The sequence below is a fragment of the Lissotriton vulgaris genome, chromosome 5 (assembly GCF_964263255.1).
Source record: "Lissotriton vulgaris chromosome 5, aLisVul1.2, whole genome shotgun sequence".
Classification (NCBI taxonomy): Eukaryota; Metazoa; Chordata; class Amphibia; order Caudata; family Salamandridae; genus Lissotriton; species Lissotriton vulgaris.
The window spans coordinates 1,869,204,208-1,869,780,923 of NC_141693.1; the positions used below are offsets into that span (position 1 = coordinate 1,869,204,208).

Genomic DNA, 576,716 nt, shown 5'->3' on the forward strand with positions numbered 1-576,716 from the left:
AGTCCGAATTAGCGTGTTTCCTAATTGAGTTATAAGTGCTATATTAACACTAACAAAGGTTGCGCTTAATCCTATAATGGTTCGGAGCAATCTCACCTCTCGTACAACATTGTGTACATCGGAGCGCGTTTCTCTCTCTGTTCTGGCGTCCTAGTATGGCGCCATCTTGCTGTTCTCATTTGAACTCTCTGAGACTAGCGGCCGCCATTAAAGTAAAGCTCGTTCTTCGTATTGCGATAAAATCGCTATTTCTATGTGTATTGAGAGAATTATGTCTGTTAATTACATCAAACGTAAATTTAGAGAGTTATTTAACTGTCGAAATTCATATATTATATCGTGGACCTCTATCAGAACGTTTCTGATTTATCGACGCCATCTTAGAGTGGTCTTAGGGCGATTTATCTACATATGATAATATTCTAAATCTTAGCATATTTACTCGATGGTTTGTTCCAAATACTGAGATAAGATCGTGTTATGCTGTAATGTATTAAAATAACATATTTTACAATAAGACGGCCGAGTTCCCGAATATTATGTGTAAAGGAACATAGGGATTTATACCCACCAGCATCCCACTTGAAGTATTAGTGGCCGAATACAAAGCAGGAATATAGGAGAATTAGAGAGGTTATGAGTACGTTTCAGAATTGATATCTACATGTAAGGTAAAACATGTGGACTACATTATATTCTCAATCTCAGTAACAGATAGTATCACATATCAAGTTAAAATCGCCAGGGGTCATATTACATTTTCTGACAATGATCAAATACAGTTTCATTAGCCTTTAGGCTATAGCAGATTCGGTCATCTCATTAGTCAGAGTGTACAATCTAATATATAAAATGCATAATTACATTTCTTGACATTCCAGAATACATTAAAGATGTTATGTTACAGAAACATGTTATTCATTTCCAAGGAAGAATTCATATTCGTGGTCAACATTTAAACCCATTTCTACAGCTTTCAGTTTTATCAGCCAGGTTACTTCCTTCCTCCTCAGTGCTAGTATTCTGTTTCCTTCTCTAGGGTCAGATTCTATATGGTCTATTCCATGATAAGTGAAACTGTGTTTCGCACTATCTGAATGGTTTCTGATTAGATGAGCCGAAGTTGGGTACCGGGTATCCCCTTGTTTAATGGCTCTAAAGTGTTCTGACATCCTATCTCTGAGCCTTCTTTTGGTACTCCCAACATATATCTTTCCACAACTGCATGCAATAACATACACAACGAAGGTTGTGTCACAATTAATGAATTGTTCTATAGTAGTCTCACCCGTATCATTATAGTTGAAACTTACTACTTTTTTCTTTGCCCATCTGCATGGAGGGCATTTACCACACTTATAGAACCCTTTGAATTTTGATAGCCAGTCTTTATTGACAGATTTCTTGGGATAGCTAGGGCTAAGTATATTGGCAAGTGTCAATCCTTTCTTATATGTTATAGAAGGATTACGGGTAATATAAGGTGTGATATCTTGATCTAGCAACAATAAGGGCCAATGTTTCTTTAAAATTTTGTACAATTTAGTGCTTTCAGTACTGAAGTATGTAATTAATCGCACTTTGGCCTCAGTATCAGGGGTTATTTTGTCAGACTTAACCTTTAGCAGGTCTGCTCGTTTTAATTTCTTGACTCTTGATAATGCTGTATTTATAGTTTGTGTTTCGTAACCTCTTCTCTCAAACCGTACTGTCATATCCTTTAGGTTCCTATGAAAGTCCCTGTCTTGGGAGCAGTTCCGTCTAGCTCTTATCATTTCACCATATGGAATACTATTCAGTTGACTTTTTGGGTGACAGCTCTTGGCGTGAAGTATTGCATTACAGCTGGTTGGTTTTTTGTACATTCTACTCTTAAGACGACCTTCCTCTACAAATAGCTCAATGTCTAGAAATGTGATCTTATTATAATCATATAGAGTTGTAAATTGCAAATTGTAGGGATTATCGTTTAAATAATTGAAAAAATCTTTAAGTTGCTCAACTGAACCTGTCCATATTAGGAGGCAGTCATCGATGAATCTGCCCCAGTAATGTATATACTGGATCCATTCTCCGTTACTGGGACCCCAGATTCGCTCCGCCTCGTACCATCCCATGAAGAGATTAGCAAAAGACGGAGCAAATCTGGCTCCCATCGCTGTACCGAGTCGTTGACGGTACCATATACCATCAAAGAGAAAGACATTATTTTTCAATACCAACTCTGTAATTTTTAGTAGCATCTGCGAGTGGTCATACAGTTCTGCTGATCTTCTGCTTAAAAAGAAATCAAGTGCTTTAATTCCCTGATCATGATCTATGTTAGAATAAAGAGATACCACATCTAATGTAACTAGTAGCATCCCTTCTTCCCACAGCATATCATTAAGTAGATTCAACACAAACTTGGTGTCTTCTACAAAAGAGGGCAAGTTGTATACAAATTCTCCCAAAAATATATCTATATATTCTGAGAGATGTTCTGTAGGTCCACAAATGCCAGAGACAATCGGCCTACCTGGCGGTCTGTCTCGGCATTTGTGGACTTTAGGTAGTGTGTAAAGACATGGCGATTTCGGGTAGATTACTTGAAGGTATAGGTATTCGTCACGGTCTAGTAGGGATAGGTCATACCAATCCTTAACCTGAACATTGATAGTTTCAGTGAGATTCTTCATGGGATTTGTCTCAAATTTGGTATAATAGCGTGTGTCATTAAGCTGAGTAAGGACATCATTTTTATAGTCTATGGTATTTTGTATTACAAGGTTACCACCTTTATCTGCTCTTTGTATTGTAATGTCCTTATTATTCATTAATTCTTTCAGAGCTTTTCTTTCTCCAGGTGATAGGTTATCTTCTTTTGGGTTAAGGAATCTAGGTTGCTGTTGATCTAATTCTTTATCTATATCAGTATTCACTGCCTTAAAGAATACATCTATTGTATTATCATGTGCTAGTCTAGGGGTCCATTTAGAACGTAACTTAAGACCGCTACCCTCCGTCATATACCGCTCGACTTCTAGGTCTTCCATTAATTTAGATATTGTCACAGGGTCATCTTCACTTTCTGTTAAGGATAATAGAAGTTGTGTATCCTTCAATTCTTGTATAGTGAGATTACTTAGCCCTTTTCTTGTGGATGTTACTTCTTTCTCAGGAATATTAGAGAAGAATTTTTTTATTTTCAGTCTCCTAGTAAATTTGAAAAGGTCAATTTTAGTCATCACCCAGTCTTGCCTCCTAGCTGGACAGAAACCCAGACCTTTTTTAAGAATGCAAATCATATCATTCGAAAGTTGAATATCCGATAAGTTAATGACCTCAATATCACTTACTTCTACATTGTCTCCTAGTTCTGTTGTTTCCAGGATCTTAGACTTCTCTTTATTCTTGACCCTGGATCTCCCATTTCCTCTCCTACCTCTCCTGGTCCTCTTGCTGTTGTAGTTCGGTTCCTTTCTGTATCTCGGTCCCCCCTCCGTAACCGTTGAACCTCTTCTAAAAAATTGGTTTCTGATGTTGAGTTTGTTGTAACTGGTGTATCCTCATTTTCATCACTAGATACATTGCTAGAGGATGCTTCTGTCTCACTCAATGGTGTGGTACTGCCTGTTTGTCTCACATTAGTAGTTTTGGTCATCAGGTAATCAAACCGTTTGGCATAGGTATATACTCTCCCTGCCCGGTAATCATTTTCATCTCGTTTGATTTTACGAGCCTTCCTTCTTTTAATATCAAGCTGAACTTCAGTTAAAATCTCATCCATTATCGTATAGTTTTTTATCGTGGCTTCAGGGAGGTTCATTAGTTTAATCTCATCTTCGATTTTCTGAATTTCAATCAAGAGTTTAGCCATTTTCCTGTCTGCATTGTCTATCAGTATTTTCATAAGATTACGTGAACTATCACTTAGTTCTTTCTCCCAGATCTTATATAAGTCAGGTTCAAGATCTTCGTATGCTGGTATTATCTGAGAACGTAAACCTCTAGGTATTCTGTTCATTGTAATGTACTGTTTCAGTGTGGCAGCATCCCACCATTTATTTAACTCCTGTCGTTTCAGTGACTCTAGTTTTCTAAACTTGGCGCTTAAACCTTCTTTCTTAGAACTTCCAGGTGGTCTAACTGCTGCTCCTATAGATCCACCTGCCATTAAGCTGCTAAATAGTTCTTCTGCCTCCTTGTCCCTATTCATGTTTCCTCTGCGGCTGCTCTTTCTAACACAATACAATGCAAGCAATTTGGTAACTGTTAAGGCAAGAGCGCACTGCGGGTAAAGGAATATACAGTGTACACAGTAGGTTTGGTGCTCCAGACAAAAGTAGGTCGGTTACCACGACCTATAGATGAGCTAACAGTAGCTCAAACAAAACCAAATTATTTTATCGAGCACTCTACAGTCCAAACAAATAATCAGTATTCTGTTATCTTGCAACGATTTTAATCTTGAATCTTTCCAATTGTTATCTTCATTGGATACATCTTTCAGTATTGAGCATTCTTCATTCTACACGTAGCCACGCAGTCATGCAGCCAACACGTGTTTCGTCTGGTCTTTTGAGACCTAAAGACTTCCTCAGGGCTGCAACCCAAACAAAGTATAATAATGCCAATAAATTAATAAATTATGAACCGTAGGGTATCAGCATTAAAGACATATCTGGCGTTTCTAGGGAAACATCCCAAACCTTAAGGGTGCTCAATAGTAGAACTGAATAAAGTCAATAAAGGCTTGTCACCAAGTAAAAGCTAGAGGCACCATAGTATAGTGTAATCAGAGTAAGTTCTGAGTATTAACCTACATCATATTAGATAGGTTTGAAGGTACATGAGTAAATGATAGTGGGTTAATAATAATAAAGGCGAGCATGCTGTGGGGTTTCATACCTATATTGCTCCACGTAATTAAGTTCTGAAAATCCAGTCCTATTACTATCAGGTTAGATTCTGTACAAAATAATAGAGCTATTATTGTAGACTGGATCGCTGTAAAATATTCGCAGTATTAAAAGCATCTAAGTATTAGTATTAGTCTCAAATGCTCTTACCTATTGCTTCTACAAGTTTGCATATCTCTAAAGTCTACCCAGCTCAAAATATCAGGTGTCCGTTATCGTCACCTGCAAATTAAAAGTCCGAATTAGCGTGCTTCCTAATTGAGTTATAAGTGCTATATTAACACTAACAAAGGTTGCGCTTAATCCTATAATGGTTCGGAGCAATCTCACCTCTCGTACAACATTGTGTACATCGGAGCGCGTTTCTCTCTCTGGTCTGGCGTCCTAGTATGGCGCCATCTTGCTGTTCTCATTTGAACTCTCTGAGACTAGCGGCCGCCATTAAAGTAAAGCTCGTTCTTCGTATTGCGATAAAATCGCTATTTCTATGTGTATTCAGAGAATTATGTCTGTTAATTACATCAAACGTAAATTTAGAGAGTTATTTAACTGTCGAAATTCATATATTATATCGTGGACCTCTATCAGAACGTTTCTGATTTATCGACGCCATCTTAGAGTGGTCTTAGGGCGATTTATCTACATATGATAATATTCTAAATCTTAGCATATTTACTCGATGGTTTGTTCCAAATACTAAGATAAGATCGTGTTATGCTGTAATGTATTAAAATAACATATTTTACAATAAGACGGCCGAGTTCCCGAATATTATGTGTGAAGGAACATAGGGATTTATACCCACCAGCATCCCACTTGAAGTATTAGTGGCCGAATACAAAGCAGGAATATAGGAGAATTAGAGAGGTTATGAGTACGTTTCAGAATTGATATCTACATGTAAGGTAAAACATGTGGACTACATTATATTCTCAATCTCAGTAACAGATATTATCACATATCAAGTTAAAATCGCCAGGGGTCATATTACATTTTCTGACAATGATCAAATACAGTTTCATTAGCCTTTAGGCTATAGTAGATTCGGTCATCTCATTAGTCAGAGTGTACAATCTAATATAGAAAATGCATAATTACATTTCTTGACATTCCAGAATACATTAAAGATGTTATGTTACAGAAACATGTTATTCATTTCCAAGGAAGAATTCCTATTCGTGGTCAACATTTAAACCCATTTCTACAGCTTTCAGTTTTATCAGCCAGGTTACTTCCTTCCTCCTCAGTGCTAGTATTCGGTTTACTCCTCTAGGGTCAGATTCTATATGGTCATGGTGAAGGATACAGTGTTCCAAAATATTTTGCACCTAATCTTTCTTTCCTTGAAACTTGCTCTGCAAACTTTCAACCGACAAAATGTCAGAAAGTGACAAGGAGAGAGAAAGAGTAAGAGCTGCAGCACAAGCAGTTTTAGATGACAGAAATCTGCTACAGAATGACCCGGAGGTTATAATCCTCCCGGTAAATGTAAGAAAAACTATAACTTACAAAATGATAAATAATGGAGTATCATCGAGAGGTGGTAAAGTAATCTTTGTTATAGAGGCACATGAATATCGGCAAACAGAGGTATTCTATTCATGGATTTCCTCCAGCAGTTGGAGGGACACATGAGTTCCACTACTGCAAAATAGAGGAACCTCCAGAGGAATACATTCCTTACGAGGACATTGAAATTCCATTAACTTACCAAGAGCATCAGCTCTGCTTTAAAGGCGCCCTACAACATCAAAATCACATTACCAGGCTCGGTCCACTAGGTAGACCAGGTGCTACATGGCCGGTACTAGCCAGCTACACACCACATTCTGACGTTGAAAAATTGACAGGTCCAGAACTGTTAGTACAACTAAAACAGTTAATTAAAGTACATAGACCATTGGTTCAATAATCCATGCGGACTTTAACAGTCCAACATACTGTGAGGATTCCACAGCTCACCCCTCACCAGGGGAACACAAACAAAATCACACCACAGACTATACAATCAGTCATTGGAAAATTCCCCGCAAAGAGGGAACAAATTCCTTTTTGGCTAGCACAAAAAATCAAATCACTCAGATAGAGGCAGTATTCCCTGATAGTACACATCATGAGAAACACAGAGTTCTGACAATCTGTTTACCAATGGGATAGCACCACATGTGGAGGACTGTGGCACTTGGGGCACAGTCTTTGCTTCAATCTACACAAAAACACATGGTGTACGTCCATGGCGATAATACCAGACGTTCTGAGACATATTCAAAATGAATACAGTGCAGAACCGGCCTTAAATCTTGGTATGAAATTACTAAAAGATTTCAAACAGGTTTCAGCTATACTATTAGAGAACATTAAAGGTGAAGCGGCATCTGTGGCAATCCGCCAAAAATTTAAAGAAACAGATATAACAGAGCAACCATATGAGCTTGCAAGAATAATTGAAAAATCATGTGAAGAACTAGGTAGAGATAGTTTGGGTGGGAAACCATTAAAACCCCAACTAACAGAAAATCCTGAAAAAGTTTTTATTAAAAATAATCTCACTACTTCTAAAAAGAAGTGGGAAAATACTAAACAGACACTTCCTAAAGAGAAGCGTTCTCAGTCCAGAGGAAGATCTCCCCAACGGGGAGGTAGGTCTCCGCAATGGGAGCCCTCTGAAAAAAAGATACAACCTTAGAAATAGGGATACTTTCCTCCTGCGCCTCCTGTATCAGCTGCAAAACCACCCATATCCCATAGCGCCGCAGCGGTTTCGACAAGTGAACTCGGCGTTAAGCCTGTTTCTCTGGGCCGGAGGAGTGGCGAGAGTGGCTCTTCGTACTTGCTTTCTCTCCACGTACTGCGGGGGCCTAGCCACCTCGGACATTTTGTCCTACTACCAAGTGTCTCACTTGCTGGTGCTAAATGAATGGTGGTATGGGGACCGGGGTGACCCGGCCTATGCCCTCGAGCGGTACATGATGGATCCAGACACGCTACATACCATCCTGTATTCGGCGACCGTCAGGAAGAGGCTTCCCGAAGTTACCCAGGTGATCTTCCGAGTGTGGCGTGTAGCTCTATGCCGCATGGGGTGGTGGAATAAATTAATGAGAGAGACTCCGCTATGGCAGAATGGACAACTGCCGTCCCTGGTGTCCTTGCAGGGGTTTCGGGGCTGGGATGCCATCGGCATATCGACGTTGGGGCACGTCATGAAAGGCACAACCCTCAAGTCGTTCCAAGCATTGAGAGAAGAATATGCTATGCCTAGAACCCAATTTTTTAAGTACCTGCAGCTGCGACACGCCCTGTCCCCCTCCCTGGTAGGCTTAGATTCGTTGCCCGAATTTAGTCCCCTTGAGGCTAAGGTGTTTATGGGGGAACTGAAGGAAAAGAAAATTTCTAACATATATCAGACCCTGGTCACACATTGCTCCTCTCCACTAGATAGATTGCGTTCTGTGTGGGAGGGAGACATTGGGGCTTTCGAGGAGGCAGAATGGAGGGAGGCCCTGGAAGCCCCGAGAGGAGCGGCAATGGCAGTGCGCTTACATTTCATTCAATTCAAATACCTACATAGGGCCTATTATACCAGAGACTGACTGTGGAGGGCTGGTTTGATTGCCTCCCCTGAGTGCTTGCGGTGCGAGCGGGCGGTGGGCACATTTATCCACACGGTATGGTCATGCGAGAAGCTGCCGAGGTTCTGGATGGGTGTATGGAATTGCTTGTCTGAGGTGCTGGACTGGGACCTTCCCCACTCGCCGCAGCTGGGCCTTCTGCATATTATGGAACAGGTTGGAGGAAACATATATAAACGCCATCTACTAGTCCTGGGCCTTACAGTGGCCAAAAGAGATATAGCTCGGGCCTGGAAGGACCCCAGGGCCTCCTTGCTGGAAGTGTGGAGGAGGGGGTTGGACTTTTGCATGGGGCTGGAGCGTCCAGTGTTCGAGGCCAGGGGCTGCCCCCGGAAACATTTTAAGATATGGAAGCGATGGGCGGACTATAGAGGGCTGTCGCTGGAACCACCTGCGCAACAGGACGTTGGGGCAGAACAATTACTAGTTGAACCTGGGTGAAAAGGAGTACACACTGTTAGTGATTCGATAACCTTTGCTTTTGGACTATGTAGACACTGTGCGGGGATGGGGGTGGGGTCCGGGAAGGAGGGTAGGGGGTGGGAAGTTGGGAGGGCTATTTCATTTTCAAATGTTGATTGAACTGAATGTATGCGATGACTCATTATTTGCTCACTGGTCCTTCGATGTATTGAGGGACAGTGTCCCATATGTAATTCGTCAACAACATAATAAAATTTGTTCTGGAAAAAAAAAGAAAAATAGGGATACTTTGAGAAAACCTTATAGATATCAAGATACTGATACACCTTCCTCTCGTACCTTTCAGACTTCCTTGCAGAAATCTGAAAGAAGAGGACGATCGGAACAGAAAGAGGAACGCGTGAAGTCCAAAGAAGAACAGCACGTTCCAAAAAATAAGAAAACTCAATTCACCAAGAAAAAGGTAGCAAGCGTAAAGATCAGACATGCCGAGGATCTTGAGGACACAACTCAAGAACAGGGAGTGGGCCCAGACAATGTTAGACAGCGCAGCAGAAGTAACCATAGCTCGCAAGATCCTGATGGATCATCTGGAGACAGTGGACTTGAATGAATGCATTCAAGTTGAAACTGCCGACACCAGGGTTAGTGTACCCCACAAGTTATATGAAATAACACTCCGGATGGAGGGGGACATACCTAGAAAAATAAAAGCACTCTTTTGGGAGAAGCTTTCTAAGGGTTATGACATTCTTCTAGCTGAACGAGACTGGCCACCTGAGTTTGTCAGGGAGTGCCCACATGGCGAAGAGATAATTATGCTAGCCTTCTCAAATCACATTCCAATTCATAAAAAATACACATATGCCAGGAAATGGGTAGTAGCTCATGCTCCAGCATATCCAGCATATATCAATTATATAAAAATCATGCAGGATGGAATGAGGCCTCTCCTCACCATAAAATCCAGTTAAAAAAATCAGCCTACTGCACAAAGGCAGTATCCAGTTAAGCAAGAAGCTAAAAAAACAAGTCAGGGAGATTTTAAATCAACTTGAAAAAAAAGGGGTGATTAAAACATGCACCTCGTCAATGAACTCAATGAATGTCTCCAAACCGGACAATTCATATCGTCTAGTTTTGGATTACAGACATTTAAACTCCTGTTGCAAAACCTTTGCAGTACAAAATGCACACAGTACAGCATTGATGAATAACATTGTGCGGAAAAAATATTAAACCACATTCTATATTTCAATGGGGTTTTCTGTCAAAACATTGCACCTAAAAGCAGGCATTTGACTGCTTTCTCAATAATGGGGACACAGCAACAATTTTGCCGTCTCCCCTAAGGATTCAAGAATAGCCCAGGGTTATTTTCAGCCAGGGTAACAGAGTTACTACAAATGTATGATGATGAGGCATTATCTTATGTCGATGACATCTATCTTACAGACGATGATTTGGACGTGCACTTGAAAAGTGTGAACACCATAATACTTGGGTTCGCTTCTGAGGGGTATAAATTCAATTTTAACAAATCACGAATTGCCCACCTCAACGTCCTATTCTTAGGGTATGAACTTTCAAGTGAAGGCAAAAGCCTGGCAGCTAACTTTCTAGAGAAATGTGCGCTGCTCCAACCTCCAAAAACGATGAAAAACGTCAATTCTAGGTTTCCTGAATTCTGGAAGAACTTAAGTTCTAAACCACGCAGAAAGGGTTAAACCTCTCTACGAACTAATCGAACCTGATTTCAAACCAACTAATTAGACTTAAAAACACACAGAAATTTTGCATTCAGTGCAAACAGACATGTTAGCAAAAACACAGTTAGAGACACGCGACAATGTGCGCAACCTTGTGATCCGAATCATCCCATGGAGATGAGGATTCACATACCTAACATTTAATGAAGGTGAAAAGGTACCAATAGCATGCAAATCACACTTGTACCCTCAAGGTGAAATAAAATTCACTTCTACAGAAAAAATTCTGACAGCGGTTCAAACTTCAGTAGCAAAGGACAGCGCCCTAACACAGGGTAAACGCATAGTGATCGTTACACTTGTACCTGCTTTAGAAGCAGTGACAAAAGCAAGCATTCCCAATGCTAAAGCTTTACATACAAGATGGATTCAATGGGTTAACTCTCTTGCTGCAACAGACGTTTAATATGTCTTTGACCCCTATTTGAAGACACAAGAATTCCTACAATACGAACACGAATGTTCTCTGCCGACCGAGATTCTGCCTCTAGAACATTACGGATGTATAATCTATACAGACGGATCAGCACATCCCGCAATTGGGGGTAAACAAGCCTATAGTGCTGCGTGCGGGATTGTTAAAGGTCGCTGGCACGAAAGTAAATTTAGACCGATGGTCACTAAAACTCAATCACTCGGAGACTATACAGCTCAACGAGCTGAACTACAGGCTTTCAAGATGGTCCTTAAAAATACCGATCGCCAATTCCCCACACTATTAGTGTGCGATTCGTATAGTTGCATTAGAAATTACAATGAATGTCTGCAGACATGGGTTCAAAATGGTTTAAAAAATAGAAAAGGTGGCACAATCAAGCATAAAATGCTTTGGAAACAAATAGTTCTTTTACAGAAAGAAGTACAGAAGACTCACATGATCCATACACTGAGTCATCAACGTGATGGCGTTCACGTTGCAGGGAATTCAATGACTGCTGAATCCGCGAAGGCAGCTGTACAAACGGCTTCCTTAGCTACAATCAATCATTCCAAAACAACGATAGACGGGGAAACAATGCTAGCAGTTAATGCCTCAATGAAAGGCAGCTATGCAGCGTTACCGCAAAATTTTCCACTCGGAAATACATACATAATTGATGCAAACTCCGTTTCTTTTGCTCGAATCCCTGGAGTGGGGGACAGAGTAATTCCAAACAGGAACCGGAGAGCTGCTTTGATACACAAAGCACATATGGGAGAGGGTCTCACACATCAAGGGATCTTAAAATCTCTAATAGAATTAGAAGAGATGTACTGGTGGCCAGGAATGAGCGTTCAAGTTTACGAATTTGGAATTAATTGCGATGTCTATTACAGAGATCACAGCTTTGAATACCACCAGATACCCAACTGTAGCCAGCCCAGTTCAGATACTATTGTTAGAAAGCATTAGGGTATCGACACGCAAACGTCTCGATGGACTTATGTGGTCCCACAACTACTAGGTCAAGATTCATTTAGATGTGGCCCCAGCGCTCGGCTGATGCCAGAACTGTTATAAAGGATTTGCGAGTCTTTGTCGGCACATACGCAATCGGCACGCTACATTCTGACCAGGGTCCTGCGTTTAGCTCTCAAGCTTACAAAGAAGCCATGGCTAGCTTGGGCGTTGCATTGCGGTATTCTAGTCCCTTCCATCCTGAGGGTAATGCGGTAGTGGAAAGAAAAAACCATGACATAAAGCTAAGGTATAAGGTTCGGGTGACGGGTGGGTCAAACATCTAATAAGTGTCCAATGTAGTCTTAACAATCTGCCAAGAAATTCTCTTGGTGGAATCACTCCATATGAATTACTATTTGGTACTAGAATGATAATCGAAGACCTAGATTGTCAAACTTCAGTGGTGGAACAAGAACCTTTTGATGTCAAAGATAGTTTGGCTGTTTTACTAGTCTTAAATGAAACAAGAAGAAGTCTAAGTAACACGATACAGAAGCCAACAACCACTGAAGAAAAACCACCTGTCCCAGCAAGACCTGTCTGGATTTCAAAGATTGGGGATCTGGTCAGGGAAAAGATTGCGGTAAAGAAGGAATTTGGGCCTTCTTACAGAAAAGCAGTACCTGTCTTAGCAATCCACGGAACAAGATCAGTAGTACTACCGCTGCTTGCTGGTAAAAGGGAGAACAGAGTTGTGTCCATCGACCTGGTCAAACCACATAATGTGGCCGATAATAAGTAGTAGACCCAGTGGACTCCCAAGAAGTAGCAGAAGACCAAATCTTGATACAATGCAAGCGGTCCAAACTGAAAGACTTATCACCTTTGATAAACCTGCAGTAAGAAAAGAAGGACTATACAACAAAGCCATGGAAAGAAAAGAAGGACTATACAACAAAGCCATGGAACTTGTGCCTCTTGAAACCTAAATAACAGTTCGTCAAGAAACACCTGTCTACAACGATGTAGCATCTGACTATACAAATATGACAAAGGAAGAAGCAGCTCCAAAGATTAATACCAATCCTGATGCAATTCCAACAATTGACAGAACTGCCCCTGGCTATTTCATGAACTTTGATACATTTTCTGAAGATCCAGTGAACCTGAAAATATGCCAGCAAATAAAACTTTCAAAGGCACAATAACCGAACTCTTTCATCAACTTGAATAAACATATCTGGTTTCACCATGGATGGAATTTTGGATTGTGTTAGGTGTACTGTTCCTCCTGTACTGGCACATTCTGGTTTTAAGCTTGGGAAAAATTATAGATGGAAAATACAGTACAATGGACATAGCAAGTAAGAAAATCAACTTGCTCCTGAAACCTCACAAATCATCCCATCGTGAACAAGTAGACCTCTCATCAGTGAACATCACTGCCGTTCCTATACCTGGTGGTATGGCATGGGACAGACCTGATTATGACATCTATGGCCCGGTGGAACTGCTGAAGATTCCACACCAGTTTAAGGTTTCTTTGAGTGACTTTTGTGCAGTGCTTGAAAGGTGCTGCCGTAGTATAACTTGAGGGATAAAGGGAGCACACTGCCTTGGTTAAAGTCAGATCCCCATGAGTACCGGTACTCTCTTTCTTCTAGAAAAAAGTGCCGGTAGTCAAGGGGAGAAAATGAAGAAGTGCCGGTACTCAGTACCGGTGAGTACCGGCCCATTTAAAGCACTGCTTACAACAGTAGTGTGTCAGCTGATTCACCTGTGTTCTACCACAGCTTCTCACAGTGTTCTAATGAACAACTAGAACACTAACATTCACAGTGGCAGCTGGTTAGTTTTGACAGTGGTGATGCGTAAAGGTTCGGGTTGAGTGTTATGTCACAAGCAAAGGGAGCGAGCCCAATGGACGAAAGGAGGGGTTGAGGGGGTTCTGCCCCCAAGAAAGCTTTGACAAGAGTGGCAAATGGTACACTTTACGGCAAAGGCAAAGAAAAAAGTTTATAAAGCAATTGTAAATATGTAGTCTTGAAACATTTGAAACAGCCTCTTTTGCACTACATATGTCCCATGTCTCAGTCTGTAAGTGGGTGGCAAATGATTCAGTTAGTCTCAGGGCAGCTAACCGTGTAAGGGACTTGGAGGTAGACAGGTAGATGGGAACTAGTCTGTTTGCAAGACATTTGAAGATGTTGGGTTGAGGGAGAACATTGTTTCCTCCTTTGGGACACCTCAGGACCCCACTGTCAATACCACCATCAAAGCTCCCTTGGAAATACACATAGCCAAGTAGGATGTGTATTAGTGATATTATTTTATTTACATTTTGAATTTCCCTCTTGCTGTGTTATGCAGCACAGTTCTGACCCAGGTGAAAGGGTATTTCCAGAGGGACAAGCTACAAAAGCACCACCTTGACAAACACACGCTTTATTCTACCCATTATGACAATCTACCCACAACAAGGAAGCTGGCTGAATTAGGGGAAATATCTTTTCATTTACAACTCCTGTCCCTCTCTGAAACACTCATCACCACAAGACAGGCAAATAAAGGCAGATCTGGCTAGCAAGTTTGCAGCTGTAAAATTATAATTGCAAGATTTCTTGGAGAGTGCCAAACTGCTAAACGTATAAACACATCCGCTGCGATTTCATCAGCAACTTGTGTCAAACGGTTACATTACTGCAGCATTTTACAGACCTCTAAGGCAAACAAAAAGGATTTGGAGAGTTAAACAGTTTTTTTGGCATTTGTCAGTCATGGTCTCTCTGACATGATCAAATTGGAAATTAAATTTCGGGAGACTAAAAAAACAGGAGAAACGTAATCAAAGCATGAACAATAAACATATCAGAACAGTAATTGGAAAGTAATAACGGATACGGGGGAAGGGTTAAATTAAATAATAAAAAAGCAAACAGGGACTTGTAGTGAAAATGTTAAGTAAAGAAGGCCGGCTCTTTCACAATTACAGATTAGAAACAGTTATTTATGGGCCGCTGTTGCTGAACATGTCCCTGAAGCACAGCTTAATTTCATTTTTAGTGTCTAGCTTACTGGCAATTGACGTGCTATTTTCTAGTTGTATCCTTAATGTTCAGATATGAAGGGGTTTGTGAAGGCTTAAATCTGCATGGAGGGGCAATTCATATTTTGCATGGGATAGGATGTGCCTGAACTGCAGAACCGGAGACGCAGAAGCACAAAAAACATTATGTGAACAATCACAAAAAGTGCCCTTCCGTAAGGACACAGCATATCTCTCACCTTTAATGCACAGTCAGCTAACGCTTTTATGTCATCTGCGTCAAATATAATATGTAGCTTTGGAGGGGATTTAAACTCAGTCCCAGTCACACTCACTCTTCAATCTACTCTGGAATTTACTAAAAAGTGTGTGCAGGGTCATAACGCTTCTGAAATAGTCTCCGCATGCTTGTGTTCAAGGTGCAATATCAATAAAACAGGCACCATAAGTATGTGTATTAAAAGAGAATACCTCAATGCAAAGACTGGTATTATTATTCACCGCTGAAGATCATATTTTTTTACTCAAAAGCTGTGAACTCATCATTTCATTTTACCTCTTATTATTTACTTTCCAACACAACGAGTGTAGACAGTGCTGATGGGACGGCGCGACAAGAGCCAGCCAGGTAATCCACTGCAGGAGCTGGTATACAACGGTTGCAACGGGTGGGAGTTCAGGATAAAATATCTCCTGCCACTACTTTGTTCACAATGTCGTTAATGGCGCTGAGCAGGAAAAGGGAAGAGAGCAAGGGACAGATAATGCCCAATCACTGGAGAGCTTGGTAATAAAGCCGAACAGTGATTAGCCATATTCTGTGAACCTAAACTGTGCCTCCCACCCACAATGCCTTGTGTTCAGTGCAGGACTAGCGGCCTGCCCACTCCCTGTGGGCCAAACCAGAGGCTGCTGAGCAGCCCCAGGATTGGCTAGATTAGGACTACACAACACTCCATAGGAGACCAAATGGGCTGCAGCTGTGATTCCCCTCACCCGGCTCACTAATTGCAGGACAGAAGAGTAGATCTCGCAAGTGCGCATGTCAGTTTGGACGGTGAAAGGCACCCGTCCAAACTGACATTAGCAGTTTACTACACTTCGGGGTAGTGAACTCAGCCAAACTGAGCCTGGAAAGCCCCACCCCGCCCTAACTTGGTAAGAGACGTTACCCACAAGACAAAATACAAGCATTTGCAATGCAATCGTTCTCGCCTTTGGGATCTTACATGTAATTAGCTATGCAGCACATTCACCTGAGTGCTGAAACATCTACTGTTCTTTAACATGGAGGGAAAGTAAGCACTAAACTGCGTGACTTGCCAGGTATGGGAATACATAGAGAGAAATATTGCCTGTCAGCGGGAAATGGTATAGTCCAAAGCTCTGTTTTAATATAAAATTAGGGCCTTCGATGGTCATATCAATGAAAATACAAGATTTGAAAAAATATTGTCTACGGGTGCTCATAGAAGATAATTTCTATGGACTGGAATCTAGAGAATGCTAAAGTGATTCTGGTATTTTACTGACCTCTGCTGGTCATTTGCTATCAAGACAGTTAAATAGAGGCAGTTGCCAGAAAAAGAAAAAAAGAAAGTCCGTCAGCAGAAAGCAATTCAGGTATTTTACTGACCTCTACTGGTCGTTTTCTATCAAGACAGTTAAATAGAGCCAGTTGAACAGAAAAAAAAAGTATCTAAGTGGAAGCAGACAAGTCCTAGGGCTGATCTCCAGAGCCCACAAAGTACATACACATATAAGTATATACAAGAGGTCTCTAATGCAGAAGCCTAAAAAAGCACTGCTGCTGCGTGGCAGAAAACATTTGTTTTTACATTTAATACGGGTATGGGGGGTAACAAATACTGGGGAACCCATATAGGAACCGTCCCTGATTAGCAGGCAAGGAGAGGTTTCTGGTGAGGGAAACAGCAATTACAATGACGGCCGACCCACCGTTGCAATGCGGTTGGAACAACGAGTGCGCTTTAACCATGTATTCCTTTACCACACATGTCGTTACAACATGCCTTTAAAGTCCAACACTTTCCTAACTGTTGCACGGCCTTGAGTTGGAATAGTAAATTATACTGTTCCCAAGTCCAGCACTTCTCCTAAGGCAAGTCGTTGAAAAGACTTATGTGATAGGAATGCGTGGTTAAGATGCATTCATTGTTCCGACCTTGCTGTTAAGGAAGGCATGGTTTAGACAAGCGTGATTGTGTCACACAACTTTCTGGTGATATAGGGGGTTTTGAAGGGGTGAGACAAGGCTGTGTATTGAACCCACTTGCATATATTTTGCATATCAACGAGCTCCACCCTATCATGAATTCTATTACTACCGATGTACCTAAGGTTGAAGGTATGTCACTCACCATACTCCTATATGCGGACAACGCAATGCGGAACCTACAAACTACCTTTACCAAATTCAATATTATGGCACGTGGCCCAAGGTGTAAACAATGATATACCTTTTCTATTTGCACTAATACCTTGAAATGTACTAACACTTTTTCCTCTTCGGAGTTACTTTTGCTGCTACAGGATCTTGGACACCACACATTACGCAGTCCAGGACAATGCTGTTTAGGGCAATTGGTGCACTGTATAACTTAGCTCAGCTGCCAGGAGGGGGAACACTTTTTTTACTCCTGCAAATTCATAAATCGCAATGTATTCCCACTGCAGTGTCTAGAGCTGAGATACGGGGTACTGCCACATTTTAAGATTGAAGAAAAGAGGCTCAGTAGTATGGCTTGTCTGCCCCCATATCGTCCTCCGACTTAATCTGTCATGAGGAATTGGCTCTTCCCTACCTAGAAGATTATATCAGAGCACGCCCCCCATTCTTGTGGCTGGCAGTATGGAGAAATGAGAAGGCCTAGAGGGATATTATCAAGGATTGCCTTGAGGGTGATGGGGGACTCTCAGTTCCATGGCTAGCAGATGTGGGGTTAACCTTTCAAAACATCATATTGCAACATGTTTTTATGGTCCCGAACGTAAAACCAATATTAGTTAAAAAAAAACATGTGCAGCAAGTCTTTTAGTACCTCAACCGTTCCATGAGAATGAACAAGAGAGGGGGGGAAATCAAATTTGGCAACATATCTGAATATGGTTGTAGAGAGCCCACTGGCTAGCTATCTTGTTATATATGAATCTAGGACCCTAGTGTAATTTTCCCCGATTCATGCCCATATATAGGTATGAATAACCCAATCCTTATATAGGCATAGAAACCATACCCATATTTAGACTGAGCCTATGCAGCCCAAATACGGCATGGCTACTTCCACTAAGTTCCGAGAATCAACAACAATTTCTTAGAAAAACCCGCCTTCAGCAGCTAGGGACTTCCCCTCTCATGAATACTAATTTATCTATGAAATCATGGAGTTTTCGAAGAACTGAGTCTTTGATGACGTTATTAAGTCCAATCATATGTCAAATTGCACCTTCAAGGTATAAATATGCCTACATTTCCTCAGACAAACACACAATGGTTTGGAGCAGTTCGACTATCTACTTGCCCGATGGGCCCTGCAGCAGCAAGTGCCGAAGGAAGCCGACCCTCCAGCAGACACACTGAGAGACTCTGTCCTTTCTCCTACTGAGAAATCCAGCTCCAGTGTTTCCAGGCTACCCTTGCGGGTTGCTGTGAAATTGAGTCTTGAGAGAGAGATACAAGACCTCCTTCATTCTAAACCAAGGTACGGAGCTGATTAGACCCTTAGAGAATACTTGGAATAGATTCTTGGCAAAGAATACTAAACTTTAGATACACCTCCCTTACTTCTTCCCTCATACATAGGCTTAGGTTAGGTAAACCAGGGTAGGCGCATTTTAGAAGCACCAGTTGAGTACTTTTAGTCATTATTTCATCACTGTATGTATTTTAGGCAATGTATGGCTTAGAAACCATATTATGCTCTTACAGTACTATTTTCTAATACTCTTCGTATTATATACCCTGTACTTTATAACCAGTATTACGATAACCAGTATTACGATTGTAGCAGTATATTTCTTATGCTTGAGAAAAGAAGATTGTTCAATAAATACTTTTTATTGAAAACGCCCGTCTCTCTATTTTCTCAGCACCTCTGGTGAAACGAAGCATGCACGATTGAGTAAAATAGTTATCTATTGTTTCCGCGGCTCTAGAGATTGATTTCTTACTCTTGGGAAACAAAGTTGTCATGTTTATGCGGTTGTCAGAAACGAATCCCTTCTTGTGAATTCGAGAAAGTTTCTAGTGACCTCTTAGCTAGCTGGCACTCACATTTAAGTCTAATATATGCGATAGAGACCTAGTCAACCTCATTCCTATGTCTAACCTATAATATATATCATTCCGATGCTCAGAGCCTATTGGGAATATAGGAAGTACACTACATGGCGCCCAACGTAGGTAAGGCGATAATTTAACGCTAGATACTAGAGTAACTCAGTCGTGCTTTTCACACAGACCCCCTTTTCCCGTAAAATACTCCAATAGACGTCTGGAGTGGGTAAAAGGATAATATCCGCCAAAACTGAGAAGGACAAAAATGCTATGTATTAGTTTTTGGTTAGTTCAATGTTGAAGGATACAGTGTTCCAAAATATTTTGCACCTAATCTTTCTTTTTCTTTCTTTCTTTTCTTTCCTTGAAACTGGCTCTGCAAACTTTCAACCGACAAAATGTCAGAAAGTGACAAGGAGAGAGAAAGAGTAAAAGCTGCAGCAGCAGCACAAGCAGTTTTAGATGACAGAAATCTGCTACAGAATGACCCAGAGGTTATAATCCTCCCGGTAAATGTAAGAAAAACTATAACTTACAAAATGATAAATAATGGAGTATCATCGAGAGGTGGTAAAGTAATCTTTGTTATAGAGGCGCATGAATATCGGCAAACAGAGGTATTCTATTCATGGATTTCCTCCAGCAGATGGAGGGACACACGAGTTCCACTACAGCAAAATAGAGGAACCTCCAGAGGAATACATTCCTTATGAGGACATTGAAATTCCATTAACTTACCAAGAGCATCAGCTCTGTTTTAAAGGCGCCCTACAACATCAAAATCACATTGCCAGGCTTGGTCCACTAGGTAGACCAGGTGCTACATGGCCGGTACTAGCCAGCTACACACCACATTCTGACATTGAAAAAATGACAATTCCAGAACTGTTAGTACAACTAAAACAGTTAATTAAAATACATAGACCATTGGTTCAATAAGTCATGCGGACTTTAACAGTCCAACATACTGTAAGGATTCCACAGCTCACCCCTCACCAGGGGAACACAAACAAAAATCACATCACAGACTATACAATCAGTCATTGGTAAATTGCCCGCAAAGAGGGAACAAATTCCTTTTTGGCTAGCACAAAAAATCATTCAGATAGAGGCAGTATTCCCTGATAGTACACATCATGAGAAACACAGAGTTCTGACAATCTGTTTACCAATGGGGATAGCACCACATGTGGAGGACTGTGGCACTTGGCGCACAGTCTTTGCTTCAATCTACACAAAAACACATGATGTACGTCCATGGCGATAATACCAGACGTTCTGAGACATATTCAAAAGGAATACGGTGCAGAACCGGCCTTAAATCTTGGTATGAAATTACTAAAAGATTTCAAACAGGTTTCAGCTATACTATTAGAGAACATTAAAGGTGAAGCGGCATCTGTGGCAATCCGCCAAAAATGAAAAGAAACAGATATAACAGAGCAACCATATGAGCTTGCAAGAATTATTGAAAAATCATGTGAAGAACTAGGTAGAGATAGTTTGGGTGGGAAACCATTAAACCTCCAACTAACAGAAAATCCTGAAAAAGTTTTTATTAAAAATAATCTCACTACTTCTAAAAAGAAGTGGGAAAATACTAAACAGACATTTCCTAAACAGAAGCGTTCTCAGTCCAGAGGAAGATCTCCCCAACGGGGAGGTAGGTCTCTGCAATGGGAGCCCTCTGAAAAAAGATACAACCTTAGAAATAGGGATACTTTCCTCCTGCGCCTCCTGTATCAGCTGCAAAACCACCCATATCCCATAGCGCCGCAGTGGTTTCGACAAGTGAACTCAGCGTTAAGCCAGTTTCTCTGAGCCGGAGGAGTGGCGAGAGTGGCTCTTCGTACTTGCTTTCTCTCCACGTACTGTGGGGCCTAGCCACCTCGGACATTTTGTCCAACTACCAAGCGTCTCACTTGCTGGTGCTAAATGAATGGTGGTATGGGGACCGGGGTGACCCGGCCTATGCCCTCGAGCGGTACATGATGGATCCAGACACGCTACATACCATCCTGTATTCGGCAACCGTCAGGAAGAGGCTTCCCGTAGTTACCCAGGTGATATTCCGAGTGTGGCGTGGAGCTCTACGCCGCATGGGGTGGTGGAATAAATTAACTAGAGAGACTCCGCTATGGCAGAACGAACAACTGCCGGCCCTGGTGTCCTTGCAGGGGTTTCGGGGCTGGGATGCCATCGGCATATCGACGTTGGGGCATGTCATGAAAGGCACAACCCTCAAGTTGTTCCAAGCATTGAGAGAAGAATATGCTATGCCTAGAACCCAGTTTTTTAAGTACCTGCAGCTGCGGCACGCCCTGTCCCCCTCCCTGGTAGGCTTAGATTTGTTGCCCGAATTTAGTCCCCTTGAGGCTAAGGTGTTTATGGGGGAACTGGAGGAAAAGAAAATGTCTAACATATATCAGACCCTGGTCACACATTGCTCCTCTCCACTAGATAGATTGCGTTCTGTGTGGGAGGGAGACATTGGGGCTTTCGAGGAGGAAGAATGGAGGGAGGCCCTGGAAGCCCCGAGAGGAGCGGCAATAGCAGGGCGCTTACGTTTCATTCAATTCAAATACCTACATAGGGCCTATTATACCAGAGACTGACTGTGGAGGGCTGGTTTGATTGCCTCCCCTGAGTGCTTGCGGTGCGAGCGGGCGGTGGGCACATTTATCCACACGGTATGGTCATGCGAGAAGCTGTCGAGGTTCTGGATGGGTGTTGTAGCAGGGTTTCCGTTCTCCCACAGAACTGTGCATAGAGATCTAGAACCTCAGTGAGTTAGGATGATCCAAAAACTCATCTCAGTGTCAGAAATCTCGTTACCTAGCTAGCTACAGTGTCTCATGGATCATTATGGAATGATCCATGTATTAGACAAACCAGAACATGATCTTTAGAATACCTCAGGAGTCGTGGAACACATGAACACTCTTTCGTTATATAATCATTTCAAACCAAAACTGAGAGTCAAAGAACACACGTGCAAGTTTGAAATATTTATTATTCAATGCAAAGTTCTCAAACGCAGTATCTTGTATAATACCAAAATGCAGATTATAAAAATCATAGTCAGCAGCATAGTCACTAATCCATAGTAAGCAAAAGGTGCTAGCATGTTATAATGCAATTTCTATAGAAATCTATATCACCTATATTTCGCGCACCCTATCTAGCATATTATATTATATCTAAGAAGGTCTCGTTCGGGCTTTAGCAGGGCGGCCCCATACCTCTCAATGTCAGTAGGAGCAGTTCACATCAACCGCTACCAGCTCTCTTCATGCGCAGCACCAAGTGTCTGCGTTCATTCCGTGTAACTCTATCTTAAACCCGCGTAGAGCCCAAAATGTTGGCATCAACATTATTTGTGTTATGTCTAATGTCTAATGTGGTGCGAGGATCAGACCTCCTAGCAACCTTGTGTTAGGTTAATCTTAGAGTGTGCAGCTCTCAGTGTGCAGACAGTTGTACCAAGTGTACCAGGCAAAGCTGATAGCATAGGAATAACATATTATTCTCAAATAAAGCAACTCGCCGCTTCTAGGGTGAAAGCTACAACAACAAGTACGTGTCGTGTGCAAAACTGAAGCCGAAGGCAAAACGGCTGTTTAAACATGTAATACACTCATGCTAACTTAACGCAATATATGTAATGAAGTATCCATATGACACCCCCCCATTGGTCCGAGCACCGCCAATCATAAGGGAAAAGGCAATACTAAATCAGATACAAAAATTGAAAGCAAAATTTAATAATCTTGAGCAAAAATAAGCTAAAATATGTATGAATGAATATGTATGAATGAATATGTATAAATGCCTACAGTGGCCTCAATTCTAAATAAAAAAAAACACAAAAACCCTTGAATCAAAAGTCATCCGCCAGGTCTCAAAATTACGAAATGTAGAACCAGGTCTCATCCTTTCAAATGTTTGTAAGAGAAAAACCAAGGCACTTATCCGATATCCAAAGTCATGTGCCACCTAGACGTTATCTCCAGCGACATCACGTGAGTGAACTCTCCATCAGCTGAACATAGTTCATCTCTCCAATTCAGCGAGGGGAAAGTCATATTTCACCACAAAGCATTCCTCCCAGGCATCTCACGATTGGAAAGTATATGCAAAGAAAGTTGCAACAGCCTCCAGTATGAAATCACTGCCATCATCCGAAAATAGTTCAGCCATCCAATTTAGCAATGGGAAAGAACATACGTGCTCCTCCAGCATCGGATCTTCCTGCAACGTCAGAGGACAACTCGGTGGGTTCACCAGATCGCTGTGTGTCAGAAAGGCATTCGCCGCTGCAGAGATCTCCCATTGTCCCAGAACTCCATTTATCGCTGCCAAGGCCATAAGTCTCTCGCCAGAACAGATCAGCTCGTGAGCCACAACGGGACGCATTAGCTGATCAAAATCGACGTCAGGAGCAGTCCTCAAGCATAGGCATAAATCAATGGCCCAATCGAACTCGCAGCTCAGGCAGTGAAACACAGGTTGGACACACGTGAAGTCGGTGAACCGAAATGACAATCTATAGGCCGTGCTTAATGCTGCAAGCGGCAATGTTCCATAGTAATTGAGCATCCGATTACGGCACAGTGTCAGGAGGCGTTGAACGGCGTCTTGCGCAGGATGGGCATCCATGTTTTATGAAGAAAAACACCAACAGGAAGCCTGCGGCTACAGCCAGCAATACAGGTATTCCACCAAACAAACTCCCAAAAATAGTGTGGAAAAACGTGGGAATGAGACCAAAAACTTTTTCAAACGTAGTCACGAGGCCACTGCTTACTAGTTTAAAAAAATGTGCCAGCCCAGTCGTTGAAGAAGCATTAAAAATCTGGTGTACCAGCTCGCAGAAATGAAATGGCAAATCAGTGTTTAAAAGCGCCTGCACCTCTGTGCGGGTGTTAGCTATGTGAAGGACATAAGTTTCCCGGGCCGAACTCAGGGTCACTTGTTTTTGAGACAAAAGAGCCCTTATTCTGCTTAAACCATTGAATTTCGCTTCCAAGGTTGGGATCCGTGGCCAGATGGAGACATCTGAAGAGCCATGCGTGGGTGGGTATAGGACGTTCTTGCAGCACACTACACGCTCTGATACAGTAACTATATAAGCCACACCAATTAATAAACCACAACATAATTCGTTGTTTAAAAGCAAATAACTACCATTAGCTAATAAAGTAAATGTGGGAACTACTGCTGGAACTGGCGTGCCTTTTAAAACACATGCTAAATTTGGGCGGTCCTGATTACAAGAACCGTGTAACTGAATGTGTCTGCATATTAATGAATGGTCAGGTGACTGTGTGCATTCCTCACCATTAAGATTCACTTCTTTTCCATCTTTCAGACATCTGTATGTGTATGGTAATGACCATGCCTCATGTAGGAATGCATTGCCTAGTGGCTCATATCGTCCTATAGCAATATACCGCATACAGTTAGTAAATTTATATAAAGGAAATGGTAATGTAATTAAACCATGAATAAGCCACGTGGCAGTGGTGGTTTCAGCAACAGAGAAAGGTAAGGATTCTAGCTTCTCAATATGTAACATAGAAAACGATGCATCACGCATTGAAAGCATGCGCTGTTTATCAGTAAGATTAAAAGGGGCAAAAAGTGATGAAACGTTCAATGAGGTCCAGGGAACTCGACCAGCCTTAATTGTCTGTAGAGTCCAGGCAAACTGCATTACAGAACGTAATTGATTTTGACCATGGTATAACGTGGACACTTCATCATGTACAATATCAACAACAGAAGAAACAATATTATCCAATGTGTAAATTCTGGAAGAAAGCGTGTTAATACTATTATCGACCACTGCAAGCACTTTTTCCAAATTGGCTTGATCAATAGCCCTCAGGCGTTTAGCTGCTTCGACTCTTGAAAATTTCCAAATTTCATTGTAAATAGCATAAATAAAGCGTTTAGACCTACCCATAGTCGGGCCTTTTATAAAATCATTTAACTCTATGTTCTCATTCAACTGGGACAGATGCAGTTTAACTGCAGCTAAAGTGGAATGTTGTAACCAGTTCTGACACAATTTGCCTACTGAATAAGTTGTAACAGTGTGATCTGAGTCAAACCTGGGATCTGGCCTGATGCGTGTAAAACCCTCAGACAAACCCAAAAAACGACTTTGGCAAGAATCAGAGCTTCTTTGCCATAATAGCCACCCATCCGGATCAAAACTGGAAATATTAAAGGAGGAATTCTGCAAAAGTGCTTGTACCTCACTTATGGGCAATGTAGTGAAATTACTCCAACCTGAATATTCTTCCAAATCAGGGATAGTAGGGGTATTTAATTTTTTAGATGTAGCCAATCCAAAACATGTTGTTTGGGAAATAGTCGAATTTAAAAACAACATGTGATTCGGGATGAGACATGCACGATGCAAAGCCTCAGTGCCTTGTACCTGCCAATCTTTGGTACCCCAAACCGATTTAAGGTCAATAGCATCCTTCCATAACTCATAGCCATCCACAGATAACCTTTCTAGAAAGGACTTTGAATACAACAATTTTGTGTCAGTCAGTCTAACTTTTGGCATGGATTTCTGTTTCACCTTGAAGTAAAAAGACTCAGGATTTGATTGATTAAAATCTGTAAAGTAAGAGTATTTTCCCAGAAAAGTACTTGAGCTCCCCTGTAAAGGAGCAGGGCAATGTTCCCACTGAGTGTAATTCACAGGAACCCGCCTGGAACTTGTCTTGTGCAAGAAATGATTTCCATAATGTTGGTAACAAAATAAATCACCATAATTGACAGAATCTAAATACAAATCCTCATCATCAAAGGCCGCATAATATTTCAAATCAGAGAACAATGCTTCTACTGCCTGAAGATCCCAATCATCAGAACGAATATTTTGCTTAATCACATCTCCCATGTTTACTCTAAGCACATTAGGAACATTAATAACTTCTGTGGGGCCATGTATCTGAAACCTAACCGCATCCCACACAATCCCATCAAGGACAGGCCAAGCAGTAATTTGTACTGAATGTAAGTCTCTCTTTAGTCTGTGTGCTGAATGTGAGGAGGAGTGAGGGGCCAATGTTCCATTAAGGTACCGAATTCCTGTTCTTTCTTTCACATAATGGCCATCAATCAGGCGGAAAAAATAAAACACAAAACCAATTGACATAAAAAGATAAAACGAAAATAGTATCAGCCAAATGTATGTCCAAGGTGGAATTAAAAAATGTTTTTTAAACAACGTGGCATATTTTGCAATAGTCGATGGTTTCTTTGAAAGTTCCGAAACAGAGTCAAAAGAGAATCTGGACTGGTTAGCCAAACGAGCATGTAAATCGGACATGGATAAATCAGCAGGATCTGCATAGGTCACCTCATCAATGTTAGTAACAGGAATAGTATTTAATAAAGGACTTGATATGGCAGGCATCTCGAGGGACACCTCCTGATCTGCACCAGATGTAATAGCCAGCACAGAGTGCCTCACCATGGAAGGACAGGATACAGCCGGTGTCATGCTATGAAGAATCGGCCACCCTGTGTGTCTTGACATTGTCAATAGAAATAAATCTGTTTTCTTTACGACCTGGAAGTGGTGGTAAAATGACTGTTCTTGTGCCCTTCACTCCAAGGACCCGAACTGGCGCTCGATATGAGGGACCAAACTCCTTTTTGTTATCGATCTTCTCTCGAACCAGTTCTCCAACTTGGGGTAGCCAGCCAACTACCGGGATCTGCAACGCATCATCCGACGTGGAGGGCAAGTGTTCCTTTGCAAGACTGTCTCTGGTCTTTTGTAGATCCTGTAAAACATTGCAATGTTCATCTACGTCAAAGGCCGCGGCCTGGGCCTCGCAGTCTGCACCATCAAGGTCAGGGACGTACATCTTGATACCAAAGAGCATTTCGTATGGGGTCCGCCCACCCAGAGACCTTCTAGGGAGATTATTAAGCGCACGCTGCACGCCATAGAGGTGGGTCAGCCAGTTTCTACCAGTGCCTATAACTCGGGCTGTCAAAGATTGCTTTAAGTCGCGGTTCATTCTTTCTACCACAGAATTGCCCTCAGGCCTGTAGGGGCTTGAAAACTTCACCTGTACTCCCAACGAAACCATAGCATCCTTATACGCCTTAGAGGCGAAAGCCGGACCCTGATCCGAATGGAAAGCACCACAAGCAAAGATTCCCACAAAGACACGCAAATCCTTAATGACAGTCCGTGAATCAGCGCTGCGATGCGGCCATAACCACACAAAGCGTGTGCATGAGTCAACTGCTACTAAGATGTATTTATACGCAGTATCAGAAGAGAAAGGACCGCAGTGATCCAAATAAACACATCCAAGTGGTTTATTAGAGATGTACAACTGTGTCTGAGGCGGACGCGCAGCAGTAGAAGGCTTAATCTGCTGACAAATGTCACACATAAGGACATAATCGCGCGTCTGTTTGTACAGTCCCCGCCACCAGAACCTCTGTTGTAGCTGAGACACAGTGGCTGAGACGCCCGCATGCGCAGACGCCACACCTTCATGAGCCGCTGTAATCAGAGAAGCTCTGCGATCCGAGTTGGGAACTAGACGCTCTCCAACTTCAGGAATTTTCACATAAGGAACCTTATCGGGACTTAAGTGGTATGTGTACTTCGAAGGGAACCCCGCAGGATATTTACCTCCCTTCGCCGTGGCAGCAACAGCCGCCAAGATGTCATCATCTATTTTGCTTTTGGACCTCGTGACTGCTGCAACTAAGTATTTTGATACCGCTGACTTCGCTGCTTCATCAGCAAGCGAGTTGCCAACAGCGTGGACTCCCACGCGCTGGTGGCCAAGAGTATGAATCACAAACACGAGCGGCAGCTTTTCTTTAAGTTCCGCCACTCGGACCCAGATCATTTTATGTTTTATTGTGCTACCTTTGGAATCACGAAAATCATTCTGAATCCAAAAGAACAAGTTCTCATTGTAAGACTGGACACAGTAGTAAGAATCACTTACGATTAAAGTTGTCACACTAGGATCTGCGTACTCCAATGCGAGCATAAGAGCACGGAGCTCCGCTAATTGTGCGGTGCAGTCTCCAAGCGTCTGCGTATGCACGACACTGGACTTGAACTCATCGTTCACCATGGCACCGACCACAATGGCGCATGCGGAAACGTAGGCATGTTTAGAGCCATGCGCAACCTGCGCCGAACCATCCGTGTAAATGATACAGTGGAAATCCTCCAACGGCCGCATTGCTAAAGGAGCAGGATGAACAAATTCATACTGTAAATACTCCTGCGACCGTAAAGCGGCGTCAAAAATAAACGTGACATCCTGAGATGTCAAGGATGTAGCCCACTGAATCCACCGAGGGTGCAAAGCTTTAGAATTCGGTACACTGGCTTTCGTGACCGCCTCCAATGCAGGACACGGGGTAACAACCAACATGCGCTTTCCCTGCGACAGGGCACGTTCTTTAAGAATTGCCATCTGCACAGCCGTTAACACTTTCTCCACAGTGGAAAAACGCAGTTCAGCCGAAGTGTACAAGTGTGACTTGTAAGCAATAGGTACAGTATCCCCCTCATTAAAAGTCAGGTACGTGAAACCCACCGTCCCAGGGATAATTCTTATCACCAGGTTGGTTTGGTTATCACGGGTCTGTAAGTAGTCAGAAGTGAGCAAATCAGCCTGCAAAGACTGCAGAATGGCTGAATGCTCAGGCAGCCAGCATGATTTGGAAAAAGATGGTTGTACCAAGGCATATAAAGGCTTGATACGCTGGGCATATTCCGGAATGTATGTCCTCCCGAAATTTAAAAAACCCAGTAAAGACTGTAATTTTTTCAGCGTTGTCGGAGAGCGCAACTGCGCGCACTTCTCCAGGAAGTGAGGAGCCAATCCCTTTCCTTCATGGTTAAGTTCATAACCTAGAAACAACACTGTGTACTCTGCAATGTGTGATTTTGCAAAGTTAAACTTGTAACCCATATCTGCAAAGTTACAAATTATGCTGTTTACTCGACACAGATGCACCCAAAGCTCGTCGTCTGTGAGATAAATGTCATCCACATACGAACATGCAACTGGATCGAAACTCTCCAAAAGAGAGACTATGCGGGCGGAAAACACTCCAGGACTATTTTTATATCCCATTGGGAGTCGTTTAAACATTTTTTGTACGCCGCCGCACGTAAAACTGGTCCATTGGGAACTTAGACCATCTAATCTATGTGCATAAAAACCATTGGAAATGTCAAGCGTGGTTTTGAACCGTTTACGCTCAAGACTATTTACTAGAGCAGAGCCGTGAGTATTCTGTACTGCACAGTTACGGCAATGCGAGTTCAAATGCCGGTAATCCAAAACTAGACGATATGAGCCGTCCGGTTTGTTAACAGTAAAAAGGGGATTATTCATTGGTGACACACACGTTTCAATTACACCTTGATATTCTAATTGTTCAAGGATAGCCGCGACTGAAGCTTTAGCTTCACGCCGTATGGGATACTGGGGTTGTGGCTGAGGCTGTGACCGTAAAGGAATCTCATGGCTAGGGGACAATTTATCCCAGCCACACTGATTTCGGTACACAGCCGGCGCAAGCGCCAGAGCCCACTCTTCTGCAAAATGCAGCGCTTCCACTCTCGGTACAGTGTGCGCGAAACTGGGGAGGATTACCTCCTCCCCTCGCGGAGCTGCGAGAACAAAAGGTGGGGGCCAGTCAGCCTCCGAAAGCAAAATGTCATACGTATCCGAAAGATTCTCCCAAAATACCCCTTTTACAGTTCGCTGCATGTCACCTTCAATCAACAGGACAATTTCAAAAAGTCTTTCAGGGGGAGCAACATGTGTATCAGCTGTTTCTATTACAACATAAGTGTCAGTCGCTGTCACCTTCAACAGTGGACGGAGGGCCTCTCTGACTATGGTAATCTCCGCCGCGCTGTCCAGCAAGGTCAGAGCCCACGTCAGATTCCGAAGCCGCGTTCTCACTATCTGGGGCATATCGATGCGCCGTTAAGGCAGCGACCTTTTTCTTGGCAAACTGCGGTCTCTTAGGCGTAGAGTCGTCCCGCTGATCCCCTTCACTTCGCGTGCGGGGTTGGCCACGTCCTTGCTGACCACCCCTGCCCCTGCCGCCCCCTCCACCACCGGTTGACGGAGCCGATGAGTCCTGAAAGGAACGAGGAGAGCGTTGGTCAGATGCCTGATATCTATCAGGTGTTTTAATCGTAGAGCGATCGCGCAATTCATAAGCACGCTCTGACTGCGCAGGTTGTGAAGGCGCCGGACTCGAGACCTGTGTCTGCTGTTGCTGTTGCTTACCCTGATTCTGCTTTTTAGGCCAATTTTGTTTCTTGGACCTGGGCTGTCCACCTGTTTCCGATGACTGCCCCTGGGGTTGCTTCTTTTCTTTTTCAAGAAAAACCTTCGCACCCTTTGAATTGCGGCCAACCATTTTATAAGCCGCCACAATAATTCTTGCCAGCTGACGGGGTTTTTCGGCATCGGGAATTAACGCCAGACCATTGGCCACTTGAAAGTTCACTGCATCCCCTTTTACATTGGCAAGGATAATACCGCAAACTGTCTCAAATGAACCGTTCAGGCGCATACCCAACTCAACCGCCGACTCAGGTCCGTGATCATCTTGAACCCGTTTGAGGATCGCAGACAGGTTCGACACTGACGGTGTGCCAAAGCACCGCGAGTAAACCGCAGCAAAAGTCTTACCCCATGTCTCACAGTCAACAAGTTCCGGGGCTAAATCCTTCGGTAAACTAAGCGTAAGAATCCGGTGTTTTTCACCCGGAGTCGTATTAGGAAACACAGCCTCCAGCTGGTCGAATTTCTCTGCAAGCCAGTAAGGAAAATCATCCTTATTGTCTGGCTTTCTGCCCATAACGGAATTCACCAGGACAGGACTGATTTTCAAGCCAGCCTGGTCTGCTCGAAGCTGTGCACCTGCGGGGGCTGCGCCTTGAATATTACGACTAATGTAATGAACAAGCGCTCTAATCACTCCAACCGAGACTTCATGAAGACGCCTCAGGTCGGCTACGTTACACGTGGCGCGATTAGGATGAGGAGTAAATCCACCCAATGCGGGCCAATTTGTGCCCGGAATGGATAAAGGACCTAACCTCGGAGCGGTTAAAGAATGGGGTAGGGCGCCACCAAACCAAACTCCGTGCTGCCAAGCGTCAATAGGTACTTCCAGTGCCCTGTACGGAGCATAAGCCGCCGGTACAGCCGAGGCAGTGTATGAATGGTAGACACCTGAATTAGCGTCCAAAGCCGGAAACGTTACCCAGGAATAAAACAATTCGTACGGGTACGCATGTTCCGCACTCACCACTAGAACCACAGCCAAGCCTTCCGCGGGTACATTATAACCCCGCAAGTGGTCGCGAACCGCGACGCGGCTATGCTGCGCTATGTCCACGGCCATAGTAGCACAGGAAGTGAAAAAAGACAAAGAACACTTTGTAGCACAACTGGGTAGTAATTCAAAGAAACCGTTTTCAGAAGAATTCAAGCTTGAAAAGACCTATCTCAAAAATAGGTATGTTTTCCGACACCACCGTTTACCGGAAACGGGAATGAAGGTGTCAAGGTATGAATGATATACTACTCGAGTGTCATGAAATACGGCCAACCAATCCGTTGGGCGCCATGTAGCAGGGTTTCCGTTCTCCCACAGAACTGTGCATAGAGATCTAGAACCTCAGTGAGTTAGGATGATCCAAAAACTCATCTCAGTGTCAGAAATCTCGTTACCTAGCTAGCTACAGTGTCTCATGGATCATTATGGAATGATCCATGTATTAGACAAACCAGAACATGATCTTTAGAATACCTCAGGAGTCGTGGAACACATGAACACTCTTTCGTTATATAATCATTTCAAACCAAAACTGAGAGTCAAAGAACACACGTGCAAGTTTGAAATATTTATTATTCAATGCAAAGTTCTCAAACGCAGTATCTTGTATAATACCAAAATGCAGATTATAAAAATCATAGTCAGCAGCATAGTCACTAATCCATAGTAAGCAAAAGGTGCTAGCATGTTATAATGCAATTTCTATAGAAATCTATATCACCTATATTTCGCGCACCCTATCTAGCATATTATATTATATCTAAGAAGGTCTCGTTCGGGCTTTAGCAGGGCGGCCCCATACCTCTCAATGTCAGTAGGAGCAGTTCACATCAACCGCTACCAGCTCTCTTCATGCGCAGCACCAAGTGTCTGCGTTCATTCCGTGTAACTCTATCTTAAACCCGCGTAGAGCCCAAAATGTTGGCATCAACATTATTTGTGTTATGTCTAATGTCTAATGTGGTGCGAGGATCAGACCTCCTAGCAACCTTGTGTTAGGTTAATCTTAGAGTGTGCAGCTCTCAGTGTGCAGACAGTTGTACCAAGTGTACCAGGCAAAGCTGATAGCATAGGAATAACATATTATTCTCAAATAAAGCAACTCGCCGCTTCTAGGGTGAAAGCTACAACAACAAGTACGTGTCGTGTGCAAAACTGAAGCCGAAGGCAAAACGGCTGTTTAAACATGTAATACACTCATGCTAACTTAACGCAATATATGTAATGAAGTATCCATATGACAGTGTATGGAATTGCTTGTCTGAGGTGCTGGGCTGGGACCTTCCCCGCTCGCCGCAGCTGGGCCTTCTGCATATTATGGAACAGGTTGGAGGAAACATATATAAACGCCATCTACTAGTCCTGGGCCTTACAGTGGCCAAAAGAGATATAGCTCGGGCCTGGAAGGAACCCAGGGCCCCCTTGCTGTCAGTGTGGAGGAGGGGGTTGGACTTTTGCATGGGGCTGGAGCGTCCAGTGTTCGAGGCCAGGGGCTGCCCCCGTAAACATTTTAAGATATGGAAGCGATGGGCGGACTATAGAGGGCTGTGGCTGGAACCACCTGAGCAACAGGACATTGGTGCAGAACAATTACTAGTTGAACCTGGGTGAAAAGGAGTACACACTGTTAGTGATTCGATAACCTTTGCTTTTGGACTATGTAGACACTGTGCGGGGATGGGGTCCGGGAAGGAGGGTAGGGGGTGGGAAGTTGGGAGGGCTATTTCATTTCCAAATGTTGATTGAACTGAATGTATGCGATGACTCATTATTTGCTCACTGGTCCTTCGATGTATTGAGGGACAGTGTCCCATATGTAATTCGTCAACAACATAATAAAATTTGTTCTGAAAAAAAAAGAAAAATAGGGATACGTTGAGAAAACCTGATAGATATCAAGATACTGATACACCTTCCTCTCGTACCTTTCAGACTTCCTTGCAGAAATCTGAAAGAAGAGGACGATCGGAACAGAAAGAGGAACGTGTGAAGTCCAAAGAAGAACAGCACGTTCCAAAAAATAAGAAAACTCAATTCACCAAGAAAAAGGTAGCAAGCGTAAAGATCAGACATGCCGAGGATCTTGAGGACACAACTCAAGAACAGGGAGTGGGCCCAGACAATGTTAGACAGCGCAGCAGAAGTAACCATAGCTCGCAAGATCCTGATGGATCATCTGGAGACAGTGGACTTGAATGAATGCATTCAAGTTGAAACTGCTGACACCAGGGTTAGTGTACCCCACAAGTTATATGAAATAACACTCCGGATGGAGGGGGACATATCTAGAAAAATAAAAGCACTCTTTTGGGAGACGCTTTCTAAGGGTTATGACATTCTTCTAGCTGAACGAGACTGGCCACCTGAATTTGTCAGGGAGTGCCCACATGGCGAAGAGATAATTATGCTAGCCTTCTCAAATCACATTCCAATTCATAAAAAATACACATATGCCAGGAAATGGGTAGTAGCTCATGCTCCAGCATATATCAATTATATAAAAATCATGCAGGATGGAATGAGGCCTCTCCTCACCATAAAATCCAGTTAATAAATTTAAGCCTACTGCACAAAGGTAGTATCCAGTATCCAGCAAGAAGCTAAAAAAAACAAGTCAGGGAGATTTTAAATCAACTTGAATAAAAAGGGGTGATTAAAACATGCACCTCGTCAATGAATGTCTCCAAACCGGACAATTCATATTGTCTAGTTTTGGATTACAGACATTTAAACTCCTGTTGCAAAACATTTGCAGTACAAAATGCACACAGTGCAGCATTGATGAATAACATTGTGCGGAAAAAATATTAAACCACATTCTACATTTCAAATGGGGTTTTCTGTCAAAACATTGCACCTAAAAGCAGGTATTTGACTGCTTTCTCAATGGGGACGCAGCAACAATTTTGCCGTCTCCTCTAAGGATTCAAGAATAGCCCAGGGTTATTTTCAGCCAGGGTAACAGAGTTACTACAAATGTATGATGATGAGGCATTATCTTATGTCGATGACATCTATCTTACAGACGATGATTTGGACGTGCACTTGAAAAGTGTGAACACCATAATACTTGGGTTCGCTTCTGAGGGGTATAAATTCAATTTTAACAAATCACGAATTGCCCACCTCAACGTCCTATTCTTAGGGTACGAACTTTCAAGTGAAGGCAAAAGCCTGGCAGCTAACTTTCTAGAGAAATTTGCGCTGCTCCAACCTCTAAAAACGCTGAAAAACTTAGTCAATTGTAGGTTTCCTGAATTTTGGAAGAACTTAAGTTCTACACAACGCAGAAAGGGTTAAACCTCTCTATGAACTAATCAAACCTGATTTCAAACCAACTAATTGGACTTAAAAACACACAGAAATTTTGCGTTCAGTGCAAACAGACATGTTAGCAAAAACACAGTTAGAGACACGCGACAATGTGCGCAACCTTGTGATCCGAATCATCCCATGGAGATGCGGATTCACATACCTAACATTTAATGAAGGTGAAAAGGTACCAATAGCGTGCAAATCACACTTGTACACACAAGGTGAAATAAAATTCACTTTTACAGAAAAAATTCTGACAGCGGTTCAAACTGCAGTAGCAAAGGACAGCGCCCTAACACAGGGTAAACGCATAGTGATCGTTACACCTGTACCTGCTTTAGAAGCAGTGACAAAAGCAAGCATTCCCAATGCTAAAGCTTTACATCCAAGATGGATTCAATGGGTTAACTCTCTTGCTGCAACAGACGTTTAATATGTCTTTGACCCCTATTTGAAGACAAAAGAATTCCTACAATACGAACACAAATGTTCTCTGCCGACCGAGATTCTGCTTCTAAAACATTACGGATGTATAATCTATACAGACGGATCAGCACAGCCCGAAATTGGGGGTAAACAAGCCTATAGTGCTGCGTGCGGGATTGTTAAAGGTCGCTGGCATGAAAGTAAATTTAGACCGATGGTCACTAAAACTCAATCACTCGGAGACTGTACAGCTCAGCGAGCTGAACTACAGGCTTTCAAGATGGTCCTTAAAAATACCGATCGCGAATTCCCCACACTATTAGTGTGCGATTCGTATAGTTGCATTAGAAATTACAATGAATGTCTGCAGACATGGGTTCATAATGGTTTCAAAAATAGAAAAGGTGGCACAATCAAGCATAAAATGCTTTGGGAACAAATAGTTCTTTTACAGAAAGAACTACAGAAGACTCACATGATTCATACACTGAGTCATCAACGTGATGGCGTTCACGTTGCAGGGAATTCAATGACTGATGAATCCGCGAAGGCAGCTGTGCAAAGGCTTCCTTAGCTACAATCAATCATTCCAAAACAACGATAGACGGGGAAACCATGCTAGCAGTTAATGCCTCAATGAAAGGCAGCTATGCAGCGTTACCGCTAAATTATTGTGGAATCTTAGTTTACGGGCTGAACATCATCTGCGCCAGCTTGTCACCCACGTACAGCGCGCACAACGGCCATATTAGGTATCATGGTCTCCCTGTCCACGATCTATCGCCAGCGCGCCCCTCTGACCCAGCCAGCAGCCTCCGCGCATCCTGGCTCCCCCCTCCCTCCCTCTCATGAGCATAACCCTTCTGCATGACCCTGTCCTTGGGAGTCACGCCTGCGCCTGACCAGCACCTCCTCTCCTCCCATGAATGCCCCTCTGTTGATAAACCTTCCCTCTGCGCCCAATTGTCCACGCGGCATGAATACCACTCCTTTGATGACCCCTTACCCCGTGTCCGACTGTCCACACAGGTCCGAGGCCATCACCTAAGCCGGGAGATACCATTTACTGCCCCTCATTGTATGGAGTCGCCCCTCTTCAAAGGACACACTGTTGATCAAGGCCTCCCCACCCCCTGGGATATGATCAGGCGCACACATCCTAAGACTTGGCGGAACACTCAGCTACGTGATGACCCCCTCCTCTTATCAGCAGGTTGAGGACCTCTATTGTGAAGGTATATGGGGGTGGGATTGACACGAGGATTATGGGGATGTCTTTTTCCTTACTTCACAATGTTATGATTGTAATAAAGAAAGGTCACATGCCATAAACCAGTGTATAAGAGGCCAGGCCTCAGAGAGGCTGTTAGAGCACCTCGAGACGATACCTTGTTGTCCGATCTGATGTGTTCTGCTCCGTCGGAATAAAAACTTCTGTTTCCTGCCTTCTGGTCTCCGGCGCCTGCCTCATTGCTTGGTAATTTGAATGGTACAAAGGCGGTTAGCGCCGGGCAAATCTTGAAAAAGGTCATAGCCCTACCTTTTTCCACAATTGGCGTCCCAAAGCGTGGGGCCCATCAGCGACACGTGGATCCAGTGAGAGAGGTCCCGACGACAGAGTGAACGACTGCAACGATCGGGAGAGCTCGTGTCCGATAGACCCTCGTCTGACAGCCGATCATCCGACCTTCACTAGTTCCGAACAGACCTCTCTCGAGTGATCTACGGTCCTGACTGGGAACCATCAGGAGTGCCACGAACATCACGAAGAAGAGAGGACGATCGGGCGCTGGATTCAGAAGACAGGAAACCGTCCATGCGGTCCGGGTAAGGTCGTGTAAACACGACAAACTGAGAAATGATTGTTTGGTTTGGATAATACTAGTATTACGCTTTGTTGATACCTCTGGAGATTCACCGTCTGCAAACGGAGAAAACAACAGGCTCTCTCTTTGCAAGCAGTGAAGGATAGGTAACGCAGACTTTTGTCCCCATTGTAATCCGTCGTGCCTATCTTTCTCCCCCACTGTTTTCCCGAACTGTCGTTCGTGGATTGTTGTCTGGAGATTCTTTGTCTGCAAACAGGGAAGAACAAGGTCTCTCTTTGCAGGTAGAGAAAGAGTGGGTAACGCAAAACTTTGACACACCGTACCCACTTATTCTCCCCATTGATTGTTTGATTGACCGTACATTAAGTGTTCGGTATTGGTTCTTTTGAGGCGTTCACGGCCTACAAACAACGGAGAATAGAAATATTCTGTCTAGTCTTTGTCCGCCGTGATAAGATAGGTAGTGCAGACCTTTGTCCCCGTTGTAACCCGTCATGCCTATCTTCTCCCCACTGATTGGTAGCCTGTACAGCCCGGACCGCTTATTAGAGATGAACCATCCAGCTCCACTGGAGGGCACCCCTAATAAGGACATGTTCACTAAGCATGGACTAGTCGCTATAGCTTATACTAAGCTATGGCATAAATATACAAAGAAGAACCCTGAAAGTCAGTGGCCACTGATAGGTTCCTTTGATGAAAATAAAATAAGAACATTGGAAATAGCGCTCCAGAAAAATAAGACCACGCCCACTATGCTCGATAGTATAGGCATGTGGCGCAAAGAAACGGAACAACGAAAGAAAAGGGAAGAAGCAAAAATAGGGAAAGAATTACGAAAGGCAGCCCACCTAGCCGCTAAGCAACTAGAAGAAGAAATAGAAGGAAGAAAAGAAGCTGCACAAAACCAAGAATCAGGGTCGACAGGTCAATGTCCTGTTAGGACCCCCTCTGCGCTCTACCCTGAATTGCCCTCCAAACAACGGGCAAACGATGAGTTACTGCTAGGTCCCCTGATCATCTACATGCCCCCTCCATATGCCCCCTGCCAACAAAGCTTGCAAGCCCCGAGTGCGAGCGAAAGTGACCTTAGTGCTAGTGCACCAGCCCTCACGGCCTCCGCACCAGCCACATTAACAACATTGTCAGACGACCCCGAGGCTAGCAAACAACCACCAGCCAGACCAAATAGGTTGAGCAAAGATGAGCGGGGTGGGATCGACAAAATAGCAAAGACATTAGTAGAACGAAGGGAGAGCGAAGAATACACAATGAACATATATAATTCACATGCCGACAGCCACAGACGGCATTTCATTTTGCGATTCAGCTACCACACCCTGAACGCATATGAAGATAGGTATCAAAGTAAGGGCCCCGCTAAACTAACAAAACTGTATAGGAAGATTGATGTTGGAGATGGGACTGAATGTGAGGCGACGGAGCTCTTCATGCAGATACTTGAGGTCTTCCGCCACCTCACGGAACAAAAACCAGAAGCCAAGGTTACAGTCCCTGAAACGACCTCAGTAGAAGTAGCCAATACTATGATGCCCATCAGAGAGGCGGCCCCTTACTGGATCCCGCCACGTGGCCAGGGAACAAGCGATGATATTAATCATGCAGATGCAAAAGGGAGGGTTGTGTACAATTGGGTTTACCAACCATGGGACCGACAAGATATCCTAACCTTTAAACAAACTCTGCCCGATTTAAGAAAGAACCCGACAGCATTCTATACCGAATTAGGCACAGCCTTGGGTTCGACGATAATGACTTTAGCGGACATTGAATTGTTCTTCGGGTTATGCCTGCCAGCTGACGTGTGGAAGCAAATCCGGAAGGCTGACCACACAGATCTGTTTGGACATACCTGGGACCAACTCGGTAAACTAGATAGACAGCGAGAGCCTGGAAGGAAACCAGTAAAGGACATACTAGAACTCCCAGACAAACTAGTTCAGAAGTTAAAGACACTGATCCCAGAAAGAAAGGTAGATTGGTCGATAGTCACGGCCTGTCGACAGAAACCCCAGGAAGATGTGTCAGAATACTTCTCCCGATTCGAGACAGTGTTCTCCGACTACAGTGGCCAAGACATGACCACCGCAACCGGACAGCACCTGTTCGTACAAAATTATGTAAAGGGCCTATCACAAGAAGTCTCCCAAAAACTGCAGACGAGTGAGAGTAGTTGGGGGGCCTCCAAACCCGCAGCTATCCTTCAGATGGCTCAGTACTACGAGCACCAAAAGAATGAGAATGATAGGGCGTCCGAGAAAAAGAAGAAAGATTTAAAAGAAAGGGTGATGATAGCCCAGATACAAGGTATAGCGGTAGGACGGGAACACCAAAGGGGGAACTACCAATCGACCACCCCCAGAAATCTACCCCCTAAAGATCACACCCCAACACCCCACACTGGACGTAGAGACATTAGCAATGACCAATGCGCCTTCTGCAAAGGATTCGGCCATTGGAAATCCCAGTGTCCGGTTCTGCTAGAGATGAATAGAAATAGGGACCCCAGGGATGTGGCATGTGGTCCGAGAAATAGAGTACAAGGACGAGGGCACACAAACGACACCAACAATGACAGATCAGGGAGATTGAACACATTTGACCGCCCCCGACAGAACCAATGTCAACTGTCCGATGGTGAGAATGACCCTGATTTTGCATAGGACTGCCAGGAGCAAGGGAGGGATCCAGTCGAGCTCTGTGTTGACCAGCAAGGTCCTTATGTCACCGCTAAGGTCCTGGGTACAGAGTCTCCATTCTTGGTAGACACTGGGGCGACATGTAGTGTGTTATCAAAACGACTGATTCCAAGGGCACCCTTGTCTGGCTCACACATTACATCAATAGGTTTCGATGGGACGCCCTCCACTAACCCCCTGTCCATACCTATCACCTTTGACCTAGAAAACAACACCACTGACGCGACATTTCTGCTCTCCTCCAACTCCCCTGACGCCATCATGGGCATTGACTTACTGAAACATTTCCGAGCTACCATTAGGTGTTCCCCAGATGGGATCCGAGTCATCGTGTACGACAACCCACACATGCCTAACTCTTGCCCTGCACGACACATGTGCCCCATAACCGATGCTGACCTGTCCTTGCTTGATACTCTGCCTCCGTACCTATGGGCCAAAAATGACTCTGATGTGGGACGAATGATGATTGACCCCATTCATATAACCGTAAGACAGGACGCTATGCTCCCGAAACTCCCACAATATCGGATATCTCCCGAAGGCAAGAAGGCACTGGTAACGATCATTCAATCTCTGGTGGATGCGGGAGTGGTTGAAGAGGTGGTTAGCAACGTCTGCAACAGCCCAATCCTACCTATTGTTAAGAAGCAAGGCGAAGGAGATGAGAAAGCATACCGCTTCATCATCGACCTGCGAGAAATTAACAAAGTGGTGGTACCCCAATACCCCGTAGTCTCCGATATCACCACCATTCTGACCCTCATCCCGTCCACTGCCACCACCTTCACTGTTATCGACCTTAAGAATGCGTTTTTCTCTATCCCCATCCATCCAGACAGCCGTTATCTCTTCGGCTTCACTTTAAAATCCCGCTCGTACCGATTTTGTAGAGCTCCCCAGGGGTACACTGAAAGTCCCAGCATTTACAGCCAGGCCCTCAAAAGACACCTGGATGCCTTCCAGCTACCAGATGGAGTGGTGTTGATCCAATATGTCGATGATATCCTTTTGGCGGCCGACACCACCCCACTTGCAATCACCGCCACTGTCCAACTCCTACACTTTCTTGCAGAGAATGGCCATAAAGTTTCCAAAAAGAAATTACAGTTCTGCCAGCCACAAGTGACATACCTAGGCCATCTCCTGTCCAAAGAAGGGAGGAAACTCACACCCGACCGAATCCAAACCATCCTAGACACCCCCGTCCCAAAAACACAAAAGCAAGTCCGCTCTTTGGTTGGCCTAACCTCTTTTTGCAGACAGTGGTTACCTAACTTCAGCCTCATTGTAAAACCCCTACTTGCCCTATTAACCAAAGATACCTCCTTCCCGCTCCCTTGGACCTCTGAGTGTCAAGCATCCTTTAAGGAATTGCGAGATGCCCTCTGTTCAGCACCCGTCCTAGGAACCCCGGATTACTCCAAACCCTTCTCCCTCTTCACCCACGAAAGGGAGGGGTGTGCATTGTCTGTCCTAACTCAATCAATGGGTCCTAAGCAGCGCCCTTGTGCCTACTTCTCCGCCACTCTTGATCCTGTAGCCAGAGCTTTGCCTGCCTGCCTTCGAGCAGTAGCTGCCACTGCTGTCTCTATCCGCCAGAGCGAAGGAATAGTACTTTCAAACTCCCTCACCATGTTAGTACCCCATGCTGTCGACACCCTTCTGAACCAAACCAAGACTCAACATTTGACTAGCGCACGACTAACAGGGTACGAATTGACGCTACTTGCACCCCACATCACACTAAAGCGATGCACGACTCTGAACCCTGCCACATTACTGCCCCTGCCTGAAAATGACCCCGACGTTCCTCCCATACACGACTGTGTGACCCTCACGGACGAACAAACTAGGAGTAGAGTCGACCTCCGAGACACTGCTTTCACTGACCCCGATGGAGAGCTATGGGTAGACGGCTCATGCATCAAGCTCTCAGATGGCACCACTTCAGCTGCCTATGCAGTAACGACAGCCCGAACAGTAGTTGAAACAGCCTGCATCACACAACGATCTGCCCAGGCAGCAGAGCTGATAGCCCTCACACGAGCATGCATCATAGCCACAGGGACCACCGCGAACGTATATACAGACAGCCAGTATGCCTTCGGGGTGGTCCACCATTTTGGGCTCCTGTGGAGGGAGAGGGGATTCCTGACGTCCCACGGCACCCCTATCCTCCACGGAGATCTAGTCTCCGCCCTGATTGAAGCAGTTCTCCTCCCCAAACGATTAGCGGTGATCAAATGTCAGGCACACAAAAGGGTGACAGACTTAGTCGGACAAGGGAATGCACTGGCCGACATCACTGCACGAACCACAGCTGAGAATAGGACGATGACACGCATGTATGTGACCAGGTCACAAGCAGAGAAATGGACTGACGCAAGGGAAATGATCAGAGACATCCAGTCGGCCAGCACCCCCCACGAACTGACTAAATGGGCCGGGGTGGGTTTGAAGGACGAGGAGGGCTGCTGAAGATGCAAACAAATGGTTGCTACCCGACTCATACCTGATCCCCATACTGACTATGGCTCATTCCCCCGCACACATAGGATCTGCACCCATGATCGAACTCATTTCCAAAGTCTGGCACAACGACAAAATCCCCGACTCAGCCAGACGCCTAGTCCAGCAGTGCCTTATCTGTCTGCAACACAACCACGGGAAAGGAACTGTGGTACCCCGGGGAGGGTTTGGGACCCCCAATCACCCCTTTGAGGTCCTTCAGATGGACTACATCCAACTAGAGAGGTGCCAAAGCTTGAAGTATGTACTAGTCATCGTATGTGCCTTCAGCAAATGGGTAGAGGCCTATCCAACCTGTGACAACACTGCCATGACTACTGCCAAAGTACTACTGAAAGAATTATTTCCTCGCTATGGCCTTTGTCGAATTTTATGGAGCGACAATGGCCCCCACTTCATAGCTGAGGTTATCCAACTAATCCTAAAAGGATTGGGGGTGAAACAGAGGTTTCATGCAGTCTTCCACCCCCAATCCGCCGGCCTGGTGGAACGCCATAATGCCACACTGAAGTTGAAATTGTCTAAAAAAATAGTGGCAACCACCGGACTTAAATGGCCAGACGCTCTCCCATTGGCCCTGCTATCGATGCGCTCTACTCCCACCAAACACCATTTGACCCCCTACGAGGTTGTATTCGGGCGACCGATGAACCTCTGGACTGCTCCCAAACCAACCTCCATTCATGACGTCCCGGACGTCCTACTATCTGATTATTTGTGCAAGTTAACTAAAACGTTGTCTGTCATTCATCAACAGGTGCAGCAGGCCATCCCCGATGCTTCCAGGGGCCCCGGCCACGACATTCAAACGGGAGATTTCGTTCTAATACGAAATTTCCAACGGACCAAGAGTCTGGAACCCCGGTGGACGGGCCCCTGGCAAGTGCTGATTACCACACGGACGGCGCTTCTAGTGGAGGGGAAGAGGCACTGGCTGCACGCACATCACTGCCGGAAGGTCTTTGCAAACCTGGCCACGACAGAAAGCGTCAGCACCCAAGAAGAGCTCCTGAACAAAGACCGACCGACATTGAACTGTTATCCCGATACTGAGGCACTCGAACTTGCAAAATTCTCTGATCCCACTGTGCCATCCAGAGAAGGGTATTTCCTGCGTCGAAAGGAGGGAGCTTCGGCTAAGTAGGCCACGGACTAAGTTGAATCTCAGAACGGTGACCTAATCACAACCAAGGGTTGCCGGGAGAGAAGTTAAACGAAGTCTGTGGTTCTGCCCGCTACCGAGCCCCCTTGAAGGTGATGGAAGCGCCAGATAAGAAGATGATGGAAGCGCCAGATAAGAAGATGATGGAAGCAACAGGAAATACCCACTATAGAAACCCAAAGACTGACAATTTGCACAAATCAAAGACAATCGCCCTCTTTATTGTCTTCCTCTTCTGCCTCCTCCTCATGACCTCCTTCTGGATTCTGGAGGAAAGCACACCGGCTCATGAGGCATTGCTACCTACTGCACAACCAACACCCCTGAAAGAGCATCACCTAATCTCTCTGTCGCCTCAGCTCCGAGAAAGGCGCAGGGAATTCTGGAACAATTCCTTCGTGCAACTGTTGCACCAACACAACCTTGCTGCAAATGCTACGAACTGCTGGATCTGCGGGTTGCTCCCGCATGCCACTGGACACTCCATCCCCTTCATCCCTTCTCCTTTCTCAGTTCACGGCTCCTGCCTCGCCTGGTTGATCCTCATGCAAGAAAGCCACAAGGACAACGCCACTTCCAGCCAGACAGTGTCGCACTTCTACTCTGGGTTCTGGCTGAACAAAACCGGAAAGACCTCTGCTCCCCTGTGTCCTGCGCTCACAGGCGCCACCTTCCTTAAAGACATTCCGGCCAAAGAACGAGTCGAAGTACAGGTACTCCACAATCCGGCTAGATCCACGTTCTCTCATCTGCAGAAACAAACTACCGCCACTCTGACTGTGGCTCTTTCAGTCATCAATGTCACAGGTCTTGTGTGTCTCGAAGGCCAGGGAACACAGCTGGTGGGTCACAGTTCCTGCCGAATCACCAGAACATTGAACTCAGTTGATTCCCCTTCCTTTGTTGCTTCTCCAAATATGTACTTTGTGTGTGGCACCAAAGCTTACACCTGGCTCCCGAAAGGTTGGAAGGGTATCTGTTACATTGCCTTCGTTCTTCCACCCACATATGTAGCCCCTGCCAGCCATCACCGGCAGAGGCGTGCAGATGACATCGGACAAGCCGACTCCACTGGAGCCCAGTTCCTAGATGCAGCAAAGGGACTTGTTCCTCTGTGGGGCCCAATGGCAAACAGCCGCGCTATCCGACACCTGACCCAGGCAGTAGAAACAACGATCAACATCACGGCTGGCATCCTCGCCAACAACACGGCGGAGCTTCAGGCGGTCCGCCTTGTGACCCTTCAAAACCGCCTCGTCCTAGACGTGGTCCTAGCCGACCGAGGAGGAGCATGCCGCATCATCGGATCTAGCTGCTGCACCTACGTGCCAGATAACTCGCCTTCAGTCTACAAAGCCATTGAACACCTCCACAGACTTTCCTCAGAGGTTCACCAAGAGCAGGAAGGATGGTCGCTTGGGAGCTGGGTTTGGGACACTTTGAGGAACTGGGGTTGGAGGTTGTTTTCCTTCGTGCTGATACCTGTTGTGATATTATGTGGGTGTTGTTTAGGTATTCAATGTCTGCCCTCCTTGTGCACCTTCGTTTCTAACTGTATGTGCCCAAAGACTCTGGACTTCCGAACTGAGCACATGAGTCCCCTCTACGAAGTAGAAATACGTGGCCTTATGGGGATAAATCCGAACTGACAAGTTGGCGAGACATGTTAAAAGGGAGGACTGTGGAATCTTAGTTTACGGGCTGAACATCATCTGCGCCAGCTTGTCAACCACGTACAGCGCGCACAACGGCCATATTAGGTATCATGGTCTCCCTGTCCACGATCTATCGCCAGCGCGCCCCTCTGACCCAGCCAGCAGCCTCCGCGCATCCTGGCTCCCCCCTCCCTCCCCTCTCATGAGCATAACCCTTCTGCATGACCCTGTCCTTGGGAGTCACGCCTGCGCCTGACCAGCACCTCCTCTCCTCCCATGAATGCCCCTCTGTTGATAAACCTTCCCTCCGCGCCCAATTGTCCACGCGGCATGAATACCACTCCTTTGATGACCCCTTACCCCGTGTCCGACTGTCCACACAGGTCCGAGGCCATCACCTAAGCCGGGAGATACCATTTACTGCCCCTCATTGTATGGAGTCGCCCCTCTTCAAAGGACACACTGTTGATCAAGGCCTCCCCACCCCCTGGGATATGATCAGGCGCACACATCCTAAGACTTGGCGGAACACTCAGCTACGTGATGACCCCCTCCTCTTATCAGCAGGTTGAGGACCTCTATTGTGAAGGTATATGGGGGTGGGATTGACACGAGGATTATGGGGATGTCTTTTTCCTTACTTCACAATGTTATGATTGTAATAAAGAAAGGTCACATGCCATAAACCAGTGTATAAGAGGCCAGGCCTCAGAGAGGCTGTTAGAGCACCTCGAGACGATACCTTGTTGTCCGATCTGATGTGTTCTGCTCCGTCGGAATAAAAACTTCTGTTTCCTGCCTTCTGGTCTCCGGCGCCTGCCTCATTGCTTGGTAATTTGAATGGTACAAAGGCGGTTAGCGCCGGGCAAATCTTGAAAAAGGTCATAGCCCTACCTTTTTCCACATTATCCACTCGGAAATACATACATAATTGAAGCAAACTCCGTTCCTTTTGCTCGAATCCCTGGAGTGGGGGACAGAGTAATTCCAAACAGGAACCGGAGAGCTGCTTTGATACACAAAGCACATATGGGAGAGGGTCTCACACATCAAGGGATCTTAAAATCTCTAATAGAATTAGAAGAGATGTACTGGTGGCCAGGAATGAGCGTTCAAGTTTACGAATTTGGAATTAATTGCGATGTCTATTACAGAGATCACAGCTTTGAATACCACCAGATACCCAACTACAGTGTAGCAAGCCCAGTTCAGATACTATTGTTAGAAAGCATTAGGCTATCGACACGCAAACGTCTCGATGGACTTATGCGGTCCCACAACTACTAGGACAAGATTCATTTGGATGTGGCCCCAGCGCTCGGCTGATGCCAGAACTGTTATAAAGGATTTGCGAGTCTTTATCAGCACATACGCAATCGGCACACTACATTCTGACCAGGGTCCTGCGTTTAGCTCTCAAGCTTACAAAGAGGCCATGGCTAGCTTGGGCGTTGCATTGCGGTATTCTAGTCCCTTCCATCCTGAGGGTAAAGCGGTAGTGGAAAGAAAAAACCATGACATAAAGCAATCTATAACAGCTAAGGTATAAGGTTCGGATGACGGGTGGGTCAAACATCTAATAAGTGTCCAATGTAGTCTTAACAATCTGCCAAGAAATTCTCTTGGTGGAATCACTCCATATGAATTACTATTTGGTACTAGAATGATAATCCAAGACCTCGATTGTCAAACTTCAGTGGTGGAACAAAAACGCTTTGATGTCAAAGATAGTTTGGCTGTTTTACAGGACTTAAATGAAACAAGAAGAAGTCTAAGTAACACGATACAGAAGCCAACAACCACTGAAGAAAAACCACCTGTCCCAGCAAGACCTGTCTGGATTCCAAAGATTGGGGATCTGGTCAGGGAAAAGATTGCGGTAAAGAAGGAATTTGGGCCTTCTTACAGAAAAGCAGTACCTATCTTAGCAATCCACGGAACAAGATCAGTAGTACTACCGCTGCTTGCTGGTAAAAGGGAGAACAGAGTTGTGTCCATCGACCTGGTCAAACCACATAATGTGGCCGATAATAAGTAGTAGACCCAGTGGACTCCCAAGAAGTAGCAGAAGACCAAATCTTGATGCAATGCAAGCGGTCCAAACTGAAAGACTTATCACCTTTGATAAACCTGCAGTAAGAAAAGAAGGACTATACAACAAAGCCATGGAAAGAAAAGACGGACTATACAACAAAGCCATGGAACTTGTGCCTCTTGAAACCCAAATAACAGTTCGTCAAGAAACACCTGTCTACAATGATGTAGCATCTGACTATACAAATATGACAAAGGAAGAAGCAGCTCCAAAGAATAATACCAATCCTGATGCAATTCCAACAATTGACAGAACTGCCTCTGGCTATTTCATCAACTTTGATACATTTTCTGAAGATTCCAGTGAACCTGAAAATACGCCAGCAAATAAAACTTTCAAAGACACAATAACCAAACTCTTTCATCAACTTGAATAAACGTATCTGGTTTCACCATGGATTGAATTTTGGATTGTGTAAGGTGTACTGTTCCTCCTGTACTGGGTCATTCTGCTTTTAAGCTTGGGAAAAATTATAGATGGAAAATACAGTACAATGGACATAGCAAGTAAGAAAATCAACTTGCTCCTGAAACCTCACAAATCATCCCATCGTGAACGAAGAGACCTCTCATCAGTGAACATCACTGCCGTTCCTTAACCTGGTGGTATAGCATGGGACAGAACTGATTATGACATCTATGGCCCGGTGGAACTGCTGAAGATTCCACACCAGTTTAAGGTTTCTTTGAGTGACTTTGTATCACCCAGCACATTTAGTGATGATTGGGACTTTGAAACTGTTAATAACATGATAATAGACTTAGAAATGTCAGCTAAATTCACGGAAACTGAATACTTAGAAGGTTCATCAGATTATGAACAAATGTATTGTTTTAATCATTATGGTCACCATTATTTGCATAAATCTGCAAACCCTAGGAATGTTTTTACTTATAATCAATGGGATTATTGTCCAACACCACCGAAGGGTAGCTCAAAAACATTTTATAAAAAGTTTCCGTACTTCTCAGGGTTTAATGTTACAAATCCAGAAACGTTTTATTTCAAAAATATGAATAAGACAGGAATGAAAACAATGTTGACCAATACAAAACAAATTTATTCTGCAAATTTTTATGCTCAGCTGTCTAGATTAGTTTTTGACTTTTGGAAAGACAACATTGAGATAAAAACTGTCTGGGGCACAAAAGACTGGCAGGTGCAAGGTTTAGAAGCCCTGTTCAGAGCCTGCATTATACCAGAACAAATAATGTTTTCAAATGACACCGTTCAACAAACTTCTTGTCTTGGCCTGGCTAAGATAAAAGATTTAAATAAACCGTCTATACCTAAACCCACATCTGACAGTAATGATGCTACAGAAGAGGAGATAGACGTACCCTATATTTTTAAACAAAACAGCACTAATCCTGATTGGAAAAAATGGTTAATCTGGCCCACAGACACAAATAACTGTCATGATAGATTCCTGAACAAAACACAAGGGTTCACAGTGAATAGGCCAGATCCAAGATATTCCCAGAGACAACATCCAGGGATAGTAACTACTTAAGAGTGTAGGAAAACTATACATTGAATGGCTACAGAAATCCACACTTCCAGAAATCAAACAACACTTATCTTTACTTAAAGAAGGCAATGATTTGCGAGATTTCTTAATGGGGCCTCGCAAACCACGTCAAAAACGTTTCATATACGCCGGTATATACACAGCGTACAACTAAGCTTGGAAAATAACGCAAATGGAAACTGCAGAAAGAATACGAGAAATTGATCGTATTCATTTAGAGAAAGCTCTCTCTGTAGTGGACAATGGGTTAACGAGACTGTCCTCCAGAATATATTCTTTGGACAGCATTGTATCCTCTGCAATTGACATAATAGAGCAGGACTTGCTAATGTTACAACATGGCCAGTCTCAAGTAAGTTCTATAATGCAGCTAGGCTGGATGTTACAAAATCTTCGTTCAGGCTACGTGCCATGGCGTCTAATCAACACCACGTCATTGCTTGCTGTATTTAACCTTACAGATAAACAAATCTCTTTGGCAAAAAGAGGAGCAGACTATACGGTGCTGAGCATTGAAAAACTGGAAAGATTACCATTGACAGTTTCTGAGAAGCCTGTCATTGAATGGATAATACATGGCACCATCACGATACCAGTGACGATTTTCCAATTTCAGTATTGTCTACAGCATATACCAGCGGGCCTGTATGAAAGGTTGGGTAAAGAATACATTAAGTCAACCTGGACTTTACCTTACACACACAAGTGGAGGAGTGTGGCTCACTGATTAGAGCGGCAGACCCTGATACAGAGGTCTGGCCCGGGACCAGAGTTCAATTCCCGAAACGGCAGGGTCCTGAGCCCAAAAATGTCCACGGACTCGATAATTCTCGCCTCGGTGCCTACTCTAATCATGGGGTCCCACGCTGCAACTCTGGGCAATAGCTTGCTTAATCTCCACTACGGCAGCCCACCCGCTGCGGGATGCCTGGCTTTCACCTTGGGGATGCCCAGTAGGAGTTATCTCACAGGGAAAAAGCCAGGACGGGTTCCCAAGGCAAGCTCCTTGATGCCTTCGGGTGATACGTGCGCTATATAAGTCGCAATACAAGTGTTGGAATGGGGGAAAGGCGGTATTCCTTAATGGTAAAAATTGTAGGAACTCACTAAGTGGTACACTTTTGTGCCAAGGTATTAATTTACACGAAGCCTGCGAGGGTTCTGCGAATAACCTCTCTTGCCACCTGCACGGTTAAATATTTATTTTATTCTGTTTTGCATTGCAATGGTTTTAATTAACTATGCTAATAAAATACTTACCTACTTACCTGCACGGTTCACACTCCACAGTGATAGTACCAATTTTCAGGCAGCTATCCAATGGCAGCTCCGTTATGCTCAATGATCACAACTGTTGTGGCATGTTGCCAGGAAAAGCGTATGTGGTTAGTGTGTCATCCAGGGTCACTTGTTGTATGCAAGTATTGTATCCAAAGAGCAAGACAGACAGGGGGACGGCGTGATGGCCTTCACTGAATATCTCTTCTATACGAATTGATACTTTAAGCAGAATGAAAGTCATTCTTTTGCAAAAAACTGTGCCACTGACCTTGTCTAGAGAAACATATGATCTGCAAGTTGCAAGGACTTCTGCAGAGATACATGCATTATTATCAACAAACTGCCCAGTACATTTTGCAGAAATGTTAAGTCAAATCTTAAATATGTCTGATACCAGTGGCATCGCACATGCATTTGAGATGATTTTTTCGGGACTGTTAGCACCATTTGAAGCAGTTCTCGGCATGGCGGCCTTCTCATCTTGGGACTTGTAGCAGGAATTTTATTTTTATTCCTTCTGCTCCGATATGGCAAGTCCAGTCACCAGCGACTACCATGGAACAAGCCCTCCTTGCCATGAGGTATCGTGAGAGAATTACACAGATTCTTGGCTTGGCTCGTTTAAGAGATCTGAACTCAACTTGGTTTCTATCGTACAGACCAATCTGGCAAGAATGCATCTTACCTGTTCTGCGATGCCTGCTTTGCGGAGAGGAATGAGTGTTGGACATTTGTCTTACACTTCCATCAGTCCTGCCATCGGATGTTGACGCTTTGCTAGGTCCGGTAACGACTCATGCATTGTGTTGCCCCCAACGGCTGCCAATTCTGATGAAGGCATTCATTGAGTTCTCACCGGCAAGTTTGACTGAGGGTGAGATACGTGACACTACAGGCACACAGGTACCATCTACTGTGGGCATTGCTAATGCATCAAACGCTGACGGCGATGATACTCATCTATGCACATTTGACCTGCTAACTGAAGTGGCTCCACTTTCGCCTACTATGTAGGCATGAGCGGATTTTGCGGATTGGCAATCCGCGAATTTGCGGATTTGCAAACTCGCAATCCGCAAAATCCGCGAATTCCCGCGAATTTTTTTTTTTTTTTGTGTTCGCCCGTGTTTCTGCCAGTTCGCGAGGGTTTTTACAATTTCGCAATTTGCGAACTTACCTGTCGGGTCGCAAGTTTTGCGAACTTGTTGTTTCTACGTGTCCAACCTGTTTGGGACACTCTTCTTCATCACTGCCACTCTCTGTCACCACTGCCACTCTCTGACTACTCATGCCACCCTCTGGCCCACCCATGCCACCCTCTGTTTCATCACCACACCCTCTGGTTGTCCAGTGTACATTATTTTTGGCAAAGCAAAGCACACCTTCCCTGCCTCAAGTGACCTGAATTAATTTGGGGCTGATTAATGTGTCACAGAATATTTTTTTAGCTGGCACCTGCTTCCTTAGTGCGCCCTGATTAGTGATCTTTTGCACTTGCTAAGTGCTTTCATTGTTGCAAAATTAGTTACAACACCTGCCCTGCCCCAACTGACAATAATGAATTAGGGGCTGATTAATGGATTTTAACTTCCAGCCTGGCTCCTGCTTGTCTCCCTTAGCTGTAATTCAGGACCTTTGTGGCATATGTGTAACTATTCTGAGGTTCAGAGCAGGGTCACATAATAGTTGCAACTGGCAACTGAACTCTGGAGGGGCCCCTCAGGAAGCACTACAGGAAATGGCTACTAATGATGAGCCTGAACTTTTGAACCTGGTAAGTAGTTACTTTCAGTTTTGCTAAAATCGTATTTCTGCAATTTCGCACTTATTCGCGGGGCGCGAACTCACGCGAACAGTGCGAGCAGTGCGAGCAAAATCCGCTGCTCGCGGATTTGCGGATTTTTCAGGAAATTCGCAAATCTCGCGGATTGCGGATTTCCCGAAAATCCGCAAAATCCGCGAGCGGAACGGATTTTCCGCCCATGCCTACTACTATGGTAGACGGTTCATTTGCCAGCCTAGACGATCTGATGTTTTCTCCTGACACCGAGAATTACTTTTGATTCATGCACACAGCGTTCCCTGAACTCTGAAATTCGGCCTTCATTTTTTCAAAACAAACCGTCTAACAATTTAAACTTTTTCCAAAATAGAACTTTTGGCACAGAGTAATCTGCTTAAAGTAGAACTATTCTTAGAGAACAAGATTTCTTTTGAAAACTTCCTAGTGACAATATTTGGCCTAATCATCATAACAAAACAGTTTCAATATTATACTATGGGGTGGTCTCGATTTTTTTAAACTGGAGTCATTTCATGAATGTAATTTTATATTTTATAAATGTTAGAATGTATGCTCTCATACTATGCTTTATATCTGTTGAGAGCTGTTTTTTCATATACGTTTATACTCATTTTATGTAAACAAGCCTTTTCAAATACAATTTGTATTTTGTATTTTGGGTGGGATTGTAAACACTAGCCTTAGATATGTTCAGTGCTTATGCATTTAGTTTTATTGACCTTAAAATCGTGGAGTGGGTGTTGTATATGAATCTAGGACCCTAGGGTAATTTTCCCGATTCATGCCATATAAAGGTATAAATAACCCGATCCTTATATAGGCATAGAAATCAGACCCATATTTAGACTGAGCCTATGCAGCCCAAATACGGCATGGCTACTTCCACTAAGTTCTAAGAATCAACAACAATTTCTCAGAAAACCCCGCCTTCAGCAGCTAGGGACTTCCCCTCTCCTGAATACTAATTAATCTAGCAAATCATGGAGTTTTCGAAGAACAGAGTCTTTGATGACGTTATTAAGTCCAATCATATGTAAAACTCAGCACCTTCAAGGTATAAATATGCCTACATTTGCCCAGACAAACACACGGTGGTTTGGAGCAGTTCGACTATCTACTTGCCCGACGCACCCTGCAGCAGCAAGTGCCGAAGGAAGCCGACCCCCCTGCAGACGCAATGAGAGACTCTGTCCTTTGTCCTGCTGAGAAATCCAGCTCCAGTGTTTCCAGGCTAACCTTGCGGGGTGCTGGGAAATCGAGTCCTGAGAGAGAGATACAAGACCTCCTTCATTCTAAACCAAGGTACGGAGCTGATTAGACCCTTAGAGAATTCTTGGAATAGATTCTTGGCAAAGAATACTAAACTTAAGATACACCTCACTTACTTCTTCCTTCGTACTAGACTTAGGTTAGGTACACAGGGGTAGGCGTATTTTAGAAGCACCAGTTGAGTACTTTTAGTCATTATTTTATCACAGTGTGTATTTTATATGTTTTAGGCAATTTATGGCTTATAAACCATATCATGCTCTTACAGTACTATTTTATAATACTCTTCTTTATAACCAGTATTACGATTGTAGCAGTACATTTCTTAAGCTTGAGAAAGAAGACTGTTCCATAAATACTTTTTATTGAAAACGCCCGTCTCTCTATTTTCTCAGCACCTCTGTTGAAACGAAGCATGCACGATTGACTGAGTAAAATAGTTATCTATTGTTTCTGCGACTTTAGAGATCGATTTCTTATTCTTGGGAAACAAAGTTGTCATGTTTATGCGGTGGTCAGAAACGAATCCCTTCTTGTGAATTCAGGAAAGTTTCTAGTGACCTCTGAGCTAGCTGGCACTCACAATTAAGTCGAATATATGCAATAGAGACCTAGTCGACCTCAGTCCTACGTCTAAACTATAGTATATATTATTCCAATGCGCAGAGCCTATTGGGAATATAGGAACTACACTACAATCTCTCCACAGCGAGGGGGCGTTTGGAACGCAGCTTGATGTTCCACTTTAGGGCCTGCACAGTAAAATATCTGCTGTGCTTCACATTGGCTTTCAGAATAACCTAGATGCCAGTCCCTGACCCTGTGATGGGAAAACTGGACACTATGAAGCACTTTGCACTTTTTCAAGTTTTATCTCGGATAAACTATACACTTTGCACTTTCGCTCATTAAACAATGCTGTATCAGAGGTTTTAGGGTAGCTCTTAGTTTTTTAATGCAGGTGTCAGATGATGAGGTAAGTTCACACGTTGGCTCTTTACTGAGATCTGCTGTACGGGCCCGCGGCACAATGCACTTTAAGTTGTCATTGCTGACTCAAACGTGTTGAATTATTGCAGACACAGACTGGCTTTGCTCTGTATTAATTGCTTTTATTATGTATTTTTATATATGTATTTAATGTCTGTATATTGTTTTCACTTTTATGGATACCACGTGCATCTGAATAAATTACTTTTGACTTGACTTGCCTAGAGTAAACGATGCACCCAAGCATAAGGAGACAGTCACCCGTGTGGATTGCTCTGTCCCAGTGATCCTAAGTGTAGGACTACAGACTGTTGAGTAGTGGATCCAGAGAATGTGCAGGTACTCAGCACTAGAGTAGTCTGCTTGGTGAGCTTACTCCACAACTCAATGAAAAATGTTGTTTTCCCCGTTTCACACCAGAACCCCCATCCAACTACATTGTAGTGAAGAGCTGGCGTCTGGCCTGGTGGGATGTAATTGTGGCTAGAGACAGCGGACATCCCTGCTGATCTCCACCCAGGTTGGATATTAAACTTGAGGCTTCTGTGGCATCTTTGGTACCTCCACTGAAGCTTTGAAATCAATGGTGAAAGTGCATCTCCATTGTTGGTGTCATTACTTACATTGGTGTAAAGGGTGTGATTGGGTCTCATTCAACTATATGTGCGAGGCAGTAGGACCTTTTGCTAATTTATTCTATTCTAACGGTGCTGTTAATCTATAGATGCATTGAAAGAAGTATCTTTTTCAAAGGATTGCCTCAGACTGCAAATCGATAGTATATTTATTAGGTACAATATTTTTGCGTTATCTTGTACATGAATCCAGACCTACTAACTATCTCTTTGAGTAAGTCTTGACTGGTCGATCACAACCACCACTGGAGAATCAAAAAAACGAAGGGAGTGTTAGCTAGCTATTAAAGTCCCTAACAATACGGAGATACCATACTAACAACCACTGATGATGCCCAGTACTCATCACAACCCTAAGGACCTGGTGAAAAGGCCATACTCTCCCTAACACACTTAATTCAGCTAAATGTTCATGCATAATCTAGGGATACCAGTAACCAAAGTCCATTCCGCCATCTCTTTGGCTCATTTTGTGTTCAGCTCTCTTAGAAGGACGCTCTTAGTCTTGTCTCATGATCAGCTCTCTTAAAATGACTATTAGTCACATCTCATGTTCTGCTCTCTTTGAATGATGATCTTAGTCTCATCTCATGTTCAGCCCTCTTAAAATGACACTCTTAGTCTGATCTCATTTTCAGCTCTCTTTGAATGATGATCTTAGTCTCAGCTATCTTTTTTTTTTTAAAGGTTTTATTGTTCAAGCACAATAAACAAGGGACCTGTAGCCTACATCCACGAAGTGGCCGGCTGCCGTATGAGACCAGTAAACAAAATACCTTCAATGTGGCAGTTCAGTACACAGCAAGTCGCCTACAACCTCATTGGGTCGGCCGCGTCAAACAGGTATATAAAATCATACTGATGGCATGTGCAATATACAAATAAGATCTGGAGGCAAGTTAAAGTTGCACACTACGGCCACAAAGAAAAAGAAAAATGCAGTTGGGCAATGAATTTTGCACAATTAGGCATTTTTATGTACTACAATATATAAAACAGAATTCTCTAAGAAAGGACACATGGAAGTACACTCGTCAGGTATAAGGCATGAAAGCATTCATAGGTTACAAGAGCACTCCAAACAAACCAGCAACCTCGTCTTGTATAATCGGGCGTGCATGTGCACATCAGGGGATGGTGTGCATCTCACATATCACTGTGGTAAGGCGAGCTAAGAATGTTGTGATCGGGAAAACAAAGATCACCAGGCTAGCATTACGAAACTTGATCCACCGGATCGTCCTCGCCAGCGCCATTCCGTCTCGCCAAGAGGTAAGATGTCAATGGTGCCCAAATGTCTCGGGCCTAGAGGAGCTGGGCAGCAGTTCGGCATAGTTGGTGAGCTGCTCCTGACAATAAATCATGTCATCAAGCCACTCCTTAAACTTAGGCGCCCTCCCTCTGCCCCAGCGACAGGCCACTCTTCTCTTCGCCATTAATAACGCTAAAGCTATGTACCTACGGGATGTCGGCGGAACAGTTTTGACATAGCCAAGCAGGGCCACTAGTGGTGTGGTATCTAGATGTACTACAGTCATCTGGTGCAAAACAGCAAAGACCTGTTCCCAAAAGGTCTGGACTGTTGGGCAATCCCAAGCTAAGTTCAGCATGTCCGCGTTTGACGCATGGCAGCTATCGCAGTCATCTGAGTTTCGCAGCTGATATCGGTGCATTTTGGCCGGCGTGTAGTACAGCCTGTGAAGGTATTTATAATGAATGATGCGCAGCCGACTGCTAGCAGATATGCGCTCAGTTTGCAGGCAGCAAAACTGCCACTGGTCATCTGTGAGTTCAAATCCCAGCTCCTCCCCCCACCGCGTTCGGGACTGCGGGGATGGCTCAACTCACTGCTCATGAGTAGTGCGATACAATAAAGAGACCAGTTTTTTAGGAGCATTGCGATGTAGGAGCAAATGGAGGGGCGCAAGTGTTGGGGGTTCCGCCAGGAAGTCTGCGTGTAACGCTCGGATCCCCTGTTTAAGCCTCATGTACAGAAAACTGTCCAGTGGTGTGTGGTCCAGGTTTTGGAACATGCTTTCTGAGGTGCGAAATTGGCCATTTTCGTACAGATCTCCCCAGGTGGCAAGAGCCGTCCAATCTTTTAGCCTATGAAAAACCGTCTCCTGCAGCAGTGGCATTGTAGGGTGATAAACCAGTGGTAAAAGCGGGGAGTAAAGTGTGTCCACCCCCAGGAGTTTCTCAATGCGTTGCCACGCAGTAATTGTGGCATTCACAGTATTCTGCGTGCGCTCACGAGCCTGCATGCTGGCAAACAGCACCCCCTCTATTGGAATCGGATGTGCAAGCCAATGTTCGACAGATAATTGCGGCAGAAATTGGGGACACCATATCCAGAAATACAAATAGTGGGCTTGGGCACTTATGTATTACAATTCAAGGTCCGGGATGCCAAAGCCGCCCGTGGCGTAGGACCTGGTAAGGACAGCCCACTGGAGACGAGCCTGCTTCCCCCCCCACACCAATCTGATCAGCTCAGTTTTTAGTAGTTTGAAAAAATGTCATCCCGGGTAGTACAGGATATTTAAAAATAGGTAAAGCAGCTGCGGAAGTATGACCATTTTAATCAAAGACGCTCGCCCGGCCAGGGAAAGAGGGAGCGTTATCGGTAATGCGGGTCAGGGCCACTCCATAATTATGAGCTCCTCCTTATCTCGCGTGATGCCAATAGCGAAATTCGTGACTGCACCATTCCAATGGGTAGTCTAGGGGAAATCGCTGTACCGAGTCCGTTAGAGGAAAAGGACAGGACTTTTCCCAGTTAATTCGGACTCCAGAAATACCGCAGAAAATGGCAAATTCCCGGAGGAGCACATTGAGATTAGCACAAGGATCGCGGATGTACAGAGTGATATCGTCGGCGTACATTGATATCAGTATCTGCTGTAAGTTACAACGCAGCGCCATGTCATTCTGACGTTGTCTCATCCGTGCTGCTAGTGGTTCAGTGACCAAGGCGAACAGAAGGGGGGACAAAGGGCAACCCTGTCGGGCGCCTCGAGTAATTGAAAATGTCGTGGACATGTACCCATTAATAAGCACCTTGGCGCCTGGTTGGCAATACAAGTCTGATCCAAGAAATAAAAAGTGGGGGAAAGCCCATAAATTGCATAATCCCAAATATGTAATCCCATTCGACGGAATCGAAGGCTTTGGTGGCATCAAGAAAGACCGCTGCCAAGGGCAGGTCTGGGGAGAAAGTATCAAAGACAGTAAAAAGAGTGTGCAAATTGTGGGAGGTAGACCTCCCCGGGACAAACCCAAACTGATCCGGTAAGACTAAGTGGGCTAGCAGCAAGCTAAGCCTATTGGCAATAAGTTTCGGCAAAATTTTGGCATCACAATTGAGTAGGGAAAGGGGACGATAAGAGCCACACAAGTGAGGCGGCTTCTCAGGTTTCAAGAGGGAGACGATGAGCGCTTCTCTCATGGACGGCGGGAGGATACCAACGTCCGAAGATTCATCAAATGCCCCATTAGGTCTATGTATATTTTGTGAAATTCAATCGGGATGCCATCCAGTCCGCTGGCCTTGCCCGATTGCATGCCCATGATGGCCTCGCGCACCTCATCCAGTTCAAATGGTGCGCATAAGAATTTGCGGTGCACATCACTCAGCCAGCCTAAAGCGACATCATCTAAATAGGAATCCAGATCAAGATCACGTTGGCCAGTGCTTGTGTATAGGGTGGCCTAATGGCTGGTAAATTCGTCTAAGATGCTGGCGGTATCCCAGCATCTTGTACCATCTGATTTTTCTAATTCTATAATGTAGCTGGAATGTCGTGGGTGCCTAACCGTGTCTGCGAGTGCTTTGCCTGGGCGTTCTCCTCCATATTTACGCACCACCCAGTGTTTCCCCCGAAAGCGCATCTCCCTGCGTGCTTCTGCCATAAATTAAGTCAATGTCGCCCTAAACATTCCTTGCGTGTCCTCATCCGGGTGCTGTGTTAGCCACGCTTCAAGTGTTTGGAGGTCACGCTCCAGCCTATGGAGCGAATCAGTAATGCTCTTCAGTACTCCTGCACCCTTAGATATGCAAACTCCTCTGATTGTGACCTTGAACGCCTCCCAAATGGTTTCTACGCTCTGCACATACCCTCTATTCTTTTCAAAATATTCCCTAATCTCGTCCTCCAATTCTGTCCGGAACACCTCATCTAACAACATGCGTGTATTCAGTCTCCATGCGCAGCGCGGGGGCCCAAAAGTCGCAGCGGAGAGCGTAAGCTTGACAGGTGCATGGTCTGAATATGTTCTGGCCAAGTGCTGCACTGTGCTAACCACAGGGCCAAGTCCGCGAGAGATGAGCCAATAATCCAGTCGGGCCCAAGAGGCAGCATGAGCAGTGAAGTGTGTGCCCTCGCGTTGGCGTGGGTGGACATGTCGCCAAGCATCTAATAAACAATTGTCTGAAATAATGTCATTTAGCGTCGTGGCAGCTTTAGTGCGATAGTGTGGTGCAGGGTTCGACCTATCCATATCAGGAGCATAGGTGACATTGAAATCCCCACTCCAGATAATATAAGTCGAGCCAATCTCCTTTACCTTCTCCCATAAGGAGGAGAAGAATTTGGGGGAGTCTGTTTTGGGGCCATAGCAGCATACTAGGATCACCGAATCAAGTCCTAGCCGCCCCCAAGTAAGGCAAAACCTCCCCTGATCATCGTTGGAGGAGCCAGCTGCATAAAAGGGCACGTTATTTTTAACCAGTATGGCAGTTCCCCTAGAATAAGTGGAGTAGAACGAAAAGACCCTGTGCATTGACCATCGGGAAGCAAAAGCAGGGGCCCGCAGGGGAGTAAGATGGGTTTCCTGCAGCACTGCTGTATGGATTTGGTGGCGATCTAAATGAGCTATAATCTGCCTCATCTTCCGGGGATCCCCCAGCCCTCTGACATTCCATGTGATAACATTTAGCTGTGTCACTTAAGGAGTCATCCTGTATGTGAGTGAATACGTTGACCATGCCCAGCCAGGCAAAAGTGCAATGTGCGCATCCAATATGCGGCCTACTATGTGCAACGCCAACTATTGCAGTCAATACACACAGTGAAGTCATGCAAATAATAAGTACGTAGTGGAGTACAAAAAACCTTTCCATACAACACTCTCTCTGCCTAACTCCCCCCTCATCCCCCCCACCCACTGAAGCATCCCAAACATGCCAGTACCATGCGCCCTCCCCCCTTTCCCCCCCCCAACAGAAAAAAACACAACATTATAGGTCTCACTAATCTCATGTAGTGGACCAAAGTGGGGTAAAGCCCTCTGGGGGCCATTCTAGGTGGCGACACAACCACACCCTATCCATACAGTCCAACAGCCGGAGCTGCCGTACATGCAGACAGGGGTGCCCGGCGATGAGATATGTGGCACAATCTAGCTTGTCACAGATACATCAGCATATATTATATAGCAGGGCTCTCCCTGAACAGAGCCCCCCCTGACACATAGTGTAAACCAGCACAGTACATTACTCTTACTGCGGATCAGTGTCCATCTCTTCCATCGGGAAGTGCTGGGAATCTCCCGCAGCTGTGCTGCCTCTAGCTGACTTCTTCAGGTGTTTCAAAAATTCCTCTACTTGTTGAGGCTTCGTAAAGAATCGCTGCTTCCCCTGATGTGTAACTCGCAGTCTCGCTGGGTACAAAAGTGCATAGTCAATCTGTGCTTTGCACAATTTATTCTTAACATCCATAAACCTCCTACGTTCCTCCTGTACTATTGGAGTAAAGTCAGGGTAGATCGAGAATGTGACCCCATCATAGATCAACACTAGTTTGCTGCGTGCAGCTCGCAAGGCCACGTCAAGGTCCCTATAGTTTAAGAGTCGTGCTATTATAGGGCGAGGGGTGTCTCCAGGTTTGGGCCGAGGCCCCAGTGATCTGTGGGCGCGTTCAACAATGAATTGAGCGGAAAAGGCTTCAGGGCCTATCGCCGTCAGGAGCATCTTATCCACGTATTCCTCCATACGCCCAGTGTTGGTGGACTCCGGAATGCCAATAAGGCGGACGTTGTTGTGCTGACTGCGCGCTTCTAAATCTTCATTCTTCGCCACTATGATGCGGAGCAGGTTATCCATGTGAGCCAACTGGGACGTGTGAGCTGTGGAGACGTCTTCCGAGTCAGGGATGCGCCTTTCCGTCTCTTTGATTCACTCATCGTGCCCATCGAGCTTGTGGGCGATAGCGTCCATGCGTGACGACATTCTGTCCACTTTGTCGACAATGGTGGCAAACCCTTGTCTCACCTCCCGGAGGATGTCCTGGACGTCAGTGGTTTGGGAGGCCGCAGCAGCGCCAGCCGCGCTATTTCCAGCTTGCTCCTGATCATCATGTCCAGGACGGTTTGCTCTTTTGGCGGCATCAAAATTGAGTTTGGGCTGATGCGTGTCTGGCTTGCCCATGGCGCCCGATAGGTATCTCAGGGACCGTGGCCGCTGTGGTCCGTCAGTTTGTTGGTATGTGCACCGTAGCGTAGGGGCAAGCAGCTGATGCGTATCAGTGTTCAAAAAAGGAGATAGGGGTAGCTGCCCACAACCGCTCTTGCCGCGGTTCCAGGGAATGAGCCGAAGCGTGAAAGCAATGGTGGCGAACAGCCGCAGGAAGGCCGGTCACGTTGAGCGGTCCAGGCCAGTGCGATCGTCAAAGTGGACTGCAAAAGCGAGATAAGACCGTCACATAATAGGCCAGTAGGGTAGTACAAGCATACCTCCCAAGTCGTTCAGGCGGGCGAGGTCGGGTCCTCACATCAGCACAGCTCTACCATGGTTCTCGTATACAAAATGGCGTAGATAGCTCGCCACCTTCAGGCGCCACTCCACCCCCGCTTCGCCACTCCAGTAGGTACCGGGCCGGCCAGCTGCCAGTAGGGCTGTCCAGGTCCATGCTCAGTCGGGTGCCGTTGGCCTCAAAATCATGCCATGCGGTGTCCAGGGGCAATCGAGTACCGCAAAGCAGGATGGCGGCCGCGTCAGACCCGGGGCCCAAAAAGGGTCGCGGAGAAGAACCGCGAGGCATGCACTCACCGTCACTCCCCAGGCTCAATCCTGCACAAGTCCGCACCGTCAGAGGTCGCGTGTGGTGGGGTACAGGTCCTCGGGTCCGAGGCGAGGGAAGCGGCCTATGCGGCCCAGGTAGCCACGCCGCAGCACCGGAATAAAGTAGTCCCAGCGGGCCGGCACTCAGGCTCCAGGAGGACCTCGATCGGACGGGGCTAGCTTCCGTCGCTGATCCGCGGGGTAGCAGGCGATCCAGAAGGTCGAAATTCAGCCCCCAGGTACAGGGTGGCTAGTACCTGCGATCAGGGGTGTTGGATTTCGCCAGTGTGGCAAAAATAGGATAATTTTAAGGATAAATGATGCCGGGCGGCAGGAGATCGCTAATTAGCAGCCATCTGCAAGTGCGCCACCTAGCGCCCCTTCTCTCTCAGCTCTCTTTGAATAACAGTTAGTCTCATCTCATGTTCAGCTCTCTTAGAATGACGATCCAATTCTCATCTCATGTTCAGCTCTCTTAGAATGACACTTTCAGTCTCATCTCATGTTCAGCTCTCTTAGAATGACACTCTTAGGCTCATCTCATGTTCAGCTCTCTTTGAATGATGATCTTAGTCTCATCTCATGTTCAGCTCTCTTTGAATGACAGTTAGTCTCATCTCATGTTCAGCTCTCTTTGAATGACAGTTAGTCTCATCTCATGTTCAGCTCTCTTTGAATGACAGTTAGTCTCATCTCATGTTCAGCTCTCTTTGAATGACAGTCTCATCTCATGTTCAGCTCTCTTAGAATGACGATCCAATTCTCATCTCATGTTCAGCTCTCTTAGAAGAACACTTTCAGTCTCATATCATGTTCAGATCCCTTAGAATTATGCTGTTGTCTCATCTCATGTTCAGCTCTCTTAGAATGATGCTCTCAGTCTTATCTCATGGTCAGCTCTCTTAAAATGACGCTCTTAGTCTCATCTCATGTTCAGCTCTCTTAGAATAACACTTTCAGTCTCATATCATGTTCAGCTCTCTTTGAATGACAGTCTCATCTCATGTTAAGCTCTCTTAGAATGACGATCCAATTCTCATCTCATGTTCAGCTCTCTTAGAATAACACTTTCAGTCTCATCTCATGTTCAACTCTCTTGGAATGATGATCTTAGTCTCATCTCATGTTCATCTCTCTTAGAACAACACTTTCAGTCTCATCTCATGTTCATCTCTCTTAGAATAACACTCTGTGTCATCACATGCTCAGCTCCCAGTCTTCTCGTGTTCAGCTCTCCTAAAAGGAGGCTCTTAGCCTCATTACATGTTCAGCTCTCTTAGAATGACGCTTTCAGTCTCATCTCATGCTCAGCTAGAGAGCATGAGATGACGCTCTTAGTGTCACCCTCTTTGTCCATGTATTAGCATCTAAATTGTGGCCAGGAGCGAGTGGGAACCAGAGTGGACAACCATAACTAAGTGCTTCAAATATAATGTCTACATAGACCCTTACCGAGTGTTCTGTCATTAAATTAAACCTCAGTGAGTTTACAGGGAGTAGGTTACCCATAAATATGAACCAACGCCTCCTGTAGTAGCATTCATTGCGGTCTAGAGTTTACTGACCCATTGGGAACATGTGATTTATGGTGGACTTTATTATCATACTGTAATGATTGTATCATTGTCTATGCTATATTCAAAAATCAATAAAATTGGTTTAAAAAAAAAAAGAGTAGGTAACCCTAAACTCTTACCTTTTGCATTGCGGATCAATTGAACTTCTCATCTCTTGCGATGGAAGCTCAGATGATGGCATCCTGTCATTTCATGCTTTCCGGCATCTGTTTTTTTCCGGTCTTTCAAGTGGCCTTGAATCCCAGAGCCATGAGGGAACACTACACACAATGATTTTGTACCCTTGGGAGACATGCCTATTGCCTCTATTGATAGATCAGTTCATTGTGACATAACTGGGGCCCCTCACCTGCTCAAGAGTGCCTTTGGCAACAGTATGTATGGGGTGCCAGGAGACCCTGTGCATCAAGAATGCTGTGCTCTGCAAGAGCAGATCGCATCAAGCACAAAATGGTGGTTCTCTGCACACGTTAATACAGCTTCCCTGCCCTCTGTGTAGCCCACCAGTGGCAGTTTGTCTGCTAAGGCAGAGCAGCATCGTCACACTTCTCTCAAGGCGGTGCAACAAGGGAAAATCAAATGATAACACAATGTTATCATTTTTTTTCCCCGCAAGGAACCAGGGTGGGCAGAGTTGGGCCGGATCACAGGGGGGGGGGGGGGGGGGGGGGAGAGTGGAGGGGGGTGGAGGGGGGGAGGAGTGGGATGGGCACTACATGATAATTTTGGCCGGCCATCTTGAGTCGGCTAAACCATCATGTACACTTAGCATTTCTCCACCTGGCTGTGTTGCACAGCTGGGTGAAGAACTGGCCTAAGGCTCCAAGGCACTGCCTGAGTGGCCAAACAGGCCGCTCGGACCAATCATGACACTGCTCTTATGCTTGTGACAGCAACATTGTGATTGGCTTAGGGGAGCCTGGGAACTTCCTGCTATCGGGAGTCATGAGGAAGAGGACAGAGGAGAGGCGGCGGCCGTAACCAGGCAGGTGATTTTGTTTTTCAGCCCCCCACCTCACTGCCTCACTGCCCCACTACCCCCATTCCTTAGCAGCTGCCACTGTAGTCCACCTGGTTTTAGTCCGGTTTCTTCTTTACCTGCACACTTTGGTGTATGGTGAGACGTCAGAGAATGTTGTGAGGAAAGTGTTTGTGGATATTTGGCTCTTGATCAGACTTGAGTGCGAGGTGGAGCAGAGTTGGTTCAGCGCTTCCAGTGGATAGTCTTCTTTCTAATCTGTAATTTATAATAACTAATAAATTAGCCTGTGGCATGTACCCGACTGGTCCTCCCTCCTTTGTACAAGTAACAACCATAATGGCTATAGTGGAGGCAAGTGGACGTGGCTACATGTGTGCTGTGAGAGCAGTACAGGTGGTGGGAACACACTGGACTCATTAAGGAAACTACATAGAACTCAGGGCAGACATTCATGGGGTACTATTGTCTAGAGTCAGATACTAAGGAAAAAGCTAAAGTTGGTCAATAAAATGCAAAGAAAGTCTACATGGCAGATTCCTGAAGTATTTTTTACTCCTTACTACCCACCAGCGCAATTTATTGTGTTAGCTTGCTATTCTAGGGGCTGGAAAGCAGTGGCGGCTGGAGAGTTTTGAGAGTGGTGCTGCGTAAAAGTTGGGTTTGAGTGTTATGTCGCAAGCGAAGCAAGCAAGCCAAATGGACAAAAGGAGAGGTTGAGAGGGTTCTCCCAGCAAGAACGTTTTAAAAAGAGTGGCAAATGGTACATTTTAAACCAAAGACAAAGAAAAAGTTTATAAAGCAATTGTAAAAACAGTCACAAAAAAAACAGACCCTTTTGTTCTTGCACTAAATATGTTCCATGTCTCAGTCTGTCAATGGGTGGCAAATGATTCAGTTCGTCCCAGGGAAGCTTACCATGTAAGGGCCTTGGTGGTAGACAGGTAGATGGGAACTAGTCTGTTGCAAGTCATTTGAAGATGTTCGCTTAGGAGAGAACATGGTTTCTTCCTTTAGGACACCTCGGGAGACCACTGCCAATACCACCAGTAGGATGTGAATTAGTGGTATTATTTTAAATACATATTTAGAATTCCCATCTGGCTGTGTTTTGCAGCACAGTTCCGATCCAGGTGAAAGGGTATTTCCAGAGGGACAAGCTACAAAAGCACCACCTTGACAAACACACCCTTTATTCTATCCCATAAGACAATCTACCCACAAACAAGGAAGCTGGCTGAATTAGGAGAAAAGTGTTTTCATTCACAACGCCTGTCTCTCTCTGAAGCACTCATCACCACATGACAGGCAAATAAAGGCAGATCTGGTTAGCAAGTCTGCAGCTGTAACATTAAAATTGCATGCTTTCTTGGAGAGTGCCAAATTGCAAAATGTATAAACACAGCCGCTGCCATTCATCAGCAACTTGTGTCAAACGGTTTACATCACTGCAGCACATTTATAGGGACCTCTAAGGCAAACCACACGGATTCGGAGAGTTTAACAGTTTTTTGGCATTTGTCAGTGTAATGGCAGAGTTTTTGGCTTTATTTAGCAGTGATATAGATCATTAGTCTTGCTCGCATCTAGTATAGGTATTCTTAGCCTGTGTTGGCCCTTTTAAGCCCTTTTTTCGAGATCTAGAAGAGGATAGCTGCTTAATATGCCTTTATTCTTGACTTTAACCTGTCTATTGCCTATTGGCTTTGACATATTAGACATATTGGTATGGTTTATGTAGGTATTCTGACAGAGCTAAGGAGCATTTCACCCCTTTCAGGCCTACAGGCCTAAAGCTAGAGGGACTCCATCTTGATGAAACTGGGAGGCTTTTTAGGGCAAAGGCAATGTTTATAGTTAAGGCTGTTTTGTGCTAGAGGAAAATCCAGTTAGGACTGCTTCTTATCCGAGAAATGTGTTTTTCTCTTGGGCCCAGACGTAACAAGCAGATGGCCACTGCGGTTGCGTGGAAGCCTGGGAGCTGGCACAGGAATTCGGTAGGAGACAGCCCTCCGGTGGAAATTTCCATGAGGGGAGAGGAATCCATAATAGCGAGCTACAGGAGAGGAGGAGTGGTCAGTTCAGTTTTGGAAGTCAGTGCAGCGTGGTGTGCAGTTCAGCGTGGTGCTCAGAACAGCTTGGAGCACAGAACTGCTGGGAGCCCAGAACAGCTTGGAGCTCAGAATAGCTTGCAGAGAGAGAGAGGATGTCTGCTGAAGCTGCAGAATAGAGTGCAGTTCTTGAATGGAGAAAGAAGGCAGACGATTGCTGAAGATGAGGAGAGAGAAAGCAGTGCAGAGAGCATCAAAGAAGGCTGTCAGCTGGAGCAACTGAACCAGAGGCGTGGTGATGTGGTGAAGGAGGGAGAGACAGAGAGAGCCCTGATCCCACCAGAGGCAGAGAGAGAGCCCTAATCCCACCAGAGGCAGAGAGAGAAATCTTCCTTCTAATAGGTGAGGTAGTCTGAATTAGCTACACTTACACTTTATGTCTAATCTTTTCCCTTTCAGCGGAGTGTTCCTGTTATGTGTAATCCTTCTCTTTCAAGCGGTGTGTTCTACCTATAGTCTTTGTCAGATCTGTGTTGTACTAATAATAAATGACCCCATTAATTAGTGAATTAGTGTGCATGAGTTCTTTTATGATAAAGTTATCCTGGCTTCAAGCCAGTTGCTGTTGAGCCACTGATGGATAAGGGGGGTAGGAGCGCTTAAATCAAGAAATTAACTCAGTCACATAGTGTGTATATCTTTATCCCCATACAGTGAGATTAATCACTCCTGGTAAGTATTACTGTTTGAACAGATGCTACCCCTGATCAGGTAAGTAATAGTGAGGGAGAGAGGAGACTTGCAACCAAGGGACTAAGTTAGTACACCATCCCATAATATTATTGTAGTCGCAGACCCTTAGTGAAGAGACTTCCCAATATATATATATATATGTATAGGTGTTCATAGGAATGTGGTCGTCGTTGATATGCGGCGTTAATGAGAGCACTGGGGGGGTCGAACCAGTGTGTATACCCACTGGATTGTGGCTTGAGTAAATGAGAGCACTAGGTAGTTGAACTAGTGTGTAGTTTCGCAGGATTGCGAACAGTTTGGAAAAGGGAGCATTGGGTTCTGCAGGCCCATGTGTAGACACACCGGATTGTGTGTCAGATCTGCCCTAGGGTTGAACGGTCTGGGTCAGGGTGGCCGCGAGACCAACTGATGTGAATAAGTGTGGTGTAGGGTATGGATATCCCTAGTAATCAGTGAGTATTCTTAGTATCCCTATAGATTTAGTGGTGTTTTTAATAATATGAGCTTGTATATTGCGAGTTCCCCATCCTCAGGTAGGTACCAGGTGCCTGGATATAGGTGGTCCTGGGGAGGGAAGGTGAGTACGTTCTGGCTGGGTTGGAGGGGCCCCTGGGGGCTGATCCCACCTACTCAGAAAATCCAGCCATTACATCTGGCGTAGTCGAACAGTTTACGAAGCCTGTGTGCCTGGCCATGTGCTTAGAGAGTTTCCCATGTGTTCTGAGGGAGTGCCCTGAACGCTGGTTCCATCTGGCGTAATGTTGCAGTTTATGTAGCTTGTTAGACATAAGGGCTTGAACAGTTGCAGCGTGAGGAGATTGCATTACATCATGGCATTTGGTTTATTCAGGGTGGAAGGAATGGTTTTCATCTTGGTGTTTAAACTGTCAGAGTTGAAGGATGGCATTACATGAGAAAGCCAGTTACATCTTTGTGATGGTCCAATTGTATAAATGTGTGTAAAAAATGCTTTTAAATTGCCCATTCAATTGCTTGCTGCATCTGCTTATGCTGTGCAATGTGAAATGTGTTCATTGTTCTATGATCTGTGGAGTTCTTTGAATATAGCTCCTTGTAAATATGACTTGTGAATAGCGCCATATTATTGTGGCTTGTGAGGTGCATGTTCTCATGTTGATCTGCTGTGTTCCTTGTGCATTGCGCCTTGGAAATGTTGTTTGTGAAAGGCTTGTCTTGTAAATATGACTTGTGAATAGCGCCATATTATTGTGGCTTGTGAGGTGCATGTTCTCATGTTGATCTGCTGTGTTCCTTGTGCATTGCGCCTTGGAAATGTTGTTTCTGAAAAGCTTGTCTTGTAAGTATGGCTTGTGAATAGCGCCATGTGGTCATGGCTTGGACAGGGCATGTTATCATTACGTTTGGCAGGAGAGAGCTGGATCTCTCTCGGGTGCTTGGGGATAACGTTTTTGAAAATATGTGTACGTGTCATCTGTAAACGTGAAGAAATGTGCTAATGATTTTCCCATGTATAAATGGACGTTGGGAAATGATTCTGCTTGAGCTGCCAAAGGGTTAATATCTTGAGTTGAGATGGCAGTCTTTATTTTTTACATGCTGTCAACATGCATGGTTATCTGACCTGACTATAAAAGTCAGTGAATTATTTTAAGGATTATTTGATGGTTTGATTTTCACTTTTTGTTTGGTTCCTTGGTCTGCCTACGTGCTTTGTCAGTTTCTTGACGGGAAGGTAACATCTTGTGTTTTGTGAAGGGTTCTGTTCATTTCTCATTCCTTTTGAAATGCGTCTACGAATTTTTGTGTGGGTTTGCCTTGGAACTGATGTGGTTATAAATCGACCAGTCTGATTACGGAGAAAGCTGTGTTCTTTTAAAATGAGTGAAATGTTAAAAAGATAGCCCGTTAGAGTGCACGCTACGGAGCTGTTTTCATTAATTATTTCTGTGAGGGGTTTCCATCTAGACAGGAATGTGCTGGTTTGAAAATAATAAATCTTGCCCGACTGTGCATGGTGACATGTGCTTTTAATTAGTGAAAGGCAACCATGTGCCTTTGAAAGGAAAAATGTTAAAATGTAACATTATTATTTTCCCAAATGTAAATTAAAATGTATGCTTTTATAAATGTGTCAGCAAAACCTTAACTTAAATACAATGTTGAAATGTATCTGCATTTTATGTTGTTTTGCAAATTATTTCTCTTTTACCATGTTAATTCGTTTTTTTCTCAAATGCAGAATGTATAATCTTGTGTGCCAAAGGTAGTTGCCCCTTTCTAAATAAGTGCCCATATTTTAAGTGTCTTGCCTTTAGCTGAATTAGTTGGACTAACGTCTTTTTAAAAAAAAACTGGAGCTTTTTTAATTGGCAGTACACTGTAACAGAATTGTTTTTTGTTAAATTCTAGCCTCCGTTAGTTAGAAAATAAGGCATGAGAAATTTGTTTTTCGACCTTGGCAGACCAGCTGGTTTGTGCAGACGAGTCTTTGTTTTCATCCATTGTGCAAGTTTTGATCACGTCCCTGTTTGTTATGATTGGCTACAATTCAATTTTCTTCCGCGAACGGCTTGTTTATTTAAGGGCGGGGTGACCTGGCTCTTCCCTTGGAGTTAGTTAGTCGTGATGGGCCTGGGCGGGCTTCTCTGACCAGGGAAATGGGAGGCTTGCAGTGCCCTGCTAATGCTGTGAGCTCATCATTTGGCGGTAATCCAAATTTTTTCACACTGTAGCCTGGCTCCTGCTCTGAAGGGTGGGACTGGCTTAGGAAGGATTAGGGTATGTTAGGCCCTGCGCAAAGTTATTAAAAGTTAAATTTTGAATGTTTTTAATTAATTAGGATATTTTCTTTTCAATAATGAAAGGCACCCGGGGTGCTTTTTAAATGGAAAATTTTATTTTACAAGAATAATGATACTTGTTCTCTTGTTTCTAGGATTGCTGCAGTTGTGGTTGTGCGTGGGTCCCTCCCCCCTTCCACTTTTTTGTTTTAGCTTTTTACTTTCATGTTTTTATTTTAGTTTATTATTTTTGGATGATGGAGCAAGACCAGACCAGACCAGACCGGGTGATGGATGGCCGCATTGGAGGAAGTGTCCGGATACCGAGGATGCAGGGTGGTGGCCTACACTGAAGACTTTTGGACTGCGTTATTTAATTCCTTGGCCTGCATTATTCCCATGTTTTTCTTTGCAATGACTACGAGCAGGCCCCACTTAAAAAACAATAGCACCACGAACATGTTTTATTTGTTACAGAATTTTAAAGGGATTTGACGAATAATCCCTTGGACAAGCAGGCCCCACTTTTAAAGCAAAAAAAAAAAATATGTCACCTATTACAGTTTTTCTGTTTTCTTCAAAACAGTTTTTGCGTGATTTCAATGAAGGACTTTTTTCAATGATGGTGCGCACATGTGTTCCACCGTGTGATTTAAAATGTTTTTTGTTGTTCTAAGCTTGATGTTATACCAGCTATCTTGTAGACATGGGGTTTTTTACTGTTCTTACATTTTCACCTTGATTGATCAAAGGGTGGTTACCTTAAAATTTGGATTGTTCTGGGTGGTGTGTCTTTTAGTATGATTATGTATTAATGTTTGCCCAGACCTTGCAACTGTATTTCTCAGATTTCACTTTAAATTGACAAATGTCAGCAGGTAGGCCTCATTTAGGCCTATTGTTATTTTCATCCCACAAACAAGCCCCTACACCAATAGTTTCATGAGTCATCATTAGCTTAAGTTGCCTATAGTACGTAGGGCTCATTTAGGCCCTTTCTTGTTTTCTCATTAGAAGTTGAAACACATTTAGTTCTTAAGTTGACAATAGTAGGTAGGCCTCATTTAGCATTAAGTTGTCCGAAGTAGGCCCCATTTAGGCCCCTTGCTGTTTTCATTCAACACATAAGTCCCTACATCACTAGATTTCACCAGTTATCATTAGCAGTTGAGGCACATTTAGTTTGAGGATGCTTTGGTTAGTTTCTGTTGTTATCAGATAGGTTTCAGCATTCAAGTCAAGGGTGCTTTGATTTGTTTTTAGGTTTCTATTACCTACAATTGAGTTTCAGGTGGAATTTTCTTGAGTTGTCATTCTTTTTAGGGAGTTTTTTAGGTTTTGATTTGTTGATAGATTGTGTTGATGTTTGTTTATCTAGATGTTATTGTTTGTAAGATGTTCGCAAGATAAGGATCTAAGGGTGGATGGCAGAGATATTTAGCAGTGATATAGATCTTAATCTTGCTCACATCTAGGATAGGTATTCTTAGCCTATGTTGGATAGATTATGTTGATGTTTGTTTAGATGGTTGTTGTTGTTTATAAGATGCTCGCAAGATAAGGATCTAGGGTGCAATGTAATGGCAGAGTTTTTGGCTTTATTTAGCAGTGATATAGATCATTAGTCTTGCTCGCATCTAGTATAGGTATTCTTAGCCTGTGTTGGCCCTTTTAAGCCCTTTTTTCCAGATCTAGAAGAGGATAGCTGCTTAATATGCCTTTATTCTTGACTTTAACCTGTCTATTGCCTATTGGCTTTGACATATTAGACATATTGGTATGGTTTATGTAGGTATTCTGACAGAGCTAAGGAGCATTTCACCCCTTTCAGGCCTACAGGCCTAAAGCTAGAGGGACTCCATCTTGATGAAACTGGGAGGCTTTTTAGGGCAAAGGCAATGTTTATAGTTAAGGCTGTTTTGTGCTAGAGGAAAATCCAGTTAGGACTGCTTCTTATCCGAGAAATGTGTTTTTCTCTTGGGCCCAGACGTAACAAGCAGATGGCCACTGCGGTTGCGTGGAAGCCTGGGAGCTGGCACAGGAATTCGGTAGGAGACAGCCCTCCGGTGGAAATTTCCATGAGGGGAGAGGAATCCATAATAGCGAGCTACAGGAGAGGAGGAGTGGTCAGTTCAGTTTTGGAAGTCAGTGCAGCGTGGTGTGCAGTTCAGCGTGGTGCTCAGAACAGCTTGGAGCACAGAACTGCTGGGAGCCCAGAACAGCTTGGAGCTCAGAATAGCTTGCAGAGAGAGAGAGGATGTCTGCTGAAGCTGCAGAATAGAGTGCAGTTCTTGAATGGAGAAAGAAGGCAGACGATTGCTGAAGATGAGGAGAGAGAAAGCAGTGCAGAGAGCATCAAAGAAGGCTGTCAGCTGGAGCAACTGAACCAGAGGCGTGGTGATGTGGTGAAGGAGGGAGAGACAGAGAGAGCCCTGATCCCACCAGAGGCAGAGAGAGAGCCCTAATCCCACCAGAGGCAGAGAGAGAAATCTTCCTTCTAATAGGTGAGGTAGTCTGAATTAGCTACACTTACACTTTATGTCTAATCTTTTCCCTTTCAGCGGAGTGTTCCTGTTATGTGTAATCCTTCTCTTTCAAGCGGTGTGTTCTACCTATAGTCTTTGTCAGATCTGTGTTGTACTAATAATAAATGACCCCATTAATTAGTGAATTAGTGTGCATGAGTTCTTTTATGATAAAGTTATCCTGGCTTCAAGCCAGTTGCTGTTGAGCCACTGATGGATAAGGGGGGTAGGAGCGCTTAAATCAAGAAATTAACTCAGTCACATAGTGTGTATATCTTTATCCCCATACAGTGAGATTAATCACTCCTGGTAAGTATTACTGTTTGAACAGATGCTACCCCTGATCAGGTAAGTAATAGTGAGGGAGAGAGGAGACTTGCAACCAAGGGACTAAGTTAGTACACCATCCCATAATATTATTGTAGTAGCAGACCCTTAGTGAAGAGACTTCCCAATATATATATATATATGTATAGGTGTTCATAGGAATGTGGTCGTCGTTGATATGCGGCGTTAATGAGAGCACTGGGGGGTCGAACCAGTGTGTATACCCACTGGATTGTGGCTTGAGTAAATGAGAGCACTAGGTAGTTGAACTAGTGTGTAGTTTCGCAGGATTGCGAACAGTTTGGAAAAGGGAGCATTGGGTTCTGCAGGCCCATGTGTAGACACACCGGATTGTGTGTCAGATCTGCCCTAGGGTAGAACGGTCTGGGTCAGGGTGGCCGCGAGACCAACTGATGTGAATAAGTGTGGTGTAGGGTATGGATATCCCTAGTAATCAGTGAGTATTCTTAGTATCCCTATAGATTTAGTGGTGTTTTTAATAATATGAGCTTGTATATTGCGAGTTCCCCATCCTCAGGTAGGTACCAGGTGCCTGGATATAGGTGGTCCTGGGGAGGGAAGGTGAGTACGTTCTGGCTGGGTTGGAGGGGCCCCTGGGGGCTGATCCCACCTACTCAGAAAATCCAGCCATTACAGTCAGTCACTGTAATTCTGACATGATCAAATCGAAAATTAAATTTCAGGAGACAAAAAATAAATCAATAACAACAATAAACAAATCAGAACAGGAATTGGAAAGACATAACGGCTAATGGGAAAGGGTTTAGTTAAATAATGAAACAAAGTGGGTCTTGAGGTTAAAATGTTAAGAAAAGCAGGCCTGACCTGGCAAACTCACCATTACAGCTTTGACACAGTTGTTTAAGGGCCGCTGTCCCTGAACAGGTCCTTGAAGCACTCTAGAAGCTTGATTTAATTTTTAGCGTCCAGATTACTTGCATTATGGACTCTGCTGCAGTTAAGGAGTCAGTTTTTAAAGAAAACGAAAAGGCAACTGGCATGCTGTTTTCTGGTTGCATCCTTAAGGTTCAGATAAGCAGCTGCTTGTGAAGTCATAAATGTGCATGGAGGGGCAATTCATATTTTTGCATGGGAGAGCATGTGCCTGAACTGCAGAACCGCAGACGCAGAAACACAAAAAGACTTACAGCCTGATTCATCATTCTCCCGTTTTGCGAGCCCCTAATAGCGATTCATAGCGAATCGCTATTAAGGACTCGCAAAACGGGATTCATGTAGAAATTGCATAAAGAAATGAGATTCCTACATAATCCTTATTTGCGATTAGCAAATTGCTAATCGCAAATAAGGAATAACTCGCCATTCATTCCTATGGGCCAAAAGGCCCATAGGAATGAATGGGGAGTATTCCTTATTTGCGATTAGCAATTAGCTAATCGCAAATGAGATAGCGATTTGAAGGGTGCCAGGGATGTCCAAAGGACACCCTGTAGCACCCCTCAAATGAAATTTTACACAGGTGTTGCACACACACATGTCCAAAGGACATGTGTGTGTGTGTAACATGCAACTCAGAAAAATGCTTTTAAATGCATTTTTCTGAGTTTTTGCAATTTACCACGAGGTCTGACCTCGCGGTAAATTGCGGCCAGAAATTGCGAATTCGCAAAACAAAATTGGATGATGAATTGCATTTAAGGAATCTCAAATAGAGATTCCTTAAATGTAATTCCTCGCAAAATTGCGAGATCGCAATTAGCGATTTTTGCATTTGGGATGATGAATCCCAAATGCAAAAATCGCACTCGCAAAGTGCCAGATTCTCAGAATCTGGCCCTTTGCGAGCAGATTTCGGCTTCATGAATAAGGCTGATTATGTGAACAATCACAAAAAGTGCCCTTGTGAATGGAACACAGCATATCTCCGACCTTCAATGCACAGACTTTCATGTCATCTGCGTAGAATATAATATGGGGCTTCGGAGGGGAATTCTATTCAGCCCCAGTCACAATCACTCTTCAATCCACTCTGGAATCTAAAAAAATGTGTGTGCAGGGTCATAACGCTGCTTAAATAGTCGCCCCATGCTTATGTTCAAGGTGCATTATCAACAAAACTGGCACCATAAGTATGTGATTTAGAAAAAGAGAACTTCATATTTTTTTTTAAACCAGTTTTTATTTGAGTTTCAAGTTTAATAGTAATACAATCCCCCTCCCTCCCCCCCCCGCCCACCCCACCCCCCGAGAACAGGTATCCAACATTTATTTATTATAACAAACAATAGTAAGCATAGACAGTTTTAAAAGCGAAAGGACATCATGCGATTGAAAATATATCATGATTACAACATTTACAACAGGTGGCCCATGTGTATTATTTCAGCATTTACACATCCTGAATCCAACCTAACAGAGGCGCCCAGCTTTTCATACCCCGATTCCGCTTATCCCTCCCTTTGTTTCTATAGATTGCAACCTCCAGGCTGCAGGCTGCAAGCAGTCGAGCTATCCATTCTAAAAAAGATGGAGGTAGCAAATTTATCCATGCTGATGCAACGCACAACCTGAAGACCGCCATAGCTACAAAAATCAGCCCTTGTATTTCATGAGGTCGGGCGATGTTGGTTATACCCAACAAAACTTCTTCATTAGTGATGTTAACCCTACTGTGTGCGATGCTCGAGATAAAGTCGGAAACTTCTGCTAATACATTACCTAGATTTGGGCATGAGGCGAACATATGGGTTAGATGTGCTGCAGGAAATGCACATGGTGGACAGGTTGTTCCTTTCCCCGTCCCCCATTTAGCTAGTTTTCCAGGAGTATAATACAGTGAGAAGAAGGTTTTAAAAAATTGGGCCTGGAGTTTCATGGACATTAAGCAGGTGAGTGACATTTCGTAAGCATTTAGAGAGATTTGAGGACAAACCCCCAGCCTAGTCTCCTATGCTGCCCCATGTTTATCCATATCATCGAGTAATAATACGTTCAATCCAGCATTATTTCTTGCCAATCATCGGAGTTTTAGCTAGTCTAAGTTTCTCAATATTTTGAGAGGGTTGAAACTTGATACGGCTGCCCCTCTTCTTTGATATAAAGTCCCGTACCTGGAGGAATTTAAAAAAGTCCTGATTCGTCAAATCAAAATCTACTTTTAATTCGTCGAATGATTTGAATCCATTAGTGGAAAAGAAGCACCCGAGCTGCGTAAAACCTAATTCAACCCATCTCTGCCTATATACATCCTGGAATATTTTAGGTAGATCCGTATTCTGTGACACAGGGATATAAAAGGAATACCGACCTAAGCCGACTAATTTTTTTACATTGCCCCATACTTTACAGACACTAGAAATAGTCTTAAATTTCACTTTTTGAAAATAGTCATCGTTAATATGGCACCACAGACAACCATCGCTTCCATCACCCAGGATAAGTTCTTGCGGGGTAGGTATATTGCAGCCATCAAGGTTAACCGTAAGTAGATTAACACTGTATTTTAGCACTGTGGCTTAACCACATGCGCGCTGTGCTTATTCTGCTGGAATGCTGACTTTTTAAAAAACCCATTGTTCATGACGAGCTGGGCTCGTCATCAGTGTTTGAGGAGGCTACACCATGACGAGCCCAGCTCGTCATCAGCCTCGAAGGGGTTAATAATATAGTTTAAAGTTGGGTAATGACCAACCACTGTGTCCTCGGGGAAGAGTAATCCATTTAAGTGCTCTGCGTGGTCTATTATATCCCCATTGAAAGCGTGTAAACATAGTGTCTTTGTTTTTAAAAATTAGTGGTGAAAATTCTAAGCATATAGCTCGAAAGAAATATAGAAACTTAGGGAAAAATAACATCTTGACAACGTTTGTTCTACCCCCAATTGTTAGATGCAGATTATGTAGCCTAAGTAGTTCTTTCTTGGTGCGGTGCATAAGGGGCCCAATATTATCATCAACGATATTTTCAATTTTAGCGCTAATACTAACCCCTAGATATATCGCCTTATCAAATATCCTCGGGTCATTCATCGTGATTTTGTTATTCAATACAATCTGAGTTTTACTAGAGTTCAATTTGTATCCCGAAACACATCCGAAATCATGCGCTTCTTTTTCAATCAATGTTATAGCGCTGTTAGGGTCACCTGTAACGATAGCTATGTCGTCTGCATATACCATGCATTTAGTTTCTAAATCCCGTACTCTGATTGGAGGAATCAAGGCATTTTTTTCTAGACTATGTATAAATGCATCAATATAGATGGCAAACAGGGGGGCGAGCAGGGACAGCCCTGTCTTGTACCCCTAGTAATGGCGAAACTTTCAGAGAGAGCCCCATTAATCAAAACGCAGGCACTCGGGTTAACATAAAGCCGTTTAATTGCTATTATATATTTTTCTCCAATCCCACACTTTGTCATGGCTGCCCATAAGTATTTGCAGGAGACCCTATCGAACGCTTTTTCTGCGTCTAGCAGTATAGGGTCTCCTGTCACTCCCGTGTAGTCAAAGCGAGATATAGCTCTTTGTATATGATCGGTAGTAGATCGTCCAGGAACGAACCCATGTTGCCGTTCCGAAACTATTTTATGGATAATAGGTGCCAGCCGTGATGCCAGTATTTTAGAATAGATTTTTGAGTCCCCATTGATCAAAGTAATGGGGCGATAGGAACCCATTTCTTTAACATCCTTGTTCTTTTTAGGAAAGACTATTATTTTGGCCGATGACCAGGACCTTGGTGGGTTCCCCCCCTGAAAAATATATTGAAAGAGTGATGTTATAGTGGTACTCAGTTGTGGAGCGAATTTGATGTAAAATTCGGTGGGAATCCCATCCATACCTGCTGCTTTTCCCTTAGCCAGACCTTTTATTGCTAGTAGTATTTCCTCCCAGGAGATTGACCCATCTAAGAGTTCTTGGTCGTCAACTCCCAAGCAATTGGGAGTAAATAAATCCAGATATATTTTAGGGTCACCACATTCGTTGTCGTCTTCGTGGTATAGTTTCCCATAAAACTTTTGGAAGGCCTTTCTTATATCAGCAGGTTCCGATCTTAGCCCCAAATCTGAATCCCTGATTTCTTTTATTTGTGCAAATGAGGGCTCTTCTCGAGTTCTGACGGCTAATTGATGTCCCACTTTTTCGCTCAATTCATAAGTTTTTTCCCTGTTGATGCTGGCTCTAGCAACTGCCCTCCCAACTAATATTTCTGAAATATAGTTTTTAGCAATAGCCACATTGCGCATCGCATTATCTATTGGCCTTCCTTTCCTGTACCTCTTTAATCAATTCCTCTTCTGCTCTCCGCAGATCTAGTTCTAGTAAAGCCATTTTTTGTTTTTCTGTTTTATTGTATTTAAAGGAGAATTTCATCGTTTCACCCCCGACACAAGCCTTCAAAGCATCCCATACCATGTCAATTGAAGTAGAGCCCACATTATCTTCTAAAAAAGCAGGGATCCAGGTTCTCATTTGCTGACAATAAGCATCATTATGTAGTAATGCCCTTTCAAATGTCCATGTTTTTATGTTCGGTTTCTCTGCGACAACCGTAAGGCTGAGCACCAACAGATTATGGTCAGAAAGAATTCTGGGTAATCTCTCGATTTGATAGGTTGATCTCAGGGAATTAGACAAGAACATGTAATCTAATCTAACGTGTCTTGAGTGAGGGTGTGAATAATAGGTATAGCCAGGGTCCCCTGGGTGTTTTACTGACCAGCCGTCTAATAACCCATGAAGCATGCACATGTCTTTTAAGGCATAAAAAACTTTTCGCTTCCTACCCTGGAATTTAAACCCTTGATCTGTAGACCATTCGCTAGGCAGGTGAATATTTAGATCTCCACTTTTGATTAACAGGAGAGGCCAATGTGTTAGTTCATTAGAGACCTTAATCAATACATCTGGATCATTGCTCGTATTGCCGTATATAGTCACTGCAATTGACTGAAATTTGCTGTGTAGGAGCGCGTAAAAATCGTCCTGAGGCGGAAAGCCGGGACTGTAGAAATATTCATTGTGCTGTTTTTATTTTCGCCGATTTTTTAAAATTGCTTGCACTTTCTGCCTGAGTCACTGACTATTGTGCCCTGATCAACGGTTCATTAGCTCCCCAAAAACGGAACCTGTTGGATATTCCAGGACGGCTAGAACCAGTAGCTGTTGCCTGACTCTACCTCCAGCAGCCGATTGGACGCTGCCTGGAGGGTCGCCATCTTGCGTGAGGAGCTGGGACAGGGACACCAGTTGAGCGCTAGGCCCCTCCCACCCTCCCGCCCCCGGCCACTACAAAAATGGAGCCCATTCCCCGGAGGCGCAGCCAAAGGCGAGCCCATCTTCGCCCGTCCGCGCCCGTCCGGGCCCAGGGGCCAGGACCCCTGGCCAACTTATCACCTACTCCGCACCTGCACTCAGGGAACTGCAGTCTCCCACCCCTCCGGTCCCACCAGTTGCGGCTGAACGCGCAGCGCTCCTCGGGATTTCTAAACATCCCTTCCGTCCTCACACCCGACCTGACCATAGTACCGGTCACCCCCATCCCGCATTGCCTCCACGGGTGCTCAGCTCTGACACCCACCTCCGAGTACTCTATCTAAATACTCGCTCCATGGTGAAACATCAGCTCGACTTAGTCCTTCTGCTTACCACGGATAGACCTGATGTATTACTACTCACCGAAACTTGGCTTACCCCAGACTCCCATCCTGACATCTTAGCCGCCCTCCCTCCAGACTACTATATTCTTAACGTCAACCGCCCTTTGAATCGCCCTGGAGGCGGAGTAGCGGCTATTATCCGCAAAGAGTTCAGATTTCTCACTTCTGCATCACTCACTCTACATGGGACTGACAACATAGTCATTACACTGGAAACCACTGGTGGTGCACTTGCACTAGTACTACTCTATCGTCCCCCTCTGCCGATGCCATCTTTTCCTCTATCTTTGAGTGAACAGGTAGCTGACCTGCTCACGCATAATTCCAGAATTGTCATATTTGGGGATTTTAACTATTGGTACGACAGTGATCTTGCGGGGCCTCACGCTATGGAGCTGTTCGAAACCCTGACCAGCTTGAACCTTACCCAGCACATCACCTCACCGACACACTCCAAAGGCCATATTCTAGACCATGTATGGACCCATAACCTTGCCTTGTCCCGCCCCAACATCTCCCCCTGACTCTGGTCAGATCATTATCTGATAGAGGTTACCATCACAATTAAAGGGAGCATTAAGGCCCCTATTCTTCCTGGAGGACAATGCCGCAAATGGAATGCCTATGATGCCCAGGGCTTCCTCGACTTTGCAACCAACACCTGCCCTACCATCGACCCAACATCCGGTACCGACTCTATGGAGGGCGTAATCTCCACCTGGTTGCAAGCGGCCAGCGACAAATTCGCCCCTCTCACCAGCTTCGCTCACACGAGGTGTGGCAACTCCCACCGCTGATTTTCTGAGGAACTAAAAACCCTTAAATCAAAGCTGCGCCTCCTCGAACGCAAATGGAGACGGGGTTACTCCACAGAAAACCGCGCAGAGTATGTGATAGCCCGTAACGAATCCAAAAGTGCTATCATAAAAGCCAAGTCTTCACATATCTCCGAAAGAATCAATTCAGCCTCTAACAAATCTAAAGAAATCTTTAAAATCATGAATGACTTCTCCTCTGACCAAAGAATCCTTCCCACTCAGGCTCCCACCCTAGATACTTGTAATGCGCTTAACACCTATTTCGTTCAGAAAATCGCTGACATTAAGAACGCCATCTCCTCGTCCATTCCTCCTAGTTGCCCCGACCCCTCCCCCCTTAACCCTTCCATCTTCACCCAGTTCCCAGCTATCACTCCCAGCACTCTCACTGAGCTCACAACCCGCATCAAATCTGGCTCTCCCGAGGACTGCTGTCCCCCCTCGGTCCTCAGGGCAGTCTTCTCAGCTCTACCAGACAGTATTCTCCCTCTCTTAAACACCTCCCTTAGCACTGGCACGGTCCCCTCTGCGTTCAAACAGGCCATATTGGTTCCCCTTCTAAAAAAAGCTGGAGCTGACCCTGCCAACCCAGCCAATTATAGGCCTATCTCCCTTTTACCCTATTCTTCCAAACTACTGGAGGCCCATGTCACAACCTGTCTGTCAGCGTTCATTGAGAACTCCGGCTTCCTGGAACCTAACCAGGCAGGTTTCAGGTCAGCCCATTCTACCGAGGCAGTCATTGTAAAAGTCTTCGATACCCTTCGGGAGAATGCCGATAGAGGGTCCCCCCAGGCTCTAATCCTTCTGGACCTCTCGGCCGCGTTCGACACGGTGGATCATGACATCTTACTCCACCATGTCGGACAAGCAGGCATCCAGGGCCCTGCACAGGATTGGATTAAGTCCTTCCTTTCTGGCAGAGTGCAAACAGTCCACCTAGGCCCCTTCACTGCAACCCAGGTACCCACCACCTGCGGAGTCCCTCAGGGATCCTCCCTTTCACCTCTACTCTTCAATCTGTATCTTCGCCCGCTAATTCAGTCACTAAGCAACTGGAACTGCACTGTCCTCAACTATGCAGATGATATGCAGATCATCTTTCCCTTAGACACCCTGGATGCAACATCCAATTTCCAGGCTGTAATGCTGCACATCCAACAATGGATGATGTCTAATCAGCTTAAGCTGAATCCGGAAAAAACAGAACTCCTCCTGCCTTGCTCTAGCTCTGCCCACTGGGGACCCCAATTCTGGCCAGCGGAACTGGGCATTGCCCCTATTCCATCGAGTTCAGTAAAAAGTCTGGGTGTCACCATTGATAAAGATCTCTCCTTGAAAACTCATGTTGGAGCCATTATCTCTGCTAGTATGTTCCAGCTTTGCAAAATCCGGAAAATTACTCATCTGCTCTCTCACGAGGCCTTGGTGCAAATTGTCATCTCCCTCGTTCTCTCCCGTCTTGACTTTTCCAACGCCCTTTACTGGGGCCTTTCCAGGTCCCTGCTCCACCGCCTCCAGATGGTGCAGAACCAGGCAGCAAGGCTCATATGCAAAGTCCCCAAATGGCAATCTGCTAGACCTCTCCTGGCCAAGCTGCACTGGCTTCCCATTGAGCAAAGGGCCGCCTTCAAAATCGGATGCATAACCTACAAAGCACAGCATACCAAATGCCCAACCTTCCTGAAATCCCTCATCAACCCTCATCGTCCGACCCGCAACCTCCGTAATAAAGGCGACTAGTGATTGGCCATATGCTATGAACCTAACTGTTTCCTTCCACCCAGGATGCATTGAGTTCAGTGCAGGACCAGAGGTCTGTCCACGCCTCTTGGGCCTATCCAGATGTGGCTGAACAGCTGTGTTTCTCCTCAGTAATTGCAGACCTGAAAAGTCGACCTCGCATGTGTGCATGTAGGTTTTGGGCAGTGAAAGGTACCTGTCCAAACTGACATGCGCAGTTTACTACACTTAAACAGAGCCTGGAAAGCTCCGCCCATCTTAATTCAGGAAGATAAGGCACCTACAATGAGGGAGTTTGTTTGTCATAAGTATGATGGCTAGTGCTCTAGAAAGCTAAAATAAGAACACATTTTCTATAAGTTCTCAAATATCCTTCTCATCCATTTCCATAAAACAATCTGACATCCAATCTGAAACATACTTTCAATACTAGCAGTGGTTTGCATTTAACTCATCGGTGTTGGACTGGAGCTTTATTCAAAACAGATGCACAAAGTTCCCCTGGGGGGTAGTGTAAGTCTATTGAGAAGTGGTCTGTCTTCCTCTCTCCAGGAGTGGTTGTATGTGGAAATCAGGGGCACCTGACCATCGTACTGGGCCCATCGGAGATTTCGACTACTCTGTATAAAAAGGAGACTGACAAAAATAGTCTGTTGCAAAGATCTCCAATAAAGTGTAGCACCAGGTGCTACCCGTCAGGCATTGCAGCGCCGGCTTGACGCAGGAAGCCGATGATGACACGAAACAATCGGTTGGTGATATGACAGTAGCCGTAAAACCAGCCTGTTGTGTGAGCTTTCCCTAATTCCGAAAAGGGACACTTGCCCCTGATTTCCACATACAACCACTCCTGGAGAGAGGAAGATAGACCACTCCTCAATAGACTTACACTACCCCCCAGGGGAACTTTGTGCATCTGTTTTGACTATAGCTAATTGGGACGAGCACACTGGACCCCTATAAATATTGTCCCCTTCCTGTCCCTCCTTGTTGTAAATTGGACTGGAGTTTCCTACAGTGTAATAAGAAAAAACTAGAGTGCTAACATTCTGTACTTATGGTTAAAATGTGGGGCAAATCAAGCCATGGTGATTAAATTAAAGCTTTAAAACCTAAAGGATTTTCTATAGAAATTAACAAAAATAAGGGGCTCTTATTGTCATAGAAATAAAGGTTTTGGCTCTACAAGGATAAAATGAGGGCACATTTTTGTGACTTTTCAAAAATCTTCCTTCTCCATTTTAGTAAAGCATTCTGACATGCAGACAGAAACTACACTAGAAGCAGTCGGACAGTTAGCTCTCTTGTAATCAACTTCAGGTTTACCAAAAAGTTCTAATAAGCAACTGGAGTGCTAACATTCTTTATACATGTCAAAAGTGTGGCACTCTCGAAAGGTGTCTTGATGGAATCACGAAAACATGAGGGTATTTTTTTTCTCATCATAATTATGGGTAAGGCTTTAGAAAGCCAAAATGAAGTACCAATTTCTGTGAGTTGTCAAATATATTTCTCATCCATTTTAGTAAAACATTCTGAGATGCAGAGTCAAATATGTATTTCCAAAGCCAGCAGCAGTTTGTCAGTTAACTCTCTAGTAATCCACTGCATCATCATCAAAGAGTTCGAATGAACATTTAGAGCGCTAACATTCTGTATTCGAAACAAAAGTGAGGCACTCCAGAATAGTATTTTGCTGGAATAGGTGATGTTTTAAAGCCTTTGCCAAAGAGCAGGCTGAAGTAAAAAAGCACTGAGATGTTAATGCAGGCATCAAACCAGAGGAATATATATCTGAGAGGAGGTGTGAGAGTTTCGTCATTTGAGGCTTGATGTATGTAAAGGGGCTAAAAATAGTTACAGAGGTAGAAGTCTGCAAAAGTAAGCATCCCCTACCACATCTCCATATCTGTCTACTCAGCCTATCCATACAGCAACCTAATTTTAAAATAGTAACATTGTGGTAAACAAATATTTTTGTGTGTATGTAATTGAAAAAACAAAGGCTACATTTAGGCTCAGATTTCATTCGGACAAAACCATAGAACAGCAGTTACAGTTAGCTCAGCTAACTATAACTTATGCCCCACAACACACTGCTTATGACCTCACATATTACATCACTCATGGCATGGTCAGTGACCTTTCAAATGACATCACTGATGACCTCATCCAGTGAGGGTGAGTTTTTTTGCAAACATTTGAGAGTTAAAGATAGATACTAAGCTACTGCATAAGTTAAATTACTATTCTTTCCCTACTATTGAGTGATAATAATTTTTAAGACCTGAGTGGCTGTGTGACTGTATCCTTGTGTGAGTGTGTATCTGAGTGACTGTATGGGTGTAAGAGTGGGGGTGTGCGTGGCTGTATGGGTGAATACGTGGGTGTGTGAGTAGCTGTATGGGTGAGTGAGTGGCTGGATTGGTGAGTGAGTAAATGTAAATGTACAGGAATTTATATAGCGCAAAAATCACCGAGCGGTTTTTAAGCGCTTGCTTAGGGAACCCGTCCTGGTATTCCCCTGTGAGATAACCCCGGCAGGGTATCCTCAAGGTGAAAGCCAGGCATCCCACCGCGAGGGGCCGTTGTGGAGATTAATTAAGCAAAAGGGGGTGGTGATGGATAGAGTTTCTGAATTAAGCAGAATACTCTCACCCAGTCAAGAGATCAGGGCTTGATCCAACACCGTTTTTTAGCTCACTACACCATCCCAGCTCAGAACCTGGCTATATGCAAATTAGTCTGTCCCTGGCCCAGTGCATCATGGGAACAGGGCAGACCAAACTACCAAGCCAATTCTTTCACTGGACGGAAACAAGCTTCCGGGGACCGGTTTCTGGCATTACAGCCGTCTTCGGCCCGGCTTACTTGAATCCTGATGGTGCAATGAGCAAGGGACTCACGTCTGAGTATACCCTTCCACGCTTATGGTGGACAAAACAATTAAGCAAAAGGGGGTGGTGATGGACAGAGTTTCTGAATTAAGCAGAATACTCTCACCCAGTCAAGAGATCAGGGCTTGATCCAACACCGTTTTTTAGCTCACTACACCATCCCAGCTCAGAACCTGGCTATATGCAAATTAGTCTGTCCCTGGCCCAGTGCATCATGGGAACAGGGCAGACCAAACTACCAAGCCAATTCTTTCACTGGACGGAAACAAGCTTCCGGGGACCAGTTTCTGGCATTACAGCCGTCTTCGGCCCAGCTTGCTTGAATCCTGATGGTGCAATGAGCAAGGGACTCACGTCAGAGTATACCCTTCCACGCTTGTGGTGGACAAAACAATTAAGCAAAAGGGGGTGGTGATGGATAGAGTTTCTGAATTAAGCAGAATACTCTCACCCAGTCAAGAGATCAGGGCTTGATCCAACACCGTTTTTTAGCTCACTACACCATCCCAGCTCAGAACCTGGCTATATGCAAATTAGGGCAGACCAAACTACCAAGCCAATTCTTTCACTGGACGGAAACAAGCTTCCGGTCCTCGGAAGCTTGTTTCCGGTCCAGGGAAGACATGGCTTGGCAGTTCGGGCTGGACTGTTCCCATGAGGCACAGGGTCAGACTGATTTGCATATAGCCATGTCTGAACTGGGGTGGCAGAGTGGGCTAAAGAACGGTGGTGGATTAAACCCAGATCTTTTGACTGGGTGTGAGTGTTTGATTGATTCAGATGCTCCGTCCATCACCACCCCCTTTTGTACCGCTTTTGGCCGCCATAAGTGTGGCAGGGTATGCTCAGAAGTGAGTCCCTTGCTCACTTTGCCACTGGATTCAAGCAAACCAGGCTGAAGACGGCTGGAATGCCAGAAACCGGTCCTCGGAAGCTTGTTTCCGGTCCAGGGAAGACATGGCTTGGCAGTTCGGGCTGGACTGTTTCCATGAGGCACAGGGTCAGACTGATTTGCATATAGCCATGTCTGAACTGGGGTGGCAGAGTGGGCTAAAGAACGGTGGTGGATTAAACCCAGATCTTTTGACTGGGTGTGAGTGTTTGATTGATTCAGATGCTCCGTCCATCACCACCCCCTTTTGTACCGCTTTTGGCCGCCATAAGTGTGGCAGGGTATGCTCAGACGTGAGTCCCTTGCTCACTTTGCCACTGGATTCAAGCAAGCCGGGCTGAAGACGTCTGGAATGCCAGAAACCGGTCCTCGGAAGCTTGTTTCTGGTCCAGGGAAGACATGGCTTGGCAGTTCGGGCTGGACTGTTCCCATGAGGCACAGGGTCAGACTGATTTGCATATAGCCATGTCTGAACTGGGGTGGCAGAGTGGGCTAAAGAACAGTGGTGGATTAAACCCAGATCTTTTGACTGGGTGTGAGTGTTTGATTGATTCAGATGCTCCGTCCATCACCACCCCCTTTTGTACCGCTTTTGGCTGCCATAAGTGTGGCAGGGTATGCTCAGACGTGAGTCCCTTGCTCACTTTGCCACTGGATTCAAGCAAGCCGGGCTGAAGACGGCTGGAATGCCAGAAACCGGTCCTCGGAAGCTTGTGTCCGGTCCAGGGAAGACATGGCTTGGCAGTTCGGGCTGGACTGTTCCCATGAGGCACAGGGTCAGACTGATTTGCATATAGCCATGTCTGAACTGGGGTGGCAGAGTGGGCTAAAGAACGGTGGTGGATTAAACCCAGATCTTTTGACTGGGTGTGAGTGTTTGATTGATTCAGATGCTCCGTCCATCACCACCCCCTTTTGTACCGCTTTTGGCCGCCATAAGTGTGGCAGGGTATGCTCAGACGTGAGTCCCTTGCTCACTTTGCCACTGGATTCAAGCAAGCCGGGCTGAAGACGGCTGGAATGCCAGAAACCGGTCCTCGGAAGCTTGTTTCCGGTCCAGGGAAGACATGGCTTGGCAGTTCGGGCTGGACTGTTCCCATGAGGCACAGGGTCAGACTGATTTGCATATAGCCATGTCTGAACTGGGGTGGCAGAGTGGGCTAAAGAACGGTGGTGGATTAAACCCAGATCTTTTGACTGGGTGTGAGTGTTTGATTGAATCAGATGCTCCGTCCATCACCACCCCCTTTTGTACCGGTTGTGGAGATTAAGCAAGCTATTGCCCAGAGTCGCAGAGTGTGAACCCATGAGTCGAGTAGGCACTGGAGCGAGAATTGTCGAGTCCATGGACATTTTAGGACTCAAGACCCCGCCGAGCCGGGAATTGAACCCTGGTCCTGGGCTGACCTCTGCTTCCAGGTCTGCCTCCTCTAACAAGTGAGTGTCTGTGCAAGTGGTTGGATGGGTGACTGAGTGTCTGTGTGAGTGGCTCTATCGGTGTGTGAGGGTCTGTATGGGTGGCTGTGTGAGTGGCTCTATGGGTGAATGACTGATTGTGTAAAAGGGTGTACAGGTGGGTGTGTGGCTGATTTGGTGTATGAGGAATTGAGTGGGTGTGTGAGTGGCTCTGTTGCAGTCTGTCATGAGTGGCTCTATTATTATTATTATTATTATTGTATTTCTTATATAGCGCCAGAATCGACCCCCGAAGGGGTATCTCCGCGCTTGCCTTGGGAACCCGTCCTGGTTTTTCCCTGTGAGATAGCCCCTACAGGGCATCCCCAAGGTGAAAGCCAGGCATCCCGCCGCAGGGGGGCTGTTGTGGAGATTAAGCAAGCTTAATGCCCAGAGTTGCAGAGTGTGAACCCATGATTAGGTCAGGGTTCAGTGGGTGGGCATGTGAGTGCTTGTGTGAATGGGAATGTCGGTGAGTGAATGAGTGTGTGAGTGGCTTTATGGGGAGTGAATAGGTGTGTGAGCGGCTTTATGGGGAAGGATGGCTGTGTGAGTAGCTGAATGGGTGAGTGAGAGCTGTGTGGATAGCTGTAAGGGGGAGTGAGGGCTGTATGAGTACTTGTATGTGTGAGTAAGTTGCTCTAAGGATGAGTGAGTCGTTCTGTGAGTTGTTGTATGGGTCTGTGAATGCGTATGTCAGTGGGTGTCTAAGAAGTTGTATAGAGGTGTGAGTGGGTGTATGAGTGATTCTGCAGATGATGTCATCAGTGATGTCATTTGATATGTCCATCAATGATGTCACTGACCATGTCATGAGTGATGTAATATGTGAGCTCATAAACAGTGCATTGCAGGGCGTACGTTACAGTTAGCTCAGCTAACTAGAACTGCTGAATTTCTATTGTTTTGTACGAGTGAAACCTGAGTCTAACTATAATATCTCTGTAACCTTTGGTTTTATCAGTGAATTTCTAAGGTTTTTATTATTATATTTTCTCACTATAACATCCCTGTAAGCTTTGTTGTTTTTAGAGAATTTTGAAGGTTTGTAAAATGTTATTTCCTAACTGTACTCTGTAATCTTTGAGTGTGTGCATGAGTGGAAGTATAGGTCAGTGAGTGAGAGTGTGTGTGTGTGTGTGAGTGCGAGTGTGTGTGTGTGTGTGTGTGTGTGTGTGTGTGTGTGTGTGTGTGTGTAGCTGTACAGGTCTGTGATTGGGTGTGTGAGTGGTTTTGGGTGTAGGAGTGGCTGTATGCGTCTCCGAGTGGGTGTGTGAGTGTCTGTGTGAGTTTCTGAGCAGATGCATGAGTGGGTCTGTGAGTATCTAAATGGGTTTGAGTGCGCCTCCATGAGTGTGTGTCAGTCTGTGAGTGAGTGCAAGTGTCTGAAAAAGTCTGTGAGTAGGTGCACTGTTGTGTTTGTCTGAGTGGGTTTTGGAGTGGGCCTGTGAGTCAGTCAGTGCATATGTCTCTGAGTAGATATGTGAGTGGGTGTGAGAGAGTACGAGTAGTTTTGCAAGTGGATGCATGAGTGAGTGGATGGGTCTGTGAGTGGGTGTACGTCTGAGTAGGTCTGTGAGTGGGTGCAAGAGTGTCTGTGTGGTTCTGTAAGTGGATGGGTGAGTGCTTGTGCATCTAAAAAATGAATAAATGCAAAAACTGAAAGATAGCTTTTTGCTTCCGTCTGTTTTCAACATCACAGTATACACCAACATGCTATCTCCTACAATCAGTATTTGCGGAGAGTAAAACCTGTCATACTAAGAAGAATCTAATTTTCTGTAAAGTCTAGCGTTACACCACTGCCAAGGAGAGCTTTAGAAGCAATCAGGCAGCAAATGTGCTATATCACTGGGAAGAGCCCAGATGTAAAGGAAAGGGGGAAAAAATATCAATCTAAACGCTGCATTTCCATCTGCTTGATAACTTCGAGCATCGTCTGCTAATAGTCTGAAGGCCAGCTCAGTGGGATGACTGCTCACTACTGAACATATGGTGATGGGCATGTCACAAGTTGGGATCCCAGCAAGACCCATTCAGACTCCCATCATTAAAGGCTGACGAGCGAGACATTAACTTGAGTAATAGTTATCTCACCATGCACAGGATTTATTTTGCTGGTGCTGTTCTTCATCGGGAATACCCATTTGTTCTTTTCGTCAATTCAATTTTCGTTTAATATTGTGCCAATAAGGCAGCACATTTTTCTTTTTGCTAATGCTGAATAGTATAGGTAAAAAACATTGGGAAACCAAAAAGCGAGACCTACTGGCTTTGCCAGCGCCTGTTCCTCCTTTGTAAATATGTACACCTTCTAAAGAAAATAGTACAATGATGTATGGCATTCTGTTCCAAATAGTGTACCACTGGAACACTCTTCATGGAATTTCAGGCTGTGTTTGTAATCGAATTTTTATTTTTGTGAAGTGCTGGCATGTAACTGGTTGCTTAGAGTGTTGATGTTCATAACAAATGGACTTTTAACATTCTGCCCAGGTAATGCGTGGTTCAATGCAGTGAAAGGATTAAACCTTTCATCAGGCTATTATATCTATTTATCACAGAGTCCAGACTCCATTTAGTAGGACCCTATCTTTTAGGATTTGAAAAAGGGAATGCCTGTGAATTACTGAAGAAATCGGTGACTTCTTTGAACAGGTTTGTCTTCAGTATTTAGTGGCAAAACTTAATGGGGAGGGCGGCCAGGTGCCCCCCACCCTCCCTGGGCGGATTGGAGCCCCATGGACCCCATTCGCTAGGGCCCGGCCTTGACTTAATGGGGGAGGCGCCGTGTGGCCCCCTCCCAGGGCTGATTTTGGGTCCAGGGGCCCCCATTCCCCAGGGCCCGGCTAAAATTCAATGAATGGGAGAGGGGGACTGCACAGTCCAAAGACCTTACCCCGGGGCCCAAACTCCTCCTGGGGACCCTGGAGCCCACACCGGGCACCCATTGTGTTACATAGAGGACTGCAGGGGAGCCTGAATGCACCTACGGTCCAAGCCGGCTCCCAACCTCCAGCGGGAGCCAGCATTACTCCCACACACCGGGAGCTGCTTAATATGCAGCTCCCTGTGTGCAGGAGCAATCCTTTTGTCTGCAGAGGTAGTGTTTGCTCTTGCGTGGCGTGAGCTGTCACAGCTGCCGCCACGTAAAAGCAAACAGTTATCTCCTGAGAGTGGGCACCTTGGGAGATAGCAGGAGCTGGCCCTTGGAGGTGGCAGTGTCGTAGAGAAGGTGCAGATTTGTTTTCCAGAACCTTTTAGAAGACTTTGAGGCAATGCAGATTGTTGAATAATGTATAATATCGGGCTGTCCCATTTAGAGGTGGTTTGTCTTACACTATTGTTATAAGCATGGCTCTATGGTTCTAGGCCATTGTGTAATTAACAATCAGAGGGGGGAGAGAGAGAAATCAGAATGGATTCATTCTCCCTGGGCATATTTAAATAAACAGTTAGAATCCACTCCTTGAGATTAAGGGTGTCTCCTCCACAGTGGGGAACACCTTTATGTTTTTCGGTCCCCTCACACACCAACAGGCCCCTTGGTGTCATGCTTCATCATCGGGGTCATCGTACCCCTCTACGGGGTACGGCGTGCTGCGACCTACGGAGACGTGGGAGCACTTGTTAGACTATGTGTGGTGTTGGTGAGGGGGTATTTTGAATAAATGTGAGTGTATTGTGGGGTTTGGGAAATAGTGATAGTTAAAAAGAACCTGGCTCGTGGGGTGACTAAAAATTATTTAATAAGCCCCCGGGCTGGTGCTGTTAAAAATGAGGGTGGGAGGTCACTACGCTGACAATGTGCGTTACCTCCTTTTTGTGTGCGTCGACATGTTTCGGTGCCAGAAGCACCTTCTTCAGGACGGGGTGCACAAATCCCCACCTTACTCACGTTTCTCTAACTAATACCAGAATTTTCTAATAAAAATGAGGAAAAATTACAGTGCAGGTAAAAGTAATGTACCTAGCAAAAAAAGACGTTGTCTATTGATCAACTGTTTTGGAGTTGTAGATAAACCTCATGAGCCAACACGTCAGGATCTGGTGTGCTAACTAGCACGATTTCTACGAGGAAATACCTCCCGATCGATCCCTAAGTGGCATTATCACCGGAGCCACGTAGGGATCGATCGGGAGGTATTTCCTCGTAGAAATCGTGCTAGTTAGCACACCAGATCCTGACGTTTTGGCTCATGAGGTTTATCTACAACTCCAAAACAGTTGATCAATAGACAACGTCTTTTTTTGCTAGGTACATTACTTTTACCTGCACTGTAATTTTTCCTCACTTTTATTAGAAAATTCTGGTATTAGTTAGAGAAACGTGAGTAAGGTGGGGATTTGTGTTTCCCCCCGTCCTGAAGAAGGTGCTTCTGGCACCGAAACATGTCGACGCACACAAAAAGGAGGTAACGCACATTGTCAGCGTAGTGACCTCCCACCCGCATTTTTAACAGCACCAGCCCGGGGGCTTATTAAATAATTTTTAGTCACCTCACGAGCCAGGTTCTTTTTAACTATTACTATTTCCCAAACCCCACAATACACTCACATTTATTCAAAATACCCCCTCACCAACACCACACATAGTCTAGCAAGTGCTCCCACATCTCCGTAGGTCGCAGCACGCCGTACCCCATAGAGGGGTACGATGACCCCGATGATGAAGCATGACACCAAGGGGCCTGTTGGTGTGTGAGGGGACCTAAAAACATAAAGGTGTTCCCCACTGTGGAGGAGACACCCTTAATCTCAAGGAGTGGACTCTAGGCCATTGTGGCCATCTTAAGAATGGGTGTAGTACATATTACCAAACTACGGACCCTTGTGCAAATTGCCTTGCAGAAGGTTGCTTTTTAGTGGCAAATGCATTCCGGTCAACCTCTTGACTTAAAATTGAGAGTTATGTGAAGCCTTTAAAGGGTAGTCCCGTTAAGGTAAACGGGGTACAAACTCTTTTTCCGGATGGTGTCCAAGATGGAGGGTCTGAGGAGAGGATAGATATTAAAAAGCCTTGTAGAACTGAGTAGGTGAAGTTCTCTTCCTACCCGGCCGGATAGTAAAGCCATAGTGCTTTGTGAACGGATGCACGTGCACCCACGTTACAGTCTGGCATATATCAAAAACTTGTACCCACATGCCAACGCAGTATAAGCAGCCTCGGTCATGGTGGAATGGGCTCTCAGACCGTTTGGGGGCTGCTTCTTGGCCACTGCACAGCAGATCTTGCTAAGTAAACTATCCACCCTAAAAGGGTCCTCTTTTGTATCGCACTCCCTTACCTTGCTCCAGAAAAACACACAAAAAGCTGCTTGTCCACTTGATGGTCAATGGTGTGATAGATGTAAAGCCCGGGTTCAACTGATGGAGCCTATATTGCTCTATCAAGAAAGGAGGGGGAGATAAGGCAGCTGGTAGAGTGATCGACTACCAACATAGAAGGGAGTCACAACTTTTAGATAGAAGGCCGTCCCAATCCTCAGCATCAATAAGTCTAGAAAGAAGGTGCCATAGGGCGGTTGCACTGAGTATTTGCAGTTCACTTATGTGACGAGCTGATACAATGTAGATGAGGAAGACAGTTTTCAGAGTCAGTAAGCAGCTATGCATAAGCTCAATGAGGGGGCACACATGAGAAATATCAAGACCCAGTTAATTTCCAACTAACGCATCACAAACTGTTTGGGAGCGAACATGTGTAGCAAACCTTTATCAACACTCATCAAAGCAAGTGATATAAACAGGGACGGTTGGTACGGCAAACGTAGGAAGATCGAAAGGGCCACAAATAGGCGTTTACAGTGCCCACTGCAAAGCCTTGGGCTAAAGACAAAATAAACAACGTCTGGCAGCTTTTCCTGTAAGTTGTCATTGTCCTGGGCACCACACCAGGTTACAAATGTGTTCCAACACCAATAAAGAAGGATTTTGTGGAGGGGCATCTGGTGCCAAGTTTGAAAGCTGATATGGCCATGCCCCTTGGGGCACCAGTAGATTGGCGCAACAGACAGATTGCATTTATGGATCTCAGTGCCAGGCTGGTATAAGAAAATAATTGCTTGCCTAAGGGATCAATCCTTTTGGATTCTCTAGGTGAGGGTTGGTTGGAGTGTGAACTTTGAGAGTTTTTGAAGCAGGGTGCAGGGTGCATGGGGAGCAAATCTGTGTCATCAGGCACAGGCCTATGTCACCTGGCCACCTGCTGACTAACAGGTGGGCATGAACGTGATTTTGACCAGGTAGCTATCAAAATATGGGGAGCGGCTAGCGCCCGTAGTGGATGGCAGCGTAGGTGTCGGCGCTCCTATCCCACCGAGGGGCACCAGCGGTCCGCGACCATCTCCCGACCCGCTGAAAGCGGGACTTCATTGCGGAACATGGCGTGCGTGCCGTGAATACTTCAGACGGCGCTGACAGGACCGCCATTACTGCAATTTCGCCGCTGGAGTTCCGGTCGCAGCTCTGACACAGCCGCAGCCGCCATTTTGGACTCCCAGGTACACGCAGCTTTGCATTATGGCCATTTTTATGCCTGCAGCCTCATTTTCGACATTTGCTTAGCCATATTTTCCCTACTTTTGAAGTTCTACATTTTTTGGCTGTTATTGCTCTTTTTTTATGGTTTCAACATTGACTCAGTCTCCTCAGCTCTCTGTGAATGGCGGCCATTTCATGAACTGTAATATTTCTCTGGACCCTTCTTCCACAGCTGCTGCTTCAACTTAATTTCCTAGATGCTTCAGAGACTGTCTTTCTTTTTCCTCTGATACATATCCGTATCAAGCTGCTTTATACTCCACGGAAATTTGCATATTCCCTATCTGGTTGCCTTTCCTCCTGGCGGCTTGCTTACATGGGCAAACTTACGTCGAACGGCGTTCCTAAACCCACACAGCATATTTTCATTAAAAACTCCAAGGTATTCTCAGCCCTTGCCCAGTTAGAAGTTTCTCAGTCAACTTCTGCCCACTCGCCGCAATCCTCAATGGAGCAGTCTGCGCAAGCTGGAGGGAAGGGTACTACCAAAAGGCTGAAAAAGGACCCCCCTTCTCCTCCTAATCCTGCTTCTACCATATCTATGGAATTGTTATTGGAGGAGATAAGGGCATTACGTCCTTTTATGGAAGAAACCAACGCTAAATTACAGGTTTTGACTGACAACTGGTCTCAAATGGATGCAAGAGTCACTTCTGTGGAGCGCAGCGTTTCTTCTCTTCAGGAGTCGTCGTCCAAAGTCTCTCACTTGCACTCACAGGTTGCGTCTCTTCAGAAGCAGGTGGAGGAGTTGGAAAATCGAAATAGACGCAATAACCTTCGTATTTACGGCCTGGTGGAGGGTTGCGAGGGGACTGACCCCGTTGCTTTTTTCAAATCCTTTCTTCCTACCCTCTTGCATTTGCCGGAAGGCACTGTGCTTAACATACAACAGGCCCATAGACTTGGCAGAGCTCCTTCTCCTACCTCCACTTCCTCGAAACCAAGAGGCGTCATCATGTATTTTCTGGAATACACTGACTTATTAAAGGTTCTCTCAGCGGCTAGAGCCTCACCTCGCTTAACCTGGTCAGGATCCTCCTTGTTCTTCGCACAGGATTATGCAAGAGCCACGGCGAATCGGCGCAAGACCTTCCTGGATATGAGACCCGCTCTTCGTTCCATCGGTGCCAGATATGGTCTCTTCCACCCCTGTTTTTTCAGGGTCACCTACAACAACAAAACGACAACTTACGAGGATCCAGTTCATCTTCAGAGCTTCCTGAATGCTTGCCAGGCTGCTGACATGGACCTCTCGGGTCCATCTTCATCTTTTCCTCCGTGATTTCTACCTCTTCTATCTCTTTTGATGGTTGTTACCTGTTATTGTTCTTTTTCCTTCACTTGAAGCTTCGTATCTAGCAGTTATGTTTCTTACTCCCATATGTTGATATATCCACTTCTTTTATCCTTCATGTTCTCTCTCCTTACTCTATTCTTCTTTTTTATGGTTTCGTTTGGCTTTTACCTTCAGTGGTTTTGTTTCCTAATGTTCTCCTTCTTTATTCACAGGTTATATATGGCGTTCCGTTTCGTCCCCTCGGCTGGGTGATTCGCTGACCCCGTTTGCTCGACCTTCCCTAGTTGGCTCTACCCCCTCCTCCTCTTCTTCTCGTTTGATCCTCTTCCTGATTGTGTTCCCCTCCTTTATTGTAAGTACAGTTCTTGTTCACCATGTTTTATGTCCCTTCTGTCCCCTTCTCCTTGATTTTCACGTTTTTTTCTATGCTTAAAGGTGTCTTTTTCACATGCTTGCTTCTTCCTCTCACTCTTCAATATTTCGCTTTATATTCTCTTGTTTCTACACTTTCCTTTCTTGCGTTTTCGGTCTTCACTGATTTGCTCTCTATCATTGGCCTATCTCTTCTTGTTACCTCTTTTTCCTTTCATTCTTGCCTTTTCTTCTTTCTTCTTTATATCTCTCTCTTTTTTCTTATTCCCTTTCTCTTTTCTCTCTAGCATTAATGCTCACTTTTTTCTCTTCTGCTTACCTTTTATCATGGGCTTCTCTCTCACGCTGTTATTGATTTTTTTTCTTCTGTTTTTTTATATTATGTCATTAAAAATTATTACATGGAATGTTAAGGGCATTAACTCCTCGATTAAGAGGCAGAGAATTTTAACTCACTTAGCCAGATTGAATTTTGATGTCGCATTCTTACAAGAGACTCATTTATCTGATGTAGAATCGGCTAAACTTAAACGAGGATGGGTAGGTGAGGTTTACTATTCCCAGGGTGATGGTAAACGAAATGGTGTAGCTATTCTATGTCGTAAGACTCTTTCCCATTCCCTGATTGTTCAGGAAACAGATGATGAAGGTCGATGGATTTATGTTAAGTTATCTCTAAAGGGTGTTCCAATTTCTCTTCTTAATGTTTATGCCCCCACTGGTGGTGATCCTGCTTTTTGGCACAATTTTTCTCACCATATCACCAGATTTGCTGATGATAACTTTATCTTAGCAGGCGACTGCAATCAACCCCTTGATCCTTTCCTTGACCGTAATTCCAAGGCTCCCTATGTCCCAAATAAATCTCTTTTTTGTTTTTGAAATATTTTATTATTTTCACCTGGTATAGAGTTACAAAATGCATTCAGTTATTGTTTCAAATTCAGCAAATTCGTCATATACATACACAATCTGTTCTCATCTTATAAAAAACATAAAAATACTAAGCATAAATCATAACTAAGTGTCAATTCAATTCAGTTCTAATTTCCCCCAGATTTTCTCATACTTCTGCAACGATTTAATACCTCTAAGTTCTGCTAACGTACATTCCATAGTTTTAATTTCATTAACCAAATACCACCATTCCAATACGTTGGGTGGGTTAGGACTGATCCAGGCTCTAGCTAAAGTTAGTTTAGCACAGGAGAGTAAAATAGATAACAATACGGAGTGTGGTTGGTTTGTAGTATATTGACCTAGTATTACCATAGGGGCTGTTAGTGGTGTGTTGGAAACATTTTTTATAGCTAGAATTTTCCCCACTTCTTCCCAGAACTTCCCTAATTTTGGGCAGGTGAACAACATATGTATAAGATCTACTGCATATTCATCACATTTTGGGCATTTGGTTTTCTCTCCCGAAGTGTTGTTTGAAACCCATTTAGAAATCTTTTCTGGGGTATAATATAACATGTATATAGTTCTATATTGCTGTAGACGTAGGCTAGAGGATCTTACATAATAATGGATATTGGTGTATGAGATGCTTATTTGTTTTCCTGTTATGTTAGTTCCTAGTTTTGCATTCCATTTATTAGCTAATAATTCATTATCATCCATTTTTAAATCTATGAAGATCTTATATGCCAGACTGATTATTGATTTCTCCTTTTTAGAGTTTAAGAGGTCCCAAATACCCCCGCTCAATAAGATTTTAATTCTGTTCTTCCGCACTAAAAAGTCGTATATTTGCCTGTATTTGAACTCGTGTGTGTCGGACAATCCATATATTTGTTTTAAGGTGCAGAAATCCATTATGCCTTGAGTAGTATATAGGTCCCCTAGCACCTCGATTCCTTTCGATTGCCACCTTCGGGATTCCCAATCGCTAAATATGCTAGGTAGTCCGGGATTGTCCCATAAGATTAATTGAGTGTGAAATATGGTGCTTTTACAGTGGATAAGTATATCTTTCCATATCTTTACTAAATCCCGTGCGGTCTTAAATTTGACCCTTTTGTAGAAGTTAGGGTCTGTAATGCGGAGTAAAAATTGTTTGGAATCTTCTTTTCGAAGTAAATGGTGGTAAAAAAGCAGATTCTCTGTATCTAATAAAGATCTAATACGCCTTATAAATGAGGCCCAGAAGTAAAATTTCAGATCGGGAAAATTAAGGCCTCCTGATCCGATTTGATTTTTTAACATCTTCAACGATCTCCTAGGTTTCTTATATCCCCAAATAAAGTTACAGAATATGCTATCTAATTGTTTGAAAAAAAGCCTATTTTGTGCTAAAGGGATTGATCTAAATAGGTATAGATATTTGGGTATGATTTTCATTTTTATTAAATTTATTCTGCCAATTAAATTTAGTGGAAGTCGGTGCCATTTTTTTAAGTTCAAGGTAGTAGTTTTCATAAGTTTATTATAATTAATCTTATTTAGCTCTTTAATGTTTGAGGTAATTTGTACTCCTAAATAGGTAGCAGTCTTACAAATTTCAAGCATTGGTTGGGGGGGGAACAAAGTTAGCTATTATTTGAGTTTTATGAGTGTTTAATTTGTAGCCAGATATATCGCCAAATTTGGATGCTTCCAGATTAATTGCTTTCAAAGAATCAATGACTTCGGTCGAATAAATAGCAATGTCATCTGCATAAGCAGTTATTTTTAAGCCCTGCCTACTGGTTTTAAAGGGCATTATTTCTGGTTGATTATCCAATGCCTTTAGAAACGGCTCTAGTGATAAAGCAAATAATAAAGGTGACAGAGGGCACCCTTGACGTGTGCCTCTCCTGATTGCGAAATAATTTGAAGTAAGGCCGCAATAACTAATGTATGCAGTTGGATTGTAAATAGAGTGCCCGAATCCCATTTAAAAAGTTTCCACCGAACCCCATATGTCCCATTATATGCCATAGATAATTCCACCCCACCCGATCGAATGCTTTTTCAGCATCAAGCATTATCATTGCTAAGGGAGTAGACTCTACCTCTGCTATATCGAAAGCTGTTATTGCCGTGTTTACATGGGCTGATGTATCCCGCCCCATCACAAACCTGTGTTGTTGTGTACTTACTATTTTAGGCAATAGTGGTGCAAGTCTTCTTGCTAAGCATTTTGCGAAAATATTAGCATCGGCATTGATTAAGGAGATAGGTCTATATGAGCCCATCTCCTCTTTAGGTTTACCCTTTTTGTGAAAGAAAACAATTTTTGCTTTATTCCAAGAGTGCGGGGCGGCCCCTGTTCTACTTGTATGATTGATTACTTCTAGAAGAAGGGGTGTTAACTCTTCCAAGCATGATTTATACAATTCTAAAGGGATAGTATCCTCCCCGGTAGCTTTACCTGATGGCAATGATTTTATAGCTTCTTTTAGTTCTTCTTTAGTTATTTCTATAGCCAGATTTTCTGCTTCATAGGTTGTTATTTTGTTCGTTGGATTTTCTTTTAGGTAATTATCAATTGTATTGCCATTAGGCGTGTTTTCTGGTGTATACAAAATTTCATAATATTTGGCAAACTGTTGTATTATATGGTCTGTCTGGTTATATCTTTTATTATCAACCCCAATAATTTGTGAAACCGTAGATTCTGCTCTATCCTCTGCTACTTTAAACGCTAAAATTTTGCCAATTTTGTCGCCCCCCCTCATATTGTGTGAATTTGTATTTGTGAATCTGTGCGCTCCTTTTTTTTAATAAAGCTTCTTTAGTCTTGCATTTTAGCTGACTCAGGTTTGTATTAATAGCCAGAGTTGACAGATTCCCTCTTAGAGCCTCTACTAGTTTCATCTCTTCTGCAGCAATATCCGTAGTCAAGGTTAAGTTACACTTACGTCTTTCTTGATTTTGTTTTAGGACATACGCCTGTACGTACCCTCTAATACTGGCTTTGCAAGTGTCCCATACTGTTAGGCAAGAGGCAGTATTTCTGTTAAAGATCAGGAATTCTATAATGTGTTGTTTCAGTTGTGTAATGAAGATCACATTCGATATTAAATTTCTTGGAAATGTAAAGGCTCTAGGAGGATTGCGTTTTTGAGGGATGGTTAGTTCAACCATAATAGGGTTGTGATCAGATGTGATGCGTGGGTGTATGACCATTGTTGTTATAGAACTCATCAATGAGTCTGATATTAGGGCCATATCTAAACGTGAACATAGTTTATGAGGAGCAGAATAGTATGTATAGCCTGGGGTATTTGGATACAGTGAATTCCATACATCTTTAACACTATGTAACTTGCATAAATTAAGGATAGATGTTCTAGTTCTAGGCATTCGAATATGATTACCTGGGCGTGTTGTATCCGTCTGACAATTCATAATACAGTTAAAATCACCCATTATTATAACTTCTCCTTCCCAATCTAATAGGGCTATACTTAGTTGTTCAAATATTCTAGGGTCTTCTCTGTTTGGTCCATATACAACACATGCGACAAACTTCCGATTATTATGACATAATTGAGTAATTGCCCACCTCCCCCGTTTGTCAGATTGCGTCCTAGTTATTTCTACCTTGAATCTTTTATCTTTTAATATAGCCACCCCTCTAACATGAGAGGCAGCTGCTGAATAGGTTATCATCTCGAAACCTAGTTGATTCAACAGCTTCTTGTCAATATCTATGATATGGGTTTCTGACAGAAATACTAGATGGGGATTATATAAGTTTATTTCTGCCGCGACTAAATGTCTCTTACGCTTATTGTTTAGCCCTGAGACGTTCCATGCCAAACATCTAATACTTTGCATTTTTAAAGTAGTAAATATAGTCAATGGTGCAAATTATCAACATAGGTTGGTGTTCTTCCACATATAAAAAAAGGTACCTTTCAAACATAAATCTCTCCTCGAGTCTTTCTACCAGGTTGAAAATGTTTTTTTTCTCCATTTTCCCCCTACCTTTCCTCCACCCATCCACCCTACACACACACACCCCAAACTGCGAAGATCTTCCCTCCCCCTTCCCCCCTTACCTACTGCTGCCGTTGATGAGGCAGCACTTGCGGCTAGAAGCCTAGGACTTTCCCCCCCCTCCACCTTTAATAATTTTGTATCTGCTAATATTATTGATTCGTTTCCTCCCCCCCTTTTTTTTCTCCTTTTTTTTTTCAGCTAGATATGTCTATTTAGTCTGTATTTCCAAAATGTAAAGATAGATATGAGACCACCTCCTTTCTTTCAACTCTGTGACTATTTGCTCTTACTGACGCTGGTTAGGAATGCCTGCGCTTCCTGTACTTCATTAAAGAAGTTTGTATGTCCTTTCAAGATCACTTTGAGTCGAGCTGGTTCCTGCAGATAAGCTGAGCCCCCCAATTTGTTGATTGGGTCAATTAATTTGCGCATTTCCCATCTCTTGTCCATCGTGGCTTTGCTTAGATCCGAGCGTGCAAAGATAGTGAAGTTATCGATAGTTATAGGAGTGTTGGGTTTAGCTTTTTGCCACACCGCTTGTCGTAGCAGAAAATTGCCAAAATGAATCAGAAATGGGCGCGGAAATTTGCTGTTAAGGCGTCTTTGGCCAAGTGGAAGCCGATGTGCTCTTTGGATTCGAGAGTCCCAATCCCAGTCAGAGAGTTCCGGGAACGCTCGGGGCATCAGTTTAACCAAGAAAGCCTTTGGGTCGGACCCCTCTGCCCCTTCCGGAATACCATACAGTTTAAGATTTGATCTTCTGAGACGGTTCTCCAAGTCTTCTACTTTCCCCTGTAGCTGGGTTAGGACTGTGTCATGTCGCTCCACATTGGCATCAACCCTTTGCATTTTTTCCTCTACCATAACAGTACGCTGTTGTAGCTCCATTATCTCCTGTGTGACTCCTTTTAATATGGTGGCTATATCAGTTATTGAAGTTTGCAGTCTTATGTTGTCGTTTTTTAACTGCTGGTAGTGTGTCTCAGATTCTGACCTTTGACTTACAAGGAGCTTTAAGATAGCGTCTAGCTGGGGGTGGTCGGCATTTCCCAGCCTGGGCTCTTCCATTGATTTTCCCTGCCTACTTTCAGCGTGAGATAAGTTTATTTCAGAGTCCGAGCCCGAGTCTACTGAGATTGTTGGATCTGGTGGGGATCCGGTGGGATCCGGTGGGGAAGCGACTAAAAGGATTTCATTCCCCCCTATGAGTTGATCATTAGCCTGCTCGTTAATGATTAAATTAGGAGTTTGCATCATTGAGTAAGACCCATTTTCCTGTAGTTGCTGTGTCCCATTGTCATTGTCTGTAGGGCTCCCCCCTGAGAGCCTTAAAGTCATATTTTTAACTAATCCTTTAGCCTCCATCCACTTTCTTAACGGACTCTTGTCAGTAGCATTTTTTCTTGTGCTCAAGGGGATTGCTCCTGCTATCGTGTTGGTCAAAGTTCTACCTTTTTTTTTGTGAATTGTCTTGGCCTTACCTCTGCGTTTCCGTGTGGGTAGCTTATTCAGAGTCTTATTCACAGGTTTGTCTAATTCCTCCTCTGTGTCATAGTCACAGTCCTCAGAGGAGAGATGTTCCTCATTACATTCCAGAGTTTGCTCTATCCCGTGATTACTCACAGGTCCCGTGGCGAGACAATTATTCTCTCCCATTATGTTTTGGCCATTGAAGGGATTATTGTAATTTTAGAGAAGCAGTCTAAGGTAGCAACCGATAATGTTGGTTTAACGTTGTTTGGTGGTGAGAGTCTCTCACTTAACACCTCATTTTCCATTTCTACCCCAATGGTTGTCTCAGGACCTTCTAACTCAATTATCTCTTGAGTCTTATTTTCCTCAGTCATGATAGGAGTGTCACCATTTCTACTTTTATTATTGCTTGAACCTCCTTCTTCCCCTATATTTGTCCTGACTTTAGCATTTTCATTCGTGTCTATATTTTTTTTTGGCATTGTTTTTTTAGGGATTGTTCCACAATTAAGTAACGGAGGACGCAGGACCGTCTTACCTGCTATCTTCTTATCACTCCCCTTGATGATATCTGTTTTATTGGGGTAGTCTTTCCCTCCTTGGGCTGATGAGACTTGCGTAGTCATTTCTGCTTCTGCTTCCATATTTATTGCCAGTTTCTCAGCTCCCCCCGGCGCCTTGATTACTGAAATCCCTGTGATCTGCTGAGCCGGGGCAGGGGTCGGGGCAGGGGCTGAGGCTGCCGTTGAGTCTGCTGCCATGGGTAAAGATGCAGGGGCAGTAGTCATCACTGCCGCTGCCGCCGCGGCTGTTGTTGAATTCTTGGTATTTTGCGTGGTTCGCGGAGGGTGTTTGGGTGACATGCCTTCTGTAGTAGTGATCACAGTTGTGGTTGAGAGCTTTGATTTGGCCAGACCAAACACGATGATCCCAGAGTGATTGAGCCGTTTCTTGAGCCAGACCTTCACAGCTCGCCAGATCCTTGTGGTGTGCCACAGCATCCGTCAGCCGTTAATCATGAAGAAGAAGGATAATTGCTTTAGTTGCTACAATGTTGCAGCGAGATTTCCAGCGTTTCCAGCGTTTTATCGATCCACGCCCGCTCGTCGTTCAGACATACAGTGCAATGCAGTACGGCGGGAATTGGCGCGTTGTGCGGAAACCCCGGCCAGTGACGTCCTGCTCCGCTGAAACTGCTGGGAGGGCTTTTTTCCCTTGCGCCGTTGAGGACGCCAGGGACGCCAGGGACCAGAAGACCAGAAGCGGTTAGCCCAGGAAGAATCCAATGTTTTTCACTTCACTTCACTTCACTTCGGGCAGTCAACCACCTCGGGTGAGTCAGACTTCAGCTTTATGCATGTCTCCTGCTGCTCCGCTCGTCTAAACCCCGTCGCGATGTCTCCAACCCGGCTCAATACTTTCACTCGGCTCCGTACATTTCACCTGCTCGCCCGCTCTCGGTTCCATTAAATCCGGCTATCTAAGTCGGGAGGATTTTGTCCATTAGCACCACCGACACTGCCGAGAGGAGGGAGAGAAAGCACCTAGTCCGCCGCAAGCAGAGTCCTCACTCCGCCATCTTGGACTCCGCCTCCGTCCCAAATAAATCTCATAAGTTATTTACTCAAGCTATCTCTCAACACAAGCTCATTGACGCCTGGCGCATGTGCAATCCGATAGCGAGAGAATTTACTTTTTACTCCCCATGCCATCATTCCCAATCCCGGATTGATTACATTTTTGTTACTCATAATATCTCCCAAACTCTTACTAATGCTGAAATTGGTCCTATCTTATTTTCGGATCATGCTCCTATCATAGCCCACATTGACATACTTCCTAAACCGGTCGGTCCTAAGAGATGGCGCTTTAATAACCTTCTGTTGGATCCTAAATTTACTGCTTCCTTCATTGAATTTTCTGATGAATTTTTTTTGTTTAATGATACTTCCTCTATCCCCAAACATACTATCTGGGATGCCTTTAAGGCTGCGGCAAGAGATTTTATCATTGGATATGTTGCAAAGAAACGAAAACTTGCCCGCAAGCTTACTGGCGATCTTCTTCAAGATATCAAGAAATTGGAGCACGCCTATTTCACCTCTCACTCACAAGTTTAACAGCCCTTGTTAATGCCAAAATAAGTTTCAACAAAAATCTACAGAGGATGCCTCTCTATTTATTGAAATCTAGTGCAAAATTGTATGGTGGTAGAAATAAAGCGGGAACATTTTAGCCAACTATCTGAAAATCAAGCACAACAAACTGAACATTGAGTCTATCTACGACACTCATTCCAATCTTCAACATAAAGATGCGGACATCCTCACTGAATTCCCCTCCTTCTACAAAACGTTATACTCCTCTGAAACCCAGCCCTCCATACACTCTTTGGATCATTTCTTCTCTACCATACATAAACCTCCCCACTTCCCTCTTGATTTATCTTCCCTAGAATTAGATGTCTCTCAACATGAATTACTTCTAGCACTCCAGACTCTCAAAAAAGACAAGGCCCCTGGACCAGATGGCCTTACTGTTGAATTTGTTCTTCATTTCTCAAAACTCCTTCTTCCAAAACTACATTCTCTCTTGGACTCTTTTCTTGCCTTAGGTGCTTCCTCAGGTTCTTTCTCTGACGCTCACATATGTCTCATACCTAAGGAGGGGAAAGATGCCCACTACTGTAAGAACTATAGGCCCATTTCCTTGGTCAATATCGACTACAAGATATTTGCTAAATCACTCGCAGCACGTCTTGACCTCCTACTTCCAGATCTCTTAGGCGAGGAACAATCAGGCTTCGTCAAGGGCAGATTTATCACGGATAATACTAGACTTTTATTTAATGTTTTATCAAAATCTTATAAATCATCCAATGCCCTTGCAGCAATCGCCCTAGATACTGAGAAAGCTTTTGATAGGGTTGAGTGGACCTATTTGTTTCATACCCTTAAATGGTTCGGTTTTGGCCCTAAATGTATCCCTCTGATCTCTTTACTGTACTCCAATCCCCGTGCGGCGGTTTGCGCCAATGGTCTAGTCTCCTCCTTTTTTGATTTAGGGAGAGGAGTTCGTCAGGGATGTCCCCTATCCCCTTTTCTTTTTAACCTGGCCCTAGAACCCTTTTTATCCAAACTTCGTCAAAACCCTAATATTCATGGCTTTCATGCTTTAGATTCTCAAGTTAAGCTTGCCGCGTATGCGGATGACATCTTACTTTTTATTTCCAACCCTACTGAATCCATTCCTGCCTTTCTTGCTGAAGTAAAAGATTATTCCCAGATATCTGGTTACAAGCTTAATAATGACAAGTGTGAGATTTTGCCCTTGACGAAGTTCCCATTTAAACCGGATTTCATTGCCTCCAATTTTACAAGGAGCTCCTCACACATTAAATATCTTGGCCTTCATATCACCCCCTCTATTTCAGACACGGTTTCCCTTTGTTTAAATAAGTGCATTCAAAAATTGTCAGACTTAACTTCTAGATGGCATCCCCTTTACTTATCATGGTGGGGCCGCCTTGATACAATTAAAATGATGTTGTCTCCCATAGTCCTTTATACTATTTCTAATATTCCTGTCTCCATTCCCTCTAAATTTTTCAGAAGAATTAACTCAATTTTGACATCTTTTCTCTGGGGCAATAAAAAACCTAGAATGTCCCTTGGCCGACTTATATGTCCTAAATCAGAAGGTGGAGTTAACTTCCCAGATTTCCCAGTTTATCTTAAGGAGTTTCTATTACGACAGGCTTCACTTTGGTTGCAGGACCTGGATTCCCCGTGTCCCCTCTGGGCCAAACTTGAACGTCTCTTTCTTTCCCCCTTCTCTTTTGCTGAATACCTTTCTTTTTCACGCAAACCTTCCTCTACTCCCACTCTCATCCACAAATTCACAGCGAAGTTACTTTTATCTTCTTCTCCTGCTCCCCCTGTGACTGTTGCTGGGTTCCTTACCTCCACCATTTGGCACAACACTTCCCTTTTAATAAGGAATAAACCCTTTTATTGGAAGTCGTGGCAGCACAAAGGGCTCATCTGGGTTTCCCAACTATTTTTACATTCCTCTTCTATACCCTTCCCCACTCTTTGCGCCACCTTTGGCTTGCCTGCTTTTTCATCCATAAGTATACACTTCTTAAAGAAGCTGCATTGGCTACTTACACTCGCCTTCTGCACGCATCTCCCCCTTCTCTACTCCCTTCTCGCTTCTTTACTCCTTTCTACACACTACTCCTGAAGCCTCCTTCATTTACAAACATCTTCACTCTAGAGACTCTATCAGATCCAAATCTAAAGTGGAGGAGGGTTGGGAACAAGATCTCGCTGCATCTTGGTCCGTTCCCTTATGGGACAAGATATGGAATAAAATTCGTAAATTCTCTAGGGTAGCGACCTTGACACAAACCTTGCTTTTCATTTATAACAGACTTCTTTTCACTCAGGTCTGGGCCCAAATTAATGTAATGTTTCATACCTGCATTCCTTTCTCTTATACTAATGTTTTTTTTAGGAAGTCTCTCTCCTTGTTAGAAAGCTGCTGAATTAAATACTCAGATTATTGATTTATTGTCAGCTGTTGCGTTTCAGCAAATTAGTCAACTGGAAGAACTTTTCTAATATTTCTTTTAAAGCATGGTGGTACAACGTTTGCCATAATCACAGATTGGATACTGCTTTTGTTTTTCCGGCACATATGGCAGCAAAACGTATGGACTTATGGCTTCCTGTTACGCTTTATCTTGATGTATGTACTAAGCGCTCTTTCTGCCTGCAACCTTCACAACAAGAAGTTATCAAACCCCCTTAACTGCCCCCTGCATTCTGTTTCTTCTACATTATCAATTGTATGTACTTCCCTTTGTATAATTTTATTTCTACAATTGCTATTTTTATTTTACTTAGTTTTTGATGCCTATGATTAGTTTTTCATTGTTGTTTATGACCGTATTATGCCCATTACTTACCTATGTATTTGTACTTTCTATTTCCTATTATACTATGTACTGACACCTTATTCCTTTCCCCTTTCCCGAAATAAAATTCTTTTTGAACTTAAAAAGCTATCAAAATATCTGTGAGAGACTCATTGGAAGGACACAAGGGCTCTGATGTTGCTGGCCCAGGATGCAAAATTTCTGTTTATAACATTTGTGTTAGTCTCAATGCAGGGCAGCTGCAATTCTAGGACATCAGCGGTCATCCGAATTACTAATGCAAATAAGGCACTTTTTTCTGTTAATGGCCGATGGGGTGAGTGGAATTTTGTTCCAAGGTAGTAAGTATGAAGCCCACTGTTTTATAAATAAAGGTATAAGAGATCATCAGCATAATGGGGTGTGAGGTACAAGCCATGTCCATCACAATCATCAATCAGTATACTGGGGTGATCAACCGGCATTGATTGAGTCGGTGTCGGTGTGGTGGGCCTCGGAGTGGACGAGTCAAGGTCTATACTGGAGTTGAAAGGTACCATTTAAGGTGTCCCAAAAGGGACAAACTGCACTGAGAAATGTCCCATTGGTGATAACCTGATTGGACGGTCCCTTGCGGGTCTGTGGGGCTCAAAGGCTTGCAAGAGGGAGCCAGGACTGCATTCAAGATTTGCAGCCTGGCCTTTTTGAAGACCTCAATGTGCTGCAGGGTTGACAACAGCCTGGGGAAAGTGGGGCACTTCAGGACCAATTAAGGAATCTGGTCCTTGGCCAGTAATCTTGAAGAAGTGTAACTCAAATTTTGAATGTCATTGTGTGCCTTCTCTTTGAAATCAGAGAGGCCTATTGAGTAGCGTCCTGCTTCACTTTCTTATGCTTGCTCTTGGATTTAGACTTACCTGAAGATTTTGAGTGGAAAGTGTGGCAGCTGTGGGAACCGACCTGGAACCGATACTGGGCCTAAAACTTGGAGGGTGACCTGTGTGAACCACAACCTTTTGCATTCAGCCATGTACAACTACGCTTCCCGTTCTTGAATCACATGTGGGTGAATTAAGAAACATTACTTACACAACTTTTGAGTCATGGCTGGATACCATGCACCAAAGATACACCTTATATAAATCAAGTGACTGCCATCTGCTTCCTGCAGTACAGCAAAGCTGGAATCCTGTTAATTTCAGTGGGGTCATTGTTACCTAGCACACTGTTCACCACCCGCAAACACCACCAGCTGATCCGCACCACCAAGAAGACAGCATTCAAAGAACGACTGGACAACAACGCCCACAACAGCAAGGAACTCTTTAGCATTGTCAAAGAGCTCTCCAACCCCAGCTCCGGAAACAACGACATCACTCCCTCGCAAGACCTCTGCGACTCACTCGCCCCGTTCTTCCACAGCAAGATCGCCGAAATACACAACAGCTTCGGCGCACAGACCACGCACCCAACCTCCAGACCAACGCCCCCCACCACCACCCTCCGCGCCTGGACCCCGGTCAGCACCGAAGACACCACCCGCACAATGAACACCATCCACTCCGGATCACCAACCGACCCCTGCCCCCACCACGTCTTCAAAAAAGCCGATTCCATCATCGCACCCCAACTCCGGGACATCATCAACACCTCCTTCAACACCGCCACCTTCCCAGGGAACTGGAAGCACGCCGAGCTCAGCGCCCTCCTGAAGAGACCAACAGCGGACCCCACCGACCTCAAGAACTTCCGCCCCATCTCGCTCCTCCCTTTTCCCGCCAAAGTCATCAAGAAGACCGTCAACAGACAGCTTGCCGCCTTCCTCGAGACGAACGGATCCCTCGACCACTCACAGTCCGAGCCAACCACGCCCTCATCGCAGCCACAGACGACATCAGATCCCTGCTCGACAATCGGGAAACAGCGGCCCTCATCCTCCTGGACCTCTCTGCAGCATTCAACACTGTCTGTCACCGCACCCTAGTGCAGCGCCTCAGCAACATCGGAATCCAAGACAGGGCACTGGAGTGGAGTGGATCATCTCGCTCCTCACCGGAAGAACCCAGAGAGTCCGCCTCCCCCCCTTCAGATCCGAGGCCACCGAAGTCATCTGCGGCATACCACAAGGATCATCACTCAGCCCCACCCTCTTCAACGTCTACATGAGCCCCCTCGCACGCCAACACAACCTCAACATCATCTCCTACGCCGACGACACCCAGCTGATCCTCTCCCTCACCAATGACCCCGCCACCGCCAGAACCAGCCTACACGATGGGATGAAAGACGTCGCCGAGTGGATGAAAAACAGCCGCCTGAAACTGAACTCAGACAAGACGGAAGTCCTCATCCTGGGATCATCGCCCTCCACCTGGGACGACTCCTGGTGGCCCCCCGCCCTGGGTACCACTCCCAAACCAACGGACCACGCACGCAACCTGGGCTTCATCCTGGACTCCTCCCTCTCGATGACCAGACAGGTCAACGCCGTCTCATCATCGTGCTTCAACGCCCTGCGCATGCTACGAAAGATATTCCGGTGGATCCCCACCGAAACCAGGAAGACGGTCACCTAGGCACTCGTCACCAGCCGACTGGACTACGGAAACACCCTCTACACCGGAACCACAGCCAAACTTCAGAAAAGACTCCAACGCATCCAGAACGCCTCCGCACGTCTCATCCTGGACGTCCTCTGTCACAGCCACATCTCCGGCCACCTGAGAGACCTGCACTGGCTCCCAGTCAGCAAGAGGATCACGTTCAGACTCCTCACCCACGTGAGCTATTGCCCAGAGTCACATGATGCTGAGCTGAGCTGCCACCGCAGTTTGAACCTTGAGCCCCATGTTCCGGAGTCAGCTGCTCTTGCTGCTGCGCCACACTTCTTCCCTTCACCCCCTCTACTAAGGACCAAGACATACTAAATGTTTAATAAAAACTTTATTTGACCAATGCTAGTGATCTTGCCATCTCAGTTTCTATAGTTTGCAGTGCCAAATTCACATCTCACAAACAAGCCCTGCTAAAGGGAATATCAAGAATCCCTGCCCAAACTTTCAGGCAGACAGATATGCTCCAGAGCCCCAGTCACAGTGAAACTAGTCTTGGGTTGCTTGTGTTTCAATTTGAGGAGGAGCTGAGCTGGACCGAACCTATAGGATCAGGGTCAAAACTGCTTTGCATATGGCTGGGTGTGATCTGTAGTTGCAGGGTGTGCAAAACAACGATGCACGAGAATGTGGCCTGAGTATTTACCAGTGGCCAAGGATATTTCCAGCATTCCACTCATCACATTTTTGCACAGTAAAGCCAACCATAGCACTTTTAGAACAGTTCCGTGCACAAGTTGATGAAAGCTGGTGGCTGCAACCTTCATTAACTAATGCAGAGGTCTATTCCAGGGCTTTTAAAATATCTTGAGCTTGTACCTTTTGGTCTTCAGGTTTGCTTAGGAAAGTAGCTCTAAGGAACTACTGATGTCGCCTACCGCACCAAGAGTGGGGCACCATTGCCTGCATTGATCATAGTGACTGCACACTGCTCAGATGTTTTGCCTTCTCTGTACCTGGGTTCTCCAAAGTTAGTTGCTGCTTCTTCCCAGAGACGGTTCAGTATGAGAAAGGCTTTTATTGACATGCCTGTTTATTTTTGAAGGCCAATCGAAAACCTGTCCTTTCTGTGGTGAATATCGGAAGCCTAAAAGTGGTGGAGGCTTGGTCAGTCAACCTCTGGAATTTTCCAATATCATTATACATAGTCTCTTGTAACCGGATTCAAGGTACTTTAATCTAGCGCCTCGTAGTTGTGCCATTGCCTTTAGCAGATTGATTTACACTGGTCATTATCCTGTTTATCTGTTCCAGAGGCCCCAGGTAGGAGTTTGTCTCTGCATGCTAAGGCTCCTCGTAGGTTCAGACCCTCTTAAAACATGGCCTCTGGTCAACAAGGCATCTCGTTGCCTAGGCATCCCATAGATGATCATTTGGTTTTGTTGCTAGAGGTGATGCCGATTTAGTTTTTGGCAGCGAATGAGATGAAGCTATTTTACAGGCAGCTGAGGTGCTTCAAAGGCTGCTGTGGGCCAGTCTTCCACAGAAAGAGTTTGCTCTTTTCTCTATAGAACGCTTAACCTCCATGTCTCCTTTTCTTGAGGTTCCTCTTGACTGAGAGCAATGGAAGAGTACATATTACATCCAGGTGACCTGGACAGAAGAGCGAAATCAAGACTCTCAAAGTTTTAGCAAGGAAGATATAAAACGTGTGGCAATCTTGAGATACATTAAATGACCGACAAGCGGGTCACAGGAAATGTTCTTTGCAGACAGGTTTGACACAGATCGAACAGGATTTTTATTTGCTTTTGAAGTAAATTGTACCATTGTGCAACTGAAAAGTCAGGGAGAGGTCGATAAAGTAAATATTCTTAGCTGATCCTAATGACTGCAGGCTTCGGAAACCCATACGGAGGAGCAGGAAGCGCCGGAGACCTAATCACAGGTCCCGCATCGCACTAAATATCTGGCAATCCGTATGGATGTTGGTATCTAAGCAAGCACATCCCCCTTTCTTCTGAAATCCGTTGGCACTACGGACTGCCTGCTAACGGGGGCCAGGACAAACTTTCGTTTTTTATCTACACTCCATTGATGCTTCACTGTGGAACAACGCTCCGAAACAATTTTTAGCCCGCACTTCTATACTATTCAGGAACACAAGAGACACACTGTCGACAACATTCTTACTGCACTGGCATTGAAGGTGCAATCATATTTTGGAACATCGGATTAGGATGATCCTATTCAATGAAAATCAAGGTCTGTGTGAAGCTGGGAGCTGCTCGTTGCTCGTTTTCCCTGACTGCCGCCTCCCCAAGGACTCGCTGGTGTGAGCGAGCTCTGCAATCGGCAGAGCCAGCCCAGCGCTCCCAGCTGGAGTCCTAGGGTCAGAGGCTTGGGCTTGGGCAAAAACTACGTACTGCAAGCCGGGGGACTGCGAGGACCAGCAATCTCTAGGTTGCTCAGCTGGTTCCTCTTCCCCCGGCGGACACGCCCACGGACACGCCCACCCTCGAGCCAACTTTTAACCTTTCGTGACACCCGCTTCGCGGGTGCCACTCACTTGTCCCTGCAGAAAATCAAGGTCCGTGTGAAGCTGGGAGCTGCTCGTTGCTCGTTTTCCCTGACTGCCGCCTCCCCAAGGACTCGCTGGTGTGAGCGAGCTCTGCAATCGGCAGAGCCAGCCCAGCGCTCCCAGCTGGAGTCCTAGGGTCAGAGGCTTGGGCTTGGGCAAAAACTACGTACTGCAAGCCGGGGGACTGCGAGGACCAGCAATCTCTAGGTTGCTCAGCTGGTTCCTCTTCCCCCGGCGGACACGCCCACGGACACGCCCACCGCCGGCAAGCACACAAGCACATAAACACCACCATTTCACCCGCGACGCGGGACGCGCGCGGGCGAAGACCGGGCTAAGAGCGGGCCGTTTTGTGGCCGTTCGGGGGCCGAAGGAGGCCGGGCTGGGCAACCCCTTTTCGCCCTAGGTATTAGATCTACTCATCGGTCCTCGCCTACCTCATCGGAGCCAGTAAGCCCTGTTTTGTATCTTTTTGTTTGGGGATTACCAGTCCTTGCCCTAATTGGGATCACTTATCATGCCTCCCGCTAAATCTGTAAAACCTTTGAAAAACTCTGTACAAACTCTCACAGCCATTGATCGCATGCTGCAGAGGACCATAGGAGCTGTGACAACAGTCATAAAACAGACTGAAAAACGTTTATCCCTACCTGCTGGAACATTACCCCCTCTGTCCAGTACTATTTTACCTGATATTACTAACATCTCCCAGGATTCGTACCTTTTGCCTTCCTTTGTTTCTCTTCCCTGTGCTCCTCATATCGTACTGGATCCACTCACCCAAGACCAACAAAGGGAGGCTAGTCCTATGGATTTTCCCTCTCTTCACTCTACGGCCCTATCCTTTCCTTTGATCGATGATATTCTGGAATCTGTAGATGCTGTTAATAAAATTATTTCCCCGAAAAATCCCTCACCTACCAAAGCAATATTGGGGGATATCAGTATCCCCCTTCAGTTACGTGATCAAACCACTTCACCTCCGCCCATTATAGACCTAGTAGGGAGTGAGACTCAATCTCAGGAGCGCGGCCCCCAAAATATATCATTGCAAAAGCAGAAAAACAATTCTCCTACTACAGCTTTAAATACCAAGAACCCTCCCAACTCCAGAAAGAGGAAAAGGGACATAGAAACACATCAAGGTAGAAGGGCCAAAGCTAGTAAGAAAATGGTCCCTACAAGTAAACCCAATAAGAATGTAGTAGAAAAGCCCAACACCAATAAAATAAACATCATTAATGATCCACCAATACAAACCGCCCCAATTAAAGAGCTGGTAGAGAAGTTCGAACACTTGGTCACTTCCTTAATTTTACCCCTAGTTCATCGCTTAAAAATTATTACAGAAAAATTGGGTGAATTAGAAATCACTACACAAACTAATGTGGAACTGACCAGACAACTTGTGAATCAGAGAGACAAGACCACAGGAGTTAGGAAACCCAATACGACTTCAGCCCCCACCGAGAAATCTGCTAGACCTGTAGACAAATCAGGGACTAATCAACAAAACTCCAACTCCTTAATTCAAAAACCCAGGTCGACCCAATTGCAATCAGGTCAGCCTCAAACCAACAACAGCAATTTAATTAAATCATCCGAAGGTGCGAATAATATAGGGGAAAAAACCAAAAGAGCAGACCCCGCAACAAAAAATCTTAATAAAAATCCTACAGACGCTCCAGTCCCTAGAAATAACCCCAATGCGGCAGAATTTACAAACACTGGGTCACCTCAAACATACAAAGGAACTAGACCAAAACGAGAGATACAAATTACTCTTCCACCGGAATCGGCCCCATTCGTGGCCATCCTGACCGGGGTCCCTGAGCTTCTACCGAATCAGTTCGAGGACTATGGGAGCCTCAAAAACAAAATAATATATTGGCTTAAAAAAAATCGTCCTTTGCCACCAAATATAAACGGGGATATTCTCCTTGTCAGAAGGGCCAAATGGCTGGGTCTTAGACCAAAAGACATCAGTGGGGATGTCATAATCATCAATTTTAGAGACTATAGAGTGATGAAATATCTAAGAGAGTGGTATCAGGAGAGAGATAACCTGGGCATCCAACTTCAGGAATTAACATACTTCTACCCTAGGTCTCTGGTAGCCATTAGGCCCCAGCAGGAACCTACTCAGTGGAATTATCAGAGGCACCAGAGACCTCAACATGAGGATTACTATTATCCACTATCCCTATCAAATAGATATCAGGCACTGATGGGAGCAGATCTCTTAGACTGATGCACCCAGGGATCTTCCTCCCCCATACCCAGTCCGCAATTACAATCACTCATTGTAGATCCCCAAACATCAAGTCAATCATCATTACTATTGGTGGCAAACTTAATCCCCGAACCGGGCACCCAGGATAGGGGTATAGACCCACCCCATACCTCTCAAAATATCTCGTCCCATTTGGAATGCACAGAAACCCATATGTCTGTAGTCTCATGGAATGTGGCAGGCTTAGCAGGAAAGATTGATGACATACAATGGCAGGCGATCACAACAGTTCATCCTGTGATCGCGATCCAAGAAACATGGGCTACAGAGGCATTCCATATTCTGGGCTATAAAACTTTCTTTACCCCAGCTATAGCCAGCAGGAGAGGTAGGCCAAAGGGAGGTCTAACTATATATACATCTATAACCACGGGCCCAGTGATTCAAAAAACACTTCTGGACGATAACTATTTTCAAATACTTCTTTCCACATGGGGTTCTCAGAAAAATCTATTAATCATAAATTTTTATAATAATATCCCACCTCTGGAAGCGGAAAACGTGCTTAAGAAACTGGATTCCACTCTTAATGGTATTGAAGAGTCATCAAAAGAGGATATGACAATTATATGGGTGGGGGACTTTAACTGCTCCTTATGTCCCTTGAGTACAAAGGGGGTGTGCGGTTGGGAGGGCGACGAAGAGGCGATGATTTATCATCACTTCTGTCATACAAAATTTGGAGATCAGATGAATAGGATCATGGGGCACTACTCCTTGGCTTTCACAAATGAGCTCTGTACTCCACCTAAACCGTTCACACCTACCTTTAATGGAAGAGGAGCCAACTCAATAATCGATTTTGCCCTATTTTCAGCACGGTATTCAGCTCAGGTAATTGATTGGCGTACTCTCGATTCACCTATGAGCGACCATTTTCCTATCCTTTCTATTTATAATTTCAAACTTAGCAACCAACTTCACCCTCTTGGCAGCTGTTATGACGTTACCCCGATTTTAGGTAAAAAAAATGGGTTTACAATCAAATGGGAAAAGGTAATCCCAGAAACCTTTAATAAAAACCTGATAAGCTCCTCCCTGGAAGATTTTAATATCTATCTATCTCTAGATGAGGACCCACTAACTGTCCTTAGATCCTTTGGTAACATCTCAGGTAAAATTAAGGATAACCTTGTAAGAACCCAATCCAACAATCAAAAAGGTCCTTTCGGGTGGTTTGATAAGGAATGCAGAAGTGCCCTTACTGCATTAAAAAATACCCTGCACTGTAGCTCATCAACGAGAGTAGAGATCAGAACTGCGAGACGGAACTATCGCCTTGCCTTAACCTTTAGGAAAAAAGAACTGAAATTAAAAGCGTGGGCTAACCTGCATGAAGCATGTAACAAAAGGGACAACGTTGCCTTTTGGAAGGCCGTGAGCGCTCCATTTTACCAGGAGCGAGCGGGCCCCTCAATAGACAACGCAATCTCAGCACAGGAATGGGTCCAACACTTCCAGAAACTTTATAGCTGTTCAGTCCCTATTGATGAGGACCACACGACTACAAGATCTACAAATGTAATAGAGGGTTTTAGCTTTCCAATAGATATTTCCTTTACCCTAGAAGAAGTTCAAAGAGCTTTAAAAGAAAGTCCAGCGGCAAAAGCGCCAGGACCAGACAAGGTCCCATTAGATGTTTTTAAAAATCTCCCTGACCTTTGGGCCCCAATTTTAACAAACGTCCTTAATTCCTCTAATAAAGTCGGATTCATCAAAACCTGGCAGGAGGCCATCCTGGTCCCTATACACAAAAAAGGGGATAGAAATGATCCTGCCTGCTATAGGCCCATCTCGCTCTTAGATGGCCTAATGAAAACAGCAGGCAGAATCATCCTTACCAGGATGCAGGAGTGGCTCGAAGAAAAAGATATCCTATCTACAATGCAGTACGGCTTTACTAGAGGAAAGGGAACAATTGAACAAGGTTTAAATCTTGCCCTTATTATGTCAAAATATGTTCATGCCAAAAAGGTTAATTTGTACATAACATATGTAGATCTCAGTTCTGCTTTCGATTGTGTAAGGCATGACACCCTGTGGCAGATCTTAGAAGATATCGGTCTAGATAGCAGGATCATAATCTTTATCAAAGAACTCTACTCGGGGGCTGGTGCACGGGTGAGGTTCGGCAAGGGAGGCGAATGTTCGGATTTCTTCCCTATCCGCAGAGGAGTAAGGCAGGGGTGCATTCTTGCACCCCTGCTTTTTAATCTGTACATAAATGATGTGGGAACCTTGCTATCAGAGAAGTATAATCACTATCCAGTGATTAAAGGAAAACCCATACCCATACTCCTTTACGCCGACGATGCGGCTATCTTGTCACAGACTAAGAGAGGCCTGCAAAACGCAGTAAATACATTCTCTGAGTACATGAATAAGAGGGGTTTATCTATAAATGTGTCCAAGACTTTCACCATGTCCTGTGGCCCACGGAAACTCAGAGCTCCATGTAATATAAATTTGGATAATAAGTGTGTTGAATTAGCAGACATTTTCTGTTATCTTGGGGTTCATATGGACAGACAAGGTAATTGGAAACCAGCAGTGAAAGCAAGAGCGTTGGCATTCACTAAAGCAACGGGAGCTCTCCTCAACTTTGCGAAGAAGATTGGATCAAGGCCACCAAGGGAACTTTTACAAATTTATAAATCTAAATGTCTTTCCATTGGCACGTATGGGGCTGGGTTATGGGGGATACAGTCTGTGGAAATCATCCAACGAATAGAGAACAAATTCTTAAGGTATGTCTTGGCAGTGCCGCCCAGCACATCAATATATGTCCTGCATGCAGAATTGGCCATACAACATATCTCTGATACCATTAAGATGGCACCAATCTTATTGTGGCATAACATCTGGACCAACCCTGCCACAAATCTCAACAGAGCGGTAGCAGAGGACTGCCTGCAGTGCTGCGGGGTAAAAAACATCATGTGGCTTAATTATGTTAAGAGTCTGTGCTCTGAGATCGGCTGTCCAGAATATTTCTCTAACCCAGCCACCATGGACTCTATCTCCAGATCCGCGCTAAAGAAAATACTGACTGAACATTGTGAATCAAACAGATGGAAAACCCAAAGGGTCAAGATGTCAGTCAGAAATCACGATGAAGTGACACTTCATAGAAACATCCAGTTGTACCTTACTGTTGACCAACCCTTTTTTTATCGTAGAATATTAACATCTTTCCGATTTGAAACATTTTTCAGACTTATTACTCTTCCAAGGTGTAACGACTGGTCCAAAGCTAAACTAATTTGCCCCTGTGATAAGCTGTCAGTCCAATCCAATATTCACTGCACTTTATATTGCACTTTATACGCACTTCCAAGGCGACAAATATTACGGCCCCTTTTGTTAAAGTGGGGCATAAGAAAATCGAGAGAAGCATATAATAAATTGCGATCCCTGGAAGATTACTATACAATTAATACTGTAATGATGTATTTAAGAGCAATATTGAAATACAGACGGGACATTACGCTAGAATAAGCAACGTTATATTGATGACACAACGGTTCTGCTCGAGGTTATGCTCTATTTATTACTGAATACATAATTCCCACATGTCGTTCCAATTTTAGCATATACATGGATTTTGTATACTGTTTTTGTAACAAGAATTAGTTTTTCTGCTTTCCTGATTGTATGTATGCTTTTATGAATTGTTTTTAACATTTCGAATAAAGCTTTTGAACTGAACTGAACTGACTGCAGTTAATGATCTTCTTAGGAGCAGCTCTTGGAGGACTCCGCTTTCACTTGATGTGTGGTAGAAAGTCTGACCTTTGAAAGCCTCTAGGCAGTGGCGGTCAAGCTTAGTAATACCGTGCCTCCCTCATGTTAAGAAAAATACAAACAAAACATTGCCACCCACTAGAATGGCAAAAATATGTTCTTGCAGTTCAATGAAAATGGCAGCTCTGAACACGTGCAGCAAGGGAAATGTTGCAGTTATGTTCGGTTATTCATTTGCAAATGCAATAAAATACATGACTGCCAACATTTCACTGGCAGCCATGTTCCTAACTGCATAACAGTAGCAGCGGTGTGACCCTTTAGGACACTACTCACAACAGACATTCCTGATGGAATATTGTCTTTCACTGAAGGCACCGCGCTGCTGCTCTCTTGGCAAGAACATGGCCCCCTTCTAGATTGAGACCGTAGATTCCCCCCACAACACACACCCTGTCTGCCTCCCCCCCCCCCGCCCCACCAATTTGTAGACCTCTCATATAGGGGAGAAGCATAGGGGAACCTCTGCACCTCATTGACCCTAGTTTAGGCCATACAAATGTGGATAGCGCAAAGTCGAAATGGTTACCACTGCTGTTTAGCCTTTAATATCAAAGGTATTCAGCCTGCCTAGGGGGAAATATAATGCATGTGAACACTCCAAGTCGATGTAGCCAGCTTCGTGGTCAAATCTTTCAGTGCCAACCTCACGACACACTCAAACACGGAGGGGAAAGTGGAAACTCTGCAGCTGGCAACAGCACGCGACAGGAAATCCTTCAAGTTGGCGTCTGCAGAACGCGTCCTACGACACTTGCCTGAAATAGTTTTGAAACACTGCCCATTTTAGGAAAACATGGTGTTTCTTACAATTCAGTGGCATATAGGTCAAATGGCATTCAGTCACTGAAGCCTTAGTGTTATTGTGCAAGCTTCAGACCGAAGCTACGTCAACTGGAAAAGTGTGTCCCTTGCACAAGATGGAATAACATAACAGCAGAGTATTTTAAACAACTGCCACTTTGTAATCCCATGTTTAAGCTTGCACAATGTAGCGAGAACTGCAGAAATGTGTGAAGGTAGCAGTTTTACCCTAGGTTACTATATATAACAAGTATTCGAAGTCCTCTTGCAGAGCCAGCCACCTGCCCATTAGGGCAGAGGTTGTGTTTTATCACACATTTTTCTCAATTCAATTGCATTGCGAAAAATATTATAAATATAGACAAAATGTAAGGATTTGTAGCATTATTTACTCCAAATGACCAGGGGTGAAGCTGTGGTCGTTGATATGGAATTTTGCCGCTAGCTTTATTTTTGACGCACGCGGGCTCTCTTTGGTGACCTGTCCTGAGTATGTTTTGTAGTACAGACAAAATTCATAGGATAGTTCATTTAAGAGATTCCACACCTGTCTCTGGACCCTACCTTGTACACAATCTCAAAACCAGTGATGCACACGAGAGCACAAGATCATTGAAAAACATTTTTATTTACAAAACATTTAAAGTATCAAAAGCTCTTTCTCAACATTTACTGTCCTCCACTTGCCCCAAGAGTTGCTTGATCATTTTATTCTAGAAATACGTTTTATAGTCAACTGTTGGGCAAAAAAAAAGTGAGAGGGCATTCACCCAAAAATATTTACATTAAATGGCTCCTTCTCACAGGACAAAATATGGAACACAGTATGAAAAGTTATAAGTAGAGAAAATGTTGGTGGAAATACTCCTACAAAAACAAAGGATTTGTCAAGAAACTCTAGTATTCATTCAGGTGAATTCCCCTATCTTGGGCTGCATAGAGAGGCTCCTGACATTGCATCTCAGGAGGGCGGTCCTACTCTGCTCTCTGTCGGAGGGATGGTCAGGATACAGACCAGTGGCAGCTTTAGCTGAGATGAAATGGGGAGAGGCAGAGACGGTGTGCTGAGGTGCTTGTGGTGACAGTCCTTGGGACAGGGAGTACTGCTATTCTAAAAAGAAGTATGGTCTGGAAAATGGTTTACTGCTCTTCTCTCATTGGATGATGGGATGTTTCTCCTCTCAGATGGTATGCTGCTTTTCATTCTCTGTAAGCTCTGGTAGGTCATGTGCAGCTCTGCTCTCACTGTGTTGCTCTGATTATTGGCTCTAAGGGGGACTTCTAGCAGGTGGCATCCAGCTTCAAGGTCACTTGAATGGTCCATGAGCGGACCAATGGTGGATGACTCTGGTAAAGGAGTACCATTCAGCAATCAAAGCATGAGATACTGGAGCAAAGGTTTAAAGAGAAAAAGAACGGAGTAGGGGAGGGCAGATACAGAAGATTCCACCAGAATAGGCCAATAGAGAAGCCTGCTCCAAGTAGAAAGATACGGGTCCACAGTGCTAAGCAGAATATGCAGGAACAGCCTGACGACGGGGAAAGGGGAAGAATCGGGTACCAGCCAGGGAAAAACAAAGGTGCACACCAAGCTCATCAAGACCGAGGGACGGGCACAAACAGGACCAAGACACAGTCAGAAAGAACTTGTTTCAAGGGTGCTCACCAGGCAGGGAAGTTAATCGAAAGTAACACAGCAGACCAGGAAAAAGACACTTATTAATCTATGATCTGGGTCAGAGAGGGGATATGAAACAAAGAGCACTGGGCCAGATAGAAAAATGTGCAGGTGGAAAAGAACCAGGAGGGGTTCAAAACAAACATGTCACGGGGCAGGAGGGGGGTCCAGACCGAGAAAATGAACCGGAAGGGAAATGCAGAGGCTTTGGAGGACTGGTAAAGAGGGGGATAAAAATGTGTTAAATGTCAACGAAATTTCAATTATTTGGCAAGTGAGACTGGTGCCACAGAGACTTGGCAGTGCATCCCACACATGGCCGGGCTGTGCCACCTCTTCAAACGTCCTCGATAGGTCTCGCCACCCTGCTGAGCTGCCTTACTGGTGCTCCAGCACCCACTCAATCCTTTGCCTCTCCGTGGTCACTCTATGTGGCAATTAGCCATTATACCCTCGTGTCATTTCACCTCGAGAAGGAAGCGAGATGTTGCGTCAGCAGCAGAACTCGGCCACACTGTAGTCACCTCTGTGCTTCTGACAATCAGAGGTGCATTCCGTTGCATCTCAGAACTCTAGTGCTTAACACTCATGATCCGAGAGGGGACCTGCATTTCCACACAGAGCTTCAAATGAGTTTGCCTTTTCTAGTCCTTGTCTCCTTCTGGTGGCCAGCCAGTGCTTCCCTGAAGAAGCTTTTAGGGTCACAGGGGCGGGCACCGATGGAGCACAGCTAGATTCACAAGGCAGCGATGGCCTTTGCAGCGACTCTGCGTCCCAGGGGTAGGCCTAGATCTGTGATAGCCAGCACAATCTTCGGACTTGACATGGATGACAATTTAACCAGCTCTGAAACCTGTAGAGAGAATGAAAAACAATAGATAAGAAAGGCAAAACCAGGCCGTGTACCAGTGACAGTATCAGCCACAGGACAGAAGTGCCAAAATACTTTCCCTACGCAGTGAAGCAGGCCCTACCTCAATATTTTGTGTGGTCAAATGCAGCAGTGAAAGAGCTTCCATGAACCAGAAGGAGTGGCTTGGCATCAGGTATGACAACTGATGCTGAGGTACCAATGTCCAGTCTTACTCTCTCACTGTCAATAATCCCAGCCAGAAGCACAAATTCCATTAAAAGGTCCACAAAAGAAAACTAGCCTAGGTTTCATGATCGGTCGCCTACATGATGCAGCCTTCAGCTGCTGTTAGCCGCTATGGTTAGAGCACACTGAACCTTCCTGAAAGAGTGAAGGAGCCTGTCTGACCCTGCGGGAGGAGAGACTTCAAGGAAGAGAAGCCTAGCGTGCTTCCGGTGTGAGGAACACTTAGACACAGCAGTGCGCATGAGAGCCAAGGCAGGAAGCACCCGGGCTATCAGTGGGTCTCCCAGTCTCTCTCCATCGTTACTGCAGAGAACTGCACCCAAAGACTGCCCAAAGTTCAACCACCATCATGACAGCCTGTCAGCCACAGCGGCTGCTGTCAGTGAAAGAAGATATGTCACTGCTGAGATAGAGCCAGTCTGCTCTGGAAGCCGCAGCTGCTAGGACATACCCTCGCTGACCAACAAGCACAGTGCAGGGCGTAACTGCTAGGACACCCTCGCTGACCAACCAGCCCGGTGGAAGGCGCAACTGCTAGGACATACTCTCGCTGCCTAACTAGCCCGGCGGTGGATCAACTGCTAGGACATACTCTTGCTGCCCAACCAGCCAGTGCAGGGTGCAACTGCTAGGACTTAACCTCACTGACCAACCAGAACGGTGCAGGGCGCAATTCTTAGGACATACCTTTGCTGCCCAACCAGCCAGGTGCAGGGTGCAACTGCTAGGGCATAGCCTTGCTGCCCGACCAGCCCGGTGGAGAGCGCAACTGCTAAGGACATACCCTTGCTGCCCAACCAGCCCTGTGGAGGATGCAACTGCTAAGGACATACCCTTGCTGCCCAACCAGCCCGGTGCAGGGCACAACTGCTAAGGACATACCCTTGCTGCCCAACCAGCCCTGTGGAGGATGCAACTGCTAAGGACATACCCTTGCTGCCCAACCAGCCCGGTGCAGGGCACAACTGCTAAGGACATACCCTCACTGCCCACCCAGCCCGGTGCAGGGCGCTACTGCTAAGGACATACCCTCGCTGCCCAACCAGCCCGGTGGAGGGTGCAATTGCTAGGCAATACCCTCACTGCTCAACCAGCCCGGCGGAGGATCAACTGCTAGGACATACCCTTGCTGCCCAACCAGCCCGGTGCAGGGCGCAACTGTCACAGGACCTATCTGCATTCGCCCAGTGGAGTGCCGCTTGTCCGGAAGACGACTTGACGATACACCAGAAACCATCTTAATGAATTCGTCTGGCAAACTCTATTCCAAAAAGAGGCCGCTGTACATGGCAAAGACAAGAGCTGAGCCCAAACTACACCCACACAGCTGCTACTAAACCAACAAGCAGGCAGCTGGGTCTCTGCCTGCAATTTGAATTGAGACTGTAATGTGTGTGGAAAACTCGAGCAAGAGGATATTTGACTGTTTTACCCACATGAATAAGGTGGCTCAGAATGAGCAGACTGATCGCACAAATGAACCCGTGGAGTCAGCATAAAGTAATCTGCACCTGTGCCTAAGTCAAGCCTCTGACACAGAGTACTGAGGACTATAACTGATGTCTTCATGCAGGCAGGAGAGTACTGAAAAGGACAAACTGGGAATATAGCAACCAAAGAAGAGTTTCTAATCGAATTGCACTGTGTATTATCTCTTTCTGCTGAGTTATTGTGTCCATCTGGTTGGCTGATGAGTTCTGAGCACGCTCCTGCCACACTACCTCCCTGAGAAGCCTGTGACTGCTGACTAATAACACACTGGATTCTCACAGGCGGAGCTTGATCCTGCAGACTCCAGGCATGTGACAAATGTACTGTACATCCCATAGGATTAGCCAGGACTTCATAAAAAGGGAATTCATACAAAGTAATATGCGGTCTGTTCTCATATTATTTATTTTCTGTTCATTCTTAGTTCCCCAAGTATTCTGATAAGACCTATTCGGAATAAAGATTCAGGCACTTATTTGGTGCACCACTGGATATGAACTCTGTTCTGAAGAGTGCAATTCTGTGTGGACAATATTAGTAAATATTCCACCAAATTCAGCTACATTGGAAATGTATTCTTTATTTTAAAATGTATATACTACTTCATGTTCAGCTCTCATAATGACTCTTTATCAACTATGAATTAATGACTATAGATATGGGAAAATATTTTAGTTTGTAACTAGGTCTATAAATATATTTTTGATACCGCCCTGATGCAGTGACATGTTGGTCATGAAAGGCGTTTCGGTCATGAAAGGCGTTTCGACTGAAATAAACAATTAAGTATATTAATGATAAAATACAGAGTGTATTTCTATTGCACTTGACGGCGGTGCCTCTGTATATTTATTAACATTGTCCATACTCGTCTCCGACAGGTACCGTTACGTTCCTAAAATGAACTCCCTATGAGTAAGTTCAGTTGAGTTTCGTGAACACAACCTGTTTTTCCGTATCTGAATGGCTAGTTGGTAACTGTACTGACTAAGGAATAAGACGAATTGACCGGATGTGGTCAGGCTTGACCCGGTCACACAGCACTTGGTCCTTCTTTATTAGCAGGAAGTTCAGAGTCAGACTCCCCTGAATGTGTCATGTTCTGAAACCTTGGACATGGGCGCCTTCTCCTGAGGCTTCAAACGCCAGAAGCTTCAGACAAGAAGTCTGTAGGATCTTTGTGGCAGGGGAATGTTTGCTGGAGAGCTATTAACCCTTAGAGTGCATATATCCTCTACAATACTGAGCATCCACCTGGCTCTTGAGATTCTTTGCTACCGAGAAAGATGGTTTTAAACGGTTCTTGTTGCTGACATAAGGGCTGTCATGGCCGGCTCTGGGACACCTTCGACCAGGACCGCTGAAAGAAGTGGCGATTCTCTGGTTTGAAGAATCTCAAATACAATAGCATGAATATTTTTTTTTTGTTCTCATTTACCACCATGGTTTCCAGTTAAGTCAACCATTGGGGTTGCGGCATGCTGTCTCAGTTATACACTGGTAGGGAATACGTGTGGTGGAAAAACATCATCCCTCAGCAATAGCAACCACCCCTTAGTGCCAGAACCAACAAAAGAAACCATAGGAGAGCAGAAAATCGGTGGAAACTACAGCCGATAGGAACCGAACTTGGTACCGGAGAACGGCTCTAGGCATAACATAAGCCACAGTAGCGTAATCATCGGACCCGGGGAAAAAAACAAAAAAACCCAGATCTCTGAATGTTCCCAGATCAAAAGGTGCCATAATGCCTTTTTACTTTGACTACCGGACCTAGCCAGATCTAGCTTAGAGACCTGCAAAACTGATGCATACCAGTCATTAAGAGTCGGGGGTAGAGAGTCTTTCCATTTTTTGCAGATCTCCCTTCTGGCCAGTAGAGTGGAATAGAAGATTAAACTTTTTGCTGGATTTTGGACTCCTTCAGCAATTCCAAACATCACTAATGGAAGATCAAGGGTTATTTGAAGGCCCAAAGATTTGGTGAGAGTGTTTCAAATCATATTCCAAAATGATGCCAGGTAGGGATATTCAAAGAACATATGGGCATCTGAAGCAGCTACCAGGCCACACTTAGCACAAGCTACAGACTTTCATCGGAAAATTTGGAGAGCCTAAGGGGAGAATAATACGCTCTATGTAGGGTAAAAAGATGGTTCCTGCAAAGCCATGCAGGTTTGACAATATCCCATAACAGTTTACATGAGGAGGTCCAGAGGTCTTGTACATTACAGTTGACAGTGAGAGAACCCCACAGCTGGTCAGGTAGCCGAAATTCGCCATCCATTTCATCCAAGATAAGATTGTACCACAAGGAGATTTCTTTCTTAGCAACAGGATTATCTCTTAGGCGACTTATTAACTGACTATGACCACCAAGGGGGAATTTATTCTGCCTTTGGTGCGAAGAGCTGTATGCATGGGACCAGCTTGCAATTTGCATATACTTGAATCTAGCAAAGTTTGTACCGATCTTACTCTTAAGATAGTTCCATGAAAGTAATTCTCCCTCCAAGAAGAGATCACCCCAAACCTCCAACCCTGCTTCCTTTAGTGGGATTGCCAGGCTATCTCCCAACCAAACAGGGCTTTCCGGAAGGTCCCAGAGGGGTGTTCTGCTGCTAAAATACCCCGACCTAATTGCTTTTGTTAATTACGACCATGTTTTAGCCATCCCCTACAGGACCTTTAGTTTAATCTTCTTGAAAAACTTGGGGTTTCCAAATTTAAATAAGAAGCCTGATTAGTTAAGTCCTTCCCCCATGACCAAGGCAGAATATAAAGCCCCTACCCCATGTTCCGAAGGCATCTTTAACAACATACGGGCATGAGACATCTGAAACGCCCATGCGTACATTTGAAGATCTGGAGCTGCCAACCCGCCCTTCTCCCTACTTCGCCTGAGTTTCTTCCAGGCCATCCTTAGAAAATGTTTGTTCCAAATAAAAGATGTAATTTCTGCCTGTAATTTTACTAACCAAGATGACTCAAAATTTGACGGGATAGTATTAAACACAAAAGAGACCTTAGGTAAAATAGACATTTTAATTAAATTAACTCTCCCTATTAAAGAAAGAGGAAGATGGAACCAGGCATTCATAAGCTTATGGCAATCTTTTGCAACAGTTGAAAAATGTAATGAGGCAATTTGATTAATGTCTTCCACAATGGTAAGACCAAGATAGCGCATACTGGAACCAGATTGAATTTACTAACCCCCTCATCATCATTCCAAACAAACATCTCAGTTTTTGCAACATTCATCTCATAGCCCGAGACTCCCCCAAATTCCAGAGCAGCTTTAAAAACTGCAGGAAGTGCAGCATGAACCTCAGATGAAAAAATAAGGACATCGTCCGCGTATAGGGCCACTTTCCTCTCCCATCCCCTATATCTGAAAGATTTGATATCAATATCCCCCCTCAGCCGTTGAGCGAAGGGTTCAATATACGGATCAAATAGGAGAGGGGAGAGTGGGCAGCCCTGCTGTGTCCCCCTTGAGATGTTGAAGGGGTCTGATAGATCTCCGTTAACCAAGACACGCGCCGTGGGTCTTTGATATAAAAGACTAACAGCTCGCCGAAACCCTTGACCCACACCGAATTTGGCCAAGGCCCTCCACAGGTACAACCAATTGACTCTGTCGAAGGCCTTAGTATATTACATCTGGAACATCTTGAGGTCACTGTAACCTCCAGAGACCAACAAGAGACTGGAGAGCCAGTCCAAAGCATTAGAGAAACTGCCGAAGGAGCAGTTCGTGGACCTTGTGATTGCTAGCGTCTGCGGATCGGGTGACTGCTGGTGACTGCTAGTGGCCTGGGAACAGAATGCCTCGGTCTAGAACAAAACTCAGGTTTTAAGATTTGGACTCACAAGGATATGCAGAGTATAAGACCAGAGCAGCAAAAGGAAAGGCAACACTGGCTTCCACTCCCTTAAGCTGTTCACTTTGTGAGTGCAGTGAGTGGTCTACGTGTGCCAGAGCCTCAATCAACGAATTAAGGGAAACTATTTGCCTCAAGTGAGAAAATCATGTGGAGTCAGCAACCTCAAGGGCTGCAGTGGACTCTGGGAGCTCAACTCTAAACATGACTCCTTACATTTCCATCAGCCTTCTGTAGAACATTTCCTCATTAAAATGTCCGCTTCTCACAGAACAACAGTCCGGAACACAGAACAAGCCAGTGTGAGAACATATATTTTGATTTAACTAGTTCACCAGGGCTACACTAGATGATGTGGTAATGCGAAAATGCAACCTCATCCTCGATGTTCATGCCATCTCCTCACCGCTGATGCCCTTTACACGTTCCCCACCATCACAAACTGCCATGAGTGACAGGTCTTTCGTATGATACTATTACATGTTACATAAAAGACCGGCTTGATTTAATAAAAGTGAATTTGAGTAACAGGTGTAGGGCCTAGAAAAGCAGACTGAATGGTAATGCAAACAAATGTGTACTCAATCGACTTGCCTTCTGTAGTAAAGGAAATTTTCTAATACTGTTCAAACTAACAGACCGAGAAAATAAACCATCACTTCTCTGTTGCACATGTTGCAACCCTGGCTACAGAGGAAGCTACCCTTTTAGAGATCAGCTTTGGAAAGGAGGAGGATAAGGCAGCCTATGCTTCCATACCCTTCTGCAAAGAGACATTGCTTGCAAATTTCTGAAGCAAAACAGAAGCCGAGCATAACTGAGCCCACTTCACTCAATAAGACATAATTAGTGATAAAGGCATATATGGTACCAAGGCAAGGTTAACCACATGGACCTGCTACTGTGGGAAGATGCAGAATGACTGTTTTCCAGCTAGTGAACTGATGACCGCATCGGATATATAGAGAAACAGAGTGGTTTTGAAGCTTGAATAATTTTCTGGACTCACATGCTGTGCATATTCTGCCATCTAGTGTTTGGGTCTGGAATTCACATTGTGCAATCTATTTTTTCTCGCTTTCCTTCTGTGAGTTACCGTTAACCCCCTGCATGGTCACCATCTTCAGATTCTTGTCCCCTTTTGGGCGACCTACAGTACTTGGGCTTTTTTTTAAACTTCACACAGTTCCTTCATTTGTACACTGCAATTCCCCTAATTCCTAGTGAGGTGGGAGAGGTGCATGTGAATCCAGAAAATACTTCAATCACCAAAACTACTCTTATAAGTAACCATTTTTTTACAATGAAAGTCTTTTTTTGATTCACATGCTATCCATTGATGTAATTTAAGGGTCACAGCTGCGATCCCCCCTATCTTTGCCTTTGCGCCATCTGGCATCAGAGGTGGCGAAATCAGTACCAAGACCACAGGGCGGCTCTGCATTCCATATTTTCCGGCGGTTTTTAATTATTCTAATAGTGAATAATATTCTATTATTTACAACCCATGTAATAAATAAAAATGGAACACACTTAGCTGGAACGGGAGCTCTGGTGGTAGCTGTGATCGGTTAAAATGTTGTTGTGTGTTTGTTTGCGGGTGATAGTGTGTTTAAATGAGAGCGTGAGAATGTGTGAGCCAAAATTTGCCTGTATTTGTAAGTATGTGTTGGTGAGATAAAGTTAGTGAAAGTCAGTGACCGGTATGGAGTCAGGTTGTGTGAGACTGAAGCCCGGATTTACGATTCGTTGATGCAAGGTAAAGCGGCACTAAGTTGCTGCCCAGCCATGTGTCAAAGAGAGGCAGACAAATGGATAATATCTACTAAGATATAGAGCAATTTTATCTCCCCGTGCTTTGGTGCACTTTTGGCAGCCATGAGCAAACGCAAACAAACATGCCATAGTGCGTTGTCGAAAGCAAAGGTTTTGTACTGTAAGGGATTCCTTCCATAACAAAAACGACACTTTAAGGCTTCTCCCAGTTTGTATGTGTGCTGGGGAATGCAGCACACATGCAAAGCTGGAAAGTTGAGGAGAAATAAAAACATTTCTACTAGTTTCACCTGCCTTAGGGATGCGTAGGATTTTGGTGCAAATTCAGGAAAACCAATGTTTGTAAACAGGTATTTTAATCAAAATGCATGGGTGTTTGCATGGAAACGCCCATGCGCCACTAATGGAACACGCTTTAATGCACAATATATGCAAAGCAGCACAGAGAGCCACTTTGTGTTACTTTGTGATACTATCAGAAAATCTCAACCTAACACTTTGGCCGGTTCGGTTATAAAAGTGCCTGAGTGTCAGTAAGTGAGTGAGAAGCAGTGAGATTAAGAGAATGCGAGTGAGTGAGTTTGAATGAATAACAATGAGTGTAAGGGGGTGTACGAGATCGTAAGTGAAAATTAATTAATGAAAGTGAGTGAGCGAATGAGTGCGGGTGCGCAAATATGAGTGTGAATGTGATGTAATGCCTGCGCTCTTTGCCATTGGCAAGGGCATACTGAAGGTAATTATTGTATTATCAAGATACCCAGACCAAAATACTGGTGATGGCATACTTGCAGCAATTGTTAGCATAACAGACACCTGTGACAAAACACTGGCACACTGGGGGTAATTCATGGAATACAGGGCACTCGTGGTAAAATACTAGCATTCTTGTAGAAATTCTTGGTATGTAGACATCAGTGGCACAATGCAAGTAACTCTTGGCATAAAGGTGGATAACCTGGCAGATGGGAGGGTGGTAACCAGGACAATGCCAGTCCTGACATACTTGGGTAATGTTAGAAATAAAGTCAAAGTCAAAGTCAAAGAATTTATATAGCGCACTACATACCCAGAGGGTCTCAAGGCGCTTAGGGAGGGGGAGGAGGATTACTTGTCAAATATCCACGTTTTAAGTTGCTTTCTGAATGCTAGGTGGTTCTGGGTAAGGCGAAGGTAGGTGGGGAGTGAGTTCCATGTTTTAGCTGACAGGTATGAGAAGGATCTTCCTCCCATGGTGGTCTTGTTGATGCGGGGTACAGTGGCGAGGGCTTGGCTGGAGGAACGTAGTTGGCGGGAGGGGGTGTAGAAGGACAGTCGTGAGTTGAGGCATTCTGGTCCGATGTCGTAGAGTGATTTGTGTGCGTGGGTTAGCAGTCGGAAAGTGATCCTCTTATTGACGGGTAGCCAGTGGAGGTCTTTCAGGTGGCCAGAGATGTGTTCGTTACGCGGGATGTCTAATATGATCCTGGCTGAGGCGTTTTGGATTCGTTGGAGTTTCTTCTGGATTTTAGAGGTAGTACCTGCGTAGAGGGTGTTTCCGTAGTCCAGTCGGCTCGTGACCAGAGCATGGGTGACTGTTTTTCTGGTTTCGGTGGGGATCCAGCGAAATGTTTTTTTGAGCATGCGAAGGATGTTGAAGCAGGATGAGGATATGGCGCTGACTTGTCTGTTCATTGAAAGTGAAGAATCCAGGATAATGCCTAGGTTCCGTGCGTGGTCTGTCGGGATGGGTGCTTTTCCAAGGGCTTCCGGCCACCAAGAGTCGTCCCATGCAGAGGGGGATGTACCTAAGATGAGGACTTCTGTTTTATCTGAGTTCAGTTTCAGACGGCTGTGTTTCATCCATTCGGCAACTTCTTTCATTCCTTCGTGTAGGTTGGTTTTGGCGGTGCTGGGGTCATTGGTGAGAGAAAGGATCAGTTGAGTGTCATCTGCGTAGGAGATGATGTTGAGATTGTGTTGGCGAGCAATGGCCGCAAGGGGGCTCATGTATACGTTGAAGAGGGTGGGACTGAGTGAGGATCCTTGTGGTACGCCACAGATGACTTCAGTGGCCTCGGACTTGAATGGTGGAAGGCGGACTCTCTGGGTTCTACCGGTGAGGAACGAGGTGATCCATTCTAGTGCTTTTCCTTGTATTCCGATGTTTCTGAGGCGTTGTAAAAGGGTGCTGTGGCAAACTGTGTCGAAGGCTGCAGAGAGGTCGAGGAGGATGAGGGCGACTGTGTCTCCATTGTCCAGTAGAGTTCGAATGTCGTCTGTTGCTGCGATGAGGGCGGTCTCAGTGCTGTGTTTTGCTCGGAAGCCAGATTGTGAGGAGTCGAGGGATTTGTTGGCTTCGAGGAAAGCGGCGAGTTGATTGTTGACAGCTTTCTCGATGACTTTGGCCGGGAAAGGAAGGAGCGATATGGGGCGGTAATTTTTGAGTTCGGTGGGGTCCGCTGTGGGTTTTTTCAGAAGGGCGGTGAGTTCAGCGTGTTTCCAGCTTTCCGGGAAGGTGGCGGAGTTGAAGGAGCAGTTGATGACGTCTCGGAGGTGCGGTGCTATGACGGAGTCTGCTTTGTTGAAGATGTGGTGAGGACATGGGTCTGTGGGGGATCCTGAGCGGATGGAGTTCATCAGGCGGATGGTGTCCTCAGTGGAGATTGGGTTCCAGTCGTTAAGGGTGTTCAAGGGGGGAGAATGTTCAGCATATGGTTGGGTGGGTTGGTCTCCGGGTTGGTTGTCGAAGCTGTTGTGGATGTCTGCAATTTTGTTGTGGAAGAATAAAGCCAGGGAGTCGCAGAGGGCTTGAGAGGGGGTGATGTCGTTGGAGTTGGCCGAGGGGTTGGTAAATTCCTTGACGATGTTGAAAAGTTCTTTGCTGTTGTGGGCGTTGTTGTCTAGTCGATCCTTGAATGCTGTTTTCTTGGCCTTTCGGATTAGTTGGTGGTGTGTGCGGGTGGCGTTTTTGAAGGCGTCCTTGGTGCTAGTGGTTGGGTCTTTTTTCCAGGCCTTTTCAAGGGAGCGGCAGAGTTTCTTGGACTTCTTAAGATCATCGTTGAACCATGAGGCCTTCTTGCTGCCAGGTTTGCTTTGACGTTTTTTCAGTGGTGCTAGGATGTCGGCGGTGTTGGATAACCATAGGGTGAAGTTGGCGGCGGCTTGGTCTGGGTTAGAAGAGTGGGATGGGGGGTTTAGAAGGAGCGATGAGGAGATCTGGTCAATGGTGATTTTGTTCCAGTTTCTTTGCAGAGTTGGTTGGAGGTGGTTGGTGGGTTTCGGCTTGTTGTAGGTGAAGTGAACGCAGCTGTGGTCAGTCCAGAGGAGATCCGTAGTGTGGCTGAAGGAGACATGATTACTGGAGGTGAAGATGGGGTCGAGTGTGTGACCTGCGATGTGGGTGGGGGAAGTGACCAGTTGTTTAAGTCCGAGGTTGGCGAGGTTGTCCAAGAGGGTGGTGGTGTTGCGGTCGTTGTTCTTTTCAAGGTATAAAACGTAAACTTTTGGCTCTGGCATATTTTGTCATTTTTGATATGATGGAGCACCCATGGAATACGGAAGCACCCATTACAAAATGAAGGCCCTGATACAATAGAGGAACTATTTGTCATATGGGGTCACCCATACCACATTTTTGGAAACATTGTGTCAACTGAGGAACGTCCGGTTTCATTGGGTTGGCAAGCCATGAAAAGATTTCAATATATAATCAGTGCCCTTCAGCACCAAATGGCATTTCAGTTAATTTATGTGAAAAATATTAGTTAAAATGCATAATTTCACTCCATCTCTTCAAAATTGTCTTGAGGGGAGAAACCCCAAAGAAGAGGCCTGGCATATTTGATTTGCTTGAACACTACAATTCAGGGCAAGTATTATGCTCCTGAACTTTTGAAATAGGGAGACACAACTAATCAAAATGTTTCTACTTAGAATGTAGTTGGCAAGAAGACTACTAATAAATGGTCTGGCAAAAAACAGTTAAAAGTTTCCAAAAGGAAAGTATTTTCCTATCCATACTAATAGCTCATAAGAACCTCGTCCAAAACTATGAAGAAATTGAATCAGCCTACTGAATCTTCCAAGATTCTCCATCAATGTGAGTAAGTTCTCTTGATTTGGGAGATCAAACACAATTACTCTAGAGTAGACTCCTAGAAGACAAATCTGATGAAGTAAGAGTCCTTACTTGCAACTAAAAACCTGAAGATTCACCCATAACCTGTGCAATAAGGATAAGTACACTGCCCTTCTACAGACAAGGACTGAGGTGTGATATCTGATGGGTGCAGTGCCTTGGAGGTGATGACTTCAAGGTTTATTGTTATTGTGTATGATAGGTGGAGAAGCGTGGCTCAATGGTTAGAGCGGCAGACCCTGATGCAGAGGTCTGGCCCGGGACCAGGGTTCAATCCCCGTCTCGGCGGCTCTTGGACTCAATCTACCCGGACCTGATAATTCTCGCCTCGGTGCCTAGTCTAATCATGCGTCCCACTCTGTGACTCTGGGCAATAACTTGCTTAAACTCCACAACGGCCCCAGCAGCGCTTGGATGCCTGGCTTCACCTTGGGGGTGCCCAGGAGTGGACATTTCACAGGAAAGCAAGGAAGGATTCCACAGCGGTATGAATACAGCGCTACGAGACCTCAGGGTAGAAGTGCGCTATATAAATACAAACACATTTACATTACATTTACATTTACATAGGTGCCAAAGGCCATCTCCAACTGCAGTTAGTGCCTCAGAAGACGGTGGGATTATTGAGGCTCATGTCAATCTGGGAAGCGGCTTCTTACCATGGTGAACGGCATGAACTGCAGGATGCTGCCACGGCTCCCTTGTTCTAAGCAACTCACACATTCCTCCATGAACCACTGGACAAATTGAGTGTGCGCCCCGGCTGTCTTGGCACCCAGGATTGAAGAGATTAGCAAGAAAAGGTTAGCTGTAGAGGAAAGAGAAAAGAGAACACATCTTAGTTTCTGCAGGGAGACTGAGGAGAGTACACTCTGGCGCCTGCTAACGCAATAACTGTGTTCTGAACTCTGAATTACCTAAAACACGGTTGAGCGGGTCCCTCATGTTGACTTTATGGAGCTGAGAGGCAGAGACTGAGCTGGTCATTGACCGATCTGCTGGAGAGAAATAAGAGATATGATAGGGCTAAAAAACAGAACACTGAAGGACCTGCTTCTCCACAAAATCCAAAAGAAATGTTGTACTGTGAGAAAATGCCAAAGGATGTGCTGCACTGTAGACAGAATTCAAAGAATACATTAGTCTAAGAGATTCATTCGCAGCAGACTATCTACATTCTTGTGTGAGATCCTGAAAAACAAATTGACACTTTTTCCTGTTTTCAAATTAAACCAAATGAACAGAAAACATGCATAAAAGATAACATTTACAATCTTTTCTTTTTCTAAAACTAATTAGCCACAATAAAGGGCATAACACTACATTTGGCTGTAAACACCACTCTAGAAAACAGTGTACATAGGGCAAATAAAAGAAATAAGGGAATGATGCCCCAATAGAAAACATACACATACTAGAAATTCAACCTGGCTCCTTTAAGAATCTTGGAAGTCTGCACTATCTCATCATGCCCAGCAGGGGGTCAGTTAGAAGTTGTTTCTTTCAAACTGTAAGGAAGATCCTAAACACAATCCTCTTTTGGCTGCTTTATTTAACACAATTCCCAGGGGGACTACACATGTAGTCTGCCTGCAGAGTGGACATGCCTCTTGCTTGCTAGACTCTCTTTTAGGGCAGCCAGAAAAAGCTTAAACATTGTAGAGATACCCCTGTGTTTGAGATTCCCCAGTACTCTCTCCATCTGTGTGATCCCATGCCATTCTCACAAGGATTAATCCCCTCAGACATCAAACCATCCTCTCAAACACATTGACCAGACCATTCCCTGAGAGCTCTTGCTGTAGGAGAACCTCCAGAACATGAACGCCCTTCAGAGCTCTCCCTATCTCTGAGATCCTGATTGCAACCATTTCCCGGTCACCGACCTCCTTAGGGGACTCGCACACGAGTCAACGCATTCCAATTCATTCCTCCCACAGTGAAAAATCAACCCTGCTAACAGGGACCATTACTTCTCTACCTCTTTTCCACCTCTGAGAAACAACCCTCCTCCCACCCAGGGACCACTCCTCCTTCTGACAATTAAATCCTCCCAAATCCCACCACACCAGAGATCAACCCTGGTCATCATTCTTTCTCTCAGAGATCAAGCCTTTCCCACTACTCTCGCCCCATCAGATGTCAAATCATACTTGTCCTTAGACAGCCAGTCCTCGCACTTACTAGGGCTGGAGAGGGTGTTGGGGTCTTCTTCGTTGGAGCTCAGAAGTCGCATCAGTTTGGAGGGCTGGGCATCATCCAGAGGGAAGAGGCTTATATAATCCTAGAGAGACCAATGAAACATTATAAGAATCACAGAGGTCAGACAGCAGGTTCTAGGGCTCAGTGCAGTTCACAGGTATTCTGATTTCAAAGTGACGGGGAAGTGTTGTGTATGGTTGTTGGATTTGTAGTTAACGATGTGCTCTATAGTGCAGGCAATAAAACAAAGGTTTAGCATGGTGTATGCTTGTGCAGGATTTGCAGCTTGGGGGAGTGCTGCATACAGTCATTCTGTTTCTGCACCTCTGGATAAGCGCAGTGTCCACACGATCTGCAGCTAAGGCTATGTATTGTGTACTACTGTGCTTGCCTTGCTGATCAGAATAAGTAGTTTAAATAGAAACAGTGGTTTCTAGTTCAAGTCAAGTGTTACGAGGCAATGTGCTACCGGTGCATATCAGGGATATTACTCAGTATGTTGAAGCTGGATAATGTGCTGGCTCTTCGCGTTAAGGTTGATGGCGTTTGTGTCGACTCTGCCACTCACGATAAGTGTTCTGAGCGGCCATGTAGGCTCTATAACTCAGTGTAAGCATCCTGTCCCAAAAGGGGTGCAGAATTTAGCAGAAGTGAAATTACCTACTATTAGTGAAGTATTGGGGAGTATAGTACTCAACAGCAGAGCAGTATTTAGCAGCACAACATATCAGGATGCAGTATTTGGCAGTACACTCTTCTGCTGGTAAAACTGTCATATTTGGGTGGACAGTATTAGACCAATAACAACGTATAATTCCGCTGCGTAGTATTCAACAACTGAGCAGTATCTGATCAAATATGTTTGCCAATCCAGTGAAGGAGTAGTTTCTTACCTGTAACTCCAGTTCTGTAGTAGGGGTATCTCTGTTATAGTCATAATCTAGTGAAATAGTCCCGCCCATGTTCGTGGACCCCGGAGCAATCAAAAATAATCTCTTAAACTGTCTGCAATGCAGTCCTGCATAGACACTTACGAGAAAATTAAAGACAATAATGCAGCCTGTACTTACAAGGCTACACTGTCCAGTACTTCAACTAGAAATACCAAGGTTATGTCACCAATATCACATTAAACACAATGTGCCAAGTTTCCTCTAAGGAGAAACTTCCTCCTTCACCAAAGCCTTGGAATGATAGAGAGGAAGGTATGGACAGACAAGCCCCATAGGCTGCCATTATATGTCTGGAAAAGGGATACCGTGCCTTTAAGGAACTATCCAGAGACCCTCGGTATCCCATGATGCACAGCAAACTCCTTTTACTTTCAGTTCTTTTAGAAGGTGTATAAAGCAAGGCCTGTAGCATACATTACAGTACCATTTTCTCCACCGGGGAGGAGGACGGGCGCTTATGACTATAACAGAGATACCCCTACTACAGAACTGGAGTTACAGGTAAGAAACTACTCGTTCTGTAGTAGGGGATCTCCGTGTATAGTTATAATCTAGTGAATAGAATGGCAAGCCCATCCGCACAACAACCCGGCTGTGGAGCAAAAGACAACGCCACTACTGTGCAAACAGATTTCTTAATGAAGCCTGCCCAACCTGAGCATCTGCTCTGGTATCAGAGTCCTGACAGTAATGCTTAGCAAAGGTATGGAACGACTTGCAAGTGGCAGCCCTGCAGATCTCTGCAATGGGAACATTTCGAAGCAAAGCTGTTGTAGCTGCTTTGCCCTTGTTAGAATGAGCCTTAGGCTTACCCCCTAAGGTCTGGTTTGCTTTCTGATAACATAGCTGGATACATGACACAATCCACCTAGAGATGGACTGTTTAGAAGTAGGCAGACCAGTCCTGACCGACCCATAGTTAACAATTGGTCGGACCTACGAATTCCTTGGTCTTATCCAGGTAGAATTTCAACACCCTTTCGACATTCAGGGAATAAAGAGACCGCTCCGCTGGAGTGGAAGGGTACTGGAAAAAAGTTGTTAAAGTAATAGTCTGATTAACATGAAAATCAGAGATCACCTTAGAAAGGAATTTAGGGTGAGTGCGCATAACAACCGTAGCAGCATGAAATACAGTATAAGTTCCTGGCAACACAATGCCTGGATTTCACTCACCCTGCGGGCCGTTGTAATGGCCACGAGCAACGCCGCCTTCCATGACAGGTGCTGCAGTGAAGCCTTGTGAATAGGCTCAAAAGGTTCCTTCATCAACCTGGACAGCACCACATTCAGCTCCCACGAAGGTGAAGGAAGCCGAACAGGAGGGATTACCTTCTTCAATCCTTCCAAAAAATCCTTTATCACAGGAATCTGGAAGAAGGAGGTTTGCGAAGGACATTTCCGGTATGCAGTCAATGCAGCGAGGTGAACCTTAATGGAATGGAAATTAAGGCCAGACAGCTAAATGCAGAAGGTATGGAAGGATGACATCTTCCTTGCAGGTCGTCGGATCATAGTTCTTAGACGTGCACCAGATGCAGAATCTCTTCCACTTGTAATCGTAAGAAGTCCTAGTGGAAGGCCTCTTAGCCTCCTTCAATATGTCCATGCAATACTCTGGAAGTTTAAAGTGACCATAGTGCACGATCTAAGGAGCCAGGCCGCCAAACTCAACGACGAGAGGTTGGGGTGCACCATCTGCTCCCTGAACTTCGTGAGAAGGTCCGGCCGACACGGCAGTCGCAGGTGAGGCAGGAGAGACCGGTGAAGCAGGTCCATGAACCACCACTGTCTGGGCCATTCCGGAGCGTTGAGGATCATTCGTGCCCTGGATTGTGACAGCTTGATGAGCACTGTCAGAATCAGGGGAATGGGTGGAAAAGCGTACAGAAAGCTGTTCGACCAGCTGATCCATAACGCTTTCCCCAGAGTCCCCGGTTGGTAATACCTTGAGGCGAAGTCGCTGCATTTTCTGTTTTCGGCGGTGGCGAATAGATCTACGTCTGGAGTGCCCTACCTGGCGGAGATGTCGTCGAGACCTCGTCGTTTATGACCCACTCGTGGTTTTCTTGGATCAGCTTGCTGAGGGCGTCCGCCTGAACATTCCGCACACCTGGCAGATGAGTCGCCGTTTTCGTCAATCCTCTGGCTAGCAGCCAGTGCCAGATCGCCTGCGCTTCTTGTGACAGGGTGCGCGATCGTGAGACCCCCTGCTTGTTGAGGTAATACTTTGTTGTCGTACTGTCCGTCTGTACAAGCAAGGAGTTGGTCTGGAAGGACGGATGAAAGGCCTTCAGTACCAAGTGAACAGCTCGGAGTCCATACATCACATCTGAGAAATTGATGTGATACATGGACTCCGCCGGAGACCACATTCCCTGGATTTGTAGATGGTCTGAATGCGCTCCCCAGCCTTGGATAGACGCATCCGTCACGATAGTCTGAGTGGGAATGTCCTTGTGGAAAGGAACCCCTCTGAGGAGATTCTCCGCCGAGCACCACCATCTCAGGGACTGTTGGGCGTGAACAGACAACTGTATCCTGCCGTCCCAGCACCCTCTCTTCTGGTCCCACTGATCCTCCAAACATTCCTGCAGCGGCCTCATGTGGAATGAGGAAGATGCAAGAGGCCATCGACCCCAGTAGAGAAGATACCGTCCTCACTGTTGTAGATGGAGCAGCTATGAGAGCCTGAGACTTCCGAAGGATCGATAAGTGTCTGTCCTCCGAAGGAGACACGCTTGCCGAAAGCGTATTGATGGAGGCTCCCAAGTACTGTAGGCCCTGGACCGGAGTCGGGACAGACTTGGACATATTGATGTGTAACCCGAGCTGATTCAGCAGGACGGCCGTCCTGTTGAAGTGCAATTGTGCTTCGTGGAAGGTGGAGGTCTTGATCAACCAGTCGTCCAGGTAAGGGTAGACCAACACCTTGTTCTTTCGCAGGTTCGGAGCCACCAGAGCCATGCATTTCGAAAAAGTCCTGGGTGCAGACTTCAGTTCAAACGGTAGTACGTTGTACTGATGGTGATTGGCGCAGACTAGGAAGCGCAGGAACTTCCAGTGTTTCCGTGCAATGGGCAGATGGAAGTACACATCTTGCAGATCTATTGCGCAAAGCCAGTCTCCCCTTTGTAACTGAGGATAAATCTGGTGCAAAGACAGCATGCAAAACCTTTCCCTGCGGATCCATTTGTTTGTCGCAAATCCAGAATGGGCCTAAACTCGTTCTGGTCCTTCCTCTGCACTAGGAAGAAACTTGAGTAAAGACCCTTTCCCCTTTGAGACAGAGGGACATCTTCTATCGCCCTTTTTCTTAACAGGGTATCGGCCTCCGCCTGGAGCCCGCGCAGTTGGAACTACGAGCAAACCGGTGGAATTGCAGGAGGTGGACTGGGGAAACGAAGACTGTATCCATTGCAAACAATATTCAGCACCCACCTGTCCTGAGTAATTTGTCTCCACTCTGCCAAGTGATGTTATATGTTTCCCCCCCACCGGAGCGGGTAACTGACGAGGGGGAAGTAGCACCTCAGGGCCTAGACCCAGCCGGGCCTTTGACCGTCGAGGTGGACTGCTGGCCCCCTCTGCCACTTCTGGAGAGACCCTCTCTGGTACTGCTGCTACTGCTGCTGGCCAGCCTGACTACCTTGCCCTCTGCCCTGGGCACCAAAACGCCTCTGGAAGGAGCGGAAAGTCTTCTTTTGCTCCTTCGGCTTCTCTAACCCGACGGCCGTCAGGGTTTCAGCCTCCACCTTCATGCGGGCCATCTCCTCACCAGCGTGTCTGTCAAATAATGTCGCCCCAGAGAACGGCAAGTTGGCAACCCTCTGCTGGGCCTCATGGCTTCAGCAAATTCAGTCGCAACCAGGCATGGAGTCTCAAATTTATCCCATGGCAGTAGCCCTGGGCAGCCAAGAGCGAGGAATCCGCTGCCACATTGATTACTTGATTGGACACCATCATTCCCTCGTTGATGATCTCCTGAAAATCCTCCCTCTTGTCTCTAGGGAGATGCTCCAAAAACTGTTGTAGTGAATCCCACAACGATCGGTCGTAGCACCCTAGGAGAGCCGTGGCACTGGCGGCCTTCATGGACGTAGCCGCCGTACCGCAGACCTTAGGTCCCGCAGAATCAATCTGCTTACTCTCTTTATCTGGGGTTACCTTGGAGAATGGAGCGGTAGCATGTTGTTTTCTGGCTGCCGTGACAATCGCCGAATCTGGGACCGGGTCCGATCTGAGAAAGGCCGGATCTGAATCAGGTGGTCTGTATTTCTTCTGCAGCGAGGAGGGGGCAGATCTTGTTGACGCCGGTGTCAGAAAGAGTTCCATTGCCAGTTCTTCCAGCCCCGGCACCAAGGGCAACAGGGGTCGAGACAGCTGCTTCTTATGTAGGGTCTCGAAGATCACCGACGTAGACGGTGTGGGCACCGCCAGCGTAATACCCAGCTCCGCTGCCCCTCGCAACAAGTCCTCTTGAAAAGACACAATATCGTCCACTGGCGACACTCATGTGAGGTGAATCCGACAAAGTAGGAGAATACACCAGAGTACTGGACGAATCCATGTGACGGGATTTTGACCTGTTTTGCATGCAACGACACCGGGACCATGTAGATGAGCGACGGTCACTCCTAGCGAAAATTCTTCGCCCGGAGCGCGACCTGGATCGCTATCTGGACCTCCGAGGCCTTGGACGATCCACTGGCCTGGTCGCGGCCAGATGCTGCGGAGGCAGAGCCTGAGTCCTCGGCTGTGGCGTCCCCTTAGGTGGTGAAGGGAAGCGCAGGTGGAGGGCGATGAGGAGGAGGAGTCTTCGAAAGAGGATGAAGGGGCGGAGTCGTCGTCCTCGGAAGCGGAGGTGGAAGAGTGGGACTCTTCTGCGGCAACGGAGGAGGCGTAGGTGACCTTGTCAGAGAAGGTGAGTAGATTTGAGAGTATTCCGAGTCGGAAGATCCAACCACTCTCTTCTTCTTTGAAGGTCTTCACAATGAAGTCCTAGAGGCAAACCGTTTACTAGACAAATGCCGCCGCCGCCGCGAACAGGGGTTCGTGGAAGTAGAGGACAGGCTGAACACCGATCCCCGGTGATGCCGTCCTTGTCTTGGATCGCCTTCTGGAGGTTGATGTATCCTCTTCAACGTCAAATGCCTCGACGCCGACACATACCTCTACGTCGACCTCCTTCCCCTCGACGTCGATCATCTGCGCCTCAACGTCGAACACCGAGTAGACCTCGACGGCGAACTGTGGTGTCGCCTCGACGGCGAGCGCCGGTGCCTGGACCCATCAAGAGGTCGATGACTCCTTGACGTTGATGTAGTTCTCGACGTCGACCTCGTCCGAGGTCTCGACGTCAGCCCCCTCGACGTCGAACGTCGACGCCGCTTCGACCCAGAGCTCTGGGTCGAAGGGGAACACACAGTGATCAATCCTCCCGACGCCAATGCCATCAACGGAGATCTGTGCCGTTTCCTGGCCTTCTCTTGACTGGGGAGCCCCCCAGAGGCCACAGCACGGGCAGAGGACTCCGATCCAGTCCTCCAAAGCCCAGACCCACCTTGATCTTGGAGTTTCCTCTGCTCCAGTCCTTGGAGCCGGATTCTCTCTGTCCCTCAGAGTCCTCTTGGAAAAGGACCAACAGATTTCGCAATCCTCCGTGACATGAGATGAAGGTAGACAGAGGATGCGCACTCTGTGGACTTCTGATTTGGCCTTCTTCCTGGCACACTCAGGGCACCTGTCGAATAATGCAGGCATTTTCAACAGGAAAGTGGCAAAAAAAAACAGCAAATGGAAGAAGGAGTAGGCAGACGTCGAGTGAAATACTTTAAAAGTGCCAAAAAAATGAATTAAACCCAAAAAACGGAGAACTCAATGCTCCAGGGTCCAGCTAGCAGGAGCCGGAAAAAAGAACTGAAAGTAAAAGGAGTTTGCTGTGCATCATGGGATACCGAGGGTCTCTGGAGAGTTCCTTAAAGGCACGGTATCCCTTTTCTAGACATATAATGGCAACCTATGGGGCTTGTCTGGCCATACCTTCCTCTCTATCATTCCCAGGATTTGGTGAAGGGGGAAGTTTCTCTGTAGAGGAAACTTGGCACATTGTGTTTAATGTGATATTGGTGACATATCCTTGGTATTTCTAGTTGAAGTACTGGACAGTGTAGCCTTGTAAGTACAGGCTGCATTATTGTCTTTAATTTTATCTTAAGTGTCTATGCAGGACTGCATTGCAGACAGCTTAAGAGATTATTTTTGATTGCTCCAGGGTCCACGCACATGGGCGGGACTATATCAATAGAATATGACTATACACAGAGATCCCCTACTACAGAAATGTTTCATATCCTAATATTCAGTCAATAGCTGTGCAATATTTTGTATTGGTCTATTGAGCTTAGAGCAGCTCAGTATCTGCTAAGACATTATTGAGCCAATATAAGTGCTACACATTTTTTAAATTCAATATTTCTAGTACACTAATCAAAATAAAGCGGCACGTATTTAGCAGTATATTTGTTAGATAGTAATGCTTATGCCACTGTGGCAATATCAGCTTGCTGTCTGACACCACTGTCAATAGCAGAACCCAATTTGGAAGTATACTATTCAATAAATAGTAACATAGTATATCATGGCTACCAGATTGTGGGTTATACCTGGTTACTTCGATTGTTTTTGTGATGAGAAATGGTACAAGCTCTTTTTTCTAATGCAAGTTTTTTTAAGAGTCGTGATTACTGAAGAGTAGTGCTACTGTGAAAAGCAACACTTCAGATTTTGTTCTCACATAGGTAGGCTACTCAGAACACCTTAAGGACAAAGTTACTCACCCTGTAAGCATCTGTTTGCAGCATGTGGAGCTGTACATTTATGTGCTCTGCATACTTTTACCATCTAGTGTTGGGATAGACATTAGCAAACTGTGTTTCTCATCTTTTGAGTCAAGGGATGTGCTGCATCTACTCCCTTAGTGGAGAATGTGCATGGGCACTGGCTCCACATTATGGTGGATCAGCTGAGCCTAGCACGGTGCATTATGCACACTGTCCCATGTTAACTAGCTGCTAATAGGAGAGATCTGTAATCAACATGGCCTTACTGGGAGGAGGGTCGGTGCGAACAAATGCTTATAGACTAGGTAACATTTTCCGTTTGTAGCATTTTTGGTTGTAGATAGACATGCTCTGGATAAACTATGAAATAGTTTTCCCTTAAAGTGGTGGCTAACATGTATCTGATGAAGATGTGTGGCACAAGGTTCTTAGGACTGTCTGGCCAGTGGGTGTGCCTGGATGTTCACAGAATAGTGCTTGATTAACTTGTGTGGGGTGAACCATGTGGCCACTCTACAGAAGTCTGCTAACAGTATATTTTCTAACAAAGCCATGGTTGCCACTTTCCTACGCGTGGAGTGTGCCCTGGGTGGAGCAGATAAGCAGTATTGGCCTTGTGGTAGCAGATTTGGATGTACTTGAGTATCCTTCTTAGTATGCCAGCCGAAGAGATGGGATGGCCTTTGTGTTCTGGTCAGACTTACGAAATGAAATACATAAGAGCGGTCTTGACATCTAGTTTGTGTAAAGCTCTTTCTGCAGCCAAGCTGGGCTGCAGAAAAAAGACTGAGAGCTCTACAGCTTGGTTAAGGTGGAAGGGCGAGACCAACTTGGAGAGACGTTTAAGGTTGCTCTTCTGGTGGATACTTCTAACACAGCAATCCTCACTTTCAGAACAGATACTAAAGCAATTCCGCCGAAGGTGGTGTGTCTGTGGAATGGCACACATCAAAACGTCCTGCAGGACCAAATGGGTGAAATGCCTTTCGGGTCGGACCTGGCTGCAGAGCTGGCCCCATCCACCATCCCCCCATGGGCCTTGAGACCGTTACAGGTGATTAGATGCGCTCCTCAAGTAACTGATTGATTGAGCTTCCTGCCAGGCTCATACCTCAATGTCTTCTCGATGTCGCTTTTTCTGACGGGGTGATGACTGACCCTTATTGTGTGAAGAGTAGGAGCTTAGAGCACACCAGACAGATAATCTAGAACAGAAAATAAAAACTGCATCACCATATATCATGTGCACTGACTCAAAGTAATAAAAACGTGGGAAACAAACATTTTTATTTTCTGGACATCAAATATAGCCATTTAATTCAAACATTCTTGTTCTAGACAAGATATGCAATCTGGTCCCCTCTCTATCGACGCTCTGAATTACCTTTTGGACCATGAACATGAAAGTGCTGCACCACACTCATTGAGATGGACCAATTGAATATAGAATGCAACCTATCCAGTGAAACCAGATTAGTTTCTTCTCAAGACAAAATGGTCCTCCATTGTTGTATAAAGAGTTCACTGCTGAAAATGGGCACAGTGAATAATGAAAATATTGTATCCTATGCTTGACAATGAATGAGCCATAACAGTGTAAATTTCCCAGGATCACCATATGTTAGGCTGGCCCTGAGACTGAAAGAGGTTTTGTACTTAGTAACTAAAAAGGTAGTTTCACATATTAAATGGACTCCCCAAAGAGGAATTTTGCAAAAGACTTGTTGAATATGAAAAGGTCTCTGCAAAAATTCCAAAAATGTATTTCATTCACATGCAGACAGGCTTCATAATAGTAGTACTAGAGCATCTGATTAATTTTGTGCAGTCCACAAGCACCCTCCTGAACTCTGCATGCAGCCCCTGTTGAAAACGGCAAGCATTTATTTACAAGTTAATCGATGTGAAAGAAAGCAAGTAACTAGTATAGCAGACTAAATCAGTGCAAGTTTTTATTTTGTAAGTAATAGTTTCAAATATGATTTTGGATAAGATCATGCTTCGATCCACCCCGACAACGCCAATAGTGAACTTTATGCTCCATGAATGAAAGGCAAATGTTTTCTGAAGCTGAAGAACGAGATACCTTTTGAGATGACCATATCAAAAAATGTTTTTTTTTTTTTTTTAAAAGGGGCACAATCAGGCTCCATGGAGAAAGTACGCTGCGTTTCTCTTTTCTATAAACGCTCTCACTTTGAAGTCAGCCAAAAGCAAAATAAACACCAGGCTCCCTCGAAGATACAGCTTGACATTTGACCTTTGTATTTGAATGCCCAGCAAATATGACGAGTTAAGAACAAGATTTACAGGCCTGTTTATTACGCAAAAAGAACTAGTGGTAGAATATCGTAAACACTGCTTTGGCATGGGGAGTTACGAACTCCAGCTGTGCAACCTAAAGCAAATAAAGTCAGAAAATGGAAAGCCAGAAAACAAGAGTTACAAACCACAAAGTTAATGGCAAGCAACAAACAAAATGCATTCCCAGGTCACCTTCCTGAAACTCCCCAAGATGTCTTTCGCAGACCACACAGCTGTGCTGTCTGGTAGGCTGTGACCTAAAAACTGCAAACCTAAATTGGACATGTGCAACCGATGTGGCAAGTGATCAGATGTTTAAGAAAAGGAAAACAGCCAACTGAGTTGGAAGCAAGAAGACCAGCCTTTGGGAACATATCACACTATGACCGTTTACAACTGATGCATTATCTGCACATAATGTTCTTTATCTGATAGGACTGTTTTACTGCTTGGAAATTGGGATGCTATCTTGATAATACTGATTTGCTATACAGAGTTTATCTTTTATCATAGAAGACAGGTTGGGTCCAGTCAGTTTAGCTAGAGGTGAGGCCGATCTGAGTCTCTAAACCTCTAGGAATGAAGAAGTTTGCAGAGGAAAAAAATAAAACGCAGCCTCTTTCATGAACCTTCTACATTGTGCTGGTGTTGAATTGCAAACACTGTGAATTGAAGTGATCACCTTCTTATGGGTTTTTTGACACAGCAATCTGTCCAGATATGAATAGATGCAAATTGTCTCATCACAAAAATAAGGCACTCTTACAAGAATTGTAAAATGAAGGGAATAGTCATATACTGGAAGAATCAATCTAATATCATAAATGTCAGGATTTTCCTCTCATCTCTTTGTTCAGGGATACACTCAAATTAATGGGGAACATTACTCCGGAAGGACTGAGAGCCCATCTCTCAGTCCTTCCGGAGGCTGAGTTTTTGTTCTTGTATAGTAGATCTTAATGCAGAGGACTATCCACCTCAAGAGAGTCCTCTTTTGCACTGCCTTCTTTTTCTTCCCCCCAGAGAACCCCACAAAAAGCGCATCATCCCCTAGCTCACTGATACTAAAAATATGGCCTGGGGGCAGCATGCAGCCCTACTGACCTTTACCTGCGGCCCCCCTGGCCAACTGCAGCACTGATCTGATGTTTCCTCGACTCAGCACTAAATCTTTTTTTTAAAAGGTTAAGTAAACAGGCAAGTATTTATTTAAAGGTTAACTGATGTTAAAAAAGTTCTAACTAGGGAGTCCTGCAACGCTAAACTTGAGAAACACCTTCAAGACATGTTTCAGTAAAAATGCAAAAAATATGCTAAAGCCTCTTTAAAATTCAAAAAGTGTATTCATTAACTTGCAGAATCGTTTCTCTTTTAATATATCAGATATCAGTGCATTGAGATTTTTTTTTTTAAGTAATAGTTTTCAAACATGAATTTAAAAACAAATTTCCCCGGCCCCTACAATCTGACAATGTCAATAGTGAAATAAGAGGCAAGTAGTCAATTGTTATGTGCACTCTTTGGGTGGTCTGAGTTATTACTATACATGAACAACATTATACTTTATTAAATCAAACAAAGAAAAGGGTTATTACTGCACAAATCCAGATGTCATGTATTTCGAGGTCCTCTTATATAGGATAACTAGGAAAAAGAAGGGAAAGTGAAATAAAACAATTTCCTATGATCACACAATTTGGTAAATTGCGGAAGCCGGGATTAAGCCCACGTTTTCTGGTTTCTCATTGTGGAATTCAGCACCAGATGTATATACTGGAGTTCCCCTACACCACCCTCAGCGCTACCCTCCCTCCCGCTATACCGCCACTGCTATTATTAGTGCGCCCTCGGTCACATCACAGAACAAAAGATTTTGGCCCATGGAAAAATGTTTGCAAGCACCCATGCACTATATGTTCTTTTGTGCAAGTGTTGTAGAATCTCAAAGCCTTTTGGGGTCCTACCGATGGAGTTTATCCTCCTCTACTGAGGGGAGGGAAGAAGCAAAGAACGCGAGAAAGCAATGGATTGCCCAACGTGGGAAGGAGCCATGACTTTTGGTAAAAAGTCAGCTGGAGTCTTCAGCACTAGTTTGTCCAGAAAAAAACATGGTTTAGCGTGGTTCTACCGATAGTGCCTGAAGTTCACTCTCGCAGCGAGCTGTATTGATCGCAATGAAAAAGACAGATGTAAGGGTCATAAGATGAAACAACCAGCTATGCACTGGTTTGAAGTGCTTACATCCGTGAAACGTCAACAACAAGTTAAGGTTTCACTGTGGAATCACAAACGGTTTGGTAGGGAGCAAACTGCATCAACATAGATATTGCCATGTTGCCCACACCATTCTTTACCACATTCCAAAGATACCTTCACCAATGTTTTGAAATTCTACTAAGAAAAAATTGACATTCAGAAAGGTTTTTACAAAAATGAACAAATAACAAAATTCTTTGATAACTCTATAAAGAAACGAAGCCCTGCTTAATACCCTTTTCTGCTCAGAATCTGTCACTTAAGACATTTGGTTAAAAATATACCAGTGAAATACTAAATATATCACTCTCTCCAGACAAGACTGCCATAACACATTGTCACCCCCTGCTCAAGAAGACAACCTGGACAGAGAACCTTTAATAGCTCAGACCCTAACTGAAAATGTTGTCAGCACACTACATTGGAAAATCGATTTAAATAAAATCTTTTCTGCAATTATTAATCATATTTCTGGGTTTAATATAGCACTCTACACATTGGATCAATGAGTGGTATTTGATACTGGTGTCCATGAGACTTCCCATGCCTTCCTCTAGATGGCGGTACTATACTTGGCCGGCTTGTGTCCCTTCTAAAAGGAGGACCCCCTATTGTAAACATTGAATCTTCACAATGCAAAGGGTAAATAAAGTGGCTGAATTCAACTATATCACCTGCTATTTCGAATTTGCCCGCTCATGGTAACCTTTCTAAAGGTTCAAAAAACCTCATCCCAGAACCCGCAACCATTTCTGGTTTTCACCAAACAGCCTAACCGGTTTGTTACATCTACCGACTGCCTGAAGGTTTTTAACCACATTCATTGATAACTATCTGCAGGCTACTCAGAAGTCAACTCTTCTGCATTTCATAGACCTCCCTGAAGGTAGCAGATATCAAATGATTACCTGAGATGTAGCCTCAAAGTTACCTACAGTTTGTATAAAGCAAAGGATGCCTAATTCCTCCCTGAGGAGCCAGCCAGCATGCCTTGAAATGAGAAATGCTGCTTCCCTTACTTTGCAAGAGCCTTTCCCGGAGGATCCATCAGTAGATGCCAACTGGAAGAATCAGTAAGCAGACTGGGCAGTATGTGTCCTAGAAGGCTTAGCGTGAGCTGGTGCATGTCAAGACAGAAGACTGCGTACAGTAGCTCCACTGCCCGTAGCGTGTACTCTTTCCGTGTCTCCTTCAGAAGCTCCTGCAAGATGAGAAAAGACAAGTGGGTTTAATGAAAAGGATAAGTGGCGTGGAGAGCAGCAGCACAAAGGCATATGTTGAGCAGGGTGATAAGAATGAAAAGAGATTTAAAACCCATACCACATCCTCCACAATCATGCTTATCATGAATAGGTGACGACTGGGAATCATCTGAAAGCAATAAAGCATACACAATGGAGGCACTATTCAGCCAATTCGTGCTTTTTCTGCAAAGTCTCAAAAAGCACCACCTCCCCTTTTTTCCAGAGATCCCCCACCCGTGATATCCCAATGACATCCCACTTATCAAAACCCTTCGTACTCCAGAGAGAGCCTAGTTTTTCTGTATCCCACAGTGGGGCTGCCTGTGTAATGGTATTTGTCCATCCCATAATTCTGTGTACTGTATGCCAAACCTGGACTAAATGCTTTGTGGGGCTGGTCAGGTGGAGTTTCGCCGGTTTAGAGTATAGCAGCCGTGTGTGCTTACTCCCGGGCAAGAATATTTATCCATAGTGTACCCTGGGTTATGCTGATGCAGGTATACACAGTGGTTGATGGCCATTATTTGCGCCGCCCAATAATATTTTTTAATATTTGGTAAGCCTATACCCCCGTCATAACAGCCTCTGACCAGTTTTGGGAACGCAATTCTCGGTGGACTGTTACCCCATAGCAAAGTTCTCGGCGCACTTTCTACCCTTCCAACTCCGAGACCAATTCAGGTGAATTATGGAGGGCATACAGAAATTGAGGAAGTGACATCATTAAACAAGCATTTGCAATGCAATAGGCCTCGCATTAGGAAAGTTTGAGCTATTGGTATTGTAAATGGCAAAGTTTTTATTTATGTTTCTTTTTTTTTAAATAGCTAAATTAATAGCTTCGTCATTTACAATGCCAATAGTTATAACTTTCGCAAATGTGATACCTATAGCATTTTCAATGCAATATGTTTTGTATTTACAAACCGCGAGAGGACAAAAAAAAGCTCCGGACCACTGCCTCCTCCTAGGCCTTCAAAAGGGACCTCAAAGTTCTCCTCCTCCAGAGACACCTCCAAAAGTAATTCACGTCCTCGCGCTATTTGTGAGTAAGACTTCCTTTACTACCTCATGTATTTTTGTTGCTCACAATTTTTACTCATGTATTTTGTTTGCTCACGATTGTCACTATTACCTTTACTACCTCATGTATTGTGGTTGCTCACAATTTTTCCTCTTGTGCACTTTTGACTACCTCATGTATTTTTGTTGCTCACAATTTTTACTCAAGTATTTTGTTTGCTCACCATTGTCACTATTACCTTTACTACCTCATGTATTTTGGGTTGCTCATAGTTTTTACTACCTCATGTATTTTGTTTGCTCACAATTGTCACTATTACCTTATGTAAGTAACCTATGTTTTTGCAACCTGTTCTTTTGTAATGTTTCTCATTATGTTTCATTTCTGTTCCTAATGTGAAGCGCTCTGACGCCTTCGGGTAAAGTCCGCGCTATATAAAAATGCATAAATACATAAATAAATAAATACCGCCTTCGGGTAAAGTCCGCGCTATATAAAAATGCATAAATAACTAAATAAATAAATACCGCAAATCACCGCCGTCACTCTGCCGGCCTGCGACCAGGAAGTCAGGCAGGCCGGCGCGACAACAGGAAACAGGAAGTAGGAGGGTGGGAGCCTACCCCGCCTCCCACGGAAGAGCCGCGATTGGACGGAGCCGTGTTTGGAGCACCGGAGCAGGCAGGAGCCTACCCTGCGCCCCGGTGCCGAAGGAGGGAAGAAGAGTCCTGCTGCCGGGCCCTGCAGCTGAGGAGAGCCGCCGCAAGAAGGAAGCCGGTGAGTGGGTTGCTGAGCGGGGGGGGGGGGGGGGGAGGAAGCATGTGCGCGCGCGAGTGCGGGGGGGAAGCATGTGCTCGCGCGAGTGCGGGCGGGCTTTGTATGTATGTGTGCGTGCGTGTGTGTGACTGTGGGGGAGGGGGGTGTGTGTGTGTGAGCGAGTGTCTGTGTGCCTGTATGTGTGTGCTTGCGTGTGCATGCACTCGCCTGTGTGTGCGTGCGTGCATGCAGAGGGGTGGGGGCTGCCTGCCTGCGTCTGTGTGAGCAAGGGCTGTGAGTTACTCTGCGCATGCGCGGGTACTCTGCGCATGCGCGGGTCAGACGCGCGCTCCCGCGGTGAAAACTGCGAAGGAAGACGCTCGTGTCAGATTGGTGTCCACATTCCCAATAACGGGCCACAAAAGGTCTGAAGCAGACACTCTCAATGCTCACGCATTGAGAGTAGGTCTGCTCGACCTAAAAAGTGATGTTCTACCTAGTACTGACAGTGGGAGAGTCTGTCAGTGTTCCACATTGTGTCTCAGTCGTTGTAGAGGAAGCAACAAGTTGGACGCATAATATAATTTGGGATCTTTGGTGATTAACAGACCAAGATATTTAAACCCATCAATGGCTATCGTTATCTCACAATCTTTGGGAATGGGGGTGGGTTTCCACTAAGGACAATAAGGAGAGAGTTCGACCATTTAATTGTGTAACCCGAGTAGGTGGCAAAATTAGTAAAGATGTTTCATACCCTGCACAAGGATCTCCCTGGAGAAGCTAGGTACAGTAGATTGCCATCCGCATAGAGTGAGATACCGTCCTCCCACTCCTCTGTCCAACGTAATCCCCGTATTCTAGGATCAATGCGGATATAGGGGGCAAGTGGCTCTAGCGTTAAAGAGAACAATAAAGGGGACAAGGGGCAGCCCTGTCGGGTCCCTCTATGGAGATGGAAGCTGGCTGATTTTGCATTATTAACTACAACTGTTGCAAGGGGATCCACATATAGGAGACTCACCCAACCAATAAATACTGGTCCAAATCTCTCAAGTAAAGTGAAGAGATACGACCACTCAATAGTATCAAATGCCATGGTGGCGTCCAAGGTCACCACCACAGCACCCTCTCTTATAGTGTTCACCCACCCCATCACCCCATGTAATCTCCGCAAATTTAAGGATTTATTTCTGGAGGGTGCCTGTCGCCCCATATACAACTAAGAGTAATGTTAGGGGGTGGCCCCCGGGCCGCCACCCACCCCCCGGTTTCTGCCCTTCGCTCAATATTTCAACATGCTTATAAACCAGATATGTTCTAATATGGCCAAGTCACTTATCGTTCTCTTCTCAGCCCAGTCCATCAGGGCTGTCAAACCTGCTCGTCCATCAGCTGTGTGCCTCGACCCCTGCAGTTTCTTTTGGTGATGAATCACGTCACCCATCTTGCTGTGCAGACCTAATGTTCAATAAATGTTCCTTCCCTTTCCTAGGGTTGCCGTCTCTTGCTGGCCTCCACCCCTCCAACCAGCCCGCCGCTGCCCTCGGCGTCTCGAAGAACCAGAACCAGGAGCGACCCTCAGCTTCGATCCAGAGTTCGCCGTGAATAACTGAGTATCGGATACCCTTTTCTCTCAGTTGCCTCTTGACTTCCAGACATTTTCTTAGTTTCCTCCGTACTGTTATTGTAAAGTCTGGGTAAAAGGTGACCTCACTTTTTTCGTATTTGATCAGTGGAGCCATGCGGGCAGTCTGTAAGACGGCGTCTATGTCCCTAAAGTTCAACAGGCTCGCCAGTAGGGGCCTGGGTGGGGCTCCCGGTTTAGGCCTGTCCCTGGGAACTCTGTGCGCTTTTTCAACTGTGAAGAATGCAGACAGGGATTTTGGTTTTAAGTAGTCGCTGATGAGGGTCTCAACAAAGAGGTCGGTCGCAGCTCCTTCCGCTTTCTCAGGTACTTCAAGTATCCTGATGTTATTTCTTCGGGCACGGCCTTCTTAGTCGTCCAGTTGTCTCCATTTTTTGGCTGGCCACCTGGAGTTCCTTGATATCCCGCTGCATCTGGGTTGTCTCAACATTTACCTCCGCTGTAAACACCTCTATATTATGGACTTTTTCACTGATGTTGTGCATATCCACCCTCATCAGCGTAACCTCCGCCTTTATGGAGTCCATTCTAGTTTCATGAGCTGTACGAATTACCATTATGGCCTCTGTGATATCTTTTAGCGAAGGATCGCCACTGTCAGGTCTCTGTGCCGTTTCATTCCCTCCCTTACCTAAGGCGTCAGGTTCAGGTCGCTTTTGCATGATGAACTTCTCTAGTTTGGTTTGGAGGGCGCCTTTAGCTCCTTTACCACTCGACATAGTGACCAGCTACAGGGCAATTAGCCACTGGAACTTCTTCCACATTTACACAATTTAGGTCCCCTCCACAGCCTTCGGCTGGGTCAGTGTTTCGTCGTCATCCAGCAATGCAATCAGCCCTATGCTGAGGTATCTCTCAGCCCGCCATGTCTGTGTGCAACACTTTGCCATGAGTAGGAAATGGCCAGGCGTGCCCCTTATGTTCCTCTGCTCTTGCGGATCTTGCGCCCTACACATCACTTAATTGGCGCCTGAGTGGTAATTTGTGGCATCAAATCGTCGCCGCTTAGTCTCCCCACAAACTTCTCAGTGATTCACTGCGAGGGCGCTTACAGGTACACCGCGGCCGCAGCGCTGATCCGTTTGGGGGAGACAAGAGGGGCGCATTCACAACGAGGTGGTCACCGCCAGGCCAGGCGGTCTTTCAAATACTGGGGCCAGCTGGTTTTGTGGCCCCCAGCACGGAGGAGCATCACCGTGTATCACCGGCAATTAGTTCTCAGCCCCTTCGTGTCCCATTGTCAGCACCATCTTGCCTCATGGGAAGCCTCCAGCATTAAAAGCAGTTCAGTAGAGGCTCACCGTGACAACCCTGGTTTCCGCCGCCCGTAATTCCCACCGTCGCTTGGCCTGGCTCGTTTTGACAACCCCAGCGGGCACTCACCAGGGGCTGTGTTGTAGACGCTGTGTTGACCACCAGTGAATCCAGCGACCATTGGCCTCGGGCAGTGCTGTGTACGGGGCTGCCCCTGTCCCTCTATTCTTTCCTGCGATGGAGCAGCTTCCGTCCAGGTCCGAGTTGCGGCATTGCTCCCTTCCCGATCAGCAGCGGGTGAGCCGCCAGAGCATGTTTCGTCCCCACCTGTCAGGCTGTGTATTCCGCAGCATTCCTGTAGTCGGCGAGATCGATTCAACATGTGAGAGCGGGTCGAAGAACAGATTAATTACGGACAGAAGACCAGGGAGACATGGAGCCTCACGGAGTTGCGGCCATTTCACTCGGTGCCAAAGTCTCGCCCCACAATGGAGGCACTATTGACACAATACACACCTTTAAGTGTCAAGAACACTCCTGGCCAGTTGAGGCAGCAGCCTATCGTGGAAAACAGAAGGTGTGGAGATAAAACGGACCATGTGTGCCACTCTGAAGTACATCGGACATTTCTGCCTACCCATGATGAGTCTATGACATGTCCCTATGGATTAATGATAGGACCTAATCTCAATCATTCAAATCTCCAATCCCAGGCTGAGCTTCACAGCAGTACCATTTTATTTCTCTAGTCATAGCCGTCCAAAATGACAAACCAACATATTTAGTTGTCTATGAGGCTCATCCAAACCAACACCAAACAATAGGGAAAATGGACAAAAAAACATTTATGAAATGGGGACCTGGTATGTTTTCTGTGTCCAAATGCACCGCAGAAGAATAACAAAAAGAAAATCATACTTACTCTGTAATCATACTTGTAGCTTGCAGAGCTGTGGATTCACATGTCCTGCCATCTAGTGTTGGGCGCCGATGCTTGCACGTTGTTTGTCTTCAGAGTTGTGTTTTAGTCACTAGGTCTGTTTTGACTCCACCTTTATCCCACAATTTACCAAGACAATGACTCTAACTCAGATTGTTTTCTGCTCAGCGGGTGAGTATTGTAAGTGAGGTGTAGTGTCAAACACAGTAGTATCTACCGCGTAAAGAAAAACATCTATGATGAAGAGATCTGTGATCATCGTGGCTTCTACGGAAGAGGGTATGCACATGTAAATCTACTGCAATACATGCCACAAATAGAAGATTTGAAGCTGTACATACAAATGCTTTGCTTAGGGTAGGATCTTTTGTAAAGAAGTTCCCACCCTAAGCGGTGACGAGCAAGCAGATGATGCAGCTGTCTGAAACTATTTTTTCACCACTCTATGGTCAACGAAAGCTTGTTGTGGTGCTTGAATGCCCAGACAGTAATGTTTAATGAATGTGTGTGGTGTTGAACTGTAACAGCCTTACAATAAAAGAATGTCAAGTTATAGTGGCTCCCTTTTTGCATGAAGGAATATACCCTAGACAGTATATTTTTGCGCTCGGCATTAACGTATTATAGTTGAATGCATTTAACACTCAATATAGCAATGCCTGCCTTGGAGATGGTGTTACCACCCTAAGCTTTGCAAAACCAAACAGTTTAAACATTTTACAGATGGGTTTGGTCCTGTCAATGTAATACATTAGTGGCTTTTTGGATGTCTAATGCCCTTTAGGCCACAGAGTCAGGGTGAAGAAAGAAGATGGGATATTCAACAGTTTAGTTAATGTGAAAGGGGAAACCATTTTAGGTAGGAATTTTTGGTTTGACATAAGATGACCTTATTTCTATGAACCTGAATGAATGTTTTTTCTATAGTTAAAGCCTGTAGCTCACTAATTCGTTGAGATGCAACAAATAATACAAAAGCTACGTTAATGGCATAAAGTGCATGCCAGGAGTCTGGCGAGAGCTACATTAAGGTTCCATTCAGGGACTGAAGGCATTCTTGGAGGGGTAACTTTTTAAAAAGACCTCCATGAAGGCTCTCATAAGAGGAATATTAAAACTAGATGTATGCCACCTTATCCTGCATTTAGGCTGCTAAATGATGTGCTGCACTTGAGGATGTCTATGTGCTGATCAGCTTTGCAGCATAATAGGCATGTGCGGTAAGTTTACGTGCCTCACGTAGCATCTATATACAGTCCACCGAAAGTTTCAGATAACTAATCCCTAAAACCACAGACATCAAATAGCTTGAGTAACTTATCTAAGGTTTGGGTGTCTGAGCTTACCCTGATGTCAAGTCAGAAGATCAGGGCTCAGCAGTAGCTTTTTGTGAGATATACATACATCTCCAGAAGGGTGAGGTACAATGAGTGTCTGGTCCACATAGGTGCCACTAGGAAGAGGATATTGACACTTTTTTCATTCTCCTCATTATATTGGGATCAGGGACGTGGAAGACAAGTGTAACAAATATCCTTGATCAGTTTATAGATAGTGTACAGCCCAATGACTGCGATTGTGGGTATCTAGAGGCCATGTTTTGCCATTTTGTGTTTTACACAGTGGCAAAGAGATCTATGGTGGGTGTTCCACGGATGACTATACTGTCGGAGGACTTGGAAATGAATCTCCCACTTGTAGACTTGTTGGTGCTTACTGCTTGGCAGATTCCCAAAATCGTTGTCCACCTATGGCAGGTCCTCTGCTAATGGCTGAACGTGATAGCGAATCGTAATACCAGATGTCCTGGGCCAGTGCAGATGGCTGGGGAAAGTGAGCAGGTCCACTCCAGAGTTTCTGCATGTATGACACACTGTCCACCTTTATGAGGGCTGTTTTGCTTTAAAGGAGTCTGTTAAACTGATTGAATTAGAAAACTGTAGACTGATTGCCACGAGTTCCAGGTAGTTCATATGGTAACTAGTTTCCGTTGGTCAAAAAGGAAGGTGGTGGAATTGACCAAGGGTCAATCAATCAGAAGTGAGTGTGAGTGTGTGTGTGTGTGTGTGTGTGTGTGTGTGAGTGTGTGTGTGAGTGTGAGTGTGTGTGTGAGTGTGTGTGTGTGAGTGTGTGTGCGTGTGCGTGTGTGTTGATGGGCAGGTCTTAAGGGCCTTCCTGAATTGTGGCAGCGATGGTGATTGTCTGAAATGCAGAGGCAGGGAGTTCCAAGTCTTCGCAGCGAGGTAGGAGAAGGATCTTCCTCAAACCGGGGTCTTGCGGATCCGTGGGAAGATGTCTTGTGGGAGTGTAGAAGGAGAGCCGTGGTTGAGTTATGCAGGTCCAGCGTTGTGACAGCTTTGTATGCATGACCACTATTTGGTGATTATTGACCTGCGCGACGATTTAGATTTGATCCCCAGAGGGAACCTTTGGGAAATCCTCCAGGGAATGGGTACCCTGCCTGACCTTCATTTGTTTTGAGGGGAACTTTGCGAAAGTAAGGCGTCGGGTGAAAGGGGAGTTAACTGATGCCTTTCCTGTTAACCGAGGTGTACGGCAAGGTAATGTTATATATATATATATATAATTAACTGCATTGCCTACCTACTTGATTGTGTGAATGATTCCCCTTCCCTGGCAGAGGTAAAAATGCCAGCACTCCTCTTAGCAGAAGACATGTTGTTGTCTAAAACTAGGAACGGCCTGCAAAATTTGATTAGTAACAATTTTGCTGAGATTTTGACCTTGAAATTAACACCTCTAAAAAAATATGGCTTACTACAAGAAGAGTATGGCGAAAGGGGTCCTCAAGGTAGGTTCAGGGGTATTGAAAAGGATACGGGAGGTTGTCTACCAGAGCATCAGGATAGATGAGACAGGATCTTGAAACCTGCAGATCCTAAAACGTACACCAATTGTGAAAAAACAGCAGGTGCCATACTCAAATTTGCCAAAAAAACAGATTGGTCTGCTGTCCGCCCAGCATTAGAAATCTAGAAGGTGCAAGCAAGGGGGGTGGCACACTCTACGGCTGCTGTAACAATAGCCCCTTAACCAGAGCAGAACAGAACTTCCTCAGACAACTCTTGGGTCTAGGGAAGGGTACACCATTGATCCCCCGTTTAGATTTAGGAATCCATGAGATAGCGACAGTCTAAAAACTAGTCTAAACAATTTGTTGTACTGGATTAGAGTTTGAAGCACTGACTAATTGAGCCACCTTAAGAAGGGCTTGAGAGAAGTCATCTTGGCCAATTTGGTGGGGACAGTTGGTCTTCTAAGGGCACTTATAACGAGATGGCTTGATTTGAGTCTAGGAAAGCTCTGGAGTGATCCTCAGACCATTCAGAGAGGGGGTGCCGTTGCAGTGAAAAAAACTTGGTGGAAGAGACAGCTAGCAGCTTTACAGACCACACTTGCTTGGTAGGGAGCTTGACAAGTGTGTTTCTCCTCCATAAGTCTGTTTGCAAGAGTGACGAGTTACTGGATTTTATACACTAGACTTTGGTGCATGCTACAATTCAGATACAGGCGTGTACCTGTAGCAGCCTTTACAGTGAATTGGAGGTGAATCAGGAATCTTGGCGTTTTCTGCGGGGGCCGGTTCATCTGTCGTCGTATTGTGAGACTCATTAAACTGAGCAGCTTATCAAGGACTGCCTTTCTCTGTGACATCCTTTATAATAGTCGATATAAAATACATGTGACATCCATAGGAACGTGCATATCATTGCATTTTGATTGTCATTTACCTCGGCCCCCGTGACATTCATTGGACTTACAAGTGGAGAATTTAGTTATTTCCTCTTTTGCTTCTCTGAGTAAAATTCGTGTTCATCCGGATTCCATCCAAATCAACATATTGATTTTGCGCCTATCAAGCCATATTACTTTGACCTAAAACCCACATAGGTTTCAGATCACTTGCCCTTGCCCTGACGAAGCTCCCAAGTTTGGGGAGCGAAACGCGTTGGCTGTCTTGTGCACCTTCAAAAAGAAAAAAAATCAATAAAGAAAAACATATTTTTTACATGACTCATTGCTTCTGGAATTTACTTTGATTTTGGTGCTGCCTCCAGGTGTCTTTGAACTTTTCTCTGGAAATCCAGTGGGACCCAACCACAGCAGGTCTCGGAGGTTGTACAGCACAAGAGACTTAAGATCATATGGGAACTTGAAGTTTGAGGTGCTTTCTTGGTTGGTCCGCTGTGGAAAATTGTTTCTCTGCGAATCAGGAATCTGACTGCTGCTCATGCTGTACAACTACTCGTAACAGTAATGTGCACGTGTTTATTATCTTCCTTTATGCAAATCCAAGTTCCAAATGGATTGTCCCTATGTGTAGATCTATTGGTCTATCGACGAGTCATATAGAATATGAAAAAGGGACATCACCTCAATTGTGGTTGTGGCTGTCTCCAAATTCCCGCACTCAGCATGGATAATTAGAAGTAAAGTACTAAAAGTCATATAAAGATAAGCATTGAACAGTTTTATCGGAGCTACAATTGTTTGAAGAATTTCTATACATGGGTTCTTAAATTATATTTATTGTTGCTTTTATCGGTTTCATTATTCTGCTTTAACTGTATCTCCAGTATTGAACCCAACTGCAGCCAAACAGATGTCCACCATCGAAGGGCCTGCTGAACATATGCTGTTGAACATCCTGCCTGGAGCTGGAGCCCCTTAGCTGGGAGTTTCACCATAAAGAGACACTAGTGTTTATTTTCCACACGGCAGTAACTGCAGACTCCATTGCACACCTTTTGTTGACACTAGAAATAATTTTACCTTATTTGACTCGCTCCTCCATCTCCAGTGATGTTGGTAATAACTGCAGAGTATTCCGTATAGCCACATCAACCTTCAGATTCCCCTTATCTGGGGGAGGATCACCTCTTGTCATCTGGGCTGAGGCTCTTTACCAAGCGATATGAACCACAACAGAGCCAGTTGGGACCTAGCTCCTGATGTACATCAGGATTGCCCAATGCCGCTTTGCATCTTTTCGACATGAAGGGTGACAACTCTAGCTTTCACTGGATCTTTGAAGTTTGATATCCGTCCAGGGCTCAGTGTGTCTACCCAATAGCTCTCCCAGCATGATTTTCTGGGGTCAATCGAGCTGCCCTAGTGTGTGGTCAGTTGAACTTTAAGGGTGATGTGAGAGGCGGAGAGTGTGTGCGGAGCTGAAGAGGTGGTTGTAATGCAGGAGGCCTTGGTGAAAGGGGTAGGGGTGCAGTGCTATTGTCCCTAACCTATTTAGGCGGAGAGCAAGGGGTGTGGACTTTAGAGGTCGTACCTCAAAAATGAGCCACCTCTTTTTTGGAAAGTGCGCAGTGTTTGGTCGTTCCTGGGAGCAGGCTTCTGTCAGGATCCTTACAAATTAGGGATGGATAAAGATCTTCTGTTTGACATCAGGCACATCCGAAAGCTTCAGGGTAATCAGGAGCTAAGCACAGGGGCCCAGGCCCTCTGATCTAGCATGCCGGGAACTCCTCTTCCGTGGGCTCTGCCTCAAAAGGCATATGAGCTCTGCTCTCTTTTTGCCGGCTGTAGGCCTGAAGAGTCCAATTCCTTCTATTTGACTCCAAAAAGGTCATCTGGCCCTAAGAGATTTGGCATCCTGTGTGACTCTTGCCTCTGCATTTTATGATTTTCCAGCAGCATTTCCGCTGGTGCCAGATGGTCTTTTTAAACTGAAACGCTTTGCATGCCTAGCAGGTTAACTTGTTATGCTCAGTGGACAAGCACAAGTTGCACACCCTCTGCTGGTCCAACCATAGTAATTTGTAGGGGTGGCCAGAATTTGCGTAATCGCGTTACGCAAATCTCCACGAACACGCAGAAATTTCGCGAACACGCGGAAATTCTTGTTCGCAATGCTTTTTTCCTGTTCGCAATTGTTGTTTGCGTGCTCGGGAAGAAATATCTCGCAAACACACATTTTGGGAACGAGAAAGAGCAAAAAATGTCGCAAAGTTGCGGAACGCAGAATTTTGGGCAATTTAGCGTTCTCCGGCGGAACGAGAAATTACCCAAATTCCGCGAGCGGAACAGAATTTACCTCACATGCTGTTAGACCTGTCTGCCCTCTGGGTAGTCCCTCCTATTTATTTATTTATTTTTGTCCCCTTTTTGCCCCTCAAATCTTTTAATTTTTATGTCCACTGAATTTTTGCGGTGTTAGCTAGGGGTTAGATGCTCTTTGACCCTCGTAGTCCTTTTCCCTGAGGCCTAGGTGCCTCTTCTGACTAGATTTGTAAGACCCACAAAATGGTCGCCATTAACTGCCATGACTGCCACCTCTAGGGAAGGGACCATAGGGTTACACTAAGAAGGTACTAGAACCTTCTGGAGGGTTCTTATAGCCAGGGCTAGCCTATATAAGACCAGTACCAGGGCGGCCATTTTAGGGCTCTGGGCATAGTAAGTGTGAGGTTCTGGGACTGGTCAGGAGTAAGGCGACTTAGTGAGGAGGAGCACGCACAGAGAGGGGAGAGATCGACCTGTGGGAAGGCTGCCCTTTTATGCTGACGTGCCCCCTTATCTTTCTACCGAACCCTGTCTCTATAGTAATCTCACTTGCCCCCAGTGTTTATACCTCTGCCTGCTTCTGAATGCCCAGTAAGGAGTAAGGTGTAGCGGAGCCTGGCGTGGACACCGCCTCAGCGTGCTGACTGACTCTCTCCTGCCGCTAGCCAGGGGACAATTCCTGTCGAGCTGCGAGAACGACCATCCCCCCCCCTCTCTCCACTGAGACGCTGTGTATGGTTTCAGCGTGGACGCTGTAAAGGAAAGCTTACCGCCCCGCTGACTGGATCTGCCTATCCCTCAGAAAGGCTCCGGTGACGAGCAAGGAGGCGTGGAAGCGCCGGAAGAGGTCGGCTGCAGGAAGACCCCAGTGACGCGTGAGGAGGCGTGGGAGCGCCGGAGGAGGTCGGCTGCAGGAAGTCCCCGGTGACATGCGAGGAGGCGTGGGAGCGCCAGAAGAGGATGACTGCAGGCGGAGCCCTGTGGGAGGAGTCGGTGAGGAGGAGTGCACGGAAGTCCGCCCAACGCTGCAGCGGGAGCGGGATGCGCTCGGTGGGACGCCTGCTGATCTGCCAAGAAGCGCCGAGTGCTGCCGAGTGACACGCACGAAAGAACGCCTGCTCTCCTGACAGGAGAGAGAGCAGGGAATCCCCTTCCACAGAGAAAGAAGTACTCGATGGGAAAGGGGGCGATCGGTGACTGGAACACGTGAGCTACAAGGCCAAGTAAGCTGGGAAGGTGGGGGGAGCAGCAGGACAAGCCCGAAGTCTGACAAGAAAGGAGAACTGGGCAGTACTGCACCTAGACTAAACAGAAGCAACTACACAGTACGGCACTGGCTGGTTCCAGGGTTATATAGGCAAAAGGGGTCTGCTGGGGAAAAGAATCATAACAAGCCAGCTGATTCACCTTAGTTGTTAGCAGGGACTCCTCAGGGCAAGGCTGCACATGTGTAAGACTTAGACTCTTCTTTTGTTGAGGGGATTTGACATGACATAAGCCAATGTGATTTAACTTGCCTGTTCTCTTCCAGCCACAGTTGTGTGTAACCATCTTCATCCATAACAGGAGAAAGGGTTCTCTGACCGGTGGGGATATCTAGTAAATTGTTAACCTTGAGTCATTTTGGGAACAGTTCATGCCAGCCTGCTTTTCTTGAAATGAAATACGTGGTGGTATGGTTTAATTGTATGGTAAAAGTCTGAACTCCAGGAGGAGGTATAAAAGCGATTACTGGAGAACTTTACTGTTGCACATAACCTGTTGAAAGATGTAAATGATTACCTGGTCAATGTAGAAAAGAAATGGGATTGTGAAAACGTAATTACATTAAATTGTGGAATAGTTGGAAAACGAAGGAACTAAGAGAACTTTTATAAAACAGCTCGTATTTTTCCAAAATTGGTGTAGTGTCCTTATTTTTGAGTGGATGGATGTTATGCTACTGAAGGGTGTGACGCAAACTTAGCATATGCTCCTTGGAGTTAGGCCTACCCACTTAGTGCCAAGCTACCTTATGTGACTTGGAGGTCCCAGGTCCAACACATGCCTAATAATTTTGCTTTCCACTTAGGGTATAACCGGAAGGGTGTTCTCTCCATAAGCCCCTTCCACTACAGTCATTCTCCAAAAATAACCCCACACCTTGAATGAGCTGCCTCAACAATGTTTCAAGCTGGCTACTCTTGGTTTTTGAAATGTGTCTGGGAAATGTACTTATTTCCTGTATTTCCTATGCTTTAATCATTTGTGAAATCATTAAAATCATAAGCAAAAAAATTGTGATCACATCACAAAGAAGGCAAAAATGAAGGGGAGGATCAATCGGATCCACTACAGACAGAGCAAAAGAAAAAAGATGGGAGCCAGATGGAAGGTAGACGAAGGAGGAGAAACAGTAAAGCATGAGGAGACACAAAGCGCGAGACAGGAAGGCAGAAGGAACAAGCATTTGCAATGCAATAGGTCTCGCATTTACACGACTAAGCTATTGGCATTGTAAATGACTGCCTTTTATTTAGGTTTTAAAAACAAAAATAAAAGGCATTGCTATTTTCAATGTTGATAGTTCAAACTAGCGTAAATGCGAGACCTATTGCATTGCAAATGCTTGTTTTTTATGTAGCTCGCTACAAACGCAAGAGGCCTTTAAAAAACACACTGTGTGAAATAATGACATGGGGGCATTACCATGTAGGTGTCACAGCATAAAAGTGTAGCAATACACATAACAGTGCGTGCTTACTAAAATGCTAATCATGTAAAGCGCTCCAATGCCTTCGAGTCAAGTTTGGTCTATATAAATCTGCAAAAAAAAGCTCGGGTGACGGAGCGCGGAGAGAGCGCGAGACAGTCACTGAACTGCCCGCCGGTGATCTCACCAAAGAAAGGTATGAGCACAAATGCACTCAATATCCAACATTTCCTTAACTTTCAAAGTTTCCGGTTGCAAGTACTCTATTTGCAGTTTTTTATGTATTTATTGTGCACATATTGCCAGCGTTAGCAAAGCTGAAAGAAAATATGTCCTCATTTAGCATGTGGAAATATACACTATTGAATAGAACTGCACAGTTGCCAGTTCTGCTCCTTGTTTAAGATGTATGTGCTGGGACATAGGTGGATTGTTTCAGGTGAGTAGAAGGTGACAGGCGACTAGAATGTCTCAAAGGAAATGCTGCACTTCTGGGCGGAGTCCTCAAGCTCATTTGGAACCCTCTGTAGGGTAAGCAACTGTGCAGCTGCCAGTCCTCTTCTGGGGGCTGCTTTACTGGTGGCTCATCCGGTCCTTGATTTCAGGTCAGGACAGTGGCCCTACCCATCCGTGTGCTAGAGCTGCACACTACAGAAGGGAGTAAGAGGCAGATCCAGGTTGCGTGTGTGTTCTTTAATGAAATGTTCCGTGGGCCCCTTAGGGCCACTCCGCCATCCTTAGGGCCACTCCGCCATCCTTAGGGCCACTCCGCCATCCTTAGACGCAGTTCAAACATTTTTTTCGTTTTACAAACATAAATAAAACACATTGTCATTTACAATGCCAATAGCCTAAACTTGCATAAATGCGAGACCTATTGCATTGCAAGGTAACAGCGGTGCTTCTGACGTTTCATTTGGTCCTTGATGAAGGGACACATGACCCGAAATGCACTGGGCATGGAAGAAGAGAATTTCTGTATACAAAACAAAGCTTAATGCATACATTCTACGATGTGAAATGAACAAACAGATGTATTAATGTATATGCTGAAGTTATAACTTGTTGGTATTTGTATATGTTTCATAAAGCTAGGTGAAACCACCTCATTTGAATACTATTGATTTTGTGAAAAAAGAAAAAAAGATTATCAGCATTTGTTTTTGCAAAAGTGCACATTGGATCGAGTTTATGTACCTAAATGTATGCTTTTGCTGTTTTTCTAGGCATAGTAGACACCATGTCTTCCAATGTAGCATGCAAGGTTTAAAAGGATTATTATTTATAAATAAAGCATTCAGATAAGGAGTGCTCCACTAATGTTCATTTCGTAATATCAGAGAAGGCCTTTTCTTGGAGATGTGGTATGTTCAACCTACTATGACAAAGATCATAAAATCCTCCTCAAATGCCTTCAGCAATAGATGAGGGCAACAGACTACTGAGTACTCTGATTCTACTCCTCTGCCAACGGCTAGCAGATCAAAATTGATCATAAGTTGCCTGCCTAAAAGAGAATCACAAACCAGGTCCACAATGGATTATCTTGGCAGCTACCCTCTAACATCTAGAACCGTCCACAAGCTCAGGTGATCAAACACCATTTCAAATGTATATGTTCTACAATCGGATCCAACTCTGATAAGCCACTGGGACCGACAACATGGATATTTTGAGCATTTAATTAATTCATCAAGAATCTTTACTTCTAGGTGAAGAGGACACGTTTGTGGCTAAATGGTGTGAAAATAGGAATGCCCTACTATTCAAACAGCCAAAAGCATTTGTAACCAGCATTGACAATTCAATAGGTCACACCTTTGATTAAGTTAAAGCCATTTGCTTTCCTAACGGTATTGTAAAGCAAAGCAAATGGCTTTAACGTAATAAACTGCGAGACCAATTGCATTTTCAATGCTTGTTAAAAGCAGATGCAGAGACTGGTCCCTTTTCTGGCTCTCCATTTTTACCCTCAAAGTGAAAAACAAAAACCTTATTTCTGCAACCCGTCACCGACTTTGATGCAACTTCGAAGAGACTCGTTTTACAGTTTTATATAGTGCAAACTTGAAGCGCTTTACATGAGCACCAGTTACATTACACAAGGGCATATTCATTTTTTGAATCACAGGACGTCAGGCTCGAACCGGTTTTCTCAGCTTGAAGCCAGGCTGTCTAGCAGTACGCCACAACAGCGATTAGCTTTTTTAATATTATATACAACAAAGTGATAGTTGTTGCTTATTTATCTTCTGCAGCTTACAACCATTGACAAAGCCAATAGTCCTGGCTTGTTGTAGGTGTAATGTTACTTGTTGTGTTATATATCTGGATGAATGGACAAGCAGCAAAATACGAGTGGGACAGCACACTATGCTAAGCAAAGATTTTTAGCTTAAGTATTTTTAAGCTAAGCCCTTAATTACAATGGCCACGCCCCTATGACTGAACCGCGAGTTTTTTCATTTCACTTAAAGCCTTGCTGGCAAAACATTTATAGAGCGTGTTTTAAGTTCAAAACTACCTCAATTGGTAAACATGGGCAACTGTTTTTAGCATTCTAATTCAGTCATGGGGTTTGCGGGGGGAGGGGAGGGGGGTATGGGGACACTTATCATGATGCCTGGGCCTATTTTCTGTCCCAGTCAGACACTGGCGTCAGCGGTTAGGACGATTTAGGAGTATAAGCCAGTCTTCTCATATCAGATTTGAGGCGGGGTATGCTAAAGATGTACTCGGGTGAAATCACAATTCCAGTGAAATCACTTGTGTGAAATTCAGCATTAAACTCACGCATAATGTTGCAGAATCATTCACTTGACCGCTTGTAAGGCCCTGGGCCTGGACAGACCAGTCACGACATGAGTTAATATTTTTTTCTGTAGTCTCTTTGCTGAAATAAAACTTTTTTCTCAAATCTGGCACGAAGCATAGGAATAGGCTTGGGGCAAAGGTACATTCCCGAGCGTCTTTGCCTAGTTTTTACCCCAATATTTGAAAAGGCTGTAAATTGGTTGTTGCAGGAGCGCATACTGGGGCAGCAGGGGGCTGATTGCCCAGGTCGACAGGCTTCGAATGGCAGCTCTCGTGTTAACATCAGACGCGTCGCTTCCCAGCGGCAGCCGCATTAGGCCCGAGTCTCCCCTTTTCATCTCACGGGCAGCCGCCAGTCCCGATAGCGGGGATCTTTGTGAAAGGCTAAATAAAACAAGTTTTCAACTTTGCTTTTTAAATAATTCACCTGCTTTTCGGAGTCTGTGTTTTTGCTAGGAGCTTGCTCCTCTAGCGCTGGGACACTCCTGCTGGAGTACCTACGCGCTTTATAAGATTCCCTAATATTATTAATTTAGTTAGCATATCAATCTCCTATGACAGACATAAGTTATTACAGGCTGCAGCTGAATGCTGGAAATATGTTCTACATTACACAGTTTGAACAACTGAGGCCCTACTTAGCAACACCAGGCCCCAGCCTGCAAAGGCGGTACACACCCACGTGCAGGCTGACAGATGACACAGAGTAAGACATCAGACAGCAGGGATGTGAAAGGCTTGATCTTCAGACAGAAAACTGTTCCTGAAGATGGACAAATCTTACAGGCTAGTTGTCTCGGACAACAGATATTGCCTACATAGCAGCACCATGCCACAGGCTGAACAGAAGCTTTTTAAGGAGTTGCCAAGCAGAAATCCTTCCGGTGACAGATATTATGAACCAGGCCTAAAAGTTATCCTTCCTGGGGAATATAGACCGCACAGTGAAAAATAACAGATCTATCAGACAGATTATAGGCCATCCAGGCTCATACTTCAGACACAAGAGCTATGCCTCTAGCTTTACAGACCTTACAGGATTAGACCTCAGACAGCAATATTTCCAGTTAGGAGCACTCACAATCTCAGGGCTGTCACTCCTGTCAAGCCAGATTGACTGGCACTTCCCAGCATCCGTTGCGCTGCTCATAGCAGGATTCCATACAGTCACAACCGAGTCATTGAAAGCGCGAGGATATTCCGCTTCCGCGACCCACGTGCACAAGAGGCATACGGGGGCTTCCGTTCGGGTCAAAAAGTAGCTAAAGAAATAGGACATCCACCTCACGCCAGGCGAAGCGCGAATAATGTCATAGCATGTAAACCGAGAGCACTGATCCCTGTAGCGCCTCTACCGCTTCCAAGTGTTGCAAATATTGGTATTAGTATAAGCAAAAAGAATGACACTCAATTTACAGAGTTAGTAAAGATAGACACAGTTATTCTTGGCGGATTCGGACACTTGAAAGCACATCAAGGCAGATGTCAGGAGCGAGCGCTTAAATCACAGATGACACTTTCAATGGCTGTCTCCCACAAGTGAGAAGGGGCACACGGAATAAACAAGACTTGGCAAACAGCATATGCACCCTTGGCGACAGGCTTGTACTTAGAGACTGATCAATAAGTATCAATTGCCCCGGACTAAACCAGTCCAGTACAATGATAAAGGATGAACTGGTCTCAAGAGTGATTTGATATCACTGGGGCGACGGGAGAAGATAACACTGGTTCGTTGTATATATTGTAAAGATAAAAATGCCAGTCAAAAGGAACAAGTCTATTTTATCATAGTGCTGCGATACACGAAGGCGCTTGACATACCTTATTAATAGAAAGTACATGCCAAATTTTGGAAGGTTTGTCCCCGCTCTCTCCCTCCCCCCAGCCCGTTGCACCCCAAGACACCAGACTTACCCGTGGATGTGCTGCCAGTGGTACTCCTCGCTCCACACCCCGGACATGGTGCGGGCCTCGCAGGTCCCCTCCTCGGCCTCCGTACCGGCTCCGGGCCCTGGTGTGAGTGCAGCTCCGATGAAGTAGGACAGGACAGGCTTCTCCCACTCAAGTGTGAACACTCCAGAAACCTGAGCGTCGGGCCCACCGCGTCCACGCGAATCTCAGGGCACATGTGACATTTAGAAGGTTACCACACCGGGGGCACTCACCCACCGGTCCACAGCAAACTGGGGTGCTGCTGCAGCCCCCCTAAGCCCTGCACTTCAGCGCTACGAACTCTGTCAGAGGGAATGGGTGGACGAGAGAAAAGTATCTGGGACGCGCCGTTTTGCGTTTATTAGTCATGCAGCAATTTTAATTGTTGGGGAGCAGTAGTCTATCAGAAGGGGCGGTCACGCCACAAGATTATCACGTGCAAAGATGCCATAAGTCCACTCCCTGCCTCCAGCGCAGCTCCTGCCCCAAGGCCCGGGCAAGCAGCACAACACAACAAGCATTGGCGGCCGCACAAGCATTTGCGGCCGCGAAATGAAATAAATACAAGCAGAAACAAGCGAAGGATAACGACGTGAGCATGCACCTCAGCTGTACGTGAGCAAGTCACGCTGTGCGCGTTTCCATGTGCCGTGAGCATGCACATCGGACGTCTAGGGAGCTCGTCATCACCTTCTGCGTCGCCTGCTGTTGCCGAGCCTGAGCCGCTAACCCTGCACACCTGAGGAGGAAAGACCGGCCTCGAGAGCAGCGGGGGACTCCTGAGTCAGCCCGGTGAGTAGGGGGAGGGGGGGACGTGTAAATACTGTGTTTTTGGTGCATCAGTCTAGCGAGACAGGAGATGGGCACTTCAAGTGTGTGGATGCGCGTGTGTGACTGTGTGTGTGTGCGCGTGAGCCCGTGAGTAGGTGGGGGGGGGGATGAGGAGGTGTGTATGCAGTGTGTGTGCCTGCGTGTGTGTATGCAGTGTGTGTGTGCCTGCGTGTGTGTATGCAGAGTGTGTGTGTGTGTGCGCGCAACTGAGAACTGAGAGAGGCATGGCTGACTCTGACTGAGATGTGCACGGCTGGGGGGGGCGGGGGCTGGGCGTGCGCGGTCACGATGGGCAATCGGCGCTCGTCCCCCAGTCTATGTCCCTTCAGACCCATCTTGGCAGCAATAGGTCTCGAGCGAGACCTAAAAAGGGCAGTCCAGGAGGAGAAAGCGCAAGGAAGAAGAGTGGCGGTAAGGAAGAAGAGGGACAAAACCCACTAAGAAAAAAGAACATCCTTTAAGAAAACCTTTTTTATCCTGCTCTGCTCAATTTTATTAAAACAGTACTTATTACATTCTTAACCAATCAGACAAGATAGCCACAACAGTAGTTTTATGTTGCTATACATCTCTATTTCATGAATCTTTCTTTGTCTGATAACACTGTTATCCCTTCATGTTTCAAAATGGTAATATTTCAACATATGAATATCTTCTCATGCTTATCATGTCTTCCCCCCGTACCGTCCCCTTGTCTTCAATGGGCATCTCCTTCTACCTAAACTCCCTGTTCTAATCTAAATCTGGTCAAACGGGACTACCGAGTAGATAACTCAGATTTGCCATTAACAGGTTACCCTATAATTCAACTAACTGCCCTCCATTGACCACATTTACCTCACATAGTCTTGTTATAATTTACAAAGTGGTATTTTGTATGGCTCGATTCAGAATCAAGTGCTAAATCTAAGTAAAAAACATTTGTCTTCTTAGTTCTACATTTTTACAGACCGCCAGAGGATAATCCTGTGTATTAGATTTGAGAGATAATTGTCCTTAACTAACATCTATACATATGTTTACTAATTAGCATCTGTTCTACTATTAAACAATACAATCCCAAGTAAAGAACTCAAAATACTTCATAACAGATATTACACTGATTGTGCTCAAAGTGAAACATTCTGATAGCAGCACTGTTTGTATATGGGTATGCTATCTAGCTCACATCAGCTGCTAGGAACATTAACATGATGAATGGACTTTACAAAACCTAAGTTTAGTGATCTTGCTAAATCTTACAAACTGAGATCGGATCATATCTGATCTTGGGGCTTTGTTTAGGTTGGCTTGCTCAAGATATTTAGCTATGTGAATATGCTTTTGACTATGGATATCCTTTGTAAACCTCACGTCAAGCATCAGTCTGGGAAGAATATGAGCTCGTAAATATACAGAGAGCGGTAATGTACCTACCTTCACTAGGTTGTTGCAGAACCAATAGACGCCTCCCATGTGTAGCAGAGTGTCCAGGCCATGGATGGAGGTGCTGTCCACCCAGCCCTTGTCCAGCACCTTGGAGAAGGTGCTACTCAGAACTTCTTTGATAGGCTGTTTGGGCGGTAGCAGATTACGGTACGGGATGGCTTCTATCCCTGTGGCTGGGAACTTGATCAGTGTGTTGGTCTGCTGTAGAACATCGGCACACATATGCTCCAGGATAGAGCTCATGATCACAAGACTAGGAGAGAAAAGAAGCAAAATGTTCTTGTAAACAACATTTTAGGGATGGTTGGGGGTGGAATCTCATGGAGAACGTAGACAGTTGTGTGAGCACTCCAAATCCCTTTTAAACCAAAGATTTTGATTCCAGCATGGCAAATTCTTAATACTCCATGCGAGTGCTTCTCGGTTTTAATCTTTTCCGCTTATTCCATTATCCACAGACAACATGCTTCAGTGCACCCCATAAGGAACAATCACCTACTTGGAATCTAGTTCTCAAACATATAAGTCCAGTCCAAATTAATTTCGGCCCACATCAACAATTCCAAAACCCAATTTTTAAATAAACATTTTTTTCAAAATGAATGCAATTTTAACCAAAGTAACACATATGCCTGAAATTATCACTCTGCTGCATGTCTTTAAATGAAAAAGACATGTGAACAGAGTGTACTGGCACTGTATAACCAAAATCTGATTCTACAATGTTGAGAAACACAGGCTTCCCTGGTCCATGTACAGCAGTGTGTCTGTCGAGCGGTTCCGTTTGAAGAGGCAAAAAAAGGGCATAATGGAAAACTGGATTATAAGTGAGTAACTCTTCTATAGTGAAATTCTCTCAGATATCTATTAAAAGTAGACGAAAACAGCAAGTTTAACATACCTCTTTGATGGCAAAATGAGAAGAACATGATGCAAAGATGTTGCACATGAAACTCTCCACACTTGAATGTAGCGCTAAAAGTGCGGAACACGGGTATCTGGTTGCACTAGATCAGGTCCAAGTCAAAAGTTAAGGCCGACCACAATGGAGTGTGTGTTGGCTACAGGGACATGGTTCAGCCAGATCAAAACTTTACCTTCAGATTTAGTCTTTTTCTTGAAGGATTTTTCTCATCGAGGGTGAGGCCTGCCTGCAATAACCGATGGAGGACTCAATGTCGGTTGCTTGCTCCTCAGCATGGGTCCCACTGAAGTCCTCCACAAGGGGACTTAGAAACTTTTGGGAAGTTGAGCCCCTCCAGTAAGGCAAACTGGAAAGTTCCATCGGGAATTTACACTTTATTAGCATTAATAAAAGTCACCCAATGTTATCCAATGGGACTGCCAGCTTTCGAATAGTAAGATGCAAAGGATTTCCCACTACCAGTGCATGTAAAACACAGTTTATTCACAGACTTTTATGTAGAACCATGTGCCCTACACTCTTGGGCAATTTGGATAGACTTGAAGGGTGACTTAAAGGTAATAAATAGGGATGTTTGGGCATGTCAAAAGTGTTAATTCGACAGGTCGAATTTGACAGTGCTTTAACAGTCATGTTTTCATTTGCCACTTCAGTGGTGTACACATCATGGTACGAGCTTCCACTAGTGACACTTTAACTTACGGACCTTCGGGACTGCTCTGAGTACTGTGTAAAGCGCTCTGACACCTTCGGGTATTGTTTGCGCTATAGAAAATTGCATTAAATAAATAAATAAATACCATAAACTTGGGACTTTCAGGTAAGTAAATTTTACAATTAAGAATTCCAATTAGGAAATCATTTTACTTGCCATCTAGGCTACATAACAGGTCCAGTGCTAAATCTTTCTTTGTCATTGTAGTGGTGGCAGAAACAGTGTCCACTAAAGGCACCTTAACTTACCCCAGGTTCTCTGGGTACCTTATACTGGTACTTACATATAAGTTAATCTTGACAATCAGAGATTAGCCAATGTATACCCACTGGCACACATGTTTAGGGGTCAGAGCATAAAAACTAGGCGCTAGAAATCAGAACTCCACTGTGCAGTCAATACACCAGCACCTAAAGTCATCAAAACGTGCGGGTAAAAAGTTGTGCTTAACATGCAAAACGCAATCCTGCTACAATGCCTTTTTCATAATATCTTGGGGATCTTTTTTCCCCAATTTGGCCAAATTTCTATGAACTGAATCAATAAATCCTACAAAGCATAGTAATAATGGCCCAAAAGAGCAGTGGATCAAGAGGACCTCAGAATAGTGGCTGATGTTTAATATTTCTTTACCACAGCACCCATTTTCCGACTGTCCCTCTTACTCACTCTCTCTCTCAGGATGAGCTGAGAATATGGAGCCTTTTGGCTCTTACCATTACCATTACCATAGAGCCTATGTTTTAACTTTGGGAACTTAGGATCAGATACAACAGCTCAGTATTTTTTCTGCTGACGATCCTTGAAAGATTTCAGTTGAGGAAAGAGCTAGACGGGTATCCATGACCAGTTCTAGTTGCCCAGGCACCAGAGGAAGATAGGTCTGACTTGCTGTTCCATTGGAATGTGGAAGTTTCTGATCCTTTTCTAGAACAAATGGCTCAAAGACGGTAGGGTGTCTCAAGACACTGCAAGCAATGGTGAATACCTTACCATCAAAATGGTCATCCAGCTTCACCTAGAGCATGCTGATCCCCTCAATGCAGCACCTAGTAATAAACATCGGCTGAGAACAAGAAGCATTCAATCAACCAACTGTGTTATTTTCGTCTCAATGTTGTGGCACGAAATCCAGAGCCATGATGTTGAATTGGCAAGATTTCACAGCCACATGCTTAGGGGGTAAGAGTTGATCCTTTCTCTGGTCAGGGAGAAGAATACTGACGTTGACGTTTAAATTGCCTGCTAGCAATAAAAGTGTTTTTATTTTGGTTCCTAATTTCCCCTGTTTTGGCTCCAGCCCTCACAGTATGATATTTGCAGTGATTGTCCTTGGTTTTTAAACCTGCTCACCAGGGAAGTGGCCCCTTTTAAAAAAAAACAGGCATGTTAACTGAAGAAAGAAATGATAACGAAAATACTTTGGCAGAAAAGATGCTCAGAAAACTCTGTATTATCTAGCAGGCTCGATATGTGTCAAGTGAACAAAAAAAAAAACACAGGAAAAGCTGAGTCTTCAAGGATGGCAGTTGATCTGAGGTTTTTTGCTCAGGGTGTAGAAATAATAAAATGCCTGAAAAACAGATTCTGTGCTGAATATGAAGGGATGCGGCCGCTGTCAAAATTCTTGACAGCTTCCAAAACTTTGTTAGATAGCAGGTTCAATTTTCAACTGTTATACATTCTAAGTTTAGGCCGAATATTTCCTGCCTCCTTTTATAAACACACAACTACAATAATAGTTGGATTCAACTGTGCAATTCGTAGTCTAATTTGTATGACTCGATTACGATAAAGACAGAACATACTCCATACTACAGGCGTGTTCTCTGGTTAAAACTGGTTTCAATATGAAAATGCAATTAAAGAAAGGTCTTACAGGATCCCAAACAAGCACAGACCTATTCTACCGATAAAGAGATATTATATATTTTGCGATAATGCCTATTCGGCGAACTATGTTTTTATATATTGACATACTTATTTTGCTTTCTCCTCCCTCCGAAATCAGGCAACACTATATCAAATGCTGCAGACAACGGTAACAAGGTTAAAGGGCGATAATTGCTTTAAAATGATGGATTAGCAGTAGGTTTCCTAAGAAACAGAACAATCATCACCTTTTGCAAAGATTCAGGGACTGCTGCCTGTTATAATCCATTTTTACAAATATGTGGCAAGAGTTGCAAAAGACAAGATGTAACAATTTGCCATACTGCAGCAGGTAATGTATTGAGAGGGGTAAGTTTAACTGGAGGAGATGGACTTCTATGTGTTCATAAATGTGTTCACTGTAAAATTCTTAACAGGTGTCCTTTTCTCCTGAGTTGACAACAGCTACGAGCCACCTGAATCACTTAACATGGGTTTGAAAGTGTCATAGATCTTAAGATTCTCTAGGGGGGAGGGTGTCGTGGGGGACGGTAAAATAACTAGCCAGACTTACACAAATTTTGAGTGTGTTCCACTGACTAACCAGCTGATTGCGAGCCTCTCTGCTCAATCGATGTTTACTCAGAGGTGTGCAATCAGCATAATATTTGGCTTTGATAGATTGCACCAGTTTCTTGTACATATTTAAAGGCCCCTTTAATTCTAATCTGACTTTCAGGGGATAAAAATTCTGCCATTTCCTCTCACATTTTTTACAGTTACTTTTAGCTTAATGTAGAGAAGCACCAAACCAAGGGGGCTGATGGATGAATGAGGCGAGACTGAACAGAAGAAACTAGGGAGGAAATGGCATACTTCTTATGCTTATACTTGCCCTGGAAGCCATAGCAGAAATAAAGGTTTTGAATAAGTAGAAAAGTCTAGGCCATAGAAGTCAAGTGGGAGTTCTTATGATCTACATTAATTTAAACTTCCTGTATTAAAATGTTCTTTTGCTCCAATAAACAAGATAGCTTATTCATTGACAATTTAGCTCGTGGGCAGAGGGAGTTGTGGCTTTTTTTAAATCTAACTTACCTATGGCACTTTCTACAATAACCCAGATTTTGAATACAATCACAGAGGGGTCTGACCAGACTATTGGCTAAATGTGAACAAACTCCACCAGATTCCCTGGGGGCAAAAAAAAGTAAGTTCAGTCGATGGCCATCTTGATGTATAAAGTCCTTTATTACTTGAATGAGACTGAAAATAGCTAAGGAATTCATTAAGGTTGTTGCTGCTGCAGTGTTAGGGAGCTCGGCCCAAACATTAAATTTGCCTAAAACTAAGAAAGTGGAATGGAATATTAATAAGGGGGAAGAAAATCAGCTAGAAAAATCGTCAAAATCAGGGCGATACCCAGAAGGCTGGCAGCATAGAATACCACCAATTGAGGTTTATCCTCAAAGCTTCATAGTAAGACCGTGTAAATCTGTTCTAGAGAAAATTATTAAATTAAGACCATTGACTTCCAATGCTTCGCAGTATCTAATTGCAAGGCTTCCACCTTATTCTCACAGGACACGTGAAGTGAATAGTTTTGGATTCTGGAGGGGTCGACTTCACCTAAGTCCAAACTTCTGTGAGAATAAACACATCCAGTTCATTACATGCTATAACGTCACTTATATAGAGAGATTAATCATGGAGCTGGTATTTAGCTGAGCACAACTAAGTTCAATCTCAGAGGAGTTGCAACCAACTGCAGGAGCTAATACTGAGCCCTCATTATTTAGGGAATGGCCTCCAGACTTCAAAATAATGGATTCACAGAGATATTGTCTATTCTCCCCCACAATTAGCATAGTGCATACCAAATAGATGTTTCCATTAAATCCAGTAAATTGTCTTGAGAATATTTTAAGCCATCATTGACATTTACCTTAGCATCTGCAATCAAGTTTGCAATGGGAAGTATGGCGTGGCTCTGCATGGGGGTGGGGCTCCGGGGGGGACCGGCACAGAGGGGCTGGCCTTAAGTGTGCTTTCAGCGCACCTGCTGTGTGGATGAGCAGCGGGCCTTCCTATACACCTGTCTTTGGATTTACATATCTAGTTATAAAAAGCTGAAAAGCTGATCACGCCTAATTCCAGTCATGTGAAGACGAGAAAAATGGCAGTTGGGTCGACAAGTCCTTAATGTCAGCCCAACAGAGCGAACCAATTTAAATGTGTTTACCCCCGAACCAGGTATAGTATTTGATCAGCTCCCATCACTCACATAAGTTTCCTAATCCCCTCATTACTCTAAAGCAATGTTTCCTCTTCTAAGGTGAAATATTCTCTCTGGGCTTCATGAAACCTGGTGTTTTCTTGTTCTCCTCACACCAATGTATGGTGCATTCTTTGTTTAGATTAGGCAGGACTCCCTAATTTATTTCTCTATCAAACCTCTTCTGGCACTAGCTTTAGTCTTTTTGTCTCTTTTTCTGCAAGTGTTCTACTCTTTTAATCCAGCAATCTGGTACCTTCCCACATGCTGTTACCCCCTTTCATTGGCCATATCCCCATCTCTTTTCTCACTTTACCCTTATCAAGCATTACAAAGCATTCTCTCTTTTCCACTTTGTCTCAAGCACTCCCCAATCCCAACTTCCTGCCACAGGTTCTTTTACCTCCTTTTCCACTCACCGCTCATTATAGAACTGTAAGATGCTCTCGCTGCCCAATGGTGTTGCCAGCTGTTGGATCATCTGAAGAGATTTATCCCTCTCGTCCAATCCAAGCATGCGGACGTGAGCCACTAGCCAGGCCACTGCGCATACTGCCATACTGCACACCTTGCCTTTGATGTTATCAGTGATTTTCTGAAATACAAATGCAAGGTTGGAGGTAAATACCACAGACAACTGATAAAGAAGAAAGCTTTATTTCAAAAGCAAAAAAGCATAGTTTCATGATTTAAAATAGTTATCTACCTTTTAGGCCACCTGATTCCTTCTTCCTCCTGCAGATGACCACTTTAACTGGACATAAAAAGCTTTGTGGCTACAGTGGTGCTACCTCCATGACGTCTGCAGTCACCAATCTGACCCTGTACAGACCTCTGCTGCCTTTCAGCTAAGTTTACACGATAATAGTAAATAATGTACATACAGATGAATGCCAGATGTTGCACACTCATGTATTCAGAGAAGTAACTTGTTCTTCTAATGGATACCTTTGTCCCAAGGTTCCTAGCATTTTGAATGATTTCCATAGCACTACGAACACAAGGTGAGAAGAAACCTCATTTTCCAGCACAACATTGAGAAATTAATGCATAAACCCTCCTTCTGATAGAGCTAGGAAATATCAGGATCAGAATCAACCAGTGGCAGTGCCTAGACTCAGTATGCCAAATTTAGTTGTTTTAGCGTTCCCCGTGCACATTTTATTCTAGGTAATAACTTGGGAGATTTGCACAGGAAAAACAAACTGAGAAAAGGAAACCTGTTTTTCCAGGACCTGACTATGGCAGTGCTACGCTATGTAGCCTCCCCAAATACACTTTGGCCCCCTTAAAGTCTTCACTGAACGTGGCGACCAGATTGATTACGGGCACCAAGCAAAATGCACACATTTCCCTGGTTTTAAAATCTCTAAACTGGCTGCCCTGCAAAGCTAGAATTCAACTGAAGATTGCTTGCCTATCGCACAAAGCCCTCCACTTCAAAACCCCCATCTACCTTGCACAAAAGCTAGAACTATCCGGAGGAGGTAGACTGTCAAGGAGTACTAATTCCCTCCTCTTGAAACCACAGATCTTCCGTAAAAAGAGAACATGCCAACGAGCTTTCCCTGGCTCTGCTCCAAAAATTTGGAACTCTCTTCCACCAGAAATTCGGAGGATCTCTTCCAAGGCTGCTTTCAAACTGGAAGCAAAAAGATTCCTCATGAATAAGTTCTTACCTTAACATGAGGGGCATTGTTAGCTCTAATCGCATCGGACATACTATTGTATCGGTTATTATTACTATATATGATTGTTTGTTTTGGTTATTATTCCTGTACATGATTATTGTATTTACTCCCCTTATGTCATTATGCTCCATCGTATAGCCCATTCTTCGTTCACCCAGGTGTATAAATGATCCGTTAGGTGTTCACTATTTGATTCAATGCCTATTAGATTCCCCATTTGACTCATGTTTTGATTATTGTTTTGGTATTGGGTATTATTCCTGTATATGAGTATTGTATCTACTCCCCTTATGTCATTATACTCCATCGTCTAGCCCATTATTCATTCACCCAGGTTTATAAATGATCTGTTATGTGTGCACTGTGTGATTTAATGCCTATTAGATTCCCTATGTTAGACTTCTGTTTTGATTTGTTAGCTTCCTTTCCCTCAAATTGTAAGGCGCTCTGATATCAGTCGGGATCAAGATATCGCTATATAAAACTTTATAAATAAAAATAAATTCCACCAGGGCTAGAAAAGGTGTTCCTGGTCTACCTGGATGTCACTGCAGTATCCAACAATTCATGGGAGCTTTATCAAAAGCACCAAAAACAGGTGTTGGTCACGATACAGTGGAAGATACAGACCATCAAGGCAACCAACTGCCAGCTGGGACTGTCCATTATAGTCTGCCATCATGTGATTAATGGGAAGATTTGCCTGCTGGATGTTACGTTTCAGTCAGTGTTGGAGTGGCAGGTGCACACTACCCAAACACAAGTGAGTACCTTTTTAAGACTTTGTAGCTCAAAATGGGGCCAAAATGCTGCTGATGGCCCTGGACTACAGTCAGCCCTTCGCAGTACAGACACATGTTTCACTCAAGGGAGCTGGAACAGTTATGACCCAATGTAAAGATAAGGGAAGGGAACATCCAGTGGGTTTAATTTCATCTATGGACCTCAGTAAGGCAGAGTGTCGAGTGGGCAGGGGTGGCACCCAACCACAAAAGTGACCCTTAATGCAGTGCTACTTAAACCTAATAAAATATCTGCATTCAATTCATTGTTCCAGAGCATGGCCCACATTTATTTTAGAATTTTCAAGGCAGGCTCATGCATTTAGTTACTCAAAAAACTACAGCCTAAAATTAGTGTTCCAGACAATGCTTTACCTAACCTTGTAAACCTCTAAAAATCTACCTCTTCTGTCCAGAATATAAGCCGGCCCCTTGGTCCTGGTTGAAGTATTTGCTTTCTGAAGACACCTAGTCTTTCTTCTCGGCTACACTTTATTCAGAACGTAGGAGTCAAAGAGCTGGCACAGAACTAGGGAAGAGCATAGCTAGTGGAGCCGGAGACGGCACTGATAAACATGAAAGGTAACAGCAATTCAGATTAGACGGGAGTGAGGATACAAAGTCACAGAGAGAAAAAAATCACTGAGAAGAGAGGGTTGGGGAGAATGAGAAGTGAGGTCAGAGTCACACTGCAATTCTACTGAGAAATAAAATTTGTCCCGATAGTGAAAGAGGGATGGCACTAGGGAAGAAGGTAGACACAAATTCCAGAATGTCAGAGGTGTGACTGAAAAGGGGAAAGAAAGGTGATGAGCTAGGTGAAAAGTGTGCCATGGACAACAGGGAGGAGCATCTGAGAGAGATATTCAAAGAGAAAGAAGGCTTTTGGGAAACAGCGGCAACAATTGATGGCAAAGGACATCCGGGGGCCACGATTACAGATGTCTCAGAGCAGCTCTTGCTATAGTAGAATCCAAGGTTACGGACCACAAATGCTCAATGTTCTCATCAGTAGTCATCCTGCCTTTACACGTACTTCCTCTTTTAAAATGTTAACAGACCACAGAGGATATGTCAAAACAAGAGTGACATCAGGATCTGTGTATTTTTTACCCTCATCTCACTCAGTGTCAAGACCTACTGTCACTCGGAAGTTCAAAGTAGCTATTCTTTCCACTGGAAAAATCCAATAAATGTCACATGGCTGTGACTGGTTTATGGGAGGAATACAGTTTGACCCCTTCTGTTCGCTCATGTGAATATCCCAACACATGGTTAAGAAAAAATATCTGGGGCTGCCTGCTGTTCATGCAACTGAACCGCTCATACGGACAAGGAGGAAAGCAAAGGAGGGTTTGCTTTCAACTTGTGGAAGTCTGCATATATGGAAGGAACTGGGACAGAGCTCTCGAAAGACACAGAGAGGAACTCTCTAAAGGCAAACACGTGTTAAGTGCCATAGCAATTTTGAAAATGGATTTAAAAATTAGATAGTTAAATTTGTGGTCTAGTGAGGGTTGGCCAAGCAAGATGGCTGACAAGACACACTAGAGAGGAGCTCCCCAGCACCACACCACAGTCCTACATAATCCTGCCTATAACACTACTGACTCGTTGAGCAGACGGCCAACCTGTTCACAAGCGTGAGGGGCCTGCTGAGGCACTGGCCCGGGCGCTGTTGATCCAGGGTCTGGTTTGCGCACAGGGTGAGAAGCGCTGCCCAGGAAGTGGCAGATCCCTGCCCTGCTTCGGAGCGCCTAACAGGGGCCAGACTGGAGCGGTCTAAGATGTCACATTGAGGCATGGATTGAGCTGGAGGTAAGGCCTGAACCACTGACCATCACAAGGCCCGGACTCCAGAAGTTGGAGGAGGCCTTCCCCTTTCTGTTGATGGGCCACTGAGCAAAGTGGCAGAGAAAGGCCTGAGGGCTGACAGGTACCTTGCCTGGCCGAGGTGGGACCGGTGTACATCTTGCCCCGTGGACTTGTATGCCGCAGTGGGAGTCTCCGGGCTTTCCGGTGTGACTTGAAAGCCCATGTGATTAGCGGGCCACCTTGGGGCAGCCTGGTGGCACAGTGGCAGGAGAGGAGGGCCTTGGCTGAGGTGCTTGTGCTCTGTGGGCTCCTTGGATGGGGCAGGCGCCTCCCTTTCTCCCCACATGTCCCCCAAGCTGCAGGTGGAGTGAAGCCGGGCCTGGACTTGGGGGGGATTCCTAAGCCTAACTTACTAAAGAATTTGAAGTACAGACTCATACACCACCCTCCCCCTTTGAGTTTACCTGACTGGCCTCCTCGCGATAGGAGCTGGAGCTTTAAGTGGCAGTATGGTGCAAGGGAAATCCATACGGGATTAACAGTTGCACATGACCCATTTTACTGGTGCAAAGAGGAATTCTGCAGATGGACAGGGAGAGTGATTCCTCAACTCTCGGAGCAGAAACCTCAGCATCACAAATCCTTACTGTGATCGAGAGCTCTAAACAGGACATGGAGCACAGAATGGACAATCACCACGGAGGTGAATCGGCTGCATGTCGATCTCTGTGGAGTATCAGAACCCTCTAAGGAGACTGAGGAAAAGGTACAGGTGCTTACACAGGAGGTGAACGATTTGACTGCTACACTGCTCAATCTGTCAGAGCAGGCCAGCCATTTCGATTAGAGCCTGCAGGATGCAGGAGGGAAATCCAAGCTCTGTAATCTGAATTTTGTAGGGGTTCCTAGAAGGGAGACAACTAAAGAATTGTTTCTTGAACACTGGCTTACAGGATTACTGGGAAGGGAGGTCCTATCAGACTTCTTTGTGATCGAGAGAGCACACCAAGCACTAGTCAGACGTCCTCCTCCGGGGACCTCCCTAATGTAGGAGAGTAGGGTCTGCAATCCTATGATCACCCCAAATTTTTGCTTTTTGCTTCACTGGTTTATGACTTTCCCTGGCTGTGGGCCTGCTAATCAGACCCACAGCCTAGCTGTTCTCTCTCTAAATTGACACACATGTACCTTAGGTGCATTTACCAATTGGTACTGGGCCACCTTATCAGTCCCTGTACAGTATACCTTAGGTATCCAGGGCATAGGTGTACCCAGGGCCTACCAGGGGCTGCAGCATGTATTATGCCACCCCTGGCTGGCCATCCAAATCTGACACAACTGGCTGCACGACAGCTGGGGCAAGGTGGTGTACTCACCCTTTGCTTTAGATATAGTATCCCTATATCTAACCCTAAAATGGACACATGTATTCCTATCAGTCACTCCTATGGCAGGCCTTATCAATCCTGAAGGCAGAGTGCGTGGAATTATGTGAGATCCTGCTCTGGCATGAGCTGAGCCCGTTTTCAGCTTGCGGAACCAAGTCCTAATAGCTGTTCCATGATAACGCGTACCATATACTCTTAAGTGCCTTATAATCCTTGCGGTTATTTGCCAACTTTGGTATCGCTTTATCAAAACATGTCGAGTAAGGTGTCATACGAGTTGGAATACTAACCCCTCGCCAATTCTGGCAACGGGGTTAGCATTACACCCTTCTAGAGGGACACGACATGTATGTAACTGTGAACCCCGGTTAAAGCTAACTCGAGCCTCAGCATCACAAAATGGATGCTGCCACCACAGACACAAGTCTGACCTCCTGCTGCTGGGAGTCCTTCCAACGAGGAGAGCTCGGACAAAGGGTTTCCTGTCAGGGGCGGTGCTAGCACCATCCCAGACAGGGTTTTGTGTATCCCAGGTAGGCAGGACTGAGAGGAAGGTGACTGCAAGTGGCACCCCGGTGCTCACTGTGCATATGCCGGCTCAAACCAGTTCCAGGGGCACACCAGCCCCTGAGCTGGGGAAAGTCCGGACAAGGGAGAGGGGTGTAACCACCCTCCTCCTGGTCCCACCCATGGGCAGGACCTAGTCGCGTGCCAGCCCCTTTTCTTAGAATAAAGGTAGGAGCAGGCCCCTTTCCCAAATTAGATAATTCTGAATCTTGACTACTTTCCACGAAAAGAACTCTTGACTTTTTCTGAAGACTCTCCCTTGTGGCTAAGGAGTAGCCACCCTGCACCCGCAGGCACCATCTAAGCATCGCGGTTTGCTGTAAGTCCATCCTCCGGATCAAGACTGCCCAGCTCGACGAGAGCCAGATTCCCTGGCATCTCTGACCTCTACCTGCATCATCAGCCCAGCTGAGATTCGTGGTTGTGACGAGACCGGAGGGACCGGCCTTCTTCAAAACTGCACAACGCTTAACCAGCACGACCGCCGAGGGACCCTCGAGTGAGTGCTTTGGGGTTTGAGAAGCCCTAACCCTGAGCAGCTCCAGCACCGAAGTCCAGCACCCACGAGATCTGCGTGGGGCCATTCTGCTCTTTGCTGCTCACAGCGTTGTCCGGTCACTTGCCTGCTGGCAGGTGGCCCTCCTGACTACATACCACGACGATTTCACCGCTGGTCTGGTTGCTCCAGACTGGCCCTTGCTCCCTTCCAAAAAAGGAGCACCCCGGACCCTCCTGGTCCACTCCAGACCCCATCTTGACTCCACCGCGTGGGCTTGCCTTTGCCAAGGCTTGTTGCTCCAATCCTGGTTTCAGCATCGCCGACAGCAGACACCTTCGTGGGACAGCTCGCACCTCCAGCCTGGTCGCCGACAACGCCTCCTGGTCCGAGGGACAGCAGAGTCCAGCGTCGCCAACTAACCTGGTCGAGGTGACTTCATCCGGTGCCATCCTGGTGCCCACACGATCACTGGCTAGTGATTAAGAACTGAGTCCCCTCTGCTTTCAGGTCATCTCCATCATCGATCCAGGCTTGGATCACTCCGATCATCATCACTGGTCGCCTGCCAGCAACTTCTTCTTTCAGGCTCCATAGAATACAACGAGGATTCCCGACGTCTTTTGAACCCTATGCAGCCGCAGCCCCTGGGCTAGGTAACCTGAGTATTTTGGTGCTCCAACGTAGGTTCACTATCCAAGTGTCCAGATCCTTTTTCGTTTTCAGTCTAGCTAGTCGGATTCGTCCGGAAACAGTAACTTTACAAATACTAGCCTCCATATGCTTTGTCCCGCATCCCGCGTGAGAGTGCACACTCTGCACCCGATCTCCCTAGGCCTCCTGCTCCTAACCTTAGGGTTCAGTAGTGTAGTCCTAGCGATCCTGAAGCCTCTGGATCTTGTTACTTACCTGCTAGTATTTCGCATTCCACTTTTAGTGTATATGGCTTTTCGTGCCCCTCGGGCATTTGTGTAAATTGTGCAACTTGAAGTATTTTCTTAAGAGTTTTGTATTGTGCTTAGCTCCCTGACTCAAAGAGTTCAGGGTAGACTTGTTATAAATAAATATCCTTTATTTTCATAACAACTTGTGTGGTGTCCTTTCACTTGGTGTTCAAGGGGTATATGTGATGGTATAACAGCTGGCTTAACATGCCCTCTAGAGTTTAGCCTAAAGACTGCTCTTGTCCATGCTACAAGGATAGCTGGTCTATAAGGTTGACTTACAACCAATCATCAATAAGGGTCGTTTGGTATGATACACAGTGATCACTAGAATAGTGAGCACTATATATCAGGCCAACTTCTCACACCTAAGGTCATTGCAAAATTCCTCAAATTTAAAATTCAAGATAACTTCCTGCAGTGGGCCAGAAAGAACAGAAATCCCAGTTTGACGCAAATATGACACATTTTCCCAGACTACAAACCCAGGGTTCTTGACTGTTAAGCAAAAGCTTCGAACACTGAATCTGCGCCTGTACTGGGCCAAGCTGAAGGTTTTGCAGGAGGGCCTCTCTCAATTCCTTGACTCTCAGGAGGTGGTCTGGGACTCTCTGGACCAAAGGGGTTGCTCCTGGACTGGCTGGAGACCCCATCAGAGCGAGACCTAGGAGTAGGCCCAGTGGGTCTGCCGAAAGACAGATGGCATGACCCACCGCGTGGAGACGCAGCATATAGAAGTGCAACCGGATGGCAATCTGGATGTAGCGGGAGACCAAAACTGGCACACTTTAGAGGCCTGAAGAGATGCTTCCTTACAAACATCGTCACAAGCCACTGCCATATGACAGTCCTCTAGGGGAGTTCTGCCCTGGGCAGTTTGGTGGTGGTAGGGGGGGTGGGGGGGGGGGGGGGGCGTGGGGGGGGGGGAGATCTCTGTTGGTTGCGGGGTGAATCTGGCCTTCTGCACATCTCCTGAACCACTGGTGGTGGAGTACCTTCTAGGAACTGGTAAACAGTACAGTTGAATGACTGGGGTTGCAGTGACACAGCCCACCACCCTTGACAGTATTAGACTCTATCTTCAAACAATATAGGGACTTCTGAAGGGATCAACCCTTACCCTACATCGATGCAACCCCACGGGGAAGCTGTGGGGGAGAATAGCCGGAAACTCATCTCCTTGCATGATTTCACCAAGTACTATACAGTGCACACCCATTTTCCATGGGGTGGGTATAGCAATGTTGCAGGAGGCCCATTTCATTGATGAGGAAGCTGGCACACTTAAGCAAAAATGGTGCCTCCCCTTCTTCAACATATGCCAGAGGAGTGTCTATATGGATAGCCCAGAAAGTGTTGTTCCAGCATAGGAAGACCCAGGCTAATATGGAGGGGCGATATACCCTGACTTATGGACTTAGATGAAATGGAGGGATGCCTGTTAAACATATATGCCACCAACCATGATGCTAGGGGTTTCCTTTGAAAGCTACAAGATCTGTTGGCCCTCATACGTGCGCATCCCTCTAGTCTTGGCAAGCGATCAAATAGATCCTGAATGATGACCTTGACAGATAACCCTGAGGGGATTTGGTGAAACTGGGTATAACAGGTGCACTGACTGAGGTTATGGTACAGGTGGACTGCATAGATGTCTGGGAGAACTCTCCACCCTGCAAAAAGTGACTTCACCTATTATTCGGCAGTTCATTATATGTACAGCAGGCTGGATAAGATATTGGTTTCACAGGAGCTGGGGGACTGCGTACAGTCAGATGAGCATCTGGGAAGATTCTTATCTGATCATGCACCGGTGCTCCTTGCATACACTTACTCCTTTTCAAAGGTCTTGAACAAGCAACTCTCCATGTTCCTGGGCACATATTACAATAAGGCTGCACTTTTCCTGTTTGCGCCATGAAGTACCTTAAAACAGGTGCGCCAGGTGCAAACAGGAAAAGTGCGCCCTATTAAAGAGAACGTGGGGCCCTCAGGGCAGCGGCAAACTCATGCTCATTCAAGTGAAATACAGAGCAGCTGTTTAAAAGCTGCTAGAAGTTTCACTAGGTAGGTGGCAACCCAGCCGCACTTTCAAGGGGGATTAGAGACCCCCTTGCAGGCAGTTGCTGGTAATGACTGCACCTGCCTGCAAGGGGATGTCGGGGGGGATCCAGCAGTCATTCTGCATCACTAATACTTTTGGACATGTCTGCCACTTTCGAAATGTTCGCTCACCCCCACCCTGATTATTAGCCTTTTTAACATGCCCTGAAGTGGTTTGGCTCTTTTCTGACTGGAAAAATCCAAACTTTATCTCTACACCATTTTCAAGTCAAACTAAAATATTTTATTTCCAAGAAATAAATTCTAACATAAATATTGCATATTACCCAATTCATTATTATATACAATCCCGAATAGCATTCTCACACCTTGAATTCACCTGCGGGGTACAGTACCCCACGGCTCAAAGGTAAATGTCCACACTGCTCAATGTTTACATCAAACCTCTGATCAACATTATTTAGTCATTTGGCATCAACGTCATCCTATTGACACAAAACCCAAATTTACTTTGTTAACTAAGGGGACCCCCCGTAACAGCATTCTATGGAAGCAGTTGCTAGGGTGATGTTCTTGAATTTTCTAAAAATAAACATGGACAAGACCAAAATCCTTTTTTTTTAGTTTTTTTTTTTTTACAAGAGATCGATTGACTAGTACCGCAGCTGGTGGCCACAAGAACTTGGCCCTATTCCCCTACCAGTGGAATTAGTGGTGAGCCACCAACTTCTTTTTGCTAAGCAAATAGAATGGGTGTCTGCCACATGTTTGGTTATGCTCAAAATGTTGAGGATGATACTTTCTCTAATCCCTGAACTTTCAAAAAACATTGTTGTCCATGCTCTTATCACTCCGAGACCAAACTATAGCAATTTGCTCTAGTTGGGAACACCTGAATACCTCATCCATCTGCTCTACGTAATGCAGAATTCTGTATCCAGGATTCTGTTCAGTCTTCCTTCCACTGCCTTTGTTTTGATAAAAAATCTACACTGGCTTCCTGTGAAAAAATGACATCTTCAAGTCCTTATGTTTAGTTCATATTGTCAACAGCAGTAAAAGCCCTTTTTATCTCCAATCTAAATTTCGGATGTATGTTTCACAATGCACTCTTCGCTCTACTTCTCATCTCTTCCACCCCATTCCATCAATCAAAATGAGTCTTCTGGGTGGTCGATCCTTTTGTTCTTAACCAAGAAACACTGGCTTTCCCCCTGCCTCTTAATATTCGGACTATCTCAAGCTCTTCAGTCTACAAGCCACATCTCAAGAATGTGCCTTTTTGATCCATGAGCTTCTTCCTCTGTTTTGCTAGCTTGTTGATCCCAGTATCAGGATGCCCTTTCGGTGTAGCAGTCGAACTTTGAAAATACAGAAACACAGACATCTGACATGTCATTGTGGGTTCGCTACCACTGGCGCTACTTGTAATTTCATGGTCCAACTTGGAGAGTCATGGCATGTAGCCCTGGATATAGCCCCCGGAGACTGTACCCTTAATCTGTCGCTATTAGTGACCTTAGAGCATCACCATACCCCAAGAATCCACAGGTGGCAAAAAAGACAGGAGCACAGCCAAGAGCCCCATCAACAGCGGCCATTTTAGTATCCAGCCAGCTACGGACCCCTCTATCCACAGATTTTAGAGCATGACCTCATCAAAGACGACGTTCAACACTAGAAATGTTTCTGTATTCTCTTGAATGTCAGAAACTAACAATGTAGCTTAATTTGTTCAACACTCACCTCAACACTTAGAGACTCAATGAGCAGAGTGATCTGCATCTCACTGAGAGACCTACCAGGATCAACCCCAGCGCATCCATCATAACCCTCATTATGCTGGGTGATTCCACCGGCATGTCAGTCAACTTGCACCACAAACCCACTGGGAACAATGTTCTCCTCCTTGCATATTGCTCCACTTTTAACATCAACCTCTAGCCTAGGAGACTCCCAAGTTACATGCCATACAGAGACCTCCTACTGTACCATTTGTAAATCTCACTTGACAGTGCTGCAGACTAGAGGCACTGATCCATTCTAATCAGAATCTTCTTTGTGCTGGAACCATGTGTAAATCGTGAAAAAGCTGTGCAACCCTGTTCAGCATTTTGTAACAGGTCCATATCATTCATGCAATAAACTCAACTATGAGCCCATTAGAGATACTCCGCTCTTTAGGTCTCGCCTAGCGTTGCAGCGCGCATGCACTGCTCGCTCTGCGAGCCTTCTTGTAATCTGAATATTTTGGAAGTGGAGTTTAAGCTCCACCCATTATTCTGATTGGCTTGCGTCACAGTTTACGCTAAACGCTAGCTTCCCATTGCAAATTAGGCTTTTTTGTTACCGCCCTGTCTCCTTCTCAGACGGCCCATCTGGACTCGATCGTTTACTTGCGGCGTTAGACAGTCTTCTTAAATCTTCTTAAATTACTGGGTAAGCACTTTAAAAAAAAATATTTACATTGTGAAAGCTTGTTTAACACTGTAAGTAGTGTTTTTTTATTTTTGTGACTTGCGGTAGAGTTTTTTTTGCCTTTGTAATTTCGATCGTGTTTATGCTATCTGAATTCCCTACTTTTTCGTATTATATAGTTGCTTAACTTGCTATAGGCTCTATTGCTGTTTCATTTCCCTTTGTAACTTACGATCTAGTTTAATGCTGTCTGATTTCGCCACGTTTCCTTTTTTTTTGATAATCAAGTTTATTTGCATTTGAAAAACAAATTCACAGAAGGACAGCATACAAATGCATAGTAAATCAGAGACCATCTCTAACAGCCAACGAAATCCACAGTCATGATTGAGGTATTCCATACCATTCCATACCATTCCATCACGTCAAGATTGGACTACGGAAATGCCCTGTATCTAGGTGCCAACGTCTCTAGTCGACGGCGACTGCAGACAATCCAGAACGCTGCAGCTCGCCTGGTACTCCGGCTGCCCAGAAGAGCCTCCTCTAAAAAATCCCTACAAACATTACACTGGCTCCCGATTAACGAAAGGATCGACTTTAAGGCCCTGTGTATTGGCCACAGGATCGTACATGGCAAGGGTCCGGCCTTCCTTCATGACCTGCTATGCCCCTATACGCCCACCCGTCAACTCCGCTCATTAGGAGCAGGACTTCTTGCTGTCCCCAGACACAAGAAAGCCAGAATGGGAGGCAGATCCTTTCGTACTCTGGTGGCACACAAATGGAACTCTCTCCCCCCGAGCTTAAGAGTGGAATCATCGGAGCTCATCTTTCGCAGGAAACTGAAAACATTCCTCTTTCCTAAAGATTAGCCCGTCCTGTTTCTGACTGTCGGAGCAACTGACTCTTCTGACAGCGCGGGGACACACTGACAGTGTAACCAGGCGCTTTACAAAATCAGAAATAAATAAATAAATAAAATAAATAAATTTGAGAGGCAATAGAACCCTACATAAGAAAATCAGAGTAAATGATTCAAAACAGTGAATTCAGCCATTTGCCCCATACCTTAAGGAACTTCCCAGGACATCCCCAGGCCTCGAAGAGAGGTTCCTCCTGGGTCGCGCACCAGTCCACCTCTCGTCGCCATTTTCGCAGGGCTGAGGCCGCCACAATATCTTGCTTGGCCACCGCCACCTCCGTGCCCAGAAAGAATGCGCTACTTACCCATAAGTGCAGTTATCCAGTATTGGTATCTTTCATAGATTCACATGCCTGAATCATTCCCAGTCATCGGTATGGGAGTCCCCAGTACATAAAAAGAGTAATGTCATATAGGCATATACATAGTAATAGGCCAGAGGCCTCTCATTAGTAACATATCCATGTCCTTTTGTAAAAAAGGACCAAACTTTGGCCAAGAGCCAATCAGCTATCACCACCCTCTAGAACCTTCCTGGAAGGAGCCCTAGTCCCTCAGATTTTCGTAAGCACAGTGCTAAGTAGTACCTACTGAGAGAACCAAGGTGAGCTCTTCCATGGGAGGTGGGTAGGTTGCATGTGAATTTATGAAAGATACCAATACTGGATAACTGCAGTTACAGGTAAGTAACGCATTTCTTATCCAGTATTAGGGGTATCTTTCATAGATTCACATGCCTGAATCAGAGTAGCAAGCAATCATCAGCACATTTCGAATGGTACAACATGTAAAATCACTCGATAATAACATATCAATTGTGAAATATAACAAGTACCAAAATACCATATAAAAGAGAAATGTGCAAGAAGACAGTAGGAAGGTGGGATGAAAGAGAGAAGGCTCACCTCTAGTGAAATAGCTTGTCCCACTACGGCATCTTTCATAAGTTCAGTATCCAAGCAGTAGTGCCTGGTGAACGTATGCGGCGTCTTCCATGTCTCCGCTCTGCATATGTCACAATGGGTACTCCTGCAAAGAGCGCCATTGAGGGTGAGACAGCTCTAATGGAATGAGCCCGAACTTTGGAAAGCAGAGGATGTCCTGCTTGTTGATGGTAGAAAGCAATGGCTGCAGAGATCCAATGTGAAATGCTCTGCTTAGTCAACGGAAGACCTTTTCTGGGTCTGCTAAAGGCAACGAATAGTTGGTTGGATTTCCGATATGGTTCTGTTCTGTGGATGTAGAACTTCAGACAACGTTTGAGGTCTAGAGAGTGGAGAGACCTCTCTGCTGCGGAAAGTGGATTTGGGAAGAAAATCCGCAAGACTATAGGTTCATTAAGGTGGAAGTTAGATGGACCCTTAGGAATGAATTTAGGGTTGGTCCTTAGAATCACTCTGTCCTGTTTGAACTGCAGGAAAGGGTCTTGAATGGAGAAGGCTTGAAGTTCACTTACTCGCCTTGCCGACGTAAGCGCTAGTAAGAGAGCGGTTTTCCAGGATAGGTATTTGATGTTGGCTCTGTGTATTGGCTCAAAGGGAAGTTTCATCAATTGAGCAAGCACAATATTTAGCTGCCAGGTAGGTGGTAAAGCTCTCACCAGAGGGAACGTCCTGAACAGGCCTTTCAGAAATTGTTTAACAAGTCTATTGGACCAGAGGGATGCACCAGATGAAGAACGCCTGAAACGAGATATAGCCGCCAGGTGAACTTTTATTGAAGCATGGGCCAATCCTGTGTTTGCCAAATGGAGAAGGTAAGGCAGAATTTAAAAAAGGGTGTATGTTGTTTGCTTTACACCATATACAGAACCTTTCCCATTTCAGGGAATACGTCTTGTTGGTACTGTCGGCCCGAGCCCGGGCTAAGACCTCCCTGCATTCCTGAGGAATGTCTAAGTTCTGGAATTCTCTGAACTCAGGAGCAGAGCCGATAATTTGAGAGATGCTGGATCCGGATGCTGGACTGGTCCGTGGTTCATCTTGAGGAGAGTTGGGCATTGTTTGAATGGGATCGGCGGTTCCAGTGATAGGCGATGAAGCTCCGTAAACCAGTGTTGGCGCGGCCACGCTGGGGCTATCAAGATCAGGGTGCAATGCTCTGCCTTCAGTTTCCGGAGGACCCTGGGAATTAGGGGAAATGGATGAAATGTGTATGCAAAGACGTTGCACCATGCGATCGAAAATGCATTCCCTAGAGATCCCTTCTGGGGATGCCAGCTTGCGTAATGTTGGCATTTTGCGTTGTTTTTGGTAGCAAACAGATCCAGGTGAGGCCTGCCCCATCGGGAGAATATGTAGTTGAGAAGTTGTTGATCCAGCTCCCACTCGTGGCATACAGAGCGTTGTCTGCTCAGAGAGTCCGCCAGGACATTGTCCATCCCTGGGACGTACTGTGCCCGAATGGAAATGTTTCAAAGTAGCCATTTCCAAATCTATTGAGATTCTTGAGACAACATCAGAGAGCGAGTTACCCCCTGTTTGTTTAGAGAGTGCATTGTGGTAGTGTTGTCTGTTCTCACAAGCACTGGGGAATCCTTGATCCGGGGAAAGAACGCTCTGAGCGCAAGGTAGACTGCTCTTAACTCGAGAAGGTTTATGTGCAGTTGCTTCTCTGCAGGGGACCACTGCCAGTTGATCTGGAGTTCCTGAAGGAACGCACCCCATCCTTCTAAGGACGCATCTGTGGTTATCACATGTGGTGAAACTGGAAGTAGAAACGGAAGGCCCTGCATAAGATTCTGTGGGTGAAGCCACCAGTGTAGAGCTTGGACAATGGAAGGAGTTGTCCGTATTACATCGTCGAAAGATCCTGTACATTGGATCCACTGAGTGGATAGCGCCTCCTGAAGTGGACGCATACGAAGGCGGCAGTATGGAACTAACAGGATGTTCGAGGACATCATCCCTAACAAGGATTTGTACAGGCGCACCGTGATGGTCTGTTTGGCCTGAATCTGGGCGGCCAAGGACATCAGCTTGAATTGACGCTCCTGCGAAGGGAAAGCCTTTTTCTGAGCTGTATCTAGGACAGCGCCAAGGAAAGTGAGGCACTGGGAACGCTGAAGGACAGATTTCTCTTGGTTGACAGTAAGTCCCAGGTCGTTGAAGAGTTGAAGACAGGCGTTGGAGGACTTGGTCACACCTGCGAAAGTAGGAAGACCTGGTGATGATGTTGGCGGAGGTACGCTGCTACAGGAGACGGGCATTTTGTAAAAATGTGTGGTGTCGACTTCAGGCCGAAGGGCAATACCCGAAACTGGTAGTGTTTGCCAGCCACAGCGAACCTGAGGAATTGCTTGTGGTTTCTGTGGATCGGGATATGAAAGTATGCGTCTTGAAGATCTAAAGGCACCATTAAGTTGTTAGCATTGAGGAGTTGCAGCACCTCCTGGATGGACACCATACGGAATGACTGTTTCTTGAGGTATTTGTTGAGATCTCTTAAGTCCAATATAGGTCTCCATTTTTTTTCCTTCTTTCAAATTAAGAAGAATCGGGAGTAGAATCCCTTGCCCTTTTGACCTCGGGGACTCTTTCTATCGCTCCTTTCTGGAGCATTAGTGAGAGTTCCAATTGCAGCAGATGTAGATTCTTGTGCAGCATTGGGCGTGGAGGATTTTGAGGAGGAGTTTCCACGAACTCCAGAGTGCCCGAATTGAACAAGTTGGAGGACCCACCGATCCGTTGTAATTTGTTGCCAATTGTGTAGGAAGGATGAAATTCTTCCTCCAACTTTGCAAGGTGGAGAAGAAGTGGAGACCTGTGGCAGAGAGAAGTCATTGCCTTCTGGCTGTGTCCTCCTTTCCTCCTCGACCACGAAAGGAAGACTTGTTGTAGGACGACTGGTTTTGTTGTTGTCTCTGTTGGTACTGGGGTTTGTACTGCTGATTTGAGCTGTACGAGGATTTGTACCCTTGATAGTCACCTCTTGTTGATTGACCTCTTCCTATGGCACCCCCGAAAGGAAAGATTTTTATACTGGAGGGTACCCTGTGCCTTTGCGGTATCAGTATCTTTTTTGATACCTTGAAGCATCTCATCGATGTTTTGTCCAAACAGAAGTTGGCCATCATATGGCATGCCTAATACTTTAGTCTGCACTTCAGGTCGGAAAGATGTTGCTTTGAGCCAACCTTGTCGCCTCAGGACTGCAGCTCCTGCTAGCTGCCGGAACCCTATGGATGCGATATCCATTGCAACAATCATCTCCGAGGCTGAACGTTCGCCTTCAAGGAGAATCTTTTTTGCCTCTACTTTCTGTTCTTCTGACAATGATCCCAAATATGGGGCGATATCGGCCCACATCTGAAGGTTGTAGCGTCCTAACAGTGCCAAAGAGTTTGCCGCACGCACTGTTAGTGCTGACATAGGGGAAAAACGCTTTTCAATGTTGTCGAGTTTAATGTCCTCCTTATCTGGCGGCGCAGTCAGCGCAGCAGATGGATTTTTTGATTTGCGCTGCGCTGCCTGAGTAATGACCGAGTCCGGCTTTGGATGGCCAGTAAGGCAAACTGGAGCCGTGTCTGGAGCCCTATATTTTTTGTCCAGTCTGGGCAGAACTGGAGGCAAAGATGAAGGGTTTTGCATTATTTTCACCCCTTGGTACCAAATATAGTCAATAAATCCGGATAACATAACATAACATGGAAACGGACCGTACAGCCTTTTTGAATGGTTCCTTAAAATAGTAAAGGAAGCAGTCCTGTTCTGTGGTTATTTGGATTTTAAAACGCAACGCCGCCCTTTCTAAGATATTATGGAATCCTCCAATGTCTTCTGGTGGCGAATCTGCTTGTGGTAGTACAGGGGATGCCGGACATGGAATAACGTAGTCATCCCATTCGTCCTGGAGTTCCCCTTCCCCTCATTGTTGCTCTTCTTCTTCTTCCTCATCTGAGGATGGTGGAGGACGCGAAGGAGCAGGATCTGGCTGAAGGACTAGAGGTGGAGGCCTAGGTCTAGGTAGAGGTGACACTAACTGGCGGTGGGGGAGGAGTGGAAGGAAACCTCGGTTTATAGTCCGCAATCAAAAACTGCAGATCTGTCACTATGGATGCTGGGAGACACCCCATAGGCTGTGAAGGAGGAGGAGGAGGAGGAGTCTGGTATTCCTCCTGGTATTCCACTTCATCCTGTTCTTGGTCTTCACAATCTGAACTTTCATGAAGTTTTACATGCATTTCAGATGGGCTGGTTGCTGTTTGGAACATAGAGCACTCATCAGAGTCTTCAGTGTGCAAAAGATGAGCAGGTGGCAGTGCCTGGACTCTGCTCGGAGAGGTCAATTCCGGCGTCAGAGTACGCTTAGTAATCTTAAAGTGCGTATACGCATACTTCAAGGGAGGAGACTATCGTCGTCGAGCCCGTCGACGGGGTGAACGTCGACGGGGGAACGTCAACAATCAATCTAGAAGCTGTCGTCGACGGTTGCGTCGACTGATTTCTTCGTCGACGGCTTCGTCGACGATGGTGTCGACGTTGATGGGATTTAGTCGACGAAGAGGATTTCGTCGACGATGAAGAGGACTTCGTCGATGATGAAGAGGATTTTGTTGACGATAAAGAGGATTTCGTCGACGAAGAGGATTTCGTCGACGATGAAGAGGATTTCGTCGACGAAGAAGAGGATTTCGTCGACGAAGAAGAGGATTTCGTCAACGATGAAGAGGATTTCGTCAACGATGAAGAGGATTTTGTCAACGATGAAGAGGATTACGTCAACGATGAAGAGGATTTCGTCAACGATGAAGAGGATTTCGTCGTCCACGACGAAGGAATTTTTGTCGACGACGACGATTTTGACTTCGTCGACGTGGAAGCGCTCATCGACGGTGGCGTCCTCGAAGATTTCTTGATCACAATAATAGATGGAACAGACCTACCCGTCGACGACGAGGATGTTGTGGTCGTCGACGTGGATGACAAGGAGGACGCCACCGACGTGGAGATTGTTGCTGTCGACGCCGTCACAGGCAGAGCTGAAGACGTCGTGAAAGGTTTCTTGAAGGTAGGATCCTGAAGAGAAACCTTCACAGCCATGGCCTATGAACGAACCTCTGAAGACGTGGGTGTCTTCTTTTGAGGTGGCTCCAAAGATGGTCCTGGGGAAGAAGTTCTAGGCCTTTTGGGAGAGGAATGTGCACTCCTGATGGAACACTCACTCTCACCTGAAGAGACTGCCTGGTCCTTGTCTTTCAGTCTCTGAAGCCATATCAACAGGCAGCCTTCTCTGTCCGAGAATTTTAGCCAAAAAAGTGGGGCAGACTTTGCAATCCTTTGCAGAGTGGTCAGGGTAGAGACAATAAAGGCAGTCCTCATGCCGGTCATCTACATGAAGCCTCTTTTTGCCACAAGAGGCACAAGGTCTAAAAAGCCCCCTTTTTGGAGTATCAGCCATGGTTAACTGAAAACCCCTCACAGAGAAATAATTCTGAGAGAAAATGTGTGGAAAAAATCCAGAAATACAGGAAAGCTGAGCAGAGCTCAGTGGAGACTCCCTTAAGACGACGTGCGGTAGAAAATCTGAGGGACTAGGGCTCCTTCCAGGAAGGTTCTAGAGGGTGGTGATAGCTGATTGGCTCTTGGCCAAAGTTTGGTCCTTTTTTACAAAAGGACATGGATATGTTACTAATGAGAGGCCTCTGGCCTATTACTATGTATATGTCTATATGACATTACTCTTTTTATGTACCGGGGACTCCCACCTTGACGACGGGGAATGATTCAGGCATGTGAATCTATGAAAGATACCCCTAATACTGGATAAGTGTTTGATGGTCTAGACGGCTCTAGAGCTGACAAATACCCCCAAAAGAAGGCGTAAGGGATCTTGGGGAACATGCCAGCCCAGGGTATGCCTAAGCTCAGATTTCACACCCGACCAGAACGGGGCAAGACCAGGGCACAACCAGATCAAGTGGAATAAATCGGCCGAGGCTTGGCCATATCATGTATAGTCCGGGGAGGGGAGCAGTCCCGCCTTAAGTAGGTGCAGAGGGGTAAGGCAGGCCATGTGGAGGTAATAGAGTTGAATGAGATGGAGTTTAGAAGAGGTCGTAAGAGTTTTGGGAGCCATAAGGGCGTCAAGCCAATCGCTTCCTCCAGGGGACCCAGCCATCCCTCCCAGCGGACCCTCAGAGTCCAGGGTAGTGGGGCCATTGTTCACTAGGGAGCGGTATATCCGCGACACTCCTCCTCTGCCCAAATTACCCATCATTACCTGGGCCTCCAACGGGCTAAACTCAGGGAGTGACATACCTGGTGGAATGCTTGCGGTTAGGGCGTGGTGGAGCTGCAGATACCTATAAAATTGGGAGGTGTGGAGAGAGTGAAGTTGTTGTAGGTCGGGGAAAGCCCTGACGTAATCTCCCACCCAGACGTCTCTCCAAGGAGGGAAATCCCGACGTGATCCCATTGCCGAAAGCCAGCAAGGATAGATACTTCTCGTAGCCACGTGCCATTCCACAGAGGTATATGTTGAGTGAGTCGCTTGTCCCAGCGTGCGTATCGCAGGGCAGGGCGCCAGGCTATCAGGACCGCTCTGGTGATAGGTGGGATCGCCTGTGGAATGGGGGCCCCCTTACAAGTAAGCTTGCTTTTGCCGAAAGTCCATGGTTCTAAGCTTAGTTCAATAGTTTGGGTCAGCCCATCGCCCAGTGAACCAATCATGGATGACAAGGAGTCTGGTAGCCAAGTAGTAAAGATGAAGATTTGTCATTCCCATGCCTCCTTCAAAGGGAGGGATCCGGCAGCAGGCCAAGGCAATTTGCGGCCTCCAACCCCTCCCCCAGGAACCTAGAAATGACCCAGTCTACGTCCCGGAACCAACTACCTGAGAGATGAGAGGTGGTGTTCTGAATGATGTATAGTAAGCGGGGGAGGTCCATCGCCACGTTTTCTTATTATTTTGTCACCTAACTTGCGATGGTGTATTGCAGTTTGATTTCCCTTGTAGCTTGCGATCGAGTTAAGCGACAACTGATTTTTCCACGTTTTTTCCTATGTTTTGCCGTTGTTGCTTGTTTAACACATTGCGGTAGCCTCAGCTGTAATGGTATTGTTTTGTTTTTGTATTGTAACTTGTGAAAGTATTTTTTGCCTTTGTAACTTTCGATCGTGTTTATGCTATCTGATTTCCCCACGTTTTCGTATTATTGTGTCGCTTAACATCTACCTTCCGCCCACTATCTTCTTCTAATTAATACTTACTACGATCCATTAATCACCATACACTTTTTTAACACGACCACAGCGCAAAACTGTTCAACAAATTTCCCAAAATTAAGCAGAAAAATAGCTGTTCATCCACAAAGCAGTATTTTAAGGTTGAGCTACAGGCAACGCGCATGCGCTCCTCACTCAAAAAACTATACTATATTACAGTTAATCTTTAAACTTTACACACTCTTCGCCCATATTAGTAATTTGCTTATGTTATTACCCACTGTAAATAATAACTTCTAAAAATTACATACACGTGTTGGTGCATCCTTAGTACAGTATTCTATCACTTTGTAACATACCCAATAATGCCCCATTTACTTCCATTGCTACACAATACGAATTATAACATAAAAGTACTATTTTACAGAATGCTAATCCCCGATTACACCAACACCACCAACGCACAGGCACACATTGGCATTGTAAATAATAATGCCTTTCATTTATGTTTAAAAAGGCTGCAAACACTGAGTAAACGTCACAGGTTTTATAAACAAATAAAGAAAAGGCAGTATCATTTACAATGTTCTTGCTGGTTAGTAGGCACTGCTCACAGTGGGACACAAAGTGAATCGCTAATCAGAGTGGGGCTATAAGTGACTGGATGTGTTGCCAGTGATTCTAATTTAGGATTATGCTGGGTAAATATCCACTCAATCTACCATAACTGGAGGGTGTGCGTCTTTTTGGTTAGTGGTGGTGGTGGGGGAAAAGAAGGAGGGAGATGGGGGGAGGGGGCGTTATAGGTGATGTTAATTTAATTCTCAAGGGCACACAGTGAAGGCTTCTTACAGGGACACTAATGCACCCCTAGCTCAAGGGCAATAATAAACATGCAATTTGCTCTTCCACGATTATCGTTTTATTCAGCTTCTACTAAATGGGGTGTCACGCAGGTAACTTTGTTTTAAGATTGTACATTTATCATCTTAATGTATTTATTGGGTTTTATAATTTTCAACTGCTCCTATATGCTTCGTATTCTTTAGGGAGGTACAAAGCAGGGGTACATGAAACATAGGTCAGCAAAAATTATTTAAGTTGTAGCTAACCAAGCATTCCCAGTTGTGGCTATCTAAAGGTGTATGACTATCCGATTCTTAGGAGGTGTCCTTGGCTTGGTTTTAAGATGCAGCTTCACTAAAACTTTGCTACATTATGTGCAGGTGGGATGGCCCACAATGGCCATCTGAATGACTCGGAGGGAGAAAGACCAAATCCCTTCTCGCTTTCTAGACAGCAGAAATTCCCAGGAAAACTCAAGGAATCTCCAAGTCACCTGAGCTACATGGGGCAGAGGAGCCCAGACAACTAATGATGTACAAACGAAGCACTTACATCTAGCCATGTGACTGATTGAGAGAGGTCAAAGCCACAGCTGGAAAACCTTGATAAGAGTCCTGGGAGAGACCTTTCTCACAGATGCACACTTTTAACTTTACCACTCACTGTTAAGTGATGAGGAAATCCTGGAACATCAAATCTTTATTTCACCACTATTTTTTATGCTTCAAAGCTCTACGGGCACATACACAGCTTCTACAGAACAATGCAAGGTATTTGGCTGGCATGAAACGTGAGATAGCTGTTGCCAAAGTAAATACACTGCCTAAATATAATAATACAAAAATAACAATATTTGATCCCTACGGTTTTTCTAGGCTCTTTCGTGGGTAATGTTGCTTTATGTGGCATGTCTCTTGTAATAACAAGCACAAACAGTTTCCAGCAATGTACTGTTCCTTCTCGTTCTCAGTGAATGTGTGTGTGGGTCGGAGGGGGGGTTCTCTTAATTTAACACAGGAAATCTTCCATTCCCTCATGGAATTACCTTCTTAATTTAACTCTGGATTTCTTCCTTTCCCTCATGGAATGTGAGAAGTAGGATTTCAAAAACACATGTGAAGTTGAGCAGTGCATTTCTAAGACGTAATGCTTACAATGATGTACTTTAATATGTACGATTTCGAATGGCAAAGGATCTGCAGCCAAGATAGTTTGGCCTATGTGGGATGGGCCTTTGTTTCTCACTAAGGTTATTTTAGATTCTTATCTGCATATGGGCTGACAAACTGTGATGGAAATGTACAAAGATTTCTACAAGAATAGGCTTGAGAATATTTTTTTAAAATGCTAAGGAATCCTTTTGTGAAATGACTAGTTCATTAAGTGCCAAAAAGCAGCAGGAAAAACTTTATTTAGTTTAAGAGGTTACTGTCTCTACTTAGAGCACAAAACACACAAATACTTCCACTCATTAACACAAGTGCCCTACTATACACAGCTTTCTAGAAACTTGTGCCTACTGGTGGGATAGCCACAACGTCAGGATACAGTGCTGTTGAGTTCAGAGAAGCTGGTCAAGACATTTTCCAGACACATAATGGCAGCCTATGAGGCTTGTCTGTCCAACCCTTCCTCTCTAGCATGACAAAGGATTTTTGTGAAGGGGAGTGCTCTAGGTGTGAACCTCTGTAAAATGTGTAAATTTATATACTATTTGGCTATCCTTTTTCACTTCAGGATGAAGTGCTGGCCAATGTAGCCTGGTTAATGTTAGGCTGCATTATTTGTCTTTGATTTTCTCTTAAGTGTCTATGCAGGACTGCAGATGAAGACCACTTAAGAGACCATTTTGATTGCTCCGGGGTCCACGCACATGGGCGGGACTATTCACAGAATATGACTATACACAGAGATCCCCTACTACAGAACCATACGCTCGCACAAGATTACACTCAAGAAGGTGAGTAAACAAACCCATATTCGATGTGAAATACTTGCAGTGTCCTATGCCCTGGGGGGATGTGGGGCACTTGATAAGCAACTATACACTTTATGTGCTCATGCACACTTTGAATATTACTGGTACCACCCTCTTGAGTTCATCCCTCATGTTGCTACAGAAGCCGACGATGCACATCCCATCCCACTACCCACTGATATTCTTTTTCAAAGACGACCTACTATGTCTATCTCTGAGTTTAACACTATTCAGTGTACAACTACTGCATGGAGATCCCTGGGACAATGAGCCCATAACACTGCTATCTATGCCCTGGCATTACTCTTCATATAACATCCAGACATATCTGTAACACTGGAACAAAAAGCTCGCACTATGATGATAGACGGAGGCCTGCGAACAATGGGGTATGTGTTTCAGGAGGGTACCTTCATGACCCTGACAGACTCACCATCCAATACACCACAAACCCCACTGTTTAGGTTCAACTACCTGCGTCTGCGAATGGCCATTAAAGTTCGCTACTCAACCTTCCTGCTAGAAACACCTGTCCATCAAACTCTACAAACACTCCTTACTACCTCTACACGCTGGCGTCTCACAGTTAAGCTATACTCTGCAGCTCTAGTGGAGACCCACAGAGACTTGAATAAATCACTGGACGGATGGAATGCGGTAATGAATTCACTGCACGGGTATGCTCACCCCAAACTGCTACCTACACATTATCCACTTTAAGTTCTTATAACAATTGTATTACACTCCAGATAGACTACACAAATTCAGGATAAGAGATAGTGGCAGGTGTGTGCAATGTGGGTTTGCGCAAGCAGACTTTCTACATATGAAATTGGCTTGCCCAATGATTAATCTGATCTGGACGGAGGTCACAAATGCACTGGAGACCATGGTCTCCGACAGTGTTGGCAACACTCCTCAACTATGTCTGCTGGGTCTTGTGAAGCCAATGAAACCACCTAAATATAGGTTCATTGCGATAGGCTTATTTCTCGTTAAACGGAGAGTAGCCATGAAATGGGAGAGCAAATAAGCCCCTAAACTGCAACACTTGGTGGAAGATATTTTGGATTGTAAAACACAATTAAAGGTATATGCATAAGAACTACCTGTGTCCTTACGCCCTAAAGATATACGGTGTTCATTTATTATCTATTTGTTTTCCATGACTAATGCTCAGGAATGTTTGGTTGACCTTTAATGTATGCATTAGACTTTAAGCAGCAGAGAGGAACTTTATCCAAATAGCTGTAGCTAGAAATGTCACGTTGACTTGTGGAGATGTGTGATGTGCGCTGTGATATAATGCACATGATGATAGTGCACTGTACTTTACTGTAGAGATGTTACATCTGGAAAAAACATCTATAACATAAGGTTCGGAGGGGGAAAAATTGACCTGTTCGTGAAATCAACAGTGCTTACCCTAAAGAGTTTATCTGACTGTTCTTGGAGGCAAATCTTAGTCACTCTGCTTTTTTACCTTTTGAATATAGATCTACAAAGATGTGCTCCCAAAGACAGGAATGTTTTTTTGAATCCACTAACTATTCATAGAAATATGCATGTTGAGACTTGCATCCTTCAACGGTTTTAGTCCTTGCTGGAACATAAGAAAAATCTTATGCTTGAGAGCTAATCACCATATCAAATATTTGCAGAACTGGTTCCCTCTTGAGTCATAATTGTAAATATTGTGGCCTAATTGGTCAATAAGATTCCTCTCACTTGCCTATTTGCTAATCTTAGAGGACTTAAGGTTGGAACATAATCCTGAAATGTAAGAAAGTGACAATCCTTGTCATGGTCACCCCCACTTTTTGCCACTGGTACTGATGTTTTTCAACTGATGTGAACCGGGTCCCTGCTAACCAGGCCCCAGTGACAGTGCTCATTCCCTAAAACATGGTAGAATGGTCTAAGTGTGATACAATAGGCACAAACGTAGAACCTTCTAACTTCTTGGTAAATGGTACCACTGGTACCTAGGGTATGGGTACTAAAGAGGGTCCCGAACAGCTGCATCATGTATTATGCCACCCTAAGGGACCACATACAAATTGTATGCAGGCTGCCTTTGCAGTCTGCGTGAGATGGTGCAAACCATGTTTGAAAACACAACATATTACACTCACTGTGTGTCATGCCAAAGTCACTGCATATAATATAGGTGACCAGCCTGACTCGTGCAGCATCGGTCGCTCCCTGGACACTGGGTATCGTAGCGCTTGACTAGCAATTGCCACCATCAGTTTGTGCTCTGCATTATCGTAGCGCTATTTAGCTTTACTTTTAGGCCACATTGCGCGAGTGATTTTTATTCTTGTAGCGCAAGTTAATATTAAAATTGCCTGCTGCGCTATTCACATTGTTCGTTCTGCCTGCTACTAAGATAATCTGTGCCTCTGCCCACATTTCAGTATTAATTCCCTGCTTGTGCCGATCTCGTCGTGTTTGTGTTTTGATTTGCTGCCATTTTGTTGTTGTGCCTGCCAGCCCACCCCTCCACCCCGATCACACCTCCCTGCGGCCCCTCCCTCGCTCCGCCCCCCTCCTCTATCCATTTATGACTGATGGACCTACGCGCAGCCGAAGGTGCGCCAAAGGTATGCCCGTCTACGCCCGTCCGCGCCTGGACCGCGCCCAGCGCCAGACCCCCTGGCCCCTGCAAACCGCACTCTGGCCGCATCAAGTATGATGCTGCCACCCTCCTAGCCCTTAACCCCGGACGTACTCCCCAATGCTTCGAAGCTGCCCCAGGACGTACTCATGGGCCCTTCGCATGCCACTCCTGCAAATTTACCAGTGTCAAGACCCTTACCACAACCACTAACCCCCAACACAGTTCCGACCCCAACAACCTGAAGTGCTTCCTGCTGAACACCCGCTCGGTCCACAGACACGCCACCGAACTCTGGGATCTACTTGACGTTATATCACCAGACGTCGCCTTCCTCAATGAAACTTGGATGAATGCATCATCAACACCCGACATCGCCATACCGGACATAAAAACACCGTCAAAATCACGACCAACTCCGACGCTAACCTTTCCACCGCCGAACAACTCCACTTCCAGGTCCACACTGACCCCAGAACCACACTCAGAGGCACCCTCATCTACAGGCCCCCAGGAACACGTAAACAATTCAGCGAGGACATCACTGACTTCATCAGTCCACATGCCCTCGCCTCCGAGAACTACATCCTACTAGGAGACCTCAACTTCCACATGGAAAAGAAAAACGACTGCAACACCACCACCCTACTGGATAACCTAGCCAATCTCGGACTCAAACAACTTGTCGACACCCCCACCCACACAGCCGGACATACGCTAGACCCAATCTTCACTTCCAGCAAACACATCTCCTTCGATCGCACCACAGCTCTCCATTGGACGGACCACAGTTGTGTTCACTTCAGCTACAAAACCACCTGGACCCACAACCCCCCACAACCTATTCCCCGAAGAAAATGGAACAAAATCACCACCGACCAACTCCTCACATCGCTCAACCAGAACCCACCCGCCCTCTCATCTGACCCTAACCAAGCTGCCATCAAATTCAAACAATGGATCACTCACAGCGCTGACGAATTAGCACCCTTGAAAAACCATCACACCAAACAAGACAGCAAAAAGGCCCCCTGGTTCAACGATGACCTTAAAAAATCCAAGAAACTTTGCCGTACTCTCGAGAAAACATGGAGAAAAAACCCAACCACCGACAACATGACCACCTTCAAGGCAGCCACCCGCAAACACCACCAGCTGATTCGATCCACCAAGAAATCAGCTTTCAAGAATCGACTCGACAACAATGCCCATAACAGCAAGGAACTATTTAATATCGTCAAAGAATTTACCAACCCCACCGCAGCCTCAAACGACATCACCCAAGACCTCTGCAATTCGTTATCCTCCTTCTTCTACAACAAAATTGCCGACATACATAACAGCTTCAAAAACAATACCAACGAACAATCCTACCCACCCCCCCTCAGAACCTATACCGCCCTCCAACAATCTCAACGCCTGGAACCCAATCACCACCGAAGACACCATCCGCCTTATGAATTCCATCCACTCTGGTTCGCCAACCGACCCATGTCCCCACCACATCTTCAACAAAGCAGACTCCATCATCGCACCCCACCTCCTTGATGTCATCAACTGTTCCTTCAACTCTGCTACCTTCCCAGAAAGCTGGAAACATGCCGAAGTCAGCGCCCTCCTGAAGAAACCCACAGCAGACCCCTCTGAACTCAAAAACTACCGCCCAATATCCCTCCTCCCTTTCCCGGCAAAAGTCATTGAGAAAGCCGTCAATAGCCAACTCGCCGCCTTCCTCGAAGCCAACAACTCCCTCGATCCCTCACAGAACGGCTTTCGAGCCAAACACAGCACCGAAACCGCCCTCATCGCAGCCACAGACGACATCCGAACACTACTGGACAACGGAGAAACCGTGGCCCTCATTCTACTCTACCTCTCCGCCGCCTTCGACACAGTCTGTCATAGCACCCTCATACAACGCCTCAACAATATTGGAATACAAGGAAAAGCATTGGACTGGATCGTCTCCTTCCTCGCCGGAAGAACCCAAAGAGTACGACTTCCCCCATTCAAATCAGAGGCTACCGAAGTCATTTGCGGTGTACCACAAGGATCATCACTCAGTCCCACCCTCTTCAACGTTTACATGAGTCCACTCGCATCCATCGCGCGTCAACACAACCTTAACATCATCTCCTACGCTGACGACACCCAGCTGATCCTTTCCCTCACCAAAGACCCTAACTCCGCCAAAACCAATCTTCACGAAGGCATGAAAGAAGTTGCCGAATGGATGAAAACCAGCCGCCTAAAACTTAACTCAGACAAAACGGAGGTGCTCATCCTAGGATCATCCCCCTCTGCCTGGGACGACTCATGGTGGCCTTCGGCTCTGGGCACAGCACCCTCACCCACAGATCACGCACGCAACCTGGGCTTCATCCTAGATTCCTCACTCTCGATGACCAGAAAAGTCAACGCCGTCTCATCCTCCTGCTTCAACGTACTTCGTATGCTCAAAAAAATCTTCTGTTGGATCCCCTCCGAGACAAGAAAAACTGTCACCCACGCACTAGTCACGAGTCGACTAGACTACGGAAACACCCTCTACGCCGGAATTACAGCCAAATTACTGAAAAAACTCCAACGTATCCAAAACGCATCAGCGAGACTCATTTTGGACATCCCTCGCCAAAATCACATTACCGGCCACCTGAAAGACCTCCACTGGCTCCCCGTCAACAAGAGAATAACATTCCATCTCCTCACCCACGCACACAAGGCCCTCTACAAGCTAGGGCCCGAATGCCTCAACACTCGACTATCCTTCTACACACCCACCCGCCAATTAAGATCCTCCGATCAAGGCCTCGCCGCAATTCCGCGCATCCAAAGATCCACCATGGGAGGTAGATCCTTCTCCTACTTGGCTGCCAAGACCTGGAACTCACTCCCCACCCACCTCCGCCTTACACAGAACCACATCTCCTTCAGAAAAGAACTTAAAACCTGGCTATTCGATAAATAATGAACCCCATCCCCAAGCGCCTTGAGACCCTCTGGGTGAGTAGTGCGCTATATAAATGCTTGAACTTAAGTCACCCCTGCAGCAGGCCTTATAGCCTTGAGGCAGGATGCATTATATTACAGGTGAGGACACATCTGCATGAGCAGGTATGCCCCTGTGCTGACTATTTCAATTTATTATTGCAACTGCGCCTCTGGCCTGGTCGCCCCCTCGCTCCTCTCCGCTCCTGCTTGCCCCAGAGCCTCCTGCTGCCTCCTGCTACCTGAGTTCTCCTCCGCAGAGCGCCGCTGGGCCGCCTGCTCTTCCGGCTCCCGTTTCCCGCCGCCTCCTGCCTGCGGCCCCGCCCCCTCGCCAGACGATTGGACATCGCGACCCCGCCTCACGGAAACCTGGATGAACGCCTCTTCAGCGCCCGACATCGCCATCGCCATCCCAGACGGCTACAAGATCATCCGAAAGGACCGCATCAACCACACCGGAGGAGGCATCGCCATCGTCCACAGGAACACCATCCGCATCACGACCAACACCGACGACGCCCTGACAACCGCCGAACACCTTCACTTCCAGGTCCACATCAACCCCAAGACCACCCTCAGAGGCACCCTCATCTACAGACCCCCGGGACAACGCACACAATTCAGCGAAGACATCGCCGACTTAATCAGCCCGCACGCCCTCTGCTCCGCTGACTACATCCTCCTAGGGGACCTCAACTTCCACCTGGAGAACAACAACGACCGCAACACCACCACCCTGCTGGACAACCTCGCCAACCTGGGACTCCAGCAACTGGTGACCACCCCCACCCACTACGCCGGACACACACTCGACCCCGTCTTCTCATCCAGCAAGGACATCGCCTTCAGCCACGCCACCGGACTCCACTGGACGGACCACAGCTGCGTCCACTTCAGCTTCGGTAGGACCACGATCCACCACCACCAGCAACAGGTTGCACGCAGGAGCTGGAACAAGATCACAGCCGACCAGCTCACGACCTCCCTGAACATGAACCCTCCCACCAGCACAACGAACCCTAGCCAGGCGGCCACCAACCTCACGAAGTGGATCAGTGACTGCGCAGACGAGCTCGCCCCCCTGAGGACCCCGCCCAGCAGACCCGGTAGCAAGAAAGTCCCCTGGTTCACCGACGAACTCAAGAGCTCCAAGAAGAACTGCCGAGCCCTCGAGAGAACCTGGCGCAGAGACCCAACACCGGACAACATGACAGCCCTCAAGCTCGCCACCCGAAAACACCACCAACTCATCCACGCCACCAAGAAAACTGCATTCAAGGAACGACTGGACAACAACGCACACAACAGCAAGGAACTCTTCAACATCGTCAAAGAGATCTCCAACCCCAACGCCGGAAACAACGATATCACCCCTTCGCAAGACCTCTGCAACTCCCTCGCCTCCTACTTCCACAACAAGATCACGGACATACACAACAGCTTCAGCACGCAACCGACGCACGCCATGACCGAACCACCAGCCCCCAACACCACCCTCCGCGCCTGGACTCCGATCAGCACTGAAGACACCATCCGCACGATGAACTCCATTCACTCCGGATCTCCGACCGACCCATGCCCTCACCACGTCTTCAACAAGGCCGACGCTGTCATCGCACCCCACCTGCGTGACATCATCAACACCTCCTTCGACTCCGCCACCTTCCCGGAGAGCTGGAAGCACGCCGAACTCAGCGCCCTACTCAAGAAGCCATCAGCCGACCCCACCGACCTCAAGAACTACCGGCCCATCTCGCTGCTCCCGTTTCCTGCAAAAGTCATCGAGAAGACCGTCAACAAGCAGCTGGCCGCCTTCCTCGAGACAAATGGATCCCTCGACCCCTCACAGTCTGGCTTCCGGGCCAACCACAGCACCGAGACCGCCCTGATCGCAGCCACCGATGACATCCGAGCTCTGCTCGACAACGGAGAAACAGCAGCCCTCATCCTCCTAGACCTCTCCGCGGCCTTCGACACTGTCTGCCACCGTACCCTAGTACAGTGCCTCAGCAACGTCGGAATCCAGGAGAAGGCACTGGAGTGGATCACCTCCTTCCTCGCCGGAAGGACACAGAGTCCGCCTCCCTCCGTTCAGTTCCGTAGCCTCCGAAGTCATCTGTGGCGTCCCTCAAGGCTCCTCGCTCAGTCCAACCCTCTTCAACGTCTACATGAGCCCCCTCGCAAACCTCAGTCCAACCCTCTTCAACGTGTACATGAGCCCCCTCGCAAACATCGCACGCCAGCACAACCTCAACATCTCCTACGCCGACGACACCCAGCTGATCCTCTCCCTCACCAACGACCCCGCCACCGCCAGAGCCAACCTTCACGAAGGGATGAAAGAGGTGGCCGGATGGATGAAGAACAGCCGCCTGAAACTGAACTCGGACAAGACGGATGTCCTCATCCTGGGATCCTCACCCTCCGCCTGGGACGACTCCTGGTGGCCCCCGCCCTAGGTAGCGCACCCAAACCAACAGACCACGCACGCAACCTGGGCTTCATCCTGGACTCCTCCCTCTCCATGACCAGACATGTCAACGCCGTCTCCTCGTCGTGCTTCAACATCCTGCGCATGCTTCGTAAGATCTTCCAGTGGATCCCCACCGAGACCAGGAAGACGGTCACCCAGGCCCTCGTCACCAGCCGGCTGGACTACGGCAACTCCCTCTACGCCGGAACCACCGCCAAACTCCAGAAGAGACTCCAGCGGATCCAGAACGCCTCAGCACGACTCATCCTGGACATCCCCCGTCGCAGCCACATCTCCGGACACCTGAGACCTGCACTGGCTCCCGGTCAACAAGAGAATCACCTTCCGACTCCTCACCCACGCACACAAAGCCCTTCACAACCAAGGCCCAGGATACCTCAACAGCCGCCTCAACTTCTACGCTCCCAAACGCCAGCTTCGATCGACCGGCTACGCCCTCGCCGCCGTCCCCCGCATCCGAAGAGCCACCACAGGGGGACGGTCCTTCTCCTACCTCGCCGCCAAGACTTGGAACTCCCTCCCGACCCACCTCCGATTGACCCAGGACCACCTCGCCTTCAGGAAGCAACTCAAGACCTGGCTGTTCGAGCAGTAGCGGACCCCCCCCCCCCCACCCCCCCCCCCTAGCGCCTTGAGACCCTCCGGGTGTGTAGCGCGCTATATAAATGCTCTGATTGATTGATTGATTACAAGTGAACAGGGATGCCAACTTAAGTACATGTACTGGGCACTGGTCATTATGAGTTCCCCAGCTACAGGGTGGCTATACTATCCTATGGTGTTTAGTATCAAACACCTTGTCTTAATAAATCGGTACTGTTGCCAGTTCAAGATTTATTATCACATGCACCCAGAGGGCACCCAAGAGGTACCCGCTGAAAAACCTTCCACTATTTAGTGTACTGGCTGACTGGTATCTTTCAGCCTGCCACCACAGGCAGGTTTCTGACCCCCTGCAGGTGTGAGAGCTGGCACCCTCTAAGGCCAGAAACAATGCCTGCTCCGAAGGAAGGGTTTCACACCCCCAGCATGATGGCTAGTGATTTAGCAAATCAAGGCCAGGTGTTTCAAAGCCCCTGCCACCTTTGCTATGTGACCCCTGCTTCTCCCAGACCTGGGAGATGCCACCCTCTGAGGCCCATTTGACAGCAGGACAGGCGTAAAATTAGCTAGGCCAGTAGGAGTGTTGTACCACCAAGCTAGTCACACCCCTAAGGTAGATTGCCTGATGGTGGTTCACAAAAGGATTCCGCCATCTTGTTTTTGGTGGAATTAGGAACTCTGGGACAAGGTTATGCCCATTCCCCACAGGAAGTGGTCATATAGGGGTGATGGTGACCCCAAGGGTAATTGGCCCACTCCCTTTAACAACCCTAAATTTAGTATTTAGGTGGCCCCCTGACACAAGGAACTCAGATTCGTCTGCCTGAAGGAAAAGGACAAAGAAGAGCAGAAGACGTGAGAACTGTAGACCAGCATGCACTTTGTCGCAAAACTCTGTGTGACTGCTACTCTCCCGATAATCACCGACACAGATTCGTCCAAAAGTGGAACAGCCTCCCTAAAACCCTGGAAGTCTGCCCAGCACTTCTTCAACCACGCAGTATCTCCCTTGGAGTGGAGGAGCCACTTCCCTGCTCCAGCAGGCAGTGACAACAGTTGACAAGTACAGCAATACACAAGGTCCCTGAGCCAGTTGCAAGCACCAAGGCTTGTTTGTGTTCAGTCAGAACACCACCGCCACCAGAATTTACTTGCACGTTGAATGACTCAAAGAGAGGCCAGCTACATACCGAGAGTGGCCCTGCTATGGTTCTTTTCCCTCTTCTGAAGGTACACCTAGAGCTGTGGGAGCCTCTAACTCAAGAACAAAACACCTCTGCTCCTGAGCTCCCCAGCCCGGACTCACGTAATTTGACAGTGTCTCTGTGGTCCCGAGACAGTCAGGAGCCGAGCCCCTCTTGGGTTTTGCCTGACTCATCCCTCAGCCCCTGTGCAGCCTTTTCTTACAGGTAGTTGTCCCCATTGACTTTAGCAGGTAGCGTTTGAGGCTACCACAGCGTAAAGCACCTCTGCACCCAGACACCCCAGGGCAGGTAAAACGAACTGTTGGTGCTTTCTTGGACTTGGGCTCCTATTTACCTTCAATCCAGAAGAGCAGTCCTGTAAGTCGTCTGTAAGTGTACCTATGCAATGAATGTTTCTCCCATAGGATAACATTACCACGTTCGAGGCTTATGCCTCAAATCGGACAGCTGTTATTTTCTACTGTTTTTACTGTCAAATTTGATGAAGTCTACAGTACTTTCCTGATTCTGATGCTCTTGGTGTCTAAAATTTATAAAAATCTGTTACTTTTCTAAATTGGTCACAGATTTCTTCTTGAGTGTGTCTCTCATTTACGGACTGTGTGGCCACAAATATGTTACACTACACTCTGATACACATTACCTGTTCGCACAAACTACCACATAGAGAGCATTTGGGATTAATTTAGGCCCTGTAAGCCAATAAGGGACTTTCTACACAGTGTACCTCATTTTGGTACACTACAACAACAAAACACGTGAAGGACCTTTTAAGATCTGTCCAGCTACAATTTAATGTTTGAAATGAGCTCCCCATCCACACAATGCAGCATACACGAACAGGATTAGATAGAGTTGTAATATTTGAAAAGAATGGCCTCTTGCAAGTTGTATACATTATCCAACCATTGCTCAGATCATATGAACCGAGGATAAAGTTGTCCAAAATCATCCCAGGCTGCTTATGTTGCCCATTCAGTCTATTATGTGCAGTTTGATACTAGCATGGTAATTACTAGTATGGAAGTTTTGTTGTCTCAATTTTAACTATTGTAAACAAAACAAAAAGTGGTTCCATTGGGCTTGAGGGAAACCTTCTAGAGTTAGGAAGAACAAATACATTGCGCCTAGTTGGAATAGATGTTTTGACAGAGATTCAAAATGTTCAACCCATGCCACAACGGTGCATACTGGGACTCAAATCAAGTTTACAAAATTAACAAAATGTGCTACTTAATTTTGAGGTTAAGGTGAATAGTAAAATACAACAAATACAACGCTTGATGACTGCAACTGACTTATATAGCAAGAGACACAGGAACAAATCTGAATCTCTAGTCTCAAGGAGACCAGGAAATTACTTGTCAGGTTCCTTCATCAGGACTTTGTAAAAAAGCATATGCAGATAGCAAACCTTAGTCAATGATATACAGAAAGTCAGTGGCCAGAGCTCTGTGGGTGTCTACAAGTAATGGATAAAAATAAAATACCTTGGCATCTAGAATAATGTTTGAAAATAATTAGTTAAACTGACAGGAAGGGTATGGATCCTTTTCTAAGTTCATACTTGAGTGGAGTCCTTGAAAAAGACTACAGTTGATCGAAGGGTGCACATACCGAAATGGATTCAATTTTAAAGAGAATGACAGGAAGTTAGTAAAAGGAGAATGATAGATGTCCTAAGTTTATGCCCAAAATAAGCAAATCAACATATTGGTGGAAGGAGATAGGGAGTTTTCAAAGCTTTTACCTGGATTGAGTCAATGGTCAGGACGCCATTCTCCCAGGCATTCAGAATTTCCAGGATGGCTGCGGAAATGCTTAGACAGGCTTCATGCCACTTCATCTGACTGGATGAAGAAAACAAAACATTAAATAGAAGTTAACAGGTTAGGCAAGAGAAAACATAAAAAGGGAGGCGGGGAAGTAGAGGTGGAAGCTAAAAGGAAGGCCAGAATAGATGAAGGGCGTTTGCAACCCTTAAAAAGAGAGAAAAAAGTGGTATTGCATGCAGGAGGGATGGCAGGGGACTAGGACTTCCTGATCCTAAAGGTAAGAGATTCCGAATGTAGAGGCCAGAAAGGTACCTCACTTCTCTGTTACACATCCTCTCACTCACCCTGATACCCTCCATCTCCTCCCTCATCTCACCACTTAAAACTATTTCCAGTCTCACCATGATTTCAACATTAAGAATGCTACTAAACACAGCCACCGTTTTGAAATAACACAGTCTCAAAGACAGACTATACAATGACACCAAGGGCAAGAAAATGCTCTACTCAATCACGTGGCGAAGGGACAGTCATCACATCCCATGTGCTGGTGGATTTTTACGAGCTCTACTGAAATATCAAGCTGCAGACGAAGGGAGCTCGCAGACTGTTAGGATGCTGAACACATTTTTAAAAACTTCTTAAGCATGTGTGAATTTAACCTCATTTGGAGCAGATAACCTACATGTAGTTTTCAGAGTATCGGATACTGGGGCCTGTGAGAACTGGGGGGAAATCACCAGATTGTGAACGATCAAATGTGGAATTATAGGTGGTGTGGTGTATAGTGACAGAGCATTCCATCAACAAACCCACACCCTAAATTTCCTGCTTGGAGTACTATATTTCTTAAGAGGTTTTGTTCTCCTCCCAAACTGGCCAAGTGGGCCACCAGGATACCCTCTTCCAATGTTTGCTACCAAATTTAGGTTGGGTAGGGTTTTATCTTTAAGGAGTTTATAAATACACAGACCTTTGATCTGAATATTCACAAGATATTATAACTATTTTAGATTGTGCTACCCACCCTGTATTTGTTTTACAAACTAGTTCTTGCACATTTCAGGTGAAACTAATATTCCTTCTTCAGCTTGGGCAGAGTATGTGTGACTGCAGTAGATCTGACCCTTGTATGCGACTTTGAATAAATATGTATTTGAAAGTGTGGTGCAAAGTTCCGGCTGGAGGGAGTGAATGAACAATGTTGTGTGTACAATGACTGCTGATCGACAAGTTACAAAAATAATATTTGCTTTCTTGGCCTCTGCTCCAAACTGGATGTTTGAGCCACAGGTATCCTAAATGAGTAGGCAACACTTGTGTAGACCTTGAATTTGGACTGTATACAGTTTAAATGATTTGTGTAATACATCTGCATGGCTGGCACATCTTCATTATGGGATCCTATTTGATTTCATAAATAGGACATCTCCACACAGGATGCAAAAATTAAATTAAGACTTTTTACATTAGTAAATTAATTTTAAAGGGAAAGCATGCTCATTAACAAGAACAATCTTCTCCTTTTCGTGCCTGTAACGGGGTGAAGGTGACAGGATCTGAGGAGTGGTGGACCCCCGGAATTGACTCCATAATCCCTCCTTCCTTGCAGACGGACACATGGGGCGCAGGTCAGGACGGACTCGAGGAGGAAGACCACGGCGCCTTTAACTGGACATACACGGAGGAGGAAGACACTCCCTCTGCACACGTCAGAGATACAGGATTGGTTAAAGCCCAGGAAGTGCTGTACACGGCGTGTGACATCACCCCGGAGGAGGAGGCGAGGACCGGTGTTGGAGAACGGGCGAGAGAAGTTTGTAGCAGCGAAGAAGCACGAGGAAAAACCGAAGAACATCCCGGAGGAAAAGCTGAAGAGGAGTCCCACGGAAAGCCAGGAGGCCAACGACCCCGTGAGCCGCCGTGCCACTCTCCCGGGGGAGGAGCGTGGCTAACCCAGGTACGGCAGCGTATGGCGGCTTGGGTGGGAAGCAAGCGTGTATAAAGTGTATAGAACCCGTATGTGTCTTCCCTCGTTTACCCTCACCTTATGTTTCCTTTACCCCGCGTTTAACCCTCACCGTCTGTAAAAACCCAAACCACTCCACTGTATTTGAGATACGAAGTCACCGGTGATATCCTCCCTCACTTCACACGGCCCCTTTGGTTCAAACCCCAGTAGACAGGAGAACTAACGGCACCCTTTTTGTTGGTCTCTTTTGCATGGGAACCGGAGCCAAGCAACTGCCTTCTGACCAGACCGTGAACTGCATCACATCCATACGAAGAAGAGGAACACTCGAACGCCAAAACGGATTCCAGTCAATTTGCTAAAGAGAGACTTACTTTCCGTACAAGGAGAACCTTACTGTTAAAGTCCAAACGGGGAATACCAATAAAACCATCTTTAACCCCAAGACCTGGTGTTACTCTCGTTCCTGACCCACAACCTGGTACGTCTTCCACCCCTGGTCCAGCAGCCCAGTCCACAGTGCCATAGGAGTGAAGGAGGATTGCTGTCCCAGAATGTTGAGCAGAGTCAGTTAGAGAATATTATTTTTCCACTGTACGGAGTGGAGTCTGAATAGTAGTCGCTAGACTATTCAACCCTATTTTTCTTCATAATACAGTCATGTGGTACTTTTTTAATTCAATGGGTTTAATTTCAGTCTTCAACGTTTGGAATAAATTTGTTCCAGAGATTAGGTTGGAATTTTAATCTTTTAGTTTCCGGATATATTTTGCCTATATTTTCTGTTGTTTAGTTACTTTTTTTTTTTTTTTACTAGAGTTTTTGTGGAAAGATTCTAAAATGAAAGCATTTTTCCTGGTGGCCAGTTTCTGTAAGATGCTGTATCTGTTCTTTAAAGGGCCATTTAGTGATAAAGGGCTTCCTATGGGAAATTCAGTGCTCGGCTGTATTTGCAACAAGCGACACCACTGGTCTGGAATGGCGTGAATACAGCAAAGGGGGTGAGGCTTCAGTTGAGACACTCACTATTCCTTTAAACTACACTTTGGACTGCTTAAGAAAATGCTTCTTGGTTTTCAAATCATACAGTAGATCTTGTTGGTGTATATCTCTCCCTATACCCACAGGTTAAAAATCATGCTTTTTGTTTTCACGAGGATGTCGTCCTAACACTTTAGTTAAAGCTTTCCTTCTTACTCCAGACAACATCAACAGCCTTGTGAGTATAAACACTTTTAACCTGGTATACTCATTTCACTTCAAGACCTTAGACAAGAAAGTGCTTATTTTCTTTAATTTTTTTTTTACAGAGTTTTACATAGCGCGAACTTTACCCGAATCGGGTACCAGAGCGCTTTACATAGCACCAGTTGCATTACATGAGGACACATTCATTTTTGTTGGGCACGGGGAGATTATGTGATTTGCTCAAAATCGCAGGATGCTCAGCGTCATTGCCAAGTCTCGAACCCATTTCCCCAGATTCAAGGTTGACCGCTCTAGCCGTTAGGCCAACTTATTGTCTTGCGTGCAGTGATTACTGATATGCAATAAAGGGAGTGGGGACAGAGAAAATCTGCAATGAAGTATTTCATTGAGGTAGTTTCAACTATTTTGTAATACAACTCTGGAGACATAGGAATTAAAGGTACTCCGCCTTTAGGTTCCGAGAGACAGGCCAACTCTTCTGTGCAGATTAATGTCATCGTTTTGCCTTTTCTTGGTACCTTTCTTCCTTACGGTATTTTCTATCCTCCATCAAGATTCTTATAAAATGTGGAAGGGAGGAATTTTAATATTTTAAATTATGAAAAATACTGCTTTATAAGGAGAGAATGATCATACTTCTGCTTGAATTGGGTTTTTGGTCTAAACATTGTGGGTCGTGTATTGTCTTTATTCTAAGAGGTTCACATTATGGAAAACACCTCATAGAATAAATTAGTCTAGAATAAGGAATATGCTGCTTACCAGTATGCATCTGTTCTTGGCATAGAGGGCTGCAGAGTGGTACATTTATGAATAGATCGCCATCTGGTGTTGGGCTCGGATGATTGCACTTGTTTTTCTCCTGGAGAAGTCTTTTGTAGTCACGAGGCTGGTGACTCTTCCCTTGGGTGATAGTGCGCATGGGCATCGGCTCCATCCTTAGATGGTGTTGCCATAGTAGGGTTAGATGGAGCAGTATGATAGAATACAGAAAGAGATGCCCATGTAAGTGTACCTAATTAAGATAATGTTGGAACAGACACAGGTTTCCGGGGAGGCAGGGAGGGCATGTACCACTCTGCAGCCCTCTATGCCAAGAACAGATGCATACTGGTAAGTAGCATATTCCGTTCGAGGCATATGGGCTGCAGATGGTACATTTATGAATAGATTACACAGCAGTTACCTCCCTAGCGGTGGTCACCAGTGTCTGTTGCAACAGTTTGAAATACAGCCTGGCCCACATTTGCTTGTTGTCTTGCCTGCACGTCAACACAGTAGTGATTTGTGAAGGTATGCGGTGTAGACCAAGTTGCTGCTTTGCATATGTCATCTAGGGGAATATTCCCTAAGAATGCCAATGATGCCCCTAGTTTTCGTGTAGAATGAGCTCTAGGGGGAACAGTTAGTGTTCTTTTTGCCTTTGCCTTTATGTAACATATCTGTATGCATTTAACAATCCACCTGGCAATACCTGCTTGCCTTTATGTGTTGGGGAAAACGCTACAAATAGTTGTTTAGTTTTTCTGAAATGTTGTGTTCTTTCTATGTAATATAATATTGCCCTTTTGACATCTAGTGTATGTAGGGCTCTCTCTTCTACAGTCTGTGTCTTTGGAAAAAAGACTGGTAGTTCCACTGGCTGATTGATGTGGAATGCTGAAATTACTTTAGGCAAGAACTTTGGGTTTGTTCTAAGAACCACTTTATTTTGGTGTAACTGTAGAAATAGTTCTTGTATTGTTAATGCCTGTAACTCACCCACTCTCCTGAGGGAGGTAATTGCTATAAGGAAAGCCACCTTCCATGTAAGAAATTGTATTTCACACCTTTGCATAGGTTCGAAAGGCGGTCCCATTAGTCTGGTGAGAACTATGTTGAGGTTCCAGACTGGAGAAGGTGGTAGTCTTGGTGGAATAACTCTTTTGAGACCTTCCATGAAAGCCTTGATTGCAGGTACTCTAAACAGGGATAAATGTTGCCTGTTTTGTAGGTATGCTGCTATACCTGCAAGATGTACTCTAATGGAGGTATAAGCAAGGTTTCATTGCTGTAAGTAGAGTAAGTAGCAAATAATATTTTGTGTAGATGCGTCCAGAGGGTTGATGTTGTTACTGTTGCAGTATACAGCAAACCTTTTCCACTTTGCTGCATAGCAGGCTCTGGTGGTGGGATGTCTTGCTTGCTTAATAATTTCCATTCAGTTTGGAGGTAAATTTAAGTATCCAAATTCTAAGACCTCAGGAGCCAGATCGCTAGGTTCAGTTGTTTGGGATCTGGGTGCATTATTTCTCCATGGTTCTGTGTAAGGTGCATGGGTGAGAGTCTTCATTTTTGGTGTGGCACTTGTGAGAGTTGTAGGAGCGTGGTGAACCACGGCTGCCGTGCCCACGTGGGTGCTACCAATATCATGGTCATTGAATGCTGTTGCAGTTTTTGAACCACTAATGGAATTAGTGGGAGAGGGGGGAAAAGCGTATGCAAATTTGTTGGACCAATTTATCCATAATGCATTGCCCTGCGACAGGTGGTGTGGGTACCTGGATGCGAAGCTTTGGCATTTTGCGTTCTGATGAGTGGCAAAGAGATCTATCTCCGGTTGTCCCCATCTTTTGAAGAATGGCTGCAGTATTTGGTTGTGCAGTTCCCATTCATGTATTTGTTCTGACTCTCTGCTTAGGATGTCTGCTATCTGATTTTGAACTCCTGGACGGTGTTCGGCTAACAGATAGATGTTTTGAGGAATAGCCCATCTCCAAATTTCCTGTGCTCAAGTTCAAGTTCGGGCATTTATATAGCGCACTACTCACCCAGAGGGTCTCAAGGCGCTCGGGGAAGGGTTTCATTATTTGTCGAATAGCCAGGTTTTAAGTTCTTTTCTGAAGGAGATGTGGTTTTGAGTAAGGCGGAGGTGAGTGGGGAGTGAGTTCCAGGTCTTGGAAGCAAGGAAGGAGAAGGATCTGCCTCCCATGGTGGATTTTCGGATGCGCGGGACTGCGGCGAGAGCTTGATTGGACGATCTAAGTTGGCGGGTGGGTTTGTAGAAGGACAGTCGAGTGTTGAGGCATTCGGGTCCTAGATTGTAGAGGGCCTTGTGTGCGTGGGTGAGAAGGCGGAAGGTAATTCTTTTGTTGACTGGAAGCCAGTGCAGGTCTTTTAGGTGTCCGGTGATGTGATCATGGCGAGGGATGTCTAATATGAGTCTCGCTGATGCGTTTTGGATGCGTTGGGAGTTTTTTCTGTAATTTTGCTGTGATTCCGGCGTATAGTGTGTTACCATAATCCAGTCGACTCGTGACCAGTGCGTGGGTGACAGTCTTTCTTGTCTCGAGGGGGATCCAGCGGAAGATCTTTTTGAGAATGCGAAGTACATTGAAGCAGGAGGATGAGACGGCATTGACTTGTCTGGACATCGAGAGAGAGGAATCTAGGATGAAGCCAAGGTTACGTGCATGGTCTGTGGGTGTGGGAGCTGTGCCCAGAGCGGAAGGCCACCAAGAGTCGTCCCAGGCAGAGGGGGAAGATCCCAGGATGAGCACCTCAGTTTTGTCTGAGTTGAGTTTCAGGCGGCTATGTTTCATCCATTCGGCTACTTCTTTCATGCCTTCGTGAAGATTGGTTTTGGCGGTGTTGGTGTCTTTGGTGAGGGAAAGGATTAACCGGGTGTCGTCGGCGTAAGAGATGATGTTGAGGTTGTGTTGGCGCGCGATGGAAGCGAGTGGACTCATGTAAACGTTGAAGAGGGTGGGACTGAGTGAAGATCCTTGTGGAACGCCACAGATGACTTCAGTGGCCTCTGAGTTGAATGGGGGAAGTCGAACTCTTGGAGTTCTCCCAGCGAGGAAAGAGATGATCTAGTCCAAGGCTTTTCCTTGAATGCCGATGTTGCTGAGGTGTTGTATAAGGGTGCTGTGGCAGACTGTGTCGAAAGCGGCGGAGAGGTCGAGCAGAATGAGGGCCACTGTTTCTCCGTTGTCCAGTAGTGTTCGGATGTCGTCAGTCCCTGCAATGAGGGCGGTTTCGGTGCTGTGTTTGGCTCGAAATCCGGATTGAGATGGATCGAGGGAGTTGTTGGATTCAAGGAAGGCGGCGAACTGGCTGTTGACGGCTTTCTCAATGACTTTGGCCGGGAATGGGAGGAGGGACATGGGTCGGTAGTTCTTAAGTTCAGAGGGGTCTGCTGTGGGTTTCTTCAGAAGGGCGCTGAGTTTGGCGTGTTTCCAGCTTTCTGGAAAGGTGGCAGTGTTGAACGAGCAGTTGATAACATCACGGAGACGGGGTGAGATGATGGAGTCAGCTTTGTTGAAGATGTGGTGGGGGCAGGGGTCGGTTGGCGAGCCAGAGTGGATTGAGTTCATTAGGCGGATGGTGTCTTCAGTGGTGATTGGGTTCCAGTCGCTAAGGTTGTTAGTAGGCGGAGTAGGGTCTGAGGGGGGTATGGAGGGTTGGTCGCTGGGAGTATTCTCAAAGCTGTTGTGGATGTCGGCAATTTTGTTGTAGAAGAAGGAGGATAACGCATCGCAGAGGTCTTGGGAGGGAGTGATGCTGCGGTGGGGTTGGTGAATTCTTTGATGATGTTGAAGAGTTACTTGCTGTTGTGAGTGTTGTTGTCGAGACGATCCTTGAATGCGGATTTCTTGGCGGATCGAATCAGTTGGTGGTGTTTGCGGGTGGCTGCCTTGAGGGTGGCCATGTGGTCGGTGGTTGGGTTTTTTCTCCATGTTTTCTCCAGGGTGCGGCATAGCTTCTTGGATTTTTTAAGGTCATCACTGAACCAGGGAGCCTTTTTGCTGGCTGATTTGAACTGGTGCTTTTTCAGGGGTGCTAATTAGTCAGCACTGTGGGTGATCGATTGCTTGAGATTGGTGGCCGCTTTGTTTGGGTCCAAAGAGAGGGTGGGGGGGTTTTGGTTGAGTGATCTGAGGAGTTGGTCGGAGGTGATTTTGTTCCAGTTTCTCCGAGGAATAGGTTGTGGGCGGTTGTGGTTCAGGGTGGTTTTGTAGCTGAAGTGAACACAGCTGTGGTCCGTCCAATGGAGAGCTGTGGTGCGATCGAAGGAGATATGCTTGCTGGAGGTGAAGATAGGGTCGAGCGTGTGTCCGGCAACATGGGTGGGGGTGTCAACAAGTTGTTTGAGTCCGAGATTGGCCAGGTTGTCCAGAAGGGTGTTGGTGTTGCTGTCGTGTTTGTTTTCAAGGTGGAAGTTGAGGTCTTCTAAAAGAATGTAGTTCTCGGAGGCGACGGCATGTGTGCTGACGAAGTCCGTGATGTCATCGCTGAATTGAGTACGGGTATCTGGAGGCCTGTAGATGAGGGTGCCTTTAAGTGTGGTCCTGGGGTCGGTGTGGATCTGAAAGTGGATGTGTTCGGCGGTTGCAAGATTATCGTCGGAGCTGGTCGTGATTTTGATGGTGTTCCTGTGAATGATGGCGATGCCTCCTCCTGTTTGATTGGTGCGGTCTTTTCGGATAATCTTGTAAGCGTCCGGTATGGCTATGGCGATGTCGGGTGCTGATGATGTGTTCATCCATGTTTCTGTAAGGAAGGCGATGTCCGGTGACGCAGTGTCGAGTAGGTCCCAGAGTTCAGTTGCGTGTCTGTGGACCGAGCGGGTGTTAAGCAGGATGCACTTCAGGCGGTTAGATTTGGAGTTGTGTGTTGAGGAAGTGGGTTTGGTGAGGGTCCTGAAGCAGTTGAACTTGCAGGAGAGGCAGGCGAATGGGCCATGGGTACGTCCTGAGGTGGCTTCGCAGCATTGTGGTGTGCGTGCGGGGTTGAGGGCGAGGAGTGTTACTGCATCATATGTGAATCTAGTGGGTTGGGAGCGGCGGGGACCAGGGGGGCCGGCGCTGGGCGCGGGCCCGGCGTGGGCCCGGCGCGGACGGGCGCAGATGGGCGCAGACGGGCTTACCTTTGGCGCACCTTCGGCGCGCGCAAGGGGCGCGACCGCTGCGCGTGAACGCTGCACGGGAATGCATCTGTCATAAGTGGATGGAGGAAAGGGGAGGGGCGAGGGCGGGGCAGCTGGGAGGCGGGAGCGTGGTGGGGTACTGGGCTCGTGGTTAAACAACAAACAACAAAATGGCTGCGAGCCAAAAAGTCTAACACGAACAGATTAGGGCACAACCTGAGTTAGGCTAGGGAAAGGGCAATGGCGCCAGCACAATAAACCCAAAATCGATAACAGAGTTTAAAGGCAGAAAACACAGTTGATTGGTGAAGTAATGCGCACGGTGGCAGTATAGCGCTCTGAAATGATCTAAATTCCTGTATAGCGCTACGGAAATTAAACAACACTCTAGCACACGAGAAAGTGGCAGTAGTGCGAGCAGAGCGCTACTTCATTCAATCAGACACGCATAAAGTAAAGAAGCAGTAGTGCGAGCAGAGCGGGACCCAAAATAAATCAAAATCAAATCAGCAGTAATGCGAGCAGCTGTAGCGTGAGCAGAGCGGGCACAAATTGAATCTGCAGTAATGCGAGCGGAGCGTTAATAAATCAGAATTCGGCAAGTAGCAGTCTGGAGAAATATCTTAACGATACCAGTTTCTGGGTCTGGGTCAGGGCAGGGAGCAGCGATTAGGAGCGACCGCTTCTGGAGTCTGGATAGTTGGAGAGAGTGTCCCCCCCCCCCTGTTTTTGAATATAATACATTGCTGTCATGTTGTCTGTTCTGACCAGGACTGCTTTGTTGGGAACATGCATTTGAAAAGCTTTTAATGCTAGAAACACTGCTAGTAGTTCAAGATGATTTATGTGCAGTCGTTTGTGCTGTACACTCTCTCCCTTGTACTGTGTATCTCTCCATATGAGCTCCCCATCCAGTGAGCGATGCATCCGCTGTTAGCATCACTTGTGGAATTGGCTCTAGGAAGGACCTCCCTTTGGAAATGTTTGTTGTATTCCACCCCTTTAGAGAGCGATGCGTGCGGTCGTCTACCAACACCAGATCTATAATCTGACCTTGAGCCTGATTCCACTGTGTTGCTAGACATTCTTGAAGCGGACGATTTGTAGTGTGGCATATGGGATTAACAGTATGCAAGAGGACATCATCCCTAATAACTGCATGAACACTCGATCTGGTAATGAGTGTTGCGGTTGAAATCTTTGAATTAGTGTAATCATTGTCTGAATTCTGACTGCATTGGGGTATACTATGGCCTTTTCTGTATTTATAGTAGCCCCTAGATATTGTTGAACTTTGTTTGGTTGCAGGTGAGATTTTGTGTAGTTCGCCGTAAACCCTAGCTGGTGCAGCAGTTGAATTGTCTTTTGTGTGTTTTGAGGACATTCTTCTTGTGACAAGGCCTTTATTAGCCAGTCGTCCAAGTAAGGGAAGACATGTATTTGCTGTCTTCTTAGGTGTGCTGCCACCACTGCTAGGCATTTTGTGAACACCCTTGGTGCTGTTGTGACTCCAAAGGGTAGGACTTTGAATTGATAATGTTGTCCTTCTATCACAAATCTGAGGTATTTTCTGTGAGCTTTGTGAATTGGGATATGAAAGTAGGCGTCTTTTAGATCCAGTGTAGAAAGAAAGTCCCCTTTCTTCAGTAAAGGAAGTACTTGTTGGAGCGTGACCATGTGGAAATGTTCCGAATTTATGTATGCATTGAGAGGTCTTAGGTCTAGTATAGGCCTTAGAAATCCGTCTTTTTGGGGAATTAGGAAGTATAGAGAGTATACTCCTGTTCCTTGTTGGTGTTGTGGAACCTCCTCTATTGCGTGCTTTTGTAGCAGCGATAGTACCTCCTGTTTTAATAATGTGAGATGATCTTGACTCATTGGACGCTGTCTGGGGGGGATGTTTGGTGGGGTAGCAGTGAGTTCTAGGCAATAACCATGTTGGATAATTTGTCTCACCCACCTACCTGTCTGATGTGGTGTTTTCACCAAAATATATGGAAGGTTCCCCTGGTAATTATACACAGGTAGGGGTAAAATGCTGTAAAAAAGAAAAGACCTGTGCTTTGTAGTAAGTTAAAAATAGAGTCAGTAATACTGACTGAGCTAGACTATGCTAGAGGAAACCAGTTTCTAACGGTGAATGGTCACAATATTCTATAGTAGTGGCTAGGAAATCCAGCACCTTCCAACAGTATAACTCACACAATATGAAAATTAATGAGACATAGTGTAACAGGTAAACACACAGGATAAAATATGAAAGGTATAAACACAATTTATTAAAAAGCCTCCCTATATGGGTTACAGTCTAAATAAAATACAATAAAACATACAACAAAATCAATTGAGTTATTAAAAAAGCCAAAAGGGGGTCAAAGTACAAGGGGTCAAAGTAACAAAGGTCGACGCTGCGTTTCGGTGTTCATCTAAACTTTTTACACCTTCTTCAGGACACTTTGACGATTCGTAATTTATCTAAAAAATTTTTTAAAAAACATTTATTTAGAAATGTACTTCTTCATCACATAGTCATTCATAGTTATACAGTGTTTACCTTTCTAGCTACAATAAATTGACAAATATTGTCTCGCATTTTATCTGTTATCTAATGGAAAAAGGGGGGAAACTTGCTTATGTAGGAGCCTGTTATTGCTTTCCTATTGGATCTATTCTAGCGAGTTCTAGTACTTAATGTCACTTGATAGTGTGATATAAGTCTTTTAAACGGAAAAATAGTATAAATAATACTGAGAGAGAGTACCTGATCGTAATAGACGTATCTCTTTTGCTCATTGAGAAGGCCTCTTAGTTTACCGGATATATATGTATCATCAGGTTGTCATACATTATTAAAATCTGCAAATTTGTACTGCGACCTTAAGTGAGGGAAATTAACTAATTATTAGATCAACCGTGGGGATCAGTCTGTTATTAGTAAATTTGTTCATTAGGTATTCTATGATAGGTACCTGTTTTTCAGTTCCAGGTGTACAGTAAAGGAACCACGGAGGAGCCACCGGACTGGTATTTCAATTGTAGTCTGTGTGGTACGGGCTTGGGTCCCTTTCTGATTTTTTGGGAAATCTATATATAGGAGGACATATTATATGTCATATCGTTCGATATTTAGAAACCTTAAAGTTTCTTACTAGGTATCTTTGAACAAAAAGGATCCTTTTTGTTCAAAGAAACCTAGTAAGAAACTCCGTGGTTCCTTTACTGTACAACTGGAACTGAAAAACAGGTACCTATCATAGAATACCTAATGAACAAATTTACTAATAACAGACTGATCCCCACGGTTGATCTAATAATTTGTTAATTTCCCTCACTTAAGGTCGCAGTACAAATTTGCAGATTTTAATAATGTATGACAACCTGATGATACATATATATCCGGTAAACTAAGAGGCCTTCTCAATGAGCAAAAGAGATACGTCTATTACGATCAGGTACTCTCTCTCAGTATTATTTATACTATTTTTCCGTTTAAAAGACTTATATCACACTATCAAGTGACATTAAGTACTAGAACTCGCTAGAATAGATCCAGTAGGAAAGCAATAACAGGCTCCTACATAAGCATGTTTCCCCCCTTTTTCCATTAGATAACAGGTAAAATGCGAGACAATATTTGTCAATTTATTGTAGCTAGAAAGGTAAACACTGTATAACTATGAATGACTATGTGATGAAGAAGTACATTTCTAAATAAATGTTTTTTTAAAATTTTTAGATAAATTACGAATCGTCAAAGTGTCCTGAAGAAGGTGTAAAAAGTTTAGATGAACACCGAAACGCAGCTTCGACCTTTGTTACTTTGACCCCTTGTACTTTGACCCCCTTTTGGCTTTTTTAATAACTCAATTGATTTTGTTGTATGTTTTATTGTATTTTATTTAGACTGTAACCCATATAGGGAGGCTTTTTAATAAATTGTGTTTATACCTTTCATATTTTATCCTGTGTGTTTACCTGTTACACTATGTCTCATTAATTTTCATATTGTGTGAGTTATACTGTTGGAAGGTGCTGGATTTCCTAGCCACTACTATAGAATATTGTGACCATTCACCGTTAGAAACTGATGTGGTGTTTTCCCAGACAGGCAGGAACTGTGATAGGCGTCCCCCGACCGGTGTTGTATGGTCTGGGGGGAGCTGTATGGAGTCACTGTTTTGGGGTAGGAGAGTTGCGGTTGTTGTTTCCGCGACCTCTACCGTTGTTGTTGTTACCTCTGTAACTGCCTCTTGAATTACCTTTAGGTGATGTTGGTGTAAAAGAGGTTGATTGTAGGTTGTGCCTGTATTTTTTTATCCGCCTCTATAGTTGGATCTACGAAAGAGATGACTGTGGCAATGCTCCCATTGACCTAGCCGTTTCCGTGTCCTTTTTCATTTTTTCTAACGCCTCATCTGTGCTTGAGCCGAAGAGTGCTTTCCCATCAAAAGGCTGGTTCAATAAAGAAGTTTGTACCTCCTATTTGAACCCTGATACTCTAAGCCATGCATGTCTTCTTAACATAATACTGGTGTTTATAGATCTTGCCGCAGTGTCTGCTGCGTCTAAGGCACACTTAATGGAAGTGTTAGTTATTATCTTCCCTTCTTGTATCAGTTGCTCTGCCCTTTTTTGATGTTCCTTAGGGAGATGTGTAATGAGTTTCTCTAACTCATCATAATGAGCCCTATCATAGCGTGCAAGTAGCACTTGAGTAATTGCTATGCGCCAGCTGTTTGCTGCTTGAGATGCTACTCTTTTGCCAGAGGCATCTATTAACTTAGACTCCTTATCAGGAGGAGGAGCTTCTCCTGTTAGTGAGTTCGCCCTCTTACGAGCATTTGAGACTACTAACGAGTCCAGAGGTATTTGGCCCTTAATAAATAATGGGTCTTTTGGGGCTGCCTTATACTTTTTGTCAACTCTTGGGTTTAACACCATAGCTCTCACAGGATCTTTAAATAGATCTGATGTGTGAGTAAGGAGACCTTTAAGCATTGGTAGGGTCCCTGAGGATTTTTGTGCAGGTGGTAGTGTTTCTAAAAGGAAATCTTCTACCTGAGGTTCAGTATGTAAATCTACTTTGTGGTATTTTGCTGCCCTATTAATTAATTGTGCAAAACCCGAATTATCATCAGGGGGAAGGGTTTTGAGGATACAGATCAGGGTCATTATTATCTGTCACTGCATTATAATCTTCCCATGGGTCTGTGTCTTCTGGGATAGTATTGTTATCATCCCTAGGAAGGTCCCCATCCCCTGTGTCACTTTCTAAATCTGTTTGAGGTGTAGATGGGCGTGGTGTAAAAGGTCGAGGGATAGCTGGCAGAGTATGAGGAAGAGGAGAAGAGGGTGTGTCCATAGGCTGTGGAGAAAGGGGAGGAGTTGTATTTGTCCCCATTGTTCCCTTCTTAGGAGGAGGAGCTTTCCCCTCCAACGGTTGAGTCTTCCTCCTTTTAGGTGGTTTTGCCACCACCTTGCCAGTTTGTGGATCAATGAACAAAGTCTTTTGTTTTGGATCTATCTCCTGTTCCTGTGTCGGTACCGAAGCCTTTGGGTCAGATAGGTGATTTTGCTTTTGTGTCTCGGCGTTATGTGATTTCGGCACTGAGAATTTACTCTAGTCCGATGTTTTCGGTGTCGAGGGTGTTTGACGTCGAAGCATGTTTCGGTTTTGACATGGAATGTCTCAACTTAGAGCTGTCCTTGGTATGGAGCTTCAGTGTCGATGTTGATGTCAACTGTTTCTCGGGTCTGACATAGTGAGGGACCGAGTGTTTCGGTTTCGTTGCCGAGCCAGAAGGCGGGGCGTCGGAAACTTTTTTCGGTAGTGTGACCGGGCTCGAAGGCGGGGTCAACACCAATCTGGGTCGGTTTTTTGGCAAAGGGACGTCGTCACTCACAGTTTGATGAACGTCGATTTCTTCGACATCAGACTCTTCGCCTCTGACCTCGACCCGTCCTCATCTTCTTCCTCGGAGTGTTCGACCTCGAACAGGTCTGGGATTGCATTGGACTCCATCCTCGATATCTTGTGTCTTCGGGCTCGACACTATCACCCAAGGGAGGAGTCACCAGCCTCGTGACTACAAAACACTTCTCCAGGAAAAAAACAAGTGCAATCATCCGAGCCCAACACCAGATGGCGATCTATTCATAAATGTATCATTTGCAGCCCATATGCCTCGAACAAAAAAGTTATTTGCAACTTGGATTATGCAGCCATTACCAACTCAAGGCACTACCTTTTGGTCTACAATTGCCGTAGCCCTAGTGGAATGAGCAAGCAGCCCCACTGGGGATCCTTCTTCGCTAAAGCATAGCAGATCTTTATGCAAAGGACACTCCATCAAGAGATGGCAGGTTTTTGAACAACCCGGCCTTTCTTGGCACCTACATATCCAATAAAGAGTTGATCATCCATCAGGAAATCTTTGATGCGGTTAAGGTAGAAGGACAGCGCCCGTTTAGGTTCCAGACAGTGGATTCTCTCCTTCTCCTTGGAAGGGTGCGGGGGAGGGAAAAAGGTAGGCAAGGTGATAGATTGTCCTACATGAAATTGTGTAACCACATTAGAAGGCCTTGTTCTAAGCACCATTTTGTCCGGATGCACAGAGAAGAAAGGGGACTTTGAAGACAAGGCTTGCGGCCCAGTCACTCTGCGAGCAGAGGTGGTGGCCACAAGGAAGACAGTTTTCAGAGTAAGGAGCTTAAGAGGACAGGTATGAAGAGGCTCAAAGGAAGCACACATAAGATATGTTAGAACAAGATTCAAGTCCCACTGGGGCATTATGAAAGGAAATGGCGGAAATAGAGGACTAATGCCCTTAAAGATTATATTTACAAAAGGAGACTTGAATAAGGATGTCTGATCTGACAACCAAAGAAAAGCAAAGATAGCAGCAAGATAGCCTTTGAGAGTGCCCAGAGAAGAACCCTGCTGGGCCAAAGAAAGTATGTACAAGAGGACCTCTGAAAGAGGGGCAGAAAGGGGATCCACAACCTAAGCTGTGCACCATGCCACAAACTTGCTCAATCTACAGGCGTATACCGATTTAGTGGAGGGACGCTTGGCTGCCAAGATGGCATTACAAACTTTGGGCGGAAGGTCGAAAGCTAAACTGTTCCCGCTCAATCTCCACGCAAGGAGGTGGAGACTGGATAGGTTTGGGTGTAGAATCGTCCCCTGCTGCTGCGACAGATGATCCTCCCGAAGGGGCAGTCTGATCGGAGGTCATGCTCAGAAGCTGGGGGTACCAGACTCTTCCTGCCCAGTCCGAAGCCACAAGAATAACTTGGGCCTGGTCACACTTGATTTTCTTGTGTACTTGGGGCAGAAGTGGTACAGTGGGAAAGGTATACAGGAGGCCGCAGTTCCACTCGTGCCGAAAAGCGTCGCTGAGCGAGTGCAGCCTTGGAAACTCCAATGTGCAATACTATTGAAATTGCCTGTTCTCTTCTGTGGCGAACAGATATAACCAAGGCTCTCCCCACTGTTGAAAGAGACCTTCCATCACCTCCGAATGAAGACGCCATTCGTGATCAACCGATGTCTGAGTTGGTCAGATCCTGACATTCAGAGAAGCGCCAGGTGTTGAACCACCAGGGTCACGCCCTGATGTTCCAACCATGTTCAGAGGTGAAGAGCCTCCTGACATAGGGTCCACAACTCCACTCGCCCTGTCTGTTACAGTACCACATGGCGGTGGTGTAGTCCGTGAGCACCTGCACAACTTTCCCTTTGAAGAGAGGGAAGGAATGCCTTCAGTGGCAGTCCGGTCTCCCGGAGCTCTAGCAGCTTGATATGGAGCTCGGACTCTGCCGGAGACCAAACGCATCTTATTTCCACCTCTCCCAGATGGCTGTCCAATTCTAGGAGTGACTCATCTGTCACCACTGTTAGATCTGTTTGGGGAAGTCAGAGGCCTCTGCCTCTGACCCAAGCTTGGTTCGTTATCCACCACTGCAATTGTTGTACAATTCCCTCAGAGTTCTGAACACAGTCTGAAAAATTCCCCTGATGCTGCACCCACTGGTATTTCAGGTCTAACTGCAGAGCCTATATATGCCATTGGATGCTAGCAGGATGCAGGCGCCATGAGGCCCAGTAGCCTCCGAGTCATTCTCAGCAAAATCCGGGAAAGAGGCTGAAACATTGGCATCATAGCCTGAATATCTTGGACTCACTGCTCTGGAGGATAGGCCTGAAACTGCACTGTGTATAAAACAGCTCAGATAAAAGGGAGCGTTTGAGAGGGAGTCAGGATTGATTCGGGCACGTTTATAGTGAACCTCAGCAAGGGCAAGAGGTCTGCCGAAGTCTGGAGGTGCGAAACAACAGCCTGGGAGAACTCGCCTTTAACAGCCAGTCGTTGAGATAGGCGAAGACTTGAACCCCTGATCTGTGCAGATGAGCTGCAACCACTGGCATCACTTTCGTGAACACCCAAGGGGCACTGGTAAGGTCAAAGGGGAGCACCTTGAACTGAAAGTGCTCGTGGCCCACCGTGAACTGTAGATAGCCTCTGTGGGCTGACAAGACAATGGAAATAGGCGTTCAAGTCCAAGCCACTATCCAGTCTCCAGGGCAGACAGGACCTGAGCCAACGTGAGCATATTGAACTTTTCCTTCTGAGGAAGCGGTTAAGGGCCCGGAGGTCTATAATAGTACGCAGGCCTTTGTCCTTCTTGGGCACCAGAAAGTAGCGGGATAGCAACCACAACCTACTTGTGGCGCAGAGACCCTCTGAATAGCTCCCTTGGCCAAGAGAGCAGAAGCTTTCTGGCCGAGCAGCGGTAAATGATACTCAGACATGCGATCGAAAGACGGTAGCATGGAGGGAGGGATAGTCTCAAAGGGGAGGGAGTACCCTTTTCGGACTATTTACAAAACTCACCTGTGACGTGTTGGATTGCCAGTGGAGGAGGTGATGGTGAAACCGTCCTTCCACTGGTTGTTGATGGGTCTGAAACTCAGACTAGGAAGGTTTGAAGAGTGCGGCGGGGAGGGGGTGGACTGTCCCGCCTGCTGGGTCCCACATCCACATTGCGTGAGCCAGTGGCTAAACTGGGCCAGGCGTGGTTGGGTGCCCCTTCCGTGGCCACAAAAGGGACGAACAGCAGACTGAAGTGGATAAGAAGGCGTGGCGGGCCCAAAGATCTGGCTGTAGCCGGAGAATCTTTAAAGTGCTCCAGCGCAGAGTCTGCTTTGTCGCCAAAAAGAGAACGGCCACATAGTGCCTAAGGGCTACTAACGTGGCAGTCGTTCTGCCCAGAGAGTCGGTAGTAGCCAGTCCACATCTGATCGTGAGTTTGGCAGCACCTCTCACATTCCGCAACTGCCTGGGAGAGAACGGATGATATGGGAGTATCGGCCCAAGATACTCACGGACCGCAGTGCCAAGCTGGAGGAAGAGAACATACGCTTCCAAAGATGGTCAAGTTTCTTGGATTCCCTATCTGGAGGGGTAGAAGAGAATGGGCCCTTTGAAGAAGAGGCTTTGACCACCAAACTCTCGGGGGAAGGGTGTTGGGTGAGGAACACTGGGTCTCTCGGGCCGGGCGATGGCGGCGGGCAATCGTCATCTCCGCAGGAGCCCCTGTGCTGGTCTTGGACCAGGTGCCCAGGAGGACATCAGTGAGGGCTTCATTAAACGGGAAAAGGGGCGCAGAAGTGGACACCACAGGCTGCAGCACCTCTGTCAGAAGGTTAGCCCTGACCGCCAGCGAAAGGAGCTCAAGGCCCATTCAGAGGGGAACTGACCCTACAGGATATTATGGTGGCGATCCAAGGGGTGTGACCCTGGAGGGTAAGATCAATACAGTCATCGTGGAAGTCACTCTGATGCATGCGGACCTGCACAATTTGGGCACTAGAGTGAAACTGACCGAGGACTCGATAGCCACACTACAAGTTGAAACTAAGACACTCAAAGCTCAAGTGCAGGAACTCTGGCGCAGCCCCAGTGTGTTGGAGGCCAAGGTGGGAGACTTTGAAGGGCGGTCGCGCCGCAATAATATGCGCATACTAGTAGTGCCGGAACGAGCGGAGGCTGACCACTTCACGGAGGATTTTGTGCTGAACCAACAACAGCTGTGCAGATTCTCCAACTATTTCTAGAAGGAGAGATCACTCGAGTACAAAGGGCCCCGCCAAGACCAGGGCTCTACCAAACCCAATTGTAGCACGGATTTTCAATTACAGAGATAGGGATGTCATCCTGCAGACGGCGCGAGCCGCGCCCCCACTTAAGTTTGAAAATGCAACAGTCACATTCTTTCCAGACTTCACCCTTCGGATTCAGAAATGAAGGCGCTCTTTCCTGGAAGTTAAAAAGACCATGCCTGACCATGGCCTGAAGTATGCAATCATTTTCCCGGCTAGGGTCCAAGTAGAAGATAAGACATGGATCTTTGAAACCCCTGAGAAAGCTTGGAACTGGCTAGATGGCTGGAGACCGGTTAAAGAAGACAGATGATCCTGAGCTTGAAAATCTAGAGGGAAAAAGACCTAGCCTTGTTGAGTCGGCACCGAAGGCCACGAAATGATGAAAAGGTGGGTGAAGAGTCAGACGCCGGGACGCCCTAAGATTTTGTATGGACCGAACTCAAATGCAATGCAGTCTTGGGCCCTGGCAGCCTTGGGCATCAGTGACAAATTCAGCAGGGGAGGGGGTTGGGGGGGATCCAATGGATGGGGAAGTCTCGCCCCCTCACCCCCCCGGATGTGGTCATACAAGGGTATTGTTTGGTTTGAACTGTCCAGAATACACCTAAGAAATTGACTTTCAAGTTAAAGGTGCCTAACAAAAATGAATGTGTCCTCATGTCACACAACTGGTGCTATGTAAAGTGATCTGATACCAGATACCGGATCAAATTTGCGCTATATAAAACTTAGTGGAAAAAAAAAAAGGAAAATATTGGTTTTAGTAAAGGGGATCCGATGGTGGGTTGGCTCCTTGACGGGCTTACACTCCCTACAAATGGGTAACAAGGGTGAGGTTTACATGCACTCAGCAAAGTTGAGGGGGTAGGAGTTCTTGTTGTTTTTCTTTCTATTATTCTTAGGGTAATTGCTTGTAGCAATGGTGACGACTATCAGCAATGGGAATTTTTAGTGATACCAACAGGATTGTCCCGGGTTGTACCTGTTGCAACACTGATGCCACACGTCTTTGCCACAACCAGGGCAATAGGCAGGCAGCTAGTGGATGTGCAAACTTTACCCTCGTCCCCGCATAGGGGCACCCACCATGTGATTCCAATGTTTACCTTCATACCGACATGTAGTTTCAAGTTCCTCACCTGGAAAGTCAATGGCCTAGAAGATGGGATAAAACGTAGCAGAGTCCTGCAGTATTTGAAGCGACACACCCCAGATGTGGTCTTCCTTCCTGAGACTCATCTCCAGGGAACCACTTATTGTGCATTAAATAGATGGGTCTAAAACTAGTGGCTATACACAGGGTTCCAGGGGAGTGGGCATTCTACTTCGTAACTCCTTCCCTTTCACCATAGGACGTCACCCACAACACTCATGGCCGATTCGTGGCACTCACGGGACTTTGGGAGGGCGACTTTTCAATCTCATCTCACTGTATGCGCCTCCTAGACTGCACGCCTAGGGATTTGCAGATTTTAGTAATTTTATTCTCAAACTCCTAGAGGTTGAATTACTGATGGGAGGCGTCTATAATGCAGTCGTCGACGGCAAAATGGACCGCTGGATAGTGCATATAGGTGATGCGGCGGGCATACTGCTATTGGAGTTCCTGGCGGGAATGGGCTTGGTTAATGAATGGCAGACCCTCAATACTTTCACTCGAGGGCACATGGATCCATCTGAGGAAATATAAATTTTTGGTCAAGTTATGTTCCCTATCGTGTACCCCACCGTCTCCATGTACCAGCTTAAAGTGCATGTAACTTCCCTCCTGTACCAGCTATGAAGACGCAAATACATTTGCGTCCAACGTTAACATGTCCTCTTTCAGACCCACCCTGAATGGGTTGAATAGTCCGTTTCTAAGTATGCCATGCCAACGTCTTTTTGTGGTGTACTTTACACGTTTTTCAGCTCTGGCGAAGTAGGCCCTGAATTCTGCCATCGAGCCTTTTTCCTGCCTTCTGACTCTGAAAGCCTCAGCCCAGGCTGCCCCTGTACCCGTGACCTCTGCCTTACTCCCTGCGCGGCTCTCCGCGTTTAGCTCAGCCTGCTGCCTGCCAAGACTGAATTCAACCTTCGAATTATCTGTTCCGCTCCTCGAAAATGCATTCCTGCCTACTAGTTTAAGTAAACATCCCCCCAGCTGCAGAGCAAAGGGCCCGGCCTCACTATCTCCATGCAAGTAATTCATAGCCTCCGTTACCATGGCAGGCCCATGCCCCTCGCATCTCATGCAGACACTTAGGCGCTTATACACGCACTCACAGTCAGTATAGAATAGCTTCTGCCCCAGAGACCTTTTCCGTCCAGATAGCTCAGTTCCTAAACATCAGATATCAGATATGATAGAAGCACAAGTTGATCTGACATGCCAGACTTCTGTCTTTTTCCGTTAGTGTAAATGTCAAGTCCCCTACACCCTCCAGCTTCACGTCAGTCACACGTCATGCAGCTGCGCGCGCATCCAGGCCTCAGATTTCTGCTGACATTGCAAGATTCTGCTTCTTGTTGCCACCCCTTTATGACACTTACATGTGACGTTTCTAGCACACACCTCTATGTCCACGCCTAGTTCACGCCTTCTAATTACGTATCATTACCACGTGTGTGTTTTATCTTGTTTCTCTCAGCTGTTACGCCTACTGTATTGGTTTCTATAATGTAACTTAAGTATATAAGCTATGTATTGTCAATAAAATATGGCTCTATCCCTTCCTGCACCCCAGTGGTGGCAGGAACCAGATATCCGGTCATGACCATTCCTTTTTAAGGAATAAAACCCCTAAGAATTCTAACACCACGGACTCTGCGTCTTTCTTCCCGATTGAGTTATTATTGATTAAGTACTTACCTGCATAGAAATTAAGACGGTAAATCAAATATTTACCACATTATTTTGGCGCCCGAACAGGGACCCCTCCCCCACCCCACGCGCCGGTTGGTGCGTTGCAAACTCTGTCCTCTGCCATCAGTTAGACGGAAACTACGCATACCGGCAGGATTTCCTGTATCTCCCTCTGACCCACGGAGGTGACGAAGACTGCAATCAGCACCCAGACGAGGCGGTGAGGAGTGCGGAGGATCCCGACCAGAGCTTAGCCGAAAGAAGCAAGGTCCGAGGTGTCAACAGGCCCACCAGTTTTCCGAAGTATCCACGTGTCGAGTCGAGTCGAGTCCGGTCCAGTCCAGTCGAGTTTTCCGAGGCCTTCCGGTTTCCGTGCTTCCCGGTGAGTACCATTGCTGGGACGTATCTAGACGGGTGCATTATTATGTATCCGGTAAAGACGGGTTTGGGTACACAAATTCGGTCTGCACTGTTTTAGACAGTGTATCTGTACTGTTTAGCAGTATATCCGATATTCAAGTTCTTGCACTGTTCTCAGCAGTGTATCTGTACTGTTTAGCAGTACATCCAGTATAGGGTGTAGTCATATATGTTTCAAATGTCTTTTCATGTAATCATTGTCGTGGTATGAGTGACTGTTTTAAATGCGCATTATTGTGTTCTTGTGTAACTAGTTGTGTCTAGAGTTAAGCAGCAAGGATCGAGCATTCAGTACTGAGTAAACAAAATGCAGTTTTTCAATAAATTTAAGCAGATAGGAACTAGGAAAGGGATACTAGAGGAAGAAATTCCTATCCCCCCTAGGGACACTCCTGGAAATTTCATGTATCAGTAGCATGGCATAGATGCCATATTGTATCTAGATTTATGGGCCGATTATACTAAGCATCTAGACGAAAGACACAGATGGCCCGTTACCGGAACATGGGATGCCGAGTGCATCATGAAGGTAGAAGAAGCACTATGGAAAAAGAAAGCCAGACAATCTCAGAAAGACGCCATAGAATTTTGGCGTAAAGAATCACATAAGCGTGCTGAGAAAGCACTCCGTAGAGAAGACAGACATAGAAAAGAATCAGATAGAGCCCGAGAAAACGAATTAGTTACTGAAGGGATTCGAGTAAAATCAGAACAAGTAGACCGCGCACGAAACAACCTTGTAAATGGCATGTATCTTGTGGCCGAGGGTTCGCCTGAAGCCACTTCAGAAATGCCGAAAAATCTGCCGCCACCATTGATTCCAACTAAAGTAACTCACAGGACCACTAAAGACATATTTCTGAATTCCTATCTAGAGGATGTAGCTCCCGCTTACACCAATCTACCTGTCCGCGTCCCGCCTACTGACGGTGATGGAGGTGGCAACCCGCCCCAAGATCGTATTCCGCCACTACCGCAACAAGGTTCTCCCGTCCGACAGTCTGTTCCTCCACCTCCACCACTTCCCCCAGCTAAGATTAATATACCAAATCCGCTTGCGCTGGATCCTACTAAAAGACACGTTCAAGTACAGATACAGACTCCACAGAGAGATAATGCTCAAGCCTCAGCTTCAGGAGGTGCGACCGGGGGTCACCAGACCCCGCCAGCAACACACAGATTAAACTTCAGGGACACGCAGAAGCCCTTTTCATTCCAATCACCCCGTCTAGACCCACTCAAAGAACCGCTTCAAGTTTGCAGATACGATCCAGTACCCGGTAAAGACGATAGGATGTTTATAGCATCACTATGCTTACGACAAGCTACAGATTACCTACTGTACTTCTCAGGAATGAAAGAGTACCTAGATAGAATATATAATTTTGTCCGGACTGGGGAAGACCCTGACAGTATTAAGGAAGCCATGGCACATCAGAAAGTTGACACTCAAGTATATATACTACGTTTTTTCATAAATTGCTTAATAAGAGAACGAGACAGGCCTGGGACAGAACAGGATGAGCTGGACGCCCTAAACAAGTGGGGTCAGAATATATCCGAAGGAAGACATGATAAAGGGGGTTGCATAGCTAGTATGTACAAGAAAATAAGAAAAACAGTAATAGAAATACACGAAAAAGAAAAAGAAAAAGAGAATGCCTCCTCCGAGGAGGAGGAAGAACCTGAAGAACCAGAAAAGACTACAGATACGATAGCGTATGTAGGTAAGGGAACTTACCTTAGGAAAGGCATCCGTCCAGAAAGCAAGAGAGTCTTCCTCTCTGGCATAACAAAACCAAATTCTCCTGAACATCAGTTTCAAGAGACTGATAAAATGCTCCGAGAACGAATGGGGTACCATGTACTCAATTCTATGGATGAACAAGAACTAGCCCGGTCAGCAGTACTATGGGCTGACAATCCTAATATATATAATGATGACACAGTAGCACAGACATTTCTGAACCTTTCCCCAGACGAGCAGAAATTAGCAGGCGTATACATGATTCAGCACCTCCTCACGTTATTCAGACATCAACATTCTGACCCAGGTCCCTTACACGATACATTAGAAGCACTACTCATGGATAGATGGAGAGGCCTAAGTACCAAGCTAATTCAAATAATTCTAGAACAACGACACAGATATAACACTTTCCTAGGTTCACAATACGTTCCCGCTCCACCCCCAGAAAGAAAAATGTACCATATGGAGCGTCTGCATGGCATTGAAAGTCAGAACCCATTACGAGAAGTACACCCAGTCATGGGTACCGATAATACTCTGAAACGTGTGTATGTACACACACCTCTGACCAAGTTAGAACTATTGGAAATGAAGAAACTAGTGCCGTGTCACGATAAAGACCCTGCAGGTTTTCACAGAGAACTTAAAGACATGTTACTGATGGGAGATTACACGTATGAAGATATTATGAAAATGTTAAAGGTACTGCTGCCCACGGGCATCTACGAGAAGCTGAAGGAAAGAGTATGGGAGGTGGGAGATAAAAAGATTGTATGGACAGAAATAGAAGATGAGGAGAAACTTCGTACCCCTGGGCTAGGCCTTGGGGAGAAAACTAAAGCATTACCAGGTTTAATAGTACAGGTTCTGCCAAGATTACTGACAACTAGAAAGGAAGATTGGGACGCAATCTCAGCCTGTAAACAGAAACACGATGAAGATACTAGTGACTTCTATTCAAGATTCGAGAAATGTTTCATTATTAATAGTGGCCTTAAACCAAGTAGCGAGTCATACCCGCATCTTTTTGTATCAAAATTAGTCGAGAATTCCCTGCCATTAGTTAAGAACCGCGTGTATAAAGTTGAAAGTACTTGGCAGGCAAATACGCCATCCCAGATGTTACAGATGTTACAATACCATCAGAACAGAATTAGAGAAGAACAGGATCAGGAACAGAAACGCATGAAAGACACGAAAATGAAAATGTTAGTGGCCCAGTCGGTTCCAGCTGACGGCCAGAGAAAGGGTACGACTCAGACAGGTCACGCCACAGCTCCCGTTAAAGGGACATGCAACTACTGCAAGCAGCCAGGTCACTACGTACATGAATGCCCAGTCCTGAAACATAATATATCGACAGGTAAAACTAAAGAAAGACCGCATCCGCCTAGACAAAACCAGGGTCAGCAACAGACTTCACAGAATATACAGCCCATGCAGAATACACAGCCTATGCATGTTTCACCACATGCAGCACAGACAGTAGCTGTACCACAGAGACAGTCACAGTCACAGCCACAGCCCATTGCCGCGACTCAGCAAGTCTCGCAGCAGATGTACCAGTATGCCCAATCTGATTACCCCGATTATCCACGATACACATGAAACAGCCTAGAGAGGGAGGGTGGCTTGCCTCTTATTGAGATTCCTGTAGATCAAGAGGGTCCTTATGTACACAGTCAAGTATGGGGAAAAGACAGAAAGTTTTTAATTGACACAGGGGCAAGTCGCACCACAATCAGCCATGATGAAGTCCCAGGGGCACCCCTCTCAGGCTCACAGAATGTTTCCCTTGGTTTTTCAGGACAGCCTATTGTAAATGAGGTATCGAAACCCGTCCCCCTGGCTGTGGGTCCATTATCACATGTTACAGACTTGTTACTCACGAAATCATGTCCAGAAAACTTGTTAGGAATAAAGACATTGAAGGCTCTAGGAGCTGTTATATGTTGCTCTCCGGAAGGAGTTAGACTTCTCTTAAGAGACTTTAAGGGTCATTATGTGTTACGAGAGTTTGATGTCAGATTGAAAAATGTACCAGATCACTTGTGGGCAAAAGGCCCAACTGATGTAGGTTGTATGCACATTACACCATACCGTGTTACACTCAAACCAGGTGTTGTTTTACCCAGAATCAGACAATACAAGTTACCACCCGATGCTGTAGTGGCTTTACTGGAAATCATTGAAGAGCTCATTGCCCAAGGAGTGGTCGTAGAGACCGACTCCAATATCTGTAATTCCCCTATCATTCCGATTCTTAAACGTACTGATCCCAATGCACCGCCAGTATATCGGCTGGTGATTGATTTAAGAGAACTGAATAAATGTATTGTCCCACAGTACCCTGTGGTTCCTGACATCTCTTCCCTACTGACTACTATTGATTCAGAAGCAACGTTCTTTACTGTAATTGACCTCAAGAACGCCTTCTTCAGTGTACCTATTGATCCAGAGAGCCAATATCTCTTCGGATTCAGTTTAAATGGACGAAGTTTCAAATTTTCACGCGCACCTCAAGGATTCACAGAAAGCCCCAGCATCTATAGTAAAGCACTGAAAAGACAACTTGATTGTATCATAATGCCAGTTAACACCGCTTTACTGCAATACGTCGATGATCTGCTGATCACCGCACGAAGTGAACCCGAATGTGAACAAGCATCACTGACAGTTTTACATTTTCTGGCCGACAAGGGACACAAGGTGTCTCCTTCGAAGCTACAATTCTGTGTTCAGCAAATTGTGTACTTGGGTCACTTGCTGTCCAAAGTGGGGAGACAGCTCACTCCCGATCGCATTCAGTTAATTGTAAATATGCCACAACCCCAGACACAAAAGGAAGTGCGGGCCTTTATAGGCCTCACCTCGTGCTGCAGACAATGGATTCCCCAGTATGCATTTCTAGCCAAACCACTCATTCAGTTAACAACACAGGAGGCAGCGACTTCGACTGCCCTTCCTTGGACTCAGGAACATACACAAGCCTTTGAAGAATTAAAGAAAGCTTTATGTCAAGCACCAGTTCTAGCGACACCATGTTACAACAAACCTTTTACGCTTTTTGTTACAGAACGTGATGGTACAGCGTTGTCTTTCCTCACTCAAGACCAAGCAGGTTCACATAAGCCGTGCGCTTATTTTTCAAGTACATTGGATTCAGTAGCCCAGGCACTCCCTGCGTGCTTGAAGTCAGTAGCAGCAACAGCGCTAGCAATCAGACAGAGCGATTCAATTGTTTTAGGACATCCATTAACAGTACAAGTTCCACATTCCGTAGAGGTTCTTTTAAACAGAACCCAGACTCAGCACTTGACTATAGCACGACTGACAGGTTATGAATTGACACTATTCCAGCCACACATAGAAATCAGACGCTGCAGCATTCTGAATCCCGCAACATTGTTACCTACAATTATGACAGATCCAGCCCCGCATGATTGTATAGAGATCATTAGTGCAGTGACAAAGCCTCGACGAGACTTAACAGATGTCCCACTGACAAATCCAGACCTGACACTTTTCGTGGACGGTTCGTGCATGAGAACAAGTACAGGAGAATTAGTGGCCGCGTATGCAGTGACCACTGAAACTGAAGTTAAAGAAACACATCGTATTAACACACTGTCTGCTCAAGCGGCGGAGCTCATCGCTCTGACCCGAGCTTGTATACTAGCCAAGAACAGAAATGTTAACATATACACTGATTCCCGTTATGCGTTCGGAGTTGTACACGACTTCGGAATGTTATGGCAAGAAAGAGGTTTCCTGACCTCTCATGGTGCCAAGATCCAACACGATCCCCTCATTCAAGCACTGTTAGAAGCAATACATCTGCCCTCGGGCATATCCGTCATGAAGTGTAAAGCACATACTAAAGTTACAGATTCTGTTTCCCAGGGTAATGACCTGGCAGACCAGACAGCAAAACATACAGCATTGACTCACACCCAGACTACTGATGTGACAAAGACAATAGTACCAACACAGTGTATGACAGTCAGGGATCCCACCCTAGATGTAATCGATATCCAGACACATGCTACTTCAGATGAAATAAAGAAATGGACTGAACTAGGAGGGATTCAGACAGATCAAGGATGGGTCACGAAGGGAAAATCTACATGGTTTCTCCCCGACTCAATGGTTCAAATCATGGTAAATACAGCACATAGTCCGGCACATCTAGGAGAGAAAGCTATGTTAGACAGTTTACAGAATCTCTGGTACAACAAACACTTACGAGCAGCAGCAAAACAGAAAGTGCGTACTTGCATGATCTGTTGTCAGTTCAATCCAGGTAAAAGCGTCCCTGTAGAGCAAGGTGGATTCCATCCTCCCGATCACCCTTTTGAAGTCCTCCAGATGGATTATATCCAGATGGACCGTTGTCGGGGATTCAAATATGTCCTCGTAGTTGTTTGTGCACTTTCCCGTTGGACCGAAGCATACCCAGTCTCAGATTACACTGCCCCGACCACTGCCAGGCAGCTGGTTCGAGAATTCTTCCCACGATACGGCTTGCCTCGTGTCGTGTACTCAGATAACGGACAGCCGTTCTCATCCGAACTCATGAAGCATGTCTCCCTTCTGCTAGGATATCAGTGGAGATTCCATTGTGTCCGACATCCCGAAGCCGCAGGCCTTGTAGAAAGGCATAACCAGACACTAAAGACCCGCCTTGCCAAAGTTTGTAAAGAGAAAGGGGTCGACTGGATAGTCGCCCTGCCAGTTGCATTATTCTACATGAGAATGGTTGCCCATTCGAGATCAGGACTATCCCCGTATGAAGTGGTCTTTGGCAGACCACCGAATATGTGGGGGACGCCCATGCCTAAGAAAATTACTGATGTCGATTGTAATATGCTGACAGATTACCTTGCCTCCTTGATGTCTGCACTCCAATCATGTCGTTCACAGGTTGCTGCCGCCTTCCCTGACAACACTGATGTAAAGCCGCACGATGTCCGACCAGGGGATACTGTCCTAATTAGGAACTTCGACAGGAAAAGTCCGCTGGAGCCCCGCTGGAAAGAGCCGAAGACCGTCCTTCTCACTACGAGGACCGCGATCAAGGTGGAAGGCAGAAAGGGGTGGATACATACGAGTCATATTAAAAAATGCAACGAACTGAAACCAGACCCAGACTCGTCCACCCCCTCCAAAGACTGTATTGAGCCTAGTGACTTTAAAGTTCCCGAACGAGAGAAAAATCCCCAAGAGGAGTACAGACTGAAACTTCGATCTAGCAAGTCAGACAGTTTAATTGTTTAAGTCCTCCCCTAGGTGAATCGGTTAAATAGTTTGACATGTATCCCCTAGATCGAGATAGAGAGAGAGAGAGAGAGACAATTCAAGAAACATGCATACTGCAAATCACTCCGCAGTCACTGTATAGTGACATTATTGATTATGTTTTTTCTAAGTCTTCTGATTATTGTGGCGAGTATATTGCTTCCTATATATCACCCTATCTTCAAGCGTGAACAATCTGCTTACAATGTTTCTGCTGAACATTCTTTTAGTACATTACCGCCTCACGAACTGTCTTACAGACTTGCGCTGCGCAACAACACATTCATTAGTATGTTACATCACTCCCATCAGACCAGCAATGCTACAAACTGTTGGATATGTGGCCGACTCCCTCCCCATCAGAAATACAAGGGAGTTCTGCCCCTCTTTCCGTACCCGTTCACTCACAATGGCTCCTGTGGTGCATGGAGTAGATTGATCAATTCCTTAGATTCTGATATTGCTGTTACCACCGAGGGGGGCTGGATTTGGGGAAACCTGAATTTAGTTCTGTTCAACGTCTGTTACCCTGACAGAAATGGAAAATCCGTTAGACTAGGAACTGATCTAGAAAACGAAGTATATGGATTAGGTAATTACACAGTTAACCTTATGATTCTTACTATTGAGTCCGAGGCTGCACCCATTCTCCCCGCTATGTCAGTCTTACCAGTCACTGGTCATCTCTGTGTTAGAAAGAAGGGTTCAGTACACTTAGGTCATAGTAAATGTACTACTGTGGTCGAATTCACTGATGAGGGTAGGTCCTCATTTCGAGCTACACGTCATTCCTACTTTGTTTGTGGTCATACCGCATACATACGTTTACCTCCAGATTGGGATGGTACCTGTTACATTGCCTTCCTTCTGCCCCCTGTTTTCCTGGCTCCTCCTGATTATCATAGAAATACGAATCTAGGAAAGAATAGATTCCGAAGAGACCTCCCGATTGTCGACTATACTGAAACGGCATGGGAGCAATACACAGACTTCAATAAAGGATTCTTTTTCTTCACAGGTCCCGTCCAAAACAGTAAACTAATACGTAGATTAACTAGAACACTTGAAGCAGTAGTACATGAAACCGCCTCCGCCCTAGGTAACTTAACAGAGGAGCAGTCTGCTATGCGGATTGTTGTCCTTCAAAATCGTCTTGTTATTGACGTCATCTTGGCAGATAGAGGTGGAGCTTGTAAGGTCATCGGGTCAAGTTGCTGTGTTTTCATTCCAGAAAACGCGCCATCTGTATACAAAGCTATTACACGTCTCCATAAGATTGCCAGTTTGATACATCAGAATCCAGGCACCTGGACTTGGTCCGGTTGGTTCTGGACAACGTTGACCGCTTGGGGATGGAAGATCCTATCCTTCCTAGGTATTGGCCTTGTCATAATATTCAGTTGCTGCCTGTGCCTACAGTGTGGGCCAGCGATTTGTGGACTGTGTGCCACATCATGCATTGAACATTCCAGTTTTCTCTCAAACCGCCAAAGGAAGAAAGACGAGCAAATGATGTTACAAGAACAGACTGATCGATTCATGAGGATCGATATATCATGAAGGGTCCGTAGGGAACAAGGAGGGAATGAGGAAATATAAATTTTTGGTCAAGTTATGTTCCCTATCGTGTACCCCACCGTCTCCATGTACCAGCTTAAAGTGCATGTAACTTCCCTCCTGTACCAGCTATGAAGACGCAAATACATTTGCGTCCAACGTTAACATGTCCTCTTTCAGACCCACCCTGAATGGGTTGAATAGTCCGTTTCTAAGCATGCCATGCCAACGTCTTTTTGTGGTGTACTTTACACGTTTTTCAGCTCTGGCGAAGTAGGCCCTGAATTCTGCCATCGAGCCTTTTTCCTGCCTTCTGACTCTGAAAGCCTCAGCCCAGGCTGCCCCTGTACCCGTGACCTCTGCCTTACTCCCTGCGCGGCTCTCCGCGTTTAGCTCAGCCTGCTGCCTGCCAAGACTGAATTCAACCTTCGAATTATCTGTTCCGCTCCTCGAAAATGCATTCCTGCCTACTAGTTTAAGTAAACATCCCCCCAGCTGCAGAGCAAAGGGCCCGGCCTCACTGTCTCCATGCAAGTAATTCATAGCCTCTGTTACCATGGCAGGCCCATGCCCCTCGCATCTCATGCAGACACTTAGGCGCTTATAAACGCACTCACAGTCAGTATAGAATAGCTTCTGCCCCAGAGACCTTTTCCGTCCAGATAGCTCAGTTCCTAAACATCAGATATCAGATATGATAGAAGCACAAGTTGATCTGACATGCCAGACTTCTGTCTTTTTCCGTTAGTGTAAATGTCAAGTCCCCTACACCCTCCAGCTTCACGTCAATCACACGTCATGCAGCTGCGCGCGCATCCAGGCCTCAGATTTCTGCTGACATTGCAAGATTCTGCTTCTTGTTGCCACCCCTTTATGACACTTACATGTGACGTTTCTAGCACACACCTCTATGTCCACGCCTAGTTCACGCCTTCTAATTACGTATCATTACCACGTGTGTGTTTTATCTTGTTTCTCTCAGCTGTTACGCCTACTGTATTGGTTTCTATAATGTAACTTAAGTATATAAGCTATGTATTGTCAATAAAATATGGCTCTATCCCTTCCTGCACCCCAGTGGTGGCAGGAACCAGATATCCGGTCATGACCATTCCTTTTTAAGGAATAAAACCCCTAAGAACTCTAACACCACGGACTCTGCGTCTTTCTTCCCGATTGAGTTATTATTGATTAAGTACTTACCTGCATAGAAATTAAGACGGTAAATCAAATATTTACCACACATCTCCCGATATGACTATATATTTACCCTGGCATGGCAGCTTCTGGCTTTCAGCAATGTACACCAGCTAGCGAGGGGTCTTACCGACCATTGTCATATCTCAGCAACGTTCGGTAATTAGTAGATGGAAGGAAGGTACATGTCTCCCTTCCCCATATCCCCATGTACCTTAAAGTTCCACATATAAGAGCGGCCCTCCAAGAGTCAGCTGCTGTTGAAGACAACAAAGGCAAAGGGTCGGTGGAATTGGCCGGGGATCTCTAGAAGGCATTTAAGGCTGTAATAAGGGGTCAAGGCATCTACCTATTTGAGGATCATAAAAAAAAGAAAAAGTTGCAAAGTTGTTGCCCCTTGAACAACACTGCCTGGTGCTCAAATGGAAAGAATACAAAGATTTTGCAGAGGAGGAGGCCAGGGCGAGATACAAGGCAACACAAAGCAGTTTTTATGAAGTGGGGGACAAAGTGAATAAAACCCTGGCATGGTTGGACAGGAGGGAAATGGTGTCATGGTCGATGTTCGAAATAGTTAATGATGTGGGATAGCGAATGAGAGGCAGGCAACGTATTGCAGACAAATTTGCAAAGTATTACACTACATTATCTGCCCCATCCTTTGAGATCTCCTTAGAGGCAGCGCAGTAGCTACTCCATGGTCTTGACATGCCTAGACTAGCAACGGAAGATAGAGATCTCCAGGAGCAGGACCTCATATATGGTGAGATTACCCAGGATATAAGAGCACTAAATGCGGGGAAGGCAATGGGCCCCAAAGGCGTCCCATCAAATTGTATAAGCATCTAAATCACCCATTACCTCAAAAACATGTTCCAGGAGAGTCGGGAGGTTGGGACATTGCCGGCCGATCAGCGATTAGTTAAAATTGTGGGTATTCATAAAGAGGGTAAACCACCGGTTCTGTGTATTCCCTTTATGCCAATTTCCCTGCTCAACACAGAAGTCAAGATTTTGGCCAAACTGCTAGCCACTAGACTGTCTCCGATTATTAACACAATGATACACCCAGATCAAAAGGGCTTTATGCCGAATAGGAACGCAGCGCTGAATCTAAGGCGCCTATATTGGGTATTAGGCCGTGCCTCCACAATCCAAGAAGAGACAGTGGTGGTCTCTCTGGATGCCCGAATGGCATTCAATAAATGGCATTCAATACCATTGAGTGGCCTTTTATGTTCGCGGTCTTGGAAAAGCAGGGATTTGGTCCGAAATTTCTGTCCTGGATTAGTCTGCTCTATAAAGATCCCTTGGTACAGGTAGTGATAAAAGGTGGGGTGTCAGCCACATTTCAGCTGTATAGAGGCACAAAACTGGGGTGCTCCATCTTCCTGCTGATATTCGCTCTAATGTTGCAACCACTGGCGATCTGGATAAGAGGAGATCCTTTAGTTAGAGGGCTCAGATAGACAGAAGGGTGGGAGAATAGGATCTCCCCTTATGCAGAGGATATACTACTTTATGTGGCGAGTTCATAACCACTCTTCATAGAACACTGCATATCTTTGAGCTCTATCATAGATACTCTGGATACACGATAAATTGGGACAAGTCTTTTATCTATATACTTAGTGGGATGGACGTGCGGCTCCCTGCCGCTGAGAGGCCAGGGTGGTAACGGATGGATTTTGATACCTGGGGATATTTAGAACTAGTGACCCGCATGTCTTTCAACCATGCAATCTGGAACCCCTGCTACAGAGAGTAAGAAGGTATGTGCAACAGTGGAAGACCTTGCCCCTTTCAATGTTAGGGAAGGCAGCATTGTTTAAGAGGATAGCGTTACAACACATCCTCTATATTTTGCAAAACGCCGAATTTCCAGTTACCACAACTTATTTCCGAGCGGTTGAACAACTCACTTTGACGCTCCTACAGAATAGGGGGCCCGCAGGAGATCATTATTGAAGTTGTGACAGAGCTGGTATGACGAGGTGTATCGCTTTCTGCTCTTCAACTATATTACTGGCCGGCCCAACTAGTGGTGGTGAACCACTGGGCCTACTTCCCTCAAGAGGATCCAGCTTATAGAATGGATCATCGGAACATGCAGCATGGGGGATACCTTAGAGCACAGCATATCTTGTCCTAGCCCGAAGGCAACCACAGTGAGAATCTGGCATACTGCAACTGTGGCACTGGGGTGGCAAGGTGGATTACCCAGGCAATGCCACTAAGGGACTCCGCACAGATGGGCCTACTGACTAAATACCAAGGTTTCAGAAATTGGGATTTAATAGGTATCTCGCAGGTCAAAGACCTGTGGGCAAATGGAGAGGTGAAATTCTTTGAAGACCTCAGCAGGGAATATCAATTGGCTCCCACAGAGTCATACTGCTTTCATCAAATTAGACATGCCCTGGGGGAAGTGATACCGAAGGGAATGGAGTTGCCAGAGGCTGCACAGTGGGAGGAAAGGTTGCTCGACGAATTTATGCATAATAAACACCCCATCTCCTTTACCTATCATAAAATTCTGAACAACTCCAAAGACCCCCTGTTGCGCCTTAGAGACAAATGGGAGATGGACCCGGGGCAATTCGAGGACGATGAGTGGCAGGAGGCGCTGGCATCCCCTAGAGAAGTGGCCATACGCTCTTGTTTTCGATTGGTGAAGTTGAAAACCATGGTCAAGGTGGGGAGGGCTGAGTCGATGGAGTGCCCGAAGAAATGCGGTCTGGAAGCAACATTTTTCCATTTGTTGCATGAGTGCTCAGTACTCCAGCCCTATTGGAAGGCGGTGGGAACATGTATGACATGGCGATTTCGCCTAAATGGTGTTTATTAAATATATGGGAGGCATCTGATCCTTCAGCTGCAGATAAACTGTGGGTCACCCTTGGTTTAGCTGTAGCCAAGGAAAACATAGCAAGATTGTTGGAGAGAAGCCTCCGCCCTGACACTGCAGGAGTAGAAATCAGACATGGATTGGTGCATGGAAGTGAAGAAAGTGGTCTATGAGGGGAGGGGGTGTCCGCATAAATGGACAAGGGTGTGGCGACGATGGAACGAGAAGAGGGGGGAGATACTGTGCACACCTGATGGGAGACTTGACCCGAGTGATGTGGAGTAACAGGAACGAGGAAGATGGCCTCGCCGAGAAGGATAGAAGGCGGAACATTAGACAATACTTGTACACTCCTTTTGTCATTGCTGTATGGAAATGCTTTGTGTTCTGATGGTGCCTGTCATTGCTGCAATGTGCTTTCTCACTGCAATAAAAAGAGTTGTAAAAAAAGGAAAAAAGAATACTAACAAGTCACATCATTGTTTTCTAGTCAGAAATGGGTTAACCAAAGCAAGACCTCTCAGAGTGCGTGTCTTGACCCAGAAACTGCCTCACAATATGAGTCTGAACAAAAACTCCCTCGGCACTGGAGCTGTGAAACTGCTTTTCTCAAAGCAACAATACTTTCTTGCGGCCCCGATTTTCCCGCAGTGCGGCACTTCCGCAAAACAGGTGGGGCCGCGTCGGCCATTGGCAGCACTGGGGAGATAGTGCTGCCGTCGGCCAATGGTCGACGGCAGCAAGGAAGGGGTTAAAATGTAAACTTGCAAATGTATTCTTTCCATTCTTGAATATTTTCTGAACTTTGGAAATTAAAGTGGCCCAACCGAACAAAAACAGCACTTTGTCTGGTAAATTGTTGCAGTTTATTTTCTTCATCTCCTGTCTAGGATTCTGGAAAACGGCCCAAAACCAGTGTAAAATTCTAGCCACTACTAAATGTTGGTTTTGCTGTTTATATATTTGTGAAATGTCCCTAATTTGCACTGTTCTGTGCTAAAACCTGTTCTACCATCCAAGCACGAGTTTGGTGCTGGATACTGTGTTTGCCATTCTAGCAAACTTTCTGAGGAGTTAGCCCACAACTCCAAAAAGGTGTATTTGGGATATAGTTTACTGTGGCTGACTGAGTGAATTTTTTTCCGTCGACTATCCAGGCCGCTCACATGCGGAGTGCATGCACAGGATCTGTGCAATAAGGTGAATGACAAAGGGTATTTCTAAACAACTCAACACTGCTTCCTCTTCAGTCACCACCAGCGTGGTGACCCAGGTTATATTACATCACGAGGTGAACGAATAGACCATGACATAGCACTGCTCAGAACAGAAAACCCAGAGAGGTTTCACTGTCTTGTAGGAATTCACAAAACTTCTCATTTTATTGAAAATGTTTCAATCTAATAAGTACCTGCTTAATAATCCTAGCAATGCATTTCTCATTTGCACTCTAACTCTACAGCACTGGCAGGAGTCGTCAGTGGTAGCTTCCGACCACTACTCAGGTTGCACTCCAAGGGTCACATGCCAAGGTGTACAGGGAGAGTGTGAGTTAGAGGGCGTGTGTCATATATACTGCAATTGAGCTCCAAAGCTGCAGATGTAAACACACATTCGATCATTGGCCACTTCACAGGATTCACCATTAGTAGTAACTTTAACACTCATTCATTTGATCTTTGCAGGCAGAGGGTGTCTGTAGGAATAGCAGATTTTCCACTCCGCGAACAGTTTACAATTCACACCATTTATGACATGGCTACCCGGGTGGCTGAGACATCAATCACATTCCACACACATCAGACCTTCAGTGGTTGGTACCCTGTGCAGAACTGGAACAGTTACTGAAGCTGAAGATCCCGATCATGGACTAGGGCGAGTGAGCCACTGTCATGGTGCAGAGGTTGGAGAAACCCAAGGATGGGAGACAGATTAAGTTAATTGTAGAAGATGATACATACACCAGCTTCATCTCCGAGGAGTTGTTGAGGAGAGCAACAAGAGACTCCACCTTAGTGGAGTCAGGCCTAAAGCAGGGGTGATCGGGATTCAGGATTTTGCCTTCCTCTGGCATGCATGTCTGCATCCACGTCTCGAAGAATGGTACTTCACCACCGACTGTCGACTCCGACACAATCACCTGGATTAGGAAAGCAAAGTAAAGATATTTACTTCAGCACAGACTCAAACAAACTCAACACTTTTTTTTGTTTTAAAAGATCAACACTTTAACATTATCATCAACACAACTCATATAGGATCAACTTCACAGACAGAGTAAAATGGAGATGCAAACACTGTTCTATCAACCCACTCACCCCCAAAAATGCATCCTAAATACCTAGAGGGAATAATCTTCACTTGAGAAGACATGTACAACAAACTTAGCACAGGAGAAGGCTGCACATAAACTGCTATTGTACTATAACGTTGCCTCCACAAATACCCCTCCAAGGGGATCACCAACACACAAGGCACACAAAGAGCACTAGAATGGCCTCCACTAACCAAGTCATCATCCCCATCATCCTCCTCCAACACAAGACATAGAGCACCACTGGCATGAGGAAAGAAACGAGCCATAAATACATCCTTACTAGATGCCATTTCACCTTTTCTTAACCACTGAACCTAGACTCAGAAGCAATTACACAAACTATAGACTCTCAGAAATAACTGCACAAGAGGCGCACATTCTGTGTGAGTGTGGGTGTTTATATAGTGTGAACCTCACTCGGAAGCAAGGAGCAATGCACATTACATGAAGGGCTGGGAGATGACCTACACATTCGTGTACATCAAGTGGAGATTACACACATCCATTTCACATTTTCAGGAGCATGGAGATCAAGTGATTTGCCCAGAATCTCAGGTTGTTGAGCAAAAGCCAGGATTCAAACCTGGGACCCCAGGTTCCAAGGTAAGCAGCTCTAGCCACATCTTCAATCCAAAAAGTGTTGTACCTGCACTGATGATGTACTCTAACCTGGCTTTCACTCCTTCTGACCAAACTGAAAGGATCACCTCCTTATGGAAGGAGCAGTGGAACAATCTGCATATGTAAGTCACTATCCTCTAACCTGAAATACAGCAACCCACTGTGTTCAACCCTCTATATCACTCACAGAGAGATTCATGTAGATACCTGTGCATTCAATTCGAATAGCTCTACAAGGAATGATTTCTGGTTAAGTTTTAGATATCAGCTACATCTCTAATGTACAAATTCTAATATTTATAAAGTACCAGTTCTCAAATGTCCACTCAATATGGGAGGAAGAAGATTGAAATTGTGATAACTCGGTTGTGGAACCCTCCAGTTGGACATTCAGTTGATATCAATGGGTGCAACCCAGCAATGTCCACTTCTTGATATCAATCTCAAATGATCCACTTCAGGGATTCTCTGGCACCCATCCCACAATTCCTCCCCCACATCATCATTCCCTTTGGTTGAGCCTCCTTGCCATTAAGGCCTCCTCTCTCCATTTAAGGCAATTCATCCAACAATTACAGCCAGACTCCTACCTGAATCCTCCACATGCACAGTTAACATAGGTGGGCGTGTTTCCTTTATTTTTGTATGCCTTTTTCTCATTTACGGTTACCAACAGTCTTTGTTTTGTGCTCCCTTGCAGATCCTTACTTTTCCTCTATTTTCATGCCTCCTATTAATAGTTCCAAAACACAGAAGAGGCCTTCCTGTTCAGGGAATCTGTGTTAGTTGTGCCCCTGAGAGCTGCTGGTTTTCACACTAGAATCCCGTTGGAAAATAAATATTTGAAATATCTAAATAGAGCAATATCTGATTTTACTGTCTGGCTTGGCAGGGTATGGCTTTCTATTATTGCTGCATTTCTTATGCTGTATTACATTTGATCCTCTGAAGGTCAAAGTTTGCAGCAGGCTTTTGTAAGAACTAATTCTGCAAATGTTTTATTTGCAGGAGAAGAAGTCACACTAGCAACAGCAAGAACTGACCCGAACAAGCAGCTAGGTAGAACTTCTCCACTTCTGGCACTGCATTATCAAGACCGGCTGAGGCTGTGATTCCGTTCTGAGTCAGCCTCGGTCACCAGCACCGGGCACACAGCGTACCCTATGGTAACTATGCAGAAACAACTACTGGTAAGAAACTCACAGTACACTTCAGCTTCTGAAGGTGCTGTCTCTCAGTCCTGATACTTTTTCACAAACGCAAGTTGTCTTCACAGAGGGCTTCTGCCAATCAACACCAATTAATGTTACTGAATCTGTGAAATTGTTATTGCTTTTTGCCAGTCTTCAAAACAAACATTTTCGTGGTTCTAGCTAATAAATGTCAACTATTTTTATACATATAGCGGCTTATTGTTTAATTTTTAAATGTACTGCAATTGTATGTGTTTATTCCTGACTTTGCCAGCACCTCAGATATAGTTCAGAATAGAAAGAGGTCTGTATTATATAAAGGTGAACCACTGATGTTTTAAGGAAGCATATTACATGCCTGTGTCTAAGCAAAACTAGAGGCATAGTGGGAGCGGAGTTAATGGGTGCTACGAGTTACCCACTCTCCTATCTCTGCACTGTCAGACCAGTCCCCTACGGGAGACAGCCTTTACAAAACACACTTTACCACACAAGGCCTTTACCACACAGGTATCTATCTGTACCTTTACCACAGAGAAAAGTTTTTTTTTTCATAGTTCTTTTCACTGAGCATTTTTAGACAACAAAGACTTACAGTATGGTACATTACATCTGTCTCATTAGCCATGTTGAAGCCATTGTGAAATTACAGTTGCCTTTCGGTAAGGGAAGTAATTATACATATATCGGCACGCTTTAGTGCTCAACTTTCTGGCATAAAAAGAATAAATGACTGAGAACACCAAAACAACCCCCCTACCATCTCCCACCCTAAGCCAACTACCTCCCGTCAACAGTGACTAGGGGTATAAAAAAGAAATAAAAAGGTGGGAAATAGGAAAGTAAAAGAAAGGAAGAAAGGAAAAGGGAGAAGAAGAAGGGTAGGGGATAGGGAAAGGCCTCCCTGGTGGACGCTCCAGCCTGTGATGTGTGTGGTTGGAGGGGACATGCATGAGAGAAACATGCCTATCATCGGAGGGACTGCAATGTGCGCCCACCCAGCATTAAAAATGGAAGAGTTGGAGTGCTCTAACTGTGGGGGGACATGTTGGCAACGGTAAGACTCTGGATAGATATGAAGCCAACGGGCCCCCGCTGACCTAGATGTTTTTAACATTATCTCGAAAAATGTCTGCGATGCGTTCCATTATGACCGCTTTCCATAGTCTTGCCTGCCACTGAGTCAAGGCTGTGGCGTTTATTTCTACCAGGCTGCTGCTATTACTAGTTTGGCGGCTCCTAGGCACATGCACATCCCTGCTTGACCCCCTTTTGTCTCATTTTCTGAGGCCTTGTCTCTTACTCCTAATAGTGCAAACTGCAGCATTGTAGGGACTGGGTAGCTCAGAATTTCTTTGATTTAGGCTAGGATTTCGGACCAGAAGGGTCTGAATAGGGCGCCTTTACAAGTTGGCACAGAGTTACCTTAGCATGACGGTTGATCCCCCTCAAAAACCATGCTTATTTTGGTATTGCGGCCCGTGCATGTTCAAGACGTTATTGAGCACAAGGCTTCACGTATCCCATCCCAAGATGGCGCCTATTTTGCCACTCTGATAGGTAAACATAGTCAATTCCACACACGGGGCTTCTGCGCATGTCTGCTTAATGGATCGCCTAGCAACGGATAATCTCTACACGCCTCCCAGCAAAAATCACGATGCTTAAGGGCGTTTAGAATTCAGTTGCAGCACCAGCTGCTCCAGTCATGCGTACTTAGGTACAGAGGTAACTCCTAAGCGCTAACGAGGTAAGGGGCTGATCGGGCGTGAGGCCACCTCCATTCCGGAGTGGTTACGCTGTAGACTTGCGGACCGGTCCATTGCCCACGGATGTTCTGCCATGGGGGGATTATGGGGTAGGGGCCCTCTGCTGGGCTGTTAGTGCAGGCTTGAGGCCGCTGTGGGGCCCGGGTGCCTGGCCGCCGCGGCAGCCGCCCCTGTGAACCGCTAAGGACTGGCGGCCCTCCACTTACACCCACCCCGCTGTGGACCATTGTGGATGTGGTGAGTTGGTCTGCTTGGGCGTGTCGGCTTTAATAGACACTGCGGATTCCCACTGGGGGGGCACTGTGGATGCTGTGTTAACCCGGGATGATCCGGCTGGACTCTCGGCTGGGCTGCAGTGCACCATGGGTGGTACGCTGCCGCTGATATCCCCGTTTGGCTTATACTATTCCAGCAGGACTGCTTGTCTGTTTGTTTGCATTGTTCCATGACGGCAATGAATCCCATCCCTCTAGAGTTAAGCCTATTATACTATCTGTAGAATCCTCTAACCGTACCCCATCCCTACAGATCATCAGTCGATAGCGCAGGTCCCACCAAGAGCAGTCTGTGGGGACCGTCAACAGCGACTTAGGGTAAGTCTAATGAATTCAATTTGCTTTTTAGTCTCCTTGATCTCTTAGCAGTTCACGAGAGTCTTTTCCCCCTCGTTTTGGCACACAATAGTACCGATTGTTCTACTGATTTTACTCTTTTAATCATATTGACTGGGAAGGGTAGTGGCGGCAATTCCGCATGGTATGCTACTCCCGACTGTCCGGGTACACAGTCTGTAAATAAAATTCACCTCTTTCCTTTGTCATAGTTATTTACAAACTAGGTGAAAACATAACCAATGTCCTTGTGTTTAGGATTAGTTGATAACCCTTGACTAATTAGTCACCACCAACTGTCTTTCTCCTATCTCCCCATAGGGCGGACTACGATACAGGAACTCCTCCTGTTCCAGCTGCTGACCCCTCAGGTTGTATTCCCCTAACTTCGCAGCCCATCTGGGCTCCTTTTCATGTTCATGAGCACTTTTTGGTCCCGATGAATTGCCGTGATGGCATGAAACATGTCGACCTGATCACTTTTGAGGGTGAACGGGCCTCCCACACATTATTTGGTTGAATCCCCATACCCCTCTTAGTTTTAACAAAGTAGGTAGCTACAGGAATAAAATGCCCAGAGTAGACTATACTAACTTTTTTTAAATCACCACACTCCACGCTCACTACTGTATCACTAGGGCCCCTCACAATCACTCAACCATCGGCCAAGGAATAAAAGATCTCCAACAAAGTGTAGCACTATGTGCTACCCGTCAGGCATTGCAGCGCCGGCTTGACGCAGGAGCAGGAAGCCGATGATGACACGAAACAATCGGTTGGTGATATGACAGTAGCCGTAAAACCAGCCTGTTGTATGAGGTTTCCCTAATTACGAAAAGGGACGTTTGCCCCTGATTTCCTTATACAACCACCCCTGGAGAGAGGAAGGCATAAATTATGCAAAAAAGGAGAGAACTCTGGGTAGTTCTCAGGTTTAGGTGGAAAGCAGCTCCTGTTAGAGCACTCTCAACACCAGCGACACATATATATATATATATCTATCACTCCCGGGGCAAGATCAGCACATTTATTGACGTGACGTGACCTCACAGCAACAGACGCGTTTCGGCGAAGGTGCCTTTGTCAATGTTACCGGCACAAATGAAACGCCATGTTTTTAACCACACTACAAACAATAAACATAAGGGAAGGACTAACACTCACTTGCTAATGTGAGCGCCATTTTGTAACGGATCATATCACGTATTTACATCTTCCAACGCTTTAAAACACAATAATCCATTTACCAATTGTGCTTAAATCCATCAATGTACTGATGAAGTGTCAATTCATTAAATCAATGATTCATTGTAGACAAATCAAACAGTGCACATGACAAATGACCACTGCAGCGATCATTCTGCGTAGATGTGAGTTCAATAAAGCAGTGGATCGGCTATTTACATCATAAATCAGAAATTCTAATTCAAAATGTCATCAAAAACAATCTTTTCGCCCATTTAGTGTGTAAACCAATCATTTTGAGCACATTGTAAGTTCATTTAAATACATTACATTCAAATTGCTTTTCATATTGCAGCTCTCTATCGTCAGGATGCCATTGCATTGCCCTTATAAATAAATAAACACATCATACAAAGTGGCTAATTATACCAATGTACGTTATAAATGAAGATACAGATACCATTCAGCAATAGATCTACAGAACTGACATATTTTCCTAATCAATTTTGACCTATATGTACCGATAAATCTTCTCCACAGTTAAGACCTCGTGGGTGTTTGGTAAGCAGATCTATTATGTAGCGCGATTCGAGTCTGCGCAGCTTTTTCAGTCTGTCACCTCCCCGCACACTGAGTGGTACATGATCCAGACCATAAAATTGTAGCGGATTACGATTACTCCCATGTTTGTCGACGAAATGACGAGCAACTGGGTATGCCTGTTCAATCTTATCAATTGCCTGCATATGCTCTAAGACCCTGATCTTTAGGGGATGAACAGTGCTCCCTATATATCGGAGCCCGCATGGGCAAACAAGGCAATACACTACAAAAGGAGTAATACAAGTGATAAACTTCTTGATTTTTTGGGTTATCTCTATGTCTGGGATCTTGTACGTAAAAATCTTCCTGCTATTAACGCAGGCCTTGCATTTGATGCAAGGATAAAAACCCATCATTTGTTTTAGTGTGCTCACCCTTTCTGATGGTTTCTCAAAGTGACTCCACTAAAATGTCCCTAAGGGATCGCGCTTTTTTGAAAGTCACCAATGGTTGTGGAGGGATATCTTCACTAATAATAGTGTCAGTTAGGAGGATAGGCAAATTTTTCTTAAGCATTTTCTTGAGGTGGTTGGCCTCAGCTGAATAGGGAGTTACCATCCGGAACTTCCCCATGCCAGTTTTGATCTTATCCTTATTAGCTAACAGCTGAGTTCTCTATATGCCTCTCACTTTCTGTAACATGGCTTCAAGAGCTACAGAATCATAGCCCCTTACTATGAATCTAGCTATGCTCTCTGCTGCAGCCATTTCAAACTCGCCTTCCTTGGAGCAATTCCTCTTTAACCTAAGCAATTCCCCGTAGGGAATGCTTTGGACAAGTTTAGGCGGATGACTACTGCTGGTGAAAATTATTGAGTTTTCCGCAGTAGACATACGGTATAGAGCGGTCTGTATAGTTCCTTCCTCAACGTAGACCCTCAGGTCTAGGTAGTCCACTGCCACAGGACTCACTGTACCCGAAAATCTAAGATTTAGCTCATTTCTGTTGAGGAGGTCAATATACCGATGTGCCGAATCCAAAGTTCCCTGCCAAACAATGAACAGGTCATCGATATATCGATACCACTCTATGACCTGGCCTGTAACAGCCTCACACCGGTAGGCTCTGGGCACCCGCTCCTCCCATCAGCCAACGAACAAGTTCGCATAGCTGGGGGCAAAGCAGGTGCCCATCGCCGTACCAGTGAGCTGTTTGTAGTGTTGGTCCTGAAATAGAAAGAGGTTATGGGTCAGGAAAAACTCAATAATGCAAATGCTACTTACCAGTATGCATCTGTTCTTGGCATGTAGGGCTGCTGACATTCATATCTGTGCATAGATCGCCGCCTAGTGTTGGGTCCGGATGATTGCACATTGTTGTCCTGGAAGAGTCTTCGAAGTATCACGAGATAGGTGGCTCCTCCCCTGGACTACAGTGCGCATGGGCATCGCCTCCATCCCCAGATTGTTTTTAGCCATTGGCAGAGATGGAGTGAAGAATGTGAGTGATGACCATGCTATGAGCATATACATATATACTTATGAATGAAATACTGCAGCTGCTACAGGCGCCGGGGAGGAGGGTGGGCGATATGAATGTCAGCAGCCCTACATGCCAAGAACAGATGCATACTGGTAAGTAGCATTTGCAGTTCGAGGCATGTGGGCTGCTGAATTCATATCTGTGCATAGAATACATAGCAGTCCCTCTATTAGCGGCGGCCGCCCGTGCCAGCTGCAGCAGTCTGAAAAAGTGTTTTTAGAACAGCCTGACCAACAGCTGCCTGCTGTTTGGAATGCACGTCTACACAGTAGTGTTTAGTGAAAGTATGTGTGGTAGACCATGTGGCTGCTCTACAGATATCTTCTAAGGGAATGTTACCTAGGAAAGCCATAGAGGCCCCCAACTTCCTGGTGGAGTGGGCCCTCGGTGGGATAGTGAGAGTGCGCTTAGCTTTAGCGTAACAGATCTGAATGCATTTCACTATCCGCCTAGCGATCCCAGCTTTGGAGATAGCGTTTCCCTTGTGGTGTGTGGCAAAAGCAACAAAAAGCTGCTTGGTTTTGCGAAAATCTTTTGTCCTATCTACATAGTACATCAAGGCCCTCTTAACATCAAGGGTGTGGAGCATCCGCTCCGCCAGCGTCTCTGGGTTTTGGAAAAACACCGGCAATTCAATTGTCTGGTTTATGTGGAATTGTGATACCACCTTGGGTAGGAATTTAGGGTTAGTGCGGAGCACCACCCTGTTAGCATGTACCTGGAAGAAAGGTTCTTGGATGGTGAGCGCCTGCAGCTCGCTAACCCTCCGTAGCGATGTAATTGCTACTAAGAACGCCACCTTCCAAGTCAGAAACTGAAGCTCACAAGAGTGCAGTGGCTCAAAGGGAGGACCCATCAGCCTTGTAAGAACCACATTGAGGTTCCATTCTGGAGCTGGTGGGGTCCTTGGTGGAATGACTCTTTTGAGTCCTTCCAGAAAGGCCTTGATAGCAGGGACCTTAAAGAGTGACAGGTGTTGCCTATTCTGGAGGTATGCTGCCATAGCAGACAGGTGAATGCGGATGGAAGAGTACGCCAGATTGCATTGATACAAGTGGAACAGGTAACAAATGATGTTTTGAATGGAAGCATCTAGCGGGTCAATATCGTGGTTAACACAGTAGATGACAAACCTCTTCCATTTAGCCGCATAACAAGCTCTCGTAGTGGGCTTCCTTGCCTCCCGAATGATGTCCATGCAATCGGGAGGAAGATTGAGGTAGCCAAACTCTAGGACTTCAGGAGCCAGATCGCTAGGTTGAGCTGTTGCGGATCTGGGTGCTGAATGTCGCCATGGCTCTGCGTCAGAAGGCTGGGAGTGAGATGAAGCCTCTGATGCGGTACCACGGACAGTTCTAGAAACGTGGTGTACCATGGTTGGCGAGCCCACGTCGGAGCAACCAGGATGAGAGTCATCGAGTGCTGCCTGAGCTTGCGTGCCACCAGCGGTATCAGAGGTGCTGGGGGAAAAGCGTACGCAAATCTGCCTGACCAGTTCATCCACATCGCATTGCCCTGTGATTGCGGGTGTGGGAATCTGGCGGCGAAGCTTTGGCATTTTGCGTTCTCCTTTGTGGCGAACAGGTCTATCTCTGGATGACCCCACCATTGGAAGTACGGTTGGAGTACTGATGGATGTATCTCCCACTCGTGCATTTGATGGCTGTGCCTGCTGAGCAGATCCGCCATTTGATTGTCCTTGCCCGGGAGATGCTCTGCCATGAGGAAGATGTTCCTCTGAATGGCCCACTTCCACATGCTCTGAGCCAGATGAGACAGCTGCGGAGAGTGTGTGCCTCCTTGCTTCTGAATATAGTACATGGCCGTCATGTTGTCCGTCCGGATCAACACGACTTTGTTGCCCAGATGTACTTTGAACGCCTTCAAGGCCATGAAGATTGCCATCAGTTCCAACACATTGATGTGCATCTTCCTTTGCTGTAGTGTCCAGAGTCCCTGCACCGTGTACTGGAGTACATGCGCTCCCCATCCCTGGAGAGAGGCGTCCGTCGTCAGGATAATCTGTGGCACAGGCTCTTGGAATGGTCGGCCCTTGCAAAGGTTTTGTGGGTTCCACCAATGCAGAGAGTTGTATGCCCGACCGCTCACCAACACTAGGTCTGTCAGTTGCCCATGAGCTTGAGTCCACTGACGTGCAAGGCACTCCTGAAGCGGACGCATATGTAGTCTCGCGTGCGGGACAATGGAGATGCAGGAGGCCATCATGCCTATCAACTGCATGAACACCTTCGCTGGAAGCGAGTGTTGAGGTCTGAACCGCAGGATCAGCGCCTGGATACTGGCGATTCTCACTGAATTTGGCTGCGCAGTGGCTGCCAGAGTGTTTATTGTCGCGCCCAGATACTGTCGCACGTGGGCGGGCTGGAGATGGGACTTTGGATAGTTCAGAGAGAATCCCAGATCGTGCAGGAGATGAATGGTGCGTGACACATGGTCGACGCACTGTCGTTCGTCTTTGCCTGAATGAGCCAGTCGTTCAGGTAGGGAAAGACGTGGACGTTCTGGCGACGGAGATGCGCCGCCACAGTCGCTAGGCACTTTGTAAATACCCTTGGCGCCGTGGTGACCCCGAACGGCAGAACCCTGAACTGGTAATGCTGGTCTAAAATCGTGAATCTGAGATACTTCCTGTGGGAAGGATGCAGGGGGATATGAAAATAGGCATCTTTCAGATCCAGCGTAGCCAGGAAGTCCCCCTGCGGAAGCAGGGGAAGCACCTGCTGCAACGTGAGCATATGGAAGTGCTCCGAGAGGATGTACCAGTTTAGGGGCCTGAGGTCCAGGATTGGCCTGAGGGATCCGCCCTTTTTGGGAATCAGAAAATACAGGGAGTAAACCCCTGTTCCCCGCTCTTGCAATGGAACGAGCTCTATCGCCCCTTTTTGCAGCATGACTAGAACTTCTTGCTGCAACAAGGTCAAGTGCTCGCCTGACATAGGACGGCTCCTTGGGGGTATGTCCGGTGGAACAGAAGTAAGCTCTAGACAGTACCCGTACTGGATAAGAGACCTCACCCACCTGTCCGTGGTGATGGACTTCCATGCCGGCAGGAACTGCTGGAGTCTCCCCCCGACCGGTGTTGTATGGTCGGGGGGCAGTGACAAGACGTCACTGTTTGTTGGTGGTGGTGGACCTGGAGCTATTGTTTCCACGTCCCCTGCCCTTGACGTTATTGCCTCTGTAACCACCTCTACCCTTGTTGTTGTACGAGGTTTGGGTGTTACTCTTGTAATACTGTGTGGACTGCGATGCCTGACCCCTTGAGGTGCCTCTGGAAGTGGAGCGGCGAAAGGAACCACTCCGAAACTGCTGACTTTGTAAGGCCCCCATAGACTTGGCAGTTTCCGTATCTTTTTTCATTTTTTCGAGGGTCGCATCTACCTCAGGGCCAAACAGGTGGTCAGGGTTAACTGTTTGATTCAGTATTGTAGTTTGGATGTCGGGTTTGAACCCTGAAATTCTAAGCCAGGCATGGTGTCTAAGCAACACACTGGTATTGATAGCCCTGGAGGCTGTTTCTGCCACATCCAGTGCACATTTGATGGATGCATTCGTAATGAGTTTTCCTTCCTGAATCAGCATCTCTCCTGCCTCTTTGTATTGGTCAGGCAAGTGTTGCAGTATTGACTCTAAGGTGTCATAATGGGCCCTATCATAGCGTGCAAGTAGGGCTTGTGTGTTAGATATTCTCCAGATATTAGCTGCCTGTGCAGCAATCCGTTTGCCTGAGGCCTCAAAGATCTTGGACTCTTTGTCTGGGGGAGGAGCGTCACCAGTAGTTTGAGAGTTCGCCCTCTTCCGAGCGTTGGAAACAACCAAGGAGTCCAATGGCAAGTGTCCCTTGATATATTTAGGATCCGTGGGCGCTGCCTTATATTTCCTGTCGATGCGAGGGTTGACCACACGCGCCCGGGTGGGCTCCTTGAAGACCTCCGTTGCATGTTTAAGCACCCCTTTAAGCATCGGCAGCGTTTTGACTGACTTTTCAGCTACAGAGAAAGTGTCAAACAAGAAGTCCACATCCACGGGGTCCGAGTGCAGCTCGACGTCGTGGTTAGCCGCAGCTCTCTCGATCAGAGCGTTAAAGGCCGCTGAGTCCTCCGTCGGGGACGTTTTTGCCGCAAAAAGTTGCGCGTCCTGGCCCGACTGCGGGTCCTCTGGGTCGCCTCCGGCGGACCAAGGTTCGTGCTCCTCCTCCGGATCCGAGTACGCCGGATAGTTGTACTCGGCGTCTTCCTCGTACGCATCGCCTGCGGCGGAATGCGTTGGCGAGTGTCCTAGGGCTTGTGGAGACACAGGTTCCACCAGCGCCGAATATTCCGCAGAGTCCCTTTTGTTTTTGAGAGGGATCTTAAAATGTTCCAACGCCGGCTCCGTCGTGATTTTCCTCTTGAGGAGAGACAGTTTCCCGGTGTTGGCGTCGATGATTACCTCACGACGTTCCTCTTCAGCAAGCGGTTGGAGCCGAAGCTTCGACACCACCAAGGCAGCTTTCGGTGCCAATACCTCCTTCGAGGGTCCGCTCTGTTTCGGCGCGAAGGCCTTCGGCGCCGACTTGGGAGGAAGGGTGAAACGGATAGGCGTTTGCTCCTTCGCAGGCTTAGGCGTGAGCTTAGGCGTCACAGTGTCCTGAGCGGGAACCACACTGTCCTTTCGTATCCGCTGCAGGGATTCCGCCACCTTCTTCGTCAAGGCCGGAGAGGGCTTGACCGGCTCGAGCGACTTCTCAGCGTCGAGAGCCTGATCACCAGCAGGCACCGTCTTCGGGGCCGACGCCCCATGCCTATGTGCGTCGTCGCCCTGACGCTTCTTCGGAGCCGTCTTCGGGTCCACGACCCCTTTCAGAGCCGACGCAGCCGCGTCGGACGATTTCGCCTTCGGCGCCGACCCCGAGAGCTTCGGGTCGGCCATCTTGGCGTGGCTCTTCGAGTCGGCCATTTTGATTTTCTTGGAAGTTGACGCCTCCAGAACCTTCTGCACCAGCGCAACTTTCACTTTCGGTTTCGCATCCGAGGGTGCGTGACCAGTTGGCTTCACTTTCGTTTGCTTCAACGTAAGTGGTTTCTCATAAATGTCCGTGACCGGGCCCGGAGGCGGGGACGTAGGACTCAATTAGATCTTGGGTAAGGCCCGAAGGCGATCCCTCGACCTGGGCCGTATGAAGGGGAATAACCCCTGAGTCTGGTTGGGGATGCTCCTCCTCCGAGCTATCCTCCATAGTGGCAAAAGCCCGATCGTCGTCCCCTACCTCGTCGGTGACTTCGTCAAAGTTCTCCTCACCCGCGTCGCAGGTCTCCCCCTCGGACGCGGGACTAGAGTCCGAACCTTGCCCGTCGTCTTCTCCCTCGACAGATTCCTGGAATATGTCGTCTGGTGGGGGCGCCGCAGCCGATAACTTAGCCTGGAGCCTATTGGCCCGACGAATCTTCAAAGTCTTCTTGCACCGGAATTTCGAACACGCCATGCAGCTGTCTTCGTGGTGATCGGGTGACAAGCATGTATTGCACACAGGGTGCACGTCGAGGTGTGAATATTTGGAGTTACACACCGGGCACTTCTTAAACGGAGTTCGCTCCATAGCAAAAGTGTAGTGTAGGCCCGTCCGCGCCGAAAGCACGTGGAAGGGCAGCAAGAGATCGGAGCTGAGAGTCAGAAAAGAAACCCGTACGCAACTATACCGACGCCCAGCCTAAAGACCTTTTGGTCTCGAGTAGAAGTTGAACAACTATCGGTTCCGACAGAGGGAACCGAAACACATCCGAACCCAATGGCGGAAAAAAACAATCTGGGGATGGAGGCGATGCCCATGCGCACTGTAGTCCAGGGGAGGAGCCACCTATCTCGTGATACTTCGAAGACTCTTCCAGGACAACAATGTGCAATCATCCGGACCCAACACTAGGCGGCGATCTATGCACAGATATGAATTCAGCAGCCCACATGCCTCGAACATTCCGTTAGCATTACATTGTGTTCACAGTACCGCAATTGGCGTTTCTCCAAATAAGATCTCACTGCTTTAACTCCATCCTCATGTTTTATGCAGGTATAGAGGCTAGTGATATCAAGGACCATAAGTTCATAACTAGAATCCCACTTTATGCTCATGATTCGATTCAGAAAGTCCTTAGTGTCTCTAATATAGGAGTCCAATTGCACAACCCACGGAAACAGAAAGTAATCAACAAACATTGATAAGTGTTCTGTCAGTCCATTAAGAGACGAAACAATAGGCCTGCCCGGGGGATGTACATTGTCCTTGTGCAGTTTAGAAATGTGGTAGAAAGTTGGAATAACAGGGTTGGAACTGCGTAAGAACAGATGTTCAGCAGGTCCCAGAATCTTCCTGTTGAACCATTTGCCAATTAGATCGTCATAGGCCTTAATGCTGTTCTGGTACACTTTAGCTGCGACTTTCTGATAACAATTCGTATTCAGTTGTTGTAATGCCTCCTTGCAATATGCCACCCTTGTTTGCAGTACCACATTCCCCCCCTTATCTGAGGGTTTTAAGATAATTTTTCGATCCTGCACAAGTCCCTGCAACACCCGTTTTTCCACATTTGACAAATTATTTGGGCGTGTTCTTTGTTTCGACTTGACTCTGAATTTTAGAAGGTCATTAGTCATAGCTTGAGAGAAAACATCTATGGCGTCCCATGGCATTTAAAGGTTAAACAAGGATTTTGGTTTAAATGGGCTTTCTTCCCGATCTTGTTCAATGCCCACATTGGCTGCTCTTTCCACCATATCACTGTTAGGTTTCTGTGTGCTGTTATCAATCCCTAGCCTTAGACCCTCAAGAAGCTCTATCGTTGGCAGGTCTCTTCCAGTTAAAGCGTCAGTTGCAGTCAACCTCAAAGTTGTTCCCTTATATTCTTTCAAATTAGATCTAGTTTTGAAATATTTGTGAAGTTTTAGTTTTCGCACAAAGTTGAATAAATCTATGCGTGCTTGCGTGTACTCTGATTACTTGGACAAAACGTCAGTCCTAAAGTGAGTACTTTAAGTTCACATCTGTAAGGGTTCTGTCTGTGAGGTTGACCACTGTTAATTTTTTTTTTCTTTAAAGACCTTTATTGTACACTTCCAAAATAACACAGCATCTGGCCTACAACCCCACGGGCCGGCCGCGTTGTTTCGTAATAGGTCCGGCATCGTTTGTATCAACACAGCCGTTCAACCGACAACCTTGGGGTCCGGCGGCATTTCAGACTAAGGTGTACATAGTTCAAATCGTTTCTGCATTGGATCATTCTAAGGTCTATGAGTTTTTACATTTTGTTGTGTTAACTGTAATTACTTTAAACCTGTAAACCAACCTACACGTTAACATATTACACGACCAAAAGTCCACAAGGTGTAGAAGGACATCTTGTTCCATTACCACAAATTACAATTATTGCTTTCTAGTGTGCAGTCACCCCTTTCATTTTATTACAGGCCACAGAGTAGTATCAGCAGTCTCAATCCCCATCTAGCTCCTCGTCTGAGCCATCACTATCATCGTCTGGCAACGGATCACACAGGTCCCCTCTATACTTATTCCATGGCGACCAGACCTTATTCCATTTACGCGGGCAGGCTCTGTTTACGTACACTGCTCGCTCTGTAAACATTATCAGGTCCAGGTTCCTGCTCCATTGTGCCAACGTAGGTATGTCAGGTGCGCCCCATTTTTGTGCTATGTCTCGTTTTGCTACCGTAATTGCCAATGTACCCCATATCTGACCATGCCTAGATAGGTCATTCGGATCCCAAATGTTCAGGAGACATTTACGCGGCTCAGGAGGCAAAGATATTTGCAGTGCTTGCGACATTGTGCGCATTACCCGACGCCAATAGGTGGCAGTCCCAGAGAGTGTGCAGGAATGTACCCTCCTCCCCGCATTCCCGAAGACAGTAGGAACGTGGAGCTCTTTGTAACTTATGTAGAGTGGTTCTCGTATAATATATACGGTGAAGGATTTTCAATTGTACTAGCCTAAGCTTCATGGAAATGTCCACCTCCCTTGGCGATGCCAGCGCCTCCTTCCATTCAGCCTCATCCATGTCACCCAGTTCCTCCACCCATCTCTCACGCAGTTTCAGCGTAGGGTCAGCTAGATTGTTCAGTAGTTTACTGTGTGTAAGGGAAGTGGCGCTACATTGCATGTAGTCCGTGAGAAGTCTATCCTCTAGTGGTGAAGATTCCGGGACGTCAGTGCCCGGATGTAGTGCCTGCAGCAGTGCGTGCCATATTTGTATATATCTATAGGTTTCGTTGGGACCTAGGTCGTACTGCTGCCGAAGACTTGAGAACGGCAGTACAGTTCCTTTGTCCCATAGGTCTCCTACCGTAGATATCCCTATGTTGTCCCACTGTGTAAACCCTTTACTACTTCTCAATTGTTCTAGCGCCTTAGCGCCCCAAAGCGGGGTAAGCTTAGTAATTACACCCTTCCACCCCAGTTTTGTCTGTGCCGCGTGCCACAACAGTGCTGTGTGTTTCCTGGGGCCTAATAATCGTGCTGCATGACCTCGGTTATAGAGCGCCGAAAGCATGCCGTCTGTGTCTAATTGAGTTCTATCTTTTCTGTACGCTGGGTCATCCCTAGGCGCGTGTATCCAGTAGTTGATTATTTTGACTTGGGCAGCCCAATAATATAATTGCAGGTTTGGCAACGCAATCCCTCCCTCAAACCAACTTTTATTTAGCTTGGCATGCGCAATACGTGCCGGTTTGCCGCTCCATAGCAGGTTGGATACCAGTGTTGTGACTGGTCGGAAATATCTCGGCGGGACCGGGTAGGGTGTGTTTTCCAAGGCATAGAGGAATCTCGGGAGAGCCATCATTTTGTACAGTGCTGCCCTCCCGAGGAGTGTCAGTGGCAAGGAAGCCCAATGTTTGACGTCGGTGCGGAATCGGGTCAGGGGTGGGACAAGGTTTTTATCAAAGAAATCTGATTGGTTGTTAGTTACATGAATACCAAGGTATTTGAATGAGGCTGTGGTCATTTGTAACGGGCAATTCGTGTCGAACTGGGGCAAAGGTCCTTTTAGGACAAAGGACTGACTTCGACCAAGTGATAGTATAGCCTGATGTCTTCCCATAGTCATTACACAGTGTCTGTAGGGCTGGTACACTTCTGTCCGGATCCGTCAAGTAGACCAACATATCGTCGGCATATAAGGATATTCGGCCCTCCCAGCCCTCTTTCCACACAATGCCCTTTAATAACGGAGTGGTGCGAGTCAGTGCTGCCAGCGGTTCCAAGACCATGGCAAACAGTAAGGGGGAATCCCTGTCGGGTCCCTCTCGCCAGCTGGAGCGTACGTGAAATGTGTCCGTTGGCTGTCACACGTGCCACCGGGTTTGTATACAGCAGCCGCACCCAAGCAATGTAGTTGGGGCCAAAACCCATTTGTGTCAGGACTGCAAAGAGGTGTCCCCATTCCACCATGTCAAACGCCATTCTGGCATCCAATGATAGGATCACCGCTGGTTCTGTTAGTGACGTGGCCCGTGCAAACATTCCATGTACCTGCCAGAGATTAAGTGTCGTACTTCTGTGTGGCATGAAGCCAGACTGGTCGGGGTGTATTAGTGACTGGAGGTGAGCCATTAACCTTGTGGCCAATAACTTTGCAAGGATTTTAACTTCTGCATTAAGGAGAGAGATTGGGCGATATGATGTACAATCCGATAGTGGCTTGTCAGGCTTTGGGATCGCCACTATTGTGGCTGTCCGCTGATCTAATGGGAGTTCCATCTTTTCCCGACTGTCCATGTACATGGCCAATAAAGGCGGGCTGAGTGTGTCTGACATTATTTTGTACCACTCTATAGGGATCCCGTTTGGGCCTACTGCTTTCCCTGAGTGTGTTGCTTGGATAGCGAGTTGAATTTCTTCAACAGAGAGGTCTGCATCCAGTTCTTGGACTGCTTCCGGTGATAGAGTCTGAAACTCTATGTGGGCCAGAACGTCTAACACCGTGATTTCAGTGACGTCATGATCTGGGGTGTATACCTTCTCGAAATGGTCCGCTAATGTGTCTACAATCTCTTCTGGGTGTGTCTGCAGATGGCCTGTACTGGTGTATAGCTGTTGAATGCCTCTAGGACTCCCCTCTTTCCTTTCCAACCAGGCCAGTAGCTTCCCGGATTTATCTCCTACCTCGTAAATGTTATGAGCCGTGGCTGACATGTTTTCAAGTACTTGCAGTCGGAGATGTTCCCTATGTCTTTGCTGGCAAAGCTGCAAAGTGTGGGCCGTGTCTATTGTGGGGTCTGCTGCATGGCACTCATTGGCGGCCTGGACAGACCGCTCCAGCTCCGACAGTTCTTGCCTCTGAGTTTTTCTGTGCCCCGTAATGGAGGCCACCGCTTGGCCACGGAGGACTGTTTTATACGCTTCCCATAAGGTCGAAGGGGAGCTCACGGATGCCGAGTTTTCAGTGAAGTAGAACTTGGTCGCCGTCATCAGAGCCTTTCTGATAACCAGGATTTAAAAAAAATTAGGATATAGTGGGTATATCCTTTTGTGAGTTTTTGCCCGACTGTGTAATGTCAGGACTACCGGAGAATGATCTGATATGCCCCTGGGTAGTACTTCTATGGTTTCTACGTCGTGTATATCGTCTCCCAGCCCTAAGAAATAGTCTATACGGGAGAGGCTGCTGTGTGCTGTTGAATGGTAAGTGTATTGTCTCATGGTTGCGTGCTTGTGTCGCCAGAGATCTAGCAGTCCCATGGCCTCTAGGAAACCGTGGAAGCCGGTGGGGTTGGATGTATGTACCCTCACTGGGAATTTATCTAGTACCGGATCGACCACTGCGTTGAAGTCACCCCCTATGAAGGTGTCTCCTGCTGGAAGATTAAGTAAAAATTCGCCTAAAGCTGGAAGTGCCACCTTTTGAAGTGCTGGCGGAATATAGACTGAGACAATGTTCAGTGGGCGGCCTTCCCACTGTCCGTGTATCGATGCAAATCTGCCCTGATCGTCTATTTTGTGGTGTATGAAGATGAAGGGGGAGGTCTTTTTCAACAGTATACCCGTTCCTCTGGACCCCGAGGAAAATTCTGAGTGCGCCACCATCTTATAGCCTCTGCGGTTCAGTGCCTGACATGTTCTACCTGTGAGGTGTGTCTCCTGCAGTAAAACCAAATGTGGGCTCTGGCGCTTGAGAGCTTGTAGTACTAGACCCCTCTTGATCTTGTCTCCCAGACCCCGTACGTTCCAGGTCATTACCTTTAGAGGTGGAACTGTTATATGATGTAGTACGCCGCTATATGCGGTATCTCGTGAGTGTTGGGACATCAGGAGGTAGTGTGAGTGTGAACCTCTGTGGCTTTTCCAAGGGTACTGTGGATCGAACAGTTCTTTGTGTGGTACATGTAGTCTCTGCGTCGTGCCGTGTCGTCACGTGTAGAACTTGAACAAAAACAAACAAAATCCATCTCCCTACCCCCCTCCCTGCCCCCTGCTGCACGGACATACAACCGCCCGCCTCCTCAACTTAGCAGAGTGCTTACTCCCCTCCCAACCCATTGTACTTACTTGTGGGGGTAAGAGGTTCCGTGGTGACAGCGGCCCGACTCCCCTCCTTCGCTTCATCCCGTTTGGATCCCGAGGGCAACACGTCCCCCTTGTTGGACTATTGTTGCAGAGTTGTCCATGCCGAGTCTTCAGGATTCGGATTGTTGTTCGTCATCCACCCGTCCCGCATCCGAGACAGTGTCTGAGTCACGTCCCATCAACGTTTGTGAGTTCGTGTGGGTCTCTGTTCGCTGGTGTCGCTCGCCTTTGCCCGTGCGACGGGACGGTTCCATCCGCCGCCATCCCTCCAGCCATTCTTGTGCCGCCTCAGGTGTGTCAAAAACTACGTTTCGTGATTATCTACTACCCTCAGTTTCGCCGGGAATAGCATGGAGTAAGGCAGTTCTCTCTCTCTAAAGGCCTTTTTAACTTCTATAAAGGTTTTCGGACACCGTGCTACCTCAGCCGTGTAGTCCGGAAAGAAGGCAATGGTGGAGTTACGCAGTTGAATAGGAGGAGAGGTCCGCGCCATCTGGAGTATGGCGTCTTGGTCTCGGAAGTTAAAGAGCCTAGCCAGTACCGGTCTTGGTGGGGCCCCCGTCTTCGGTACTCCACCGGGGTCCCTATGTGCCCTTTCGACGGAGAAGAAGTGTGAGAGTCCCTTTGGCTGCAATTTGGTCTTAATTAAATCCTCGATATAAAGGTCCATTGCCTGCTTGCCCTCTGATTCTGGTATTCCCAGGATTCGTACATTGTTCCTTCGTGAACGCCCTTCCTGGTCATCCAGCTTGTCCTGAAGCTTTTTGGTGACTGCCTCCATGCGTTCCATTGCTTGCTGCAATTCTGAGGTATCCACGACCAATGATTTTGTAACCACTTCAACCTGGGCCACTCGCTCCGTCATTTTGTGCAAGTCTGCCCTCAGAAGACAGACGTCTGTCGAGATGGATCCCACTGTAGTCTGTACATTGGATAGTGTTCTCATCAGATCTTCCAACGTCACTTTCTTGGTGCCATCTGTCTCTGGGCTTTTTCCCGTGGAGGGGGCGACCGTCTGACTGCTGTGTGGTGTTCTTGTCGTATGCGTATTTGTCCAGCTTGGACTGCGCCGCATTACCTCTTGTGCCCCTGCCTGCCATAGCGTGTGTCCCTTCAGCGCCGCCGAGTCTGGCCAATCTTTTGTCGGAGCTTGATGTTGGTCGGATAAGTCTGTGCCTTGTTCACCGGCAGTGGTGTCCCTATGTGCCACGGGGGCCCCGTCTGCACACGTGAGTCAAGATGGAGTCCTGTTTCGGGGCTCCGGCGAGGCCAGGGACGGCAACACCCTGGTTCAGCGTCAGTCCTGGCCCCCCGTTGGCTTACGTTCAGTAGGCCCTCTCCCGTACCTTCAAACTCAGCACTTCCACGGCGGCGTATGTTCTCTGGGAGCCGCAGGTCCTCCTCACTCCTGCACTTTTCACCTGTTCGTCCGGGTGTCTGCAGCGTCTCCCGCTTAGGCCCTCTGCGTGTCGCTGTGCCCAGCAGGCATCACTCCATGCCTCTGCCGGTTCAGACGGTTCGCTTCGTGAAGATCCGGCCGTATGGTGTGTGTTCTTGGCCCCTTATGGTAGTGTAGTGCCTCTCTGGGTCTTTGGCGTGCGTGCCGCACCCTCCCAAACTCCACTCCTCTTGTGCGTTCCAAGGGGCCGGATTTGGTCATTGGTGGCAATAGGTAGGCATTAACGGTGCATCCGCTGCTCCACCCCCGGCTCGAAAAAAGGGCGCCGCAGTCATGCCAGCGACGGGGCCCCTCCCAGTCGCCCCGGCAATTTCGGCGTCCGGGTGGGTGACCAGACGTTTTCCACCCCCAGGGCCGAGGAACGCCCGTCTCCTGTGCTCCTCTCCGCCACTTAGCCAAAAATATTTGCGAGCACACCTCTCTGCGGGTACTTCTGGCTGGTACTCCCGGCGCAGAGGCACTTCCGCCCGGGCAGTCCGCAACTCCAGCCCGGTGCCTCCAAGGCGGAGCAAGGCCCACACCACTCACTTCTCCTCGACTCCGGCTCCCAACGTCAGATCTTAACCGGATTTGCGGCGGACGGTGTCCCCCAGTCTCACTCCCGGGAATCCGCCGTCGGAGGTAAGAAATTTATCGGATAATTGACCGGATTTATTTGAAGAGGCCGCCTAAGTCACGGAGCTCTTCTGCTAAGCAGCCATTACGATCGGCTGCTAGCCACGCCCCCTGACCACCGTTAAATTTGATGTTTTTACTGCCTGTTCGTGTTCCTCTTGCGATTCACCCAGCCTGGGGCCTTGCCCCTTCCCCTTCCTGCCACCACCGCCTCTACGGGTTTTCCTGCGCCTCCTTCCGGGGGTTTGTTCTTTCCTCCCCGTAGCCACGATTAGCGGATGATTATATATATTTCCAAACAGTTCAATTTTTACTGGGGGGCCCGACCCTGCAGGACGGGCTCTTGAGACAGGAATAGAAATCCTGTCACTGTGAAACCTCACAAACGCAGCAACAGAGGCCAACTTCAGATTATGGCAAATGCTGACTTTTATTAATCGTCTGCAGCAGACACCACACTCTTGGTCCTTACGTGTTTCAGCAGGTCTCTGTGTGTTTAGTAACTCCAAGTGGTCATGTGCCCTATTAGTCCGTTCTTTAGACTGCAGGTCCCAGAATGCACCTGGAAGGTATCCTTACATGTGCACTGGTATTGATTCCTTTCTGCTAAAATAGAGTTTATTTTCCCCAATGTTATAATTGTATTTGGTTCCCAAACGGTGCAGACTTTAAATCCTCTCTGCAAAGTGCCTCCAAATGCTGCAACGCTTCGTTTCTTGTGCTGTTGCCTCGAAGTTGTAAGAGAAAAACATTCCTCCTCTCCCTTTCTCCCACACAATTCCAAATAGCAACGGAAATTCTGAACTTGCGGAAAGCTTGTCATCCCCCTCTATTAGATGCTTCCAAAGATTATGTGTGTGTGTGTATATACACACCACCACACATAAGACATACACACAAGCTTTGGAGGTTTCCCCCCAAAAATATAAATTAAGTTATTTAAACATAAACATATATACTTAACTTACATATGCTTACCATGCATGGTAAAGGCATCTGTGTGATAAAGGCTGTGTGGAAAAGGTATGTGTGGTAACTGCATACGTTGTAAATTCATACATTTGTCTCTTAAAGGAACTGACACCTGTTCCAAAGGCAGATTCCTTATAATAGGAAGGGTCAACTATTGTACGCTTGATTTATCATCTCACACAAAACTTCTGTGACACAAGTAAAATGTGTAATGGTTTATTCGGAGCTAAAAAGGAATTATTTACCCCAAGCAAGAGCCAGAGCGATCAGAGGCTAGTCTGTGCCAAATGCAGCAGCTTCGGTTTGATGGGATGATGGTGGAAAAGGCAGTCACGAATGAAGCAGCTTGAAATCTGCCCTCGCTGAACAAGATGCTGCCAGTCTGTTTTTCAGATTCAGTATTCATGTTTTATTATATTATTTTATTATTATTGTAGTTTATAGAATTCATTTCATCAAGTTATATATAGCCTTTTCTCTCCTATTCTTTTCCTTTCCCATGTTCTTTCTACTCTTTTCTTTTTCTTATCTTTCGCTCCTATTTCCATAAGTACAAAAATACCACTCATCGATGTTGCCTGTTTATAAGGCTATTTGTCATAATTTCATACCATAAACTTTGTTTTATCTTTTATATTATTGGAGATAATTTCTTATTATCTATTACAACCATACTTGCTCGGGTATACATTAGGATTTTGTTTCAATAAATAAAGTTTAAACTAAACAAATGTATTTATTTATGTTTGGTTTTGTATAGCGCCAGAATCGACTCAGAGGAGTATCTCTGCGCTTTGGACGCGTATCAATTACATATGCGGAAACTGTGGAAGTTTAAAGCAAAACAAAGTGGTTTTAAGTGACTTTCTAAAATGAAGATGGTTCAATCATTCTCTTAAATGTAGGGGAAGTTCATTCCAGTATTGCGGGCCAAGGTATGAAAGAGCTTTTCCTCCTAGTCTTGCTCTCCTGAGATTCGGCGGACCTTCAGCAAGTGTTTGGTACTAGATCATAGGGACCTTAGGGGATGATAAAAGGTGAATTTTTCTGACAGACAGCTGGGGCCAAGATTAAACAATGCCTTGTGGATAGTGCATCAGACTTTAAATGTTATCCATAGGCGTATGGGTAACCAGTGAAGTTTCAAAAGAAGAGGGCGGGAAGCTGATCTGGGAGGCATGTTCAGAGCCAGTCGTGCTGCCATATTTGGTCGCAGGAAACAACTGAACACAAAATGCCGAGAGGGAGCATGACATTATCAGTGGCAGAAAAGTGGAACCATTGCATTATAGGTGCATGCAGCAAGTCAAAGGCTATGGAACAATGGAAGGAAGATAAAGGGGCATTTGGATATTTAGGGAGGGGAGCATGGCAGAACAGTGAATAAATAACTGAATGACTGTAGAGGCTTAATGTGGTGCAGTAGTGACACAGAGATATCGCTGATCTAGGCACGATGATCTAGGCACACAACAGCAGGATAACACATCACCAGGTGATTGAAGTGGGGGTCCTTCGTAGCTGCCCTCCCTACATGCCAGCTGGCGTAAAGGGCAGTAAAAAGGTAAGGTGATAAAAGTAGGGAATAGCCAAGTTTTGATGACTAACGAATGAAAGATGTGAGAAGATTCTTCAAACGTGGAGATAAACTATAGCTTGGCGGTTGGATAACAAAGTCCTACCACCAATTCAACTGCGGATGATACGAAAAGTTACCAAGAGCTTGCATCATATAACCTAGGGACATATGCAGAGGATCTTGAAAATGGGGTGCTTGGGAATGGGAACCCAGTGGAGAGATTTCAAAAATTGGGAGTCCTGTTTGGTGCAATGAAGACAGAGAATCATGCAAACACCTGTCTGTTGATCACATAACGTGGAGACCTGAGCGAGTCTGCAGGCTTGCAAGAGGACATAGGTAAGCAAGGTAAAACCTTCCTTAGGCAATGAGGACATTGTTTTTATCTTACTACCAAAGTAACATTCTCTTACCTGCTATGAGCATTTGATTATGTAGTCCAGAGTCACGGGTATAATTGGATCCTGCATTATATGGAGAGGGGAAAGCCAAGACAGAACCAGTCTCTCTCTCCCCGGCAAGAACCATACAGGGACTGATTAGAGTGCCCATTCCTGGGGTTACCCATGATATTGCAGAAACCAGGCAATCCAGGGTCTACTCTAACCAGTGCGTGCCTTCAAGCCTTCTTAAATACAAATACGCCGATATTCCAGAGTAATATGTGAGCGAACTCGAGCTGCCACATGGTGGCATGACTCGGAACTGTTATCAGCTGAGCATGGCTGATGCTGAAAGAAAGGTGGGCATGATTGCACCCTCGCAGCACATCGTTCAGAAGTGGAACAGTCGGAGGAATTAAAGTGTGCCAAGACGGTGCTCGGTCTGTGGTTGAGAGTTTACAAGTAATTCAAATCCCATGTCATTTCTTGAAGCTCATAATCTTTGCCTGGATCTGGGTCATGCCTCCTCCAGCTTCCACACTTAGCTACTCCTTGGTTGCATTCTTTCCTGCATCTGGATGCCTGCACTGCTGGCATGGGGTATATCCTGAGACACGCATTTGGCCTCTATCAAGTGCAAATGTATAAGAATTGGAGCCGGAAGAACATGATATCAGGCCTTATACGACATAATGTATGGCCCTGCAATGCTAAAAGTATCTTCCAAGATAATGTATTTTATCTTTAGATGCGGTAGCACTATTCATTCTGGGAGGTAAAATGCAAGATCAGCCCATCTAGTGTTCAACAAGCAAGAGATAATCTTTACATTTCTACAAAACACTGCTCAAGCATTAATCAGTTGCATGTCGGTGGCTAGAAAGTGAATGAGTTAGCCCTGAATTCATTTTACACCACAGTTGGTACTTGTTTGTTTCAGGAGTTAGATAACCATCAGCGCCCAGATGTGCTTCGATGCGCTATATCAAGTGAAAACTAGGTAACATAACATCGGCTTTGAGGTAGCTGGATATGGGCACAACTCTTGGGGTGGCTGTTAAGGTGGCATCCAGCTAAGAATGTTTGCAGATTTTTGCCTCGCGGGGAACTCTAACACACATAGATAGCTCCTCCACTTGCATTGAAAATTGTAATAACGGCACTAATTAAGAGCGGTCCTAAAAACATACACTGGACACAAATTGGTAAGATTTAAAATGCATTATAACATGAAGAATAATGTTATGGAGAGCTGGAGATTAGCAGTACTAAAAGCAACATGGACTCTGAAAGCAACTCCCGGACACCCTGGTACTCCCCACTAACCTACTGCATTTTAGGGAGTGTCTTAAAACTGGCTCTCCCCTCTACATTTGATGGTGATCTGCATGGTGGAAAGTTATCACACTGTAGCACAAGTGCTTCCTCCCCTAATAGATACAATAGCGCCACGGTACCCGTTGGGTAACAGAGGAGCTTTGGAAATGTGGTAAAAAAATAATATGAAAAGTGTGGTCTTGATACCCGTACACTCATCCTATATTTTGAATCTGCCCTGCCATATTGTGAATTCAGGTTAAACATCTGAAACAGATGTATCTGAATGTGCCCGAACCGTGGGCTGCAATTTCAAGTTTGGATGGACTACATAATGAATATTGTGAGAGCGCAGTCAAGTTTTGAGCTTGCGATTAATGAACTTTGAATCTGTCCTTAGTTGTATAAAATACTATGAGGTGATTTTTTTTTTAGCTTTATATTTTTAAATCTGGAACGACTTTTTTCGTTTTTAGATATGCACGAGGGTACTTTTTTTTTTACTGAGTTTTTCAAATTCAAAATGTGAATGAATGTTCTGCAAAGCGGTTATAGCCTTCCACTAGGCCAGAGGTCTTCAAACTTTTTTAGGTTGAGCCCCCCCAGCTGATTTTTTTTAGATGTTTGGCCCCCCCACCAACTGTCAGAAATTTCTGGAATCTGGTACACTAATATAATCAACCGCCATCCGCATATCCAAGGCCATATTTGGCAAATAACTGATTGAACCTACTACATTCACAGCCACTTAGAAACATTAGCTAAAAACTTTACTGCTTGAAGTTTAACAATGGGCATTGTACATCTCAGTAGAAAAAAAACAAATTACAATGTTGTTCAGCATATTAATCATTGCACATAATGTTCATATCGTTAGATTTCTGAAACCATTTCTATATATTTTATTAAAAAGGAGAAAGAAAGTGGGATCTTTGGTTCCTTGCTATATAGATCACCATGGAGTACACCAGTTTCATGGTTCAGGGGGATCCAAACTTTCCCTTCCTGGAGCTTTAGATGCCTTATTATTATTGCATGTTGTTCGGTATTCTGCAGCTTTTTCTACAAATTGATGCTTTTCTCTAGCCTGCTTACCCTGATTCCTCAATCTTTCCACACGTGTTCTGCTGCTGTGACTGAGCTACTAAAAACTCAGCTGCCGCTGTTCACCCTAAGCCTGGTCTGTTGATGTTAAGTTTGGGTTATGCTAGCTTGCTCCCGTGGCCTTTCTGCCCTACATTGCTGTAAAGAGGAACTGGACTACAGTGGACAACATAGTCAAGAATATCTCACTGAGCTCCAATGCTGACTGGGTGTACTTTTCTAAATAACTGAATAAGCATGCTCCTAACCCTGCCTGTTACCACTGTTCAGGAGCTCCATCTTGCCCGATCTTTTTAGTTGGGTACACCTTGATGCTTGTTAGGAAATCTAAGACTCACACGCCCCTAACATTATTGAAAAGCACATTCCTCTGGAAGAACAAATACAGCAGTGCTACCAGGAATTTTTGACTCTCTTTAGCTTTATCTAAAAACAGAAGTTCTGTTGAACAAACAGGGCTTATCACCATTCCCATTGCAAGAAGACTAGCTTTGTGAGTGAACCTCAACCTAGCTTATCACAAAAAAGGAGATGTCTTATCTCATGGTAGAAAGCAAGATGTCACTACTTAAATGTCTTAAATGTATCGCTAGTGGAGCTCCTTACTGACCAGCCTTTTTTTAGTTACTACAACGAATAATGCACGTTGAAGTAAAGGTTGCACTCCACTCCTGACTGAATCTACATACATACAAATGCTCAACGCCTGTGGCCAACTAGTAGTGAACCCGCTCTCCCCCAGTAGGCCTGGCTACTCGCCTCTGGCTACTCATTTCCAGGCCTTACTCTGCTACCTTCATATAGTGTCTTCTGCTGCTTCCAATGGGACCATGAAGGGCAGTTACTACGAGGGTTACAATCAGTTTTTGCCCTGTCAGGCCTCCAGCTGTACTACCAGTATCTGGAGTATAAACATCCAACAGGCATAGTTGCTTTGGTGATGGACAGGTTATACACAATTTTAAATACCTCATTGAAAAGATGGGTTGGCAGTCGCCATTGTCCTCGGCTAAAAAGACTTGGGTGTACATGTTGCACAGCTGTTGGGCATACCTCTTCGATCTGCTTGGAGGGCAAAAGCCAGAACACCAGAACTTTGACCCCAGTGACAATACAGGAAGAGACATCACATGGCCTTTGACAAAGTGACATCATGTCTTTGCAACTCAATTAAACGGCTATCCTTTCATCAACCTCAGAAACATGTTTGGCTGAGTGGACCTACAGGGAATCGTACGTGTGACCATGGGATCAGAGACATTTCTGAGAAAAAGAATGGGCCTGGTACAGCAGTCAGAAAAATACACAGAGGTACATTTTCATCATGTAACTGCACCTTTTCAGTCACAGTTCTGAGAAACACGGACAGTGGATAATTAGTAAAAGAATACATTAACTTGTTCAATGACGGCAGTTAAAAATCTAGTGAGCACCTGAGCATTTTCATCCACTGGGCTCTGATCTGTATTTACAGATTTCTATATCTCACCCATTTGATCGGGAGAGGTGAGGCACAGAATAACTAATTTTACTTTTTACTTCAATATAAATCAGGCAGGCTCTCTGTGAGTATGCACATGTGCAGTTGTTTGTGGTCGTTTACAGTGACCATAGACACTGAAGAGTACTCCAGTTCTTGCTGGTAGGGATAGCGCACCAAGTCATTCCTCTATGTCCAAAGCGGAGGGAGGAGCATTGCTCGTGTATTGTCAAGAGCCAAGGCATAGGGGTTCCGACTGCCATAACTGCCACCATGTGCAGCCCACTGGAGAAGCTGCAGATCACCTGCCACATCCAGAAGTTGCTTAACTACACTGTCTTTGATTGCAAGTGTCTGCCGCACAGAGCCTGTTTTGTTTGGGCAACTAACCGCGGGGCACCGGCGCACTACAGATCTATGATATCCAGCACAGAGAAGTGCAGCTGCTGAGCAAGCTAGAAAAAGCCCAAGCCCATCAAATGTGGAACATTTGGTGCTACAGCATCGGTATCTTGCTACAGGAGATTTTGATGAAAACCTCAATGTGTAGAATTTGGAAGCAGCAGAAATCCCAGTTTACAGTGATTGTTTGACAAATAAAAAAATAATGAATTCTATGACAAAATAGAACATAAAATTTTAAATGAATAATAAATCGGTATAAGTGAGATATTTAGTATTTTGCCTATTTTCTTTTAGTTTGGGCTTGGATGAACACAAAGTTGAGATCAGGTTTGGTTCGGATTTAATTCATGTAGGAAGGGATAATTTATTCTTTCTCGTTCCTTAAAAATAGCTGGATGTCTATTATTTCCTATGCATCGCTTTTGTTTGTTTAATAAGTTTACAGTGAAGGAGCGCCAGAAAATGTTACTGGGAGCAGAGATGGAACTGTGAAGGTATGGGATACTAGACAAAAAGATATACCAGTCACCAACATGGAACCTGGAGAAGGAGAAACTAAGAGAGACTGTTATACTGTAGCATTCGGACATGCATGCAATCAACAAGAACGTGCTGTCAGTGCAGGATATGACAATGGTGATATTAAGCTGTTTGACCGAAGAAGCAGGTCTCTTCGGTGGGAAACTAACATTAAGAATGGGGTTGGCAGTGTCTAGTTCGACAGGAAGGATATAATAATGAATAAACTGGTGGCCACTTCATTGGAAGGGAAGTTTCAAGTTTTTGACATGAGAACCCAGCATCCCAAAAAAGATTTGCTTCTCTTGCAGAAAAGGCTCACAAATACACAGTTTGGCAAGTTCGCCACCTGCCACAGAACAGAGATATATTTATGACAACAGGAGCTGGGAGTCTGCATCTTTGGAAGTAGGAGTATCCCGCTCAGCGAACGCAGAAAGATTCTGAAGGCGTGGAGGAGGGGGTCGCAGGATCCGTCGCTCTTCTGCAGAATATAACCATGTCCACACAGCCCATTGCTAGCATTGACTGGAGCCTGGACAAACAAGGGCTATATGTCTGCACGTCGTTTGACCAGACCGTGCAAGACTTCATAGTGACTAAACTTAATAAAGTTTAAGGCAGATTGACGTCCAGAGAAAGCGCCACCAAAGACTGGAACGTATCCGAGGATTCTTATTTTTTTTAAGTAGCTGTATATGAAATGCTGCTTAATTTGAAACAGAATTACATATGTACATACCTCCGTTGAAAGTTGGACGTTAAAGAGACCTTGTTTGATTAAGAACTTGCTGCCTAGAGGAAGCACCATAAGCAGGAAACATGTTTTCCTTTGATCCTTTTTAAATGTATATTTTGGGCAAACTTTTACAGATGTTTGTAATTGTGCGGAAGAGGGCACCTTTTCTTACCGTTCGGAATTGCGGTCATGCCCGATGCAGCCAATGTGCCCTACAGGCAGAGAGAGGCACAACTAGGGCCAAATTTCGGGCGGGTGGGGGGCTAAAAAGAAAATTCGGGAGGGGGGAGGCTTATTATTCCATCAACAGGCAGAGTGGAGAGGCAGGGGCTCAAGAAGCCCGTGAAAAAAGAACAAAGGCGTCATTAAGAAGCAAATGGTCTTTAAAAGACCTGTGAAGTACTCGGTGCGGCTGTGTGTTTCCCGGGAAGCGGTCTCATCCCGGGCTGCCACACATGAGGGCTGGGAGAGTGAGCTAAAGCCCTTTGACCTTAATGGGCGTTGCGCGCCTGCCTGCACGTCAGTGCCTGCGACAGGTTTGGATCAGACACCATCACAATGTCAGAGTCCACGAGAGAGCTGAAGACAGCAGACAACACTTTCCTTTAAATTCCATGAGTATGGCACGTCGCAAATGTACTTGCGACATGGGACGGTGAGATTTTGAGGTGGAGCACGAGCCCCCCTCAAGATGATGGCGCGCGCCCCACAGATTGAAGAACTCTGCACTAGACTATGACATCAAGGAAACTATCCCGTTCGACTTCCAATTCTGCAGCCTCCTCGGTGGTTGAGCTGAAAAGGATGGGCTGGAGGGAGAGAGCAGGAGCCCTGAACATGGTCCCTAACTTCATAGTGTTTGAGGGAAAAGAAAGGTCCAAACAACCAGATAAGCCAAGTGGTAAAAAGAAAATCCAGTAATAAATTGCACACAAACGTGTTCATGTTAAATTTAGGGTTGACTGCCGAGCAGCCCAGACTGCTTACCTCAGAGCCATAGGTCTGGGCCACGTGGCACAGCATGAGGAAGGAGATGTCGAAGAGCAGCGCGCGCACCGAGGCAGCTTTGGCTGAGGAGAGAAGCCCAGGTTAGTGTTCAGAGACATGATGGATGCACAGAGCGCACTCCTTCGCAAAAGGACAGAAAGAAAGGAAAGCAAGAACATAAACCGTATTTACAACTAGCAGAACAGATGTTCTTGAACAGAATACAGGGCTTCAGAAAAGCTAGGCTAGACCTTTTACCAGCAAGCAATATTTTTTTTTCAGAATGTTATGTTATGGAAACTTGCTTAGCGCGCGTATACCAGTGGGTGTCTTGGGGCTTTCAGGAACATGAACATACAATGCTGAGGAATAGCTCATTGCTGAACAGCCACGTCTAGAGTTCCTTTCTAAAGGCAAGAAGGGTGGGTATAGTCCTAAGATGAAACAGAAGAGAGTTCCACAGCCTGGCTGTCCTGCTGATGAAACTCATTCCTCCCCAGCTAGCTTTTCTGACTCTTACAGTGGTAACTGATACAGCATTGGCAGATCAAAGAGTTATACTAGGAGTGTACCAACTAAAAGCATTCCATAGAAATTTTAGTCCTTCTCTGTGCAGGGCCTACGAGCAACAGAGAGCGCCTTAAATTGGATTAGCTGTTGCATCGGGAGCCAATGACATGAATGAGAAAGTAGTGTCACTCACAGCCTTCAGCGCTGATCTGCTTCGTGAATTCATTCAACCTGTGGAAATAAAAAAATAAAAATTTAAAAAAAAGTTATGTACAAAGGTCCAGGAGCCATACACTCATTCTCCATCACGTTTTGTGTATCTTACGGAAAATATGCATTTTGGGAAGAGTAGTGAAGTATCAGCTCATTCAGTGTGCAACAAGCTACAGATCATCTTTACATTTCTGAGACATACTCCTCATGGTTAATCAGGCTGGAGCTGGGCCACATTTTAATGAATAGAAAAATGAACCTTGAATTACATTTACATTCTCTGCTCCTCATCACATGGAATCTGCTAAGGCCTTAGCAGGGATGCGACTGACGTGCAACACCACGTCATTAAAAGGGCTGCGCTACCAGCCTTTATGTACCAAGATTATCATTACAAACCCAGGGTTTACTATGCCTGTCTACATAAGAAATGTGGCAACTACGACTATATTTACCCGAGCAGCTGTTCTTAAGGGCTATGCTGTAGCATACATTTCTTTTTCATGTCGTTAGGGTCCAAGCACAGGCTGTGCCAAGGACTGACACAGGCCCGTTTGGCAGCGAGTGATCCGCTGTCAGGGCCCTGCTTGCTGCCATCAGCAGTCAGAGTTACGACTTTAGAACCTCTGGTGGAGTTAATTTGTCACCAATAATGGAATCTAAGCAATGGCCAGAGGGCCAGCTGCGAGTGACCTCACATCTCGGTTACAGGATGTAACTAAAAGAACTACAGAGAAAACAACCATCAAATAGTTGTCTGAATTTCCTAGAGGAACCCAGAAGCCACAGGTTTCTTAGAAAGCGCCTGCAGCACAGATCCCTCAGACCAAGGCACCAAAGGCAGATCACCCACTGAGATGAATCAGCTGAAAGCACACACTCTGGGAAGAGTCACAGACCCAAGTCACGGAAAGCCAAACACTGGAGCCCGGTCCTACAGGGACTTAGAAGATCTAGATGAGGGGGCGGGTGCATGCAGTTCTTGGGGTTCCTATGCATGCACTGTGCAATCATTTACTTGATGAATTTGCGGGCGAAGGACTTGAGTTTCCCGGTGGCTGCAGCAGCTGCTAGCAGGAGGTCCAAGCTTTTGCCCGACAGCATGTGGCCCAAGACCCCTAGCAGCCCCTCTGGCGACTTGGAATGGTCAGAGTCCATGGTCTGTGGAGAAATGGACAAAAGAAAAATGTCAACACCTTAATAAAAGAACAAGCTATTTATCAGTAAAGTTGTTCTGCATCTAGGTTTCAGATACACAATTTAATCCTCTACGTACTTTGATCTGTAACAGTGCTTAAAACAGCAGAAAGAAAAAGTGTGTGTGAGAGAGAAAGGGAATCGTCTGCACACAGACTGTAGTGATGTTGATATCAACACCAGAGTTCTGAATTCGGCTGAATCTTTTTGATGTACTGTTTTAACAGAAAACGAGAAAACTGTCATCCAATAAAAGTCTCAATATCAGATCTATTCGCTCAAGCCAACCGAAAGCCGCATCCATGCTGTTTCAGTATGGTCTTTGAGTGCTGTACCTCCGTCCATTCATCTGGAACGCTTTCCATTTAGAAGACAGAGAGACAAGTTGGACCCCTAACCATTAGTTTGTTTTATTTACATGTCATGCTAAATCCCTGATGCCTCCTTTAGCAAGCCTTGAATGCACCGCTTTGCTAAGTGTAGGCATGCAAGTGCCTGAATGAAGTGCTCTGTAATCGAATTAGAGTGCAACAGTTTTGATATCCCTGACACCACTGGTAAACAGCACTAACGCACAAGTTACTACTTGTGTAACTAATGTCTCTTACAGATATATCGTTAGTGATAGATTCCTTACCTTAGAATATCCCCAGGCGTCAGACTGGCTCCGGAAATTTTTTGCAAAGCAGTACTCATGCGAGTCGGTAGGTGTCGTCCGCGGCTCCGCGTCCGTCGTCGTGGGTGCAGTGATGACGTCGTCGGAGTACTTAGACGCCGCCTCTGCGTGCTGGCGTCCGTTCTTATACACAGCTTTTCCGTGCCAGAAACACAGAGCCAAGATAAACCCCAAAACTGGTGCCATGAAACTAGGTCCCTGAAGGGGATGACCTTAACCCTAGATATCGGTTCGCAGAACGGGGAGGACGGGTGGGTCGGTAAGGAATCTATCACTAACTAATGTCTCTTACAGATATATCGTTACACAAGTAGTAACTTGTGCATCTGAAAGAGACACATTAGTGATAGAATCCTTACCTTAGAATAGATACTCCAGCAATACCAACCCCGGTGGTGGGTCTGCAAACCAATAATCACACCAGAAAGTCCTGGAGGACAGAACAGCCAAAAAAGCCATCCCTCCGGACTTGGCTGTCCAGGCAGTAGTGTCTTGCGAACGTGTGCAGCGAAGCCCACGTAGCTGCCTGACAAATGTCCTGTAAGGGGACTCCCCGGCCCAGGGCAGTAGTAGTTGCCGTGGCCCGAGTGGAATGAGCCCTCAGCCCAACAGGGGGTTCCTTTTTAGCTAAGGAGTAGCATGCCTGGATACACAACACGATCCACCGAGAGATGGTCCGTTTGTGCACCGCCCTTCCCTTCTTAGCGCCCGTGTAACCAACAAAGAGTTGGCCATCCACCCGGAACTGGCGTGTGCGATCCAGATAGAATGAGAGTGCACGTTTTGGGTCCAGACGGTGGAGCCTCTCTTCCTCTTTCGAGGGATGAGGAGGCGAAAAGAAGGTGGGCAAGGTGATGGACTGCCCGATGTGGAAGGCTGCGACTACCTTGGGCAGGAAAGAGGGTCTTGTCTGCAACACAACCTTGTTCGGATGGACAGAAAAGAATGGAGGTTTGGAAGAAAGAGCCTGGAGCTCACTCACTCTCCTGGCAGAGGTGATGGCAACCAGGAAAGAAGTCTTCAGAGTAAGAAGGCGGAGAGGACAGTTATGAAGTGGCTCAAAGGGAGCGCACATCAGGTAAGTCAGTGTGGTGCAAGGAGGTACTGGAGCCGAAATCTACAGCTTAACGGGTCTGTGATGTGGCTCTATTTATGCCACACTCAGTATTTTCCGCGCATGCAGATCGGCTTTCTATGTGGCTAAAGAGGCGGTCAAAATCACTTATTCGTTGACTCAACATCATAGCACCACCTACACTGTCCAACCCTTTTCCTATCATCTCCACAACAAAAATCACAGCAGAGCACACTCGTACCTGGACGGTGCATACCATTTGTTCTCCATTCTTCCAGTTCTACAGGGCCAGCTCTCCAGGATACTGTCCTGGTCTCCATCCATGACGCGCGTACCAACAATGTTCTCCATGCTGCATTCACATTATTTCTTCTGAGGTGTGCTTCTGAATTATGACACCCCTCGCCTCAATGCCAGTGCTCCATCTCCATTATCTCTACCAGTTTTCCCTTCACTCACTCTTCTTTTCTACCATTCCCTCAACTCGTCCAGCCACATTAACTCACAGAATCAACCAACCTTTGTTGCCCATTTACAATCTTAATCACTACAACTGTTTCCCAACTTACACTATTATCTATTCCACATATTTAACAGGCTCCTACTCGCTGACCTCTGGCATTGCTGATTTCGAGATATTACAGACAAATAGCTACCTGGTGAGCACTCCACCCCTTCAACTACTTATCAGTCCCTCTCCTCCTGATCTGGTCAGAAACCTAGACACGTGACCAATGCCACGCCACAAATAACCCAAATATGCTCCTAAAATGAGATTCTGCAAGTAGCAATTCATCAGGACAACAGGTCTTCACTTTCATGACATTTGACCACAGCATTCACCTATCCTCCACCATCTTCCTTTTCTAAACTGATCGTGCCTTTCACAGTTAATAACACCATACTCTTGGCACTGTGCCTGGGTTAGGCACTTTTGTGCTGCATTCTCCTGGCTTTCCTCCTACCTTGCAGACCAGCTATACCTTGTTGTCGGGCAATTCAAATTCCATGGCCGCATCTAAAAAACAGAATTCCGAGCACCTTTATGACCCGAGCCCCCAATTGTGAGCTCCCAGACTTGCCAAGCGTAGCGCGCAAAGCTACCGACCAGCCGCTCTGCACCCAGATGCTCCAGGGCAGATAACAAGTAACTGCTGGTAGTACTTTAGACCTTGGCCCCCTACAGCCCTAAATTCGAAAGGAGACCCCAAGAAATCCCTGTAAATACCTGTATGCAACATATGACTTTTCTCCCATACAGAAGCATTGCTGCGTAAAGACTTACCTGTAAAAATCGATATTTAAAAAAAGTACTTACTTGATACTGAAGTTTTAACATCAAAAATTCCATAAAAATACAACTTATTTTCATAAATTGGTCTCAGATTTAGTCTTGAGTGTGGGTCTCATTTATTGCCTTTTTGAGTACAACAACTGCTTAGCACAACCAAATGATAAGCCTAAACTGCTCACCCAAACTACCATATAAGAGAGCATTTAGTTTTATCACGTTTGCCTCTGTAAACCAATAAGGGTTGCCTGGACTCTTTACAGTGTACCTCCTTTGGGTCGAATATATAAGGAGCCAGCTTCCTACAACTTCTCAAACATCCCTAGCTTTGTTTTATCCAAACACTGAATACTATCCTCAACAGGCTACATTTGTGTAAGCATTAGTGGCAATAGTGAATTGTGCAGCTGATTTAACCAGCTTGGGCATTGTCTATAAAGGAAAGGTATTCTGCCTTTAAGGAGATCTGTTATGTCCCAATCTCACAAACGCTGAGCCACCACTGATATCACCAGAGACCATGTGCTTGCCTGAATCTTGATGTAAAACATAATATATCATGCTGTCCGTCCACATCAATGCTGATAATCTTGGCATAATATGGATTGTAGACCTATAATGATGGCACTTAATTCCAGAACACTGATGTGTGGTTTTGTCTGACTGGACTACAGCGTCCTGGCTATTAGGTCGTGCAGATGAGCTTCCGACTCCTCTGAGTCACCTGTGCGTGTAACTAAGACAGATTAAGGTGGAAAGAACAAAAGATCTACCAGTGTCCTTTGCAGAAGTCCAACACTTTTCATCCTCGATGTGACCTTAATTTGGTCAAAGGAGCTATATATCTGCAACCATTGTTTAAGTAATCCTTCCTGTTCTGGCTTCATTCCCAACCAACAAAAGGGAATAAACCAAGACAACAGTGGTTATTTCAGTAGCCACACTGTCTTGCTAGTGCAGTTGGCATGGCTGTCCAGTGAAAATACACTTTAGCTTCTTTGGTGTTCAGGAGTGCACCAAGCAAAATACTGGTGTGCAGCAGTAGTATGGATGCCTTTTTGTGTCCTAAGTAAGACTCAGTCTCCTGACTAAACAGGCGCAGTCTGTCGCAGATTTTTTGTGGCATCTTTAACAAGCATTTGCAATGCAATAGGTCCCGCTTTTATGAGAGTTTGAGCTATTGGCAATGCAATAGCTTAAACTCTTGCAAATGCAAGACTTATTGCATGACAAATTACAAGTGCGCATAGGGCGCTTTCACATTCATGGAAGCCGCGCCCCATTTTTAGGTCTCGACCTACAGCATTGCTTTATCAATCCTTGTTTTCGAGATTATAGTAAGCGGTCCGAAAAGTCTACCTAGCTGCAGATCGCATACAGTTCATGTGAGCCAGGCTCGTGCACATCAAACACCATCGGCCTCGGCATCAGACTTAAAAGGAAGCCGCTCCCGCACCACGCAATCCTAACCCCTCCACAAAGTTTTGTTTCTTCTCTCTGCCTCTCTCCTTGACTTTCGTTTCTCCAGCTTTCTAAATTCAGCGGGATGGGAACTGTTAACTTCCGATCTATGACATTCATCCCGGTTATCCGCCTTCGGGCCCCGCCCCCATCCGGCACCCATCACAGTTCTAAAGCGAGCCCCAGGGTTACAGCGCACGGGCTCGGAGCTCTCTCACCATTAACCCTTTTGGATTAATCCGTGGGCCAGAGCAGGAATATGGCAATTTTTACCAGCGTCCTCAGACCGAGAAGATGTTTTCAGTTTTCGAAACCACAAGTAGGAATAACGATGACATCCGTATAAATCATTTCAGATGAACGTGGCCGATGATGTCATCACATAAAAATGCAAGGCACGAGCCTTAAAGATTAAAGGACATGGCCACTCAGTTCCTAAGACTGGTGACATCACTCTTGGTAACGTAGCCATTGCCGCACTGAAGGTTGGTTATGGTATTGAAAACTCCATACCTACTTCCAATATTAAATTCTCAGTCTCCGGGTGTGAATACTTACTCGTCTGCTGTACTCTCTCTTTCACCTTCTCCGCCTCATCCTTCCTCAGCCATGGCCGCCCCATGCAGCTCAGCCTTCGGACGCTCTCCTGGTCTCTTTTATGAATACTAGTAGCCCCTCTTGTATCCTTGTTTTATTAGTGTTTTACATTTGTATACATCTATGTCTATTTTATGGGATGCTGGCCCATATGAGGGCAATTGTAGCCCAAGGCTACACTCAATGGAACATACACACCAAATACCACTCAGGGCCACATAATTACACAGCACTCAATGCAACATACACTCCAAATCCCACTCAGTGCCACATAAGTACACGCCACATAATTACACTGTACTCAATGCAACATGCACTCCAAATACCACTCAGTGCCACATAATTACACGCCACATAATTACACTGTACTCAATGCAACATACTCTCCAAATACCACACAGTGCCACAAATACACGCCACATAATTACACTGCACTCAATGCAACATACACTCCAAATATCACTCTGTGCCACAAAGCTATATGCAACATAATTACACTGCACTCAATGCAACATACGCTCCAAATACCACTCAGTGCCACATAATTACACCACATAATTACACTCTACTGAATGCAACACACACTCCACACAATACTACTCTATCTATCTATCGGCCTCACTCTATCTATCGGCCCTCACTCTATCTATCGGCCCTCACTCTATCTATCGGCCCTCACTCTATCTATCGGCCCTCACTCTATCTATCGGCCCTCACTCTATCTATCGGCCCTCACTCTATCTATCGGCCCTCACTCTATCTATCGGCCCTCACTCTATCTATCGGCCCTCACTCTACCCATCGCCCTCACTCTACCCATCGCCCTCACTCTACCCATCGCCCTCACTCTACCTATCGCCCTCACTCTACCTATCGCCCTCACTCTACCTATCGCCCTCACTCTACCTATTGCCCTCACTCTACCCATCGCCCTCACTCTACCCATCGCCCTCACTCTACCCATCGCCCTCACTCTACCCATCGCCCTCACTCTACCCATCGCCCTCACTCTACCTATCGCCCTCACTCTACCTATCGCCCTCACTCTACCTATCGCCCTCACTCTACCTATCGCCCTCACTCTACCTATCGGCCTCACTCTACCTATCGGCCTCACTCTACCTATCGGCCTCACTCTACCTATCGGCCTCACTCTACCTATCGGCCTCACTCTACCTATCGGCCTCACTCTATCTATCGGCCTCACTCTATCTATCGGCCTCACTCTATCGGCCTCACTCTATCTGCCTCAATCGATCTATCTATCTATCGGCCTCACTTGCCTCCTTTACTACTCCCAACCCCATCAACCAGTTTCACAATCTCAAGCTGGTCGGCTCACTATGTTTGGAGGTCTCAAGTTCCTTATGCAAGTATTCATATAATTCCATTTTCACACTTGCCACTTCAAAGAGGCCTTCAAGAAGCACCTTTGACCGTTTGTGCTACTGACCAGCAATGTACCTGTAAACTGGTTATAGCAGGTATTATTCATGCTTACACCCCAGTTTGAACTTCTATTCGCCAATACTCATTTTAGAAAGAATAATTTTTTTAACGTAGTGAAAGCCTTTTACATTTTGGCCCCCACATTCACTTCCTGATTAATTCTGGCTAACTGGAGGCCATTGGAAAATCCACAAACATACTGAAGGAGTATGTTACTTACCCTGTAAGCATTTATTCTTAGGGTGTAGTTGTTAGACCTGGCAATTTTGGCGTGGTTTCCCTTGTCTTTTTGGCCTCTACCTCCCGTATTTTTGATGTTGTTCTGGATTTCGTTTTTGCTGGTTTAGATGCTTTGGACACTCTGCCACTGCTGATCAGTGCCAGAATGTAATTGCTCCCTGTGTAAATTGTTATGATGATTGGATATACATGATTGGCATATTTGTATCACCAAGAAGTCCCTAGTAAAGTGCACTGGGTGTGCCAGGGCTTGTGATGACAAATGCTACTAGTGGGCCTGGAGCACTGATTGTGCCACCCACATGAGTAGCCCCAAAATGGTGTCTCAGGCCTGCCACTGCAGTGCCTGTGTGCAGTCTGTGAACTGCCATGTCCTCCTGGTCAGTGTCCCACTGACCAGGCCTAACCCTTCCCTTTTTGTGTACATAGATCAATCATATGGAAGGCCCAAGGTACCCCCCTGGGCAGGGTGCAGTGTATGTGAAAGGTAGAGCATGTACTGGTGCAGGCGACATGCTCTGGTAGTGAATTACAGCCATTTTCATTGTTCACTATTGTAAGGCTATATTGCTTCATAGGTTAACATGGGGCTACCAGCATTTCTTTCCATAGGAGCAAGATAGGACATAAGAGTCTAGTATCCCTGAACTCAGAATTTAATAACACATCTTTTAGAAAAGGTTGTTTTTGAATCCTGTGTTTGAGAACACCACTTTTAGAAAGTTGCTGTTCTCTTGTCTGACCTTCCTGTGTGCCTTGGCCTGTTTGTCTATTGACTGTCTGGTTTGAGAGTGACAGGGGCTGGGAATTCCCCAGGAGGCTGGCTGAGTCAGCCCTAGGCGGAATGACTGCATTTGCAACTTGAGTGGTGGGAGGAGATAGCACCTGGGCCTGAATAGGGCTGTGCCTGCCTTCCGCAATGCTGGCTCCACCTCCTGCTGGGCGGCTGACTTTGCTACAGAAAAGTTATTGCATCGCTCGCTGCGGAGCGCATACCCGACAGTGCAAGGAAATTCCCGCCGCTACGAAGGTCGAGATCGTCGCAGCGCCTGTTGCCGCTGTCAGAGCAGTCTCATCCTTCGTTTGCGGGACACACCCGATCGGTGCGGGAAGCCTAACATCGCTGCGAGTGTCGTCGCAGAGCCTGTCGTCGCTGGGTGAGATCGCCGCACCGCCTGGTTACGGACCACATCAAGTCGCTGCAAGAGTCATCGCAGAAGCTATCGCATCGAGGAGCTGCGAGAGAGAAGATCACCGCTGGTCCGCGCATCGTCGCCCCGGAGATCGTCGCAACTCCAAAGATCGTCGCATCGTGCCTTTGTGAGAACAAACTTCCTGCGGAACCTACGCACCGGAATCCATACAAGTGGCCTTCCTCCCCATACAGACCGGATTTGTCGCAACGCGCCCGCTGTTGCAGCGGGGCTGTCGCATCTCCTCCCCAGGGTCTCAGGAGCATAGTATCGCTCGCTTTCCACTGCACCAGCTTCTGCTTTTGGAACATTGTCACATTTAAAGGTACTTTTGGCTAAACGTGACGCAACTGAACTTTTCACGCATCTGTGGATAATTTTATCGCAACCTAAAGAACTTTTATCGCAACCTTAAGAACTCTTTTGAAACCATATTCTTGAACTGTGTATGTTGGATTTTTGTCGTTTTGGTCTTATGTAGTTTAGATTAAATACCTTTATTTTTCTAAACTGTTGTGGAGTCAGTTTGTGGTGTTTTCACTGTGTTACTGTGAGTGTTGGTACAAATACTTTACACATTGCCTTCTGATTAGCCTTGACTGCTCGTGCCAAGCTACCTAGAGGGTGAGCAGGGGTTATCCCAGAGGGTTTCCTCCTTACCCCGACTAGAATCAAGGGTCCCTATTTGGACAGTGGTACCTACCTCTGCCAACTAGAGACCCCCAGTTCTAACAGTAGTGCTGCAAATTCACAAGCTATGCACACTCCAGCCATCTAATGTTGGGCCCAGACTCTGCAAGTTGTTTTTCCTCAAGGAAGTTTTATAATCAAAGTCTCCCATTACATCCACCTGCCTCACCCCTAGATAGAAATGGCACACTGTACCATTATCAGTCTCAATACTTATATATTAAATGTTATCAAGAATCATCTACTGCGTATGAGACAACCTTTGCAGAATATTTTTGTTCAAGATTCAAATTAATAGGTACATATTAATACCAATAATTTACTACTTCAAAATATGTAGCACCTTCTGTTCGCACTGTCTCCCAATCACATTCTAGTGACTCACTGAGTCCACGCAGCCAATTGCAAGCCCACCTCAAGATCTAAGGCAATGCTCTACCCTCGGCTAGACATGGGTATGCAAGGAATCTGATACCACAGCTGGTGACAGATGTTGTAAACTACAGAAATTCTGTACACAACCGAGGATGGACCCAGGGGGTTTCTCTACAGCATTTGTGCCACAACTATACTGAGAAACAAATTTAGAGGTGTTTGTTACAGTAGCGGGATAGATACTGTAATTTAAGGAGGACAGTAGCACAGTTGAGGATGGCACAATAATTCAGGAGAGAGTGAGGCTGTACACAGTAACAGACAAACAGGTCTATTCATTTCCTGTAGTGGCAGGGCTTGCTCCTCATGAAGTGCATGTACTGAACCTAAGATCCTAGTATTACCTTCAAGATATTGGTCACGGTTGGTTCTGCTCTCAGAATGAGTCCTGGATTCGGCTGAATATTCGCATTTTCTGTAGATTTCAGACGTGGAGCCTGCTCTCTATCTGCAGTCCTGAAGGGCCAAATTAAAGTTCAATGGTTACAAAAATAGGACTGAGCACTTTTGAACGTTAACACATTTTAAATAAAGGAAAAAAAGTTACCCCGGACTAAAGACAGAGAGGGAGCAACAAAGGGTAGTCACTTTAACTTCAAGCCTCAAAACTCTGAGCACAGAGGCACAATTACTCTAAGCTCACCTTAAAGCCTGACAAATCCTCTGAAGTTGGAAGGACAAGCCATCCGAAGTTGGCACACTGATGGGGACTGTCTCCAACACCAGAAAAAATGCAACAAGGACGCAAAACACTGTCAAGATGCAGAATGAGATTGTGCAGGATAAATTAAATGTGTAGGCAATACATTTTAAACATTCATGCAGCCATGAGCAAAACTGAATACTGAATCAAGCTCTTAGACATCGTAACTATTAGGTCTCTCATTACTGAACCGCTCTGTCAATCAATCAATCAGTAGATTTGTAGGGTGCTTCTTGTCACCCTTGAAGGTTTCCAAGCACTGGCAGGGTAGACTTGATTAGCCGAAAAGCTAGGTCTTCAGGGACTTTTGGAACTCTAACAGATGGAGGGGTCCATAGATGAAAGAGTAGCTTGTTCCAGGTCTTTGTTGCTAGGTAGGATAAGGAGCAACCTCCGCATCTACTACGTAGAATGCGGGGTGGGGTTGATATAAAGGAACGTGGAGCGGAGGTTACTCACACAAGTAAGTTAAAGCAGGCAGTTCCGCAGTTGTGTAGGGCTTTGCATGCATGGGTTAGGAGTGTGAGCTGGCGTCTTTTTGTACAGGGAGCCAGTGGAGTTCCCGGAGGTAGAGGGTGATGTTGGTGTGTCTATTGAGATCTAGGACGAGTCTGGCTGTGGAGTTTTTTATGGTCTATAGTTATCGGAGGAAATAAGCAGTGATCCCTGCATAGAGAGTGTTGCCATAGTCCAGTCTGCTGGAGATGAGGGCCTGGGTGATGGTGCGTCTTGAGCTTTGGGGTAGCCATTTGAATATCTTACGAAGCATGTAGAGAATGAAGAAGCAGGAGGAGGAGACTGAGTTGACCTGAGTGGTCCTGTTTAGATTGTTGTCCAGAATGATGCCTATGTTTCTAGCATGGTCAGTGGAGGTAGGAGTAGGCCCGAGTTCTGAGGGCCACCAGGAGGCGTCCCACAAGGAGCTTTTGTTTCTGAAAAGCAGTGCCTACGTCTTGTCCGAGTTGAGCTGTACATTAGTTATAATGGGGTAACCCAGTAACCCTCAGAACCTGAGTATTGAAGCTAAACAAAAACAGTGGTTCTGTCGGGAACCACAAATACTTTGTTTCACTGTGCTTAATTCTGAGTTTCCAAATAGGTGTCAGCTGACCATTTACATGCTTTTCCAGAATTTTAGAGAAACCCGGAAGCAGCAAGATGGGACGAAAGTTAGGCGGCTTAGTGGAGTCAGCATTGGCTTTCTTCAGAAGAGGGAGTACCATAGCATGTTTCCATTACCGTAAGCCCTCCAGTAAGCATGCATTAGGAAGATCCATAATTATCGAGAATGTGGACGTGTCAAGCTGTTTAATCACATGAATGGGGTGAAAGTCACCAGGGAACCAGATTTAATGTTCGCCAAAAGATGGCAAAAGGAGCTAGGTTCCAGGAGGGTCCAAGTTTCCAATTCGCCGGAGGAAGTGTTGTTATTGTGGGGCCCTATTACCACAAAATTCGGGGTAAAAATTGCCGGTCTAGTGTTGTTTATTTGTTATGCAGAGGTTAGAGCCTATGAACACTTTTTTTTTTTTACTGCACTTACACTGTTATAATGGATGAATAGTACGCACATGTGATGAGGATACGGTCTATGACCAACGTATGATCTATGGATATCGCAAACTGTACATTCCCTATATGGGCTCCAACTGTCTGTGCATGTTTCATGTACTTGTCGAAATGGAAGTGGTTTGTTTAATAAACATAACTTTAAAAAAAAAAAACAATGCCCGAAGTCTCTGTCTCAGGTGGAATATTTTAAGAGTTTTTACTAAGCAGTGTAAAGTGTATTTGTTCAAATTTATCAGTAAAGTAGAGGGCGAGTACTTCACATTGGGCGCCAGTAAGAGCAAGGGGAGTAGTCTGGGTTTCCGAGCTGGATAGTTCTTGTACCACCTTAAAAAGAGTTTTGAAGCAATTTTGTGCTTGAGAGATTTTATGTTTAAAAAGACTCAGCTCGAGCTTCTTTGCAGAGAATGTGGTATTCCCTTTGTGCCATATTCTGTCTTCCCGGTCCTCCGTCCATCGTAGACCTCGGATCGAGCGGTCCACTCTGACTCAAGCAGCCAAGGGTTCGAGAATGAATGCAAAATATAGGGGAGAAAGGGGGCAGCCCTGTCGAGTTCCCCAATGGAGAAGAGAACCTCTGGACACTCTACCGTTCACCACCATGCTGGCCAGAGGCTGCAAGTATAGCAGTCGTAGTCTGGATAAAAATCTCGGGCCAAAACCCATGTATCGAAGTAGAACAAAAAAAAGGTTTGGCCATTCCACGGTATCAAAGGCCATACGGGCATAAAGAGACCGGATCGCTGCATCTTCGCTAATTTTGTGTCCACGACCCAAGACTCCATGGATTAGGCACAAGTTAAGTGCTGTGGAACAGTACATTTTTAATTAAAAATACTTTACACTTTCAAAAATCGACACTTGGGTGCAAATTCGATGTCAGGCACCCAATGCTTTTCAAAGAGGCTTCTTCTTTTCGCCGAAGAGGCTGCAGGCGTGGCACCAGAGGATGCAGGAGGGAGACAAGACAGCAGAGGTAAATCGGGATGTAGGGGGGTCGTAGGGGCACCATCCGTTCAGCTCACAAAGTCGAAGTATTCTTATTAGAGCTGGTCAAAATCGGGGGGAGCCTCTGGATTCACACTGCAGGCGCCGTTGTGGAGGACAGGAGCAGCCAGCCAACACAGGACACGAGGTCAGGATCGCTGGGGAGACATTCACTGCACAAGTGAGCCACTCAGACTAGGGCCGTGGCCGTCAGGTGCACTGTGGGCAGGGGACAGGATCTGCTTGGATTCGTAGTCTTTGGAGTCGGATGCTTCCGTACATCTCCCTGTCCACAGGAGATTGGAGTGTTTGTTGAAGGCAACAGTACTTCCAGGGGGTTCAGAGGTCGCTGTTCCAAGACAGGTCATAGGGTCACAGAAGCAGGAGACAGGCCGGTAGGGCTGGGGCCAAGGCGGATCTCATCTTCTGGCTTCTGCTGCAAGGTGTCTTCTTTCTCCTTAGGTCGTTGCCTATCTGAGTGCCAGGCTAGGAGTCACCTAAATACTAAATTTGGGAGGTGTTTTAGGGGAGTAGCAGGTAGGGCCAATGGGCACCTTACTTGGGGTGACTACACCCTTTAATATGCAACCCTCCGATGGGTGGGGCCATAGACATAGCACTGATTGGAGCGGTCCCCCCATCTTCAAGATGGCAGAGACTGAAAGTTGTGCTTCACATCGCTTTCCCCATTTTACGGGTGGGGTAGGCAGAAGTGGGCATACCTCCTATCTTTTAGAATTTTCCTGTCTCTTTTCCAGCCCAAAAAGGGAGTGAGGCTGGTGGTCGCATTACAACGGCAGGAGGCCTTTGAAGCTTCCCTCTTCAAGCACTAGCCCATACTGGGGGAGGAGGCCTGACACACCTGCCCAGGATGTGCATTGTTTCCGATCCCAGAGAGCAGAGGTTCTCTACTCAGGGGTCCAGAAACGTGTCTGGTGGTGCCTGGCTGGCTACAGCTGGTCAGAGGCCACTCCAGGGTTGGTAATGATTCAAGGGGCACCTCCCGGAGGTACATGGTACGATAAATCACACACTGGCATCAGTGTGGATTTATTGAAAGGAGTGGTTTGGTACGAAACACTCCTGTATTGAGTGAGGCCATCATGGAGCTGCGAAACTTGAGTTGTCAAGTTCTCAGCCCTTGAACTCTCTATGGCTTCCCTGGCACTTACAATATTAGGAAAGGGGCCCAATATTGTGGGGCAAATCTGCTCATGCAGATATGCCCTCATCTGTAGTATAGTGCACCCTGCCTTAGGGCTTTGAGGAGTGCTTAAGGGGTTACTTACCTATGCTGTCAGGGAGTGGTAGCTTGCATGGCACCCACACAGGGTGCCATGTCGATTTTATTGTTTTCTCCCTCACAGGAGCATGCTTGCTGCAAGGGCAGTGACATGGTCCCAGCACCCTCTTCAGCATCCAGGCCCTAGGTACCATTTACTAGGACTTACAGTGGGCAGAAGTACCAATAGGGAGGTTTGTTTTAGGGAAGGGGCCCTCGCACAGGGGATCTGGTTGGCAGGGACCATGTGTACTACATTAAAAACCACATCAAAACCAGGCAAAAAGTGGGGGCTAACCATGCAAAAGAGGCACTTTCTCACAGTTATGTACTAGACACTGGTCATTAGGAGTTACCCAGCTACATAATGGCTTCACTGAAACCTATGGTGTTTGGTAATAAACACTTTGTCTTAATAAGTCCATACTGATTCCAGAGTTGGATATATTATGACATGCACCCAGAGGACACCTTAGGGATGCCCCCTGAAAACCTACCAGCCGACACCCTGCAGGTCAGAGCCCATGCTTTCAGAGGCCAGAAACAATGCCTGCCCCGGAGGAAGGTGTTCACATCTCCTCTAATAGGATGGCTAGTAATTTAGCAAATCAGGGCCAAGGACTTCAAAGTCCCTGCCACCTCTGATATGCAACCCCAGCTTACCCCAGAACTGAGAAATGCCATCCCTTGACCTGATGCCCATTTGGTACCAGGACAGGCAGGAAAATAAATATGCTGAGAGGCATGGTGAACTACCAGGCAAGTCACACCCCTAAGGGTGATGTGACCCAAAAAGAAGGATTCCACCACCTTGAATTTGGTGATATTAAAGACTCTGTGTAGGAAGCTGGCTCTTTATATCATATATCAAAATTAGATATATTGTGTAAAGAGTCCAAGGGTCCTCTTATGAGTGGACAGTGGGCTTGCTGTGGCAATCCCAACGTGCTCTGTTAGGGGGTGAGTGGTCGAGCAGCCTTAGGCCTAACACAGAAGAGTGCAAGACATCTGAAAATACACACAATGGTCAATAAATGAGACGACTAAAAAAAGAGAGCCACACCAATTTATAAAAATAGCAAGTATATTTTTATATGTTTAGGCATCAGGCTAAAATTGTTCAGGTAAGTATGTTTTTAAATATGATTTCTTTTCAGTTCATAAAGTCCACACAGTGCAATTTCTGGTTTCTGCAATGATATCCTATGGGAGGAAAATAATACGCAGTTTATCAGTTCTTGTCAGCAACTTATGGGACCCTTCTCCAGGACTTAAGGTGAGTGGTGGGCAAGGTCGAAGGCAGCACCAGCAGAACACCACCAACTCCACTAGGATGGCTGGGTGCAGAGGTGCCAAACAATGTTGGGTGCCCATTGTTCTCTTATATAGCATGGTCGCGGTAGAAAGAGGCTATAGGAGGGGACTGGGGGAACAGTTTGGAGAAACCAATGAGTGGCTTTAGTTCTTGCGATGGTGGGGGACACCTTTGGTCATCTCCTCTGGATGGGGTGTCCGATGCAGAGGGTCTTTGGCGGTTTGGGTTTCTCCGTCCAGCAACACTTGCTGTTGAGGGGGTTTGCCAACAGAGGCTGCAAGCGATGTCGGGGAGTTCAAGAGGAGTCACTCCACAGTGGACCCTGTACCATGAGGGCTTGGGGACCACGCGGACACCATTGGCCCACTTCGACACTGGGTGGGGCTCGGGTGCAGTGGTGCTTGGCGGCATCTGGGTTTAGCAGGGCTAGAGACTTCTTGGTCCTTCTTTTGCTGTCTTCAGGACAGCTGTCCCTCGGGAGGTCTTGGTTCCTGGGCAAAGTCTGGCTGGTCTCCTGGGTTTTGGGGACTCAGCAGCTGCAGGCGCAATAAAAGTCAGCAGGCAGGCCAGCAGGTTTGGCCCCAGACCAGCTGCTGGTTCTTCTGTTCTTGCTGTGAGACTCTTCTTGTCCATCGTCTTTCTTCAGATCATCAGAATCTGCTCTTCTGGTGCCAGTGGTTCCCCTAAATACTCAATTTAGAGGTATTAGGTGAGTATAGGATAGTAGCCAAAGGACTACTGAATCTCAATCAATAAATCAATCAAGCAACTTGTAAAGCACAACTACTCACGGGTAATGGTCTCAAGGCGACCGTGGGGGATGGGTGTGCTGCTGATCCATCAAAGGCACTGTGGTTCAGTCAAAGAGCCAGGTCTTGAGGTCCTTCCTGAATTGAGGCAGTGACCATGATTGCCTGAGGTGGAGAGGCAGGGTGTTACAGATCTTTGCTGCAAGGTGGGAAAAAATTCTTCCTCCAGCTGTGGTCTTGCGGATACGTGGGACGGTGCCCAGGGCCAATTGGGCAGAGTGGCGGTCTCTGGTGGGTGCATGGAATGTGAGGCAATAGTTGAGGTACGCAGGTCCAGCGTCGAGTAGGGCTTTATAGCCGTGTGTGAGGAGCGTGAATATGATCCTTTTGTTGACTGGGAGCCACTGAACGTCTCTCAGGTGGCTGGTGATGTGACTGCAGCAGGGATATGGAGTCTGGGGGAGGCATTCTGAATGTTCTGCAGTTGCTTGAGGAGTTTCTGAGTGATGCCAGCATAGACTGCTCTGCCGCAGTCGAGTCTGCTGCTGATGAGAGAGTGAGCGACTGTCTTTCTGGACTCAGTTGGGATCCACTTGAGGATCCTTTGAAGCAGGTGTAGCGTGTATAAGCAGGGTGATGAGACAGTGTTTATCCGGCAGTTCATGGTAAGCGAGGAGTCCAGGATGATGCCAAAGTTTTGTGCGTGGTCTGTGGGCATCCAAGATCTGTGGGCCACCAGGAGTCGTCCAAGGCGGAGGGGTGGAGCCCAGGATGAGGACTTCAGTCTTATCTGAGTTGAGCTTGAGGCAGCTGTCCTTCATCCAGGTAGCGACAGCCTTCATCCCATTTTGGAAGATGTTCTTGGCGACTGTGGATTTGTTGGTGAGAGAGAGTATCAGCTGGGTGTCGTCGGAGTAGGTGACAATGTTGAGTTTGTGGTTGCTGACAATGGCTACGAGTCGGGCCATGTAGATGTTGAAGAGTGGGGCTCAGGGGTTCACTATGCCTCCTATATAACCCTGTCCCAGAATTCCAAAGTATGAAATCACAAACATGGCTATGTCTGAAAAATCGTGTCCACCTCAGTTTAGCCCACCTTAGGGGTGGGTACCAGCCTGGGTGTGGCATGCCTACCGGACTAGCTAATTTTCCCACCTGTCCAGGTGCTAATGGGGATATGGACAAAGGGGTCAGCTTCCTCTCCTGTGAGGGGTGCCAGATTCGCATTTCAAAGGCGGCAGCTCTTTGAAGCTTGGCGGCCTAGGAAAGCTAATCAGCAGGTTATCCTGTGGGAGGGGGTGTTACACCCTGTTCCCAGACAGGCTTTTGGTTCTGCATCTACTGAGAGCAGAAGGCTCTCACCCAAGAAGGTCAGAACAGTGTCTTGGGTGATAGGCTGGCAGAAACTAGTCAGGGAGCACGCCAGAGGTTGGTAGGTTTTTAGGCGGAACCTCTAAGGTGCCCTCTGGGTGCATGTATTGGTAAATCTATCACAGCACTCCGTGTGGGTTTATCAATACGCGATGTTTGATAGCAAACATCCCTATCTTCAGTGAAGCCATCATGTAGCTTGGCAACTCGTTTCCACCAGTGTCCAGCACATGTTTTAAAATGGCTTCCCTGGTCACTTGTACTGGCAGTAATAGGACTGACTAGCATAGGGGCATATCTGCCTATGCAATGCTTTACAACTCAGTGCAGGTTAAAATGCAGATAATTGAATTACAGGTAAGTCAATGTTTCGAAATTACTGTTCATTTACTTTTCAGATTACTTTGTACGTTACTTATTGGATTACTTTTCAGATTACTTTTGCTAATCAGTGTGATATGCCTAGATATCACACAATCATTTCCTAGACAAAAGGTAAGTAAATCACTTTTAGTACATTTGCAGTTTTGTCAATGTTCCATACAAACCAACTCCACACAAAACAATTTTTAAGAAAAGCAGTCAATGCAATCCTATGGAAGGAAACAAAGTTAATGGTTTGTGCGAGTTGGTTTTCTGGGGTTAGAACCAGGGTTCAGGGTTCCCCAAGGGTCAAGGATGCACTCTTGAAACTCCCTCAGCAACACTGGGTGCAGAGTGCGGAAGCCCAATGTTATCCAATGGAGGATAGGGGCCTCCGGTTGGTGGGTGCTCACAAGCAGGCCACAGGGTTGTGGGAGCATAGCTCCTGGTGTTAGGCTCCTCACACACACCTACAAATCCCTCAACATCGGACCCAAATACCTCAACGAGAGAGTATCCTTCCACGTACCCAGGAGGAACCTCTGCTCCGCCGACCTCGCCCTGGCAGAGGTCCCCTGCATCAGCAGAAACAGAACAGGCAGGAGAGCCTTCACCTACATCGCAGCCAAGACCTGAAACAAGCTCCCCCTGAACAGACGCTCCCCAACCCCGCACACTTTCAGGAAGGACCTCCTTGAGACCCTCACGGGTGAGTAGTGCGCTTTAGAAGCACATGGTTGATTGATTGATTGAGGCTCAAGGCAAAGGGGGATCCAAGTTAGCACCCAAAGTACACCAGCAGCAGCGGCTGGGTGCAGAGAGCTGTTTTCGCCTTATGTGCCCTGTTGATTTCAATTGGGATTCTCCGGTTGCAACAAAGACTGCAGGCTTAGGGACGAAGAACTTCTGGAGGTGACCACCGGTTGGAGAGGTAGGTTGGGATGCTGGGACATCGTCAGTTTGGTCACCCAAGGCCATGGGACGTCAGGTGCAGGGGTGTCTTTAGGCATCAGGTTTTCTTAACATCTCCGGTCGTGGTCAGGAGGATCCTCCAGAAAGAGACTGCAGGCGTTGCTTGGAGAGTCAAGGCAGGTCAGAGATCGCCAGATCTCAGGTCAGGATAGCCAGCGAGACAGCCTCGTGGTGATGGACCACTCAAGCTTGGGCCGGGTTGTCGGGTGCAGAGTGGTGTAGACTTGCAGATTTGGCGGGAGCCTAAGTCTGTGGGTGAGCAAATCTGGCACTCAAAGGAGACAACTTTTTTTTTTTTGGAAGGCAGTGCAGGTCCTCGGGGTTCTTGAGGTTGCTGGCTGCCAGACACACCAGGATTTCTCTGGAGCAGGTTCGAGGTGCGGACAGGTCAGTAGGGCTGGGGCCAAGTCAGCGGGAGTCCTCATCTTCTTAGTTCAGCACGGCTTTTTCGGTCCTTCTTCTTGTTTCTTGTCTGAGAAGGCAAGGTCCAAGGTTGGCCCTAAATACTAGATTTAAGGATGTTACACATAAATAAAGGTTGGGACAAATTGGTCCTTTCCTTGGGGTGCGTAACCCCCCTATTATGGCACCGTCCAGTGGGAGGGGGACATATGCCTCTCTCTGGTTGGCTGGGCCCCCGTATCTGCAAGATGGCGAAGACAGAGTTGTGCTTCACCTCGCCTCCCCCCACCTGAGGGGTAGGGTTGGCAAAGGTGGGCACATCTCCCTTCCTCACTTGTTTTTCCTGCCGATTCTTCCGCCCAAATTGGGGGTCAGAACCGCTGGGAGCCAGTTGCTGGAAGCATCAAAGGGCATTACTGCACTTACAATGTCTAAGAATTGACTTGCCCAGGGTACCTGTTCAGCAGGAACCCAGGGCACACTCACACAAAGTACATCAATAGTTTGGCAAAAAGATTGGGGTGATGAAGCAAAAAGAGGGATCTTTCTCACACCCACACAACCACTAATAGAGCATTTTGGGATTGTTAAGCAAGCCCCTGTAAATCAATAAGGGTTGCCTCGATTCTATACACAGTGTAGTTCGTTTTAGTGCACTATAAAGAGAGCCAGCTTCCTACAGAATCGTCGGTCCAGATGAGTTCCATGCTGTGGCTGCACCTGATGCGGTCACTGGAGGTGAAGATGGGGTGAAGTGTGTGGCCTGGGGTGTACGTGGGGTCGTGGATGAGTTGATTTTACAATACACCACTCTATCCAGACTCCTTGCCCTAGCAATAATCAAAGCTAATATATAGACACCCAAGACATATTGTTTGTGCTCAAGGGCAACAAGTTTTCAGGTGTATTTTGTCCTTGGGACAAGTAGACCAGCACAAACCCTTTGGCGGGCAGTTCACAGTACCACATTATGGCTCAGAGAAGGAGACTGTCTGCAGTTAAGGTAATATTTTTGCCCATATGTTAATGCTGTTCAAACTTGTATTTATGGATTATAAACTGAAAACCTGCATTATTAGGGAGAGCGCTTTAAGTAAATGTCGTAAGCTCTGACTGCTCTACTGACTTTGGTTCCAGTCTAAAAATGTGTACACACGTTTTCAAAGTTTAGCAATATGAGACTATGTATAATGCTTCCAGAATGCTCTCTGATTTGATGCAAATATTTGCAGAAGCTTGAAAGCAAGATTGATGATTCTTTGCTTTCAAAAGAAAATGATCATAAAAAAATGAAAGCAGGAAAAAAAATATTTTGCTAAACTACTATAAACTTTCAGGTACCATTTCTTTGCAGCATCATTTAGTAACGTGTTGATGCATGCTAGTATTTCCCAAAAATATCAATAATGGAAAATCAGTGTAACCAATTTTAATATGATTTGGGAAACAAAAATCAACAAGCATTGGCAAAGACAGTAGGTCTGAAATTGTCGGTCCACTTTTTAGTTTTGTCAATGTGTGACTTGTTTTGGCATAGGTTTTGGTAAAACCTTATTGGTATGGGAGCTGCTGGGCCCTCACCATTATAACAAACAATGGCAAAAGCAAAATAGTTTTTTGGTCTCAAAAAGCACACACTGCCAAAGTAGTGACTGGCACTTAACAAAACTACTTTGTGTGCACATATGCATCTTGTGAAAGAGCAGAATGCGGTCACTCACAGTGAAGCCTGCCGATATATATAGAGAGAGACAGAATATTTATAAACACAAAAGGTCACGGTCAAAGCCAGGCCACATTACGGGTCTAATTATTAAAGAAAGTCAAAAGTGCACCCATGGTATATGTCCTTGCATTAAGTGTAGCTATACGGTTTTCGTGCATTCCCAAGAATTTACAGATGTAGGACACAAAATAGTACTCCTAGAAAATATTTGTGAACTGCATTTTAGCATGAGCAAATATGCATGTGTAGATTTGCTCATGCAACAATCTGAGTGTTTGAAAGATCGCTTCCCCCCCCACCCCTTTTTTCCCAAATCTGGAAGAAGGTTTACGTCTGCCATTGCAGGAGTACATTTCCAATGTTTCTCAGTATGGGAAAAGATCAGAGAAGAGTTGTTGAAAACCCTTAAAACATGCAAGGTAGAGCGTGAGGAGATGGAGAAGGAACTCGATGTTTTTGAACAAGAGCATAAGCGGAACCCTTCCAGGTTGACCCTTCGCCCATTGACTCGAGGGAAACTTCGAGCTCACTATAACAACAGAGCAGAGCTCACTCTACTTAAACTCCGGCGCCTCTCCTATGCCCAGGGGAACAAAGTGGGGAGACACCTAGCTCGCCAGCTCCGAGATAAACGGGAAAGGGAATATATAGGAGGTGTTCAGGATGCTGCGGGATCCTGTACCATTTTTTTCTTGTTCCTTTGCGACACTTTCCCTGACTACTGAGGCAGACACAGGCTCAACGCATCAGGTGGAGACATTACGGCAGCCATCTTGCCAATCTGAGTGTTCTCCCCCGCTTTGTCTGATGACCTGATTTACTTTCAGTAATGCCAAGATACTTCTGCTATTTTTTTTTTTGGACTGTCCCAACGAGCTGCATGGACTTTGAGCTATTACCACAAATGCCCTGATCATGCCTCCCGGTTTGCCCCCTGTGTGGGAAGTTATGTAAAACTGTTGCTTTCTTTATATTCTTGGGTTCTCTTTCCTGAAATGCAAATAAAGATTTTACAAAAAAAAAACATGCAAGGTAGTAGGTGTGCACGGACTCAAAAGGGTATTCTAACCATGGAACTACTGCTTACCACTACCTTCAGCCCTAGTAAGTAGCTCTGCGGAAAAGTGGCAACATAAGGGGATTGCAAGTATTCAAACACTACTAAGGGATGAGCCCTGGCATAATCAGAGACGCTATATCAGAGCTCTTATATAATGAGATTGCTGCCATAATTTGTCGCTGCACTACATGGCACCAAAAGGGCAAGTGGATTTTGTTACAGGACAAGTAGATTTATGAAGCAACCTGCCCCATGGACAAGTAGATATTTTATTACATTTCACACACCTGATTTTACCGATGCGGATATCATTATGAGGCTCCTGATTTATAAGCTTTCAAAAACTCACAGACGTCAACCAAAGCATCAGACTCCTTTTCTTAATAAATGCCTTAAAAATAAAAAAGTCTACCTTCAGTTCTCAGTCTCGTATGCAAATCGATGTACCTTTAAAAGACTGAGCACAGTGGAGACAAGACTTTCATGCCTGGCAACCATTTCTACTAATTTTGTAATAGACATTATTTTTAAATAAAACCTTCAAAATATGTGAGGAAAGAAGAGTAGCTTATGATGGAGAAATCCACAATGTTTGCAGAAAGGGTAAATGGATTTCTTAATGACAACTACAGATTTGTGGTAAGGAAGTATTCCGTGAATAAGTGAAAGGAAAAAAAAGTCATTCAGTTCGGGCATCTTCTTTGTGTAACTGTTGAACCGCACCCAGATCTCTTTGGGGGTATTGAGTTGCCCTGTTAGCGTAACATTTGCCAGATAAAACATAGCTGCTAGGATATTAAACTTGCAAAGTTGGAGCAGGCTGCAAACTGAAGGAAACATTCTCTTAAGGCCTTCTCAAAAACCACAGATGACTAACAGCTTAGGAAAATACTTGAGAAGGAGATTCCGGACATTATGTACTGACAGTTGAACTCAATGATGATTACAGTAAGCCCAGTGTTGCTATGATACACCTACTTATACTTGGACCATAACCAGATAGGAACCAGCTGCAAAATGTTTTCTATTTGACAGAGTAGTTCGCTCTCATAAAAGACCTTCAAATCTCTCTCAGAGTTACATATATCAAAGTAATGATCAGCTTGGTTCAATGTCTTGACCTTAACTCCACAATGTTGCACCAGTTAAGGAATTGGTTGGAAAGCCCCAACAATTTACTTTGTGTGAGCAACATCACCATGTCAAGAGATTGCCGATGCGATGTTCAGATGTGAAGTTTCTGATTTCTTGGTTTTATTTTGGGTGACATTTAGTTATTTACGGGGCTCCTGAACACCAGAATGATATTCCACAAAGTTTGAAAGAAGTTTGCATTTGCTCACAGAAAGCCTGAAGTGCTCATTTTCTTACAAAGTTCTGAAAGTGTCTGCTTACAGGCACAGAGCTTGGAGTACCCACTTTCCGGTTTAGTGTGCTGAGTGCTCATTTGCTCACACATTCCCAGGAGAGCATATCTTGAAAGCATATGCAAAGCATACTTGCTCACACCGATACTAAAAGCAGTCATTTCCTCAGAATGCCCAGAAACTCTACTTGCTCATAAAGAGCCTGGAGGGCACATTTGTTCATACAATACACGGTGTGCACACTTGCTGACAAGGTGCATGAAGTGGACAGTTACTCAAGCCATGAATCAAGAACACAAATCACGCAACAGTGTAGAGGTTAAACAAGATACCAGTCTCAGATCATCCTATCTATGCCCAAGGCAGTGTGTTGCTTCAGTCCCAGAGCTGCATTACTTTGCAAATGACTTGATTTATTAAAGATTACACAGAGAATCTGGAAACTTACCGCTTAGCTACGAGGTTGGTGGTGTTTGCCTCAGAGAGGAGTCCCTGCTTACTGCATTCCTGCAAGAGGAGGCTCATGCAATCACAGCTAGAACAGATGAGATACAATATTAAGGAATTAAACATAAAGTAGCCTTGCTAGCCCGTTATTCGAGTCTGGTGTCAAAAGCACCCTCTGCTACCCTGTGAGGGGTTAGGCTAACAAATATTCCTGGAAACCTATTCCACGAACTGGTAAGTTCACGCAGACTATCTCAGCAGGTATGAGCTGGAAAGAGGAGTGAGGAAACAGACAGAGTGAGGGAGAGAGCAAATAAGACAAACAACACCAGTCAGTCTTGTCCTATAGAGATATAATAGAAAGGGGGACTGAAAGTATTATTTTTCCCCCTCTAGGCAGCTCTGCCCAAGGAAGTGAGAAAGAAATGGGGATAAACAATACTTACTTGCACCTCTGGTCAGCCTTGTCCAGCAGGGGAGTTAACTTTAAAAGAAACTCAAAGGCACAGTTCATATCTTCAGTAAAGTCCTGAGTAGAGGAAAAAAAGCAGCAATTCGTCAGGAGAAGTAACTGTTAGGCACTTCAAAAGCTTACATATGTGTAGTAAGATCAAGGCTATGGCCAGAGAAAGAGCCGGAGTGAGTTTGGTAAGAGTTCTGCCTGCATTCCGGCATAGGCAGAGCAAGGCTATGTGAGGAGTGTGAGCAAAGAAGGAGCCTTAGTGAAAGTATACACAGACCAGGGACCTCCCAGGTGTGCACATTGTTACAGCCTGATACTACATACCTGAGTGTGAGTAAAGCAAGGACATGAGTGAGTGTGGGTGGAAACGGAAGACAATGATTGAGGGAGTGGGCTCACTTGAAAATGTATGAGTTAAGTGAGACCAAGGGCAGAGTTAAGTGAGACCAAGGGCAGAGTAAATTGGAGAGAATGCACTGATGCTTCCTATGGTCAAATCCAGGAAGCAAATAAAGTGTCTTCTGTCTCTGTATCACTTATTACGGTCAAAGTTGTTCATGTATTGTAGGTTGTCCGCTAAATCTCGGCAAGAGGTGAAGGTGCAGTGGAACAAAGTAGGAAGAACAGTCTCAGTTGTGATATCTCTAGGTTACTGACAACCCATCTCAAGAGCAGTAAGCAGATGAAGGAGAAGGAATTCATGGTGTAAAAAAAGGATGCAATGAGATGCATTAGGGTAAACTGAATGGCGAGGAAATACTGTTAAGTCTCATAAAACCCCTCCAAATCATACAGGAGAAAGCATTAGGCCCATGGTCCACCAAAGGTGGTCACTCAGCTCTCCGAAATGTAGGTACTGGAGAAATAAATGCCTTTTCTGGGTGGTCACCTCAGGGTTTTTGCCTTTTTTGGAGCCTATTTTTGCAGGCTTTAGAGCTCTCTGCAACTTAACCCTGTCCACCAGTAGTGCCTCTGCTACCGTATATACATGGATAAAGTGGCTTATCCCTGTTCGGTACATTTAACTTGGCTGTAAGTATTTAGTATATAGTGTAAAACCAGTACTTCAGTCATAGAAGTTCAACGGCAACTGTGGACTGCATCATTTAATGTTCAATCCACTAATGTAATACAGATAACGCGGCTTCAAGGCGAACTTTGCAGCCTGAGTGCAGTTATCTAAACTTGCAAGGTGACCCGTTAAAAAAAAAAAAAACTTTTTGACAGATAGAAAACCTCACATTTAAATATCAGCAAGTCACCCTACATATGCATTGAATCCCACAAGGTATTTAGAAGTGAGACATGTAGAAAAATAATGGCACTATGGACCAGATGTAGGTAGCCCAATACCGGTCGGTAACGGCCGGAATTACCGAATTTCGGCCATTACCGACTGGTATTGGGCATTTGAGATATAGGAGGCATGTTTAAGGATTCGGGAATCTGTAAGTTACCGAATTCTTAAATACCGATTCGGTAAATTACTGAATCCTTAATGTATGGAGCACTCAAGTGAGTGCATTGTTCATTTAAGGATTCGGTATTTACCACCAACTATAAGTTGGTGGTAAATATCGAAAACCTTTGAAATGTATGTGTGCCACATGTGAACTATTCAGGGGTGCAACAGGGTGTCAATGTGACACCCTGCCACCCTTGTAAGTCATCCCCCTATTACCGATTCGGTATTTACCGAATCAGTAATTCTCGTTAATTCCTATGGGCCTCCAGGCCCATAGGAAATAATGGTAAATACCGAATCAGTAATTACCGACTTTTACCGATTCGGTAAAATGTACGAAATTTTTTCCTACATGGTATTTACCGATTCTAAAATACCGAATCGGTAAAATTCGGTATCTTAGAATCGGTAAATGTAGATTACCTACATATGGCCTTAGGTCCCTACAGAGACAAGACCCACAAAACTATTTTCACTGTGGCAGGAGTATTAGTGAAAATACTAATACTGTATTTTGGGAATGGGACCAGCTAGAAAAATAATTAAACAACAATTTTGTTTGTTAAAGATATTTTTTTTGATTTTCCAACAAGAAATCAAAGCAAAATCTGCACAATATCCCACGCAGGGGAGAGGCATATAATAACAAGTACATTAATACAAGGCAAGGAACACTGTCTTGCATATTGGCAAACCCGATTATAACAAGTAGCTCAACTGAGGGTTACAGCTTCTAATACGTACGGGTTCATAATACAGATGGATAGAGAAGGAATGTCGATAGTGGCTAATGGTAAACCGTCTTCTCTGTCGAGCTTGATCCTCTTGACATCCCCACCCTTGAATCGAATCCACGGCGGGTGCTGGCATAGCATGACCCTCCCCTTAGAGGACAGAAAAAAACTAAAAAACTAGAGACCACACAAAGGAATCAACTGAACCCCCCTTAAGTCCCACCCCCCTCCACTACCATGGTGGTGGCAATACAAAAGCAAGAACTGGCCTACAACAGCGGGGTCTACTCAAAATTGGAAGAGATGAAGAGCCCGTAGGGTAGCAGGGCAGATGGCTGATGGGAGACCTTGTGAAAGGAAGGAGACCAACGGACCCCATCTAAACTCAAAATTCTTAAAATCAAATTGAAATATGTCAGACATGCGCTCCAGGCTAAGCAATTTCCAGAGGCGGGAGTGCCACAAAGAGATTGCCGGTGCTTCCTTCCTTTTCCAAGCCGCTGCTAAAGTAATCTTAGCCGCTCCAAAGCTAAGCTACATTATCCGTTTATTCGGTCTGGTGTTCTAACGAAGGGTCTCGGAGGCCCAAAAGAAATTCTGCCATAGATGTGGGGATGGGGTACCCAAGCATGTCTTTTCCCTGTGCCAAAATTTCCTCCCAGAAGGGCCGAATAGTTGGGCAATCCCACCATATATGCTGGAAATCTCCAAGCAGACCACACCCCCACCAGCATCTGTCTGAAGTGCCGGGAAAGATCTGAGATAGTTTGAAGGGGTGTAGATACCAGTCCATCATCGTCTTCATATGTGCCTCTCGCAAGTCTGTGGATTGGTTACATTTGAAGATATCAGACCACAAATGTGACCATTCCTCGTCTGTAATATCTCGTTTAACCAGCCCCTCCCACATGGACATATACCTCGGCCGAGGGGAGAGTGTAGTGGAGAGAAGAAATGTGTACAGGAACGAAATTACTCCCTTCATTATGGAAGTCTTGGTAAGAAAGGCTTCGAATTTAGTAAGGGGACGAGTAGCTCCTTCGCGCACCTGAGGTGTAAGTGCCCAATGCATTAACTGGGTGTAATGGTATCTTTCCACATCCCCAACTCCATAGTCTCTCTTACAATTCTCAAAAGCAAGGGGGTCATAGTTGTGGAATAGGTGAGTCAGAGCAAGACACCCCCCCCCTCCCTCCAGGCGTCAAAGGGTCCTTCCTGTAAAGCCAGGGGAATGCTGTGGTGAAGTGGAGTGGTGTAAATGGTGAAGGGAATGCAGTCCAGCTGTCATCTCTCGCCACAGAGTCCCAGACTCGTAAGGTGGTGTGTGTCGGAGTGCTAATGTAGACGTTTTTGGGTCTGTCGTTTATCAGGCGCCAGATTAAGTCCTATATGGTCCTGCCAGCCACACTGCGATCCATATGGAGCCAGTGCTTTTCGGATTCCTTCTGTGACCATTCAACCAATATTCGGAGTTGTGCCGCCTTTAAGGGGACGAGTAGCTCCTTCGCGCACCTGAGGTGTAAGTGCCCAATGCATTAACTGGGTGTAATGGTATCTTTCCACATCCCCAACTCCATAGTCTCTCTTACAATTCTCAAAAGCAAGGGGGTCATAGTTGTGGAATAGGTGAGTCAGGGCAAGACACCCCCACCCCCTCCCTCCAGGCGTCAAAGGGTCCTTCCTGTAAAGCCAGGGGAATGCTGTGGTGAAGTGGAGTGGTGTAAATGGTGAAGGGAATGCAGTCCAGCTGTCATCTCTCGCCACAGAGTCCCAGACTCGAAGGGTGGTGTGTGTGGGAGTGCTAATGTAGACGTTTTTGGGTCTGTCGTTTATCAGGCGCCAGATTAAGTCCCATATGGTCCTGCCAGCCACACTGCGATCCATATGGAGCCAGTGCTTTTCGGATTCCTTCTGTGACCATTCAACCAATATTCGGAGTTGTGCCGCCTTGGAGTATAGATGGATATCAGGTAGACCAACTCCCCCCTCCCGATGAGCGCTGCGTAACAGAGAAAATTTAAAACCGGCACCTCCCCCACCCCCCTGCCAAATAAAGCGTAGGATCATAGCTTTCACACGTCTAAAAAAGTCCCCCTCTAGTTCTATGGGTAGGGCCTGAAATAAATATAGCAATTTAGGGAGAAGAGTCCTTTTTACTGCGTGCACGCGACCCAGCCACGACAAAAAGAGAGGCTTCCATCTCGTAAGGTCCGTTTGAATGCGAGTGAGGATGGGTGAAAAGCTGGCCGAGTATAATTTCTCCACTGTTGGGTGTCAACTGGACACCTAAGTATTAGATGGAGGAGGTGGCCCACGACAAGGAAGTAAGGGACTGGAGCCGGAGGACCTCCTTCTGTGAGAGGGTGAGGTTAAGTATGTAGGATTTATCCAAATTAATTTTGAAGCCTGCCACAGCCTTAAAGCGTTCCAGTTCTCTTTGTAGGTGCGGGAAAGACCCAGCCGGTTCAGAAAGGGACAAGAGGACATTGTCTGCAAAAAGAGAGATCTTATGGGCTTCCCTCGTGAAGGGCAGGCCCTTAATCCCAGGGTTTGCTCTGACCGCTAGTGCTAATGGTTCAATACCGAGAGCAAAGAGCAGGGGAGATAAGGGGCATCCCTGCCTAGTACCTCTGGAGTGAATAAAGGTGGGAGATTGCACTACATTCACTGAAACTCTAGAGCGGGGGTGCTGGTAGTTGGCCTGAATCATATTCAGAAATTGAGGGGGAAAAGCCAAACGCTGTGAGTGTGTGGAATAGAAATGTCCAATCGACTCGGTCAAACGCCTTTTCGGCGTCTAACCCAATTAAAACTGCTGGAATCTTAAATCTGTTAGCATTCTCTATTAAGTGTATAATGCGGCGGGTGTTGTCATGTGTCTGGCAACCCGAAATGAAGCCAGATTGGTCCGGGTGAATAAGGATTGGCATGAGGTCGTTCAACCTCTTAGCGAGAATAGAGGAATACAGTTTCGCGTCTAGGTTCAGGAGGACAATTGGGCCTATAGGAGGCGCAGCAAAGAGGGTCCTTCCCTTGTTTGGGAATCACTGAGATCACGGCTTCGGACATAGAACCAGACGTTTCCCAGTCAGTAGCCATTCTATTAAAAAGCCTAACTAGATGAGGGCTGATGTCAGAGGAAAATGTCTTATAAAAAGATAGCGGTATATCCATCATTGCCCGGCGCCTTATGGGGTTTCAAGGCCTTAATAGCTGAAGTGACCTCGTCTAGAGTGAATGGAGCGGTGAGCGCCTCATTCCATGCAGGGGAGACCTGAGGGATGGGCAGCGTTCGAAGGAATTCTTGCTGCATGTTAGAATCTAGGGAATCCCCAGAGTATAAAGTTTTATAAAAATCTCCAAAAAGCTCCGCTTTATCTTCATCTCTATAAGCAATGTCTCCCGAAGGGTCTTGAATACCCCCTATATACTCCCTCTCCCGCTTGTCTTTTAATTGCCTAGCGAGATGTCTTCCAATTTTATTACCTTGTGTATAGGACAAGTGACGAAGTTTAAGAAGCGTGAACTCTGCCCTATTGGTATAGATAGCCCAGAGTTTATCTCTAGTCGCCGTGAGTTTGCGCAAGGTCTGTCTAGTGGGGTTAAGTTTATGGGCATGCTCAAGGGTCGATAGTTCCGCCTCTAGTTGTTCCCTCTCTCTAGCGCACTGTCTGTTCAAGTCAGTGTTGAGCGCGATACATTTAGCTTGCAGCACAGCCTTACAAGAGTCCCAAGTAGTGTATTCTGAAGTGTCCTCTGGCTGAATAAAGGCAAAAAATTATTTGATAACTTCGCGGAGCTGGGTGCACGAATCCTTGTCTCTAGCCAACGATGCCGGAAAGTACCATCTAGGGGAAGTCGGGGCATTCCCATACCAATTGAGACAGATAGAGTATAGACTATGATCTGAGACTGACAAGGGGAATATCTTAGCCTCCTGTAGGCCACCCTGCATGGATTGGCTGACAAAGATGTAGTCCAGTTGGGAGTAGGAATGATGGACGTGGGAGAAGAAAGTATAATCCCGAGTTTGGGGATAAAGAGCGTGCCAAGTGTCCAACAAGCCCAGATCCTGAATACGCCTTTGAGTGTCACTGGTAAAAGAGCCTAGGTCTGAGCGACGTGTGTGTTGACTATCCAGGTCTGTCTGCCACACCAAGTTAAAGTCCCCCATAAGGAACAGAGGCCCCTCAGCAAAGTCTGTTATCTTCCGCAACAAAGCATGCAGGAAGCCCGTCTGGCCAGTGTTAGGAGCGTATAGCGCTACAAAGGTGCATATCCGCTCTTTCAAACATCCCTTAACCATAATCCAGCGACCATCCCTATCGCTCTGCACCCCCAGGGGCTGGAACTGTACAGTGGATCGGAACAAGAGTGCCACCCCTCTATGTTTTGTAGGAGCTGAGGACTTATAGATAAGTGGGTAATGTTTGTGTTTCAGACGTGTATCTTCAGCCCTAGCTAGATGCGTTTCCTGAAGGGCCACTATATCTAAATGGTGATCGACTATATACTTCCATATTTTCTGACGTTTTTGAGGGGAATTTAGGCCTTGACATTCCAGGTGCCAATGGTTACCGGCACTATGTCATGGGAACCTCGTACTTCTCACCTAGCATACCATTACCCACATCCCAACCCCCCACCGCGCCTCTCTTCCAACCACCCAGCCAGAGGAATGTAAAACTACCGGGCCTTTGTAAGGAGCAGAAGACCTCCCAATTGTCACCATTGCAAAGGCCACCACCATGTCCCTCCCTCCCCTCCCAACCCAATACAAAACCAAGGATCGAGGTGAACAAAAAAAAAAAAAAAAACACAAAGACCATGACCAAATCTCCCCACAAAAATAGAGAGAAACAAAAGTGGCGATCTCAAAACAGGGAAGGTAAGACCCCCAGTGAGATCGAGGACTTCGGGTCAGAGGAACCGGTCTACGCCCGCTCCAGCGGGCTAGTATGTAAGAAGCCACACATGGCGGTAGCTACGAACATAGCAAGTACATGGTCAAACATCAAATGGGTAAATTATAACTTCCCTCTAGACCATCGATAAGTAACCAAATGGTAACCACAAACTAGACATTCAAGAGCATAGTCAGCGCTAACAATCTTAGTATACAGGCCTGCCCTTGGAAGGTCCACAAAAGCAAAGTTCAGTTTGTGCAGCATCTGACCAGTAAGGCTGGATCCGTGGAGTTCCAAAGTCGGAGAGGCAGGGAACGCAGCGGAGCTTAAGGGAACGGTCCCCTCAGCTCACCCGGTAGATGCAGGCCCCCACCGAAGATCAGCTCGTAGGGCATAGTGCCCGGCTGTGGGAGAGCAGAGTTGCCTCTCACCGAGCATGAAAAGTCTATCAGCGTCTGGAGCGGCGGGACCAGGCAGAGGCAGAGCCTGTAGATGGGCCATCAGTAGTGCCCAACGATGGTGACTCTGTAGGAACAGAGATGCCAAGCAGATCCAGCCCCTCCTGAAGATCGGTGATGTGTCGCCTTTTGTTCTGAAGATCAAAGCTGAGCCCGAAAGGGTCAGTCCATCGGTACCTAATGTGGTCGGCAAGCAGTTTGGAAGTCACTGGTCTGAGCAACTGCCTCCGTGCTAATGTTGCGGGAGCGACATCTTGGAAAATGCTGCATGAGACATTCTGAAAGGAGATAGTTTCCTTAGCTCGTGCTGCCTGTAGGATCGCCTCTTTGGTCTTTGAGTGAAATTTCGCTAAGATGTCCCGCTGTCGCTTCCTCTCATCTTGCTCCGGAGGACCCACCCGGTGGACCCTGTCCAACTTTATCTTAAGAGACTGGGGGGCGATTATTTCTGAAAAGAGGCCAACCATGAAGGCCTCAAGGTCCGGCCCCTCAGCAACTTCCTCCAGGTCCCTAATACGGAGATTCTCTCTTCGGGCCCTGTTCTCAAGGCTTTAAGATGCGCCTGGAGCAGTTGATCCTTGAGTGACTTGACATCTCCCTGCAATTCAAGGACGCAACGGTGCTCCTCAAGATCAAGGACCCTCGTACCCACGGAATCAACATCCTGTTGCAGTGTGGAGAGACACTCCGAGAGATCAGACCGAAGTTGATCAATGGAGGATTTAATGTCCTGAGCAATGTCTTTAGGCAGGTCCGTCTTGAAATCTTTGAACATGCTCTGCAGGTCTGCTTTTGTAAGCGCCACTGCCGTTGCACTGGGGTCACCTTGCAGTGAGTTACGCTTTGCAGAAGATGAGAAAAAATCCGAAACCTTGTTGGACGTCTTTGTTGTCGTTTTCTTAGGCGGCATAGGGCAGTGACCCCCTGGGAGCGTTGCAGGCAGCCAAAGCGCGAGAGTTGACAATTGTCGCTTACGAGAGCAGGTGTGCGAGGAGATGACCAGTAGAGCTCCCCCTCGGTGCGAGCCCCTCCGCCGCGCCCTAGCATCGTGGTAAGGTGAAACACCCGGTCTGGGAAGTTCGCAGGTGCCCCCACACTACAGAGGAGCCAAGACGGCGTATACCCGGGGGACCGTCACCCAGGGACATACATGTTAAGAGAGGAGGTGGGGGCTCCACAGGTACTATAAGTGGCTGCTCTCGGCATCAGCGTGGAGGTAAGATCCGGTGGCTTCAGAGGCAGAGTACGTGTCTTCCCGTATCATCTGCAAGGGGATCAGCAAGACGAGGAGACAGCGCGAGGATCAAAACAGTCAGCAGGCCGCATCGCAGGGTCTTCAGCGCCATAAACGTCTCACCCAGGAAAATTCGGCCGCCATGTTAGGGTCAGGCACACGTGGCGGATCGTCGCAAAACAGAGTGGGCGTCCGTCCCTACCTCTGGAGTCTGTGTCTGTCGTGGGAGAACACATCAGCGATTTCAGTGGAGCCGTCGGGTCCCGGGGAAAGCTAATGGATCTTCATATCGGCCATTTCAGGGCCAGCCGCCGGCGGGCTCCACGCTGGGATCAGAGCGCAGTAGGCACATTCCTCCGGTACCGTGCAGGAAAAAAGGCACCCACTCGTTCAGCCTTGCATCCAGTACACCATGTACCCACTCGAATGGACCATGGGTCAGCAAAACCGCCCAAAAGAGCCGCAAGAGTAAAGTAATCTTAAAAATGCCCTGACACATGGTATTTTGTGTCTGTTCACAGTAAGGCAAACAATACCTATTCAAAAAGTGGGTATGGTTGACCCCGAGAAATGTTACCCCATTGGTTACGGAGTGCCTAGGAGACTCTTCCGCCTAAGCTAGGGCCAGGCATTAAGTGTGGTACCACCAGGCACCCTCTTGAGGAAAACATTTTGTACCTGCTGAAGATCATGAGGTCTGGACCTGCCGTCTGTATTCTGAAAGGAGACTTGAAGGATTGGACGAGCTCTCTCTCTTGTACCCAGGACAAAGTAGTGAACTCTAAGGATCAGTTGGCTGACAGGGATACAACAAGCTGCAAGAGGCTTTTTCCTGAACTACCTAGCTGACCAATGGCAACTGTGGCTGGACTGGACCCTGCAACTGGCCTCAGCCTGACTCTCTCCTCGCCTCCAAGTGTCTCTCCCTGTGGTCCTGGGAACCATAGAGGTGTACTCCTGTGGTTGAATGAGATTTAAAAGACTACGGGCCAGATGTAGGAAGCCTAGTCCGGTCGGTAATAGACGAAATTACTGAATTTCAGCCGTTACCGACCGGAATTAGGCTTTTCAGATGTAGGTGGCCAAATAGTAGAATTTACTGAATCTGTAATTTAAGGAATCTGTAAATTACCGAATTCTTAACATACCGATTCGGTAAAGTACCGAATCCTTAATGTAGAGAGCACTCAAGTGAGTAAATGTAAATGTAAATGTATAGGCATTTATATAGCGCACTACTTACCCGTAGGGTCCCAAGGCGCTTCGACCGCTGCGAAACCCTTCCTGGCTTCCCTGAGAGATGGTCCCTTAATGGGTATCTCCAGGGTGAGACCAGGCATCCCCGGCGGTCTGGTGGGGCCGTTAGTGAAGATGAGGCAAGCTAATGCCCAGAGTTGCCGAGTGTGATCGCTGATCAGAGTGGGCACTGAGGCGAGAGAATTATCGAGTCCGCTGACCCTGGTCCAGAAACCTGCCGCGCCGGGAATCGAACCCTGGTCCCGGGCCGTCCTCTGCCTCTAACCAGTGAGCCACACTACTGAGTGCTTTTTACATTTAAGGATTCGTTATTTACCACTAACTATTAGTTGGTGGTAAATAACAAATACCTTAGAAAATGCAAATCTGTGCATTTTCAACAGTGCCATGTGGCATACATAAATGCCCTTAGGGCATGTATGTCTGCCACATGTGCACACAAGCACTATTCAGGGGCGCAACAGGGTGTCAATGTGACACCCTGCCACCCTTGAATGTTTCCCTATTTTACCGAATCGGTATTTACCGATTCGGTAATTCACATTCATTCCTATGGGACTCCAGGCCCATAGGGATGAATGGGAAATAGCGAATCGGTAAATACAGATTCTGTAAATACCGAATCGTACCGATTCGGTAATACTTACCGAATTTTTATCTACATTGCATTTACCGATTCTAAAATACCTACATCTGGCCCAAAGTGAGAAAGTAACATAGTTCTCAAAAAACAATAGGTAGCCAGGAAAGCTATGCAGGTGCATACCTCAGGATATATCCTTCCAAGTAATGAATTCAGTTAAGCGGTGCGCAAAGAGGGGAGGAGCAGCTACAGAGCTCGCCCCAAAACCCAAAAATGTATTAATGCCTTCGAGCACATGATTATAGGACAAATGTTCCAAACACTTTTAAAAGTCGGATACTTGATCCAGTTCTTCTTTATTCAGTAGTTCTGTTTTAGCCATTAAGTTGCTTCAATTTAGCCAACATGTGCTTCACCAACAGACTGCATCAGGACTCACCAATTTCAAACATATATCATCCTAGCTCTTCAACTATCCATGAATTTTCCAATATCCAGCCAGATCACCAAATTCAAGTTTCAAAATACGTACTGGAGGTCCTAAATTAAGACTGAGCTCAAATTCAGCTACACTCACAGTCTGTTCCCCTATAGAAGTTTCAGAGGTTCGATCTTGGTGGTATAGCCGTCCAGGAAACCGCATGTGTGTGGCATGCAACCATGCTTGGAACTAGTGATGCCTGATGAAATCTGTTAACAAGACACATCTTGCCTAAACCTAAGCAACTAAATGGCTAGAGAAAAACTACCAAATAACATTGGCGCTTTCTGCTTTTTGGAGCTATTTCTACTTAAAACTTTAAAAATTCATATTGTTGCATCTCCTTATTGCATTCTTTTCATTCTAGTGTCAGTTTGTTCACTAATTTTTTACTGTTTTTCTAATTTGGTTTGGATTTTTATTGTTTGGCATTTTCACTATATTACCGTTTTGATCATACATAAACACTTTATACATTGCCCCAAGTTAAGCCTGTCTGCTCTGTGCCATAGCTGCCATGAGGTTGAGCTCAGGTTTAGAACTTTAAGGGTTCACCTTGACAAGAGTTACGATTATTCCTGGCAGGTGGGCAGTCACTCACCTCAAATATGAATCCAATTTGATACAGACACCAGCCTATCTGTGAGTGGTGACTTACTGTTAGAAACACCAGTCAAACCCATCCCTTCTTTCCACCCATGGTTAATGCCACCAGTCACAACAGGAGTAGGCATCCACCTCCTTCTCAAGATTAGAGAGGCACTGACCATACTGGGAGTACTTAAGCTACTAAAGTAAACAACCTACACTGAGAAGATTCCCTCTTACTGAGGGTCAACTCCAACACCAATGCATAACTGAGGACATCAGGGTCAAACACCCTTTTCAACAATGAGGAACACAGTCAGACCCACAACTCCTCCTGAAGCAAAGGACACTAACCTTACTCAAGGAGTGACAATACCCCTCATTTTCTGCAAGAAAATAGCTTCTCCTGTAGATAGCGATATCTGGAGCAAAGAGCCACTGGTTCAAGATAAATGGACATTAGGCTCAAATATAGTGGCCATCAAGTCCTCCCAGAGTTAGGGGCCGTATCCTTAATTAAGTGGTCAGCCACCTTCATATGGAATGAATGTACACTTCACACAGAGATAGAGAAACCAGCCATACCCAAAGCAGACAACCAAATCACAGTAGTATTCAGATTTATGGGTCTTAAAGTTCAAGTTCTGGTTCCATCCCTGACACACTGTGTGAGTTCTGTCTAATCTAAATATCTCCCTCTGGCTCAGTCACTGAGCTGTAAATTGGGAGAATGCAGATTTTTGCTCCACGAAAATAAATTATGTGGAATTATTCTCACCTTCTCCCTTTGAGGATAAGTCTTCAGCTTCACCAACACTTGAGGTATCTGAAACAAAAATAAAACATTGATACTTCCCAGAAAACAACCTTGAAAACTAAAGCCACTGTGCAACTCCTTGTTTTCAGACTGTCCTCTGAAGGGACAAACTGCACTGAACAAGTTCTCTGTAATACTAGTTCCTTTGAAACCTTTTCTTTCAACTGCCCTCTCTGTAAAGAAACCATTGTTGGACCCCAGTTACGACTGCTCTGAGGTACTAGATGTGTTGGCTACAGTGCGTGTAAACTACTCCTACTCATAGGAATTACTATCTCACACCCTGTGTTCAAAACAACTTTTTTGTAGAGATAAATGTGTTACAATATGAGATTTAACTCTCTGCTTTGCAGGGTCAGATGTGTGATCCCTCTGCTTAAACTAACTACACAAAATGGTACCTACATCAGGTCGACCTGGTTTCTCTCTCTCCAGTCTCGCTCTCCTACCTGGGGTCTCTTTCCCTGTCTATTATCCTATTATCCCACTCTTTATCCTACAGCTCTTTCCTACCTCTCTCCATCATTGTTGCCCTTTCTCCTCATTCTCCATGCCTCAACTCTCATCCTCCTACCCTTCTAACTCTTCTAAATCCCACTTCACCCACTACAGTTTTCGCTCTCTCTCTCTTACCCCTTTGCCTCCTCCTTAACCCATATCTGCTATCACTCTCTCTCTACCTCCCTCCCATCACCTTGCTTTTCCCAATCACATCTATACTCTACCATTTCTGTAAGGGTAATGGCACAAGGATGTGGTTAAACTGGCCTTTCTCTGTACAAAGAGGTACTGCTGTTATGCTCAATATGCCCCACGTGTCTGTGTCCGTTAGAAGTCTCACATTAACAATTTGCGATGCCTGAAAATGTAACTTTACAAATACCGGTTTATATGGCAATAAGTACAGAGCATGTCCCAAAGTAGGCTCCGAATCCTAAACGAAAATTGGGATACTGCTGGTGTATGATGGATGCCATTGCCTGTTCTCTTTTTCACACAACAGAATCCCCATTAAATATTCCCTCTATGACACATACAGTATTCCCTTCTTCTGTCCTCTACATCACATGTATGTAATGTGTCTATACCTGTCCCCTACTTTCCAGGAACAGAGCAAGGGGGAAGATGTGCCACCTCTGGGCCACGAAATAACTCACCTTTAGGAATGTATATGCAGTCCATTTTAGCTCCTCAGTCCCTTCTGGAGATTCGATAAGTCCCACGAAGCATGCTTTCCATATCTCCAGAACAAACAGGGAGGCAGGAATGCACTAGGTGTGACAGTGTGAGAGGGCATAAAAGGGAGAAATGTGAATTTGGAACTGAGACAGTAATGCATGCCACTTATGTTTTCATGGGTTGAATGGGTCAATATTACAAAAAAAAAAGGAAAGACAAGACACAAAATATGTAAAGGTCAACGTTTTTTTTCAACTCTGCATGCTTAAACACCTTCCTGTTGAGACAATAATGTCGTTTTACAGGCCTCACAGTACTTATCTGTTGATCATCCTGGTGGTGACACAGAGGTGGAGAGGAAATGGGATGAGTAAGGAGGAGTCCTGGCTGCAGATAGGGATTGGTTTCTTCCTGGCTACAGTTATCATCTTGGAGGTGCTGGTTGCTGAAAAAGGCTGGCTTGTGGGGTTAAATGAGGTAGAAGGTGGGATTGATTGTTCTAGGCTGCTGCAGGGGTCATGCAGTTGGTTCTGGCCATTGTGACAGTTGTGAGGTTCTGCTTGGATTCAGCGGGCAGCTCTGTTTTTATTGGTGCAACCTCTTTGCAGTGGGTTAGCTACAGTTGAAATACAGGATTGCAGCAAATAAACTTGGTAGGCAGGGGAGATTTTTGCAGGCTATATTGAGGAACAGGGAATGTATCATGACCATTGAGGGGAGCAATCTTCTGACAAAGTTAGGGTCTAGAAAATTTTTATAACATCCACACGAAATGCACCTGCATCCGCTTCACCATCATGAGCTGCTCCACCAATGGTTGCGTCTCTCCTGTTAGGTTCATGGTGCCTTCTAGCAAGACAACTGCATGCACTGTGGGGAATTCAGTCTTGTTCAGCTGTTCAGAATGGACAGACAACATAGTAGGGATACTGCAGAAACAATTGAAAAAAAGCTTTATGAGCCGCAAAGAAAGAACAAGTGTTACACTACCATGAATGTTAAGGATTCACATTTAGTTGGTTGACCAAGATTTCCCTTTAAAACTTTTGGGAAAAAACTAAAACTGATCTCAGTGGGTATTAACTAAGATAATCAGATGATTTCTTTGACACCGACCAGAACCATTCACTGTTCTGGAATTTTACAGCCTTAATCTGTAACACATACTAAGCTGCACAGTTAGCAATGGAGAGAAGTAAACTTTCCTCGACTAATGCTGTATACAACAAGAAAATCCATTGGATCTGGCCGGTTGTAAATTAAGCTCTATATAATCCTTAGACATGGCTCATTTGGAAATATGGGCAAGGTCTAGGAAGCAAGTATAGGCTCTGCCGGTGAATGTGTAGTCTCCTCATTAGTATCACAGAGGCCCGCTGACAGCAGTCTAAAGTAGAACTAAAAAGGTGTCCAGATATAGAATTAATGAAGCCTTTGCTATATTATGGGTCTATATGCAGACAGAAGCACATAAGGACTATAGGTAGTGGGGAGATCAAATGTTTATGTAATAATTACTCTGTTCTACAGCTATGAACATCCACTGACCTACTAATTACATTCAACTGCTCAAACATTTTAAGATCAGCAGTCAACATTCATATATTTAGGACACAAATTGACATTTAATATAGATAAAATGCATTCTAGGCTGGTCTCACTTTATATGTCACAGTTTTGAACAAACTAGAAGAACAAGTTACCTACCTTTGGTAAGAGACCTAGGATAGTTATAAATTCCTTACCTTAGAATTACCCCCAGGCGTCGGACAGGTTCTGGAGAATTGTTTTCTCTTAGCAGTCCCTCTGCATGTTGGTAGGTGGCGTCGGTCGACTCCGTGTCCGTCATCGGCATCGTTGTCATTGGGATGCCGTTGCGGTGTCTACTTAGAGGCCTTCCCTACGTGCTGACATCAGTTCTAACACTACTTTCCACGCCAGAAGCGCAGAGCCATGCAAGACACTGACCACTGGTGCGCCATAACTAGGGCCCTGCAGGGGAGTCCCTATCCCTAGAAGTCAATTCGCAGAGCGGGGAGGATGGGTGGGGCGGTAAGTAATCTATAACTAACCTATGTCTCTTACAGATATATCGTTACCAAAGGTAAGTCACTTGTTCATCTGAAAGAGACAGTTATAGATTCCTTACCTTAGAATAGATACCCCAGCAATACCATCCCTGGAGTAGGGTCTGCAAACCAAGTTAACACCAGAAAGTCCTGGATGACAGAACGGGCAACGTAGCTGTCCCTCCGGACTTGGCTATCCAGGCAGTAATGTCTGGTGAACATGTGCATTGATGCCAAAATGGCCCCTGGCAGATGTCAATAAGTGGGACTCCACGTGACAAAGCAGTAGTTGCTGCCATAGCTCTAGTGGAATGAGCCCACAGCACCACTGGAGGTTCCTTTTTAGCCAACGCATAGCAAATCTTTATACAAAGGACAACCCTTCTTGACATGGACTGCCTGCCCTTTCTTGGCACCCACATAGCCAACGATAAGTTGATCATCCACCATGAAATCTTTAGTGCAGTCAAGGTAGAAGGACAGCGCACGTTTAGGATCCAGACTGTGGAGTCTCTCCTCCTCCTTGGAAGGGTGCAGAGGTGGGAAGAAGATGGACAAAGTCCCACTGAGGCATTATGAAAGGAGATGAAGGAAAGAGGTGAAAAATGCTCTTAAAGAATTTGTTAACAATAGGGGACTTGAACAAAGAGCAGATCTGGTAGCCGGAAAAAAGCAGAAATGGGTGCCACATAACCTTTAAGAGTGCCCAGAGCAGAGCCCTGCTGGGCCAAAGAAGGAAGGAACAAAAGAATCTCAGAAAGAGGGGGGTGCGAGAGGATCCACAGCCGTTGCTGTGCAACATGCAACAAACTTGTTCCATCGACAGGCGTATACCGTCTTAGTGGAGGGACCCCTTGCTGCGAGGATGACATTACAGACTTTGGGAGGAAGGCCAAAAGCTGTCAACTGTTGCCGCTCAAACTCCACACAAGGAGGTGGAGGCAGGACAGGTTTGGGTGGAGGATCGCCCCCAGCTGCTGCGACAGAAGATTCTCCTGAAGGGGAAGCCTGATTGGAGGATCGACAGCCATGCTCGAGCTCGGGCACCTTACTCTATGTGCCCAGTCCGGGCCACAAGAATGACTTGGGTCCAGTTGAACTTTATCTTCTTCAGCACCCGAGGTAGAAGTGGTACAGGCGGAAAGGCGTACAGAAGACTGCAGTTCCACTCGCAGCGAAAAGCCTTGCCATGTGAGTGCCGCCTTGGCAATTCCTTACAATAAGGAGTTAGGTCCTGGGGCATGAAGTTGGCTGGACCATCAATAAATTGTGTACAGAAGCAATTGCCAACTTCACATTACTTTTCGCCTCGCAATTGAGGAAAACCAACCAAAATTACTATATAGTCTGTTTGGTATATCTACTTGATACCTTTTTACTTTTTATTTCATTGTTTTTAAGTATTTTTTCTTTGAAAAAGACACGTAAATACATAAAACACTTTCAACATAAATTCACTAAACGAACAACTACATTCCACATTACATATATAAACACCATATGAATTTTTGTCAACAATTAATTTACAAAATGAATTCTGATTCTAATCTAAAACCAAAGGACAAAGTAAACATTTGGGTACTTATTGTTCAACAAACAGCAACTTAATGCATTTCAATTTGTACATAACATTTAATATACTGCAATTTGATGTGTTCCTGATTTAAATGCCGACGCGTTTCAAACCCATTCTGTCACTTTATGGGTTCTCATCAGGGCTCTGTCTCTTTTGTTTGTCTACAGGATATATGTAAAACAAAAAAAGGGATATTCTATTTTAGTTTTTGTATTTCTTTACTACTTCCCCCATTCGCTCCTCCATTCGCATGTGGCACAACTTGTACCTGAATTCCAGCGTGTCGCCGGTCGTCTGCTTTACATTCACTTGCTAGCTCATATGTTTCTTTATCTATAATGTAAAGTATATTTATAAGGGATTTTGTTTACATTTTGTTTGAGAGCTCAGGAACTCGTTTACAAAAGCATTGCGAAAAGCCTACCTTTTCAGATCTTTATCTTCGGGTGTGCACCCTTATCAATTGTTGGTTTTGTAGTATATTCAGATACTATAAGCAAATGAAAAAACTTTGATTTAATATATGTTTTCCATCTATTTTATTCATCTAGTTATACTCCTATTAGGGCAATTTTTAAGACATACCTTTTCTCCGTTTGGCGCATTCATGCGCGGGGTGCTGCACGTCTCGGCTTGTTAGGTTATAAGGTTGTCACCGTTTCCCTGCAAGTTTGAAAAATTACATCACCGAGGGGCACTCGTTTTAGGTTTGTCTTAAAAATTGCCATAATAGGAGTATAACTAGAGGAATAAAATAGATGGAAAACATAGATTAAATCAAAGTTTTTCCATTTGCTTATAGTATCTGAATATACTACGAAACAAACAATTGATAAGGGTGCACACACGAAGATATCTGAAAAGGTAGGCTTTCGCAATGCGTTTGTAAACGAGTTCCCGAGCTCTCAAACAAAATGTAAACAAAATCCCTTATAAATATACTTTACATTATAGATAAAGAAACATATGAGCTAGCAAGTGAATGTAAAGCAGACAACCAGCGACACGCTGGAATTCAGGTACAAGTTGTGCCACATGCGTATGGAGGAGCGAATGGGGGAAGTAGTAAAGAAATGCAAAAACTAAAATAGAATTTCCCTTTTTTTGTTTTACATATATCCTGTAGACAAACAAAAGAGACAGAGCCCTGATGAGAACCCATAAAGTGACAGAATGGGTTTGAAACGCGTCGGCATTTAAATCAGGAACGCATCAAATTGCAGTATATTAAATGTTATGTACAAATTGAAATGCATTAAGTTGCTGTTTGTTGAACCATAAGTACCCAAATGTTTACTTTGTCCTTTGGTTTTAGATTAGAATCAGAATTCATTTTGTAAATTAATTGTTGACAAAAATTCATACGGTGTTTATATATGTAATGTGGAATGTAATTGTTTGTTTAGTGAATTGTGTTGAAAGTGTTTTATGTATTTATGTGTCTTTTTCAAACAAAAAATACTTAACCCTTTCGATGCTCATGACGAGCTCAGCTCGTCATGAGGCACAATTGAGCTGTGCTGATGACGAGCTGAGCTCGTCATGAATAGAGGATTCAAGCAATTTTTAGCACAGGAGGGGAAAATGCACAGCAGCCATGGTGTTAAACAATGAAATAAAAAGTAAAAAGGTATCAAGAAGATCTACCAAACAGACTATATAGTAATTTTGGTTAGTTTTCCTCAATTGCGAGGCGAAAAGTAATGTGAAGTTGGCAATTGCTTCTGTACACAAGCCTTGGCAATTCCAACATGCAAAAATGCTGACATTGCACATGCACTTTGGTGGCAAACCGATCTAACCAAGGCTCTCCCCACTGCTGAAAGAGACCTTGCACCACCTCTGAGTGAAGACGCTATTCGTGATCCACCAGGCACCGACGCCGGAGATTATCCGTTCTGGCGTTCAGAGAACCTGCCAGATGTTGAACCACCAGGGTCATGACCTGATGTTCCAGCCATGTCCAAAGGCGAAAAACCTCTTGACCAGGGGTCTCCAACGTGTAGCTCGGGAGCTACTGGTAGCTCGTCGGTCCCTTCAAAGTAGCTCTCCAAGATGAAGCCAAGCCCAGAATCAAATTCGGAGAGTAGGCGCCTATTGAAGAAGGCAGCACTGCTGATCTCAATATCTTAAGAGTGACAGCCAGCTAAACCTATGGCAGTTACTTTTACTAAACACTCAAACACACAAAGTATTGGCCTATAGGGCCTGCCACTTGACAGTCTGTGTCTAATCTCAATATAACTAAGCCACAAGGCGATTGACCATCTTGTATCCCTGCTTTATCAGTCACAACAGGTGTGTGACCAGTGGACCATAAAAGAAGTAAAACAGTAGTAGCCTGAAGAGTAATGAGTGCTGACCCACCAAAGTGTGGGACTGCAGGAGTCAGAGTTAAAATGTGTCAGTTGGGTCTATAACCTGGCGTAATAATGGTCATGACCGATATATGATCTCTGCCTTGACCCTTATGCCTTGGCCCAACTGTGGCCCTAGTAAAAGGGTGGGCATTATTGGCATAATACAGACATCCGTGTTTCTGGTCCAGGGAGGACCTGGCTTGGCAGTTCGGTCTGGACTGTTCCCATGAGGCACAGGGTCAAGACTGATTTGCATAAGGCTGGGCCCAAACTGGGCTGGCATGGTGAGCAAAAGAATGATTGATTTGCCCAAGATCTCTTGACTGGGGGGGAATGTATGACTCATTCAGCATTCCGTCCATCATTTGTTTGCTTAACACTTTTCACCCTACGTGGGATGGGTATGCCCAGACATGGGTCCCTTGCTCTCTGTGCCACTGGATTCAACCTAGCCTGGCTGATGAAGGGTGAAATACCCTGAAACCAGTCCTAGAATGCTTGTTTCTGGTCCAGGGAGGACCTGGCTTGGCAGTTAGGTCTGGACTGTTCCCCTGACGCATAGGGATTTTAAGTCAGGGGAAATATGCAAGTGTTTTTTAGGTCTCGCCTGTCGATGCGCATGCGCATCGAGCAAGCGAGACTATGGGGGCTTATCCACTCTTTATCCAACTTGCAAGGAATCGTGGCGATTCCTTGCAGTGCCCGTGACTTTTAAGCTCAATGCGCATGCGCATTGAGCTTAAAAGCGCGTGCACATGCCCCCAGCCGCCTGCCTTGCCTACTCTCCCGCCCCCTCACTTCTTGATTGCACGGCCGCTAGGCCGTGCCTCCCCTACTCTCCTCCTCCTACTCTCCTCCCCTCGCCGTCTGTTCCCGCACTCCTCCCACACCCCCGCTCCGCCCACTCCCCTGCCTGCCATGTCGCGTTGCATTTCTCCTCCCCCCTCCCCACAGCTCCCCTACTCTCCTCCTCCTACTCTCCTCCCCTCGCCGTCTGTTCCCGCACTCCTCCCACACCCCCGCTCCGCCCCCTCCCCTGCCTGCCATGTCGCGTCGCATTTCTCCTTCCCCTCCCCACAGCTCCCCTACTCTCCTCCTCCTACTCTCCTCCCCTCGCCGTCTGTTCCCCCACTCCTCCCACACCCCCGCTCCGCCCCCTCCCCTGCCTGCCATGTCGCGTCTAACTTCACAAAAACCAAGACCTTGCTTAGACCATTTTGTGCACACCAAATGTAATTTGTATTATGGAGAATTAAGAAAGGATTATTAGATAGAGAAGTTTTCTAATTTGTATCATTGCGATTTGAACTGTGTACGAATTTCTATGCATAATACCAAGATTTTCAAGATTTACCAACAGCTCTATGTTAACATGTCCGATATCGGCGTAGATTCTGTATAGATTCGATTCTCATGATGGGGCTGTACTTTCAATCCTGAATGATCCGATTTGTGTCCAAATATGTGTTTTCAGCCCGTTACATCCGAAATGTTGCCTCATGTTAATCTTCACATTTTGTTTCTTTCTAATGCTGGCACACAAATTAATATTCTTTCACCAAGTTAAAATCCACTTCCTATATGTCGAATTTATAGGTTCCCTTTCTACTTTAATTGGGACTCAGGCTTCCCTTCTTTACCAACATCTGACCTTTACACAACAACCCTTCCATGCACGTCTTTATTTCTATTAAGTAAGCATACTATGTCACGCCCTCAGCAACATTCACTGAGGCAAACCCACAGCGAGGTTTACGTTTCAGCTGTTTTGATGCGGGCCATTACTCTAGTCACGGCAGGTGACTACTTAATCACTTCCGCTTCCAGTTTGGGTTCCACACACGGAATGCTCAGAACGGTGATACAGATACTTGTCGACCATCAAGTAAGTCTACTGGCACTCTGTGAATGTTAACAGTAACGTCTACGGCACCATTATTTATTTTTTCTTGCTTAAACATGGGAGCTTACCCCAGTCTCCCTTCATGTATTCATAGACGGCGCTGTGACGCGTAGAACGGTGATACAGATACTTGTCGACCATTAAGTGAGTCTGCTGGCACTCTGTTAATTTTTAACTGTAACTTTTACGGTGCCATATTTTAATTTTTTCTTGCTTAAACATGGGATCTTACCCCAGTCTCCCTTTATGTATTCACAGACAGCGCTCTCAAGGACACGCCACCTACACGGACGTTGTGCTCATCTTCGTGGAGCATTTACCTAAGGAGAATGGTCATATATAGACGTTTTCCGCTACCCGATCTCATATTTAGGATTCTCATCCTCGCAGGCTAAATCCCTCTACTGGACCCCCACCGCGCCCCCTTGTTTTGTCACCACTATCTTTTCCCAACCCAGCGAAACGCTTTTATCAGGAACTGTGGACAAATCTGGTGAGCATAGATTTACCAATGAGTTTGCTGTCCTCACACAAATGCTGCACCAGTCAGCAGGTCGAATGCTCCCTCGGGATAAGCTGCGGTTTCTGGATGCTTAATGCGGTGGAAACAAGGAATGTTCCGTGGTTAACTGTCTCTAACGTGCCACCTTCGCTGCATGTCTGTGGGACGTCACGTTTCTCGTCCTAGGCTTTCATCTGACGCCCCAGTAGGTTCTGGGAGTTGTAGTCTTGGTATTGTTCCTATAAATCAACTGGACCTGCTTACTCAACAAGTCGCACTGTTGACAACGACTGATGAGCCAACTGGTTTAACGAGGATAGCGATGTTGGCCACCCCTCACCCTCACTCACCCTCAACCCCTCACCCTCACTCACCCTCAACCCCTCACCCTCACTCACCCTCACCCTCACTCACCCTCAACCCCTCACCCTCACTCACCCTCAACCCCTCACTCACCCTCACTCACCCTCACCCTCACTCACCCTCAACCCCTCACCCTCCCTCACCCTCACTCACCCTCACCCTCACTCACCCTCAACCCCTCACCCTCACTCACCCTCACTCACCCTCACCCTCACTCACCCTCAACCCCTCACCCTCACTCACCCTCAACCCCTCACCCTCAACCCCTCACTCACCCTCACTCTCACTCATCCTCACTCACCCTCAACCCCTCACCCTCACTCACCCTCAACCCCTCACTCACCCTCAACCCCTCACCCTCACTCACCCTCAACCCCTCACCCTCACTCACCCTCAACCCCTCACTCACTCACCCTAGACCCCTCACCCTCACTCACCCTCACTCACCCTCACTCACCCTCAACCCCTCATCCTCTCACCCTCAACCCCTCACCCTCACTCACCCTCAACACTTCACCCTCAACCCCTCACTCACCCTCACTCTCACTCACCCTCACTGCCTCACCCTCACTCACCCTCACTGCCTCACCCTCACCCTCACTCACCCTCAACACCTCACCCTCACTCACCCTCACCCTCACTCACCCTCAACACCTCACCCTCACTCACCCTCAACACCTCACCCTCACTCACCCTCAACCCCTCACCCCCTCACTCACCCTCAACCCCTCACCCCCTCACCCTCACTCACCCTCACTCAACGCCTCACCCTCAACCCCTCACCCTCAACACCTCACCCTCACTCACCCTCACAACACATATTGTGTTACAATAGGTGTCACATTTGCGAAAGATAAAACGATTGGCATTGTAAATAACAAAGCTATTATTTCGCTATTTTAAAAACAAGCACATACATAAAAAATGTGTCCTTTACAATACCAATAGCTCAAACTTTCCTGATACGAGACATATTGCATTGCTGTGCTTCTCTCCCCTGCTGCACTCTCCTGCTCTCTAGAGATGTAGCATAACGACGAGAGCTGCCATATAAGTCACGTAAATACAAAACATGTTGCATTCCAAATGCTATAGGTGTCACATTCGCAAAAGTTATAACTATTGGCGTTGTAAATGACAAAGCTATCAATTTAGCTATTTTAAAAACCAACAAATAAATAAAATATTTGTCATTTACAAAACAAAAAGCTCCAACTTTTCTAATGCGAGACCTATTGCATTTCCAATGCTTGTTTGATCCAGTGATGAGTCTCCCTGCGGTGTTCAGTAAGGCTCTTAGGGGTGCCGTTGTAAACAGGGGGAGTCCGCAGAGGGCGACGCTTCTGTAGTCTGTGCGAGGAATGACTAGGGCTTGTACTGCAATTTGGAAGTCCTTGGCTGGGAGGAAGGGTTTAAGTTTCCTCAAGGTATTGATTTTGAAATTAGCTCCCTTAGTTGCCTTGCTGATATGCTGCTGCATGTTGAGATTGGCGTCCAGTGTTATGCCTAAAGATTTCGCCGAGTCCACGATGGTAGGTTGGACATTGAGTGCAGTTAAGTGCTTAAGCCAGGTTTGAGTGGTGGAGATTTTCGCTGGAGGTGAGATCAGAAGGAACTCAGTTTTCAGAGCATTGAGTTTGAGGTGGTTAACGGCAAGCCAGGATTGAGTGTTTGAGCGTTGAGTTCAGAAGTTTGATGTCTTCTGGGGATTGTAATTTGAGATATAGTTGGTGTCGTCGACGTACATGTGAAAGTGAACATTAGATGCTTGTAACAAGGTGGTGAGAGGTTCCATGACTAGGTTGAACAATGTTGGGGATAGGGAAGATCCTTGTGGGACGCCTAATGTTACAGCCACCAGTGGGGACATCAAGTTGTTGCTTTTGAATTTCTGAGACCGGTTATGCAGGAAGGAAGTGAACCACTTGAGAACAGTCCCAGATAGACCCATTCTGATGTTTAACACTCGAGTAAGTTCTCGTGTTTGACTGTGTCAAATGCTGAGGAGAGATCAAGTAGGATGAGGAGGCAGGTGTCGTTTTGATCTAGGATTTGGAGGGCGTCGTCTATTATGTGTGTCATGGCCGTTTCAGTACTGTGCCCTGCTCGGAAGCCTGATTGATGAGGGTTGAGGAGGTCAAACTGATCAATGTGTTTTGTCAATTGGAGTTGTACGCATTTTTCCAACAGTTTGGCAAGGGTGGGAATATTGGTAATAGGACATTAATTGTTTAGGATAGTAGGGTCGGCTGTTGGTTTCTTGAGTATAGGCGTGACTTGTCCCACTTTGAGGGAGTCGGGGATGAGTCCTTGTTGAAGTGAACTGTTAATAATTTTGGTCCAGAGTGGGAGGAGCAATGGGATGAAGTCTTTTACAGCTTTAGCAGGAAGGGGGGTCTGTGAGGTGATTAGAGGGTTTTAAGATGCTGAGCAGTTTGTCAATTGTTTCTTCTGAGTAGGTGTCAAAGGACGACCATGCAACATTGTTTTTTGGTGCAGTGGGTGTTATGCTGTGGAGGCTGGAGTAAAGGCTTACGTCATTGAGGAGATCGCTCCTTATGTTATCAGTCTTTAGATTAAAGAAAGCAGAGAAGTCTTCACAGGATGGTAAATCGCCCATTGTGCTATGTGATTGTTGGGGTTGTTCCTTGGATTGTGCTTTGATTAGTTCAAATAGTTTTCTTGGCCGTTTTTTTGCTTGGTCGAGCTGGAGGCTGAAGTCTGATTTTGAGCGCTTGATTTTCCTAAAGTAGGCGTTTCTCTTTTCTTCAGAGTTTTAAGGTGCAGTGCCGAAGGGGCTGATCTCCAGGTGCGCTCTGCCATTCGCATAGCCCGTCTGTCTTAGTTGAGTCTACCATTGTACCATGGGTTAGAATTCTTAGTGGAGACTCTTTTCAGTTGCAAGGGGGTGGCCTCATTGATTATTGAAGTCATAGAGTTGAGGTAGTGGTCGGTCAAAGATTGAACGTCAGAGGCGCCGGTAGGGGGACGGAGGAGATTGCATCTGTGGGAAGGTAAAGAGTTTAGGTTGAGTTTCTTCAGGTCCCTTTTACAGATCTTGGATTTGGTGGATTGAACCGGGTTAAATTTAACTTTTTCATTGATTAAGAATGTGATAATGTGGTGGTCTGACCAGTCACAGGGTAGGATTGACCCAAGTTGGGTAGAGTCCTCTTTGGAGATGATAAGGTCGAGGATAGAGCCTTTGTCGTGGGTCGGGCTGTTGCAGATTTGAGTGAGGTCAAGAGCGTTGAGGCAATTTTTGAGACTATTTACCACTGCGTCATTGTGATCGTTCCAATGGAGATTGAAATCACCAAGGAAAATTTGAGTGTTTTGCCGTCCGGAATTGGTTGAGATTGTGTCCATGAGTTGTTGGGTGAAGATGAGGTTGTCCCCAGGTGGGTGGTAGATGACGTGTCGAGAGCATACAGGTTTGCCCTCGCTGATAACATCGAGGCAGATGTTTTCAGAGGAGGTAAGAGAGGGAGAGGGGGAGGTGACTCTAGTAACTGAGAGGTTGCTCCTATAAATACATGCGATTCCACCACCTGTCTTGCCGGGCCTGTCAAGTCTAATGATGTGGTAGTGGTGGGGGGGGGGGGGGGGGGGGGGCTAGAATGTCCATGATCGGTGTAGAAGATTCAGTTAACCAGGTTTCAGTCAGGATGATTAGGTCAAGGTCCAGTGTTTTGATGAGATCAGCGATGTCGGAGGAGTGTCTAGGGGCAGATCTGCAGTTGAATAGTGTGCACTTGAGCCTGGGGGTGCAAGGGGACTTTTTATTAGATTATTAGGGACGGAGCCTCTGTTGTTTTGTGTGGGGTGCCTAAGGGGGTTAGAGTTAATCGTGGGGTTGGAAAGGTGTATGGTGGCTATGTGGTTTTGGAGAACTGGTTCATAAGAGCGGAGCAGGATGCGTATGTCGTGGTCAGATAGTGGATTGATGGTGCGTCGAGGCGGTTGGTGGGATTGCGAGCGGGGATAGAGGTCCAGTGTGGGGAGTTTTGTGTGAGAGGGTGAGTAGGAAGGGTGGTGGGTTTGTAAGGGGGGGAGGTAGTGGTGGTGGGTAGGGGGTGTCTGAGGTGTGTGAAGAGTAATTCTTTGAGGGTGTGGAGATCTTCTTTGATTTGTAGGAGGGTGGACATAATCAAGTCCAGCGTGGGATTGGGAAAGGTGTTGGGGATGGGCACTGAGGGAATCATGAATTTTGCTGCGTCTCTCCCATCTGCCACCGCTTGGGAGAGAACGTCCCGAGGACTCATCAGCGCACTGAGGCAGCATTTGCACCACCGTATCACAGATTGTATGGGAGTATCACAGACCGCAGTGCCAAGCTGGAGGAAGAGAACATGCCCTACCCAGGATGATCCAGCTTCTTGGATTCCCTGTCCGGGGAAGCAGAAGGAAATGTGCCCTTGGAGGAAGAAGCTTGGAAAACCAAGCTCTCGGTTTAAGGGTGTTGACTGAGGAAAATGGGATCCCACAGAACCAGGCAGTGGTGGGGAGCAATAGTTTGTTCTATAGGAGCCCCTGTGATGGGCTTGGAGCAAGTGTCCAGAAGGTCGTCCGTGAGGGCTTCAATGAAGGGCAAGCAGGGTTCTGAGGAAGTTGCTGCAGGTTGAAACACCTCTGTCAGGAGGTTAGTCCTGACTGCCACTGTAGGGAGTTCAAGGCCGAAGGCCTTGGCTGCCGTACACCCCACCACAGCATAGGACCCTCCCTCCTCCACAGCCCCGATCGGGGAAGAAAGCATGTCAAGGCCTGGGGAAGTGTCCAGTCCACTGGCGTCACCATTTCCTCTCTTCAGTCCGGTTCTTCTAGCTGGTCTCCCAAAGGGTCCAGCGACTCTTCCTAGTCCATTTCACACCTTCAGGGCGATGAGGATGGGACAGCGTCGAACAGTAGCATGGCCGATGCCGGGGGTGTCGTTGCCAGGATCAGTGCCGGGGAAGGTAGAGTAAGGTTGACCGACCTGGATCCACAGGGGCCGGCTGCTGCCGCCGGTATCAAAGGCCCAGGGACTCCGACAGGCTCCGTGGGGGCCCAAAGGCACGTCAGCAGAGTAGGGCTGCCCAAAGAAACAGTGGAGGGCTTCACAGAACGCACAAAGCTGGTCAGGGGATGCTACAGCTCCAGGAAACGGTGGGAGGCACGGAGTAGGCTCTGAATCAGGCACCTGGGCCTTAGAGCGAAGACGCTCCGGTTCCCGCATCGCCTCAGCAGACCGCCGGGGAGAAAACGAAGCGCAAAGGTGCTTCTTCACCTTCTTCTTGTGCTTCGACTTATCCGAGGAGTGTGAATGTGAGAAAGTGCCCTCTTTCTTGCATGGTATGCCCCGAATATTTGCAGAATTGCTGATGTGCTTTGACTGAGTGTGCCCTGGGCTCCTGCCAATCAGGTACGCAGAGCCTGTGTTCCTTCTCTAAAACTGCATTGACGCCTAAACCCAATCGGCACCTCTGGCCACAGGTCAGCCCCTAGTAAATGGTACCACAGGTACCCAGGGCACTGTGACCAGAGAAGGCCCCTAAGAGCTGCAGCACTTATTGTGCCGCCCTAAGAGGCCCTGTACCCTGAAACTCAGACACTACCTTTGCAGGCTGCGTGTCTTGGTGCAGAACAAAGTGAAGAGCCGACATGGCACATCTGCCATGCCCACAAAACACTGCCCTTGCATACATCAGCTGGGTGCCCTATGCCAGTGGTGAGGGTACAGGTGCATGAGCCCTGTGCCCCTACAGTACCCAGGTCAATTCCTGGGCACTGTAAGTGTAGTGCTGCCATTAAGAGCATATGGTGCTGGGAGTTTGTCATTACGACTCCACAGCACCATAATGGCTGCACTGAAGACTGGGAAGTTTGGTATCAAACTTCTCAGCACATTAAACCCACACTGATGCCAGTGTGGGATGTAATGTAAAATGCACGACAGAGGGCATCTTTGAGATGCCCCCTGATACTCGGCCAACACCCAGTGACGTGACTGAGTTGCTCCCTAGGCTGCTACCACCAGACATGTTTCTGGACCCCTGGATCGAGAGCTTGCTGCTCTTGAGGGGCCTAAAACAATGCACATCCTGAAATGAGGTGCCAAGCCTCCTCCCAAAGGATAGTCAGGGTTCACGAAGGAGAAGCTTCAAAGGCATGCTGCCTTTGTGAGCCTCTCTAGACCATTTGCTGCTTTCAGCAACTGGTCCCCAGTGGTTCTAGCCCTCACTTTGGGCGCGAGACCCGGCAGGAAAAACAAAGTGAGGAAGAGAGGTGTGCCCACCTCTGCCAAGATGAAGCACAACCTCGAGTCCCCGCCTTCATGAGGATGGGGGGACCCAGCCAACCGGGCACCTGCTTCGGCATCCTTAGGATGCTGCGAAGGTTTCTGCCCCTGCTTTCCGAGGAACACAGGAGACTGACAGTCCAGGCTCTGATTGGGTCCAGGTTGGATTATTCCAACATTCTTTACCTGGGCCTTCCAGAGTAGTTGTTGCAGCGGCTTCAAGTGGTGCAGAATGCCGCTGCAAGGGCAATTTATGGTCTGAATAGGCGTTCCAGTGCCTCGGGCCTGATGAAATCTTTGCACTGGCTTCCCATCCGCAAGCGGATCGCCTTTAAGGCTCTCACTCTGGCCTATAAAGCTCTTCATAAGGGGGGAGCTAAGTATCTCCAAAAGAGACTGGTCTTTTATCAACCGACCAGGTCTCTGAGGTCAGAATCCCTGTACTTGGCAGTTGTTCCACGTGTAAAGAAAGCGCGCCTCGGAGGCCGCTCTTTTGGATTGTTGGCGCCACAGCTGTGGAACTCTCTGCCGCTTGCTCTGCGGGGAGCCACTAGTCTGCTGGCCTTTAGAAAAGCCCTTAAAACTTGGCTGTTCACTCAGTAGTCTGTCTGTCGTGAGTTTTTTTGTCTGGCACTCCGGTTTTTCTTTTATCTGGTGTTATGTTATTATGTTGCAGTTTTCCTTTTTCCAATAAAGCGCCGGGACACTCTTTTTGAGTAGCCGAGCGCTATATAAATAAATAAATAACATAACATAACATAACCAGGGACAGGCTCCTGCCCCCCTCCCACTGGAGAGTGGCAGAATAGGGGGTCTACCCCACCCCAGGGAAGAGACCCATTAGTCCCCGCCCTTTACCTACCTGTAACACCTCTAGATTTAGTATTTAGGGGCACCCTGAACCTTCCTTTCTCAGATCTAGCAACCACAAGAAAAGAGAAAAAGGATGAGAAGCAGTGCAGACCTAACAAGAGGACGACGCCCACTGACTTGGACCCATACCTACAGGCCTGTCTCCCCCTTGAACCTGCTCCTGCAAAACCTCCGCCAGCAACCTCAAAAACCCCGGAGTACCTGCCTGCATTCACTTTCCAAGCTGTTTCTCCCGGGAACACCGGATGTGTTTGAACTGCAGCTCCTGGTGCCAGCCAGGAACTGCGAATCCAGCCCACTCTGCTCCCACCTAACCTGTCCCGAGCTAGAGTGGAAAAACAGCACGAGGAGGCCCCCCCGGCGATCCTGACCCAAGGTCCGGCAACCCCTGACCTGCCTCAAGCCTCCAGACGACGCCTGCATCCTCAATCCAGAGGACCCCCCCTACCACGACCAGAGCGGGTAGGAAAATCCGACGTCCAAAGGCACCCCTGCACTAGACGCCCCACGGCCTTGTGTGCCCAACCCAGCGGTGCCTAACCATCCCTCTACATCCCAACTTACCCCTCGAAGTGGTGGTGGTCACTCCTGGAAGATCCTCGTCCACGAGCCTGCAGTGTTTTTTTGTCCTGGAGAATCTCCATTGAAATCAACAGGGCACCAGACCTCAAAACAGCACACTGCACCCGGATACCCTAGTGCCACTGAGGGTGCCCCTGTTGTGCTAACTTGGTCCCCAACTTGCCCTGAGCTTAACCCTAGGAGCTTGGCTCCCACAACCCTGTGGCCTGCTTGCCAGCAGCCACCAACCGGAGCCCCACTATCCTCCATAGGATAACATTGGGACTCAACACTCTGCACCCGGCCACCCTAGTGCCGCTGAGGGTGCAACAACAGTGCATCACTGACCCTGGGAGACTCAGAGTCTAAACCCAGGACCCTAACTCCAAAGACTGATTACCTACCTGGAAATCGATAACCTCTTTTTCCTCATAGAATAACATTGACACTTTTTCTCCCAAAAAGTTTCCAAGTGCCGACTATTGAAAACTAAAAATATTCCTTAAAAATCCGCCGAATAACCAAAATGCATTTTTTTTAACTGTTTTCAGGAAATGTCCCAGTGCTGCATCTAGGCACAGGGTCAAGGCTGATTTGCATATGGCCATGTCTGAACTGGGGTGGTGTGGAGTGCAAAAAAACTATGGATTTAGGCCCAGATCTCTGTACTGGGGTGAATGTATGACATTGTTCTGCATTCTGTCCATCAACTGCTGTTTTTGCATTTGTCACCCGAGTGGGATGGGTATGCTCAGACGTGAGTCCCATGCTCTCTGTAGTGACCCAGAGTCACAGCCAGCAGTCTAGTTGTTTTGTATGCCCTACACTAAACACCCACCCACCACTGATGTCACTGGTCAGGTGACACAGCTTAAATAAAAGTGGCCGAGCGCACGTGCTCTGGGCCAGTTGTACCCTGTAGCTCACTGTGTCTGCGTCAGTCCTTTCCAGCATGAGGGCCCAGGGCCCCCAACATTACACTCTCCACACCACTGGTATCAGGCTAGCCTGGCTGAAGACAGCTGATAGACAGAAACCGGTCCTAGGATGCTTGATTCCGGTCCAGGAAAGACATGGCTTGGCAGTTCGGGCTGGACTGTTCCTATGAGGGACAGGGTCAAGGCTGATTTGCATATGGCCATGTCTGAACTGGGGTGGTGTGGAGTGCAAAAAAACAATTGATTTAGGCCCAGATCTCTGTACTGGGGTGAATGTATGACATTGTTCTGCATTCTCTCCATCAACTGTTGTTTTTGCATCTAGGTATCCAGCACGGAGTAAGAAAAAGTATTGTTAACAACTTACCTGTTAAGTGAATTTCCTCCCATAGGATAACATTAGTGATTCTATGTGAAAAAGTTTGTTAACTTTTGAAATGCAATAATATTCTTCAAAAATCGTACCTCTAACTAAAACGCATTTACTCACCTGTTTTCAGGAAATTTCCCAGTGCTGAATCTAGGATCCAGCACTGTGTTAGCAAAAGTAATCGGAAAAGTAATTAACTGCATTTTACTTAAAAACCCCATTCATTCCAATGTACTATACACCTGCAAAGTGTTGCAAACTGCTTACTTAAAACTGTAACCAAAACCAGTACAAGTTATACTGCAATTTTGAGCTGTGTTCATATAAATAATTTACTACTGCAAAGTATTTTTATGCTTACCTGTGCCAGGCTTGCTTGGTTCCAGAAATAAAACAGTATATTTTTTATACAAAACAATTGGCCTAGAGTTCAATTCTTGAGTGTGTGAATACATTTGCCGACTGATTGTGTACATCAAATGCTTAACACTCTCCTCTGATACTGTCTTACTGCTAGACCAAGCTACCACTTTAGAGAGTAAGGTTCTATCTAACTTTAACCTCTGCCAAACCTCAGGAGACCCTTGTACTCTATACACACAGTACCTCACTTTGGTGCAGTATATATAGAGCCAGTTTCTTACAATGAAGACTTGGAAGAGGTGTGGTGGCTCCGCGAACTGTCTTGAGACCTTCTCCTCGAGAGAGAGAGAGAGAGACCGTGAGCGACGCGGAGCCGACTGCCAGGTCTCCAAAACCTTTCAGAACCACTCCCACAAAGTCTTCGGATTCATGGCCCGGCGGTCGGAGCACAACTTTGGGTTGTGGTGCGCTCCAGACACCATAGGGGTACAAAAGGGGGTGGTGATGGACGGAGCATCTGAATCAATCAAACACTCACACCAAGTCAAGAGATCTGGGTTTAATCCATCACCGTTCTTTAGCCCACTCTGCCACCTCAGTTCAGACATGGCTATATGCAAATCAGTCTGACCCTGTGCCTCATGGGAACAGTCCAGCCCGAACTGCCAAGTCATATCTTCCCTGGACCAGAAACAAGCTTCCGAGGACCGGTTTCTGGCATTCCAGCCGTCTTCAGCCCGGCTTTCTTGAATCCAGTGGCAAAGTGAGAAGGGAATCACGTCTAAGCATACCCTGCCACACTTATGGCGGCCAAAAGCGGTACAAAAGAGGGTGGTGATGGACGGAGCATCACCCCAGTTCAGAACCTGGCTATATGCAAATTAGCCTGACCCCGTGCCTCATGGGAACAGGGCAGACCAAAGTACCAAGCCAATTCTTCACTGGTAAGGAGACAAGCTTCGGGGAACCGGTTTCTGGCACTTCAGCTGTCGTCAGCCCGGCTTGCTTGAATCCTGGTGGTGCAGTGAGCAAGGGACTCATGTCTGAGTATACCCTGCCACACCTATAGTGGCCAAAAACGATACAGAAAAGGGGGTGGTGATGAACAGAGTGTCTGAATTAAGCAGACCACTCCTACCCAGTCAAGAGATCAGGGCTTAATCCATCACCGTTTTTTAGCTCACTGCATCACCCCAGTTCAGAACCTGGCTATATGCAAATTAGCCTGACTCCGTGCCTCATGGGAACAGGGCAGACCAAACTACCAAGCCAATTCTTCACTGGTAAGGAGACAAGCTTCCGGGGACCGGTTTATGGCATTTCAGCCGTCGTCGGCCCGGCTTGCTTGAATCTTGGTGGTGCAGTGAGCAAGGGACTCATGTCTGAGTATACCCTGCCACACCTATAGTGTCCAAAAACGATACAGAAAACGGGGTGGTGATGAACAGAGTGTCTGAATTAAGCAGACCACTCTTACCCAGTCAAGAGATCAGGGCTTAATCCATCACCGTTTTTTAGCTCACTGCATCACCCCAGTTCAGAACCTGGCTATATGCAAATTAGCCTGACCCCGTGCCTCATGGGAACAGGGTCAGACTGATTTGCATATAGCCATGTCTGAACTGGGGTGGCAGAGTGGGCTAAAGAACGGTGATGGATTAAACCCAGATCTTTTGACTGGGTGTGAGTGTTTGAATGATTCAGATGCTCCGTCCATCACCACCCCCTTTTGTTCCAGACACCAGAGGCACACGAGGTGCAGGTCCATCACAGACATCGCTTTGTAACAGACCTCGCAAGGCTAGAAGCCGGTTCGGTGATGGGACATCGCTCGCGCACCAAGAGTCAATGACTCGAAAAAAGAAGTTGACAAAAGTCGTAAAAAGCATAGTCAAAAAGTGACTAAAGGGGTAAGTTCTCTCTGAAGAAAAAACTGACGTCAGCGCGCAGGTGCAACGATTAAGTAGACGCTGCACCGTCATCCCGGCGACCACGACGCCGGACACGTATAGGCCGACGCCACCTAATGACGCACAGGAGTACTGCTAAGAGAAAAATTTCTCTGGAACCAGTCTGACGCCTGGTGGAAATTCTAAGGAAGGAATCTAAAACTGTCTCTTTCAGATAATGAAGGACACAAAAAAGTCACCATTAAAATTAATTGCAGGATGTTATGTTACTATTCTGTGTCAAAGGGCAATTCCTGCAAGGCATGAAGTGATGGGGATTTAAACTCACCTAATGCCAGTTTAAGGCTAGCCAAGTACTCGAATTAAATTGCAGAGAATACTTATGGTGTAAGCGTTTCTGTCTTCTGTTTCATAATGGCTATAAGATGCATTAATGTGCCATAAGATGAACATGATCAAAATGGGTGTTCATCTAAGGTTTGTATAGCTGTAGAATAATCTACTGCATGTAGTCATACAGAGATCTGATAAACTAACCAAAATGTTGCTAAGGAAAGAGTCCAAGCATCATTCATCTCTCTAGGTAGATCAAAGCCCCCTGTATGAAGGGAGGATTTGGCTACCTAGAAGGGAAGCATTATGATGAAATGTGTGTTCTCCCCTGTGTATATTTCGGTTTTCAAACACAGAGTAGGGGGGCTCCATGGTAGACTGAGCTGCAACAGTCCTTCCCAGAACCTTACCATATAGCTGCTAATAAAGCTGGCTGAAATATAGAAAACCTTTGTCAGAGTTCATTACAAATAGAATATTTGTCAGGAAAGTTGCCAGGGGAAAGCAAGAGCATATGGTCTGGTATAAAGCAACAGGAGTTTAGTGCAATTAATCAATTTAAGAGAATATATGTTCTGGAAGCATTAGATTGGAACTGAAACCCTGCATTTCGAAGAAATACATGTGTCCACTTTAGTTAGTGGAAAATGGACAAAAATTCAAACTCCTTCTGCTTCTCTCTGAGCTCTTGGCAGCAGTTCCTAGTAAGCAGACTAAGAATATAGGTATTTATGTGAAACATCTCCGTTTCTGAAAAACACCTTGCCAAATGACAGTAAAATAAATCAATAGGCATTTGTGCTGTGCAAAGAGACTGTACAAAATGAAGTGAAGCATAACTCGAAGCACAAGGGTAGTTACGAAACAAACAGAACTGAGTTTGGACACAAAAAATACATCTGGATAAGCAGCTCTACATCAGAAGATCTTTCAGAGAGTACATTGAACTCCTTAACAACATAAATAAATTAGGGATTAAAGAGAACTACATCTAATTGAATGTCCATTACTCATGTAAGGAGATCATGAAAGGAGAAAGTTGCCACATTTCACATATTATTCCTATACTTGTATGCCTAAACAATGTAGAGTTTAATCATCTAAACCAGACACTGTTGCGATACACGGTTAATAGCCTAATTGTGAATAGCATCACTCAGCATCATTGGAATTGTAAAATCAAACATGATCTTGTGCAGTAAGTAAGTGAGATGACTGTGAAAGGCTTACTGGAAGGGGTAAATTATAAAAGGAGAAAAAGTAATAATTATTTTTTTCTCCTTTCATAACTTACCTTAACATATGTTAGTACTGGAATCTGCAATCTGATTTTTTGTCATACTTTTGTGATGACTTTTCAAGCCCATCTTCCTCCAAGAGCTTTCCGTACCGCTGTTTTGGTATGCAGTAGTGGGTACATTATTGGCAATTGGTTTGATATTTGATTAAATACACTAGTCACAAGAGTTACTCTAATAAGAATGTTGACAATATACAGGTTTTATCCCTTTTCACTGTATATTGGACACTGAAAACTGAGGTTTAAAAGAAGTGAAATACTTTTAGAAATAAACTGGATTAAAGTACACACAATGAGCATTGGAGTGCAACATTATCATCATAATCAGGACATCAGTTTTCAATATCGTAACTCCAGAAGCATCAGTCAGGTACAGGCGACAAGATGATTACCAGTCCTAACACCCCCCCTAAAAATTAAACACTCCCACCACCAACCAGAGCTCAGAAAGACTAAACAAATACCTCAGATGCAGCAGTCAACACGGTGGGAACCTAACATACCTGGTACCAACCAGTGTACATCACCAGTAGCCAGATATCTAAAGGAACACCATCACCAGGCATTTGTTTGATAGTACCTCAATAGAACTCAAAGGCACAAATATCGGTAACTGGATCGGACACCAGCAAACCTCTCCCAAGGCCCGCAGGGCACAAACAGTACCACTAAGCTTAGTAAAAATCAGACCCGATGAGAAGCCTCCATCTTTAGGATGCCATCCTGCAATCCACTCCAAGCCCACACCTCTGGCCTAGATTCCAAAAAATGCCTCTTTGGCACAAAGTCCAAAAGCAGCCTAGAATACAAACTAAGTCCACAAGGCAACACACATTCATCCACCATAATCCTGAAAGTTCAAACCCAGCTTAATAAGACTAAGATAGCCATATGAATAGCCATGAACTCCAGGCACCTCATTGCAACTCCCTTATCACCCAACCACTTCCAAACAGAACACTTCCATTCTAACTGGATATCTATCGGCAATCCCACTGTCATCAGACAACCCCCTGTGAGAAGGGTTGCAATGTTTAACTTCGTGTTTGGGACCTACCTCTTTGTGAGTCCTACGCATTCCTCTGCTTGGCTTCTCAACTGGAGGTTGGTAAGGCTTGGAAGGCTCTCGTCCAGCTTAACCAGGGACTGCTCCAGCAACGCCCAAGAAGCTGAGTAGAATTAAGACAAAGTAACTTAAGTGCAAATATGGTTATAATTCAATCCAACGGGTGGGTATCCTGCTAACATCACCATAGACTCAAAGTTCAATTGCATGAACGTAGAGGTCAGCAGGAAATTAACTCCAAAAGGGGACTTACTGTGAGAAATGAAAGCAAAAGTATGTTGGTTGTAGGAAAGAGGGCATAAATGTGCACATTAACATATGGGGAACCAATAAAAACACCAGGAAGGGATACTCATTATCAGACACACAAAAATACAATACAGTGGCAGGAAAACCATATAAGAGAATCTAAGATTGAAGTTAAAGCCCGAGACTCACAAGAACACAGAAAAAGTACAAACTTCACCAGCAATGAAATGAGGCAGAGCTAAAATCCCATGATAGTAAAATAAGGACATTACACAAAAAGCCTGTGGTAAAAACTAAACAGGGGAAATAGAAAAACCATACAAAGGGGTGTTGCCTGATCCTGCCACAGGAGAAAACATGAGGAGAGAGACCGCACAAAATAATAAACGGTACTGGAGACATTGAGGAAGAAAATGCCGTGGCGAGAGCAAAGATAGAGGCAGTCAGACAGTCATACATAACCTCTACTAAATACTGAGACCATAGAGTCTGTGACACATGAGGAATTTATAAATCACAGTAGAGATTAGTAGAGCCAGCAAGAGATACCCAAGAATATGGTGAACAGGTAAATGGCCAGAGAGGGAGATAGAAAAAAAGCAAGAGCAGACACATGCGATTTGATATGAGAACATAAATCCAGATAACCTGGCCACGAGGCTGAACAGACAGTGCATGTAGCGCATTTCAACATGAGAGATTGATAGATCACTGCAGAGAATAATAAAGACACTACAATATACACAAGAATACATGTAAAAGTTTAAGGGAAGAGAGCGAGAGAGACTTAAGAAAAAAACAACAAAAACAAGAGAGCGAGATCGAGACCGCTTTGCAGACTAAAGCTAATTGTTTAACTGACCTAGAGAGACCAAGGCAGAGTGAACACTCAAATTAATTTTGCTAGGTCAATGCTCTACATCTTACACTAGCTGAGCACTATGAAAAATACTAGCAAGACTGGGGCATATTCTGCAATATAAGAAAAAACAGCACCCAAGACACTGCAATAGATCTCAAAGGAGATCTGAAGGTAACATGGTGGCGAGTTCCTGATTTCAACAATGCAATACACTTCGGAATGAATTTTCTGTAAAGATCTTTTAGTAGGCACTTGTAAAATTTCGCCATTTCCTTTGTAGCGCAGAATTAAGCCCATCAGCAGCTCTTTGTCAGTTCAACTGATGGAAAACAGTCGGGCAAGCAGCAGATGCCAACTGCAAGGACCTCAGAGATTATTTTGCTTAGTTAAATTTGCTCCATGCTGAATAGCACTCATTTTCTTGGAAGAATGAGCGAGTAGTGTAATGTGCAACTGATGGTCACTGTTAAGAGAGGGATGGAAGTTTTTGGACGCTTTGAGGCTGTTTCTTCAATATGCGATGGCTTTAGAATTGCCATCAATTCCAATTTGTATATTATATCTGCCAATGGCATATACATATATTCATGACAGACCATAGTTAACAAGTAGGGATCCCAGACAATGCCTGCTCGGGCAGATATTGATACGCCAGAAAAAAGAAGGCCTTATTAAGCAGTTCCTGCTGTTGGGGTTACTGGCTAAGTGGAGAGTGGCTATCCACTGGCTGTCCCCCGGCCCCTCAGTGGTGCATACATGGGTAAGAGGCATAGCTGACTGGGTGGTGGCTGAAGAGAAACAGATGAGTAAATGTAGATGGCCTACCGGTGAGGGTGGTGATGCTTGTGGACCTACTTGACCTGCCTGATGCTGGGAGCACCTAAGTTTGTGTGCTGTCTATGCGCGCAGTGAATGAGTCAAATGCTGCGCAAAGTTGAGGGGGGGGAATGGGGAAACGGTTACCTGGTGTAAAAAAACTCCCTGGGAGGAAACTTAAGGGGGGCAGAAGAGTCGGAATGACCGAGTTGGAAATATAGTCCCAGATGCTCCCTTCTTTGTTGTATTGGCTATTACGCCAGAATCCTTTGAAGTATCTACAGCAGTAGTGCAGGGGCAAAAGGGTGGGGGATTCTGGGATGTTCATATTGTGCCAATTGTGATGTGTAACAATTTGATCTGATTGCCAATAAACATTTATACCAACCAAAAACCACTTAAATTACATTCAGAGGAACAGTTTCAAGGCCTTTCATTGCATTTTCTTAATCTCTTCTCTTTTTCCCCTCTCAGAACTTAATCACAACACGCCACATACAGCATCATGGTTTTGTAAGCATCAAAACTGGAACTCATGCCCAGATGTAGAGCGTGCCTAGCCTCTATAAAATGTGACAAATATGGTTTGTTTTTCGTATGCACATCGGTCTCCACCAGTCTGTGCTCTACAGTGCTGTCGTCCCACACTCTGCTACCAACTGGCTACTGCTGCACCTACACACTCTGAAGGTTTGGACCATGAGAAGCAGGGCAGACGTCTTTTCTGTTATTTTTTATCATAACTTTCTCTGTACAACTCTAAGCAAGTACAAGGCTTACATGAACACTGCATTAACAGTGGATCATCGATACCTAATGCAGACACATCAATCAGCTGATGGTGGTTTAAATAAACATGGCAACAGCCATCATAATTAGAGAACTAACCATACCCTGTAACAACCCAATCATCCCACAGAGCACAACGAACACTGTATAAAGCTTCATATGGAAAGACAAATGTAAAGCTTAGAAGCAAAGAGGTTACACAATATGAACTGTGTATTTCCTGGATTGGTACTACGCAACCCTACTACAATCATTTATTTTTGCAGAGCCTGAAATGACGCCTATAAGGGGATTTCCAGCACAACCCCATTGTTTCACTGACGAGAAGAGTACACCACAGAGCTATATGCACGACTGCCTTAGAAAAATGGTAAATCAGTCATACTGAATATTATATTAGACAAGAGCAGAACAGATTAGATTGACTACTGTGTTCAGTTTATTCATGTGGAGCGATTCAACAAAAAGAAAATATAGGAGTGCCGATTTGCTAACAGCCTCCAAACTTAGCAACAGTAGAAAGCCCATCTCAAGGTGAAGCAGATTCCCTAATTCTCACAGGGCACTTCATTAATCAGACCCTATTAAGCAAAGAGATTTGCGCTAATTCACCAACCGTGTGGACGTCAGCAATTAGTTGAGTAAGTAACTGTTAGGCACTGTTTGCTTTTTAGAAATAGGGTTCTCAAGAGCAAGAAAGTGAATGAGAGACTCCTACAGACCTGTTTCCTCCAGCTTGGCGATGTGGATCAGCGCACGATTCTTGGTGCTGCCCAGGATCGACTGCATGCGGTCAAGGCACATCTTCAGCTGATTCTCCCCTGCCTCCTGCTCCAGGCTATCCTTGCACTTTTCAGTGTAAAAAGCAGCACAGCGCAGTAACCAGGTCAAGGTGTTCATCATGGCACGACACAGCCCAATGCACTCCTCTGCCTTCCCATAGCAGCTACAAGGAGATAAACCACTCTAAGATCACACTTTTTAAATATACTCTTTACAGAAAACCAATGTGAATCTCAAGCTTCCATATTTCAAAGATTCCCATCTGCATACACATTTCTAACTAGAAACTACAGTGAGCAGAGTTTTACACTGCTTTTATTTTGGGTAGGCATGACCTCCATGTGGTGAAATATTCATAGCTGCAGTGCAGGAAATGTGTGCCAATGCATGGATGAGAATTCATGCAGCAGAGGGGAAAAGCACTACACAGAGTTCAGTCCATCTTTGATGGCAGTCACTATTAAGTCACTTCCTTCAATAACTGCAAATATTGATAGAGCGGTTCGATCCAATTTGCACATCCTAGATTCAATGAAATGCACTGGAAAAACTACCCTCCTGATAGAAGGGAGACTCAAACTCCTATACCCGTTTCTGCAGTTTTCTACTAACTAGCTCAATTGTGTTTTTATCATACGCTACACTTATGTAAATAAGGTAAAACGCTCTAAAAATGCCAACACAGCACAATTCAGAATGATAATTGATAATTTTCCCTAGTGGGGTAACCCTCTAGGCCACACCTTCCAAAAGCTTTACTATAACAAATATCCATATTTTATCAGTTCATGTCAAGTATGTATTGATTTGATAAACAACTGTTTTCACTCTACAAAGTGACTCTTTTTAGATGAATCTGTATCAATTAATTTATACTTAGAGAATTAGCCACAATGAATATTCTGTGACTTTACAGACAGGGTGAGATCGGACTCCAGTAAAAGAGTAAAATTGGACTCTCAGAACTTAAATGATGAGACTAAGCTGCCAGTTACAGTGGGTGCATCTGGACCTTCAGAAAAATAGATTGAGGGAAATTGAGTTCCCAGTAGAGTGTGGTGAAACTGGGCGGTTGTGCTCTCAGTATCAAAGAGCGGAGTAATCTACCTCTCTAGTGGCCAGTCTTCCAGCCCTACGAGTACACTGTACTCCCCGAATTACACAGACTCAACCCTCTGCCCTACTTCTTAGATATAGTACACGACAGAACAATCTAAACGCCAGCCAAGATGGAACATTACGCAGTTCGATCGCGAGGTCATCCACGTCAACATTGTAAGAATTTTAATGTTGCTTATAAAGCTATCTCTTTTTAAAGAATTGTCCACACTTTGTTATTAACATGGTCTATTAACAACCTACATCTTTGTATTTACGGAAATGTCTTACACTATTTTTCTTACATGTAATGATTGCAAGAAATCGAGCATGAACATTTTCATTCATTACATCATTCATACACTGAGCACTAGATAGCAGTGCCCAAGTGAAGTTTTAAATTATGAGCAGGTTAATCTCCAAAAAAAATTTGTAATAGTTTACATAAACTGAAGTCAGAGACTTCTACTTGTAAGATATCCTGGGAAGCAGAAATGAATGAGTGCGACTGCACCCCGGTTAAAAGATTAAGTGCTTAAAAGCTCAAGCAAAAGGATTATACAAGGCCTGTATCACTAGAACAACAGAAAATTGGGCACAAAAACAGACAAATATTCATAAGCTGTTACAAGAAAGGAAAGGAAAGCATACATTATCAGAAAAGTCTCTTAAAAAGTCTATGGGGAATTTTGAAACGTTCAGAAATATTTCCAAATCAACTCATGGAACGTTTCATTCAGGCACGGACCCCAGAGCAGGCCAAATCACCTGCGGGTACGAGTGTCTCAAGACAGAAGTCAGAATTGCATCTACGCACATGCTCTTTTTAAAGTGGCCTATGTCATTATTACACATTTTCACCAGATGTATGATCATTTGTTTATCAAATATTTTAATTGGTTCCACAAGAAATTATGACAAAAATGAATAGCTTAGAGTACAAAAGAGTAGGCTGGTAGGCTTAAACATCGAAAAAGAAACATAGTTCAACAGGCGTGTAAGTGTTTCCATTCAAACTCGATAAGATAACTTTATTTTTATAGAACAACAGAAGAACCGTAAAACACCTTGGGGGAAAGGTGGGAAGGCGTGGGGATAGAAAGAGTCGGATCCCCAAAGTCAAACATTTTAACGTATTAATACTTAATTTGCATACCCAGGATATGTTGCCAACATCAAAAATGTGGTTTCACCTATAGGCACATAAATGCAGAAATACTCTGATAACGTTAACACAAGTTATTCTTCAATTCACTGATAAATCCAGGGGTGTGAGAGTGGTTAAGGTACAATGAATCAGGGTTTTATCCTCAGATTTAGTAATCCACTTTAAATGGCTGCCACAGTGTCAGTTTGGGAGCAAATGATCAGAGGGTGGGAGCAGAAGCTTACAGATGGAAGTTCTGCAACTAGACACGAAGTTGATGAAAACCGATCGGTGAAGAAAGGTGCCTTTGGGTAAGAAACATTTGACATGACTTGGCAGATTATTGTGGTGGCAATTTCTGGTTGGTTTTGTAATGGTGAGACTTCAGGACTTTAGTGCTTTCAAAGTGTGGATCACGAACAGGCGCAAGCAGGTATCCAATGGTTGGTGGAGGGAGGCTAACTGGAAAAAATGGAAACTAAGAGTAGCATCTCATAGAAGAGGAATTCTGCAGAGTATACACAAAAGTTCAGAGAGTGACGAGAAGAATAGAGGGATAGTCAGTATGGCTGTATTTTCTACAGCACTAAGAACTATCTGCAGGGCTTCTATCAGGCGTCCAGTACAACAGCATGCCTCAGTGAGGGGGTTTTCCTAAACCTTACGACCTCGTCATTCAGCAAGTAAGCAGAAAAAACTATTAACTGCAGATAGACAAATTAACTTCAAGATTGTTGTGTTATGTTTTGTTATAAGTTTTCATTTCCTTAGTAGCTTTCTTCATCTCCTAGCAACATAGTTCAACTGCTGGAATCCAGGCCGTGGAGGCCATCAGAATGGCGCGGCAGTGGAGCTGAGAGGTTGGCTACTGGGGGTCGCTGTACCTATCTTTTTATTAAACTTCTATAATCTGGAACGGTGTCTGTAATCCCAAAATTGGCGACAAGGATGGGATGCGCCAGAAGAGGACAAGCAAGGTACCAGGAAAAGGATTTATTGTAAAGGAGAAGACGACTTGAAATGTTGCCAAAGTTGTTTACTTTGAAACTGTTTGGCATTTGCGAGCCCCAGCTGTGACCAACGAAGTACCATGATCGGATTCTCCCGGATATACCAGAGGTGAGCGATCTTTCAAATCGTGCTTGGAAATTTGCCTATTTGGAGACTGTGGAGCCATTACACTGTTTCCAGGAGCGCGTGAAGGATTTGGGTGAGAGCGTGACATTACAGTTTGAGTTTAAACATACACAACTCACCATCTGCCGCACCGTTCTGTTACATGGCAATCCTGCAGGGACCGTGAAAGCAACCGTGAACATTGGAGTGGAAACTTGTTGAAGTGGATCCTTGTCCCGGTGACGGCACGGAGTTCCTGCGTACTGAAGTTGCTGACATTTTGGATTTCCAGCGCCAGTTTAAGTCGTGCAGGCAGTAAATGTTACATAGATTGTGGCGTGTATCAGCTGTTATGGTGCATTTGAAGAGTCAGTGCAAGCGGAGGCTGTGGACCGCACAGCATTTGAAGGGTCGACGAGTGCTGTGCTGAAACATCGGTGATGGGCAAACCACCTGTCGTACTTAAGTAACTGGTGTTTTGCATACTGCCTATCACTGATTTAGTGAGTGGAATAACTTTGAATTTGGGTAATACCAGGCTTGAAATTTCTCTAATCTTGTGAACTTGGCGTGTATCAATATCATTTTACTAGACTTATCTAACAAAATTTATGGTAATTTACCCCAGCACTTAAGACAAAAGTTAAGTAAGTAGGATATTATTCTTTCTTTTTCTTTCTTTGAAGTGCACGCACTATGGCTTCACAATCCATCACTTCTCCTCCAACATTTCTGCAAGAACCAGGTCCAACATGCATTGAATGGAAGGACTGAAAGGAGTCATCTACTATTCATCTGGAAGCCATAAGTGGGAATGTATATATTGCTAAGAGAAAATTAGCAATTCTCAACCGCAGCCTTTGGGGGTAAGGTAGGAGAGTGTTAAATACATTATCTAATCCACAGGTAGGGATAAGTAATGTAGATGCAGGGTCAGACGAGGAGATGTGTATGAGAACGCTATGACAGCGTTGAATGAAAATTATAGGAAAAAATTAAGCAGTGTGGTAGAGAGACACGTGTTTTTCTCACGTTCCCAAATCCAAGGTGAAAAATAGAGCAATACGTAGCACCTTTGAGGAGATTGGCAATAACATGTTGGTTCAAAAAACTCAGGGATTAGATAATTAGAGATCAATTGATAAATAGAATATACAACTTAAAGGTTCAAGAAAAATTATTAGATTTGAAGGACCCCACATTAGACGAATCTATAGAAATAGCTAAACGCATAGAAAATACATCTCAGTATGTTAAGGAACTAGCTGGACCAGTGTCTAAGATTGAAGGTGACCAGAACAAGGTGTGTGCAGTGAATTCTACTAAGAAAAGTGTACAACTTGAAGGGGAAGAAAACAAGAATCTTTTCAAGAAGCAAGATGGGGATACAAAAGGTCATGCTTTAGGTGTGGGAGTATTAGACACACTGCTGAAGCTAGTCATTGTCCCGCTGCCAAGAGTAGAAGCTTCAAGTGTAAAACATTGGGCCATTTTGCGAGAGTATGCAAGGCGGATGAACTTTCCAAAGCAAACACAAGGAGATGATGGACAGAGTGCTGAAACTTTTCAGACACTCACCCCCAGTCATAGATCTGGGTTGAATCCATCATCATTCTTTAGCTCACTTCGCCACCCCAGTTCAGACACAGCCATGTGCAAATTAGTCTTGCCCCTGTGCCTCATGGGAACAGCCCAGCCCGAAGTGCCAAGCCATGTCTTCCCTGGACCGGAAACAGAAATCTGTTAATGTAATAAATAATTCTGTGGCATCTAATTCTGAACACAAAATGCATATGAGGAATGAAACAGACGTAGAAGTGTTGGTTGTTAGCCATGTTGACACATAATGCAAGGAGTCCACAAATGCGTATAGTCCCCCTGAATGTGTTGTGAACAACAACGTCAATGGTCATATGTGGGCTGACTCTTGTTCCCCTTTTACATTAATTGATAAACAGAAGTGGGAAGGGTAGGAGCCACAGAATTGAATCCTACCGATGTAGAACCACAAGGTTATTGTGGCAAGAAGTTACCCATTTTGGAATATTTCAATGTTGTAGTGGATTTCCAAAAAAGAAGGGCGTTTGCAAAGATGTAAGTGGTGGAGGTAGGAAGATGTTTGTTGGGTTGGAAGGAACAAAAAGCGTTGGGCATAGTTCTTAATCCCAACCATCCATTACAAGTTTTGTTAACTGATTCTCATGAAGGTGATGAATGGATTAAAAAGTTTCCCAATTGGAAAAATACAGCACAACTAGGCGATACGGGGAGGGGGATAGACCTGGAAGCACACTGGTGGGCATGCTTCAACCCCGAGAACCGCCAATATCATCACTGAACTTAGAGATGGAGACCCAATCAGGGGCTTGCAACAAATACTGAACCACCTAGTTGAGTTCTATGCTAACTTCTATACATCCAATATCACCAAACTACAGGAAGAACTGCAGAGCGCAGAGAGAGTATTTAGATGAACCGTATATGGTTGAGGACATAACGCAAGTAATAAATAGCCTCCCAAATGACAAAGTCCCGGGTTTAGAAGGTCTGCCTGCCTCCTTTTATAAAGCCTACTTTGACTTATTAGCCCCACGACTGTTGGAGGTTTACCAGGAATCAATGGAAACCGGTCTCCTTCCACCATCGATGCAGGAGGCTGTAATTCTGACATTACTGAAGGCTGATAAGGACCCAACAAGCAGTGATTCTTACCGCCCGCTTTCCCTAATTAATTTGGATAATAAAATCCTGGCTAAATTAATCGCCCAGAGGCTACAACCTCTGCTCCCTTTGATAGCGAGGCCAGATCAATCTGGTTTCATACCAGGTAAGTCAACAGCACATAACTTAAGGACCTTTTTTGCGCTACTTTACTACTAAGACCCCAGACTCCTGCAGTAGCAGTTTTGCTGGATACAACTAAGGCATTTGATTCCCTAGAATGGCCTTATTTCTTTGCTATTTTAACTCGGTTGGGTCTTAGCCCGGCATTCATAGCTCTTTATTCTAACCCTACAGCCAGGCTGAGTGTAAACGGTCTCATATCAGAGAATTTCCCTGTAACCGAAGGCACCAGACAGGGGTGTCCTCTTTCCCCACTCCTCTTAGCCACTGCAATGAAAGTGTTAGATGCTCGAAACCGGCAACACCATGCCAATAGGGGAGAGGGGTGCTCAACTAGAGGCCTGACAATCTCACTTTACACGGATGATATCACGCTTTCTATAACAGATCCAATAGATAATATACCCCCATGCTCCGTGAAATGACTAGATTTGGTGGACTATCTTATCCCTCCCCCCCCCCCCCCCCCCCCCCCCCCCCAGAACTGCTCTTAAATGATAGGATTCAAGCTACCTGCCGGAAGATGCAGAGTTCCTTTCCTCCCCTCCGCCTACATTAACCGTACTAGAGGGAACACTGACAAACACTTCCCAGCACAGGATTATACAATGCTATGCAATTGACTTCTCCTATTGCCATACACAAGTCTGTTGAGGGTTGGAACGAGGAACACTGACTAGCTACCAATGGAAGTTTTGCTGTGAGCAGTTAGAAATGATTTCCCCTAATTACAGGCTTTGTTTAATTCACTTTAAAATCTTGCATAGAGACTACAGAACACCCGCGCAGCTTCTACGAATGGGCCTTCAGGAACATGCTAAATGTTGGAGAAGGAATGCACCACAAGCCCCCTTTTTACACATGGCTTGGCATTGTCCTAGGATAGCCAAATACTGGGTGGAGATTTTCGCCACAATAAACAAGGCATTAGAACTTATGCTGGAGCCGTCACCCCTGTTGGGCATCTTAGGATATACGGAAGATATCCCTGCTGTATCTCGTCGCGCCCTGGCAATGTTGCTTTTGTTGGCGAAGAAACAGGTAGCCATGTCCTGGGAAGGGCAGGTGTTCCACCGACAAATGACTGGATTCGGGCTGTTACACACTGCCCGGAGGAGCTTAATACGTTTTGAGAGTTGATGTCGGCAACATCTAGAACCTGGAACATTTGAGGGCCCTTCCTTGGGTTCGGACTCAGGTGCCTATTGACGTTAGTGCAGTTGAGCCTTAGGGGTATATCACATGATATCGTGAGAACGTTGTATAGATGCCGGTGGGTCCGTGGAGACCTGTGGGCGAGGGGCTAGTCCTCTTGAGTTGTCATCACCTGTTGCTGTCCATTCCGCTACTCCACCTTTGTAATCCATCCTGCTGACTAAGTGTTGTTTGCCATAATTCTTTATTTGCCATCACATGCAATTACAATGCTGTACTGCTTACTCTCCCTTGTCAGGGTCTTTGAACCCTCATTGGTTTTTTTTTCCCCTTAATCTTTGTGCTTTATTCTTCTTCTGTTCACCTTTTGCCTTATATTTTAAACATGGTAGTTTGCGGATATGCTTGAGTATGTATTGGACATGGCAATTGTATTCAATATGCACTTACATACTCTGTATTTTCCAATGGCTTTAAGAGGTAAATTAAAAGATGAGTTACAAAGATTGTGTACGGAAGAAATTATAGAACCAATAGAGGGCTCAGAATGGTTAAGTCCCATAGTAATCGTGCACAAACCAAAAAGGAAATATCCGCACATGTGTGGTTTTGGGAGACTTGAATGAGTATCTGGGTTGATCAACATCCTTTGCCTCATATAAACAAAATGCTGACCAGCATGGTCGGTGGAAGGTGTTTTATTACGTTGGATTTATCCAATGCTTACCACCGGGTGCGATTACAACCAGAATCAAGACACTTAACATCTTTCATCATATCAGAAGGGGTGTTCAATTTATTCGAATGCCTTTTGGTCTTGCTTCTGCATCTTCCGTATTTCAAAAGGTAACACAAAAACATTTGAAGGATATGGGCAATGTATTAGTATTCCAAGACGATGTTTTGCTGGAGGCACTTGCAAAATTGGAGGAAGCGGGGCTCACCATTAGTCTGCAAAAGTGTAAGTCTTGTAAACAGAAAGTTGAATACTTGGGGCGAACGTGATCACACAATGGTATCAAGCCTAAATTAAATTTGGTGGAAGACACGGAAAATACCCCTCCCCGCGCGACAAAGATCAATTAAGATCATTTCTTGTTCTAGCTGAGTACTACGCCAAATTTGTGCATCATTTTTCTGAAAAGGTACATCATTTGTGGGAACTGATGAAGAAAGATGTGGTGTTTCAGTGGACGGAAGAGTGTCAAATTGCATTTGAAGCTGTAAAAAAAGCTGTAGTGAACGCCACTGCAGAACCATAATAGTAACAGATGTCAGTAGTTATGGTCTTGGAGCTATACTGATGCAAGAGCATGAGGGTGCTTTTGCATCACACACTCTCAGAGGGGCGGAAAGCACATACTTTACGGTGGAAAAGGAAGCTTTAACCTGTTGGTGGGGTGTGCAGCATTTTCCTGTTTTTGTGCGGGGTACACATTTGAACTACACACTGATCACAGGCCTTTGAATGATATATTGTCCACGGTGGGAGCGATTAGGGCCACTCCACGTATTGCAAAATGGTTGTACCGATTGCAGGAATTTTCATTTGTTTTGAAATATGTGCCTGGAACAAGAAAAGTGAATGCGGATTGCTTGTCTCGTTTACCAGTGTAGGAAAAAAGAAGAAGGGTGCAATGTGGAAGAAGAGTGGGTGTTAGCGAACATTATTCGATCCCTCAATTCACTGCTCACGTCCCTACTGTGGGTGGGGCGGCGTAGTAGGGTGGCTTTGAGCACCGTTGTGCGCTCCTTGGAGGAGGGGGGATTGGAGGACCCGCGTTTTGACCTTTACTATTATGCAACACAACTCCTCCCGGCGGCTAGATGGTTTGCAGACGCGGACACGTGGGAGTTGCAATTGTTGCTTGGGCGGGCTACGACGCAGGAGCTTCAGCAGGCACTAATGCAGGGTTCGGGGGCTCCCTCGGAGCTGCCATATGTTGTGCGGCACACGGCTAACATGTGGCAGCACTTCGTGGAAAGGGTCCTGCGCTCGGCGCCTTTTCATAGGGAGTTGCCAATTTGGATCTTGACCCCCATGGTGGAGGTGGAGACCCAGATGTCCTTCCGAGCGTGGAGGGAGGGAGGTTCTGAGTTGTTTGCGGACTTGTACCCTTCGGGTAGCTTCCTGACTTATGAGCAGGCGGAGGAAACCTTTGGCCTCGGCGGAGGGCAATTTTTTCACTACCGGGGCCTACGCTCCATTGTCCGTACGATCTGCCCGCAATGTCCGGAGATCCCCCAGATGACCCACACTCTTCATATCATTTTGTCCTGTGGCAGGGGACGTAAATTGATCACCTTGTTGTACGCGGCGATGCGGCGAGTTTAGGCCCCCCCGGTGCCGCCGTCATGGGCGGCCTGGGAAGCGGAATTGGGCATATCCGTGGACGAAGGGCAGCGGAAACGCATAGGGAACTTGACGAAGCGAGTGTCTTGTAATGCTCGTTTCAAGCTAATTCACTTCAATTTTCTCCATCGCACCTATCTTACCCCCAGGACGGTGAGCCACTATTCACTAGACAAACGGGATAGTTGCCCCAGGTGTGGCGTAGGAGGGGCGGGATTTTCACACATGGCCTGGGAATGCCCACTGGTTGGAAGCTTCTGGGCGGGAGCGGTGGGTCGTATATCGGCCGTTACCGGACTCCGAATGGACTTGTCCCCCTTGCATTGCCTGTTGGGCCTGGTACCTCAACCCAGGAAACGGAAACTTCAGTATAAACTGTTGCAATTGATGTTAGTTTTAGCTAGGCGTAGGAGTGGATGGGACAGAGGGACAGAGGGCTCCGGAGGTAGACATCTGGCTCAAAGATGTAAGGGAATGGGTGCTAGCTGAGGAAGCGCATATGCAATGCTCCAGGAGAGATGATAAGTTGCAGGAAGATTTGTTGGTTTGGCGAACCCTGTGTATGGCGGGCTTTGGTCGGAAGTCCCAGTCCGACTTGGAGGGGACCAGCTGTTCTCTGCTCCTGACTCGGAACTGGAGGGGGAGGGGGAAGTGAGTCTATGAACATCGATATGTGGAGGGCGAGTCATGGCACCTGGCCATAATGCCTCACGTTTTTTCAGGACTGTACTGTTGGTGACGTATCGGTGTCACATGGACTTCCTTGATTACAGATGTGGTCTTTCTCCGCAGAATGCCATAATGAGTCCATCGATTGATGTAATACTGTGTTTTTAAATGATGCCTATGTGGGGGGTGGGGGGGTTTCTGCTTTTTGTATCTCTTATAAAATCTAAAAATAAAGGTTTTTTTTTTTAAAAAAGCATAGCAGAACCCCAGTTTATCATCCATGGGGAAATGGTTTAATTGAACACTTCGACCGTGTGTGTCCTGGGGGAGAATATTCAATTGGCTGTTTCAATGAACGAATGTTGGAGAAGTCAGGTAAAGAAAATGTTGTGGAATTATAGGACTACTCCACATTCTGTATCTGGAGAAACTCCTTTTTCTTTATTAAAAGGAAGGTAGCAGTACTAGCGAGGATGGCGAGGAGTAGTAAGAAGGAAACTGATGAAGAAAAATTACGTGCTAAAGTTGGAAATTACCAAGATACTTATGAGCAAAGGTATAATGGTAAGATAGAGCTTTTGAAGAAGGGACCTTTGTGAGAGTATGTTCGGGTAATACTGTGAGGAAGGGATACACCAAGTTATCCGAACCAAAAACAGTCAAGTGCAGTGACGTAGAAACACGTGAATGGATGAAAAAGTTTACAAGAAGTAGCGAAGTGCCAGGGGAGGTGTGCAGGAGAGATTCAAGTAAGCGTTTGAAATTTAGACCAAGTAAACTGGGTGATAATATTTGTACTTAGTGAGGCTTTTATTTTCCATTTTACTGCTGCATATATATGCGTGTTAAGTTTGGTGTTAACAAATTTATTGTGTTAAGGAAGGGAGATGGGTTATGTTTTCTTATAAGTTTTCATTTCCCAGGTAGCTTTCTTCATCTCCTAGCAACATATCCCAGCTGTGGAGCTGAGAGGTTGGCTACTGGGGGTCGTTGTACCTATCTTTTATTAAACTTCTATAATCTGGAACTGTGTCCTGTCATCCCAAAAGAAATGATGTGAGAGGCCCAATGGCTGGCACTATAAAAACAGCTGGTTAGCCGATATTTATTTAGCAGAACAACAGCTATATTAACACCATCGACGCTTATGGTTTTCCCCTCCTGTGCTGAAAATTTGAAATTCCTACTAATCATGACGAGCTCAGCTCGTCATGAGTGTACGAGAGGTGTACCTCATGACGAGCTGAGCTCGTCATGAGCGTCGAAGGTGTTAACCGATTCAAAGTAACAAGCCCAACTGCTTTAGCTACAATGTGACACTCCCTCAAACTCAGGAGAGTAGGTTAAAGGAGCACCAAATCATGCAAATGTGTCCCTGACCAGACAAAATAGCTACTTCGAATTCCCCTTCACTCTATTTCATGTCAATGAAAAAAAATAGGATCCTGTGTCTAAATGTACCGTGTACTTAATAGATTCTAAATACTGTACATGCTCAAAAATTATCTTCCTCCAAGAGGCAGGTATCTTTAAATAAAGTGGACATGGGAGTGCAGGAAACGTCTAAGACACTGCTGTACTGGCAGAACCTTAAAACTATGTACTCAATAGCTAAAATATATATGTTAAGTGTCAGGAAACCTGTATTATTGTTGAGATATAAGCCCTTTGCATTGGAAAGCCATTCTGTCTTAACCTTATATGTTTTCTGGACAGCACTGTATGCTTTCCCCAGTGAGCTTGATGATAATGTGAGCTTATTGAGCGTGCTCCTCCTGACTGCATCGAAGCTGGGCTCTGATGCCAGGGACAGGATCCATAGTGTACCAATTTAATGTTGGTGGAGGAGGAAACCAGACTATTCCTTTTGTTGTACTGCAGATTTCCCCAAGAAGAGTGAAATCCACTCGTCCTAGACCTCTTGGTCTGTGGTCATCTTTCTGACAATGGCCCTCTAGACAGATCTATAAACATCACTACAAAGCCAGTTCAAAGGGTTCTCAATGTAGGTGGCAGAGTAAGAAGCAGTACATTTGGCCAGCACAGCAACAGTAGCAAAACCGCTACGGAGCGATTAGAGGAGACTTAGAACTTTTTAATACTGCAGCCCCTCTGGTTTCCTCTGGTAGTCTGTTTTTGGCAATATGCTTTCTACAGCAAGTACTTGGTTCATCTCTGTGGACCCAACACTTTGAGGCTTACACTCAAGTATAAGAAGGAGTCAAACGCCAGAAGTGGAACTTCCAGGGTGGGCCTAAGTCTGCAGACTCACCTTACTGATTGTCCTGGATTAAAAGTAAGACCTACCTGCCTGCACATGAACCTGGGCTGTGTCTACAGTGAGAAGGGACAGCATATGGTTAAGGTGACTGAAAAGAACAGATGTGAGTAAATCTCAAAGAGAATGCACTGGAAGCACAGGGTCGCCCCAACTGCCTAGTAGATGCAAGAACTATTACCAGATAATGGATCTGCTCCTTAACCTCAAGTTCCCAAGAAGGTTGACTTTGTTCCACCCAGACCCTTTTTTTTGCAGTGTTTCCCTGTACTTTCCTCCTCTGTTGGTCCAGTGGGACCAGGAGAGCCTCATTGTGTGCATAGTATCTGTACCTGCCTCCTATGTCTCCTAATCCCACTGGAGGAACAGTCAGTCTTTATGTCCCAGCGTATGATCCATTCCCATGGGCTGCAGAAGGTTATACTGAATATGGAACAAGTTCGAGTTGAGATCACCCATTTTTTCTGTCCGTTTACTGGCCATTGGTACATCCGTGATTTCCTGTGTTGCCTGTGGTATCAGTGGGTGCCCCACTAGCAGAAAAGTATACTGTTTCTTGTAGATATTAAGATACATGCCCTACACTAAAAAGGGTGCACTGCGAACTGGCCTATTTCGTCAACTGTCTCCTTCAAAATGAAGAGTTCACTTGCTTTTATAATTGGAGGTTGACTAGGACTGGAAACACACAAGACTTTCTTGTGGATTGGCGCCTTCTTGCTCATGTGGAAATTATGGTTGTGTGCATTTTTTGGTGTTATATATGGGTCATCTTTTTTATCCCAGTAATTTGGACTATTTTAAAGAGGGGCACCTTTTATTCTGAGAAAATGAGGGCAACAAAGGAAGTCAAGTACAAGTCAAGTCAAGTCAAAACCACTTTATTCGATTTAGTTAAAAATCATAAAAGCATTCTACAATCATACATCAAAGGGCAGAAAAATTCATGAGCAAATACAAGAGCATCATTCAGTAAACATTTCATAAAAATACATGATTTAAGGAAGCGACACTGATAATTCATTAATATCATCATAATGGATAAAATACTCAATAAAATAGACATTTAAAAATGAGAACAACATCCATTTCATTTGTCTTCACAAGACACTAATATTTATATCTTTCAGTCTTTTCCTCCTGCTCCTAACCGCAGCGACAAGATAATTAGCCACGCTCCACATAACCCGCGTAGAATCCATTAATTGGAGGAACAGGAGAGCAGGTTTTGCCTGAAGAAAAGCTTTTTCCTTCAACAATGGTACAAGGTATTTCTGTCTGGGCTCACTGAAAAAATCACAAAATAGCATAAAGTGCATATTGTTTTGTGCAGAAAAACTATCACATTTACAGACAGGGGCATCCTCCTCCTTAAACCAGCCGTGACTGTCACACAAAACTGTATAAATCTGGTTAAACCGAAGTTTAACCAGAAGCCACCTATGAAAGGGGATAGTGACGATGGTAAGGTACGGTTGGATGGTAAGACGCGTAATGGTCAGATAATGGGCTCTGACCGTGGGCTTAAGTAATTGGCATTCTTCCCTCACCACATTTTTCCTATTTACAAAATTGGCCTTCACCCAGACTGAATCTGCTTTCTTAAGACCCTGAGGGGAAAAAAAGATATCAGGGCGGCCCAAATCCAAAGAGCACTTCTTTACATGTGAAAGCCAATTTATACTTTTGTAGTTGTCCAGATTTAAACAATCCGCCAGAATTTTATGGTTAAGACCCAGATTTTTATTAGTCCAAAGCCTTATCCATAACAAGATAGGAGCCATAAGAAGGGTATCCGATATATAACCAAACCCCACTTCCTGGTGGACTGAAAACGTAGCTGTGGATTGGGGGAGCCCTAGGGTGGAACGCAGGAATTTATTTTCTTCCCTTTGGATTGGATCGCTATTTACATAGCCCCACAGACCAGCGCCGTACCTGGCTAATGCCAAAGATTTTGCCCTGTACAAATTAAGTAAAGCACCTGTTGGCTTCCCTCCCAGTCTCCTTGCAAAACTTAGGATGGCATTGGTTGAGCTTCTAACCGCTTTAGTTTTGGCTACAATTTGCGGAGCCCAACTCCCCTTGTTATCAAAAATTACGCCCAGATATGTGAAGACTTTAACATTTGTAATCACATCGCCATTACAATAAAACTGTCTGGAGTTGTTTTTACCAGTCCCTATAGCCATGACATGTGATTTGGAGTTGTTTATCACTAGGTCTAAGGATAACATAAAATCATTAAAAGCATTTAAAAGTTTTTGTAGACCAATGGGGGTCCGTGCTATTAGAGCGGCATCATCCGCGTACAGAAGAACCGGAATACGAGTTTCCCCTGCGCGCGGAGTGTCCAAGGTCGCAGATAAAAGAGTTTCCTCAAGTGAGTTAATATACAGGGTAAATAGCATGGGCGCAAGAATGCAGCCCTGCCGCACTCCCCTACTGGATTTGAACCAGGCGGTACGATTACCTTCCTGGTCCATTCTGATCGATGCTTTCAGGTCTTTGTGTAATTCTGCCAGGAAATATACAAGGGGGGGGTCCAAACCCAGCTTTAGTAGCATAGTCCACAGTCTAGCTCTATTGACCAAATCGAATGCTGTGGATAGGTCCATGAATGCAACATAAATTGACCCTTTTTTGACAGTTGTGTATTTCGAGATTAATAAATGAAGATTTAGGCATTGGTCCTCAGTCCCCCTCCCAGCACGAAACCCATATTGGGCATCTACTAGAATGTTATTTTCTGTGGACCAGGTGTTAATTCTAGCAAGCAGGACTTTGCCCAAAATCTTCATTGATGAGTCCAATAATGAAATTGGCCGAAAACACTTTGGGTCATTTCTTGAACCCTTTTTAAAAATAGGTACTATAATTGCACATGACCATGATTTTGGCAACCCCCCCTCATAGACACAATTAAAAACATTGGCTAAAATTTCAGCCCACAGTTCAGAATTTAATTTGTATAGGTCCGGAGGCACCCCATCCGGGCCCGGGGCTTTGTTTGCAGCTGAGCCTAAAATTGCCAGCTCTACTTCTGATTTGGTGAAATCAAGAGTCACGGGAGAAACAGGGGAGTAAGGTATTTTAAACACCTCCGGAGTTTCATTGGAGCCATATATGTTGGAAAAGTGATTAATCCAATCAGCTTCCGGTATATTGATTTCAAGGTCCTGATTAGATGTATGAGAGAACAAGGGATTATTAATTATAGCCCAAAATTTGGAGCTATGTTTAAGGGTTATGGGGTCCATCAAAGAGTCCCAGGCTTCATCTTTAATGGCCTTTTTTCGCAGTTTAACTGCCAAAGTATATTGTCTTCTTAGGTCTGCTACCAAAGATCTATCTCTAGGCAATTGTTTGAGACCTTTCAATAAGGCTGCGTGTGCCTGTGAGCAGGAGTGGTCAAACCATCTACACACTGGGAGCGAGCCCCTCCCTGGTTTGGCTCTAAGATCTTTCTCCACTCTAGCACAAATGTCTTCAAAGGCACTCACAACTTCCCCTCCCCTCAACTCTCTATTCAAACAAATCCCAAATTCAACTCCCATATCCTGCACAATACGACCGTGAAAATCCTCTGGGCAGATTTTGCACCATTTAAGGCGTCTGCCTTGGTCTTTACTCCTCACATCTCTTATAGAGGTAGTCCTTGCTACTCCTTTGTGCAAACCAGAGAGAGTATCCAGAACCAATAACACAGGGTTGTGGTCACTAAACCCACTGACAATTGCATTATAAAATAATACATAACGAAGGAGCCCTGGGGTCATAAAAAAATAATCTATAATCGATTCACTGCCCCTTGCGTTGTACGTAACCACCCGGGTTGATATATCTGAGAACCCTGGTTCATATAAATCATTTGATGAAAGCATGCTTTCCATTGCCACACCCTTTGGACTATGTTCAAAGTGTGGCGGTGAGGTGTAATCAGGAGCGTTTTCATCAATAATCTGGCAATGGGACTCACACAGATGAACATTAAAATCACCCATCATTATACACTGGACAAAAGTGGTTTGTTTTGACATGTATTTAGTTAAAAAGTCTGATAGACTATCTAAAACAAAATTAGGGGGTCCACCCTGCATGGAGTTATAACAGTTGATCAATACAATCTTGTTCTTGTCTGCCAAACAAATTTCCACCATTTGAAAATAGTGGGAGAAGCTAGGGATTTCTCTGACATTACCAGCAATTTTGACTGAAACAAGAAATAGCAAACCTCCTCTGTCCCTACCCGATGTAGAACCCAGGGCCTCAACAAAAAAGGAAGTATATCCTTCTACCCAGAAACCTTTATCTTTCGTCCAAGTTTCTTGTAGTGCTACAATATCATGGTTCTTCACTGCTTGTAGCCAGATAAAGTCATCTTGTTTAGCCCGTAGGCCCGCAATGTTCCAAGATAGTAACCGTAAATGCCCTTCCCCTAGCTGAAATGGGTCATTAATTACAGAATCGAATCTAACAACAGGTAGGGTCACATCAGTATTAACTGGAGGTTGGCAAATCGAGTTATCCTGTTTGGGTGCAGATGCTAGTCATTCAATATCTACGCTATCAGCTAGTGCTGAAAACATGTTTGACAAAGGTAGATTGTTAGATGGTATATTCCTTGCAACATTTACTGCACCATTAACTTTAGTTGGCTTAGTTGTCCATACATTAAAAGGCATGGGTGAGATGAGGTTATCCTCTGCCCAAGTGTTTGCACTAGACCGTAACTTAGTGTACTCATTCACGACTAACCTATGTGGACGAGGATAAAAGAAACCCAGAGGCATCGCCCGTACCCCTTTACTTACGGGATCAAGAGGAGAGTCATCCCAGAAAAGTCGACTTGCGACGTTCTTAGATTTAAAATTTACAATAACGCAATCTCCAGAGACCTCTTTCTTACTTTTACCCACCCAGTTTACCCGTCTGCTTGTTACAATGTGATCTGCGATGTTACTTTCTCCCGTGCAGTTGGCATTACACCATTTTTTAACATGCCTGAGCAGAGACTCATGTTGTTCTATCACTCCATCTTCAAGTTTAGGTACATTAACCAGGATAGCAACAAAGGGTGTTGCATCCGGAGGTAAATTTATTGGCGGTACCCTTTTTCCCGAGGCCCCCCACTGGCCTCTAGGCCTTGTGGAACAACTTTCACCAGGAACAACCTCTGTCGTGGGAATGTATATACCGTTGTCAACTTTTCCTTTTAGTGGCACAGGTAAAAGAGGGGTATTAACTTGTCTAGTTACAGGTGGGTCACCAACTTTGGGGGTGGAGGCTTTAACAATTGAGGGACAGGGAGCCAAAGGCATAGACAAAACAGGGGCCCGAGCATTAAGAACTTCATTTATACGATCACATTTTGATATAAGGTTCTTAACACAGTCCTTCAGGGTTTCATTTATGTCCGAGGCTATCTGAATTAAGGCAGTCTCAAGCCTATCTGTAAACAGTTTTTCCAATAAAGCCATAATGACTTCCTCCGTCAACAGGACTGGCTGGGTAGAGACAGCCATCAAAGGTGCCGACCCTCCGGCAGTCCCGGAGTTCATAGGGGGGTTAGGCACCACAATTTCAGGTATGGCCGGGCATGGAAGAACTGTAGCCGGGAGTGACACAGTGGATCTACAAGCCTCAATGATCACCCGAGGCTCCAAAGGTATACAGTTTATGGGTGAGGCATGAGATGTTTCACCAGTCCCGGGACTAGGGACAAGGCCCAGTTCGCGCTCGGACTCAGCAATCTGAGATGATAGTTCCCCCACCTTGGTAGTAAGATATGTGAGTATACTTGTAGTATACTTAGGCACCTTAGCTTTAGCTTCATCCGCCGCTGATGTTGCCAATTTGCGCTTACCCATTGTGAAAGATGTTAAGGACCTGGCCCGTCCCGTCCCTGGTCGTCCTTGGACGGCCTTAGACGGCCCGCCCTCTGCCCGGGCTCCGCCCGGCGTCGCCCGCGCGCGTCCCGCGACGCGGAGGGATGGGCTGTACTTTCTAGCGCCTCCGGGCGCGAAGCCGGTGTCAGGCAGGAAGTCCACGCAAAGCCCGCTGGGAGCTGTAGTCTCCAGCCGCTCCAAGGTGGACGATGGCGGCGAGACCAACAGCGTCACCAACCCAGGGGCAGGAGCTGCGTGCTGGCGTGCAGGTCCGGTGAGTGCGCAGGCTGGAATGAAACCCCTTAAGCCTGTATTCCAGCATCCCATATATTTTTAATTTGATCAGAATGTTTATAACAAGATGAGAGGCAACTCAAAGATCTTCCACTGAATGACCAAAGAGCTGTATGTTAAACTTTTTGTGCCAAATCCGAGAAAGCTGTAAAGATATTTGGTATTGTATCCAGGGCTCAGAAGATGCTAAACTCTTCTGGTTTTCAAGGTGCATTTCTATTTTTAAGTGTATTATTTTATTTATCTGTTATGGCAGTCCTTACCACATCACAGCATAAAGATATGATTGGACATTAAAGTTATGGACTTTTTTTAAGTGACACACTAGTACTGAATATCTAATTCCCTATATTTCATGATGGAATGGCTGCTCTACCCCACTACTTGGAGTCAAGTGCCAAAAGAAGCCACTTGGCTATCCAGTTTGGGGTGTATCTCTATGATGGCACTAGGGGAGTAGCAGTAATTGACCTTACCTACACAAGGCAAGGCCTGTAACTTCCGACTGACTGAGAACTGAAGAAAAGGTCTCACATATCTATTTTAAACAAGCATTGGCATTGCCAGTAGGTCTCGCTTTTGGGACCTTATAAGTATTTAGTTATGCAGCACAATATTCTTGGTGCAACAACATCAATTGTTGCAAGGCTAAACGCTAATAAGGTACAAGGTTTAGCCATGTGTAGGAGAGTAGGGTCTGCTATCCTATGGTCACCCCAATTTTTGCTTTTTGCTTCACTGGTTTTCGACTTACTGAGGCTGTGGGCCTGCTAATCAGACCCCCAGCCTGCTGTTCTCTCTCTAAATTCATAATACATGTGCTATAGGTACATACCACAATTGGAAATGGACTCCTTGTCAGCCCCTGTACCATGCACTATAGGTGCCCAGGGCATAGGTGCCACCAAGGCCTACCAGGGGCTGAAGCATAGCTTTTGCCACCCCTGGCTGGTTCTTAAATTGACACAACTGGCTGAACACTCAGCTGGGGCAAGTGGGTGTAATCACCCCTTGCTTAGATATAGTATACCTATATCTAAACCTATATCTGGACACATATATAGCCTGTAAGCCACTCCTATGGAAGGCCTCATCAATCCTGGAGGCAGAGTGCGTGGTTTTATGTGAGATGGTGCTCTGGCATGAGCTGAGCCTGTCTGCAGCTGTCGGGAACAACTCCCTAAGCTGATCCGGGATAATGCCATACCATATACTCTTAAGCGCATTATAATCCTCGCGGTTATATAGCAACTTTGGTTTGGCTTTATCAAAACATGTCGTGTAAGGTGTCATACGAATTGGAATACTATCCCCTCGCCAGTTCTGGCGACGGGGATAGCATTCCACCCTTCTAGAGGGAGAAGACATGTTACTTTACTGAAACGCGGTTGATTTAAAATGAGCCTCAGATCCACAAAATGGATGCCCCTGCCACAGACACGGGTCTGACCTCCTGCTGCTGACCGAAACCCGGCAGAGGAGGCCTGGACAAAGAGTTTCCTGTCACAGGGCGGTGTCAAACCACCCCAGACAGGAGATAGTGGATTGGAGTAGGGAGGTTTCAATGAAACCAGACACTGCCTGGGGAGCACAAGGCTGCCCCTTGCAGGATCCGGCCAAACCGGTTCTGGGGCCTCCCAGCCCCTGTCCCAGCGCGGCCAGGATCAAAGGAGAGGGGTGTAACCACCCCCTTCCTGGGTCCCACCCATAGGAGGGGACCTAGCAGGATGTCCAACCCCCTAGATTCGAATAAGAGGGGGAGCAGTCCCAACGGACCGGAGATCATCCTGAAGAAACATAAGAAACGAAATCTGGACCCTTCGACTTTCTACACGACGTGAGAAGACTGAAGAATCTCCCTTGTGGTCAAGGAGTGACCACCCTGTGCAAACAGGCACCATCCAGCCCTCGACCCTTGCTTTGTTGCAGTTCCCGCCGGAACTCGAGCGACAGAGATCGACGAGATCAAGCTTGCCTGCCTTCTACCTGCCCGATCCACAGTCCCTGCAGAGCTGAGACCCGTGGAGGCGACCGGAAGCGTGGGGCACGCCATCTTGAAAAGGCCACGAGACGCTGACCGTGCGGCCCACGAGTGACCCTCGAAGCTGTACACCGGGGTTTGAGAAGCCCCAGCCCCGAGCTCCACTTGCACCAAAGCTCACCCCTCCACACTCGCTGAGTGCTGCGTGGGGCCCTTCTGCTTGTGTGCGCTCGACGCGTTGGCCCGGTCACTTGCCAGCTGGCTTGTGGCCCCTGTGCCGACGAACTTTGAAATCCGACTTGCTTTTCTGGTTGCTCCAGATCTGCACCAGCTCCTGTGAAAAGGAGCACCCACTCTGACCCTCCTGGTTCGAGTGATAAGCAATCTCCCGGTTCCGCGTGGATTGCTTTTGCCAAGTGCTGTTTGCTACAATCTTCAAGCCGACGGTGCTGACGGCGAGAGCCTACGTGGGACAGATCGTGACCTGCTCCTGGACGTCGCAGATGCCCCAGAGCCCACGTGACAGCGGAGAGAAGCCTATCGACAACCGCCTGATTGCGCCCGACATTGCCTGGTTCCGTCCTGGTTCCACCCTGGTCACTGCTGAGTGACCCAGACTCTGTCCCCTCTGCTTTCAGGTACTTTTCTACATCGATCCACCCTTGGATCGCACCGGACACTTCTGCTTCACAGCGCCTGCAGCTGCAACAGCTCCAAGCACCCAGAACCTACGTGACAGAACCCGACGCCACTTCGACCCTGTGCACCCACGGCCTGTGGGTGAGGTAACTTTGCAACGCCGGTGTCTTTACACTGGTACACACCTCTAGGGTCTGTGTCTAAAGTTTTGTGTTCCTAGGTTCAGCGGAAGTATCTTTTTATTCACTTTAATTGACTTTTACGCACCATTGACAGTGCATTGGTGCGCGCTGCACTTTCCGTGCTGCACCCGTCTCCTGTGGGCTACTCCCGACTTCTTCATTGCTTGTCCTGACTGCTCCCAGCGAATCTCTAGGCCCTAGGCCTAACCATTGTTCGTAAAGTGTTACTTATACCACTTTTTTGATATATGGTCTGAGTGGCCACCCGCCCTCATCCATAAACGTGCAACTTTATATGTGTAACAGTGCTTTTGATTTAACGCTTGTGCCCCTGTCCTCATAAAGAGTACTGGGGAGTAATTTAGCAATAAATACATATATTTTTATAATATATACTTGTGTGGTGTCCTTTCATTTGATTACAGGATTGTATGTGGTAAAACAGCTCGCTTAACACGACCTCTTAAGTTAAGCCTTTAAGGCTGCTTAGTCCATGCTACCACTAGGATAGCTTGTCTACAAGGTTGACTTACAACCTGACATCTTTGGGGTTTGTTTGGACTGATACCCAGTGGTTCCAGAATTGGAAACACTACATATCAGGCCAACTTCTCACACCATGCAACAGCTGATGATGTTGCACCAAGGATATTGTGCTGCAAAACTAAATACTTATAAAGTCCCAAAAGCAAGACCTATTGGCTATGCCAATGTTTGTTCTCACATGCCAGTAGGTTGGTTTGGTTTTGGCGGCGCAAGTGGAGGTGGTTTTACAGCGTCTGTGGGAAGCACCAACAGAAGGCAAAAAAAAATCCCAAAGCAAGGCCCATCCTCTCAGAGGTGTGTGGTGTGTTAGAGTACATTGTTTTATAATGTTTTACACCCAAGGACATATCTAACACGTCTACATAAACGCAAGCACATTACTCCATCATATCTATTTTTTTGGACCCACGCTCTTTCTGAAGTGAAACTACACTGACCTAATTTCCTCATGACTTACTTTAGTAACGGGTAATAAATGAAAATGCCAATTAAATAAGGCCACTGTTTCAATTAGCACATCACAAATATGTCTCTAATCTAATGTAATAAAACTCAAAAAGCAGCTCTGCAACATAATTATTTGGGAGTCTCATGGCTACTATCTGCAGGGATGGCAGTAGGAAGGATGCTGTGCTAACGCCATGCGTCTCCCCCGAGATTAGGGCCAATGAGGGGGGATGGGGGCGGACCTTAAATTGTTAGTGAAGAGCATCGGGCGGGGATGCTAGTCTTGGTCAGAACACAAGACAATATGTCGCAGCACCCCAAACGCTGGACAAATTGCTCTGTACAAAAAAGACGAAAAGATGGTGTTTGCACCCTTACACTCTCAAATTATGGGTCTCAGAACACTGCTATTTCTAAGGAGGAACAAGCAAAAGACTTCATATAGTGTCATATAGAGAAGAGTTCATGTATTAAAACTATACTTGTGCCAGGACGCAGCCATATTTTACTTAGGCCTGGACAAAATTTGTTATACCATGGGAACATAAGAACAATGCGAGCAACCAGAAAGCAAGCGCCTGCTGTTAGCAACATGTGCTTTTACACAATTCTTTTAAGGGCAGAAAGCTCCTTCAAGTCTGAAATAGACGCAAGGACACATTTCTTCCTAAAATATAGCAGTAATGCCGGTTTCACATTTCATTACATTTTTTTAAAACTTTGCATAGTTACACAAATTCAAATTACAAGAATTTCGCACATTAATAACTCAAGGCGGCTGCATGTCAATGTGAACCATTACTCTCTTGCCTTGCAGAAGCTCTTACCAAAGCGAAGAGCGGGCTTTTAATCCGACCAGCTTGGTAGCACCCATGAGCCGGAGCTTGAGTTAAGGAGTGGAAGGGTGAAAAGCGACCTAAAAAGACGGCAAAAGTGAAATCAGGGATGCGCACGTGCGCGGCGTTAAAAAAAAAAAAAAAAAAAGGCGGCAAAAGTGAAAAACGGCAAAAGTAAAAGCAGGGATGCACACACCGGCAAACACGCGAGTGGTGCACGCGCTGGCAAACACGCGAGTGGTGCTCGCGCAGCAACGCCAAAAGTGATGCGCGCGCGCAGCAGTGATCGCGCTGGAAGGGAGGCAGATTGCGGCTGCTCGCGTGGACGCAAGCGCTAGGCCGGCTGTGGCAGCACTTTCAAAACCCGTATACTAAATGTCTCTCCGAGAAGCGCATGCGCTGGCTCAGGCAAGACCTAAAAAGGACATATTGGTGCCCTTTCTAAACCAGAACCTTGGTGCATATGGGACACAATGCTATCACGCAATTAAAAATGCAAGTTAGATCAATACGCCGTACCCCACAATGTCCAGCACTATGAAGCACAGTTGACATTGAAGTTTACTGAGGTTCAGGGCAAATTAAATCTATAAAAGCTGTTTTCGAGAGGAAAATTGAATTATCAACCTATAATAAAAAAATTTAATGATTTCAAAAGAATACATGGGCCCGCTCACAGTTGAAGCCGCATCCAAAAACTAACAGGCTTCACGTTACCATTCTAAGCATGGAGTGGCCAATGATAGGGTTAACAATGTTATATGTCATTAAATATGAGGTCTGTGTTAGCTCTAGACCAGCAATACTCACAGTACGGCCTGGGTGCCTCTTGCGGCCCACATGACGTTACATGCAACCTCCTAGTGCACAGCAGCACTGGGCTGCTGTTTACCTGACTGAATGCTAACATTCAAAAAGATGTTAAGCAAACAGTCAAATGTTTATTTACAGATTAACTGAAGTTAAAGAAAGGAATTAACGAAGGTGTCCTGCACCACTCAACTTCAAGAAGAACATCTTGCAACAAAAAAATGTAAAAAAAAGTCTCTTCAAAATTTAAAAAGGTGAATTTCATTAACATGCAGATGTGTTTTATCTTAGTACATCAGATTATATCAGTACATTGCGATTTTTTTTTCAAAGTGATAGTTTTCAAACATGAATTTAGAAACACTCATGCTTTCCCCTACCCTGACAAAAATGTCAATAGTGTACCAAGAGGCAAGTCAGTTATGTACCCCCTCTGAGTGGCCTGGGTTGCTAACATACATGGACAACATTATACCAAACACAAGAGAAGATGCTGTACAGTGCACATCCTGAATGCATGTCCATTGAGGTCCTCTTATATTCGATTAAGAAGAAAATGATGCAAAGTGAAATAGAACAATTGCCCAGGATCACACAATTTGGTCATGTGGAGAAGTTAGGATTTATCCCAGGTTTTCTGGTTTCACATTGAGCAATCCAAACACCAGATATACATGCTTCGTTTTACACACACACCCGGACCACCACCTGGCTGTCATCACTGCGGCCCTCGGTCACACCCCAGACCGTACTTTTAGACCCCTCGGAAAAAGTTTGAGTACCCATGCTTAAGGTAAAATACTATCTGGGGTACAAAATGGTAAATGGAATTCTCAGAGGGTCTGATTAGGAAGGCTCATAGGGTACATTAACTGAGACTGGGATCCAGTAATAACATGAGCGCTGCTGGCTTTTTGAATAAACAAGAGATAAGCTACCAGAAGAGAAAAGATGAGACTAGACTACTGGAAAAGAGGGGGAGAGTCTAGGGTACCGGAATAGAAGAGGCCAAGGCGCATTAGAAAACAGAAGTGTGAAACTAGGATCATAGAAGTCAGATTGGATTCTGAGACGGGTGGAAACTGGGCACTGGGGAAAAAAGGAACAGCGATTTGACTGCAGAAATACAAGAATGAGAACAGACTCCTGGAAGAGAAGAGGTGAGATGGTCTTTCTGGAATAGAAGAGCCGAGACTGTGCTATAGGACTAGAAGAGGTGAGAACTGTGTTTTCGCTTTTAGCAGTCTTAGAATCCTCACTGCACTTTTCTCCGATTAACTCAGTACCGTCAAGAAGTGGTGAAATGCTGGGGATGCAGGATGCTGAGTTACTGCGAGTGTTCCTGGGCCAACCTTGTATCCACGAGCATCAGGGTAGGCTGTGGCCTCAGGTCTCGGTATCCCACAGTTTTGCGGGGCGGTGGAGACATGGGGGTTTACTCAAGTACGCTAGTGCAGGTCCAATTGGTCAACTGGTCTCCTGGTTCCAGCAGTCTGCAGCATTTGATTGCAGGTAAGATTCTTGGTAGGCCAGAGTCCACTTTGGTATCAGCCACAGGTTGACTGTCTTGGGGACACCTCGACAGGTCAGAACCTAGTCTCTCAGCAGACACTCTGGCGTCCAGTGGCAGGCAGGTGCACCAGGACAGGTAGGCTACTAAAAATCCTGGACCAAAACAAAGCCTGTTTGCTAATCCTGCTCAACCTATCTTTGGCCTTTGATCTCGTCAAACATGACAATTTGCTAGATCTCCTGAAACACAGAATGGGGCTTATCTGGGTCAGTTCTAAATTGGTTCACCTCTTTCCTCCAAAACAGATCACAAAGAATACAAGGTTAAACAATCCAGGTCCAAGTCCATCTCAGTCATGTTAGGAGTCACGCAGGGCTCATCCCTCTCACCTACACTTTTCAACCTATTCATGGAACCGCTCACCGATATTCTCAGCTCCTCAAACGTCCATTATCACATGTACACAGAGGATACACAACTATATTTAAAGATCCACTCTCTAGAGGGCATCAAATCTCTCTACTTAACCCTACAAAAAACTCAGACTTGGCTGTCCGAAAACCACCTGAAACTAAACACCCTCAAACCTGAATTCCTCCTAATCGCTCCTCCCAACCAATCTATCATCATTCAAGAATGGCTTAAACATCTAACAGCACTCAACTGCCAACCTCTTTATGGACTCAGTGAAATCGCTGGGAGCAACTCTTGACAGAAATCTAAACATGCAGAAACACATTAGTGCCGCAACAAAAGGAGCAAACTTTCAGATGAACAGCTTTAAAAAATTAAAACCCTTCCTTCTCGCAATTGACTTCAAACTGGCAGTTCAAGCACTGGTAATCTAAAGACCTGAATATGGGAGTGTTACTCTCTGCGGACTTCCCAGATCAATGACGGCCCTTCTAAGAGCATCAATCAACGCAGCAGCCAGACTCATACAGGCTCCAAGAGAAATTGCCACATTTAAGCTGACCTTAGAGCTCTTAACTGGCTACCTTTCGAAGCTAGAATTCAACTAATAATCGGCCCTACATTACAACACTCCGAGTTATCTGGCCCAGAAACTGGTGCGCTCTTGAGGCAACAGATCCTCCAGGAGCTCCAGTAACCTTCTTCTGAAGCCACAACGATTTGCCAAGAAGAAAACATGCAGCCGTACCTTCTCTGTAAACGCTCCTAGGATTTGGAATGCATTGCCCCCAGAAACCAGACTGAATCCCTCTACTGCCTCTTTCAAAAAAGAAGTAAAATCTCTTTTCATGTCTAAATTCACATGAACAATGTATATAACTTTTTAAACGACTGTTGGTTTTTGTAGGACATATTTATGACTTTCATTGTTCTTTTGTTCAAATATTTTCCCTTGTAAAGCGCTCCTATACCCGCAATGGTCATGGTAGCGCTATATAAAACCTTCAAAATAAATAAATTAAAATAAATAGGCTCTCAAGACTGCAGGCTTCCTCCAGCTTTTGTATCCCTGGTGCTGTATAGGTGGCTAGCAAATTAGCCCTTGGAGTCACTTCTTCGGTACTGGCACTGTGGAGCTCTTTTCCACAGGTGGGTACAGCAGGCACAGTCATCTTTATGGGTCCCTCGGGTGCAGCAGGCACAGTGCAGTCTCGTTTTGCTGGGTCCAGAGAGCAGCAGAGCAGTCTGTTTTCTGTCTTCTTTCCAGTCCAATAGTGATTGGAGGATTGTGGGTCTGGGGTGGCACTTTTAGGAATCTTCTTTTTTGTAGGAGGGGAGAACTCACTTACTAATGGGGCAATAGTTCCAACAAGGGAAAACTTCCCATTTTACATTACTTCCTGGGGGGTTGGGCCACCAAACAATCCCAGGATACCCCTCTCTACCTGACTCCACGATGGTGAAAGCCTACCTCACCTGTGAGTAGCCCTGGGCAAACCGCTGGGGCGTACCCAGCATAATAAGCCACTCCTTCTGTGTAGGAAACTGTCTCTATATATAGTATATCGAAAAGAGATATACTGTGCAAAGAGTCCAGGTATTCCCTTACAAGTGGACAGGGGCTTGCTCTAGCAATCCCAATATGCTCTTCTAGAGGGTAGTGTGGTCAAGTAGCCTTAGTTGTATCAGAGAGGAGTGTTACAAATCTGCAAATAGACACACTAGTCAATAAATGATGTACATGGTTCAATAAGGAGATCCACAACAATTTATAGAAATAACACGCATATTTATATATGTTTAGACACGAGAATTAACACGATCAGGTAAGTATGTTTTGCAAGAGAAATACTTTAGGTTTTAAAAAGTCAACACTTAGGGCATTTTTCTGAAGGTGCAATGTTATCCTAAGGGAGAAAAATAAGTATGGCATTCAAGTACAGTTATGAGACTTACAAAACCAATCTCCTGGACTTAAGGTGAGTATGGGGTAAAGACCAAGGCAGCACCAGTAGGTCAGCTCCAGTGACACTAGGGCGGGTGAGTGCAGTGGGGCAAAACAGCATTGGATGCCCAATGTTAGTCAATGGAGAATGGTCTGCGGGAAGAGAGACTGCAGGGTTGGACTGGGAGGTCAATCGGGCTGAACCAACCAGAGCGATCAAGTCTTGAGATGCTAAGGGACACCAGTGGCCCTGCTCTTCTCGGGCCTGGGTGATCTAGATAGTGCTCTGGTACAGTTCCTGAAAACAGGTAATTAAAATAGTTTTTGTTAGATTAAGCAATTTTTAAAGAATTTCTTTAGTTTTCTTCTTGTCTGGATCTGAGAAAGCAAGGTTCAGGGGAGCTCCTAAATACTAGACTTAGGGGCCTTACAGGTAGGTAAAAGGCAGGGACCAATGGGTCTCTTCCCTGGGGTGGATACACCCCCTATTATACCCCCCTCCAGTGGGAGGGGGGCATGTGCCTACCCCTGGTTGGCTGAGTCCCCGCATCTTCAATATGGCGTGGACAGAGTTGTGCTTAACCTCGCCTCCCCCACCTGAGAGGTGGAGTTTGCAGAGGTGGGCACACCTCTCTTCCTCACTTGTTTTTCCCGCCGGTTCTCCCGCCCAAAGTGGGGGTCAGAACTAGAGGGGAACAGTTGCTGAAAGCAACAATTGGCCTGTGGAATCTCACAAAGGCGGCAAGCCTTTGAAGCTTCTTCTTTGTGAACCCTGTCCATCCTGGGGGAGGAGGCTTGGCACCTCGTCCCAGGATGAGCATGGTTGCAGGCCACAGAGAGCAGCAGGCTCTCGACCCAGGGGTCCAGAAACATTTCTGGCAGTGGAAGCTGAAAGCAGCCACTCTTTCTGAACACTAGTGGTGGGTTCGTTTTCAGGGGGCATCTCTAAGATGCCCTCTGTGTGCATTTTTCATTAAATCCCACACTGGCATCAGTGTGGGTTTAATGTGCAGAGAAGTTTGATACCAAACTTCTCAGTTTTCAGTGTAGCCATTATGGAGCGGTGGAGTTCGTAATGACAAACTCCTAGCACCATATACTCTTAATGGCAGCACTGCACTTACAATGTCTATGAATGGACTTAGACACTGTAGGGGGTACAGGGCTCATGCACCTGTATCCTCACCACTGGTATAGTGCACCCAGCTAGAGGGGTGAGTGATCTATGCCAGGGCGGTGGTTTTGTAGGCATGGCACACAGGGATGTGTGCCATGTTTACTCTTCACTTTGTTCTGCACCAAGACACACAGCCTGCAAAGACAGAGTGTTAGTGTCAGGGTACTGGACCTCCAAGGATTGCACAATAAGTGCTGCAGCCCTTAAATGCCTTCTCTGGTTACAGTGCCCTGGGCACCTGTGGTGCTATTTACCAAGGGATGACCTGTGGCCAGAGATGCCAATTGGGGTTAGGCTTCAATGCAAATTTGGGGAAAGAACATAGGCCCTGGGTACCTGATTAGCAGGGGCCCAGGGCACACTCAGTCAAAGTACATCAGCAATTCAGCAAAAAGTGGGGGCAACCATGCAGAAAGAGGGCACTTTCTCACACCTTTTCAATGTAAAATCTAATTACAAATGGCGGTGTGCTACCGCTGCATACTTTAGTTATGTATTTATTAAAAGTGCTAGTTTTTAAACATGATTTGAGAAACATTCCTGCCCCCGCTCTGATGAAAATGCTGTTAATGAACTAAGAAGCAATAAGGGGGTCATGTGTATCCTATATGTGGCTAGATTTTGTATTATATATGGGGAAAAAGGTTTAGTCTATTAAATCACACTAAAGAGTTTTTTGTTCATCAGACTGCTGAAATTTCACATTTAAAGGTGCTCTCATATGTGATAATGAAGAAAATGGCAGCTCAATGAATTAAATTATATTCCCACGATCAAATCATTTAAAACCAATTATTGGGTCAATAGATTATGAAGATTATTTAAGTCACTAGACCTGCAGGTCTAGTAACATTTTTATGATTTTTCGAGGCCTGCTTTGGTACCAGGGATACCATTTAATAGGGACTTACAGGGGATGCTAAAGGTATTGCCAATTGGGGATACAATTTGATAAAGAGATCTAGCACTGTGGACCTGATTAGCAGGAACCCATTGCACTTCCAGTGAAAATCACATCTAGTACCAGGCAAAAAGTGGGGGTGTTGTGACCATGTCACAAAGGGCACTTTCATACATCCTGGAAAACTGCAACTGGAGGAATCTTGAGGAGATGACTGCCTGTCTGACTACACAAAGGAGTGGGCAGGTGAAGGTTTGATCACCATTTGTTTCAAGGAAGCAGTAGCTTCTTTGAAGCTGGACCACATGTGGCCATTCCCCTGTAGTCATCATGCAGGAAGAGGACACACCACTTCCGTTTAGCAATTATCTTGTTTTCCTGTTCCTTGGACCGCTTAACAATACCTGCCAATGGGCAGCATGTTGTCTCGGTGACAACTTCTGCAGCTAGTCAAGAAAGGCTATCAGAGGTTTGGCAAACAAAGCAATGACTTTTTAAAGTCGGCTTTCTATTAAAAGTTACCTTTAATCTGATCTCAGCATTTAATTTTATTTTTTATTAATAAAGTTTTGTATAGCACGAACATGAGCCAGGAGGGTATCAGAGCGCTTCACAGTTGGGTGAAGTAGGATACAAAAGTGGGACAAGAGCAATTAATACAAACAGGTTCAAGACGAGAGCATGATATCAGCACGATTCAGAGCATTTAGAAACAAGACCGGACTGATCCAAAAATAGAGAAGAATAGGCAATGTACACAGTACCAGTAAGATCACAGCCTGCCAACACTATTAATCACCGGATTACACAAATGTAAAAGACAACAATCAGGTAATGGGAAAAACATTCCATAAATAACACACAAAGATGTGCAGTGGCCTGTTCACACTGTTAATCCCAGGAGTACAACTGTGTAATGGACAATCATGTCATAATTTATTTTTGTACCAGTAATCAATCTGGCTGCGGCATAAATGGAAGCTTCAAGTGGAACCAAGCTTTGTTTGGGGAGACCGCAGAGTGTGGAACTACGGAAGTAAATCCTTGGCAATACTACAACTTGAACCACCTATTTGAAGTCTTCCTGTGGGAGGAATAGTTTGAGATTTCTTAGTAGCCTCATCTGGTGTTTAGCACCATTGGTTGCATTGCTAATATGATTCTGCATGTTCAGGCGCCTGTCTACGGTGATTCTTGGAAATTTAGCAGACTCGACAATGTAGGGGGAGCAGTTGAAGGCTGAAAGATGATGCATCCATTGGTCAATCTTGGGAGCGTGGTTATGGGGAGCAATGAGAAGGAATTCTGTTTGGGAAGTGTTGAGCATGAGGTCGTTTTCAGTGAGTCAGTTTTGGGTGTTCATCAAGATGGAGTTTAGTCAAATGAAGTTTTCGGGGGAGGAGACTTTCAAATAAAGTTGGGGGTCATCTGCGTACATGTGAAAGAGAATGTTTGCTGAGTTCAGGGCATTAGCTAAAGGATCCAAGAATAAATTGAAGAGTATGGATGAAAGGGCGGACCCTTGTGGAACCCCCATCAAGACTGTAGAAGGCTGAGATAGGGATTGATTCCCTTTGACTCTTTGACTCTTTGAGATCTGTTGTGGATAAAGGAAGAAGACCATTGAAAGCCACACCTGATAGACCCATCCTGTGTTCTATCGTGGAAAGTTATTTGCTGTTGTTAACAGTGTCGAAGGCAGAAGATAAGTCAAGGAGAATTAGGTGGTAGGATAAATTTTGGTCTAGCAACTTTAAAATGTCATCTAAGATGTGAGTGAGTGCAGATTCTGTGCTGCGGCCTCTCTAAAAGCCTGACTGATGTTGATCCAACAGTTTGAATTTCTCAATGTGAACACAGAGTTGAGATTGCACACACTTTTCTAAAAGTTTCGCCAGCATGGGGATGTTGGAGATAGGACGGAAGCTATTCAGATCAGAACTATTTGCGTTTGGTTTTTTTTCAGAATGGGGGATACTTGCGCTGCTTTTAGGCAACCGGGTATCATGGCTTGCAGTAGTGAAGCATTAACAATCTTTGCCCAAATGGGTAGGATGGCAGCCTCAATTTCTTTGAATATGGGAGGAGGTAGAGTGTCACTGAAGTGGTTGGAAGGTTTGATCTCAAGAAGAGTGTTGTAGATGTCATTTTCACTGAGGGGTGTAAAGGTTTGCCAAGAGGCACTGTTCTTGGATCTAGTGCTAGGGAGGGCGGGCATCCCCTGGAGGTTAGGTGGAGCAGTGCGTCTATATTCTGGAAGAGCCCTTTTTAGGTCTCGCCTACGCAGTGCGCATGCACTGCATAGGAGACCTTTAGCCGTCGTGCAGCTCTTTTTACAAAGCACATACTCGTGCTTGTGGCGGCATACGCCTTGCGGGAGTGCGCAGCGGCGCGCCACAAGCACAAGTATGTGCTTTGAAAAGGAGCAGAGTCCCGCGTCTCCGCACACGCATACCCGCACGCACTTATCAGCATTAGTGAATGCGCTTCTCATGTCCTTTAACAAGTCCGCATTGCTTGCAAATTTTAGCCTTATATTCACATTGTTTTGAAATATCGCCATTAGTCAATGTGCTTTTATATCTGCTTTGCTTTCAAAGCCTTAGCCTTGCTTAAATGTGCTCTTATATCCACTTTGCTTTCAAAGCCTTAGCACAGCTTTTTAAAAAAAAACTAATTATTAGCTATTCTCTCACTCGGTGGTTCACACACAATGGGGCAGATGTATCAACCGTTTTGCGACTCGCAAATGGTTGTTTAGCATGTTTTAGAATGTATCAAAAATTTGCAAATTAAGAAGTCGCAAAGATTTGCGATTCCTTAATTTGCCATAGCATTTAAGGAATCGCAAATTTTGCGATTTCTTAAATGCTATGTATGATGCATTTTGTTTTGCGAATTTTTGTTAAGGAATCGCAATTTACCACCAACTTGTAGTTGATGGTAATTTGCGAAGTCCTCAACAAATGCACAATTTAGCATTTTTTAAGGTAGCATGTGACGCACACACATGCCCATGGGGCATGTATGTGCGCCATATGCACACACATGTACATTTCAGGGGTGCAGCAGGGTGCCTTTCAGACACCCCTGCACCCTTGAAATAATTCTCAAATTGCGATTAGCAAATTGCAAATTCACAATTTGAGAATTAGTTCAAATTGCGAATTCACAAAATGCGAATTCGCAAATAAGGAAGTGTAAGGAATCGCAAAAAAATAGCGATTTTTTTCATACATTCCATTTTGCGATTTCTAAATAGCGATTCCTTAAAAATCGCTATTTAGGAATCGCAAAATTGAATCTTGATACATATGCCCCTATGTCACTTAAAACATATCTGGCAGATATGAAAACTGGAATACCAGAACAAATGCTTCATGCACGATCACACACTTTTTGGCCAGCGGAGAAGCCGGGATCCCTGAATTCAGTATGTATAACTCGTTAACAAGCAACTTACCTGAAGGATCGACGCTATATTGAGCTTACATTATTTCCGTATCTCTCTCTCTCTCTCAAACACACGCGCACACACGCACACACACGCACTCTTACTCTCTCCTTTCATCCTCATAACGTTGTATATATTTATTTTATTAACTCAGATTTCGAATGCTATGTTACTAATTTTTTATTGCTCTTTCGCACATAGGGGGCTTCTTGCAGGTAATGAATTAGATGCATAATGGGCTGGGAGAAGGCATGGAAAGCGCCAAACATGTAGTAATATGTCAGCAGGATCAAGGATGTTTAGGACGCTTGAATATAACAATACATTACTCTACACTTGGTCGACGCTATATTGAGCTTACATTATTTCCGTATCTCTCTCTCTCTCAAACACACGCGCACGCACCCACATGCACTCTTACTCTCTCCTTGCATCCTCAACACGTTGTATATATTTAGTTTATTAACTCAGATTTCTAATGCTATGTTACTAATTTTCAGAACTTCAGAACTGATATTGATGCTTGAGCAATGAGTCAGGTTTAAAGTAGCGATTAATTTGATACTTTGGAGTAATACCTTTGTTGGTCCCACCGTGGAAGTTAACACTTAGCAATGCAGCTAGTGATACTCCATAACAGCCAATGGGACCACCTGCATTGCTACAGTGAAAATGGCAATTTCACTTTTCCACTATCAGGGCATGACAATCACAAAAGGAGCATGGCCTTTTTAATATTAGGCGCCCTGCCAGGTAGGCCAGCAAGACCCTCTCTGGGGGTGGCTTACTGATATTAAACAGGAAGGATTTGATCTGGCAAAAGGGTTTATTTTGCTATGTCAAATTGGTAGTTTTGAAGATGCCTGTGTAGGCTGCAGTAACAGGCCAAGAGACAAGTTTTCACCCTGTCAGTGCAGTGATGCCACAAGTAAGTGCTGAAGTATATTAATAACATATAATGTACTATTCCTGGGTACCACTTATACCATATACTATGATCTTACAAGTAAGTTAAAAGAGTCTTGGGCATTAGCCAATTGCACAAGTGCTTTAAGGATCAGAGCACATGCACTGGGGCTTGCAAAGCTGGATCAGTTCACTACAGAATCAAAAACACAGTAGCATCAGTTAGAAAACTAGGGGGTTTGATCATACAAAAAGGTCCTTTCCTACACAGCATAGGAGGATATTGGCACACCAGAGAGTAAGTAGCACGTGAAAGAAGTAATGTCCTACCTCAGTCTATCACAGAACATGCCCATGACCTCCAACAGTGACTGAACACAGAGATCCCGGGAGAAGTCATCAAACTGCAAACAGAAAATGAAATGGCAGTATGAGTCTTTAAAAAAAAAAGGTAAAAACATTCAAAAAACAGGCATGTCGTAAATATGAACAAATGCCTGGCAATAAACAGCTAGACAGGAGAGATGCAGACAGCAGGTTGAATTCCCAAACACCTCTCGGTAACCAAATAACATGGTACCCTCACCAGCATGCAGACTTGGAAAACCTGCTTTAGGATGAGCCTTTTCATGGACATTTTAAAACATAGCAGCACATACTTACTGTAAGCTGTAATAGAATTTGCAGTTTACATTTTTCATTGATGCTCTCGGCCAGGAACCATGCCTTAACATGCACATATATGATAAAAAAAATGGAGACTTCCTTATATGGGAATTGATGAGGAAACAGTTCACAGCACACTAATGTCTGTGGGAACGGTTTTGTTTGGCTGATGTTTATTGGGAGACTGTGCAACCCTCCACCAGGTACTATTATTAAGATAGCCCCTCCAGACATCGTTTGACTGGCAAGTGCCTGGCCTCATGAGTACTCATTCCCATTTTTTCAATGACAACCCACATATTCTGATTAGGTTTAGCTATAGACTTCCATGGAGTCCCCGAACAAGTGTTAAACAGGCATAAAGCCATACAGCAATTGTCAGGCCTCGGAAGCCACAGAGTGGTTGCTGGGTCTGCCAAGATCCACACAGAAATTGTTGGTTCTAAACAGAGCAAACATTGGGTCAGGATGGAGCCACAGAGTAAGCATGAGAAATAAATAAAATCACAGCAGAGGTATCATTTCTTGACTTCTTCTTTTCCCCCTTCCCCACACCAAATCATTATAGCTTTTATCTGTGATTCTGAAATAAAACACTGTAATGCACACACTTTAGAAAACCTACCCGGCTGATGGCTGTGAGGACTGTGGAGCAGGAAACCATCTGTAAGAAAGGAGACACAAAAATGTTGTCAAGTGGACTCCATGGAAGTCTGTGTAAGTCATTTGGGGCCACTTCTTCAAGGTCTTATGAAGGAGGATAAAATGGTTGCATGTCAGGGTTTGTCAATGTGTGTTTATTGAGCATGTGAATCCATGTAAGGGTATAACAGGGAGTGTTTATGAAGTTTTGAAAGACGTGTACCATGGCAAGGGTGTGCAAGAGAACAATGGGTGTCTGACTAAAATCAGCAAAGAAGAAAATGGGACATCCTATGACAAGAACAGAGGGATAGTAACACTGATCGGATGCATAAGACCGGTGTGCTTCAACAACTCAGGAGTCACAAGAACAAAATTTGGGCTTTCAAACACTACTAACTTTTCATCTCATCCTACAGAAGACTGTAGTAGTCAACAATCAACTTGGAACATACATTTGTATAACAAACTGCACCTTCTACCTTAAAAACATTGAGAGGCGGCAGGGGTGTGCTATACTACAAAAGCCCTATACTTAGCCATTAAAATGGCAAGCATGCAATGGATGAGAGGAGAGTGTGTGTGAGAGTGAGTGAGTGTGAGTGTGTGTGTGTTTTGATAACATTGCACAGGCCACTGACAAGTGGGCTTCAGCTTGAACTGGCATGAGAAGAACACAGCAAAGTCACATTAGATAATTAAACACAAATTGACTGACGAACAAGGAGGCCTCCAGTGATCTATAAACAGCGCTTGTGTGAGTTTATGTCACTGTTTTCTGCGCCAGTGCAGGCCACAGGCCAGCTCAACTCAAATAGATTTCTATGGGGAAATGTGGAACACATTCAGTCTTACACTATGGATAACATCTGATGGAACAAGCAGTGTCCTTTCAGCTGTGAGATCCAGCTTTGTGATATTCGTTTGTCTAGGCCGTGTCCACTGGAATTATGCGATTCGCAGGCTGCAGCGATCTTTGCATAGTTATAGATTTGACACATAGTCTATCATATGCTGCATAATCAGCAGATTTAAAAAAATAAATCGTTTCTAGGTCAAACTGTTCAAAAGTTACTAACAATGCAGCTACAAACACGTGCTGAAGAGTGCTGGAAGGTCCTTTGCAAATCTCGACTGGTCACCTTTCTGCTGCTTGTTGCTATATTTGGGTATTAAACTGGCACTAATGAGGAGCAACCAATGCCCAGTCAGTGTTACCAAGTTTAACAAGCATTTGCAATGCAATAGGTCTCGCATTAGGAAAGTTTGAGCTATTGGTCTTGTAAATGACAATTTTTTTATTTTTGTTTTGGTTTTGAAAATAGCTAACTTAATATCTTTGTCATTTACAATGCCAATAGTTATAACTTTCGCAAATGTGACACCTATAGCATTTGTAATGCAACATGATTTGTATTTACGTGACTTAGATGTATTGATATTACAAATAACAATGGCTTTTAATTTTTTTAAGTAATTAATACTTAAATAAAAGTGATTGTAATTTATAATGGCAATAGCTTAAACTTTTGTAAAAAACTTTTGTGAAGATTATGTTGTGTATTTTATTGTGACGAAAATCCAAGAACAGAAGTGAAATATTAACATCTTTTTGTGACATTTGTAATAAAGCTTGAAACACTGAGAGAACATAATTGAACCAGTTGTTGAATGGTTGCACAGATTGATGCTGTGATGGCGCAGTGGTGCTGAGTGATGCTGTGGTGGTGCTGAGTGATGCTGTGGTGGTGCTGAGTGATGCTGTGGTGGTGCTGAGTGATGCTGTGGTGGTGCTGAGTGATGCTGTGGTGGTGAAGAGTGATGCTGTGGTGGTGCTGAGTGATGCTGTGGTGTTGCTGAGTGATGCCGTGGTGGTGCAGACTGGTGCTGTGGTGGTGCTGATTGGTGCTGCGGTGGTGCTGTGGTGGTGCTGAGTGGTGCTGTGGTGGTGCTGAGTGGTGCTGTGGTGGTGCTGAGTGGTGCTGTGGTGGTGCTGAGTGATGCTGTGGTGGTGCTGAGTGATGATGTGGTGGTGCTGAGTGATGCTGTGGCGGTGCTGAGTGGTGCTGAGTGATGCTGTGGTGGTGCTGAGTGATGCTGTGGTGGTGCTGAGTGATGCTGTGGTGGTGCTGAGTGATGCTGTGGTGGTGCTGAGTGATGCTGTGATGCTGTGGTGGTGCTGAGTGATGCTGTGGTGGTGCTGAGTGATGCTGTGGTGGTGCTGAGTGGGAGATGGGGAGAGGGAGAAAAAGGAGAGCAGGGAGAGGGTAAAGAGAGAGAGAGAGGAGAGAGGGGGGAGAGATGAGAGAGAGAGGGGGAGAGAGGAGAGAGACGGAGACGGGGAGAGAGGAGAGGGAGAGGGAAGTGAGGGAAAGGGAGACGGGGAGAGAGGAGAGGGAAGAGAGGGAAAGGGAGAGAGGGAGAGGGAAGTGAGGGAAAGGGAGAGAGAGAAAGGGAGAGAGGGTAGAGGGAGAGAAGGAGGGTAAGAAGAGAGGGGGAGGACGAGAGCAAAGGACGGAGGGGAGAGAGAGGGGGAGAGAGGGGGAGAGAGGAGAGCAGGCAGAGGGGGAGCTGGGGAGAGGGAGAAAAAGGAGAGCAGGGGGAAGGTAAAGAGGGAGAGAGGAGAGAGAGGGGAGAGGGGGAGAGGAGAGAGAGAGGGAGAGGGTGAGAGAGGAGAGAGGGAGAGGGAAGTGAGGGAAAGGGAGAGAGGTAGACGGAGAGAGGGAGAGTGAGAGAGTGAGGGGAGGGAGGGAGAGGGAGGACGAGGGGGAAGGAGGGAGAGGAGGGGAGATAGAAGGCAGAAACTGCCTGAGAAACAGACACAAAGAAGGAGTAGAGAGAAAGGATGGCAGGCTTTGAGGAAGAAGAGTGCCACAGACAGAGATCATGCGGTGAGAAACAGGAGGGGCAAAGGCAGATATGGAAGACGACGATCCACCGAGCAGGTCAAGCCGCGGAGAGGCACAGGCATAGAGCAGGCAGAGCACGGGGAGAGGAGGGGCACAGAGAGACTGAAGGGCAGTGGCAGCTAGATTGTAGGTGCTATGAAAGAAGGAGATAGTGAGTCTGAAAAAGGTACGAGTGGGCCAGAGAGATTGCGGGAGAGAAAGACAAGAGCAGACAATATGAATGAAAGGGAGAGAAAGAGTAAGACAAACTGGAGGGAGACAACGAGAGGTTGGGGAAAAATGAATGCATGGGGCTAGCAAATGAGAGACTGGGAAGTACGTGATACAGACGAGATAGTGGTAGTAGATGGACGAGTTGAAAAAAAGAGATTGGCAAAAGTCAGTACAGTGAGACACAGGGAGAACGAAAGAGAAAGAAGAGGGCATCATTGGGTAAAAGTGACAGAGAGAGAGAGGCAAGAGGAAGTGTAAAGTTTGAGTCCAAGAGAGGAGAGCTATACAGACAATAAAGGTATGGGTGTACAAACAGACACAGGCAAGAGATAGAATACTCTGGGAGAAATATAGCAACGAGAGATAGAGTGACAGCAATAAAGAGACTAGGAGAGTGAATGGGAAACTCGGAATTCCAATATTTTAAGGGCAGAGTAGGAAAGAGACATGCATTAGACAGGCAATGTGGATGAGAAAAACGAAGATCAACGCACGAGAGGAAGAGAGCAATAAAGACACTAAGCGGAGACAATGAGAAATGATAGAGAAATGTAAGTGCACCCACGGGAGAGACTGGGTGGGGCAGGACAGACAAAGTGCGATACAGAAAAGAGACATGCATCATACAGAAGGGAAGGGGCAAAAAAAGAGATAGAGACAGTAGAAAGAGATGGGCAAAAGGCAGTACAGTGAGAAAACAAAGATGAAAAACATAGACAAGGGTAGCGAAGAGAAAAGGAGGCTGGCAGAAGACAAACAACGGGTAAAATAAAAAATAAAAAGTTAAAATAAAAGGAGACACGGCCTGGAGGCCATGAAACTGAAAGTACGGCCGGCCGGCCGTGAATAATTAGGGGAGCCTTTGATGCAGCAGGGGGCGGAGCGGGAAGAGCTGCTGGCGGCACCAAGCTGTGAGTGAGATGCAGAGCGGGAAGGGGTAAAACAGACAGAAGAGGGCCTGTGAGTCCAAGAGAGGAGAGCTATACAGACAATAAAAGCATGGGTGCACAAACAGACACAGGCAAGAGATAGAATACTCTGGGAGAAATATAGCAACGAGAGATAGTGTGACAGCAATAAAGAGACTAGGAGAGTGAATGGGAAACTCGGAATTCCAATATTTTAAGGGCAGAGTAGGAAAGAGACATGCATTAGACAGGCAAAGTGGATGAGAAAAACAAAGATCAACGCACGAGAGGAAGAGAGCAATAAAGACACTAAGTGGAGACAATGAGAAATGATAGAGAAATGTAAGTGCACCCACGGGAGAGACTGGGTGGGGCAGGACAGACAAAGTGAGATACAGAAAAGAGACATGCATCATACAGAAGGGAAGGGGCAAAAAAGAGATAGAGACAGTAGAAAGAGATGGGCAAAAGGCAGTACAGTGAGAAAACAAAGATGAAAAAACATAGAAAAGGGTAGCGAAGAGAAAAGGAGGCTGGCTGAAGACAATCAACGGGTAAAATAAAAAATAAAAAGTTAAAATAAAAGGAGACACGGCCTGGAGGCCGTGAAACTGAAAGTAAGGCCGGGCGGCCGTCAATAATTAGGGGAACCTTTGATGCAGCAGGGGGCGGAGCGGGAAGAGCTGCTGGCGGCACCAAGCTGTGAGTGAGATGCAGAGCGTGAACGGGTAAAACAGACAGAAGAGGGCCTGAGTGTCGCTCAACGATAGAGGAAGAGACAAGACAAGAGACGGGTCAGAAAGAGGAAGAGTACAATGAAACCGAAAGGATAACAGAAATAGTCCAGAGAGAGCAGCGCTGGGAGGGGGGCTGGGCAGAAATGCGAGTCACGGCCATACTGAGAACAAAAAAAAAACAAGGCAGCGCTGGGAGGGGGGCTGAGCAGAAATGCGAGTCGCGGCCTGGCGGCCGCATAACGCAACAATAAATGGCAGGCACTGAAACGGAAGAGAAGAGCAAAAGAAACGTGCTGGAAGCCGTGAATGAAGTTAAAACAAGCAATGTCCTGAGCAAATGGAGGGGGCCTGAAGCAGTGGAGTGGGAGAGGTGAGGGGGGAGTCACGGGGAGATTAAGGGACAGAAGGCAAGCAGATGAAGCGACAGGGGCACAGCCTGGCGGCCGTGAAGTGCAGGCGGGGAGCAGAGCCTTTGAAGAGCCAGAGTCACGGCCTGCGGCCGTGAATAAGTGAAGTGAATAATTAGGGGAGGAGAACTGGCAGGCTGATAGGCAGAAGGCGTGCACTTCCCAAAATCCGCTTTTGGGGAGAGCCCTTGGCCTTAAGTAGTGGTTTAGCTGCATTAGGGCTCTTTTTCCTATTCCTGCGGAATAGGAAAGGGGCGAGCCCTAAAAATGACAAAATAATGAAGTAATGCTATTATAATATGTGCTGCATTATGCCGCATAATTTACTCAAACCTGCCACATAATTTGGCCCTCTCCTGCCGCTTAAATCCAGTACCCCTGGTCTAGATGAGGCTGGTTAAGTGGGTATCACGGTTTATAGGCAGGCATCCAATTGTCTTTACAGAGGAACCTAATCCTCACCTCTGAAACTGAAATCACTTGGTGCCTACATCCAGAAGGGCCAGCATGAGCACATACACCATCTGCCTTCCAACCCCTCCTGTGTGCAGCAATCACCCTGCCTTACCTGTGAACTGACAGCATATTTCAGATATGACAAAATTAGAGGATTTGGAGATGGTCCAATCATAGCCTGCTCCAGAAGTGCTTCTGAAAAGAAAAAGAAATCAACTAAGATCACCGGAAAGCACTTTCTTAATTTCAGTTATGCTACTGTAATAGATTAGGTGGTATTTTAAACACAACAAAATGGAACTCCGTTTGCATTCAGAGGTACATTAACACTGTCACTGCACGAGATAGTAAAATGCTTGTTGAAACAACAGGGGATTGCTGTTTACAAAAATGGACATGTATAAAGACCATTTGTGTTTTTTATACATATTTAATTAATTTATTCAGAAAGGACTAGCCATGGAAGGAGGACCCCACAGAGTAAAGATTCCTGGAAAACCATCTACAAGTTGTTCACAAACTCGAGACAGAGCAAGTCAGAAACTAAAGCAGGAAAGGGTGCATTTGACTTTCTTTTTAGCAACACATTATGTTCTGCTACAGCCTCATATTGCAATGACTGTGATGAGGAAGAGGACGAAGTAGTAATGCCCCGACTGTTTGCCAGCAAATTTAAATAAACTTAGCCCTGCTTTACTGTGTCAGTCCCGATTATAATCAGAACTTCAATGAAAGGTCTGAGTATACAAAAGTAAGGCTTGGGGCTAAAAACGTTTTAAAAATAAAAAAACAATTAGATAAAAATGGCAATATTGGTTGCCCGTTTCCCAGATAGGTACTTGACAAACAATCGCAAGACTGTGACAAGGAATCGTGGGACTTTTTACATAGGTTTGTAATAAGTACTAAACATGGTAGAGAATACTGCGGTATTCTGGATTGACATAGATGCACTGAGTGGTATGACATGAAAAGGGGCATGCAAGGTGTGCAAGCCTGTTCGCAGAGCATGAATATCACCTCACGATCTTTTTCTGACAAAGCATAGTAAGAAAGCATCCAAAATCGGGATATCAAATAAGTGTGACTTTAAAAAGCATGCAAATATGAAATTACAAAAGGGATTTGTATCTTAAACTGTAGGAATCTCTCAAACTGTATATTCGGTACACAAACTCAACTAATATAACGTTAGAAAAAAGCTGAACATTTTTCCTGGAATAGATCATCTGACTGCCTCGTATGGAACTGAAAGGCAGTGTGAAGCCACAACAAGGCCAGGGGCATACAATCTCGCACAGTTCCTCCCTTTCTATTCATGCAAAAACACATCCTACTAGTTATGCTGTACACCTACTCCTCGCATGAGGGAAGCTTTTCTTGTTATTTCTGTGCTGTACCTTTTGCTTGTGTAAAGAACGCTGAGTGGGAGCGTCTGCTCTGATTGAATGTGAAATTAATGGAGCTAAAAGAACACTTTATATGCTACTTGGTATCCCCCCTCTAACATCGAAGGATATCCAAACAAGCTTGTGAATCTACGAAACATGTCAGTGCTAGAGATAAGTAATAGAACGTTCTGAATTATGCATTAAAATAAATCCACGTTCTCGTTGATCTCTAAAAACAGACACAGCAATGCAGCAAAATACCCCAGGAAGACCTAACTGGCCACCAAATAAAACAGGGAGCCCGGCAAGTACATGCGGACATAAGTGCAAGTAACACATATCCACAAAACACACCTGCCAGATTCAAGATGTCCCACGTGGCTCCCTTGGGGAAGAACTTCTTCATGTTAATGGCCCACTGGTAGTCACTCCATCGTTCCTTCCAGGCCTGCAGGATGGCCTGCTTTAGATTCACCACCTTCATCGCAAGGCTCTGAAAAGGAAGAGCAGAGTGTCTTGATTCGGAAAGACTACAGCAGCACAGGTTTCGTATGGTTACAGCTGTGGAGCCAACGCAGAGCCCCTTCATCTGGGACGGAAAACAATACATATTTTAGAACAGCATAATAACTGTGGGAACATCCCACAAATCCTTAGTCTGAAATAGCCTTTTGTTCAAACATATTGCTGCTTGGTCTACAGGTCTGTTGGGTTACTATGTAAAGATAATGGAACTGTAAGGTAAAGATTTTGTACGGGTTGTATTTACGTTATTGAGTGAAACTCCTTGAATTTGATGTTGTGTATTGTATTTAGGTTTCAGGTACTAATAATTTTTAAAATTTAAAATAATGTGTGTTTAAATTTTCAAATTGCACACATAATAAAACAAATGTCTCTACTTAAGGCAGAGTAGAATTTAATACATGTTCAATTCTCATAGTAAAGTGTTTTAGGATCTAGAACTGCGGAGGGTGAAAACGTAGTGGTGTCCATTTTCAGATGTGTGAGTTGTGTTACTTTTGAGCAGGTAGCAACACAATGTTTCACAGATGAAGTTAAAGGGTGAGGATGGGGCAGTCAGACGGGCGTTATAGTTTATTGTTGTCAATATAAACATGCGTAGCTGTAAGGGAGAGTGAAGGATGGGTTTGGTGGTGGTCTGGGCGGTGTGATTATATAATGTGACTAGACTGTCCACACAGCCTGACACATGATATGTGGCTGGGGCGTGTTACACAACACAGCACCAGGTAGGCCACGAAGCTCTAAGGCCTGTTTGGTTTCATGCTGCACTGCAATTTCGCGCGTTCACACTGTTGACTCGAGCCAGCTGTGCACGCTTTGTGGCAGGCTCGTCTTACAAGCGCGGCAACAAACCAGAATCGCCGCGCGTGCCCCGGTCTGTCTCCCTTGAGAGGCATCTCGACGACAATAGGTCTCGAGAGCGAGACCTTAAAAATAGCTGAGGGTAGGGTAACACCGACTGACGGGTGATGGAAGAGAACCCAGGGCAAGCGGCTGGGAGGTATGGCCCTACCAGTCTCACTCCTGTACAATCAAGTATAACTAGGTGCTTTTCTTTTCCATGTGGGGAGTTGTGCACCTGTGTGCACCTGTGTGCCTGGCACAGTGTGGTACACTATGAAGACATGACAACTGCCTGCACAAAATGGTGGTTCCTCTCAAGATCACCTTAACATTCTCCTTGTGGACAGGACAATATGCATACTTCCCTAATGTCACTGAAACACAGTAAAGAAACAGTAGACACTCGAGGGCTGGGGGTAATCTACAATTTCTGCCTGCCACCGCCCCAGAGCTCCCCTTCTTATGCGGATCTTGGCAATAAGTAGAACCCTTAGACCTTGGCTGAAAGTTTCAGTTATTTGTTCGAGGTAACACACATAGCTTGACCAGCTGAGACTGACCTCTGCGTCTGCCTTTTGGATAATCCTGAAAGGACATTCTCTGGTCAGATTGGCAGAGTTGAAATTTCACAGAAATATTGCACTGTTGCTTGCTGCCAGTAGACCTACAGAATAATAAATACTGCCCGCATCCAGCGGGTGGTTAAACCTTTTCTGAACTGCTAAAGGAGACTGTGCTCAGGACCAGAAATATGGTTTATGTTCGCCCTTTTCTCTCCAGGCAACAACTAAACATAGATTATGGAAAAGCCCTAATGCTACAACCTGCCTTGAAAAAAATTAACCTGATTTTCCCAGTTTGAGAAGAGGGGTAAGCCCCTTACGAGGAAGGCAAAGTGCAAGGCTCAGCTGACCTGTGTGGCTCAGGAAGGACCGACAAACCATGAGGGCTTGTAGCCCAGCTCACCAGATTTGACTCAAGAAAGACTTCCATCACAAATAGCATGGGTCGAGGCGGGTGAGGCAATACATTTATAGGGAGAGCTGGGCCAGAGCCGAGCCAAGGGTCTGGCTCGGATCTTAAAGCCTGTGAACGAGCCAAATGTTTGGTATGTAAATAACGCAACAAACATAATTTACAATATATAGTGCTACACTGAGAAGTTACACAAAACAAAGAGTTTTGGTGAATTCAAATATTTATCATACACCTAGAGGTTGAAGAGGTACATCTTACAAATAGCTACCCTCGCTGGGTCCCTTCTTATGGGATAAAAGTGCCCTCGCCCTCTAATTGTGGCATGCTTCATCATAGAGCTGCTACTACATACCCTGTATCACCATCAAGAGGATTGAGCAATTAACTGTTTTTCTATTGATCACTATATTTTTGTGAGATCAAAGTGCAGTTAAAACTACCTTCAGAATACCCACTAAATGTTTCGTTCATTTTATTCTGGGTTCCCTAGATACGATTTACAAATCTATATCAGATGGTCTTGAGGTATTATCATCCTACCCTATCTCTATACAATATTGTCAACATGTTTCGGCCAATCATTAGTCCCCACTCATGGCCGAAGGCCTTCTTCAGGACTATGAGATCCCTTATGTCATTGTCATTCAGTCAATCTCATTAGTAACCAGGGAACGGTTATAAATGAAACTGTACAGTGAACTTGTCACCTATATTACCAATGTCTGGAGTTTTCTCTGTATGACAAAAGATCATCGTTATCAATCATACACAAAGAGAGGATAGATATATGCATTTACATAACAAGAAATGTGATTAGAAACACATACCAGACATAAAGTGGCACATGCAACACATTCCTATAATTTAAAGTGAAACACACCAGAAAATCGTGAGCCACTTCTAAAACACTCATGAGTTGCTTGGTGGATTTAAAATCCGGTATTGAGGTAATTGGGTTTTTCTCTTACCCTGATAACAGTACGCTATTTCCTAACCCAGGGTGAGAGCGGAAGTGTCGCTCTGTAGTTACACACACTATAGACAGCAAATCAATGTTACCCAATGTGCCTTGTTTGTATGTCGTTAATTAAAACACCAAAGTGAAATCAATGTTCGCTTACCGACCTTTTTTCACCTTAGCAATACCTTCCTGTCTTATCCAGACACTGAAAAACCACCAAAGTGAAATCAATGCTCGCTTACCGATTTTTTTCACGTTAGCAATACCTTCCTGTCTTATCCAGACACTGAAAAACCATGGCCTTCACATCAGTCCCCTAATTACTTCATCAAGGGATCAACGCTGCCAAGGTTACCACTTCCTACCCTCCGATGAGAGTGGTACAATCCTGCCGTGTACATTAGTACCAGCTGCACAGGCTGCGACGTGCAACAACACGTATTGGCGCCAGAATATCATATGGCCAAGAGCATAGCCCGTTGATCGACCTGTGGAACACATTGGGGTATACACCTATCAATCAATCAATCAATCATAGCATTTGTAAAGCGCACTACATACCCGTGAGGGTCTCAAGGCACTGGAGGGGGGGACAGGGGGGGAGGGGGGAAGGAGTGCTGCTACTGTTCAAAGAGCCAGGTCTTGAGGAGTCTCCTGAAGGTTAGAAGGTCTTCGGTCTGACGTAGGCGGATGGGGAGGGTGTTCCACGTCTTGGCGGCGAGGTGGGAGAATGATCTGCCGCCGGCGGTCATTCTTCGGATGCTGGGGACGGTGGCGAGGGCGTGGTCAGCGGAGCTGGCGGGCGGGGGTGTAGAGGCCGAGTCGTCTGTTGAGGTACGCTGGTCCGGTGTTGTGGAGTGCCTTGTGTGCGTGGGTGGGGAGCCCATACGGTGTACTAACTCATCTATGCCTCTCTCATAAAACCTAAATGGGTTAGTTGCTGAACCAGGTTAGGATGTGTAACCACATGCCATGTCAGCTGTCCCATTAGGATCCCAGTTTTTTAACTTTGAACTCTGGACAAAATATAGTGTTAATTTTATCCATCCCACTGTAACTTTATATCCAATTATAATGGTGGATGTGTCAATCAAGCTAAACTCAAAGGCCTCTAATTCTAAATTTAGCAAGAATAACACTCAAAAAGATTTTTTAATTCATCAAACCAGTGTACCTTCAAACCCCTGGGACTTCCATGGGAAGTGCATTTGCACCTAGTTTGGTTTGTTTATATGTGTCCGAGTTTAAAAAGGACTTTATTTATACATCTAACAATCCCTATCAGGACAAGATCAGAATATGGAATAGGTACATTGACGATGTTCTAATGATTTGGAGTGGGGATTCAAAGTAAGTGGAAATTTTTCTGGACTGACTAAACTCATTAAATCCCTTTCTACATTTTACAGCCCAAATTAACAATATGGCACTACTGTTTCTGGATCTGAACATCTCAAATTAACAACACAAGTGTACCATAAGTCCATTAACAAAAACAGTGTATTGTCTTATGATAATCTTTATCCCATGGACCTCAGACAAAAGTTGCCATTGTGTCAGTTCCTCCGCTTACGGAGGAATTGCACTAGCACTGATGATGTCAATCAAGAAGTAAATAAACTGAGTAGAAAACTAAGGGATGGACAGTACCCAGACTGGGTAATATGTTTAGCATTTAATTGAGCGAGGAACAACACTAGGGAGGCATTGCTAGAAACAACCAATAGACAACAAGATTGACTCATCTGTGTAAAGACGTTCTGCATATCTTTGTGGCGACGCCCTCGTAGACCCACTTTGGTTCTCCATTTTAGTTTTATATTTTACACATTTAGCTAGACTGTTTTACACCTCATTTTAGCTAGATTGTTTTACATATTTGCTTGAATGATATTCTTCTCAGAAGACACTGTACATGATGCTTGTTTCTAGAAATACCTTTCCTGCTACATAATCTGTACTCTTTGTTTAAGGCTAGGAAAACAGAATAAGATATCTTAGTACTTACGTTGCCAGCTCAGGGACAGCTTCTACCATCTAGATATATAATTGGATCAAAGGTGTACCTCTAACACAGTGGTTTTATTATATAAACTGTGCACTGTCCCTTTGTGGGTCAGAAGGGGTACACCAGTCATGATGGTCCTGGAACCACCGCTCTGCTCTGTTCGACATGCAGCTTTGACTGATGCCGATTTCTCACCTTGCTGAGAGAGATTGCCAATCTAACTCCAGACCAAGTCATTCAGGTATGGGGTTTCAGGCTAACCTAGGAGATTAGGCAGAGGGTACACCCACTATGCTCCAAGAGTAGGGATGGTGCTGGGTAGGAGTATAGCTACCTAGAAATCAGACTGTCATGGTTGTACTGTTTATTCTTTTCACCATTTTCACAATGCTGGATACTTTGCTTTGTTTTGTCTGCTAATAATCACAGTTCATTCTCTCTATTCAAGAGTACTATTGTTTCAATAAATGTATTGAAAACGCTCTTTGCATCTTTCTTATGTTTCCCCAAGGGCATGCATGAGTAAACAATGAAAGGGGTAAGATCGGTTTCCACAATTTCCTTGGGATTCAGAGAGTCATGTTTGAGGTTGCCAAACTCATTTGCCACCCCAGAGAGATTAGGGGTTCAGGTGAGGCACTGAGAAGTAGCTAAGAATTGGGACAACAGTCTCCGATGGTGTAGATGAATTCAATCTCTGCATTCTGAAGTCCTGTTGTCCTAATACGCAGTCCTACCTTTTTTAGTGGGTACCATATAACATCTTAAATTCTATTGGTTTGGGTTACAGAAACCTATGTTCTCCTTTAAGAAGAGTGCCAGCATTAGAAACATGCTAGTGCATACCAGACCTCAAGACAGAAAATCTATATCTGAACCATGGGTTTAGAATTTACCTCTGGTAGTGGGATACAGCGCATTTGGAACGTGTAAAGTATGTCACCTCACTAAAACTACCAAGTCAATTGATGCTGGATTGAGAGACCCATCCTCGACACACATACGACATGCAATTCAGAGAAAGTCATGTATTTTATTGGCTGTTCCTGCAATTTACTATATGTGGGCATGACCATTAGGAATGTCAAGGTGAGGATCATGGAGCACAGGAGCAAGCCCACTGGTTAGGGTCAGTGTCACTGCTCTCCCCCGCAGACCTCCACCACTAAGTAGCTGCCCCTTGAGTGCACTCTGACCCTTCTGGGTCGGGTGTTCAAGGCCCTTCTCCACCCGCAGGCTCCTGTCTAAGCCTCATTCCTGGTAGTTCAGTAGGATAGCATTCTGTTTTCTGCTGTGCTGCCCTCTGTCCCTCTGCTGCTTCATTCTTTTCTCTGCTCTCTCTTTTTTTCTTCCTACTCTTTGTGCCTTTTTTCTCTTCTTGCCTTTTGCTCTATCACATCCACCGACTACATCCTACTCAGAGACCTCCACTTCCACTTGGAAAACCAAAACGATACCAGCACCTCCTCCTTCCTCGAGAACATTGCCAGTATAGGACTTAAACAGCTAGTCACTTCTCCCACGCAAACAGCAGGACACACACTGGACCCCGTCTCCGCCACAGGAAACAGCATCTCCTACAGTCACAACACTGTACTCATCTCGGCGACCACCACTGCATCCATTCCCCTTTCAACAAACCCACCGCACACCAGCACGCCCACTGCCTTCCTCAACGACATCACCACTGACAACCTCAGACGTCAACACCACAGCACGTAACCTCCACCAATGGATCGGAAACTGCACCGACACCCATGCCCCGTTTAAAAACGCCACTGGCAAACACGTCAAGAAAGCAAGCTGGTTCACCCCCATGCTTCAAGAGTCCAGACGCACCTGTAGACGGCTCGAGAAAGGCATTCCGGAACAATACAACCCCGGAAACCCACAACTGCCTTCAAAGCAGCCACCACTGCACACCACCACCTCATCAAAACCACGAGGAAGAAGGCCCTCCAATACAGAATCACCAACAACGCACACAATAGCAAAGAACTCATCAGCATCATCAAGGAGTTCGCCAAATGCAGCAGAGAGGCCACAGATGTCCCACCCTCCCAAGACCTCTGCAACAGACTCTGCACCTTCTAGCACAAGATCAAGACTATTTACGTCAACTTTATCACCCAGGGCCACCCCACCGCGCCATCAACCACCACAACCGATGCTGGCACTCCCCCCCCCCCCCCCAACCAACATTGCACAGCTGGTCCCCACTAACCATGGACGACACCATAAAGACCATTAAAAGCATCCACTCTGGAGCACCTCCAGACCCCAGCATGCACCGCATCTTCCACAGAGTCACCTTAGCCATCTCACCCCAGATATGCCTGATCATCAACTGCTCCCTCGAGAATGCCACCTTCTCAGACTACTAGAAAAACACGCAGAGATCAACCCCCTCCTGAAGAAACCCTCCGTGAACCGGACGGACCTCAAGAACTTCAGACCCATCTCCCTGCTCCCCTTCCCAGCCAAAGTCATTGAAAAAGCCATCAACGTCCAGCCCGCCAACTTTATTGAAACCAACCATGTCCTGGACATCTCCCAATCCGGATTCCGAAGCAATCATAGCAACGAGACCGCCCTCATCGTCGCCAACGACGACATAAACTCCGTCCTCAACCAGGGTGAAACCGTGGCCCTCGTCCTACTGGACCTCCCGGCAGCCCTCGACACCGTCTCCCACTGCACCCTAGCCGCAAGACTCCATGTTGCTGGTATCCGAGCGAAACAAGGCCATCAACTAAATCCGCTCCTTCCTCACAGGCAGAACACAATGGGTTAGACTCTGATGTACCTCTCGAAACCGATAGAGATCAGCTGCAGAGTGATCCAGGGCACTTCCCTCAGCTCCACCCTCTTCAGCGTCTACATGGCCCCCCTCGCAGCGATCGCCAGGAACCATGGGCTCAACATAGTCTCCTACGCTGACGACACCCAGATGATCTGCTTACTCACCAAACAACCCACTGTCGCCAGGAACAACTCCAACGAAGGAATGAAAGCCGTCCCTGCCTGGATGAAGGACAGCTGCCTGAAGCTCAACTCGGACAAGACAGAAGTCCTCATCCTGGGAGCCTCCCCATCTGCTTGGAACGACTCTTGGTGGCCCTTTGCTCTAGGAAGTCCACCTACCCCAGCGAACCACGCACAAAACCTTAGCATCGTACTGGACTCTTCACTCACAATGGACCGCCAGATAAACACAGTCCCCTCGGCCGGCTTCAATACACTCCACCTGCTTCAAAAGACCTGCAGATGGATCCTCACCAACTCCAGGAAGACAGTCACCCATGGCCTCATCAGCAGCAGACTCGACTACGGCAATGCACTCTACACCGGAGTCACCCAGAAACTCCTCCGGAGACCCAGGATGTCCAGAACGCCACAGCAAGACTAATCCTCAACATCCCCCGTCGAAACCAAATCACTCAACACCTCTGCTGGCTCCCAGTCGACAGAAGAGTAACCTTCAAACTACTCACACATGCATTCAAGGCACTTCACAATGCTCAACCTGCATACCTAAATCCCTGCCTCCCATTCCACATACGCAACAGACACCTCGGCTTTGCCCAGCGTTCCCTGGCTACCGTCCCACGAATCCGCAAGGCCAGAACTGGAGGGATGTCCTTATCCTGCCTTGCCTCCAAAACATGGAGCACCCTGCCCCTCCACCTCAGAAAATCACATTTGCTGACGCAATTCAGGAAGGATCTCAAGGCCTGGCTCTTCGGATAAACTCAGGACTTAGTCTGATCCGCTGCGCCCTTCCACCACATCCCACACCCCCACAGTGCCTTGAGACCTTCAAAGGTGAGCAGCCACGCTTTATAAAACAGATGGATTGATTGCCAAGTGCAAAAAAATTAACAAATTTGGCACCATTTAAACAGTCTATGAGAGAATTGCCTGTAACTTATGGGAACCAGCTAAACCATTGTATATTTCATCAGATGGGTGATTTTATGCAATTACACATACATAGGTATATGAAGACTTTATGCATAGACTCCTTATCTCCAGCCAGTGCTTAAGACCACTGATTGCCTATGTTCTGAACATCAGGAGGGTGCCTAGCTTGATTGACTCATCTACCATTATAATAAGATATAAATAAATCACTGAACTTAGCGTTTACAGTAAGATGGACAAAACTAACATTACATTTTGTGTAGAGTTCGAAGTTAAAAAACTCGAATTTTATTGGGAGAGCTGACACGGCATGTGGTGAGAAATCGTAACCTGGTTACGCAACTAATTCATTTGTGTTACATGAGAGAGGCATACATGAGTTAGTACGCCCTAGGGGTGTTTACCCTTCATGTTCCATGGGTCGTTCAGCTGTCTAGACTCCCGGCCATGTGACGTGTTGAGACCAATACGCGGCGTAACGCAAAGCAGCCGACACGGTCACTACTATGGCACACGCAGGGATTGTACCACTATCGTCGGAGGGTCGGAAATGGTATCCCAGGTGCCATCGGTCCTTTGACGAAGTAAGTGGGGAGCTGATATCAAAGGCATGGTTTGTCAGTGTCTGGATAAGAAAGGAGTGTATTATTAACGCAAAACTAAAAGGAACAATGCAAGCATCGAGTTCACTAAGGTGTTTTAACTGCTGACATGAAAACAGGAGATATTGGGTAACATTGACTTGTCTATACAGCGTGTGACTACAGGGCGACAATCCCGCTCCCAACCCAGGGTTAGGAAATAGCGTACAGATATCAGGGTAAGAGGAAAAACCCATTACCTCAGTATCAGATTTTAAGTCCATCAAACAACTCTCAAGTGTTTTGGAAGTGCCTCATGATTTTGTGATGTTTTTCACTTTAAATTATAGGAATGTGATGCATGTCTCACTTCATGGCTATCTGGTATGTATTACTAATCACATTTCTGGGTATGTAAATGCAAACTTCTATCCTCACTTTGTATATGACTGATAATGATGATCTTTTGTCTTACAGACAAAAATCCAGACATCACTCATATAAGTGACAAGTAAGGCCACTGTATAGGCTCATTTATAAACTTTTACTGTTCACTAATGAGACTGACTGCCGGGCTTGAAAAATCCACTTGCCTGCTCGCTATGGCGAGACAGATTTATTCGGGACGAGCTATTTTTAGGTCCTACATGCCCTTTCTGGCGAGTAGGAAGACAAACTGACTTTTGACCTCTCTCTCTAAAAACGGAACAAATGTGACAAGATTACAAGATTTAAAGGCATTTTTATTGCTCACAAAGTGAACGAGCAATAAAGATGCCTTTAAATCTTATGTCACATCTGCTCCTCTTTAACAGACTGAGGTCAAGTACGTTACAGTTAGGTCGAGGAGATTTTTCAAATTACTAGACCTGCAGGCCTAGTAACATTTTTGGGATTTTGAGCCCTGGATTGAATGATGGTGGCAGTGACATAAGGAATGTCATAGTCCTGAAGGCGGACATCGACCCAGAGTGGCAACTAATATTTGGCCGAAGCATGTTAACAATATGATTTGAAGAGATTGTAGGGTGATAATACCCCGAGACCATCTAATGCAGATTTTGTAATCCTACGTAGGGAACTAAACAAATTTGAACTAAACATTAAGTGGGTATCCTGAGAGTAGTTCTAACTGCACTTTGAGTATAGCATCCCTCAAAAATATAGTGAACAACAGAAAAACAGTTCATTGCTCCACCTCTGTTGATGGTGACACAGGGCATGTAGTAGCAGCTCAATGATGGAGATTGCCACTATTAGTGGGTGAGAGCATTTTATCCCATAAAAAGGGACCCCAGAGAGGGTAGCTCTTTCTGAGCTGTACCTCTCTAATCTCTAGGTATGTGGTAATTTCTGTTTTGGGAGGAGGGGTGATAAAAAGTACCTCTTGATTCTTTATGAGTTAATAGAAATAAAATATTTGCCTACAATCACATAATTTAAGCGGTGAAACTGCAATTTATCCTGGTTTTCTGCTTTCACTTTGTTCAAATCTGCAAGGAAATGGGAATCTTTATGTCTTTACCTATGTTGAAGCTTTGTTTTTACCTCTTCGAGCATCTTTTTCCAGTTTGTATATAGCATTAACTCCACCCAAAGGCCATATTGGACTGCTTTAGATCACCGCCAGTTACATTACACAAGATCACATTCATTGCCTATAGGCATGGGGGGTTAAACAATTTGCCCAGAATCACAGGATTTTGGGCCAATGCTGAAACTCAAACCTGGCTCCCCAGTGCTAACGTTGGCCGCACTGTCCGTTATGCCACACCCTGGGTAGAGGAAGGGAGGCAGGCAGAACCCACACCAAAGCTCGAAATGTCATGACTGTGCAAAGACTAAGATGACAGAGTCCCCAATGTTCAATGATTTTGCGGGATCCTCATTTTCAGCACCAGAGGGTGCCCACAATTCCATAGTTACCCCAAGCTCTCAAAAAGCAGAACTGCAACCAACAGGTTTGTAGGAACAGGCCCTTAAAATGTTCATACCTCTGAAGACGTAGTTTGGGTACCAGCACCAGTGGTTCCATCCCACATGTTAAAATTTGCACGTCAGACCATTTCATGGACTATAAGCCACTAAGGCTCATACCCACTGAGTTGTCCAGCCTTGCTAAAGAAGCCACTGAAACTGTGGCAGAGGACACACCCTCTTGTCAACTTAATATACTGCAACATTCTGAATGCACATCGGCCCATTTTACTGGTTGTACTAAACAAGAGCCTATAGCACATCCAAGAGTCTGTCAAGAACACTGAAACCTTTCTACACAGGATAAAATTGGCCATAGGCTTCATCTTACTTGTACAATAGTAATTTGTTCTGTATACCTTCCTTTGACAGCCTTTATCATGAACAACTGATGGTTGGTTATTCACTAAAATGATGTCACATCAGTTGTTGACCAAAATTGTTAACCTCAGATATAACGACCCCCAGGTAAGCCCTCGCTTTCCCTCTGTTCCACTGCTCCCCCTAGGCCCCTTAAGGTGCAAGTGGGGCTGTGGAATTACCATTCGTGGCATTACCCACCTTCTTCGTCTCACACAGCTCTTCATAGACCCGAAGGAGGCAGGAGAACATGCCCGGTTACTCACCGGTAATATTTATTACTCCGAGTCCTGGTCTTCCCGTCCCATTCCTTAACAGTGAGCAGCTAGTCTGCTCCCCGGAAACCCTATACCTCACCTATCGGGTGACCATATAGGGGGAAGCGCATCATACAACTTACTGAGAATACCAAAGAAACCCAGAAAACAAAAACAATCACAACAAAGAAATCCCAGGGAGGGAGGGAAGGGCTCAGGAATGGGACAGGAAGACCAGGACTCTGAGTAATGAATATTACCGGTGAGGAACCGGGCATTACCTCCTCGTCCAGTCTTTTCTTCCCATTCCTTAACAGTGAGCACATACCCAAGCACACAGTGATTGTAAGAAGAAAGACCAGAAATTGAGGCAAAACAGGTCAATTTAATCAAATGAAAGCAGTACAAATCAAACATTATGTACAGCAGACAAAACATGAGTGCCAAAGGCAGCAGAGGCTGCCATCCCCAACTGAAGATGGTAATGAGAAATAAACGTATGGGGAGAGGCCCAAGTGGCAGCATTACAAATGTCACGCAATGAGGCACCTTTGAACATGGCCCAGGAGAAGGAGACACCCGGGGTAGACCGACCCTGCACCAAAGAAGGGTGAGGACACTGAGCGGATTCATAAGCGGAGACTACAGCACATTGCACCCATCGAGACAAGGTGTACAAGGAAGGAGGAAGCCCTGTAGGTAACAAACAACTAATCAACCTTACGAAAGGCACTGGAGCGATCCAAATAGATGCAGAGAGCCCGCAACACACCAAAGAATGTAGAACCACCTCCTCCGGAGAGGAGGGGTCCGGAAAAAAAACAGGGAGGACAATATCCTCCTGACAGTGAAAAGAAGACAAAACCTTGGGCAGAAAGAGCTGACAAGGACGAAGAACCACTTTGTCCAAGCAGAAACGCAAAAAAGGGGAGACGCCATCAAAGCACCAATCTCACCAAACCTCCATCCAGAAGAAACCTCCACCAAAATAACAACTTTAGCCGTAAGGAACTTAAGGCCCACAGAAAGCAAAGGCTCAAAGGGGGCCCCAGCCAAGGCCTGCAGAACAAGGGGAATATCCCAGGCCGGGACCGGTGAGCGAGAAATAGGACGCTGAATCAAAACACTACGCAGAAGGCGAGCCACTAAAGGGGAGACAGAAGACCCATCAGAACCCCTAAAAGCAAGAATGGCAGCCCATTGCGCACAGAGAGTCGAAACAATGAGCCCATGGACAAACCCATCATGCAAGAAGTCCAGCACCCGTACAGCCGCACAGGAGGAGGATAAAAGACCCTTTCCAAGGCACCAGGAGGAGAAGTTATTCCAATGACGGTCGTAAGACTTGAAGGTGGAAGGACGTCTAGACAACTGGATACTCTGGGCCACTTCGACAGAATAACCCTGGTCCAACAAATTCAACCTTTCCAGCCAGACCCCCAGCCGGAGGCGGCGCAGAGAGGACACTCCGAGAAGAGGAGCCCGCAGAGGGGACACTGCCAATGGGAGCACACCGAAATAGTCAACAGAATGGGAATCCAAGGCCGACTGGGCCACTCCGGCACCACCAGAAGAATCTCCGTCCGATCCAACCGAAGTTTCTGGAGGACCCGGGGGATCAACGCAAAAGGCGGGAAGGCAAACAGAAGACCCAGGCACCAAGGAATGGTGAAAGCGTTGAACGCCCAGGCCAGCCGAGAGGAACAAGGCTGAAAAAATGGGAAAGAAGGGCCGACTGCTCCGAGGGAAACAGATCCAGCTAGGGAAGGCCAAACCGGAGGACGATCTGACGGAACAGAAGAGGGGACAGACACATTGTCCCAGAGGAAGGTAACACCCTGCTCAGAGAGTCCGCAGGCCCATTCTCCGTCCCCGGAAGATACACCGCCATCAGAGACAACAGATTGAGTTTGGCCCAAAGACCGATCGTCCTGGAGAGGAGAAACAGAGACCGGCACATGCCCCCTTGACGATTTACATAAGCCTGAAAAACCTGGTTGTCGGTCAGCACGACCCAGAAGAAGAGGAGTAAACCACAGGAGAGCCAACCAAACCGCCCTCAACTCCTTCCAGTTCGACGACTGGCGAGACTCGAACAGGGACCACCAACCCTGAGCCTTTGAAGGACCTATGACCGCCCCCCCCAACCAATGGCATTGGCCTCCGTTGACAACACCACCACAGCCGGAGGAGGAAGAAGGGCGAAGCCCCGGGAAAGAGGCACAAATGCAGCTGGGCCCAAGGGAGGAGATGCAGAGTGGAAGCCATCTCCCCCTGGCTCCGCAACCAGAGCCGGGCAGACACCAGGGATTGGGACAGAACCCAAGAAAGGTGACGGAACAAAGTCAACTGACGCTCCCTGGAAAGGAACACCATCCCCAGATCCATGCGGAACGCAGCCCCCATGAACTTCTGAGACTGAGAGGACTTCCGGTGGTTGATGAGGAACCCAAAGGACCCGAGAAGATGACACACCTGGTCCACATCCGACAGAGCCTGAGAAAAAAAGGGAGAAACAATCAACCAATCGTCTAGATAGGGAAAACCCTGAAGACCTCTGGAATGGAGAATACCCACCAGAGGGGCCAAGAGCTTAGTGAAAACCCTTGGAGCCGACGAAAGGAAGCACCCGGAATTGGAAGTGACGGGAACCAACAGCAAATCGGAGATACTTCTGATCCACAGGATGGATAGGGACGTGCAGATAAGCATCCATCAGGTCCAGGGACGCCAGGAAGCACCAGACGCAGGATGGACAGCAAAGTCACCATCTTGAACGTACATCTGGGAACGAAGAGATTGACCCTCTTGAGATCCAAGACAGGGGGAATATCCGCTGGATCCTTATTGGAGGCCAGGAAGAGGATCGAAGAACAACCCTCGCCTCATTCCAGAGGAGGAACTTCTATGATAGCCGCCTTCTCCAAGAGAAGGTGCACACCCTCCAGCAAGTCCTCCCGTCGCAGAGGATGACGGGGTAGAGGGGTCATCCGAAAGACTGGGGGAGGAGAACTCTTTCCGATAACCCTCCGACACAGTTTGCACCGCCCAGGCATCCGGAACCTCCAACCATCGGTGTAGAAAAAAACGAAGGCGACCCCCAACCGGAAAGGCAGACAGTCATTGTGCAGCAGAAGGAGCGGCAGCAGCACCACTGGCAGGGGCACGGGGCTTGGCAATTCCAGGGGTCCCCCGGCCATGACCCCTGCCATGAAAGGGCTGCAAAGCACCCCGAGCAGAAGACCAAAAGCACGCTGGTAACCAAACCCACGCCCCTGAGAAGGAGGGCAGACAGGAGCCACAAGCTTTAGGTTTTCTGCTGACTGTTTGACCATGTACTCCAGCTGGGGTCCGAACACCTTTGACCCCACAAAGGGCAACTGAAGCAGGACCGCCTTCTGAGAAGCCTCAGCCTTCCAGGAACGCATCCAGATATGACGCCGGGCAGCAAAAAAAGCACCTGAAGCAGCCGCAGCGGCACTCAGATTGTCAAAAGAGATGTCTGATAAATAGCGAACCTGGAACTCCATGAGGGCCAAGAGAGAGGAGGCATCCTCCCTATCCTGCAAAAGAAGAGGCAGGGCCTGGAAATCTTTGAGCAGGGACTGGACCATGTAATTGGAATAGGCCGTCGCCCTGACAGAAAAATTAGAAGCAGCGTAGGAAAGCTTCACCGCTCCCTCAACACGTTTATGCACAGCGTCAGAAGGAAGGGCGTCATCAGACAGAACCAAACCCTGCGAGGGAAGACCAGCCATTAAATTGTCCACTTTGACGGACTCTGGAAATTCAACAGCAAGCCCCTCCAAAGGATAATGTCGGGACAAAATGCAAGGGAAGGTGGACTTCTCAACCTCCTTCCACTCATGATCCAGCACCTTGCGCACAGCACCATGCAAGGGGAAGGACTCCGGAGTCGGTTGGTGATACTGAGTAAAGAAGTCATCCTCCAGGACATCAGACACAGGAGGAGCGAACCCCAAACTATCACACACATGGGAGAACAAATCAGAGAGCTCCGCACCCTGAACAAAACGCCCACGCACACACTCCTCCTCCTCAGGACCCAAATCGTCGGCAGGAGCATCAGGTGGATCAACAGACCCACGAGGCACCTTGGCAGGAGGGCCAGCCACTTCCTGATGCCGTAAAGCAGCAGAAACAGCCTCATTAATAATGAGGCGCAGGGCATCCAAAGTTGGAGCAGCAGAGCCCGAGGCACCCTGGTCAATGGCAGCGAAAACAAGCAAGAAGCAAGACAAGGCTCCGTAACAACCAGCAAAAGGTTGGGGATCAACTGAAAAAAGACCTGTTTTAAAGAAACTTAAGTGCTGAGTCACCCGACCTCTTGCGCAACCAACAAAGTGGGCGTATGCTGAAAAGGAGAGCCCGGCTGCCGGAAAAACCCATAGGGAGGCTGTGAACCCATGAGGACGCTCCACGCCGCAAGGAACCACAGAAGAACCGCGCTTGCTATAGCAGTGCATGACGGGAGTGTCTGAAGAGGAGCGGCCGCTAAAGCACACCGCGGACAACCCCAAGTGAGGAAATCAAGTACAAGCGGCCGCTAGAGCAGGCCGCGCAACCCAAACATCAAGGACATCAGACACAGGTACAACAAGGCACCGCTATAGCAGGCCGCTGAAAGACTAAATAAAACAGGAACGATACACTTACCGGACCCACGTTCTGCTAGGCAAAGAGAAAACTGCGAAGGCAGAAAAAACTAACAGGAAGTTGTATGACGAGCTTCCCCCTATATGGTCACCCGATAGGTGGCGCCATATTGGGGGAATTGCTAAAAAGTTCTGCTAGGTATAAGGTTTCTGGGGAGCAGACGAGCTGCTCACTGTTAAGGAATGGGACAGAAAGACTGGACAAAGCTCTCCATAGACCCGAAGGAGGCAGAAGAACATGGACGGCGCTGTACCTGCATCAAATGCCTTCTCCCCTGTCAGCATGAGTCTCTACAGACTTAATCTAAGAGAAGATATGCAGCCACGCAGACAAGCAGCTCTCACCAAGCCGCTGTCAGTGAGGTGCAGGCTCTCTCCTCTTGATGTGAAAGTAGGGGGCGCTGCTGTGGTCTGGGAAGGTGCAGAGGTTAGTGCGAGTGGGTAGGCGGAATACTTTTTTTAACATGCTTCATATGGCTGTGCTTTTACTTCTTTGCCCCTGTATATATGTGGCAGGAGCTATGTATAACATTATGGATGAAAATGTGAATTGAGGGATGTTTTTCATATCTGAGCTTAGAGTCACATCGGACAAATGCAGCTTCTACATCGTTGTCTATTTGACGTCACTTAGAACCACTTAGTGAAAATAAAGTATTCTGTCATTCACAGTTAGCCATCTATATGGTCCATGATGGAAAAATACTGTGCTTCACTAAGATTTCTAGCATTTCCTGGAGGTGAGGCAAAGAATGACAGTCGACCACTATGTGGTTTTAGTGCGCATAGGTCGATGCAAAAATACGAATCCCCGGAACGTTTTTCTAGTCAGAACTACAGGAGAAAACCATTCTGACGAGTCAGATGGCTCAATGATTCCCTCAAAGCACAGATTATCTAATAAGGCGTTCAGATCCTTCCGTACATTCGGCAGAGCTGGACTATCCTTCTGTACAATTAGTATTGTATTTTTCTTTAACTTGAGACTATGTTCAGATCCCTTTACAGTGCCAACACTTCTTCTGAACACTTTTGGGAACCTGGACATGACTTGCTGGTCTAAATCACCCTGGACATATAAGGATATCACAGGCATCTCTCCCAATGGTATAGGATTATCCGAACCCGGTTTTAAATGCAGTTCCAGTTTTGAGAACTATTACCAAACCAATAAATCAAGCCCATACCCACCTACTTTTACCTTGGTTTGAATCTTTCTTCCTAAACATTCCGAAGGACTAAGTAAATAGCCTAACATTTGATATTCCTACTGAACAACATTGTACTTATCGGCCAATATTTCTAGAAAGTGTTATCAGAAAGAATAGCAATTGATGCTCCAGAGTCCTTCATCACAGTCTGAGACATAATACTAGTAGTGCACCGAAAACCGGGTTTGGATAGTGTTATATCAGTAAGAGAGATGCCCGTGTTTTCCGTGGATGTCAGGGATGATTTAGACAAGTGACATCAAAGTTAGTACTATACGGGGGTTTGAACAAACATTCATGATCTGTTAAATGCTGGCAAATACAGAAATGGTGTAGTACAACCCACTACATGGAACCGTTCATTTGCAGAACACTTTCCTTATTTTTTTAAACCGACAGTCTACACCTACGCATTAAGGCTGTACACCATCCATAAAAACTTCAATTGTGATGACAGTTCTGTATCATTTACTACGTTTCATATAATTTGATTGTCATGAAAAGTTATTCCACTTGTATGGAGGCACAGTTACAGCTACAGTCTACTTGAGTTCTTGGCGAGTTCTGGCAATTTGGCAGCAAAACATGCCAGGTGTTCAAAATGCGTTGCTTTCACTTCGAATAATGTCCCTGTAGCGATCTCTGCCCTTTAAAACCAGACATTCTTCTTCTAAGGTTTTGGTGGAGTTGTCCGTTTGTCAGGGCGTTGTTCTGACCTCACACATATATTTACAGTGTTTTTTCTAAAGCGCCTCTTCACCGGGTGATATTTGCGCGCTATACAATATAACAAAAGTTGCATATTACATAGTATGCACACAAATAATCTCAGAACAGCAGGATTAGCATGTTATCATAATTAACATTCCTATTTAGCCACACCATAAGCCACAATTACTCGTGTAACGTAGGTGATTTTCAGAAAGTTCTATTTTCGCGCTCCACAACTCTAAGCACACCGGGGCTTGTACTTCAACATACTGAAAAGTGAAACTACATTTTCCAACATGCTTCAAAAACAAGACCGGTAGTAGGTCTATGGTGAACAGACGTTTAGCATGCCCTGGACCGTCCAGGGTTTCCACCATCTCCGTCTCATAAAATGTCAATAAATATATCACGTACAGGAGATTGAATGAACCCCGGAAGCATGTTTTCGTGTGTTCCATGCAACGTAAGGTAGCCCCTTTCAGAAACTTAGTGCCAACACGTGTGATAATATCGTAATAGTCATACTTAAATCTCAGTTACTGCATCACTTAAGGAGACTGACCATCTGTCCACACTACTTTCTCCAAGATGGCACTCGCCCCCCCGCGGGGATGGGAGCCCCGGACTACCAGTGAGAGCTGCGCAGCAAGTAGTGCCAGCTACACCGTTTAGGCCTTTTACAGCTGCGCAACAAGCAGTGCCAGCTGCACCATTTAGGCCTTTTACAGCTGCGCAGCAAGTAGTGCCAGCTGCACCGTTTAGGCCTTTTACAGCTGCGTAGCAAGTAGTGCCAGTTGCTTCGTTTAGGCCTTTTCACAGCTGCGCAGCAAGTAGTGCCAGCTGCACCGTTTAGGCCTTTTACAGCTGCGCAGCAAGTAGTGCCAGCTACATCGTTTAGGCCGTTAACAGATGTGCAGCAATTAGAGCTGTTTCCAGCTGCATTGTTTAGACCTTTTTCAGCTACGCGGCTATTAGTGCCAGCTGCACCTTTTAAGTTACTTTTCCGTGGGGACAGGTCTGATTAAGTTGGAGTCCTGCTGCAGGGACAGCACCATTGACACTATGGTTTCAGGGCATTTGAGTCCCCCTCTGAGATGGCCAGTTGGCCAGGGAGTCTGCAAGTTTTGTTGGTCGCCAGGCCTGTACATATATGTTGGTGCTAGAAATTGCTTTTCGTGTAATATGTTTTCCGCACCCTGTTCTGAGCACCTCTACAGGTGGTCTTAGGTTGATGAGGCTGTTGTGCATACTTAGGCTTTGCTAGTCCCGGACGGCACATTAGCTCTGATATCCTCACCTTAACGTCTGGATTATGTGCCCCCTTTATGCCCTTTTATTTCTCTTCTCCACCGCTTTCCCAGTAACACCTTCCTCCTATCCCCCCCACCCTCCTCCGCCACATTTTCCCATCATGGCCACCACTCGAGTTAAGGTTGGAACTAATTGCTACAAAATCATTTATCCTCCCAGCCTGACTAAAGCTGCAACAAAACGATTGAAGCATAACACTATTGAACGTTTCCCGGATTCCCTTTTTGTTGATCAATTTCACAATAGTCGTTTTGGGAGGCTCAAACATGATTTCATTTCCTTCACTCATGACACCCCCTCTTGGTCCACCAGCTTATACAATTCCCTTAACGTCACCTCCTCCTCCTCTATCCCTCATGGGAAACAGCTAAAAATTTCCCCCTCTGCGCGTTTCAACGGTTACCTCACGATCTCACTCTATAACAACGGTACTGTCATGATCCAAGGCAATGACACCTGTCTCTCGCTCTTTGACCACCTCTTCCCCTCCCTACTCCCCTGCGACCGGGTTTTCCCCGACTCTCCTTCTAGCTCCACCCATTACTCCCTCTCTCCTCCCCTGACCCCCCTACACTCCAATTGGCTGCACTCTCAAGAATCACAGGTCGGCCCTCTTCCCTCCCCCTCCCCTGTGATCTCCTCTCCTATTCCTCCCCCCTCACAGTATGCCCCCTCTCACTTCACTTCAGCCTCACCGCTAGCTAATGCAATCTGCATCATCCCGGTACTCCAAGCTCTTCTCCTCCCCCATTTTCCTTCCAGTCACCCCCCTTTTTAGTCCACCTCTCCTCCAACCTTCTCCCCCAGTGAACTTTCCCTACGCTCCCCTTATCCCTTCTTCCATACCTCCTGTCCACCACTCCCTCCCCTCGTTATTCACCCGGATTTCTCCACAATCCCACTGCATCTCTCTCCTCCCTCCCACTCCTCCAGCAATGCTATGCTACTCCCTTTCCCCCCCTGGTAACCCTGTCCATTTCCCCTCCCTCGGGTCCAACAGTACCACTTCCTTTCCCCAACTTCCCTTTCTCTCAACCCCCCCACTCTGCCAGATGCCCGTTCCCTCACAGCCACCACTCCTACATGACATGCCCTCCACAACCACCTCACCTCTTTTCCTCCCAAACCTCCTTCATTCCCATGACTCCACACAGACCTCCCCTCTCCTTCTTTCCTACCGCTGTGTTCCGCACCCTTCTCCCCCTAAAGTTATCCCTAATTCCTCTCCTTCTTGCAACACCAACAAAGGCAACTCTCCCTTAACCTCCGATCCATTAACTCCCGCTCTCAACCTCCACCTTTCCCCACTTTTGAACCCTACACCCCAACTCACCTCCTGTCCCCCCCACCTCTCCCTGCCTTCCACCACCAATTCCACCCCCCCCCTGTTTCCATTGATCCACCCAACCTGCCGTGCTCTGCATTACTCTCGCTGGAAAATAAGCTAGGTTCTCTTATCACCTCCATCTCCCAGCTTACAGCTGCAATTTAACTTCTAAGCTCTAAGATTTCCATCTTTCCTTGCACCCCCACTCCCTCCCAACTTCCCACGAAATGCACTGCGCCCCCTCACCTCAATTTAGCCAAGCTCAATCAGTCGTCTGCAAACTTTGTTAACTCGCACAAGCCTTTGAACGCCGCCCTTCCTCAACCTGACTATCTACACTATTCCAACCATCTCCTCTGTCAGAACCAAGCATCCACCTAAACCCTCCCAAGCACCCCCACATACGCACATCATCCTGATCACCCTTCAAAGCCCAAGTGCCCCCGTCACCAAAACAGTCCTGACAGAGCTGCGCTGTCTGCTCCACAACTGCAGAAAAACACAAACTTGAAATCTCAGATACGATCACCCACCACAATATTGACATGCTCTTCCTCACAGAGACCTGGTTCAAAGATACCTCGCATTCTATGTTTGATCACCTAATACCTACAGGCTATTCTATACTTAGGAATGACAGAACTGACAGCACGGGGGGAGGTGTTGCAGTCATCTTTAGAAACTCCCTTCAACTTAAGGCCTCTCCTATCAGCTCCTTCCACACCTTTGAATGCCTTTCTCTTGAGTTACAAGTGCACCACCGTTCACCCATTAGATTCCATGTCATCTACCGCCCGCCTCGTAGTGGCCCTTCGTTTTTGGAGGAACTCACTGACTTCATCAGTGACCAATACTCGCAAAGTGACAATCAGACTTTCGTGGGTGACTTCAATCTCCACTGGGGCTCACCGCAAGACTCTTCCGCAAACTCCCTGGCCACCTTCCTCTCTGTAAACGATCTCATCCAACACTGCACAGAAGCAACACACTCTAAGGGCTCAATCTTGGACCTTGTTATTTCTAAAGCAGGCATGCTTTCCATCACTACCCCTATTCATGTAGACTGGTCTGACCACCTCCTCATCCCATTCTCTATTCAACTATCCCACTCTATAACACTTGGCCAACCCAAGAGGGCTATCTCCTGGTTCCGTGATGTTAAAAATATTGATGTCGGTCCCCTCTGTGAATCAGCTTTGTTATCACTTCCAAGGCTAGACCCGAATCTAGATGTTGACGAACTCACCTCCCAATGCCTCACAGTTCTTGCAGATGAAATCAATAACGTCGCTCCACTCAAAAGCAAAAGGTTAAGGCCCACCCCCTCAGCACCTTGGTTCAACAAATCCCTCTATGAAGAAAGGAAGCAGCTAAGATTCCTGGAGAAACAATGGAGGGAAGTGCCCTCCACCGATAACTTATCCACGCTTCGCTCTGCAAGATCCAAGTACCACAAGCACATCTTCCTTGGGAAAGCGGCGCACTTCAAAACCCTCCTAGACTCTCGATCTCATCAAGATTCCTGACTGCTCTCCCCCATCCTCCAAGTTGGAGGATTCTGCAAAGAGAGCAGCGGATTTCGCTATATTCTTAGACGAAAAAGTGAAATCACTTGTGGATTAGGTCGCTCATCCTACCCCTCCAGAGGAGTGCAAATCCTTAGCCATTTGGCAAAACTTTGACCCCATATCTGAAGATGCCCTTCTCAAGTGCATCCGCGAAACAAAGCCCTCCAATCATCATCTGGACCCCATCCCCAGTGCCATTGCCATTGACTTTTATACCCTTTCCCTCTCCTACTGGACCACTCTGGTCAACCTCTCCCTCTATCAAGGCTCTCTTCCTGTCTCCTTCAAAACTGGGCAGGTCACCCCGCTTCTTAAAAAACCAACTGCTGATGCGTCTGACCTCAACAACTTCCACCCCCATCACTAACTTACCCTTTCTTGCGAAGATTACAGAAAGATGTGTAGCGAAACAACTCTCTCGTCATATCAAGGACAATGATCTTCTTGACAATTTCCAGTCTGGCTTCACTCAAAACTGCAGCACTGAAACAGCCCTACTGCAAGTGGTTGATGACGCGCTGAGGATCCTCGACTCGGGGGGGGGTCCTGTCTTCTAATTCTTCTTGACCTTTCTGCAGCCTTTGACACTGTCAATCACAACACCCTCCTCAACATTCTTAAACAGAGAATGGGCATGGAGGGCACTGTGCTTAAATGGTTTGCCTCCTTCCTCTCTGATAGATCCCAAATGATCAAAATAGTGAACAGTCTTTAATCTCCTGTGGCGGTAGGTCAAGGTGTTCCTCAAGGCTTCATACTTGCACCCAAATTGTTCAATCTCTATTTAGAACCACTAGGAAATCTCCTAAGTAAATCCGGGATCCACTATCATCTCTATGCTGACGACACTCAAATCTACCTCAAGGTTGCCTCCACTCACGATCTCTCTATCCTAAGCTCTACTCTCGACTCCATTCATAACTGGATGTTTACTCATCAACTGATTCTGAATCCCTCCAAAACCGAATTCCTCCTCTTCTCCTCTTCAATCTCTCCTCCCCCGGTGCAATCATGGATGGATCAGTTGAATCTACTTAACACTAAACCCATCATTGCCGACAGCGCAAAATCCCTTGGTGTAATTCTCGACAAAAAACTCAATCTAATCCCCCACATCAATTCCATTGCAAAGTCTGCTCGATACCATCTGCACGCTTCTTCCCGGAGCAGGACCTTATAACCCTGGTGCAATCGCTGGTCCTCTCCAGACTTGACTACTGCAATTCTCTTCTTACTGGCCTCCCCAAATCCCACTTGTACCCCCTTAAATCTGTTTTCCATTCAGCAGCTCGTTTCATTTAAGGGGCCATAAGAAGCAACCACATCACACCGATGTTATCCACCCTCCGCTGGCTTCCAATCGAGGCTAGAGCTATCTACAAGACTGCTTGCATCACCCACAAAGCCTTGCACTCCTCTTCTCCTCGCTACCTGGCGAATAAACTGAAACTCTCTGGAGGCTCTAGAGACCATCACGTAATGCGGAAAATCTTCTGCTTGAACCTCCCACTTTCAAGAAGGAAAGAACAATGGCACAATCCTTTTCAGGCAACCCGGTGAGAATCTGGAACTCCCTTCCGCCGCAGCTCCGGACCACCGCCTCCTCCCGGGCCTTCAAAACGGACCTCAAAGTTCTCCTCCTCTAAAAACACCTCCAAAAGTAATCCAGCCCACTCTATTATCTGAAGGAAGACCTCCCTTTACTGAAAATTCTATTCTCCTTGACTATGGAAGTGCCTTCCCAGTGTGTTCTTGTGGTTGGAGTGTTTAACATTCACTGCTGTATTATCCTTGTACTTGTGTTTGGTACCTTTTTAGGTCTCGCACCTGCGACTGCAGGCCAAAGGCCTGCAGTCGCAAAGCGAGACTATTGTCATCATTCTGGCTTTGAAGGACTGAAAGGGAGAGGACAGGAGACTGGCACGCGCACGCACGCAGCAGTCTGCCGGGATCAGGTCGCGCGCATAAAGTTGCGCTCTGATTCCGGTAGGCTCTTCACATCACACATAGAGACCCCCCTCACCCCCCCCCTGCGCATACACACACACACACACACACACACAGAACCCCCTCCAGCATACACACACGCACGCACACACTCTAGCGCACAGTCCTCGCAGAGGCGTAGCTCCCTCTCCGCCCCCTCCTATCCCCAGTAGTAGTGACCAGAGAGCGCGGGTACCTTGCAGACACCATGGGAGGTCCTCGCGCCCCCAGCCCGCTCCGTTACCCCGCCGACCGTGCAGCAGCTCCCTCTCTCCACCAGGCTGCTGCTCCTCCTCTCCGTGTTGTTCTCCTGGTCTCTGTCCAGGCGCTCAGGAGGGCGTCACTCACAGCTGAGGCGAGCAGTGACGTAGTCCACCTCTTAGCCCTCTAGGAACGAGGGAGAGGAGCTGATGGGGATTGTAGTTTTTTACCGACGCCATACCACGTGCAGCTTTTGGAGGCGTGGCCCGAAAACACTACAATTCCCAGCAGACCTTTTCTGCGCTCGGAGTTTGGATGGGTGATATGTTACCATTATTGCTGAGAGTCATTAAGACCAAGTGAGAAAATGTACAAGCAATACAATAGGTTTATTTTTCTAGTTTACTGTCCCCTTCTTTTCTCGTTTTTTTTTCTAGTTTATTCTTGCTGAAGACAGGATATTTGGAAGTGACCACGGAGAGCATCTCGCGGAGGTAGTTTAATTTCGTCGCTCCAGGCGTTCAGAGGCAGAGTTGTTTGCTGTTTTCTGTTTGAAAGCGCATAACCGAGTCTCTAAGACACTGCGTTTAAGGCAGCTCTGTGTCATCCAGCTGGGGCACGCAATATGACTCCCGCTTCGTGTAAATGAAACGCAGCTTGTTTCCCGTGCTGTAAATGCTGGGAGTCACGGAGTGCACACAAACACATCCGAGGCAGCCCGCGACTATCTCCAGGGCAATTTCAGGCGAGGCTCCGGAAATACATATATTTTTTAATGGAGCTAAATAGTTCGTATTGCAACACTCCAATACACAATCATCTGGCACATTACAATGAGCTATTAGTTTTCTGTGACAGTACATCATGAACATGCAGAAAAGAAAGTGAGCCCTCAAGGGTGTATGCGATAATCAGCAGCATGCACGTAACTCACCGAGCCATCTTCCTGACAGAGGAGTTACCGAGAATTCCTCATACAACGAGCCTAAAAACAGCTGATGTATCCAACCTACTGACCTTTTCCTGTGCCTGAATGGCAGTCCATTTCATATGTTGCTAGTTTAATAACGGGGACAGCATTCATATTTCACCACTCCCGTACTCAACTAGTTTTTCTTGTGCTGTGGCCTGTGTGGCAGTGCTACTGAATAAGAGCATATTTAGGGCCTTGTAGCAAGTGTGGAGTACTGTTCACCCCTCAGAGGCCCTCCCACTGTCCACTGCCTTCTTATCTCTGAGACAGAAATGTTTGACCGCCCCCCCCCCACATGTTTTGCAGTCAGAGAGGTTATTTTGTGTTTCTTCGCTGCACCCACAGGGTTGCAGATATGGTGCGTTTTACAGTATATTTTCCATTATCAAACATTGTCCAATCGTTGAATGGGTGGATAGATCAAGATTACAGACAGGGCTGCGTGGCTCCATAAATGAATAGCTTAATTGTTAGCAGTGGGTGCATGAATGAATCCAAGAAGGATTGGTAATGAATAAAGACATTCAGCTATGTGAAACAAATTGTCTCAATGCACTGACCAATGGTGGATGGTCTGATTCTAATTTTAACGTTCGCATTACAACAACCTTTCCACAAAGCATGATAGACCACATTTTCAAGATTCCTGTTACGTTCCATTTACTTACGATAACCTTAGGACTAACCACGCACACCCTTTAACTCTAAATGATAAGCTATTACTAGACTTGGTGATTTCACTTAAAGCAAAAACTATTCTGTCAGAGTAGAAATCCACATCAGAAACTAAAATGGTAGAATATTTTGTGTCACCAGAAGTGCGTATAATGCAATGTATAAAACATTATATAACATAACACAACATACCGCTCATCACTTATGGGATTCTTTTGATGTTTACCCTTTATTTATCGTTTTTTAAAAACACATAAATAAAGGGCATTGTTATTTACAATGCTAATAGCTCAAAACCTTATAAATGCGAGACCTATTGCATTGTAAATGCTTGTTGTAACTTGCACACACCACTTTCCCTTGTAACACACAGTATGCTACCTCTCACATTTTGTTTACCTTTGATACTTGCACAAGTGCCACCATTGCCTACGTTACGTTTATTCTTGTGCCTGAGTGTCTAGCTTATTTTGCAGTATTATACCTCTATTTGTACTTTGTTTTCTCTTATAACCTGCACACTTGTCACTTTTTCCTCATGGCACCTTTGCTACCTCATGTATTTTGTTTGCTCACAATTGTCACTTTTACCTCATGTAACTTAACGTCTGCTTTTGTAATTTGTTCACGTGTAATGTTCTCCTCATGTAACAGTTCTGTTCCTTGTGTGAAGCGCTCTGACGCCTTCGGGTAAAGTCGGCGCTATATAAAAACGCATAAATAAATAAAATAAATACTTACATACACCTTTCGAGCATTCAGCCTACGGTCTGTTGTCCTTTGTTGATCTTTAGCGGATGTAATTTGATTTTGCACTTCCGGGTCTTTGAACAGCCAATCCCATGGCTGAACATATTTCAAGAGTCGTGAGGCGTACTGCTAATGTTAGACATCGTGGATTGGAGCCTTGTGGGCATCACAGCCAATCCTAGTGCGCAGCACAGAATTGTGAAATATCGACTGGCTGTGCCGTTCTGCCCAGGCTGCAGCCAGTTTAGTTGTTACTTTTATTTTACTTGAAGAGGCCCACACTGTTCGGTTGCGGTGTTACAGTTACGAATGAACGAACAAGGCAATCTGCTCTACTGGGTCGTCTGTGTTATGGATGGGAAGGGAAGAAGGGGGAGTGCGGGTGGCAGCGTTTTGAGGTGGCTTTTGGCACGGGCGCCAAGATTTAGAGGGATGCACATAGCTGATCTTGCGAGTTGTATTAAATATATTCTTTTCTTTTCGTTTCCTCCTTTCGATTGACTTTCATCCACATGTTTTTCCCTATGGACTATCACATCCAGTTTACCAAATGAATAGGCGATTTTGGTGTAGAAACCAGGTACGACGAATGAGTGTTCGCGGACCGGTCACCGCGCTGATATTCAGCTACGAGGTGATCTGTGAGCACAAAAGGGCTCCTCACTGGGATCACCAATGGGAAGGGGCGGATTGGAAGGGCTGGCGGAAGATGATTAGCAGGGGAACCAAATTTAGTTTTGCCCGTGGGCTGTCTGTTTTGAAGGGCCAGATAAAACCCCGGCCCTGGTTGTCGACATGTGACGGGGGTAGAGTGATCTATGGTTGGACCTGTTCACGGATTTGAATAGGTCATGACTTTCCTTATAAAAAAATATTTCATGGGTCAGCCAGATGTTGAAGGGCTTAAAAAGTATGGAAACTTTGTTTCTGAGTACATTGGGAGCGGCAGGGCCAGAGATGTGGCTAAAGGAAAACAAAATATTCAGCAACTATTTTGTGGGGCTTTTACCTTTAGATAAATATAAAATGGCATTTAGAGATTGTTTATGTGCAGGAAGTAGACCCTTCCTACGTACACAATCTTCCCGTGAACGCAGACACCCTTGCACGCTGCATTGGCGCTATGCTCTAAACTTAGCACCAGCGCACAGCTGCACCATATTCTTGTAAATATGGTACAGCCTTGTGTTTCAGAAGTGGGGGAGCATGTCGTTAAGCCAAGGAGGCTAACAACACGCTCTACCACTTCTTTGTACAACAGTTCTTTAGCTGATGTGTGATGGGATAAGGCCTAGAAGACACTAAGATTCTGTGGGTTATACAGACAGCTTGTGGAGTGCCGAGCTATGGGTCTAGTTTGGCTACAAGAGCCAAATAATGAGCCAATCCATCAAACAATGTAAATCAGGCAACAAATGTCAATAAAAATTATGATAATTGTTAGAAATGGTGATCTCTAGTTGGCAGCAGCTGGTGCCGAAGTCCAAATAGGGATCTTTCTTCCCAAGTCAGAGTAAGGGGGACTACACCCTTTGATAACCCCTGCTCAAACCTGTGGTAACTTTGCACAAGCAGACAGGCCCATCTCAGAGGCAGTGTGTGAAGCATTTATAAACATACACAATAATGCAGGTAAGACGCTACAAACGGACACCACAAGTAAGTATAAAAAAATAGTTATCTTTATATAGACTGAACATGAGGCTTAAAAGCGCTCAAAGAGCCACAATGCACTTAATTACAGAATTTCTTCAAAACAAAGGCACTCAAAAAGTGTGCAGAACGAACTTAGTTCGAGGCTGGGGTCCACACAACCTGGTGATGCTCAATGCACCTGGGGTTTAAAGGGGCACGGCACACAGCCTCACAAGGAAGCCGCGATGATGACAGGCGGACTCGCAGCAGCCGCAGCTCCCGGCTGTAGCGGTCCGAGGCGTGCACTCACGATAATCCTGGGACGGTGCTTAAAGGTGGGTACCCAGTGGCACACGCAGGGTGATAACAAGATCCTCGAAGTGGGGACTAGTGCGGGCAGCGGCACAGCTCCTCAGCCGCAGGGGCCTACAATAGAGATAGCGATGATTCTCGAAGGACGGCAAATGCGGGCACTCAGCGGCACAGCTCCTCAGCTGTAGCGGCCCACAAAAGCGATAACGATGATTCTCATAGGATGGCAGATGCGTCACACAGCGGCACAGTTCCTCAGCTGCAGCGGCCCACAATAGCGATAGCGATGATTTTCGTAGTACGGCAAATGCGGGCTCTCAGCGGCAATAGCTCCTCAACTGCGGCGGCCCGCAATAGCGATAACGATGACTTTCAGCCTGCGTTTCCCACAGTAGAACCAGAGGCTCTGGAATTCTCAACAGAGGCCTCCCCTGCAAGTAGAATTCCCCGCAAATTGGAATCCGGACGTCTGATGGGTGAATTCTAATGTCCCTGAGACTTCAGCAGGAGGCAAGCTCAAATCAGGCCCTTGGGTAGTTGCTTCAGCAAGATGGATGAACGTTTCTATGTCCTTTCCCTCTCGTTACACGGACAGAGGTTTGTCTTGACATCCAGAAATAACACACTGTGTAGGAGTTTTAGCACAGATCTTTATACCCCAAAAGTCTTTGTTCTCAAAAAGTCACAAATCACTGAACCCAGCCAGATCCTGTTTGGTGTCGTTCTGGAGCACTTTGTTTACAAGGTTGCATCCTGCCTTTCAGAAAGAGGGGGTCTGCCATCAGCCGCACAGTGGGGGGTGAAGCCATCATTCACCTTGCCAGGCACAGCCCTGCTCAGATCAAAGGGTCACCCCTCCCCATAACTGCAGATCTCTCTATTCAATCCAGTTCGGGCTCAGCCTGCCCTGTCCCTCCAAAACCAGACAGCCAATACACATAACAGCAGAGCACACTGGAAGACTTAGGCAAGAAAATACCCACTTTCTAAAAGTGGCATTTTCAGCCACAGAATATCAAAATAAGCTTGACTACCAGATGCACTTTAATATTGTGAGCTCAGGCATAGTAAATTTAGCTTTCCTATCATGTTCCTTGGGTCACTTAGTATTATAGACTGTAATACAGTCAATTTACAATTGTGAGCATTTGTGCTGTGGCACTGAATGGCAGTGGAACAGCGCCCAGAGCTTCTAACACCAGCAAACACAGAGGAGACAAAAGCGAAAAATGGAAGGTAGACCCATGCCAATGGTGCCAGGTTTAAAAATAAAATAAAAGGTATTTTTGACATTTCTATGTCTAAATTAAATAAGTAGAGTTATATATACTTCATTGAGTGACATTTGTTGAAAGTAATACATAAAAGAAATTCACAAATTCCCACTACCCACTTAAGCTGACAACGTTGCTACTAGTTACCAAAATGTGTGTTTGTCATGTTCACTATTTATGTAGCCTATATTGTTATTAAATGCAAAGTAAATGGATTGTATATTAACCATATAAAAGTGAGGTTTGTGAAGAGGCCAGAGCCTGTACTGAATTAATTAAATGTGCTCTCAAATCATATGTTTAAGGAAAATGATAGAGAAGTGAAGCTGTGTGTTGTGTTTCTATTTATTTGCTGGAGGTCTGGGAAGTCTGTTGCTGTTGGGAAATGTTCCTAATATATTTTCCCTTCTGCTATGGTGTTTCAACAATAAAGCTTCTTTATTGCTGCTAATGGAACCGTCATAATTTAAAATTTTGGCGACAAGGATGGGACGTAGAGTGTTGAAACACCATTAAAGAACAAATCTACGTTTTATTTTGCCTCAACTCGTCGGATTTATATACTGCAGTTTGGGACAATACTTCGTTGGAGTTCTACAGTTGCTATTGGAGACAACACTTCATCGGGTGCAACAATTGGGGTCAGTATTGTTTTGCCCCACTACTCTATTCACGATTTTCGTTCTGCTTGATCTGGAAACTTTGCTCCATGTTCATGAAATCCAACATATTCTTCAAACTATTGTATTTCTATTTACGGATTGCAACGCCTTTCTTCACGGACATTCAAACTTAATTGAATTCATTTTTTTATATATATATTTTGTAGCATTAATGTGTTTAGCGCGTAATATTTGACTTACAGTTGGACCCTGGCATTTCAAATAAAGCGTATCCATTGGGGAACCCTCAGTCTGTTCTGGAGTTTCCGGAAGCTCTCGTTGTTCTCCATTCCACCTGGAATTTGTCTCTTCGAAAATTGATCACGCATTATATGATGCATAATATTTGTCTACGTGCGTCCAATGATGTGTGTCGTACAATGTAGATCTACGTGCGGCCATTTTGAAGAGTGTTTATTCACTTTGTTATCTTACACGCTCTCGTTTTTTTTTTAGAATTAACTTTTATGCGCATTTGTGGTCATTTCAGCACATCACTTCTATTTACCATTTCTCTTCTATTTATTCACGCATTGGTTTTGATTGCATTAGATTGGTTACATTCAAATCTGATCCACCGTGAGTATTTATTTTTTCTAGTGTACTTTTTACAGATATCACATTGGAGGTTTTTAGGTCTCGCCCTACGATTGCAGGCCAAAGGCCTGCTGTCGCAGAGCGAGACTATTGTAATCATTCTGGCTTTCAAGGACTGAAAGGGAGAAGGCAAGAGACTGGCACGCGCACGCAGCGGCCTGCCGGAATCGGATCAGGTCGCGCGCGTCAACACGCGCTCCGATTCCGGCAGGCTCTTCACAACACATGCACAACACACATACAGCCCCCGCCTACACACACACACATACAGAACCCCCCCGCCGAGCATACACACACACGCACGCACAAACATACACAGAGAACCCCCGGCGCTTACACACACATCCCCTACCTCGTCTCGGCGTCTTCGCGCTCCCTTACCCCCGCTCCACTGGTGCGCGCGCACCACAGGTTTCTATTCCGTGTTTATTAAAACAGCCAATCAGGAGGCAGAACTCCTTTAAGACGTGCTCCCTCTCTGGTCCGGTTCTGGCGTATCTGTTATTAGGTAAATCATAAATGCGTGTTACATATAACAGGAGGGGAAAGCTCCAGAATAGCACGGGGCAGAAGCAAAGAGGCTGCCCTTCCTTTGTGACAGCTGTGCTTGCAAGCCTTGAAAGAACTCGCCCATCCTGGGAAGGGTAGAGCGCCGAGCAGCATGGCAGCGCTGAGACAGACAGTCATAAGGTGGGACGGCACGATCCTGGGTTATCAAGATTTCACAAATCCACACTTAGCGCGCAAAAGGAGCAGCTATAAAAAGGAAACTCAGAAGGTGATGAGTGCACGGCAATGGTGCATGGTATTTTCTGGTACAGTCTGGTAAACAACGAGGGGGGGTTCCGGTAACAGCTCCACATTAGGCAAACCAAGGAAATGCCAAGAACAGGAATATTCCCAGGAAGCGTGCACGCGTGGTAAAAATAACGAAAACATTACGCAAGTAGACAGTCATCAGTGATAGAAATGCACGAGAAATGCTCTGTTCAAAGCTCCGTCCGAAGATGGCGTCTGCGGTTCTTGCTTAGGTTTGCTGACTTACGGCTTATCTGCTACTGGTGTACGGCGCCCACTTATATATTTAAAAAAAACAGCAGTCTTGTTTCAATTTCTGCTGCTGCGCTCGCTTTCCTAGGTGTAAGGTTTACCCTCCTCACCGTTTGCCAGCCCCATGCCACTTCGGCGCTTCCCTTGTGTCCCTCCCTCACCTGGGCTTTCACTTGCCACTTCTGTGGCTTGCTGTGCCCGGGCTGAGGCCTCCACAGTGCTGATCAGGTGATGGCCCGGGCTGCACATCAAGTAAATTCCTTCCCTGTTTTCTGGTGCAGCCTCTGAGCGTGCAAAAAGAGGCCCTCACAGGAAGCAAGAGCGGCAAACCCAGGTGAGGCTTCCTTGGCATAGGGATGTAGGAGAGGTGCTTTGTCGCCTCGACACGCCTAGCCAGCTGATGCAGTACGTAGTTGGGGGTGCATCTGCCAGATCTGCAGTCTCCATCGTGTCTAGCTCCTCTACACATTTTTCCTCTTCTCTACGTTCTCACGTCCCTCTCCCTGCCTCCTATTTTCTCTGTTTCTCCCTCTCAATCGATCGGATGTCTGTTCTCTTTCCTTCAGCAATTCCATTTTTTTACAGCAAGGTGGCTCAGTGATTTAAGCTAAGGTTACTACACCATGTGGGGCACCAAAGCGCTAAATAGGTAGCACACTGCACCGGTTGAATCCTTATTCGGTACTGCCAAAAAAGAGCCAAGAAGTAACACCTCATTACTGCCCCCCATCAATTCTAAGTGACGCCACCCCTCCCTGCCCCCAGTTAACCCACTATAACAAATTGTCTACCTCCCTGCGAAACCCGCAGAGGCTGGGCCCTGGATCCACTCTTTAATTGGAAAACACGAATTACAGGACTCAAGCCACATTAACAGCACTGGAAGTGCTGTTTTGCCCAGAAGGTGCGGTTCAGTTCAGTTCCGCTCCGCACTGTAAAGAGTTTAACTGTTCATACAATCCAAGCATGGGTGAGACAAAAGACAGAGTGAGCGCATTTATATATGATTGTGCATGCATGTCTAAAGTGTGCACACAGGGTAGGTATTTAGGAATGCCTGCGTGTGTATGCTTGTATATATGTGCATGCATTTGTCAGTGTGTAAATATATCGCCTCCTGGTAATGCTGTGTATGGATGTGCATGCTTCCTTATGTGCCTATCTATGTGTGCGTGTGTCGATGTGTATATGTGCTCAGACCTGCATGCGTATGTGTGCATAACTATATGTATGTATGCTTATATGGTTGCATCTATCTGTGTATTCAGCTGCAGGTGGGTTTTTCCAAATGTGTGCCTGTCTATGTGTGCGTTTGTCTCCGTGTATGTGTGTTTCTTTGTTTCGGTGCTTGTTTCACGGAGTTGTTGGGGTTAATGTGTGCATTCATTTCTTGTGTCCGAGGAAAAGAATAGAGTCATGTGTACTGTGTGTGTTGCTTATGGTCTGTCTGGTAATTTGTTCGTTTTATTTTGCCTCTTTTGCTCACATTTATGACCTCTTCCTGGCCTTATTGTAGCTTTTGCTCTATGTTGTTCCACTCAACTCCCATCTTCTTTTCTCCCCCTATAGTTTTCCCCCTCATTATATGTGTAAGTGCGGGCAATTTCATGGCTTTTGGGGAACACTCCTAGCTGAAGGGACATTTCCGTGGGTCATGGTGCAATTGTTTGAGTTTGTGGAGGAATTTTGTGTACATCAACATAGAGCTTCATGGCTCACACAGTCTTCCGTGGCTATTTCATGTTTTATTGACGAAGTCAGGCCTGTGGCTTAACTTTCCACTGAAGTAATTACACATCTCCCGTTCTTCACCCATGTCTGTGTCTTAATGCTTTACTTGTATCACTCTAAAACCCTGGTGGGCTTTAAAGTGCTTATGACTTCATAAAGTGTAAAGGGTGCCTGGGCTGTTAATGACTTTTGTGCATGTTCTGGTCCATTCATTCATTTTTTACTTCGGTTGTTACACGGTACGTCTTTTTTAGTATGTAATCATTATTTTCTTTAAATAGTTTCTCCTACTGCAGGCACGACATGCTTTTCTGCAACACTCCGCGCGCCATGCGGGCTTTCATTTTAGAAGCAGTCCGGGACAATGGCGGCCGCTTCTTTGAGTAGGTCTCGCATTTACGAGAGTTTGAGCTATTGGCATTGAAAATGACAATGCCTCTTATTTATATGTTTTGATAATTATGTAAATGACAATGCCACTTATTTATATGCTTTGATAATTTTCAAAGCATATAAATAAAAGGCATTGTCATTTACAATGCCAATAGCTGAAACTCTCGCAAATACGAGACCTATTGCATTGCAAATGCTTTTTTTCTTTTGTCTGTTTCCTTATAGGAACCTACAAAGTGGTTGATTTAATCTTCCGGGCATGCCTTTATTTCTTCTTTTCTTATCTCTCTTAGGATCTTTTTTGGTTCTTTTGCCTTGGAAGCTCAGGCCAGTTGGGGCACCTGGTGGCTTGTCATGAACCTATGAAGGTTACCTCTCATGTTTAGTTTGGAAAATGTTGTGTCTCTTGGCAGTCTCAGTTCTGTTCCTTACTTGGGGGTTGAAGTCTCCCTGAAAATGGAGAATGTAATTGAGTTTAATTATGGTGCACTATTCAGCAGAACTAAGGAGGTATTCAGCAAGTGGCATAGTCGACACATAGGTCTAATCGGACGATGTAACTTAATTAATATGATCATTCTCCCTTGCTACTCATACCTCTTTCGGTTATCTTGTCAAATGCTTATTTACAGAGATAGAGGCGGTCTGGCAAAAATACATTTGGGGGTATAAGAAGCCTAGTGCTAATATACAAACGTTGCAGTGACATCGGATGGTGGACTCTCACTACCAGACCTAAAAGTCAACATTTTAGCAGCCTTTGTGTCCTGACTAGTTAAAATATTGGGGTGTGAACCTTGGAGGTTAGAAGGTCTGGGCCCGGAATATCTCCCTTTGGGAGCAGATAACACCCCACATATTGGCATTATCAATACTGTGTATTTCAAGAGGACTCTTTCTAAAAACACAGATTTCGGCGATTACATTATTTAACACGCATTCATATGTAGGTTATATTCCCAACTTTTTCCGTCAACTTGATGCAACCTTTATTAATTACTATCAGGCATGTAATTTATCTACATTGGGCTAATTATTTGTGGGTAGTAGTCTTCTCTCTTTTGAAACACTAGCCCAGCGATTTATTTTCCTTCATTTTTTTTTTATACCTGCAAATCTGGCCTGTCATCATGGGTTTGAAAGCAAAGACTTTTTAAAATATCTGTGGCACGGCCCATCTAAGAAGGGCATCAGTCGGGGGTATCAAATGATCTTGGCAGTAGAGATCCACCAATGGCCTAAAATTTTTGAGACTTTGGCTGAAAAGTGGAGTCGGCATTTTGGGTTCAAGTTATCCCTGAGGAAATGAGATGTAAGAATGTCTTTTCAAACAGTCCTAAATGTCTCCCCGGTCAAAATTAATCAGTTAAAAAGATAATAATAATTATACTGCTTATTGTTTATTTATCATGAATCTGAGGAAGGACTCAGAGTGTTTACAATGTTTTGCCGACAGGGTTGATTCAGTGTATATTTTCGCCATCTCTCCTTAATGGCAGACTGTTTGAAGTAAGTTGAATATGCTTTGCCAAACTACAGTGAGATGGCCCCCAAAATTAATCATACCGGGCCACTCACCTCTTGTACCTACCCACTTACGTGGCATTATTTTTGAGCTTTCAACCTAGCTCGATTGATTTTGGCTTGACATTGGTTATTGGCTCAGGCTCCCAAAGCTATGCTTTAGTGGCATGAATTTATCAATATAAGCCTCTTGGAGTGCCTGATTATCGAAAATGATGATTGGCATGCTCTGCTCAGGTAGATAGGGGCGCCGTTTAGGGCTTGCCTGGAGCAATTACAGTCTGGTCATGACCACCCATCCTCATTGTTCTTTTCTACTCTTGTTTCTTTTTTGTTCTGGATTGTACTCTTTCTGTTCCTTTTTATGTCTCACCTAGCGATGCAGCGCATAGCGCTGCTCGCGAAGCGAGTCTTATTGTCGCTGTGTAGGCTGTGAAGTGGGACAGTAGATGTGCACATGCTTAAAAACCCATATAAGACAATGGGTGTGAACGCGCGCTTTAGCAGACATGGGCGGTGAACGCGCACGTCTGTTCTCGCGCTCTCCCACGCTTTCACTTTCGCAAGGGAGTGAGCGAGCCGCAGACCACGCCGATATTGTAGAGGTTAGTTAGCTCACTGTTTGCTACTTAACTCGCTGTTTTTTCTCTGCACGTTTTCTCGGTGCCTTCATGCCTACACAGGCAGCAACATTCTTTTTTTCTTTTTTCAGTCACAGCCTTGCTCCTCGCGCGTCAATGTTTATTGTGCAGCAGATAAAAGACGGAAGCAACAGAGTTCACGGACCTCTGACGGGCTTGTTTAAAAACAGCACCGTGCCCGCTCACCACTCACTACTCCTGCTTCCCCCAGTGCCACACGTCTTATCGGCTTCACCAGTCTGCTCTGTAGCCTTGCACTGTATATCTGTGCATGCCCGGCTCTGATGCCTTTAACCCTGAACCCCCCATCGCACACACAGACGCACGCACTAGGCTTTGCGTCCATAGTTTCAATCACTGTACTCCCTCCACCCACTCGGCTTTGCTGTTCCAGCCTCTTACCTTCCTTGCACCCAAGGCTCTGCCGCCGCATCCAATCATAACCCGTTTTCTCCCTTTGGACACTTGGCTCCTAGCCCACCCACCCTAACAGTACACTACCCTCTCTACTCTACCCATCCCAACCATGTTCTGTCGTCTGTGCCAGTACTTTTTTTTCTTAGGCCTGGTTTTATTAAAGCAGCCGCCTCAAATGAGATAATGGCGGACATGCTTTTCTTTTGTTTATTGTTTTTAATCATTGACAGCGGGTCAGGCCTGCTTTTACTTTAATAATAGCGTGCACACTATGCTAAATATGTAAAGTGGTGGCAGCACTTTTGTTTTCTTATGCGCACATCACCAAAAAGAACTTACAAACATTGATTTAATACTTTTTAACAGCGCGGCATACCGTACTTTCACTTTCTTTGTATCGACGCGCTCTGTGACTTCCAGCACTGCTGCGTACCCGGACTCACATGACAAACCCTGACCCGCCCCCACTACTCGGCAGCAGAAGCCAGAAGTACAGTAAGGTATAAGGAAACAATGTATTGGTTGTGGCCAAACGAGGTCACTGTAGAGAGGCTGTGTAACTACAACTAGGGACAGAATTGTTTTTTGTTCATTGGGTCAGTATACGCGGAGTCAAAGTGTGGGTTTGCGATTGGCTGTGAGAACCAGCACTGTCGTTCACTGGGTGATAGTTTTAGAGACAGTTGTGCCACTGGTTAGGAGTTTGAAGTACTTACCAGTCTTCCATAGGAGCGCCAAGAGGTAATCAAAAGCTCTGCAGCGACGCTGCTTCACCAGACGACGACTCTGCCCGAAAAAGAGTTTGTAGTATCATCCATTTCCAACACCTAGAGTGCATCTAAAGCAGCATCGATTTATTTCTCCCCACCCCGCGTACTGTAGTTCAGTACACAGACTACACCCAACACAAAAGATATGACTGAAATGCAGAACTGCACCTACAAGCCTCCAGTAGCGATTTATCTTTTCTTTTTTCCAACAGTACAATACATTTGTACTTTCACTTTTTTTTTCAACTTTATGTGCACAGCTACCATTTTGCAAATGAACCCGTCTGGTTGAAACACAACTGATGCTCACATAAAACGCTCCGATACCTTCGGGTCTAGTTCGTACTATATAAAACTTCATAAACAAAGCAAGTATTTGGAATGCAATAGGTCTCGCATTACCAAGAGTTTAACCTATTGGCAATGTAAATGACAATGCCTTAGACTTAGGCTATAAAAACCAAAACATAAATAAAAGGCATTGTCATTTACAATGCCAATAGATCAAACTCATGTAACTGCGAGACCTATTGCATTGCAAATGCTTGTTACAACAATTTAGTTATATTTCTAGCATTCAGTGAACTAGTATTTAAGGTGAAGAGGGACACTGAGAGAAGTTTAATTCAGTTATGACAGCGCAAAATTACACTATGCAGCCTCCACAAGCGTTTTGGCCTGCAGGAAGTGAACCATGTATGAAGTGGATGCAATGGAAATAGTACTTTTTAAACTTTATTCAGACAATTGGTGAAGAAGGGAAAATGAAACCGGAGAGCAAGAAGAAACTGTTTTTACATTCTGTTGGTCCTGGTGGTTTGAAAGTGTATGAAGAAATGACTAAAACTTCTGGCGGGGTGATTCTAATGTATTTTTGGATGTTTTAAACGATTTTGATAACCTTTTTGCTCCAAAAGTTTTTATAGGCATCACAGGGTACACATGTTTTCACAGGAAACAATATCCAAGTGAAACTGTTGATGTGTATGTGGCTGCTTTGAAAAAACTTGCTGAAGATTGCAAATTTGATCACCTACAAGATCAATTTATTAGAGATCAGGTAGTCATGCATACTCGCGATCCTGCGATTCAAGATAGGCTTTGGATCAATGGTGATGCTGAATTAAAAGATATACTAGCTATTGTCAGAATAGCTGAATTATCTAGCAGAAGTGCTAAAGCACTTAAAGTTGAGAATAAAGAAGTCAGTGAACAGGTTGTCGCTCAAGTAAAGAACAATAGTCATTTTAAACCAAATCTAACAAAACAAAAATCTAAATATGAATCAGTAAAAACCTATGAGTTTAAAATAAGGGAAGACCTTAAATGCTATTGTTGTTTGAGTGGTTCACATTTAGCTAATAGTAAATGTTGTCCTGCACTAAAAGAAAATTGTCCTAACAGTGGATTAATTGGCCAATATGTTAGAGTTTGTAATTGAAAAAAAGGACAGAAGGGGAAATCTGTTGATGAGGGCACTTCAAGTGAGGATGCAACATTAGTTAAGATAATTATGCATTGCTACTTAAAAGGTGTTTTAGATTAATCTAAAATTGAAAAACAAGTTTTGCTAAACATAAAAAGTGATAAAGACATCTTAAAAAAAACATTTTCAACTTGATAATTGGAAGAGTTTCTGCTAAAATGTATGCGGATTCAGGTTCTCCTTTTACAAATGTAAGTAAAAATGTGTGGAATGTTAAATTTAAGAAAAGTTTGAGTAACACACTTTGGACTCCTGACATCAGTCCTGAAGGTTATTCAGGAGAAAAAATGGACATGCTGGGATTTAGATCTCTTAGGACTTCAGATTTGAAGGCAGAGAATCTTTAGGAAAGTTGTGTGTTGTGAAGTGCAGACCATCTATCCTTGGGTGGTAAGATCAAGGACTTCTCAATAATATTCAGAATCCCAATAGTCTTGATTCTGTTTTGGTAATAGATAAGAGTGGATCTTTAGGCAACGTGATGTTAAATAAATTTGCCAAAGTTTTTAGTGGTAGAGTTGGAGTTTTCAATGGTTTTGAACACCGTATAGTCCTAAAGAATGATGCTTGCCTAAAATTCACAAAGCTTGAGACATCCCTATACTCATTCGCAGCAAAGTTGAAAAGGAATTGGAAACATTAGTTACTGAGGATATTATTGAGCCCATTGAATCCTCAGAGTGGATTTCCCCCATTGTGGTAGCTGGACGCTGTAATGGTAAAATTTGGCTCTGTATTGACTTACGCCATCTTAATGAGAATATTGTAATTGACAACTTTCCTCTTCCCAAGATTTCGGAAATGCTAGCACTCGTTAAGGATGCTAAGTGGTCCTCCATGATTGATTTATCTGCGGCTCACCATCAGATTTTGTTACACAGAGAAAGCAAACATTTAACTGCATTCATCACTCCAATGGGATGCTTTCGATATAAAAGAATGCCCTTTGGTTTGGCATCTGCAGCCGCTATTTTTCAGAGGTTGATGCACCAGCTTTTTGGCAAACACCTCAAAGTGAGATGCTTTGAAGATGATATTCTTTTTTTTGGAAAGAACAAAGCAGAGCATGTTTGTGTGTTAGAAGTTTTGAGCGTTTTGGAAGAGAGAGGGTTAACTGTTTAACACTCGAAGTGTAAGTTTGGTGTGAAATCTGTGACATATCTCAGACATGTTTTATGTGGTTAGGGTGTTGCCACTAAGCCACAGTGGGTTGAAGCTATCAAAAATTCCCCTCATCCCACCAATAAAGATGAGGTGAGATCTTTGCTTGGGATGGTTGAATTTTATGCCAAATTTGTAGAAGGTTTCTCCAGCAAAGTATTCAACGTAAGACAATTGCTTAAAAGCAATGTAAAATTTCATTATTCTGACTTTTGCAAAAAAGAATTTTAGAACATTAAGGAGGCTATAATCTATGCTCTTGTTTTGAGTTGCCTTGATGTGGATAGTAAATGTGTAGTTACCGTAGATGCCAGCAATAAAGCTCTAGGAGGTGTTTTGTCTCAAATGAATGAGAAGGGAAAAGAATCCATTATTGCCTATGCCTCCAGAACGTTATCTCCTTTTGAGGAAACATTTTCAGTTATTGAGAAGGAGACTTTAGCCTGTGTTTGGGCTTTCGAGCACATTCACAATTTAGTATGGTGTAGAGAATGTATTGTTAGGAGTGATCATAAACCCCATGTCAAGTTACTTACTATGGAAGGATTGTTTAAAGCTTCAGCTAGAATCGCTAGGGTGTCAACGCGACTACACAATTTTATATATAGAGTTGAGTATGTTCCTGGTAAAAGCAATGTTTTAGCTGATTTTCTTTCTCACATGCCTTTAGAGTTGCAAGTATGTGAAGTGAATGAATGGGATTCTTTATAAGTAGCTTTAATACAAGATGAAGGTTCTTTTTGTGTCGAAGAAAAAAAATGGAAGGAGGAATATTTAAAGGAGGAGGATTTACAATCCCTTATTTCATGCGTGCTTCATGGCTGGCCTGAGAAATCTAAGATTTCAGATGAACTTAAACCATTTTGGGAAATAAGGAATGAGTTATCCGAAAATGAAGGTTCCATTTTTCAAGGAGATAAAGCTGTTCCTCCCACCTTTTAAAGAAAATCCATTATGAGATTGTGCCATGAGGACCGTTGTGGCATAGTAAAAACTAAGCAAAGAGTTAAAAGATGGTATTGGTGGCCGGGTATATATTTGTGTGCAGAAAGGAATGTGAGAGATTATATGGTTTGTGCTAATTCAGATAATCACTTATGACCTTGACACCGGATATGTGTGAACCCATCACACCTGATGGCCCTTGGCATACTGTACTTAAACCAAAAAAGGACACTGTTCCTTAGGAACAGTGTCCTTTTTTGGTTTATGTACAATGTAAGAGGAGCAAGGACACTGGACCGTAATTCGCTCCTCGGTCCCCCCCCTCTTCTTGTTGATTACGCCTTGGCATACTGTAGCCATGGCTATTATTGGTCCCATTGGTACTCCTCCTAAGTACATTATTTCCATGATTGATGAATTTTCCAGGTACCCAACTATCAAAGTTGTGGACAACATTGATTCTGCCTCTGTGTTGAAATTTATTGATAGAGTATTTGTAGAAGAAGGTTTACCTGTTCAGATCATAAGTGACAACGGTGTAAAATTCATGTCTAATGTAGCTAAAAATTATTTTGAGAGAATTGGAGCGAGGCACAGAACCACCTCACTATATAATCCTAGCAGTAATGGTATGTGTGAAAGGTTTAATAGAGTGGTGAAAATGCCATTAAAATTTCTGTTATGAAAGGGGAAGAGTGGGAACTACAAGTATATAAAACGGTCCGGACTAGTAGAACTAATGTTCATTAAGGTTTGATGATTTCTCCATTTGAAATTATGAGAGGATGCGCAGCTAGAACCAAATCCAACCTGGAATGGTTACTCAAAAGTGCAGGAATTGATATTTCTATGGAGACTGTTAAACAAAACATTCTTGAGAGACATTGACAATATAAACGTGTATTTGATGAGAAGCATAGATCAGGTAAAGTAGATGTTAAAGTTGGTATATGGGTTAAGGTTAACAAGCATTTGCAATGCAATAGGTCTCGCATTAGGAATGTTTGAGCTATTGGTATTGTAAATGACAAATATTTTATTTATGTGTTGGTTTTGAAAATAGCGAAATTAATAGCTTTGTCATTTACAATGCCAATAGTTTTAACTTTCGCAAACGTGACACCTATAGCATTTGTAATGCAATAGGTGTTGTATTTACATTACTTAGATGTATTAATATTACAAATAACAATGGCTTTTATTTTTTTTAAATAATTAATACTTAATTAAAACTTATTGTAATTTATAATGGCAATAGCTTAAACTTTTGTAAATAACTTTTGGGAAGATTATGTTCAGTGCATTTTATTGTGATGAAAATCCAACAACAAAAGTGAAATATTAACATCTTTTTGTGACATTTGTAATGAAGCTTGAAACATTGAGAGAACATATTAGAACCAGTTGTTCTTGAATGGTTGCACAGAGTGATGCTGTGGCGTTCAGTGGTGCTGAGTGGTGCTGTGGCGTTGAGTGGTGCTGAGTGATGCTGTGGGCTTCAGTGGTGCTGAGCGATGCTGCGGTCTTCAGTGGTGCGGAGTTATGCTGTGGGGTTGAGTGGTGTTGTGGCGTTGAGTGATGCTGTGGCGTTGAGTGATGCTGTGGCGTTGAGTGATACGGTGGCATTGAGTGATGCTGTGGCGTTGAGTGATGCTGTGGCGTTGAGTGATGCTGTGGCGTTGAGGGATGCTGTGGCATTGAGGGATCCTGTGGCGTTGAGGGATGCTGTGGCATTGAGGGATGCTGTGGCGTTCAGTGGGGCTGAGTGGTGCTGTGGCGTTGAGTGGTGCTGAGGGATGCTGTGGCCTTCAGTGGTGCCGAGTGATGCTGTGGTCTTCAGTGGTGCTGAGTGATGCTGTGGCGTTGAATGGTGTTGTGGCATTGAGTGGTGCCGAGTGATGCTGTGGCCTTCAGTGGTGCCGAGTGATGCTGTGGTCTTCAGTGGTACTGAGTGATGCTGTGGCGTTGAGTGGTGTTGTGGCATTGAGTGATGCTGTGGCATTGAGGGATGCTGTGGCATTGAGGGATGCTGTGGCTTTGAGGGATGCTGTTGCATTGAGGGATGCTGTGGCGTTCAGTGGTACTGAGTGATGCTGTGGTCTTCAGTGGTGCTGAGTGATGCTGTGGCATTGAATGGTGCTGAGTGATGCTGTGGCCTTCAATGGTGCTGAGTGATGCTGTGGTCTTCAGTGGTGCTGAGTGATGCTTTGGCGTTGAGTGGTGTTGTGGCGTTGAGTGATGCTGTGGCGTTGAGGGATGCTGTGGCATTGAGGGATGCTGTGGCGTTGAGGGATGCTGTGGCGTTGAGGGATGCTGTGGCGTTGAAGGTGCTGTTGCGCTGTGTGATGCTGTGCGCTGAGTGATGCTGTGCACTGAGTGGTGCTGTGGCATAGAGTGGTGCTGTGGCATTGAGGGGTGATGTGGCATTGAGGGGTGCTGTGGCATTGAGGGGTGCTGTGGCGTTGAGGGGTGCGGTGGCATTCAGTGGCATTGAGTGGTTCTGTGCCGTTGAGTGATGCTGTGGCAAAATGGTTCTGCATTTTTAATAAAATACACTTTTTGAATTTTGAAGGGAGACCTTACATATTTTTACACTTTTGCTACAAAATGGCTTTGAAACAAAGGTGTTCCTAAAGTTGAGAGGTGCAGGACAACCTAGTTATGACTTCCTTTCCTTAATTTCAATTAACCTTTAAATATAGAATTGCCTGTATATTTAATATTTGTTAATGTTTGTGTCGAGTCGAGTAGGCTGCTGTGCAGTAATGCTGTTGATCAGGGGGCCAGATTTAAAGGTCAGGAGTGTTGCCGTACTTTGATGTCATAGATCTATAGTAACTGCAAATAAGTCTTGCTCATTATTGCTATTTTATTGTATAGGCTTCAGGGATAGTAACTATTTACAAACATAATCTCTAAATTTCCTAAATTAAGGTAAACCTGTTTTAGGTGCACACATCATTGCAGTAGATGAACTCAAGCAAATGATTCTAACACATTTTACTCGTGGGTGGGGGAGGGGCGGGCATAGCAGGGTCCCCAAGAAGGTGGATCTTTCTTGCGACAAAAACTAAGGAAAACAGTAGGAAAACAGTAGGTGACAACTGGATTGTTTGATTCCATCTGAAAGACCTGAAAATTACTGGACTCTGCATCCCATTGCATACTCTTTTTGCTCAATGCGCCATTACAGAAAGGGACCAATCCTGTGCAAGTCATTATTGACCCCACCCCTTAGGGTTATCTACGATGTGGAGCTGCGATGTGGAGCTCAGATCACTATTGCACAGTGAGCTAAGGGACCCACGTCTTGGCATGCCATGGAGAATTGATCACTGAGAAAAGATAAAAGGGCCAACTGGAATGCTTGAATTCATCTCAGCCACCATTAATTAGCCTCGGTCACATTCCATTCAATCACTGTGGCTCACTGTGTCTTTACAAGCAGGGACTAACCATATGCAAATCGGCCCTGTCAGAAAGTCTAAAATATAATTGCAACATTAGTAATTTTACCCGTAGCTCTCCGATAAAATGAATTGTAGCATTCACAGAACGGGTTTTCTGTTGAACAGAAACAACGTAAAAAATGTCTCCCGCGTTAGTTACCTTTTAAAGAGTTTATAAACTCTGTTGAGGCGCACATTAATATGCTTGGCGCGTTCCCAGTTTGCTTTAACTCTCTCGATCGGGACGTGGTGGCAGCCTGCCAGTGATACCATCAGCCATCTGAAATGTGCTTTGCTAGAACGGACTAATGGGAAGCCAGACATGCAAATGCGTTCTTTGAGACTCCTGTTACAGAACCTGGAGATTTGGAGCTTACATATCGGAAGATTAGTTGATATTCTCCCTGCATGTGGAAATGTCACTTCTCCCCCGAATGCTAAAAGCAGGCGCTCGAAAAAATCTCAGACAGGCCGGCGCGGTGAGCTTGCAACCAAGTCAGATAATGCTAATTGGACAGGAATTGTAGCATTCACGGAACGGGTTTTCTGTTGAACAGAAACAACGTCAAAAATGTCTCCCGCGTTAGTTACCTTTTAAAGAGTTTATAAACTCTGTTGAGGCGCACATTAATATGCTTGGCGCGTTCCCAGTTTGCTTTAACTCTCTCGATCGGGACATGGTGGCAGCCTGCCGGTGATACCATCAGCAAGTCTGAAATGTGCTTTGCTAGAACGGACTAATGGGAAGCCAGACATGCAAATGCGTTCTTTGAGACTCCTGTTACAGAACCTGGAGATTTGGAGCTTACATATCGCAAGATTAGTTGATATTCTCCCTGCATGTGGAAATGTCACTTCTCCCCCGAATGCTAAAAGCAGGCGCTCGAAAAAATCTCAGACAGGCCGGCGCGGTGAGCTTGCAACCATGTCAGATGTTGCTAATTGGACAGGAATTGTAGCATTCACAGAACGGGTTTTCTGTTGTACAGAAACAACGTCAAAAATGTCTCCCGCGTTAGTTACCTTTTAAAGAGTTTATAAACTCTGTTGAGGCGCACATTAATATGCTTGGCACGTTCCCGATTTGCTTTAACTCTCTCGATCGGGACGTGGAGGCAGCCTGCCGGTGATACCATCAGCCAGTCTGAAATGTGCTTTGCTAGAACGGACTAATGGGAAGCCAGACATGCAAATGCGTTCTTTGAGACTCCTGTTACAGAACCTGGAGATTTGGAGCTTACATATCGGAAGATTAGTTGATATTCTCCCTGCATGTGGAAATGTCACTTCTCCCCCGAATGCTAAAAGCAGGCGCTCGAAAAAATCTCAGACAGGCCGGCGCGGTGAGCGTGCAACCATGTCAGATGTTGCTAATTGGACAGGAATTGTAGCATTCACTGAACGGGTTTTCTGTTGAACAGAAACAACGTCAAAAATGTCTCCTGCGTTAGTTACCTTTTAAAGAGTTTATAAACTCCGTTGAGGCGCACATTAATATGCTTGGCGCGTTCCCAGTTTGCTTTAACTCTCTCGATCGGGACATGGTGGCAGCCTGCCGGTGATACCATCAGCCAGTCTGAAATGTGCTTTGCTAGAACAGACTAATGGGAAGCCAGACATGCAAATGCGTTCTTTGAGACTCCTGTTACAGAACCTGGAGATTTGGAGCTTACATATCGGAAGATTAGTTGATATTCTCCCGGCATGTGGAAATGTCACTTCTCCCCCGAATGCTAAAAGCAGGCGCTCGGAAAAATCTCAGACAGGCCGGCGCGGTGAGCGTGCAACCATGTCAGATGTTGCTAATTGGACAGCTTTTCATCAGCTGGGAAGGAAAATAGAACGCAATGCTTTTCACAGAAAAAAAAGAATACGCAGTACACTCAAAATCCACAGATTCATCACTGTGATGCTTGTAACGGTGTCAAATGTGTCAACAGCGGACAGGGTTGTTGCGTTTGAGCGCATTATTCCGCTGTTGACAATAGGTGACATCTGCCATAATAGTGCATTAAATTTGCGTTTACTTTATTTTGTGTTCACGTAATCAACGTCCTAAAAGACATCACTATCGAAGTGAATTGCTCCCTTTTTTTGCCAATGCTCTTTTCGTTCTCGCACCTACATGCCACTGTTCTCACAAAGGAGCAAAATAAAACAACAAGCATTGGCGCCGCGCGGCTGTAAATGTGACGCCGCGCGGCAATAAAAAAAACAAGTCGGATGGGGTGGGGGGCGGGGGAGAAGGGGAGTGAGCGAGTGGGAGGGAAGCGCTGGCTCTCGGCATTGCGTGTGGGGAGCGCATTTCTTTGAAGTGTGAAGCAGGCAGGCGGCTCGGGAAGCAAATGGAAAGCGCGTGCATGGACACACATGCACTCGGCGCAATCCGCGTGGTTTCGCTTTCCTGGTTTCAACTCAATAGTCTCGACATCTGCAATGCGCAAGCGCATTGGCAGAGGTCGAGACCTAAAAACCTTGGAAGGTTAAAATAGGTGAAACTCAGTTTTCAGAACGTTTACATTTTGTGAAAAGTTTACGTAACGCTGTTCTTCTCAGTGATGGAAAAGCTTGGAATGTTAGGAGAATCGCAATTTACAGAGGTAGCAATGCTTCTTACAAAAATGACTTAAGTATTTCAATGAAAAGACTTCCTTGTCTTCTGTGTTTTTTCAGGAGAATGACGATATTTACTGTGGTGTTGACTCAAATTGAGTGAGGAGTTCATCTCTAATTTGAGCGGCGTGGAGATTTTATCACGAGTGGAGAGTTGAAGCATGTGTGGAACAGAATGATATTGAGGGGGAAGAGGTTGCTGATGATAACACCTCTGACAAGATTGTAACAGAAGATGAGTTGGAAAATAGAAATGTCAAAGGAAGTGTTAAGCCGGTTAAGCCTGTTGAGGAGGGTGAAATGATCAAGAAGAGAGTGAGTATCAAACCCAAGTGGATGGTAGAATTTGTTTGCCACATGATTGAACAATTGTAATTCCCCGTTGTCTGCTCACATTATTTTGTTGGTATATTAGTCATATTTATGCCTTTGTTTTTTTTTTTACGGAGGAAGATGTGTTGTGTTTCTATTATATTGCTAGGTTGTTTTTGGTTCGAACCTGTAACAGTGAGCATGTGCTGTTCTGGCGAAGACTCATGTAGGGGCTTTCAGTAATCGCTTCAAATGCCCCAGGCTATTGGCCTTTGCGTGCGTCTTTTTAACAAAGACAGCACGTAATTGGCAAACAGCGGGCGCATTGCTCTGCCCATGGCCTATTGGTGTCGGTTACCCGCACGTCCGCCATGTGGTTTCAATTAACGTGCCCAGACAAGGGCGCAATAATTGAAACCAGATGCTTCGTGGTGGCGCGCCCGCGCACCACTCGTGGGCGTGTTCTTTTTTGGATCCATTCCACAGGGAAGCAACTAAACGAAACAAGGAAAGAGAGGTTGTGAACCGTTTCTTCAAGTCACGGTTTTCAGTAATTCATTTCGTTTTTCTACTTGCTAAGATGCTTGCTCCATCTGAGAGGAATAAGAGGACAGTTCTTTCAGTGATGATGCAGCTTCACATTGGGAGCCTCTGATCAGCTAGGCGCATTATCTTCAACAGACATTTTTCCAAGTAGTTTCGACTGTGCTCGCCTGGAAGTGTTAACATTCATCTGCCGATCCTGGGTAACTTTGTATAAAGTGACATCACGGTAGTCCAGCTGGACCGTGTATATGTGCCGATGTCTGCTTGTGGATACTCGTGTCACTGGTGCCTAGAAATGTGCCAGTATTTACTTCTGAAAAACACTCACCTGTATATACTACTATACTGCGCCTGTACCACCTGTCCCCTATAGATGTGCTAGTGTACACGTGTTAAATAGAGGATGAGAGTGTAATATAACACTCGAGCCACCAAGTCACTATGGATGTACATGTATATATTTTGAAATGCACATTATCGCTGAATAGTATAATAACACGCTTGTACGACCTAGTACCTATACATCTGCTAATGTATATTTTTAAAATACGAGCACTTGTAGATATCATGAATGTCCCACTTGTGCCACCAGGTCCATATAGCCGTGCATGCATTCACTTGTTAAATAAATGGACCCTATAGATAATGAACTATCACCGTATTTCACCAAGGCTTGGGCATGCGCGAACCGCTAGCGATAGCAGGATCACACTTTATTCAAGCTGGTTCAGCTAGACATACACAGACATACTTATACGCTGCGTTTCAAACTCCCTGCCCCCTGCACAAACGCCCGCAAGTCAGGCACTGTCTTTATTTAAACAAGCATTGGAAATGCAACAGGTCTCGCATTAGAAAAGTTGGAGCTATTGGTCTTGTAAATGACACATATTTTATTTATGTGTTGATTTTTAAAATAGCTAAATTGATAGCTTTGTCATTTACAATGCCAATAGTTATAACTTTTGCAAATGTGACACCTATAGCATTTGTAATGCAATATGTTTTATTTACGTGACTTATATGTATTCATATTACAAATAACAATGGCCTTTATTTTTTTATAATTAATACTTAAATAAAAAGTTATTGTAATTTATAATGGCAATAGGGGTGTAGAGAGAGGGGTGTAGAGAGAGGGGTATAGAGAGAGAGGGGTGTAAGCGTGGTGTAGAGAGAGAGGGGTGTAGAGAGACGGGGGTGTAGAGAGAGAGGGGTGTAGAGAGAGAGGGGTGTAGTGAGAGAGGGGTGTAGAGAGAGGGGTGTAAGCGTGGTGTAGAGAGAGAGGGGTGCAGAGAGAGAGGGGTGTAGAGAGAGGGGTGTAAGCGTGCTGTAGAGAGAGAGGGGTGTAGAGAGAGAGGGGTGTAGAGAAAGAGGGGTGTAGAGAGAGGGGTGTAAGCGTGGTGTAGAGAGAGAGGGGTGTAGAGAGAGAGGGGTGTAGAGAGAGAGGGGTGCAGAGAGAGAGGGGTGTAGAGAGAGGGGTGTAAGCGTGGTGGAGAGAGAGAGGGGTGTAGAGAGAGGGGTGTAAGTGTGGTGTAGAGAGAGAGGGGTGCAGAGAGAGAGGGGTGTAGAGAGAGGGGTGTAAGCGTGGTGTAGAGAGAGAGGGGTGTAGAGAGAGAGGGGTGTAGAGAGAGGGGTGTAAGCGTGGTGTAGAGAGAGAGAGAGGGGTGTAGAGAGAGAGGGGTGTAGAGAGAGAGGGGTGTAGAGAGAGAGGGGTGCAGAGAGAGAGGGGTGTAGAGAGAGGGGTGTAAGCGTGGTGTAGAGAGAGAGGGGTGTAGAGAGAGGGGTGTAAGCGTGGTGTAGAGAGAGAGGGGTGTAGAGAGAGAGGGGTGTAGAGAGAGAGGGGTGTAGAGAGAGAGGGGTGTAGAGAGGGAGGGGTGTAGAGAGAGAGGGGTGTAGAGAGGGAGGGGTGTAGAGAGAGGGGTGTAGAGAGAGGGGTGTAGAGAGAGGGGTGTAGAGTGAGAGGGATGTAGAATGGAATATGCAGGCTGTACATTACACTGTCACCCTGAAATTCACGGAAGCTATTATGTTTTTAAGTGCTCCTGTCTTCAATGTGCATGCCAGTGGGGCACGGGTCCCTTGATTATATTATTTTATGTATCGACTGTTTTTCAAAAATCTCATAACTCAGAAGAGTCTCTCATAACTCAGAAGAGTCTCTCATAACTCAGAAGAGTCCAAAAAGGAGAAATGGGCGTTGGAATGAATATAGATTAAATTGAAAAGCTAAAAATATATAAGTAAAACCACTGGAGGTCAAGAAAAATAGCAGGATCACCACAAAGAATTAAACTGAACAAATGGAAATGTATATTCGGCATTCAAGTAAATCACTGCAATAGAATTATCTCAAGAGACAAGAAACCTGATGGAGAGATGCAACACCAACACAAATCCAGTAGCATTAAAATATTTACAATAAAAGTGAAGATAATCAGCAGCTCGTAAAAATGTGATTCTTGGATAACTGCTGCCAAATGGAGGGCAAGAACGCGTTAAAATTACAAAATCGGTAAAATCTGTGCCTGGCTTAATCAATCAATCTAGGGCAAGAACAAAAGCGATTTGAAGAGGACATGACAGGAAACAACAACTGAACAGAAGACTCAGCCCGCTGTAGGGCAAATAATTTTAGAAATGCAAGGTTGGCGATGCATCTAAAATGGGATATGGTTTACCTGAAAATTTCTAATTTCTTAAAAGTCTCAGCACGGTTATAACGTGAATAAAAAAATATGTGAAACAGCCTCAGAATGAATTAATCGTAGGTACGAATTCATAAATCACCAGACAGGATAACTCAGGAGGTTAATGCGCGCAATATAGGAGAGAAAATGTGTGCGCGCGCCTGACCTCTGGCCACAGACCTCAGACACAGCTTACAGTTAACTTGCCTGATTGATACCGAGGGTTGCGAATAACCTGAAGCGATCACTGAATTTAGAGAAGATACCACAGAGGGTTAATTTGTTTATAGCAGGAGTTCTTGTTGTAATTGCAGGTAACAAGTTCCAGTCCTTGCAAAATAGCGCAGTGGGCTATGCCTTTGGAGCAAACATCTCCATGCAAATGGCGAGATTTACGTTTGAATATGTGCGAGGTATTTTCTAAAATGAGAGTGTTTGGTAGTAATTAATACCATTATTTAGTTACCAAAAAAACACAAGATCACAGCGAAATAAGGAAGTATAACTTGAATCCTAAAACAAAGGTGAATGAACACAGGCGTGCTGGCCGCAGAATATGCAAATCGATTTAATGCAGCTGCACGCAAAACCACAGTATTGACATTTGACAGGAGTATACACTTATGAATTCTGTGAAACGTACATGTGCCCTTCGGTGTACTTCTCTCTGCTAGAAAAATAAATACGTAAAGTACACTCTGAGAGCACCAGATATAGAAAAAGCTTCAAGCAGCTATGGCATTTCTTCAACAGGAAAGTGGATTCGGCTGGGGGGTTGAGGGGGGGAGGCGGTTTGTTTTAGAAACAGAGGAAAGCAGGAGGAGCGGGCAGTCGGTTTTAAAAGACATTGTGATGGTATGAGTTGTGAATGTATGCGTAACGTCATACATTCTATCACCACAGAACCTACGGAAGGTAAAGGCCGATCTGGAAGTCTTTTTAGCTGTTCTAAAGTTATCAATTGTTCCTCTATTATGACTGGATGATGTGAGTAAATACCGAGCTCTATGTTCAGACAGCCATCACTTTTTTGTAGGTAATGTTTTATTGAATTATAAAATGAACTTTTCATGACAATCGGCAAATCAGTGAATTCACGATGTAAAAGACATGCCCTGCTATAAATTGAAGCAATTATATCCGTGCAACGCCTCTGTTCATCCCTAGGGGTACCACCCAGAAAGAAAGCAGTGACGGGGGATGGAGGGGGAGGGGGCGGCGAGGCGATGGTGATCTACATGTTCTGGTGGCCGTACAAAAAGCAGAGCTGCATTTATCGACCTGCACAGTTTATCGATCCTAACCATTGTGCGATCGATGAATCTGCCCCTGTCCTTCCCTGTTTCTATTTATAGCTGAATAAACACAAGGGCTGGGTGCCCACGAGCAGGGTGCAGGGTTCAGCCAGCAGACGCCCACCCTTGGGGGAAGGCGCCAGAAACCCAACAAGGGTCAGGGGAGGGAGACTAGCACGAAGCAAAACATATTCTGCGGTAATCGCGGAAAATGCACACTAATCAGAGCAGATGAAAAACAATAACGCTCCACACGGATTGTGCTAGTTGGGGAATACAAATCAGCCTGTGGTGAATGGAAATGGCCATTGCAAGAAGAAAGACTAACACGAGTTGATGTCATCAGGTCCAGGCTTTGGTCAAGGTAGCCAGCAACAGAACCTGTAGTGTCAGAGCACGATTATCCTACAAGTTTTGTGCTTCTTCTGGGCTTGTGCTCTCAAGTGAAGTTAATGGCAACCAGGCAGTCACTGGATTCTCAAAAACAGAGTGTCCCACAGTTGCATGGCATTCACTTGGGAGGCGAGGGAGGGAGGAGAAATACGAGACGGCCTTGCGGCCATGAGATGTGTGAAGCAGGGGGCGGGGGAGCGGATGTGTGGGAGGAGTGCGGCTGAGGGAACAGACGGCGATTTGATGATGTGCACGCGCATTTTAGGTCAATGCGCTTGCGCATTGACCTAAAAGCCACGGGCACAGCACCAAATCGCCCAGTTAGGTAAAGTCTGTTTATGACGCTATAGTCTCGCTCTGCTCAATGCGCTTGCGCATTGAGAGGCGAGACCTAAAAATCTATTGTCATATTCACATACTTAAATAGCGGACGCGTGTCGTGGGCCGCTCCCGTTTTCAATATTTTTCTGATCTGTTCCGAGCGGTACCCGTTGTCCTTGTTTTAAAAAATAATGGTGGTTCTGCCACCATACTGTACTTGCGAGCCCTGAGAGCAATCACTGTAACCAAAGGCACAAGTGCAACGTGCAGCAGCTTCCTCCTGGTTCCGGTGCCAAAACTCAGCTGCGTCTCTCCTTCCATGGCACGGGGCTGTAGTGATCTGGTTTGGGCAGTTGGCTGCTTCTCTAAGTGGCAGAGGTGCTCCCAGGCTCTGGCGTCTCGTTCACTAGGACCAGCATAGCCCCATCACGCAGCGCTCCACATGCCTGCCTTTCCCTTTATCTCCTCCCAAGTCCCGCTGCTCTCCCTGGCACTGGCCTCCAAGCTTAAAATCCCAAGGGACTGCTGCTGCTCTACGCCTGGGGTACAACAATCAGCTTTACCTTAAGGTCAGGGAGGGCTGCTGCCGATGGTGAGTGTCAGGTTTCAGGGCAATAACCTTGTCAGAATGTAAGATCCTCAGATATTTAAAAAAGCTTGCATGTTTCATGTTTTTGTATTTTATCACTTAGAAACGGTACCGGTTAACGGGTAACAAGAAATATCATACAGTGGCGTCACGTTGTTACATTTATTAATATTTAAATTCAAAGTTTAGTTTAATGGGTCAAAAAGCAGTCGTTTTAATATGACCCGCAAGTGAAGTGGCCAATCCAACCTAAGAGTTTATATGTATTGATAGGCAGACGATGGTGTGGTGTCCGGAGACACGGGGGCAAGGGAATGCCTAGGCCGCGAAGTGGGGCCTAACTATGACTGACACAAATGACGCAACACTGACTAACAGTTAGGGCCAAAGACCACGAGCGGTCTTATGGCCGTTTATTTATACTCAGGGGCTACCCCGCCCCCGAGGCGTATGCGTGCGTGTGTGCGTACGTGTGCGGGCCGGGTGGCTCCATTACTACATCCCTCCAAACTCACAGATCAATAGTCCCGGCCATGAGATGTCTTGGATCAGTTCATATTCCATGCATAGTCCTTCAATCGTTGGTTGGGGGTCGGATTGGGTCGCAGGTGATATCTTTGGCTTTGACGACTTTCCAGACCTCCCGTCTCCACTGGTTGCTCAGGGCGATGTTGATCATTGCTCGAGGAGTTTTCAGGGCTGATGTTGTCGGCCGGTTCGAGTCTCTGTGAAGCCGGTCTTTCTTCTTCTCGTGGGGACGTGGGTGACTCCATGCGTGCTGGCTCCTGGTCTCCGTCTTCCGCCTCCTCAGATGCAGAGCCGGCGTGTCCACCTTCGCGAGAGACACGCTTAAACCATGACACGTTCCGAGTCACAGCTCGTGTGCCTCTGGATGCGGACACCATGGTGCCGTGCACATTCACGATCTCCCACACTTCCGGTTCAAAGGCTGGGTCGTATTTTGAATGTCGGTGTCGGTTCTTGAGGACCACTTTGTCACCAACTACTAATGACCTGGCTTGAGCTTTCCTGGCCTGACTGGCTTTGTCGTTTGTGCGCCTCCGTCGATCTTGGGTGGCTTCGTGGTTTATTTCTGGGGGGCACCAGGCAGGTGTAGCTGGCACGCAGTCTCTGGGTACCTTCTTGAATACTAGGTGCGCCGGAGCACAGCGGGTGGTCGAGTGGGGTGTCTGTCGATATGCGCTGAGGAACTGTGACAGGCACTCTTCGGCGTCCTCCCTTCTTTCCACGCCAATTTGTAGCACGCGGTTCAAGGTCCGCATAAATCTCTCGACTTCCCCGTTTGCCTGGGGCCATTGTGGAGTGATTTTTCTGTGGTGGATGCCCCGGGCGGCGAGGTATGCTTGGAAGTCTTTCCCCTGAAAAGGAGGGCCATTGTCCGACCTCACTTCTTCTGGCAGGCCTACCATGGCGAATACTCTCTCCAGGGCTTTCTTGACATGGTGGAACGCTGTGGAGGGTACAATTTCCACTATAGGAAAACGGGAGTAGGAGTCAATTAAGACGAGGGTGTGCCGTCCATCCGGGAATGATCCAAAGTCCACACTTATTTTTGACCATGGCTCTTTACAGGGATCTTCGGTGATCACAGGGTGAGGAGCAGGTTCCCGGCCTGTGATGGTGCACGAATGGCAGTTGCCAACCTCTTTCTCTACCGCTGCGTCCATGCCGGCGAACCACACCTTGTTGCGCAGGCGTCCTTTGGTCTTTGACACCCCTTGGTGGCCTTGGTGCGCGAGGCGCACGACTGCCTCCTGTAGCCTTGCAGGTACCACGATCGCTGTCCCTCGGAGGATCACACCATGGGGTCCGATGCTCAGCTCGCTCTGAGCCCTCCACAGTTGTTGTCTTGCCAGCTGTTCCTGGGGCGTGAGAGCGCTGACTCCATCCAGAAAATTTTTCCAGTTTCTATTTGCCAGCGTTGCTTTTACTTTGATGAGGCACTCGTCTTCATCCGTGGCCTTTCCGATGTCTTCCAGCGTCAGGGCCACTGGGCAAGCGTCTTGAGAGATCATTCGGACGTATTCCTCGACGTCGTCTTCATCACTTCTAGTTTGGGCTGCATTTGAGGAGCCAGGGTGTCTTGATAGGAAATCCGCAGGATTGTCGGCTCCAGGCCGATAGATGACCTCGAACCGGTATGTTTGGAGTTGCACAGCCCATCTCTCAATCCTGGGTGGGGCGAGCCTAGCGGTTCCTGCAAACAGAGGCACAAGGGGCTTGTGGTCAGACACTACTTTGAACTCATGTCCAAACAGGTAGAGGTGAAAATGCTGGCACGCCCATTTGATGGCCAGTGCTTCACGTTCAATTTGGGCGTACCGCATCTCCGTCGCGGTCAGTGCTCTGCTAGCGTAGGCTGTCGGCACCCATTCATGGGCTTCTGTCTCCTGCATGAGGACGGCCCCCAACCCAACGGGACTCGCGTCCACAACGACTTCCGTGCGCCGGTGTGGCCTGAAGTATGCCATGACTTTGTCGTCGATTAGCGCAGCTTTGATTGCCGCGAAGGCTTCGTCTTCCTTGGCAGTCCACGCCCATGGTTGGTTCGATTTGGTGAGGGTGCGTAATGGCTCGGAGAGGGATGCCAATCCAGGGATGAAACGGCCACAGTACGTGGCCATCCCCAAGAAACTTCTGACCTCAGTAGCTGACATCGGTTTGGGAGCTGCCCGGATGGCGTCCGCTTTCTTCGGATCGACCTGAAGTCCCTCCCTGGAGAAGATATACCCGAAGAAGTCCACTGATTCCTTGTAGAAGGAACATTTTTCTCTATGGAGAGTGAGGCCGTGATCGGCAAGGCGTTGCAACGTGGCTCGGAGGTGGACGTGGTGCTCTTCCAAGGTTTTGGAGAAGACAAGGATGTCATCGCTTAGGTTTATGACCCCTGTCAAGCCTGAGAGAGTCTCCCTGATGGCGTTTTGGAAAACTTCAGCCGCCGACGACACCCCAAAGCTCAGCCGCTTGTACCTCCGGAGTCCGACATGGGTGGAGAATGTCGTGATGTTGCGACTGTCCGGGTGAAGCTCAAGCTGGTGATATCCGGCGTTGAGGTCCAGCTTGGAAAACCAGCGAGCGCCGTTGACATCCGCCACGATGTCGTCCATAGTTGGTGTTAGATGCCTCTCCCTTTTCACTGCTTTGTTCGGAAGACGCATGTCCACACACAGGCGTATTGCGCCTGGCTGCTTCGGCTTAGGAGCGATCACGAGCGGCGATACCCAGGGCGTCGGGCCCGACACTTTTTCGATTACCCCCAACTCTTCGAGTTTGCGCAGTTCTTCCTCCACTTGCTTCCGCAGGTGAAACGGCACTCGTCTGTGTCTGAGGGCAGTGGGTCGGACCGTTGGGTCAACGTGTAGTTTGAACTTTCTTCCTTTTAAGCATCCGAGTCCTTTGAAGAGGGTCGGGAAATCTCGCAAGATGGCTTCCGCGTGCAGTTCATGCACTTGTCGCGCGAAGAATACTAGCTGCAAATCTTCCGCCGTGTGGCAGCTCAGGAGTGTGCCGCGCCTGCCTCCGGTAACATGTAATTTGGTCTTGACTTGTTGACCATTGCAAGCAGCTGTCACTTCGATTACTCCCCTCAGGGGAAGCGGGTCGTCGCTGTCGTAAGTGTATATTTTTGCGTTTGAAGGAGACAGTGGTGGGCGTGGAGACAGTAACTCATATTGCGTGTTGTCCATCACGTTTACTGATGCCCCAGTGTCAATGAGTGCTTGCACGGGAGAGCCAGCAATGGAGATCTCGCACATCGGGGGTGGGCGTCTTCTAGAACCTTCTCTCCCCACGAAGGAGACAAAGAAAACATTATCATCATCGTCATCGACGCGGAACGCTGATCTGGAGGCATCGCTGCATGGGCCTGGATCTTCCAAGGAAAGTTGCCGCACCGCCTGTATAGGGCCTCTTCCGCTCGAGCTAAAACGGCGGTTCCCGCTGCTGCGACACACTTTCGCAAAATGATTCACTTTTCCGCAGTTGGAGCATATTTTTCCTCTCGCGAAACACCTTCCACTTGCGGGGTGTTCCATGCCGCAGTTCCCACAGGGATTCCGGGAAGTGGCTTGTGAGGCTCCCCTTTGTGTTTGTGGCCGGCGCCTTATTGCGTCTACGTGTTCCTCCTTGATATGAGGGGTCTTGGCGGGGGCGCCGGGTCGGTCAAGAACAGCTTGCATTTCGTCAGCTCTGGCGTTGGAGAGCTCATGCGAGCGCGCAAGGACGAGGATCTCGTCGAGAGAGATACGTGGTTGCCTAAGGATGAGGCGTCTGAGTTGTACCGACCGGCACCCTTGGATTAGTTGTGCGCGAATCTCTAGGCGCTGGTCCGGAAGTTCACAGGCAATAGCTAGTTTCCGTAACCGGGCATAGAAAGAATCAATGGGTTCCGTCTCTCCCTGTCTGGCTTGGCGCAGCTTAAACCATTTGTAGTCAGGGTTCACCCTGGGGTCGAAGTAGAGGTTTAATGCCCGCACTGCGGCGTCGTAGTCTTGTTCTCCACCCCGATCTGGCAATGTCTCAAAGAGTTCATATAGCTCATCTCCGCCATAACACATGAGCAAAGAGCGCTTGACTTTGCCATCGGTCTCACGGACGCCGATAAAATAGTGCTCCAATCTTCCAATCCACAGATGCCATCTTGCCGCAGCCGTGGGTGGATCCGCCAGCTCGCTGAACGGAGGAAGCGGCGCTGCAAGGCCATGCCCGGGGGGGGCTGCAGCAGCGGTTGCGGCAGCACCAGGAGCCGGACCAGGAACAACGAGGGGCTGCACCATGGCCGGGGGACCAGTAGGAGCAGGCGGTTGGTTCTGTGCAGGGGTCGCGGCAGCAGCACCACCATCGGCTTGCTGATTGCTCATTGTCGTAGCAGTAGTAGGAACACGTAGGAAAAACACGATGTGGGAGGTTGAGACAGGGCAGGCACAGTGAGGTGCAGGTCCCACGTGGCAGAAGAGGCAGCGCCGGGTAACTAGGCTTTTATTCCAGGTTAGGCGTGCAGAACTATGCTGTAAAACGGGCTCCGGATAGCCAGGGGTGCAGTGTTGGTTGATGAGGCAGTCGACCTGACTTGGAGTGAGCCGAGTCGCCGTCTGGTCAAGGGCCGAGAGAAAAAAAAAACTCCTTTCAAGTTAATTGCCGCGTCTGCCCAATGCGTGTGGATACGCAGGGCCCTTCGCACCGGTCGGCAGCCTGAAACGCGAGCTGACAGGGCTTACGCGACTTGGTGCAGTGTGCGCATGCGCGAGCTCACGGCTCCAAGCGCGGCCGCTGAGGTACGGGCGCGAGGGCCGAGGATCACCCCCCGATGCGCCGGCGGCAGGCGGTGGAGCGCACACGGAGGCAGCAGGAAGGCGAACGTGAGCGTGAGCGCCAGTAAGCGGCCAGAAAGCGGGCTGGGTGGCGGGCGTCGGTTGAGGCCTCGGAGAGGCGCGAGCTCACCTGACGCACCACGGCCTGGTGCACACGTCACACGCGGCAGCACCACCTCAGGGCTCGGCCGAGCAGGGATGACCAGCACAGCTGCGTGGCGAGGCGCGGGTAACGAAGTCCGCCTCGTCGCCAGTGTGGTGTCCGGAGACACGGGGGCAAGGGAATGCCTAGGCCGCGAAGTGGGGCCTAACTATGACTGACACAAATGACGCAACACTGACTAACAGTTAGGGCCAAAGACCACGAGCGGTCTTATGGCCGTTTATTTATACTCAGGGGCTACCCCGCCCCCGAGGCGTATGCGTGCGTGTGTGCGTACGTGTGCGGGCCGGGTGGCTCCATTACTACAGATGGGAGTGCGTTGCTTAGAAGGGGCTATCGAAACAGAGCCTGGAAAATATGCTTTTAATCAGTTGCTGAGAAAGAAACATCTGGGGTCTCCAGGCGAAGATAAGAGGCAGTCAACCTAACAGAACATTTTAGATCACAGCACACTGTAGAGAGACAGTCTACATGCAGCATGGCTTCCGTTGCACCTATTAGGATCTGTTTGAACAGGTAGTTGGCTAAACGTCAGGAGTTTGGTTTCAGCCCTAACAATAGTTGGCTATTAGTTCCAGAAAGGTGGGGTGCTTTGCCTGAAGAATCACCCCGTGAAAGAAGTCCGTTTCTGCTTGGGTCAGCGTCACAACAGTTGTGCTTCAGCAGGATTGATTTTATAGTTAGGTAAGAAGGCCTTTTACTGTTTCAGGCACAACACATGCACATTTTAATTGTATCCGTTTCTCAAAGCAGGTACAGTCATCTTAGTGTTGTCGGTGTAATAAATAGACTACCAATCTGGCTGTCTAGTCGTCGTGGATTACTTGCATGTGTGCCAGTGATTCACAGAAGACCTCATAACAATAATTTACAGCAGTCCAAAAGAGAGAGCCTCCTACTCGATTCTTTGGAGCTAGCTCGGCTAAACTAAACTTAGTGTTGTCACCTCCAACATTCTGCCGCCAGGCCTTTTAAACACTGTTAGACCTTGCACCTTGGCATGAGTCTCCCTTCCACTTTTTTGCTGATGTGCCTTAGATGTTTTGCTGGTGTTTGATGCTCAGGGCACTGCGCCACGGCCAATCCGTGCCGCAGTGTAAGTGCTCCCAATGTAAAGTGTATGCGTAATTGATTGGCTTATTTGGTTTACTATCAGTCCCCAGTAAAGTGCACGAGGAGTGCCGGGGCTTGTAGATACAAATGCCGCTAGTGGGCCTGCAGCGCTGGTTGCGCCACCCACAGAAGCGGCCTCGTAAGATGTGTCTCGGGTCCGCCATTGCAGACCCCGCGTACAGTCTCGTACTGTCACACTGACTGCGCAAGTGCCCACACTTGCCAGTCCCTGAACCTTCCCTAACCTTCATATCAGTCACCCCTATGGTAGGCCTACGGGCAAGGTGCATTGTAAGCGTAAGGTAGGACAAGCCTAGAGTGTGGCATGTCCTAATAGTGAATGATCGCCCTTTTCGTTCTTCACTATTGAAGGGCTACCTGTTCTCTTAGGCCAGATGAGCTGTCGGAACTATTACATGCTACATATGTTTGCAAATGCTACTTTTTAGAAAGTTAGCCTTTGCTGGCCTACCTATTTCAGCCCGCCTCTGCCAGGATGTGTATCTGCTGTCTGGGTTTGTGTGAGTGACAGGGCTGGGAGATTCACGGGGACAGTCGGGGGGCTCCAGGTGGTGAATAGGGTGCTTACTCCAGGATGGGTGGGCGGAGTAGTCCTTGACTCTGAATAGGGTTGTGCTCCACCACCACAATGCTGGCTCCACCTCCTGCGGAGCGTCTGATGTCTCTGCCCTGCGCTCTGAAAGAAGACGGCAGCGTCCTGTCAACAGAGTACTCCAGAACCGGGTTGAACTAGGCTCAGGCCCCCTGGCCGGCAAAGACAAAAGAAACGCAGTAAAAATATAGGAGCTCCGCTCCTTACAAATCAGGTCCAGTTTTGACCATGACGAACCTCTGCCTGACTAGAAGGTCCAAGAGAAGCCGAAGGACGGAAACCAGTCTGTATCCTGTTAGACTGTCCTGCAGTGGTGCCTTGCTGAGAACGGAGAGGAAAGGACCAGAGAGGACCAGAGAGGACTTTGTAGACTTGTGCCTAAAACGATCTCCAAGGGCTTGATCGAGAGCTTGCCCCCTGAACGGAACCCCAGGACCATTGGGTTCTATTCTGCTTGTGCCCGTCTGCTGTTGGGCCTTAGTTCTTATTCCCTCGCCAGAGTTGTGACTCGGGTGCCTTCGCCCCCTCCCAGGCCGTGACAGCTCGGAGCCTGGTCGCCTCGCCATAGAGAGCCCCGCTCATCCCTGAGTCGCTCTCCGCTTCAGTGCTGGGCCGCCTGCTCTCCTGTCACCTCGCCGCTAATGGAGCGCGTTGGGTGCCTCTCATCTTCTCCAGCCGGAATCTGCACGGAGCGCATTCCATAGCCTCCAACTGTCTCGCTTTGCCCTCCTGCATACCAAGGCTCGGGCCGCACCTCAAGAAAGGCCTCCCCGTACACTGGGACCGGAAGCCTGGTGCTGCACCCGCCTGCCATAGAATGCGACACCCCTCACAAGTCCACAAGTACGACCCGGCGTGCTAAGAAGTAGTACGTCCCGCAGGCCTAAACGGCGCCTAACCCCGTGAGCTGCATCGACCCCGGATCGCCACAACCCTCCACAGTCCAGCTCCCCCGCCTCGCTCCTCGAGGGGGACCGAGCCGGAGAGATCCTCTGGAGAACCGTCGGCATCGTCCTGGGTCCGCCCTCACCAGTAGCCGCACCTGAAACGCCTCGGACTTCCACAAGCAAGGTACACTTGAACTCCGTCTCGAGTTCATACCGGATCCAGGGTCCGCAACGTTATTATTTCCCTGTCATCGTACCTTGCTGAACAACGAACATTTAAAGACTAAGCTTGCCTATTGTAATCTGGTGGCCTCAAATCGCTAAACGTTATTTTGGTCTTGTGATAATCCTGCTTGAACATATCTTTTATATAAAGAATACGTATTTTTGATACAACCATTTGACTGGTGTCCATTTGTGGTGGATCAGTGGGTTTACTGTGTGTGATCATAAATGCTTAACTAACTATCGCCCTGAGGATTAGCCTTGTCTGCTCGCGACACACTACCTAGAGGGTGAGCAGGGGTTATTCGAAGGAGTAGGTACCTTGCCCTGACTGGAAGTGAGGGTCCCTGCTTGTCACTCGTGCATACGTGTGCCAACCAGAGACCTCCGGTTCCAACAAACACTCTTTAAAGAACCACTGCCAGCAGCCCAAATGCCCTGCGCTTCTTATCCCTCTGTACACCTAGCACTCCATCTGTACACTCAGCAGTCCCTAAAATACAACAAAATTAAAGAAACAATGCTGCACTTACTTAGTACAATGCACAATAGTTGCTAAGATGTTTTGATCTATTAAACTGCTAATAAAACTGTTAAAATAGCTGATAACGTTTTTTAATAAACAAATATGCATTTTGATTTTGTGTTAATTAATTTTTGGGGTTATTTAGACAATATTTTATTGAAAACTCTGTCCTGAAGAAGGTGAAAAATTACATCTCACCGAAACGCTGCTTCAACTGTTTTGATAGTTTTCTTGTGAAGTACACTGATATGATATGTCATTGTGTCACCATGTACATCAACATTCTCTTACCACGAATATGAGATGTTTTAAAATTAATATATGTGTTTTGTCTGAACTGAATAAAATTGTCTACATTGAATACATTTGTTTATTAATATATCAACTCTATGTCGTTTTTATGTTTTGGTCTGTTGTACCTAATTGACATTCACTGCATTTTGTAAGCATTGCAAATATTTCGGCTTGGTGTATCGCTCAGCTTCTTGGCCAACACATGATCCATCCTTTTATGTTTGTTTTTTGCTCAGGGACTTTCGCGTTCTTCTTTTTAGTGCTTATCTGTTCGGACATTTTTCACTGACTGACGATTAAACACAGTCTCAGAACGTGTCTGACTGAAGTCAAGCTGCAGGAGCAATCTCTCTAGGGACTCAGAGACCTCTTTGTTTTTTGTAACTAATTGTGGCCATTGCAGTTTTAAGACTTTCCTAAAATTGTATTTTCATCAAGTCAGCCAGGACAGAAGTAACAGTAACATAAAATAGTATCTCCTGCCTTCCCTTACTCTGCTGGCTTGAGCAACAGACTGATTGGAGGACAGGCTTAACACTTCAGTGAACACAAATAATTAACAAAACAAAGAGGTCATTGAGACCCCACAGAGTTTGATCCTCAGGTTATAGTGCTTCAAGGATGGCTTAAGTGGTGTCCAGCATTGCTTCTGAGAGGCAGTCTGTCATTGTTTAACGTCAGCTTTTATTTAAAAATCTGCAGGGGGTGTGTATATTCTAGTAAACTGGACTTTTGTTGCACCTGTCCTCCCCACTTTTTGGCCCTTTTTTAGCCACTGGATGCTGATTTTGTACTCTGACAGGGCACTGACACTTTCTAACAAGACCTTCATGCCAGTGCCCCTTCCTTAATACCAAAAGAAGAATGGTTGTTGCACAATTGGCTAAGGACTTTAGCACCCCTGTAAATGGTGCCCAACGTCCCTAGGCCAGGGGTACTAAAGAGGGTCCCTAAGGGCTGCGGCATATCTTATGCCATTCCTAAGGCTCTTTTTCCTAAAACTAGTTAAAGTCTAATTGTAACCCAATTGGCAAGGACTTTAACACTCCTGTAAGTCCCTAGCAAATGGTACTCATGTTACTTAGGGCATGAGTGCTAAAGAGGGTCTGTAAGAGCTAAGCATGTCTTATGCCACCCTAAGGGAAACCCATGCAAATTCCTCATAGACTGCCATTGCAAGCTGCATGGTGGGAAGGGAAACAAGGGAACCCAACTCACACGGAGCCTGGGTATAAAGTCTTAAGAAAACAACAGTGGCTCCTGTGGATAAATTTATGTTCCTTTTGATATGGTTTAGGCACAATGGCAATGTTTGGGTGGTGTGTGGGATGTATAAGAAGGAGGCTACATACACATGTAGAGAATATAATTTTCAATTTGCATTTTTTATGTAAGTATTCATACATAAATTGTACACAGTATCAACAGCATTAAATACATACAAATAGTAACAATGTGAGAATGTGTCCAAAGTGAGTAGAGAAGAACCTATACTACTAAAGTGCTAAGTAATAGTGTATAAAAAACAAGAGGTTTCTAGTTTACATCGGGTTTCAAAAAGGACCGACCTAATTAATTGTAAACAGTCGGAATACAATAGTTCAACTATTGTGGAAAGTCTGCCTCTTTATAGTTGTCGACGACGTTTCGACCCGTACGGGGATATCGGGTCTCCTCAGGACTGGTCAATGTTGGGACACCTGGGAGAGGCTGGCACAGCTTGGAGAGGAAAACAAGTGGCACCGTGAGGAAGTAGTGAAAGCGAATAAAAAAGTTACAGGAATCCCGTCCGGGACCCCTGAGAAGGGTGAAGTAAGCAGCTAACCATGTGATATCAGTATGACCGTACAATCCGGATTCTTTCCAATAATTGGTATTCACAGGAGAGGCCCGAGACTAAATGCACACGAGGGCGCTCTTGGTACTACAAGAGATCATGGTAGAACAATGGATTCTTCTTTAATAAGGAAGTTCCTTCAGGGTGGCGTTGGCGCTGCAATGAAGCGCGGTAGCCGTCTGGGGTCTCTTCAACATGTCCTCTCCTGTCGGTGCAATTTCATGGTGCAAAACATGTTTGAAAACATTGCATTGCATACTCCTGTGTGCCTTGCCAAAGACACTTCATGGGCTATATGTAAGCCACCCTTACAGCAGGTGTTGGTGCCCCAAGGCAGGTCACGTGTGAGGACATATCTGCAAGGGCAGATATGCCACTGAAATGTCTATTTCAATTGCTGGATATTACAAGTGAGCAGGGAAGCCATTTTAAGGTATGTCTGGACATTGGTCAAAACGGGTTTCTCAGCTACATAATGGCTTCACTGACACCTGTGGTGTTTGGTATCAGACACCTCTTATTAATTAAACCCATACTGATTCCGGTCATGGATTTATTAATACATGCATACAGAGGATATCTTATAGGTAGCCCCTAAAACCTACTACTACTCTAGTATGCCGGCTGACTGGCCCTTTCCAGCCTGCTACCACAGATGTGTTTCTGACCCCCTGAAGGTGAGAGACAATATTCTCACAGGCCGGAAACAATGCCTGTTCTGGCAGGAGGCTTTGTCACCGCCTACAAGTGGGATGATTGGTAATCAGCATAACAAGACAGGAGGCTTTAAAGGCCTCCAATGCCTTTGATATGCGACCCTGGCTTCCCCCAGACAGGGAATTGCAACCCCTAGCCCAGGGCCCATATTGCACCTGGACAGGCAGGGAAATCAGATAGTCAGTAGGGGTACTCACCCTCTGGCTAGAATCACCCCTAAGGTGGGCTACCTGAAGTGAACAAAACTATGAAAATTCCATCCATCTTGGTTTTTAGTGGAATTGGGTCCTCTGGGTCAGGGTTATGCCCACTTCCCACAGGAAGTGTTCATATAGAGGGTGTAGTCACCCTAAAGCAGAGTTCTTCCATCTGTGGGGCGCGCCCCCCTGACACCATCTCAGGGGGGGCGCGCGCTCCACACTAGCATCTTCCCTTTCAGAGTCTTTATACTGTCCCGAGGCGTGCAAGTCTTCACCCCTTTCAAATGTTTATTTGTGAGCTCCGGTGACTGAGAGCTGGAGGAGGGGGGAGGGAGGGGAAATAGATAAGGCACAACTTGCGCTTTTGTTATGTACATAGCGAACAGTTAACCTTCCCAGGAGGGGATTAATTGGTAGAGCTGGGATGCTTCAGCTGCAGTGGTAGGAAGGGTCGACTTGCCACAAGAACTCGGCGTGTGGATTTGGAGACGCCAGCTGGGGGTTTCACGACCGACCCTGACAGGTGACTACCTTTAAGCGACTTTCATATTGGGTTCCAAACGAAGAACCAAAAAGGTGGGACCATTAGACGGTGCAAAACGTGCACGTCACACTATTAAGGTTATTACCATAATGAAATTCTAACAGTACGCCTGAAGCAAAGTTTAAGAAGCAGGAGGTTTGGACTGTGAGAAATGCGCCCGTCCAGATTCTAAGGCGAATTATACACTGTATACCTTTCAAAAAATAATCGATATAGTTGAGAAAAAATAATTTCTTGAACTTGGATTGACCTCATTTCGACCACCCGCATAGAGGGAATGGATGTACTTTAACTTGACGTTTTGCTTTGGAAGCGGTGCTTTTTCAAGTTTGAAAAATATTGACATTTTTCCTAAGTTTTTGGGATATACTCTCAGGACAGGGAGTATTTGAAAATTGCACGCAACTGTATTGAAAAGTATATATACTCATTGGTGATATGTGGGTTGGTGCTTTGAGATCCTAAGAGTGGTCCACTGTCCAAATTGTGTTGCATAAGATTTAATACCAATTGCTATTAAGCTACATATCCAATTCATATTATTTTTATTATACCACTGGAACCATTGTTCTTTGATATAAAAGCTCTAACCATTGAGCCACACTTCTCCCTGTGTTCGGAGGCTTTGATTTTTCATTGCTCCTCGTACCTCATGTTGTTGGGCTTTTTTTGCATAATAGTTCCACTTGCAGGGTGCCTGATTTATTTGAAACTGTGCAGAGCGGAAATTTACATTTGTATTTCTGTTCCGTAAAAGTATAAGGGATCCCGTGTTCCCTCATGTTAATTTACTGGATGCTGGAACAACAAACCAGATTTTGAGGCCTGAAAAATCCAGCATTACAGCCCAGATCCCCTCCATGACCACTACTGAAGGCCCTCCACCAGCTAACATCCAATCCTTCCTTCAATCTTCTCACCCCCCATCCCCGCCTTATAACACACTTTAACGCAGCCGCCTACATACATATACTACCTGCTCCCAGTAGGTTGTAGGGATTACCATACGACCTGGTAAATCCTGAACCCAGTAATTCCCCATTACGTGGGGTTTAACTTGTAATTGCACAGTAGTGGTGGGATGTTACTGAACAGTAGATTTAATTACTGGTATTGAGTTTGCACCCTGCCAGTACTGTGCAGCTTGTAATCGGCGCAGTAGTGGGCTTCAGTGTCTGGGGATAGATTAAAAGGAATGAAAGGCCCAGTTATCATATCTCTCCACTCCTATAAATACAGAGTTAGGGTACTTTGAGTACTCTCCCACGCCTTAGTAGACAGTCCACATTCCTTATCCCATGTAATTGTTACTTTAACCCACGGTGCGGGGAGAGCGGGGAGGTGAGCGCGGTGCTTGTGACGAGAACAGCTCGTCATGAGTCACGATGGAGCTGTGCTCATGACGAGCTGGTCTCGTCACTACCCCGCCCACTGATTTGCCCGCACCGGCGTGGAATCAATCACTTGTGGGGGGAGCGGCGCCGTTATGACGAGACCAGCTCGTCATGAGCACAGCTCCACTGTGACTCATGACGAGCTGGTCTCGTCATAAGCACCGAAGAGGTTAAGAAAATTGTCTTGTAGGTGCTGGAGACCCTGTTTACTGTGTAGTTGATATGGCCTTTTCCCTCCACAGAGGCTGTTTTGGGTATGGGGTGCACTTTCGGGTTTCGTAACTGCCTCAGTCCCTGAATTTTCCCCTTTCAAAATTAGGATCTTTCATCTCTGTGGACTTTCTTAGTTCTGTACTCCAAACTATAAACACAGACCACTCCATAGATGGCAGGTATTGGCTTGTGCGGTTGCATTTATCCTCATACTCCTCTATACACCATGATAAACCGCTGCGTGCTTGTTTATGACACAATTTCAGCAATATCAATGCAACATAGGGCAGACTGCACTCACACACTTCTGTTCATCAATTAGAAATAAACGTGTATGCAACATGTCACTCATTTATTTTCTCTTCAAATTCACGCAGAGGCAAAGCAACAAAACCTATTAAGAGCATAACTTTGGTCCTAATATGACATCAAAAAACTCCCCATATAGGCTGCAGGACAAACACTCACTGTTCCTCCGCCTATGGTACTCCCCAGATGGGCGGGTTACACCTCTAAAAATGCACTTTGGCACCTAATTTTGGAGTATGAAGCACTGTACAACTACAATAGTATAGAACATACTTGAACCCTACAGCACTGCACAGCTTTAATAATGGGAAACACAGCTAGCAAATAATCTCTATCGACAGTCTATGTCTGAGTTTACTTCGACCCTCATTCAATTTTTGTTTAAAATTCCAATCAGTGCACACAGATTGAATTTCTGAGTTGTGAATCAGACACCAAGTTCTGCAATTTTATATAGACGGATTTCACCAGAAAAACCGTGTGGAAGTCTATCAGGGTGAAATGTTAGTACATAAATGTAAAACAGGCTGTAATCCGTGTAAACACCGATTCCATATGTTGGGCTTCATGCTGAGGCGAGCAATTAAGGAGAATATCCCACACAAGGAAAGCAATAATGACCATATTTACTACCAGAATTCAGTGTAGCTTGTGACAATGGCCTTAGTCTCCAAATCTGTCTATGCTTCTGTCATGATGATTAACTTTTAGGTACATAGTTTATAATATATTAATCTCTGTTTGGGTCATCGCGCTTACCTAGATTTTCCATTTGTCTACTAGCTGTAACCTCATAGCCTCTAATGAATCTCTTACCTTCAACTTTGCTCTGCCAATAATATTACATCTTATAAACAGAGAAGGAAGTGTGGGGTGTTATTTGTGTGTGTGTGTTGGGAGAATGACCGGCCCCATCTATTCTGTCCATTTTCCTGCAGTCGCTAGCCTCGTCTTTTCTCTTGCACTATGATAATATCATAGAGGATAGCTAAAAGGATAATCAAGTTCATGCATAGATGTTGATGAGATACAGTAATCACTAGACTGGTCTGATATATCAAATGCCTTCATACTATAACCTCGTAGTACGTGCATAAGGAAACATTTAGAACCCAATGGGAAAGCCTGTAGATCTGTCAGGAGGGATAAGCCCATAGCGCCTGCCACTCAGGCAGAGAACTGTCTACCCTATTGAGAGAGTAACACCTATCTGGCTGGGATTTCTGTTCTGTGAGTACAGTCCATTCAAAGCGCTGCAGGGTTGCTGAGAAGACACCATTTTTAAAGCACCCACTTGCACACATCTTTGTATTGAGAAAATAAACTTTCAAAGCTGGCGTTTGTTTTCCTAACCAAAAAACAGATGGCCAACCTGCAGGGAACTTTTTACCTGCATGTGTGTGTGTGGGTTATTCTACATTTTCCTTGTCTGTATCCACTATGCTTTGGGCAGGAAAATGAGTGATGGTAGCCCCGCCCTCATTAGTGTGGGACAACCATCATTGTAATTTGGTGAGTCCTTGGCAGAAAGTCCCCCAAGTTAGAGGTTTACACCAGCAGAGACTCCACTTGTGTAGATATGGCCCTTCCACCAACTCTAAATAATGTAGAGGAACGGCAAATGTGTAGGGCTGAAGCACCGTAGAGTTATGGCGGTGCTCCAAATCTGCTAAACTCGAAATGAGGGTGTTAGTTTCACATGTGTCTATGCTTCTGGTGCCATAAACCTGCCAGCATGCAGTATTTGCTGCTAAACAAACACTGAGGTCGTCTGATAAGCAGCAAAGTATTGATCTTTAGTAGGACAGGCTGAAGGTGGTTTATGCATATTTTGTTGAGGTCAGGAGTAAGAGAAGCAGAGCTGCAACCCCTCCAACTTTGTACGTAAAAAAAAGTACGATATACAATTTTGCATTTAGGAAACACAAACGTGTATGCACACACACATCATACTTTAAAGCACCACATAAATATCAACAACATATGCATTAAAAACTGTCTGTTATTGCATACTAAGATCTATGTTATTTCAAATTGTGTCTCTCAGGCATCCAACTCCTCAAGTTCTCTTTTGCAGATAGTCTTCAGTCTCACCAATTTGCCTTGTGTCAAAATGACTGTTCTCCCTCCTTAGCAGTCTGTTAGAATGCAGCTGCTTTTTGAATAGATCAAGGTCATTCAAGACTCTATCGGCCACTTTTCCATTTCATCCTGTCTGATACAACATGATTGCACGTCTTTGTCCTTTTATGGCACTGCTCTCTCTAAGTGATCAAGGAAAAGGGGACAGTTTCTTTCTTGTTTACCTCCTTAATCTCCTGATTTTACCGTCACCTTTACACCTTTCCCTGGTAGATGGAGGAAAGAGGTTGTTAAACTCTGTTCATAGGCGTCAAAATTGGACCCTAGGCGAACTATAGGCTCATGTTTCTTTTGCCAGCACAGTCACTAAAATTGGTGAGAAGTTGTGGCTCACTGGCTTTCTAAATATCTTGAAGAGCCCAGTTACCATATGGTACCCAAATGAGCGTAAGGCCTGATTTAGGTAGTCTCTGTGGCTCTATTGAATGACGTCAACCAAGTTTACAATAATGGATTTTCCACCTGCTTCAGCCTCCTGCTACCCTTAAATGAGCTTCTTGAAAGGGTGTGTTGTTAACGTTATCATACTTTCTATATTTAACTATGCCAATGCTTTCTCTATTAGTCTTCTTGAGTCATCTATTTAACCCCTTCCAGGCTGATGACGAGCTGGGCTCGTCATGGTGTAGCCTCCTCGCACGCTCATGACGAGCCCAGCTCGTCATGTAACACTGGTATTTGCGTTTTTTCAGCACAGGAGGGGAAAACCATTAGCAGCCATGAGGTTAAAAGTTTCAAGGTGTTCAGAATATGGCAGTGTAACTTGTCTTGAATTTGAGGAAATATGATAGGTTCTCAGAGGCTCCCCATAGACTGCAGTGGTTGCCACTTACTTATAGAATCCATTATAAGGCGCTCTGTTTTGCCCACAGAGCCTAATTTTAAGTAGGCCCCTTGCTGCTTATGTTTTTGCTTCCAGGTTTAAAGCAATGCCTTTATTTGGGTTCTTCACTCCATGAATCAGCCCCCTGATTTAGAAAGGCTTGGTAGGCAGGAGGATAGGAGGCGATGCTTCTTCTGTTTTGTTGCTTCTTGCTTTTGGAATGCACGTGTCTTGGCCTGTGCACATTGGAGTATCGTTCTATGTTTAATATATTTAGTGGGTGCCCTTAAGCACTAAGCGCAGGGCCGGTGGCAATTTTCGAAGAAATTGAGCAAAAATGATGGCGATGGAGCCCTGTCACCTGAGAGATAGCTCGGGTGTCTGCTGCTGACCTATGGATAGACAGTGAGATAGCTATGTGAACTAAGAACACATAATTTATGTCTAACCAGAGGCATACTTCTTCTGCCAAAAGTAAACACCTCCATGATCAATTTCTCAGACTGCCTGCATTGTAAGACAGAAGTAGAATTTGCTTTAGCGTATGCCTTTCCCTGGTTAAATTATATCAAGAAAGAATTAGGGAAATTAGGGCTACCCACCTTATGGTCTGACCCGCTCTCATCATGTCCCGGAGTTACACGGAGGCAGCTCATTGCCCAGTACCAGGAAAGCAAAATTTCTATTCACCTGCAAGGAAGCGGCCCTGGCACCCTAACGTCATCATTTTTAATAATAAAGGACAGCTATAGGTTTGAAACAGTTTTAGATACCATATCCCCAATATTAATCAGGAAACTGTATCTCCAATGGAGGTATGGCAGTTTACCATTACGGGCCTACACTAGTAAATGGGCCGAATCTTCCCCGTCTCATTGCCCAGGGTGCAAATCTGAACAGGAAACCGATTTGCACATATTGTTCTTTTGTAGTGCTTATGTGCAGGCGCGGAGGAAATGGATCGTCCCACTATGTAAAAACCTGGGTTTCTCCCACTGCCTGCAAGCATATAGGGTTCTTAAGACCGATTTATCAGGGCATATAGTCTTTGCCCTAGCTAAATATCTGGGGATAGTCTGGCATAAGAGGAGACATCTTTTAGATGGGGATTTATGATAAATTGTTAAAATGATAAACCTTGATGTAGATATTTTTAGTATGCAGAATGGCTGGTCCTTATACTTGTACACTGATTTTATATGTTTTAATGGCTGTACATATCTTAACATTTACTGTCTTAGATTTAATGTAATTTGTACCTTTTATGGCACATGCTGCCGAAATAAAGATGATGATGATGATGATGATGATGGTATGCCTTTAGTGGTCTACTCGGTAACTACCCTTGTGAAGACATTACATTGCTGTGTCCTACCTCTTCAAACAGGGATAGATTAGCAGCAAATTACTTGTGAACCCTTATTCTGTTAAATTAAGCCTGGGTCTTTCAAAAGTAGTATATTGTACATAATAGGTTATTAATTCAAAAGCATTTTACAATGTAAACGCTACTTTAGGCACTATATGTTCCTGAGTTAGAATGACAAATTGAAAAAACACGTTGTCTGCCTGTTGTCTTTTTGTGTCCTATTCTTCCAAGGTTATTCCTTTGTGGACCCAACCCAGGGAAATTACTATAATTAGTATAGACATATGAGAGAACATGGTCATTTGTCTCAAAGGAATTTTGTAATGCACATTGCCCCTGCAGGATTTAAAACCAAAATTGATAGTATAGTGGATGTGACACTTCATGTACTGCAGGCATTCGAACGGAATTAAAAGCATGGTTGTGGTCATTATAACATATGCTTTAAGATGCACTGTTTCTGTTGGATTTAACCCTTTGCAGAAAATTGCCCTTCAGCCACACATTTTATGTGTTCTGGAGATTGAAGGAATACTTGCATCCTTTCCATGCTACAATACCGTTAGTCGCAAAGCTACTTCAAGGCAACAACCTTTTTGACAATTCTTTAGGCTTGGTAGATGTAGCCCAGCCATCTCATGAGAACTGCTCAATATGTGGTGCTAACAGCAGCTATTTTATTTTGATTTAAAATAGTGACGATTCCCGGCAGAGTAATTAACAGTTGCTAATATTGCCATCTGATTGACACTCATGTTCATTCTCTGGAGGAATGGAAGATCACACATTTTAAAATATATGTACAGTAAGCTTAATATTTGTAGCCCTGTACACGTGTGCAGCCTCAAACAAGCATATGTTGCAACATCTCGATAGGCAGACACATTACCTTTAGTGAATATGCAAGAGTTTCTTTCTGAAGATAGAATAAAAAATATTTCATGAGCTCTTTGACATTTCACAGAAGGAATTTTCAGAGAATTAGCAAAAAGGGCCATAGTCTTTTAACAACTTGGCAATACTGGTTCTAAAGTGCTCTGCCTGGAAATCGGTATAAGCTGCTTCTGAGTAGTCACATCATTAATTTGCTATTATTAGAAATCTGTGTCAGTAGCCTTTAAACATTGTCAAATACACTAAAACGTGTTTATTGCAGTCCTATCACGTTTCACCAATATGTTTAAAATGCACATCTTATCCCTCTGTTTTCTTGTATTGACTGTAAGGATAGCTACGCCCCATTGTTTGAAGTATCCTCCATTGGTTAACTCCAACCCTCTTGAAGTTCAGGTCTAGTTGCACCCCTGTATCATGGAACCCATTTATTTATTTATTTATTTATTTTATATTCTTCTATAGCGCATGAATAGACCCCCGAAGGGGTATCTCCGCGCTTTGCCAGTGAAAATATCCTCAGATGGTAATGAAGAGATGAATGGTACGTATTGAGAGAGGGGGATCAGTTACTGGGGAATAGATGTGTTTTTAAGACCTTACGGAAGGTCAGATGGTTGGTCAGTGTTCTCATCTCAAGGGGTAGGGAATTCCAAAGCTTTGGTCCAAATGGGCCAGGGCTCGCCCTCCTTGTCTGGCCTTTTTTATTCTAGGCACCTGCAGAAGCTGCTGGTTACCAGAGCGCAGGGTTCGCCCAGGGGCATAAGGCAAGAAAATGTTGGTCAGATATTTAGGGCCTTTGCCTATCACACTTTTGTGGATTGTGCATAAGGTCTTAAAATGCACTCGCTTCCTCACTGGTAACCAATGGAGCCTGATCAGCAGTGGGAGGGAGGGAGTCCTGGGGGGGGCATTGAGGACTATCCTTGCTGCTGTGTTTTGGATTACCTGCAGTTTTTTGAGCTGCCCTTCATTTGCTCCCAAAAGAAGGCCGTTGCAGTAATCCACTCTGCTGATGACTAATGCCTGCACTAGTGTTTTTCTATGGCAGTCTGGCAGGTAGGGAAATACTCTCCTTAGCATTCCGATAGCTCGGAAGCAGGTACTCGCCACCTGATTTACGTGGTCCTTGTAAGTTAGTGTTTGGTCTATTAACACTCCTAGGTTTCTCACCGTGTTTTTAGGACTAGGAACAGGACCTAATTCCAGGGGCCACCAGTCCGGTGTCCAGTGTGTTACTGCTTGTCCAAACAGCATGACCTCCGTTTTTCCTATATTGCATTGGAGACAGTTTGCTGACATCCATGCAGATATTGCTCTCATTCCCTCTGCAAAAGATTTTTTTATTGCAGGTGTCAGGTCTTTAAAGGGAAAGAGGAGTTGGGTGTCGTCAGCGTACGACACTGGTGTAAACCCAAATGATCTTGCTAGGTTGGCTCAGGGGGACACATACACATTGAAAAGTGTAGGGCTTAAGCAAGAGCCCTGTGGCACTCCCCTATTGAGCTCCCTGTGGATGGATTTGTGGGAGCCCAGCCTAACCTCTTGAGAACGGCCTGACAGAAAGCTTTCCATCCATGCCAGAGCCATGCCCTCCAGACCTACGTCCTTTAGTCGCTCAAGAAGCACTGTGTGAGACACCGTATCGAAAGCGGCGGAGAGATCCAACAGCACCAGAATCATGGAGTTGCCTTCATCCAGTGCCATTCTGATGTTATTGGTCACTGTTTGGAGGGCAGATTCGGTGCTGTGGTTCGGCCTGAAACCAGATTGAGAATAGTCCAGGCCCTCCGTCGCTTCTAGATGTTGTGACAGATAGGTGTTCACATGCTTCTCGGCTATCTTACTGATGTATGGTAAGAGTGAAATAGGACGCAGGTTGGAAAGGTCGGTCCATGGGGAAGCAGCTTTCTTGCGTATTGGGTTTACCACCGCCCTTTTCCAGTCTGCTGGGACTTGTCCTTTAGTAAGAGAGGTGTTAATAACATTCTGTATGGAGGAGCCCAGGAGAGGGATCAGGGGGGGGAACCATCTTAGCAGGGAGGAGGTCGTTTGGAGACCCTGATTTGATGTGGGTAATGAGATGAGGGAGATCTGCACTTTCAATAAGGGGGAAGTGTGATATGGGACTTACATTGTCTTTGTCTTTAGGCGGGGTTAGAGGTGTGATCCTGTTAGTGCCACTCGTACTATTATGGGCAGCCACTATTTTTTCGTATATAGTATTTATTTTACTCTCAAAGAAGGATGATATCTCGTCGCATAAGGTCTGTGAGAACTCCTCCGAGCTCTCACATGCTGCGGGTTTGACAAAGTTTTGAAGGATTTTAAAAAGCTCCTTAGGACAATTTGTGGCTTCTTCTAGCTGTTGCAGAAGACGATTTTTTCTAGCCTGTCTGATGTTTTTATAATATTGAGATTGAGCTTGATGGAAGACCGCTCTAGTTTCCTCGGTCTTATGTTTCCTCCATTTTTTTTCGGCTTGCCTACATTTCTGTTTTTCCTCCCTTAACTCCTGAGTATACCAACTTTCTTGTTTGGAGGCGGGATACTCTTTGTATAGTTTTAGGGGGGCCAGGGTATCAATGGCTTGCTTGATTGAGCCTGTGAGTTTTGCCAGTGCTACATCTACTGTATCTTCTGCTAATATGGTGGGTTGTTCCCAGATTTCCTGTAAATTACTTAGGGAAATTTTGTGCCATTGGCGGCGCCAAGTCGGAAGGGAGGGTCCTTTATTCACAGGTCTTTTGGGAGTTGAGAGTAAGATTTCTAGAAGAAAGTGGTCTGTCCATAAAATCTCTTTAGCTGGAAGACAAATGACCTTGGAACAGTTGGAGAGAACAAGGTCTAGCGTGTGGCCACCATTGTGCGTGGGTCCAGTGTTTTTTATCTCTAGACCTAAATTTGACAGGTCAGTGATTAGGGAGTAGGATTCAGGTAAAGTTGGTTGGTCTACATGAATATTAAAATCCCCTAGAAGAATAAAATCTTCGTTGGATTTGAGTTGGGGAGCTAGCAGTTCTTGGAGAAGGAGGGGAAAATCAGGGTTTGGTCCTGGAGGGCGGTAAACAAGGGCTCCTTTCCAGAAAATATGGCTAGTGAGGACAATTTTAAAAAACATAATTTCTAGTTGTAGACTTTGGTGTTGTGAGAATATGGTGACCTTTAAATCATCCTTGTGTATGATTGCTAGGCCGCCGCCTGTCTTCCCTTCTCTATCTAGATGTTTGAGCTTGTATCCGATTGGGATCCCCATTGTTACAGCTGTGATGGTGTGGGGCTTCATCCAGGTTTCAGTGATGAAACATATGTCTGGTTGGATAGAATTTACCAGATCCCATACCTCATGCTGATTTTTGGGTAGGGATCGTACATTTAGAAGGAAAGCCTTCAGCCCTGTTACAGGGGCTTCTGCTTTAGACGGGATGTTCTTACTGAGCATTCGGTGATGGCATTCTAGACATGAGAAGGCTCCCTCTACGGTGTGCCATGGTATTTTAGTACAACATGAGGTTAGTGGTTTTAAGTCTAGTAGGGCGTGAGTAGTGTAGGTGATACGATGTGGACACATACCTAGTCGTGATGGGATGGAGGGAGCAATGTCCCTGGCCCCTATGCCCCGTCCTGGCGCAGACGGGCAGCTCTTTGGCGGGTCTTCGGCGGGGCTGCGTGCGATCGCTGCACGCTCGGGAAGGCGCGAGGGCTATATAGCTCTGTGTGGATCCACTAGAGCGCTAACCGCTCCCAGTGGACCAGGAAGTAAACAGGAAGTGAGTGAAAAAGTTTACCACCCCCTTGTAAGCGTGGGAGGTGGCAGCCAAGCGCTTTCACCAACCGTGGGTCACGCGAGGATGGCTGGAAGCAAAGCTGCTTTTCAGTGAGTGCGTGAGGTGTAAGTAATGCGCTCCAATTTTAAAAAATCACACTATTACAATTCAGTGTATTTCAGTTAAAATATTGCCACAGTTCAGTTTTAAAAAGGTACCATTGCACGGCCGCTCTCCTTGGTCGAGGCAGCCGGCAAGCAGGTTGGAGACACTGCCACCGTCTCCTTCCCACAGCGAGCACCCCCGGCGCTCCGCCTATATAGCGCTGTGTGGATCCACTAGAGCGCTAACCGCTCCCAGTGGACCAGGAAGTAAACAGGAAGTGAGTGAAAAAGCCTACCACCCCCTTGTAAGCGTGGGAGGCGGCAGCCAAGCGCTTTCACCAACCGTGGGTCACGCGAGGATGGCTGGAAGCAGAGCTGCTTTTCAGTGAGTGCGTGAGGTGCAAGTAATGCGCTCCAATTTTAAAAAATCACACTATTACAATTCAGTGTATTTCAGTTAAAATATTGCCACAGTTCAGTTTTAAAAAGGTACCATTGCACGGACGCTCTCCTTGGTCGAGGCAGCCGGCAAGCAGGTTGGAGACACTGCCACCGTCTCCTTCCCATGCTTGTAAGTGAGTGCGTGAGGTGCAAGTAATGCTTGTAACATTTTTGCTTGGCACTCAGACAGGCCACGTTCTGAATGGCACCTTTTGACTCCCCGCTCTAGGTCTCAACACAAATGCGACTTCGATGCAGTAATGACAATACATGACTCCGCTCTTACTTTTGGTGTGCACTGACTGTTCTGCATACGTGTGGCCTCTTTATTGAGAGACATGCAAAAGTCACAGAGAGAAACGATGATCTATAGAATGTGGGGGTCTTTGCGGGCTGAGGTAAAGTGACCACCACTTTACCTGAATAATATAGACATTACGTTCCTCCTAATAAGACAGGAAGGAAAATATATATAACAATAAACAGCAGTTCTGTGGGCAGCTGAAACCATCTCGTATCTGGCGACTGTGTTATAATCTCCGTACTTCTGCGGCGGTGGTGGATGTGCCATCCACAAGTACAGATGATTCTGTGTAACAATTTAGGGTATCTCTGCCAGTTGATGGGTGGTCACGTAGGGGTGTGGTGGCAGTCTCACTCTCTGTCATGTTTGGAGAGTCTGCCTACCCTATTCTTCTGCAGTAGACAGAACTAGTTTCATGGTATGGTCTTGATTTGGGTCAGTAATATCTTCGCTGTTAGTCTCATGTCTGACTACCCTTTTGATTTGGGATATGTTGTGATTGAGGATGGTATTACCTTGTCTTGCAGATTCCATTGTCCCTTTTTTTGGCAAACACCGTTCATGGCCATGGAACAGGTGTGGTGTTTCAGTATTTTCATAGTAATTTGTACACTGGCCATTTGGTATTGTCTCATTCAATTTCAGAGATGTGAACAACTTCTCTGTTTGTCTGCTGCCATCAAGGTATGATTTTTCGATGTTTGCTTTTGAGCAGCTGGAGGTACACCATGAACCCCCGCTCTTGAAATGGCGTTAAGTTATCTTGAGAATTTCTGTTTGGGCCCCATCCATGGCGATCATCTTCTTTGTTTTGGGAATTACTATGTGTGCGTTGGTAGATCAAATGATCTCTACCTCTGGTATTTGCTGTAGTCGTCGACTACGACTAGCAGATGCCATCCATCTAGCAGACTTGCAAAATTGACACTCGGGCGCAACCATAAAGTGGGTGTTTCTTCCTCCAGAATTTTGGGCAGTCCTGTGATCTGGCCCAAGATACAGCTCGTTATGGCCCGCTACACATGTATGTCCAAGTTGGGAAACCACTCCTTGTGTCTGAGGCACTTTATGGGATTTACTATCCCCTGATGACCTCCATGGGCCACTTGTAGCATTTGAGGAACAAGCAAACAGGGTACAACAATACAATATCCTTGAAGCACTAGTCAATTTTCTGCAGCGGAGAGTTCCTCCCTGCTGTTGTAAAGCACTTGAGTGTGGTTCTTCACCTCAGGTTTTTCGTACAACTGATCTCTTAGCTACACTCAGCAGTTATTGGTGGTGTTGGTATTTTTCACTCGGTTGAGGCATTCATCAGTGCATACAACAACAAGCTATTTATTCTATTGTCACCAGACGACGTTTGAATCACCGACTGTGATAGGAAATACTCTTCTATTTCTGTGGCTTGTTCAGCTTCTTGAGTCCTGGCTTCTCGGAGATGACAAATAAAGTAAGCCACAGGATTTCCTTGACTTGCCTTGAACATGACATCAAAAGGGTGTTCCTGAAATTGCAGTATCCACTTTTCTATGCATGATGGTGGCTGACCCTTGGAGCAGTGGGCTTGTGGTCTCTGCATGGGTGAAAGTGGTTTCCATAGAGATAGATGTGGAAGCGCCTGGCCTTCAGATTATTTGTGTTGCTTCTTTTTCTATGTGTGAATATCTCTGCTCGTATGCCTGACTGGCATACATTACAGGAGCACTCTATTCATTGTTCTGCTCCTACAGCAAGATCACACCTAGTGCCAGAAGGGCTTACGTAGACTTTTACTCTATGTTTTTTGGGGGGTTGTTGAATTTCAATGTAATTTTTGCAGATAGCACTTTTTTGGAATGCCAGCTGCTGTTCCTACCACCAGTTGGGGAGGGAAATCAGCAGGTCTCACAGCATCTTTGTTAGTGACATTAGATTTTGTATGAAGTGGCCACGGTATGTTGCTATGTGTATCAGAGCTGTTGTGAGGAGGTGGCACTGTTTTTATGTTTGCCCGGGGCTATACATTTGGCAGTTAATTAATATCCAAATAATTCAGTGTTGGTGCTTGAGGAGTTCACAATTTCTTCTGGGCACGGTGAGACTGCTTTCTTTTATTCTGTTCAGCATTTAGCTGAAGATGATAGTGGTGGTGTTCAGTAGTGCTGGCATACACCAGGATAACGTCATTGACATTCAGCACCCCTTGTAGCCCAGAGAGCACCTCCTTTTTCCAGTTCTGAAAGACTTCAATGACACTTGAGATGGCGAAGGTAAGGCGAATATACCTTTGGGGACCAGCATGTGTGGAAAACGTGGTGATGTAGCAACGTGATACGCTTTTGAATGAAAAGAAAAATTGCAAGTACCTTGAGTACAAATGGTGAAAGAACTACTTGGACTCTGACAGAATAACAACATTCTAACATTAAACAATACAAAGCCTTGTATATAGAACAATGCCGCAATTACTTGTCCCAACATATACCCAACACGCCCCACACTTCTAGGTAAATCTTTAGTATAGTTAAAAAATTTACTGCGTCATCTGTCTGTGATACCAAGGTTACATTGTCGCTAGAGCTGTCAGTACATGACCGTATTTGTTCGAGAAACCTTTATAAAATCCTATCTCCACTCCCCAAATCTAACACATCTTCTATCCCTCTGACCTTTTTATACATTTATACTAATTGCTTCATCAATTCACAAATAAAATAAGAGTTGTGATTACACTTATTAAGCCCTTGCATGCTCATCACTGCCCACTAATTAAATTGCCCGCACAGCGCGAAAATTCGCGCCGCATGCAAGGGGTTAAAAAAACAGGCCGTAGATTAGGCCTAGACATACCTAATCACATGTCCCTCATGAACAGCAGAAATAAAAATAATTTAAGCCTGACAGTTATGATGAATCCGCTGTGTCTATGTCCTACAGTCTTAGGTATTTTGAGAGGCCGATGAAAACCTAGTCCACTGAGCCACTGATCTAATTGTATCTTGATAGTCAGTGGCACAACACAAGCTTGAAACAGGACCTAGTACATTGCTGTCCATGCAATATCCTATCCACAAACACAGAAATATTATATCACCTTCATATATCCTCAATCAATCTAAATTGGGATCTAATACCGCATCTACGTCCTAGGCAACCGGGCCAACGATACCAGTCTCAGAGACAATGTTGCTGGGAAACAAACGTGTCCAACGGATGTGAGGTATGTAGCAATTTTTCAGCAACATGTTAGTGCAAAATATTATTGCATATGTATTAGCTCGTTTAGGCATTTTGTAATTTCTTAGGAAAAGCCCCAGCCCCAACTAACATCACCCTTTGCTTAGCAAAGAGACAGGCTAGTGCAACAAATCACCTTTCTGACTTAGGCACCTCTTTAACATATCTCATGAGTGCTAGCACGGAGCAATATTACTCTATCCTTAATCACTCCAGCTACTACTCTTCTCAAAGTAGAAGGCACTCTGTCAGGATACTGGAAGTTATGAGCATTATCAAATCAGAATTTAATTTCGATCCCTGTCCTGCGCACTTCTTTCAAAAACAGTATACACCTCTGACTGATATCATTAAACATTCCTTCACAACAGGCCAAGTGATGGACATATGGAAGCGTGTCTTGGTTGCACCCCTGATAAAAAAGCCTAATATTGACCCCAGTCAGGATACCGAGGGGCACAACCACTGAAAGCCCATCGACGATGACCTGCGGGAGTGATGTGGAGACCCTAAGCACACCTCTCAGCTCTTAGATTCTGATGCATGTATTACTGGGATGTTCCGCGAGGCAATTTATGGGGAATGGAGTTTGAGGATTGATTTGGTGTCTTGTAGAATGTTGTGAAATGTCTTCAAGTTGAAGATCACTCTTTCTTGATGCTATGTAGAAAGGTGACTTGGTGTCAATTATTTGCAGAGTTCCTTTTATTTTTCTAACCCTCCCTCTCTATTACCTTTCCCTACCGTCTCCAATAACTCCTACTTGGATCAACCTTGACTATTCCATTCACTTTTAGATTCTTGGCTAACGTTTTCTCCACACAGATCTCAACACAGATTCTGTCTTTTGCTGGGTTGTAAAGTGTGGGCTGAAGCTTAAGAGACCTCTAGGGCTCTTTGGTCTCTGGCTGTTGGTGTTGTCACGCAGAAATTTTAAGAGATTGAATTGTCCTCTTTTTCTGAAAATCATCAACCTATCTGATTATACTATGTTCCTCAAAGAGCAGCAAAGCAATTGTCTCTGCTTTCTTTTAAGAGTCTGGTATTTAGAACCGAAGGCCTCTGTTCCTGTAATAACAAACTAAGCTGTCATTGTGTTTTTTCCCTATCATTAGCAACTTACGTATGTTCTTGCTTTTTGGTGCATACATTCTCTTTTAAAAACTCACCTTAAAATTTGAGTTCACAATGTCCAATAGTTCCTCAGCAGAGGACCGGGATTCGGGAATTTCTATGGAGTTGCTGTTATTCTTCTGTGAGCAAGAAGGTCTCTGCTGTTGAGCGTGGACTCCTTCCTGCAAATCACTCTCTCGATGATGTCTAGTTCATTCAAACTTAATGGTAACAAGACAAAAGTTCTGATTCTTAATAACAATCTTACTGTATGGAAGCTAAAGGAACTCGTTGCTACTTAAAACACAATATCAAAAAAGCTGCATGCTACCTTCTTATCAGAACATTAAAAAAATTTTCTGATCTTAATATACTCATCACCTTTTTTCCTGTTCCTTATTCTGTTGTGCCTTAACTATTGCAAATCACTTCTAGATGACCCATTTGGCTCTTTAAATCCGCTTGAGCTCGTCCAAAACAATGCCTCTATATTTATCTTAGACCTTTGTTCTAGAGCACATATCTCTATGCACCTTGTTGCACTCTATTGGCTGCTTATTCAGAAGTCCCTCTTTGTTCAAAGTCATGCGCATCTAGCACAGAACGATATACAAGACCTACCCCGCTATCTTCAAGACAAATTGCGTTCTTATTTTACCAGACACTCTAGTCTAGAAACACATTTCTACTCCAAGGGATTCGAATATACAAATCCAGAGTGGCTGGTCGCTCATTTTCATTCTTGGCTTCCAAATACTGTAATACTCGTCCCCTCTGTTTCCACTACATTTCCAGTCATCTCTCATTCAGAAAAAGAGTTCAGAACCTTCTTAGTCTCTGCTAGTTCATTCTTCTTTGATGTTGCCTGTCCTTATCCCCCAGAGCCAGGACACCCTTTGGGATAACAGTGCACTCTGAAAGCTAATAAGTAAATAACGGTCTGATTCATTAAGCTTAATTGCGCTCGCAAAGGGCCAGATACTGAGAATCTGGCCCTTTGCGAGTGCAATTTTTGCATTTGGGATTCATCATCCCAAATGCAAAATTCGCTATTAAAGAATTCACACATTTGTGAGGAATTGCATTTAAGGAATCTCTATTTGAGATTCCTTAAATGCAATTCATGAACCATTTTTCAAATTGCGAAATCGCAATTTTGGGCCGCTATTTACCACAAGGTCAAACCTTGTGGTAAATAGCGAAAACTTAGAAAAATGCATTTGAATGCATTTTTTTAAGTTACATGTTACACACACACATGTCCTTTGGACATGTGTGTGCGCAACACCAATGTAGATTACATTTCAGGGGTGCTACAGGGTGTCCTTTGGACACCCTGGCACCCTAGAAATCGCTTCCTTATTTGCGATTAGCTAATTGCTAATCGCAAATAAGGATTGACTCCCCATTCATTCCTATGGGCCTTAGCTAATCGCAAATAAGGAATCAGTGGGAATCGCAAATTCAATTGCGATTCCTACATGAATCCCGTTTTGCGAGTCCTTATTAGCGAATCCTTAAAATTCGCTATTAAGGACTCGAAATTCCTTACCTTGATGAATATGGCCGAAAATGCCTTGTGTAGTCGGACTGGTAGTATCCGCATTTTAGGCATTTTAGATTTGAGAGAATTATTTGGTTCTGTTCACTTCTGTATTGATATCATTGACTGTCGGTGTGAGGTGAAACTCCCATCTGATCGCCTTGGTAAGCATCTGCAGGACCACACATATCTGAGTTTCCCAGCGGGCTGTGTGGGTTTGAATGCTGTCATGATTGGGACATCCAAGGGGTGGTTCCTTCTACTTTCCCAGTGACTCCTGTTGCTTCTGAATTATCAAGGTTTTTCTCGACTTGTTCTCTCACATGGAAAAATGTTATGTCGCAGTGTAACTGGCTGTAATGACGTATCTATGTGTAGTTTGATGCTGTTTCCTTTGCGGTATCCAATGCTGTTGAAGATATTAGCATGTTCGTCTCACATGCATTCGACGGGTGTTTATGATCTCAACAGGCGAACACATTCAGCCATAGTGATTGGCTGTTTTACAGCTAATTAATGTGGGTCCCTCTGCCTGAGCAAAGAAGACATCGATCTGTGATGGATAAGCTTTGAAGAGAAGTGTTTGTGATGAACAAAACTGGCAATGTCTGTCTAGTGCTGAAGAGCTGCTGTTGGCCAGCGTCAATGTGGGGACGAGGGTGAGATGTGAGAAATCTTTTAGAACATTAATCAAACAGTGGCGCCTATGGCAACGCGACAAGTGAGTCGGCACCAGGGATGGTCAATTCGCATTGGGGTTGAGACCTCTGCTTCTGATTAATGGAGACCCCCAGGGCCGAGATGAGGTTCACTTGTTGTTGGTCAGACCCTGTGTTGTTGACTCTTTTTGTTGGAGTCATTTAGACTCAGTTATCATTCATTTGACAAACGTCCAAGCTGATGGCGTGCACTCCCGCTATAGCTGCCCCATGGTTCAGGACTATCTGTAGACTTCCACAAAGTAGTTTGCCTTTCCTTACATCAAGCGCGTCTATTCTTCTGCGCATCCTGAGTCTTGAAGAGCTGGGTTGCCACAGTGTCCTCCGCCAGTTGTAGGAACGTATAAGGGTGAGCATGGTCTATGCATCATTGTCACTTGACATAGAATTTCTTACTGTATTTGAGACGAGTGGTAGTCCTGTATTATTTGTGCTCTAATTCCTTCAGCCAAGTCAGATTTGTTGGCTAAACCCTGGAGGTTCAGAAGATATCAGCAGGCTCATCGTGGCTTTGTTTTGTCTGACTGAAGATTGCTCTTTCGTAGTTTGCATTTGCTCCGGTGCTATATTGTCAATTCACAGTTGCTAGAGCTGAGAAGTAGGCACTGTCTTGGCCTGTGGTAGAGTGAGGAACATCTTGCGTACTCTTTGCTCATTAGGTGAAGCAGTATCAAGCGTTAGGGTCTGTTTCTTTTGTGGTGGGTAAGACGTTTTTAAATGGGCAACTAGTGTCTTTCATTCAGCTGCCACAGACGATGAGGATGACAGCATGTCGAAAGGCATAATTGAACTAGCAATGTTATTGGTTGAATCTTGCAGGCACGGATTGCTGGCCCGACTGGCACTCCTTAGCAGGGTAGGACACTAGGTTTGTGCATGGGTTCCCATGTTCCTTATGTTATGTTATGTTATGTTATAACCAATTTATAAAGCGCACTTTGACCAAGGTTTCATGGCGCTGTTTTGAGCAGTTGTGAGTTAACTGTTCTGACATGACTTCAAAAGGGACGGTTACTCATGTGCCTGTATGAACAGCCATGTCTTAAGCTGCTTTCTGAACCGAAGTAGATCAGAGCAAGAACGGATCTCCCATGGGAGTGAGTTCCATAGTTGTGGTGCCAAATATCCAAATCGAGACCCACCGTGTCGTTTGCGTTTGAATTTTGTGCTCACCAACAAGTTTTGATGTTTGGAACGGAGGTCACGGGTTGGAACATACCTCAGTATCAGATTGTTGATAAAAATTGGGCTATAACAATTTAAAGATTTAAATGTGAGGCAGGCAGTTTTGAATGTGGCCCGCTGAAGCAGTGGGAGCCAATGGAGTTTTTTTATCAGAGCTCTAGCCGATTGCCACTTGGGCTGTTGATAGATCAATCTGGCTGCCTGGTTCTGTACAAGCTGGAGCCTCTTGATCTGATAGGAGGGGAGGCCTAGGTAGATTGAGTTCGCATAGTCTAGATGGGATAAGACTAGGCCAATCACAACTTGTATCAGTGCTGCCTGGGAGAGTAAGTGGTGTATCTTTTGGATCTTCCGCAGTTGAAAAAAACATTTAGAGACAACTGAGCCCACTTGAGTGTTTAGGGACAGATCTTTATCAATGGTCACCCCTAGGCTTTTTACGGAAGAGGAGGGTTTAGGGAACGTCCCTAGTTCTGCTGGCCAATAGTGAGGGCCCCAGGAGATGCGACTATCTCCTATCAGCAGTACCTCGGTCTTTCCGGGGTTCAATTTTAGATGGTTATAATCCATCCAGTTGCGGATGAACACCATGGTGTCCTGAAAGTTGGAGATGGATTCAGTGGAGTTGTCTATAGTAAAGGAAAGCTGCAGATCGTCTGCGTAGTTGAAGGTCGTTACTTTCCTCTGTTTTAAGGCTTTAATTAGGGGGAGTAAATAGATGTTAAACAAATGTGGGGACAGGGAGGAGCCCTGGGGAACCCCACATGTGATATTCAGCCCTGGCGCTGTAAAATTTGCCAGGCGAACAGCCTGTGTACGGTCCTCCAGAAAGGAGGTGATCCAACTTAGGGCCCTGCCCTGGATGCCTGCGCGCTCGACACGGTCTAACAAGATCTTATGGTCCACCGTGTCGAACGCGGCAGACAGATCCAGGAGGACTAGAGCCTGGGGGGTGCCGATGTCAGCCTCCCTGCGGAGCTCGTCCAGGACTGCCAAGATGACCATCTCAGTCGAATGCCCTGGGCGAAAGCCAGCTTGATGAGGGTCTAGATGTTCGGTCTGTTCTATAAAGGCAGACAAGGATTTTGCAACATGTGCCTCCAAAACCTTAGCTAAGTAAGGAAGCAAGGAGATGGGGCGATAGTTAGATGGCTCTGATAAGTCAGCGCCGACCTTTTTTATCAGGGGGACCACAGTGGCATCCTTAAATGATTCTGGGACACAGCCTTGAGTGAGTGAAGAATTTAAAAGGGACAGAGCAGGTTGAGGAATAATGGAAAAAACTTCTCTCATAATATGTGGGGGGCAGCAATCCCGGGGGGATCCAGATTTGACCTTGGACATCAAGGAGGTGAGTAAATCTGCATCGATTGCAGGGAAGCTGTCCATAGTATGAGTATTCCTGACAGAGTCAGGAGGAATCACAGCTGACACTGAACACGTAATGCTATCTTTGATAGCTGTGATTTTTTCTAGGAAGAATGTGTTAAGTTTATTACATAGTTCCTGAGTGGGAGTTGGTTTAGGTGAGACTCTATCAGGGTTGGAAAGTTCATCCACAATTGAGAAGATCTCTCTCGATTTGTTGGTGGACGTTAAGATTTTGGAGGAGAAATATTCAATCTTGGCTACCTTAATGGCTTTGTTATAATTTGCTTGTTCTTGTTTATAAAGGAGCTTATCCTCAGGGTCGTAGCGGGCTCTCCATTTCCTCTCTTTCTGACGAAGTAGTAGTTTCATATCCTTTAATTCGGGGGAGAACCATTTATGGGCTTCTGCTTTCCGGTTAATTTTGATCTTTTTAGGAGGGGCAAAGTGATCGCTTGCTGTTTTTAGCCAGTCATTGATCTGTATGTCAAAGAGATCCACATTCTGGGCTGGACTAGGAGTAGATCCGGCCAAGAAGGTAGTGAATTCAGACAAGTCTACAGATTTCCAGCATCTAGCAGTTCCACCCTCGACCAAGGGGGATTTAGTTCTCATTGCCAGGGTAAGGTCAAACGTGACCAGAAAATGGTCAGACCATATACATGGGAGTACCTTCATATCAGAGATTATGGGATTTGTTGTCCAGACTTGGTCCAATGTGTGGCCCTTATTGTGTGTTGGCTTGAGGATATGTTGTGTGAGATTAAAGTTTGTCAGAAGGTTAGTAAATTCCAGGGAGTGAGGTCCACCGGTTTGGTCCCCAAACCAGTAGTTGAAATCGCCAATCAGCAAGATATTGGAGTACTTGGTTGCTAGGTTTGCTATCTGTTCGCTCAAAGACATGGGAAATAGCGGCATAGGCTGAGGAGGTCTATAAACAACTACACATATCAGAGATGTGTGATCTGAGTCAAGTTTAATCACTAGGTTGTCTACACAAGCTAAGTTGAGGGGGTCGATAGATCTAAAGTCATGTTTACGATGAATGATGGCGGCCACTCCTCCTCCGGCTTTGCCTGAAGGCCGGTCAGTGTGTAGTATATAATAGTCGGTCGGGAGTGCTGCTAGTATATCAGGGGCAGAATCAGGGGTTATCCATGTTTCGGTCAGAAACAGGATATCAGGTAAATCAGAGGAGAGTAAGGTGAAGATTTCCAGTTGGTGTTTGACTAGGGAGCGTGTGTTTAAATAGAGCACCCTAAAAGTTGTGTAATTGGGGGCAGTGGTTACCTTGTGGGTCCTTTGAATACCTTGTATTTCCGGGTATGTGTCACGTTGTTGCAGGAGTCCTAGACTATCAAGACGGTTCCTGGTGATTTTGTCTAGCCGATGGTGTACTCCATGTAGGTTGCATACATCTATAGCGGTGTATTTCAATAGAGGTACAGAGTGCCGTGCCCCTTGCCCCGTACTGGCGCGGACGGGCGCAGACGGGCTTGCCTTAGGCGCGCCTTCGGCGCGCTGCCGGCGTGCCCGCTGCGCCCGTCCGCTGCGCTCCCTGATTGGGGGGGCCATATTATACTGGTGGATGCGTGAGGGGCCGAGCACTAGACCGCTCGCCCCGATTCCCTACCAAGATGGCGGTCGCCAGGAAGACGAGGCAGATCCACGCAGCGTTTATTCGGCTGCTGTGGGTTAGGGCATGGGCTAGGTGCGTAGCAAACAATTCCCAGCAATTGTCGTTCTAAAATACAATTTTTAGTGCAAAACAGTAAAATTATGGTGCAGTTTAAAAATGCGGCGTAAATTCAGTCACAGCACACCAGTCCCGGCTTCCGCCTCAGGACAGACACTCGCTCACCTCACTTTCTCTTCAAAGTCCGCATAGAAGAGGGAAAGAGCTCTACTCTCTGTTGCCAAGGTGCCCCAGCTGGATGTGTTAAGAGGTTGTTGGCCCTTATGTACACTGGGAGTGGGTCAGAGCTGTTGGGCCTGCCTGCCGCGGTGGGCCGCTTAGAATGTGCGCAACTGCATCCAATCCTTAACATGTGAGTCTGCCTGGACCTGCTGGTGAGTTTTGGAGGATGTCACCCTAGGAGTGTTATGGTCTCCTGTAGAAAAAGGTAGGGCTAGGACCTTTCTCAAGATTTGCCCGGCGCTAACCGCCCTTGTACCATTCAAGTTTACCAAGCAATGAGGCAGGCGCCGGAGACCAGAAGGCAGGAAACAGAAGTTTTATTCCGACGGAGCAGAACACATCAGATCAGACAACAAGGTATCGTCTCGAGGTGCTCTAACAGCCTCTCGGAGGCCTGGCCTCTTATACACTGGTTTATGGCATGTGGCCTTTCTTTATTACAATCAGATCATTGTGACATAAAGGAAAAGACATCCTTGTAATTCTCGTGTCAATCCCACCCCCATGTATCCCCACAATAGAGGTCCTCAACCTGCTGATAAGAGGAGGGGGTCATCACGCAGCTGAGTGTTCCGTCGAGTCTTAGGATGTGTGTGCCTGATCATATCACAGGGGGTGGGGAGGCCTGGATCAATAGAGGGTCCTTTGAAGGAGAGCGACCTCATACAATAAGGGGCAGTGAATGATATCTTCCGGCTTAGGCGATGGCCTCGGACCTGTGTGGACAGCTGGACACGGAGGAAGGGGTCATCAAAGAAGTGGTATTCATGCCGCGTGGACAATCGAGCTGAGGGAAGTTTTATCAACAGAGGGGCATTCATAGGAAGAGAGGAGGTGCTGGTCAGGCGCTGGTGTGACTCCCAAGGACAGGGTCATGCAGAAGGGTCATGCTCATGAGGAGGAGGGAGGGGAGCCAGGGTGCGCGGAGGATGCTTGCTGGGTCAGAGGGGCGCGCTGGCGATCGATCGTGGACAGGGAGACCATGATACCTAAAATGGCTGCTGTGCATGTCGTACGTGGATGACAAGCTGGCGCAGATGATGTTTAGATTGCAAACTAAAATTCCACAGTCCTCCCTTTTAACATGTCTCGCCAACTTGTCAGTTTGGATTTATCCCCATAAGGCCACGTATTTCTACTTCATAGAGGGGGCTCATGTGCTCATTTCGGAAGTCCAAAGTCTTTGGGCACATACAGTTAGAAACAAGGCCGCACAAAGGTGGCAGACATTGGATACCTAAGCAACACCCACATAATATCACAACAGGTATCAGCACGAAGGAAAACAACTTCCAACCCCAGTTCTTCAAAGCGTCCCAAAACCAGCTCCCAAGCGACCATCCTTCCTGTTCTTGGTGAACCTCTGAGGAAAGTCTGTGGAGGTGTTCAATGGCTTTGTAGACTGAAGGCGAGTTGTCTGGCACGTAGGTGCAGCAGCTGGATCCGATGATGCGGCACGCTCCTCCTCGGTCGGCTAGGACCACGTCTAGGACAAGACGATTTTGAAGGGTCACAAGGCGGACCGCCTGAAGCTCCGCAGTGTTGTTGGCGAGGATGCCAGCCGTGATGTTGATCGTTGTTTCCACTGCCTGGGTCAGGTGTCGGATAGCACGGCTGTTTGCCATTGGGCCCCACAGGGGAACAAGTCCCTTTGCTGCATCAAGGAACTGTGCTCCGGTGGAGTCGGCTTGTCCAATGTCATCTGCACGCCTCTGCCGGTGGTGGTTGGCAGGGGCTACATACGTGGGTGGAAGAACGAAGGCAATGTAACAGGCGCCTTTCCAACCTCTCGGGAGCCAGGTGTAAGCTTTGGTGCCACACACAAAGTACATATTCGGAGAAGCAACAAAGGAAGGGGGGTCAGCTGAGTCCAATGGTCTGGTGATTCGGCAGGCGCTGTGACCCACCAGCTGCGTTCCATGGCCTTCGAGACACACGAGACCTGTGACATTGATAACAGACAGGGCCACAGTCAGAGTAGCGGTAGTTTGTTTTTGCAGATGAGAGAAGGTGGTCCTGGCTGGATTGTGGAGCACCTGTACTTCGACTCGTTCTTTGGCAGGAATGTCTTTAAGGAAGGTGGCGCCCGTGAGCGCAGGACACAGAGCAACAGAGGTCTTTTTGGTTTTGTTCAGCCAGAACCCGGAGTAGAAGTGCGACACTGTCCGGCTGGAGGTGGCGTTGTCCTTGTGGCTCTCTTGCATGAGTATCAACCAGGCGAGGCAAGAGCCGTGAACTGAGAAGGGTGAAGGGATGAAGGGGATGGAGTGTCCAGTGGCATGCGGGAGCAACCCGCAGATCCAACAGTTTGTAGCATTTGCAGCAAGGTTGTGTTGGTGCAACAGTTGCACGAAGGAATTGTTCCAGAATTCCCTGCGCCTTTCTCGGAGCTGAGGCGACAGGGAGATTAGGTGATGCTCTTTCAGGGGTGTCGGTTGTGCAGTAGGTAGTAGTGCCTCGTGGGCCGGTGTGCTTTCCTCCAGAATCCAGAAGGAGGTCATGAGGAGGAGGCAGAAGAGGAAGACAATGAAGAGTGCGATTGTCTTTGATTTGTGCAAGTTGTCAGTCTTTGGATTTTTATACTGGGTATTCCCTGTTGCTTCCATCATCTTCTTATCTGGTGCTTCCATCATCTTCTTATCTGGCGCTTCCATCATCTTCAAGGGGCTCGGTAGTGGGCAGAACGACAGACTTCGTTTAGCTTCTCTCCCGGTAACCCTTGATTGTGTTTAGGTCACCGTTCTGAGATTTAACTTAGTCCGTGGCCTACTTAGCCGAAACTCCCTCCTTTCGACGCAGGAAATACCCTTCTCTGGATGGCACAGTGGGATCAGAGAATTTTGCAAGTTCGAGTGCCTCAGTATCGGGATAACAGTCCAATATCGGTCGGTCTTTGCTCAGGAGCTCTTCTTGGGCGCTGACGTTTTCTGTCGTGGCCAGATTTGCAGAGACCTTCCGGCAATGATGTGCGTGCAGCCAGTGCTTCTTCCCCTCCACTCGAAGCGCCGTTCGGGTGGTAATCAGCACTTGCCAGGGGCCCGTCCACCGTGGTTCCAGACTCTTGGTCCGCTGGAAATTTCGTATCAACACGAAATCTCCCGGTTGGATGTCATGGCCGGGGCCCCTGGAAGCATCGGGGATGGCCTGCTGCACCTGTTGATGAATGACAGACAACGTTTTAGTTAACTTGCACAAATAATCAGATAGTAGGACGTCTGGGACGTCATGAATGGAGGTCGGTTTGGGAGCAGTCCAGAGATTCATCGGTCGCCCAAACACGACCTCGTAGGGGGTCAAATGGTGCTTGGTGGGAGTGGAGCGCATCGATAACAAAGCCAGTGGGAGGGCGTCCGGCCAGTTAAGTCCAGTGGTGGCCACTATTTTTGCCAATTTCAGCTTCAGTGTGGCATTATGGCGTTCCACCAGACCGGCGGATTGGGGGTGGAAGACCGCATGAAACCTTTGCTTCACCCCCAACCCCTTTAGGATTAGTTGGATAACCTCAGCTATGAAGTGGGGGCCATTGTCGCTCCATAAAATTCGACAAAGGCCATAGCGAGGGAAGAATTCCTTCAGTAGTACTTTGGCAGTAGTCATGGCAGTGTTGTCACGGGTTGGATAGGCCTCTACCCATTTGCTGAAGGCACACACGATGACTAGTACATACTTCAGGCTTTGGCATCTCTCTAGTTGGATGTAGTCCATCTGAAGGACCTCAAAGGGGTGGTTGGGGGTCCCAAACCCTCCCCGGGGTACTACAGTTCCTTTCCCGGGGTTGTGTTGCAGACAGATAAGGCACTGCTGAACTAGGCGTCTGGCCGAGTCAGGGATTTTGTCATTGTGCCAGACTTTGGAAATGAGTTCGATCATGGGTGCAGATCCTATGTGTGCGGGGGAGTGTGCCATCGTCAGTATGGGGATCAGATATGAGTCGGGCAGCAACCACTTGTTTGCATCCTTCGTTCGCCAGCAGCCCTCTTCATCCTTCAAACCCACCCTTGCCCACTTGGTCAGCTCGTGAGGGGTGCTGGCCGACTGTATGTCCCTGATCATTACCCTTGTGTCACTCCATGTTTCTGCTTGTGACCTGGTCACATACATGCGTGTCACCGTCCTATTCTCAGCAGTGGTTCGTGCAGTAACGTCGGCTAATGCATTCCCTTGTCCGACTAAGTCTGTCACCCTTTTGTGTGCCTGACATTTGATCACCGCTAATCGTTTGGGGAGGAGAACTGCTTCAATCAGAGCGGAAACTAGATCTCCGTGGAGGATTGGGGTGCCGTGGGACGTCAGGAATCCCCTCTCCCTCCACAGGAGCCCAAAATGGTGGACCACTCCGAAGGCATACTGGCTGTCCGTATATACGTTCGCGGGGGTCCCTGCGGCTATGATGCATGCTCGGGTGAGGGCTATCAGCTCTGCTGCCTGGGCAGATCGTTGTGTGATGCAGGCTGTCTCAACTACTGTTCGGGCTGTCGTTACTGCATAGGCAGCTGAAGTGGTGCCATCTGGGAGTTTGATGCATGAGCCGTCTACCCATAGCTCTCCATCGGGGTCAGGAAAAGCAGTGTCTCGGAGGTCAACCCTACTCCTAGTCTGTTCGTCCGTGAGGGTCACACAGTCGTGTATGGGAGGCACGTCGGGGTCATTTTCAGGCAGGGGTAGTAATGTGGCAGGATTCAAAGTCGTGCATCTCTTTAGTGTGATGTGGGGTGCAAGTAGAGTCAACTCGTACCCTGTCAGTCGTGCGCTAGTCAGGTGTTGGGTCTTTGTCTGGTTCAAAAGGGTGTCGACTGCATGGGGTACTAATACTGTGAGGGAGTTGGAAAGTACGATTCCCTCGCTCTGACGGATAGAGACAGCAGCGGCAGCTACTGCTCGAAGGCAGGCAGGCAAAGCTCTGGCTACAGGATCAAGAGTGGCAGAGAAGTAGGCACAAGGGCGCTGCTTAGGACCAATCGATTGAGTTAGGACAGACAATGCGCATCCCTCCCTTTCGTGGGTGAAGAGGGAGAAGGGTTTGGAGTAATCCGGCGTTCCGAGGACGGGTGCTGAGCAGAGTGCATCCCGTAATTCCTTAAAGGAGGCTTGACACTCAGTGGTCCAAGGAAGCGGGGAGGGGACATCTTTGGTCAGCAGGGCAAGTAATGGTTTCACAATGAGGCTGTAATTAGGCAACCACTGTCTGCAAAAAGAGGTTAGGCCAACCAAAGAGCGGACCTGCTTTTGTGTTTTTGGGATGGGGGTGTCTAGGATGGTTTGGATTCGGTCGGGTGTAAGTTTCCTCCCTTCTTTGGACAGAAGATGGCCTAGGTAAGTCACTTGTGGCTGGCAGAACTGTAACTTCTTTTTGGAGACTTTATGGCCATTTTCTGCAAGAAAGTGTAGGAGTTGGACGGTGGCTGTCGTTGCAAGCGGGGTGGTGTCGGCCGCCAAAAGGATATCATCGACATATTGGATCAACACCACTCCCTCTGGTAGCTGGAAGGCATCCAGCTGTCTTTTGAGGGCCTGGCTGTAAATGCTGGGACTTTCAGTGTACCCCTGGGGAGCTCTACAAAATCGGTACGAGCGGAATTTTAAAGTGAAGCCGAAGAGATAACGGCTGTCTGGATGAATGGGGATAGAGAAAAACGCGTTCTTAAGGTCGATAACAGTGAAGGTGGTGGCAGTGGACGGGATGAGGGTCAGAATGGTGGTGATATCGGAGACTACAGGATATTGGGGTACAACCACTTTGTTAATCTCTCGCAAGTCGATGATGAAGCGGTACGCTTTCTCATCTCCTTCACCTTGCTTCTTAACAATAGGTAGGATTGGGCTGTTGCAGACGTTGCTAACCACCTCTTCAACCACTCCTGCATCTACCAGAGACTGAATGATCGCTACCAGTGCCTTCTCACCCTCTGGCGATATCCGATATTGTGGGAGTTTCGGGAGCATAGCGTCCTGTCGTACAGTTATGTGAATAGGATCAATCATCATTCGCCCCACATCAGAGTCATTTTTGGCCCACAGGTACGGAGGCAGGGTGTCAAGCAGGGACAGGTCAGCGTCAGTTATGGAGCACATGTGTCGTGGGGGACGGGATCTGGGCATGTCTGGGTTGTCGTACAGGATGACTCGTATTCCATCTGGGGAACACCTAATGGTAGCTCGAAAATGTTTCAGTAAGTCAATGCCCATAATGGCGTCAGGGGAGTTGGAGGAGAGTAGAAATGTCGCGTCAGTGGTGTTGTTTTCTAGGTCAAAGGTAATAGGTACGGACAGGGGGTTAGTGGAGGGCGTTCCATCGAAACCTATCGACGTTATGTGTGAGCCAGACAAGGGTGCCCTTGGAATCAGTCGTTTTGATAACACACTACGTGTCGCCCCAGTGTCTACCAAGAATGGAGACTCTGTACCCAGGACCTTAGCGGTGACATAAGGACCTTGCTGGTCAACACAGAGCTCGACTGGATCCCTCCCTTGCCCCTGGCAGTCCTATGCAAAATCGGGGGCATTTTCACCTTCGGATAGCTGATATTGGTTCTGTCGGGGACGGTCAAATGTGTTCAGTCTCCCTGATCTGTCATTGTTGGTGTCGTTGGGGTGCCCTCGTCCCTGTACTCTATTCCTCGGACCACCTGCCACATCCCTGGAATCCCTATTTCTATTCATCTCTAGCAGAACCGGACACTGGGATTTCCAATGGCCGAACCCTTTGCAGAAGGCGCATTGGTCATTGCTAATGTCTCTACGTCCAGTGTGGGGTGCTGGGGTGTGATCTTTAGAAGGTGGATCTCTGGGGGTGGTTGATTGGTAGTTCCCCCTTTGGTGTTCCCGTCCTACCGCTATACCCTGTATCTGGGCTATCATTACCCTTTCCTTTAAATCTTTCTTCTTTTTCTCGGACGCCCTATCATTCTCATTCTTTTGGTGCTCGTAATACTGAGCCATCTGAAGGATAGCTGCGGGTTTGGAGGCCCCCCAACTACTCTCACTCGTCTGCAGTTTTTGGGAGACTTCTTGTGTTAGGCCCTTTACATAATTTTGTACAAACAGGTGTTGTCCGGTTGCGGTGGTCATGTCTTGGCCACTGTAGTCGGAGAACACTGTCTCGAATCGGGAGAAGTATTCTGACACATCTTCCTGGGGTTTCTGTCGACAGGCCGTGACTATCGACCAATCTACCTTTCTTTCTGGGATCAGTGTCTTTAATTTCTGGACTAGTTTGTCTGGGAGTTCCAGTATGTCCTTCACTGGTTTCCTTCCTGGCTCTCGCTGTCTATCTAGTTTACCGAGTTGGTCCTAGGTATGTCCAAACAGATCCGTGTGGTCAGCCTTCCGGATTTGCTTCCACACGTCAGCTGGCAGGCATAACCCAAAGAACAAGTCAATGTCCGCTAAAGTCATTATTGTCGAACCCAAGGCTGTGCCTAATTCGGTATAAAATGCCGTCGGGTTCTTTCTTAAATCGGGCAGGGTTTGTTTGAAGGTTAGGATATCTTGTCGGTCCCATGGTTGGTAAACCCAATTGTACACAACCCTCCCTTTTGCATCTGCATCATTAATATCATCGCTCGTTCCCTTGCCACGTGGCGGGATCCAGTAAGGGGCCGCTTCTCTGATAGGCATCATAGTATTGGCTACTTCTACCGAGGTCGTTTCAGGGGCAGTAGCCCTGGCTTCTGGTTTCTGTTCCGTGAGATGGCGGAGGATCTCAAGTATTTGCATGAAGAGTTCCGCCGCCTCACATTCAGTCCCATCTCCAACATCAATCTTCCTATACAGCGTTGTTAGTTTAGCGGGACCCTTACTTTGATACCTATCTTCATATGCGTTCAGGGTGTGGTAGCTGAATCGCAAGATGAAATACCGTCTGTGGCTGTCGGCATGTGAATTATATACGCTCATTGTGTAATCTTCGCTCTCCCTTCGTTCTACTAATGTCTTTGCTATTTTGTCGATCCCATCCCGCTCATCTTTGCTCAACCTATTTGGTCTGGCTGGTGGTTGTTTGCTAGCCTCGGGATCGTCTGACGAAGTTGTTAATGTGGCTGGTGCAGAGGCCGTGAGGGCTGGTGCACTAGCGCTAGGGTCACTTTCACTCACACTCGGGGTTTGCAGGCTTTGTTGGCTGGGAGCATATGGAGGGGGCATGTAGATGATTGGGGGACCTAGCAGTAACTCATCGTTTGCCCGTTGTTTGGAGGGCAATTCAGGGTAGAGCACAGAGGGGGTCCTAACAGGACATTGGCCTGTCGACCCTGATTCTTGGTTTTGTGTAGCTTCTTTTCTTTCTTTTATTTCCTCTTCTAGTTGCTTTGCGGCTAGGTGGGCTGCCTTTCGTAATTCTTTCCCTATTTTTGCTTCTTCTCTTTTCTTTCGTTGTTCTGTTTCTTTGCGCCACATGCCGATACTGTCGAGCATAGTGGGCGTGGTCTTATTCTTCTGGAGCGCTATTTCTAATGTTTTTATTTTATTTTCATTAAAGGAACCTATCAGTGGCCACTGACTTTCAGGGTTCTTTTTTGTATATTTATGCCATAGTTTAGTGTAAGCTATAGCGACTAGTCCATACTTAGTGAACATGTCCTTATTAGGGGTGCCCTCCAGTGGAGCCGGATGGTTCATCTCTAATAAGCGGTCCGGGCTAAACAGGCTACCAACCAGTGGGGAGAAGATAGGCATGACGGATTACAACGGGGACAAAAGTCTGCACTACCTATCTTATCACGGCAGGCAAAGACTAGACAGAATATTTCTATTCTCCGTTGTTTGCCGGCGGTGAATACCTCAAACGAACCAATACCGAACAATTGGTCAATCAAAACAATCAGTGGGGAGAATAAGTGGGCACGAAAAGTTATCGTTACCTACTCTTTCTCTACCTGCAAAGAGAGACCTTGTTCTTCCCTGTTTGCAGAAAAAGAATCTCCAGACAATAATCCACGAACGACAGTTCGGGAAACAGTGGGGGAGGAAGATAGGCACGACGGATTACAACGGGGACAAAAGTCTGCGTTACCTATCCTTCACTGTTTGCAAAGAGAGAGCCTGTTGTTTTCTCCGTTTGCAGACAGCGAATCTCCAGAGGTTTCAACAAAGCGTAATACTAGTATTATCCAAACAAAACAATCTTTTCTCAATTCGTCGTGTTTACACGACCTTACCCGGACCGCATGGACGGTTTCCTGTCCTCTGGATCCAGCGCCCGATCGTCCTCTCTCCTTCGTGATGCCCGTGGCACTCCTGATGGTTCCCAGTCAGGACCGTAGATCACTCGAGAGAGGTCTGTTCAGAACTAGTGAAGGTCGGATGATCGGCTGTCAGACGAGGGTCTATCGGACACGAGCTCTTCCCGATCGTTGCAGTCGTTCACTCTGTCATCGGGACCTCTCCCACTGGATCCACGTGTCGCTGATGGGCCCCACGCTTTGGGACGCCAATTGTAGAAAAAGGTAGGGCTAGGACCTTTCTCAAGATTTGCCCGGCGCTAACCGCCCTTGTACCATTCAAGTTTACCAAGCAATGAGGCAGGCGCCGGAGACCAGAAGGCAGGAAACAGAAGTTTTATTCCGACGGAGCAGAACACATCAGATCAGACAACAAGGTATCGTCTCGAGGTGCTCTAACAGCCTCTCGGAGGCCTGGCCTCTTATACACTGGTTTATGGCATGTGACCTTTCTTTATTACAATCAGATCATTGTGACATAAAGGAAAAGACATCCTTGTAATTCTCGTGTCAATCCCACCCCCATGTATCCCCACAATAGAGGTCCTCAACCTGCTGATAAGAGGAGGGGGTCATCACGCAGCTGAGTGTTCCGTCGAGTCTTAGGATGTGTGTGCCTGATCATATCACAGGGGGTGGGGAGGCCTGGATCAATAGAGGGTCCTTTGAAGGAGAGCGACCTCATACAATAAGGGGCAGTGAATGATATCTTCCGGCTTAGGCGATGGCCTCGGACCTGTGTGGACAGCTGGACACGGAGGAAGGGGTCATCAAAGAAGTGGTATTCATGCCGCGTGGACAATCGAGCTGAGGGAAGTTTTATCAACAGAGGGGCATTCATAGGAAGAGAGGAGGTGCTGGTCAGGCGCTGGTGTGACTCCCAAGGACAGGGTCATGCAGAAGGGTCATGCTCATGAGGAGGAGGGAGGGGAGCCAGGGTGCGCGGAGGATGCTTGCTGGGTCAGAGGGGCGCGCTGGCGATCGATCGTGGACAGGGAGACCATGATACCTAAAATGGCTGCTGTGCATGTCGTACGTGGATGACAAGCTGGCGCAGATGATGTTTAGATTGCAAACTAAAATTCCACACTCCCCCATCGATTGCAGGGAAGACATTGTGAAATCTAGACACGCTACAGGGCAAAACCTGAAGGTAGTGTTGTAGGCCCCTCCCCTTGGGGTGAACTCAGTGCACTGTTCTGTTGGCAGGTCAGGGGAGGGGGCACTTGCCTCTTCTAGTCAGCAGCGTCAAGCGGTGAAGTCTTCACTTTCCCTCTAGCTCAGGCCAGTAGCTGATGTGATGGTTGCTGCAAACAACAGTTTGGCTGGCGTGCAGCTGCTCCTTCCTTGTCAGCCATGTTGGATCCACACTCTAGGCCGCAACAATAGGCAGGGATTGACAGTAGATCAAACCACTCTTCATTTTACCTCCCAGATGCACTGTTCTAAACATGTGTGGCCTTTTTACACAAATGTCACAGCAGAGGTATAAAGTGTGCAGGGGAGTCTCAGGCAAAGGTGAATTGACGACCCCTCGATCTGAATATTATGGACGTAACAGGCAGCGATTTATTTTATTTATTTTGAAAGATTTATAGAACGCGAACAAGACCCTTGCGGATATCAGAGCGCTTTACAGTGAATACAGTTCTTATGACATTAGAACCGGTTAGATAAGATATATATATATATGATACCAAGGATGACAGTTATCCAGTGGCTCGTCATTTCCAACTTAGCCACAACAGTGACCCTAAGCCCCTAAAATATTATGCAGTAGACACCATCAGGCCACAAAAGAGAGGAGGGGATAGGGAAAGTAAACTAAAGAGATTAGAAACGTCTTACATCCTTAGGTTCGATTCCAAATATCCCAATGGTCTAAATGTCAGTGAGGACCTATATACCTTCCTCTAACACATGTAAGGGTTCATAGGTTATCAGTACAAGAATTAGAACTAGATCTCACTGATTGTCATATGTATGGTACATAGAATTGGACTTTGAGACATGATATTTAGATAATGAATTATTCCATCAAATGTAAATATATGATTTTTCTTAGAGTGTAAATGTAATTATGGATAGTATTAGCTTTTAACATATTTATTGTAATTAGGGATTAATTTTATAGAATCACTGAATAGAAAGTATATATGTATTTTTGATATTTCTTATATTTAAGTTGGTTTTATCTAAGGATTTACCCTGGTCAAATGTGAATAGATATGTTTAGGATATTGTCCGGATTGCACTTTGCACTTTAAAAAAATCCAGTTTACACAGGTCATGTCGTTCTGTTGGCAAACTGTATAATGTAACATGTTACTTATTCTTTATCACTTTAGGGTAATGCACTGTTTATTAAGTTTATTATTTATTAATGACACTGAATAAGGTTTTTTATCTGCATGGTGGCATACAAAGGCACTACAGGCATTTATGCAAGTATTACATTTTTCTTACAAATTGGTAATAAGAAAAGTACCCATTGAGGGTTAATTTAGAAACACTGAAATAACAATTTTAATAGTGTTTTTAATTTGGTGATTATGTGATAAATGTGCCCTGATATTAGTCTTTCCACCATGTTTATGTATGGCTGCTTTTCACTGGCACTTTAAAAGGGGATTGGTGAAGCATTTGAGCTGTCATGTGATCAAGGGAGGTTTCTCCCGAAATGCGTAATGGCGGCGAATGGCTAAATAAATTAATGCACAAAGAAATTGGGTCTACGCTCGTTTTTTCCATAAGTGAATTGGAGGCAACAGCGAGGATCAAAGGATATATATATATATATATATATATATATATATATATATATATATATATATATATATATATATATATATATATATATATATATATATATATATTCACCAACAAAGCTCTTGTGCTTTAGAGGGGCACTTCACAGCGTTTCTGCAATCTTGCCTTTGCGCCTCTATCAGCTCTCACAGCCCATTCTCCAGGTATTTATCACGACTCCCGACGCGTTTCGAGGCCATTACGCCTCTTCGTCATGGGGACACACAGAATCAGGCAGGCAGCTCACCTCTTGTTTCCTTCATTATTTATTCAATTAGGTAAACACCTCCCGCAGACGGCGTGGCTCAAAAAGTTCGCCACCAGCATGATGGTTCATGTAGTCCTTGAGGCGAAGCTGAAATTTCCCTTAAATAGGTAGCAATCTTCTGTGCTTAACATTAAAGTCCTTGTTTACATCCATTAGTAGGGAAGGAGACCCAGGGCATCAGTGCTGTTCATTATTATGAAACGTTGTACCAACCGGCGAAGAGCTGTTCTCCTCCATGGCTTCTCTGCTCACATTGACCTTCCCAGCAAAATGCATAAACACAATACTGTCAGCATTGTTACAATTCCATAGAATACAAAAGGGGTGCCATTATATAAAGGCAGTAGAAAAGGGCTATAGTCCCTAGCCACCCTCTCCGTGATAAGATATAGTTTATTATAAAAAAGAAGACCTCTGGGCTTTGTTAGCAGACCCCATACCTCAAGGCCTAGATGGTTTACATCTCAGGACCAGCACAGCCCTTCTCTCTGGAAAGGTCTCTCTCCAAGTGTGTGAACAACATGCTTCGCTGCAGTGTTAAAGCACACGACTTTCTTTAGTGCAGCTGTGTGTCATGTTATGTGTAAGTGCGAGGGAATGCCCAGAACATAATTACAAGGGACATTGTTTATCGACCTAGTACTTTGTGTGCAGACTAAACTCAAGAGAACAGCAGAGAACGCGAAAAGAAGACAGTTATCATGTGAAAGGCGCAAACAAAGTCTTGCAAAATAAAAGCATGTAGTATTGTGCGCAAAGGCAGCCTCATGGCAGCGAAGCTCATGCTAACTTAGCAATGTTGACAATGAACCTACCATCCAAACAACAAATGTACAGCCTGGCCATAATGACATGGCAGTTTTCATGGCGCATACCATGCTGTGATCCACCAAGTCAAGAGCCTGTAGGCTATCCTAGAGAATGAACTGCAGGTATAGCCACACGGAAAAGTCACTCGAATACAGTTTGCTTTAGCCACTGGTTTTCAGAATAAGATCATTTATGGTGTACATTCATGCCTGAGATTCCCCAGAACCTGATACTCAATTCTTTGTACTGTGTGTTCCGAGGTTTCAGATATAATCTCTCATAATCATTTGCCTTCTGACTGTCTTTTTTAGAATGAAAAACGTACCCTTTGGCAAAAGACAGTTTTGTTATTTTTTGTGTATGGTGCACTACCTTCAAAGATTCATGGCACCTGGGGTTTTGGTCACCAGCCGTTCAAATGCAGGTGTATTACCTTATTTAAAAATTAATCAGTATTTTACTGTTCAATGAAAAAGACAGAGCATGAGAGCTGTGCAGACTACATCTGCCACAATTTCATGGAGCCTTACTGAAGGCACACACCTTTGAAAAGTTCTGTGCTCCTATGTTTGAGAGCACCCACATATGGATATCATTTATGGGTAACAGCTGCGACCCCTGGCTTGCCCCTTGCTACCCTTGTTATGTGGTAATCTAGGACCCTAGTGCAACTTTTCCCGATTCATGCCCATTATAAAGGCATAAACCATCCAGTCCTTATACAGGCATAAAGAATCATTGCCTTATTTAGTTATAGCCGGCGCAGTCCTAATACGGCATGGCTACTTCCACTAAACTCCGAGAATCCACATTGATTTTGTGGTAAAACCAGCCCTCAGGGGGCGTGGCCAAGATGGCGACGGAGTAAGACGTGCCTGCGAGCTCCTCCGGCACCCCGAGCCATTCATAGCCTTGTGTAGCTGAATTGGGGCGATTTCAGCTCCGGAATTGACTTTCCTGGGGTCACTGAGGGGCCCTGACTGCGTTTGAGCCTTCTCCCATCGAGCTACGACCTAGAACGGCGGACTTAGCCGAGGTGTCGAAGTGGTGACGCACGAGCGCTGGTGCGGCCTACAGAGCCTCGCCTGGTTTGCATCGGCTCTTAGCAAGGGGGGACTCTGGACCTCAGCAAGTTGTGTAGTGTAGCGCCTGCACTGCGGGACCCCCCGACTGGGATCGTCACGAGCCCACCCGGCGCCCCTGTGATCCATCTGGCTAACGGCGCCTGAGCGGAGGTGACGAGGAGGCTCCGACCTGTCTAGCAGCTGCTGAACAGCGCAGAAGACTGTGAGAAGAAGAGGTGCTGACTCGCCGCTAACCCCTTATACCTTGGGGGCGATTCAACGGGCGTTGAGAGACACGGCGAGTGCTGCCTTCTGATTGCCCCGGCCTCCCGGTGCCGACGACGCGGAGACCGCGGAAGGTGTGAGGAAGCGCGGCCTGATATCTCGGGACGCTCCGGGAGGTCGCGAAGAGCCCAGAGGCTGGCTGAGGCGCCTCATCATGGCGACGAGGAATCGCATGAATAGACCTGGGAAGGACGGTCCTGGGAAAGGTCCATCCGGATCGCCCCCCGGCTCTAGCAAGTCCCCGGCCAAGGACGACGGAGAGGGCCCAGTCACGAAGGCCTTTTTGATTGAACTTTTTGCGTCTATCAAGGACGACATCACAGAACTGAAGTCGCAGCTGGCCTCCGATCTGCGTGAGGTCCGTCGAGATGTGGACGGCATCGGAGAGCGGGTGGCGACCCTGGAGGACCATGATCTGGGCCTCACTGGTGACGTCCATCAACTACAGCAGGACATGCTCCGGCTACGTGAGCAGAACTTAGATCTTCAGGCCCACTGCGAGGATTTGGAAAATAGGTCCCGCCGTAATAACATTCGGATCCGAGCGGTACCCTGGGAAGGAGAAGGTGAGGACTTGCGGGAGTATGTGGAGGCCCTGTTTCTGCAAATTCTGGCGGAGGACGACCTTTCGGAGGTTCGCATGGACAGAGTACATCGGGTTGGGCTGCCGCGCGGCACGCGCTCGCCGCCGCCGGACATTCTGGTTTGTATCCATGATTTCCAATTGAAAGAGAAAATCCTACGGAAAGCAAGGGACACCAACAACTTGCAATTTCGAGGGCACAACCCTCAGCTTTTTCAGGACCTGGCGGCTTCCACACTACAAAAGCGACGGGACTTCCGCCCGATCACGGCTTTCCTGCGGGAGCACGGGGTGTCCTACTCCTGGGGTCACCCCTTTCGGCTCATCTTCAGATGGCAGAACAGACTAATGCAAGTGAGATCACTGGCAGCCGCCAAGGAACTTCTAGGCATGGAGGAAGCAGCCGCGTCGGAGGGCGCCAGCGCCTCCCCGAGAAGACGTCGCCGTTCCCGCTCCCCGGCGTGGCAGAGAGTGGGCCAATATGGTGTGGCGGAGGGTCCGACTCCATCAGCGAGCCAAAGTGAGAGGGGAGAGGTTTTGACTTTGGTGGCCCTGGTGACTGAGTCGAGCCGGGTGGGCAGCTCTTCAGCAGCCTAGGCTCCCCCAACAGCGGCCCGTGGGGCCGGGGGGGCTCTACCATCTCAGGTACATTGAAGGACCGTGCTCCATTGGAGGGTTACCCCGACCCTGAACTCAAGGGGGGCATTACCCGGGTCTTCTACCCCCGACCCTTATGGTCATGTCCGACTTTCTTTGTTCTCTTTCTAGCTCTGAATCTTTCTTTTTTGTATATTGTTTTGAGGCTCCTTTGGATTGGGGAAGGGTTGTTTTGGAGTGGGCTCAGTGGTGGCAGCTGGGGATTTGGTATGAATGCGAGTGTGTTTGGTTTACTTCTAGCACTACGGGGGGCACTATGTGGAGCGCGGGGGAGGGTACTAACTAAATGATGCCAGTTACGATAGGCTCATGGAATGTTAAAGGCCTTAATTCTCCTCAAAAGCGTCAGAAAGTGTGGAAATACATTCTTGATCATCATTTGGATGTGGTAGGACTCCAGGAAACTCATTTGGCCCGTAAAGACGAATCCAGGCTCAAGCATAGGCAATACCCACTGATTTACAAATCCTCTGCCCCCACTAAGCACCGGGGGGTGGCACTCTTGTTCCGCTCCACACTTCAGTTTCAACCCATGGGGGTGCGAGGTGATAAGGAGGGAAGATGGCTGATGGTGAAGGGGATGCTCCTTGGTAAGCTTTGCACATGGGTGGTTCTCTACGCACCGAACACGGGCCAGAATGGGTTCCTTGAGGCCTTCATGAGGGAGGTGGGGATTTTGGGGAGGGAGCATTGATAGTAATGGGAGATTTCAATTTGGTTTGGGACAAAGGCCTTGATTGCTCGCACCAGCAAATGACGGAGGCGGGCCTCTTCTCCCCTGAGTTGCGCGACGCCATGGACAGTCTGGGTCTTATTGATGACTGGCGCGCCCTCCACCCCCACACTAGGGATTACACGTTCTATTCCCATGTTCACCATACGTATTCACGTCTCGATCACATTTTTCTAAACCAGTCACTGCAGGGGGACTTGCGGGATAGTAGAATATTTCCGCTCTCTGTATCAGATCACAGTCTTTTGGCAGCATGCTTGACTTGGGCCCCGGAGACGTCCCCACAACGCAAATGGTACTTCCCTATCTCCCTTACACGTCATGAGGAATCTTGCAAAAAACGTAGGGCAGCCATTGGCGAATTTTTTGAGCTCAACAAAGCTGGGGACACCTCGGTTTTCACCCAATGGGACGCCTTCAAGGCGACGACACGGGGCACGGGCATTGCGTTGAACTCCGCCCTGAACAAGCTTAGGCGCGAGGAAAGGGAGGCGCTGGAGGCGGAGCTGGCGACACTCGAAACTGCGCATAAACAGAATCCTTCTCGAAAGACCCTTCGCCCTCTTGCTGCGGTGCGGGGTAAACTCAGGGCCCACTATAATAATCGGGCGGAGTATACCCTCTTGCGCTTACGGCGCCTTTCTTATGCTCAGGGCAACAAAGTGGGGAAACATCTGGCTCGGCAGCTCCGTGATAAGCGTGAGAGGGAATATGTGGGTGGCATCCAGGCGCCCTCCGGCGCCATGGAACATAGGGACGCGGCCAAAGCGGAGCTTTTCGGCGACTTTTATGCCGCCCTATACTCGGCAGATAACCTGGCGCCTACGGAGCAACAGGAATATTTAGGGGCTCACCCACTTCCGCAGGTTTCCAAGGAGTGGAATGATCTTCTGGAGGCCCCCTTCACTAGAGAGGAGGTGTTGTCCGCCATTAAGTCCCTTAAACCGCTCAAGGCGCCTGGCCCAGACGGCTTTACCGCTCCCTTCTATCAAACATTTGCTTCTGAGCTGGGGGATTTTTTGGTGACACTTTTCAATGGTATGAGGGAGTCAGGCCAAACTACAGGCACCATGGCGGAAGCAATGATTTCCATCATCCCCAAAGCCGGGAAGGACCCCTCTAAATGTGAGTCATACCGGCCCATAGCCCTGTTAAACGTGGATGCTAAATTGTACTCCTCTATCCTGGCTGCCCGACTCCAGGACCTCATGCCTGCTCTTATTCACCCCGATCAATCGGGATTCATAAAAGGTCGCCAGACCCACGACAACACCAGAAGGCTGATTCATCTGATCGAGAAGGCCAATCGCTTTAAGATACCGGCGGTCTTGGTGGGCCTTGACGCTGAAAAGGCGTTCGACCGGGTGGATTGGAATTTCCTCTTTAGTACCTTGAAGGCCTTTGGTTTTTCACCCAAATTCATCGATGTGCTTCGGGCCAACTACCATGGTCCTCGCTCGAGGGTTATGGTGAATGGCCATGTTTCACCCTTCTTTGCACATTCCCGGGGTACGAGGCAGGGCTGCCCCCTATCTCCCCTACTCTTTGCGCTCAGCATGGAGCCTCTGGCCCTTAGGGTACGGGAGGACCCGGATATTGTTGGTCTCCCCTTCTCGGGGGAGCAGCATAAAATATCCCTCTTTGCTGATGACGTCTTATTGTCCCTAGCGGATCCGGGGAACTCCCTTCCACGGGTGCAAGAAGTGCTCTCTCAGTTCGAAGCGGTGGCGGGCTTTCGGGTCAATCCCGGCAAGTCATACATCCTCAATCTCACGCTGCCGCCCGCTGAGGTGGAACGCATCCGACCGCTCACGCCCCTGTCATGGTCCAGCTCCTCCATACAGTATCTTGGGGTCAGGCTGACCTCATCCGTGGCCACCTTGTATGCAGCCAACTCCCCCCCCTGCTGACCCAGATACAGACCGAGCTTAATCGATGGAAGCCCATGTTCATTTCTTGGATGGGTCGCGTTCATGCCATTAAAATGACGCTGCTCCCCAAGCTCTTGTACCTGTTCCAAGCACTCCCTATCACCTTGGAGGGGGATTTTTTTAGGCGCATTAAATCCATGATTCTGCGCTATATCTGGCAGGGAGGCCGCGCTAGACTTTCCTTTCTTACGCTGCGTCGGCCCCTGAGGAGGGGTGGGGTCGGCCTCCCGGACATGCACCTCTATTATAAGGCGGCGCAACTCCGAGTGCTGGCCGAGTGGACCCAAATGGAGTCGGAGAAGCACTGGTTACATATGGACAGGAGTGTGGCAGGAAGATCGATATGGGACCTGGTTTGGAAGGCAAAGGGGGATCGGCCTCGTAGCGCCTACATTAGCACTCCTACGAGTACCACTCTGAAGGTCTGGGACTCGGTCCCCGGCGATGAGCGGTGGACCTCCTTCCCGTCCCCCTTCACACCTATTCACTTTAACCCGGCCTTTCCGCCGGCTCTCGTTGAGGGCCCCTTTGATGGCTGGAGGGTGGGGGGTTGCCACGCACTCACACACTTGTTCCACGGGTATGAACCGCTCACCTTCCATAATTGCATGCGTGACTACGCGGTGCTACCTTCCGAGCGTTACCGAAATGCCTAACTGCTTCACTGGGCGTTGTCACCGGAGGTGCGAGATGCAGCGACGAGGCCTCCCACAGATTTTGAATCATATATCACCCGCGCAACGTCTATGAAGGGGGTGATCTCATTCCTCTATGATCTTCTATTGACTACTGCTATCTCGCCTCGCCCTCGATACCTGGGTCTGTGGGAAGAGCACTTAGGGCGAGACATCTCCGACGAGGAATGGGCTCACCTCTGGCGCGATTTACACAAATTCAATCATTCTATTGATCTCAGGGAGGCCCATATGAAAACAATGCTGGATTGGTATCTTTACCCGACCCGATTGAAAAAGATTTTTCCCACTGCGTCGGATAGGTGTTGGCGAGGCTGTGGTTTCCTTGGGGATTTTCGCCATATCTGGTGGGACTGCCCTATCATACGCCCCTACTGGGAGGAGATACTGTCTTATATCAAGGACATGCTGGGTTACCCGATTCCGGACTCCATAGGCTTCGTGCTCCTGGGTCTTCGCGACCCGCTTCTGGAGCATCAGACTAAGGCAGATAAACAAATCCTTTGGCTCTGCATAGGTGCGGCCAAGCTGACCTTGGCTGCGGCTTGGAAGAAGAAGGAGGCCCCTGCCCTTTCCCTCTGGTTTGCTAAGTTGTGGAAGCTGTTGAGTGTGGAACGTATGGCTGATGTTTTCAGAGGTGACTTTAAGAACTTCATCTTCAGGTGGGGCCCGCTAGTCCGCTTTCTTTTTCGGGGCTTGCCTTCGGCGGTCTGTCCACCCACCTTACATGCACTACATTTGTTTCAGGTGTGAAGAACGTTTGAGTGAATGCCTGCTGCTGGTCTGCCACCACTGGGGGGAGGGGGGTTGGTGGGTGGCTGGAGTCTTTGGGGGGGGATTTGGTTGGTTTGTTTCAAGGAGGGGTGGGTTTTTCCGTTCTACCTCGCTGCCACGTCTTTCTCGTGGCCAAGGCACATGGAGGTGCAACTTGAACTGGTAGAACAAGCCTCTGACTCGGACAGCTTTTGCCTGGAGCCGATGTGGATTGACGCCCTTCCAAGGTTTCCTCGTTTGGCACAGCGCTGTTGGTTGGCGGACTTTGTGACTTATCCAGACTAGGGTTGCCGCGTTGTACAAATCTTCGACACTGATATTGCTTCTTGGCCATGTGGAGTCAGCTCCTGCGAGGGCTCTTATTGCATTTCGTATGTTTCTATCCCTTCTCTCTTCTATTATTTCTTCCTTTCTGTGTTCTCAATAAAAATAACTTTAACAAAAAAAAAACCAGCCCTCAGCAGCCAGGAACCTCCCCCTGCTTGAAAACTGATTTATCCAAGAAATCCGGGAGTTTTCAAGGAACTAAGGCACTTGTGACAATATTATGCCCAATCTTACGTCAGACTCTGCACCTTCAGGGGTATAAATATGCCTACATTTGCCCAGTCAAACACACAGTGGTTCCGGAGCAGATCGACTAACTACTTGCCCGACGCCCTGCTGATGCAAGTGCTGAAGAAAGCCGACCCTCCAACTGACGCACTGAAAAGACGCTGTCTTTTCTCCTGCCGAGAAATCCAGCTCCAGTGTTTCCAGGCTACCCTTGCGGGTTGCTGGGAGATCGAGTCCCGAGAGAGAGATACAAGACCTCTATCATACTAAAACCAAGGTACGGAGCTGATTAAACCCTTAGAGAATTCTTGAACAGATTCTTGGCAGAGAAATACTAAAACTTAAACTATTCCTCACTTACTCCTCCCTCGTACTAGGCTTAGGTTAGGTACACTGGGGTAGGCGTACGTTAGAAGCACCAGTTGAGTCTTTTTAGCCATCATTTTTATCACTGTATGTATTTTATGCATTTTATGTATTCTATGTTTATGGCTTAGAAACCATATCATGCTTTTACAGTACTATTTTATAATACTATTCGTATTATATGCCACGTACTTCTTAACTAGCATTTCAATTGTAGCAGTGCATTTCTTATGCTTAAGAAATAAGACTGTTCAATAAATACTTTTTTTGAAAATGCCCGTTTCTATATTTCTAAAAGCAATTCTGGTGAAACTAGGCATGCACGATTGACTGAGTGAAATAGCTATTGTTTCCGCGACTCTATAGATACGTTTCATTCTGGGGAAACAAAGTTGTCATGTTATATGGTTGTCAGAGACTAATCCCTTCTTGTACTTTCGAGAACGTTTCTAGTGACCTCTGAGCTAGCTGGCACACACAATTAAGTCTAATATATTCGGTAGAGACCTAGTCGACCTCAGTCCTACGTCTAAACTACAGTGTATATTATTCCAATGCGCAGAGCCTATTGGGAATATAGGAACTACACTACATCCTTTGCACTACTTTTGCGATCCCTGGCTTCATAGGTGGTAAAATCAGTGCCTTCATCACAGGTGCTGCTCTTCCCTTGCCTGGTTTCTGTCAATTTGTTTATAATACAAATATTGAATGATATTTATCACTATTAGTGTTATAAATAATGGAGTGCATTAGCTGTAATATGACCCAATCTGGAGACTAAGGTAAGTAAAAAATGCTGTTAAATGTATGTTGTATGCATGCTTGCGGTAAGAGTGTGTTTATGGGCATGAGAGTGTGTGAATGTGTTAGTAAGTGTAAGCATGTGTGTGTAAGTCAAAGTAAAGGTCAAATGGCATGCAATATCACTACCGCTACCCAGGGCATTTTGGTGAATTGACTTCTATGTTCCCACAGTCTGCATTTATGTCTTTGAAACATGCAACTTCCAGGGCTAGTGGTCTGGGCTAAGAGGTTGTGTTCTTTGCCATTTGAATTGTTCTGCTGCATTCTATAGCATTCAAAGTAAGCACTACCTAAAAAAAAAAAATAAGTGCCTCTGAAGAGCTTTAATTTAGTGAAATATCATTATGTCAGAAAAAACGTGAACTGTACTATCAGTTTAAATGAAAGGCAATTACCTCATTAATCATCATCTTATTGTTAAATGAAGATTACAAAAAGATCCGAATAATGGAAGGACTACATCGCTGTGGTGTCTTACCACAGTCACACCTGTGAGACGTTCTGTGCTGTTTTTTTCAAGAGCTACCTTATTTGGTGTTTGTCTTCTGGACCTCGGCAAGTTTGCATCATTCGCTCCTTAGCCAGAGATTGTACTTGGCTGTGCCTAGTAGAGCATGCAACAACAACATTCCCTTCCAGAAGCAACTGTAGTGATATGGGCAAACATTATACATAATAGAAAAATCTCAGACACAGACTGAAAAATAGCATATTTATATCAATCTAAGGTGAATAAAAATGGCAAAGTGCTCAATGCAGTGAAAAGGTGCTGTGCAAAATAATTCATATAACAGTCAAAAAAAGAATCGCATTAATGGGGAAATCACAATACAAAATACATGGATGGCTGAAACATATATCATCTCAAAGACTTTCCTGATAGTTAATGATTGAGGTCCAATAAACCATCTATACCAATCTGAGGTTCATCCTCCAGACAAAACGAAATATATGCATCTGAGATAACTGCTAAACATTTTACAGTTCGATACCCAGGTCCAACGCAATTTTTGGGTTACCGTGTAAGTGCCAGTGGTAAATTCCCTCCACTAGGAAGGAGGGCTGAACCGCCAGGGACGTCTCCTCCATTATGGTGGAGGAGCATCGTCTCACTCATCAGTCACAGAAAAAAAATGATAATCAGACATAATTTTATTTTTATGTGACTGCCTTACCATGCGTGTAGTGCCGCGCGGGCCGAGAGGAGTGGTGGGCACTTAGAAGTGTGCATGTAAATTTGGCCGACCGCCCTAGGCAGGCCAAACAGACATACACATTTCTCTTTCTCCAACACAGCTGTGTTCACAGTCAGGTTGGAGAAAGGCCTCAGGCTCCCAGAGACTGTCTGAGCAGCAGAGCAGGCAGCTCAGACGAATCATGGCGCCGCTCTCCTTGAATGAGAGCAGCATCTGGATTGGGTGGGGAGCCTGCTTGCCCAGAGACTGCTGGGAGAGCACTGAGGCAGCCGTCGGAGGCACCAAAAGGAAAGGAATGTTTTAAAAAAATATTTCCCCCACTGTCCGTCCGTCCATCCCCCACCCCCCACTTTCATTTTGGGACGACCGCTACTGTGAACCAGGCTTATCCTCTACTAGCCCAGCAAAACTACCTATGTTCCCAACTCACTCTACAAGTGAAAACAATAATTTGTAAAAAAATAACTTGTTTTTATGCAATACATGACAATGTACTTTTTCTCATTACAAGTGGTAAATAACATCAAATTATTACCAGATTTATTGATACATAATGTATTGACCTCTAAAGGATGCAAGTGTGTGTCCTTTCAGTGATTACAATTTAGGATCTGCAAATCACCCACATGTCAGCAAAGTCTGCCTAGCCTACTGAACCATATTACTAATTATTTGTGAGAAATGCATGTTTGTTGGCTTGTGCCATACAGTACTAATATGTATTACAATTGGTATGTTTGTGTGACTGGTATTCTTAATCAGCAGCATCATTTCAGCAAGAAGTTCCTGAAATTGCTCTGTCAGCTTTGAGGCTGTCATTTTTAGGTCGAGCTGGTGTAAGCACTGCATCCAGCGAAGCATCTTTTGTCATCCACTTTCTGGGAATGTGAGACAGGGGATGGGCACGCGCAGGCGATTTCCCCATGTGAGCGCGCACGATCACCCACATGCCATGCACATCTCCTATCCTACATTGCCAGGAAGTGGATAACACATACACACAGACACACACGCGCACACACACACCCCCACACACACACCCCCACCCCACTCACCAGGCACACAGAAGGCTTACATACACACACAAACGTGTGCGCGTGCGCACACACACACACACACCCTCCCTCCCCATCCCACTCACCGGGCACGACTGTGGTCTGTAGGCCTTCAATCCCTCTGTGCTAGACGGCCGCCATTAGCCCTGCACTCACCAATAGCTCAAGGCGTGGCAGCGGGGTCAAGGGCCGCCTCCACTCCTGTCGTCTTTTGCCTGATCTCCTCTGTCCGTGCCACCGCTTTAGTCTCTCTGGGTCTGCTGCTTCAACTCGGCACTCAGTAATGCTCCCACGTCTGCTACACCTCTTGGCAGAAGCTAGGCCACGCTCATCGGAATTCGCATCGGTGGCTCTACAGGCCCCGCCCCTTGTGTCCTTTGGTCTCAGCGCTGGCCAACGGGGAGTCCTCCTCCGCTCATTCTCCACTCAGCACCAGTAGTGATTCACGTCTTCATGGCAATCTTGGTTGGCCACGCCCTTTTCTCCTAATACATTTTTACAGCTTCCTGAGTTTCCGCTCGTGTTGCTGTTTAAATTGTACAAATTGTGTTTATATACTTATGGACACCACAGGGCTTTTATTTTAACATTGCGGCTGCTTCATGGACGCTGGGCTTTAGGTCATTGTCTTCTTTCCTCACGGGCGCTGCAGGGGAAACACATGGCTGCTTCGTGCAATAAGCTAGTTCAGCATGTCAGGGGTCCGTGAGTGGAGCAGGATACGGAGGTAAGTGTGCGCGGTAAGACTGCAGCCCTGCCAAGGGTCACTCAGTGGTTAAACTAATGGACATTTGGTATTGTTATCCCATTCCCTCAAAATATTTTCAAATGCAATTCACAGCGCCAGTACTTGCTTGAATTAGTGTGCTGGTAATGCGCTTTGCACAGATACTAACAATGTGTGTTCTTCTGCGGCTCTGTAAGCATGCCCAGGACTGACGGGAGGCCATGGGTTATGATCAACCGTTTAGAAGTCAGACTCCTGTGGCTCGCAGCATTTGACCCTGTTTTACTTTAATACTTATGGCAGTCCTGGCTGCTTTTTTTTCTTTTTATGTGTGTGTGGTTAGAGGTGGTGCGCTTGGTGCAGGGCAGATTGTCTCTTAGGGAGATCTCGCCACAAAGCTCTGCCCCCCCCCCCTTCACACAGTGACATTTTATATACAGGTTGGCAGGTCTAAGATCTGTATGAAATGTGCCATTAGTAGGAGACGAGGCAAACAGTGCGCTTGTGTTTCCTAGAACTTGCAGGTATTCAGAGGGTAGGAGGCTTCTGAATTTCTAAAAGCACTTTGCACTTCAGGAGGTCTAGCCCACACAAGAACAGTCATCCCCCTTGAAAATCATCCTTCATGTGCTGAATCGCGACTCTCCAGTTCAGGCGTGTGTGCTCTCCAGGGCCCAAGCATGATTAATTGTTGGCAAACTGGCCTCACCCCTACCTAGGTTAGTGACCTCTCTGTGACAAAGAGCCATGCCTTGTGGACTACCAGATCCTGTACACCTGTGCTTGCATACATTCAGTTCATAGTGGGCACTTCACACACACACTGTACACACTGCATCCTCACACACACTGTACACACTGCACCCTCGCACATACTTCACCCTCACACACACTGCACCCTCACACACACTGCACCCTCACACACACTGCACCCTCACACACACTACACCCACACACACTACACCCACACACACTACACCCACACACACACTACACCCACACACACACTACACCCACACACACTGCACCCACACACACTGCACCATCACACACACTGTACCCTCACACACACTGCCACACTGCACCCTCACACACACTGCGCACACTGCACCCTCATACACACTGCACATACTGCACCCTCACACACACTGCACCCTCACACACTGCGCACCCTCACACTCTGCGCACTCTCACACTCTGCACACACTCTGCACACACTCTGCACACCCTCACACGCCACATAATTACACTGCACTCAATTCAACATACACTCCAAATACCACTCAGTGCCACATAATTACACGCCACATAATTACACTGCACTCAATGCAACATACACTCCAAATAAACTCAGTGCGACATAATTACACGCCACATAATTACACTGCACTCAATGCAACATACACTCCAAGTACTACTCGGTGCCACATAATTACACGCCACATAATTACACTGCACTCAATGGAACATACACTCCAAGTACCACTCAGTGCCACATATTTACAGGCTACATAATTACACTGCACTCAATGCAACATACACTCCAAATACCACTCAGTGCCACATAATCACACGCCACATAATTACACTGCACTCAATGCAACATACACTCCAAATAACACTCTGTGCCACATAATTACACGCCACATAATTACACAGCACTCAATGCAACATACACTCAAAATACCACTCAGTGCCACATAATTACACGCCACATAATTACACTGCACTCAATGGAACATACTCTCCAAATACCACTCAGTGTCACATAATTACACGCTATACAAACAGAGGGATCCCAGTCTGGGGGGGGACAGAAAGAAGAAATTTATAGAAAATGGAGTTAAATGTAAAAAAATGAAAAATGAAACAAATCCAGAGTACGATGTTTTATTCACAACGTACTGAAACCTTAGTATTAGTTATAGAATCACATTAAAGGTTTTTCATATATTTTCAATGCAGTTGTGCCCATTTGCGCAAAAAGGAGGGAGAGGGGTAGTGCAGTGAGGGGATTTGTGAAAACTGATTCCTCATTCAAGTGACAAATACATTCCGATTTAAATTATTCATATATACAATGTAAATAAAAAATATAAATCATACATTCTTATATAGCGCCTTTCACCCTAAGGTCTCAAGGCGCTTGCTTTGGGAACCCATCCTGGCCTTTCCCTGCGAGATTACCCCTACTGGGCAACACCAAGGTGAAGACCAGGCATCCCATCGCGGTGGGGCCGTAGTGGAGATTAAGCAAGCTATTGCCCAGAGTTGCAAAGTGTGAACCCACGATTCGAGTAGGCACGAGGCGAGAATTATCGAGTCCGTGGACATTTTGAGCTCAAGGCCCTGCCGCATCGGGGATTGAACCCTGGTCCCGGTTCTGACCTCTGCATCAGGGACTGCCTCCTCTAACCGGTGAGCCACACTTCTCCTAAGTGTTGAAGTGGCTCCCCGACACGGGGCCACAGAGATCAAGCCACAAGGGTCAAAGGATTCTTATAAACCAGGCTTCCATAACAGCTGTGTCAATCTTGCTAGTGGTAGAAGCTGGTGTCACGGGGTAAGTAGTCTATGTTTCGACCCTATTCCATGTAGGGGGAGTATCCCTTACAAAACGGGGGCAGACTTCCTAGGGGTAATTAAAAACATCATTCAGTTAAGGGTCTACTAGAGATCCCAGAAGTATAGTAGTGTGTATAAGAAAAATACACAATCCAAGCCATTTTCTAAAAACTCACAAACTGGACAGAGGATAACAGCATGATATTGCTCAAAGACATTAAAAACGGTGTGGCTGGAAGCAACGGCAACTGGGATATCACCAGTCTAAACATGATTATGCATATAAACATCATTGCATGACTGTGCCGTTAAACGGGCCCAACGGACGTGTCCAACATGGCTAAAGGGTGTGCAAGCTGGACGGACACTCCTAGCGGTAGTATATTTAAAACCATAAAACCGGTGTGGCTGGATTGCGACGGCAAAAGAGATATCATCAATGACTATCACAATCAAAACATCATTCAAAACATAATTGGAAACATAATTGGAAACACACTGGGGTACAACATGCCTGTGCCGCTCACTAGACTCATGGAATTGTCAAAGATCACTAAAGGGTGTTATCTCAAAGGTCGTGCACGGGGACCAGACGCTCCTCGCGGTCGTGCTCAAGGCTACACAGAGGTATTCTAAGAAAAAATGGGCAGTGGGTCAGGGGGACTCTCTTAAGTTTTAAACCAAGTGTATAACACCGAGGTGTTAGTGCCGGGATGTTACCTCGTAATATGGTATAGGATCCCGGGTACTCGTAGTCTGAGGTGTTTGGGTTGGGTAAAATGTGCGGTATAAATCAGCTCGCGGCTGAAAATAAAATAAAATAACCACGGAGGTCAGTAGTTGCAATTACGGGAATAGCTGCATGGGCGTTGGTCAAGTTACAGCAGACTCACCTATCGATTAGGGTAGAAACACGGAAGGATCACGTTGTTCATCCTCGTGGAACAATCGATCGCGTCTGGGGGGGATGAGTCAGTATAAATGTAACTAGGAAGTGTAGTTAGGGTGTGTGGCACACACGCCACATAATTACACTGCACTCAATGCAACATACACTCGATATCCCACTCGGTGCCACATAATTACATGCCACATAATCACACAGCACTCAATGCAACATGCACTCAGTGCCACAAAATTATATGCTACATAATTACTGCACTCAATGCAACATACACTCCAAACAATAGCACTCAGTGCCATATGATTATATTCTACATTATATTCTACATAATTACACTGCACTCAATGCAACATACACTCCAAATAACACTCAGTGCCACATAATTACATACCACCAAATTACACTCTACTAAATACAACATACACTCCCCATATTGCCACTCAGTGCCACATAATTACACTCTTCTCGATGCAACGTAAATACACTCCACATAATACCACTCAGTGCTATATAATTACACCCCTCATACTTACACTCTACGCAATGCAACATAGATACACTTTATCTATCTGTCTATCGCCCTCACTCTATCTGTCTATCTATCGCACTCTATCTATCGCCATCACTCTATCTATCTATCGATCGCCCTCACTCTATCTATCTATCGCCCTCACTCTATCTATCGCATCACCATAGCATCACTAAGCAGCACCACAGCATCAATCAGGGGCACCACAACATCAATATGCGCTACCACAGCATCACTGAACGCCACAGCATCACTCGTTGCCACCACAACATCACTCAGCGCCACCACAGCATCAATCTGTGCAACCATTCAACAACAACTATGTTCTCTCAATGTTTCAAGCTTTATTACAAATGTCACAAAAAGATGTTAATATTTCACTTCTGTTCTTGGATTTTCGTCACAATAAAATACAATGAACATAATCTTCACAAAAGTTATTTACAAAAGCTATTGCCATTATAAATTACAATAACGTTTATTAAAGTATTAATTATTTTAAAAAAATAAAAGCCATTTTTATTTGTAATATCAATACATCTAAGTCACGTAAATACAACACATATTGCATTACAAATGCTATAGGTGTCCCATTTGCGAAACTATTGGCATTGTAAATGACAAAGCTATTAATTTCGCTATTTTCAAAACCAACACATAAATAAAAAAATTGTCATTTACAATACCAATAGCTCAAACTTTCCTAATGCGAGACCTATTGCATTGCAAATGCTTGTTTTTGTAGCTGTGTGGAATTATATCAACACTTTGGCCCTGATTTTGATGGTGGCCGTCGGACCACCGTCCGCTGTTGGCACGAGAAGCATGCGGTGGTCCGACCACCACATTATGATGTGACTGCCGTGTTGGTGGTCAGAAAGTGCTCCATTCCACAATGTCTTAGGCTGCAGCCAAGGAAATGGGCCGCAGCACAAGCTGCCATGGTTTGGAGCACCTCCTACACCGTGTGCCATGCACCATGTGGTGCACGGAGGTGAGGGGGCACTACATGTGCCCCCAGGGCCACTTTACAGTGGCTAACCATGGACAGGGTCCCTGTTTGGGTCCTCCAAAGTCCGTTTTCAACTGCCTTTTTATGGCGGTCTTCCCAACATGAAAAGGCGGACGGAAAGGGATATCATAATCCCATTGCCATTCGGGTCTATGATTCCAACCGCCGCCCCGTCGGGCTCACTGATCCTGGAGGAGGTGGCGATCTTCCTCCCGACCACCGGGTTTGTAATCCAGCGGTCGGACCAAGGAGCTGTCAGACCGCCACCGACGGCCTGTCGGTGTGTGGTCCGACCGACATCCAAATGAGGGCCTTTGTTCTTGATCCCCTATGAACAACAAAGTATCCTGGCTGCAATGGAAAGACAATGAACAGTATGATAACCAGCAGATGAGAAAAAAATGTGTTCAGGAGCATGCTGCAGAGAACTCCACCGCGTCCGCGGAAACTGTGAGAAGGAGCCGAGCTGGTACCCTAAGGAGCCCTGATAACACTGGAACAGGAAATGGATCACCTAGAGTTATTTCCTTTGGCCCTTTTTCCCTGCAGGTCGAGGAACCTCCCCTCCCACGTGACAACCAATGGAGTGAAGCGCTTTTGAAGAAGGGGCGGAGTCCGTAGTAGAAAAAGAGATAACGGAAGACATCAAGGTGTGCGTGTTCGGGAAGCAGGACAGAACACAGTGGAGCACCCTTGGAGGACAAGAAGCAGACGGGCTGAAGGCAGAGCGATGACGAGAAGCAGACGAGTTGAAGGCAGAGCGAGGATGGGAAGCAGAAGAGCCGAAGGCAGAGCAAGGACGAGAAGTAGATGGGCTGGAAGCAGAGCAAGGACGCGAAGCAGACGAGGAACCCTTAAGACGTGCGGAGACAGCCGGCGTTGAACAGGAAGAGTGGTCGGAGGATTGGTGGTCTCCCCCAGAGGACGCTGTAAGGCCACCGTAGCTAAGGAGAGTTGCAGCCCCTGCGGTATGTAACTCGGGGCAAGGGACACTGAACTAAGGGAAGGGAGGGGGGGTGGCGAGTCCAAGAGAATTTAAGGGGCACTGGTAGAGGGGGTGAAAATCACTTGTACCTTTTTCTCACTTCCCCTCACATCCCGCTCCCGGCCTTCTTTAACCACTGTGGACAGCATCATAAGCAATGTAACCATGGTTACGAGAGAAGCACCCCACATTTATGTGATTCTCCTTAGAGTCGGGAGTATAAAGTAAACTAAAGAAAACCGGCGGACTGATAGACCGGATTACCCTTAAGTTCGTTTTACCTTTCCTTTTTTATTATTATTGTTTTTCAGATTCTTTTCTTTTCACGGTTTGGTCGAGATTTATCAGAGGTGCATAACGTAATGCTATTCTGAACCTCCCCTCTATTTACTCATAAGCCCTAGTTATTTTGTCATGGTGATGGCACAGTTCACACTTTGAGTAACCGTTTGCCTAATAGGACAGCCGCAATAACGCCCTTTTGTATCTTTTTGCTTACTCGGGTGGTGTCATCATTCCGTGGAGAAGAAGACGATCCTCAACCAACAACACCCAGAGCCAAGACAACCCCGTTTTTCTCTTCCATACACTTCATCTTGTTCAGTTATCATTTCTACTGTGATTGACTTTAATAAATGTCGCCATCATTCAACAGCGTACAAGACCTCCTCGCTTTATTTTCCACCCATCCCTCTCACATCTGGTGTCAGAAGTGGGATCGGGGAAATGGAGGCGGTTGAGGAAGATGGCCGAAAGCCAAGAAAAACTAGAACGCTGTATGGAAAAGTTTCTAAGTACGGCCAAAGAGGACAGGGTGAACCTACATAAGTCCCTTACGGAACAAGGGCAGACATTAGAGGCCGTAATCGTAAAACTGGCGGATACCCTGGGTCAACAAAGGAGTACAGCTGAATTCCCTTCTGTGGTACCACAAAAATATGTCGAAGGAGAGGACCATGTTTATTTTTTTGCCAATTTTGAACGCATTGCCAGAGCGGCAGGGTGGAGCCAAGACACATGGGGTCAATATCTCAGCCCGTTGTTGTCAGGAGAACTCCAAGTGGCCTATCAGGCTGTAAATCCTACAGGCCTTACACCATACTATGATGTTAAGAGGAGCATCCTTGAAAGACTAGGCATAGATGATGACACCTACCACATCCGTTTACGCCAGATGAGAGAGGGCCCACAGGAAACTCCCCGTGTTTTGGCTTATAGGGTGAGGGTTATGGCAAACAGGTGGTTAAAGCCCTATCTATCGACAATAGAGGAGATAATGGAGAAAGTTTATCTTGAACAGTATCTGTTCTCCCTATACCCGCCTATACAGAAGTAGGTAAGACAACACACAGGACTGAATCTGGACAGGGCTATTGACATAGCTTGTGCATTTCATAGGGCTCAAGAATCGCAAGGAGGTCGAGAAGATGTGCACTGGAGGCATTCAGGAGCCACGACCAAGTCACCGAGCCCCCCCCCCCCCTTTTACGCAAACAGGAACCAATCACATTTCATCCTGGGCCCCTAGTGATACCTCCCTGAGCCCCTATCCCGCCAGGGCCCAAATGCTTCAACTGTGGTACTATAGGCCACATAGCTCTGTTCTATCCCCAGAAGGAGGAACCTATGGAGGTAGGGCTAATAATAAATTACTACTGTAGCCCTTCAGGATCACCCCTTCCCAACCATAGAACAGTAAAAGTGAACGGGGAAGAACGACAGGCTCTAATTGACACTGGGTGTTTGCAAAGTGTGATCCAGCCCCAGGCCATTCCGGGCGGGGAGGTGTGGGGGGGGGAACCAAATCCTTCAGGGTATGTCACTATTCAATGTGTACATGGGGATAGTCGCCAATATCCCACCACCGAGATAGAGGTACAACATGATCCCTCCTTAACCGCTCTGCCCTTAAACGTAGGCCTAATACCACGATTACCCGAACCTTTGGTTATCAGGAACGATTATCCACACATGCCTCACTTAGTACAGAAGACCTGGGTGGACGGGGAAGAATGGAGGAAGTCTGCACCTTTTTCTCAGGAGTCTGTGCCAGACTGTCCCCCAGGGAAACCACAGAAAGAGCGGGAAATGGAAAAAAAGGGAAAAGAAGTATTGGAGACAAGCCCTCCTGACCCGGAATCATGATCCCCCCGTAAGGCAGTTTGAGCCAGGATTTCGGGAGGCACAACATGAAGACCCCGCATTACGTGAGTTGTGAAACAAGGTCCACAGTTCTTTGAGAAAAAAGGGATACTATACTGCAAAGGAGGGAGGGATGACCCGATACAATTATTGGTTCCCCTCCCCAATAGGGAGAAAGTATTGTTCCTGGCACATAGCCACTTGTTGGGGGGCACTTTGGGGAGAAGAAAATCAAAGATACGATCTTACGGCGGTTCTATTGGCCAGGCGTTTATTCCCAGGTAAAGAGATTCTGTAGGGAATGTGCCACATGTCAAAAGAACAGCAGGTCCTTACCAGCCAGAGCTCCCTTACGACCTTTACCCATTATTCAGGAAACTTTTTCCAGAGTTGGCATGGACATCATAGGTCCCCTACTACCTTCACACAGTGGTTGTCATTTTGTATTAGTGCTGGTTGACTACGCCACCCGCTTCCCAGAAGTGGTGACCTTATGCCAACCCAACGCTACACAAATTGCCAACGCCATGGTTAACTTCTTTTCAAAGGTAGGGTTCCCCAAAGAACTGATTACCGATCAGGGAACGCCTTTTATGTCTCGTCTCATGCAAGAGGTATGTCTCTCGTTGAACATCCGTACCTTCGCGTACCACCCCGAGACTGATGGGTTGGTGGAACGCTATAATGCCACCCTCAAAACCACTTGGAAGGAATTACTGAACTTGGAATCTCGGAAGTGGGAGGACATGCCCCCTTTGGCCTTTTTTGCCATTAGAAGTGCAGAAAAGCACAGGATTTGCACCCTTTGAGTTATTATACGGTAGACAACCCTTAACACTGCTGGATATGCTTCGGGAGGAAAGGTAGGAAGAGCCGGAGGGAGTCAAACCCCTTCCAGAGTACGTGGCAAACCTGAAAACCCATCTAGGACAGATCCGAAACATAGCCCAAGCCCACATGGAACAGGCACAATCATCCCAGAAAGCCCAGTACGATAAGAAGGCCAAAACACGTTCATTTGACCTTAACGATTATGTACTCATAATGATGCCCACCCCCCACCACAAGCTGTTGGGACAGTGGCAAGGACCCTACCGCATTGTAGAGAAGGTTACTCCAGTTACCTACCGTTTAGAACCGGATCCCAAAAACAAAAACAACTCCCAAATATATCATGTCAACCTGTTAAAAAGATGGGAATGGGCTGTTCCAGTTCAGTTAGGTTTTACCCAGAGTCCTGACCCCCTATTTGTACAGAGTATAGACCCAGACCTTCCAGAGTAGAAGAAAAAGGAATTCAAGGCCCAAATGAAACCACTACAAAAGGTGTTCTCCCTATACCCAGGAAGAACACATCTAAATGAACATGGGTTCTCTACTCCCCCAGGAGCAAAAGTAAAGTTGCGCCATTATCACATATCGGAGTCTCGTCGGCTGGACATTGAGAGAGAGGTGAAACAGATGTTACAACTGGGTATTATTAAACCCTCCCACAATGAATGGAATTCTCCCATAGTGCTTGTGCCCAAACCAGACGAATTAATAAGGTTCTGCAATGACTTTCGGGAGGTGAATAAGATCTCCCAATTCGATTCCTACCCCCTCCCGAGAGTTGATGAATTAGTGGAGCGTTTGGGCAACGCTAAATACATCAGCATCCTGGACCTATGTATGGGATACTGGCAGGTGCCCTTGAACCCCAGGGACCGAGAGAAAAACGCCTTTGCCACCCCCAGCGGGTTGTATAATTTCCTTGTTCTCCCTTTCAGTCTCCATGGGGCTCCTGCCACCTTCCAGCGATTAATGAACACCGTTCTGAAACCATCTTCAGTATTTTCTGCAGCATATATCGATGACATAGTCATCTATAGCTCCTCCTGGGACGAACATTTGATCCACATGAGAAAAGTGCTCCAAGCCCTGAAAGAAGCAGGACTAACTAGAAACCCCACGAAAAGCCGACTTGCGGCACGCTCGGTGAAGTACCTTGGCCACCTTTTGGTGGAAGGGTATCTAAACCCGCAGGTCGAGAATGTAGCCGCCATTGCCAAGATCCCGTTTTCCCAGACAAAGAGATAGCTTAGGGCATTACTTGGGGTTTTAGGGTACTACATGAGGTTTATCTCAAATTTTTCAGAGACGGCCTCTCCCCTTACCGATCTTGTTCAGAAGAACATACAGACAGAAAAAGCCTTAAAACAACCCACCCCCTCTTTTCTTAAGGCGTTTAGACAGTTGAAATCTCCCCTGACATGCCACCCAGTTCTACTCAGCCCTGATATTCGCGACCGTTTATCCTATAAACAGACGCATCAGACACAGGCCTGGGAGCAGTGTTGTCCCATTAGACCCTCAGGGACAAGAACGACCCGTGCTGTATATAAGTAGGAAATTATTCTTCCGCAAAAAAAATATGTGGTCATAGAAAAAGAGACGCTCGCTATCAAGTGGGCAATGGAATCCTTGAAATATTATCTTGAGGGAAGGGAATTGTTATGTTATGTTATGTTACGTGGATTTTTACTGTGCACAGCTGCCCCAGCTAAGGGGCGTCCTGGCGCATGGCAAGGTAACACGCAACAGCCACAAGAAACACAACAGCTAAAAAGAAGGAACCAGGTTAAAATAAGAAAGTTTTTATAGCCTTACGAAAAGAAAAAAGATCCTCCAACAACCGAATCTCCACCGGAAGGGAGTTCCACAGTTCGGCTGCTTTGACCCGGAAGGAACGACCACCAACACGGCATAGCTTGTATCTGGGAGTGATAGTGAGAGCTTGGCCCAGTGATCTCAGATGCCGAGAGGGGACATACCAGGACAGGAGGTCCATAAGTATTTGAGGAGCCATACCATTTAGAATCTTGAAGGCTAAACACAGTACCTTGAAATGAATTCTAGCCCTGACTGGCAACCAGTGCAACGCTTTCAAAGTACTGGAAACAGGGCAGGATCTAGGAAGACCAACAATTGCTCTGGCAGCGGCGTTCTGCACGCGCTGGAGACGGGTGACTTCGGCCAGGTTAGCGCCCACCAGGAGAGAGCTGGCATAATCCAGGCGCGATATTACAGTCGCCTGTATTACCAGCTGCCGGGTGCGGGGGTCGAAGAACTTCAGGACTGGAATTCCCTTTGTTCATGGATCACGCTCCGTTGGAGTGGTTATCAAGGAATAAGGAACATAATGACCGAATCCTGAGGTGGTTCCTAGCGTTGCAACCATATCGTTTTCAGACTAAACATAGAAAGGGAAAAGAACAAACAAATGCTGACTATCTCTCCCGGTATCTGCTTGAACGTTTTCTTGCAAGCAAGAATGTAAGGGAAGGAAGATGTGAGAAGGAGCCGAGCTGCCACCCTAAGGAGCCCTGTATAATGCTGGAACAGGAAACGAATCACCAAGTGTTAATATCCTTCGGCCCTTTTTCCCTGCAAGTCCCCTCCCGCATGACAACCAATGGAGTGAAGCGCTTTAGAAGAAGGGGCGGAGTCCTTAGTAGAAAGAGAGATCCGGGAAGATGCCAAGGTGTGCGTGTTCGGGAAGGAGGACAGAGCAACAAGCAGACGGGCTGAAGTCAGAGCGAGGACGAGAAGCAGACGAGCCGAAGGCAGAGCGACGACAAGAAGTAGATGGGCTGGAAGCAGAGCAAGGACGCGAAGCTCACGAGGGACCCCTGAGACGTGCGGAGACAGCTGGTGCTGAACAGGAAGAGTCGTCGGTGGATTGGTGGTCACCAGGGCCAGACTGGCCTAGTGGGCACCGGGCGTTTCCCCGGTGGGCCGCTAGGGTGGGGGCCGATTTTTGGCCCCTGGGGGCAGTTTTTGTTACAGGGCCGTTTTTGCAGCATACCTGTAACAAAATCAGCCGAAACCGACTCTGGCAAACAGCTCGACCTTTTTCTCACTTCCTCTCACATCCCGCTCACGGCCTTCTTTAACCACTGTGAACAGCATCATAAGCAATGTAACCATGGATACGAGAGAAGCACCCCACATTTATTTTGATTGTCCCGAGAGTCGGGAGTATAAAATAAACTAAAGAAAACTGGCGGACTGATAGACCGGATTACCCACTAAGTTCATTCTACCTTTCCCTTTTTTTATTATAGTTTTTCACATTCTTTTCTTTTCACGGTTTGGTCGAGATTTATCGGAGGTGTATAACGGAATGCCATTCTGAACCTCCCCTTTATTTACCCATAAGCCCTAGTTATTTTGTCCTGGTGATGGCACGGTTCACACTTTGAATAACCGTTTGCCTAATAGGACAGCCGCATTAACCGCCTTTTGTTTCTTTTTGCTTACTCGGGCGGTGCCATCATCCCGTGGAGAAGAAGACGATCCTCAACCAACAACACCCAGAGCCAAGACAACCCCGTGTTTCTCTTCCATACCCTTCATCTTGTTCAGTTATCGTTTCTACTGTGATTGACTTTAATAAATGTTGCCATCATTCAACAGCGTATAAGACCTCCTCGCTTTATTTTCCACCCATCCCTCTCACAGGAACACCAAAAAACGCAGCTGAAAGTCCTACTTTACTATCATAAATACTGAGGTTATAAAGTGACCTTTGGCACAGCCTTCCTCTTTAAAAACATTTACATAAATGACATATCTTGATTATAGAAACAATTGAACATATAATGTTTATTTTTAATGCTTTGGGCATAAGAAGTTACCGCAGAATAGGGTGCTGATCAATAATTGTGGCAATTGCACCTGATAAAGACAGTGCTTAAGAAAGTGAAATATAAACCACCGTGGTTTAAAACTGTTGTACATCACACGTTAACTGTGGCCATCCTGTCCTAATCAATGGTATATTAAGAGGTAACATCTCACCCACTAAACATCATACTTAAAAAAATATTTGTACAATTGACAAATTAAGATAATAATGATTCGTTTACCTCTTTATCTTTTTAAGAAATTATTGGTTTAACTTTCTCTATTTATACTTTTCTGTGCCCATGCCAGTTTGTCATCAATTTCATGTAACAAAATCCTCTTATTTTGCTATCAGACTGTAAAAAGTAGTTTATTAGGAGGAATTTTTTTTTTATTGTTTTGGGTTATTTTGCTATGATAGTTTATTTTACTAGAAGTCTCTGGACACAGATTTTCATAACAAATACTTTCAAAAGCACCGCTGTGCCCCATTTTCCAGCTTGCATTCTTCCCTGATTGACGGGTGCTGCAACACAACCCACAGCCCTTGTTCTAGGACCACTGACCTTTACACAGCACTTCAACTTTTTGTTTTCTTTATATAGAATTGAACAGCACTGCCTAGGACCTTATTTGATATGAAAGTGATACCTGAGTCCAGCAGCTGCTTCTAAAAAAGCCTCATCTTCTGACCTTGCTAGGAATATGTTACAAAAATCGATTGAATGATCGTTAAACTTCATGCAAGTGAATGCCATTTCTGTTTTGTAGCTTACAAAGGAGGGGAAGCTGTGATGACCACCTTATGTATAATTGTCAGAGATTTACGCATAATTTTTATGCTTACAGGCAACAAGTAAAGTTGACAGAGCCAGAGAAATGTGTTCCAACTTTTTCCGTCCAATGATTATTCTGACTGTTGAGTTGAAGATGAGTTCGGACTTTTCTGGTGCGTTAAGGTAGGCAATTTTACTGTGATCCATTCTAATTGGTTAATTGAATTGACCAATGGAATACAATATTTCAGATTGAGGATTTGAGAGATTGGGTAGAATCTTCAGTTGGACAAAGTAGGAACTCATACCTACGGTGGCTTGGAGCTCCGAGGAAAGAAGTTTGACTTTAGGACTTCTTGCGTTTTGAACTGTTTTAAAAGTTACTGGACAAACGCTGGTAAAGAAAGGTCATTCGTTGTTCCAGGTTGAGAAAGTTTTTTAGGGCGTTGTGTATTTAGCTTCAAACACCTTGTTGCAGTACACCACTGAATGTCCTAAACAAAGTTTACCTCTCCAGCCTTCATGCAGAAACAGGCTAGTTTCAAGTGAAGTAAAATGCATGATTTTTCAGGACTGTTTTCCTCCTGTGTCTAAACCATTTAAGGCCTTTTGAATTAATGTACTGATTTTGTACCTGTTACTTCTACTGCACATGCTTTTAGTAAAACATGCATGATTGTGTTTTGGAAGGAAAGTATCTTACTGATATTGCAGACTCCTTTTGGGTTCTCCGCTGTCTATTGACATCCCTATTGTCTCACCCAGCTGTGTTTCTCCCCTCTCTCCTTTCTCTTCTGCCTCAGTTTTGTTTCTGGTCCCTGCCCTCACTCCACAGGCTCACATACCTGCGACATGAGCCCCAGAGCTCAATCGTAATCTCTGATGGAGAAACAGAGCATACGGACTCGGACACCACCCCTGTTTACAGGGGCACAGCCGCCACCAGTTGGCAGGGCTGTATGTATTACGTTGAAATCATCCTCTGTTTCCTTCCTTAGTCTGAAAGTTTGTGAGAGCTGCTGTGTGATTTTGTATTTTTTTATGGCCAGACTGTATCGATCCGAGTGGGATTTTATTTTATTTGGGCAGCTAAACCTCCATTCAAATCCACTCCGATTAGCTTCTTTCTAATCCCTAGTGAACATTTGCTGGATACAGCAATCCTCTCTGTTTTGTCTAATATCTTCATTAATCTGTGCATGGTAAAACTTTATTTTACAGGGTGCACACCATGTTTGTAATATTATCGTTTATCTCTAGTTATGTCATTCGTCATGTGCTTTTCGGCAAAAAGCACCCCTCATAAGTCTATCTTGCTCAGATCCTCCCACTATTCTGTTTTTTTGCAGCACCTTATTTTAGTCCTGTTCAGTAGTTAAGCAGACTTTTATCTTGTGATTGACGATTGACTGTGGAGATGCTGCTCCTGGTGTTTACATTGACTAAAACAGAGGATGGTAGACAGGGAACTTGTGACAGCTGGTTGTTACTTTTTAAAATTATGGTCTTCTGGGAAAATGCTAGTGCTACACACCTCCAATTACAAGCTTTAGTTAATAATAGAAATCTAGAAGCAGAATGCATAAAAACAAACTTGACCAAAGTGTCATGTAATAATACATTAGGTATTACGACACTTAGGGCTTGATTTAGATGTCAGCGGACGGGTTACTCCATCACAACCGTGATGGATATCCTGTCCGCCGAACTATAAATTCCATTACATCCAATGGAATTTATATTTTGTTAGTCTGGATATCTGTCACCGTTGTGATGGAGTAACCCGTCCGCCAATATCTAAATCAGGCCCTTAGCGATTTAAAATATGTCATCGTTTTCAGCAGTCCCTCATTAGTAGTTTACTTGGGTTTACGCTTTATACACGCATAAAGTTACCAGATGGCATCATGCCACTTGGACATCAGTACTGGGCTTTCCTTCTAGAAATTACTGTGTTGGTCCAATTGGGTTTATTAACATAAAACAACATTACTACTTCCATAATGCATTAAGATGTTAAAATAAGAGCCCCCTAATGACTTAGAGCCATCTGGTAACCTTATACACACATACATTACCCTTTCTAATGTTAGTGGAAAGGATGACTTTGCCCTTTTTTGGTAGTGAAGAACCTCTATTGGGATCTTTAAATTTGTTTTATTGGCCACATGTTTACAAGGATTTAAAAAAAGCAAAAGAGAGAATATGTAGAGGTGGAATGCTCCAGTACTCCTCTTCTAGAAACTTTAATATATAAAATAGGAGACATTCCTTCCTTCCTTGCTCTTCCTACTCCCTTTACCAGTGATTTATGCCAAAATGTTTGTAATGTTATTGCGTTTATATGACAATGACAACCCAGATGAGGCACTGAAACACGTAACAGCAAGTATCACGCTACTCAGGAACCCAGAGTTATTGCTTATTTCAGTGGTTGCTATTTGGCTTAGTCTAATTCCTCAAGAATCATTCCACACGCTTACTCAAGTTCGATCTGCTTCGGCTTACCATGACTCTTGGACCCACTAACCAGATACCAAACTGTCTCACTGGAGCTGGAAAATTTGACTACAGGTTCTGTGCATCCAGCAAGTGCATTAGTCCAGTGGTATCTTTTCATGGGTGGGAATGCATGACGGCTAAGTAGGTTACATGCACATCTCAGCAGCAGATGCACTACCCACCTGAGCTACCTCTTCATATCAGACTCACCCAGAAAATTTGAGGGCATCTCAGCTGTACAGGCCACTTCTCAGCGAGAGGATGAAGATGTACATAAGAGCCCTTCCATTACCCTACCAGTCAGTGTACAAATAGAGTGCCCCAACTTCAAAAGGCCATGGCTTTATCCTCTGTAGTGAGGTTTTACTCATCTGCTCAAACCGGACAGAAGTTCAGAATTATATATATCTCAGTACACAGATGTTACTGTTTCATGTTAAGAGGAAACATAAAACCATCTCCTCTTCCAACAGACAGCAGGGCCAATAACTTAGGATGAAGTAATAGCATTTTTATGAATAAGTTCTAAAGTGGCTGCCTGCAGGACGAGGGACAGCTGAGAACTGTGTTGTAAATAAAAGATCTTCTGTGGCCCGGTCATTTATAGGTATGTTGCAGGTTTATTCATAAGATAACAGTTTCAGATAAGTTACTGGAAATGCAAAGTCCATTTGGTGCCCCACCAGGAGCAGCCTCTCTGCTGCTCAGCCTGCTCACTCAAACTGACACTCCCAACCTCACCAGGCACCCATGTATTCCATGACATCATCCATCATCCAACATTCCAGACATCTCCAAGTACTCCAACACTCATTCTGGCTGAGCAGTAGGGAAAAGATACATAGGCATGGGGAAAGGCAATCAGTAGATCATAACACATCCCCCTTCCTAAGGGAACCAAAACACAAATAAAAGCAATTGAAAGTAAATAAAGCAATCAAAATAGAAAATACATTAGATATAAAAAATGCATGTAAAGACATTGAGCAAATGAATCAAGGAACATATCAAATGAATGAAATTCATGACAATTCATTAAGCCAACAAATTCACATACCAAAAATCAATAATGAAAGAGTTTCAAGAAAACCATAACGCTTTAACAATACTACAATCTTCAAGAATCTCATGAAACACTTCAAGGGTAAAACCAGAGAATTCATTAGAAGGTGTCTTCTCCTTCTCTTAACACATTCCAAACAGGTAAAAACCTTTCACTCACACAGGTGACAAACTCATATCAAGGAACACGCAGAGAAGCTTCGTAAGAAGGTGTCTTCTCTGAACACAGTCCAAACAGGGAAACCTTTCACCCACACAATCCAAACAGTGAGGGAAACCGACAAACTCATGTCAATAACCACAAATAAGTGGTAAATCAAAGGCTAAGGGAAACACTAAGTGTAAATACTCTACCCCTAAACTCCGAATACTACTCAAGTCAAAATACAACAAGGCACACTAGGGCGACGAGAGTGTTCAAGAACACTACACACTCACCTCCTCTATTCTATACAATAGCAGAAGCAAAGACATTATGCACGGCCCCTTGAAAAAAATGATCTCCCCAACATAAAAGGGTACACACTTCCCCCCTACCAAAACAGTCTTTAATAATAAAATTAAATTAAAGTCTTTCACTCCGGTGAGCGACCTCTCACCCGAAGTCCCCACCCAAATTGAAGTCCTTGTATATGAGCTCCAGGTAGCTGTAATCTCCAGAGGTAGTTCGGGTGCTTCCATGTTTTGTCACTCTGGCTCTGTGGCAAGTCTCTCCCAGCACCCTGCCTGGAGGCAGCAGTCACCAGAGAACCATCATTGCCCATCCCAGTCTGCCTTTCAATACCTCACAATCTCTTTGTCCAAGTCTTAGGGGAAGTTGTCATTTCTCCATCTTAGACTCTTGCTATTGTGTCCCTTCCAATACAGATCGCCCTCTCTTCCAAATCAACTCCTTTCATTTAATCGCACCCCTAACTATATGTATCTCGAATTTTTCGTTCTCTCAGCAGAGCCAGGAATGTTCTCGCTCTCTAGTCACTGACACTAGGTCACTGTCATTTTTGCACTGCTAATCCTCGACTGACACTCTTGCTGTTAGTCTCACAGATTCTCTTGCTGTCACTGATAAGTCCAAGGAACTGAAGTCGGTGTGTCTCTATTCCTCCCTGACAGTCCCTGTCTCTTCCTTCATGGGCTGGTTCCAAGCACAAAATGGCCGCACGTTCGTGACGTTGAGCCGGATGGCTCAGGGCGCATTGCTGCATGCAGGCGTCACTAAGCAGCGGAAAGGAATGACAAAGCAAGGACGTCATGATGGATTTACTCTGTTGCTAAAAAAAAACGGTATGGTGCGTTAGGAAACTTTTGAAACAAAACGGTGTGCAACTGTTTCCAGTAGTTGAGATAGACGCAAAGACAATTGGAAAACTAGTGAAAAAAATAAAAATAGAAACACCTGATCCAGCGCTCCGATTGAAAAACTGTCTCATAAACACTACCTAACACCTCAATACTCACCATTAATCATGAAACACATATAAAGGCCCATAATACCAATGAGACAATTGTTGAGCAACTGAATCTGGTGATTTGATTAATAAAACTATTCACATATTATTTACACTATTATATACAACTGCAGTTTATCTATCTTCTCCATGGTTTTAAACATTTATTACTTATTAATCAGACCACTAAGGCGATTGAATCAACTGATGGTAACTAGACCATGAATAAACAAGACCAGCTTGTCTTCTTCAAATCTAATTTTATTAACTTTATTTTTCATAAAGAAAAAGGCATTTACGTTTTGAATCTTTATTTTATAAGCAAATAAGAAAGCAGCATTTTAATAAGGAAATGAATTTAAAACTGACATTTAAAAGCAAGCTCAGAAAAACGAAGTATTAGCAGAATAACAGTTTCCATTCCCTAAATCTATTTCCCTGACTATTTCTCACTTCACTTAAAAGGAAAAATCATTTAAAGTCTGCTGTCCTTACATGCGCCAAAGGTCTGTCAGCATGTCACGACACTCAGGAATTGGAAAGTAAGAGTTTTTTCCCTGCTCATTGTGTCAGACTTTATACCTTTCTCTCTAGCTAAACTTTCTACATTTTACATTCTTTTAAACAAATCCAAGCTTTTCATTGGCTATCCTGTGTCAGTCCATGATAAATTTGTTAGGTCAACTCCGTCTCTTGACCAAGTCCAGGCTTCATATAAGCCCTATTGTCTTTCATTTCCACGTTTTCGGCTTCCTCAAGAAAGTTACTTTTTTCCTCGAGTTTCGAACATTTACTTCCTAACCTTGGCAGACCCATTAAGTTCCTGTCCTTGAGCTATCTTTCCATGAGCACGTTCAACACAACCAAAGAAACTGCTTTTCAATCAGCAATGACGATGCAGTAAAAATCTTCACTGCTACGCATGTGCAAATGCTCCACTCTGGACATGGTTTCGCGTCTGCAGCTCTGTCAGCCATATTTTCTGAACCATCTTTAGGCCTCACTTTGGAACCTATTATTAAACAAATACAAGACATCAACTAATTAAAGAATTGAGACCCATTCTGTTACCCTCCCCCTTTATTAATTAATCCTATTAGTTATGTTACCTAGCAAAAGCACATACAAACAGCATTATAGTTACCTTTCCTTTTCGAATAGCAGGAACTCCATTTCTTTTGTTTTTTTTGTTTTTTTAAATCTGTTTTTATTGCAGAATTATAAACAAGACCTCGAAGTAGGTCAACCATTACACTCATGACACCTCAGGCCTAGGAATAGCAATAAAGTCATACACAGCCATTAAGCCCACATCTTAGCAGGAACTCCATGAGCTCTTTATCACAAACAGACATAACATAAGCACATAAAATAAGCACATGCCATTAAATTAACTGCCGCATTTAATACTGACAAAGACAATAGACAAGGTTAGTTTATTATTTTTTTCTTTGCGTATGCAACAAAAAGCACATTTGTTTTTCCTACGTGTAATGATGAATGTATTCTTAAACTAAGTTGATTAGTAATTTCACCACAAGCTTGTTAATTCAATTACTCGTTATGGGAGATTAACTTCACAAGTTTGAACAAAATCTTGTTCATCACCTTGCTCCATCAACTCCCTCATCTGGTGATTTTTAAATCACCAAACAATACCCAAAAATGTTATACATTTTCAACCCTTGAACATGTTTTGGTCTTTCTTAATATTAGTATTTCTAAACTTTAGATTCACCTGATTTTCTGCATTTTTCATATTAAGTTCTCCGAAACTCTTCTAATTCTAATTCTTTCTCCTTTTCCTTTCTTAGTTTGCAAATTCTTTTCTTTTCTATTACATGTTTTCTTCTCTTGTGTATCATGCAACTAATTTTCAACAAAAAATATCACTATAGCTATGATTATTAAAGGAAAAACTATTTTACCTATGATTGAACTACCAATCTCTTGAAACCAATATTTAATCGCTGCAAATCTTTTACCTAAGCGTTCTGAAAAACTCTTGTCTTCTAAAGGTTCTACTTCTTCATGTAACTCAGTAATATTCTTTATGTACATCTCTATATTCTGACTTTTGTCAGGTATGTAAGTGCAACAATGTTGAACATGCAAAATTCCACAGACTCCAACCTCTTTTGCCAGCAAAAAGTCTAGTGCAAGACGACTCTGCATTACCATAGTTCTCATGGCAACAAGTTCTGTATTTACTAATTGAAATCCACTTGTAGTATCTGTTGACAATCTATCAAGAATTGTGGACATTTTTCTGATTTTATTTGCATTCAGAGTTATTCCTACCATGGGTATTAATGCACCAAATATGTCTCCCATAATTTCTGTAAAGCTTTCCCTTCTAAATCTTTTCAAGTGATTCCCAATTTCAAATGAACCTTTTGCATTTCTATCTACATGAAATGTTTTTGGAAAGACTAAACTTACATAACACGTCCCATACCAGTGGTCTGGGAGATTGTAATAAGCTTTATTCCCACAAACAAAATAAATTCCAGGAAAAATTGGATCCTTGCCTCCTTTAAATCCCCAACCCCCTATAATACGATAAGTATCTTCACATTGACTTGCACCTACAAAATAATTATCATATAAAGTATTATCTCTTCTTATACAAAATTTTCCACTAACAGGTTTATTTATATGAATTGCAACATTTTCATTTCTAGCATTGAGCTTTTCATCTTCAATCTGCCAAAATTTTGACTTAATAGTTTTCAACATCTCATTTCGCTTGTAAATTGCCCTCTGCAATTATTCAGAATTTTGGATTGTACCATATTTGCCTAAATAATCTGATCATAGAATCTCTTCCAATATGCCCTGAACCATGTTACATACGTGCCATGTCAGAAATCATACTGTCTGGCATTACTGCTCTGTCATCTTTGTAAACCCAAACCTCATCTTCTTCTCTTTGTCTGCATCCTGCTTTTAACCAAGTGTCTTTCTCCTCGTCACTCGCTTCATCTTGCAACTGTTTTACTCCCTGCCAAGCCTCAACTACAAATATTAGCATAAGTGAGTTCAAAACATGTTCATTTTCTTTTTTCCGATTAACAGATACGTTATGTTTTGCACAGAAGTTTGCTATTGAGTCAGCATATGAGTTTCCTTTTGTTATGTAATCCTCTCCTTTCTTATGTGCTGTGCATTTAACTACTGCAATTTTTTCTGGTAGCTGAATTCCGTCAATCAATCTTTTGATCAATTGAGCATTTCTTATTGGTGAACCCGCAGAAGTTAAATAACCTCTTTGAGACCAGAGCTGGCCATAGTCATGGACTACACCATAACCATATTGACTATCAGTCACTACAGTAATTTTTTGCTCTTTTCCCAATTCACATGCACGAATCAAAGCAATTAATTCTGCTACTTGAGCTGCACGAATTCCTTTGAGAGAGGAAGCTTCAATCACATCTGCAACTGTACATACTGAATATGCTGCACTCAGAACTCCTTCATCTGTTCTTAAGCATGAACCATCAACAAATAAAACATAATCTGATTCAGATAATGGGACATCTTTAATGTCCTGCCTTGGTTTAGTGCAATATTCTAATACATCCAGGCATTCATGATCAACCTCATCCCTGATCTCTGTTTCAGAAGTGTCAGGAAGTAATGTGGAAGGATTTAAATTCACACATCTTGCAATTGAAACATTGTCTGATCCAAGTATAACTTTTTCATATTTTGTCAGCCTATTGTTTGTCAAATGCTGTGTTTTGCTTCTAGTGAGAAGAATTTAAACTGAGTGTGGTACATATACTTTTACAGGAAATCCAATTATTATTCCTTCACTTTGTTCCAAACTTACACTTGTTGCAGCTACTGCTTTTAAACAACCTGGTAATGCTTTTGCAACAGGATCAAGAACAGCTGAGAAATATGCTATTGGCTTTCTCAGTTTTCCATGTCTTTGAATCAGAATTGATAATGCACATCCTTCTCTTTCACTGCAATACAGCTCAAATTCATTTTCATAGTCAGGCATTCCCAATGCTGGAGCTTCACACAAACTTTTCTTTAACTGTTCAAATGCTTCTAATTCAGTTTTTATAGGCTAATTGGGTCTTTTATGTCTGCTTTTGTCAGTCTCTGCAGTGGTTTTGCAATTACTGAGAATCCACTAATCCATTGGGGACAATAACCTATCATTCCTAGAAACATTCTAACCTGTCTCTGTGTTTTTGGAGGTTGCATTGCTTGAATCATTTTAATTCTTTCTGTTGTCACTTGTCTGGTTGCCTTTGCAATTCTATGACCAAGATATTTTACTTCTTGTTTGCAAAACTGTAATTTCGCAGGAGATACTTTATGTCCCTCATCTGCCAGATGATTTAAAAGAGTAATGGTATCTGTTACACAATTATCTCTTGTTTTTGCAGCCACAAGGAGGTCATCAATATACTGCACTAACGTAGATTTTCCAGGTAAATCTAGATTTTCCAGGGATTTCTTTAGCAACTGATTAAAAATAGATGAACTTTTGGTGTACCCTTGAGGGATTCTACACCATGCTAAAATACGCTCTTTGAACCGGAACGCAAAAATGTGTTGGCTTTCTGGATGCAATGGAACAGTAAAGAATGCATTGCACAAATCAATAACTGTATACCATTCTGCATCATGCGGAATCTGATATAAAATTACCACTGGATTTGGTACAACTGGACAACATGGAACAACAATTTTATTAACCTTTCTCAGGTCCTGAACAATTCTGAAAGTTCCATTTGGTTTTTTGATTCCCATAATTGGTGAATTACATGGACTACTCTCAATTTCTTTTAAAACACCTTGTTTTATGAATTTGTCTATTACAGGAGTAACTCCTTCAATCACTTCTGCTTTCATTTTATACTGAGGAATGTTTGGATAATCGGCTCCTTGTTTTACTGATATTTGTACTGGATCTACATTTTTCATCAGGCCCATTTCATCTCCAGTAAAATTCAAAATTTTTACATTCACTGTGTCTTTTAATTCTCCAGGTAGATTATTCTTATCAAACACAGGAAAAAAAATTCTTTCTTCTGCCTCAACCATTGACATTGTTAATTTGTAAAGCCCATCTTCTTCTGGAGTTTGAAGGGGCAACTCCCTCTACGCCGGAACCACCGCCAAACTCCAGAAGAGACTCCAGCGGATTCAGAACGCCTCTGCACGACTCATCCTGGACATCCCCAGATGCAACCACATCTCCGGACACCTGAAAGATCTGCACTGGCTCCCGGTCAACAAGAGAATCACCTTCCGTCTCCTCACCCACGCACACAAAGCCCTACACAACCAAGGCCCAGGATACCTCAACAGCCGCCTCAACTTCTACGCCCCCACACGCCAGCTCCGATCGACCGGCCACGCCCTTGCCACCGTCCCCCGCATCCGAAGAGCCACCACAGGAGGAAGGTCCTTCTCCTACCTGGCCGCCAAGACTTGGAACTCCCTCCCGACCCACCTCCGCCTGACCCAGGACCACCTTGCCTTCAGGAAGCAGCTCAAGACCTGGCTGTTCGAGCAGTAGCGGACCCCCCCTCCCCTAGCGCCTTGAGACCCTCCGGGTGAGTAGTGCGCTATATAAATGCTTTGATTGATAAATGCTTTGATTGATTGATTGAAGCTCTATACCATCGGGTGAACAATATATTGCACAGTTCGTTTTACAAAGAATATCCCTACCTAATAGATTTACAGGACTACTATCACAAACTACAAATCTATGCATGTCTTTAAATTTACCTATTTCAACTTCTACTGGTTCAGTTAAATCTATTTTTATTTGCTGATTAGCTACACCTACTACTTGGATTTTATCTCCAGAGAGAGAAAGGTTTTCTATTTCCACTGAACAGTAGAACGGGTAGCACCTGCATCCACTAGGAAAGTAATTTCTATGTCATTCACTTTACCATTTACAAATGGACCAGATTGATCTACCTCAAGAGTGGCTCCAAGCACACACTCTTCCTCCTCTCTCAGGCACCGTCAGAAGTAATCTTCAGATTCACTCCCTCCATCTCATTTCAACTAATATTGTTGAGACAATTTTGACATATTCACTCTCGGTGATCTGTTTACCTGTTCACCTCCGCTGAATCCTGTTTCTGCACTGTATCTCTGCACATTTACACAGTTTGGAAGTGGCTGTTGTGGTAACTGACTTTGCTGAATCACTACCTGTCTCTGTAGCTGTTGTTGCTCATTTATCTCATTCTGCATCTGTGGATTTAATAATGTATTTTTTAAATGAATTCTGGGCGGATTCTTACACTCACGCTTCCAGTGTCCAATTTCGCCGCAATTAAAACATGGGAGTTTCTGTTTTAACTCTTCTATATTTCCCATCAATTTTGGTTTATTATAATTACCTTTAAATTTCCCTTGATTTTGTTCAACATTTTTATTTCCTAAATTTGCTATTTGTTGTTCAGCCACTTTTACCTGTGCCCACATGGCTTTTTCTTTCAGCTTCTTTTGTTTAGCATCTATTTCATCACTACAGTATTGTGCTTTTCTCAAGATATCATCTACTGTGTCTGATTGCCAACCAACTATTCCAGTTCTTACCATTTCACTAATTTCAGGTCTAAAGCCATATACAAATCTGTATATAAAATGGCTCATGTCTTTTTCACAAATGTTCATAACCACTGTATTGTTTAAATACCAGCAGTAATCTCTCATAGAATTAATGTACTGATTCCTTCGATTCTTGGATTGTTCTGTCAATTTTAACCCAATCTATCTCTTTTGGAGGAATTTTGTTTTTCAAAAACACAATTACCTGTTCGTACTTTCTCATTACCTCTGGAGAAGGAGCACCTGTTACTTTAGTTGGTTCATATTCTTCTCTAGGCCAATCTATAGAAGTTTTACATTCTGTCCAAAGATCTGATGGGACAACTATGTCAAATAATCCATCAAGATCAACCCACAAAACCTTTGAAACTTTCACAAATCTTTCTACCTGTCGATATCATTCTACAGGTTTTTCTCTTAATCGAGGGAAATCATTTGTGAACAGTAAAATGTCCTGTCTTGTCCATGGGACATGTACATACCCATCTCCTGCTATTTCTCTCATTGGAAACTCATTCACTACTTTTTCCTTTTCTCTGACAGGAAAAGCTAAACTTGTTCTGTCTTCATCTCTTTTCTTAGTCCATTTCGCTCTCCATTTACTCAATTCACCCCATTTTCTCAAAATCACAATTAAAACTTTTATATGAGTGATTCTTCCTATGGTATTCATATTTTCAATGTCTTTTTCAGAGAAATCGACCCTATAATTTTTCTGCAAAATTCTTCTGCTTACTTAAATCCACTTCTAATTCAGAAGCCATATCTTCTAATTGATCAAATTTGTTTTTCGTTTTCCATGTCATGCTTTTGCAAATAAATAATAACTCATCATCCTGATATGCCTTCAAACTGTCAGTTCCAATCATACCAATTATTAATTCCTCTAAATCTGCTTTCAATTTTCCAACATCAAGTAATTTACATTCTGGGGTATGCGTTAAATCTATTTTACACAAACTCTTTTCTGGAGTTCCAGAATCAGAATCTGCACCAGTTGGACTTTTACATGACAAACTTTGATTAAAAGTTAAGTCAGGCATCATCATTTTCTCACGATGTATTTCAGACAAGTGTGAATAAAGTTTTTCTGTCACTTTCTGTATTTCTGAATTTAATGGAACAGTTAAAGCTGAATGTCTAATTTCGTTTTGATCAAATACTGGAAGAACAGGTCCAATCGTTACAGGTACTGTTACTGCTTCCATGTTTTTGGTTAACTGCTGTATTAATTCATTCGTAGAACGAATATATTCTGAGTTATCTGGTAATCCCTCATACCTTTCTGTTCTAATTCCGCTTTTTGGGGTTTCATTTCTTTGAACTGGAGTTTCAGCATAATTACTATTTTCTCCTGATATATTTGAATTACGTCCTGTTTCTACTCTTTCAGGTGTTTTTCTAATATTCGGATTTGTTTCAGGGAACGTCTCATCAATAATTTCTCTTTGTGGGGCACTTGGAGAAGTCCATGAACAAACTGGTTGATAAGGTGGCGGGTTTTTAGTATAAATTTCTTCTAATACCGCATCTTCTGAATCACTTTCCTCACTAATTCCATTTTTCTTATGGGTACTCTTTTGTCCAGTTACTTCATCAATTAGTCTCACTGGATACAAGCCATCACACATGTCTGCGCTTCTCCATCGACACATGCTATCCCGATGAGTTTCTCTATCAAGACCTAATCCTGTTCCCCTTGATATTCCTCTGCTCTCTCGTTGTAATTCAAACATTTCATCCTCCCATTCAACTAAAGCTTCAAATTGAGTAGGTCTAGGCTTTGGTACTAGTTTAATCATTTTTGCTCTTAAATTTTTCAAAACTGCTATGTTAAATGATCCATCTTCCGGCCATGCTAATACACCATCATTTTCAGTATACTTCATCCAATTCTCAATCCAAAGACAGGAATGATAACCATATTCACCCAACATATAAGCTGCAGGTGTTTTGTACTTATGAATTAATCTTCCGCCTCGCGTTGAAATTTCCTTATCAGGTTTAATTTAATTTTTTAACTTCTGAAACCATGAAAGCTTCTTTTTCTCTTTAATAAAATAGTAATCCATGTTTTTAAACACTTTCCCTTACTTCGGAAAAGATTGTAACAACTTCCTTGTTATTCCGTAACACCAACCAATCCGTGTGCGAAACTCACCAACAAACCAATCAGGTTAAGCTTCGTCACTATTTTGCTCAACCAATAGAATTACAGTTTTTCAGGATGAGCCAATCAGCTGTAAGCTTGCCTTAGTCACATGAACCAATCTGTGCGCGAATACTGTGACGTATGTTAACCAATCACTGCGCAACACTAGTGACGTATGCTACCGCTGCAGCTTCTCTGTCTCTCAACTCACTCCTTAAACTGACCCCTACTTTACAAAAAGAATTTCACAGTGCCATATTTACAAAACTTTCAATTGAATCCAGTTAATAACTCCACAAAAAACCAACCATTTGTCTGTTTCGCTAAAATAAAGTGATAGTTTTCCCAAACATTCAAGTATTCTTTTCACGTGAAATAGACAACGCTATTTTCACAGAATATACAAATTCATCGATAAAGTAAGCCTACTTTACCCTTCTAGCAGGTAATAACAAACTTGTTTCTCTCTAAATGCATATACAGAGATATTTTATACCTCCTTAGAGACAATTTAGAGTTTCACTCGATCGTAAATTACAAATTTCATTTACGCACATTCATACAGAAAAATCCCTAGTCATACATACATAAATCTCCAGTAGGACTTTAACCCACCAATAGAAATCCTCACTCGCCAGTAAGATAGACAACGCTTCCTTACCTTTCACTCAAGCTTAGATAAAGTCTACTACTCTTTTCACAGTGAGTTTTAAAACAGGACAGAAGTCCCTGTACTCGAAAGTAACAATTTCATAGACAATCCTCACTATACATTCTAGCTTGCACACCTAAAATCCCTAAACTTGTGCTGTACGACCACACTTGTGATATACGATGATACCACTATTTTGAAAGAGAACAAATGCACTGTGAAACTTCACCTGTCACACTTCTCATGCCGGCACAAACCAGGAATTTTCACACTGCTGGAAAAAACCTTTCGACTACATATAACAACTAAACAGACTTAACATGTTTTAGACATCAATCCTATGTAATTACCATGTAACATGCTAGTTACCATAGAAACCGTAACTCTGCTACCAAGTAATTGATCCAGCGCTCCGATTGAAAAACTGTCTCATAAACACTACCTAACACCTCAATACTCACCATTAATCATGAAACACATATAAAGGCCCATAATACCAATGAGACAATTTTTGAGCAACTGAATCTGGTGATTTGATTAATAAAACTATTCACATATTATTTACACTATTATATACAACTGCAGTTTATCTATCTTCTCCATGGTTTTAAACATGTATTACTTATTAATCAGACCACTAAGGCGATTGAATCAACTGATGGTAACTAGACCATGAATAAACAAGACCAGCTTGTCTTCTTCAAATCTAATTTTATTAACTTTATTTTTCATAAAGAAAAAGGCATTTACGTTTTGAATCTTTATTTTATAAGCAAATAAGAAAGCAGCATTTTAAAAAGGAAATGAATTTAAAACTGACATTTAAAAGCAAGCTCAGAAAAACGAAGTATTAGCAGAATAACAGTTTCCATTCCCTAAATCTATTTCCCTGACTATTTCTCACTTCATTTAAAAGGAAAAATCATTTAAAGTCTGCTGTCCTTACATGCGCCAAAGGTCCATCAGCATGTCACGACACTCAGGAATCGGAAAGTAAGAGTTTTTTCCCTGCTCATTGTGCCAGACTTTATACCTTTCTCTCTAGCTAAACTTTCTACATTTTACATTCTTTTAAACAAATCCAAGCTTTTCATTGGCTGTCCTGTGTCAGTCCATGATAAAAATTGTTAGGTCATCTCTGACTCTTGACCAAGTCCAGGCTTCATATAAGCCCTATTGTCTTTCATTTCCACGTTTTCGGCTTCCTCAAGAAAGTTACTTTTTTCCTCCAGTTTCGAACATTTACTTCCTAACCTTGGCAGACACATTAAGTTCCTGTCCTTGAGCTATCTTTCCATGAGCACGTTCAACACAACCAAAGAAACTGCTTTTCAATCAGCAATGACAATGCAGTAAAAATCTTCACTGCTACGCATGTGCAAATGCTCCACTCTGGACAAGGTTTCACGTCTGTAGCTCTGTCAGCCATATTTTCTGAACTACCTTTAGGCCTCACTTTGGAACCTATTATTAAACAAATACAAGACATCAATTAATTAAATAATTGAGACCCATTCTGTTACCCTCCCCCTTTACTAATTATTCCTGTTAATTATGTTACCTAGCAAAAGCACATACAAACAGCATTATAGTTACCATTCCTTTTCGAATATCACAGAAAGACATAACATAAGCACATAAAATAAGCACATGCCATTAACTGCTGCATTTAATACTGACAAAGACAATAGACAAGGTTAGTTTATTATTTTTTTCTTGGCGTATGCAACAAAAAGCACATTTGTTTTTCCCACGTGTAATGATGAATGTATTCTTAAACTAAGTTGATTAGTAATTTCACCACAAGCTTGTAAATTCAGTTACTCTTTATGGGAGATTAACTTCACAAGTTTGAACAAAATCATGTTCATCACCTTGCTCCATCACACCAAACACTGCTCATCCTTCACACTTAACGGCAGGTCAGCACTTTTAAATAAGTAGAGCAGCAACTCGTCTTCCATGCCGTTCAAACAATTCTTCTTGAAATGAGTTTGAGAGACTCAATAGTCAGTCCTACTGACGGGGCACACAGACTGCAGAGCTTCTCCCAGACGAAAATTACAGGGGTTGTGGCTCTCGAGGACAATTGGTAGACACTTTCAAACAAATGCCTCCACAGGTCCCAGGACATCAAACAGTCTTGGTCACACAGCTCATAGTAAGATGTGCAGCGCAGGGAAACCTTTACCTCATCAAACCTCAAGTACACTCTCTAGTTACAGGAGACACTGTTCCCAGGTGGCAGGGCAGGAATAACTCTTCGAGGCGAGCAGCAACGGACCGTAGAGGCGACCCGCTTCCACGCTCACGCGATTCCGGAGGTCAGTTGTACCCGACTGCCCCCGCCAAAGCACTACCCGGCCGAGACCAAGGACACCGGGACCAAGACTATTCCCGCTGCACTACGCCACCAAAACAGTCGATTACCCCGCAACGCCATTACAGCCCTGATGAATCACAGGCACTGTCCTGTTTGATGAAACACGTGTCGGCTGGCGTCTATACTCTATAAAGAGAACCTTATAAAGCTTCATTCAAAACCAACAACTGCATCTTCTTTTTTCCTGTAAAAAAAGTTGACACAACTGTTTATTTGACGTGTGCACAGTTCTTGTCTTTACAGGAATAACTCTTCAAGGCAGCAGAATGACAGCAAGCTCCAAAAGTAAAGTGTTTGAAAGGCGATAGTAAAAGGTCAAACAAAAGTCAATCTTCCTGGTCTGCAGTCTGTCCTGTTGACAAAGGACACTGGTGGGGATGACCAGAGCGTATATGTAGTAATTCTTTTTCTTGGGGTTCCAGTACATAAGTTTACATTTCTTTGGTTAGTCAAATCCTTTTTTTCAGTAGCAGGGTATTCATTCAGCAACACGCAGGTTCTTTTAAAATCATCGCCAATGTTGTAAATAAAAGATCTTCTGAAGCCAGGTCATTTATAGGTATGTTGTTGGTTTATTCATAAGATAAGTTTCACACCATGAGCAGCCTCCCTGCTGCCCAGCCTGCTCTCCCCAACTGACACTCCCAACCTCACCAGGCACCCATGCATTCCACAACTTCATCCATCATCCAACATTCCAGACATCTCCAAGCACTCCAACACTCATTCTGGCTGAGCAGTAGGGAAAAGATACATAGGCATGGGGAAGGGCAAAGAGTGGATCATAACAAGCCGCCAGACAGTGACAGAAAAAGACCAAATAAAGTTAAAAAATATGTTTTCGGCCATAAAAAGAAATATTGTGCTCTTTGCTTATGAGTTGTTTTGTAGCACATCACACACACTACAATTTTTATTGGAACACTGGAATCTTGAGCGCTCAATTGAAGATAGTGGAATGCTCTACATTTTAATGCCTGGAAGAAGCTCAGAACATCAAAATTCCAATGTTTGTTCACAGCTGTTGCTGTGAGCAAAGGTCTCATGGAGCCTGAGGGGATTTCAACCCCTCTCAGGCGCCGTGAGGCCTTTGTTTTACAAATTATAACATTCTGCCCTCTAGGGGCGGACTGTTCTAATAGCCTTAGAGCCCTCTGTAGCGGGCTCTACCAGCCATTAAAGCCCGCTCCCTGGCTAAAAGCTTGGGCCTTTAACGCTGCAGCAGGCAATTAATGGCTGGTAGAGCCTGCTACATCAGGATCTGAGGCTGTAGTAAAATATTTTTTTAGAAAGGAGTGGGTAAGTGGATGGGTGAGGCACGTAGTAAAAGTTAAAATACAGCAGAGCGCTCTGCATTTGAAAACCTTCTGCTTGTCTTACGGAGATTCTTGTAAATAAGAAAATTCTGACTCAGGCCTGATTTCCTCGCTTTCCCCATTCCCGAAGCAAACTTACTAACCGGGAGGAGGAGGAAGAGAAGGAAGGGGAAGCATTAGTTTAAACGGATACAGATTATTTGTGTGCCAAAGCGAGCGTAGGCGAGGGAAGACAAATGACTGAGATAATGGTACAACTGGCAACACAACTTAAGGGTGAAATGGTTCATCAATAATGGCTGGACATCAGTAGTGTCAGTGGAGGGAAGGGTAATGCTTTCTCCATTTGCTAAGCAGGAAGCACTGCACCAGGAGCCCTCGTGGAAATGAAATCCTATGAAAAGCCTGAGCCTGCGTCCTGCATCCAAAGCCTCACATCTTAGAAGCTTTTACCAAGATCCTCTCCTGTCCCTTGAGGTCACTGAGAGAGATAATGTACTGTAAAGACACTCACTGCACACAGAGGTCCAAGCAAATCCTGACCTCTTAAACAGTGAATGATGTACCAGACGTAGTTTAATCAAAGTTGTGTGAATTTTGTTTAATGGTATAAACCGCCCACCATCAAAATGGTCCCAACGTTCGAGCAGCACATCTCCAACTATTATAAACTGAATAATAGGCTCTGACATGGAAACCCCAAGTCTATGACATAATACCACTAGAATTAATGTAAAACTTTTTAAACAGCTTACCTGACAGTTTATTGCTAAGTGTATAACTATTTCTAAGAAACCAGAATAAAAAGAACATATTATAACAAGCACCGTAGATTTTCTTTAGTCCCACTGCTCAGAAATTAGCTTGACCCGAAGGTATCGGGTATCCGAGCACTTTACATGAGCACCAGCTGCGTTACAGGAGGACACTTTCATTTTTGTTAGGCATGGGGAGTGTAGGAAGGGGGAGGCTCTAGTTGGCGCAGTGTAACACTAGCGACAAGCAGGGACTCTCTCTTCCTCGTCAGGGCTGAGGGTTACCTTCCAGACAACCTCTGCTTACCCTCTAGGTAGTGTGGCTTAAGCAGTCTTAGGCTAATCTTTGGGGCACATAGGGTTAAACACTTGCAATATTACACCCCCACAACCAACCCACCACACAATGAGACCAAACTGTATTCTGTAAAAATATATATCTTTATATAAGTTTCAAGCAGGCTTAAGAATACAGTTATCAAACTTTCAAATAGCGGTTCCAAGTTACTTAGTTCAAGTTGCCACAGTTCTTTCTAGCAATAAGCGTTTTTTAGGGCCTTCTGGCCGGTTCAACAAAGTTCTTGTGGAGCGGGCGGCTTCCAGGGGAGCTGTCCCACGTCGCGTTGCCTTCCCGGGGTCGCTGTTCGTTGCGGCTCTCAGCCGAGCAGGTCACGGGTCATCCGGGGCAGCGGTGTTCTGTGGCGGCAGGGTCCTTTCCTCGTCGTCCGCTCCGACCCTGGAGGCGGCGGCTGTGTGGTGGCGGCAAGTGGCAGTACGGTCCTCAAGTGCAGGACGTACCCAGCCAAGTGCCGGTGGCAGCTGTGCGCTCACAGCTGAGCTGTCGGGCAGGATACTGACCAGAGGGGGGTTCTCACAGGGCGGCTGTCCGTCTTTGCAGGTGGGCTGACGGCTCGAAGCACAGTCAGCTCGGGAGCTTGGACCGGACGGGTCCTCCTTCGCTTTGCTCTCGGTTCCCGGTGCAGATGCGGTCACGGTGTTCAGGCCAGCGGCGGCTGGACCTCACTTTGCTCTCGCTGTTGCCTTGGGTCCCGGTCACGGTGTTCGGGAGGATATCGATGCCTTGGATTACGGGGAGCGTGGCAGGCTTGCCCAGCGCTCCCAGACCCCTCTGTCAGTACTGCAGCGATAAGCAGCACACACAGTCGCTCTCTTCAGGGTGTAGCGCCCACTGGTCCTGGGGCGCTGGTCAGGGGGCTTGTTCAGCAGCAAGCCCTTGGAGATCGTTTCAGCAGAGTTTGGCACAAAGTCTTGTCAAGCAAAAGTCTTCTCACAGTCTTTCCTTTTTCCTCTCCTTCGGCAGCAAGGCACCAGACACAGGCAAGAGACAGCACTCTTCCTTGTCCTTCACGGTCCTTCTCGTCGGGCAGAGTTCCTTCTGTAGCCCAAACCGGATCTAATGTTCAAGGAGCAGGGCTCCTTCTCTTATACTGCATTTCTTTTGTTCTCGCAGGCCAGGGGGGCCTTTGCATAGCCACTTTCAGTCCTTGAGTACCCTGGTGGGTGTACTCCGGCTTCTGCTTTCAGTGTGAGGGGCAGGCGCATCAGACGCCCCACAGGAGGTGGAGCCAGCATTGTGCGGACAGGGGCAGCCAGAGTACCTTGTTTTTTTATTTTTTTTATTTTTGAAAACCTTTATTGATACCAGGACACACAGCTATTCAGCCTGACATCCCGGAGGCAAGGCAGCAGGAATAAAGGAGAAAAATAGTGTCAAACAGTTGAGACATATTCATCGAAGGTTAATTTTATAATATAAATACAACAACAGGCGCCCGTGGGCGCGAAAGTGGCAGTGTAGAAAACGTGATGCTGGGTGTCAGGGAGGGGTAGGGAATAAGGCAGGGAAACACTTATTAAAAGCAAATTGCAGAATGGGAAGGAGGCAGGAGGGGGTAGGTATCAGGAGAATAAGTTACATTAGAGCTCAGTTGGCGTCACAGGTTAGGGAAAAGCGGTATCATGTTGATCAATTGGCTCAGGCGGTAAACACACATCCCCCCTATATTCGTTCCATGCTCCCCAAATTTTCGTCCAAGTCCGAGGTTTCCCCCTGGCCACATAGACTGTCTTTTCCCTAAACATGCACCAGTCCATGTTGGCCTTCCACTGTACCAATAGGGGGGCCTCGGCCGCACCCCATCTCTGGGCTATGTCCCTCTTCGCCACCATGTTCCCAAGGGTGACCCACCTAGTCTGTGCAACGTTGTGGTCGGAAGGCTCCCATACATTCAAGAGGCATCGACGGGCCTCCGCCTGGGAGGCCACGCCAGTAACCTCCTCCATAACGCGGTGGACCCTTCTCCAGTAGGAGGCGATCACCGGGCATTCCCAGAGGATATGTAGGAAAGTGGCAGGAGCTCCACAGCCCCTGCGGCAGAGACCGTCAGGTGAGAAACCCATACGCATCAATCGGGCCCTGTCACATACACCCGGTGCAAGACCTTAAACTGTACGAGGCGAAGACGGGAAGAAATGGCAACCTCCTTAGGAGAGGAAACCGCACCCTGCCAATCCTCGTCGTCCAATTCAAGGCCATCTGCTACCCACTGGTCTCTCAAGCTAAGGAGGAGGTCCGTGCGTGTATTGACCAACTTCTTATACGAGAGTGAAATCGCACTGTCTGGCATATGCCCATCCAGGATCCTATCTTCCAGTGGGGAACTTTCGGGGATGACGCCGTCCGGCGGAGAGGCCGAAAGCAGCGCATGTCGCAGCTGCGCATAGCGGAAGAACTCCGTCGCGCCCAGCTGGTACTCAGCTTGTAACTGGGGGAAGGTCTTAATCAGACCCTTGGAGAGCATGTCATCAACCCTGCTGATGCCGATGAGGTCCCACCTATCAAAACCCTTGGTGTGCCAGAGTCTACCCAGGATGTCGGAATCAAAGAGGGGAGTGAACCTCGTGAGTCTGCCCTGCCATCCTTGTGCCTTAGTAACCGCTTTCCAGGTGCGGACTGCCGTGCGGGTGGGGCCCGTTAACTTACGGTCAAAAGACTTGGAATATAGGGCCCGGTAGTAATTACCGTCGTCCACCAGCCACCTATCCATGGCATATCCGGGGCTCACCACTGGGCCGTAAAACCCATGGTTTAGGGCAGCTAGCTGCGAAGACCAGTAATAACGGCGCACGTCGGGGAGGGCGATGCCCCCATCGTACCAGGGGAGTGTGAGTTTGTGGAGGGCGACGCGAGGGCGACCCTCCCAAAGGAGGTTACGGAGAAGGCCTTCAAGCTCACGAAAGTAGCGGGCTGGGACAGGGTCTTGTGCGTTTTGAAGTGCGTACAGGAATCTGGGCAGGGCCATCATCTTGAAAAGAGCGGCGCGGCCAAGAAGGGAGATTGGCAAGTGGCGCCAGCTGTCGACGTCACGTCGCAACCTCTGAAGAGGAGGGAGCAGGTTGTTGTCATACCTGAGCTTGGCATTACCAGAGATGTAAATGCCCAGGTATTTGAAACCGCGTGAAGCAATCTGAATACCGCAGCCTCTAGGGAGACGCGGAGTATCCCCCTTGAGGACGTATAGAGAGGACTTGGCCCAGTTAATAACCAGGCCAGAGTACCGCCCAAAAAGTTTGATGACATCACAGGCTACAATAAGGGATCTGCCAGGTGAAGACAGGTACAGCAGTATATCGTCAGCATACAAGGAGACCCTGTCCTCAAAACCAGGGGCCCATGTAATGCCTCTCAAGTCAGGATGTGAACGCAACAATGCTGCCAGGGGTTCAAGGGCCAAGGCAAACAATAGTCTGGTACCGCGACGTAGGGGGAATGGCGCCGAAAGGCGGCCATTGACTGTGACATTGGCCATCGGGTCCGCATACAGGAGCTTCACCCAGCTCACAAAGACAGGGCCAAACCCGAGTTTGGTCAGAACTGCCCACAGGTAAGGCCATTCGAGCGAGTCGAAGGCCATAGTGGCATCCAAGGACGCCAACACGGCCGGCTCTTCAAGAGTGTGGGCCCGGGCCATGACCCCATGGAGGCGGCGCAGGTTAAGGGCAGTGTTACGGTGGGGAATGAATCCAGATTGATCGGGGTGCACAAGTTCGCTAATGACTCCAATCAAACGATTAGCCAGTAGTTTGGCAAGGACCTTGGGCTCCACGTTCAGGAGGGAAATAGGACGGTAGGAACGACAAACGTCTCGTGGTTTACCCTCCTTGTGGATGACCACGATGGTGGCCAGTCGTTGGTCTAGGGGGAGAGAGCCTCTCTCAAAGGACTCCAAGAACATCTTACGGAGATGCGGGGAGACTGCGTCCGAGCGGATTTTATACAGTTCCACCGGTATACCGTTAGGCCCGGAGGCCTTTCCGGTATTAAGTGAGCGGATCGCCAGGTCGACCTCGTCCGCAGTGATGTCCCTATCCAGGTCCTCTCTTTCCTCCTCGGAAAGGCTGGGCAAGTCGATATCAGAGAGGAAGGCCGACGAGTCCGCCTCCGAAAAGTCAGAGGCAGACTCATAGACCCCCCGAAAGTAATCTGCGAAAGAATCAACAATGGCGCTAGGATCCGTAAGGATCGCACCGTCGTCGCCAACAAGCTCTGGCACCACACGGCTGGCCATCTCCCTTCTGTCAAGCCAAGCCAACAACTTCCCGGCCTTATCGCCCACATCATAAATGCAACCTTGCTGTTCCTTGGCCAGGACAAGAGCGGCATTAGTGGCCAGGGCGTGGTACTCCGCCCGTTTCAGCGAGAGTGCGTGGATGACCGGGGGGTCCGGATCGGATCCCAATTGGGCCTCGAGGCGTAACACTTCCTGCTCAATAGTCAGCATGTCTGAGTCTCTGGTACGACGGGTATCAGCGATAATCGCCTGGGCCTCGCCACGGAGCACCGTCTTAAAGGCTTCCCACAGTGTAACGGCCGACTCCACCGAGCCCACATTCTCGGAGAAGTAAAGATCAATAGATTTGGCCAGGAGGGAGCGGGTCTTGAAATCGCGGAAATACCATGGATTGACCGCTGCCGGGCGTTCCGACAGAGTCACTCCAAAGTCAAAGGAGACCCATAGCGGGGAGTGGTCGGAAATGCCCCGCGCAAGAAAGCGGGCCTCGGAAACGGCAAGTGCGTCCGAAGCCAACGTGAGGACATAGTCAATACGCGAGAGACTCCCATGCGCGCCCGATAGGAAAGAAAATTGGCGGAGCGTGGGGTGCAAAAGCCGCCACCCGTCCACCAGCCCAGTAGACTCAAGGAAAGACGGCAGCCACATCTGTGGTCCACGTAGGTCGCGGGGCGGTTGACGATCAAGCAGACCAGAGCAAACTGAATTAAAGTCACCCCCCACTATCAAACGACCAGCCGGCATAGACAAGATGGCACCACCAAGGTCCTGAAAAGTACTAGACTGGAGCCCTGGGGGGACGTACACAGACAACAACGTAAGGGAACGCCCTTCCCACCTCCCAGCCACGGCGGCGTACCGCCCCCTATCATCAACCAAAGTGGTCTCTATCTCTAGGGGAAGGGACGCGCGCACAAGAATTCCCGCCCCTCTGGAGCCGGAAGAGAACCCCGAATGCGCCACCATTTTATAGCCTTTGCGATTCAGGGCTTTACAAGCGTTGCCCACCAAGTGTGTCTCCTGAAGAAGTACGATATCTGGCATATGCCGTTTAATCAGTTGTATAACCACCCCTCTCTTGATTCGGTCACCCAACCCGTTGACATTCCAACTAAGAATTTTTAACACCCTACCCCGCATCCCTCCACTGCCCGCCCCACCCACCTCCCAAAGACACTCGCATCAAAAAAAGTACAGGATCGCCATTGTCCAATTGCCACAGAAGAGAAAGAAAAAGAAAAACAACACAGAACATAACTGTACCCAACAAACCCCCCACCCTGCACCCCTGCATTAGACTAAAGAGCCCCCCCAACCAGCAGTGTGCCTGTCGCCCCATTAACTACTCTACAGAAGACCCAGAGGAGTGAGGAATCCCCATGAAATCGTCCCGCCACCCACCATGAAAATAAAGGAGAGAGTAATAGCACCAATAACACCAGTCCGGCGGTCATTCGAGGCAGGGGTAGCCCCGGCTCCCAGTTCATTCTTGCCGCTCCGCTCCGCCCGAGGCGCCTCCAACATCATCTTCATGCTCCTCACGCTCTGGCGATACAGTGTCCAGCCACTCGCTAACATTCTCAGGATAGTCAAAAAAGTAGGCACGTCCCTTGAGTTCCACACGGAGCTTCGCTGGGAACTGCATAGAGTACTTGAGACCCATGTCTCTGAGGCATCTCTTCACTCCCGCGTAGCTCAGCCGTTGACGTTGTACCAGCCTGGTGAAATCCGGGTAGAAATGCACCTCCGCATTCTGGTAGTGTAGTGGCCCGTGCGATCTGGATGCCTGAAGGATCGCATCTCGGTCTCTGAAATTGAGAAGGCGCGCCACAATCGGTCGCGGCGTCGCTCCCGTTTTAGGTGGTCCCCCTGGCACACGGTGGGCACGTTCCACTGAGAAGAAATTGCTCAGTCCAGAGGGCGCCGGATGAGTCTTGACCAATTCCTCCACAAACAGGTCCGCTGCGCCATTCTCGGACCCTTCCGGCACCCCTACTATACGGACGTTCTGCCGCCTGGCTCGCCCCTCAAAGTCCTCCAGTCGCTTTGAGAAAAGATCGGCAGTCGATCGCAGGTTACGGACCTCAGTTTGTAATTCGGAGACATCCGAAGTCAGACTGGTGGTCTTGATGTCAAGCGTTTTCACTCGCTCGTTTGTCTTGCCCAAGTCGGTCCTGATGAGGGAAATGTCAATAGCCATGGAGTCCACTTTATGGGACAGAGTCTCGTGCTGCTGCTGTACATCGGCACGGAGGCTGGTGATGGCACCCATGATGTCCGTGAGGGTAGGATCCGAGCCGTCCGGCGGGCTAGTCACTGGGGTCCCTTTAGAGATGGCCCCCGATGTAGGTGGCGACTTGAGGCTCACATACCGCTCCATTCGGTTGTTCTGTGTTTGCGATTTGCCCCGACCACCTTTATTCGATGCCCTGTCCGGATCGCCTCTGCCCGCCATGATGGGTTCTTGAGGACAAAGGAAAGGCGGCAGCAGGTCAGGATCCACAGCCGAGGGGCAGACGGATCAAAAAATCTCGATCAGGTCGACGAGGGCCAGGCAAGTGCGCAGTGTCATCACCAAGGAGATGGCAGGCGGGCCCCGTGTAGTCCGATCAGGCGAAGTGACGAAGTGGCGAAGTCCGGATGGACAATGGCACCGTCACGGAGCGGAGTTCAGCTCGACGTAACTTTGCTCAGGAGTCACCGATTTGGAAGCCGATTGCAGTCCCCGCCTCAGTAGGCCGTCAGCATTACAGTTCCACCAACATGGGACAGGATTTCATGCAGGATAGTTGCGGTGGATCGGACGGTCCACGGAGCTCCGAGCTTACGCGGCCATCTTGGTCGCCCGCGAAGCTCCTCCCAGAGTACCTTGTTGATGGGGCTTCGCCCTTCCTGGGCCAGGTGTCGGCTGAGTCATCAGTCGCTCCCCAGGAGGGTGGAGCCAGCATTGTGGTGGCAGAGCACAGCAAGATTCAGAGTCAAGAGCCACTCCTACCTCCCACTAAGGTGTAATCTGCGCATCCACCACCTGTCATCCCCCAGCCCTGTCACTCACACATCCCAGACAGTCAGATACACATACCAGCAGAGGCGGGCTGAAATGGTTAGGCAAGCAAATGCTAACTTTCTGAAAGTAGCATTTGCAAACACAGGATACTAAAATAAACTTTACTAAAAGAAATATTTTATCATCCTGAGTTCAGGCATACTAAACATGACTCTCTACCATGCTCCTTGGGCCTGCTGGGATTATAGGGTGTAATAATTCCAGCAGCCCATCCTGGCCTAAAGGAAGCAGGTAGCCTTCAATAGTGAAATACGAATTTAGTTGTAAGTCACTACTAGGGCAGGCCACACACATCAGGGCTTGTCCTACCTTACACCTACAATGCACCCTGCCCGCAGGCCTACCATAGGGGTGACTAATATGTAGTCAAGGGAAGGTTCAGGGGCTGGCAAGTGGGTGCACTTGCCCAGCTAGCGTGACAGTACGAGACCGCACGCGGGTTCTGCGGTCGCAGTCCCCAGACACATCTTTACGGCTGCTTCGGTGGGTGGCGCAACCAGCGCTGCAGGCCCACTAGCGGTATTGGCATCTACAAGCCCCGGCACTCCTAGTGCACTTTACTAGGGACTAACAGTAAATCCAGTGAACCAATCATGGATACCAATCGCATGTACAATTTACAGTAGGGAGAGCATATGCACTTTAGCACTGGTCAGCAGTGGTAAAGTGCCCAGAGTCATTAAACCAAACAAAATAGGCCAGAGAGAGTATTGGAGGAAGGCAAAAAGTTTAGGGATGACCCTGCCAAGAGGCCCAGGTCCAACACAACCCCCTTCCAGCCAAAACGCAGGGTAGACCAATCACCACTGTGATGGGCTTCCCTGCTTGGGGCGATAGAACATGGACCTGGCCCGCAACAGCAGGGGCACATTCCAGTTCTACGCCAATCAGAACCTATTTTAAATCCTCTGTACAAACTCTCAGGGTCCACCCAGCTACTCCATGGGGCACCCTTCTCTTCCTCTGTGGACACCACCTTGGCAGCACCTAGTCTTAATTCGCTCCCAGGTGTGTCCCAACAGACAGTCATCAAATCACAGTGGCCACTGACAGTAGTCAGGGCTGAGACCCAGGCCTCATGCCTCTCAGGGCTCCCAAACCTCTGTGGCCTCAGAGAGTGGGGGGCAGTAGCCCCAGGTGCTTGGCACCCTTTGTCCACTCTCCCTCCTGTCAGGTCAGGTATGTCATCCTGGCACTGACCCACCAGCTCCAGGCCTGTACCTGGCAGCTGAACCAAAAACTGGGGTGGGCTCTCCCACACCCGGTCCTCCTCCTTGGGGCTCTGTACCCTCCCACCTGGAGTGGTACCCCCTTCCAGAATTGTCAGGACACCTGTGGCAGGTGATCTGCACAATTCGCCCACCAGTTCAGGGGTGCTATCCTGCAACTGGGGCACCAGGTCAGGGGGGACACCCTGCACCTGGCCCTTAAACCTAGGGTCTAGACCCTCTAGTTGAACCGGGGTCAGAGGCGAGGACTTCCTCCCTCTGCACCCCCTTCCAGAGTACTGCCCACTCCCAACTGGAGTGGTACCCCTAGAAGTGAAATGGGCCAGGACACTGATTACAGTGGTCCTGCCCTCCAGGTCAGACAACACCTGAACCTGGCTCTCCAACTCAGGGACCCAACCCTGCAGTTGAACTCTTGCCTGGCGCACCAGGACTTCCCGGGGAGCACGCATGCCCCCCCTGAGGGTGGCACATAGCTCATGTGCCGTGCGACAGTCTGCCTGGCGCAGATCTCCCAACCCCTGTCCATCTGACAGTGCGGGAAGATCCCCCAGGACAGAAGTGGTGTCCCCATGGTCATTCACTGGGGACGCAGCCCTGCTGTCCCCTGACCCACTGGTTCTTCCACTGGGGACTCCTTCCCCCCCTCGCCCCTCCTTCTGGACTTCTGCACTCTCCCAACTGGAGTGGTACTGCCAGACACCAGAACTACTGGAGCTCTGTTTACAGAGCCTCCACGTTCTCTAGACACTGGGGGATCCCCCTCAGCGGGTGACTCATCCGGACAGCCTAGGCTCCCCACCTGGTGTTCCCTTAAAGAACCATCCAGGCTCTGAGACTGAGGTTGGGCGCTACCGGGACAAAACCCATTCTCACTCCTTTCCCTCAAGGACAGGACGTGAGGCCCTACACCCCTCTCACTACTACAGGACCTAGCTGGGCTACTCTGCGCCACTTCCACCACTCTGGGCTGGAAGATACCTGAGCCACTCCCCACAGGATCACACCCCAATGCCTCTCCAGACCCTCTGGAATCCACCACAAGGTCTGCCTCCAATGTGAGCTCCCTGGGGTCAGAGAACTCACTCTCAAACAGGTGTTGGCATAGCTCTGGAAAACTGGGACTTAAAGTATGCTCTCCCACAATTGGATTACACAGCCCCCTAGCAGGGTTAACCAAACTATCCTTCACCTCACCATCCAGCGCCTCACACACATACTGCACACCATCCTTCTGAGACTGTCCAGACAGTAGCGGACTGTCTCTGTCACACAACCCACACTCTTCTGGGCGGTCCTTACACTCACCCACCAGGACCTCAACCATGGGGGAATCCCTCCCACCACTAGGACCATGAACTCCTACGCCAGTCACCCCATTCCCTTCAGGGTCGCTGCGCACTACTGGAGCTACCTCATGCCCTTGAACCTCCTGGCGTAAGTTAACCCCCTCCAAGTCAGGTGCCATATCTCTAGGTGCGCGCACTATGCTGTCAGCACTAGATACCTTAATGTTGCTGCCACCATCTGAGTTGGACTCCACCTCCAACTCAGCAAAGCTCAATCTCTGAGCTACACACATTTCTTGTTGCTGGGCTGAAGCCCTCCTGGCCTCAAGCCCCTCGAGCTCCATGTCAAGTTTCCTCATTCTTAAGTCATGCGCAAGCTCCATTTTCATTTCTTCTAGGGCCAACTTTTTGGTTTCAAGTTCCAGTTGGATTTTTAATTCTGCCAGCTTCCTTTCATGATCTCGGGCGGCCTGTCTGTCCGCCAGCTCCTCTGGTGACAGACCTCGGCCAGAAACACTGCTACCCAATGGGGAGGTTGCACCCCTCCACTCTGGAGTTAGGGGTCCCTCCAGCTGCTGTTCTGCATCCTCAAATTCAAAATCCTTCCCAGGGGCATTCCTTGCCTTGACCCAGGCCCTCAGCGCCTTTTGGAACTGCTCCCTTCTGGAGAGTCCGGTCATGGAAATGTTCAAATTTTTGCAGAAGCTCTTGAGCTGTTTCCCGGTATAGTTTTCTAGTTTCTCCCAATCACAGTCAATAGAAGAAATGGATGGTGCCTTTTCCATTTTCACTGACACAGGCATGACTTCAAACACATAAATCAAAAAAGGTCTGTGGCTAAGTAACTGGACTGTAATCACTGTGCAATGGTCAGAAGTTAAGGTATAGATAATGCAAGTGCAAATTCGAAAATCCTCACCGCTGCGTCCAATGTAGGAAGGGGGAGGCTCTAGTTGGCGCAGTGTAACACTAGCGACAAGCAGGGACTCTCTCTTCCTCGTCAGGGCTGAGGGTTACCTTCCAGACAACCTCTGCTTACCCTCTAGGTAGTGTGGCTTAAGCAGTCTTAGGCTAATCTTTGGGGCACATAGGGTTAAACACTTGCAATATTACACCCCCACAACCAACCCACCACACAATGAGACCAAACTGTATTCTGTAAAAATATATATCTTTATATAAGTTTCAAGCAGGCTTAAGAATACAGTTATCAAACTTTCAAATAGCGGTTCCAAGTTACTTAGTTCAAGTTGCCACAGTTCTTTCTAGCAATAAGCGTTTTATAGGGCCTTTTGGCCGGTTCAACAAAGTTCTTGTGGAGCGGGCGGCTTCCAGGGGAGCTGTCCCACGTCGCGTTGCCTTCCCGGGGTCGCTGTTCGTTGCGGCTCTCAGCCGAGCAGGTCACGGGTCATCCGGGGCAGCGGTGTTCTGTGGCGGCAGGGTCCTTTCCTCGTCGTCCGCTCCGACCCTGGAGGCGGCGGCTGTGTGGTGGCGGCAAGTGGCAGTACGGTCCTCAAGTGCAGGACGTACCCAGCCAAGTGCCGGTGGCAGCTGTACGCTCACGCTGAGCTGTCGGGCAGGATACCGACCAGAAGGGGGTTCTCACAGGGCGGCTGTCCGTCTTTGCTGGTGGGCTGACGGCTTGAAGCACAGTCAGCTCGGGAGCTTGGACCGGACGGGTCCTCCTTCGCTTTGCTCTCGGTTCCCGGTGCAGATGCGGTCACGGTGTTCAGGCCAGCGGCGGCTGGACCTCACTTTGCTCTCGCTGTTGCCTTGGGTCCCGGTCACGGTGTTCGGGAGGATATCGATGCCTTGGATTACGGGGAGCGTGGCAGGCTTGCCCAGTGCTCCCAGACCCCTCTGTCAGTACTGCAGCGATAAGCAGCACAAACAGTCGCTCTCTTCAGGGTGTATCGCCCACTGGTCCTGGGGCGCTGGTCAGGGGGCAAGTTCAGCAGCAAGCCCTTGGAGATCGTTTCAGCAGAGTTTGGCACAAAGTCTTGTCAAGCAAAAGTCTTCTCACAGTCTTTCCTTTTTCCTCTCCTTCGGCAGCAAGGCACCAGACACAGGCAAGAGACAGCACTCTTCCTTGTCCTTCACGGTCCTTCTCGTCGGGCAGAGTTCCTTCTGTAGCCCAAACCGGATCTAATTTTCAAGGAGCAGGGCTCCTTCTCTTATACTGCATTTCTTTTGTTCTCGCAGGCCAGGGGGGCCTTTGCATAGCCACTTTCAGTCCTTGAGTACCCTGGTGGGTGTACTCCGGCTTCTGCTTTCAGTGTGAGGGGCAGGCGCATCAGACGCCCCACAGGAGGTGGAGCCAGCATTGTGCGGACAGGGGCAGCCAGAGTACCTTGTTGATGGGGCTTCGCCCTTCCTGGGCCAGGTGTCGGCTGAGTCATCAGTCGCTCCCCAGGAGGGTGGAGCCAGCATTGTGGTGGCAGAGCACAGCAAGATTCAGAGTCAAGAGCCACTCCTACCTCCCACTAAGGTGTAATCTGCGCATCCACCACCTGTCATCCCCCAGCCCTGTCACTCACACATCCCAGACAGTCAGATACACATACCAGCAGAGGCGGGCTGAAATGGTTAGGCAAGCAAATGCTAACTTTCTAAAAGTAGCATTTGCAAACACAGGATACTAAAATAAACTTTACTAAAAGAAATATTTTATCATCCTGAGTTCAGGCATACTAAACATGACTCTCTACCATGCTCCTTGGGCCTGCTGGGATTATAGGGTGTAATAATTCCAGCAGCCCATCCTGGCCTAAAGGAAGCAGGTAGCCTTCAATAGTGAAATACGAATTTAGTTGTAAGTCACTACTAGGGCAGGCCACACACATCAGGGCTTGTCCTACCTTACACCTACAATGCACCCTGCCCGCAGGCCTACCATAGGGGTGACTAATATGTAGTCAAGGGAAGGTTCAGGGGCTGGCAAGTGGGTGCACTTGCCCAGCTAGCGTGACAGTACGAGACCGCACGCGGGTTCTGCGGTCGCAGTCCCCAGACACATCTTTACGGCTGCTTCGGTGGGTGGCGCAACCAGCGCTGCAGGCCCACTAGCGGTATTGGCATCTACAAGCCCCGGCACTCCTAGTGCACTTTACTAGGGACTAACAGTAAATCCAATGAACCAATCATGGATACCAATCGCATGTACAATTTACAGTAGGGAGAGCATATGCACTTTAGCACTGGTCAGCAGTGGTAAAGTGCCCAGAGTCATTAAACCAAACAAAATAGGCCAGAGAGAGTATTGGAGGAAGGCAAAAAGTTTAGGGATGACCCTGCCAAGAGGCCCAGGTCCAACAGGGAGATTAAGTGATTTGTACAGAATCACAGGATGTTGCGCGTCCTTGCCGAGACTGGAACCCGATTCCCCAGATTTGAGGTTGACCGCCATAGCCGTTAGGCCATATCCTCTCCCCTTCATCATCTCTTTGCTCGTGTGCCAGATTCACCTCTTTCTTTACATTGTTCGGACAGCCAGCTTAGTCTCCCAAGTCCCTTCTGTCTGCTCCAGGACATTCAGCGATGATTGAGATCGCCACAAGCACCCTAGGGGCATCTGAAATTATTCTTTCCATTTCGCAACTTCTTACTCAATGACATTGCAAAATTGTAATTGTTTTTGTATAGTGCTTACTACGCTGACAAAGCACTTTTCGGCAAGTAGCACGCTACTCAGGACCCAAGAAAGGATTAGTGGTTGATTAGTATAAGAATATTTGAATTAATTTGAGTGGTGGACATGTGAGTCTGTTAGTTGAATTGAAAATGAGAATGAAGGGATAGAAGAAGGAAGGGTCTAGAAGTGGCTTATTGGGAGATCATAGTCATAAAGGAGAGATTGAAGATGGTCAGAGTCTCTAGAAATGATTTAGGGAGATCATTGTAGTAAAATGAGGTCTCAGATGAGTCTAAGGAGGGCTACATGAGGGAAGAATTAGAAAGGGTTGTTTGGGCGAACTTAGTAAAATGAGGTTTGGGGTGATGCAAGAAGGGATAGAGGAGGGAAGAGATATTTGTGTTTAACTTTAAATGGAATTAATTTATGTTTGTGTAGTTTTTGTTGGTGTTAAATTTATTGAAGATGAGCTTTTGAAAAACCTTTAAATATCTGTTCTTTTTTCCTGAGCATTGAGAAATGGATTCAACCACAACATGTGGTTCTTGATGTTAGATCATTTCTTTTAAGAAAAAGATCCTAAAAAACAGCATGTTTTTATATGTCTCAGGCACCCTCCAACTATTTTGAAACATTCCAATAATTCCTTCATTAATGCTGTTGACAAAAGGTTACCTTGCTATCTCTCTTTCCACACTCTTAACTTATCATCTACCAATGTAATTAATTGTCACCATGTAATTTGACCTTTTCTTTGGACTGGCTGTTTTGCCTGGTGCATTTGTATACCAGTTGTTTAAATAGGAATTTCATATTTTGATTCACTCTATAACTTGGGCTAGAGATAACTTTATGAGTCCATCATGGACTTTTGTAAATAATAGATAAAATGCTAGTAGTTGGAGGAGGTTTGGGCCAGCCATGAATTCAATTTGCGCTTCAAACAGAGGATAGAATGACTCAGTGAGGCGTGGAGCGACTCATTCTCACTGATGGAGAAAGTTCTGCACATTGTAAGTCTAACACTTTGGAGCATATTGGCCTGTGCTAAGCTTTGTTTGACACTGTGACAGTATGACACTATGACACATTGTGAGCCTCAGACTGAAAAGCACATTCTTGCTTAACGAATATGTGCATCACACCTAGAGGTGCCAGCCTCATTTTTTGTTGGTAAGCCTTGTTCATGAACAAAATCTCATTAATGATATGTGAACACGATTAAGCGCCTGATGTAGATCTAGGGGGATGAGTTCCTCCATCACAACGGTGACGTATATCCCATCCGCCGAAATATATAAATCCCATAGGATATAATAGGATTTTATATTTCGGCCGACGGGCTATCTGTCACCGATGTGAAGGAGTAACCCATTCGCCAAGATCTAAATCTTCTCTAAATCACATTACACAGTTCTTTTTATATTGCACAGCAATGACGCCCACTGCTCTACATATCCCCACCCTATATCCCGGTTTAGTGTAGATGACACCTGTTGTATGAGTAATCGCTATGCATCTCTTTAGTCGGCATTCAGACTCCAGTACATCAATTATGGACAGGCACTTTGTCTACTAGATGACATTGACAGCATGGGCACATTTTGGAAGAGCCCTTGAGTCTGAATCTGAGAATGAGTCTCAGTGTTCGCAAGCTCTGGCAGTAACTGAGCAGGATGCAAGGTAAGAGTGAAGACCTGAGTGGCTGGTACGCAGCAATAAACACACCGCACCTGCTGACGGAGGTGCAGCGGCTAGCAAAATACAATGTTTTGTCTGCTTGTGTGGACCTCACTACAGTTGACTTCCGCTATGCCCATGTCTCTGCAGTCGTTTTCCATTGCTACAGATGCAAACTATAAATTGCTCCAGGTCCCCAGAAGAAGGTGGATGAGCAACCTAGGCACCTGCAGACCTGTTCTCCAGAGCTCGTGCGGATGTCCCTCAGCTTGAGCCACAATTGCACCTGCACATCCAAGTGTCTGATGTACAGGACGTTAACTATTCTCTCTGTTCTGCCTTCTCCTGGGCAGTGACTCCTTGATCTCATTTCAGTGACTCCTCGCAGCATCAACTGGATAGAGCGGAAATCAGTGGTACATAGCTCTTCAGTATGGGAGTAGTTGGTCCAGGTTGAGAGTACATCACATATAGGGGGGGCCTTGAGGGGGGCCTTGAGGAACAAGTAAGTGTTGTCTGGCCTACGCCATGCTGCTGCTACCACTACCTAGCAAAGAGCCAAGCATACTGAGGTCTGAGTGAGGCGTAGAAGCTCAGCACACTGGGAGACCATAGCTCAATGAGAAAACTTCAGGGTAAACTAAATGTTTCTGCTTATCCTCTTTTTTTTTAGCTCAAATATCTTATGCCTTTTGTTTATTGCACCCTATGCTGTCTCCACTTCTCTCCTCTAGCCCTCGCCTGTCTTCCTTTGCTTTTTCCCCTATATCCATTCCTTTCTTGCAATCCTATATCTCTTGAATGTACTTTTCCAAGGGTGGACTCAGAAGCCGCTAGAAGCCTGTTTGATGGCTGCCTTGCACTTTGTGAGCAGAGAGGTGATCCTGTTTGTTTCTGAAGAAACTGAATGGTTGAGGTGCTGCAATACAGAAGGTGACTTACTAAACACAACTTTAGGAACACATTTATACACTTAATGATGCGAGTAAGGACTTTGAACAACCGAAGCTAGGAAAGCCCTAACAAACAGCAGAAGAAGTGGGCTTTATTGTAGCGTTTACCCTCCAGCAATCACCCCTTCAATTAATGCTCAGCCTCTACCCTATGCTGTATACCTCTGTTAGATTGCTTTATGCGTTCTGTTATGGTATGGAATAATACATTAAACATCACAAGTGTTTACATCGCTTTAAGAGAACAATTCTTGATTCTAGTTAGTTCTGCAACCTTAGCAGTATCAGATGAACTGGAGGAGGAGGCTGCTCACACATCCCTGAATAGTGTACCACCATAAGCATGTGTTTGCTATTGCATAATGTGTTACCGCCTGTCCTAATATATTTACAGAATAGGCCCAAATCTTCTCATGTTAGGTGGTTTCTTTTTACTCATACAGGAGAACTTTTGGCTTGTATTCTCAGGAGAAAGAAGTACAAATAAGAACAATGTTACACTGCGAAAACCATAGCTGATTGGGGAGGTCACTGGTACAGTCTACAGAATGTGTGTAGAGCTAAGGCTTGAAGTGTTTTGTACACACCATTTATATTGAACTAAATAAGTAGCCTGTTTTTACAGGGTACTTAACACACAATGTCTAATTCTGAAAAAGCTAAGGGTTGTCGTTTTTTATGTATTGCAGAATAACATCTTGTACACTGTCATTTACATGTAATACCTATATACACAAAGTGCATTAGTATTACTCAATTGTCAGACTTTATTGCTGATAGCATACTGCTAGACATCTCAGTCACCAATGCAGGACTCTGCTAACCCTAACATTAGCAGACCCACTTCCAGTCATTCTCTTCCCCTCAAAGTCAGTTATTCCCGAAGCCCCGGGAGTTCTCACGCTTCAATTCAAGGAAGCTGACTACATTAGAGCTATATCTACATGTGCCTTCTGAGACATCTACCATAATGAATTGAGTATGTAGGTGTCCAAATCATGTTAATCATCAAACTAGTCATGCATAGTTCTGTTTCACAGTTTATCTTTATTCCCCCATCTTCCCATCCACCTACACCACAGGTTGGCACTTGCCGACGTAGCTATGGGATGCTTGTCAACTTCTGAATATTTAATATTGTAACTTTACTCCTTAAAACATTTGAAACATTTAACTTCCTGCCACCTAACACTCAGCATCCCCTAAATAAAAAATCTCAAGTTGGTCCCAATAGCATACGACTGATAGTGATCAAATATAGTGGAAACTCATTTATAAACACACATATCAATTTGATTGCAGAGTTCCATGTCTTTTTTTTTAGCCAAGTGAAAATTGGTGCGCTGTAAGGAAATTTCTTGATCTCCCATTGACATAATCTTTGCCCTTTCTGCGTATGTACTCCCATTGCATGTCATATATTCATTTATCTGAGTGTGCACATTTAATTTATAAACACATGTTCAATTTAGTATTGATTGCACAGCTAGAACCTATAACACTTGCTATATTTAGCTAGGGGCACGAAGGAAGGAGATGGGTAAGAAAAACTGGTTCCAACCCATATAATATTTTTCTAAAACACAAGCACAATGTTGGAGTTCTTTTTCATATTTTATTTATTAGTTGATTTCATTACCACTATGCTTTGTTTCTATAGTTACATCTATGCAGGTTATCTACATGAAATGAAATGAAATGAAATGAAATGAAAAAGAGACTTGATAAAGCGCACTGCGGCCAAGCGGCTTCCTGGCGCTGAGGACTCATCAGTATCTACAGAGGGACCCAAGGGGATTAGCCAGGGAATGCCTGAGAAAAAAGAAAAGTTTTAAGGGCCTTGCGAAAATGGGAGAAAATAGGAATTGAGCGGATAGAGAGAGGGAGGCTGTTCCAGAACTGGGGGGCCAAAACTGAGAATCGGGTGCCCCCAGTGCGTGATTTACGGAAGCGAGGGACGTGAAGGAGAGAAAGTGATGAAGAACGGAGGGTGCGACTTGGGACGTGGGAGGTGATGAGGGAATTGATGAAGTGCGGGGCGGAGTGAGCATGCGCCCGAAAGGCCAAGCAGGCTAGTTTAAAGAAAGATCTGAGATGGACCGGAAGCCAGTGAAGGGACTTGAGGGCAGGAGTGATGTGAGAGGATCTGGGAAGACGAAGGATAAGGCGGGCCGCCTGGTTTTGGATAGCCTGGAGGCGACGGATTTCGTAGGCAGGGATGCCTACGTACAAGCCATTCCCGTAATCCAGACGGGAGGTGATAAGGGCCGTAACAATGGTTTTGAGAGCGTCAACAGAAAAAAAACGGGAGATCTTGCGGATTAGACGAAGGGAAGAAAAGCATGAGGACACAACGGAGCTAATTTGGGCATGCATGGACAGATCATTGCTGACCTTGATGCCCAAAGTCCGAACAGAGGAAACTGGTGAAGGGGGAGGACCAAAAGAGAGGGGCCAATGAGCTGGGGACCAAGGGTTGGAAGAACCTCCAGTGAGGACGAGCTCTGTCTTGTCCGGATTGAGCTTCAAATGATTGAAGCTCATCCACTGGGAGATAAAAATAAGAGTGGAACAAAACTTGGGGAGGGAGTCGGCAGGGGATGAAAGATCGAAGACGAGCTGGAGGTCATCTGCGTAGTTATACACAGAGACCCCAGCTCGAGAAGAGAAGAAATAAGAGGACGGATATAAAGGTTAAAGAGAAGTGGTGAGAGGGAAGAACCTTGAGGGACCCCACAGGTGACAGGGCGGGGGGGGGGGAGCAGAAAAACCAGAGAGGTGAACTGCCTGCGATCTTCCTTGAAGGAAGGACGCGAGCCAAGAAAAGGCAATCAATCAATCAATCAATCAATCAGTGACACTTATAAAGCGCGCTACATACCCGTGGGGTCTCAAGGCGCTGGGGGGGGGGGAGCCGCTACTGCTCGAACAGCCAGGTCTTCAGCTTCTTCCTGAAGGAGAGGTGGTCTTGGGTCAGGCGCAGGTCGGTCGGGAGGGAGTTCCAGGTCTTGGCGGCCAGGTGGGAGAAGGACCTTCCTCCTGTAGTCGCTCTTCGGATGCGGGGGACGGCGGCGAGGGCGTGGTTGGCTGATCGGAGGTGGCGTTTGGGAGCGTAGAAGTTGACTCGGCTGTTGAGGTAGCTCGGGCCTTGGTCGTGTAGGGCTTTGTTGACTTGCCTGGTCATGGAGAGGGAGGAGTCCAGGATGAAGCCCAGGTTGCGTGCATGGTCTGTCGGTTTGGGTGCGGTGCCCAGGGCGGGAGGCCACCAGGAGTCGTCCCAGGCGGAGGGAGAGGAGCCCAGGATGAGGACCTCCGTCTTGTCCGAGTTCAGTTTCAGGCGGCTGGTCGTCATCCACTCGGCTACCTCTTTCATCCCTTCGTGCAGGTTGGCTCTGGCGGCGGCGGGGTCGTTGGTCAGGGAGAGGATCAGCTGGGTGTCGTCGGCGTAGGAGATTATGCTGAGGTTGTGTTTGCGTATGATGGCCGCGAGGGGGCTCATGTAGACGTTGAAGAGGGTGGGGCTCAGAGATGATCCTTGGGGGACGCCGCAGATGACTTCGGTGGCCTCTGACTTGTACGGTGGTAGGCGGACTCTCTGTGTTCTCCCGTCGAGGAAGGAGGTGATCCACTCCAGCGCCTTGTCCTGGATTCCGACGTTGCTGAGGCGCCGTACTAGGGTGCGGTGGCAGACCGTGTCGAATGCCGCGGAGAGGTCTAGGAGGATGAGGGCCGCTGTTTCTCCATTGTCCATCAGGGCTCGGATGTCGTCGGTGGCGGCGATGAGGGCGGTCTCGGTGCTGTGGTTGGCTCGGAAGCCGGACTGTGAGGGGTCGAGGGATCCGTTCGTCTCGAGGAAAGCGGCCATCTGCTTGTTGACGGTCTTCTCGATGACTTTGGCTGGAAACGGGAGGAGCGAGATGGGGCGGTAATTCTTGAGGTCGGTGGGGTCCGCTGTTGGTTTCTTGAGTAGGGCGCTGAGTTCGGCGTGTTTCCAGCTCTCGGGGAAGATGGTGGTGTCGAGGGATGTGTTGATGATGTCTCGCAGGTGGGGTGCGATGACAGCGTCGGCTTTGTTGAAGACGTGGTGAGGGCAGGGGTCGGTCGGTGATCCGGAGTGGATGGAGTTCATCGTGCGGATGGTGTCTTCGGTGCTGATCGGGGTCCAGGCGCGGAGGGTGGTGGTGGGGGGTGGTTGTTCGGTCATGGTGTGCGTTGGTTGGTTGTTGAAGCTGTTGTGTATGTCCGCGATCTTGTTGTGGAAGTATGAAGCCAGGGAGTTGCAGAGGTCTTGCGATGGGGTGATGTCGTTGTTTCCTGCGCTGGGGTTGGAAAGCTCTTTGACGATGTTGAAGAGTTCCTTGCAGTTGTGTGCGTTGTTGTCCAACCGGTCCTTGAATGCTGTTTTCTTGGCGGCGCGGATCAGCTGGTGGTGTTTCCGGGTGGCAAGTTTGAAGGAGGTCCTGTTGTCCGGTGTCGGTTCCCTTCTCCAGACTTTCTCGAGGGCTCTGCAGTTCTTCTTGGAGCTCTTGAGTTCGTCGGTGAACCATGGGGCTTTCTTGCTGCCGGGTCTGCTGGGCGGGGTCCTCAGTGGGGCGAGTTCGTCCGCGCAGTTGCTGATCCACTTCGTGAGGTTGTCGGCGGCCTGGCTGGGGTTCGCTGAGCTGGCAGGAGGGTGCTGGCTCAGGGAGGTGGCGAGCTGGTCTGCTGTGATCTTGTTCCAGCTTCTGCGGGCGGTCTGTTGCTGGTGGTGGTGGGTCGTTGTTTTCTTGAAGGTGAAGTGGACGCAGCTGTGGTCCGTCCATTGAAGCTCTGTGGTGTGGCTGAAGTTGATGTCCTTGCTGGATGAGAAGACAGCGTCGAGTGTGTGTCCGGCGAGGTGGGTGGGGGTGGACACCAGTTGCTTGAGTCCCAGGTTGGTGAGGTTGTCGAGCAGGGTGCTGGTGTTGCGGTCGTTGTTGTTCTCCAGATGGAAGTTGAGGTCTCCCAGGAGGATGTAGTCAGCGGAGGGGAGGGCATGTGGGCTGACGAAGTCGGCGATGTCCTCGCTGAATTGTGTGCGTGGTCCAGGGGGTCGGTAGATCAGGGTGCCTCTGAGGGTGGTGTTCGGGTTGGTGTGGATCTGGAAATGCAGGTGTTCGGCGGTGGTCAGGGAGTTGTCGGTGCTGGTCGTGAGACGGATGGTGCTCCTGTGGATGATGGCGATGCCTCCTCCCATCTGGTTGGCGTTTCGGTCCCTCCGGACGATCTTGTAGCCCTCTGGGATGGCGATGTCGGGAGCTGAAGAGGCGTTCATCCAGGTCTCCGTGAGGAAGGCAACGTCTGGAGCTGTGGTGTCGAGGAGGTTCCAGAGTTCGATGGCATGTCTGTGGATGGAGCGGGTGTTGAGCAGGATGCACTTGAGGTGGGTACTGCTGGTGTTCGGCTTGGTGGGTGCTGGTGCGAGGCAGGTCCGGATGCAGGTGAACTTGCAGGCGTGGCAGCTGAAGGGTCCGTGGGTACGTCGTGGAGAGGCTTGATGGCATTCTGGGAGTCGGCCGGTGTTGAGAGCGGTGAGGGTGGCGGCGGAGTACGTCAGGCGGGTCGGTCGGGGTCTTCGTGGGCCAGGGGTCCTGGCGCTGGTCGCGATCCGGTCGCGGACGGGCGTAGACGGGCTTACCTTTGGCGCGCCTTCGGCGCGCCCGCTGCGCGTGACCGCTGCGCGTCCGCACGGTCGCCATTTAAGGCGAAGTGCGCGGGTGGGCGGAGCAGCTGGGAGGCGGGAGCGGGGAGGGAACAGAAGAGAAAAAGGGGCGGGCCAATGTCGGTGGCGGGAAGCGAGAGCGGAGGGCGGCGAGGTAGGCGGCCAATCAGGAAGGAAACTGGACACGGCACAGGGGATACAAAGAAATTAACAGGCACAAATTTAGGGCAAAACAAATAAAAACGGCAAAATACGCGAGCAGACGGCAGAAACAGACAAGCACAAATTTAGGGCAAAACAAGGAAAAACGGCAAAATACGCGAGCAGACGGCAGAAACAGACAAGCACAAATTTAGGGCAAAACAACTGGGAAACCAGAGGGGAGCGACCACGGCGTCAGCGAGGCAGAAGGCAGGCAGAGGGGAACACACGCAGCAGCTGGTGGCCGTGCGGCGCGGGGGTGTCCCACAAGTGGGTCACACTCACCTGCGCTGCACGGTCGCCATTTAAGGCCAAGTGCGCGGGTTGGCGGAGCAGCTGGGAGGCGGGAGCGGGGAGGGAACAGAAGAGAAAAAGGGGCGGGGCCAATGTCGGTGGCGGGAAGCGAGAGCGGAGGGCGGCGAGGTAGGCGGCCAATCAGGAAGGAAACTGGACACGCACAGGGGATACAAAGAAATTAACAGGCACAAATTTAGGGCAAAACAAATAAAAACGGCAAAATACGCGAGCAGACGGCAGAAACAGACAAGCACAAATTACGGGCAAAACGAGGAAAAACAGCAAAATACGCGAGCAGACGGCAGAAACAGACAAGCACAAATTTAGGGCAAAACAAGGAAAAACGGCAAAATACGCGAGCAGACGGCAGAAACAGACAAGCACAAATTTAGGGCAAAACAACTGGGAAACCAGAGGGGAGCGACCACGGCGTCAGCGAGGCAGAAGGCAGGCAGAGGGGAACACACGCAGCAGCTGGTGGCCGTGCGGCGCGGGGGTGTCCCACAAGTGGGTCACACTCACCTGCGCTGCACGGTCGCCATTTAAGGCCAAGTGCGCGGGTGGGCGGAGCAGCTGGGAGGCGGGAGCGGGGAGGGAACAGAAGAGAAAAAGGGGCGGGGCCAATGTCGGTGGCGGGAAGCGAGAGCGGAGGGCGGCGAGGTAGGCGGCCAATCAGGAAGGAAACTGGACACGGCACAGGGGATACAAAGAAATTAACAGGCACAAATTTAGGGCAAAACAAATAAAAACGGCAAAATACGCGAGCAGACGGCAGAAACAGACAAGCACAAATTACGGGCAAAACGAGGAAAAACAGCAAAATACGCGAGCAGACGGCAGAAACAGACAAGCACAAATTTAGGGCAAAACAAGGAAAAACGGCAAAATACGCGAGCAGACGGCAGAAACAGACAAGCACAAATTTAGGGCAAAACAACTGGGAAACCAGAGGGGAGCGACCACGGCGTCAGCGAGGCAGAAGGCAGGCAGAGGGGAACACACGCAGCAGCTGGTGGCCGTGCGGCGCGGGGGTGTCCCACAAGTGGGTCACACTCACCTGCGCTGCACGGTCGCCATTTAAGGCCAAGTGCGCGGGTGGGCGGAGCAGCTGGGAGGCGGGAGCGGGGAGGGAACAGAAGAGAAAAAGGGGCGGGGCCAATGTCGGTGGCGGGAAGCGAGAGCGGAGGGCGGCGAGGTAGGCGGCCAATCAGGAAGGAAACTGGACACGGCACAGGGGATACAAAGAAATTAACAGGCACAAATTTAGGGCAAAACAAATAAAAACGGCAAAATACGCGAGCAGACGGCAGAAACAGACAAGCACAAATTACGGGCAAAACGAGGAAAAACAGCAAAATACGCGAGCAGACGGCAGAAACAGACAAGCACAAATTTAGGGCAAAACAAGGAAAAACGGCAAAATACGCGAGCAGACGGCAGAAACAGACAAGCACAAATTTAGGGCAAAACAACTGGGAAACCAGAGGGGAGCGACCACGGCGTCAGCGAGGCAGAAGGCAGGCAGAGGGGAACACACGCAGCAGCTGGTGGCCGTGCGGCGCGGGGGTGTCCAGTGCCTTGGATGCCCGCTGCGCTGACACGATCGAGAAGAATGGCATGATCGACCGTGTCAAACGCAGCGGACAAATCGAGAAGGACCAAGGCCTGGGGGAGGTTACTATCAGCTTTCCCCTTGAGTTCATCCAGGACCGCGAGGACAACACCCTCAGTGGAGTGGCCGGGGCGAAAGCCCGCCTGGTGGGAGGCCAAAAGATGATTCTCCTCGATATAAGTGGAGAGGCAGGATGTTACATGGCTTTCAAGGATCTTCCCAAGATAGGGGAGTAAGGAGATCAACCTACAATTGGATGGAAGAGAAGGGTCAAGACCAGGTTTTTTTAGAATAGGGAAAACTATAGCAGATTTGAAAAGAGAAGGGACAGAACCCGAAGCCAAAGACTCATTGAGGAAGGTGAGGGGAGGGACAGGGCAACTAGTGTAGAGAGTTCTGAGTATCCGTGCAGGAGCACAGTCCGCAGGTGAACCAGACTTGACCTTGACAAGCAGGTCAAGAAAGAGCTCAGATGAAATAGGTTGAATGTGATCCAAAACGGGAGGGAACAAAGAAAGGTGGCCCGAGAGTTCAGGTTGAGACACAATAGGAAAGTGGCCTTGATGTTAATGATCTTGTCGATGAAATAATCATTCAGTGAAAGACAGAGAGACTGAGATGGAGCCGGAGAGGGGCAGGTGCGATCAGAGGTGGCAAGACTGTGAACTAATGAGAAAATCTCTCGGGATTTGTTGGCAGAAAGGGCCACTCTCTCAGTGAAATATTTAGTTTTTGCCGCAAGAATGGCTTTTTTGTAATCATTGAGGAGGGCTTTGTATTTGAGGCGAAGGGTAGGGCAGTAGTTACGTCTCCAATGACGTTCCGAGCGCCTGAGATCTAATTTAAGAGATTTTAGGTCGCTAGTGAACCACTTATGCGCGTCATAGGGACGGACAGATTTTACCTTTTTAAGTGGAGCGACCTGGTCGCAGGCAGAGGAGAGCCAAGTACTGATGACATCCGCCTGACTTTCCATGGACAGGTCAGTCAGGTCAGGGGCAGATGAGGTCAAGGAAGAAGAAAGGGCGTTAAGGTCGGTCTGGGTCCAACTTCGAGCCAAGATGTTTTTAGGCAGGAGGGCTTTCTCAGCTAGACCCAGGTGGATGGAAAAAGAGATCATGGAATGGTCCGACCAGACGCAAGGGAGAATGGAAGTGGATGAGAGGTTGCAACGTAGAGACCAAATTTGGTCTAAGATATGACCCTGAATGTGGGTAGGGGCCAAGACGTGAGAATAAAAATGAAGACACTGAAGTGTAGCAGAGAAATCTTTAGATGAGGAGTCCTTCCTCGGGTCGCCCGGCCAAAAATTGAAGTCGCCAAGCAATAGCAGCGAAGAATTATTAACCACCAAAGTGGCCAGGAGATCCTGCAGGATGGACACAAACAATGGCATAGTTTGAGGGGGGCGGTACATAAGAACCACAGTAAGAGGTGAAGGGAGATTTAGAGAGCGGGCCACCAGGAAGTCAACATTGGGTATGCGGGGGTGAGGGAGAAGTTGGAATTTCATGGAAGAGTGAATTATCATCGCCACACCCCCTCCAGTCTTGCCGTCAGGGCGGTCAGCTCGAAGGGCATAGTGAGTATTTGGAAGGATAGCCAGGAGGTCAGGAAGAGAATCCGAGGAAAACCAGGTTTCAGTGAGAAATAGAAAATCAGGAGAATTAGTGTTCAGAAGATCGAAGAGAGCAGTTTGATTTTTGGCAGCAGAACGGGTGTTAAGGAGAATAGCAGAGGCTGCTGAGGAGCCAGAAGAGGGGCAAGTGACAGAGGACGTACGGGACGTAGAAAGGGGGGGATGGGTAGGGCAGGGGGGGGACAGAGGGAGTGGGGGGCATAGATACCATGCGTGATTAGATGCTGGACTAGAGAAGAGGAAAGAGGGACAGAAGCTGAACAAGATGATAATTGGGCAGAAGTGTACACCAGAGGAAGGGCATGGTCTATGGCCCCTGGTCCCGGCCTGTCGCGGACGGGCGCAGACGGGCTTAACTCAGGCGCGACTTCGGCGCGCCTTCGTCGCGCCCGCTGCGCTCGTCCGCTGCGCTGCCGGGACTGGCCAACCAATATGTAGGGACACATGAGAGGGAGTGGCAGGGGGGGAGGGGCCCAAACACTGCAGCGCTGACCCAGAGCCGCCCAAGATGGAGGACTCGCCCGTCTCAGGAGGAGACGATCAGCGGGAGGCGCTCTGGGTGGCGTGCAGGAGGGAGAGGCTGCTAAAACTGGTGCTGTGCGCGAAAGTCCAGAGCGCAACTGAGGGGCACAGCAGCGTCGACCAGAAGGTCAGTGGAGGTCTAAAAAAGAAACGTTGCTCCCGGCGAAGCCTCGGGAGGTCTGTGGGCTGAATGAGGTAGGCGCGAGATCCGCAGGGCGCCTGAAGTACTTGTCAGGGGGGGAGGGGCCCAAACACTGCAGCGTTGACCCAGAGCCGCCCAAGATGGAGGACTCGCCCGTCTCAGGAGGAGACGATCAGCGGGAGGCGCTCTGGGTGGCGTGCAGGAGGGAGAGGCTGCTAAAACTGGTGCTGTGCGCGAAAGTCCAGAGCGCAACTGAGGGGCACAGCAGCGTCGACCAGAAGGTCAGTGGAGGTCTAAAAAAGAAACGTTGCTCCCGGCGAAGCCTCGGGAGGTCTGTGGGCTGAATGAGGTAGGCGCGAGATCCGCAGGGCGCCTGAAGTACTTGTCAGGGGGGGAGGGGCCCAAACACTGCAGCGCTGACCCAGAGCCGCCCAAGATGGAGGACTCGCCCGTCTCAGGAGGAGACGATCAGCGGGAGGCGCTCTAGGTAGCGTGCAGGAGGGAGAGGCTGCTAAAACTGGTGCTGTGCGCGAAAGTCCAGAGCGCAACTGAGGGGCACAGCAGCGTCGACCAGAAGGTCAGTGGAGGTCTAAAAAAGAAACTTTGCTCCCGGCGAAGCCTCGGGAGGTCTGTGGGCTGAATGAGGTAGGCGCGAGATCCGCAGGGCGCCTGTAGTACTTGTCAGGGGGGGAGGGGCCCAAACACTGCAGCGCTGACCCAGAGCCGCCCAAGATGGAGGACTCGCCCGTCTCAGGAGGAGACGATCAGCGGGAGGCGCTCTAGGTTGCGTGCAGGAGGGAGAGGCTGCTAAAACTGGTGCTGTGCGCGAAAGTCCAGAGCGCAACTGAGGGGCACAGCAGCGTCGACCAGAAGGTCAGTGGAGGTCTAAAAAAGAAACGTGGCTCCCGGCGAAGCCTCGGGAGGTCTGTGGGCTGAATGAGGTAGATGTTGATTTTAATTAAGTCTTAACATTATATGATGTGAATTTCTTGTGTGTGTCTATCCATAGGGAAAGAAATGTCAGAACTCCCTAACAAACAAATATTGCTGTAAATCTTACAAGACTGATAGTTGCCCAGTACACACCTTCCTCATTTAATGCACAGGTGATTTGTGGAATACAGTCCACCATGTTCCCTGTCTCAAGTTGGTAAGTTGACATTGAGTCTGTGCTCTAATCAGTGAGTCTAGCCGACATAAAACGGGGCCCTTTTCTTCAGAAGGTGAAAAAAATAGTACATTGTTGTGTTTTTACTCTAAAGCGCACCCACGCGAGTGGCGGTTCATTGATATGGGCGTGGGGGCCACACTTTTTTTCTTTTTCTGCCCCCTAGTTGTTTTTAGATCTTCAAGACATGCTGTATCTAGGATATGGGCTTGAAAAAACAGCCATCTTTTTCATTGTGCTGGCTTGTTTTTGGTGAATACACTTGGTGGTCCGTCCTTTTGGAATCTTATATCCTCCCATGAGGACTGGCCCTCTTACATGTGTTCTTACTGTTCAGGTTATTTATACTTAGAGAGAACTCTTTTATTAGTTGAGCTGACTCTTTGCTTGTTAACTGTTCTGTTTACTTGTGCAATGAAACTTAGGTTGCATCATTTGCTTGCTGTCGCTTTATCTCTCTGGGCCTCCACCTCACCCCTCCCACTACACTGCTCGCTGGTTCCCTCACCCCTCTGAGGACACTGCTGCTTTGCTTTTTTCTGCTTACTTTATGCATAATTTGCAATGCAGTGCCGTCGTTTAATATCCCTTTGCCATATATCTCCACCCTGTGCACGGCACTGCTTGCCTGCCCCCAACATAGCTGCATTGAATTCTGATGTTATTTTACATTAAACACTTTTATTTATATAGCGCACCGAGCCATGGGCTCGTGGGACATTAAGCAATCAGCCCATTATCACAGGATGTTGAGCTGACAGCAGACTCGAACACTGATCCCCAGCTCACCAGTCAGCAGCTCTCACAGCTGCGCCATATCCTTTGCCTAGCCAAATTGCAGGGTGCAGTACCATATGTGGCTAAAAGAGGTCCCAAGGGAAACATAGTGACAGACTGTGGTACTGCATCCTCACAACACTGCTTGTTAGATCGAGTTTACTCGAACCTATTACTGTCAATCCAAAAAATTCCTAACAGGCGGATTTCAAACAATTCATGAGAAAAGAATCACATGACAAGCTCCTCATGCACGAGCTTGCCCAAGCCTTCCCCCTGCCAGCAGCATTTCTCCTGCACTCGGCCCACCCCCCTCCCTCTCCATATGGTGCGCTCTGCCTCAGGCCAGCATCTCTCCTCCCATAATTATTCACTCTCATCACCCTTCCTCCCAGTCCCCACAAGCAGGCAGCAGCTTCAAAGGGATCTGCTTCCCCCCCGCCCATCAATCACCCTCCCACGCCAGCAGCTCTTCCCGCTCCGCCCCCTGCTGCATCAAAGGCTTTTTTTTTGGGATCCATTTCACGTGAAGCGCTGACGTCTTGTTAGATCAGCCTTTCTTTCGCAGTTTTGCCATTATTCGGCGGGCTGCACAATTACTGGCAGCTGATGGGTAAGGAAGGCTGTTGAAATACGATTGGGTCCCTTTAATTGGAAGCAAACTAAGTGGCATTTAAGAGGTTGTTGCAGACTTTTCGCGTCCTCATTGTTTTCGCATTCAGGTTCATTTGCTTTCTTGAACCCACAGTTCGGAGCAGTGCACGTGGGTCCCGGAGCTGCGCCTCTCCCATGCCATGGAGTTGGAGGGGCAATGGTGGAAGAGGCAGCTGGCTGTGGACATCCACCAGGCGCTTCGCTACAAGGAGAGTTAGAATCTGTTTGTGTGTGCACGAGCATCTCCTCCTGATTGCGGTTCACTCTGCTCAGTAGGAGAGCCTTTACTTTGGGCAACTGTTCCCACAGTGGCGCGTTGGGGCAAACCCCACCCCGAAACTATGTGAACCCAGCTGCTGCTCTCCTCGTGTGACTTCACACACAAGTGCCAGGGAGCCGGGCTGCCACTCATCTCTTTATTCGTGCCATTTTGAATTTGTCTCGAGAGACACATGGAGCGGGTTTATGATTTGTCCGTAGTGTTTTCTGTATCTGCCCATGGTGTCTCCATTCTGAGGGGTTTCATTTCGAGTTTGGGCTGTTTCCACGCTTCGTTCAGTCTTTTATCGGGTGTATATACCGGACAGCGGCACACTTGGTCATATGCTCACTTACAGGAATATAGATATACATTTGGGCATCTCTGGCAGATAGGTAGGTTCACACTTCATGATCTCCCAAGATTAGAAACTGTTAGGATTTGGTTACTTTGAGCTTATTTCATCTTATTTTTAAGACATCGCCTTTCCAGGCACTACCATGCCCTGGGAATTCCCATGTGTTTCCAGCCTATCGTACTGGAGCACTTATACTGGATCATGCCTATTTGTCATTACTGAATTTTGCGTTTTTTGACTTAAGGTGAGATTGCGTTACCTCTCAACTCTGTCTTTCCCACGTTATCCTTTGCACAGTGGATTTTTATTTTTTTGCGATTTTCGCTCTACACACCCTCTTGATTTCTTACGTTATGTCTGTCCCTCTTTCCCGGACGCTTTTAATTTCATTTCGCGGCCACTTTTTTTGTTCCCCTCCTAGAGCAACGGGTGAGCATCGAACGCTCCACCCGCCTGTCATAGTCTTTTCTGGGTCAGGACGACTTCCTTGACCTTTGCTCATAACCTGCACCTACCCCTCACTCCCGTTTACCACCCGCTCAAACTAAGTGGCAGCTGGAAAAGGCGCACAGGCATGTTTTTAACCTTGTAAAACCAGGTCCGTAGGTTATTCCTCATCCCGGGCGAAATAACTAACACCATCACTGTGCACAGGTCCATTCACTGGCCTTAATCGAGGATTCCAGAGCTGGTAATTTCTGCACCCCCCTCAGTCCCTAAATGTGCAATTTATTTTTCCTTGATACAGGACACATGTTTTGATGGGAATACCATCCCAGTCACTAACAGACCCTTGTAAAGATGGACTGTTTTATAGACTTTCTCACACTGATTAAGTCACGCAGACCTCCTTGAAGCAGTAATGAGTTCAGACAATGCGTGTGGGGAAAGCATTGTCAGTATTTTGGAACCCAATAGTATTACAGGGTTTTAGCTATTAATCACTAGCGGTGCCTCCTCCCACATTATCACTCAGCGCAACACCACAGCATCACTCAGCGCAACACCACAGCATCACTCAGCGCAACACCACAGCATCACTCAGCGCAACACCACAGCATCACTCAGCACAACACCACAGCATCACTCAGCGCAACACCACAGCATCACTCAGCGCAGCACCACAGCATCACTCAGCGCAGCACCACAGCATCACTCAGCAGCACCACCACAGCATCACTCAGCAGCACCACCCCAGCATCACTCAGCAGCACCACCACAGCATCACTCAGCAGCACCACCACAGCATCACTCAGCAGCAGCATCACTCAGCAGCACCACCACAGCATCACTCGGCGCCACCACAGCATCACTCGGCGCTACCACAGCATCACTCCGCGCCATCACAGCATCAATCTGTGCAACCATTCAACAACAACTGGTTTAAATATGTTCCCTCAATGTTTCAAGCTTTTTTACAAATGTCACAAAAAGATGTTAATATTTCACTTGTGTTCTTGTTTTTTTGTAGTTGTAACGCAAATCCGAGCGAAAGGTATTGAAGCATTTTACGTAAGCACCAGTTCTCCAAATCCAAGGTGGCAGCTCACCGGGCTAACGTTTTCCATTGAGGACATTTGTATTGTAATCAGCGCAACTGCTCTGTGCATTATATGAATCAGTGTTTAGTTTCAGGTTGCAATTAGGCATGTGTGAACAGTTGGGAGTACTTCCGTGTCTTCGGCCACTAACAGTGGCACCACTTTCCTTGTGTTATTTTTTTTTTTTGCAGTCGTGGCGCGAACCTGACCGGAAGGTATTGGAGCACTTTCCGTGAGCGCCAGTTCTCCAGTTCCAAAGTGGCAGCTTGCTGTGCTAACATTTTCCAACGAGGTCATCTAATGGCAATAAGTTTTCTCCTGGCTCACTTGCTGACAACCATGACTTCAACAAATGTCTCTTAACCTTTCTTTTCTCTCCTCTCTTTGATTGGTTCTCCTGTGAAATGGATCCAAAAAAGAAAAAACACTTTGGCTACAAATGTCTTTTTCTGACATTTTTGTATTCCAAAGTGCAGCAGCTGGAACAGAAATAAGCCAGGTTCAAAATACGAAACGTGGCCAGATTGGTTTTATTCACAATCAAACACATTAGCTCCGCTTTGCAAAATTTGCCAGTGAAGCGCTACTTTGGTTTTCTCTTCTTTCTTTGAACAACAGTGTTCACTTCTCCTGCTCTCCCACTGCCCACTGCCCCTCCCCCTCTTTCTTTCTTCCCCTTATTCCCTCGCTTTCTGTCTCACTCCTCCTCACTTGCTGAAAACTAGGGGCCTCATTTATGAGGCCCCTTGCGCCATCGGAACTTCACTTTTCATGAAGTTCCGTGGCGCAGAAGCCTGCGTGGTATTTATCAGGCAGCAATACGCCAGTTTTTGTGGCGTACTGCTGCCTGATAAATATCAGTCCCTTTAACGCAGTGTTCTGCGTTAAAGGGGCGTGCAATGGGTGTTGCTGGGGGCGTTCCCAGCAACATCCATGGCCTTTTGACACTGCCCCAGATTTACGAGAAATCGTAACTCTGAAGCAGTGCCAAAAGCTTACGCCTCCCCAGGGGAGGCGTAAGGGAGGCGCAACAGGGAGAAATGTCTTTATTTCTCCTCGTATTTCCTTTTTCTATGTGTGCTGCATTCTACAGCACACATAGAAAGAGGAAAAGCCTCTTGTGATTATTTTTGTACAGAAAGGTTTCCCTTCCTGTACAAAAATAATCTTCCCCGCAACGCAGGCACCCTTGCACCATTGTGCAAGGGTGCCTGCGCTGGCGCAGGCAGCCCATTGAGCGCCGGGGCAGGGGAAAAGGACAGGAATGCGCCGTATCTTATAGATACGGCGCATTTCTGCCCTTTTCTTTTGCCGTAGGGAAGTGCAGCCGGGAGGCCTGCTGCGCTTCCCTACGGCAAAAAGTCATAAATGAGGCCCCAGGACTTCAACAAATGTCTCTTACCTCTCATTTAGTTTATTTGTTCCCCTGTGAAATGGATCCAAAAAACAAAAAAAAACAGTTTGGCTGAAAATACCTTTTTGAGACATTTTTGTATTCAAAAGTGCAGCCTCGGGACAGAGAGAAAAAAAAAGTTTAAAAATGAAACAAAAAAAAACCTACATAAAGCAATACAGAGGGGTTGTAAAATGGCCAGATTGGTTTTATTCACAACCACACACTTAAGCCCCACTTTACAGAGCTGCCAGTGAAGCGGATGAGATCTTTTTCAACTATACTGCTTACGGTTTGTATTTAAGTAATAGACATTAAAACAGGTCCCTTCCAGCCATGTAGTAATGTTCTTAACTTTTCAGCCAAAAACGCTCAATGATTTCTGAATAATATGTGTAAAAGTGTTAAGGTAACTATGTTGTTCCTGCTTAAATTCACATGCTTTAATTAATTTTGCATTCCCGATGAGTGTTTGCTATTTCCAGGATGTTGTTATCATCGAGCACCAAGCAGAAACTCTATCCCCTTGACAACGACCAGCATGATCGTAGTGATTTAGCTATAGGTAAGCATAATAATAAGAGTGATTATTACACTCGGTACAAGATATAGCATCCACCTTCCATCCCTAGATTTAAAACCATGTATTATTCTAAACATACGACAAATAAGAAGAATTTCAGGGGCCCTTTACAATATAAGATCCTGACCTCAAGAGATAAATGTCATTATAATTAAAAAGAATAATGAATTTTCTGATGAAATAAGCTCTGGTTGTTAACCTTTTTAAACCATTATGGCACCGTAATATCTATAAGGGACGCTAGAGGTGTAGGCTTATTTTAGCCTACACAGGAGACTAAACATAAATGACCAGAATGATAGAGTTCTTCTTTAATATTTTTTTTACATCATTTTCTATCATTGACATTCTTCTTAATTTTTCTACCTTTTCACATCTGATTTTTCATCACTATTCCTATAATAACTCTTCTGTGACCTTCAATATCCACTTCTTATGCTTTATCTTTGGGTTAAAGAATACATTTATCAATGTCTGTGTAGTTGTTTATCCTGTATTTAACATCTCACCGCCATCATATTCTCCTGTTCAAGTTATTCTGAGTCAATCCCTTGACTCAGAGTAGAGGCCTTCATCTCCCTCTTCAATAGAGTACTTGATTGCCTTAAATATGGGACTTAGCTATTCTGCACAGTTTCCTTTTTAAAAAAAACTGGTTTTAAAGATTATAATTATTCATTACTGTATAAATTTTATATGTTATTTATTTATCTTCATGTGTAAAATGCATTTTGTCGAATGTTTTATTTTTTCTTGTTAAACAAATAGGACATTTTAAAACCTGTATACTAAACTACATTTTTATTCACAGAAAATTGTATTCTGTCTTGAGAAAGGCGCTGGCCGCCGAAACGCGTCGACACACAACTTATTTCTCACTGTAAAAGAATCCACTAATGTCATTCAATTTTAATTCATGTTTATTTTTTAGAAATGTATTTTTAAATGTTTTCTTGTGATACATATGTCATTGTTTTTGCTTTATGAATCATAAAATAAATTGTTTAATAAAATTAAGTAATTAATTGGAAGCTGTTCAGTCCCAGTCTTTGTCCTGCCACCATTGTGTGGGCAATCTACTGTCTCCGCCTAGGTTGCTTTTTTCACTGTGTTACTTTTTTTTCAGCCAGCATATCATTCTTGTCTCCCCTGCCTCATATCTATTTCCCATTTTCTGGTTCTCTAGCGCCGCAAGGTCATATGAATGACAATAGCACTATTCAAATATCATCACTTTACTGCATACAAAAAAAGTAAAAAACATTGGCATTTTCAAAGCCAAGAAATCTAACTTTCACAAATGCGAAACCGATTGCATTGCAAATGCTTGTTTATACGTCCACTCCGCTCCAAACCAAAACGCATGGGTAAAAGACATTGCCATTTACAACATCAATAGCTCTAACTCTCGCAAATGTGAGTCCTATTGTATTGCAAATGTTTATTTTATTCTATGATTAAGAGACAAAAAAATCTGACAGTAAACTGCCTTAGGCTGTCTTGTTATGCAGACACTGACTTGAGGCAGCGACCACAAGTCAGGGTTCCGGCATGCACAGTTTATGCACTCTGAGCATGTGCCAGCAATCTAAGATGTACCGTGCAGACGAGCTCAAAGCCCTGAGGCTCATGGCATCATCAACCCGGCAAAGCCCTTCCATTCCTTCCTGAAAGACCTCCACCACTAATGAAGCTAGCCCCAAGCACTAAGGGATTCAGCTCCGCAGCAGCTGGGGCTACACACCAATCACAGTTCAACTATGCCTTGCTGCTAACCCCACCCCACCCTACTATGCCCTCTGATGAAGCAAACAAGAGTGGGGTTAAAAGTTAAAAGAAAGAAGCTGCCTCAGGCTTCCTCGCACCTGAGATAAGGGAAATGAAAGCGTACATATTTCCAGAATCAACTGCTCAAAATGCATTCACCTAGTTCATCTCTCAGCAAGCCATAAAAGCCAGTAGCAGTGTCATGCCCTGCTGCCAGATACTAGTTTGTAGTCTGTGGGTGGAATGCTAAAGTGCGCAATTGCTTCTTTCGACCTCAAGGGGCTGTAAACTGTGGCATTTCATTTTGTAATAGCAGCCAAAATGAAAGCGCCTGTGAAACATTTCATTTTGAGGTGCAGGCTATGCTAGTAGTTCATATACATTCACATGTATTACTATAAACTAACATTTATTGTCACTCCGCCTGAACACCAGAGGCCAATGTTTTAAAGCAACTTGTGCAGAGCCTGTGATGAGTCTAGCAGCTGCGTTGATGAAGCTCTTAGTGGGGTACTCCTAAAGAGACTGGGGTGGACTCGGATAAAGATTGATTGATCTTGAATCTTTGTGTTCTGTTTTGAAGGAAGGAAGTGAACCAGTGTTGTGTGGAGGGGACACTAGATCATAATGAGTGAGTCAGTCAAGATGGCCACCCTATTTGTTACAAATGACTGATCCTTCGAGTAAGTCCTCTCACCATTTCCATTAGTGGGTCCTCTAGTGGTATAGTTCTATTTCCATTTCCCATGTGGTGGGAGGTCCTTTTTTCTATTGGGGTGATTTTAAGCTGGAATTCTATGTCTCTTTCTAGCTAGAGTCCTGGTTAATCCTTTAGTCTTAGATAATTATAGCTGCCGTTTTATGTAAAAATATCACCTGTGAATTAGTGATTTAGGGTGTTGTAGACTGAGATCATGAGCATCCTATGGGTTAATTAGCAGATATAGGAGCCATTCCAAGATGGCTGCTTGATTATCTGGTGATAGTTTAGATCTGGGGTGTAGTCCTATAGCTCTTTCAAAGTATCAAACCTCTCTGGGGATAGTCCTCTGTCACTTTCCATATAGACAATTTACAGTGGTTGGTCCTTTTTTTCTGTTTAGTAATGTGTTGTCCTATGTCCTATGACTTTCCCCCTGAATTGGTGTGGAGTAATTAGTCCTTTCTCCACTAAAGTACTTGTATCTGCCATTTTGAAGGGGGGGAACTTCTGGTGTTTTTAGCGTGAACACAAAATGGGGGCCTTGCACTGCCCACCGGGCTATCGAATGTGTCAATTGAGCAAGTGCAAGAATAAGCAATACATTGGCGCACTCGAGAGGCAGCGTTATAGGCGGCACGCTGTTTGGTGTCACACAGGTATCATCATACTTTATCCAGTATCCAGTCACATCAATTACCATCATTACTTGGCATCTTGCTACATGAATGATTTAAACTCAACCACAACATATGAGAGAGTATGGTGATAAAGCATTGAGCCTTTGGATGTGAGATCGCCATCCTATAAAGCTTTTAATTTTGAACAACCAAGATCCTTACAAGAATAAACCCTCACGTTCCATATATTGAAACATTTGGATGCTCATCAGCGCCTGCTTTAATGTAAATCTCTTCACCTGCAGTATTCAGAGATGATACAGGTTCTCTAGATATTCAAGCATAAAGATAACGCAACCAGACATAACTGAGATTTCTTAGTATACCACTGGCCACAACACCTTGAGGAAGGCTCAAACCCGAAACGCGTTGGTGATAATAATGTTTAGTAACCAGTGTTTTGTTTCCACAATATGTGTTTAGCCTACATATGTGATACTTGTCAATTACTAAATTGTACATGCATACATCAATAGATGACAAATGATATAGCAAAATCAGCTTTAATCACATTTGTTCTGCACTTAATTGGTTTTCTTTTGCCTTTGTCTTTGTGGCTAGAAATGTATAGAAAAAGATTTGATATGTAATGTCTTTTTTTAAATATAAAAATATGAGCTTGTAAATTATAAATATGTATTTGATATCATTCATCAGAAATAAAAATGAGTAAAAAAATGAAATAAAAAATATACATTTTTGTATAAAACGAAGTTGGTATTTGTTCATATATCATTGATATGACTGCTGTACAACAAAATAGTTAGCACTTTGCCCGGTGCAAATCTTTTCCAATACACAGAATAAGCAATACATGCACAAAATATGAGGGGGCTGCCCAAATCACCATTGGCATTGGAAAATCCGAGGGTCTGGCTCTCCAGACCACAATTCAGCGCTCTAGTGCTCAGCTGCGTGTGAGCTATGTACAAAGCGCGTTTGTTCCCCAATTAGTAATTGCCCTTACATGGGCTCCTCAGAGATCCGTCTCCAGCGCCAATCCTCGTGAAAATGCAGGAAACTGCCTGGAAACCATTTGCATACACTAAAACATGGAAATCCCTTGCACATAGGGAGCTACAGTTAATCCCAGCTACTGGAGCCTCAAGCCACGCACCTCTGTGTGAGTTACAGCTGGAAAGCCTGAAATCAGTCAGTGAGCGCCCTAGCCTTCCACCTATTTGAGGCCAAAACTCTGAATGTCATAATACCACAAATATTTATCTACACTGTTGTTGGATTTGGCAATTTTGTAGGGTCATCCCTGAACGTTTTGCCTTCCTCCTATATTTTTTATTTCCTGTTGTTGGTGGTTTTATGACTCTGGGCACTTTTCAACTGCTGATCAGTGCTGAAGTGCATATGCTCTCTATTGTAAATTGTTGTATTGGATTAGTGACTCCACGATTGGTTATTTGATTTACTTGTCAGACCCTAGTAAAGTGCACCATGGGTGCCCAGGGCCTGTAAATCAAATGCTGCTGGTGGGCTTGCAGCACTGATTTGTGCCACCCACAGGAGCAGCTTGTCAAATATGGCTCATTCCTGCCATTATAGAGCCTGTAGGCAGTCTGGGATTGCCATGTCGACTTGGCACGTGCACACTCTTGCCAGTCTCTAAACCTTCACTTTTCTGCATCTTAGTCACCCCTAAGGTAGGCCCAAGGTACCTCTGTGGGCAGGGTGCATTGTATGTGAAGGGTAGGACATGATCTGATGTGTGTGGCATGTCCTGATAGTGAATTACATCCAATTTCGTTTTTCACTATTGCAAGACTACCTGTTTCCTCAGGCCAGAATAGGCAGTTTGATTATAACATCTTATAATCCTAACTGACCCAGGAACAAGGTAGAAAAACGAGTTTAGTATGGCTGAACTCATAATGTTAAATTACATCTTTTAGTGTGGGTGATTTTTACATTCTGTATTTCAAAATACCACTTTTAGAAAGTAGTTTTTTTCCTGCCTAACCATCCAGTATGCCTGTGCTAGATTTTTGAATTCCATGTCTGGTTTATGGGTGACAGGGGACTGGAGAGGGCTTTGGCTCCAACAGTGTGATGAGTCAGGGCTGGACTGAATAGGACCTGGATTGAATAGAGAGTAGGGAGAGGAGATTTCCTTTCACTTACCTGAGCCTACATAGAATAGAGATTAGGGGGAGGAAATTTATTTTCAGCTAACTGGGCCAGGTCTGCTTTCAACAATGCTGTTTCCACCTCCTGCCAGGGAGGACAGAACTGGTTTTGATAGGTACAGACACACTCTGCCTTCAGAGATCAAAGGATTTAGTAATATAAATATTGGGACACAGACCCCAGAACTTTAGATCCCTTCTGGGAATCTAGACAACCCTTTGCCAAGGAGAACAAGCATTTGCAATGCAATAGGTCTCGCAGTTACTTAAGTTTGAGCTATTGGCATTGCAAATGACAATGCCTTTTTTAATGATTTGGTTTTTAAAACATAACTCAAAGGCATTACCGTTTACAATGCCAATCACTTAAACTCGCATAAATGCAAAACCTATTGCATTGCAAATGCTTTTTTTTTTCATTTCGCTAAAATAAATGCACCACTGTAATGCAGCTACCTCGAAATACAATTGTGCACTCGGAGCCAGACCCATAATCAGGACAGCTCTGTACCTTGTTCTTCTGCAATGAATTGTTCTGTGTGTATTACTCTGCCCCCCTCGAGAGATGCATACATTCTTAATGAAAACACAAACAGCATCCGCAGCATAAAGTGAGCTAATGTTCTCAAAGAACTTTTTTTGTAAAATTGACACAGCATACTTTTCGAGAATTTACCTATGTGAATTTTATGGATTCATTGTTTTTTTTTACCAGAATTCACTGGGGTAGTTGAAACCAGCAGGCCACTTCCGAGACTGCTGCGCTGCCCAAACGTGACACATTCAGGGTCTGACTGGCACAGAAAGAACTCGACAAGGAACGAAAAAAAAGTGACTCCCACACCCCCCATTGGCGATTCAGATACCTAAAAAGAGCCCACATTTGAAAATCGGGGCGTTTTCGCACTTGTATGAATAGAAACCCTGTATGAGTGTTTTGCAGGTTATGGGAGACATGTATTTGTCCTTACTACTGGTTTTTTGTAGTAATGTAGGAGAAATCAACAGTTAAAAAAACAAGAAGTTTGATTTTGCAGGATGGTCTAAAATGGCCATGGTTCTTTCTGAAAATGAGACCCCCATTTTGGGATGTTCTTGAAATCTTACCTGGTAAGTCATTAAGTTAGCTCACCTGGTTAAGGCACCATTACAGGATCTATAGAATTCAAGATGCAACTCCAACAATAAGGCTTACTCAACATTTTACCTTTGTGAGATTGTGTGTGTTACCGCCATTTAAATGGCGTTGCCCTAGTCTCAAGGGCAATGGACTTCTTTGCATAAAACTAAAAAATTGCATCCAAAACTATCTTAGGAAACAACAAAGGTGGAGAGAAGAATAAAGTAAAGCAAAAATTACAGAACAGAAAATTCATAAAACTGGAGTAATACCGCTAGAAGAAACTTGAAAGGGGAGTGAAGGATTAAGGATTGAGGTGGGTTTCTAACAGATATTTGAGTTAAGCAGAAATGTTGCTTAAGTAGATATACTGACCGGAGAAGGACCAATTGGTGTCTTTGATTTTTACTTTTCGGACTTTCCGGAAGAAGGCTAGATTTATTTATGTTGTCTTAGTCCTCCTAAAAAGAGCAGTTGGGGAGGATAAAATGAGTGGCTTTGTGAAACATAAATGCCATTTTTAAAAGAATTTTCGTTTACAAGTTAAAGGAGGTGGAAGTCTATCATGGGTGTGATGTGATCAGATTTCTTGGCATATTTAGCCTAGTGTGAAGGTGTACACAGAATGACTGGGGGAGCCACAGGTTTGGGTGGGCCATACAGTTTAGCACTAAGGCCATCAAGATAGGACAGCTTCAATCACTGTACACATGTTCAGAAGTTCATTTGTTTATAAGTAATTTTGTCGATTTTGGAATTATGTGGAATCTTCATTTTTGGTCAATAATGCAGATAAGTCATATGGAGAATTAAAGCAAGAAAAGTGAGAGTAATTTTAACCTTTTGTAACAAGAGGGAGAGAGGAGGGGTAAGAGACTGAGGAAGTATTGTTTTTGTAGGGTTTATTTCATGAGGAAGGACGAGATAAGTTCATAAGCTTTCCCCAAAAGAATTTTCAGACTCATTAATTCTAAAGATCATTGTCTATATTATCGACATATTGAAGCATGAAAATATTTTTGCATTGTAACAAATTTCCTAGAGGGTCAACATAAAGGCTGAAGAGCATGGATTGATTAATAAAAGAAATAGTACCCGTTTTAATTAGACAAAATTGAATATTGTAATGCTATATATCCACAGTAGAAAAATAAAACACCTTTTCTGTTGGTAACAATGGCGTCCAGGTGGATTTTACTACCAGGCTGGTATAAACACATATTTGAAAAGACTATCTGGAATGACAGGAAATGTCATTATTCATGTTCTATTGCAGAGTGTGCTTAGTTAGGATCTAGTGAGAGATTAGGGTGTATAGTGTAGTAAGGCATGGGTGTGTTCAGGTAGAATAAATTGGTGGGTGGGCGAGAACAGATGTGTAAACAATGGTAGGGGTGATTTGTAAATATAAGTGTGCGAAATGTATTGTTGATGAAGTGGAGCAGCTTTGGGGATGGCAAGAGAAAAATGTGGTCACAGGCAAAA

General features: G+C 45.9%; 1 protein-coding gene and 2 pseudogenes across 2 annotated transcripts; 1 reads left to right on the forward strand and 2 right to left on the reverse strand.

Moving 5' to 3' along the window:
- Positions 1 to 119,746: 119,746 nt before the first annotated feature.
- MED24 (mediator complex subunit 24) lies at positions 119,747 to 416,530 on the reverse strand. 2 transcript variants are annotated; one of them, XM_086924369.1, is made up of 26 exons: positions 416,485 to 416,530; positions 389,042 to 389,180; positions 387,409 to 387,491; positions 381,650 to 381,688; positions 380,689 to 380,762; positions 345,705 to 345,928; positions 342,258 to 342,369; positions 320,281 to 320,431; positions 319,481 to 319,594; positions 318,285 to 318,332; positions 305,783 to 305,865; positions 305,338 to 305,424; positions 291,368 to 291,479; positions 281,738 to 281,880; positions 280,700 to 280,737; positions 279,997 to 280,079; positions 249,038 to 249,216; positions 211,877 to 211,976; positions 176,557 to 176,732; positions 170,339 to 170,603; positions 148,765 to 148,946; positions 144,297 to 144,390; positions 135,373 to 135,472; positions 134,106 to 134,183; positions 133,848 to 133,996; positions 119,747 to 121,668 (listed from the first exon to the last, which is right to left on the reverse strand). In XM_086924369.1, the coding sequence occupies exons 2-26, from the start codon at positions 389,169 to 389,171 to the stop codon at positions 121,552 to 121,554; spliced, it is 2,961 nt and encodes a 986-aa protein (XP_086780495.1). In that variant the 5' UTR covers positions 389,172 to 389,180; positions 416,485 to 416,530; the 3' UTR covers positions 119,747 to 121,551. The 2 variants fall into 2 exon arrangements, with proteins under 2 accessions (XP_086780495.1, XP_086780494.1); XM_086924368.1 differs by having other exon boundaries at positions 134,106 to 134,186.
- LOC147717567 (dynein axonemal assembly factor 10-like) lies at positions 277,620 to 278,889 on the forward strand (annotated as a pseudogene).
- A 112,475-nt stretch (positions 416,531 to 529,005) lies between the features above and the next one.
- Positions 529,006 to 530,373, reverse strand: LOC147717568 (uncharacterized; annotated as a pseudogene).
- Positions 530,374 to 576,716: the final 46,343 nt, after the last annotated feature.

What these genes read in the sequence shown, in the direction of transcription:
- MED24 (XM_086924368.1), bottom strand. Translation starts at nt 389,171, where the DNA reads ATGAAGGTGGTGAATCTAAAGCAGGCCATCCTGCAGGCCTGGAAGGAA. An exon ending in GCAGATCAGCGCTGAAGGCT is followed by an intron (nt 280,080 to 280,699) that starts GTGAGTGACACT and finishes TTCTCTCCTCAG; the next exon opens with CCAAAGCTGCCTCGGTGCGC. An exon ending in CCGGGAAAGGCTCTTGCAAA is followed by an intron (nt 144,391 to 148,764) that starts GTAAGGGAAGCA and finishes TTTCTGTTCTAG; the next exon opens with ATTATCTGTCTGGTGTGCTC.